This window comes from Globicephala melas, chromosome 3 (assembly GCF_963455315.2).
Source record: "Globicephala melas chromosome 3, mGloMel1.2, whole genome shotgun sequence".
Classification (NCBI taxonomy): domain Eukaryota; kingdom Metazoa; phylum Chordata; class Mammalia; order Artiodactyla; family Delphinidae; genus Globicephala; species Globicephala melas.
In genome coordinates, this window is record NC_083316.1 from 98,812,360 (window position 1) to 99,389,075 (window position 576,716).

The 576,716-nt window shown below is 35.9% G+C and overlaps 1 protein-coding gene, 1 non-coding gene and 3 pseudogenes across 7 annotated transcripts; 3 read left to right on the plus strand and 2 right to left on the minus strand.

Moving 5' to 3' along the window:
• Positions 1-7,828: 7,828 nt before the first annotated feature.
• PRR16 (proline rich 16) lies at positions 7,829-277,620 on the plus strand. Of its 6 annotated transcripts, XR_011377309.1 has the most exons (5): positions 7,829-8,463; positions 176,063-176,966; positions 183,899-184,080; positions 187,468-187,558; positions 188,407-188,630. XR_011377309.1 is itself a non-coding variant. In XM_060295449.2 (3 exons), exons 1-2 carry the CDS (start codon positions 8,305-8,307, stop codon positions 176,816-176,818), a joined length of 915 nt encoding a protein of 304 aa, XP_060151432.1. In that variant the 5' UTR covers positions 7,829-8,304; the 3' UTR covers position 176,819; positions 270,513-270,783. The 6 variants fall into 6 exon arrangements, 1 of the variants encoding a protein (XP_060151432.1); XR_009563288.2 differs by lacking the exon at positions 183,899-184,080 and having other exon boundaries at positions 187,450-187,558; XR_009563287.2 differs by lacking the exon at positions 183,899-184,080.
• LOC115860303 (U6 spliceosomal RNA) lies at positions 214,075-214,181 on the minus strand. Its single transcript, XR_004042409.1, has one exon. It is a non-coding gene; the product is annotated as a U6 spliceosomal RNA (small nuclear RNA).
• Positions 277,621-306,258: 28,638 nt separating the features above from the next.
• On the plus strand, positions 306,259-306,702 carry LOC115860288 (putative large ribosomal subunit protein eL32'; annotated as a pseudogene).
• Positions 306,703-335,957: 29,255 nt separating this feature from the next.
• On the minus strand, positions 335,958-346,694 carry LOC115860015 (cytoskeleton-associated protein 2 pseudogene; annotated as a pseudogene).
• A 19,628-nt stretch (positions 346,695-366,322) lies between these two features.
• LOC115860287 (nucleophosmin-like) lies at positions 366,323-367,478 on the plus strand (annotated as a pseudogene).
• The last annotated feature ends 209,238 nt before the right edge of the window (positions 367,479-576,716 follow it).

The window sequence follows — 576,716 nt, forward strand, 5'->3', positions numbered from 1 at the left end:
TCATTTTGTTCTATCTCTGTCCCCTTCAGCTCAAACTGGCTGTATTTCAGTTTCTGTAGTATCTTTGATAGATAGTCCAGCCTCACCCTTGGTGTTCTCTTCTGAACATGATTTCTTATTTTTCTACAAAATAGTCAGACTGAGAATTTTCCAAATCTTTAAGTTCTGGTTCCTTTTTTGCTTAGCAATCCCTCCTTTAATTCATCTTTCTTTTTTTCATTATGCTATAAGCAGTCAGGAGGACCTAGACTGCTCCTTCAACATTTGCTTGGAAACCTCTTCAGTTAAATATCCAGTTTCATCACTCACAAGTTCTGTCTTCCATAAAACACTTGAACACTGACACACTTTAGCCAAGTACTTTGTCACTTTCTAATAAGGATAGCCTTTCTTCCAGCTCCCAATAACATGTCCTTTTGTCTGTATGAGACATTACCAGAATGCACCTTCACGTCCATATTTCTACAAACATCCTATTCATAAGTATTTGTGCACTCTCTAGGAAGATGGAGGCTTGCTCTCCAGATCTCCTCTTTTCTTTCTCAGCCCCCACAGAATGGCCCAAATGTTCATAGATCTAGCATGCACCTCAAAACTTTTTCAGCCTCTACCCATTACCCAGTTCCAAAGCTTCTTTCACATTTTTAGGTATATGTTACAGCAGCACTCCACTTCTCAGTACAAAAATCTATTTTAGAACTACCATATAATCTAGCAGTTGCACTTCTGGGTATATGTATATCCCAAGGAAGTGAAATTAGGATCTCAAAGAGCTGTCTGTATCCTCATGTTCACTGAAGCATTATTCACAATAGGCAAGATATGGAAATAACCTAAGTGTTAGTTAATGGATGAATGGATAAAGAAGATGTGGTGTACATGTACAATGAACTATTATTCAGCTATGATAAAGCAAGAAATCTTGCCATTTGTAACAGTATGGATGGAACTTGGGGGTATTTTGCTAAGTAGAATAAATCAGGCAGAGGAAAACAAATACTGTATGATATCACTTACATGTGGAATCTAAAAAAGCTGAACTCTAGAAACAGAGAGTAGAATGGTGTTTACCAGAGGCTAAAGGGTAAGGAAAAGGGGAGATGTTAGTCATAGGGTGCACACTTCCAGTTATAAGCTGGGGATATGAAATATGGCATGGTGATTTTAGCTAATGATACTGTAAAATATAATTAAATTTTCTAAGAGAATAGATCTTAAATGTTCTCGCCACAAAAAAGAAATGGTAATTATGTGATGGGATGGAGGTGTTAGCTAACGCTATGGTAGTAATCATTTTGCAATATATAAGTATCAAATCAACATAGCTACATCTAAAGCTTATAAAATATTATGTCAGTTATATCTCAGTGAAGTTAGAAAAACAAAACAAAACAGAGTTTATCTGAGCTTGGGCTTCCACACAAAAATACAGTAGACTGGGTGGATTCAACACTGTGATTTATTTTTCTCACAGTTTTGGAGGTTAGGCGTTACACAGAATGTTCTAGATTGTTTGCAGATTTGGGTCATTCCATCCCAGATGAGAAACTAAAACTGCACATTATCTAGCCATACACAGTGGATAACGTTGGTGACATCTTACAACTAGCAGGATTTGACTTTACATTCCTGAAGGTCAAGGTGTTCCTTAAGCAGGGGGAGTGGTACAACCTCTGCCAACTTCTCTGTCCTTTCTGACTCTATTAGAAACAGTAGTGATTCCTGGCCCACCCTTACTCATTTCCTTGGGGAAAAAAATCCTGATACTTAACAAGAATAGGGATCTCCAAGTATCTATTAAAATTAATTGGGCTCATGAATGATTGAATCGGATTTTCAATTGTTTTGGTGTTAGCAGGGTTATTGGGTTCTACTAAATGATCAAATATTCCTTGGTTGTAGCTGAATCACTTTCTATGGAAAGAGGCTGTTAGGCTGTTAAACTGTGCAGAATGGCAACTGGCCAAGTTTTAAGGCACCTCTTTGGCCAAGTCTGTAATGGTCCTCGAATATTGAAAGTCTCAGGTTATTTCTTCACTTGGTCCAGCATTTTGTAGCTGAGGGGTAGAATGAGACAGAGTACAATGAGATGTCAGGCATGGGTCCCAAGGTTTCAGGATAAGTGGAAACTCTTGAAAACTTGGGTGAACGGGAATAATTGTTTCAGCATTTTGCTTGCACACGTGGTGGGGCAGTTCAGCAGCTCTGGGCTGGGGAAGTCTTGAAAGGGGTTCCTGGACTCAATTCCAAGTTGTGTGTGTGTGTGTGTGTGTGTGTGTGTGTGTGTGTGTGTGTGTTTATGTATGTGTAGGCTTCCCCACGCCAACAAGCAATTCTCAGATGCCAGCAGCGTGTCTGAGGATTCAGCTCAATTCTGACACTATCTATGGGAAGATAGAATTTGATTCCACAAGTAAAGGGCTTAGTCCCACAACACCACTCTTTACTTCAAACACCAATCACAAGCCGAGGTTGTTGTCTGTACTTCTGACTGACTGGCTTTAAATCAAAGGTACCTACAACCCCCTCTTTGGGTTTGAAGAATTTGCTAGAACTGCTCACGGAACTCAGGAAAACCCATTTCTCACAGGATTACTGATTTATTATAAAAGGATATTAAAGGGGACAAATCAACAGTGAGATGAAGAGATACATAGGGTGAGGTGCAGAACAGAGGAGCTTCTGTCCACATAAAGGTTGGGGCCCAGTACGGTGACACTTGGAAGCATTCTTATTCCCCAACTTGAAAGCTCTCTGAAAAGGAGGGCCAGAAACTGTTCTTCTGGGTTTTTATGGAGGCTTCATTCCATAGTCATGGTTGACTATATCACTGGTCAGTGGTGATTGATTTAACCTCAAGCACCTCATCTCTTTCTGGGAATCAGGGGGTGGGATTTAAAGTCCCAACTTTCTAATCACATGGTTGGTTCTCCTGGCATCCAGCCTCCTCCCTTGGGTGGGATCCAAAAGGCACTTCCTTGTAGCATTTTCAAGAACTGAAAACAAGAGACCAAACATTATGTCATTGTTCTTATTGCCCAGGAAATTCCAAGGGTTTCAGGAGCTATGTTCATCTGTATAACCAATGATATATATGTATATATTATGTATATATAATAACCAACAATATATAATATCACAATATTAATATTGCAGGTCTTTAGAGTTGACTCAAAAATGGGAATGGATGAGGGGGTTGGTGGCTCTTTTCATGGGTAAATGAAATGTTAAAACTAAGACATGAGTGCAGCTAGCTTTGGGAAGCAAAACAATTTTAAATTGTCAGTCTGAAGTGTGAGGAAAAAGAAAGGTATATAATCCAATCTAAAGGCTATATGGTAGATAACTTTTTATTTTCACAGGGGCACATCTCCACCTTTGAAGGAGAAATAGGCCACAGGTGTAGGCAACTTAATCCAAGTTGGGCCAGTCATTAAACTTCCTCATCACCAGTTACTAACCCAAGTAGGACCATTGCTAATTCATATGATGTCTTTCTTTGTATGAATTTGAAAACAGTTTTGCTTCCTAAAAATATTTTACTTCCATATTATCAGAAAATTATTATAATATACAGATTTTTGTAGAACGACTCACCTTACTGCCACCTGCTGGAAAATCATGGTAATAAATATACAAATGTATGACTTTTCTCTAAGAGTGGCACAACTGTAAAAGCAGCTTTGCACCTGAGTTGATCACAGTAATTGGCCACAGTGTGTGTCCATGACCTAAGCTGGACCTATCAAAGTCCTCTCCTGGGAGCTTGCTGTAATTATCTCTTTCTTTTCTACGTGCAAAGTTATAAAGATGTGAAGCGGGATTTATCATTGACCAAGGTTCAACTTCAGGGAGAAACTAAAGCCAATCTATTAAAAGGGAATGGGGTACATAGAAAGAAATAGTCCCAATGGTCCTAGAATTTCTGGCTCCAATTCTACTGGAAAATATTTCTCTCCTTGCCTTTCTATGGTTAAGCTACGAGACAATTTCCTTTGTTCAGTTAAGCAAAAGTTCAGTTTCTGTCTCATGGATAAAAAGTAAGGAAAAAAAATTAAGTATACATTGACTTTGTAGGTCAAGTAAAATAAACTGACTGTAGTTGGCAAAGAGGGCAATAGATACTCTGAGGTACAATATTTTATATTAGAGTCATATGTGGAATTATCTAATTGTTCTTGCCAGGACTGTGCCTTGCTAAACCTAGTGGCACATCTACTCCATAGCATAGATTCTTGCCTACAGTAGCCATTTAAAAAACTATTTGTTGAATTAAATTAGTTTCAAAACACAGAGATAGACAACACTTCATTCATTCATGTCCCTATCAAGTGTTTATTGAACAGCTACTTCAGAATAGAAAAAGTTCTAATTACTCAGGGTACTATTGTACAATGGGTATTTGTATTTAAACTTCCAGATCACATTTGTTTGTTTGTTTGTTTTTACCAATATGCATCTATAGTAGATAGCCATCATGCCAAAAGCAATTACTACATAAAAAGGAGATATTCTCTAGACAAATGGAGACAACTCCACCAGTCTGAGTCAACATGAGGTTCTAGCTCCCAATTTGTATTCCCTAGATGTGAAAATTTGGAGGTACCATTTAACCTCCCAAGGCATTGTTTTCTCATCTATAACATGAAGAGATGTAACTGGATGATCTTTAAGGCTTTCTAGCTAAAAAGAAACCTAAAGTTTTCTTTCAATCTCTCAAACCAGTGGTTTTCAGAGGCTAGTCTTTCTCCAGCAGCCTAGAAACTTGTTAAAATGCAAATTTCAAACCCTACCCCAGACTTACTAGATCACATACCCTGGGGGTGGATTCCAGCAATCTGTATTTTAACAAGCTCTGATGTGTGCCAGATTTGCAAATCGCTGCCTAGGCATATCATGTACAGTATATTTCTTAGTCCATGTATACGTGGAGAACTTTACTCATTTTTCTCTGTTGCATTTCACTAATGGCATTTTCTCTCCCACCCACGTTGTTTGCCAGTATTTTTCACCCAGTGAAAACTATTTTGGTGGAAACAAAGTTGTCATTCCTTTATTTTTTTCTTTTTCTTAATGTTTTCAAATATCTCTAATGACTTTAATGGATTTTACAAACAAAGTTTATGCAAAAGAAATAAAAGAAAGAAAACCAAGTGACATCATTATAAGAGCGATGTTATATTATGCATATCCTTTTTTTTTTTTGAGACTCAATGGACATTATTATGGTGGTATATTGATAAAAGCTGCTGTCAACAAAATGGGACAAAATATTTTGGGAATATTCTTGAGCTCTTTGTGAATTAAAAAGTATGTCAGTGTCATAGCATTGCTCATGCAGGTTAATTTTTAGAGATTGAATGCAACAGATTAAACACACACACATACATACACACACAGGAAAATATGGATAAATGCCTGTAAGTGAACAACCACTAGATGATCTCCTATAATTATCCAATCCTTCTTGCTGCAACCCTCAGAAAATGTTGACTAAAGATACATAAAGAATAAAATTCTGGGTGAACAATCATTTCTACAAATAAGACACTTTCTATTAGCAGTCTGTTATTCTAAGTTTATAAGTGATGTGGTTTGAGTATGTACCCATTTGCCTCTAGCACTAGTACATAAACAGATTTATGAACACATTAATAAGAAATTTTATTAGGTGTCACTTTTGTTGTGTGGTCCCCATAATTTGGCTTTAGAACATCATATATATGAATCTCTGACAGAGTGCAGGATGTGCCAACGGAGTGACTAAGTTTTCCACAAAGGTGATAAAAAAATAGAGAGCAAATAGATTTGACGTATATCCTTGTGTCCTTCTTATTGTCTCCTTCCCCTCAATGTCTTTAACTCTTTTTGTAAAACTTTCTTCTTTAGGAATATTTTATCCATACCTGATTAATGACTAAAAGATAGTGGTAGTCATCACTGCTGGGGGTCGACTAGCTTTGTTAGTTTGGGTTTGGAAGCCAATTACAACTTTTCCCTTTCAGTTAACTCCATATTGTATTTAAATATAGATAGATAGATGATAACCATTATTTAAGAGTAAATTGTGATATGGATGTGCATAATGTGTTTTAAAGTAATAATTATTCAGTTTTGAGCCAAAATAGTTTGGCTCATTGCTAGCAATGGATACCATAGGAGAACAGAATTTTTTTTAATCATTAGTGAAGAGATTCAAAGTGGCATGGAAATATCCTTATATTAATAAAAGGATTATTTTGTCAGTGGAAGAAAAACACCACCTCCTTTCCTCTTTTCCAGTATTCTTGCTTAAATTCATCATTTTTGAGTTTGGGAGGCTTCCCTATTCACTTGCCTACTATTGAGAGTCAAAAATTCTAATATAAAGGAGCAGTACCTTCCCTTTTTCTCACATTCTTTCCCGCAATTTCTGACCACTTATCCTTCTTCAGATATGAAATAAGAGTATAGTTAAAGATTAGGAATTTACCGTGGGGGAGTTTGTAAACCTGATGTATATATATTTTACTGTTACACCTTTATACAATAAAGAAGAACCTGCAGAGACAAGGCACTTAAAAATATATATTCTCTCTACCTTAGAGAACTGAACCATATTACTTATTTAACACTTCTAATAATTTCTTCCCTCTTCTCCTCTCCAATTTGCTTAGTGCACACTGGTTCCTTTATTCTTGTTTTAATTTTCTTCCAGCAACTTCTGCTTTATACCTTTCTTTTTCCTCTGATTTTTCAATGCATTTTTCAATGTTGTTATTCTTTTGATAACACTTATAAATTTCTATTTTTCGTCTGTTGTCTCTTTTTTCTTCCATATTCCAAATATGACTTCCAAGGATTTTATCAAGATGAATTATTCAGAATGAAGAGAGTGAATATGAGGGGTTTAAGGAACGAGGAAGAGGAGAGCTGCCAAGATTTTCTTCATGTACAGAAGCATAATGGAACAATCTGGGGTGTGAGAAGCAAGAGACAGAGGTCCTTGCTAAGGCATGACTAAATGGGAAGCTTATTAAAATAATGATTTGGAGTAGAGTGTATGAAGAAAATAAAGTAGATTCAGCCTTCCAGGTCAGTAGCTAATAACCCATGGGTTTGCTACTAAGGAAATTAAAACTTTAACTAATGAGAATCCTAGCCACCTACTGAGAATGAAACTGAAGGCTTCCTGTTAACTCCCCCACCTGGGTCATTTTGACAGAACAGTCAGAAAGTTATTTCCTCTTTATTTAGTTGCAAAAGACTTGAAATGGATACAAAAAAGAAAAAAAAAGTTGGTGGCAAACTCTTCTTATTCAGCTTTCACAAGAGGAGATCCAGTGTATTTCCCCTGCACCCAAAACATACATCATCATAGGCCACGAAAAGAGGAAAGACAGTTAAAAAAACAAAAACAAAAAAAGGGAGCTGTCCCCGTTGAGTACAGCCAAGATGACTCAGACAGTCTCCCAGGGGATTTTTGATGTGAGGACTTCCAATTAATAAATCCTCTATTAGCTCTGTGGAATCAGCAGGATTAAACTACCTCTTTCAAGAACACTGGTTAAATATCATGATTCCAGGGGGTGAGGGGTCGATTTTATCCACACCTCTTTTTATTTCTGCACAAGTAAGGACACCTCTGTTTAGCTCTTGGGTGAGTAGGAGAGTGATTGGAGGCCTTCGGGACACACTTTGGCCCTGGATGAACATTTAGGGTCGCTTTACTAGCCCTAAATTAAACTCTGACCCTATTGTGGTTCTTAGTCAATCGATCAGAAAGTGTGGTGGGGATCCGGGTCTCTACTGGTGGGTGAAACAGAAGGAATCTAAGCTGGATGTGACAAGACATCCAGCAGGATATGATGATGAGGGCATTTCAGTATCAAGACGAGAGGGTGGGCAGGACACGAACTTATCTCTCGGCTCCCTGACGCCCAGGTGTTCTGGGAGAGATCCCGGAGGCACGTGCCGCGGGGACTGCAGCTGACAGCCAGGGACCGGCGGCCAGGCGCCCCTCTCCGCGGGCGGGGAGCGAGCGCCTGTGTGCGCGCGAGCGGCGGGCGGCGGCGGGAGGAGGCGCAGGCGCGCTGTTCGCCCGTCTGCAGCCCCGCGCCGAGCGCCGCGTCTCGGAGAGTTGATGGCAGCACCACAGTGCGGCCACCCGGCCGACCGCCGAGCGCAGCCACCCGCCGCTGCCCGGGGAGCGTCCAAGATGTGGGGGGACTGGGGCGGCAGCGGCCGCCGCGGCGCCAGGGACCGGGGCGCGCAGCAGCCTCCGCTCGCCCGCCTGTGCTGACCTGCCTCGCTTGCCCCCAAAGAATGTCAGCCAAGTCCAAGGGGACCCCCTCCTCGTCCTCTCCAGCCGAGGGACCGCCGGCAGCCTCCAAAACCAAGGTGAAGGAACAGATCAAGATCATCGTGGAGGATCTGGAATTAGTCCTGGGCGACCTGAAGGACGTGGCCAAGGAACTTAAGGAGGTGAGAGGTGCGGGGTGTGGGGAAGGAGTTCGTCGCCTTTCACCCGCTGGGGTTCCCGGTCCCGTTTTCACTGGGGACCGCCAGATTTCTTAACTCAAGGGAAACTATAGAAAGACGCCTGCAGACGGACTTTCTTTCCTCCGGCGACTCCTGAGAAGAGTTGTTGCACTTTCTTTTTTTTCTAATCAGGAAGAAATCAACTAGTGTTTTAATCGATGCACCTGGGATGGTGAGAGGGGTGAACACGCGTGTCTGTTTGTGTGTGTGTGTGTGTGTTGGGGAAGGGGATTCACTGGGGGTGTGTCGACAGAGGAAGAAACCAGCAACCGGCCGCAGAGTGCAAGATGCTTCTCTCCTGCCCTCTTGCTCCCCCAGAGTCCGCTGGCAAGTCTCTCCTTGCCTGGCAGCCTCCTCAGGCCGGGGCTGAAAGGGGGCCGGGTTCCGTGCCCTGCGCCAGGCCCGAGAGGGCAGCCTGGGAGAAGCTCGGCTCCGGCCCCCCTCCCCGGTTCCCGAGCCCAGCTGGAAGGAAGACGACCCGGGGCTGCTGGCAGGAGAACCCAGACTTGGGGATGTTAAGGGGGTCTGGGACTTTCTCACTTTCGCAGTTCCTGAGGCATCCCCTGCTCTCCTCGGAATGTCCCTCCCAGTAACTCCGGGCCTTCTCGCCACCCCACCTCCTTTCTTCCTCCTATCTTGTCGCCGTTGGCATAGAACCTGGGGCGCAGGGCGCGTCGGTGAGTGCGTGCGTGCGTGATTGTGTGTGTGTGTGTGTGTGTGTTTGGTGTGCGTGCACCAGCGTCTTGCCACTTGAGTCCTGGCTCTTGGGAACCAGGACTGTTGTGTTTCTTTGTCGCTCCCCCCAACCCCCATTTTACTTCTGCCCTCCCACCCCCACCAGCGTTGATGCGGATAGAAAGAAGCGGAGGCAGTGTCAAGGCTGAGGATGCGTAACTCAGGCTGCAGCTCCAGGCGGGGGCGAGGGCAGGGTTGGGAGGGGTGGGGTCTCCCGCGAGCCCGCGGGTGGCGTCTCGGAGCTGGTGGCAGAGTCCCAGCCCAGTGTTCCGCTACTGACTGGGTGCCTGGTGCTGTTCTCCGCCAGGGAGTCCGCACCCCCAGTTGCAGGAGAGCTGACACTGTAACTTCGAAGGTGGTGGCCGCAGTGGGAAGGGAAGGGGTGGGGCGTAGTCTAGGTCCAAAATTATAATCCTGAAGGCCAGGAGGGAAGAGATTGAGGGTCGTTTGGATGGCTGGCCTCTAGAGACCTACCTCCTCTGTCCAATTTCCAATCCAAATGTGAGGATAGAGCCCTCCTTCTTTCTCCCCCTCTCCCCGTTACCTCTGTGAACTGAACTCCGCGTTTGTTACCAAGTACAAGTCTGTTAAAATGACCCATTCATCGGCAGGGTTTGGTTTGCAAATGGCAAATGCCATTCTTGTAGGTTGCTCCACTGGCAGAACATAATTACTACTGAGGTCCTGAGAGCGGAGATTGGTACAGATGATGGATGCGAGGAGGAAACTTGTTCGTGTTTCAGGGCTTCTCTAGGATCATTGTTTCACAACTGGTTGACAGATGGTGAGGTTATGCATAGAAATTCAAGTCTAAAGATGCTGTTTGTTTCTTTGTTATCCTTTTATTTGACATCTTTGGCAGGCTGTATTTTCATCTGAAACATGATGGCGTTTTAAAAAACGAACAAATTTGGGCAAGTTCCTTTTGGCAGAATTGTGCTTTACGGTTGTTGAGGTTTCTAAGATGGGGGATGTGGGAAACCTACATCAGCACAGAAACGTATTTACTGCTTCAGCGAGGAGGCTGAGATTGAGAGAAAGGTAGTCAATCAAAACGCCGCATCTATGGGCACATACTTCTTATGTTACAATGTGTCACCCCACTCCTTATTTTAGACAGAATAAATGACAAGAAACTGCACATGGTCCTAGTTCTGCTTTGCATCATTATTCTGTAGATGTTTGGAGACCAGGTAGATCTATAGTGAAACTTTTAACCTCACTGTAGCTCTTGGATAGAATCACAAAGAAGTGTTTCAGGGAGTCTGTGGATCTCTCTCCCTTTCACTCTTTCTGTTTTCATTTGCTTGAGGATTTTTATTAGGGAAAAAACAAACAAACAGTTTATGAAAGGAATAGAAAAGCATAGGTAATGTAAAACCAAGTAAATGAAAAGATCTGTCTTCTAGACAGATCTATAGACAAAATTTTATCTTGATGCTCTGTAAGCTTTGATTGGGTGCCAGGTCCTGTCTGGCTAAAACTTTCACCCCTGAGAGTGGAATTTATGAATGATAAATGATTTGATGTGATTATTAATTACTTTTGTGAGGATATCATCATCCTAGGTTTGCACATGGAGTTGTGGATACTATGTCTGAATCTCAAAACACTGGCCATTTATGTAATAGGAGAGATAGTTATTTCAAGAACAAAATATTTATAGGACATGTTTAACCTATGACATCTTGCAGTTGTCCAGCATTTATCTTTTTAAGATAATATTGCACACATGACTGAACCTGTTTTTGATGTAATTTTGAATGGAGGAGTAACCGAAAACTTTGTAAATCACAAACCTGTTGGTGCCTACACCTATGACTTGTAAATATAAATGTCACTATTCATTAATTGTTACATTCACTATTCTGGCAGCTTATCATTGGTATATACTAAATATAAACGGTTATATTTTGAATTCTAATTCCTTTATTGGCAATGGTATGTGTTTATGCCATAATATATTTTAATATAAGTTAGCATAGAGCTGTTATTAATTTGGAACAGAAATTAGAAATAAGAAAGTGATTATGACTGCATCACTATATCATTCACCATATGGTATTTGTTTTTTCCCTGCCTTTTTTTTTAAATCTTTATTGGAGTATAATTGCTTTACAATGGTGTGTTAGTTTCTGCTTTATAACAAAGTGAATCAGTTATACATATGTCCCCATATCTGCCTTTTTCATGCTAACTAAAATGTGGTATTCTGAATATTTTGTCCTTTATTTTTGCATAAACTCTGCACCAACAATATTAGACTTTTTTTTTTTTTTTTTTTTTTTGTAGTACGCGGGCCTCTCACTGCTGTGGCCCCTCCCGTTGCGGAGCACAGGCTCCGGACGCGCAGGCTCAGCGGCCATGGCTCACGGGCCCAGCCGCTCCTCATCATGTGGGACCTTCCCAGACCAGGGCACGAACGCGTGTCCCCTGCATCGGCAGGCGGACTCTCAACCACTGCGCCACCAGGGAAGCCCCAATATTAGACTTTTGTTTGAGGTTATTTTGAAATTTATTTTCTCTTTAGAAGTTTTCTGGATTTCAGTCATCTGAAAATTCAGGTAGTGCGATAGATTCCAACATAATAGTAGCTGCTTGGAACTCTTTAACAATTAGTAACAGGGACTTCCCTGGTGGCACAGTGGTTAAGAATCCACCTGCCAATGCAGGAGACATGGGTTCGAGCCCCGGTCCAGGAAGATGCTGCAGAGTAATTAAGCCCGTGTGCCACAACTACTGATCCTGCTCTCTAGAGCTCGCGAGCCACAACTACTGAGCCCACGTGCCACAACTACTGAGCCCGCGCATCTAGAGCCCGTGCTCCGCAACAAGAGAAGCCACCGCAATGAGAAGCCCATGCACCACAACAGAGTAGACCCTGCTCGCCGCAACTAGAGAAAGCCTGCGCGCAGCAATGAAGACACAATGCAGCCAAAAATAAATAAGTAAATAAATAAATAAATTACTGATGAACAAAAAAATAAAGAAAAAACAATGAGTAACAAAATTCTATTATTATTGGTATCTTTTATGATTAATTATTATTGCTTAATTATAATTAGATTGTATATTAGAAGAAGAAGAACAGGATTTCTAGAAAGTCTAGGGGCAGATTTATTCTGCCCTCAGAATTTAGTAAAACCTCAAATTACTTGACTTTTCAGAAATAATATGGGTTTCTGGGTCTTCTGTACTATAATGGAAAAGCCTTAAGTATAATTCAACGTATTTATTCAGCATCTATTGTGTGCCAAATACTATATTACCTTTTTATTGCTACCAAGATGAATAATTTGGAGTTTCTGGTCTCAGTGAACTCAGAGAATAGGTTGGGATATATTTATCCTGTCTTTGAACATCAATAGTGTAAAAAGGCATTACTACTTTTAGTGACCACCACTCTCACTGTGATCTAAGAAAACAGAATTGAGAATAAGAATGAGTATATATAGATTTGTAAACTGATACTTGGTATGTACTTAGTAGTAAGACTTTGGTGAAAAGGGTAGTAGAAACTTAAAAAAGATGGTAAGATATGAATTTTAAGAAACTTATGATTTATTCAGATTGTCATGATTAACACAAATGGGTCAGTGCCATATACAGGAGATCACATATCCAAGTGTTACGATTAAACAGTGGAGATTTTCATGAAGGCCACGTCCTTAGGGAGAATGAAAAGCCAAAAAGGAAAATTTGGGGTCTTTGAGATGTGGTTAAGATTTGAAAAGGTAGAAAGGAGAAGCAATTAAGAGGAAATAGCATTGGAGTACAAGATTAATCCATGTTGCTTTTTTCTACATGTTGAAAAAAAGAAAAAAAATAGTGGTTCAACTCTAGAGTTTTAGGGATAAAATTAGCCATTTCTGGGGCAATCCTTTTTCTTTGAAGTAAGGCAGAAAAAAAGAGCTGTTGCTTTTTAAAGAGAGTTCTCAAATAAGCTGACCTCTCTTGGCATCAGTTTGCCTGTTCTTTTGTGGAGATCTCACTGGTAAACTTGTTGTGCATCAAATGTTGGTGTTAATATAGGGTCATAGATCTTGTTGCTTAGGGAGCGATTGGAATATATAATAAATAGCCTTCTACTTGGAAACAAAATTCATTGCTGCTTTAGCTGGATTCTTGTTTAGTTTAGACTGTTTCATTTTACGATTTTAAGTAACAAGACTATTATATGAGTTAACTATATGTGTGTGTGTGTATGTGTATATATCCATATGTATGTGTGTATATATATATATGTATTGCTAAGCCCTGTGAGTAGACATGACCATTATGGGGAAACCAGTAAAGATGAGTTGTTCTGTCTGCTCTGGGATCACTGACTGATTGGACGCCATGAGTAGGAAGGTTTTGTCAGCTTTGTGACTATGGATTGGAAAGCACTCAATGTTTCTCTTATAATGTCATAAACAGAAATAAATTAAAATTAAGTTTAATTTTCAAAAGTTTGAAAACCCATAGGAAATGATCCATTTGGGGGCTGATGAAAACAGAATTAATAGAACTAACAATTATCTGCAAAATATTTTTGTTTTAAAATGTTTTTTCTCTTTTTTAATGGCTTATCCACTTGAAGTGCTTTAGTTTATTGATCTAGGAAATCCTACCAAATATTTTTTGGTTAATGAATCCATGCATATAAAATTCATTACTTGAACAAATTAGAATAATGTCTGGAGTATTTTCTAAATTCTAAAGTCATGAATGAGTGAGATTTCACAGATGATTAATTTGTAGCAATAGCTGTAGTTTTACTACTCTCTACAACAGTCTACCCTCTCAAACTGAAGTATATTACCAAATGCTAAAATGGTCTTTAGTTTTTCTTTTCTTAAGCATGATGGCTTAGCATGTTATTAAAAGAGCAGCATGGTTCTGAGAAAATAAAAATAACCAATAACCATCCTTTACTGTCTCTCTATTTCCAATGCATTAAACCATTCAAGACTCAGAGAATTAACTGATAAGAAATTCAAGCAGAATTAAAGTAATAAATAGACAGTGTGCTTCAGGCAATAGTGAAGTAATAGATAATAAAACCAATGTAATAGTTTCATTGTTACTTGGATTATGTTTTTTCCACCCTTACTGCTCTGAGGATCTCAGGTAATTAAATCAAAATGTAGGAAAAGAGATAGAAATGTAAGTTTCAGTAAAACATATTTTCCCACACAAATTAAACTACAGAGCTTCTGTAGAACTAGTTCATAAAAAATATCATGGACAATTTCTGAAAATTAGAGGGGAAAAATTCCAATAATATGCCAACCCATTTCTGATTAAAATGTGCATAACTGACATTAAGTTGAAAATAAAAGATTGGTAAACAATGAAGGGTACTCTTTTTTCCTTTAAAATTTATTTGTGTATTTTATTAAGATTTTATTTGGGGGGGGCAGTTTTAGGTTCACAGCAAAATCGAGGGAGAGGTACAGAGATTCCCTTATACGCCCTGTCCCCATACATGTGTAGCATCCCCCATTAACATCCCCCACCATATTGGTACATTTGGTACAACTGATGGATCTACATTGACACATCATTATCATCCAATGTCCATAGTTTATGTTGGGGTTTGCACTTGATGTTGGACATTTTGTGACTTTGGACAAATATGTAATGATATATATCTATCATTATGGTGTCCTACAGAGTATTTTCATGCCCTAAAATTCCTCTGTGCTCCACGTATTCATCCTTCCTTCAAATCCTAAGGATACTAGTTTGTTAAAGAAGATATTTCATAAGTAATACAGTATATGAATAATATAAAAAGTTTGGAAAAATAAAAAAATTAGAAAGGAGAACATAAAAATTATCTTTAATGCCACACGTAAATAGATATATTGAGAATTTTGCTATATTTTCTTTCCATCTTTTTGTATGCATGTTTTTAACATAGACAAAGTCATGTAAAATTATGAAGTTATATACAGTGATGTTTTCTGCTTTCTGGAATACTATTAGATCATAACCATTATATAGATCTGTTATATGTTACTTTATCATGCCCCTAATGTTCGACATTCTATTTATTAACAAATTTTTGTGGTTGTTAAGTATCACTAAAAGAACAGCTTTGACAATAAAAATAGCTAAGACAGATAGATTTTTACTATCTGTCTGATACTATTCTAAGTATATTTCTTAATATTAGGTCTTCTAATTCTCAAAACAGACATATGAGGAAGGTACTATTGTTACTCTATTTTACAGATAAGAAAATAGAGGCCAGAGATGTAAAGTCACTTGCCAACGTCCCTTACTTGTGAGTGAGACTTCAGTGCTAGGCATTTTAGTGCTACAGCCTAGGCATTTAACCACTAAGTTCTATGGATCTTCCTATTTTTTCCCCCAATTGCTTAGAAATCAAGGGTGCGAAAGTTTTAAAGTTTTCAATCCAACTTGCCAAACTATCTTCCAGGGAGTTTTTCACAAGTTTTTTACTCCCAGCGTCTGTATATGTGTGGACCCATCTTCTTAAATTTCTAGTGAAGCTAATAAAACTTTTAAGTCTTATTGTGAGTATATTATTTCTTTGTGGTAACAGTTATTGTTTTTGTGGGTTGTACTCAGTTTTGGGCACCAGTATTGAGGCAAAATTAATAGTGAGTTCACTAGACATTGCAGTTTTCATCTTCTGAATAAATAGGTACTGCAGTGAATTACTTTTGACCTATTTATTCTTCAACAAAAACTTTAAGAAAAATATGACATTTCTTTTTTTATATTATGACTTAGAAAATAAAGGAACAACTAATATGGGTGCTTGCTGATGTCTAGCATTGTATATAGCAGTTTCAAATGAATTTAAAAGAATTTGGGAAACTTTTATTCTCTTTTGTTATCAAATTGCCTTGGAAGGGAGGTACTGTCCTTAAGTTTTCTGATATGTTTGGGGTTTGACAGTTGTTTCGCTTTCTGCTGTGAAGATGAATAGAGAAGCTTGTTGAATATTTACCAGGCCCCAAATTATTGAGCTGGCTAGCAATGCCAAATGTATCTTTATAGTTAGATTTCGCATGTTAATTTTAGTGCTACCAATTTCAAGCCACCCCCTCTTCCCCTCACATAAAAGGGAAAAAAGAAATGACCTTACTCTAAAATTCTATTGTTTTTATATAGTATAATATGAATAGAAGTGTTTTTATTATATTAAAAGTTAGTTCATTAGGAAGAACTGCTCGAAATTAAGATTTCTTACACCTGGGAAACCAAAGTCAAAGCTACTTCAGCTCTAAATAAGAGCCAGAAAATAATATCAACTGAAACGAGAAAATAGGCATGTCTAGGTAATGTCCACATCAAAGTAGGTTCACAAGGTGGCCTGTCAACTTGGAACAGATGTTGCCTTATGTGGCACAAGCTATTTGTATTTTTGAGAATGGACGGACGTGAGGATTCCAAAGGAATTGAATTTCAGGCCTCACTTTAGTTAAGAAACATTAACATTGTTAGGACAGAACTTACATTTATGATCATTGTTTTTCCTCCTTCTGCTTTGCAAATGTTACTTCAGGTTGATGTTTGAGATAAATGTTTACTTGTACAATAATTGAAGTCAGTCAAATTATATACCTATGCCCAATGAGTCAGTTATTATGTTGTTTGACTCATTATAAATAGAGTTTCAGCTACAGATAGCATGTACCATACTTGTCTGGAGAAAGCAAATTTGACAATTTCTAACAGGTTCTCTTTTGTAGTACTGTCCAAAAGCTAACAGATTTACTGTCGTTTGTTGGCTTCTTTCATAATATCATATCTTGTCCTAAGATTTTGAACTATGTTCATGTGACAAAAAAATGCCAGGTTAAAAAATATGTATCAGTCAAATTAGCTGTCTTCTAGAGGCAGTAGTTCTTAATTTTTTCCCCCATGTCACAGAGCACTTCGAAAGTATGACAGAATTGTGGGTATTTCCCGTGGAACAAAAGCTCATAAAGACATAAGTTTTTGCAGATGTTTAGGGAATCTTGAGTGGGTGAGAATAATTCAGGTGAAGAGACAAAACAAGTGATTGATTTAAAAAAAAATCAGCTAGTTGTTTGAGACCCATCTCCATAATTTTCAAGATCATAAGTCCTGACCCTACAAAAAAGGAAAAAAGAAATACTGATGGCTATAAATTGATGGTTTTTATTCCAGGAGCAAATGGGCAGTTTATCAACAATTTACTTCTCTTAGAGGGACTCTGGTAGATGTAATCTATCTCAAAGTGGGGTAGGAGTATATATATATGTGTGTGTGTATGTATATATATATACATACACACACACATTTCACTAATCTGAAACTGTAGAATGCTCTTTTGTCTGAAGGTTAACTCTCACTTTTTTTTTTAATGATATGTGCTAGAGAACATCACCACATGGAAAGATAGAATGTTTGTTTCCAGAGCTTATTGTAAATTAAGCGTGTTCTCTTATTAAAACTGGTCCCAGAACAGCATTTTTCTTTATTTTATTATTTTTTTGTGTGACACTAGTTCATGAATGAAGAAAGATTTATTGAATTCTTGATATGTGTAAGATACTGTGCAAAAGAACGTAAAGGATGCCAACACGAATAAGCTTAAGGACCTGCCCTTGAAGAAAGTCACCTGTAGTAGGATGAACTTCACCTCTAGTAGAGTGCAAGAAGTAAATCTAAGGCAATGTAAAATGTGTAAGGAGACATGTCTAACAATTTTAACTCTTACTCAGAGTAAAATGAGGACTTTGCAATTTTGAGCTGTAAGAGTGACCAGATCTGAACTACTTCCATCGCTTCCTCTTTACCTTTAATTTCTGTCTAGTTCAGGGTTTCTCAAAAATGGCTCTATTGACATTTTGGGCAGATAATTCTTTGTTGTTGATGGCTGTCCTATACATTGTAGGATATTTAGAGCATCCCTGGCATGTACTAACTAGATGCCAACAGCAACTAAAAATGTCAGTGTGACAACTAAGAATGTTTCTAGACATTGACAAATGTGCCCTGGGGGTGGTGGTGAGGAGAATCACCCTAGTTGAGAATGACTGCTCTAGCTTTTCCCTCTTATTCCATGTCACTTACATATTTCTTAATTTTGCTTTCTTCACCCATCTTTTTTATTTATTTAAGCTTTTATTGGTATTTATCCGTCAAGCACCGGGGCTTTATGTTCCTTTCATATCTTGTATTCTTTTCTTTTGTTTAAAGAAACACATTATTTGTGCCTTTTGTTACATTTACCTGATTCTTTTCTTTTTCCCTTCACTGAAACTACTTTTAAAATATATCTTCTCACTTTCACTCACCACTTACCTTATTTTCTATTTTTCACAATCAAATAAAGATTAAATTGAAAAAGTTCAAGGAAATTGTATACATGTGTGTATTTTAAGATTTGGGAAAAAAAAAGGAAACTCAGAAGGGACGATGGGCTGAGGCTGAGCTCCTTGTCTTCTTGCCACCATTAGTTCCTGAGTGAGGTCAGTGGCAATCTTTACTGAAAAGAAGTCCTCTTCATCTCATCTATCAAACTGTCTTATGCTTCTCCTGCCTCTTCCATTTCTGTAGAGATAGGGGAGGTTTGAATGGTGTCACTGCTTCGTGGTGTGGCACAAGTTATAGAAGAAATACAGTGATGGTCATGATGATGATGATGATGATGGTGACAATGATGATGAACATGAATGTGACTAAGATCTGTTCAGTACTCACATGTACCATGAGCTGTTCTGTGTTAACTTGCTTAATCCTCTCAGTCACCCTTTGAGGTCGTTATAATTGTCCTACTTACGAGGAAGCTGAGACAGAGGGGGTAGCTAATATAGAGAGCAAATGGTGGAATTGGACTCCCGATATTTCTCCCTTTAAACTGTTGTCCAGAACCAGCTCCCCAGTTCCCAGCAGCAACATAGTTACTCTGCTGTTTTCATGCTTTTAACTTCAGTACAATCTCTTTTCCTCTCTTTCCTCCGCTATGTCATCTGTCATACTTCCTTTTCTTGTTCCTCCCTTCTCCTCTGTCTTCTTCATTGTTTGTTCTTTTCCTTCTTCTCTTTTCCTTCTTCTCCTTCCTCATAAGCTTCTTTGATAGACGTTAATATATTATACACTTATTCAAAACTTTAAAAAAAATGTCTACTATATGCAAGGCAATGTGCTAGGGAATTAAAAAAAAATATTGAGCAACACACACATGGCCCATGACATCTAGAACTTACATGCTAGTGGGAGGACATTATTCAAATAATAACAGAAATAATATTTATTAAGGAGCGTTAAAGGCTATGAAAGAAAAGTACATGGTACAACAAGAGCATAAAATCATTAAGTCTTCTTCTAAATAGGGGGTTTCAGATTGGCTATCTTCCTTCCCACTGCCACCTCTCTAATCCCTATGCTATCAATTTCATGAAGATGTTTTAGAGCTATCCAGTCTCTTGTTCTCCTCTGCCAATTCATTCTTTAAACACTACCAGATTAATCTTCTTAATGCACTGCTTTCTTCAGGCCACTCCCCTGCTTAAAAGATCACACACTATTCTCCTGATGCTTAAAATGTCAAATGAATAAAAGGAATCCAAATCGGAAAAGAAGAAGTAAAGCTGTCACTGTTTGCAGATGACATGATCCTATACATAGAGAATCCTAAAGATGCTACCAGAAAATTACTAGAGCTAATCAATGAATTTGGTAAAGTGGCAGGATACAAAATTAATGCACAGAAATCTCTGGCATTCTTATATACTAATGATGAAAAATCTGAAAGTGAAATCAAGAAAACACTCCCATTTACCATTGCAACCAAAAGAATAAAATATCTAGGAATAAACCTACCTAAGGAGACAAAAGACCTGTACGCAGAAAATTATAAGACACTGATGAAAGAAATTAAAGATGATACAAATAGATGGAGAGATATACCATGTTCTTGGATTGGAAGAATCAACATTGTGAAAATGACTCTACTACCCAAAGCAATCTATAGATTCAATGCAATCCCTATCAAACTACCACTGGCATTTTTCACAGAACTAGAACAAAAAATTTTGCAATTTGTATGGAAACACAAAAGACCCCGAATAGCCAAAGCAATCTTGAGAACAAAAAAAGGAACTGGAGGAATCAGGCTCCCTGACTTCAGACTATACTACAAAGCTACAGTTATCAAGACAGTATGGTACTGGCACAAAAACAGAAAGATAGATCAATGGAACAGGATAGAAAGCCCAGAGATAAACCCAGGCACATATGGACACCTTATCTTTGATAAAGGAGGCAGGTATGTACAGTGGAGAAAGGACAGCGTCTTCAATAAATGGTGCTGGGAAAACTGGACAGGTACATGTAAAAGTATGAGATTAGATCACTCCCTAACACCATACACAAAAATAAGCTCAAAATGGATTAAAGACCTAAATATAAGGCCAGAAACTATCAAACTCTTAGAGGAAAACATAGGCAGAACACTCTATGACATAAATCACAGCAAGATCCTTTCTGACCCACCTCCTAGAGTAATGGAAATATAAACAAAAATAAACAAATGGGACCTAATGAAACTTCAAAGCTTCTGCACAGCAAAGGAAACCATAAACAAGACCAAAAGACAACCCTCAGAATGGGAGAAAATATTTGCAAATGAAGTAACCAACAAAGGATTAATCTCCAAAATTTACAAGCAGCTCATGCAGCTCAATAACAAAAAAACAAACAACCCAATCCAAACATGGGCAGAAGACCTAAATAGACATTTCTCCAAAGAAGATATACAGACTGCCAACAAACACATGAAAGAATGCTCAACATCATTAATCATTAGAGAAATGCAAATCAAAACTACAATGAGATATCATCTCACACCAGTCAGAATGGCCATCATCAAAAAATCTAGAAACAATAAATGCTGGAGAGGGTGTGGAGAAAAGGGAACACTCTTGCACTGCTGGTGGGAATGTGAATTGGTTCAGCCGCTATGGAGAACAGTATGGAGGTTCCTTAAAAAACTACAAATAGAACTACCATATGACCCAGCAATCCCACTACTGGGCATATACCCTGAGAAAACCAAAATTCAAAAAGAGTCATGTACCAAAATGTTCATTGCAGCTCTATTTACAATAGCCCAGAGATGGAAACAACCTAAGTGCCCATCATCGGATGAATGGATAAAGATGTGGCACATATATACAATGGAATATTACTCAGCCATAAAAAGAAACGAAATTGAGCTATTTGTAATGAGGTGGATAGACCTAGAGTCTGTCATACAGAGTGAAGTAAGTCAGAAAGAAAAAGACAAATACCATATGCTAACACATATATATGGAATTTAAGAAAAAAAAAATGTCATGAAGAACCTAGGGGTAAGGCAGGAATAAAGACGCAGACCTCCTAGAGAACGGACTTGAGGTTATGGGGAGGGGGAAGGGTGAGCTGTGACAGGGCGAGAGAGAGTCATGGACATATACACACTAACAAACGTAGTAAGGTAGCTAGCTAGTGGGAAGCAGCCGCATGGCACAGGGATATTGGCTCAGTGCTTTGTGACAGCCTGGAGGGGTGGGATAGGGAGGGTGGGAGGGAGGGAGACGCAAGAGGGAAGAGATATGGGAACATATGTATATGTATAACTGATTCACTTTGTTATAAAGCAGAAACTAACACACCATTGTAAAGCAATTATACCCCAATAAAGATGTTAAAAAAAAAAAAGAAAAGAAAAAAAAAGAAAAAAAAAAGTGTCAAATGAACAAACCCAGCCTTACAGCCCGATATCCAGCAGTCCCATTGTTTCAGTTTGGTCTTATCTCTTTCCTTCCTTCAGGGAGTAACACAGAGACCATCCCAGACAATCTTGACACCCTCACAATTTTTACCCAACTTGAATTCTGTATTCCTCATGTTTATGGTCACTATGCCACTCAGTTGTATTTACTTATGTTCCTTAACAATTGCTCCCTGTTTATGCCTTAAAAAAAAAAAAAAAAATGTTGCCTTTCTCTTTTAGTTACCATGTAATCTTTAGTACAACATTTTTAAAGTCTTACTCTTGTTATCTGATGAGGAACTTAAACTTGAAGATCCAATTCTGAGTAATACTTATTAAAGCTGTTAAGGAATAAAAGCCAATAATTACACTTGTGTGTGAGAGCCTGTTCTTTCTCATCTACTCAAGAAAATCACTAACAATTCTCACCTGTCTCTGCTATACCATCTTTTGTTCATTCTCCCCCAGATGATTCCCATCAGCATAAAAGTGAAAATAAATAGTAAAATCTTTCCTTGATCCCACTTCTCCTGAAAATTACCATCCCACTTCTTAGCTCTCCTTTACCAAAAATCTTACGTTTTATACTTCACATCACCTATTTCCTCTTATTCTTTCCTAAACCCACTCCGATCAGACCTACACTCTAACCACAACACTGCCTCTGTCAAGATTGTCAAGATTGTCAGTGACTCTATGTTATTTAATCAAATGGTCAATTTTTAGTCCTAACCTTATTTAATTTATCAGCATTTGACAGTCTCTTTAATAATCTTTCTTCACTTGGCTTGAAGAATACCATGTTTTCTCACCTCACTGATTTTTTTTTCTCAGTTACCTTTGCTTATTTCTCCTCTAAGATGTCTGAGCTCAAATTTGATCCTTTTTTTTAAAAACAAATTATTTACACTCCCCTTATTGGTATTTTTATTCCGTCTGGAGGTTAAATTCCATTTATAGGTTCATGACTTCCAAATTTGTGTCTCCAGCCCAGACATTTCTTCTAAACTTATATGGTCAGTGGTCTTTTCTGTATCTCTACTTGGATGTCTAAGAGATATCTTCACCTTTCCATGTCCAAACTGGAATGTTGATTTTTTTTCTTCCCTCAAAACTTAGCCTTTTCAGTCTTTGCCAAGTCAATGGATGGTGTTAGAGTCATTATCAACTCCTTTTCCTCATGCATGATACACAATTCACCGGACTGTCTGGTTGGCTCTACCTTCAAAATATTTGTAGAATTTAACCAATTCTTGTCTCCTCCACAGCTACCACACTGGTTCAAGCCAACATCCTCTCATTTTGGTTGCTACAGTAACCTCCTGACCGTTCTCTCTTGCTTCCTTAAGCCCCCTTTTTATAACTCAGTGATCTGGGTAAATCTCGATCACATTATTGTTCTCAAATCTCTGTAATGACTTGCCATTTTACTTAACGTGCTCACAGTGGTTATGAGGTCCCAGATTTCCCTTTGCCCGTTTTCACGCTCACTTCCTTTCTCTTTGGCTGTCTTTGCTTCAGCCTCACTAATCTTGCTATTTCAAGAATGAATGTGCCATGCACATTTTTATGGCTAACTCCACTCTACTGCCCTGTTACCTCATTAAAGTTTCACTCACATGTTACCCCCCCACAGCTAATTCTGTCAACTCCACATGTTGTTATACACTCTGGCATTCTCCATCTTTCTTTTCCTATTTCACCGTTTGTCTTTTCCTTAATTCTTATTAGCTCCTGATATACTAGACAATTTATTCCTAGTATTCATTATTTATTTGTTTGTTTCCCACATTTAGAATGTCAACTCCCGGAGGTCAGTGACCTTTGTTTTATTCCCTTATGTATCTCAAGTGACTAGAGCAGTGCAGTGGCTGTCATGTGATAGTTGCCCATTAAATGAATTTGTGAATAACTGGATCTCTTCCAACTTCTGTTCCATTAAAATTCTCAGAGATCAAACTATTACCTTTCACTTTCCACTGCCCATCTACCAGTTACAGAGAAGGAACATGTAGTAGATGCTTTTTCAATACTTTTTCCATGGATTCCTTATCTTCCCGCCTTTACATATGGTAGTAGTTTGTAGGTTGGCTGGAGGGAGCTCTTTTTCCCCTGCTTTGATTTTTGAAATCTGCTAACCTCACTAAACCCATTCCACTAAACCCAATCCATATTCTTATTCTTTGAAATGGACAAAGGATCTCTCCATAACAGCTAACACATTGAATGCTTACTATGTGTCAGGCAGAGTTCTAAATGTTAAAAAAAAATTAACTCATCAAGTCCTGACCCTTCTTGACTCCCAACCAGTGGCTCCCATATTATCCCTCCCATATGGAAATTCTAGGGACATCCTGTTTATATAAAACCTAAATGTGGTGTAACTTCAGGCCTTAATCTTCAGACAAGTCTGGCTCTGATTTCAGAGTGCCCATTGTTCCCTAAGGTTCGGGGATGTCATTTTAAACTCTTTGAAGCACATCAGATATAATTCTACTTTCTTCCAATCAAGTGTGTAAACTACAGTGAGGAGAAAGTATGTCTTTTTTTTTTTTTATAGCATTCACTCTATTTTTCTGCTTTTTGAACATTGTGTACCTTTCTTGTCATTAGTCATTATAAATTTTAAATTAACTGGAAAATGACATACAAAAGTGGTAATTGGATACTGTTTAAATACATTTTAATCATCCTACTATGTCCATAAGAAACAAGCAAGCAGTTTGTTGCAAAGATCCAATATTATGGGAAACACTCAAAAACTAGGTAATATTTGTATTTGGATTCTTTTTCTTCTTTTTCTTTTGTGTACTCCCTCTAGTGTTCAAAAATATGAGTACTTATAATTAACCTATTCAGTTACTAAAGAACACACATTAATATAAAAGTAAGCCCTTCTTAACCTGATATATATATATATACACATATATATATATATATATACACACACATATATATATATATATATATATATGTTTTTCCCCCCTCTGGAGTTTATATTGTCCAGTTACTGAATTTTCAATGTATTGTATGAAAAACATTCTTTCTCCCCTTTCCTATGGGAATTTGATTATGTCTGTTTTTCATATGTATATTTTCAACCTGTCCACTTCAGTCAGGGGAAATATTGGACTTCTTGAACTTCTGTCTTTGAAGACCAAAATTTTCCCCAGTTTTTAAATCTGAGGTCTAGGCTTTAGTTGGGCATTTGGATATGAACAAGAATCTTCCCACATGCTAGAAATGAAAAAAAAAAAAAACTATATTAACCTGAGGAGTGTCTTTGAACATAGAAATTAAAATACTTAAATAATTGACATCATTTTATTTTAATATATTGAAACATTATCTAAATACATTGGTTTCAAGGTACCTTAAGAAATAACAAAGGTATCCCTAAGAATAACAAATAAGTAAAAATAAATAACATGTATAAACAATTGTCATTTAATATAGAATATTAATAATTGCTAGCATATATAGAAGAGAAAATAATTTTAAATTGTAAGGTTAAATAATTATTACTGTTTGGAAAGTTTTAAAAATCAGAGGCTAGTGTTTGAAGTCAATTTTTCTAAACTGACATGTAATAATGTTACTTATATTTCATTAATGCCCTTCAGTTTTTAAACTACTTTGATGCCTGCTATTTCAATTCCTCATAGTCAGATGAAATTAAAAAAGGAATAGAAAGAATAAATTATTTTGAGTGACTTTCAGAGACATTGTTTTTTAAGCTCTATCAACTCCCTGGAAGTATTTTGATATTATAATGATTCGTACATTTTAGATGGAATTTAATACTCAACATTCACCCTATATATTTTTTAGGGAGATATATTCAATACTTTAACCTTATTCGTAACAGACGGCATTGTATGCCCTTGGGGGAAGTTACATTTTTAAAACACACAGAATAACATGGTATGGAATGCCTATTTGGGGTTGTTTCATTACAGGCAGTATGCACCAAAATGCTCGAGAACCTAACATCTGCTTCCTGAAGTTGTTAATACTAATAAATATAATGTCTAATGAATTCCATTACTCACCAACAAGCTTTTAGGTTACCTGGGTTCTGTTATACTGTGCATTGAATACTGGGTTGGCCAGTAACGCTTCTTGGATTTTTTTTTTTTTTTTTTTGCTGGCGGGGTGGGGATAGTTATTGAAACACTAACTAAATTCCTATTCATAATGCTTTTCTTTTTGTCACTCTACTGATTTAGTATTATTTAATAGAGTTAACTCCTATATTATAACTTAGCTCTTTCTTAGATATGAAATGTTTCTAACCATATTATATTCTTATTGGTTCCTGATCATGTGTCTTCTTTCCTCAGGAAAATTGATGAAGAAAAAGAGATTTAATAAAAAAGCACTGACACCTGAACAGAGTTTCAGAGAGAAAAAAAAAGCAAAAAACAAAAAACAGAGCAAGGGCTATCATTTAATAAAGAAATATAGTAATAAGCTTGCTTTATATAGAGTTAGGACACATAATATTTACTGAAGGTAGGACACTATTTACTAAGTTGATACAAGATGACGATTGTCTTAAATTGTGAGGAAATCTAAACCAATTAAGTACTTTTTAGTCAGAAAGTTTGATCTTCTATGAAATTATATAAAATTGTCTTATTTCACTCTACACCAATAGAAAATATATGAGGACTGATTGAATTCATGTCTTCATAAGTCCTCCTCTAAGCCATCCTATATAGTACTTCTCAACTTGGCAATGAATAAAGTACTTTTTGACTATAAAGTACATGGCAGACAGCACTTTGGCTGATTTATTTATCTTTGATGTTTGTTAATTTTCAAAAATAACACAGATACTTAACCAGCATCTTAAGAGATATCACTACAGATATTGGTTCCATTTTTATTATAGGAGAAGTACATGTGTGTATTATAAAATTCTGAATCTCTGTAGGAGATCTGTGTTTTGAAAGTAGAGATCAAAATAAAATACATTATATTAATGTATTTCCTATAAATGATAGGAAGCATATTACTTTTCTCAGTACAGGTGGAAAATGATGCATCAACATGGCTAGGAGTACAGCTTTAAAAACATGTTTTGTGAATTTAAGAAAATCTTAATACAAGTGTTGCATCAATACACAGAATTTGGTTAGTGATAAAGAAAATGTTAGATTGTAGTATTTTTATAGAATTAGGTAAAATTTGTTTCTATTTGCCTTGAATATTTTTTTTTCCAAAATAAATTTTGAAATAGTTTAATGATTATATTCAGATAGGTTTCCATTACTAAAGAGAACCAAGAATTATCCAAATTTGACTTAGTATCTGATCTGTCATTCTAATAAAAAATGATGATTAATGGCTCATTTTTTGTTGTTTTAATTGCCATAATGTCAGTATTTTTTAAATGAAATTTAGCAGGGGAACAGAAATTACAAATATAATTAATAGGAAAAGTGCCATCTTTTTTTTTTTTAATGAGCATTTTACCCACTGGACATTTTCTTCCTTTACAGTCAGGGTGTACGTTCCATGAGAGTAAGGACCCTATATGTTTTACATCACTACACTTTCTTAGTTTAGAGCAGTGCCTGTCACGCCATACCCTAGCAAACTATATTTAATGAAGACCTATAAAAGAGTGAATAAGGAATTCTGAATATCTGAGTATCTATAATTTAAGTCTTATATATACTCCCTTTTTGTTTCTTTCATTATTTCCGAATTCAGCTATTGTATTGTTTAAGGTAGATTAGATGATACTGCAGTAATAAATTAACCCTAATGCTAGTAAACATTAACAAATGATTCTTTGTCTAATACACTATACTCTCCAATGCAAGTTGGTGGAGAGCTCTGTTCCAAGGAGTTGCTTAGGGACCCAGTCTCTCGTGATAATGCTATCTAAACACAGCATTTCCAGGGAAAAAAGAATGCAGGAATTTATACCCACATTCCTGTCTTTTAGGAAAGCAACACAGTTTGCCTGTGTATACAGAACGGTAGCCCCAACCTAGATGCAAGGGAAATGAAGTCTTATAAACCCATGATGAAGAAAATCGCTTGGGATTTGGTGAACCCAGTATTGTGTTGACCACAACTTTACTCTTTCCAGATTCTTGTTTTTCAAAGTTAGGTTTATAGGATATTCACTTCATCAAATAGGTTTCCCACACACACGTGCACACACATGTTTCTTACATGCACAGAGGATTTGTGAAACTCAATAAATTTGACATTATTTTCTAAACTTATTGGATTAAGGAGTCTGCTTTTTGGAGACCATCTGTCAGGACTAGTATTCTGTGGAACAATTTTAGAAAACACTCTTGATCAAATAGGTTAAATAAATGTCAGAATTTGTCATAAAAAGAAGAAACTCACATTTGGTGGAGCGTTTAGCCTATAATAAATCCGTGGATGTATCCCTTTTGATTGTGCTTGTCAGTAAAACTTAAATAGAATAACAGTATATTGTTTAGCTTATCATGAAGACAAATTTCTGACCACCTCAGACGTCAGAGCATAGCCAATGCCCTGAAATTAAGAGAAAAAAGAATTTCCTATAATTGACCTAAGTGATTCTTAACTAATTTTTTCAAAGATCATTCACTAAAGCAAGTTTACTTTATTTTAGTCAATTCCAACTTGGTCTTAGTTGGCAAAAATATTAACAATCTTGGTTTTAAGTACATAGCAAGTTACAGATACCAAATTAGAATGGGTTGTGAGTTTTCTTTTCCCCCTAGACGCTTGTATACTGGCACTGGTGTGGAACAAAAGCATATAGCCCAACTGTAAGGGAAAACCCAGAATGACTATTAAAAAATAAGCAAATGCACAGTAACAACTAACCATATTTGTTAATAGAAGAAAATATCTCTATTCCTCAATTATTTACATTGTCTAAACAAAGTTAAATTACCAGTAATATACTCTGTTTTAAAAAGTCTGGCAGATACATAAAAATTTGAAATGATTGTCAATCCAAGTACTGAAAGTAAAAAAAAAAAAATTATGTTTCATTCCTTAAAACAATAAGTTCAGAAAAGAGTGATTTTCGGTATATATCCTCCTCTCTGTATAAATTAGAAGACAATGGTATAATGCTGTTTTGAATTTATAGGATATAATATGTCATATAGATTTTTATTTCTCATGTTCTCTATTAATAAGGTGGTGAAATAATTAGGAAGTCGGGGCTTAGTATTGTAAGTAGTTGCTCTAAATTGCATGATACATATATATTTCATATTATTATATAGTACAAATAATATGTCATATAATTTAAATTTAATTCTTTGATCTTAAAATTATATACATATATATTTCTTGGCAGAAATATGTTTGCTTCTAGGGGAGAAAGGAAGAAAGGATATATACATTTTTCCTTCCAGGGAAGGAAATTTCAGGGAAATAATTTTTATGTTGATTGAAATAACATAAATGATTGTCTGACTTGTATACAATCATAGATATATTTTTGTTAGCATTTAAAATAAGCAATTATGCACTTACATTAAGTACTATTACAATGGAATCTTAACTTGCTAAATTGTTACAATTTAGGATAACTCATCCCATTTAGAAGAGCAGATTTAAAAGTATTACCCTATATCTTGTATAATAATTGAGCTTTTGTAACAATTTGTGTCACATTTTTCTTTATTTTTCATAGTTCCAGAAAAAGTATTAAGATAAATACTGGTTACCCTCAGTTTAAGGCATTTTATTAGTGAAAAATTATAAAAGGACAACACATGTAATTGGGTATACTTTTCATCCTGTTTGTTTGGAGATGCATTTTGGATGATGGGAAATTCTAACCTTAAGCAGGTACTAACAGGAATATTTATGTGCTTATAACATCTGATGTTTGTACCTGCTGTGAATTTTCTGAAGTTCTCTTAAATGAAAGCAATGATGTATTGTACAAAGTATAGACCAACTGCAATGAAGTTGTTCATCATGAGTTACTAGTGAGCCTTTTGCAGATGTTGGTGTAAATTATGTCTAGATTTAGTTTTTAATGTTTACTGTCACATTGAGTATAGCATGAGAAGTCACTTGAAAAGAGTGGAAAATGACTAGGCCCCATGATTAATTTTCTTGGAAATCTGTTAGCCTGAAAATACATTAGAAATACTATGTCATAATCATTTTCTCTTCTTGTATATTCTGTATTCACTTAAATACAAGACGTAAGCACGCACACTGTCTCTTTATTTTTATTTATTTCCTTTTAAAAGCTATCTACCAGTTTAAGGGAATGAGGTAACTCCCAAGATCATAAAGCCTTGATAACAAAATCCATTAGAAACGTCTGATTAATCAGTGAATTGGAATGAAGCAATTACCAGTATACATATTACAGAAAATGGAAATGGGGTTTATAAATTATAGTGGTCAATCTCTTTGTTCACCTTGCTTTTTAATAGTGTTCAGTTTTCTGAGGTTAATTTTTGGAACTATTATTGGTTTTTGTTGCATTTTTAGTTAAAACAAAACAAAAAAGCATTATCGATTGTATTATAGACTGCTTTATACATAAACTGTTGTACTTTTTCTTATACCTTGTTTTACCAGTCTTCAGTAAGTTGGTACCACTTTTATTTATTTAAGCTTTCCATTTTGAGAGATTTACAGATTCATATACAATATATAATACATGGAGGTCCCTTGTACCTTTTCCCAGTTTGCTCTAGTGATAATATCCTGCAAAACTATAGTACAGTATCACAACCAGGAGATTGACATAGATACAGTCAGGATACAGAATAGTTCCATCACCACGAGAATAGCTCATGTTGCCTTTTGTATAGCTCCACCCACATTCCTACTATCTTCACTCCCTCCCTAACTCCTGCCAATCACTAATGTGTTCTCCATTTCAACAATTGATCATTTCAAGATTGTTATGTAAATGGACTCATATAATATGTAACCTTTTAAGATTACCTTTTTTTCACTCATCATAATTCCTGGAAATTCATCCAGGTTTTTTGTTTTGTAATAAATACTTTGTTTCTTTTTATTGCTGACTAGTATTCCGTGGTATAGATTTACCATACCTTGTTTAACCACTCGCCCATTGAAGGAGGGTCATCTGGGTTGTTTCCAGTTTGGGGCTTTTATTTTAAAAGTTGCTATAAACATTTATGTGTAAATTTTTGTATGAACATAAATTTTTATTACTCTTAGATAAATGCCCAAGGATACAATTGCTGGATTATATGGCAGTTCTATGTTTAGTTTTGTAAGAACTGTCAAATGGTTTGCCAGAGTTGCTTTACCATTTTGGTCCCACCAGCAGTGTATGAGTGATTCCGTTTTTCAGTTTCTCTGCATTCTCAGCAGAATTTGATGTTGTCATTGCTTCTGTCTTAGCCTTCTCATAGGTGTTTAGTGATATTTTATCATGGTTTTAGTCTGCATTTCCCTGATGGCTAACGATGTTGAGCATCTTTTCATTTGCTTACTTGCTAGGTGTATATCATCTTTGGTGAAATGTATATCTCATTTTTCAATGAGATTGTTTATTTTTTAACTGTTGAGTTTTGAGAGTTGTTTATATATTTTAGATACTAGTCCTTTGTCAGATATATGGTTTTCTAATATATTCTCCCAGTCTGTAGCTTGTCTTTGCATCACAAAGCTTGTCTTAGCTTGTCTTTGCATCACAGGGTCTTTTTTTAGAACAAATGTTGTAAAATTTGATGAAGTTCAATTTATCAGTTTTTCACTTTATGCATTATACTATTTGTGTCAAGTAGAACTCTTTGCATAGCACTAAATCCTGAAGATTTTCTCTTATTTTTTTCTAAAATTTTATGTTTTTCCATTTGAGTTTATGATCCATGTTGAGTTAACTTTTGTATAAGATTTGAGACTTAAGTTGAAGTTCATTGTTTTGCATATGAATAACCACTTGCTCCAAGTGGTTGAAACCGTTGTTTTTTAAACCATTTGTTGAAAAGGCTAACTTTCTTCCATTAAATTGTTTTTTCACCTTTGTGAACATCATTTGGGCTTATTTCTGTGGGACTGTTTCTAGGTTCTCCATTCTGTTACATTGGTCTGTGTGTCTATCCCTCCACACAGTGTTGATTATTGTAGCTATATAATGTCTTTAAGTTGGGTAGACTGATTCTTCCCACTTTCTTCTTTTACAAAATTATTTTAGGTATTCTAATTTCTTGGATTTTCATGTAAATTTTAGAATACTCTTGTCAATCTTTATGAAAAAAACCTTGCTGTGATTAAACCTGAATATCAATTTGGGAAGGATTAACAACTTCACAATGTTGAGTTTTTCAATCAATGAACACAATATGTCTCTATTTATTTATACCTTACTTGATTTCTTTTATGAATATTTGATGTTTTTTTTATGGTATGTACATGTTTTGTTAGATTTCTACCTATTTTTGAATGATTGTAAATGATTTTTGAGTTATTTATAAATTTCAGTGTCCATCTGCCCATTGATAGTAAATAAAGTTATAATTTATTTTTGTTTGTATATCTTATATATGTGACCTTGCTGAACACATTTATTATTTTTAGGAGATTTTTTGTTTGTTTGTTTTCTTAGATTTCTTGGGATTTTCTATCGATAATCATGATATTTGCAAATAAAGACAGTTTTATTTCTGCCTTTTTTAGATGTATATTTTTATTTCCTTTTCTACACTTGATATGATCCTGTAATTTTTCTTCTTTAGCCTTTTAATATGGTAGATTAAACTAGCCTTGCATATCTGAAATAAACTCTATTTGGTCATGCTGTATAATTAACTTTATGTATAGCTGAATTCTGTTTGCTAATAAATTGCTAAGGATTTTTGTTTCTAAGTCATGAGGGATATTTATATATAGTTTTGTTGTTGTTGTTCTGTGCTTGACAGATGTTGGCATTAGGGTGGTACTAGCTTTAAAAAATGAATTGTGAAGTGTTCATTCATCTTCTATTTTTTGGAAGCAATTGTGTTAAATTTTATTAATTCCCTTTTGAATGTTTGATAGAGTCTTCCATCTGGGCTTGGAGATTTTCCTTTTAATTTCCTTAATGGTTATAAAATTATTCAAATTATCTGTTTTGTATTGGCTAAGGGTGGTAGTTTGTGTTTTTCAAGGAATTAATCAATTTCATCTAACTTGACAAATTTATATGTGTAGAGCTTTGTATAGTGTTCCTTTATGATTGTTTTGAAGGACATGTGGTGATATCCCTAGTTTTATTCCTGACTTTGGTAATTTACGTTGTCTCTCTTGTTTTCCTTGTCACTAGTTAGTTTTGTGAATTTTATTGATCTTTTTGAAGAACCAGCTCATTATTCCATTGATTTCTTATATTGTTTTCTGTTTTTAATTTCATTGATATCTATCTGTTCTTATATTTATTGTTTTTATTCTTCCTGTTCTTATTTTTTTAGGTTCTTAAGATAGGGGCTTGAAGTATTGAACTTAGATTTTTCATCTTTTCTGTTGTAAGCATATATTGCTGTACATTGAATACTTCCCTCTCAGCTTCTGCTTTAGCTTTGTCCCACATATATTGATATTTTGTATTTTTATTTTCATTCAGTTCAGCTTATTTTTAAATTTCCCTTGAGACCTCCTTTTTGAACTATGGGCTGTTTAAAAGTATGTTGTTTAGTTTCTAAGTATTTGGAGATTTTCATGTTTTTTTTTTTAAATTATTTATTTATTTTTGGTTTTGTTGGGTCTTCGTTGCTGTGCACGGGCTTTCTCTAATTGTGACGAGTGGGGGCTACTCTTTGTTGAGGTGCGTGGGCTTCTCACTGCAGTGGCTTCTCTTCCTTGCTGAGCATGGGCTCTAAGCATGTGGGCTCAGTAGTTGTGGCTCTTGGGCTCTAGAGTGCAGGCTCAGTAGTTGTGGCACATGGACTTAGTTGCTCTGCCACATGTGGAATCTTCCTGGACCAGGGCTCGAACCTGTGTCCCCTGCATTGGCAGATGGATTCTTAACCACTGCACCACCAGGGAAGTCCTCATGTTTTCTTTTTATTATTGATTTCTAGTTTGATTCCATTGAGGTCAGAGAACACACTCTGCATAATTTAAATTCTCCTAATTAGTTGAGACTTTTTTGTGGCCCAGAATGTGGTATATTTTGGTAAATGTTTCATAGACACTTGAAAAGAATGTGCATTCTGCTGTTGGGTGGAGTGTTCCATAAACATCGATTAGATCTTGTTGGTTAATGATATTGTTGACTTCTATATCCTTTTTGATTTTCCTTCTAGTTATTCTGTCAGTTTTAAGAGAAGGGCGTTAAAGTCTCCAACAATAACTACTGTATGGTTTTGTCTGTTTTTCCTTTCAGTTATATCAGTTTTTGTTTCGGTTGTAGAATAGTACTTGTATGTCTTCTTGGTTGATTGATCCATTTATTATTATATAATGTTCCTCTCTATCGCTGTGAGATATATATATATATATATATATATGTCTAGTTGATCTACCATTAATACAGACACTTTGTTTTCTTTGATTAAGATCTGTATATCTTTTTCTATCATTATATTTGAAGAGTTTCTTATAGATAGTATATAGCTGAATCAGTCACATTATTAATCTCTTTCTTCTGTTGAACTGTTTAGACCATTTACATTTAATATGGTTACTGACATGTTAACTCTTTAGTCTGTCATTTTGTTTTTGTCTTCTCTTTGTTTTCTTTACTTTTTCTGTTTTATTTTTCCTGACTTCTTGTGTGTTACTTGAACAACTTTAGAATTCCATTTTGATATGTCTACAGTGTTATGTTACTCTCTTTTTTTTTTTTTTTTTTTTGCGGTACACGGACCTCTCACTGTTGTGACCTCTCCCGTTGTGGAGCAAGAGGCTCCAGACGCGCAGGCTCAACGACCATGGCTCACAGGCGCAGCTGCTCCGCGGCACGTGGGATCTTCCCAGACTGGGGCACGAACCCGTGTCCCCTGCATCAGCAGGAGGACTCTCAACCACTGCGCCACCAGGGAAGCCCATGTTACTCTATTATATAGCTTTTTTTGGTGGTAGTTCTAGGTATTACATTATATATGCATAGCTTATGACAGTCTACTGTTGTCATTTTACCAGTTTGAGTGCAATGTAGAAATCTTACCTTCCTTTATGTCCCTTTGCACTCCCTTACTTATAGTATATTTACTGTAAATATTTTCTCTGTATGCATTGAAAACCACATCTGACAGTTAAACTTTTTTATTCCACTATCAAAACTAATTAAGAAAACTCAAGAGGAAAGGAATATCTATTGTATTTACCTATTTTATTGTTTACCTTGTTCTATCTTCTTTCTAGGTGTTTTAAGCTTCCTTTTTTTTATCATTTCCTTTTTGTTTAGAGAACTTCCTTGGTCATCTTTTTAGGAAGGGTCGTTTAGTGAATAATTCTCATAGCTTTCCTTCATTCTGAGAATATCTTGATTTTCCCTTCATTTTTCTTTTCTTTTCTTTTTCAACATCTTTATTGGAGTATAATTGCTTTACAATGGTGTGTTAGTTTCTGCTTTATAACAAAGTGAATCAACTATACATATATCCCCATATCTCCTCCCTCTTGTGTCTCCCTCCCACACTCTCTATCCCACCCCTCTAGCTGGTCACAAAGCAAAAAGCTGCTCTCCCAGTGCTATGCGGCTGCTTCCCACTTGTTATCTGTTTTACATTTTGTAGTGTATATATGTCCATGCCACTCTCTCACTTTGACCCAGCTTACCCTTCTCCCTCCCCATGTCCTCAAGTCCATTCTCTATGTTTGCGTCTTTATTCCTGTCCTGCCCCCAGGTTCTTCAGAACCATTTTTTTTTTCTTTTCAGATTCCATATATATATATATATATATATATATATATATATATATATATATATGTTAGCATAACAGTATTTGTTTTTCTCTTTCTGACTTACTTCACTGTGTATGACAGAGGCTAGGTCCATCCACCTCACTACAAATAACTCAGTTTCATTTCTTTTTATGGCTGAGTAATATTCCATTGTATATATGTGCCACATCTTCTTTATCCATTCTTCTGTAGATGGACACTTAGGTTGCTTCCATGTCCTGGCTATTGTAAACAGAGCTGCAATGAACATTTTGGTACATGACTCTTTTTGAGTTATGGTTTTCTCAGGGTATATGCCCAGTAGGGGGATTGCCAGGTTGTATGGCAATTTTATTTTTAGTTTTTTAAGGAACCTCCATACTGTTCTCCATAGTGGCTGTATCAATTTACATTCCTACCAACAGTGCAAGAGGGTTCCATTTTCTCCACACCCTCTCCAGCATTTATTGTTTGTAGATTTTTTAATGATGGTCATTCTGACTGGTGTGAGGTGATACCTCATTGTAGATTAGATTTGCATTTCTCTAATGATTAGTGATGTTGAACATCCTTTCATGTGTTTGTTGGGAATCTGTATATCTTCTTTGGAGAAATGTCTATGTAGGTCTTCTGCCCATTCTTGGATTGGGTTGTTTGTTTTTTTTGATACTGAGCTGCATGAGCTGCTTGTAAATTTTACAGATTAGTCCTTTGTCATTGCAAATATTTTCTCCCATTCTGAGGGTTGTCTTTTGGTCTTGTTTATGTTTTCCTTTGGTGTGCAAAAGCATTTAAGTTTTATTAGGTCCCACTTGTTTATTTTTGTTTTTTTTTTCCATTTCTCTAGGAGGTGGGTCAAAAAGGATCTTGCTGTGATTTATGTCATAGAGTGTTCTGCCTATGTTTTCCTCTAAGAGTTTGATAGTGTCTGGCCTTACATTTAGGTCTTTAATCCATTTTGAGTTGATTTTTGTGTATGGTGTTAGAGAGTGTTCTAATTTCATTCTTTTGCATGTAGCTGTCCAGTTTTCCCAGCATCACTTATTGAAGAGGCTGTCTTTTCTCCACTGTATATTCTTTCCTCCTTTATCAAAGATAAGGTGACCTTATGTGAGTGGGTTTATCTCTGGGCTTTCTATTCTGTTCCATTGATCTATATTTCTGTTTTTGTTCCAGTACCACACTGTCTTGATTACTGTAACTTTGTAGTATAGTCTGAAATCCAGAAGCCTGATTCCTCCAACTCCATTTTTCTTTCTCAAGATTGCTTAGGCTATTCGGGATCTTTTGTGTTTCCATACAAATTGTGAAATTTTTTGTTCTACTTCTGTTAAAAATGCCATCGGTAGTTTGATAGGGATTGCATTCAATCTGTAGATTGCTTTGGGTAGTATAGTCATTCTCACAATCTTAATTCTTCCAATCCAAGAACATGGTATATCTCTCCAACTGTTTGTATCATCTTTAATTTCTTTCATGAGTGTCTTATCGTTTTCTGCATACAGGTCTTTGGTCTCCTTAGGTAGGTTTATTCCTAGGTATTTTATTCTTTTTGTTGGAATGGTAAATTGGACTGTTTCCTTAATTTCTCTTTCAGATTTTTCATCATTAGTGTATAAGAATGCAAGAGATTTCTGTGCATTAATTTTGTAGCCTGCTACTTTACCAAATTCATTGATTAGCTCTAGTAGTTTTCTGGTAGCATCTTTAGGATTCTCTATGTATAGTATCATGTCATCTGCAAACAGTGAGAGCTTTACTTCTTCTTTTCTGATTTGGATTCATTTTATTTCTTTTTCTTCTCTGATTGCTGTGTCTTAAACTTCCCAAACTGTGTTGAATAATAGTGATGAAAGTGGACAACCTTGTCTTGATCATAGAGGAAATGGTTTCAGTTTTTCACTATTGAGAATGATGTTGGCTGTGGGTTTGTCATACATGGCCTTTATTATGTTGAGGTAAGTTCCCTCTATGCTTACTTTCTAGAGGGTTTTTATCATAAATGGGTGTTGAATTTTTTCAAAAGCTTATTGGGCATCTATGGAGATGATCATATGGTTTTTCTCCCTCAGTTTGTTAACATGGTGAGTAACATTGATTGATTTGCATGTATTGAAGAATCTTTGCATTCCTGGGAGGAACCTCACTTGATCAGGATGTATGATCCTTTTTATGTGCTGTTGGATTCCGTTTGCTAGTATTTTATTTAGGTTTTTTGCATCTATGTGCATCAGTGATATTGACCTGTAGTTTTCTTTCTTTGTGACATTTTTGTCTGCTTTTGGTGCCAAGGTGATGGTGGCCTTGTAGAGTGAGTTTTGGAGTGTTCCTCCCTCTGCTATATTTTGGAAGAGCTTGAGAAAGATAGGTGTTAGCTCTTCTCTAAATGTTTGGTAGAATTTACCTGTGAAGGCATCTGGTCCTGGGCTTTCGTTTGTTGGAAGATTTTTACTCACAGTTTCAATTTCAGTGCTTGTGATTGGTCTGTTCATATTTTCTGTTTCTTCCTGATTCAGTCTTGGCAGGTTGTACATTTCTAAGAATTTGTCCATTTCTTCCAGGTTGTCCATTTTATTGGCATATAATTGCTTGTAGGAATCTCTCATGATCCTTTGTATTTCTGCAGTATCCGTTGTTACTTCTCCTTTTTCATTTCTAATTCTATTGATTTGAGTCTTCTCCCTTCTTTTCTTGATGAGTCTGGGTAATGGTTTATCAATTTTGTTTATCTTCTCAAAGAACCTGCTTTTAGTTTTATTGATCTTTGCCATTGTTTCCTCAATTTCTTTTTCATTTATTTCTGATCTGATCTTTATGATTTCTTTCCTTCTGCTTACTTTGGGGTTTTTTGTTCTTCTTTCTCTAATTGCTTTAGGTGTAATGTTAGGTTGTTTATTTGAGATGTTTCTTGTTTCTTGAGGTAGGATTATATTGCTCTAAACTTCCCTCTTACAGTTGCTTTTGCTGCATCCCATAGGTTTTGGGTCATCGTGTTTTCATTGTCATTTGTTTCTAGGTATTTTTTTATTTTCTTTTAGATTTCTTGAGTGATCTCTTGGTTATATAGTATTATATTGTTTAGCCTCCATGTGTTTGTATTTTTTACTGACTTTTTCCTGTAATTGATATCTAATCTCATAGTGTTGTGGTTGGAAAAGACACTTGATACGATTTCAATTTTCTTCAATATACTGAGGCATGATTTGTGACCCAAGATATGATCTATCCTGGAGAATGTTCCATGAACACTTGAGGAGAAAGTGTGTCCTGTTTTTTTTGGTTGAATGTCCTATAAATATCAATTAAGTCTATCTTCTTTAATGTATCATTTAAAGCTTGTGTTTCCTTCATTATTTTCATTTTTGATGGTCTGTCCATTGGTGAAAGTGGAGTGTTAAAGTCCCCTACTGTGATTGTGTTACTGTCGATTTTCCCTTTTATGGCTGTTAAAATTTGCCTTATGTATTAAGGTGCTCCTATGTTGGGTGCATAAATATTTACAATTGTTATATCTTTTTCTTGGATTGATCCCTTGATCATTATGTAGAGTCCCTCTTTGTCTCTTGTAATTGTCTTTCTTTTAAAGTCTATTTTGTCAGATATGAGAATTGCTACTGCAGCTTTCTTTTGACTTCCATTTGCATGGAATATCTTTTTCCATCCCCTCACTTTCAGTCTGTATGTGTCCCTAGGTCTGAAGTGGGTCTATTGTAGACAGCATGTATACAGGTCTTGTTTTTGTATCCATTCAGCCAGTCTATGTATTTGGGTTGGAGCATTGAATCCATTTACATTTAAGGTAGTTATCAATATGTATTCTCCTATTACCATTTTCTTAATTGTTTTGTGTTTGTTATTGTAGGTCTTTTCCTTCTCTTGTGTTTCCTGCCTAGAGAAGTTCCTTTAGCATTTGTTGTAGAGCTGGTTTGGTGGTGCTGAAATCTCTTAGCTTTTCCTTGTCTGTAAAGGTTTTAATTTCTCCTTCAAATCTGAATGAGATCCTTGCTGGGTAGAGTAATCTTGGTTGTAGGTTTTCACCTGTCATCACTTTAAATATATCCTGACACTCCCTTCTGGCTTGCAGAGTGTCTGCTGAAATATCAGCTGTTATCCTTACGGGGATTCCCTTGTATGTTAGTTGTTGCTTTTCCCTTGCTGCTTTTAATATTTTTTCTTTGTATTTAATTTTTAATAGTTTGATTAATATGTGTCTTGGCATCTTTCTCCTTGGATTTATCCTGTATGGACTCTCTGTGCTTCCTGGACTTGATTGACTATTTCCTTTCCCATATTAGGGAAGTTTTCAACTATAATCTCTTCAAATATTTTCTCTGTCCCTTTCTTTTTCTCTTCTTCTGGGACCCCTATAATTCGAATGTTGATGCGTTTAATGTTGTCCCAGTGGTCTCTGAGACTGTCCTCAATGCTTTTCATTCTTTTTTCTTTATTCTGCTCTGTGGTAGTTATTTCCACTGGTTTATCTTCCAGGTCACTTATCCGTTCTTCTGCCTCAGTTATTCTGCTATTAATTCCTTCTAGATAATTTTTAATTTCATTTATTGTGTTGTTCATCATTGTTTGTTTGCTCTTACTTCTTCTATGTCCTTGTTAAGTGTTTCTTGTATTTTCTCTATTCTATTTCCAAGATTTTGGATCATGTTTACTATCATTATTTTGATTTCTTTTTCAGGTAGACTGCCTATTTCGTCTTCATTTTTTAGGTCTGGTGTGTTTTTACCTTGCTCCTTCTTCTGCTCTTTTTTTCTCTGTCTTCTCATTTTGCTCAACTTACTGTGTTTGGGGTCTCCTTTTCTCAGGGTGCAATGTTGTAATTCCCGTTGTTTTTGGTGTCTGCCCTCAGTGGGTAAGGTTGGTTCGGTACGTTGTGTAAGCTTTCTGGTGGAGCGGACTAGTGCCTGTGTTTTGGTGGATGAGACTGGTCTTGTCTTTTTACTGGGCAGGACTGTTTCTGGTGGTGTGTTTTGGGGTGCCTGTGACCTTACTATGATTTTAGGTAGCCTCTGTGCTAATGGGTGGGTTTGTGTTCCCGTCTTGTTCCCTGTTTGGCATAGGGTGTCCATCACTGGAGTTTGCTGGTCATTGAGTGGAGCTGGGTGTTAGCTCTGAGATGGTGATCTCTGTGAGAACGTTTGCTGTTTCATATTACATGGAGCTGGGAGGTCTCTGGTGGACCAATGTCCTGAACTCGGCTCTCCCACATCAGAGTCACAAGCCTGATGCCTGGCCAGAGCACCAAGACCCTGTCAGCCACATGGCTCAGAAGAAAAGGGAGGGAGAAAGAAAGAAAGAAAGAAAGAAGGAAAGAAGGAAGGAAGGAAGGAAGGAAGGAAGGAAGGAAGGAAAAATAAAATAAAGTTATTAAAATAAAAATAAAAAAGTTAAAAAGAAAAAAATTAAAAAGTTATTAAAGAAAGAATGGAAAAAAAATGGACAGACAGAACACTAGAACAAGTGGTAAAAGTAAAGTTATACAGACAAAATCACACAAAGAAGCATACACATACACACTCAAAAAAGGAAAAAGGAAAAAAATATATATATATCTATATATAAAAAGAAAAGAAGAGAGCAACCAAATCAATAAACAAATCTACCAATGATATTTAGCTCTAAATACTAAACTAAGATAAACATAAAACCAGAAACAAATCAGATGCAGAAACCAAACCCCAAGTCTACAGTTGCTCCCAAAGTTCACTGCCTCAATTTTGGGATGATTCATTGTCTATTCAGGTATTCCAGAGATGCAGCATACATCAAGTTGATTGTGGAGACTTAATATACAGCTCCTGAGGCTGCAGGCACAAATATCCCTTTCTCTTTGTTTGCACAGCTCCTGGGGTTCCACTTTGGATTTGGCCTCGCCTCTGCATGTAGGTCACCTGAGGGCATCTGTTGTTCATTCAGACAGGACAGGGTTAAAGTAGCAGCTGATTAGGGAGCTCTGGCTCATTCAGACGGGGGGGGGGGGGGAGGGAGGGGTATGGAATGCGGGCTGAGCCTGCGGTGGCAGAGGCCAGCGTGACGTTGCAACAACCTGAGGCGTGCCATGTGTTCTCCCGGGGAAGCTGTCACTGGACCACGGGACCCTGGCTGTGGCAGTCTGCACAGGGTCCCGGGAGGGGAGGTGTGGATAGTGACCTGTGCTTGAACACCGGCTTCTTAGTGGCTGTAGCAGCAGCCTTAGCGTTTCATGCCCGTCTCGGTGTCCGCGCTCATAACTGCGACTTGCGCCCGTCTCTGGAGCTTGTTTCAGCGGTGCTCTGAATCCCGTCTCCTCGCATACCCTAAAACAATGAATGGTCTCTTACCCCTTAGGCAGGTCCAGACTTTTTCCTGGACTCCCTCCCAGCTAGCTGTGGCGCACTAGCCCCCTTCAGGCTGTGATCACACAGCCAACCCCAGTCCTGTCCCTGGGATCTGACCTTCAAAGCCCGAGCCTCAGCTCCCAGCCCCCACTCGCCCTGGTGGGTGAGCAGACAAGCCTCTCGGGTTGGTGAGTGCTGGTCGGCACTGATCCTCTGCTGGAGGGAATCTCTCCGCTTTGCCCTCTGCACCCCTGTTGCTGGGCTCTCCTCCATGGCTCCAAAGCTTCACCCCTGCCCACCCCCCATCTTCCCCAGTGAAGGGGCTTCCTAGTTTGTGGAAACTTTTCCTCCTTCACAGCTCCCTCCCAGAGATGCAGGTCCTGTCCCTATTCCTTTGTCTCTGTTTTTTCTTTTGCCCTACCCAGATACGTGGGGAGTTTCTTGACTTTTGGGAAGTCTGAGGTCTTCTGCCAGCATTCAGTAGGTATTCTGTAGGATTTGTTCCACATGTAGATGTATTTCTGATGTATTTGTTGGGAGGAAGGTGATCTCCACGTCTTACTCCTCCACCATCTTGAAGGTTTCCCCTTCCCTTCATTCTTTAAGGATATTTTCACTGGTTATAGGATCCTGGGTAAATAGTTCTTTTCTTTAAGCACTTGAAAATTGTTTTTCTACTTCCTTCTTATCTCCATGGTTTCTGATTAGAAATTTGCTGTACTTCAAAATAATTTTCCCTTGTAGATAAGTTTTTATTTCTCTCTCACTACTTTCATTGTTTTTCTTTGTACTTAGTTTTCAGAAAGTTGACTATGATGTATCTTGGTTTGGATTTCTTTGGATTTATCCTGTTTGGAGTTTGCTCATTTTCTTGAATCTTTAGGTGTATGTCTTAAAATTTTTTTCTTCCAGTTTTATTGAGATATAACTGACATATAGCACTGTATAAGTTTAGGGTGTATAGCATAATGATTTGACATACATACATCGTGAAATGATTGCCACAATAAGTTTAGTTTAGTGAACATCCATAATCTCATATAGATACAAAATTAAAGAAATAGAAAAAAATTTTTCCTTGTAATGATAGTTCTTAGGATTTACTCTCTTCACAGTTTTCATATATAACATACAGTAGTGTTATTATATTTATCATATTGTATATTACATCTCTAGTACTTATTTATCTTATACCTGGAAGTTTGTACCTTTTGACCACCTTCATCCAATTCTCCCTCCCTCCCCCACCTATGGTAACCACCTATCTGAATCTTTTCTATGAGTTGTTTGTTTATTTTTGAAGTATAGTTGACCTACAACAGTATATTAGTTCCTGGTTCACAACATAGTGATTCAGTATTTCTATACAATGCGAAATGATCAACATGATAAGTCTAGTTACCATCTGTCACCATTCAAAGATATTTTATAATTATTAACTATATTCTCCACACTATATATTTAATACCCATATGTATTTTGACAAATATGGGACATTTTCAGTCATAACTTTTTGAGAAATTTTTTGTAGTCCTGCCATCTTTCTCCTCTCCTGTGTGACTTCAATGAAATGAATGTTAGATCTCTGGTTATGGCCCCATGGATCCTTGAGGCTCTTTTGTTGTTGTTGTTGTTATTTTCAGTCTATTTTCTTTCTGTTGTTCAGATTGAATAATTTTGATTGTTATGTCCAATCTGTAGTGTCCAATTAAATTCAGTGATTTTTATGTCCCCTCCATTCTTTTGTTGAATCCATTCAGTGAGTTTGCAATTTTGATTAGATTTTTCACTACTGAAATTTACATTTGGCTCTTCTTTATGTCTTTGCTTTCTTTGCTGAGTCTTTCCATTTGTCTTACTTTTTCATTTGTTTCAAGCATGTTCATAATCTTTATCAGAACTTTTTTTGTGATGGCTGCTTTAAAATCTTTGCTGTCATCACTGTGTTCACATCTATTGGTTGTCTCTTTTACCTTTTTTCATCCAGTTTGGAAACTTCTTGGTTTTTCATATGATTAGTGATTCTAACTGAAACCTGGACATTTTGGGTATTATGTTATGAAAGTCTTGGAAATGAATGCAACACACCATTACTGCTGGTACGTATAGAAATCTAGTTCCCTACTCTCCTCTATTGATGTCCAAGAAAGGGAAGGTAGGGTGCAGGAGGGAGGACTGTTCTTTCCTATTCTTTGAATATGAAAGTGCAGATTCCCCCCTTACTCAGCCTTTTCTGTTACTACCTCAGGCAGGTATTGGGATGATTCTTTATAGCCTCTTAAGGGTGGAAGTCTAGGTTCCCACTTGGCCTTCATTGGTGCCAGTGAGATTGGGGACCACAGTTTTTCTGTGGTGTTTGATTGGAGAGCAACTATCTAAATTTTTCTGTCTTGCTAGGCTGTTCTTTTCCTGATGATTTGGCTGGAGAGAGGAGGCTTTTGTTGCATCTGTTTTTTCTACTCCCCTTGATATTGCCAGCTTGATGGCTTCTTCAGCAACAAGTCTGGGATATATAAAGCAAATGAAAATCCAGAAACTCACCACCTTCTTTCCCTTTAGATCTGGAGGTCCCTAGCTGTTCTTCCTTCATTTATTCCTCTGTTAGAGTCCTCTTATGTTCATTTTATATATAATGTCCAGGGGTTTTAGTTGTACGTAGTGGGAGTCATAGAGAAAAGTACATTAAATTCATCTTTTTTGGAAGTAAAATCCATTTGTTTTTAAACTGGAACATTAAACTAATTCTGTATTTGATAATTCAGATATGCTGTAAAATTAAACATTTTTGGCTCAAATGTTAAATTTTATTTATTTATTTTTATTCTTTTCTTTTCTTTATTTTTTTAAACAATTTAAAAAGTTTATTTATTTATTTTTGGCTGTGTTGGGTCTTCGTTGCTGCGTGCGGGCTTTCTCTAGTTGCGGCGAGCGGGGACTACTCTTCATTGTGATGCCCGGGCTTCTCCTTGCGATGGCTTATCCTGTTGCAGAGTGCGGGCTCTAGGTCCAAGGGCTTCAGTAGTTGTGGCACACTGGTTTAATTGCTCTGTGGCATGTGGGATCTTCTCAGACCAGGGCTCAAACCCATGTCCCCTGCATTGGCAGGCAGATTCTTAACCGCTGTGCCACCAGAGAAGTCCGTATTTATTTTTACTTAAAAATAATTTTTGGCTGCGCCGTGAGGTTTGTGAGATCTTAGTTCCCTGACCAGGGATTGAACCTGCGCCCTTGCAGTGAAAGTGCAAAGTCCTAACCATTAGACTGCTGGGGAATTCCTTAAAATGTTAAATTTTAAATCATGAATTTCAAAAATATGGCAGTCACCAAAGAGAAGCATTTATTCTTGATTTCTTGCCTATTTTTAGTTAGATAATGGTACCACATGGAAAACTGATTCCCCCTTAAGAAATTGATATTTTCTGTCAATCTCATTAAATAAATTTGAATAGAGAAATTACACTGAAGGCCATACCTTATTGTTATTTTTTGTTATTAAAAGAAGGGATCTTGCAGCATGCCAATTAAAGTCAATCTGTGAGAAAAGAATCAGAATTATTTAAGTTCATGCTAAGCTGTATAATTTTATATACTTTTCTTTGTTTATCTTGTACATTAATAGAATTTAGTGCTTGGATAAAACTTTCTTGCTTTTATTTTATGATCTTATTCTTACATAATTTCTAAGAAGCCTTAAAAAACAAAGTGAGTGACTATGATATGAAATACATTAGAAATGCAAGATGAAAAGATTGAGGGGCTTCCCTGGTGGCGCAGTGGTTGAGAGTCCACCTGCTGATGCAGGGGACACGGGTTCATGCCCCAGTCCGGGAAGATCCCACATTGCCACAGAGCGGCTGGACCCGTGAGCCATGGCCACTGAGCCTGCGCGTCCAGAGCCTGTGCTCCACAACGGGAGAGGCCACAACAGTGAGAGGCCCGCGTGCCACAAAAAAATAAATAAATAAATAAGTCTAGTTTATGATGGTATGGTGAAAAAATAGTTATTTGCCATTCTTTTAACCCTTTTTTAAGTGGACATCTTTAATAAACAATATCTTCTCTATAGTTTAAAGGGCATTTACTTTAAAATGATATTTCTATATGTTGGTTTAGGTCTCATTTATAGAAATGAATGGAACTATACAAATTAAAAGATGTCAAGAGAATGTGGTCCAGTGGTTCATAAAGGAAGAAAAAGAAATGGCTGGTGTACATTTAAAAAATCACTGTGAAGCGGAGGAGGGAATCAAGCATTTTCAAAATAAAGCTAATGAAAGTGTAAATTGGAACAATATTTCTGAAGAACGTTTTGTCAGTGTTCATCAGAAGCCATGCAAACTCTTTGTCCCAGTAAACCACTTTATGGAATCTGTTAAAAGGAAATAGAGAAGCACAGAAAATTTTAAATAAAAGAGTATGCATCAAAATATCTATCAGTTTTCTGTTATGTGCTTTCTTTGTTTATTCTTAATTTTCTTCGTAGTTCTGCTCTTATTTATTCTTTACATTGAATAAATGAAAGTGTTCCATTCCTAATTAGTAAAGAAATCATATATATATATATATATATATATATATATATATATATATATATAAAATAGGAAACTGATAGAACTGGGAAATGACTTTGAGGACTAAACCACTGAAAAGATGTGTCCTATTCAAATATATATACACAAGATGTATATGGTTTTCCCAAGGAAGAACTGTTAGAAAACACCTTCAAAATGCTTTGAATAAAAGTCCCTGACCTTATACCTATTCATTACTTTTAATGCCCTATTGGTATTAAGGAGCTTTAGAAAAAATTCTTGCCAAACCCCTGCATATCACAGATAAGAAAATTGAGACCTAAAGAGGTGAGGTGATCTGACACTCATCTATTAGTGCAAGAATTAGAACTAAGATGTCCTAATATCTCCAAATAGTATAAAATATGGAGGAGAAAAAGAAAGTGTGGCATCTTCCCTTTTTCTCCAGCTACATAGAGCTGGAAAATTTTTAAGTTAAATAATATTGGGTACAGGTTAAGATCAGTCTACCCTCTATGCATGACAAAAAGAATATATTAATGAAAGCTGGAGACCGTTCAATACAGAGTCAAATTGTCAAGAGAAGATGTTTGCAGAGCCAGATTTTAAAGAAAAAAAAAAAAAGAGAGAGACATTTATTTTCTAGTTTCTTCTAATTTTCTTGGAGTTACTTTAAAAAGGTGCATTAATGAAAGATAAGAGCACAAAGATGGGTTCCTTTGCATGCTAATCCAATAAATATTATTTTTAAAAGCATGTATTAAAATTGTAATATTTAACCCATTTAAACCCCATATAGTAGCCAGTCAAGTCTTAAATATTCTTCTTCTTATCTTTGTTACTTCCTCAGGCAGAAAATCTTTTTAATTCTTCCTTGTATCTGTGACAGGAGTGTTTTAAGTGGTAGAAAACAGAAACTGTAATAAAATGACAACTAATATGTGGAGTCTCTGTGTGCTTAAAATGCAAGGCCACCTGGTGTGGCAATCCAGAGGTCTTGGTTTAGATTCCAGCTCTGTTACTGACCTTGGGCAAGTCTGTTAATCCCTCTGGGAGGCAGTTATTTTTATTAGTTGAAGCATATGATGTTGCCATTTTTCTTGGTCAAAACACCTCCTTACTGGGAATTTCTGGTTCACCCTAATACAATGAATAATAATTTTTTTTTCCTAGCACCAATGATCTATGAGTTTATTGTAGAGTTAATGAAGACTTATCTAAAAAATAATAAGTGGTTTCTTCTTAGGCAAAAAATCTCCTTTTAAGAGGCAAAGGAGGCTTTCTGTCCATTTAAGAACCTTCTATTAACTAGTGAAATGTTTAGCTCAAGTAACCTATAATTTATCCTTTCATGTAAGAAATATTTTCCTGGTTCACATTCCCATGTTATGTTGAAGTACATAAATAAAACTCTGGGGGGCAAGTAGGTTAAAAAAAATTAATTGTTACACATTCAATTAATCTTAAAGACAACAAAGTCCACCAACAAATCTAAGACAGTTTAAGAATAAATTAGAAAATTAAGTATTGAAGATTTTTGTAAATGTCATAAAAAATCTGAAAAAAAAATTTCACACTCTAGGCACTAAAGTATTTCATGTTTAATGAAATGAAGAAAAAGAGAAAATGCTGATTTAGAAAAATATTTACTTAAAATGATGCAAATTATAAGGATTTAAAGTTTTTTTTTAAATAATTCATTCATTACAATTTCTATGAAGTGACATAATTTTACATGATTTTGTTTTAGGGGTAGGAAAAATGAATTTATTGATACAGTGTGAATGCCCTAATAGAAATAATAATAGACACAGAGTCGTTGCAGGGAAAATGTGGAATCCAGTTGTGCTACACCTAAATTACGGTGAGAGAACAGGGCAGAAACATTTATTGTCACTCAAGTAAGACTCCTCCTTCCTTGGAAAAACTGTAAAATAGTCCAGCTGTTGGTGCCACAGTGGTTTATAGAAGAGACTGAGGCCCTTCACCCACACCCTCTGCCCTGGCCTTGGTGCTGATTCTGCCGGAAGTAAACAACCAGCCAAGTTCTGTCATCTCAAGTTGGAAAAGTCATTGGCAATACATCAGAAGCAGCAGGAATTTGGAGTCTTAAGGCATATCATATCCTAGTGGAGACAAATCAAGAGGGATGACAAGAATTTCTTTGAATTTCTACCAGGTGCTTCTTATACATGAAGCTAAGTTACTAAAAACATCGTGAGGATATTTCTAAAGTCTTTTTCTCCTACCACCTTGAGACTGCCTGCTGTGAAGTACTGGGTTGACATGTTGAAAAGAAACTCTTTTACTCCAGTCTTTGAGAAGTACTTCCAGTGAACAAAGAGAGCAGTGAGTCACCCTTCATAGGGCTGATGTGGGCAATGAATATTTGGTCCAAGAAGAGCAGAGTCTCCAGAAGAAGATGATGATGTGGTCAGTAGAGAGGAGCTCATGCAGGAATTCAGAAAAGGGCACGGAGCCAGTTCCTTGCTGCATAGCCATGCAGGGCCCTTGAGCCACAGAGAACCCCTCTGAAGCCAAAACTCTGAAGGTGAATGGCAACACCTTTTCATGCTGCTTCTTGGGCTTATTAAATGTGAGTTCCAGAGACTCCTGCGCTCTGGGATTACCTGCACTGTCAATTAAATCCTACAGGGCCCACAGTCACAAATCTGTAGGCAAAAAAATAGTCTGCATTTTCAAGGATTTGATCCCACTGACTCATGGGTACAGAAGGAAGTAGTTGATTTTAGAAGGCAGGAGCACTTGTGCCTGATATTGGCATCTTTTATTGTAGCAACTCTCCAGGTTCCTAGGAATTCTCTCAATTTAGTATTTCTTTTTTCCTAAACATTTGGGATATAATCTGGAGAATCAAGCTGTGTTTCAATACTTTCAAGAATAATGTTAAAAAGAATTCCACCTGATTAATTTAATCCTCTCTACCTTCTCTTCTCCTGCTCTTTCTTCTCCCCTTCCAAACACTTTTCTGACTCCTGGAAATGAGTTTTAGGATAATATAAACTGAATGAGACTTCTCATAAGTATTTGAATTGAAAACTCTAATGTCTAAAGAAATACTGATGGTGTTCTTAATAAAGAGACAATTTCCAATCCATTTTTAAGTGTTCCTGAGCAAATGCAATAAAACCAATCCAAGTCCTGGGCAAGAACTTTTAACAGGAAGTTGGTTACTTTAAACATGTGTGAATGTGGTTGTTGCCTCCTGCTTGGGCAGGTATCCAGTCATAAATGGATTTCCCAAATGGGCTCCTTTGCACCCCACTTACCAGATGGAGAGTGCTTGAGTAGCTGAAGCTGGAATTTCCAAAATTTGGTTCTCAAAATTTACTTTGAGATTGTTCGTCATAAGAATTATCAGACTATCCATCACTGGAGGACAAAGGTTACATAGATTTGGCAGTTGTACAATTGCCAATTATTTTAATGGAAAAAGCGGCATGGAATTTTCCATTTTTCTGTTACAACAGATCGCTACAGAGTACAATTTTGAACAGGTTGAAACTTGTAGTCTTTTCTCTATGAGTAATCTCAAAAGCTGTATAACATAAAAATTGTTCATGAATTATTTGCCATTTCTGCTTTTAACTGATATAATATCTACTTTTCAAACTTATTACTCCTGTTCTGAAAGTGTGTGTATGTATTTATATAATATGTGTGTATATATATATATATATATATATATCTCTCAATAGTACATATTTGCCCTTTTTGGCATAAAATGTGTCTTTTGTCACATTTACTTATAAACTCATATCATGTGACAAAGTTCATGAGAACTTAAAAATACTGATTTCTCAGCAATGATACTTTAAAAACAAATGAGGAAACAGACAGACAGACATGCACATTGTACAGAGGCTGTAGGGTATTTTCATAGGAATTACTTTCCAGTCACTACCTGTGTGTCCTTGTTTTAACCTGGAATTTTGATGATAATTAGCTTTCAGATTTTATTTATAACTCCTTCCATCTTTATTCCACCTTATAAGGAAAGGACAAAGTTAATCATATTTTAGAAGAAATTCCTGCAAACCAAAAATAAAACACATTAGACTATATTTGGATTAGCTATTTCTAAAAATAAGTTTAAAAATTTCATTAAGAGATATGGCCTAATGTTCAATGAATATAGGGTATGAGGGTAAATCCAGTGCTTTCATAACCTTTATTTCAGATTGGTGAGGTGAGGATAGGAGAAGGGAAAGGCACATTAGTTAACTATTAGTGTATCAAAGCCATTCTGAAGTGTTAAATATGGCAGCTTGAGCTTGGACATCTTTGGAGCAGCAATCACTGCCTGATAAACGAATCAGTATAAACTGATTCTCTTTTTCTGAGACTTTCAGAACTATGTCCTACTGGATTTCTACACAGAAATACCTGGACAACAAAGCAGTGCATTCATAACAGGGGCAGCTACTGCTTGTTGCCTACCCACTGCATGTGCCTCTTTCACCCTACATGTCAGAACCCCACTTTGGATTGAGGCACTAACATGCCCACTAAATAACTACACTCTTCCACTTCTCTTACTAAAAAGTGACACACTCAGGTCAGTCATTTCAAAATATAAGTCATTGGTAACACTTACAGGAAAGCTTTTAAAAGAGGGCAGACACAGCTGTATGTACCTTTTCTCCTTTTCCTTCCTTTCCTCCCCTTCCTGCTGCCTGGAATAGAGATGTAATGCCCAGAGACACAAGTTGCCCTTTTGAGACCATGAGGATGAAAGCCACGCACTGAGATGGGTGATGTCTGGAGTATTCATTCCAGACTTCTTGTAGTTGTTGCCTCATCCTAGACTACTTAAATTTGAACTTTCTGTTATGTAAACCCCTATGTACTGAAAGCAGTGTTTTTTTTGTTTGTTTTGTTTTCTTTTTAATGTGCAATTGAACACAATTTTCAATTGTTATAGTAACATAAAGGAGCATATGTGGAGACTAATGACACTTTGCCCTCGTCAGTAGCAGTCTGCTGCAATATGATAAAATCAGCTTCCTGTAGATAGATGATAATCCTGGATGCTTCAGCTGCTTTAGAAATTACAGTAGAAAGGAAAGGCTTTAGAACTATGGTATTATCCCTCTCTATATCATGAAATTCCTATATTTAGAGGCTTAGGCTTTTCCAGTATATGAAGAATATGCTTATAAAATCTGTCTTTACTTAACAGTGCCTTATGTGGGTAATCTGCACACACTTTACTTTTGCATTTTGAATGTTTTTCCCATATACAGGGCTCATCATGGGTTTTAAGTAAGACATTAGTTTGGGGAGAAAGCTATTTTATGACTATGGTTTGCTTTACCAAACAGTGAATATGTTAAATGTATAAAGGCTGCCTGTGGATAAGTTAAACCATAATGTCATGAGACTTACTAGGGTTATCATCGTCTGAATTTAAATATTCATTACTATGTGCTTTTTTTCTGTATAACCTGTAACTTCACTGGGGTGGGGTTGGATGGTGATAATTTGTTTTGATTAGTCAAATAAAATTTGTAAAGTTGAAAATATATACTGATGTAACTGGCTTTCTCTAAAATAGGTTGTTGTTGATTTAGATTACATAGCCCTATCTTATGTTCTAGACCCATGAATCTAGATAACAAATTTCCAATTAGCTGGCAAAATGCAGCAGCGCAGTAAATCCTCATCTTTTATGTTCACGTGTGCTCTGTGTTTCTTATATTCATCTTGTAAATACTTTAACTCACATGGTTTATGAGCAGCACAGGCCCACTGGTGTAATCATACATCTGTAGGCCAGATTATCCCCTGGGCTTCTGTTGAGTTCTCTGACTCCATCTGCAGGACTGTTTACAACCATCTGCTTTAGTATGATGTGAGAGCAGAAGGCCCGGCTGAGACCACCAGAAGAGAGATGGCAAGTCAGTCATCTTGGGCAACTGAAATTTTTCAGTTAGATGCAGTCACATGCTGGAGAGTATGCTAGGTTGATGAGGCTCTGTTTTTTTCTCAGGGTGGAGTATAGGAAATAATAGCTTGGAAGGGCTTCCGCACTGAGGATTTCTCTATAGTTTCTTTTGTCATTCTTCGTAGTTAAATGTACTAGCATCTAGATGTTACTGGGAGTAGGGAATTTAAATTTGAGAAGAGGAGGTTATCAGTTTTATGCTACTGAAGGCTGTTGAGTTTGTTTTCTTTCAATGTTAAAGGCACCGGAGTTTTGCCTTATGGTATTTGAGTTAGAGCAGGAGGAAATTAACCTGTCAGGTGAATATCAAGACAGTGCAGTTTTAATTTTATCTGTATAATGAGAAACATTCACTAACAATGAGTGAATAACCTCCTAAGTTGGAATTTTGTGTCATCACTGAGTAATATGTAATCCTTAACGGCCTATCAGGGCTTCAAGTCCTTTTATTGGGGTTTTTTTTCCAGCTTGACATGCTGGGCTTCTGGCATGACAGAGCTACTGATTCTCTATTCATTATACTGCCTTCTCCATGTACATATTTGGACTAGTGCATCAGTAAGGTTTCTACTAGCCCAAAAGAAAATTTCAAAAAGAGCTAGTCCATGAAGGGTTAAAAGATTCTCATGAGAGAATGGCCCAAACTGGGTAAATACATGTTTTATTCTAGCTGGGCTTATTATTTAAACTATTTTGTCATTAACTTGATCCAACTTAGTGTTAGTTTTTCAGCTGTTACAGAGAATAATTTATGCCTGCCTCCAAAGAGATGGTATTAGAAGCAAGGTATGCATGACTGGCAGAACACTTTAATTGACCTATAGTTGGTTTACAATGTTGTGTCAACTGCTGCTGTACAGAAAAATGATTCAGATATATATATATATATATATATATATATATACATTTTTTATATTCTTTTCCATTATGGTTTATCATAGGATATTTTTTTAATAACTTTATTGGAGTATAATTGCTTTACAATAGTGTTTTAGTTTCTGCTTTATAACAAAGTGAATCAACTATACATATACATATATCCCCATATCTCCTCCCTCTTGCATCTCCCTCCCACCCTCCCTATCCCACCCCTCTAGGTGGTCACAAAGCACCGACCTGATCTCCCTGTGCTAGGCGGCTGCTTCTCACTAGCTATCTATTTTACATTTGGTAGTGTATATATGTCCATGCCACTCTCTCACTTCGTCCCAGCTTATCCTTCCCCCTCCCCGTGTCCTCAAGTCCATTCTCTACGTCTGCATCTTTATTCCTATCCTGCCCCTAGTTTCTTCAGAACCATTTTTTTTTTTTTTAGATTCCATATATACGTGTTAGCGTATGGTATTTGTTTTTCTCTTTCTGACTTACTTCACTCTGTATGACAGACTCTAGGTCCATCCACCTCACTACAAATAACTCAATTTTCTTTCTTTTTATGGCTGAGTAATATTCCATTGTATATCTGTGCCACATCTTCTTTATCCATTCTTCTGTCGATGGACACTTGGGTTGCTTCCATGTCCTGGCTATTATAAGTAGAGCTGCAATGAACATTGTGGTACATGACTCATTTTGAATTATGGTTTTCTCAGGGTATATGCCCAGTAGTAGTGGGATTGCTGGGTAGTTCTATTTTTAGTTTTTTAAGGAACCTCCATACTGTTCTCCATAGTGGCTGTATCAATTTACATTCCCACCAACAGTGCAGGAGGGTTCTCTTTTCTCCACACCCTCTTCAGCATTTATTGTTTATAGATTTTTTTATGATAGCCATTCAGAAATCTTCTTAAATACTAAACAATAACATTCAGTGTGTTCCAGAGGAGCTTGTTAATGTATGTTAGAATATAGTTCATAATGGAAACATGAGAAGTAGATAGGTCTTGACAGTTGAAAGGGCTCCTCAGTTGAAATTGCTAAAATGAAAAATTACTCTCTGGCATGTTACCATTGTGCAACAGAGCCTGCCATCTTTGAGGGATTATTTTGCACTTCCTATCATTTGTAGAAAAGGATCATGCCACATGAAATGCCATCTGTACCCACATATTGGGTGTTAGACGTGGTATGATGCTACTATTTTTTTAAACTTTCAGAAGCAGCTTTATACATGGCAGATGAAGAAGGAGGTAGGATGCATTGGGTGATGGTGAGGGGGAGTTTGAAAATCACTTAATTAGATGAGTGAATTCAACTTAGCAGTGTCCCCAAATTGGAATGCCTAGAGGATTCTTGTTTATCCCACACTCTGGAATTTAGATAGAGAGTCAGTAGATAATTCCTGTGTCACATACATCCCTGATACAAGATGGACAAGGAATCAGGAGAGCCAGCTTCCAGTCCTGGTTCTGCCGCATAGGAGCCATGTGCCTTTGGTTATCTTATCTGTGAAGTGTATGGGTTGTCTTTCTCTACTTGTTTGGAAACACTAATATCCTGTGGATCAGAGTGCAGGATGATGTTACTTGATATGATTTTCAGCTTTACAGTCTCAGAAACCTGACTTATTGGCATTCTGAATGTGAGTCTGTCTTTTAGCATCCCACATGCAAGCTTCCAGAAATTAATGAAAACAAGCAGAATGCTGGCATGTTAATGTATAATGAGAAAAAGCACTACCGAAGGGACCATCATCTTTTGGCTAGCTGATTTCTCCCTGAAGTCAAACTACTTGGGAGACCAGAATATAATTAAAAGCCTGTATAGGTAGCACAAAATCAGTTTAGGTTGAATAGCATCAATGTAAGGTAACTTAATTCATGCAAATGCGATTTTATTTGTCCCTGGGACCAGAGGGAACTCATCCTTGGGCAAAAACATTCCTTCCCTTGCACCAGGACTCTGAGAATGTTCGTCTTCTACATTTTTCTCAAATTCCACTGCTGACTCTCCTTTGACTGATATGTTATTATTGACTTTAGTTGCATTATAACCAGGTTTCCAAGTCAGGGAGCCACTTCTGACTCTTCAGAATGACTTCCCTTGTTTCTCTCTGACTTATTATGTGGTGTGAACCTTAAATTGTAATTTAATGTTCAGACGGAAACCTTCTCTCTCTTATTTCTAAGTTCTTGGTGGGATTTCTCACTGTAGCCCCTCCCCTACCATCTCTGCCTATGTTAGGTTAATTCAGTATTTAGAGAACTCAGACCTAGTGCAACTTTCCACTCAATTTGGGTAGTTCTTGGCAATTTGACTTTTTCAGATTTTCCTCTCATCCTATAGAAAATAATTAAATTCCTTTGAAACACTAACTAGGCAACAGTGGAGAAATAACATTACCTTTTTGACATAGTTTAGTGTCAGCAAGGCACAGACACACACACAGAAACCAAGGAAACTGCTCTAGGTTGTGTCATTCCCATCAATTTGGATTATCTTAGAAAAGTAAGGAAACTTGCCCCTTCTGGAGGTCTTCCAAGAAAATAAACAACTGATGTTTTTAAAAGCTTTGGTGAAAGAGACCTCTGTTTGAAGCCCTGCACCCCACAATTAAATTATTTAGTTTTAGTCATCACAGTTATTTGGTGATGCTCTATTATTGTGGTTAAGGAACTCTGAGAAGAAAGATTAACACTTTTGGAGTTTCAAAAACTTTCCCCACTACAGTTATGCTGAGTTTCAGCACTGCCCTAGATCCAGTTTTTTTTGATTTGCCAAAACTTTCCATTTCTCTGCAGCTTTGTGAGCATCAGGGGTGTGAAAGTTCTAAGGGGTCAAATCCATAGAAGATCACAGTTGTCTGGCTGGGGTTCTGCAATTAGCTAAAAAAGTTAGCAACCATGAGAATGAGGTGGAAAACTTCCCATCAGGCTGGGGTACCTCTGGTAGAACTTGGTATATGGAAATCCTTTCCTCTAGGACGCCTGCTTTTGGCCATTCTTCCCAGGCATTTGGAAGGGATGGATGAATTTCAACTTGCAGGAGGTTGGTTTCTGGCAGCAGAGAAACATCTTAGGAAGATGCTGAGGTCATATTTCCTACAAGCATTCTCTAAACAGTCAGATCAAGTCATTCTGCTTGTATCCTTTCAGTGACTTCATGATGAACATAAAATACCTCTCATGATGATGATCTCTTGTTGCCTGCCTTTCAACCTTTTCTCAGATCTTACTCTCCTTTGCTTCTTATGCTCTAGCCACACCGATCCATTCTAGTTCTCAAATGCTTCAAACTCTTGAGGCTCAAGCCCTTCACGCACGTTTCCTTTGCCTGGAGTTCTGTCCGTCCTCCTCTTTACCTGATTCCTTCTTATCCTCAGACACTGATTGCTGCCCCTGCCCTCCTCATCCCAGTATTCTCTAAAATATCACTGTGTTCTCCTTTTTCATAGAACTTATCTCAGTTTGGACTTAACATATTTGTGTTTTTACCTAATTCACAGTGAGGCTTAAAAGGTTAGAGATAACATGTGTTTCATTCATCATTATGTGTCCAGCGTTTAGCACCATGTCTGGCATATACTAGGTATTCAATAAGTATTTTATAAATGAATGATGAATGGATGAACCTAAGATGCCATTTTCAGCCTAATGATTTATTGATTCTCTGTGCCACTATGTCAAGTGGCATTTAGAATGCTTGGACAGTCAGTAAATTCAAGAGTTTAATTCAGTTTTGTATGAGATTGAAGACGTTTTTCAAATTTGTGATAAAAGAATATTAATGCATTTTCTTTAACTGTCAGAGATGTATATATAGAGTGTATCTACTGTTCTAAAATATCCTCTAAGGACTCCTTGATATTCATATGTTAACCTTCTCCTTGTTTTAAGTAGAGAACATGCTAAATTGAGTGCATTTCTAAAATAAAGACACTCAATTGTCTTGTGTAAATCAATGAAAAAGTAATATGTGATTGTTAATGCTCATTATATAATACAGATGATGACATGGATGGCAAGAACTTTGTATAACATAGCTGAACATGACACCTTTCTATGGAAATTTCTTGGGATAAACAGCATCAGGAATACCCTTCCCTACAGTTTTCTTTTTTTTTTTTTTAAATTTTTATCCACCTACTCCAAAAAACTAGGTTAATAGTATATTGTACCAGTCTTTGACACAACGTACACACGTACATATTAATTTATACAATAAATACCATGTATTCTCACAATCAGTTTTAAACGATGTGTTATAGAAAGTTCACCCATGGAATGAGAAACTGTGCGATGTGTGGACTGTGTTTATGTAAAGATCCCACATCCGTTGCCTTTATCGCATTTATGTGTTCTGAGATTACTTCAGTTTTATTCAGTTGGAAGGTATTTCTATACAAATTATGTTGATATAATTTCTTTCTTCAAGGATCTCTTGTTCAAGAGAGCCTGACCTAAGACATTTTTTAAACTTTAATTGTTGTTTTTCTCCTGACTGTGGATTTTTCTGGTGGGTGATTTTCACTCTTCTGTTAAGTCCCTCTTATTAGTGTAGTTGCTTCCGTGTATTGACCCGCTACAGTTCAAGTCTGAGAAGTTTTATGTTAGAGAGAAGAAAAGATCCCTTGACGTTATCTCTCAGGGGGGAAGTACATACACACATTGGCAGTTAAAGGGAATTTACATTGCACTTTAAAACCATCCTATCACAATATTAGTGTCTACAGAATATTAATTCTGCCGAGCAAAGTATGGCCTGCACGGATGCTTTTCCTTGTACATTTTCGTATTTCAAAATGTAGTTATTTCAGCACCAATCAAAGAGGTGAAAAGATAGTCAGCAGAATATATTGAAATACTATTTGGTATATCGCCATGGATTGGTGATATTCCGTGCATATTGGACATTTCAAAGGCAGGAATGCTTTGCATCATAGACTGATGCTAATTCTGCCATGTCAAGGGAAGCTGGTGGCTTCAGAACCTGCTGCTTTATTTCCTATTTTAAAAATGTCCATATGGCTCATATGGTACCTACCAGCAGGCTTTGCCAGGCAGGACCACTGACTGGCCGGTGACATTTTGAACATCCTGGTGGGACTGGGGACTATCATCACCAAGAACGATTTCTATTGTTAGCAAATTCTGTGAGAAATCCTCCTGAGGTGACTACAACCCAAAGAGAAAGCTTCCTTGGGATTTCCCTGAGTGAGACTAAAATACTGGTAGAAAGTTATCTTTGGCAATGGTTACTTTTACACTACTGTGCTCGAAAAGTCTGGAGGAAAACCGTTACGGCAGAGAACATACCGAGGCTGGTTTTCTTGACTTGAATCCTTTTGGGTAGCCTACTTTTTCTCATTTTAAAACATTAATTTTGATGTTTATTTTATTAGAGTTACACAAGCAATAACATGAATTCATTTCATTGCCCTTTAAGAGAAATTAGGACATTACAATTGAAGCAGAAACCTGCTCTGACAGCTACCGGTGTGGTTCTCCCCCTTCCTGCTCTCTCTCTGCCCACTCCCCACTCCCGCAAACCCTCAAAAACTCAAGACTTAAGACTCTTAATGCTTTCGGGTATATTCTTTCAGACACTTAAAAACACTTTTCACATGCATAAGTGGGTTCCCATGAAAATATATGATTTTCTTTTTTTATATTTAAAATATAAATGGAGAGAAAAAATCTTTTCTATGGTGAAAAAAAGCATATCCTGGGAAATGTCCAGAATTTTAAAACAAGTAGCAACTTCGTATTTTGGCTTTCATTTCAAAAGTAGCTAAATTTTTGAGAGATTGTTCTCATTTTAGAGAAGTACTCCAGAATACTCATGGCTAATACTTTGTAGGTAATAGAAGAGTGTTCCTAGGTGGACTTGGCTTTGTATCTTTCTCAGTCATTCTTTACTCCATTTCCAAAGAGAAGGGGCAGCTTGAGGTCGTGGCTGAGCTCTCTTCTGAGAACCAGAAGACTGGATTCCAGTGTCTTATCTGCCACTGCTCTCTGTGTGACCTTCTAGGTATTACCTCTATGAGATCTACAAAGACTTACTTAACTCTAAAATTTTGAGATTCTCTGTGATACATCAGTTTACTTGCAAGTGGACTAGAGTAACCTAGCTGGAGAAAAAGTTGTGTGTCCATACAGTGAAGGATGGGTAGCCCTATTGAGCTACAGAATCTGGAGTCAAATTGCCTGAGTTTGAATCTTTCTTGTTTATTCTTGGGTGTGTATGACCCAGTATTATTAAAAAGCTTTGTTGTCTTTTCTGATATTAACTACAGTAAAAGTTAATTATGATTGTTTTATTTATGAACTTAAATCTCTTAGGAAACTATTTGTATCTCTCACCTAAACCATCTCTTGTACCGACAGTGAAATAACAGCTGTTTTTGTTGTTGTTGTTGTTGTCTCATTATTTTAAAAACCGTGCCAGCCATTTCCTTTAAGGTAGGAAAAAAGCTGGATACAGTGAAATAAGAGGATATGCTGATTGAGAGAGGAATACCAGGGCAAATTTCTCAGAGGAACTGACATGGGAGCTGTTTTAGGGACGGGCTGGCTGAGGCAAGACTTTCTAAGAAGAGGACAGGATGCACGTAAAAACTTTGAGATAGGAAGAGCTCTACATAGTTGAAGACCTAGAAAAAAAGGCGCCTGCAACAACATGGTGGTATTGGGAAAGAATTGTACACAGTGAAGCTGGAAAGGGTGTACAGGACCCTATGAGAGCAGGAACTGCATCTGGTATTGCTCACTGTTGTGTCTCCAGACTCCATTTTGCCAAATGGATGAATGAATGAATAAACACATGTATGAGTGAGGTGACCAAAAACAAAAGGAGCTGCCAGCAGGTAAAAAAAAAAAAAAAAATCCACAAGAGCTTAATGTCACAGAAGACAAAAGCAGAACACTTTTAAAGAAGGAAGGGATGTTTGGTTGCTGGTGAGAAGCAAAGTAAGGCGAGAATGAAAGTACCCAATGGTTTTAGTAGCATTGTGGTCCCTAATACCCATAGCAGGAACAATTCCATTGGGCAGTGGAGTTGGCAGTCAGATTGGAGTAGGTTGTTAGGAATAGTAGTGGAGAACATAGATACAGAATGTAATTACAACTCTTTTTTAGAGGTCGAAGGGAGTCTTTTAAGATTGAAGATATGGGATACACGAGGCTTTGAATATTATAGGGTATAATCCAGTGAAAAAAGAGCACAGATGTAAGAGGGAGGTGACATGTTAGGGGATTTGGTATGCCGAGGAATTGCTGAAAATTAATAAATTTTACATTTTTGTTCTTATTTTTTTAACACTTTATTATCTCATTTTCAGCTTTCCTTGTCTATGCTGAAGGTACCTAATCTTTTTAGTTTGCTTTTCTATAGATAACTCCCTAAACTAATCCTTCCTGTTGCTCTTCTCTGAATCTTTTCTAGATACTGTCAATCCTGAACATTATTATTAAAAAGCATTACAGGTATGGAAACACCATAAACTTATGAAAGAATGGAATCAAAATTTTGTACTTTCATATGATGATAGTTGAACTGTGCTGAATGGGCTCAGCCAATTCCAGCAGAAGCTCTGCAGTTAATATGGCCCTCCAGAGATGTCTGATTGGAGGCAAGAGTCTTTGTACCTCCATACCAACCAGACTTCGGGTAGGTAATACCCATGAGGGAGGTTAGCTTTGGGTGAGACAGCTCCCTTGGGCTCAAGATGCCTCCTAGATAGGACTCAGCTGTAATCTGTCAGCAGGCAACACTCCTGGCATCTGAGGGTATGAGGCCTCTGTTCTGAAGGGAGCATGCAGGCAGCATCCAAAAATAAATTTATAACATTTTTAATGAGGCAAAGGAGAAAAAAACATGCAGTAAATAAAAAATGAGTTTAAGGACAGAGGAAACAGAAAAAATAGGTTCTCAAAATAAGTCTTCATTTTCTGTCTTCAAAGTATGTTAAGGCCTTATCTAAAATGTGTCTTAACTGAGATTATTCACTTTTATTAGAATAATCATAAAGAACATACCTTTAGTACTATAGGTATCCTATAGATTTCTGGAATTATTATTGCTATTGTTATTGCCATCTACTGAAATATATGCACTTTGTTTCTAATATATATATGCACTTTGTTTCTAATATTCCAGCTCAGAATCACAGGCTGTCTGCCTATCTTTATGGGACTCATTTTTTGTGGTAAAACTTTGAACCTGTTATCTACCTTTGGACTTAATTCAGAGTCATAGAGTTTAAATCCCAGGCTATCTTATTCTAAATTACCTTCAAAAGGGTGACTAAAATGATTTTAAGTTTTTCATTGATTTGTTTCTATCTTATAAAGGTAGAATTCATAGTTTGAGCATTTCAAGAAAATAATACTTCATTACATTTATATATGGTTTCAATCTAATTATTAGTTCTAGGTCAGTGTCATAAAATTATATGAAATGTTTTTTAGGTTTAATTGCCTCTAGAAGTGGTAATTTCAATGGAATCAGTTACAGCATATAGTATTAAGTGTGTTATTTAATAGTCAATATTATTATTAATGTGCTTTTACTAATGGGGCAAATGCTATTTTGAATTGTATTTATGAACTTGACCATAGCACAAACAAGTACAGTAAATCCATTTGTATTCGCAAATATTGTAGTTAAACACCATTTAGTATTGATGTCAGTGAACACAGATTTTTCCCTTTATACAGTTTAATTTCTTTTTAACTTTAACTTGTAGCAACATTTATTGAACACAAAACTCAATAATTAATGTTTTATGATTTAATATTTATTTTCAGTTGAAATCTGTTTTTTTCTGAGGGCTTCATAATTTACTGCATTTATTACTCCCTACAGTCAGTGCTTTATCACTCTTCAATTTATAGGCATTCTTAATTTAACATGACATATATTTTCTAGCAGAAATCACCCTTAGTTAACATTTCAGAGTGAGTGTGCATTATTTATATATTCAGTTATTGATTTCTTTAAACCCAACTTCTACCATAAAAGATTTGAGTTAATATCAAAAATACTTTATCTCATAAAAGTGAAATAAAGAAGAAATAGATAATTATAAGCAAAGGAAAATTTAAAGAAGTGATCACTGAAAACTAGGGGAAAGAATATTAATATGTAGACCATAAGGGTGAAAGTGGTTCCTTGAAGCTAAGTTTCCAACTTGGCTCCAACTTGGCGAAGTTTTCCAGCCACAGTAGAAAGAGATAACGGCTCAGTTATGTAGCATTCGTTGTTAGGGAAAGTGATAGCTTCATTTTCAATTTACAGATGATGAAACTGAGACACATATTAATGTAACCTGCCCAGGGTCACCGAACCAGTTTGAATGGGGATTTCAGCACAGTTAAGCTGACTTGTGTTCTGAACTCTCTCCTCTATGAAATAGTTTTCAATATACACACTATAAAAATCCTTACAGAAAGCACAGTACCAGAATCCATAGATTGTTGTTACTGAGTTACTGTTCTGAAAAAGGATCTTAGTGTATTTAAGGATAATTGTGTGTCTTTGTTTATAGTTTTTGCTTAACAAAGATATAACATGTCTAACGTACAAGATAGAAAATGAAGTGAACAAATTTTGATGCTTCAGAAGATCCAGATCACATTTTGTTTTCTATATCTAAACCATCTCTATCTAAACCATGATATCTAAACCATGAGGGTGAACATTTGAAATGGCTGATATTTAACCATTTTTGACCTGCAAGATGGCAATTCCGTATGGTTCAGCCTAGTATTTAAAGTGATATCTTAAAACTATAATAATACAGAAGTGCCCCATTTGTTAGTAGGGTCATGTAGAGATTTCCTATAACAGGTCCTCTAATTCTGCTTCTCAAGTCTATAAGTCTTCTTAAAAATATTTGGTGTTAAAGTCTACAGAAAGCAACTTTTCATGATAAGTCACTCTTTCTGATGAGACTTAGTTTCCTTATCTCTAATGCAGAATTACTGAAATAAGGAAATACATATATTTGGCATTTTTATGTATACTGCAAAGTGATATGTAAATGTGAGCCCTCTTATTATATGTTTAAATATACTAAATCAGGTTGACTTCGAATTTACCAAGCTGTCCTCTCTCTGCAAGCTTAATCATTCAAGCTACCCTGCATGACCCTATTATAGCTCCTTATTTCTGCCAGTTCTTCCATACCCAGACTTAGATGCAATAAATTAATGCAAATTGTACTTTTACCATTGTTTTCTTTTTTCTTCTCCCCTCCTTTAAATTTATGTTCTCTTGTTACATTTTAAGAATCTTTATAAGCCATCTTAAATTTTTTCTGAAACACGGTTCATTATAGATAAATACATTTACTAAGCGGATGTTCCACTTCAAACTGTTCAGTTCCATGGGCCACTGTGAATATGCAACCATGACCTAATTTAAGAACATATGATTTTCCTTTAGCACTGACATCAGTATAGCATTTTTTTAGTAACCACTGGGTAAAAAATTCTGCTATGTATCATGAGGGACTTGTCTTGCCAAATCTGTACCCATAAGCAACTATTGTAGACAAAATGGATGCACACGAAGCAGTTACAGAACATGTCAGCATTTATGTCATTAGTGCACTTTGAAAAATAAGCCTTGACAGGGACTCACTGTGCAGTTCAAATGGTCAAGTTGGTGCAATAGATGTTGAGCATAACATTTATTTTTTTAATGAGGCAATGGATGAAGTATTATGTAATGATAAGCTTTGCTCCCTGTTTGAAGAATTTCAAGTGTTTAAAAAGAAGCAATAGCATTGTTGGACAAGCGTTTCCCCATGCAATAGCAACAGATTAAGCTAGATCTGAAGCGCAATCTGATGTAATTCATTCTTGTCAGGAAAAGGGGCTGGGGGACAGTCAGGTCCACAATTCCAGATCTAGTCTTTCTGTTCTGAGGGAGAAGGTCATTCATGGCATGAGCTGTGAAGAAAGTATAGTATAGCTCCCAGAGACTTTCTGTGCCTGGATAATAAAGGTCTCATCCTGTGATCACCTTCTTGTCATTAATGTGAGCCTGGCAAACTGTTCCCCTTTCATGCACCAGGTCCCACCCAGACCCACCCTTCCCAATGGGAACACAGATCAGGCTACCTCAATCCCTTGTTATTTCTAAATCCATTTATACACCTACTTTCAGATCTGTATATCTTCCAAAAGCATTTATGTTATTTAATTATAATTATGTATCACTTATTTCCCTTTTTGACTTTCAGAATACATTTCTGTGCCTTATATATTTTCTCCTGAGGCAACAAATTCAGGAAGTATCATGAATTATTGCCCTACTTCACTTATTCATCTTACAGTGTACTTACTGAGCTCCAGTGTGTGTCAAGCCTTGGGTTGGGCCCATCTTTGGTAATAGAGCCACTGCAACCTGTACCACCTCTGCCATCTACCAGAGATTGGTATTCGGAAAATAATATAATCTGTAAGGTCAACAGTTGGTTTAATCACATTCTTAAAAATTTGGAACAATCTGATCATAGTAACATCAAAATCAAGTAACAGATGAAATAATATATAGTAACTATTTTCCAAGAAGTTTATAGACTATATATCTAAGTTTTCAATGACATCATTATAGCAGAACCATCATAACTCTTCCAGATGAGGCTTTGAAGAGAATCAGTGATGTGTGATCTCATTAGACAGTATCAGAGTAATTTCCTCATACTGAGCCACTACTCAGAGAGCATTCTTCTCTACGTTACTGTATAGGCAGACTTTAGAGCCCAAGGGTCATGGGAAATAGAGTTTGATGATATAGTAATCTTCAAAGTAAAAATAGTAAGTGAATCAAAAACTCCTGGTTATATAAAATGAAGCCAGGGTCACACAGTGAGTTAATGGTTGAAGTGGATTTACCTACTGCTAAAGCGTTGACTTCAGTGATCAATTTGTGTTTCCGTAACTCTGTATAGGTTTTCACCTTGATAGATGACGTCTCCCTATTTAAGTTAGTACCCAAGTGGAAGATACAATAAATCAGCTCCCTTGCCCAAAGCTCCTAATTTCAGGGTGGTGAGTCAAGCCTGTTGGATCTCACAGCCACAGCTCCTCCTCTTTGGGTCTTGGGTCTTGGCCTTTGTCCAAAATTCCATGCTGGACTTTGTGATTTAAACAAGGTCAGGCTACCAGAAGTTCAAATTAGCATTGAGACATAGCTGTTGCTACACTTCTAAATCTCCATGCCAGCGTGGCTGCTTCTGAATGGAGGGTTGGAGGGCAGCGTGAACAGCAGTGAAGAATTGTTATCTTTAGGACAACTAGAAGCTGGAATTAGTTAAAGGAAAGTGCTAGAAGGACAGGGTAAACAACGGTGGAGATAGTACCTTATTGTGATTAGGAATAGGAGCTCAGGAGTCAAAGTAAGCTGTGCCTCATATAGCTCTGTGCCTTAGGTAAGCTGGTTAGCCTTTCTGAGCCTCCATTTCATCAATTATCTTTAAACAGAAACAGTGCCAACCTAAGGGGTTTGAAGTTCATAAAGCCCAATACTTAGTAAGCAGTCAATCAATGCTAGTAATGAATACCAATTTGAAAATAGTGATACCTGTTTTAGTAAGAAAATGAAGACAGAGTAGTTGTCACTTAGGACATTTAGTCAATATGCATTATAACCAGCAGAAAAACTATATATAGATCTATCTATCTCTAGTTTAATCTGTAAAAAATACAAGGTCAATCTCCTAGAAGTCTTAATAAAACTGCCTTAATTAAGCTGCTATGGAGGTTTTTCTTTGCATTTCATGGAATATCTCCAGCTGTGTTCCAATAGAGCAGGGGTCAGCAAACCTTTTCTGTCAAGGGCTTTGAGGGCTGAGAGTCAAAACCAAGGATATAATGTAAATACTTATATAACCAATACTTTTCCACAAAGTTTTATTCATGAAATTCAAAATATAATAATAATAATTGAGTACAAATATTTGTAATACAAGTCTACTGGTAAGTCTAATTGAATTCTTTTTGAAGGAGAATAATATTTTCCTTAACCGTGGTTCAAAGTAATTGTTCCCTATCAACAAATTGATTGCTAGTGTTCATCTATAAAATCTGTTCTTAGCTTATGGGCTGTACACAGACAGCTGGCAGACTGGATTTGGCTCATGGGCTGTGCTTTGCTGACCTTGGTCTTAAAGGATTAAGGAAGCAAAGAGCCTTGAGAGACTCTGATCAAATTAGCATGTTAGCAAATGACAGTTGGAGTAGCCTCTGGCTAATTTTGAGTCATGAGGTGAGAAGTATAGCTAAAATAGTGTCTGAACATATTTAGATGTAGAGTGCAAATGGAAACAAAGCTTGGGACTATGCCATGGGTCCCTGGTCTCTGGAAGAAGCCTCTAGAATCTGAAATTGAGCTTCCTTTCTCCCTTCACATTTGCCTGAACTTTCTGCTCAGAGAGTAGACAGGGTTGACAGATACCTTATTATGTGCATGTTCCGAGATGTTGGGACCATTTTAGCAGAAGGGAGAAAGAGCACGTTAACTGCAGTGCTGAGGGATGCGCGTTTCACTTCCTCTCCTAGAAGAACAAGGTAGTCTGGAAATGGAAACAGAGAAGAATGGAAATTACCTTTCCCCTTTCTATGTGCCCAATGTGGAAACAACACGAAGAAGTGAAAGAAAATCAGCAGAACCCTTTTTTAAATGATAAAAAAAAATCCAGATTAAGTTACTTAGTATTATTTTAAATAAACGTCAGGCAGAAAAAATGGGTACAAACCATGATAGTGACGGGATGTCTGGCTCCTCCTGCCTGGCGATAATGAGCTTCTGGTAGAGAGAATGCTGCTGCTGTGGGAAATTCTAGAATTTAGGTATAATGGAGAGATGAGGTGAGAACAGGAAATCCAAATGTGACACCAATAGGAACAAAAATATTTTGAGCTTTTGGCACTTCACACTATGGAGAACCAAAAGGATAAGAACAGAGAGCAGTGGTTGAGGATACCCACTGGAGGGTGGTAGAGTTGATGTTGTCCTAAAACAGCTTTCGTCTGAGTGCAGTTGAATGGTGATTGCTATACTACACAGTATTTTGTAGGAATCAAGATACTGACCATCTGTGTCAACGTTGCCATATTCTGGGGGTAGGGTAGAGGAAGGAGCTTGGTGTGGCAGGGAACCCACGGAAAAGGAGAAAATGGGAAAACTGGTGCCTCAGAGGAAGTATGAAGAGTCCCTAAATCAGTTGGAAATTCGGGCTCTGAAAGCATCTGAGTTTCCAGCTGAGTCTTAGGGATCCAGTACAGAATGGGGAGGACAAGGCCCTCGGTTTTAAGAATACAAAGAGGATATGGTAGAAACACCACGTCCAGAGGTGACTTATATAGAGTTCATTCGGAGCAGGACGTGGGACCAAGTTCTTTCCTCAGAAGTGTGAGTGGCAAGAAAGTCTTGGAGGAGGGCTGAGGCAGCCGCCTGGAGACTGTTGGCTGACAGGTCTTCTTCCCTCTGACCTCCCCCTGCTGGATGATGATAGGCTTACTCATGAGGAGGATAGGAGTCTGAATAGTATGGAATTCCCAAATATCCTGAACAGTTTTGATGTTTTTCAGAGACCCCTGGGGCCTTGTGAAAAGAGATAAGGTTGACACTGATTTACCTGGATGATAATATAGCTTGAATAGAAAATCATATCTTTTACAATTTTACTAAACAAGCATTTTTTATTACATATCTAAATGTTCTCTCCTCCCTGATATAGAAACTTAATCTCAATCCAGCAGACATTACTTCTCTTTTTAAAATTTATTTTATTGAAGTATAGTTGATTTACAATGTCGTGTTAATATCTACAGTACAGCAAAGTGATTCAGTTATACACCTATATACATTCTTTTTCATAATGGTTTATCATAGGATATGAATATAGTTCCCTGTGCTATATAGTAGGACTTTGTTGTTTATCCATTCTTTATATAATAGTTTGCATCTGCTAATCCCAAATCTCCGATCCATCTCTCCCCCACTCCCCCTCCCACTTGGCAACCACTTGTCTGTTCTCTATGTCTGTGAGTCTGTTTCTGTTTCATAGATAAGTTCATTTGTGTCACATTTTAGGTTCCACATATCAGTGATATCATATGTTATTTGCAGCAGACTTTGAGTAGTGCATATTGAGTAGCAGCATATTAGAGTAGTGCATTCCACTGATGAAGAACAAGCCAATCACTGTAATTGTTTTTCTCATTACAGCATTTATTGAGAGCCTACTAAGTGCCAGGTGCCGCGCAAGGATTATAAAGATGAATTTGATATTATTTTTGGAGAAAATAGCTTTAATAATTATGTTAATGATGACATTATGGTCACTACTAATGAAAAGATAATAAAATTGCTACAAAAACACAGAGAGCTGTTAACTTACTTTTAAAATTTCTGACACTGTTTGCTTTTAACGAGGACTTACTGACAACCCAAATCATCTCTGAGGTTATATATGCATTGAAATAATGTATAGTAAGGCTTTGTTAAATACTGTCTTATTTAAAAAAAAAATACCTGTCTCTAAGACAAAAATCTAATTTTTTTCTCTGTAAAACAGCAAGCACAGTAAATACCCTTCTGGATTATATTTTAAAAACTGTGATATTTATCCATTTCAATTAAGTGCAAAAATTCCTGCTGGGAGTTCACTATCACCAGGTACATCAGTTTTCATGGTTTGAGAACTGCTCCTGTTCAAATCAGCTTGATGAAGGGTGAAATAAGAATGTTGAATCCTTAAACATCGCCTTGAAAATGGCAAGGGAGGAAAGGATAAACTTTAAGAGTGAAAAAGAATCTCAGGATTCAAGAACAGGGTATTTTTTAAACACTTTGTATTGGTTTGCACTAAAATAGAATAATTGTCAAAGGATCTAGTTACCATGGTGATACATCTTTTAAGAGCATATAAGTAGATAAAGTCACTCAATTATAATACCAGAAAATATTGAACACAATGTTACAGTCTTCCTTTCTTTTTAATATTAACCTTTTTAACGGAATAAAAATAATACAAAATTGAGTTTTGTATGCTGGAATAAAATGAGAAGAAAAGAATATATTCTATATTATGCCTATGAATATATTATACAATATTTGTTTCAATTTTTTCAGAAGCTTACATTTCTTATAATATGTATATATTTTTTCCTGTCATATATCAAGTTAACACAAACTGACCATTTGGGAACCAAGTACAGGCAATTTGCAACAGAGAATATTATCCCTATAAATGTGCTACGCACACTTTTTTTTAACTTAAGCACTGCATTTAAAGCAGTTAGCACAATACCTGCCCCAGAGTAAGCCCTCATTATTTGTAATGATAAATCTCTTTTTTTTTTAAACAGATCTTTATTGGAGTATAATTGCTTCACAATACTGTGTTAGTTTCTGTTGTACACCAAAGTGAACCAGCCATATGCATACATGTGTCCCCATATCCCCTCCCTCTTGAGCCTCCCTCCCATCCACCCTATCCCACCCGTCTAGGTCATTGCAGAGCACCTAGCTGATCTCCTTGTGCTATGCTGCTGCTTTGGACTTCTCCTGTCTTTTGTCCTTCTTTCATTGTGTCTCCCTGAACTTTCTGTTTTGTTGTTCCCTCCATTGTCTCTTAATTCTTTTCTCTTTTGCTTGCCTGTTTTCCTTTTCCTTCCATTTTTCTTAACTAATTAAAAAAAAAAGATTAAATAGGAGAGAAATAGCATAAAACTAGTGCTAGGATAACCCCAGGTTAGTGAAACAGCATATTATTGCAAGGTTGTGTAACATTTGATTTTAGATGAGGTGAGGTGCAGGGCATCTGGGGGAAGTGAGTTTGATAAAGGGATGGCAGGGTGGAATTTGATAGGAGGAGAAAGAAACAACCTTAGTAGAAGAGGGATTTGAATAATGAGGATGTTTCCCTGACAGCTCTCAAGATGGAAGTTTCTGCTTTCCCATCTCGGCCAGGGAGCTTCATACAATCTTGATGACTAAAACAGTAAAAGGCTTTAGCAAACATTTTGCAGGAGGCTTTAGTAGAGCACATTGGAATCTTAGAATTTTACCTACATCACTGAATGCAGTGCATAGCTTAGTGCAGCAGAAGATAGAAACAGAAATAGAAATACAGTTGGTGAAAAATAATTGAAATATAAAAGAAATGCACTGACAGCCTCCTCCTTCTACCAGATCAAACATTCTCTTTGCTCAGATCCATTTTCTGTGCTTTCCAATTACACTGGCTAGAATAAGTAAGAAGGTTAAAAACCCAGAGTTCAAGTTTTTTTTTTTTTTCTTGTTTAAAGGAAGGAAAACTATCAAGTAAGAACCTTTCTTGAATATAAGAATCTTCTTTCCATCTTTAGTGATGGTAGTTTGATGGCAACTTAATACGTTGACATATTTGATCCTAGTTTTACCATGGAAATCATTGTTTGGTGGGAGTGGTTCAGATGTTTCAGAGACTATTGCTCCCTGGTTTCTTCCACGCTCTGGGAAGCCCTAGTTAGCTTGGGGTCTTTATGACCAGAATGCAGTGAGTGAGATAGAGTTATAAGATAGCTGGTAGAGGTCTAAAAGAACCCATCCATAACCAGTCACTCCCAAATACAGTAAAGGGATCAGTGGACATAGGCACCCTCTAGCAGGTCATTCTCATAAAAGCTTCATTTTGGGTGAAGTAATTTGGATCTTTTGATTTCTGTCCTCTTGTTTGTAGTTTCAGTTATTTAGGCTGCTTGTTTTGTGACGTGCTGCCACTGTCTAAATGATGCTTCAGCACTCTCTAAATTGGCACTCATTTCGGAGAGAAGAACCCAAGAGAAAACAGAAAAAAAAGGAGTAGTATCTCCTATGCATAATGTTAAATTATAAATATTTAATTTATGCATATATCTTTAAATGTGTAAATATGCTACAAAGCATAATTAATTTATTGATGTGACTCTGCTGAGCCATTATACAGTAAGTTGACAAGACAGTGATGAGTTGTTAATTGACATCTAATGAGTTGAAGACATCTACAGCCAACCTGTTATAGTGAGTTAATTGGAAAGTTAATTATAAAAAAAACTCCATTAGAAATTTCCTTTTTGAATATGTTTGGGGTTTCCTTTCTCGTATTTTGAAAACATAAGCGTGGATTGAGTTTTATATTAACAAAGAAGATGAGAATGGAATTTATATGATTATTATGTATTATGGTCTCAAAATCATAAGATCCTATTGGTTGGGACCCAGAGATGCCATCTTGCCAAATCCCCTCATTCTGGACAAACCTACACATCAATCTCATTATGATTATCCAGCCATGCCATTATTGGTGAGGATAATACACTGCAGTTTGGAAACATTTTCCATATTTCTTTCTTATATATAAGTTCTTCAAAAAAATCTATTTTAAGTTCCTTTGGAACACTTTTCTGGCTTCTTTATAGACATAAACAATTAGGAAATTATTTGTTAAATTTCATATGATGTCAGACTTTATAGGAACGGTTGATAATTCCATTTTTTTCTTGTTTTGATGGTTTTTATAACTTCATTGGCCAAGTCGTGCCTCAGGAGAGAGTGCTTGAAACCTTACAGTGTCCAGTATTACATTCAAGGAACTTAGAAGAGATTTTAAATATTCAATTTTCTCTTTTAAGTGTATTAAGTCTTATCTTTTATAAGGAAATGTATATAGGCTTTTAGAAGAACTTTTATTTTCTATAAGAATTCACTTTCAATTTTATAGAATTATTTTGAAAAAAATCCACATACTAGAGAAATGACAAAAAAGCAAAACCCACTCCAAAGCACATTCTCCAGGAAAAAAGTCATTATTAACATTTGGCACATGTCATTCCAGAAACTTTTCTGTATAAAAATAGAATGAGTGGGCTGGGGTAGTGTCTACCTTATGTTTTCAGTGTTCCCAGGTCATTCTGACTTAGAGCAGGGTCCCTTAAGCCACAGGTTGAATATTGTTTTCTCTTCCCTTTCATCTCTGTCTGTCTACCTCAGGGCTCTGCTGCAACTGGAACTTAGGGGCTTAGAAAGCAGTCTCTTCTTGCCCTTTTGGAGTAAACTTCTAGATTTTTGTGCAGAAATCTTTACATATATTCACCGCATCCACCTGAATACAACTTCAAGGCATCAAATTTAGTAGTTCCAAAACTAACCTAATCATCCACACCTCTAAGGTTTTTTTTTTTTTTTTAATTTTGAATTTAACTCGACAAATATTTATTGAGTGCCTGTTATGTGCTAGGCATTGTTGTTGGGATTTGGGTATGTATCAGTAAATGAAGCAGACCAAGATTCTTGCTCTGTTGGAGCTTAATTTTTGAAGAGGAGATGGACAGTAAACAATAGACATAATAAACTAGTAAGTTATATAGTATTTTAGAAAGTGCTAAGTTCTGTGGAAAAAGAAAATGTAGACTGGTGTAAGGGGGATCTGGAGTTCCAGGATGCACGTGGGGATAAGTTCCTATTTGGAGTAGGTGGTTATTGCAAAGGTGTCATTGAGCAAAGAATTCAAGGGACTAAGGAGTTGGCCATGTGAGCATCTGTGGAAAAAAAAGATTTCAGCTGATATAGGCAGCCAGGGAAAACTTTCCAAGGCAGGGCTATGCCAAGTGTATTCAAGGAAGCATTTGTGACTGGAATAGAGGAAGGAGAGAAGGGCAGTAGGAGATGAAGTCAAAAAGACATTAGCGCCTAGCCATTGAGTACTGTAAGCCTCGTAACAACTTCAGCTTTTCTCTGAGTAAAATGAGGGACCAATGTGGACTGTTGAGCAGAGGAGTGAATGATCTAAATTATGTTTTTAAAGGATAATTCTATTTTTTGTGTTGATAATAGCCTGTAGGATGTCACAGTCAGAAAAGAGCAAATTAGGAGGCTATTACAATAGTCTGGGTGACAAATGATGATATGATGGCTTGGATCAGAAAGGTAGCAGTGGCTGGATGCTGGTATGTTTTTAAAGTAACTAACAAGGTTTCCTGACAGATTGGATGTAGGTTATAACAGCAAGAGAGGAGTCAAGGTGAATTCATTCTTTTTTGCCCAATTATTTGGAGTTGTCTCCACTGAGCTGAGGGAGTCTTCAGTGGAACGGGTAGGAGAGAGATCAGGAGCTCCATTTTTGACAGGTGAAGCTCAAGGTGCTTATTAGAAATACAGACAGAGATGTTTAATAAGCAATTGTGTAAATCACCTAAAAGTTTGTGCGAGAGGTCTGGAGATTTAAATTTGGTTGCTGTTGGAAAACAGGTGGTATTTAAAGCCATGAAACTGATGAAATCACTAAGTGAGAGAGAGGAGAAGGGTAAAGGACTGAGTTTAGAGGCATTCAGCATCAGGAGAATGATGCCCCATTCTCCTGAGGTCTGTTGGTCTTGTGGTTTTGAATAGCTTTTAAAAAATATAGTAGGGCTTCCCTGGTGGCACAGTGGTGGAGAGTCTGCCTGCCGATGCAGGGGACGTGGGTTCGTGCCCCGGTCCGGGAGGATCCCACATGCCGCGGAGCGGCTGGGTCCATGAGCCACGGCCGCTGGGCCTGCACGTCCAGAGCCTGTGCTCCGCAACGGGAGAGGCCACAACAGTGAGAGGCCCGCGTACCGCAAAAAAAAAAAAAAAAAAAAAAAAAAAAAAAAAAAATATATATATATATATATATATATAGTATTTTTACTCTTATCCATTAAACTCAAATATTCGCTCTCTGAGAATATATACAAATAAGACATATAAATGTGCTATCCATAACATCTAATAGAAATGGTTAAGGTAAACTCAAGTCCAACTGTCCTTGACTATAGTGCACTTAAAATATTCGATTTTATCTTTTTTGTATGTATCATTTTATAGATGGAGTTATGTATCTGACTCTCTGTACTTAAAAAATATATTATTTCTCACCTCTTCCAGTTTTTCACTTCTTCTCCTCTCCCTACACACTCAATACAAGTGGGGCTATCATTCTGTTTTCCGTGTATTTCCAAAGATTATCTCAAAATAGATATTTTTAAAGTGAAATCCTTGCACGTTTGTCACCTTTATGTATTTAGGTATGAGCCCTAACTGGTCAAATTAAAAAAAAAGACAAATGAATTTTTTAAACAAGTCACATCAGTATATATAGTATGAAAAATTCTTGTGTGAAAAGTTTTGATTTTATTGGTAAATTGAACTTTTGTATAGTTTTAGAATAATTTTGTAAATGAACCAAAAATTTTATCAGAACTTTGTAGGGTAGGGCATAATTATTTTTAAAGATGTGTGTATATATATATATATATATATGGTGATGAGTAACAGATGTGTACCTAAATAACGTAATGAATCAGATTGTGATGAATTTTGAATTCAAAGTGATTTTGTTTCTTTTTACTTGTTCATGTGTATATATACATATTTGTATAATGTATATATGTAAAAGCTCCATTAGGATACCATTTCTGTTGCTTTGTTCCTCTCCTCAAAATTAAAAATAGTGTTGCAGATCGCTGCAATAAGTTACTGTTTATTGAGTATCATCATGAAGAAAAAAACAAACTTTGTAAGATCATTTCTAAAACTTCTCATTTTGAAAGAATTTCCATCACAGAATTTGTACAGCTAGTACTCAGAATTCTTGATTACATACATTCTTGAATCCAGATTACATAGCTATCAGTATTTTACCATACTTACTTTATTATTCTTTTTCTCACTCTCTAACTGTTTTTCTGAAATCACTGAGAGTAATTTACATATATAGCGCCCCCTTATTTCTAAATATTTTGTATTTCCTATAAAACAAGGACATTCACTTACATAACTGTAATACAGTTATCAAGATCAAGAAATTAATACTTAGTTCTGCTGTCTACAGATGTTTGTCAAATTTTATTAGTTGTCCCGTGTTTAGTTACTAACCATAGTTCATTTATTTTTATTAAGTGATATACTTTGTTGAAAACTATGACATCAACCACTGCTGGTGTTTAGTTATAGAGTTGTGATAGTTGAAGTAGTCAAATGACTGTGTCTGTGATCTTCCTGTGATCAGGAGAGAGTTCTAGCTGCTTAAATCTCCTTCGGAATCTATTGGTTTAAATGTCAGTGTTCACTGATTCCTACAATACTGGTTACCCTCACTCCTTTTCCCACCCCTTTTCCAGTGTTATAATACTGCACATATTTATATTATACAATATACTTTATAAAGTTACTTTGCTTTTTCAGTTAAATATCTAACATTATCCCATTTAAGGGGTTCTATAAACAAAATGTTCTCTCATTGTTTAAAAAAATGCCTAGAAATAAGTATACGTATACACTGTTTCGATTAAACAAAACAGACGTGAATGAATGGAAAGAAATGTGTTTATGTGAAAAAATGGCAATTTTTTATGTATGATAAGAGGCACTGTAATGTTTACATTTTAGTGGATCTACCTCTGCTTTATTGGTCACTGATGATTTAAGTCATAATACTAGAATTATCTGTTGTCTGCCTCCTATTAACCAAGATATTTTCCTTATCTTTTAAAGTTTTAGATTATTGGTTTTCAAACTGCATTCCTTAGCATCACAGTATGCTTCAGGGGGGAATCATTATTTGATTCAAGTTCAATTTTAAGAAGTAATCACTTAAAAGCCCTGAAAGAACACACATTTACTAATTGATGAATTTGAATACATTGAAGATCATTGATGTCTTTAATTTGTTTTACCAAATTGATTCTCAAAATAAAAATTTTTCCTACAATCTCTGGGCATATATTTGGCACTTCTGGAAAATGTGTTATTGACTAAACGGGGTATGGTGTTGTATTTGCTTCATTTGTAATCATATGTGATTTCTCAGTTCCTTAAGGATACTTGTTGGATACAAGGTAAAGCTCAGTGGATGCTCTAGCAAGTATTATACACATATTACTCATCCCATCATAAATGTATCATTTTATCCATGGTACTAGTGGTTATTGTTAAATCGGAAGGTCCTCCCACCCACCACTGTTATTAGAATGAGATGAATTTGGCCAAGCAAGATAACATTTCAGTTCCATTACTGGCTATATAACCACAGTTACCTGCAAGTAATGGAACTGAAATAAAATGTGGAGTCAGCCTGAAATAAGTTGTTTTGAACTTTTGAATGATTTTTAACCATAAATAGTTACCCATATATCTTGGATTTTTTAAATGATATTTTTTAGCATATATAATGTTAAAAGATACTTTGAAGCATACTTCCTGCTAAACAAAGGAGATTAACAGTTGTCTATTCATTGATTTCACCACCTTAAATATTTACTACTTAGAAAATGTAAGCTATTATTGATGTTACCATTTCTAATTTGAACAAGAAGATTTCTAGCACCCTTCTTTCAAGTTACTGAATTAGTTTAATTGCTGAATATTCTATGATTTGGGCAGGCACTCGAGGCAAATTCAGCTGTATTTCTCTGTGATTTAGGATTTTTGTCACTGTTCTGTAACCAAAATGAAATCCATGAGTAATTCATCTGTGAAAGCAGCAGTCATCTGTCAACCTCAGCTGCAAAATTTTATGTTGGTAAAGTACACATCAATTCAGTTTATTGGATATACATGTTACAATTTTGAATTTGTAAACATTAATATATACTATTAAAATGCCACTTTGAGGGGAGATTTAGTAGATTAAATAAAGGCTTCCACCGCTAACAGTTTGGTCACCGCTTGGTGGTTTGAATTCCCTCAGAGGGGGAAGAAAAAGTACAGATCCGTAGGGTGCTTTTGCAAACTGGAAGGATCTTCAGCATTTATACTAATGTGTTGCAATTTTAGGTAAAAAGGAAAGTTGCCCTTGCTTTCCAGACTTTTCTAAGTGCTCCCAAATAATGTGGTTCCTTGGAGATATCAATCTTCTGAAATACCTCGTTGCTCCCTTTTTTCCAGTGATTCTAGCCGGGTTTGGAGCTGGTAGAGTTTAGGGCCACTCTCCTGGGAGAAAGTGTTGGCTGCTGACTAGTAGTTGTATTGTGAATTTGTTCCCTGGAAGAAGATTGTAGAAAAGTAGGAGAAGTGAAATAGAGAGAAAGAAAATTGGTATGAAGGAAAATGGCTAAATCAGGAGCAGATAACCCCAAGGGCAGGAAAGCCTTTTTTTTTTTAATACCTGGACTCCTGAGAAAACAGGAAAGAACAGCTCAGCATGGTTTTTAGCATTATGTGAAATTTCTGACAGGCAGCTTCAAGGCTATTTCTATAGCATGAAGTAAACAGATGCAGGCTCTCATGCACATTTCCTGTTGAAGAACACAAGATTTCAAAAAATCATGATATTGATAACACACGGCAGCTATATTTGTTTTAACATGGTATTTTTTTTAACATCTTTATTGGAGTATAATTGCTTTACAATTGTGTGTTAGTTTCTGCTTTATAACAAAGTGAATCAGTTATACATATACATATGTCTCCATATCTCTTCCCTCTTGCATCTCCCTCCCTCTCACCCTCCCTATCCCACCCCTCTAGGTGGTCACAAAGCATAACATGGTATTTTTTTTTCCTGGAAGTTTCAAACTATTTTAAATCAGGACCAGATATTTAAAATAACAATAACAAAGAAACTAAGGAATAAGAAACAATTACTATACATTATTCATAATGATTTTAAAATAGACTTTATTCCAAAATTTAAAAGATTGATACTCATTAACTTTGTGAATAACCATCTTAGACTCCTATTGATTTCAGTCTTCTTATCCAGCAAAAATTTAGCTATACTTGTTGGCAGAAAGCACCTAGAAGAGCATTATGAGGCATGAGGTTCTTGTATTATTCATTGATTAATCTTTGTATTATCAGTTCGGTATAATATAATTGAATGCTTATCTTTTTTAACAATAATTATTATATCAGCCTGATGCAAATAAAGTGTGTAGAGTGTTTTATCTTTGCTATTTCTTGCAGGGATGATTGTGAAAAAATTGTAAGAGTATTAAGCTTTCTTTAATTTTTTGGTTTTTTGATGAGTGGTTTATGAGTAGAGGGAGAGATGACTGAGTCATTTTTAGATTTTATTGTATTTTAGATTTTGGAATCTTTGTCGTTTCAGAATGTCTGGTTGACATTCATGCACGTCACTCCTAAAACTTAGAATATAGCTGCTTCTGCAGAGACCCCTGTCTGTGGAGAGCTGCCCTTGTTCTTATTTTACTTTGAAACCAATTTCTATTTTGGTGAACTTAACAACGTTTCATATAGTGATGGATCATTAGACAAAGAAGACAGTAATGGAAGTGTTGTTTTCTTGAATGAGCCAAGCACGTTTGTACAGTGTATTTTTTTTAACATCTTTATTGGAGTATAATTGCTTTACAGTGGTGTGTTAGTTTCTGCTTTATAACAAAGTGAATCAGTTTTACACATACATATGTTCCCATATCTCTTCTCTCTTGCATATCCCTCCCTCCCACCCTCCCAATCCCACCCCTCTAGGTGGTCACAAAGCACTGAGCAGATCTCCCTGTGCTATGCAGCTGCTTCCCACCAGCTATCTATTTTACGTTTGGTAGTGTATATATGTCCATGCTACTCTCACACTTTGCCACAGCTTACCATTCACCCTCCCCATATCCTCAAGTACATTCTCTAGTAGGTCTGTGTCTTTATTCCCATCTTACCCCTAGGTTCTTCATGACCTTATTTTTTTTTTCTTAGATTCCATATATATGTGTTAGCATACAGTATTTGTTTTTCTCTTTCTGACGTATTTCACTCTGTATGACAGATTCTAGGTCCATCAACATCACCACAAATAACTCAATTTCATGTCTTTTTATGGCTGAGTAATATTACATTGTATATATGTGCCACATCTTCTTTATGCATTAATTTATTGATGGACACTTAGATTGCTTCCATGTCCTGGCTATTGTAAATAGAGCTGCAATGAACATTTTGGTACATGACTATTTTTGAATTATGGTTTTCTCAGGGTATATACCCAGTAGTGGGATTGCTGGGTCATATGGTAATTCTATTTTTAGTTTTTTAAGGAACCTCCATACTGTTCTCCATAGTGGCTGTATCAATTGACACTCCCACCAACAGTGCAAGAGTGTTCCCTTTTCTTCACACCCTCTCCAGCATTTATTGTTTCTAGATTTTTTGATCATAGCCATTCTGACAGGTGTGAGATGATATCTCATTGTAGTTTTGATTTGCATTTCTCTAATGATTAATGATGTTGAGCATTCTTTCATGTGTTTGTTGGCAATCTATATATCTTTGGAGAAATGTTTATTTAGGTCTTCTGCCCATTTTTGGATTGGGTTGTTTGTTTTTTTGTTATTGAGCTGCATGAGCTGCTTGTAAATTTTGGAGATAAACCCTTTGTCAGTTGCTTCATTTGCAAATATTTTCTCCCATTCTGAGGGTTGTCTTTTGGTCTTGTTTATGGTTTCCTTTGCTGTGCAAAGGCTTTTAAGTTTTATTAGGTCCCATTTGTTTATTTTTGTTTATATTTCCATTTCTCTAGGAGGTGGGTCAAAAAGGATCTTGCTGTGATTTATGTCATAGAGTGTTCTGCCTATGTTTTCCTCTAAGAGTTGGATAGTGTCTGGCCTTACATTTAGGTCTTTAATCCATTTTGAGTTTATTTTTCTGTATGGTGTTAGGGAGTGTTCTAATTTCATACTTTTACATGTACCTGTCCAGTTCTCCCAGCATCACTTATTGAAGAGGCTGTCTTTTCTCCACTGTATATTCTTGCCTCCTTTATCAAAGATAAGGTGACCATATGTGCATGGGTTTATCTCTGGGCTTTCTATCCTTTCCCATTGACCTATATTTCTGTTTTTGTGCCAGTACCATACTGTCTTGATTACTGTAGCTTTGTAGTATAGTCTGAAGTCAGGGAGCCTGATTCCTCCAGCTCCATTTTTCGTTCTCAAGATTGCTTTGGCTATTCGGGGTCTTTTGTGTTTCCATAAAAATTGTGAAATATTTTGTTCTAGTTCTGTGAAAAATGCCAGTGGTAGTTTGATATGGATTGCATTGAACCTATAGATTGCTTTGGGTAGTAGAGTCATTTTCACAATGTTGATTCTTCCAATCCAAGAACATGGCATATTCTCCATCTATTTGTATCATTAACTTCTTTCATCAGTGTCTTATAATTTTCTGCATACAGGTCTTTTGTCTCCTTAGGTAGGTTTATTCCTAGATATCTTGTTCTTTTTGTTGCAATGGTAAATGGGAGTGTTTTGTTAATTTCACTTTCAGATTTTTCATCATTAGTGTATACGAATACCAAAGATTTCTGTGCATTAATTTTGTAGCCTGCTACTTTACCGAATTCATTGATTAGCTCTCGGAGTTTTCTGGTAGCATCTTTAGTATTCTCTATGTATAGTATCATGTCATCTGCAAACAATGACAGCTTTACTTCTTCTTTTCCAATTTGGATTCCTTTTATTTCTTTATCTTCTCTGATTGCTGTGGCTAAAACTTCCAAAACTGTTGCATAAGAGTGGTGAGAGTGGGCAACCTTGTCTTGTTCCTGATCTTAGTGGAAATGCTTTCAGTTTTTCACCATTAAGGATGATGTTGGCTGTGGGTTTATCATATATGGCCTTTATTATGTTGAGGAAAGTTCCCTCTATGTCTACATTCTGCAGGGTTTTTGTCATAAATGGGTGTTGAATTTTGTCGAAAGTTTTCTCTGTGTCTATTGAGATGATCTTATGGTTTTTCTCCTTCAGTTTGTTAATATGGTATATCACGTTGATTGATTTGTGTCTATTGAAGAATAGTTGCATTGCTGGAATAAACCCCACTTGATCATGGTGTATGATCCTTTAATGTGCTGTTGGATTCTGTTTCCTAGTATTTTGTTGAGGAGTTTTGCATCTATGTTCATCAGTGATATTGTACAGTGTATTTTCTTTTATTTGAGGACCTCTCATCAGGCCGGGACATGGATTCTCAGCAGGGCCACTGCTGAGGCCCTGGAGCCTTTCTCACCTGCTTGCACACAGCAGCAAGTTGATCTTTCTTGAATACAAATATGAAAATGCCTCTTCCCTCTTTAACCTGTTTTACAGGCTTGGGCTTACTTTTACCAGAAAATTCAGGGCTCATAGGATATGGACAGGATTCTTTCTTAGTCCTCTAAGACCCCCTGTGAGTTGGCCTGGCCTCTCTCACCAGGTGCCCTGCGTACCATGTGTCCCTGGGCAGCCAGATTTCTGGTCACGTGGGCCTGTTTTCTGCCCCTTGAAAATGTCATACTCCTTCCTGCCTCAGATCTTAGACGTCCTGCATCCCACGCCCCGCTCCTCTCTCCTTTGGTCTTCCCTAACCAACTCTTTTCCATCCTTCAGAACTCAGACTAAAGAGCTTAGCCTTCTACTGACCCCAGAATAAAATAATACCCCCTTTTTGCTATTGTCCAGTACCTTGTACTATTCCTTGGTAGCATATATCTTATTACAGCCATAATTATGCTATTAATTTTGTTATTGGTGCTTCAGTATCTGCCAGCCCTGATCCAATGTATGTTCTGTTTAGGCATGCAGAACAGTGCCATGAACATAGAGGATATGCAGTAAATATTATTCAAACAAATGTATTCAGATCTGTAAATATGGATAATATATAATATATAACATATCATATATATAATTTATAAAATGATTCTTTTGAGGTCTTATACATGATTGCTTTAGATCTTGATGTAGGGCAGAAGTAGCACAGTCTAGACATATAGCAATAACAAACTGTTTTTTGAAAGCCTGAATGTTTTTCAGTACTTCCCAACTCTGCATCATTTCTAGTCACAAGCATAGGATTTTGATGAGCAGTGTAGACCAAAGTGCCCATTAGACCATGCATTATACTCCTAAAAACTACTGATGATCAATTAAATAGCATCTTCTGCCCCAGCAGGTACGGGACTTTAAAAGAACTACATAAGGACATTTTGAAGAATTGCCTGTTTCCTAGGATTCAGGTGCTGAGATACCCTCATATACAAAATCATTTTTTATAACAAACATTAGTGTTTGGTAATAATTTTGGATCTAGACATAGGAGTGTTCCCACTGGGATAATTGGGGTTGCACAACTTTCACGGCTGGCCCAGATGGACTGTTTTGGAAATAGACATGATCATCAACTGAAAAGGAGTTTCTGCCACAATGTCTTGGCCTCTTCATATTCTCCTGATCTTTTTCTGAATCAATATGTAGGCTTCCCCCCACCTTTTGTTCTTTTTTTATCATACTCTGAAGTATTCATTGAAACCACAGATTAAAAATAAGTAATATGTCTTCTTGGGACTAAAACCAAATCATTGGCATTTCTTCCATCTAGGATATTAAAAAGAACCTCTGAAAAGGTTAGAATTAATTTTTGTGTTATATGTCTTGGTTGGGGGGGGCACTGTATTTCAATATTGGAGCAACTTTTGGGCTTTGTTTTAGCCATGACCTTGTTATAAGTCTTGAACCATCTTGTTGCAAGTTTTTGAGTGGTGATAGTTATGCCGGTGTAGCTTTTTGATAAAGGAATATTTTCCTCAAGATACATTTATCCTTTTCTGTTTTTACTGCTAACGAATATGGCATTCTCATAACATCTTTATCAGTGGTTTCTAATGATTTGTAATAAACCTTTTAATTTTAGGTTTTTACAAAACAGTTACAAAGATAGTACAGAAAGTTCCTATGTAGTTTTCACCTAGTTTCCCCTAATGTTAGCATTTTTCATTACCAAGATATAATTGTCAAAATTAGGAAATTAATGTGGGTTCTTCATATTTAGAATGTACACTATATAGTAATTGATTTACACCAATCTAAACTCATTCAACTTATATATACTTGGTTAATGGAGATAAGGAAGGAAACTAATGTGAACAAAAGATGAGGTTGGTGAGAACAGTGTAGTTATTGCTAAAACTTTATTTCTATCAGCAGTATTCTTATTACTCATAGATCATTTACACATAACACATCACATTGGCTTCAGTTTATACTGCCTTTCATTTGTACTGCCTTTCATTTCTGAAAATTATTTAACTAATAGCAGCCATGTGTAATTGAAAGGGCATCAGGATAGGAGTGAGAACTTATTTCTAATCATGGAATTATTAACTCTTTGACCTTCGACATTTTACTTGCTCTCTTTGTATCTCAGTCTTCTCATCTGTGAAATGAAAAGTTTAAACTGAGGACCTCTAAGACATGTGTTGGCTTTACAGATGATTTGGTAATCATTTCTTTCATGATCATGTACAGTCACTATTCAGTGTCTGTCAGGCCGTGGAAAACTCCAGGCCAAATCATGAGTTTCTTTAACAAACCTTGGACCTCTGTGATCATCATGGAAGCAAAAGTCTAGACCAGAGGTAACAAATTCAAATGGCTGACACTGTGTAACAGATACAGAACTGAGTGAAAAGGGGGGAGGTAGGGACCCTGATGACTTGGAGAGCCCATGCCCTTCCTAATGGTATAGCGTCTACTCAGCTTCCAAGGACTATGCCTCAGAGGAACGTCACATTTTCTGCCCTTTCAAAGGAAGCCACGTAAACAGCCTTTCATGTGAGCTCTCACAGTTCTTTATTAGCAACTAATTCATTTTAAAGAAACCAACTCTTAAATTAAATATTCAGTTGTCTGGAGTTATCCATTGGATGCCAGTTTGTGATTTCTGTTCTTATTTCTGTGGCTTTCCAGCATTTTTGCCCATTTCAACGTAAAAAAAAAGTCTGTTTCTTCACCATCTAGTACACACCTATGTGTGTGTGTATGTATTACATGCATGTTTGTGTGTATATGTGAAACTAAAATAAAAAAATAGAATAATAATTGTAATATAATTATGTTTTCTATTTTATTCTATATATCATGTTTTCTATTCTACAGCTTTATATTTTATTTCTTAAAAAAAGTATTCACACTCACACTCATTGTCACTTCATGACCCACCAACTGGTTGATTTGCTAGTCATTGCTCCTTTCAGAAATCTAGAGGGCAGTACTCTTGATGCCTGTATGTGATTTTCCCACCCAGAGATCTGAGATCTGAAATATCTCAGAGGTGTTTCCTCAGCTTGATATCTTAAGGACCATTCCATAACCAACATGAATGTATTGCTTGCTGGGAATTTGATGTCTCCACATGTACCAAGTAATCAGTCCACTGGGAAATAATAGTGTCCCCAGGAAGAAGGCAGTGCTGAGCAGAGAGGATAGGAGAGAAGGAACAGAGATAGGTTTATTTAGGAACCTTAAATTGAACATTGCATCTCTTTTTGGTAGAAGAGATAATTTTCTTCCTTTTAATTGCCTACAGGTGGCATGTCTTCATGTTTGTTCATATGCACATAGATGTGTCTGTAAGAATTTTTGTCTCTTCCAAATGTTTTAGTTATTTTCTGGCAAATAAAAATTAATTTCATTAGATAATCAGCATATGTGACATTATATATTGGATTCTGTCCATGAGGTTCATATTTTGATTATACACTTTATTTGGAATGAATCAGTGTTCTCCACCTAACATGAAATTCGTTGGTAGGGTTTCTTTCAACCCTAATATCTTATAATTTTATAGTTGACAACTCATATATGGCATGGCTTTCATAATGTCATAAAGCAGGGTGAAAAATCTTACCTTACACTTTTTATTTTTCAAGTCAATGAGGCTTCTTTTTTTAAATTTTTATTTTTTTATTTATTTATTTTTGGCTGTGTTGGGTCTTTGTTGCTGTGTGCTGGCTTTCTCTAGTTGCGGCAAGTGGGGGCCACTCTTCGTTGTCGTGCACAGGCTTCTCATCGTGGTGGCCTCTCTTGTTGCAGAGCACGGGCTCTAGGCACACGGGTTTCAGTAGTTGTGGTGTGTGGGCTCAGTAGTTATGGCTCACGGGCTCTAAAGCGCAGGCTCAGTAGCTGTGGTGCATGGGCTTAGCTGCTCCATGGCATGTGGGATCCTCCCTGACCAGGGCTCGAACCCGTGTCCCCTGCCTGGCAGGCAGATTCCCAACCACTGCACCACCAGGGAAGCCCCAATGAGGCTTATTTTTAGGAGAAAATATTGGCCAAAGAAAATCATTAAACATATATAAACATAAGATGTCATATAGTTCTTTCCAAATTACATTCTTTTAAAAATTGCTGCATGATATACTTTATAGTTATTGATATCTGTGGAGAAATATCCTAAAAGCATACATTTTGTCAGTGAATTATTGAATATCAAGACTGTGTTACACTACTCATAATGAATAATTTGCCTCATTAAAAAGAAAATGAAAAGGCATTGGGGACTACAGATTTGATTGTTTTCTTTTAGATCTTACATATCCATTTGTTCCTCAATTTCCAAATGTAATTTGAAGGAATACATCATTCTTCAACAGTTTGAAAAGTGAGATGTGTTCTTGCCAGTTTCTTTTTCGGTAACTTAATATACACTGGAAGTTCTGTTTTCTGTTGATTTTGACATTGTAGTTCAATGAAGATACAGGTTTCTACTGCTGAGGCAGACAGGTACCAGCATCACTCGGCTACTGCTTTTCATATATTACTCTCAGAACACTACAAGGAGTTTTTTTTTTTTCTTTTAGATGTTGAGGGTAGGAGTTTTTATTAATTAATTAATTTTTATTTTTTGCTGTGTTGGGTCTTCGTTTCTGTGTGAGGGCTTTCTGTAGCTGTGGCAAGCAGGGGCCACTCTTCATCACGGTGCGCGGGCCTCTCACTATTGCGACCTCTCTTGTTGCGGAGCACAGGCTCCAGACGCGCAGGCTCAGTAGTCATGGCTCACGGGCCCAGTTGCTCCGCGGCATGTGGGATCCTCCCAGACCAGGGCTCGAACCCATGTCCCCTGCATTAGCAGGCAGATTCTCAACCACTGCGCCACCAGGGAAACCCACAAGGAGTAGTTTTATCATTTCCATTTTATGAGCGCAAAAGCTGAATGAATAACATTGTTCCAGAGTTAGTTCTAGAGCCCATGTTCTTCACCACTTTGGTACACTTTCATCATATTTAGCACAAAAAAAGGTTTATTTGCAAGGCTGCCAATAATTGTCATCTCGCTCCGTAGAATATAGAGATGCTTAATCATATAACCATGGCTAATATTCAGTCAGTACACAGTGAGAAAGATGTACCTGTTGGACTGTGAAAAATACTGAAATGTTTTAGTATAGGTTGAGAGATAATTATTGACCTGACCTAGCCTGCCTTCCCCTTCCCCCCTACACCTGGAGTTTCCCCAGTGTATGAACAGGTCCTCCATGATTCAGAAAACAAAGATTATTGCTTGACACAGCAGGGACCAGCAGAGGCCTGTCCCAGTACACAGGCTCAGGCTGTTTCTTATTGGTTGTTTTGGTCTACTGATTGTTAAATATTTTGGAATCATCCCTACATATCAGTATTTAACTTGTGGAAACAGATGCTATTACTGGTCAACTATAATTTCCTGATTTGCTGAATCGAAAGCACACGGTGGGGAGGTGACCAAGGATTTGACCAGAGAGGTCTTCTCTGCTCTTGGGAGTCTTAAGAGTGAACATTGAAATCCAATCATCTCAATGAAGGGGTCTTAGAAGTTTCTAAAGAGCTTAAACCATTATCATTTTCCAAGGCTGGTAAAAAAAAAAAAACAACTCCCAGATCACCGAATCCTTCATTCCTTCATTTTTTTTTTTTTTTTGTGGTGGGGAGCTAAGATGGAAATTCATGGGATATAATCTTAGTTGCCAGGTGAGGCAGAACACAGGATATCTCACCAAATCCCATCCATCATGACCTGCCTAAGAGGGGTGGCAGAGCCTCCCTCTGAACTCAGAGGGTCTATCAACCTGTCCTGAGAGGAAAAATGTAAGATCTGATGACTCTCCTCTCTGTGATCCTTCTCCTTCAAACCTTGACTGATATTCTTAGACCTGTGCCTCTCTGGGAAGACAGGTCATCCTCATTATGATGCAGTTTTCATTTTTACAATATTAATAATCTTTTGGCATTATCTACAAGAACATAATTGATCAAAACAAAATTGGCCTCTTGCTTTCTGGCACAGGCTGTTTAAAGAGCAAAATGTCAATCACTGAAGTGAGCAAAGTACTCACTTATTTGAAATGATTAAAACTTTCTGCAACAAGTATTAATTTTCTTCATGCTGTGAGACTTGCAAACACTCAAAAAAGGGTAAAGATCTGAATGTCTATATAGATTTAATAATTTATTCAATTTCTTCAAAAATTGATTAAAATGCACAAGAATTGAATCTACCAGTTTTTACAAAAGCAGACACCCACACAGGCAATGGGTGAGAAATCTTATTTCTTTTAATTTTCATAGGACCTTACTTCAGTAATATAGAAAAACAAAAAACAACAAAAAAGAAACCCTGAATAATGAAAGTAAAAACACCAAGGTATTTGATGAATGAATATGATAAATTGTAGATTTAGGATGAGTCTCCTCTGCTTCTATGTGCTGATAATGACAGGGCTAAGTCTAAAGAGATATTGAGGAAGCTGAGGGTGTTTTTCAAGTTGAGGATCTTGTTTTCAGAAAGGAAACCAGGATGGTATGACCCTGTCTCCAAATATTGTAAATAGACATGCATGACTGATGTTATTACTATTCACTTTGTTTCCTAACCTGCACCTGCTTTGAAGTAACCAGCCATAAATATATTAACTTTCTTAATATTCAACAACTTACGTGAGCCACAAGTAGCCATTAGTTTTAGCTATAGGTGCATCAATGTTTTTTAGTCACTTGTTTACGTTAATTTACTGTTCTTTCATAATCTTCTCCTTAAAGGTCAGCCAGCTGTCAATTACAGCTTTTTAAGCAAACCATCTCAATTAAGGGGCCGTGGATATTTAAACAGTTAATAAACAATATAAATAGTTCTTTAAAATAGTCAATAATAAAGAGAAAATATTTAAAAGTATGGTATATTTTTCATTGCTGTTCAAAAGAAAATGTTTCACTTTAGTGGAATCAGAGATGTTTTAAAAGAAATGTTAGGAGGTTTATTTTAAAAAAATAACAGGTCAAACAAAAAGAAAAGAAACTAACAGCTCAGTCATTTCAGGCTATTCATGCTCTGGCTGGTTGACAGAGTAATTTCAATTTAAAGGGTCAAATGTTATCATTGACCCTCAAGTCTTATGCCTTTTCTCTTGTTGTTGTCCTGGAGTTATCTTTTATCAGTAGAGCTGGAAATAAGGTAGGCCTTGATGCATGTTATCTTTTCATGGATTGATTGCAACATTGTGATGGCATCTGACTTGCCATTGGCCAAGAGGTGACTAAAGAATTAAGGAACAAACAGTGATATAAACAGCTGTATGACTGCCATGCTGTTTGCTTTTGGGTAAATTATACAAATTAGCTTTTGATGCACTGAACCAAGTTTAAATGCACTGATATCTGAGTGCTGAAAAGTTTGAGACTTGGTGTTTAAAAAACAAAACAAAAACAACCAAAAAACTAGGTTCTCTTCTACCGCTCCACACACACACACACACACACACACACACACACACACACACACGGATGTACACACTTATATACATTTGTTTCTTTTTAATAATCAAAGCCAAGTTACCATTCTAGAGGAGTGTATCGACCTATTTTCCTCATATATCCACATTGCCTAAACTTGCATGGTTTTCTACTTTTATTCTTTAAAAGATAAACTTGTTGGAAGAATCCTCCTAAAACATAAATTTCAACATGTCCTTCCACTGTTGAGAATTGGAAGTGGCTCTCTGTGGTCTACCACATAATGTGAAATCTCAGTCTGAGTTTTAAGACAATTCTTAATCTCTGATCTCCCTGCTTATAGAAACAGTCCCACTATTTCTTAATCTGCAAGCATCAAGAAGACTTCTTTCCCTTCCTTCACAGTAGCTAGTGTTTTCCCTGGTTCTGTGGTCTGAAACTACCTCCTTTTCTGTTTTAATCCACATCCATTGCATTTCTTGCTGAGCACTGGGTCCTATACCCCTAGTCCACCCTGAGACCTTGTCTATGTCACCTTCAGTGAGCTCTCTTCCTATTACCCTTGTGTTAGTGCTGCCTCTTTTCACTTCCTCAAATTGCTCTGAGTTTATTAGTCAATCAACTAGATTGTGAACTTTTTGAGAGGAGTGACCACAATCTGTATGTCTTTGTACTTCTGTAGCATCTCGTGTGTATGAAGATTCTAAATACACACTTAGTGATTCTTCAAAATATATCTTTGTATATTTATAAAGGGCGTTTATTGGTAATGGATTAGGGGCCAAGGCAGTTCATGGCTAAGGTAGCTAGGGTGGACCATTGTCCCAATTAATTGTTTCAAATCCGGTAAACTTTATTCTGTTCCATGGCTACACATTTGTCTGGTCCTAACTCTAGGTGGTTCATTTGCAAATTAATTAAACAAATGTTTATGGAGCACCTACTATGCATAGGAATATTGTTAGGCACTTAGGGATTCAATGTTGAATAAAAAGAGACAAGTCCCTGCCCTCCTTGAGTTTATAGTCTCCCCTGAGTGACTAGAATTATATAACTTCTCACAGGCAAGGACAGTTGCAACACTCTTCAGCCCTGGAAAGGATACATAAGGGGATATGGCAAAAATGAGAGCAAGCTTTCCTAGGAGAAGAAAGTGAAGAATGAATGCACATTAACTAAGTGATGAGAGGAGATATGCCTGTGCTGGGCAGAGGGCATGCCATTCATAAAAACGTTCTCAGGAACATGAGGTATTACATGGCATGTTCCATGGTATCTATTTGTCCTCATCCCTGGTAAAGCATCTTCAAACATACAGTCCTCTATCACTGCTTATTAACAAATCTAACTATGAAGTTCAAGACATTATAAAATTTGTTGAGAAATTATAGATGTAGTAATTAGGTTTGAATTTTTCATATTTTAGTTTTTCCAAGAGGTTCAGTAGAACAGAAGTTATTTACATTGAAAATGAAAAGGAACAGAGAAGTAAGTGATAAATTGTGGGTTTATTTTGCAGACACAAGATATAGGAAGTTTCTGGATTTGGTGGTGAATCACTAAAGATGAAATAAAGAGGTTTTTTTTGCCTGCGTTGGGTCTTCATTGCTGCGTGTGGGCTTTCTCTGGTTGCGGCGAGTGGGGCTACTCTTCATTGCAGTGCCCTGGCTTCTCACTGCAGTGGCTTCTCTTGTGGAGCACGGGCTCTAGGTGCGTGGGCTTCAGCTGTTGCAGCACACGGGCTCCGTAGTTGCCTCACGTGGGCCCTGGAGCGCGAGGGCTTCAGTAGTTGTGGCGTGCAGGCTTCAATAGTTGTGGTGCGTGGGCTCAGTAGTCGTGGCTTGTGGGCTCTAGAGTGCAGGCTCAGTAGTTGTGGCGCAGGGGCTTAGTTGCTGTGTGGTATTTGGGGTCTTCCAGGGCCAAGGATTGAACCCATGTCCCCTGCATTGGCAGGCAGATTCTTAACCACTGCACCACCAGGGAAGTCCGAAATAAAGAGGTTTTAGAAAGCAGCTATGATCCTGTTCCATTCTAATGATAAGAAGTGTTCCAGTGCCCCTTGTATTAGGACTGATAGGAGTGAGTGGACCTCAATGTATGTAGCAAACAAAGGTGTTTGCAAATATATTGTTTCTGACTCAAACAGGCATGGATTTAAATCCTGGTGCTGCCATTCAGGGGGTGATTTCTCCATCAGTGAAAATAGAAACAATATTAAGAGGATTAATTGGGTTAATATTTGTGTAAGTACCCAGCATGATAGATGAACATAGATGTTTCCTTCATTATTATCCCTCTTTCTATTCTTATCCTCATTCTTTTTTTTCTTCACTGTTAATATATTTTTAAAATGCAATGCAGCCTAAAGGAGGGAAGGACAAAACTTGGCAGATGGCCTGATTGTTTCAGATCTTCATTGCCTTTCATCAGCCCTCAATACTGTGTTTATTCAGGGAAGTTGAATTAAAATTTGACTTTTAGAATCAGATGAACTTGGGTTAAAATTCTGGTGCTCAGGCTAACCAGCTGTTTGACTGTTGGACAGTTGTTTAATTTCACTTTAGATTCAGATTCAGATTCATCATCTATTAAATGTGGATAATAGGCACTTCCTCATCAAGCTGGTGTTCTCTTAGCATAATCTGCCATATCATCAATGCATGACAATGCATGTTAGCTTCCTCTGTTGAACTGAAAGTTAAGCTATATCAATGTTACTGTGTGGTAAATCCAAGAATCTTCTACCAGCAGCCAGTGCTTCCTTTGGTCAAGCGTAAGACCTGTGCATTCGTGTGAGGGTAGGATATGATAAATACGTAACAGAAATTGCTGTTGATGTGGAGCCGATGTTGGTGCAGGAGTATTGAGGAGAAACATTAGCCACACTGGAAACGTTGCTTGACTCACCAGAGGGAAGATACTAGTGAATTCTCTGACTTGTTCTCATATGCCAGCATCATGCCTTATTTAGCAAATTTTCACTGTCTGGTTGGATGGATGAATGAATATGTCCACCAAGAGCTCAGTGCAGGATGTCCAGAGCATCTCATGGATTTAGCCCTTCATGCAGGACCAGAGGAGAACTTTTCTGCAGATGGAGCCACAAAAAAAATGTCTCAGACATCCTCTCAGATCCCAATTCACAATCCCTGTGGCATTTGTATACTAAAAGTGACATGTGGCCTTTGCAGTAGTGGCAGGCTATATAAGAGGTACACTGTTTTGATAAAAGCATGTGAATTATACTGATTTGAAGTTCAATTTGTGTCTTCCAAAAATCTCCAAAGGCTCGTTTCATTGCCATGGCTGCGGAATTTGTCAGCGGGAACTAATGGTATACACTTTTCTCAGTCTCATTATATTGCTTCAGGTGATTGCACTGGGAACTAGATGCTTTATTCTTTCTTATTGATAGTCATTGGATATGACATTAATATGACCTACAAAATACAGAAGAATTATAACCAAAACAATAGGTGTATATATTCTTTTGGGCAATCATGTTGACATTTGTAATACGGCTGAAGTCAAGAGGAAATTGTAAGGCATATAGTGAAACACAATACTTATCATTTTACCATTCAGAATCCATGTCATTTATATCACTTAAACTTGAAAGTGAGAAATGTATTTCCTGATTGCATGTGGATTATTCCTGTTTTGTCCTACAGAATTGATTCAGTTCCTTTTTTAAGTTAGAAATAGTTTTAGGAAACTCTTGTCATTCAGAAACTAATATTTTTTATATGTAAAATGAAACCCTTTTTCTTGACCTTGGACCATACTTGTGGAAATAAATCATGTGCAAATTTCTTCTGCAACTTTTTAAGCTTAGGCAAATTTTATCTTATAGTAATGGAAATTTCGCAGAAGAATCTTTAAGAAATTATCATCAGGACTATAGTTTTATTTCTATAGCATGTCATGCCTTAAGAAGTTCTTTAGCACTCATTTCCTATTGATTTTTATAGTCCTCCACTGCATATTGATGATGAAAGAATGATTAGAATTCAAATGAGGAGATCTAACTACTGAGCCTGCCTCCTTAACTAACCAGCCTCATGATCTTAACTAAATATATTCAGCCCTCTGAGGTCACACAGTTCAAAGAATGGACCAGATAACTCTGAACTCAGCTACTTCTCTCATTCTATAAATAGTCCAAAGATTTTAACTGGTTTGTCCATGACAAATTTGGCTAGGTGATATATGTAAAAATATAATCCAGCTTTTCTGCCTTAGTTTTAGTACTATTTCCACAACATTTAGATGACAGTGGTAAATCATTTTCTTCCCTTTAGTGAAAAATAAATCATGCAAGGTACGTACAGAGATCATTATTCTTGCAAAACTCTACATAGACTTGTTATTAAACCATGGTCTGGGGAAATTAAAAAGAGCATGATGACCAGAATATAGTGTATATTCCCTAAGAACCAGTATCATCACACTCATTTAATGTTTTCATAATACTACTAAATAATATATTAGATACTACTTTCTCTGTATCATAACTTGATTTTAGTAAGTCATTCTGCAAGGGTGTCTCATGATGTCTTTACTATGTAGGAGAGACCCTCCCCAAAATCGGGAAGAAGAGATGCTTTGGATTATAATTCAGTTTTTCAAACACAGAATCACTATGAATAGTGGTTCATGCAGGCCTGAGTTTTTTTTGTTTTGTTGTGGAGGTGCTTTCTCTTTTTCTTTTCTTTTGTTTTTTTTTAATCACTTGGTCTCTTGATTTTTAAGATGAATATCACACTCCACTGTCTTCACAAGGTATTTGTAAGATCATCAGATCATCATAATCTTCTTTCTTTACATTCCTTTAGAGAATTTATTTTTAAGGTCACACCCACAGCAACTGGTGAATTTTTTCAAGAATTAGAAATCTCTTATTATCTTTCCAGGCAATTAGTAACCATTTACTAACATTTACCGATATAATCATTGTCCTTCATTCCTCTGATGTTTCTGATTAGTGTGTTTTATTTTTCTCAATTCTCTATACCACAATCAATAATCATGCTTGAATAATACCTTCAATGACATTATAACATGCAATATGATATGTGATAATAACCAATGAAACAATCACAGTCAGGTTATATTAATTAATAGCAGTCTTTTAATAAATAATGTAGAAGTTTCTAACAAGTCACACAGTAGGAATTCAATAAATGGTCTGTTGAGTACTTGTCTACTTGTTGAGTTTAACAAGCAAGGGTCTTCTCTGGCAACATTTCAATAAATTTTCTGTTTTGCTTTGTCCCTTTCAGTATCTTTTCCTTAGATTAGTTAAATCCATAGAAGAAATACTAACTAAATTTGCAGATGACCCACAGTTGAGAGAGGGTGTAAAACATATTGATGTTTAAAATCAAATTTTCAAAATCAAGTTTCTTTAATGCTGATTTTGGAAGGAGCCAGTTGTGTAGGCAGGACTTCCAGATATGATTTTGTAGGTTTTCTTTGGAAATTCCCACTTTGGGAGGCTTCATGTCAATAATGTCTGTGCATTCTTTCAAGAGTATATGTATAAATGTATAGTATGTGTTTGTTGGTTTATTTATTCATCCATTCATTTGTTTGTGCCAAATTCAGCATCCATAAGATCTTGATAGGCTGGGACTGTGGGGAGAAATTATTACCAAATTTAACATAGGAGGATTTCAAATATTCAATTAATATTTTAAAAATTCATTTGTACACATATGGAATGGGCAGGGTTTTTTTTAAACAAAATTGAGTATTAAAGAACTGGATGGCTTCATTAATATTAGCTCAATGAAAACATGATCCAGTGGAATAGCAATATAGGAATTCAGGTATTAGGGGAAAAGTGATAATACAGTTCACATTGTAGCTTGGTTCTAATCTGGGAGGTAACTCTGTTTCCTGAATGGAGACAAGATTGGATGGGTGTAAATAAAAGAGCTAACATTTGAGTAAGGACTATGTTTTAGATCCTCTGTTAGTTGTTTTGTGTATATTATTTCACGTAAGCCTCACAACAGCCTAGATTTCAGCCTTCCCAGATCACCTCATCCAGAGCAGCTTTACTGTTACTAGTTTAGTAACTTGAAGAGTTGTGAGTTAGGTTGGGATTAGAAGGAAGGGACATAATAAAAGTATACAACATAATTTCCTCACGAATTTAGCTACAATTTCAATATTAACACAAAAAAGTTGGTCAAACACAGCAGAAGCAGATGATGCCTGTCTTTTCTTACTTCAGAGTTCCACTAAGGGGAACTCATGGCAGTGACACTCCATGTAGGGAGGATCATGCCAGCAGAGAGGATGAAGCCCAATTCTTGCAGAGTCGCTGCCCTTTTCTTACGCAAGTTTGTATTGCCAGTTTGCGAGGCTTGATGCTAATAAGCTCTGTGATTTCTTTCAAAGGGATCTTTGTAAATATGTAGCATTTATTCATTCGTTCATTCACTTGTAGTAAATTCAGCATTCACGATGTGATAGCCTCATTCATGGTAAAGTAGCATTGATCCCCTCACTCCAAATAATATCTCTGCTCCAGATTTTCCATATTCTGACAAGCCCTTTTATCTCATCATATAAGAGGCATCATATAAGATTTGTTTGAAAGGAGTTGTTCACTGTTACAAATAAATCAGTTTTGGGAAGCACTGTGTTTGGCCTGTATTAATCAGCTCCAACTGCCATTAACAGAATACCGTAGACTCAATATCTTAAAACTACAAGAATTTATTTTTCATAGTTCTGGAGGCTGGGAAGTTCCAGATCAAGGTGTTGGCAGATTTCATTCTTGATGAGGACTTTCTTCTTGGCTTGCAAATGGTCACCTTCTTGCTGAGCCTTCACATAGAGAAGATGGAGAGCTTTGTTCTCCCTTTTCATATAAGGACACTAATCCCATCAAAACTAGTAATTGCAAAAAGAAATTGTTCTTCTCTGTTTTATTATATTTCCAGTTCACCAAAATGTGATCTGGTAAGATCATAGGTGTTTGAAATAAAGCGGAACTCTGATTCCTTTCTCTACTACTTCTTATGAGTGAGATCTCTAGCAAATCTCTAGACTTGTACATACAGTGAAAATAAAATAATACTCTCTACTTAAGGATTTGTGGGATGGAGAAAGGAAGAGTGTTTCCTGTGAAAAAGGCTTGTTAATTCTAAAGTGCATTACAAGCCTTAATAGTTAGCTTCTCAAAACCCAATACTTCTAAAATATCATTCTTCGTTGTTTTGAATACTGGGCTTTTTATAAGTGCAATTAACTTTACAATTGCACCACACATGGGTTTCTTTCACAGTATTTTTACATTTCAGTATATTCTGAATAGCTTCCGCCCCTGAATCTTGACAGGACCAATTTAGCCTATTCACACATGGATTGTGGCATATTCTGTGTTAAATGTATACACATAGCATGGTTGACCGAGGTGTGTGACTTTCTATCCCATTCCAGTGGATGTTACCAGAACAATAGCTTGACTGACATGTACTTTTGTATCCTGCTGAGTTTTACAATTTTCTTTTGGTGTTTGTTTTCACCAACAGTCTAGAATTTCTTGACCTCACAACCATTTAGAATAATGTCTTTTGCAAGATATGCTATTGGCTGAGGGAAGTATTTTTGATCACTGATTTCAGAATATAGTTATATCCGTGTATAAAAAACAAAGTGAGAAATTCAAGCACTCACCTCTTGTTTTGAAACTGATTAATTTTAAATAGTTTATAGATGTAAATTCTATAAAAGTTTTAAAAGGTCATTCACTTTATAGTAAGGCTCTTCTGTCTCTATCTCCCTGCCTCTCACCCCTCCTGGGAAACAATTACTAACAGTTTATTGAATTGCTTTCCATACATATTCTAGAAGGAATTCTCTGTGAATTCAGTCAGAAAAGAGTTTATACCCTAACTTAGTATCATGCCTAGATATAGTGTTCTTAAATTGGTAAAAATGTGATTTTCTTGTATGGTTCACAAAGTTCTTTCAGTTGTTTTCTCCTTTCTGTTCTTAAGGCGTGCTCAACTCCTGCATAATTTCTAAGTAAACAGCTTTTCAGCAGTTTGTTTGGTCTTTCATGCTTATCAGATCAGTGAGTCTTATGCTTTCATGCTCACCATATCTTGTAAATTGCTGTAGAAGAATAAATCTGTTGTCCTAAGTTGGATATCTCATGCATGCCTTGTAAGCCTGTAATGACACTCTTGTGTCTACACATTGGCAGTATTGGCTCTTAACCTAAAAACTTACACTCAGTCTGTGTTGCTGGCTTTCTGGTCTAATTTGTTTTTTTCTGAAGTACAATCTACTTGCCTAGGGCCCTGTTATGGGCTAAATGTTTGTGTTCTACCCCCAATTCTTCTTTTTTTTTTTACTTTTATTTATTTTTTTATATAGCAGGTATACCCCCAATTCTTATGCTGAAGCCCTAACCCTCAATGTTAGGGTATTAGGAGGTGGGGCCTTTGAGAGACAGTTAGGTTTAGATGAGGTCATGTGAGTGGTTCTTGTGATGAGATTAGTGCTCTTATAAGGAGGGACCAGAGAGCTTATTCTTTCTCTTCATGTGAGATTGTAATAAGAAGGTAGCCAGCTATCTGCAAACCAGAAAGAGAGCCCTCACCAGACACTGAATCTGCTGGCACCTTGATCTTGGACTTCTCAGCCTCCAGAACTGTGAGAAATAAATGTTTTTTAATTGTTTAAGTCACAGGGTATATGGTATTTTATTAGAGCGGCCCATACTGTCTAAGACAGCCCCTAACAACATGTCTAGACCTCCTAGAGCCTTTTACCTGAGGGACTGGACCTTGCTGTGGTTTTTCAGTTAACCTTCATACCACTGTGATTTTTCCATCACATTTGCCTGGCACAGACAGGGTTCACAGAGCCTGGTGGGATGTTATCATTAGGACAACTTGCTAACTTCTAGGAGAAAACCCTGTGTAAGAAATGATCTGTCGCTTTGGACCAGGCCCTATCTTGTGCAGGTCCATTCTCCTTTTCACCCATTTCCACTCAGGTTCCACATGTCTGTTGGATGAGGCTGCAGAATGTGTGACAGTCATAGGAGTTTCGTATGGTTGCAAGGTATACTTCTAATATGATGTGATACAAGTTTTCGTTTAAATGAATATACTGGGATCCTCCATTGTTTCTGTGGTTGTTAATGCGTCACCAACACCAGTGGGACAAGTGATTACAAGCTTTGTGCTTTGAGGTAATTGCTTCTTTGCATATCAGTCATCTTTTAGGAGACCTGGAGAATCCGGAAAAACAGATGCAGATGGAACCAGGCACTGTGCAGCAAGAGCACAGACCGCAGATGCCAATACATGACCCTAATAAGCTGGCTTTCGAAAAATATATGTCTCTGGGCACTGCCCAGGGAGAGTCTAGATCAATAGGGCTGGGATGGAGCCCAAAGAATCAGTACTTTTAAAAGCTCCCTACGTGATCAGGTTGTGCTTCTGGTGGGAAATTACTGTTCCAAAGAGCAGTCATCACAGATGAACTGTCATTGGTTATGATCAGGGATATGAAATAGTTACGGGAAAGATCTTTCTTGAAAGAAACCAAATAAAATCATTTGAGGAAAAAATGACTTTTAGTGTTCTATATAAAACAAAGAGTGTAAAGTATCAACTCCTGTCCCTCAGTCTCCCTACTTTCTCCACCACCTAATCAAGGGAACCAATTCTAAATAGAAAATACTGCTCAATATTTGTTGATTTGTCGTCTCTGTTGTATAGCATAGCATATAGGCTGTAGTGCTTTTTATTTTTGTATTGAACAGAGTGCTATGAAAGTGAGAATTACACATTCTTTGGTAATGATAGATTATACAACACCATAAACATTTAAAAAAGTGATTTTGATGCTTTTTTGGCACACAAGATTTATACGTTAACTGTCTGATATACTAGGTTAACTTCTCAGAACCATCTGAGTAGAAGTTTTCTGCAACAAATTCAGCTAATTTTAGAAAAATTGTGAAATGTTTTTGGAATGCTGTCATCACGGGTTCCTGACAAACACAGTAGAGTCACCAGCCACTTCTCAGACCTCTGATGTTAGGTCTCCTTTCTGATGCCTCATTCTGTGAATTTTTAATTTCTCACTCTGGGTCATACAAAATTCATTCAATTTACTCTTGTTTTGACACCCCCATTCTATATATCTCTCTCATCACTATCCTGCTTTTAGGAGTTATTTGTTTTCCTTTCTGTTTTTAAATATTTATAAATAGTTAAGATGTGCTAAGTTTTCCTGTTTTATACTCATAAAACACTATTTTCAATCATTGGTTTACTTTATCTTCCACAAGCATTAAGGTGCTTTTTTTTAATGAACTCTCTTGTAAACTTGCAAATCTTATACCTGTAAAAACTCACAAGAGTGGTGCACAGACTTTTAGGGCATCCAGAGTAATATGCTGAGAAGAGACCCATGTTAGGCAAATGTTCAGGCAACTTCATTGTCTTAGTTATAACAGTGATGGGGTTATGGAGTTTTCTGTTCAACACAGAATCTTGCATTTTGGGAACTGAGAAACTGGAGTAAGAATTTGGCTACCAGACGCATGGACATGCTTTGCATAATGTGTTTATTTAATAAGGATTTACTGTCTTGGGAGAGATAGTGAAATAAAACACTTGATCTATGAACTCAGTTGGACAAGGGGACAAGCATACTACAGCCCAGCAAAATATTGGAACATAAGACTCTAAAAGAGATGACAAAAACAGAACATTACCCTCCAAAGGAGAAACAGAAAAGTACTATGGTGTCATATTATGTCCCAGCATGATCTGGAAAGCATTCATAAAAGAAAAGGGAATGAGTTGGGCTTTACAATGTGGGTGAGAATTTGCTAGAAAAAAGGTGGAAAATAATAAATGCCAGGGGAGTCTTTGGAAACAAGGGACCTGGTTGGGTACAGCTGGGTAAAGGGTTAATGTAAAGGAACAATTGGAAATAAAGTAAAGGATATGTTATGACTTTTATGATACAAGTAACAGAAACTCTGGTTAAATAAAAAAATTAAATGATAGGGATTATCATACCACGACAGCTTAAAATTCCAGGAATACAATTCAGTTTAGATATGACTTATGAGGACCTGAAAGTGTGACCAAGATCTGGTTTCTCTGTTGTTGTTTCTTGACTAGATATCCCCAGGATTTGCTCCATCTCCAAGTTATAAGCTTTATATCTTTATCAAGGAGATGAGAGCTTCTCTTTGGTAAGTTCTATAAAAGAGAAATAAAACATTTTGTCCCAGAATCTCCAGCAAACATCTCCAAATGCCATCTCTGCCTATTCTTGAACCAATCACTGTAGATCAAGAGGATAGGATATATTGAATGGCTTTTCCCAGTCAGTTTCATTTCTAGAGCCTGCATTGTGACACACCCACCTGAACTGCCAAAAATGGGAAAGAAGTGAACTTACTGAGGGAAATTTAGGGTGCTGTTGGTGGAAAAAAGGGAGCATAGTTGGTGAAAAGTCAACCACCAGAAGTCCTGCATGGGAAAGTAACTTGGACCAGATGTATAATGTAGGGACTAAGGAAGCTTAGATGGTTTTCAGTAGAAACATGACCTCATGCAAAGGATAATCCAAAATCATAACATTAAATAACCTATGACCTAAGAATTATACTGTTAGGTATTTTACCAAGTGGAACTCTTGAACATAGGCAGTGGAAGACATGTACAATGATATTCATAGTAACATTTTATAGTAGAAAATCTGAAAACCATCTAAATGTCAATCAAGACTAGAGTAGATGAGTAATTTGTATATTCACAAAATAATACCACAGGCAAAATGAATATATATATATAGCAATATGTAGTGACATGGATAAATCTTAGTAATAAATTATTAAATGAAAAGTAGATTCCCAAAGAGTGTAAACATGGCAGTATTTTTGTAAATTTAAAAATAAATGTTTTTAAAATATATAGCTTTTAAGAACATATTGCTTTTAAGAATGCAATAAAATTATACAAAAAGTGATGAGACAGAAAATAAAGTGAATAGGTAATATACATGACTATGTTACATAGTTTATGAAAAAAGAATAAAACAATAATAGATGATAGAGTATGCTGGAGTGGGATGTTATTTTACATATCATGGTCATTGAAGTCTTCTTAGAAGGTGCCATCTAAGCAGAGAATTGATGGAAATGAAGGAGTGAGCCAAGTGGGTGGCAAAGGAGGAAATCTGTTCTGGGCAAAGGGGCAGTAAATGCAAATGCAGTAGGAAATGCAGTGGGAGTGCTCTTGGTGTGTTCCAGGAATTTCAGTGAAGCCTGTACGGCTGAAGGAGTGGGTATCAGGAAGAATGGTGAGATATAAAGTCAAAGCAGTAGAGGAGGTTCAGATCAGACAGGGCTGTCAGAGCCATTGTAAGGACCTGGCTGTTAACCTTCAAGGGATAGGAATTAACCACCATGAGATAGGAGTCCATTGGAAGCCTTTGAGGAAAAAAGTGATATATTGTTTAAAGGATTACTCTGGCTGGTTTGTGGAGGAAAGGATGGAAACGTCAAGCAGGGAATCAGGGAGATCAAAGATCAGTTAGAAGGGTTTAAAGTCATTCCAGAGAGGGATGATGGTACGTCGGGAGATGATGATTGTTCTGGATATCTATTACTTTGGAACAAGTACACCCAACTTTAGTGGCTTATACAACAACCATTTTATTATATGTCACATTTTTGTGGATCAAGGGTATGGGCAGGGCCCCCCGCTGGGCAATTCTGCTTTATGAAAACCAAACAAGTATCATTTGGAGGTATTCAGTGGGTAGCTTATTTGAAGCATCCAAGAAAGCTTCACACACCTGCCTGGTGCCTTGGAAGGGGCATCAAGAAATCTGGGCTTAGTTGAGTTCCTCTCTTCTTCCATGTAATCTCAGTGCCTCTCTACATGGTCTTTCCAGTGTAGTATTCAGACTACTTACATAGCAGTTTACAACTGTAAGAGTAAGTATCCCAGGAGACCAAAACTGGTAGTTGCCAGTGTCTTAAAGCCTGGATCTAGAAAGTGACACAACATCGCTTCTGTCACATTCTATTTGTCAAAGCAGTCACAGAGCCCACCCAAATTCCAGGGTAGGGGATTTAAACTTTACCTTTTAGATAGGAGGGCTCTCAAAGAATTTGTGGCCATATATAACCTGCCGTAGTACAAAAGGTACAGGCTTCGAGAAGATGTTAAATTCTAGATAACTTTAAATGTTTAGGTTTGGACAATGGATTAGGTATGCATTTGAGAGAAAAAGATTTTTGATCCAGAAAACTGGAGAAACAGAGTAGTCGTTTACTGAGACAGGGAAAACTATGGGAAGGAAAATCAGAAGTTCCATTTTGTGCATGATAAGTTTGAGTTGCCTGTGGACATATCAAATAGGCTGTCAGATATATGATTCTGGAGTTCACTAGAAAGGTCTGGGCAGAGGCTATATGTATATAGATGGTATTTAAATTAATGGGCCTGGATGAATTTCATTTAAGGAGGAGAGTAGGTGGAGAAGAGGAGAAATCTAACTACTGAGCCTAAGGGAAGTTCAAATATTAGCAAGTATTAGAAATGAGGAGAAACTAGCAAAGAAACCAAGAAAGAGTAGGTCATGAAGTAGAAGTACTAAGGGAAAATGTTGTCTAAGAAGCCTAGAGAAATAATTAGACCGAGTAGGGAGTAATCAAATTGGTTACACACTGCTGATTACATAAATGAGGACTGAAACTTGAATATTGTCTTGGAGCCTAGACTCTTGATGACCCTTATAGGAGCTATTTTGTTTGAGTCATAGGAACAAAAGCCTATGTGAGTGGCTGTAAGGAAAAAACATGAGAGCAAGAAGAGAAAGCTTGCATGGACAAAACCATAATACCCTTTCTAGTATGCCTCTTGTCTGCCAGAGAGAAACACCCCTGTTCTCTGTCTGGCCTCTATATCTGAACAGGGGCAAATGGAGGGCCCTGGGCATTTGTATCAACTTAAGGGCAATTGCTGAAGCTAATGTCTGTGACTTTAAATCTGTGATTTCAAGAATGTCGACTACAGTTGTTTCTGGCCATTGAATATGTTTCTATTTGTCTCCCTCTGATGCTGTTAAATATACAGAAGGTTTCATCACTTGGAATTTAAATGCTTGTTTGGAAATGTTTTCTTACTATTCTGTCAAATGACAAGAGGAAAAAATTCCAATTTCAAACCCATGAGGAAAAAACTGAATTTGAAAGCCTCTGGGCTTCTACTTCCCAGCTGGTCATTGTTCACACCATTATCTGCTGTCTTATTAATATTTCCTGCCTTGTCTATGAAAACATTTGTGTTTGAGCTGTTGATATCCTTGTGGCAAGGCTGCAACTTTTTCTCTTGCACTAAACTTAGTAAAACTTGAGAAGCAGCACAGTGAATGTGGAGGACATTGACAGGTAGGACACCCAAGTTTCAGACTTGGAACTCCCCAGAGTAAAGAACTCACTGCTACTCATTGGCTGATATTGATGACAATGATGTTAACGGTAGTAACCTCTGCAACATGACAGCAGAAAAAGAGGTGCCATGCTAATTTTGTTATACATACTATCTCGTAGAATCCTTCCTATAAATTGAGGAAGGAATTACTCAATGCCAGGACAAATAACTCAGTAGGAATTACTATTGTTGCCATTTTACAGATGAGAAATAGAGGCTTAATGAGGTTAAATAACATGTCTAGTGTCATACATCTAATCTGTGCAGTCAACTTGGGAAAGTAGGCAGAATCCAGAGCTTGTAAGGCTTGAATGCTGTCTTCCCTTTGCTAACTTTAATTTATTTAATGAAGTAAGGATAGCAACTGATATACTTATTCCTCATTGTGAGAAACAACATATATATATATATATATATACACACACACACTATATATATATATATACACACACACACACCATATATATATATATATACACACACACACACACACACATATATATATACACTCTTTAAAACTATAAAATACATATAATTTTGAGATAATTTCTACAATGAAGGTTGGAACATATTAGTTTAACCCATCTGACTGACCCATTTTTTAAGGTTGCTGATTTCTAGCACTTTTACCTTGGTCTTTTATTTAAGGTTCCTGGATTTCTAATTTCAGTAAAACGGAGTGCCAAATTAAGTGACTTGCCTTTCAGTTTTCACACCTGAAGTCAAATGATATATATGTTCCCTTTTCTATAAAAATGTCACATGTTAATAATTAGTAAATATAAATTTTATAACAGTATTTAAATAGTATCAACTTGTCTAGTTTCTGAAGTGGTTGTTCTCAATTCATATGTATTCTATGGTTTTTAAGCTAAAAACAGTAAAGCGTAGAGAAGCATATACAGGATTCAAGAGATAAAAAGTGTTACTTCATTTTCAAAACATGTTTATGTTCATGGTAAACTTATAGACAAATAATAGGGAGAAAAATCCTCAAAACTATTTTTAACAAAATTTTAGGTTCTCTCTCTTTTATGTGTTAAGTTAGCTAAGATCATTTTCATTTAATTTATTCTTGTTCTGAAATTATTTCGCCCAGAGGAGTACAAATAAGAGGACTTTAGGTCATTTACACCATGTATCTACCAGTTTATGAATTCTGTGAAACTAATTCATACATCAAAAGGTATTGTGAAATCACACTGCAAAGCATGTGATCTAGTTTCTTTTTCAAATCATCATAAACATAGGCTTAACATTGCAAGTTCGTTGTTTAGTTTGAAAAATTTAGAAAGGACTGTTTGAGTTTAAAGGTAGTTGTTTAGTAATCTAGAGAACAGTGTAAACATGACACAGAATTTGACTTAGGTGATCTTTTTTTTTGTTGTTTTACATTTATTTATTTATTTATTTACGGCTGTGTTGGGTCTTCGTTTCTGTGCATGGGCTTTCTCTAATTGTGGCAAGCGGGGGCCACCCTTCATCATGGTGCGCAGGCCTCTCACTATTGCGGCCTCTGTTGTTGCGGAGCACAGGCTCCAGATACGCAGGCTCAGTAATTGTGGCTCACGGGCCCAGTTGCTCCGCGGCATGTGGGATCATCCCAGACCAGGGCTCGAACCCTTGTCCCCTGCACCGGCAGGCAGACTCTGAACCACTGCGCCACCAGGGAAGCCCCGACTTAGGTGATCTTGAAGTGTTCTACAATCAGGATTTAGTCTATCCTGAAATCTCTCCAAAGCTGTTAAAGGTCCCAGTGTTCTTTAGAGCAGGATATAACATATGATCCTCTCCGTCACTGTGTGTACTCAATGGTGCTGCGGTTGTACTGGCACCACAAATATTAATGGAATACATTTACTTTTCTGGACAAATGGCTATAGTCACACAAAATTAAGAGCATTTATGTAAGAAATGAATTTGAGAGGAGTTTTTTGTTTTGTTTTACTACTTTTTCTAATTCTGAGAACTTTTTTTAAATTTAGTTTTTATTGAGGTATAGTTGAATTACAATGTTGTGTTAGTTTCTGATGTACAGCAAAGTGATTCAGTCGTACGTATATATGTATTCTTTTTCATATTCTTTTCCATTATGCTTTATTATAAGATATTGACTATAGTTCTCTGTGCTATACTGTAGGACTTTGTTATTTAACCATTCTATGTATAATAGTTTGCATCTGCTAATCCCAAATTCCAAATCCATTCCTCCCCCACCCCCTTACCCCTTGGCAACCACAAGTCTGTTCTCTGTGTCTGTGAGTCTGTTTCTGTTTCATGAATAAGTTCCTTTGTGTTATATTTTAGATTCCACGTATAAGTGATATCGTATGGCATTTATGTTTCTCTTTCTGACTTATTTCATTTAATATGATAATCTCTGGGTCCATCCATGTTGCTGCAAATGGCATTATTTCATTTTTTATGGCTGCGTAATAGTCCGTGGTGTGTGTGTGTGTGTGTGTGTGTGTGTGTGTGTGTGTGTGTGTGTATGTGTGTGTACATACCACATCTTTATTCATTCATCTGTCTATGGACATTTAGATTGTTTCCGGGTCTTGACTACAGTAAATAGTGCTGCTGTGAACATTGTGGTGCATATATCATTTCGAATGAGAGTTTTCTCCAGATATATGCCCAGGAGTGGGATTGCTGGATCATATAGCAACTCTATTTTTAGTTTTTTTTAGGAATGTCCATACTGTTTTCCATAGTGACTGCATCAATTTACATTCCCACCAACAGTGTAGGAGGGTTCTCTTTTCTACACACCCTCTCCAGCATTTGTTATTTGTAGATTTTTTTAAAATTTATTTTTTTAACATCTTTATTGGAGTATAATTGCTTTACAATGGTGTGTTAGTTTCTGCTTTATAACAGAATGAATCAGCTATACATATACATATATCCCCATATCTCTTCCCGCTTGCGTCTCCCTCTGTCCCACCCTCCCTATCCCACCCCTCTAGGTGGTCACAAAGCATGGAGCTGATCTCCTTGTGCTATGTGGCTGCTTCCCACTAGCTATCGGTTTTACATTTGGTAGTGTAGACTTTTTAATGATGGCCATTCTGACCTGTGTGAGGTGGTACCTCATTGTAGGTTTGATTTTCATTTCTCTAATAATAAGTGATGTTGAGCATCTTTTTATGTGCCTACTGGTCATCTGTATATCTTCTTTGGAGAAACATCTATTTAGGTCTTCTGCCTATTTTTGGTTGGGTTGTTTGTTTTTTTGTTGTTATTGAGTTGTCTGAGCTGTTTGTATATTTTGGAAATTAAGCCCTTGTTGGTCACATCATTTACAAATATTTCTTCCCAGTCCATAGGTTGTCTTTTTGATTTGTTTATGGTTTCCTTTGCTGTGCAAAAGCTTGTAAGTTTGATTAGGTCCCATTTGTTTATTTTTGCTTTTATTTCTATTGCCTTGGGAGACTGACCTAGGAAAACATCGCCATGATTTATATCAGAGAACGTTTTGCCTATGTTCTCTTCTAGGAGTTTTATGGTGTCATGTCTTATATTTAAGTCTTTAAGCTATTTTGAGTTTATTTTTGTGTATGGTGTGAGGGTGTGTCCTAACTTCATTGATTTTCATGCAGCTGTCTAGCTTTCCCAACACCACTTGCTGAAGAGACTGTCTTTTCCCCATTGTATTGATATATTCTTGCATCCTTTGTTGAAGTTTAATTGATTGTAGGTGTGTGGGTTTATTTCTGAAGTCTGGGAGGGTTTTGCCTCCTGCTTTGTTCTTTTTCCTCAGGATTGCTTTGGCAATTCTGGGTCTTTTATAGTTCCCTATAAATTTTAGGATTATTTGTTCTAGTTCTGTGAAAAATGTCATGGGTAATTTGATAGGGATTAAATCTGTAGATTGCTTTCAGTAGTATGGCCATTTCAATGATATTAATCCTTCCAATCTAAGAGCATAGTGTATCTTTCCATTTCTTTGAATTAACTTCAGCTTGCTTTATCAGTATTATATAGTTCTCAGCATGTAAGTCTTTCACCTCCTTGGTCAGATTTATTCCTAAGTATTTTGTTTTTTTGATGAGATTTTAAAAGGGATTGCTTTTTTACTTTCCCTTTCTGATATTTCATTGTTAGTGTAAAGAAATGCAATTGATTTCTGTATGTTAATCTTGTATCCTGCTATCTTGCTGAATTTGTTTATCAGTTCTAGTAGTTTTGTGTGGAGTCTTTAGGGTTTTCTATATATAGTATCATGTCATCTGCATATAATGACAATTTTACCTCTTCTCTTCCAATTTGAATACCTACCTTTTATTTCTTTTTCTTGTCTGATTCCTGCAACTAGGATTTCTAATACTTTGTTGAATAGAAGTGGTGAGAGTAGGCATCCTTGTCTTGTTCCAGATTTTAGCAGGAAGGCTTTCAGTATTTTACCATTGAATATTATGTTGATTGTGGGTTTGTCATAAATAGATTTTATTATATTGAGATTTGTTCCCTCTATACCCACTTTGGTAAGAGATTTTTATCATGAATGGACGTTGAATTTTATCAAATGCTTTTTCTGTATCTATTGAGATGATCTTGTGTTTTTTATCTCTTCTTTTGTTGATGTGGTGTATCTTATTGATTGATTTGCATATATTGAACCATTCTTGTGAGCCTGGGATGAATCCAGCTTGGTCATGGTGTATGATCTTTTTTATGTGTTGTTGGGTTCGATTTGCTAATACTGTGTTGCAGCTAATATAATGCCCAGAATTGACTCCTCCGAGAGAAAAAGCTTAACATTTTTATAAAAACGTCTTTTCTGATAGTAAGAAAATGCCCACTCTTATACACTATCCTTTTCCAGTTATTATCCTAAACTGAGCTATAATTACTTAATTACGCTGCTACTTTGTTCTTGTATTGTTGCCTGGAGAAATTGGAAAATTGTTACTACATTTTAAAATTAGTGACTGTTTAAGCTGAGACATTGTTTTTTTCCTGCCTTTGAACTTGAACTGAACCATTGGCTTTACTTACATCTTGAGTCTGTTGGCTTTTGGAATGGAGCCTACACTATTGGCTCTCCTGGTTCCCAGGCCTTCAGGCTGGCAATGGAAGTACACTATTGGCTTTCCACCATTTCCAGCTTGCTGGCTGCAGGGCTTGGGACTTCTTGGTTTCCATAATCACCTAAGCCAATTCCTTATAATCCCTCTTTATTTCTCTTTGTATGCATCCAATTTGTTATGTTTCTCTGACTTAATACAGACACTGTTTTTAAAAGATTTGGTTTACTTATGCTGACAGATATTTTTTTAAGCATGGGTGAATTCCAGGAAATGGTTCAAAATGGGTGAATGATGGCATATTCTTGTGAGTTTCGTGCTAATATGATTCACATATAACTATATATAGCTATGTGTACAGACAGAAGCATTGTGTGTTCCAAGGATGTGCTTTGAAATTTTAACAAAGAAATCCAAGCCAAAAGGTGTTGTATTTTCATCTCAAGTGTCCTTGTTTAAACTCCTGCAGCTTTCAGGAGGTCACTAGCATATATAATCTCAGTCAGCAAAGACTGCAAACTGAAAAATGCCAAAGCTCGAGAAACTGTTGTGTTGAGGTCTAGAGGATGACCTTGTCCCATCCATCCTCGCCATGGATGGTGACTTGATTAGCATATTAGTTCAGTTTTGAGAAAATAAAATAGGAACAAAGAAATAATCACACTGTTTTCTTCCAGATAACTTTTAGTTGTGTGAGTTTCTTCTATTTCGAAACACTGACCTCTGTTATTTTTGGGAAACACCCTTTCATGATCACTGTTCCCTGGAACACTCTCAAATCTTTTTACACAAGTCAATGAAACATTAAAGAACACACAGATGTTTGCTTTGGTTAGTAATGTTTGATATGCCTTCTGCCTCCTTTAATACTGAACTTCTCATAAGGGAGGTAAAGAAGGATGCAGATGGAGGAATGACAGGCAGAAACTGCAGAGTAAGAGGTCTCATCTGTTGAGTGATGGCCATGTAGTAAGCACCATGCCAAGAGCTTTATTACTGTTGTCTCACTTAATTTTCCAGCAATTGGAGATGGAGATGCTATTGTTATGCTAATTTGTATAGATTTGGAAAACTAGGAAGTTGCCAACTTACATAAGTTCACACTGGCAGAAAGTGGCTAAGGTGTAATTTAAACCCAGTTTTTGTGGAATTCAGAAACCAAACTCTTAATTGGTACACCAACTTGTGAATGAAGAAAAGAGATAGAATGAAGAGAAAGGGGAAAGAGAGGATAAGAAGAAAAAAAAAACTGAATAAAAAATATTTCATTGTAAAAGGTATATTTTTCATTATAAAATATTTGGTAAAATAACAGAAAATATGAAAAAAGTCAGCTGGACAGCCACAATCCAAGGATCCTCTTTTATATTTCCCCTCAGTTACTATGCTATGCATAAATTTGCTTCATTGTGTTCCTATTGTATATGTGCTTTCGTTATTTTATTCCTCACTAAACATTATACCATCAGTATTTTCTGAGTTACTATAAATCTTTGTGAACACTTTTATGTTGTATAATATTACAACATAAAATAATTATGTTTCTATTTGGAAACATTTAGTTGTTCTCTGTGATGCACACTACAAATATGAACACCAGTATCCATACTGCTTCTTCCCAGTTTTGGATTAGTCTCCTACCTCTGAATAACTATTTTATATGAAACTTCTAAAATGGTTGATTCTTGACAATTTTTATTTTAGGGATGGCATGTTAACTAGCCTCTCATATATAGTATTGCTACAAATGAAAATAAATTTTGAAAACCATTAACATCTAAACCTTTTCACTCTTACATAGTAATTTTTCTTGTGTGAAATTGTATGTCATTGATTTTTAAGATAAAGCACCTAGATGTTATTTTTCCTAGAATCTTAGAATACTGATGAGATCCTTTTCTACAACTATAATATCTGTTTTTTAAAACTCCTTCCTTAGCCTTTGCAAGTAAATATTTTATCAATACAGATTAGGAATATTCAAATGGAGATTTACTCTTTCACAGAGTAGGCACTGTGTTCATAAGCTTTTTATTTTATGCCATTTCTTATTACCTTCAGATTACTTAGGCTTCCATTATCATATTACTCAAATGTAAATCCCAAACCTGACTTGGTTCTCAAAATCATCTATGGAGTTTTGAGTCCAGAGTAATTGCCAAAGCACACTATTTTTTTTTTTTTTTTTTTTTTGCCTTGCATCTCTTCACCTCTTTACATTTGAAAGAAAGGGCTACAGTTTTCCTGGGAAAAAGATTGTTCACTGAACTTCTATCCTAGCAATGAAGTTCTAGTTTTTAAAATTGTGTTTCTTGTTCTGATTGTACCATCAATCATAACTTGGCTTCCTAAATTTCCATGTATTCTGTCAAAATTAATAAATTCTGTATGGAATGTTGGAAGAGGCTTATTTTTCTAGTTTTATGGCTGCGTTTTAAATAGTAGGCATCCCTTGAATTTGAATATGTTTACTGTCAATAAATTATTTGATGGTTTAATGTCCTGGCCTTCTCTAACTGCAGATAATCACATATAATGAATATTAAGTAATTGGTTGGACACAATGATTCAGTGAGGAAAAAACCTGCTCAGTAAAAGCTTTAATACAAATGTGAAGCAAAGATGTAAATATAATAATTGTAGGTATACTCTGACCTATTAAGTGCTTATATTTTCAATTAATACAGCAACCTTAGGGGCTAGGTACAATTATCATCCCCAATTTATAGATGGGAAAACTGAATCATAAAAGAAAAGGCAAATAATTCAGGAAAAAATGGACTTATTTTGACTTCAGGAGTATGCAATTTAGCAGATAAGAGTGAGATCTCCCAGTTAGCAGTTTGTAGACTATTTGTAGATGTGTTTATTGGTGGATGACTAGGCAATGAGCCACAGGTTTCAGATGGCCATAGGTTTAAGAAGTGGTGAGGAGGGAATTCTAAGAGTGAAACTGAGTGAACAAAATATGTTTCAGAGGAGTATTTGGATGGAATCAGGGGTTTACAGTGTTGTGCATTTTCTGCCAAAAATATTCATGTTTCATCAAAAATGAAAAGAAATTAAAAAAAAATAAACAATGAGAACAAAACTATGTTCTTCAAACCCTGTTGGAGAAATATAGTTGAAAACATAGATGGGGAAATATTGTGGAGGGCTTTAAAAAACAATCTGGAATCTTTTATCAAACAGCTAAGATATTAAGTACAGTACATTCTGAATGATTTTCTTATTTCTTCCATAATGGTAATATTTGGTATGGGAATATGAAGTTCAGAATGGTTATTTCCAGATAGTCTCTCAATAAAAAAATGCCCAAAGAGTGTGAGAGATCTAAGATTGCCTTAAATCTAATTGTAAATTGACATTCCAAAGGCCAGGCATCCTGCCAAATCAATTTTCATTGTCTATTGCTGCATAACAAATCTTTCTAAAACTGGATGGCTTAAAACAGCCATCCTTATCCATGATCTCTTGCGGTTTCTATGGGTCTCAGCTGGAAGACTCACACATTGGAGGTTGGGATTATCTATAGTCTCATTCCCTCACAGAGCTGGTGCTGGGAGCCTGCTATAGTTATTGGTTGGTATGCCCACATAGGGCCTCTTCATTTAGGCCCCAGATTCCTTATGACAGGGTGGCTGGGTTCTAAGAGCAAGTGTCTCAAGTCAGAGGGTGAGACCATCTGAGGTCATTTTCCTTTTTATTACCTAGCCTCAGAAGTCATTGAGCACCTCTTCCGCTGCATGTTATTGATTGAGGCATTTACTAAGGTCCACCCAGGTTTAAGGAGGGGGAAACATAGACCTTACATTTCACTGGAGGATTGCCATCACATTTTAATAGACGTGTGCAGGAAGGGATGTGTGTTCGTCTGTGTGTGTATCACCATGCTTAGAAAATACAATCTGCCATTCCATCTGAGGGTTCTAAAAATTGCCAGGGCCTGGCACACCAGGTAGGAAGCCATGAGTCACACTTGTCTCCTGAAGATATTTTATTAAGCATTACAGGGACTGGCCAGCTGACACAAGGGGAGACTTTACTTTGTTTTTCTTTAGCCTGCACATTTTGGTGAGTGTTTGTTCTGAGAAAATGGGATTTTACTTTGTGGAACATGACTGGAATCAGGTCTAAAAATAAAATAACTGTCAAGGATGAAATAACTGTCAAGAATGGCATTACAGTTTTCTGTAAATCTTAGGAGATTTGGGCATGTTGAACTGCCAAGGCTAAAGATTAGTTGCCTGGCAGAAAGACAGCTCTGGAGGTTGGTGGATGCTTTAGAATGAAGTTATTCGTTGTTCAAATGGAAACTACCTCTTAAGTGCTGGGCACCCTGTCTGGAGGCTATCCACTAGTTACCTAATATTAGGGAGGATTCTCAGACTCGTTGGCACAGCAGCTGTAATCAATTTAGGCATTTAACCCAGGCATTCCAGGGATTTGCTGGAAGTTTCAAAGGTTATCCTGACTTTGGTTATTGGTTTAAATGGATGCATTAAATATCTGTTATGGACCAAGCACTGTATGCCACGATGAAAGTACAGAAACGAAGAGTCCCCTCTGTCCTGTACTATATCTACCAAAAGAAAAAGACATGCAAATAGGTCTTCACTACAGGATGGAGGTGCCCTGATAAAAAGTAAAAGAAAGGGAGGTCTGTGGGGCAGAGATCATTTCCATCATGATCCGGGCAGAGAGGGGGCTGAAACATGTCCTGCTGGAATCCAAGCCCCTGGCCTTTCCACCCCACCAGATTGGTCTACTGTTGTCCTCAGTCTCTCAAAAGTTTGCTCTAAAATCAAACAATGATGCAGTTACCTTTTTGCCATGGAAAATGAAAGGTTAAATTGCTGAAACAGTTTAAAAATCAATGGACTCTGCAATGCTAAATAAGAACAAGACAGATAAGTTGATTTCACTTCTGCGCTTGATGGAAATATATTTTCTTATTGATAGGGGCCTAATTTTTTACTATTTAAATTTTAAGTCAATAGAATAGCAGCACACATCACTACACAACAGAATTAAGAACACTTTGCTAATTTAGGGAAATGAAGAACAGGGTGTTTCTCTTTGGTTAAAAATAAAGTTTAATTTTTGTTTGTCTTTCCGATGATATACATTTCATTGAGAATTTCAGCTACAGTTCAGGTAAGTGTTGCAAGCTGAGCATATGTTTCAGCCTGAGCATAGTGTTTCAGGTACTTGTTAACACATTACCTTCAGTTCTGGGATTCTTGTCATTTTGAAGTTTACTCTCCAAGAGGACACAAAATACAAAAATATATTTCAAATTGATTTGTACAAAATTATCTTGATTCTGAAATGTAATATGTAAAACAACTCTGGTATTAAGATATTTATCTTCCGCTCTCCTTTACTTTGTTCTTTTAAAAAATATTTGGACAATCTAGTCCTTCTCTCTATGTCTAACATAGGATCCTTATGTTATTTATATTAAAACCCAGTTCTAATAATGTTATTTTCTAAAGAGAAAAGTCCTAGTAAACACCCTGGATTAGAATCTCGGCTCTCCCATTTCCTAGCTAAATTATTTAGCCTCTCTGGGATTCAGTTTCAGCCTCTGTAAAATAGGGATAATAGTAAAACCCACTTTATAGGGTTATTATAAGAATAAATAAGCTTTGTATTTTAAAAAAGAATTAAAATTAAGCTCATTACTCTGATTTTCAAGGCCTGTTACTAATTTAAAGACACTTTCTGAAATGTATCTTCTGCCTTAAAAATGTATGCTCCAATTAACCTGGAACATGCCTAAGTTTTTGAATGTTGGTTATTAGCTCCAACTTTCACACCTTTGCAGATGCTACTCTCTTTAATACCTCTATCTACTTTTGCCTTATCAGAATCTATTAATATTTGATGTAACATAGCCTATTCTAAGGATAATATCCACAAAATTTCAAAATATAGGAACGTCCAGCACCATACGAACTTTATTGTCACTACACAGGCTTAGTCTGAGGCTATGGATTTAGAGCGGTGATCCTTAGACTAACTGGACAAAAGGCAATGAGCGTAACTGGATCTGGTTCTGAATTTGCCTACCGAAAGGTACCTTAAATCTGATAATAGTTTTCCCTTATCCATATGATAATAATTATGTCCTCTTTCTCTACTCAGAAGCATTTCTGTGATTCATAGTTGATTGATTTCTTATCTAGGATCATCAGCTAGTTCTTTTATAAACACTTTATTGAAATATGATTGACATGTACATATTTAATGTATACAACTTGACGATTTTGGAGGTATGTGTATATTTGTGAAACTGTCACCACAATTAATGCCATAAACATATCCATCACCTCCAAAAGTTTCCGCCTGCCCTTTTTTATTTATTATTATTTTTCGTGTGATTAGAACACTTAATATCTACCCTTTCAGCCCATTTTTAAGAGATACCTTTACTCTCATGTTCATTTCAGCTAGTGTTTTTGTTCCATATCTAAGATACGATTTTCAGAAAACACTTGACTGTAAGAATGTTTTCCTCTCAATAGAATATAAACAAATGATAAGTCTCAATATCAAATATTCTGTTACCTTAACAAGGCCTTGTTTCCCAACCTCTCCCCAGCTGTATGCTTTGAGAGCCAGCACGGGTTCTTGATTCCTCCCCTTCACATTCTTCTCTTGCCTCTAAATGCACATGGCAGCTTGTGCCTGTGTTACTATACTCATCTGGTCTTTTGTGTCCTGAACTTATTCATACACTTGACTTGTCTCACTAAGAAATAGTGAGTAGCTAGAGAGGGGTTTGCCTCATCTTCCTGTTTATCACAAGTATCTTGTCAGTAGGAGTTTTTAAATAAATATTTTATTTTATACTTATTCTGTAATTATTGATAATACTTTTATGTTCATTCTATAGTGACTGATTCAGTGTTCAAGTTTCCAGAAAACTTCAGACTTTCGAGAGGTAGCCAATATACCTAGAATTCTTAGCAGTTAAAATTGAAGCTTGAACTGTTTTGGGGCGAGTTTGAAGTCAGACACATCTGTTTTCATATCAGTATGTAGCTGCTTCTAGATCTCTGACCCACCCCAAGTTCCAGTTTATGCAATTGTAAAATGGGGAAGAATGTAATTGTAAAATGGAAAAATTGTGAAATGGTTTGGTGAAGGCAGAACAAGACCTTACCTATAAATTCAAGTTACTGGCTCATAATGAACATTCAATAAAGATTAAGTAGGGACTTCCCTGGCGGTCCAGTGGTTAAGACTTCACGTTCCAATGCAGGGGGTGAGGGTTTGATCCCTGGTCGGGGAGCTAAGATCCTCCATGCCTCGAGGCCAAAAAACCAAAACATAAAACAGAAGCAATATTGTAACAAATTCAATAAAGACTTTAAAAATGGTCCACATCAAAAACAAATCTAAAAAAAAAATTAGGTATTATTACTATGAATAAAATGAGTATATATATGTATGTTCATAATTATTCATCACAGTTCTGGTATATAGTAGTGCACCATGAAGAAAGCTTCTCTGATCCCCATCTGTTGTATATATTTTGTATTCTTTAGATTTAATCTAATAGTATTCCAAACTATTCTAATACCAATCTAATAATAATATTGTATGTTTCCTTTTTATGGTAAGTCCTTGATTAGCAGAAAATATATATGTGTATCCATATATTTCTCTTCCCTCACCTGTGACATTCATTGTATTAAAGACTGTATAAATATTTTTATAAACGGATATAACCCTAGATCTGTTTTTAACAAATGGATAATATATCTCTGTTTCACAGTGTTTTCAGAACTCTCTATGCATTGTAAATTATCTACACATTATAAAGTGAAGTGTAAATTGATTTTTATTTAGTTAATTTAACAAATGCAGTAATTGGTTTGGGGGGGTTGGGGGTAAAATCAAATCGTTTATTTGTTCATTTTTTGTTTGTTTTCTGAATTATGTGTATTTATTTAATTTAATAATTTATTTAATTACTTCCTTTTGTACCATAATCACGTGCATAGTCTAAGTGTCTTGGGTATATAACTAATGTTCGTTGCTTCCAACTTTCATGATTATAGAAATTGCTATATAATATTAGAGTAAGAGGAATTTTAAAATAGTAAACTCTTAGAGATTAATAATGTTGCAAATAAAATTGCATAAAAAGGGTTTAAATTAATTATCTGGATTCTTTAAAAGAACAAAATAAAGTAAAAGTTTTAGAATGGTGTCTTCTTCAAGAGACATGTTAAAACATCTTTGCAAGAGTAGCTTATGTTTTCATTTGATGGGTTTAAGAGAAAAATCCTAGGATTGCTGTCATAGTCTTATTTCTTATGCAGTACAACAGCTTGAATCTTTATATGGTGTTCTGGATGTCTATCACTTTCATCATCAAAATGTCTGAGAAGATAAGCTGGCATACCCATAACCATAAAACTATGTTATAGTTTTAGCATACATAATGATGAATATGTCATACTACTCTTCTATAAATTTTGCTAACAAACTCACCTCGGTTGACATCTATATGCTGCTTCCAAAACACTCTCTTTCAAACATAAATTTCAGATCAAAATACTCTACTTATTAACGTGAAGAATATGCTTGTATGCCTGGGGAATGAAATGCAGAATAACTCTTGGAGCACAGTGGTTGCTTAGTAAATGTTCTTGACTAAATTGATGGTTGATACGACCAAATTGTAAAATGCTATATTCAGGACCAGCCAGTTTGTTTTTGTTTTGTTTTGTTTTGACATATATTGCATCAACCAATATATTATATTTATATGAAGTGTTGAAGTGTTTGAATCATAGTAAATAATAATTTTTTTATCTCGTGACTTTAGGAAGACAGGCTTTTGGTAAATGATGGAACCATAATCTTTTGCAGGGGTTTATTTCAAAAGTAATTTGATATACTACTGGTCTGCACATTATGTATACTTTTTTTTCTTTGCTGCCCACTCTCTCAGTAATTCACTCTTAGGAGGACCATAATTTATTGTTTAAATGAGACAATATATCTCTACATCTTAGTTAATATTTAACTTTGGATTTTCATGATAATGGTTATTATTTTATAGGGCATGTGGATATATTTTGTTATGTTATTAATATTTTATTACTGTTTCCCACGTAATATTCCACAATCTCAATGAAAAATGCTAACTTCTAAAGATATATTACTCTGTTTTCTGGAATAGCATGAGATAATTAAAGGTAACCTCTTGAACAGTTACAAAAACCTAAGATATCTACTTTATGATTTCCTTTTAAAATTACTAACTTGAGAAATCATTTTATTCTCAAAGAGTCTTAATGTGAATACGAGATTTCCCTTTAAGAAACTTATTCTTTCACCAATTAGTGTTTATCTTTCATATAAATACTTTAAAGAGTTCTAGGTATCTAATATTGCTTTATCTTGACAGCAGTCCTAATTCAAAGAATTTAGCTTTGCAACTTAACTCTTAATGTTTCCATCATTAAAAAAGTATTTCCTGTCAAACTGTAGTATTTTTAAGTACTTTTTTTAAGTGGAAATACTCACAGTAAGGTCAAAGATTGGCAGCTATTGTGAAAATTTAAGAGGTTCTCGTCAATGTTAAGGATGGCTTTGTTCTCAAGTGTCAGCAGTTACTTGGCTTTGCTGAACTGGCCATTGAAATATAGAAAAGTCTCGTGACTTGTACTTTTATCTGTCTATCTGTCTATTTACCTGTCACATAATAGACATAACAGATATCTCACTTTTTGATCTCTTGTCTTTGTTTTTAATCCATTGGCCACTGTGACTGTTTAAAGCTATAGTCTTGATCTATGCTCATGAGATGTGAGCAGGAACCTGCTGGAGCTTTTAGGAAAGTTTCTTCTCTCTTCCTACATATGGTACTTGAACTTTATCTGGACAGTGTAGTACAAGAGTGTGAGCTCTGTATACCTGCCTGAGGGTGAAGTAAAAGCACTTGAAGTGAAGATGCATGATTTTCATTAAACTAGAGCCTGATTATGCTGAAAAGCCTAGATATTTAGCCAAATTTGATTTAAAATTTTATAAAAGTTTTATAAATAAAATATCACAAATACCATTTATATCCCCTGGATAAACCTTCTTAATCCCACTTTCCTTTTTCTTGTTCTCTGTACCTAGATATAAATGAAATCCTGAATTTGGCATTTATTATTATAATGTAAATATTTTCTGTATTTTCTCCATATGTATAAATTTATACATAATATGCATAATTTTTTGAATTCTGTCTGATTTGCATCCTATGCACTTATTGTACAAATAATTTTTCATATAGTGTTCGTTTCTTGAAACTTCTGGTTATAGTTTATATATTTTACTGCTGGAAATTATTCCATTATAGAATATAAAGGGCATTCCATTATAAAGATATATCACAGTTTATTTATATACTCACCCATTGATTGGTAGTTATAGTTTTTCAAGTTTTGTTATTAAGGATATGAAAATGTATTTAATTAATATTTTAATCACTATTTCCTCAATTACAAATATTCATTTGCCATTTGGGTTTTCTCATTTATTAAAATTTCTGTTTACATAATTTACATTTTTCTACTGGATTATTCATCTTTTTGGTATTGATTTATAGAAGATTTTTTTTACTATATTTGAGTACTAGTACTTTATAAGATACATGTTTTGAAAATATCTATTTCTATTCTTTTGGTTGTTTTGAACATTGTTTATAGTATCTCTTGTAATTTTTAGTCAAATTTATCACCATTTTACTTTACACTTTGTGCTTTTCGAGTCTTGGGTAAGAAATCCATTTATATTTCAAGGTCATAATTTTACTATTTTTTTCTAAAGTTGCTGAAGTTTTGCCTTTCATGTTTGAGAAATCAACATAGATAAATAGGTAGATAGATTAGATATAGATATAGATAGATATAGTAAGGCCCAAAGCAATGTATATCTTATCAAATTATTCCCCTCTTCTCTCTAAGTGAAATCTGAATTACTCAAAATTTTAAAAAAATGTTTGATTTGGAATTAGATACGGGTAACAGATGTGTATATACTACATTACTCATATGATTAAAAGAGTAGTACAAATATTCATTTTTATTATCTGAAAATCTTTACTCCATTTTCTTTCCTGTTTCCCTGGGCTATTTCTAGAATAATTGTTTAAACTAGAGGAAGCTTCCACAGTTTCAATTCTGTTACTGTGTTCTCAGTTACATTTTTGCACTGTACTTAGCTTTCCAAATCTCAGGCCCCACGAAGAGCTAGTCACTTTGGTATTGAGGCCTGTCCTCTCCTTTGCCCAAATTCCATAAATAAGGATGTTTAGCCTCAGATAATACTTCTACAGTCTAATCCCAGATGTGCATGGCATGTATCACAAGCCCATTTTAGAACCTTGAACGGCTATGCTGCAAAGATAGGTGGAAAAGCAGTTCCTCCCCATTTAATGTATAGATTTGTAGGGGAGTAGGTTTCCTCCATTGCTGTTCATCTGTTTGCTAGTGCCAGTTGGATAAACTCCCTTGCGCTACAAAGGTAACTGGTTCGAAATTCAACTGCCTTGAAATATTCTGTTTCAAAGCTGTACTCTCCCTTTATTTAAACCCTGAATGTTTGATGTGGCAACATGAGTTTTTAGTTTTGTGGTGATGTTAACTACAGTTTATACATACCTTAAAGTGAACAAAAAAGTTTCAATACATGCATATTATTTGATTTGATTCTTTTAAAAAATATGCTATTTTGTGTTCTAAAATGCTTATAGTAAATGCAATTCTTCTATTGCATTATTCAGTGAAATATGCATGTACCATTACTTCCACACAATCTTAAATTCTTTTTAGTATGAGTATGAATGCATGTATTTTTTTAATTGAACACTGAGGTGGCATGATCATAGTTTGAACCTGAAAGCTCACATTTTCATTTTATCGAAGTGATAGATTAGTTAAAAGATCCCTCTGTACTGTTTTCTGAAACTAAGTTCTTATTGAAGAAAGATATATAAGCATTGTGAATACTTTGTGAAGATTATGGGAAAAGCATCCAGTTAGCATGTCAGCAGAGATTGAAGGGCATATAATGCTGTTATTTACCCATGAATTTACTCATGGGGCATGGATATAATACATCTTGCCCATGCCTAAATACAGCGAAGGAAATTAGTAATTAAGCATGAATTTTAAAACAAGGAACATATTTTGTTGTTTAATTGCTGGTTTTCTGAATAATCATAAAATACACAATTAAAGTTAGTATTGGTATTTTCTAAATGAGAAATATTAGATCATATGGTTGGATTTTATCATTGTCTTTTTGGTAGCACTTAAGCTGAAATTGGTTTAAACTTGAAAGTTTATAAATTTATTTTTTTCTATTTTCTTCTTTCCCTTAAATCTTAGAATATCAATCTTAAATTGTCTTACGAAAATTCATGCTTTTTTTTTCAATTATTCTGTAAGCATACTACTAAACTTCATGATTTAAATCCCCAAAAGATATTTCCAAATTATTTACGTGAAAGCTATTTAGACCATGCATTTTACCTTCCATTTAGGACAAAATAAACAAACATAATCCAAAATTTGAATATTTTATTCAATTCATATGATTGCTTTATATGTATGATCTATTATTTAATTAAATTCAGCTTTTAAAATATATTTATATTGTAGGCTTTTCTGTGCAATTCCATTAAGTTCTTTGTGCAATTCCAACAGCATAGTGATATGCTGTACTTGATAAATAGTTTTTCTTTTAGGCAGTAATACGTCATTTAGGTGATGGCTATTAAAAATGAGACTGAACCCTGCATTTTAAGTCTTTATATCCAGACACATGATTCATTTGAGAAATCTGGACTGAGAGTCAATAACCCTCTGCCACTTAGCCTCAGAGGTGAGATTTAATTAAGTTTGTTCAGCAAATAAACAAATCTCCTTTAATTCTTAGATTCTGGTGGTAGGAAGATGAGTAAGAGTTTATCACTTCCCTGGAGGAACTTTTAGTGCATCCAATTGCATACTGATTAGAATTTGAATGGAGCTTTCCTTAGCAAAGTACTCTCACACAGGGATTGAACTGATGGATATTTGTAGATAGTGGATTATGGGTGTATGTTTGATTCCTAGTTAAATCTGATGGTTTCATACAGAGATATCTTTTTCTTCTATAACCAGACTGTGACCCTCTACATGTGACACGTTATACAAATGTATGATGTTGATCATAAGGGAGACAAGACAATGTGACAAGCTCAGTGTAAAACCCATACTGATTCGTGAAAAACTTATTCAACATACAGTTCTTATACTGTGGGCATTTTTGCATCTTGCTGGAAGGATAAGCAAATACTCCAGGCAGAGTTATCAAAACAGATTATGGATATTGATTAATTCTGTGAAGGCCAAAAATGTAAATGCACATTTGTCAAAAATTCAGGTTTCGTACTCTTTGCTCTAACAAATTCAGATCATCTTCTGTTATTTCCCAATAGCTGGATCCAAGTATAAAGTTTAGACATTTTCCTTCTAGAATGGGTAATGATACTCTGGATAATTGAAATACAACTTGATGATTTACTCCAATATTTACCAGATAATTTTCAAACCTTTTCCATTTTGCTCTTAGCCTAGTCTGAGACTGTGTCTGAAATACATGAGGGGAATGAAGGAAGGACTTGTTCAGTTTGTATTTGGCAGAAGAGTTTTGTTGATGAATAAGGCCACAAGTTATGGCTGGAATGGTTTGGTAATAGATTTTTCCAGTGTGCAAAGCCAGACAGTCTCTGCCAAACAGCAAAACAGAATCTATACTGTCAAAATGGAAAAAGTGGTAGCAATTATGAAGCTGAGGAATTCTGGCAGCACACTTAGAATTTGGCACTTGTACTTCGCTGTGAGGAAGAGCATATGGGCACCAACCATTGCAGCTTGGTCTGCTGCTGTATTGCCTGGAGAATATTTGACCCAGATTAATGACAAAGCTTAGGTGCTTGGTTCAGAATTCTTCTTCTTTTTTTAAAAAATTTGTATTGGGGTAAAGTTGATTTGCAATGATGTATTAGTTTCAGGTGTACAGCAAAGTGAATCAATTATACATATACATATATCCAGTCTAACTGTAAGGTTATATGAATTTCTGACTACAAGGGGATGGATGCCCCGAACCTCCCAGTTGTTTGGGGATCAACTGTACTTTTTTTTACCTCCCTTTCAGGGATGAGAAAAAAGAGAAAGTAGGGGAGTTAAGTACCTTGCCTGGGACCACCATACTTCTACCACCATTCTCCAGTGTCCTGGTGTGAAGAATGAAACAGTAGTGTTTAACGGAAAAATCTCTATTCCTTTCTGTAGGTCCTTAAGGCTCTTTTTTTTTAGTGTTTCTTTGGGATAAATATTTCGGGATGAGGAGGTCAGAACAGAGATGCATAATTTCCATCAGAAGTGGTAATATAGAGAGGCTAATTTTTATCACTTCTTTGCTTTTCCTCTGCAGCATTATAACTTTATGAATCTGATTTTTGACATCATTAGGAGTATTCATGTAGATTTAACGTGAAATGTGGTTGGAACATTTGATTGTTCTCCTTATTTTTGACTGTTAACTTTGTTAAATGTTTGAACTGTAAAATTTTTCAATATAAGTAACAAAAAGTGCTTGCATAAATACTATTCATTAGGTTTTTTAAATTAGTGTTTTGCTTCCAAACTTTATAATTCATTATTAACCAAAATGTTTCCTATAATCCGTGTGTATGTAATAAAAATGTGGGTAGGGATTCTGGGTGGTTTTTTTTCCCCCAGCAACTAGAAGTACTCCTGGCATATAATTGGTGCTCAGTGAGTATTTCATAAATTGGCATTCATTATGAATGGATGAATGATGACGTTAAACGCCTTGAGCTTATTCATATGTTTAATTTTGCTTTTTCTCTACTACATTATCAAGGTTCTTACTGATGAAGTAAATCAGTAGTAGCACAGGAAGCAGGAGGAAGCTGAGAAATGTGTGCCCTCATCTCAGCATTCCTAGTACTGACCAAGCATAGGGCTCTATAAGTAGTGAGAGAATGAGTGAATGATTGTACAAACTGAATGACTGAAACTCCTGTCCTTTCAATTATGCCTAGTTTGAATATGTCTCAAGTACAGCAACTGCAGTGTTTGGGGAACATATTACCAAAGGCTTAAGGCAGGAATGAGGGACTGCACACTTGGAGACTGAGTGTGACTCTCATGGACATGGGCTCAGTACTTAGACGTCACAGGCCCGGGGCTCTGTACTCACTGTTCTCTACTTAGAGTCCTGACAGTGTCACTGCCAAGAGATCACTTTGCCTCTGCTGAAACCAACTCTGTGACTCAGATTTAGTGTAGTCTTTCGTTCCCATTACCTACTGTAGTTTCTCTGAGGTTGGTTCAGCCCACTGACACCTCATACAATAAGCCTATGTTTCCTGAGACAAGGCATCCCTTCACATATTTGAGGATAGCTCTCATTTCCAGAGGCTACTGTATACCACCACACTACTGGGGGGTATTTGTATCAGTTTTTGTGACATGGTTGACTGCCCCTTCTCTTCCTGATTACTGTTCCCAGAGGTGGTCCTTATTTGTCTATGTTAATGATACACTGGGTAGCAATACTAAAGCAGTATTTATTAATGAATAAGTGTTAATCTCAGGAAAGTTCCCACTGACTTGCTCTAGTATTCTGTACTCAGGAAGAATAGATGCTCAGGGACAGTTCTTGAAGACTTGATTGATTGACTTATCTATCCTGCAATTCTTATGTTTTCATTCACGTTATGTAGTCCTTCACGTGCATTTCCTCCATATACGTGCTTTACATGTTAACTCCTCCTCTCTTCCATTCATGTGTCCATCTCCATCAGTACAGCCTATTCCTTCATACTGACTAATGCCCCACCCCCCTCTTCATCATATCCTGCACCTGTTCAGTTCAGTGTGTTTTAGAAAGTCTAAAGTAAATACACTATTTTTAAAAGTTCTCTAATTTTTTTAACAGAAGCTCCATAACCTACTCCCACCTCCCCACATGATGAAACAGGGAAACAGTGCTGCAGGCAGACAGTGACAACAGGACACCAGGAAATGCCCGAGAAGGTCAGCTCTACTTTGACATGATGTTTACAGGCATTTAGACAACACGTAATTGCATTTCTAAGACACATGCAAGTCCATTATATAATTTGTTATTTGGAATATACACAAAAGTTACAATTGATAATTATATCTCTTTGAATATTAAAATTTTTAAATAATGACCATAAATAAGATGATTAACAATCACATACTAGTTATCACCATATAAATTGTCATATTTCAGTCTGTGTTGTATGTTTAAATTCCATAAACGGAAATACGTATAATAATATGAAATTCAGCAATGTTTTCTTTGTTTGTAAGGCTTTAAAAATATTCTAAGGAACATTTATGGTGTTTTTAAATTGCAAAATTTAACTTCCAAGGTGTCAGAATTAACGAGTTTGTGTTAAAATATCCATGTTTTCTATGAACAAAACTAGTTGACATTTTGATAATTTATATTTATTAACTATAGGGAAGTAATGTTTCACCACTAAAAAAACAACAAAATTATATAAATGATATGATTATTAAGAATCAAATATTGAGTTAATGCTCATTTTTTTCTGAAAAGTTGATTTGTGGTACATAAAACTCATTCATAATTTAGGGATAGTCTTGCCTACACCATATGTGACCATAAGAAGGACCATTACTTTTAACAGATGTGTATTCCTAAAGTAAAAACATGTAAAATCAAGGCATTCTTTTGTTGCAGTTGTCTGTTTTCCCACCATAAAGGCTTCCAATAAAGGTTTCATTGGTCTCAGTGTTTTTCTATGTATGAAAGAGTATGGGTTTATTGCTCATTAGCCCCCTGATGCTTCTGAAGCAATAATTTAATTTCATTGATTCTATCTATATAGGACTCTTTCATTTGTGTTAATATGAAACTAAATTTTTCCACATCTAGATAAATCTGAGAGATGCTGTGATCAGTCAACCATTTAATTCGAAGAGTGAATTTATTCTATCTAAAACCAAAAATAAAAGATATCTGGACACTCAAATATTGGGGATATTATTGACATGTTTACAATCACTGTTTTTCTTTAAACAGTTATATACTTTTCTCATTCATTTGGGAATACTCTATTTGAAGTGAATTCCTCTGAGTAGTATTGATTTTGTACTTGAGAGCTTATTAAATAAACTTGCTATATTAGTGTACAGTGAATTCAATAATGTACTTAGTAAACTACTTTCATTTGTGGAATTGTAGCAATCATACTGTTTTTAACAGTTAGGAGCTGTGCCGTGAATTAAGTCTTTATCTTTACATGCCCTAATTGGAAAATAAGAGGAAATGTTATTTGGAATTAAGCTACACTTGTCTTCTTAATCAAATTCTACTTTAGACGTAAGTAAATTAGAAAGTATAGAGCATGATGTAAATGTAAAAATATACTGAAAGGAAAGTAAGGATAAGTTGTTGACTAAATCAGGATAAAGAGATTAAAAAAATCTGTTTATGTCTATATTGATAGGCCTGAGCCATGGAGAAATACTTATAATTTCTTTTTCACTTTCCTTTCCTTCTTTATAAGTAATATGAATTCACCATTTAGCTATATGACTTATCTAAGATCAGATTGTGTGGTGAAAATAATGTAAGACCAGAAATGAAGATTTCTCAAATTCAAATTCTATCTCTAATATTAATTTGCTTGTTAATATTTTGCAAGTCATTTATTTAATCTGAGTACCCAAGACCTTCAGCTGACTAAATGGACCATAGAATTAAGGATTTAGTTTCATGTATTCTGTTGACATGAGTTTTGCAGAAAAAACAGAGCACTGTAGGCTCAGCATTTTTTCATTGAAATAAAATCTCGATTACCTACATCCAAACAATATCTGTCTCTTTCCAGTGAAGCATTTGCAGCCTTTATACTTCTGGTGCACTTGTCAGACTGTGATAGAACCTCTCAAGCTCATAATGTTTCTAGAAAAAATATTCAGTTCTAATATTTAATTTCTTCAGCAGAGTTTAGTTAATTAAAAATGGTAAATTCACTGTTGACAAACACTGTTGACAACAAATTCACTGTTGACAAACACTGTTGACAACAAAGTTGACAGTTGACTAGTAAAAATAGTAGTATAAGATTTGCAGTGTCTTTCCATAATAATTGCAGGTGCTTCAGATTTTAAAATATAAGAACTTTTGCTACGTTGAGCAAAAAAGAAAATCCAACATTTAATGTTGCTGTTGAGTTTAACCACACTCGTAGTTCCTGAGAATTAAAAAAAAAATATATATATATCATAGGTCAATTGAATAGCAGTTGTCACTCAAAATAACTTGTTATTATGTTAGCATACTAATGAAAATTACATATCCAAATAAAAGGGAGGTAGGAAAATTTGGGGGACCGGTGAATCTCAGCAATAGGAAAATTTCTCCTAAGGGTCTAATTTAAAATATAACAAAGCGGTCTTTTTATATCTTTATCATTTTTGTCAAACTAAAAAAAGAAAAATTTGAACTAATCTAGTAGATTATTTAATTAATTCATTCATTCAGCACTTAATTGCTCATGCATTTTGTACCGGGCACCATGCTAGAAATAAGAGATGTGAAGATTAGTAAGACACAGTTCTGCCCTTGATATGTTCAGAATGTAGCAGAAAAGTTAAAAAAATAAACAAGATAAGACAAGTGAGTTGGAGGTAAATCAGAGAGAGCATACAAAGTAATGAATTGAGTTTATGAAATAAGGATGAATAGTGACAGTAGAAAGAAGCTAAACTTAATGTGACTCAAAAACTGAAATAAGTATTAATAGTCATTGGAATTTCTGTAGAAGGAATGAACAGTGAATTGGCAAGCCATGGCAAAGTCTACTGATTTAGTTGGTGAAATGAAAAGAATAGGAGAAATACCTATGAGAACTTTTGCAAGATTGTGCAAATCCAGAAGAAAACACGGAATGAAATTTATCTTAAATTTATTTGTCCCAAAAATGACCTTGGATATGATAACCGCGAAGAATTATGGAGCACAGTGACAGCAAGGCCAGCGGGCGCAATGGTGAAATAGGAAGGTCAGGTTCATGGTTCTGTTGCAGTTCTCCCCCAGATAAGTGCAGTGATTGATAACCTGAGGGGAAGTGTGCTTGTGAGATGGGGTTCCTTAATTTCGTTGTTAAATCAAAACACTGTGGAAATTATTCTAGGGCAGTATTGTTTACATCCAACCTTAACCGGCAAACAAGTAGTCCTATGATGTAGGTCAGCGAACTTGGTACAATAGCAGTGCTGTAGGTGAAAACTGCCAGAGAGCACTTTTTGGTTATGGTTGTTAGAATGTTATCTGTGAAGGTTCTGTTCATGCAACAGGTGAATTTACATTTCCCCTCTACCTCATTGACTACCTCTCCTTAGTGTTTTTTTGCTGAATGCTTCTTGCTTCCTCAGCATCTAAAAGTAGCCCAGATATTTAGTCTGAGTACTTGTGCATACACCCATGCTCACTTGCTCTCTCTCTCTGTCTCCCTCCCACCCTCCCTTCCTTGTCCTCTCCCTCCCCACCCCCGACTCCCATGCTGATTTCATCTAGTCCCATAGCTTTAAACACCAAGTATATGTGAGTGACTCCCAAGTTTTTATCTCCTGCCCTAAACTTTTCCCTGAACCCACTCATCATCTTCATTGGATGTTTAATTGCCATTTCAGATATCAAAAGCAAAACTTAAGGATCAATACTCAGACCCAGAAATTTCTTGTTTAGTTTCTTCTATGTCATAACTTCCTCCATCATCTAACCAGTTGCCTGCGCCAAAACTCTTGGCATCATTTTTGTTTCCTCCCTTTCATTCACCCCTCACGTCCAGTCTTTCAGAAAGTTTTGTCAAAGATGCCTCCAAAATACATTTTAAATCCTTCTTTTCACCATCTCCACTGTGCCCATCTAAGCTACCTTCATCTTTTACTCTTTTTTTTTTTTTTAATTTATTTATTTATTTTGGGCTGTGTTGGGTCTTCGCTTCTGTGCGAGAGCTTTCTCCAGTTGCGGCGAGTGGGGGCCACTCCTCATCGCGGTGCGCAGGCCTCTCACTGTCACGGCCTCTCCCGTTGTGGAGCACAGGCTCCAGACGCGCAGGCTCAGTAGTTGTGGCTCACGGGCTCAGCTGCTCCGCGGCATGTGGGATCTTCCCAGACCAGGGCTCGAACCCGTGTCCCCTGCATTGGCAGGCAGATTCTTAACCACTGCGCCACCGGGGAAGCTCTCTTTTACTCTTTTAATTAATTTTTATTGGAGTAGAGTTGATTTACAGTGTTGTGTTAGTTTCTGCTGTACAGCGCAGTGAATCACTTATACATATACATATATCTGCTCTTTTTTTGGATTCTGTTCCCATATAGGCCATTACAGAGTATTGAGTAGAGTTCCCCACTTGTAGATCCTTATTAGTTATCTATTTTATATATAGTAGTGTGTATATATCAATCCCAATCTCCTAATTTACCCCTCCTCCCCTCCCCCTTGGTAACCATAACTTTGTTTTCTACATCCGTGATTCTATTTCTGTTTTGTAAATAAGTTCATTTGTACCATTTTTTTAGATTCCACATATAAGCGATATCATATGGTATTTGTCTTTGTCTGACTTAACTTCACTCAGTATGACAATCTCTAGGTCCATCCATGTTGCTGCAAATGATATTATTATTTTTTTATGGCTGAGTAACATTCCATTGTGTATATCTACATCTTGTTTATCCATTCATCCATCGATGGATATTTAGGTTAATTAGACTGCCTTTACACAAATTTCTGACCAGATTCTGCTTCTTCCCTTGCCCTCCTATAATCCATTTTCCTCAGAGCAGCAAAAGTCAGATTTTTGAAATGTGAAAGGTTCAGTGTCATCTCACATGGAAAACTTTAGCAGCTCCTCATTGCTACTAGAGCTCCTTCAGTCTCTTTACCTTGTGATCCATGCACTGTAATCTCTTCTAACCCCAGAACTCATCTCCTACTGGTCTCCAGTGCCCCTGCCTGGCACTCTCCCATGCAAGCTATTCTTTGGGTTCCTTGGGCTTCCCAAACACATTTCTTCTTCTGAGCCTTTGCAATTAGCGTGTACATAGCTGGCTCTTTCTCTTCTTTTTGGTGTCAGTTCCTGTGTTACCTTTTTCAGAAGTACTTTTGCTGACCACCCAGCCTGGGCTCTGGCTGTCCCTGTGTGTGCCTCTAAATCCTTCTCATGCACTTACCCTCCTGACATACCACTGTCTTTCATAGTGCTGTCTGTAGTTTTCTTCACAGCACTCACCACTCTGTGATATCTTGCTTTCTTATTTGTTTACTGTTCCTGCCTGTCAAATGTAACTTCCTTAAGGGCAGTGGCCTCATCTGCCCTTTTCATTACTCAACATCTAGAAAAGTCATGGCACGATAAGTATTGATATGTAGTGAAAGAAAAAAAAATATGTCTGCAGATCCATTCATTCTTCTTTTTACATCCTCAGATGCTTTAAAGAGGTTACCAATAAATAAAGAAGCTACAGTGAGCTGAAGAAATGTCTTACTCACTACTTTGATACTGTCTTCTGAGAACAAAGCGTGAAAAATGTGCATTTCTTAGAAGGTGGCATTCCATATTTTAGCAACTTTTTGCAGTCTTTAAATCTAGTGCTTTTTTCATGATTTCCTTTTTGCCATTTAAAAGGCCATATGTCAAAATAGAATTTGATTTATAGAAGCTTAATGTTAGCACTTTGAAAAGTATGCAGTAGGGAGAAAACAAACAAACAAACAAAACCACGTACTGTTCACTCACAAGCACAACACATTTTATATCTTGGAGTTAGTATTAATGTATGAATGATCCTTCCAAAGAAAAATGAAAGGTAATATAAAATAGAGCTTTGACTGCAGAGACATTTTATTATTTTCCACTATTTACAGAATATATCACTATTTGAAAATATGCTGTCACTGCAGTTGTTTTAGGACAGGGAAGAAGGAAAAAAGTTCTAAAAATTAGACTCCTTACTAAAGAGAAGAAGAGACATACAAACGTGGAAAGGTTTTATAATAACAAAAGTATCAAGAGTCAACATAAACACATTGTGATGAATAAGCCATACCTGCTGTTTCCTAGATTTTCCTTGGTGGTCTTATGTAATGTTTATTTCCTAGTTTATTCCTAGTAATAGGGATTCTACACGTGTAAGTGAAATGATTGCCTGGGACACAGTGGAAGGCAGTTAAGTGTAATTGTTGAAATATGAATTCTGAGTTTGGAATGCCTGAATTTGAAGCCCAGCTTCACCTCTTAATAAGTGTGTGCTCTGGCATGTTACTAAGTTCTTCTTTTGTAAAATGAGAATTAATGAATAAATACTCGCCTTTTGGAATTGTTTTGAGCATTAGGTGAGATGAAACATGTAGAACACAATGTCTGCAGTGTGATAAGCCCGTAATAATGTTAATGAATGTTACTCTACTTTTTATCATCTTTACACTTACTCATGCTATCATATATTATTGTCATCTTTCTCATAACTCAGACCTCAAAGACTGTATTGGAATAAGTTTTCATCAGAAGAATAAGAAATAATTACATTAATAGGTTATGAATTGCTTAGATGTCTAGAGCACTTTTTAGTGCTATTTTCCAATATAGGTAAAATGGTGTTATATAGGGGAAAAGTAGACTCCATTATTTTAATAGTTTGAGTGCTGCATTAAACAAATTTAGTCAGGTTTATATACATCAGAACTTTTCAAAGCCTTTAAAATATTAATGTAGAGCTGCATTTCACTTATATGAAGCTTTTATCCTTTATAAGTACGTACCTAATGTTTGAATAATTAAAAAGTTGAAGATATTGATATGGACTATGATCTTCTATGAACAATATAAATTACACAAAATTTTTTAAAAATTGAGAATGTTTTCCACAGAGGGTCTATTACTCTATCAATTCACAGATAGAGTGATTGATTACAGAGTACGTTCATATGGTTAGCTTAGGGATCCTTTCAGGCATTTAAAGAACCTCATGTATGAACTTGAAAAACTTGACTTTTTAGTGTTTTACATTTACATAAAATGGGCAAGGGAGTTTAAAATGAAACCGAAAGTGAGTTTTAATTTATACCTTCCTTGTTTTACACATCTTTGAAAGAAGCATTTCCCTGTGACTTAAAGTAAGTCAAATAATATGATTAAAGGAAATGGGTCTGTGTGCAGAACAAAACTGATTGTGCTTCTGGTTGTCTTTTCTGGGAACCTGTCCACTTTAGTCAGATGTTCTGTCTTCTACTAAGAGAGGTAACAAAGCATAGTGGCATGAACTAAACGCTGGAGCTAGGTTGCCTGGTTTGAAGCTCAGCTTTGTACTTTCTAGCTGTGTGACCTTGGTCGAACTACTCAACCTCTCTGTGCCTTGTTATCTCAACTGAAATTGAGGATAATTAATAGATTATTTCATAGGGTTGTTATGAAGATTAAATTCATTACTATTTTTAAATAGTTCAGAACTCTTCCTGGCCCATAATATGCACTATATATTGTTAAATAATTAAATTAAGCTATAGAAGCCATTTAATTGCTTTTCTATTTATTTTTTATTCCCTTTCTTCTCATGTGTCTATCATGTGTCACATTCAAGAGGATGTGATAGCATGAAGAATGGTTTTTCTATGGTAAAAATCTAATCCTGCCACTTTGAATCCAGTGATGTTCTCTATCTAGAAGCAAGAGGTTATTAGAGACTATTCCCCAGTCAATGACTATGTGGTTATGGCCAGACAGAAAAAGAGGTATTTTGCTACCCTCCATATAAAAACTCATGGTGTTTGATAATTAAACTATATTAAGCAAGAATAAGACTTGTACCTCTTAGTTGGAAAATAGATTCAGAAATCTTCTAAATATTTTATGTTAATAGCATTACTAATCTGTTAAAAAATTATTTAATGATGATTTGGTGCACAGTTAACATCTAGTAAGCACTTTGCTAAGTGTGTTTTGCATCCTCTTACCCTCACTTTAAACTTATAAAGGAGCCATTGTCATTATCCCCATTCTACAGTTACTAAAGGAAACCAAGGTTACTGAAGGAAACCAAGGAAGTTAGTGAATGACTTGCCTTACTTAGAATGTACGATTTCAAATTGGCTTGCAAACCCAAGGAACCCAACTCCAGAACTCCAGAATCTGTGCTCTTAAACACTTTACAATTCTGTTCTCTCTTCATGTGGAAACTTTAGAACAACGGAGCACCTGGAAAGTCTAAATTTAAGGTTTGTGTATCTGCGTACCAATTTCCCCAAGGCTGAGTAAGCACTACATACTGAAACTGGACTATGGTGTCCACAGCAGCATTAGCCCAAAACTGGAAACAATTCAAATGTTCATCGACCGATTATTAGATAAAACATAAACTATTCATGTAATAGAATATTATTCAGCAATAAAAAGTAATCAACTACTGATACATACTACAACAAGCATGAACCTCAAAAACAGTATGCTAAATAAAGGAAGGCAGATAGGAAGGACCACACAGTGTATGACTTTATTTATATGAAATGTCCATAAAAAGCAAATTGACAAACTAACACAACACTGTAAATCAACTTTATTCCAATAAAAATTAATTGAAAAAAGAAAAAGCAACTTGACAGAGCTGGAAAGTAGGGTGTTGGGGTCCTGTGACTAAAGATTATGATAGGGGTTGACTGCAAAGGAACATGAGAGGTCTTTTTGGGGTGATGGAAATGTTAAAGCTGGATTATGGCAATGATTGTACATATCTGTAAATTTACTAAAAATCATTTACTAAAAAAGAATTCTACACTTAAATGGGTGAATTTTATCTTATGCAAATTATTCCTTAGTAAAGCTGTTAATAAGAGACAAACTGGATCATGGCCCAGGGATTTAGTGTCTTGGACCGTAGTTTAGTGATGAAGGTAAAGCAGACTGAAAATCAAGTTCAAAAGTTTATAATCCATTGTAATTTTTACATTTATCTGCTCTCCCTCCATAATTTAATGAATGAAAGATAAAAATTCATTTTTTACCTTTAGCATAAAAATAAATTGGCAATAAAATAGGAAGTGTTTAGAATTCTGTACAGACATAATTTCCCTTTAATGTAGTAAACCGAGTGTCTGACTTTGGAAATAAATTAGGTTTCTATACTTCATTTAAAGCTTGTCTCTTCAAATGAAAATGCCTAAATGCAAGTTGCATCATGGTATTAGATTCATGTATAGAGGAATGTCAGCACAGGTAGAGGAAACTGGCTACCTGCATCCTGGACAGGTAATTAATGTACTGCTTTATAGTCAACAGCCCAATTTCATTATTTTCTATCCTTAGATTTTTACTTATCTCTACTTTATGAGGTATACAAGTCATTCACTTATTATTTCCCCCATTTTGCAAATAAGGCAACAGAGACATAAAGGGATTAAGCCCAAGTCAGGTACCTTTTATGTGTCTGATATGGGCCTAGTACTCAGTTTTCCTGAGCACATGATCCCTATATGATTCTAATACTCTGCACTCCTTGTTTGCAATAGATATTTAATAAGTGTTGATTGATGAATTTTGTAGATCCATAGTAGATATCATAGCTGGGTTCCTAAGCAGTTTCATTACTATCATCTTGTAAGATTCTCTTAACATCATGTAGTAAGTTGGGACTGCAAATAATAACAGGTTTAAAATATGACTTGTAACTAATACATTATAGTAGTCTTTGGTGTGCATTATCAGGCATCTTATAATGAGCAGTTGGAGAAAGTATGATCACCCATCACAATACCCATTTAAAAATAGTGTTCCTGAGAGCATCATTTTTCATTCCCAGACTTCAAGCTTTGTGGAAAAATTAGGGAAGTGTTAAAGATTATTTAACTGTTGTGCTGGCTTGTCATACATCGAAACAAAAGAAGAGAGACACACTGCTGCTTTTACAAAAGGTAGAATTGGGCTCTGATGTACCTCCAAGTTATTCCTCCCCAGGAATATTCTGACTGGCACATTTCCTGTTACTTAAAAGCCTTAGATCTCAGTCCATTTCTTATGGACTCAACAACTTATTGTTAAACATAGATTTGTCAGAAGCTCACAAATCTATTCTCTTCCTTTTTAGTCCCTCTCTTAAAAGAAATTAAAAAAAAAAACTGTTAGTGGTTTTTGTTGTTATTTGAAATAATATCTCTTGATCTATTCTTAGTAAAATTATATTTCTTAATTATATCACCTTTCTGTTGTCCTGATTCTGCTGGGTATATGTCCTCTTTTAACAGCAATGTGACATATAATCATTTCTTCAGTTGTTCTGTTATCTTCTTGTGTATTTATGTTCCTTACACATGAAGATGGATTGTTCCCTGGAAGGCTGAACGTGAAGCCTGGATGATTTGTTTTTTGTTTGCAGTCCTCCTGTTTTCACTTCATGTTTTTTCGCCTTCAGAAACTGATGTGCTGACATCAAGGGAACAAAGATGGGTATCTTTTTCAGAAAACGCTATGCATGGGAACCATGTAAACATTTCTCTGGTTACCTTTATTTTGCTTTTAAGATGGTTGTTTTTTAGATATAAGTGAGACTGAGTGTGGTGGACTTAATGTAAAGCACATGTATTGGCAAGTTTGCAGACACTTGTTAAAACTCTCTGCACATACGTTGAATAATGGATTCTGTTTCTGTTATGTGTTTTTGGCAAAGCCCAGCACTTATGCCTTTTAAAGTCTAGGAAACATGTAAGTTTATTGGAACTCTTTACCCGCCTAAGGCTGTAAGGGGGAAAGGACTTAAAATATAGGCAAAAGAGATTGTTTTTCTCTAGAATAAAACAGATTTTTATCCTTTCTTGTGTGAAATGGTATCTGTGTCTTTCCAACCAACAGTAAGCATCTTAAAGGAAGGAACGTCTGATTTTCATTGTTGAATTCCCTCAACTTGTTTGAAATGCACACTATTTTTCTTGCTCTTTAGAGACTGCATTTACTTTTTAACATGCATGCTTGATTTCTGCAAGTACGCATTTCTAAAATGCAAATTTAACATACCTAGAAGGGTTTCTACAACCTTCTTGACCAACAAAAGGGTCTTAGAATGTTTTAATTCTGCTCACTACTCTATTGTTCAATATTTTACATTCATCTTGGTTTATATGCCCTAAAGAGGTCATTAGTATAGCTATTCTGTTATACTTGCAACGCTTACTTAGATTTTCTGATGCTTCCCAATATCTTTGCTTACCATTTCTTCTCAATCCTTTCTGGGTCAGTTTCCATAGTCCTAAAACATGTCCTTTAGTTCTTTAGTTAAGAACAACTAGTAGAAGACGCTGGTTATTTTCATTTTGAAAAATATTTGTTTTTTCCTTCATGTTAGATCATTTACTGGCCATAGGATTCTAGGAAAATAGTTCTTTCCACTCAGTCTTTTAATAATATTAATCCATTATCTTCTTGTTTCTCCTGTTGCATTTGAAAAGTCTGAAATCAGCTGTCAGCATAACCTAGATTCTTTAGCAGTTAATCTATTTTTTCTCTCTGTTTGCTTTCAAGATCTTCTATGTTCTTTGGTCATTGGCCATTTCATTATGATGACCACAGATTTGCATTTTATTTTCAAATCACACTCACATCTCATTTTCCCCTTCTATCAGAGGATTCATGTTTTTTGTGAATTCTGGAAAATTCTCAGCCATTCTTTCTTTAAATACTAACTTATTCTCATTTTCCTTATTTTCATTCTTCCTGTCTCCTTCCCTCCCTCCCTCTCTGTCTCAGAACTTTTATTAAATGTTCCTTCTTATTCTGTCATCTACATCTCTTAACTTTTTAATATTTTAACAATGTTTACATTTTTCTGTTTTATTTCCTCATGTATTTTCTCTGGTTTTCCTCATTAACTGTTTAATTTGATGTTTAATTTGCTTATAAACTTATTTGCATTTATATACAGTATCTTATTCTATGTTTATTTTTTATGCTTTTAGTCACTTTAGACGTGCTTATTTCACAGTTTATCTTTTGTTATTATATTAACTGCTTGGGTTTCTAATCCTGCTGTCTGTTCTCTGTGTAACACTCAGTTATAGTGGTATGTTTCCTTACACATTTTGTCATATTTGATCATAAGTTCATCTAAATCTTTGAAATCTCCTAAGATCTTCTGGCCTCTATTTTTTCCAGATGCTTCTGTGCTATGACTAGCTCACTGCTAGATAGGCATTTATAATTCCCTGGACTGGGACGGTCATTTTGTGCAGATTCTATAAATTTGAATTCCAAACCCAGGTAAAGTTTTTTAAAAAGTTATCAAAGAAAACCACTTTGTTTCCCTTCACCAGTGGTTTGGAAAAATGTCCTTGTCTTCTAGTTTCAGTAGGTATGTTTGTTTTTTCTTGCCTGCTCCTTCACAGAGATACAGCTTTTCTAGCATCCTGCTTTGATGCAGGTGTTGCTACCCCATTATCTGTGGTCCATGAGAGTGCCAAGCCCCAAACCCCTTGGTTACGCAGACAGTCACCTTGCACAAGGTTTGTTTCTGTACCAGCTCATTGGCTTACATTTCTGTTTCTGGCACCTGGTTGGTTCCTTTTCTTTTTGAGCAAGTCTAAGTATGCGTTTTAGAGAAGTTTCAGGTTTTCTTTTTTTTTTTAATTTAATTTTTTTTTTTATACAGCAGGTCCTTATTAGTCATCCATTTTATACATATTAGTGTATACATGTCAATCCCAATCTCCCAATTCATCCCACCACCACCCCCGCCCTCCCCCCCCACCTTCCCCCGTTGGTGTCCATACGTTTGTTCTCTACATCTGTGTCTCTATTTCTGCCTTGCAAACCAGTTCATCTGTACCATTTTTCTAGATTCCACATGCATGCATTAATATATGATATTTGTTTTTGTTTTTCTGACTTACTTCACCCTGTATGACAGTCTCTAGGTCCATCCATGTCTCTGCAAATGACCCAATTTTGTTCCTTTTTATGGCTGAGTAATATTCCATTATATATATATACCACATGAGAAGTTTCAGGTTTTCTAATCCATCTAGTGTGGTATATTGTGAGAAAGAGAAGTCTCCCATATCCCTCAGTTGTTTAACTATGTTTTCAGTAATGTTAAGTGTTCACCCACAAATAAACAGCTTTTTAATGTTGGGACTTGACTCATCATAAAGGAGCAAATGATAATAGAATAAGGGATGATGAAGATTTATTTAAAATATAAACTTTCAGAGGGAATTTACTGGACTCCAAATAGACACAACCTCATCTTTTATATCACCATAGTAAAATAAGAGCTGATATTTTAAAATGGATGATTCTGGGGCAAACTTAAGAGCCCTAATTTTATATGTACATACATAATAGAAGTCTGGAATACTCCTTTTCTACAGAGCATGAAAAGAAATAGATTGAAAGGAAAGTAATTTACCATTTGAGTATTGCTTTTTGTCTGGCTTTTTTTTTTCTTATTAGATGAATCTATTTCCTCTGTCTTTATGTCATCCTATATTTTTTACTGCTTTCAACTCTCTCCCACACACTTTTTAAAAAGATCTCTCTCAAAAGGAACCCTGATTTAGCAGTTTTGTTGTTGGTTTGCTTTGAAATGCATGTAAAGTAACACATAAAAGCAAAAAAAAAAACCAAAAACCTGAGATTCCGTAGTATGTAATCCTCTTTGTCATCAATATTATGTCATCCTCTTTGTTAGAAATTTTAGCCTGATTCATTAATTCTTCTTGAACTCCTCCTCCAATGTTGGCAGGCATCACAGTAACCCTTTTTTTTTTTTTTTTTGCGGTACGCGGGCCTCTCAGTGCTGTGGCCTCTCCTGTTGTGGAGCACAGGCTCCGGACGCGCAGGCCCAGCGGCCATGGCTCATGGGCCCAGCCGCTTCGCGGCATGTGGGATCCTCCCGGAACGGGGCACGAACCCGCGTCCCCTGCATTGGCAGGCGGACTCTCAACCACTGCGCCACCAGGCAAGCCCCACAGTAACCCTTTTTAAAATATAGGAATGGCATCACAGACAGGTTATTTTACCAAAGTCATTCATGAAGTTATTAGCAATGTGATATTTGCAAACATATGTGTATGCAAAAGCTGTCTAAACAATGTATTTGACCCAATATTTTTTAGGAAAATTCATGACACATAGAGGTTAGAAGAATTTCAATAATGGTCATCCATAAGTAATAACACTGTGAACCAGGCACTGTTCCAAGACTTCCCATTTATTTACTCATTTAATTCTAACAAGTCCATGAAATTCTCTTAAAATCCCATTTAGAGGCAAGGCTTGCTGAGAGGTTAAGCTCCGTCTCAAAGTTATGTACCTAGGAGGTAGTGAAGCTGGGTTTAGCAACCAGGTCATCTGCAGTCTGACTCCACAATCTAGCTGTGAACTACAATTCTGAACTGTCTCTTGCTTCCCATACACACACACGCACACACACATGCAACCTAGTATACACACACACCAACAGACACACACATTCTAATACACACATCCCAACACATAAACCCCAAAATATACAGAACCTATGGTGTAATAGTTAGAAATATCTCTACCTCTATCTGTCTATCTTTCTATCTCTCTATCTGATTAGGAAGAAATGGGGCTAACTCTCTTGCTATTCAGTGTATAATAAAGACCCCCATATAATGGACTACTTGATCAGTGGCAAATGCTTCAATCCTAATGAAAGATGTTATTTCAGAGGAGCTGAGGCATGTGTTTCATAGCATTGAAGCCAAGATCTTATTAATGCAGTTAAATTCAAGGAGTTCTGAAATCATTAGACCTCTTACTTTGTTATTATTGGAAAATAACAGATTTCATTTCAAACTTCGGTATCTAGTGAGTTAATTCAGCATTTGTGCTTTCCACTAACTCAGAATAAGCAAACAAATGACACTTACCATGAGTAAGTACCTTATTTTTTGGTGCTTAGCCATTTTATACATAATGATTACCTATTAACCAATGTAAGATATTTAATTGATTTTGGATTCAATTAATTTATTTTTATTATTTTAATATTACTTAAATTTTTTGGTTACTATAGTTATAGTACTTTGTTTCAATCATAGCATTGTTAGGAAAGAAACAAAGCTTAATTATAATCAGTTTTATATTAAGAAGATTATAAAAATGGAAATAAACGTCTAATGAATAGGAAGAACATTTTGCTTCCTATTATAACATATTAATGTATATAATATTCTATTTTCTTCCATAGGTTAACTGACTAGACTAAGATGAGTGAAAAATTATATAGAAATGCTTTCATATGCTCAAAATCCAAAGCCCCGAAATGATGGTAGCATTTCTTACCTTAAAATATTCTCATTATCATTTTAAATCAGTGACTGAATTAAACCTGTGACCTGTAAATACTCCAAGGATGTTTACATTGATGACATTAATGTATCTGATACCATATGGAAAGAAAAACATGAGACAGGCACACATAAAGGTTTCCTGAAGGTAGTCCTTCTAATGACTGTGTAGTGACTTTGTAATTCACCATCAGTGCAGTAGCAGTTATGAAGGCAGTATGACCTTAGGAAAGATTGCATTTTATTTATGCACTAACCATTTATATGTGGATAGAGAACAGGAATTACATCTAGAATGACAGCATGTGCCTATGAATGGAGTGCTAGGTGAGGCCAAAGGTAGAACGTGAATTGTCCTGCTGTTTTCTTCACATGATAACGTTTGGCCAACTCTCATCCTTATTAAAAAGTAGACAACGGGTATTGTCAAATGACCTCACTAATCTCAAAGAAAGCGAACAAGACAAAACAGAACAAAACACGATTCATCTCCTCTGCTCCTCTGCCTGAATCTTTCACCAGTAAAACCACTAGTAGGCTTTAACCCTTTAGGTGGAGCGAGCTTACTGATAAGCACTTTTCACTTTGCCGTTCTGGGAATTGGCTGTCTATGAATTGGCTCTCGGTGATTTGGCTGACTTCCTGCAGAGCCTAGAGACAACAAGTAAGAGAAATAGCCATTGCCTAAAATTTTAAAAAAGAGGCCATTGTAAGGCCAATGCCTTGGCAACCAGAGGAATAGAGTAGGGGTGGAGGTAAGAAGGGAGCAAGATGGTAGCAACAAACAAGCAAACAAAGACAGTCAGTGAGAGCGAGTAGCTAAACAAAACTTTCCTCTGGTTTAAAATTATGCTGAGGCTGAGCAGAATATGACCTGTCTTCTCTGTATGCAAAAAAACAAAAATAAAAACAAAACAAAACCTTCTAAATTCATTTATTCAGCAAATGTTTATTGAGAACTGTGTGCCAAGTAGTGTGTAATGGCCAGAGACTCAACCATTAAAAAGTTACAGTACCTGGTCTGGTGGAGCTAACAGATGAATGGCTGAGGCAAACAGAACAAATAACTATAATGCAGTTAGGTAAGCAGCAACAGAAATATGTAAGTACTATGTAGCTCTTAAAAACTGTATGGGAAAGGGAAGGAAATGTTTTTTTCTCCTCCTTTAAGTTCTCCAGCTTTTCTGTGGTTGGAAGACAAGCACCCCACTTCCAGGTGGCATTGTCCCAGTGTCACACCGTCCTGCATGATGTGAGGAACGCCCCTCATACAGTGTTTCTGCATGAGAACACTATGCATGCCTCTAGAGTGGAAAACAACATCCTTCCATCTGCCTCCTGCCATGTAGGAACACTTTAAGCTTACTTCTGTTTTAGTTGACTTTCATCCCTTCAGATGAAAACAGCAAGTATAAGAAGGTGTCCCTGTTCTCTCTGGAAAACATGCCAGGGACAGACCATCCATGTACAGCTTCACTCTCCATCACGGAACCGAGGAGAGCATTAACGTGAACCTACGGGGTAGTTTTCAATCCTCACCTCAGGGATGACATCCTTTTGCATGTTGATCATATTTATAGGGTTGTGCCCAGAGCCTCAAAGCCAGGTACTGGGTCCATATGGTTCTCCACGCTTCCTGCCCCCGGCCACCTCAATCCTTCCCTCTTAGGTAAGCCTCATATTGTCTCCCCATTTCCCCAGACAGAAATGCTGGTGCCTTCCCTAACTTTCCTTTCCTCCTCGCCCTCCTTATCTCATAGTTCAGCAAGTCTTGTCTGTGCTACCTCCCAAACTTCTCTACTATTTATCCCTTCCTTTGTTCTTTTGTCCCTTCAGTCTGTCGCCATTTCTTACCTGGACACTTGGGACAGCACCTGCACTTATCAGTCTTAGTCTTGTCAGCCACCAACTGGTCCTCTTGATCTTTTCACCTGCAAATCTGAACCTGTCGTTTCCCTGTTAAAAATTCCTCAACAGCTGCCTGGTTCCCATAACAGTGACTTTCATACCTGATTTTAATGGGCACTTTCAAATGATATTTTCCTCTTTCAAATGATATTTTGTGTAATCTCGATTACCTACAGTTGATTAGATGTGAGGTTCAATGTATGAGACGGGAATGTAAGAGAGCAGTGACCACAGAGAGATTCTTCCCTTCATGCGTCGCTGGGTGACATAAGGTACCGCGGTGTATCTCCAGTGCAGGACAGAGTGCAGCTTGAAAACCATTGATTATTGAAAAAATTATAAGCTCCCTTGGGTTATCCATAAACCCTTAATTATCCAACTGTCTAAGCTCATTTCCTGCAGTCGGCATCATCACACGTCCTGCTGCATCCACATTGAACTGTTGCTACTTCACAGATAGGCTGAGTTCTGTCATGCCTCTCACTTTGAGCACTGGTCCATCTGTCCAGAATGTGACCCTCTGAAAAGAACTCCAAGCAACTGGGTACTCATCATCTGCTGCTCAGTGAGCATCACCTGTGCCTTGTCATCCTCCCACCTCTCACCTCTAGACACACTAAAAGTTTCCTTTTCTATATATACGTTCCCACTACATTTTACCTTCACCTCTATAGCATATCACTTTGTGACTTTTGTCTTCACGTCTGTTTCTGTAAGATACTTGAGGTTGATTTTTCAGTACCTAGCATAAGACTATAGTGGCCTATAGTGGATCAATAATAAATATTTGAAACCTGAATGAACAGATAACTTATTTTTTGAATTATTATAATTAGATTTGTTTTGTTTTGTTTTTGAGGTACGCAGGCCTCTCACTGTTGTGGCCTCTCCCGTTGCGGAGCACAGGCTCCGGACGCGCAGGCTCAGCGGCCATGGCTCACGGGCCCAGCCGCTCCGCGGCATGTGGGATCCTCCCAAACCGGGGCACGAACCCGTGTCCCCTGCATCGACAGGCGGACTCTCAACCACTGTGCCACCAGGGAAGCCCTATAATTAGAGTTAAATTAATTTCAAGGAGAAATATAATGTTAAATATTTGGTATAGTGATATGTTCCTTCATTTTTAAAATAGAATAAGAATTCAAATGTAAGTTTGTTGATAGGAAAATGATTGAAAGCAAGAAGAGACATTTAGGTAAGAAAACAAAACAAGAAAAAAAACCTTAAATTGACATATATTGGATGTGAAACTTTCTCCTTCTGCTTCTTTAGTTTATTACCTGTAAGTTTAAGGCATTTGAAAAGAGCCTGCCCAGTCTCCAGCCCATTTAAACTTTCTCTTCCCTACGTGGTTGTACTGTGAGCATGGATGGTTAAAACCACCACCTCTGATTGTGTTATGTTCAAGTTACATTCAGGTAACTGTTTAGACTTAGTAATGCTGGAAAATGGAATCATGGTTGGAAAAAAAAAAAAAGAGATTCACTCACTCTTTTGTTTTGGTCAAAGTATTACAAAGCTTTAGTTAATTGTAAAGTATACCGGTAGTGACTTCGTTGTTTTTTTTTTTACCTTAAAATTATTAAAGTGTATTTTAAATATCTATACTAAGAACCTGATGAATATTACAGAATATGTCCCCAAAGTATAAAATGGACCAATGAGCCTTCAATGTAATCTCAGCAGATGATCTCTTTTCCAGGTAAGGCGTCAGTAAATCTGGATGAAGTAGGGGGTGGGGGTGGCTTTGTAGCTAAAGCATCTTAGCTGAGGCTGTAGAACTCAGATACCTGGGTTCCAGACCTGTACATTCTCTTACTATCTGTGTGTGTTAACTATTAACTTCTCTAATCTCCAATTTCTACTTTTGGGGAATAGGGCTGATAAATAACTGTCTCATAATAGATATTCATTGAGATAATGTATATAAAGTGCTTGGCTTAATTCTGGGCACAGGGGAAACATTTAATAAATGCTGGCTATTATTTTTATTTGACTCCAATGTATGGAATATCGGTCCTATGAAGAGCTCTGATTTTTTAGCAGGGCTGCTGTGGGAAAGAGGCAAAAGGCAATGTTCAAATATTCTAAGAAAAAGAAGCTTGGGAAATGTCAAATGCTGATATTATAACAAATGATGTTTAATTTTGTTCATGCTCTTAATAAAAGAGCCTGATGGGAGTTAAAGATGTATAAGGCAGATGGATAGTGCAGGTTAACACGCCCAGGGAGTGCAAGCAGGGCTTTCCAGAATAGTTGACAGCCAGCTGTTGCATTTACACCTGAGTCAACAGAAAAACTGAATCACATTTATATTTTCATTTAATGTTGTCACTTGAGTCAAATATTTCATAAACTTTTGAGCCGAGGACCAGGCCTACCTCATTTTTTATGATGCATAGTCATATTCATTTGACCTGCCATTTGAAAAGTCATTCCTGTTCCTTTTTTTGAGTAATGGATGATGCCTATCTATTTCTCAGATAGAACATGGCCATTGAGGATATTTTATATAGTAAAATAATGTTACTGGTTTGTGTACGTCTATTGGTTTATACTTTGAATTTGTAAACCTTATAGTAATTTAAATTACTTGAAATGAGACCTTTGATAGAAAGCCTTCTTCCCTGACTTTCATTTATCATAAAAATATTCATCTCAGCAACCTATTCATCTAAAGCCAGCTGTTGACTAAAATCAAATATGTATCCCCATGGCTGTCTTCTTACTAAGGTGCCTTACCAACATTTGTATGTCTTGTCATCTCTGGAGAGTGTTCAATATTTTCAACTTCTCTAACACTTAGACCTTTTCTATTTTCTTTAAAAATTGCAGATAACCTGGCTGTGTTTATGGCCTGTTATGGAGACAAGACATGAATCCTTTATTTAGTGAAGGAAAGATGAACAAAATTGAGTACTTTTTCTCTTTGTCTTTTTTATAGCATCATAAGTGTTCAACCCGTGTGTTATAGCATCATAGGAAACACATTCTAATTGAGCTGACACTTTAAAGCTCGTACTGTGTAGTGCTTAACAACCTGGACATACACATACACAAACACACAGAAATGAGACACTATAAATGAGAAATATTTTAGTTGAAATCCAACTTTAATTTTCCCAGGTACTATTTTTGACCAGCTATTATGAGCAAAAGTTACACCAGATAGTAGAAATAATGGAGATGAAAAAGACATAGTCTCCATCCTCAGCAGTCTAGTAATGTAATATACCACTATTTGCTGCAAATTTGCTGCAAATTTACAGTCTAGTAATGTAATATACCACTATTTGCTGCAAATTACTGGCTTAAACAGAAAGGGGAATTTGAAAGTCACTTAATAACAGGTTCTGGGATAGGTATGTCTGTGGGTACCCCCAGGATTGGTTCATTCAGCAGCCCAATGATATCATCAAGAGGCAAGCTTCCTTTATTGTGCCATTGTGTCATCCTTGGTTTTGGTATCATGCTCACTCTGATGACTAATTATCTGCAGTACTTCCAGGCATTACATCTTAAATATCAATGACCAGAAGAAGAAAAAACATACCATGTAATCTTGTGGTTATCTTTCTTAAGACAGAGGAAATTTGTTCCTGGAATCAGCCCAGCAGTCTCCTCTTTTATGTCTTATTGTCCACTGTGGGGACCATGATTGATTTAGACTGATTATCTGAGAGGAATAGATGTTTCAGGAGTTGCTCACAGTCCCCCAAAGAGGAGGATAAGTTCAGATTGCAAGTAAGTGTAATACAGACCACAGTGTGATAAATATAGAACGATTATTAAAATATTATTGAAATAAAAGAACGATGTGGGGTTTAGAGACAGGAGGAAAAATTGACCACGATATCTTTGTGGTTGCAAGGGATAAAGAGCCAAAAAAGTTTCAGTCATGTTGTTTATAGATTTTTAGAAAATATTACCTCTAACTTTTCCATCTTGGCACCTCTCACAATTGCAGCCATTTGTTTTTAAATTATTTTTAAATTTTCCTTTGTTACCTCCATACTGGAACTTCATAAGGATAGGAAAAATGGCGATCTTATTCATCAGTGCGTGTCTCTTTGCTAAACGAATCAAAGAATGAATGCATAGCCTCAGAGAATTTGTAGAATTTTTAGCTTGCAAGAGGGGGACGATCCAGGTAAAAGAGACATCATTAGCAAATAAGTCAAGAAAGCTCAGACAACTGCCTGAAACTTTTGTATGAACCTCAAAATGAAGTTAAGATTAAGGAAAGAATTAGAATAAGGCCCTGACAGAAAAAGCATAGGATGAGAAGTTTTAAGAAGGAAATATTGCCTACATGGACAAGTTTTGCCCCTAGGTATTCAACTGCTGTCCCATACGTGTCATGGCATCAATCGTATATTTGTAGGATGCAAAAGAGCTTTGTGATGTCTTCCAATCTTCAAGTAGATGACAGTTAAAAGATTCCAGATATATGAAAATCTACTTAGTTTTCAAAGAGATTTTTTTAAAAATTCATACACAGAGTCACTTTATATTTGGGTGGTAAATATCAGCCTCTGCTAAGAAATTTTTCTGTATATAATTACACTTTGGTATAATTAACCACTTACCAAAATGTAAGCTCATTTCTTTTTGGTGTGTGGCTTGATAGACTGCATTTGACTGATTCCTTTGACTACTAGGCCTTAACTTATTGACATCCATTGTAATGTCACCCTTCAGGTTATTTCTTTAATAATTCAAGTCTCTAAAGGAGTTATCCATAGATAACTGTATAATCTGTAATTGCTTTTGGCTGACTTCTGAACTCTCTTTAAAAACTTATAATTCTTTTTAATTCTATACAGCCTAGAAGATGTTGCAGGCCTTTGTAAAAGTATCTGAGTGTCATGCTTCATCTTAATATCGTTTCCTAAAGCACTTTACAAACAACTGGTATATACGGGTACTATGAGGAAATTACCAGGTTACATAATTTTGTTTGTTTGTAGAGGAGAAGTCTTGAGATCCTGACTTAGGTACTACCAGAGAAATGAAAGAGCAATAAATGCTTATTTAGTCACATTACAGAGGTAGAACTGAGAGGTCTCATTACACTATTAGATATAACACTTAGGAGAGGAATGGGTTAGCAATTTACTGAAATTGGATAATGAAGAAAATATGAGAAGTTTTTAGGAACACTGCTAAATGTATATATGTATACATATATATATATATATACATATTCAGTATAAATATGCAAGCAGAATTTAGAAAATGTTAATCTACTTTGCACTCATTAGATATTTTTGAACCATAGCTTCTATTTTCACAATGGTGATACGTTGCCAAACCTAGGTGTGCACTATAAAAAAATAGGTGATATTTACTGAGCATCTGTGGTAACTTCATGTTTATTATCTCACAGTATTATTATCTCACAGTAGTCATCACAAAAACTCTATAACATAGGGTATCGCCACATTTTTTGTTTTGTTTTGGTTTTTTTTAGTAAACAAGGATTCAAGCCTTAGATTAAAAACGCTACCAGTGGAGTAGGTAGTAAAATGGATTAAACCCATTTCTGTCTACCATCAGTAAGCTGTCCTACCTTTCTTTACATTAACAATTTGTTAAAATCACATAGAAGCTCTCTCCCTGAGAATGATTTTTTGGAATGGCATTGCTTTTCTACTTCTCTCTCAAAAGAATAAAAATATCTATTATTTTTAAATGAAGCAGTGTGAAGTGCAAAGCTGAAAGTTTACCCAAACAAATATCTCTAAAGAGAACCAACACTAAGAAATTTGAGGAGGTGGGTGCAGATCGAATCAGCAAGGGGGAGGGTTAAATATGGGCTTGGTTGATGGCGTGCTGATAAATGTTGAACCACTAGTTCTCTTGAGATGGGGAGGCAAAAAACCCTGGTTTATAACATTTGCTTCTTTTCTTATTTTCTTGGTATAAATGTTCCCACCATGACTTATATGACTTATTTCAAACTACTAACCTGATGTCACTGAATGTGGAATTGGGAAGAGATGCATAGTAGTACACCATATGTAGAATTTCTACCACACACAATAGATATAAATGACCTCAAGGATATATATAATAGTACAGTTAGGATTGAAGAGTTTTGAATATTTATTACCTTTGTTTTTAATATGATTAATTGTAATTTTACATAATTTAATTTTTAATAATGTCTGTGTTTAACAATAGACTCACAAATTCCAAAAAAATTAACAAATGGTTCTTGCAAGCCAGTATGAACTGGCTCCAGCACACCCCTGGATTAGGAGAAGATCTAATTTAAGTCATGTAGAAAATAAACTTGGGAACATTTTAGCTCTACCTCAGTATAGTTTTCTCCTATTCTTTTGAAGTTCAGTATGAATATCAGTTTTAAGGTGATTGAACTTTAATGGCATAAGTTTTTCTAGGAAGGTTTCAGTGTATTGCTTGCTGATTTAGATTGATCATTCAGATTTATGGTGTATGACAGTCAGGGCAGCCCACATAATTCAAAGCTAGCATGAAGATCAAGAGTCGTTTTGCCTCAGGGATGGATGAAGGCAGCAGAATCTTTTTTGAAGATCACTGCCATTTCTCTTACTACTGAGTGTACAGGAGATATGAGTTATCCAGTGTCTTACTTTTACTTCAGTTCAAAAAGGAGCATGAAAACTGGGTTTAAACATAAAAGGAAAAGATGTAACTTCAGCCACTGGCCATTTGGAAAATAATTTAAATTACCGAATGCCATTTAAGACTTGAGGGTATATTATATAATTTACAGTATAATATATAGAAAATATAGTATGTTGTTTTCTGGGTTGTTAGGATAATAGAATATTTTACACATTAAACTAGAGAAAGAGTTAACACTACGTATTCTTCAGGCATATGTCCCACTGGACTTATAAATTTTGTCTTCTTATGAGATAAAATGATAGCAACAACTTATTTGTTAATTATGTCCTCAATAAGGTATTCCTTAATACATTAAATAATGTAATCTATTATAATCTTCTATGAATAAATTCCCTCAGCATTCTTCTGTAGTTGTAATATCAACTCTTAATAGTATATGGTATGTATTTTTGAAAATTTTGTTTAGAAACTCTGTAACTATGTCTATACATCCAAAAAGAATAAAAAAATTTTAAAAAATCATCCAAAATTTGACTAACCCAGATCTTCAGATGACTTTTATATGAATTATGCGACTACTTTCTAGTTCTTTCACTTGGCTTTGTGTAAATGCGGTCTAAGACTATTTCTATAGATGCACACTGATCTAAAGATCAAGTTAATTAACTATTTTGACAATCAATTTAGGTGATTCTGTGAGAAAAACACATTTACAATGGTATCTGTGTTTTCTGGATTTATATTCTACATAGATATCATTCATTGGATCTGTGGTAAATGTCCTTGTCATGTAGGTTTCTATGTAGTACAGCAGTTAAGATGCTCTGCTTTGGAGTTATGTAAGCTTGTTATTTTCTTGTATATATTACTTTCTCTGTAATATGAAAAGGGAGAAAAAAAAGAGTAACTTTACCGTGGGGAAACCTGAAAAACACTATCTGAAGCCAAGTGATTCAGATGAACATCAACAGTGATAAGTCATATTGATCGTAAATACCCTCTGTATGATGTGATGACAGTGGCACTTTACCTCTGCAGTCTTCTTTCCGAAAACACATTTCCAGTCTAACCATGAGAAAAACACCAGTTGAATCCCAATTGAGTAACATTCCATGAGATACTTGGCCAATAATCCTTAAAACTGTCAAAGTCATGAAAAACAAGAAAAGTCTGAGTAACTGTAACAACCAAGAAAGCCTAAAGAGACCTCATGACTGTATGTGATGTGGTGTCTTAGATGGGACCCTGGAACAGAAAAAGGACATTAGGGAAAGACTGAGGAAATTTCAGTAAATATGAGCTTTAGTTAACAACAGTGTATCAATATTGGTTCACATATTGTTTCTGATTCCTCTCTCTCCTCAAACTTACTTCTCTCTTTCTGATAATTCCTAAGAGTTGATTATAGAATGTCCCAGGTTGATCCTACAATGTTTTTATCTTTTCTTTCCTATTTTCCATTTCAGTCATTTTATTCTACTTTCTGGAACTTTACCTTCTAATCTTTTTACTGGAGTTTTAAATGTGGTGATAAAATGTTTAATATATGGGAGCCCTTTCTTATTTTTCATTACATATTTTCATAGAATATACTGCCTCCACTAAAAAGGAATATTGTTCTCTCTTTCTGTAAAGATATTCATAAAGATATTTGAGGTTTACTTTTTATCTCCATAGTATTTCTTCTAAATTCTTTCCGCCTGTTTCTCCCCTCCTAGACCAGTGAGAGTGGGCAATAGGTTAAGAAGATTTTCTTTAGCTCTAAGATTTTTCTGAACTTTTCGGAGGCAACTATTATCTGTCAAACATGTTATGTACTGTGGGTCCAGGGGAGAGACTATTTTTGTCTTCTGATGAGTACACTGTCTAGCTTCCCATGCAAAGGAGCAGAGGCTGAGTAGAGGAAGGAGTAGAACATTTCAGAAATAGGGACCAATTTATACTAATATATAGAAATAAGAAGCAAGATGGGAAGTGGTAGTTAGATATAGTTGCAACGTAGAGTGCAATTGTAGGAGTGATGAAAGATGAAGTTAGAAATGTAGGTAGAGATTGGATCACAGAGGATGTTTTGTATTCTTTCTGATCAGACTTAACTCTGAGGGGCTAATTCTCAATCTAACTGGGGTTTAAATGAGTGGGAAATCAACTTTTCTCCCATAGAAGGTAGGTAGTCCTGTGCATCTTCAGTGTTCATCTCCTACTTTGTGGTCCAGGATGGCCGCTTCAATCACTGTGTCAACATTTCAAGCAGCAGAAAGGAGGAAAGGGCAGCGGATCAAAAACTCCTCCCTTAAAGATATTTTCTGGAAGTTGAACACGCCACTTATCTTCCATTGGCTACGTGTCCACTGTGTGTCACATCTACTAGTCACACAAGAATCTGGGATATGTATACTTTTGGAAGAGGGTGGCTGTGTGCCCAGTTAACATTCAAGTATTCTTTCACTGGGAGGAAGGGGAGCTTGTTAGGGGACAATTCACAGGCTTGTTTAAAAGTTTGGAATTTACCTAGACAGTGAGGAGGGGACACTGAAGAGGTTTAGGCCAAGGAATCTTTCACTTTAGAAAAATGTCACATGGCTGTGACCTGAAGGATAAAGTGATGTGAGATTAGAGGTGGTCTGAGCAGTCAGACAATCATGAGAAGCACCTAAGTACGAGAAATATAATTTGTTATGGCTGTCAGTAAGGGGCAGGAGAGAGCATCAGTGCTAGTGACATTAAGAGACTGCATTGATTTTTGGCTTTTTATCTGTAGGGTTGTACGTTTGATTTATAATTATTTATAGAAGTACATTCACCATAAACCTAGGCCTAAGTCAAATAGATGGTGATCAGTGCTCTTGACTACAGATACCCCTTCCTAAAATTTTTTTTGCCCCTATTTCTAGATAACTTTGTTTCTCTAAGGATGTGTCTTGTGATTTTTTTAAATGACACATACACATGGTGAAAACTTAAATACAAAGATATATCAAAAATATATCTTTCTTTACATTCCAAGTATATTTTTCTTTACATTCCAAAATTCCAGAACATTAGCAGTCCTAATGTCTCAATACATATGGTTTACCCTTGTATAAAACCTTCATACACACACACACATTTCTTTTTCAAAAGTGTATTATTTTCAGAGGATTTCCAATATAAGCCCTTTGGCTTATGGAGTTTAGCTAGGTATGCAAACTCAGCACAGCAAAGGTTATTGGGAAGTAGATTTAAATATGTAATCTGTTCAGTGTCCATATGCTCAAGATTGAGCACATAAATATTCTGTGTCTAAATCTAGTCTCAGTGATCTCTACTCCCCTCCAGCATTCTATAATATTAGCACCACTTAAAATTGAATGTGATTCTATTATTTACATATGTGCATATTTACATTATTATTTTCACTATACATACAACCTGGACTTTCAAAGTAAGCTAATTACTTCATCTAGTGCTTAATCAAATAGTAAATCTTTTCCAAGGCTGGAGGAAAAATGTGCTTGAATTATAAAACTTACTGTGTTAGGATTATGGAAAGAGGTTACATTAATCTCCAACTTAGAATCTTCCTAAGGGATTTTCACTGTAAGCTTGATCCCACCATATGCACTGTTATATTTCTGGTGTTGTTTAAAAATACAGCTTCTTAATCTTTCTTAGTCAGCCATAGCAGTACATGCAGACCTTTCTACATCAGTTTTTTCGGAGCTGCACTGTGTATACTTCAGTTCCCCATTGATGGACATTGCATATTTTTTTTTGTATTTTTGTTTTGCTTTGTTTCTTTTAGTTTGTGAAAATTTATTTTTGTTCCTTTTCTTAACTCTTACAAGCAGTGCTTTAACAAATGATACTTAAATTAGCATGCTTATATACATGATGAGAGTATATCTATAGTTACACATATATACGTATATAACAAATAGTACTTTAGAGAACGTATATGTATAAATACATGCATACACACACAGATAGAATGAATTCCTAGAGGTAGAACTGAGGGCCAAATGGTATGTTTATTTTTCATTTTAATTCATTTAAAGTTACCCAACAAAATTGTTATGCCACGTGCTTCCACACAAAGATTTCATAGTGCCCCAGGTTGGTAACATAAGTGTAAGTTTCAGCTGCTTGTGCTGAGACCAAGCAACCTTTTTGTATTCTCTTTTCAAACATTGGCTACCAAACTACCTAAATAAAATACCCACTTTGGGTTACATGCTTGCCAAGGTAATTATTATAAACGTTTTCACTTTTGCTATTCTGATTGGAAAATGGTATTTTAGTGATAAGGTTGAGTGTTTTTTGTTTTTTGTGTTTTTTTTGCGGTACGCGGGCCTCTCGCTGTTGTGGCCTCTCCCGTTGCGGAGCACAGGCTCCGGATGCACAGGCTCAGCGGCCATGGCTCACGGGCCTAGCCACTCCATGGCATGTGGGTTCTTCCCGGACCGGGGCACGAACCCGTGTCCTCTGCATCGGCAGGCAGACTCTCATCCACTGTGCCACCAGGGAAGCCCTGAGTGGTATTTTTTATTTATAAGAAATATGCCTTTCCTTATTTGTGAACTCTTCCATTTCCTTTGTGAATTATGACAGTGGAACATGATAAGGGAATAGGTATTGAAGATCCAATGCTAGAAAAAAAGAAAAGCATTGGGAAAAAAAGACCAAGATGGCTCCAATGAGCCATCAGTGGAGCCTGAGTGTAGGTAAAAAGCTGGTAGAAGAACAGAAAATTTCAGAAACTTTATAAGGCAAAAGAGATATCCTTCTCACTGTTCACATCTCCCCTAATTTTCCACTGATAGCACTCCAGCCTTCCCCCATAACTTTGGTCATTTATTGTTTCTGTTAAGTCTGGCCTGTGGTAATGATGAATACTTAATAATGTGATACTTAATAACATAAATGCTCAGTTTCTGTTGGTGATTGTGTATATTGGCTTGTTGACATTGTCTATCAAAATTACTTGTACAAATAATCAAAGGGATAGACATATATAATGTTGACAGGCATTTTCAATGGATAGGTTTTCTTCAATTCAATAACTGACTTTTTACAGAAGAGATTTTTATGGTACTTAATAATTTAGTGTGTAAAGGAAAGAATAGAAGGAGGTGAAGCTATTTATTCCAGATATATATAGAAGCTTTTGTATAAATAAATTTAGAAAAGGAGAGGAGAGAACAGGAGAAGTGGTAGATTAGTAATAATTGAGGAAACAATTTAGTGTTTATTTTTTCCTCTAACATTTCTTCATTTAATTTATGATCTACAAACTCAGGAATATTGTGTGTTGGATTGTGTATTAAAATCCTCTAGTGTTGAAGAACATAATACAATAAAACCATGCATTATGCGTCCCATGATAATGCAAATTTGCATGATAGTGATTGAAGATTGGTTTTCATTCTCAACCCGGCCCAAATTTTTAAAGGAAGGTGGTCTAATGAGGAGGCTGGATACAGAGAGAAGAGTGAGACCCCTTCTGGAGGAGCCAGGCAAATTGAGGAACATTCTCATATTCTTGGTATTCATCCTTCCCAGCGCTCTCCATAGGGGAGATGAGGCAGATGACAGCTAATCAGGAGATGCCTGAATTACTGTCACTATACAGAAAATCCCAAATAATCTTGGAACTAAGTATTTTTCCCTCTTCTACATTTAAGACAGGGTAGTGGTGCCAAATTCCAGCTTGAGATCGATAGATTTGGAACACACAGCCAGACCCATAGAATTACAAACCCTCTAGTTGTTTAGACTTGTCTGGTTCTTTTCATTGTCCTTGTAATATCATCACCACCTTTACATAAGTGATTCTCTCGGACCCTACTTACCACGTTATGACAGAGTTTTGTTGTACTTTAATTTCTGCTGACTGAAAATCTGTAATTATGCTCTCATTGGGCATCATGGAGGAAGAAGTCAACTGACTAGTTAAACTGTGTGGCTGACTTAAAGTTATATATTTGCTTGTCTTTGGCTCAGTTGTCTGTTCACCTCTTATGACACCTCTTTTCTTAATAGATGAGAGGTTGAAGGGTGGTTGGTAGCTATTATGTGGAAAAAATATTTTTTATCATAATCTCTTGTCACATTAAACTCCAAAGAAAATAGAAAGTTTTTCTCATGGTAGTAATTACTCTTTGAAAAAAAAAGTTTAATTACTTATCAAACATATCAGAATAGGGAAAAATAGCTGTGAATATAAATGTCAGTATCTAAAATTCAGTGTAATTGTAACTGCAAATAAACTCTAAAAGGGGCATATTTAAACTAACATTTATATACAACTTGCCAAAGTAGCTTTTTACCAATTTTTAACATAGCCACTTATGTAATATTTTTGTCTGTTAAAACAAGTGTAAGCAATTTAAATAGTCACTCAATTGTGATGCCTTCCTTGCATCTCAAGCTGAACAAGTGTGTACTCTGTAGATACCTTGATTACTTACAAGAAGAAGGGACTTTATATCATACATATACAATATTATTTTTTGTTTGTTTGTTTGCGGTACACCGGCCTCTCACTATTGTGGCCTCTCCCGTTGAGGAGCACAGGCTCCGGATGCGCAGGCTCAGCGGCCATGGCTCACGGGCCTAGCCGCTCTGCGGGATGTGGGATCCTCCCGGACCGGGGCACGAACCCGTGTCCCTTGCATTGGCAGGGGGACTCTCAACCACTGCGCCACCAGGGAAGCCCATACATATGCAATATTTTGTGCTTAGTGTTTCAGTATTAAACTGTTTGGAAATGTATTTCATACAATCTACATATATTATGAGATTACCATATGTGTGGTGAAGAAAACAGATCCAAATGCTTTCAGTAGAAATACTTGAGGTTAATAATAAAAGACCTTACTATTTTTGTTTCCCAGGGCTTTAGCATGAGAAATGTCTTCATTTACCTTAGTATAGTGAAATGATTTTTTAACAGAAAAGCCTACATTATTTGAATGAAGGTTGCACGTCATGCTATTTTATATATATATATATATATATATATACACACACACACATGTATATATATGGAAATATCCCTATAACATTACAAAATCAAATTTCTGTATTCGTTTGTATTTGCTAAGTGCCTAGTATGGTTGACTTACTACATTGCTTATAGAGCTATAAAGGTAAATTGGAAATGGCCCATATATTGGACCTCTATATATTTTGGTGTTTGAAGGGAACAAATAATTAGCACTTCTCTTGCCAACCCCGGTTCTAAACCAATTAAGAAATTAAACTTCACCATAATCAGATTGAAGGGAAAATATGACCTACGTTACTGATAAAAGGTAGCTTGCAGAATGACACTGTGCATGTGTGTGGAGTCAGCTCACAGGGCTATGAGAGCCCCGCTGGTCACACGCCTTCCCTGTTTAGTGACATCGTGTCGGTAGCTTGAAATCAGTCTTGTTGGGAGTACTTACACCACTGAAATTGGTAAATAACACAAATCAGGGGCTCCCCCCTCACCCCGAGAGCTGCTTGTTAAACACTTAATGATGTACTGCTGTTGGTTGCTGATTTAGCCCCACACAGTGGAGGCTGGAAGATACCTTCGTTGCACCTAGAGTGGAACATGAATGAACTCTGGAGATAGCTCACCCATGAGAAGAAGGGAAAAGAAGGACTTAACTGTACATGAGTGCTTCATTACTAAACTCATCCTAATGTAATGAAGCTAGCGTAAGGACAGTGTAAATACATTTATCCTTGCAGGCAAAGCAAGAATTTTATAATAAACTTATGAACTTTCTATCATCTGGTCCCCAAATATATATTGGCTTGGCCAAAAATTTCATTCAGGCTTTTCGGTAAGATGGTGCAGAAAAATGCGAACGAACTTTTTGGCCAGCCCAATGTCTTATAGTTATTTTTAAATTTGAGATCATATTTCTTATGAACAATTTTTGTTGTTATCCACATATTTTCAGTCATCTGATATTAGTGGAAATATATTTTGTGACTAATTTCTTTTCATTGAGAGACATCACTGCAAAGGAAGCTTGCCATAGGGCTCTTCCTGTTGGTTTTCTTGATGGAAAATCTGCATTTTGATAACATCACAAGCAATATAATTAAAATGTTCAAAACTTCTGCATGGTAAAGCAAGCTAATACATTTTGCAGGCTTTGCAGTTTTAAATATTTTTAATTGTTAACATTTTAAGCGTGTAGAAAGTACAGAAAATAAAATAATAAACACATGGTACCAATGATTCAGATTTATTCTTGTTTGTCACATTTGCTTAGGCACTTTTTTTTCCTGTTTAAACCACACAGATGCAGCAAAACTTCTGAGTCCTTTGCTCCTAATCCAATCTCCTCCTTCCCCTTGAAGTTGTTGCTCATCCTCCCTATGCATGCTTTTGAACTTTTACTACATAGGTACTCATGACAATATGTAGTCTAAATGTGTGTTTTTAGAATTTGCATAAATGGCATAATTTATGAATTTATTTTAAATTATAATTTTACTGTTTAATGACTATGAAATATAAAAAGCAAAACTGGACTTGAAATCCTTTTCCCTGTTTGATATGACCCCATGCTGTCAAGTATAGAGTCAAGTAAGTTTTTGTTTTTTTATTCGTGTGTTTGCTTTTATTTGTTTTTTTTTTTTTTTTTTGCGGTATGTGGACCTCTCACTGCCGTGGCCTTTCGCATTGCAGAGCACAGACTCCGGACACGCAGGCTCAGCGGCCATGGCTCACGGGTCCAGCCGCTCTGTGGGATGTGGGATCCTCCCGGACCGGGGCACGAACCCGTGTCCCTTGCATTGGCAGGGGGACTCTCAACCACTGCGCCACCAGGGAAGCCCTATTTTATTCTTTTTAAGATTTAATTTTATTTATTTTTGGCTGCGTTTGGCCCGTTGCTGCGCGCGGGCTTTCTCTAGTTGCGGCAAGTGGGGGCTACTCTTCATTGTGGTAAGCAGGCTTCTCCTTGCAGTGGCTTCTCTTGTTGTAGAGCACGGGCTCTAGGTGTGTGGCTTCAGTAGTTGTGGCACGAAAGCTCAGTAGTTGTGGCTCCTGGGCTCTAAAGCACAGGCTCAGTAGTTGTGGTGCATGGGCTTAGTTGCTCTGTGGCATGTGGGATCTTCCCGGACCAGGGCTTGAACCCGTGTCCCCTGCATTGGCAGGAGGATTCTCATCCACTGTACCACCAGGGAAGTCCCTGTGTTTGTTTTTAATGATGTATTCAAGAGATCTTGTATTCTGTGTGTTCTTACATGCTTGAGACTTTCTGTCAGTTGTCTCTATATTAAAGGGGAATTGTTTAAATATTCTGGTAATGTACTTTGCCCTTCAAAGTATGTGGACCTGGCCATGGAATATTGATCTAATCCTTTCATCACAGCCTTCCCTGCCATCTTGTGGAATGGTGAATTTTGGTGTTTGGTATCTTTCGCGGGTACTTGAGGTTTGAGATGGTTAGATCTGTTGTCTTTATACTTGCATAGTAAGTTGGCTGGGAATGACATTCTTGGCTCACACTTCCTTTCCCTCAGAACTTTGTACACATTGCTGTTCCCTCCTCTGTCATTTGATGTTGCACTGGGAAAGTCTGGTACCAGCTTGATTTTTCTTCCTTGATTTTAACTTGGAACTTCTGCTTGGATATCTATCCTTGAAGTGCTGGATATTTCTTAGTGGCAGTTGTTCACCAACAGATTTTACTGGAGCACATTGCACAGTTTAACAGCCAAATTCAGTAATTTCTTCCCTTCAGAGAAATTAAGCCGTTTGAGTGTGTTTTTCTTTCTGTTCCATTATGATGAAGTTTATTTACTGGGAAAACCAATGTTCTCTATGCTGTATATCAACTTCGTATTTCCTCCACAACTATTATTTTCTCTCTCTGCAATCAACACTGCCTTTAGATCTAAGCAAGAGAGAACCTTGCCAGGAACACTGGGCGTTAGAGTGACCCACCGCCACCCTCCTCTAGCTGCTGTGGGAGACCAGGCAGCCATGTCCAGTCAGAGTCTGTATTTTCTGTGTACACCATCCTCCAGTACCCTAGATACTGGAATTCCTCTACCATCGGCTCCAAACACACTTCAAGGATGTGTAGTAGCTTCCTGTCATGAGCTTTCTGAGTGTAGACCAAACCACTGGTATATTTATCTTTAGACTTATTTATCTTTAGATTTATTTTATTTTATTTATTTATTTATTTTGTGGTACGCGGGCCTCTCACTGTTGTGGCCTCTCCCGTTGCGGAGCACAGGCTCTGGACACGCAGGCTCAGCGGCCATGGCTCACGGGCCCAGCCGCTCCGCAGCATGTGGGATCCTCCCGGACCGGGGCACGAACCCGTGTCCCCTGCATCGGCAGGTGGACTCTTAACCACTGCGCCACCAGAGAAGCCCATCTTTAGATTTATTGATCAAAGGTTGACTATTTGTAGAGGCTGTGAACAGAGCTTGGATGTATGAGCCGGAGTACCTACACATATGCATTTGAGGTGCCTCATGGTGTAAGGAAGACTAGGGTGGGAAAAGGAGGGTGATGGGCCAAGGGCAGGGCTCGGGGGCTGGAACTTGTCCATCTTCACTGCCACTCTCTAACGTGGAATGCTGAGGAGTTGTCCAAAAATTCTGTAAATGTTTTTAAATAGTTTATTAGCTTGAAATTACCATTATTTAATTTCAGTGTATGGTATTTTCCTCTTACCTCAGACCCTGAAAATATTTCCAACAGGCCTGTCTGAAATCTCCATATTTTCCTTTCTGCAGTCACAGTGAATATGTCAAGCTTTCCCTTTCTGTCAATAATTGCATTGCAATCATGTCTGTTCTCTAGCCTGCTGTCTGCATTTTGTGAGTTTGATAATGGTCGTGTTTTAAAACTCAGGTGTTTCTTTGGGTCTTCAATTCCTCTTCTATATTATTCTTTTGTTGTTGTTTGTCTGTTTGTTTTATTTGACTGTTTCTATAGCACAAAAAGCACTCAAGGGCAGATTTTCTTCCATTTCTTCCAAAATGAGTCTGTCTTTGGCATAATGTGCTCCTTTGCTTCTTTTCTTTTCTTTTCTTTTCTTGCCACAGTAGCGTTTACAGAGTCACCATGCCAGTTCTTTTTGTCTTGCTTAACTTGAACAGCTCTGCTTCGCACTTCCATTGGGCCTCAAGTAGTGTAGATGACTTTTCCTAACCATGTCCCTAGCATGTCTAAGTATGACTTATCCTCCCAGGCAAGCCCCAGTGTGATGGCTAACTTATTTCATGTTCTCCCTTTGTAGAATAGGTAAATGTTGTGTTCTAGTTCATTCTACTACTGCCATCAGGGGTTTTCCATTGGCCCTTTTTGTGTCATATTATTCCTACAGTTCAGCCCCTTGCTCACTTTTAATTGTTTCACTGTCCTCTCTTCTGCAGGCCTGCCCAAAGTCCACAACTTTTTTTCATATTTGACACTATTTGTGAAAACTGGAAGACTTTTATTATTTCATTGGTACCATCCTGAGGCACTAAGACCAGTTTAAAGATCTGTACTGAATCAAGTTAAAACTATATCTCTTTTTCTTTTGGTGGTAGTATTTCAGACAGTGAGTTATGCCTCTTTAGTTTTTTGGTTTCTGCGATTAAGTGTTTTTGCTATTTTTAAATTTTATTTGTTACTGAGGGGGAGGTTCTACTTTACTAAACTTTTTACTATGACCTCACTTTCTGTAAGTAAAAGTGATGCATGCATGCTGCTGAAAAGGTTGAAAACATTAGACAGAGCACAGAAAGTAAGAAAATAAAATAAAAAGTCATTTCGTTTTCATTTTTATTCAGTGCACACCTCCTACCATTGTTTGCTCTTATAACCTAGGAACTTTTCCTTTGTCTTTGTTTCCTAGAGATTCTATTTCTTATCATGATGTCTCAAGGAAGTAGGTTTTGTTCTTTAACTAGTACATGCCAAAACACTTGAAGTTAAGGAAAATGAGCCTAGAAAAAAAAGCATTAATTAGAAAATCATTTATTATGACTTTTCAATGTTAAAACTTCACTTTTCTCCTACTTAAAAAACTCTTATCTCTCTGATATACACATTAATATCCCTGTAGAGTACTCTCCTTATATTTTGGAGAATTGGATTATTACTCTGTTGCTTTTGACAGTTGAATCTAAATGAACTATCTGCATATTGGCACTATTTGCTGAGCAATTTTTTGAAACCGCTTGTAATAAAAAGCCCTTCAGTAACATGCTATGATACCCTCATGTTGCAACCTATTCTGAGATGGACTGAAATTAAATTTTGTTTACTAATATAAACATTGAAGTTGGGGACTTGATTTACTTTTTAAAAACTAACTCTAATCAGTGGTATATCTGTTAAAATAGCAAATGTATCAAGAACTAGGCAAATCCTCCTCTGCCATAAGATCCTCATGGCACAGGCCTGGGAAGAATGACCCTACATGCACATCTTTCTACACGTAATGGGGCAATGAAAAGGTTGAGAGAAAATGTTTTAAGAGTTAAAATGACCCTGCAGCAAGTAAGATGCCCTAATTTATTGCTTAAGACTAATTCAAGTATTTTAATTTTGAGAACGGTTTGTCCAAATTTTTTTTCAAAGGTGCAAAAAGAGACTCATTCTATGTTGGACTCATGTAATGGCATAGAGTCTGTTATGCCAGGGATCTCAAGATGGTGAGATGTGAGCGGGATAACACCTGTGTACAGGTTCGGTTTGACGTGCGTGATCGTTTTTGTGTGTGAGTTTGAAAAATCTGTAAATTTCACATAAAAATCAGTCTTTCTCTCCTCTCTTGAACTCTTTCGAAAGGGGCAAGACAGTGCCCTCTTTGTGTTACCTTTAGGCAATCATGTCTTCTACTGTCCACCGTTAAGTCCCTTCTTTATTGCCGTGTATTCACATACCTTCCCCAGTTAGATTTGACGACTCTGTTTCTGTGGTAATCTGAAAATGCTGTATTACTTTATAAACATTCCTCATATAGTTATATGTAAATGGTTAACACTAGCCTTCTGGAAAAAAGTCTAAATGGCTAGATATTACAAATTACCCAGATTATTTAGTCATCATCCTCTAATTCTTGGATTTTACATGTGAAAATCATGTGTTACAAATCTATATGCATAATACTCCGCAAATTAAATTTTGAAATTTCAGCACATTTTGTTCACACTATCTCATAATTTTGTATTATATGGCATATATATATATCTATATATATATAGATATAGATATAGATATATAGTGTGTGTGTGTGTGTGTGATACGTGGGCCTCTCACTGTTGTGGCCTCTCCCGTTGCGGAGCACAGGCTCCAGACGTGCAGGCTCAGTGGCCATGGCTCACGGGCCCAGTCGCTCCACGGCATGTGGGATCTTCCCGGACCAGGGCACGAACCCGTGTCCCTTGCATCGGCAAGCAGACTCTCAACCACTGCGCCACCAGGGAAGCCCGTATATGGCATATTTTAAAAAATTCTTTTCTTAATGATGTTAAATAGCAGAATTTTTCCCCTTTTCATTAAATTAGAACTCAGTAAAAAAGAAAGTGTCATTTTGAAAGAAGAAACACTATTCCTGGGTTTTATATTAACAATGTAATATGCTAGTTATTTTAAAAATAACAATAGAGAATTTGGCCAAGTACAATAGAATTAGATACAATTGTGGCCACTAGAGGGCTTTGATTTTTTTTTTATTTTTTTTTTAACCAGTGCAAGCATAACTGTGAAGATAAACAGTGAAGTTTATATGTCAACCAAAGATTAACTAGTTAGTGCCAAAGTTTTATGCGGTTATAATATATAAAGTATGCAAGAATCTTATCCAGACTATACATAAAATATATAATTTTTGACATTGTATATCCGTGAAGCACTGTTTCATAATTTAATAAGTGAAAAGTAGTCAATAGTACAAACTCACAGATGGGATAAGTTTTCATATGTTCATTGCCTTAACATTTTTAAGGTGTTAGAAAAATATTCTACATTTTGCTTCTTTTAATACCATATATAGAACATGTGTATCTATAGTACCTTTGCATATCTTTTTGTTAGAACTAAACAGTAGAACTACCTTTTGTTATGAATACTCCATTCTTGTTTGAAAAAAATCATGCTGAAGTCTTTCAGGGACTTTTCAACAAAATGACAGCTGTGAAAGATCAATTTTCAAGTACTAGCAGATTTAAATGGCTCTTGGCTCTCTGTGGTGAAGATTTTCGTTGTTTTTCAAATTATGTGTAAATTATCTTTTATAAAATATCTCTGGAACCCTATGACAATGAAGACAGATGCTTGAGAAGCCTATTTTAAAAGAATTCCAATTTTTAAATCTCCCCTCTCTCTTTCATCTCATATATTCTGGCTCATTAAATCAGACATGAAGGTCTTATATTTTAAAATGCACCTCCCTTTACTCCATTAAAAATGGAGTAGAACTCAGGCACAGTGGGGAATATTATAATGCTTGCATACCTTTATTAAACCAAGAATAATGTCCCACATGCAGTTGCAATAAGCACACTTCCACCATAATTGAGTTAGACTAGGTATTTTCAAGTTAGGAAAGATATTCCAAAGATGGGCTTTAGAGATTTTCAAATGTTTCCACTAATGCAAAAATATTGTAATGTAACCTTCTCATTTGCATCATTTTCCATAATTTTCCCTATGTTTGCTTATGACAATAATAATCCTTTTTAATGACTTGGTTTATGGCAATGTCTTTCCACTCCCTCAAGTCTCTATAAAATTATAGGTGCTCACGTCACTTTTCTGTTTGAATTTTGCCTATTACTTTCAGGTCCAGGCCAAACTTTTGGTATTTAGCATGGTATTGAAGACCCTTCGGTGTTATAGCACTTCCTCACCTGCATCTCTTTTTCTTTCTGTCTCTATACACTTTCTTCTTTTCCTAGCTTGCCCCTTCATCTATTAAACGTCCCTCAGATGTGCATGCATACACACACACACACACACACACACACACACACAGCACACATACACAAACCATACCCCTTTCAGTCTGCCACATTGGATGGCTTTCTGCTGGAAATCTCAATTGATCTTTCAAACCTCCTTTCCTTTCCTTTGCATTTTATTGTGCCTGGAATTATCTTCGAGCTTTTTCTACCTGATCCTTCCAAAGTCCATTAAATACGTTCTATTTCTGATGTTATTCCTCCCTCCCTGGCAGAATTAATTGTTCTTTCCTCTCTCCTTTTAAAACATTTTATATATAGTCATACTCTAGCATGTATCACAGATACTACAGACAATTACTCTCTCTTTCCAATTTTTTTTTAAATTAATTAATAATGTGGGGAACTAATACCAGGAAGGAAGACCCAGTTTCACCATCACACAACTAACGAGAGCCCAAATTATAATTACATCCAAACGCCATACCTTCATATTCAGTTGTGTTATCAATATCAGCATTTCTGGTAATATTACTTTGAAGGTTTGATAAATGCTATTATTTCTGTAATTATATGTTTGAGATATCAAGAAAGGAGTAATAGAGTTTTTCTGATGTTTTTGTCAAGTAATTTAATGTTCACATAGATTCTAAGATAACTTAGACAAATAATAGTCTAATTTACTAAATTCCTCTTCCTTTACGTTATATAATAAACATTTAACTCACTATCTGAGAAAAAGTAAAAACATATGTCAAAATGTCATTTTAATGTTTAAATATTTAAATATTTCATTAGTGATATGGATAGATGAAATGCTTTACAATTGTATTTTAATATATCATTTCAATGTCTTCCCTCTAACAGAAAATATCTTGTATTTTTAAGATATGTGTGTGTGTGTATATATATATATACATACACACACGCAGAGATTAGAAATCTCATGAACATAGTTTATTTACAACCGAAATTCATCACCTCAAAAGTTCACAAACAAGCACCAAACCATAAGCAATAGGGACCTAATGTAAAAATATTTTGTTATAGTATTGTTCCTTTTATTTATTTTTGTTGATTTATTCATTTAATATATATTTCTGTTTCAGATGTAATGGAACAGGATACCCTGCCCTCTGGGCGCTTACATTTTCACCGAGTCTGATGTTAAAGAGCTAATTACACTATCAGTCACTAGTGCGGTTCATGCTGTGAAGCACAGGTGCAGGAGCTCTAGGGCTGTGTTGCAGGACTTCAGGGCAATCGGGAAGCTTTCCTTGAAGAGGAGAAATGTGGGTGAATTTTTGAAGAATAGGTCAATGTGTGTGTGTGTGTGTGTGTGTGTGTGTGTGTGTGTGTTTGTGGGAACAGTAAGGAGTAACCAGGACTGGGTAGAGGATGACTTATACAAAGACCCAGAGACGGGAGCTTAGCATCTTCTAAGCACAGGAAGAAATGAAAAGAGCAGAGTGAGGGGAAGTGGCACAAGGGCAAGCTGATGTACAAAGCAGGACCCGGATCTTAGGAGGATTGTGATTTTATAAATATTTGGTCTTTATCTTAAGAGCAATAGGAAACCACTTAAGGTTTAATAATTTATGTTATACATACAGATTTAAGGAAAGCTCTGTCTGGCTGCAATGCAAAGACTGGATTAAATGGAAGAGAGAGTGGATTGAATAGAGGTTGTTCTTACAACCTTACTCATGATGCTTACAGAATATTTTTTATTGAGCTAGTTTACCATCAGTAGGGAAGGTAATACACAACCTGAGGTTTATTTATCTACACTTGTTTTGTTTTTTTGTTTTTGTTTGTTTGTTTGTTTGTTTGCGGTATGCGGGCCTCTCACTGCTGTGGCCTCTCCCATTGCGGGGCACAGGCTCCGACGCGCAGGCTCAGCGGCCATGGCTCACAGGCCCAGCCGCTTAGCAGCATGTGGAATCTTCCCAGACCGGGGCCCAAACCCATGTCCCCTGCATCGGCAGGGGGACTCTCAACCACTGCGCCACCAGGGAAGCCCCTCATCTACACTTTTTAACATGCAGAAAGTTATTAGAGTTTGAGAGCTATAAGCTTGTGTTAAAGTTTACAGGTCCATTATTGTGAGTTACAGTCTCCTCTTGGACATTGTTAACATAATGGAATCATTTTGATGTGCATACTCACAAATTGCAAGTGAATGAGTCTTTTAAATCTGTTAAGCTGCTTATAGCAATTGTGATGAGGGAGGTTTCCTTTTCCACACTTTACAGGAAGCCTTAGTATAAGCATGTTTGTTATGAAGACAGAAATTAAAGTTAGCAATGGCATTTCAACCACTATAATGTGTGAATAATGTTTGTTACAGGGGAAAGAAAAGTCATAAGTACTCACTTACTAAAACTGACATGCAAGTAAAAGTGGGACTTACATGAAGTGATCATCACATGTAATACTGATACATTTTACCTCTATGGAGCTGAGCTGTGCAATAGCACTTTATCCCTTAGTACTCAATTGTCTTATGTTTATTTTATACAGTAAGCATTTGGGCATATGACATTAGAAACGGTGTGTGAAAATTTGGGGGATTTCTACTTCCTCCAGGAGTACCTCAGAAATGCTTACAGTTCGATGAGGAACTGATTTAAATGAAACCAGTTACTTTTGTTTTATAAGTTAAAAAAATTAAACACCTTGATTTTGCAAATTGTAGAGTTACAAATTTTGGATCATTTAGTGCTGTAAATAACATAAACTGTTGATACTTGTATAATTTTCCAAGGTTGCCAAGGCCCATGAACCTTTTTGGACAAATCATATCTATAATTTTATATTTAGACCTGGTCTTCCTAAATACTATTCATTCCATGGCTATAAAACAATTTAACTTAAAAAGAAATTACCTACTAAAGCATGTATGTCCATCTTCATTCTCTATCAAAGCACTAACTTTATGCATTTTTTTGGTTGGTGCCACAAATCCAAAGCTTTTGGGAACCAATCTTCAAAAGTGCAACTGGTGTAGAAACTCCTAAACATGCCCTGCAGGGCTCCCCACAACCTGGCCTCTGTCTGCCTTTTCAGCCTTGTCTCTTATTCATGTGCCTTATGCTACTTTATCCTTTACCAACATATAAAAAATTATATTTCATACCTTTATGCCACTTCACATGCTATTCCTTCTGCCAAGAAATGCCTTTTCCTCCAGGTTTCATTTTATCATTCAAGACATCTCTCATTTTCACCTGATTTGAAACTATCTCTGGCCAATGCTACCAACTGACCTGCTTGGAAAGAATAAATCACCCCTTTCTCTGCTCTCCTATGCTTGTCAATCCTTTTACCACTACACATGGTACACTGTGTGGTAATTATTAGTTTGCATGGGGAAGGACTGTATCTAGTTCATGTTTTTTTTCTTTGATTTTTTTGGGAGAGTATCATTTCAACTATTATCAGGCAGGTATTTGCACATTCATCTCTATCTCCAAATCAAATTCTACATAAGGATGTATAAAATTCACCTTCTATATCATCTCCATCCTATGTCTAGGCCTATTCCCTGGCGATAACCCCTTTTAACATTTGCTTTTGTTTTTCAGGTAGTCAGCTGTCTAAACAATATGCTCAAACACTTTTTTTAAACTGCAAACCATGTCATTTGACTCATCTTTATGGAAGATGAAGAATTAGTCTTTTTTGCTTTTGCCATATGTTGAGAAGAAAAATCAGTAACCAGCATCTTAATAGTAACAGTAGAATGAAACACTGATAATGAACTCATAAAGAAATAAATTTAAACCTATATTTCTAAATTTGAACCTTTCAAAAGAGAATTCAAGATTCAAATGGTTTCTCTTTTTACACACATTATATTCATCACCCACAGTTCAATAGTTCACTTCTTTTCCCTATCCCTAATGTGTGACAACTTTCCAGTTGTATGATCTATTGAATGTAATTCATTATTTTTTCTTGGAGAATTCTGATTTCCTGTTTTAGCTTAGAATAATTGCTTTGGGGACTCAAGTAAGTTGTCATTCTTAAATTCTTTTGTTTTCATATTCTGTGTTAATTACAATGGTTTTTGCTTTCTGTGCCTTCCTTCTTTCTTGGATTCCATTTTACTGAGCTACAGAATATCCTTAACTTTTAAAGAACAGATACAGGAGAAGTAAATTATCTTTGTCCTTAATATCTACGAATATTTTAGTTTTTCATTACAATAAATTGTTAAATTAGTCAGGTATAGAATTGGGGTTAAAATTACTTTGCCAGAGAACTTTTGAAGTTACTGGTAAAATGACTTTCATCATCCATTCATACATAAGATGCTGTGATGATTATTTAATTTTCACTTCTTTCTGAGTTTTCTTTGTTTGTTTGGTAAATGATTGACTTTGTTTTCATTTTCATTCATCCTGATTAACACTCAGTTGACTGTTTCCCTCTGAAGCTCCATTTGTATTGTCAACTGTGGAATTTTCTCTTTATTTTTTTTTTTGGATTATTGGAATCCCACATTTTTATCTTTTTTCCCCATTTTTTTCTGGAACTTCTCAGTCAGTCATTAAAGCTCCAGGATTGATTTTCTTGCTTTCCCTGCCTTTAAATTTTTTCTTGTATTTTCCTTTTTATTTTATTATTTTTTAATTGTTTTATTTATTTATTTTTGGCTGTGTTGGGTCTTCGTTGCTGCACGCGGGCTTCCTCTAGTTGTGGCGAGTGTGGGCTACTCTTTGTTGTGGTACGTGGGCTACTCATTGTAGTGGCTTCTCTTGTTGTGGAACACAGGCTCTAGGTGGGTGGGCTTCAGTAGTTGTGGCACGTGGACTGAGTAGTTGTGGCTCACAGGCTCAGTAGTTGTGGTGCACAGGCTTAGTTGCTCCACAGCATGTGGGATCTTCCCGGACCAGGGCTTGAACCCATGTCCCCTGCATTGGCAGGAGGATTCTTAACCACTGAGCCACCAGGGAAGTCCCTATTTTCCTTCTTAAAGAAAATAATTTTGCTTTATGATTAGGAATATTTCTTAGATTTTTTTTCTTTTCTTTAAAAATAATCTTTTTAAATTTAGTATTTATGTTTTATACTTCAAATATTTTTCTTTCTTGATGTCTGTTCTTTTATAACAGTGCATTATTTTATAGCTGCAATACATTCTGAAACTTCTCCAAGTACATTAATTGGAATTACTACAAAGTTCTCTTACTTTACTAATAATGACAGCTTTGCCTTCAATATTGATCTTTTCATTTATCTTGGTCCTTCTATTTTGTGATGTTGTTTACCCTCAAATATCTCTTGATCTTCAAACATATTCATATTATAAAGATGTTTTAACAACCTCTTCTACATATAGGGAAAAGGAGGATGCTGATTGAAAATTCTGAATGTGTCAGATGGGCATGAAGTACTTCAGAAGACAAGCTAGCTGCTCTTGCCCCATTTCTACCACCTTCCCAATGGAAAAACATAATAATAATGAGGGAGGAGAGCTTTGTTTTGAGATCCTACCAACCGCACTCAGTGCCGCCTTCTTATCCAGAGACATGTTCAGATTCTTTACAGCAAGAATTTCAGTGTACCTTAAGGGTGTGAGCTCTTAGCATGTTGCCAGTCTTGTTGCACCATTTGACACAATTTTTTTCCATTGTGAAACATAGTCACTCAACAACTTCACACCCTAATTTTGCATTACCTCTCACTTCCACTCTCTCTCTATTCCACTTTCAAGTTTGGAATCCTTCTGGGACTCCATCAGTACTTTGACCACCTTTTCATTAATTCATCCATGTATTTACAAAACTCTCTGGGTCAGCTTATACCACACTTTGAGAAGATATTCTGAATTTATTACTGTATTTATTTCTTTACTCTCATTTAGATATGATTTGGGGAGGAAGGCACTAAATACACATGATCAGTCTCTATTAAACTGGAAGCCTTATTTTTTTAATCCTCAGTGTCTCATACAATAACAGGTTAATAATATTTGCACAATAAATATTTGTCAAACCCAATTGAACACACAGAAAAATAAGAAAAATTACATTGTAGTTTTAGCTTATTTTCTACTGATCAGGCTTAGCTATGAATTATGATTATCGTTTATTTTTAAATCTAGTTTACTTTCAGAGAACAGGGTATAAATTGCCACTTAAATGAATATTACAAAAGCAGACAACAAAACACCTTCAAAACATATACTGTATTCTGTTTCAAAAAATGTTTCAAATAATTTTTCAGTAAGAATTTTTAAGCAAGTTTATAACCTTCATATTTATTTCCCAACAAGGATGATTAAAGGTATACCAGTGTGTTTGTGTGTGTGTGTGTGTGTGTGTGTGTGTGTGTTTTCTGTATGTGTGTTTTAGTCTCTATTTCAGAGGATGCTAATTGCCTTGGAATGTCCTTTCTCCCTTCTTATTTTGAGGAATAACCATAGCTTTTCACTGAGCACGTTGGACCCCAGATAAAAGCGTACATTTCCCAGTCTCCTCCACTTAAGCAACTTACTATTGGCTGGTCAAACATAAGCAAATAAAATGTATTACTCCTGAAACATCTCTTTAAAAAGGAGTAGATGTGCGTTCCCCACTGTTCTTCATCCTTTCCCTTGAAATACATATGCGAAGGCCGGCCCTCCAGCTATGAACTTGGACTTAAAAATAGACACCAAACCCTAGGGATAGCAGAACAGAAAGTTGGAGAGAGCCTGGGTCTCTGGCAGCTTCAAGATAGTGCCTTATTTATCGTGGATTGCTTCCACTATCTATGTTATATACTCTATCAAATACACCAAGGACAAGGAGAATAAATAAACATTAGATAATACAACTCTGTTATTATCGTGTCTGGGATATTGTGATTGGTCAGGTCTCTAAGAAACAAAAATATTGTTAAGGAAGTGGCAGTTGCTGTAGAAACCCAAAGACAACTTTGGGAACTCAAGGCAATTCTAGTCATTCCTTGGAAAGCAAGCATTTAGCGCTCACCACCTGAGCAACTCTTTCATATTGGTCACTGGACCTTTTCAAAAAAAAAAAAATTTTTTTTTTTAAACAAATGTCAAAGCAGAATTAACCAAATTGTGGAATAGTTTAAATGTTTTCCACTTATTACATTGTTTTTAGCACAAGTGTAATTAAATATAGTTCTCCCATTCACAAAATAATTACAAGAGTTATTTATACATATTAATTCATATTTAGTACATCACTAGTACTGTGGTCTAGCAGTGGAATACAGAGTTGTATAGTACATAATGAACAACTTATTTCCTGTCAATAGATCAACCAGGTGATAGATAGATAAAATATATATAGATAAATACAAGTATAGATTTTAAAATTTTTATATTATGTCAAAAATGGAGGGCTTCCCTGGTGGCGCAGTGGTTAAGAATCCTCCTGCCAATGTAGAGGACATGGGTTCGATCCCTGGTCCGGGAAGATCCCACATGCTACAGAGCGACTAAGCCCATGCACCACAACTACTGAGCCTGAGCTCTAGAGCCCTCGGCCACAACTACTGAGCCTGCGTGCTATAACTACTGAAACCCACACACCTAGAGCCCTTGCTCTGCAACAAGAGAAGCCACTGCAATGAGAAGCCCGTGCACCACACGAAGAGTAGCCCCCACTCACCACAACTAGAGGAAGCCCGCACACGGCAATGAAGACCCAACACAGCCACAAATAAAAACAAATAAATAAATAAATTTATTAAAAAAAAAAAAGTAGAAGTGAAGCTCTTAGGTCAGCCTGCATTCGGCCATGGACCATGGTCTGACAGCTAGTTCACCCATTGCTCTCATTCATTTCCCTTTCTTTTTACTGCTGATGCCACACATTTAAATTGTGGTTGTTTTTATGAATAAATATTAAATATAGAAGAACTCATAATTTGGTGCATATTTAAGTTGGAGTTAAATTCCTCCTTTCCTTTCATTAAGTTTGTAATTCTTAATGAAATTCTTGAAGTTGTGATTTGTTACTGAGAAGGCCCTAGAGAAAGATTCACTCAAATTGAAAAAGGGTTTTGTTTTTAAGGCCATTGAGCTATACATTTTGTGGCTTTTAATTGAAATATGTAGGATTTAGGAAAGATCTCAATACATTTAGGGCTATACTGATGAATATTTAAAGATAAATATGTAATTCAACCATCTTAGTTGTTTTGGAGAGTGACTGAAATGTTCCCTGTGCCAAGCTGTGGAGCTAGGCTTTCAGAGTCAGATAACATAGGCAGAGAGTTCACTAAGCCTCACCAACTCTTTATGGCTGCCTTCCTTTTTTTCTACTTCATTCTTTCCTGTGTGCCTTTTTGGACAACCCAGAATTGGTGACATTGAAGACCTTGAAAATCAGACCCAAGATGGGAAAGCTGGGGAGAGATGGAAGTGAGGGCAAGAAATGACTTTTCTCAGAGGTTCTACCTTTATCCAGTTTATTTACTCAGCATTTTATTATTGAATATCCACTGTGTACAATCACTGTACTCTCTGCCAGGAGTACAAAGATGGAAATATGTTCTTACACGGTCTGAGGGAAACACACAGGTATAGACAATTCTGATATATAGAAGCAATTGTAATAATAAAATGGCAAAATCCAGTGAGAGCATAAGAAAAGGAGCTCCTAATGTTTTTATTTATTTATTTTTTAATTTTAGGTAAATCTGTTCATCCTAAATTTCCTCTAATGCCAACCCTGAAACCTTGAAGTATCTTTATTTTTATTCTTTGCAGTTTAACATTTACAGAAGTAGTATAAGCTGAATTTTCTATTCCCACAAATAACTTAGATCATTTAGTCAGTTAATTTCTTCCAAATCTGCTTCCTTTTTATGAAAATATTTAGGGATATTTTCCAATATGAAAACCTTAAGCTCATGTGATCCCTGAGCCACAATTATCAGTATTCCTAATTATTCCACAATCTAACCATAGCTTCCTTGTATGTGAGGCTAAGGAAAACCTCCTGGAATCACTGAACGCATTATCCTTTCTTTACATATCCCTTTGTTTCACTCCCATTGGCACATTCTCCGTAGATCTGAGTAGCCACAATTACTTAGAAAGATGACTAAATTTCAAGTTTGAGATAACACATTTCTCCTTTGCTCCTGATGTTAGGTGTGGATGTTCTTAGACTTTTGATTGATGTCATGCTGTCCTCTCACCTCCAAATATGTGCAAACAATGTGTCCCTCTAGTCCTACTTTCTTTCATTTTGCTTTCCCCTTAATTCCATCATGCCTGTGGTCATAATTCCTTTAGTTGCAATATGATACTGTGAAATCGTTTCAGCAAAACATAGAAGTGTAATTTCAAGGAATACAGTGTATTCCTTGTATGGTTAATTTACTCATCTCTCACTTGGCTGCAATATCCTCTAACTCAACAAGCAAATAAACTGCAGCAGCTTTCAATGTGTTCTCCACATGGCAGCTGTTAAGAAATTCTCCTTTTATTTCTTTCTAACTTTATTTAAGTAGTGATATTTATTTTATTTTCAAATTATAAAAGATTTTACACATGACATAAAATAAATACTGTATCAAATATAACCCGAACTTAACAAATGTTAACACTTTATCATAATTACTTTATATCAAGTTTTAAAAGAAATAAAATATTTCATCTATATAGCTGATGCCTTCTGACAGTCTTTCCCCTTCCTCCTTGCCTAAACTTAATGTCTATCATTTATTTTCATGTTGTATAAACTAAAACATCTGTGCTTCTACATATAAACAATACATACATATTGGATACATATAGAGATATATATTTTTAAACTTTTATGTTCAACTGAAGATTTTTGAGATTTATCCCTGTTGATAAATATAGCTGTAGTTACTTCATTTGAACTAGTTTGTATTTACCTACATGACTTACTAATAGATATTGAGGTTGTTTCCAGTTTTTTGCTATGGCAAAACAACACCAAAAAAAAAAAAAACCTAAAAGAAACATCCTTGTGCTGTTTCAACCCTGTGCACATCTCTTAGAATTTCTCCAGAACACTCTAGGCTTTGTTCCTAAAATACCTGTAGGGTAGGGTAGGGTAAGCACCTTATACAATTTATAAGATATTGTCCAAAAATTTCCCAACACACTGAATTTACATTTGCACTGGCAATGTACAGAGTTCCCATTTACCCACCTCATCACCAACAAGTAGAACTATCAGGCTAGTTCGTTTTTCCTAAACTACTCAGAATGAAATACTTTCTCACTTTTCTTCAGTTTGCACTACGTTGATTACTAGTGAGATTGAGTATATGATTTTTGGAAATTCGGAGCATCCCTTATGTGAATTACTTCTTTATAACTTTTATCCCATTGTTTGAGCGTGTGTGTGTGTGTGTGTGTGTGTGTACATGAACTTTCAATTTTGTTTCATTCATTTTTTTTCACCTGTTTGTATTGATACAATACTATTTGATTAAAACAGATTTCAGGGTTTTTTGCTCAGTATTAGTATAGCTGCATCAGTTTTCATTTGGTTATTTGCCTGCTATATCTTATTTCTTTCACTCTGTATTCAATCCTTCTGTGTCCCTTCTTGAATAAATTATTTTAATCTATTTATACTTGTTATATTATTAATATTATTACTTTTTAAGTTTGGTTTTTTAAACTATCATGTGGGTTTGTTTCTATTTAGTATGCTTTTTTGGTTGTTTTCTTATTTTCTGCCATCTTTAGATTTGCCAAAATTCCCTTACTCACTTTTTAATCCTTATTTCGAAAGTTGTAAGTTTGTCTATTACTTCAGTAGTTGCCGTACAATTTTTCCCATGCATTCTTAACTTAATGAAGCCTAAAGCTAACCAGTGTCAGAGAGATATGATATGATTCCTTACACACACACACACACACACACACACACACACAAATTCAGTGACCTTTACGTGAAAAATTAGTATGTGCAAATGTCCTGGGGCAGGAAGCTGACTGGCAATTATGAGGGTCTGAAAGAAGACTGGAGAGGTTTGAGAACAGAAAGGAAAAGGGAATCTTAATAGATTTGAATATGGAGGGTCACTTAGGAGTGCTGTCTTTACTGGCTAAAAAGGGCCAATTGTTTTATTTTCAGAAATCCTGTGAGCCAATTGTGAAATAACTATTATTGAAAACAAAAGTATATAAACATATATTAAATGGATTACATTAAAAAGAAAGATTTTTTTCTAATGATTCCTAGTCATTCCTAATTATTTTACTACATTTTAATATTTATCTGTACTCCTGAGTTTATGTCTATTCTACTGGTATGGTGGAAATACTTTATAATGATGCACCCCTGCAGGTTTCTTCCCAATTTCACATTTAGTGATGTTGCCTTTACTCACTTGAAGTCAACCATGGCAGGAGTTTACACCATGGAAACTGGTAAACTCTTCAAATCAGGACTCACTCACACCTCTAAGAACCTGTTATTAAACACTTATCAGAACAACACTGAGTGAGACTGTACAGGACCTTAGAGACCATGTTAAGAATTGATATATATCACAGGAGAAATGAGCAGGCATTGAAAGGTTTTAAGCAAGGAATGACAAGAGCACAATTCTGTTTTTAGAAAGACCACTGAGATTACAGAAGTGAGAAGCGAGGCAGGGTGACTGGGTGGCTCCCATGGTAAGTAATAGTGCCTCAGGCTAGAATCAAAGAAAGGAAGATGGAGAGAAATGAATGGATTTAGGAGCTAAAACTGAAGACCTAGCTCTCATGGTACTAGTGTGAACCAATCACATAAGACACTCATGTAGAAGAAGTAAAATCTCTGAGTCCTCTCTAACTTCTTGTTGGTAATGATATTTTCATTTTGAGCCCAATTGTGCCACCATGTGTCAAAGAGCCAACTTCACAGTTGAACAAACTTAAGCCTGAATAAGAGAGGAGGGAAAAGTCTACATATGGAAACGTGAGATGAGGGGACTCATTCCATTGAAAAATAAATTACTTTTAAAGTAATCCATAACTTTTCTTTCCTCCTGTAGGCATACTAGTACATGTATGGTAGCCATGAGAATAGCCTCTAAGATCTCTGACTGCAGGGAGTGTAAATGATAGAGGGTCAACTTCTGGGTTCTGAAATTGAGCATTTGCCCTGAGGTCATGCTTCCCACAAGTTGCCCCAGACAATGACTTAACAGGACAGAGACACTAAGCAACCCTGTTAGAAGAGGTGCCAGATTCAACCAGAAGTTAGAGAGGACTCAGAGATTTTACTTCCTCCACATGAGTGTCTTATGTGATTGATTGGTTCACACTAGTACCATGAGAGCTAGGTCTTCAGTTTTAGCTCCTAAATCCATTCATTTCTCTCCATCTTCCTTTCTTTGATCCTAGTCTGAGCCACTATTACTTACCATGGGAGCCACCCAGAGTCACCCTGCCTTGCCTAAATTTATTGAATGAAAACATTAAGAACAATGGAATACACCACTCAGTATTAGTCAAGGTTCCCATAACAGATTATAGCGAGACAGGAAGATATTGTTTGTAGTATACTTTGCTTCGGGTCGTTCTTCAACACAATTACCTTGTCCTTTCCACCAGGTGGTTGACCAGATTGATACCCTGACTTCTGACCTACAGCTGGAGGATGAGATGACCGACAGCTCCAAAACGGACACCCTGAATAGTAGCTCAAGTGGGACAACAGCCTCCAGCATAGAGAAGATCAAAGTACAGGCCAACGCCCCCCTCATTAAACCCCCAGCCCACCCATCTGCTATCCTCACCGTCCTGAGAAAGCCAAACCCTCCCCCTCCCCCTCCACGGTTGACACCTGTGAAGTGTGAAGACCCGCAAAGAGTGGTGTCCACTGTCAATCCGGTAAAGACCAATGGCACCCTTCTGCGAAACAGAGGCTTTCCAGGGGCACCAAACAAAATTCCAAACGGAGACGTTTGCTGCAAACCCAGCAGTAACTTGGACAAGGCTCCAGTGCAGCCTCTGATGCACAGACCTGAAAAAGACAGGTGCCCCCAAGCAGGGCCTCGGGAGCGAGTTCGGTTTAATGAAAAAGTCCAGTACCATGGCTATTGTCCTGACTGTGACACCCGGCATCACATAAAAAATAGGGAGGTCCACTCACACAGCGAACCTGTCCACCCACCAGGAAAGCTTCCTCCCCATGGCCCTGCCCAGCCTCCTCCCCCTCACCTCCCTCCTTTTCCACTAGAAAATGGGGGGCTGGGAATAAGCCACAGTAACAGCTTCCCCCCACTCAGACCTGCACCTGTGCCTCCTCCCAGTGCACCAAAACCACAGAAGACGATCTTGAGGAAATCAACCACTACAACAGTGTGATGTATGCCATTTAAAAAAACTTTTTTGTTTTTTTTAACTCTTATATTATAAACACAAAATAATACGTAATGAGCACTTTCTACTCAAGCAATAAAAAGCCCAAATATATTTATCCTGCATTCAGCAGAGTGGCATAAAAAATCACCGGGTAAGTATGCAGTATGTTGTTTATGTCCTGGCTATACATTGTTTAAAAGTTACATCATGAAACCACAGAATAACGGAATAGCTGAATATATTGTTTTTTCAATTGACCTGTGTCAAACTGTGACCTGTAGATTTCAAATATTTTGATTTACCATAAGAGATGGGATTAGATTCATTTTATTCATGCCTAACTCATCTATGCATTAAGAACATGCCGTACTCTGACCTAATGCTTTTTAATAAGAAATTTTAATACTGAAAGACTATTTTATTATTTTTTCTAAAGATGTTTGTCACTAGTTTTGCATTATTAAATGCTGAGGATAATACCAGAACATTTATTTTCTATACTATACAATTATGACTATATGTTCACCTATATATGTAATGAAAGATTTTGGTCTGTGGAAATATCATATGTCAATAAACAATGGTAAATAATGGCAAAACCAAATGTTCCTCAGAATTAAAATGAAGCAGTGGTTCATTTAGTTCCACGTTAGTTTACATCAAAATGGAGAGCAGCTCTGACAGAGTTTGGAGATCACAGTGAGTATATGTCAGAATTTTTCAAATTAAATATCATAATCCAGATTCTCAATAGAACTGTAAATATTTTCATATGATTTGCCTCCATTTTGGTACCTCAGGGATGACCTGTTGCAGGCCAACCCCTTTAGGTCCTCCCCACTCTCAGCATGCCTCCAGGTCAATGCATAAACAAGCTCATTGAAGCTGTAGGATGACTTTGCTCCTGCATCAGCAAGCTCTCTGCCTTCTTGAGGGATTCCCCCATTTACAGGAGAATCCTAGAGGAAAATAAAGATGTTTATGGAACAGGATATTTTTAGCATTCGCCTTAAGCTGATCCTCCCTCAGAGCTGAAATATGCCAGGGTTTTTGTTATTCTATAGAAGGAAGAGAGGAAATCCTTTCCTCCTAACATCCAATAAATGTGCTTCTCTTTAGTCTAATTTGCCAACTAAAGTCACACTTACCCATGGACAAAAGTTCACTTCCTAACTACCATGATTTGGACTGATCCTATGATTTGCCCTGGAGTTAGAAATGAGTTTACTCCCTTAGATTCATGATGACAGGTAAATGCCTGAGCAAAATGTGGTCATTAAGTGGCAGGAGTAGAAGAAGTCATCTTTGGTGGAGATTTGATTATTATGCAACTTAAAAAAGAATACTGTAATACTTTTGAATATTTGGCTTTTGATCGTAAAAACTTGAACTTTTGCTACTACAGGAAAGTAGTCTTCAATCATATTTCTTTGTTGCCTTTTTCATGTTATAGCATCATAATTTGGAGTACTGTTTTTGAACAGCTTCCTATTTAAAATGCTAATATATTTTAGGCATAATTCCCTAAAGAAAATAGGTTTATTTTTTAAAGGAACAATCAAATGAGTAAAAATAGTGACGCCACATTGAAAATGTACTCAACATGATTTTTGTTCTGTGTGTGTTGGACATGAAGATAATGCAAGCAGAATAAATCCAACTTTTCAGAAAGTTACAAAAGGCAAGACCAATAATCAAAGGCCAGAATCTAAAGTTTATTAACTATATGATCAGTATGTTTAATAGATGTGAGCCAGGTAAATAAATAATTGACATTGAATACCAAAATAACACATATATTCTTAACATTGTAATATGTTCATTTAGTCTTGATATAAATAAACCCAGGATTTTATCACCTTTCTAGATTTAAATATTTACATCCTTTCAAATATCCATCCAGTGTGAGGGCTTTTGATATTATAAAGTCTTTGAAGACATGAAGTTTTTTCCCTTCAGCCCATCTTTCTTTCACAGCCAATTACTGTGACCTAATAATTACATTATAGTGTGAGACTTTGACCTTGTTGATGTCTGGGAACCAACCTGGACCTCAAAGTAGAGCTTACTAACAGCCACATATCATCCACTGAGCAGATAACTCATTTGCAATAAAGCAAGTTGAATAAGTTGGATGATTTAAGCTGGTTGATTAAGGATATTTGAGCCAGATGCCTACACACAACCTCTGAGGTTCAAATCCATTTCTCTTCCTCAAATTATAGATGGAGTTACCCCATGAAAGACCATCTTTTTATGTTTGATTAGTGACATATGCCAAAACCACAACACCTGTTTTTATTTAACACATTTATAAGTAACTGTTGGCCTATAAAGCTGAGTTAAATCTCAACATAAAGAAGTTATAGTTATTGACCTTCTTCTCTTATTACAGTTTATTTATTACATAGTCAACATTAAATGTTAGATTACAGCAGTGTTGGGACATTCCTTTTAGTTTATTTGCTCCATATGTTCCTTTTTTTTTTTTTTTTTAACTAATGTATAGAATATATTGGGCCAATAGGTTTTTTTGCCCGATAATTCTGCAACATTCATTGGTAGTCATGTCTCTAAATATATATAAACTTGTAAAACATGGAAACCAGTTAACATAGAGTGTCATAATATTTGCCTGGAAACTTGTAATTAAAGTGTCATAAGTGGCAGTGCGGGTTTTGTAATCAGCCAACATTGCTTTCAAAATTTAAATTCTGAAATGCAAGCTCTGCACATCATGCATTAAATCATCATAAAACATGGTCTATATTTTCTCTTCATGAAGATACCAAAGCAGAAATGCTTTTTTCAAATCTTTAAGGGCAGGTGCTTTTTTCACAACATGGCTTTAACTCTTTTATTCACACATAGAGTAGTGTACCAAAAAGCTGGCCTCAATACTCCTTTGAAGGTGATGTTTCTACAAAATGTAAAATGGTAGTACTGCTATGAAAACATCTATTCCTAGTGAAAGGTAGAATATAGTTCAAAAAACTGTATCCATTAATTAAATTGAAATAAGAAAAATTTTCTCTTGTTATTTTATTTTTTTATTGTTTTTAATTTTTATTATTTTTTTAAATATCTTTATTGAAGTATAATTGCTTTACAATGGTGTGTTAGTTTCTGCTTTATAACAAAGTGAATCAGTTATACGTAGACATATGTTCCCATATCTCTTCCCTCTTGCGTCTCCCTCCCTCCCACCCTCCCTATCCCACCCCTCTAGGTGGTCACAAAGCACCGAGCTGATCTCCCTGTGCTATGTGGCTGCTTCCCACTAGCTATCTATTTTATGTTTGATCAGTGTATATATGTTTGGTAGGTCTCACTTTGTCCCAGCTTACCCTTCCCCCTCCCCATATCCTCAAGTCCATTCTCTAGTAGGTCTGTGTCTTTATTCCCGTCTTGCCCCTAGGTTCTTCATGACCATTTTTTTTTAGTTTCCATATATATGTGTTAGCATACGGTATTTGTTTTTCTCTTTCTGACTTACTTCACTCTGTATGACAGACTCTAGGTCCATCCACCTCACTACAAATAACTCAGTTTCATTTCTTTTTATGGCTGAGTAATATTCCATTTTATATACGTGCCACATCTTCTTTATCCATTCATCTGTTGATGAACACTTAGGTTGCTTCCCATTTTTGTGATGGGAGGTTATTGTATCTCCACTGATGAAAGGCAAAAAGAAAATAAAATTGACCAAAGTTCTCTTCCATCTCTCAGTGGTTTTAGGAGTCATAAAGGGAAATAAAACTGATATATTTTTTAGGCCATGCTGAAGCTAAATATAAAATATCTGCTCAAAAACACAGGGCATGCGAGAAGAGACATTCCCCACTCTTCAATTTGATAATATATTCATACCTCTTCTCATTAGTTTAATAGTAGTCTATGAAAAAAATGTCTGCTATTAACTGAAGTGATTTAATTAACCTAAAAATTCTTGTTTGAATTATGCCCACATCTAACTATTTAATGAATAAAGGAATAAGGCACTGTATTATATGGCTTTCTTTGGGCAGATCAGTAGTTCCTTTTAACATGACCAAGAACAGCAGCTACACAGTCTCTGAAACTATGCAAGACCTTTTATCTACAGGTTCTAATTATAGCTCTTTTTGGATGTTCTGTGAAGAAAAGGCTGAGTAGTTCCACATGTAATTGCACTGGGAATGGTGTAATCAAGTCATGAATCACTGCCTTGACTGAATTTTTTCCCACGGGATATATGCAATAATGCAATGTTTTTGTGATTGTCCTGATTCAGTTTTTTCTGCAGTTTCTCTGTTGGTAGCACATTTTGCTGTAATGTACACTCAAATTTGTAGCAAAATATTGCATTGTTGTGCATTGGTACATACAGATGATTTCTAAGTGAGCAAATGATTTATGAACAATAAAATTCTGTATCACATATTTAAGTGCACAGAATCTGACAATTACTAGATAGCAAAATCACATGACATTTTCTAGGAACTGTGACACTGTATTCAGATTTTTAGACTAAACATTTTTGAATTTTAGAGTTGTGTAAATTGCCTGATTCTGAAATAATGACAGATGTGAGACTACCATTAGGGCAGGCAGCAGTGTTGAACATAAAACTGCATTAGCCGTATTTGAGTGGAACATCAGTTATGTAGGGTGTCGTTTCATTGAAAGCACTTGGATTTATCCATCTGGTCTTTTTTGAAAAACCTAAAGAAGGTCTGCAAATAACCCTCTCTTTAAAATGTAGTTAAATCAACAATGGATATAGAATTATGTGAAGGTCAAGCGAAAATACGTAGGAAATATTGCTTATGATTTATGACTTCTAGACTGATCAACGATAGGTAAACTAATATGTTAACTGCTTTCTGAAATTTTACATACATTATTTTTTTCTGAGTCTCATATGAATGTATAAAATAGATATTATTATCCTTATTTACAAGTGAAGAAATCCAGGACCTCAGTTTCAGTGTTTTGCCAAAACTGACCCCTTAGTAAGTGGCTGGCATTTTAGTGCCAGCAGGACTTCCCATACTTTTTTTGCCCACAGCATCACCATTTAATTGTGTTCTTCATAGCTCTGAACTTTGCAATTTTTCCTCTTTGTTCTGAGGAGTTATTTTGACACTCAGAAGGGGTTACCTAATGTTATTTTGACATTCTCAATATGTTTGATCTTTGCAGAATGTGAGAGGGATTTCAGGCAATTTCACTACCGTCAAAAATGAATGAGCTATTGAATAATGCAAGCCTCATTTTGTCATGTATTATACCAGAGGCTTTACCTTTCCGGTAAAACCTTTTCTCTTAAGTTCAAAGGCTGTCTATTATTTTGGATTTTTTTCCCTGAGAAGTTCTGATTCCACAGTATTAATGCCACTTGAAACTAACTGTGTCATTTGTATTACTGGTATTTCATTTGTGAGTTTCATGTGTCTAAGGTTGACCCCTACAGCTAAAAATAGCAATAGATCCACTCTGTGGAACCACCAAAGAACCAGTGCATTAGAGCTATAATAAAAGCATTTCCATCCTTTTGTTATTAGACTATAGATATGATTTTTCCACTATTTGATAATGTAGTTGTCAATTCTCCTCACCACCAAAGGGAATTTGGACCAGCTAAATAAAACAATGTGTGTGCCCTTGGGTAGGTTAGAGTTGATGTTGACAATATATTATATCTAACACTTATCAAGGGCTTGCATTGTGTCCTTCTTCTATGTGTTTTGTATGTGTTATTTTTCCCTCATAACATTTTTCCCTCCTAACAACACAATGTCTTAGACCCTATTATTATCCATATCTTACAAATGAGGAAACTATCTCACTGCTGTTCAAGGTCATAGAGCCAGGAAGTGGTCAAGCCAGGATTTTAAGGCAGGCAGTCAGCCTCCACAGCCCACGTTCTCCACCACCTTTCAGAACTGCCCAAAGCACGGCCCCTGCATTGTGCACAGGTCATCTGTAGAGCTTACAGTCATTTCACTGAAACTTGCTTGAAAGTTGTTGGAAGATATAAGAACATAAGTCAAGATAGACTAGTTCATAAGACTAGTTCATGCTGTGGTAGCAAACAACTCTAGTATCTCAGAGGCATCCGAGTTATTTCTCATTCATTCAAAGTTCACCCTGAGTCCAGGAGATTCTCTAGGGCAGGTGTACCTCAGGCAGTCATTCATCGATCCAGGCTGTGTTGAATGTGTGGCTCCACCACCCGGTCATGCATCCTCTTCCAAAACCACCACAACAGAAGAAGGGAGACTGGAGAATCTTAGCTGTGCTTTTTCCTCAGTCCTTGTTCGTGTCATTGGCCAACACTAGTGATGTGGCCCTTCCTGTTGTCCCCATGTGCTCAAGAAAGGGAAGGAGATCCACATATAGGTGAGGACTGATCATGCCAACCATGGTTTCCAAAGGAGTAACTTTTTGGCATGTGTATAATTTGAATATATTATAGACCTCATTTTCTTTCCTTTTCATATTATTTGATGTTTGTTTAATCTAACCATAAATTGTGATGCCATCTTAGTTTAAACAAAGATGGAGAGACAAGAAGTGAAACTAACAACAGCCTTGCTTAAAACTTTATTGGAGGGAATTGACAGCATTTATGAAGATGAGGGATGAATTTTATCACAGCCATTAGCTACCATATTTGAATTCTGTCTGAGATTACTCACCAACCTACATTTTTTAGTTAAGCATTTGAGAATTGCATACTAAATTTTCTTTAGTTAAATTTTTGAATAAAGACTTTTTCAGTAAATTAAGTTATTATATAAATAATTATCCCCATAAGGATAGATAAACCTTATTTGATACTTATTTATCCCAAATAATCAAAATATATGAAACTCTACTACAGAAATTTGTCATTGATAATGTAAATTATAACATGTGTTTATAATATTAATTATAGGGCAGTATATTAAGATAAAAGTGTAAGTTTGAAACCAGAAGGCCTGGATTTGAGTTTCAGTTTTCCCATCTCCCATGTGTTCTTGGTCAAGTTGCTTAACCAGGTCTGAGGCTTGCTTTCAAATGACGATAATGGTGCCACTCTTTTCTACCTAATAGAGTTCTTGAGTCATTAATTTCGTTCCTGGGTGTATTCTGGGCTCACCCAATCCTCCTTTACAAAGTAAGGGGCGAGAAGATTAAGACCAGCAGAAGGATGCTGCAATTTCACAAACCCCAAGTGAATGTCTACAGCATCAGGATCATAAGCTTCCGCTCTTCTTCGGCAGCAGTGCTGAAAGGTAAAATGGATGAGGCAACGCCAATAGGCAGTTTTAGGATTCAAGAAGTCTGTAACCTTCAGCACAATTGAATAGGCAAAATCACCAAATCATTCCACCTTATTCTTTGCATAGGTCAGAAACACCTCCCAAACTCTTCCTCTAGGTTGGAACTAAGTAAATTATGTATGGCAGCATAGCTAATTACTATTTACTCTATGTCTTGTTTTAAATTCCATTATGTTATTTGTATGGGATGAAAGCTCTGCTGACACAGAATGAGTTACACACAAAGTTCAGTCATAGCTTCTGCTTTATTTGCTCAAACTCCCACTATTTTTCAGCTCATGTCTCTCTTCTGGACACAAAAATATAAGTGATGTGCATTTCCCCTGCCTTATTTTGTCTAAACCTTCATGAGGTACTCACTCCCCAAACTGCCTGGTTTCGCACATTTTATTTCTCCTAGAGTAACATTAACATTGATACACTAGCCATACCCCAATAGCACCCAATTTCCTAACATTTTTTTCTCTGTGTTTCTCCTCTAAAGGATACCACCTTCCAAAATGTTGTTATAAGGCCCTAATGATTTAATGAATGTGAAAATACTTTGCTGACAGTAAAACCTCACACAAATGCAGGCACTGTTATCAATTTATAGTACTTCTTACCAAATTACCATGTTCCTTTTTAATCTGGTGGGTTGATTTGTCTTTGCCTAGGTTGATGCTAATGATATTTTATTCATCTCATTTATAAAGTAATTATTTTACATCAATTTTTATAGTTACTAATATCAAGTAAGCCTAATGATTTTCTTAGAACCTTGTCAGTTCACATGTAGAACTCTCATTATTGATTTATTAGATTTTGTGAATTAGTAAGCCAGAAAATGAACATGATAGATATTCAAGGTGACTACAACAGAGAACACAGTTTATTAAACTGTTTTGACAAGTATAGCTTAATTTTAATTATTTATAGTAATATGTAATAACAGCGCATGAGTAAATTCATTTAGAATATAATTTGTCAAACTAAAGTCTAATACCACTGAGCTTTTATAACTCCTAAAAATGGTCAAATAAGAGATTAAATCATCATTTGTTTGAAAGAGGAATGTCTGTGTTTGTGATTAAAAATATAATTTGTCAGTGATATTAGCAAAATTTGACAAAGCGTTAACTCTTATTTTGCTTTAAACAGTCTATGATATACCTGAGGACATGTTTCAGTGAGGTACCTTCCAAAAGGACCAAGAACTAAAAGTTCTTTGATCACAGTGATTTATGGCTTAAGTATAAGTAAATAAATATCGCTAATAGTCCAAAATTATCATCTGAAACTATTACTTTCTAACAATTCAAACTGCTCTTTAGGACAAAAATTGAATATTTGGATTTATTTTACTTATTTTTTCCAAAACTTCATAGTTGTATCAAGTAATGACTGCATTTTGCTTGATATTTGAAGTACACTACTGATGTTCTGGGGTTTTTTTAATAGATTTTTTTTTTCTGAGTGGATTTATTATCAGTATTACAGAGAATATTAAAAAGAGCTCCTCTATACGACTTCCCAATAGACCTTCTGATCATCAAAGCTCCCATTTTCAGCCGGATTTAACTTCTGCTTCTCCCTCGTTCCTTTTATTTTATTTTTTTTAATGTTGAGCCTTCTTTTAATTAATTAATTTTTATTTTTGGCTGTGTTGGGTCTTTGTTTCTGTGAAAGGGCTTTCTCTAGTTGTGGCAAGCAGGGGCCACTCTTCATCGCGGTGCACGGGCCTCTCACTGTCGTGGCCTCTCTTGTTGAGAAGCACAGGCTCCAGAGGTGCAGGCTCAGTAGTTGTGGCACACGGGCCTAGTTGCTCCGCGGCATGTGGGATCTTCCCAGACCAGGGCTCGAACCCGTGTCTCCTGCATTAGCAGGCAGGTTCTCAACCACTGCGCCACCAGGGAAGCCCTCCCTTGTTCCTTTTATCCAAGTAATTTGAATTTTTTGCCACGTCTTGTGTGTGTGTGTGTGTGTGTGTGTGTGTGTGTGTGTGTGTGGTAATGCCATTCCCACTCCCACTCTCCTCAGAGAGGCTTTTATCCCTTACATCCTGACATTACATTGCCTCCTGCTTGTCACTCATAGTCTTGCCTCAGCTGCTAGTCCATTCTGCAGATATCCAACAGAGAAATTTTCCTTTCATCATTTCATCTCAATCCAGAAAAGTTTGAAGCCTCAGGATCATCTACTATTTAAAATTCTTAACTGTGGGCTTGGCAGTTCTAGCAAAAACCTTTCCAAGGCTGCTTTTACGAGTGCCCAATCTAGGAAGCTCAACACTGAGAAGGCTGCTTCGGCCAAGTAGTCAAAATGACTAACCTCCCGGCAGTCCTTACTCAGTTCCTGTTGCTGCACCATCTCCTGGCCCCAGCCTGAAATAATTTATCCTGTTTCAAGAGGGGAGCTTTTGTAAATCTTGTGCTGTAGACTTCCACTATTTATTTGAATCCTTTCATAACAAATAAAATAAATTTATAAAAAAACTGGTAAAATGGGTACAACACAGGTAAAAATTCAAAAGTATAAAACTTAAAAATGCCTTTGGAAAAAAATAGCCAACTGTTAATTAAACAAATATGAAGTTAAATGTATATCACCTCTCAAATTAACAATATTGTGGAAAGGCAATTATTTACCATCTACTCTCACTGGCAAAAAAAACCCATAGGATATTAGGATAGAAGAAACTCAATATGGTTAAATCCAGTCCCTTCACTTAATACGTTATAAAATTGACCTCTTAGTAGGACAAATAAACTCATGCAAATTCATGAACAGAAATGGAAGTTTCCTCACTTGATATGAAATTTATTCCTGGGAACTTAAAACAAGCAGTACCCAGTAGAAGACAGATTGCTGCATATTGGTGTGTGAGAAATGGAATCTTGGCAGAGAAGAAGAAATAACTAAGAAAATTTGAGCTAGTAATGTAAAGTGTTATCACATATGCAGAAAGTGCTAGGCAAAGAGAAGGGAGGCAAAAAGAAAATTGAAATAAGGTAGGCAATTAAAATCTTGTACCTAAAAAGTGAGCTGAATACAATGGAATAAAATGAAGGCTATGCACTTAAATTAATACGTGAAAGCTTAGTTGTATTTTTTACTGCTTAGACTAAGGTTATATAGTATGCCACTATTTTATTTGACTTTTTTTTTTTTTTAATTTGAAGATACACTGACAACAATGTGGGAGAAAGCCCTTTATCCTCCCAGGGATGTAGCCAGCTGATACGAGTGATTAGTGAGAGTCAGGTGTGTCCTATAAATGTACTCATGAGAATGAGGCTTTTAGTTAGGTTTATATTCAGTCTTTCAACTGTATTCCTTCAGGATCCATTTTATCCTCAGCTTTATCCAGATCACTACGATGATGTAGTTGGGGACAACTGAGTACTCTCAGCTGACAAGGACCACAGTGGCACATTCAAAGATAAAAGAGGTAAATATGATTTGCAACTGGAGTCTTATAGATGGCATTAGATTCTCCTTAAGCCACCCTAAACCTGGCTCCAGTTACTGGAATAAATATACAAGTTGTATGAGTTTTCTTCCCAGTGAGAAGATTCTAATTATTTTCCCGTGGTTCTGTTCAGCACTTGCATCAAATTTATTTCCTAAGCCTAGAGAACTGAAGCCCCATGTTGTTTTGTTTTCCGTAGAGCGCCTATCCTGTGAACTGAGTCCGGAGCATACTATTGTGCTTGATAAAATCACTTGATAAAGATCAGCAGCGCTCTCAATATATATTTGTTGATGGAATTCATAGAATGAACAATCAGTTGTGAAGTGTTTTATTGATTACCATTTTCTATAGCTTTTGCCATGGCTCTTATTTAATGTATTGTTCCTTGCAATGTTTGGGGAGATTGGAATGAAATTTGAAAAGGCTATTTTTATGTCTTTGGTTCAGTGTGTTTGAGTTTCCTTACTGATAGTTAAAAAGTGTGACATTTACTTAGCTTAAAGCTATAAAGGTTAGCTCTCATAAACTTCCTAATCCATGAAATGAGGGAAGCTATTCTGGAGTTCTTGTAACCTGTGGGCTGATATAAATAGTAGCTGATACACAGTAGTCCTTTAAACAACAGAGGAATGGAACTGCATCTGGCAGTATGTACTATCTTAAGGTATCTAGGTAATTTTCCATATTGAATTAGATACTAAGGATGCATCTGGGCTTATATAAGCAAACAGAATTGTGGGAGGTTTTTTTTTTCAGTGTCAAAATTCAAACACAGAAGCTAATATAAGAACACAGGTACTTATACTCCTTTCTGAACTTCCTAGGAAAACAGTTTCTTAAAAGAAGGTGGGGGCTTCCCTGGTGGCGCAGTGGTTGAGAGTCTGCCTGCCGATGCAGGGGACATGGGTTCGTGCCCCGGTCCGGGAAGATTCCACATACCGCGGAGCGGCTGGGCCCGTGAGCCATGGCCGCTGAGCCTGCGCGTCCGGAGCCTGTGCTCCACAGCGGGGGAGGCCACAACAGTGAGAGGTCCGCGTACAGCAAAAAAAAAAAAAAAAGGTGGGAGAGGAAACAAACACCAGTGAAGGTGGTAGAGAAGGATAAAAGATGCCTGTAGATTCTGAGCGGACAGTGCTGTGAAAAACAGAGTTTCCATCTGATCTTGCATCTTGGAAATGAGCCGGGATGGGGACAGGGTTTCCACGAGTGGGAAACTGACTCCATTGGCTTGAGGCTCTCTTTAATCTCCTTTCCTGGCCTACGGATGTGTTGCAAATCCGAAAGAATGCAGCGTTCCTATAAAAGAGTAGTGCTAATTGTACCAAAGGAAAACTGATGTTTTCCAGATGGAGAGATGAGAAATCTGAGAATATATGTTCTAAAAATTCTTAGAACTGGATGGTATAGAAACTAGAGCACCACTGTGCTGAGGAATATTTCAGATCTTGTGAGTCTATTCCTTTGCTTTCCAGATATACCAACGTGGCTCTCAGTGCTGGCTAAACATCAGAATCACCTGGGAAGATTTACACCCTGAGCCCTATCCTGAGCCAATTAAATCAGAGTCTCTTCATGCTCGGCCCAAACATTAGATTGTTTTAAAATTACCCAGGTGATTCTAGGATATCAGCATGTTAACCACTAAATAATAATATACAGAGAATGATACATCTGATATTAATTATTTCATCCTAATTGCAGCAGCATGAAATGAGTATTAATGGAGTCTGTTTACATTTTCCTTTTCCCATGTAAGCAAGAGACAGGAATATACTTAGAAATCTATATTTTAAAGAGTTTATATGAAGCACTAAACTCTTATTTTGGTTAATGCAGCCTTAAAACAGTAATTTCTGAGCTAGAGATCCATTTAAGGTAAATTTAAAGTGAGGAATGTATGTCTTTATGTATTACCTTACCACTCAAAGTTTCTGTGATTTACTGCATCAATGGCTGTTTTAAAAAGTGAAAAGTAAAATTTGATATTAAATTGTGACAAAGACCAAAAGTTGAATTGCATGCATTTTAAGAATATTGCTTGAGAATCAGTAATGTACAAGGAATCAGTAGTTCTGATTATGAATATAGAATATTCTCATTTTATGACAGTAATTCATTGTTATGTGTTTTTCAGATTTGCTGATGGTACAAGGAATCAGTAATTCTAAGCTGATTGTGAATATAGAATATTCTAATTTTATGGCAGTAATTCATTGTTATATGTTATTCAGATTTGCTCATGGTGCATTTAAACTAAAGTATCAAATATAATATTCTGACATTGCTAGAAATCTTATATTATTCATGGCCTCTCTGAAATTCTACTTTCTACAAGTCATGCTGATTAATTATAACAAATTCATATGTATTTTGGTATTTTCCACATGTGATTTAAACAAACTTAAATGTCTGTATATTTCTTTCATTTTTACACAAAGGAAGTAGAAGTCAATTTTCAATTTGTTTAGAATTGTTTAGAAAAACATTCTTCATAACCTCTTCAAGATTATGTTTTCTATTATGTTTATTTTTTATAATCAACTTATTGTTCACACTAGCTTTAACAAACTTTAAAGTTTTCTTTGTTTTTATGCTCCTTGGCTAAGGAAATAAAAGTTATTTTTGACATTCAGGACATAAGCTAGCAATAAGAACATAATCATTAAAAGTATTCAAATTCTCTATTAAATATTAAAGATAACAATACTTATAATTGGTAGTGCTCTTTTCTGATCCTATGGTAATTACACTTAGAAATAAATATTGCCAGTTAATAAATTGAACTGGAGCCTGTCATAGGATGATGTGGATAGAAAAAAGTTGTAAAACATTTCATTTTAAAAATTTATCAAGTATTCCAATAGATCTTGATATGTCATTGATTGCTTATTCTATAACAGAAAAGTCACCTCTGAAAAAGCACTTTTATTCAAAAATTCGCATACCTTTTATCATTCCCCTTTAAGGGCCATGTAGCAAAGTTTAGAGAAATGGAATCTAATTAAAATCGATGTAAAAATGGCTCCAAATAGTCTTAGGAGTGATCCTACTACAGAATAGAAAGCCATTTTCATATTCATGAAAATCAAACTGATAGTGACTTGTGTTTTATTTTTAACTCAGAGAGCAGCTTGGAAGGATTTCTTTGGGTTAACTCTGGAGCACATTTAGACCCACTTGGTCTCTGAGATTTTACATTTAGTATTAATGAACGTGCCATCCCCTTGCCTCCTGATGTAATGACACTGATATTCCTGCTCCATGAATGTATCAGTTCCTAAAGAGAAAACTTTGTAGTTTGGCTTAGGGAGCATAATATTTGCCCTCTCTGCTGGGAATCTGGTGTGGATAGCACTGTATCCTCTGGCCAGGATGCAGCTGTCAAAAAGCTCCATCATTGTTATAGGCACTAATGTGCAGACCATTCCGCTGGCCCAGCAGATGCTGGAAATAGAACTTGCTGTTAGATTCCTTGAATCTGTTCTTACATAAAAAACACGATGGATTTTTTTAAAGTTGTTTAACTACTATATCATACCAATATACCTGATCTTTGAAAAAAGACATTTGGGATTTTCAGGGATCTGTATTCAGAGAAGAATTGTGTTCTTTGAAAGAGAGGGAGATAGAGATAAAAGCAACATTTACTAAGCAACCGTTATTTGCGATGTTAGGTACTTTGTTTTTATTTCTGTAACATTTTATTTCATGAGCGAGACGGGTGGAATTCAAGCATCTATGGTAATACCAACTCCAATAAATCTGATTGGTTCTTAAATTGTTTTCTATAATCGTATGTTTGACCCTTTCTTTTAATTAAAAAGAAAAAAATGATTCAAAGTAATTTAAAAATAATGTTGGGTATCTTTTATGTACTATTTTATTTAATCCTTATAACAACACTTGTCAAAGAAAAATAGCTCTGACAGGTTAAACAGGCAAGAATGACTATTCAAGACTATTGCAACAAGGGACAAAGACTGAGCTTAGCTCAGCTGAAACAAGACAGGAGCATTTTTTAGCTGTGATAAGCTGGTGGGAAGAACCTTCACTGGGTGAGGTTGGCCCACGTGATGAGCCACCTTTGTTTGCTAATCGCCTCCCACCCTTTCTCAGAGATTGGGAGATAAGGGCAGGGATGCTATCTTTCTTGATGGTTACACTTCAGAAATGGTGGCTCCATGTGGAGAAAGACATTCCTGGGTTTTAAAACTGCCAAGAGGCTGAGAGAAGATCTACATCTCAAAGGGCAGAGTGAGAACTTACTACTAAAAATTTTCTAAAGTAAATTTCTAAGAAAAGGGAGGTCAGAGGAAGAACCTTACCTAAAATTGAGTCAAGCTGAGCGGAATATGAAGGCTGTCTTGATTACCTTTAAGAGAGACGTTTATTCCCTTGTTACTAAGACCCTGAGGCTTGGAGAGGTTAAGTTTACTTATCCTAGGTCTCCCAGCTATCAAGTGACAGAGTTGTGACTAGACCATAATTTTGATCTGCTCCAAAACCTGTGAACGTTCCAGTACACTGCAGCCTTGTGAAAATACCAGACGAGAAGTCAACACTGGCCACGTAAGAATTTTCAAAGAGTAAGTTCTTAATTATTTTCCTAAAGCTCTCCAGCGCCTTTAAGGAAAGGATTATCTCTGACAAAGTTTTGTTCATTTGAAACTATTGTATGCTACGTGTTCTATAGTTTTCAACAATCTGAATATTTTATTGACTCAAAGTAGATGCATCTGTAGGGCAAGAGCCATTTAATCTGCTTGCCTGTCATGTTCCTTATTTCTAATAAAGGCTTCTTACAGGCAGCAGATGATTCTCTTAGGATATTTGTGAAACAGCTGTAGGAAATTTCCATTTTTCTGTCAAATGAAAATCATTTGTTCATAGTACTTATGAGTTAAGACACCATTTTTGATAAAGGGAAGAAGAAAAAAGGAAAGTTAAGGGAAATAACTTCAACTATTAATAAATGGAGTTTCTTTCATTAAAATCTTAAGAGAAACAAGGTGTGAAAACGTTGTTAGGGGCTCTGAAGGATAAGGGGCAATTCTGTTGCATATCAGAATTAGGCGTGGCAGCTGGGGAGGCATCACCAGGCTCAGATTCTTATGGTAGGGTATAAGCTGATGACCCAGGGAGGCTGAAGTAACCAACTGGTTACTGATCAGTTTTTAGCTTCTAAGAATGGAAGGAAGCATATAAGTTTCTCTGCACAGAATCAGCAACTATGAATATGTTTAATGTTTTTCACTTTAATAAATTTAGTCTTTTTTCAGGGTTTCTGATGACAGTAAAGATACCTTTTACCCTCAGCAAAATCTCGAATTTAGTAACTGCCAGGATTAATCCTTCGCCTTTCCCAGCGATTCATTTACTGTAAGAAACATGGTCAATGTTGTTCATTCCTTGCTTTTAATCTTAGGATGTTTGAAAGACAAGAGGCTTTTTTTTTTTTTTGGATAATGAGTGTATCAAAAGCTAGAAAATTCCAACCAATGTTTTAATCATGCCTATCATTTATTTATTTCAACTTTTCAATAGAATGGTGATTACTCATTTTTCTTCTATCAAAAGGGTCATTTTTTTTCACAATAGTGCTAATGAGCTCCTGGTTGGATTTTAACTGTCAGGAAATGATTTCCTTAGGATACCTTAAATGAAATTATCTTAAAACATCTTTACTTGAATATGCCAATGTTCTAGTAAATCTAAGACAGGGAAAAGCTAAAGATGCTGTTATTATTGTGGAGGAAATAAAGTGGATAGGGTAAAGAAGACACTCATGATTTTATGAGGTACAAGGAGCCATTATCAAGTACTGTAAACACTAGGAGAAAGATTATTATGGGTTGTATTAAGCATATCGATTTCAGAAGGAGATCAGAATTAAACTAAATGTACATGCATAGCTTCAGATTTTTAAGAGTTTGGGAAAAGCAAGCAGAATTAAAGAAGGTGCACGGGCATTATCAAACACATTTAGTTTAAATTACCATTTAGTTATAATGCTATCTTCAGGACATTTTTGACTAATTACCTGCAAATGATGCCAACACTTATAGTGAGATTTTTTCAGGGAAGAATTTTATCATTGTCTGTTCAAAATATCTTCTGCATTAATTTTCAGTCTTTAGCATTCCCTTCAAAAATCTTTATAATTACATCTAATCGTGTGTATGATAGTCTCTACCTGGCAAAATTTATACTGAAAATAAACAATTTTTTATTAACTCTATGATCTTAGTTTGATATTTCAAAACCAGGACAATGGCCTGATTTAAACAGTATGAGTTTTGGTGATGGTTTATTATCACATTCACAGTGGTTTGTTACATGTTGATATACTTAAGTGTTTTGAATTTATAAAATGTTTGTCCTTCTAGAAACAAATACTGATTTAGTAATATCACAGCTGTCTTGAAACAAGGATATTCTTTCTCTCTCACGATACTGGAATTTTTTCAATCTATATTTTGGAAGGAAGACTTACAATTTGCATTTCTTTGTACAGCTTTATTCTTTCAGGCATTTGCCCCAAATGGAATATAGAATTTCTAAGTTTTCAGGAAGATTAAATTTTACAAAAGTAAACAGACTACAACTTGATGACTTGTAGAGGGAATGCGGCACTGGATGGGACACTTAATTGGGTACATATCTCAGTTTAATCCTTGCTAGCCCATCTGCCTCCAAATTCCAAGTAGTGTTGATCTATCCTGGAGAAGTTGGGGCTATAGGAAGTCCTAAAGGTGAGAATTTCTGTTAGCCCACAATTGTTAAGCAAGACACAGTATTATTGTGACTCTAGAAGGCATAGAAATAGATGTTTAGAATTTAGAGATTATTTGGGCCAAATTCTCCATTAAACATGAAGAACTGAACCCAGGACTCAACTTCCTATTAAGTATGCTTTTCTTCATTATTCCAAAAGTGGAAAGTAAGTCATAAATGGAATTTGACGTGACATGTGTTGGAGAGCCAACATCAGGGCAACTGTAGAAGTAGTTCATGTGCACTCACTGATGCCTCAATGCAAAGTGAAGGCAAGTCAAATTCCCTTTTTTATTTCCAAGCTTGTCTGTGGGTAACTGGACAGGGAGTCACAAACTCAGTAGTAATCAGGGAACAGACTGACAATGTAAAAGAAGTTGGATGTTTGTCTATGAGAAAGGCAATAGGGAGTGGTGAGTAGGGACCTTTGAAGACTCTCATGGACCAAAGACACCCTTACATTCAAAGATCCTTCCAGCATGACATCACATACATTAAAATACTCCCACGTCGTACATTAAATAGAACTTGCTGTTAAAAGTTTGGATGGATATTTAGAATTTCTTTTCGAAATTATTTGTCTACAATTAGGTATTTTGATTGACAGTTGTCTATAATGTCTTCATAATCATATTAACTACATAATCAGAAATACATATGAATTTTTGCCAAGAGAGAATATTGTTTTCAAATGTAATAAATTTTACCTATATGCTAAATTAAGATGACTGAATTTAGCATAATGTTACATTTTATAAGCATGTAATTAAATTCATTGACTTTATATTATGAAGGGTCTTTTTTTTAATTTATCATTTTGGGGGCATTAAAGGAGTCTCAAAATTATTTTCAGTTACTGAAAATCCCATAGACCCTAGTTACTCTGCCCATATATCCAATGAAAAAAAAAAAAAAAAAACTTATTAATGGGAGCAGGTGACCAGCACGTGCATTAACATTAGAAGTATTTTAAAATACTCAGCCAAGTAGTCTGGACTACCATGTACATAGTAGCTCACTCACCTTACCCCAGGTACACTCATCTCATTTTGAATAGAGATGTATTCTTAGCATGTATTACTACTATATTAGTTTTCCATTGCTGCTGTAACACTTTATCACAAACAATGATTTAAAATCACCCAAATATATTATCTTATCGTTCTAGAGGTCAGAAATCTGAAATGGTTTTCACTGGACTAAAATCAAGGAGTTGGCAGGGGTATGTTTCTTTCTGGAGACTCTAGAGAAGAATTCTCCGGACTTTTTCGACTTCTCGAGGCAGCCTGCATTCCTTGGCTCATGGCCCTTTCTCCATCTTTAAAGCCAGCAATGACCTGCTGAGTTTTCTTACATGGTACTATTTTGGCACTGGCTCTTCTGTCTCCTTCTTCCACATTTCATGGACTCTTGTGATTATATTGGGCCCACCTGGATAATCTAGAATGATTTCCAATATCAAGGTCAGTTGGTCAGCAACTTTTATTTCATCTGCAACCTTAATTTCCCTTTTCCATGTAACCTAACATATTCATTGATTCCTGAGATGAGGATGTAGGCGTCTTTGGTGAACCATTATTCTGCCTACCACAACTACAATAATTGTACTTGTTTTCATCTGTTTCTTTCCATTGGAATATAAACTCAGTGATAATATATAAATAGGAAACGGGAATTCAGAATCAGAAAATCTTTGAATTTAAAACATATAATTAAACCATTGATATTACAGATTAAAAATCTGAGTCCAAAAGTCATTAAGTGAGTTGCTCAGGTTCCTTCAGCTCCATAGTGGGTCAGACTCTGGGACTTCTAGTCAGTAGTTTTCTCTCTGTTACAAAACTGTCTGTCTATAATGCATCCCCTTTTTTCTGCATGCAAAATAATTGAGTTTAATAGTTGGTTAAATTCATAGAATGTAGGTACAATGAAAGTTATTCGTAGGATTTAAGTATATAATACTGCAATTAATAAATATGAATGTAATTAGAATGATATAAAAGCCTTTGAATCTACCTTAAATTTAGTAAGTAATCTTTTCCTAGGCTGTTCTCCTATATCACAGCCCAAGTTATATCAGAAAGCCAAAATTTTGATACATTTCCAAGATCCATGAATCTTACTAGTGCCCCAAGGGTTTGGTTTATGTAATTGGTATATTATAATTAGAAAACAATTAAAAAGGACAGTTCTCTGACTTAATGTCTTATTTTGTTCAGGTAATCAATTTCTTCTTTGTGCTAAATATGTCTATAATATTATATTAAATAGCAATATTAAGTTCATGAACAGAAGTGTCCACAGAAGTAAATGGCCTATGTTATTATTATAGCCAGTGATTAATGTTGAGCAAACTGTTAGAATTTTTATTAAAATCAAATATAGAGGTACAGAATGTAAAATATGTAATTGGAACTAATTTAGTTCTGAAAAAGTGTTAAGATAAAAATAACTTTTTACCAGAAGTAACTTGGAGTACGGGGTATAGAAATTAAATTGGTTTCCTAAGTCTGATCTTCAATAAGCAGCAACTTTGTTAAACTTTGAATCCTACATGCTCTGCCTTTAAAATAAATTACAGCACTTTATTATGAGAGGCACAAGCCACTGTGGAAGCTGTTTTGATTTCAGTGTTTCATGTTTACATCCTCTGCAAGTCAATGAAAAATATATAAACATCCACACACATATATTTAATTTATGACAAAATTGAGTAATAAGCAAACTGTAAGTGAATGTGTCCCAGATGCATTCAGAAGTTAAAAAAAAGTGAAAATATTCTTATTTATGCTAATACTTCATATACTGTTTAATATGATTTCCATTTAGGAATATTAAATAGTAACCAACCCTTTATCACTATGAGATAAAGTTTTCTTTATGAGCTAATACCATGTCATTTTGCATTATCATGTTCTTCTTACCATGTTAAGAAACAAAGCAAAAGCAGGTGAAAGCAGTGGTGGTGTGTATGAAAAGCAAAATAAATTGCTTGATATTTTTCCTTGTGTTATTCTGTGGCTATTCCAGAAAATGCACTATTTTTGAAGTTTGCACCAATATCTCTCATAAGCCTATCACAAATTTTAAACAGAAAAAGTGGGAGAGCCTGGTAAAAAAAAGCATCTCCAGAAATATTCCAACATGGAGAAATGTCAATCACAAATGGGAAAGTCTAGAAGCCTTTTCTCAGTCACCATCTTCTCCCACACCCTTGTGCTACATTCATTCAACATATTTTTGTCAGGCTCCTTCTTTGTCCAACTGCTTTCCAAATCCCTCCCCTTCCGTGACTCTGTGGCCAGCAGAGATCTGTCTTCCCACCTACATGACTGGTTCTCCCAGGAAGCATCACCAACTTCCTGTTGTTCTTTGAATCTAAGTGAATTCCACCATTTTTTTTCTTTAACTCTTATTAAATTTTTATATATTTCCATTGGCAAAAAAACCTCCATGGTTTCAACTATCTACTCCATAAACGCCACCAGTCATGTGCAGAACATTAGCACTTCATCACAGTATTTATGTTTTGTTCTTCCTTCCTTCCCTAACTGCATTACCAGCTACACCCCTTGAAGACAAAACTGCATCTGTTCTGCCTTGTAACACCAGTGCTGGCATAATTCCTGAGATGAATATAAGGCTTAATACCTAGTTGTTGGATGAATACATAGAATGAATGAGTGAGTGAATGAATCATGATTCCTGAGAATTTTCTCTGCACCAGGAAGTGTGCTGAGAGCAGAAGGTGAGGGAGATGGACATTTCATTTTATCACTGAACTTACAGTCTAACAATAATTTCTATCATTGTTTTACCCTTGCTTGACAATTATCTTGATCTTAAAGTATTTTATTATAATTCAGTGATGAGCATCTTACTAAAGAAAGTTCCTCTTCACTAATACTTTCAAACAAATATACTGTTGTAGTCATTCAGGTCAAAAGGTATGAACACTTTAAGCTGTAACTATTCCTTAACTCCTTCACTTTTTATGTAAAATAAGCGAGTTCTAACTATTGACTTGTTTATATTTTTAGCCAGAGGAAAAATGTTTGAGGGGACTATTGTAGTTGTGTATAGTTTACTTCTAGTTAAATCATTCTTCCCAAGTTTATCTTCTAGTTATCTTTGATAATTTACTTTTGAAAACTTCTGAGGGAACTCATGGGTAACCTGACAAAAATAATGTTTTGATTAATAAAGTCATATGGGATAGATTTGCATAGAAATCACAAAGCTGTTTCTTACACCTGTGTATTTTCAACTTTCTACTCAGTCACTGGCGGCAAACAAGATTGCAATGCTTCCTGTCACATATACAGTCTCTTTCTTCTTGCTTAGTAGTGATCTAGGAAGATGATGGCATTTGATTTAAAAAGAAAAGGGCCTGATATGAGCAGTGTGTAATATTTCCTCTGTGAAGAACTTGGTGTATTATCCCCCTCATCTGAAGCTCTCCAAGAATCTGAGCTTTTTATTTGAAAAATGAACTATACCATTTAGAGTCAAGAAAGTATTCATTAAAGTTGAATGTCAGAAAGGAAACTTTACCAACAACTTTTAATGTTTTATCCTTTAATATACATATCGAGATAGAAATTCTAAGTGAGATTTGCTTTTTACATTTAATTTGTAGCTTACATTCAGTACTACAATTTGAAGTGATAGAAATTGAATATTCTGCTTTTTTTTCCTTCTACACTCTAGAAATGAATTGTTAATAGACAAAAGATAAATGCCTTGTGGATTCAACCCATCATCTTTGTAATATATGATACTGCCAGAACTTTGATTATTGGAAGTTCATATTGCAGATGCTATTTCAGAAATCCTATAAAGTACTTCTCTGATGCAAAAGATAAAGTTTTTGCTAAATTTTCTAGAAATAGTCTGATTTTACATTCTACATTAAAACTAGAGTTTATTATTCATTTAACATATTTGAGGGCTTACTCAGTAAAGTGGAAAAACTGACGTTACATAGGAGACATTGGCCACAAATATCAGAAAACTCCAACCCATCAGGCTTAATTAAAAATTTTTTTTTAATAAATTAAATTTCATACCAAGAAGACACACGACTCCAGGGATGGTGGTTCAGCAGCTAAATGATATAAGCAAGAAGCCAGTTTTTTTCTATCCTTAGTGTCTCTGGCAAACCACCTTCATAATTGCTAAATGATTTCTGCAGCTACAGACATCACATGAGGACTCATAAATCTCCAAAGAAGGAGAGCAGTCAGCTCCTTCTTGATTTTTTTAAAGACTTAAAAAATCTTTTCCAGAAGCCACTTAAAAGTCTTCCCTTCGCTTCTCATTGGGCAACATTGTGTCTAACAACTATGCCTAAACCAATCACTGGAAATAGAAGAGAATTACAGTGTTAAGCTACTATGCATGGTTTACCCTGGACCAGGAAAGATAATGCCCTTTCCAGGACTACATAGTATATAGGGGTGCACCTAGAATATAATCAGGACTCTGCTATCAAGGAACTATGTACAGGGATTCAGGCTTTGTTAGGCAACAAATATTACCTCCACAAGTATTACAAATTAAACTAGGTCCTTGCCCTGAAGAATTTTACAGTCTAGTGTGGGAAACAAACAGGACAATAAAGGGTTGTAAACAGTATCCCAAGGTATACCACTAATAGGAGTATGTACCAGATGTTACAGGGGTTATGAAGAGAAGCACTGAGGAGGGGCATATGATTTTAGATTGAGAGGAGAAAATGGAGATAATGAGGGTAAGACCAGAGGACAAATGTTAATGCTGTGTGTTTATGACTGCAGTTCAGGAAATATGTTATGGTTTTCAATTTTTCAGTGCATTGTTTTAACAAATTGTGAAAGGTGTCTTAAAGATTTTTGTTTTTGCTTCAGTCACATTATAGTTTTAATTTTCAAATAAGATATGCTCTTCTTAGAAGATGTATGTACAAAGTGATATCTAAAGCTTCATTATAGCTTTAGAGTTTGTTATTTCATAGCAGGTGAGTATGATTTATCAGAGTCATAAGGACAGTGATGATAGATGATCATGATGTTATAGTCATGTTGGCTCCATTAGTTTGACGGTATGTGATGGCATATGGATTGTAGGAAATATTTTATTCTGAGCTTTTGTTTTGGTATATTAAACATCATTAAACATTACACAATAAATTAACTCCATTAAGGTAATTGCCAATTACACTGTCACATAAATAGCAGAAAATGTGTTGCCTTTTTCAGTTTTCCTGTTGTAATTATAATCATAAAAGGAGAGACAGAGTAGAAATGATGACATTTTGGGTTGTAGCTGATGGGAACATTTTTATGCTCATTAAATCCATTTACAAGCAGTACTATGATTTCAGACATGTTGTACAACAACAACCAGAAAAGCCAGTATTTTCTCATGAAATGCATGTTCCCAATTCTAGGTGAGACTAGGAAAACAGCATGATAGTTATAAGAGAAATAATTTAAATAGTCTCAACTTTCTATTTGTGGAAATGTTCTAATAACAGAAACTAATGACACAGATTAAGTCAAGTTCCTTTAAAAAATTATTTTATCTTGATCTCCCATGTGAATTGATGTTAGGTGAGAATGACATACTAACTTTCTAACTGATCTGAAATCCCTAAAGGTTGTAAAAAGTTTGTGTAAAATAAAATAACTACCTAGGATTGTCTTAATTTGGAGGAAGTTGTGACATATTCCAACTAAAAAGTGAAAAACCCTGTACAAAGCTCTGTATATGGTAGAGGGTTTTATTGATTAATTGCTGAGATATGGGCACAGAAATGGGGACAGTTGTTATACTTTTTATTTTGTTGATATTTCATTTTTCCAACTGGGGACAAAATAATTATTTATAGCCATAAGAAGATGACTTTTGCCTCCTGTCTCCTAGTCTACCAAATGGTACCTCCATCTGCATGAATGCCTCACACCAGACTCAGGACTCTAGCTTTCTGTCCCTACTTGCTTTACATTTCCATGCCTCTTTTTAGTTTCCACCATTCTTCTTATCTTCATCTTTATTTGGCCATTTTCCTACCCCAAATTACAGTTTATTAGGTTACCTTTTGATCTATTCCCATTTTCTTTATCTCTTCCAAATGCAAAAAACAATAATGCATCTTTCTTCTACACATATAAGAAATTCTCCCAAGACTCTCATGTGCTTTAATTCACAAAAATTCAAAGAACTGTCACTCTCTACCATATTTTTTTCTGGTTTTATCATCTTGCTGTAGAAATAGTTTTTTGAAAAAAGGAAGATAATCTATTCTCACTTCTCTTTTCCACTTTTTGGTCAAGGAGCTATCAAACAATGGAAATTTAGAAAATTAGAAAAAATTCTAATTGTAGAATAATTGTAAGTGATAGAAATTTCTGCATTATGCACAATTTTACTGTATTTTTATGTTTGTTCTATATTTAGGGCAAATGTTTTCCCAAAGTGTGTCTTGAACAGTTTTGTGATGGATTTTTAAATTTTTTTTCTTCATGTATGTATACATGTATCCCCTCTTTTTTTGGATTTCCTTCCCATTTAGGTCACCACAGAGCATTGAGTAGAGTTCCCTGAGCTATACAGTAGGTTCTCATTAGTTATCTATTTTATATATAGTATCAATAGTGTATATATGTCAATTCCAATCTCCAAATTCACCCCACCACACCCCCTTTCCCCTCTTGGTGTCCATATCTTTGTTCTCTACGTCTGTGTCTCTATATCTGCTTTGCAAATAGGATCAGCTATACCATTTTTCTAGATTCCACATATATGTGTTAATATACGATAATTGTTTTTCTCTTTATGACTTACTTCACTCTGTATGGCAGTCTCTACGTCCATCCATGTCTCTACAAATGACCCAATTTCGTTCCTTTTTTATGTGTGAGTAATATTCCATTGTATATATGTACCACATCTTCTTTATCCATTCCTCTATTTATGGACATTTAGGTTGCTTCCATGTCCTGGCTATTATAAATAGTGCTGCAATGAACATTGGGGTGTAAGTGTCTTTTTGAAATATGGTTTTCTCTGGGTATATGCCCAGGAGTGGGATTGCTGGGTCATATGGTAGTTCTATTTTTAGTTTTTTAAGGAACCTCCATACTGTTCTCCATAGTGGCTGTATCAATTTACATTCCCACCAGATCATCCTTTAACCTTGAAAAAGATTATTAGAGCAGACCGCTGTGAGTAGATATTTGAACAGAGAACCGAATAAGATAAGGGAAGTAAACATGGCACTACCTGGGGGAAGAATATTGCAAACAAAAGGAAATATGTAAAGGGCTTGAAGTGTGAGCCAACTTGAGTTGTTTGGTCAACAAGTTGGTCAGAAGGCTGAAGCAGAGTGAGGAATTAGGAGGGGGCAGGAACTGAGGTCATGAAAGGATCATGACTATCTGATTAATTTTACTCTTGGCTTCACTGTGATCTCCTTGAGGGCTGCACGTTTAAATGATTTGTTTTTTATGCTCAAGATTTAGTCCAGCGTCTGAATCTGGTACATACTAGGTCTTTCAGTAAATATTTGTTGAAAAAAAATTGAGATACAGGGGTTAAGGCCATTCAGATGTTTGGTCAATCAGAGCAGAATGAACAAAACAGAGCAGAATATTCAGGGACCTCCAGCCATGATGCAGCTGAACGATACTAGGTACCAGGAGGAACTGCAAGAAAGAAGCAAGAGAAGTGAGTGGTTGCCAGACCTTAGAGGACTCTCGGTACTACCAGGAAAAGCTAGGATTTTATTTTCTAGCTAAGTGCAGAGTTGATGGTAGGCTATAATGGGATCAGGCTTTAATTTGGGAGGAAAATCAGTCTGCTGGTAATATGAAAGATGAAATAAGAAGGAGGGGTCAGTTATAAAAGATATATTAATGTGGCAGAATCTATGGGATTTCAAATATATTATATATTTGGGGTTAAGGAGAGAAGGTAGTCTTTGAGGTACCCAGTTACCTGCTTAGGGACCTGATGACAGTGATGCCACTCACTGGCATTGGCATCAGAGCATGAGATCAGATTCTGGGGACAGGGAACAATATTACCATTTATTGTTTGAATTGTTACTTGTAGGTCTGGTTGACTGGATTTAAGCAAGTAGGGAAAGGACTGTGTGTTATATCACTTTGTCATGCATTTCTTCTGGTATGATGACTTACATATGCATTCTTCATAAAATATTTATTAAGAATTTTACATATCAGCATCTTCTATTAGGTTCACATTATAAGCTTGGAGAAAGGGGGAAACAAAGAACTGTATGATTGAAGTGGTATATAATTTCCTCTCATTTTTCCATGGGAGTAAATAGATTACAGTGAAGAGTCTTAGCACAGAGCATTGAAAGGAGTTATCTGTTATCTTTGCCATATTGTCCATGAAACAAGATGATACAAAAATTCCCAAATTCATTCAAGGATTTATGTCACCAACAGTTGCAAAAATCTTGAAAAAAGGATTTAGACACATTGCATTAATTATGATAAATAAAATCAAAACCCCAATGTACTGTTCTCAATTTTTCAAGGTATGTAAAAAGGATCAAATATTTTTATTTCCCTAAAGAAGGTAATTTTCACCAACAAACTCTATTAAAACATCAATTGATTCCCTAGGCTAGTCTAATATCAAATAATGAGTGTTTAGTTGCAATTCTTCTGACTGGTTTGTTAAATAAGTTCCTTTTACTCATGCCAAATATCTCCCTTCTGGGGAATTTGTCTTAATGTCTAGTTCATCTCTCCAAAATTATGATGTTACTGTGCTCTATTTCACATAGCTGTGAAATGAAAACAAGGAGTCATAAAATTAAAGTGGCTAATATGCTTTTTTAATATCATTATGTGACTAATGAGTAGCTATAACATCTCGTGTACCTAAAGCAATATATTTGTCTTTCATCCTGTAATTAAGGAGAATATACAATACCCTGGAAATGTATCATATATACAAAATATTGGACATTTAGTTGCCTGAGATGTCTACTGGTTCCAGCAATTTCACAACTTTTCAACGAATTTAGTCTGACCTATAGTATATCAGGCACTGTGCAGGCAGTGGAGAAACAAAAACAAATTATGACATGTTTGCTGCCCTTCAGAGACTATGTTTTAAAATATATCATTTTAATATTTAACACTTATGTACTTATATTTCAAAATTGTTAATATTTTTAAAAACTAGGGATGGTTATGGCCACTTTAAATTTACATTAATTGAGAGTTTTTCCTCTGGTTAAAGAAAAAGAACTTACATTTATAACATTTTTACTAATATTTCTTAGGATCAATTTAATTTATAACATCATTGATTTTCTATGCAGAGATGTAAGTCTAGATATAGACATATGGGTTATTTCTCCTCACCAATATGTGTGGGATATTTCTTAATGCCTTTTATAGCTTTGAGGGGAAATATTCCTTTTTAAATTTTCTCCTTTGACCAGACTTGTGTCTTGATGGCAGAAAGTTATATTTAATAATTTTATAATCAAAAATCTCTTCACTGTCTACAGCCAACTGTAGCCCCAGTCTCACATCAGGCCTTCTGGGAGCCCCCTCTAACACTCCCACGCACCCACCACCAGCATTCTGGGTAGCAAGCAACTTCTGTCCTTCCTGTGGAATTCTCCTGTTGGATTATGAGCTCCTGTTCACTCTTCTGAGTGCTCAAGGTCCTTAAACAAAAATTGAACAAAAGTTATGTTCAATTATTTTTTCCTTGAATGAATAATATAGTGAGGAAACAGAGGAACACCTGTCATCGAAGGGAGGGACTCAGCTCCACCTGCGGCATATCTATAATCCAGTCTCTTTGAGATTTTAGAGTTTGGATAAGCTCTGATAATAACAACATTTGGGGATGTCTTGGGAAAGAGCGGAGGCTTATTATGCTAAAGGTATGTCTTTGTACTTGGCACTAAACTTGTTCATTTTATGTAATTAAAAGTATCTTTTAGCCAGTCAGTGTTGAGTATAGTGAATAAGAGAATGCGGTGGGCTTCATGAGATATCCGTTGTTCTGATAGTGCTTTGAATGTAACACATAAGGAAAGTTGAGATGTAAATAGTTCTTTTTTGCTAAACAAAAGAAGAGCAGAACAGAGAATTATCTCCTTTAGATTCAAACAGTATAGTAATTATCTGTGGATATCAAGAAATCACAGTTGCACTTTTCCTCTGTGAGCCTTCTGTTGGCAGCGCAGCTGGAGGTGAAGGTTAGGGCTGAGCTGTTTAAAGGTCATGCGACAGGGGGCGGGGAGTGGGGGAATAGTAATGTTTCCACAGTGCCCTACAATTTACTGATTTTTGTTTTTTAAAGATATATAAAAAGTATGTAAGTTAACAAAACTAGAATCTTGCCATTCTCTCCTGGCTCTTGGCAAACAGAAATGGCCTGCCAATGGGATAAGGCAGCTGTCACCATCATAACTTACTATTTTGATTCTTATATATCTTAATATTTCCTAGTTTAATATGTTTAATGGTTTGTAGTTTAATATTTTTAATAGTTAACAATGGCTTAGACAGAGTAAATTATAAAGGAGTACTTGCCATTGGTTTTAGTCATTTGGGACATAGACTAATGGAGAGGTCATATCTGTTGATCTTTCTGACTGACATGTCCACTTTTTATGGGAAGGAAACATTATATGCCAGGTTTCCATAAACAGGGCTGAATTCAGGGCTTTCCATGCTCAGAGGACCCCTTTGAGAGTCTCCATGGCAGCTGACTCGTCCTTCTACCCACTCAGCAGGAGCTTTGTTACCATGGTTTATAGGTGTCTCAGTTTTCACTTTTGTTCTCTAAAACAATTCTTCCTATTAAATAGGTTAGCTGCTCATCAACCCACTAAAATTCCTCTTTAGCTCCAGAGCACCACTGAAACTTAACCCTAACCAAGATCACCAATGGTGGCTTTATTGCTGACTGATCAGTGTCCTGTCCTTGAAATTGTCTCTTCCCTTGATTTATAAGACTTTACCCACTATTCCTTCTTTTTTTCTTTTCCTTCTTTTTTTTCTTGGGTTTCCTTTCTTCTTGCCAAATGTATCTGCTCCTCCAAGATTCTGTACTTGCCTCCCTTTGCCTCACATGTTACCTACTTTACCATGATAATCCCTTTCTGTTCCATGGCTCGAAATTCATTTATAAGCTAAATTGGTGTCTTCAGAGAAATACTGTCTTCAAAGTTCCAAATGTGTGTTCACCTTCCTACTATATAACTGCATTTGGGCATCCTATAGGCAATGGAAACCCAAGGTGTCCAAGACAAAATTCCATCTCCTCTCCACAAACCTGTACTGTTAATTTCTTTTGATACTTATCACCCACACTGCTATGCAGACACCCCTTGTAACAAGCCGTGAGAACATTGCTTAAACACTTTGAACAGTTTATCTGTAACATGAGAATAATATTTGCCTTGCAGAATTGCTGTGAAGAATATGTAGTGGATCTGACAAATATAGTTGTTTTAAAAATAATATGTTTTATGTATCTAAACAAAACTAAGACTTCAGATGCCAATCCTTGTTAAAATATGGAGACATAGAAAAGAATAAGTTGACTAGTATAGAGTTTTCCATAGTTTATTTTCATAATCATTAAGAAAACTTTTAATATTTAAAATTCATGAAGTCAGAGATCAGGCAAATTAGTAATAATACAGGAAAAACATCTGAAAATTATCTAAATGTTCACAAACAAGATTGATTAAGTAAACTATAGAATATTTATTTGATGGAATATTCTATTCAATATTCTATTGACAGTGGTGGGTCAGTGTTTATAATTTAACATCATATGAAGAAATTATGATATAGAATAACATGTATTATTTGGTCAAATTATGCATAAAAAGGGCACTACATGAGAATAAATTTCAAAATATATATTATAACTATATATGGAAGCTGCACTAATTTTTTAAGCACTATTTATTGTAATTTGCTTTTATAATTTAGAAAATTAAAACTAGTAAAGCAGCGGTCTCTCATCTAAAAATAAAGTAATATAACTATTTAAACAGGCCACAATATTTTGAGATAGCAGCAATAAAAACCCTATCTTTTTCAAAATGACTTTTTTACAGAGGAGCCTAGAAGCATTTTGCATAGAAAAAATGAGACACAAAAACAGAAAATTATTTTTTCCTCTCTGGTCTAGTAAGGAGGCAATTTTTAAGTTATTAAGTTTTAATGAAACAATTAGGAAGTTAAGGAGATATTTTTACACTGATGGCAAATCATACCTGTCCAGATTATACTAAATTCCCATATGGTCTCCCTATTTAAGCAATAAATGGAAGGGGATAATTTGGAATCAACTATGAACTTGAGATTTGCCGGTTTTGTTTTCTCTTGGGAATTCATGCTGACAGATTCAAGAAGAGCATTTATTCAGACTCTACAGGAAAACGCTTTATCTGTCTGTAAAAATGGAGTGTTTTTCATCTGGGCAGCAGTAACCTGCAGTCCAGGCTCTCACGTGCCTTATTTTTAACATTGTTTATTCTCACTATGTTCTTGTAACAACCATTTATTTCTATTAAATCATTTGTTAGTGATTATGATTGAAGCTCACATCTATTATTTGAGAATCTTATTGCAAAGCTTATAAGCATTTTCAGAATGAATAACTGAAGCTTTAATTTGGTTCTTATATAGCAAAGAATGCCTCAAGTACCAGGTGTTCAGTACACCATTTATGCTTTTCCTCTACTGCCTGTAAGCCATTTCCTTCTAACAGATGCTGCAGGAGGCTGTTCTCTCCTATTGCTGAAATCAGTGGGGCTCCCAGAGCATATTTTGCAGATTCACTGCTCATGATTAAGTTCTTTTGAATTCTAAAGTGCTACAATGTAAAACTTGCTTTAAGCTTCCTAGAATTTATAGAAATTGCTCTGGGATGGAGAGATTTAAGCATGTGAATTGATTTCAGATAAGGATGGAGCCTTTATTTTTTTATAGCACCCGAAAACCAGTATTATCATGAACATGGGTGGTTTCTGAAACTGGACATTTCTGGATTTGTATTCAGATTCTGACACTCTCCAGCTATGTGGCCATAGGTGAATTTGTAAATCTTTCTGAGCCCTTGTCTCCTCATCTACCAAAGTGGCAGAATAACTCATTTCTTAACATAATTTTGAGAATTAAAATGAATTGACATATGAAAGCATCTAGCACTGTGCATGATAATCATAAGATGTTCATTCATGGTTACTTGAGTGTCTAGTACGTGGCCAGCATGACACTAATCATAGGTGATTCAAGCAGTTCACTCTTTGCTGGGGTTTGCATATTTGTTTGCTTATCGTCTGTCTAGGCTTCATCACAAAGTTAGAAACTCTGTGAGAGCAAGTATCTTCTTTTGCTGACACATGGTTGTTTGACTGAATAATTGAATGAATGAAATATTATCTGATTTAAATCCTAAAGCTGCATAGTAAATGGCTACATGATAGGAGTGAAGAGGCTCAATGGGTATTTCTGTCAAGGGGTAACATAAGCAAATTGGGAAATGAGAAACAGCCTGACATCTGGGGAAACTGTCATCAGCTGGGATGTGAAGGGTGAGGTGGGGAGCAGCATTTTGTCATGGAGGGCTTTGCGTGCTGTTCCAAGAAAGGAACTTTATTCTGTTATCCAGAGGCTTTCAGCCTTTGCTATGGGGACCCAACTTGGCTCTCAGAGTACCTCAGAACTGCCACAGGAATGAAGGGGAAGCCATGTGGGTGGGATTTAGCCTACAACTCCCATTTTTCTCCCCTAACTCCAGTATAATTTGTCAACCAGAACCATTTTTATTTCCGTAACCTATGTTGAGTAATACCTTTAGGGTTTTGAGTACTGGCTTATTTTTAGAAATGATTTTACTCCTCTTCAATAGATAGAAATGTACTATTTTCATGGTGACAATGGAATATTTCGTGCAATAGAATGGTATGGAAACCATTGCATGCTTGATAGATCTCCTAAGCAGCTCTCTAAAGGATGCATTTCCAGGATTCTAAGGTAGGTAACAGAATTAATCATGGTACAACCAAGGTGGAAAATACAAAAGGCACAAATAGATATGCAACATTGAAGGTTATACAGACCATGCAGGGCTTGTGGAATACTCAGCAGTAGTTGTCCACCTGAAAATATAGATAGATGAATCTGAATCTTGGGAAACTTTCTGGGCTGAACGCATAGATTTGAGTGTCATTTACATAAAGGCCAAATTATAAGAATAGATAAAAAATCAACCTGTGAAGATGTACAAACAGAAGAGCAGTAGGCCAAGGATGGACCTTTGGGAATGATTGGCTTTTCATAGACCAGGGTAGGACAGGGAGCAAAGAGATGAAGAAGAAATTGTAATTTTATGTGCAAAGAAAACTAGGACAGTTTGGTAACAGTGGAAGCCATGAGCATGTTAAGCTTAAGAAGGGGTGAGTGAGTATGGAATGTAAGATGTCTGGTGGGTTTATCAAATAGGGAGTCAAAATTATAATTCATACATATGAAAAATAAAATTATTATTTACCCTGAGATGCTTTTTCTAGCACTACTATATCATCTAAAGTTGACTTCTCATCTGCTTAGCAGAGAATTCTCTGCTCTTTTTATTGCCTTCAGATTCACTTATCCATATCCTTACACAGACTGAATACTGTTCATATGGAGATTAGAGTTAATCCTTTTATCTTCTTTAGGGTGGAGATATCATTAAAACTTAAATTATACACGAATACAGCTTAGCATTAAATGTGAACTCTTCAGCCGATTTTTAAAGTGTGGCATTTAGGTTTCACATTTGTGGGAAAGTCAAAATAAAAGATATACTTTATAATTCAACAGGTCTCAGAACACAGCAAAATTCCTATGCATGTATCTGATAGAATATTTCCCTTGAAAATTTAGAAATCTAGGTGGATAGTAGATACTTGTATTTAAAAGTGTACAGTAGACTAAAACGTGTTATAGATTCTGAATATAGAGACCAAGAATGGTGGATCAGGCATCTTCATAAATGCCCTTTAAATGCTCTTAAGCTATACAAGAAGCCTGGACATAATGATTTGGGACTGCTGTTCTTATGATATTTGGGGGATGCTGCTGTCACAGTGGGGTGCTATATCTGGCTCACATCCACTTGTAAAAGCCAATTGTGCACATCTTTTCTCAACTCTGCATCCAATCATGTCATTTGGTAGCTTGAAATTGGGTGTGAAGGGAGTATTGACCCCATGGCTTTGTTTTGTTTTTTTCTTTCTGAAGAGCTAATTGTTAAAATGTTAAGAGCATATCCCTGGAGATGAATGTGTCACTGACAGAAGAGACAGGTAAATGCAATTGCTATTTATCTGCTCCTTTAGTAGGGCTCTTCTTATGCCCTGGTATGCTGAAACACAATTGCATAGGGCATATATGTCCACTGTGAATTTCCACAACGAGGTCAATCTAGAAATGAAAACACATTATGTTATTAGTAGTTAGACCCAATTCTGTTTTGCTGTGCATTCAAAATACTGCACCATATTAACATGTACAAGTTCACAATCACCTTTGATCCTACCATTCCACTAAACTGTTATTTTCATTATAGAACTTGTACTAAATTTCTGCCTGTATTACTGAAAATTATTGAAATTTCTCATGCAGTATTCAAGAAGGTCTATAATCATGAACAGCATTAGACCTATGCTCAGCTCTCTCACAAATTATTTCCTCAGTAAATTTGTTATTATGCAACCAGGAAGCATCTATAGCTTTCAGACTGTAATTGGCACAGAACTTTTAGCATCCAGCCTGATTACCCAGACTTCCCACAGTTTTCCTGAACAGGTTAAAAGGGCTCTATCAGGTCCTTGTTATCAATTATTTTCTTTCTTTCTCTCTTTTTATTTTGCAGTGTTTTCAATGTTTCCTTCGGTTTGGAAAAAAATACGGAGCCCTTTACCAAATAAAGTGTTTTTACTATAGTTCAAATACATTCAAAGTTACTTTTATTTTATTTCAACTTATATAATTCCTTATTTAAAACTATGTGTGTGTGGGGAGGGTGGATAGATTCTACTAATTCATTAATTAAACTGTCTGATTCCCTTTTATTTTCCAATCTCCTCTTGATCTACTTAATTTTGAAATTGTTTCTTTATATTTAGAGCTCTTTTTGCGAACCTCTGAGTAATGTATAGCCACTAAATAACTTTACTCTTGCATTTTCACTTCAAAAAGATTTTGTTTTCCTTTTTAATTATCTGTGCCTCGGTTTCCCCATTTATACATGTACTATCCTTTAGAAATTGTTAAATGTTTGCATATCCCAAACACATGTATACTGATTCTTAGAATGTGAATAGAGAACTTATTAAGAAATAACTTATTAGGAAAAAAATTATTTTTAAAAAACTAATTATCAGTATTTGAGAAAATTAAGACTATATTCTCACAGAAGCTATTTCTTGATAGTTTTTGTCACTCAATCATAGAAATCTAAAAAAACATAATGTTATAAATTTCATAAAAGTAATTATTTAGGGGTTAAGGCTTGGGTTTATAACCCTTCCTTTTCTCTAATATTTCAAATCTACTAGTTCCTTAAGAATTGTGTGTTTGTTTATATTTTGAGAGACATGCAAGGGAAAAAATTTTAAAAACCCACCTTCTACACTTTGAAGATAGAATAACATGCACTGAATTTCAATATTGATCTGCTTTTTCTGCTTTAAAATCCTTTTGTGTTTCAAGCTATCTATGCCTGCTTTAACTTAGCTATATAGGGCATAATGCAGAGCTTCATGACTTAAAGTAGCTTAGATAAAGGAGAGGCAGTATAACGACAGGTAGAAACACTGGTTGTGTTTTGTTTTATTTCTCTTGAAAGCCAGAATTTTTAAATGATTAAAATACATTCAACCAAATGTCTGATTCAAATTGTTTGGGGAGATATGAGTAAGTGAGTGCTGAATGGTCATGTTTTTGTCTAGCTTCTAACGGTTACATGCATACATCTCAAAAGGTAAATCTTACTTTAGAAAGTATTTGGTTCAGTTAAGCACTTTTGAATACCCAGGATAAATACAAGTGTGTTTTTAGAGGTTTGAACTTCAGAATATCCAGGCAAATAATGATATTATATACATGTATACTAACTGAATACTGATCTTGGGCAATGTATTGTAAAATTTTTTATAAGAACTCAGAAAAATTGATACAGGAATTAGGGAATACGTGAAAGAAACCAAGCCTATGAAAATGCTTCTTGGGGCAAAATTTGTACAAACTAGATATTAAGAAAGTATAGAGAATCACAGAGAAGAAGAAATGACCAGAAAAAAAAAACAAACAAAATTGTACTTATAAAAAATACAATCTTTCATAAAAAGTATAATGAAGAATTATTGACATTCTTGTTTAAAACACTGGGCATATCAGTAATACATCATGCAAGCTCCTAAGTATAGCTGTGTGCTGATCTTCTCTTTGATTTAATAGACGAAAGTTAACTCTGCCGTTAAGGTAGAGGGTGAGGATAAAATGAGGGGGAACCGGCCAGCCTCATCCCTAGGTTTTCCAACCTAGGTATGATATCTTCACCATATTAAAAAATATTATATTTAGAAATTAATTGATTTAATATTATTACTTCACAACATTCTACTTTAATCCTCAGAACTTTGCTTTAGACTTTTCAAGTCATACTATTGATGAGTGCTTCTCAACTTTTGTCTACCTAATAAGTTGGATATCATCGTTATGACTGAAAGCAAGGGAATACTTTGTTTTTCTTACGATGCTTATAGTTTTATTTTATATAATGTTTTAGTTTGTAAATCGTGCCAAAAAATTTCAGAGGGAAATGAAGACAGTTCAGTAGCATGGCATAGAAAGTTAGGATTTTTATCGTTTTTATTAAAGTATAGTGTATTTACAATATTATATTCGTTTCAAGTGTACAACCTAGTGATTCAATATTTTTGTAGCTTATACTCCATTTAAAGTTATTACCAAAAAATCTATATTTTCCTGTGCTGTACAATATGGTCTTGTTTCTTACTTATTTTATACATTGTAGTTTGTGTCTCTAAATCCCATACCCCATCTTCTCCTCTCCCCCTTCCTTCACTCCACTAGTAACCACTAGTTTGTTCTCTAAATATGTGTCTGTTTTGTTATATACAGTTGTTTGTTTTATTTTTTAGATTCCACATATAAGTGATAACATAGATCTATCTGATGTATTTCACTAAGCATAATACTCTCTAGGTTCATCCATGTTGTTGCAAATGGCAGAATTTCATTCCTTTTTATGACTGAGTAGTATTCTATTATATATATATATATGTGTGTATATATATATATATAATGTCTTCTTTATGTATCTGTTGATGGACACTTGGGTCACTTTAATATCTTACTTATTATAAATAATGCTGCTATGAACATTGGGGTGCATATATGTTTTCATATTAGTGTTTTCATGTTTTTTGGATATATACCCAGCAGTGGAATTGCTAGATCATATGGCAGTTCTATGTTTAGTTATCTGAGGAAACTCCATAATGTTTTCCATAGTGTGTGCACCAATGTACAATACCACTAACAGTGTACTAGGGTTCCCTTTTCTCCACATCCCGGCCAACATTTGTTATTTGTAGATATTTTGATAACAGCCATTTTGATGGGTATGAGGTGATATCTCATTGTGGTTTTTGCTTTACGAATTCGCATGTCATCCTTGGGCAGGGGCCATGCTAATCTTCTCTGTATTGTTTCAATTATAGTATATGTGCTGCCAAAGTGAGCACTCTCATTGTGATTTTGATTTGCATTTGTCTCATGATTAGTGACGTTGAGCATTTTTTCATGTGCCTGTTGCCCATCTGTATATCTTCTTTGTAATAATGTCTATTCAGGCCTTCTGCCCTTTTTTTTTTAATTGAGTCGTATGAGCTGTTTATATGTTTTGGATATTAACCAATTATCAGTCATATCATTTGCAAATATATTCTCCCGTTCAGTAGGTTGTCTTTTTTGTGTTGTCAATGGTTTCCTTTGCTATGCAAAAACTTTTAAGTTTAATTAGGTCCCATTTGTTTATTTTTGCTTTTATTTCTTTTGCCTTAGGAGACAGATCCAGAAAAATATTGCTACGATTTATGTCAAAAAGTGTCCTGCCTACATTCTCCTATAGGAATTTTATGTTTTAAGGTCTTACATTTAGGTCTTGACTCCATCTCGAGTTTATTTTTGTATATGGTGTGAGGAAATGTTCTAATCTCATTCTTTTACATGTAGCTGCCCAGTTTTCCCAGAACCACTTATTGTCTTTCCTCCATTGTATATTCTTACCTCCTTTGTCATAGATTAATTGGGAATAAGTGTGTGGGTATTTTCCTGTGTTCTCTATTCTGTTCCATTGAGCTATATGTCTGTTTTTGTGCTAGTACCATGCTGTTTTTGTTACTATTGTTTTGTAGTATAATCTGAAGTAAGGGAACATGATACCTCCAGCTTTGTTCCTTTTTCTCAATATTGCTTTAGTAATTCAGGGTCTTTAGTGGTTTCATATAACTTTTCAGATTATTTTTTTCTACTTCTGTGGAAAATGTCTTGGGTATTTTAATAGGGATTGCATTAAATCTATAGATTGCTTGGGTAGTATGGACATTTTAACAATATCAATTCTTCCAGTCTGAGAACATGAGATATCTTCCCATTTCTTCGTATCATTTTCAGATTTCTTCATCAAAGTTTTATAATTTTCAGGGTATAGGTCTTTCACCTCCTTGGTTATGTTTTTTCCTAAGTATTTTCTTCTTTTGATGTGATTGTAAATGGGATTGTTTCCTTAATTTTTCTTTCTGGCAGTTCATTATTAGTGTAGAGAAAAGCATCAGATTTCTGTATATTAATCTTGTATCTTGCAACTTTACTGAATGTATTTATTAGTTTTAATAACTTTTTTGGTGACTTCAGAGTTTTCTATATAAAGTTTCATGTCATCTGCAAATAGTGACAATTTTACTTCCTCTCTTCCAATTTGGATGCCTTTCATTTCTTTTTCTTGTCTGATTGCTGTGCTAAGCCTTCCAATACTATGTTAAATAGAAGTGGTGAGGGTGGACATCCTTGTCTTGCTCCTGTTTTTAGAGGAAATGCTTTCAGCTTTTCAGCACTAAGTATGATGTTAGCTGTGGGTTTTTCATAAACGGCCTTTATTGTGTTGAGATGTGTTCCCTCTATACCAACTTTGTTGAGACCTTTTATCATAAATGGGTGTTCAATTTTGGCAAATGCTTTTTCTGTATCTATTGAGATGATTATGCGATTTCTATCCTTCCTTTTGTTAATGTGATGTATCACATTGATTGATTTGCAAATATTGAACCATTGGAATAAATAAATCCCACTTGATCATGGTGTATGATCTTTTTTTATAGTTTTGAATTAGATTTGCTAATATTCTTTTGAGAATTTTTGCATCTATATTCATTGTTGAGATATTGGCCTGTAATTTTCTTTTTTCCTAATGTCTTTGTCTGGTTTTGGTATTAGGGTAATGTTGGCCTCATAGAATGAATTTGGGAGTGTTCGACTCTCTTCAGTTTTTTGGAAGGTTTTGAGATGGGTAGGTATGCTCTTCTTTATGTGTTTGGTAGAATTCCCTAGTGAAGCTATCCAGTTCTGTGCTTTCGTTTGCTGGGAGTTTTTTAATTACAAATTCAATTTCATTACTAGGGGTAGGTCTGTTCAGATTGGCTATTTCTTCTTGATTCAGTCTTGGAAAGTTGGATATTTCTAGAAATTTGTCCATTTCTTATATGTTTTCCAATTTGTTTATGATTTTTTTTATCCCTGTGGTATCTTATTTGTCCTCTTTCATTTCTTATATTGTTTATTTGAGCCTTCTCTATTTTTTCTTGGTGAACTTGTCCAAATGTTTATCTATTTGTTTTTTCTTTTCAAAGAACCAGCTCTTGGTTTCATTTATCTTTTCTTTTTTTTTTTTTGGTCTCTATTTTATTTCTTCTCTGATCATTATTATTTCATTCCTTCTGCTGACTTTTGGGCTTGTTTGTTCTTTTTCAAGTTCCTTTATATACTAATAGGCCAGGATTTTTATTTGAGAGTTTCCTTGTTTCTTGATGTAGGTTGTATCATTATAAACTTCCCTCTTATAACTGCTTTTGCGCATCCCACAGATTTTGGACAGTTCTGTTCCTATTTTCGTTTGTCTTGAGGTATTTTCTGATTTCCTCTTTGACTCAAATTTTTTCCAGTAGCATGTTTTTTAGCCTCCATGTGTTTGTGCTTTTACTATTTTTCTTTGTGTAAAAGATTTCTATTGTTGTGATCAGAAATAATGCTTGATATAATTTCTATCCTTTTAAACTTGTTGAGACCTTTCATGGCCTTGCATGTGATCACTCCTGGAGAATGTTCCATGTGAGTTTGAAAAGAAAGTGTACTCTGGTGTCTTTAGATGGAGTGTCCTTTAGATATCTATTAACCTGACTAGTCTGTTGTATCATTTAAGACCACTCCTGACTTATTGGCTTTCTGTCTTTGATGTAAGACATTGATGTAAGTGGGGTGTTGAAGTACCCTGCTACTATTTATTATTGTCAACTTATCTCTTTATGTCTTTATTATTTGCTTTATATATTTAGGTGCTCCTGTATTGGGTGTATATATATTGATGAGTATAATATCTTCTTCTTGTATTGATCACTTTATCATTATATAATGTCCTTCTTTGTCTCTTGTTATAGATTTTGTTTTTAAAGTCTATTCTGTATCATGTGAGTATTGCTACCCCCACTTGTCATTGCCATTTGTATGAGAAATATCTTTTTCCAGCTTCTCACTTTTGTCTGTGTGTGTCTTTAGTTCTGAAGTGAGTATCTCATAGGCACCATATGATGAGTCTTCTTTTTTACCCAATCAGCCACCCTGTTTCTTTTGATTAGAGCATTTAGTCCATTGACATTTAAAGTAATGATTCATAGTTATGTACTTATTGCTATTTTATTTCTTGTTTTCTGTTGTTTTTGTAGTTCTTCACTGTTCTTTTCTTCTTTTAGTTTCCTCCCTTGTGGTTTGATGCTTTTCTTTAGTGGTTGTTTGTATTCATTTCAGCCTTGTTTTTCTGTATCTATTGTAGGTTTTTGATTTGTGGTTACCATGGGGTTTGTACATGTTGACCTATAACTATATCTATTTGTTTTAAACTGGTACTCCTTAAAGTTCAAACACTTTCTAAAAGATCTACATTTTTTACTCCCTGCTCCCACATTTTGTGCTTTTGATGTCAGACTTTACATCTTCATGTTTATTCCTTTACTCATTATGTAGTTATACTTGATTTTACAGTTTATGTCTTTTAATTTTTGTACTAAGTCATTGATCCTCATTCTTTTTTATATATTTGCCTTTACTAGTGGCATTTTTTCCCTTTCCTACTTACTTCTTGTTCTTGCTTCTTTCTTATTTCTTGTTATAGGCTTTTCTTTTCCACCCTGAGAAGACCTTTTAACATTTTTTTTCAGGTCAGTTTAGTATTGATGAACTTTTTTATTTTTGTTTGTCTGAAAAGCTTTTAACTCTCCTTCTATTCTAAATTATACTCTTGCTAGGTAGAGTATCCTAGGTTGCAGGTTTCTCCCTTTTAGCACTTTGAATATATCATGCCACTCCCTTCTGGTCTTCAAACTTTCTGCAGCAAAATCAGCTGTTAGCCTCATGGGGTGTTGCTTGTATATGCCTGTTTTTCTCTTGCTGCCTTTAGAATTCTTTCTTTATCTTTAACTTTTCCATTTTAATTATAGGTCTTGATGTGGGTCTATTTGGGCTCATCTTTTTGGGGACCTTCTGTGCTTTTTGTCTAGATATCTGTTTTCTTCTTCAGGCTTATGAAGTTCCAGCCATAATTTCATCAAATACATTTTTTTTATCCCCTTCACTTTCTCTTTTCCTTCTGGGACCCATAAAATGTGAATGTTTGTGTACTCAATGTTATCCCAAAGATCCCTTAAACTGTTCTAATTTTTTAAGTTTGTCTTTCTTTTTGCTGTTCTGACTAAATGATTTCCATTATTCTATCTTCCAGATCACTTATGCATTCTTCTGTTTCACCTAGTCTGCTTTTCATTCCTTGTAGTGTGTTTTTCATTTCAGTTATTCTTCAGTTATAACTAGTTCTTTTTATATTTTTTAGTTCCTTGTTAAACTTCTCACTGTGCTCATCTACTCTTTTCCCTAATTCAGTTAGCATTCTGCTTTGAATTCTTTACTGGTAAACTGTTTATTTCTGTTTCATTATTTGCTTTTCCAGGGGTTTTCTCTTGCACTTTCAATTGAGACAAATTCTTCTCCTCATTTTTCTTATCTTTCTCTGTCTCTGAAATTAAGTGAAACAGTTATCTATGGTGGTCTTGAAGGGTGTCTTTATGTTGGAGCATCCCTACGTAGTTTACATGTGTCCAGTGGCTTTGGTGGGAGAGCTGGATTTGACGAGAACACAAGTCACGTCTTTCCTCATGGTGTGCTGGCAGCTATCACCTTGGTAGGAGGTGGGGCTGGAGATGGAGGCATACTGCCAGACTCAGGTGTGAAGTGGCACTTTCCCTCTACTCAGTGGCCTTCACAACACTATCAGGGGTAGGGTCGGGTCTCAAGTTGCTGAGGGTTGGGTCCAAGCTAGCTCAGTTCCTTTTTAGTGTGTGCTCTTCTCTCCCAGCACTGGCACCCTCATCCCAGAAGGAAGCAGTGCTGGAGCAAGAGGGGCTGGTATTTATGTGAAAACTCAGTCTCTGTGCACTGATGCTGAATTGAATCTTAGAGTTTTGGGTGAAGTAGAAAAGAGTAGCTTTATTGCTTTGCCAGGCAAACGGGGACACAGAGGGCTTGTGCCCTCAAAAACTGTCCCCACCCAGGGGGATTTGGTGAGGAGTTATATGGCAATGGTTCAAGGGTGGGTTTGCTGATAAGGATCAGTGCGTGTGCAGGGTCTGCATTCCTTTAATTTGGCCTCAGGCACTCCCAATCAGCCTCTGTGGTTCTTGATGTTATCAAACTGTGACCTTCTCTCTGGAATGAAGAATGCTTCATCAAGTAGTTAACGTCTTCCATTTGTTGGGGTTTTTAGTTCTGTAGAAAAGCTCAAACATATTAGTATGTGTATCCATTGAGGTAGAACCAGGATTCTCTCCCAAGGCTGCACTGTTGTTTCTTGGCTGCTGCTACCTTGTCTCTGCATCCCCTCCCTTCCCTGATTAGCAATTGTTTGAACCTGGCCTTTGGAATTCAGGGAAGGTCATGGAGGCTGAAGTCTCTTTGCTACAAAGAAGAAACGGGGGACACAAAAAGGCTTCCATGCCCAGGAGCCCAACAAGGTCCTGCTCAGTTTCACTACTGGGTATTTGGTGAGGGTTGGGGTGCAGGCTGTACTGGTTGGGATGCCATCAGAGATCCACACTGCCTCTGGTATGCCTCCTGTGCAATTGACAGTAGTGACTGTCCCCTCCCTGCTCAGAACTGCTTACAGTTTGAGCTGCCTCTGCATCTCATGGCTGAGCTTTCTCCTCAGTTGTCACAGCATTCATTTCACTGTGGGGCTGCAACGCAAGGCCAGCAGGGCTGGAGTGTTTGTCAGCCCAGGCTGGGGTACACACTGGGTCCATCACAGGAAATCAGTGATTCACTCACAGGGTTTCAATCCACACTCTCCACCCTGTTTCAGGAGCAAGAAAGCCTTCACGCACTCCTCACAAATGGAATCTAGGCTTCTCACAGTATTCCTGTTAGTCCACCAGCCCTCCAGTCAGTCAAGGGGGATTGTCTTCCCCTTGTCAGACCCCAGGGCTGTGACACCCAATATGTGGCTTGAACCATTCACTCCCCAGGAATGTTCTCTGCCCATGTAATCTCCTTTTTCTTCTGAGTCCCATCCCAGGGGCACAGATTGTGACCTGATTGGTTTTCTTCCCTTCTGATCCAATTCCATGTGGATCTTTCTTATAGCCTAGGTTGCGCAGGAATCTTTCTGCCAGACTCCACTTAGTTTTCAATGAGAATTGTTCCACATGTAGATAAATTTTTGATGTGTTCCTGGGAGGAGGTGAGTTTTATGTCCTCCTACTCTGTCATCTTAATTTGACACTGGGAATGATTTTTCATATGCTAGTAAGCCCTTTTAAACTATTAGTGACTTCTTATATTTGAACCTAGGCCAAACCACGGTAAAAATTCATGGGTTCACAATATATCTTAGATATCACATCTTAAGCTCAGAGATCAGAACTTGGCCTATAATCTTGGTAGCCACATCTGTGTACCAAGTTGATTTTACCTCATCAGAGAGAGTTAGTGAACTGTGTTCAGTACTGTAATTACAGCTTTGATCAGGCATGTCCTACCTGTACAAGGTTATTTAGCAAAATGCACTGAGCAGAGAGACAGGGCCACATATTGAGATAAGCAAAGATCAAGTAAAAGGCACTGACTGGATCAAATGCTAATCTTTGCAGAGATCTTGTTTCTTGAATATTAGTGCAACTTCATTAATTCCTGCATAAAAAATGTTATTTATATACTACGAGAACACTCTTCTGGGTACTGGTAAAGAATAAAAAAGACTAATAAGACATGGTTCATGTCCCTAGGGAACATAAATAGAAATAAATAGAGGTAAGCATTAGCAAGTTGTGTAATTAGACAGGTATAATTTTGGTAAACCGTCTTTACAGAAGAAATTAGAAAAAGATATTAAAACTAAACATTCTATGCTAAGTGTTACGCTAATTATGTATCAAGAACAATACTCCAGAAGGGAGTGGTAGGGCATATTTAAAGTGATAAAAGGGAAATACCTGCAACCAAGATTACCCAGCAAGGATCTCATTCAGATTCGACGGAGAAATTAAAACCTTACAGACAAGCAAAAGTTAAGAGAGTTCACCACCACCAGCTTTACAACAAATGCTAAAGGAACTTCTCTAGGCAAGAAACTCAACAGAAGGAAAAGACTTACAATAACAAACCCAAAACAATTATGAAAATGGTAATAGGACCATACATATCAATAATGACCTTAAATGTGAATGGATTAAATGCTCCCACCAAAAGACACAGACTGGCTAAATGGATACAAAAACAAGACCCGTATATATGCTGTCTACAAGAGACCCACTTCAGACCTAGGGACACATACAGACTGAAAGTGAGGGGATGGAAAAAGATATTCCATGCAAATGGAAATCAAAAGAAAGCTGGAGTAGCAATTCTCATATCAGACAAAATAGACTTTAAAACAAAGACTATTACAAGACATAAAGAAGGACACTACATAATGATCAAGGGATCAATCCAAGAAGAAGATATAACAATTGTAAATATTTATGCACCCAACATAGGAGCACCTCAATGCATAAGGCAAATACTAACAGCCATAAAAGGGGAAATCAACAGTAACACAATCATAGTAGGGGACTTTAACACCCCACTTTCACCAATGAACAGATCATCCAAAATGAAAATAAATAAGGAAACACAAGCTTTAAAAGACACATAGACCAGATAGACTTAATTGATATTTATAGGACATTCCATCTAAAAACAACAGAATACACTCTCTTCTCAAGTGCTCATGGAACATTCTCCAGGATAGATCATATTTTGGGTCATAAATCAAGCCTTGGTAAATTTAAGAAAATTGAAATCGTATCAAGTATATTTTCCAACCACAAAACTATGAGACTAGATATCAGTTACAGTAGAAAAACTATAAAAAATACAAACACATGGAGGCTAAACAATATGCTACTAAATAACCAAGAGATCACTCAAGAAATCAAAAGGGAAATCAAAAAATATGTAGAAACAAATGACAGTGAAAACACAATGACCCAAAACCTATGGGATGCAGCAGAAGCAGTTCTAAAAAGGAAGTTTATAGCAATACAATCCTACCTCAAGAAACAAGAAAAATCTCAAACAACATAACCTTCTGCCTAATGCAATTAGAGAAATAAGAACATAAAAAAACAAAAGTTAGCAGAAGGAAAGAAATCATAAAGTTCAGATCAGAAATAAACGAAAAAGAAATGAAGGAAACAATAGCAAAGATCAATAAAGCTAAAAGGTGTTTCTTTGAGAAGGTAAACAAAATTCATAAACCATTAGCCAGACTCAACAGGAAAAAAAGGGAGAAGACTCAAATCAACAGAATTAGAAATGAAAAATGAGAAGTAACAACTGTCAATGCAGAAATACAAAGGCTCACGTGAGACTACTACAAGCAACTATATGCCAACAAAATGGACAACCTGGAAGAAATGGACAAATTCTTAGAAAAGTACAAACTTCCAAGACTGAGCCAGGAAGAAATAGAAATATGAACAAACCAATCACAAGAACTGACATTGAAACTGTGATTAAAAATCTTCCAACAAACAAAAGCCCAGGACCAGATGGCTTCACAGGCGAATTCTATGAAATATTTAGAGAAGAGCTAACACCTATCCTTCTCAAATTCTTCGAAAATATAGCAGTGGGAGGAATACTCCCAAACTCATTCTATGAGGCCACCATCACCCTGATAACAGAACTACACAAAGATGTCACAAAACAAGAAAACTACAGACCAATATCACTGATGAATGTAGATGCAAAAATTCTCAACAGAATACTAGCAAACAGAATCTGGCAAAACATTAAAAGGATCATACACCATGATCAAGTGGAGTTTATCCCAGGAATACAAGGATTCTTCAATATACGCAAATCAATCAATGTGATACACCATATTAACAAACTGAAGGATAAAAACCATGTGATTATCTCAATAGATGCAAAAATGGCTTTTGACAAAATTCAACACCAATTTATGATAAAAACTCTCCAGAAAGTGGGCATAGAGGGAACCTACCACAACATAATAAAGCTCATATATGACAAACCTGGAGACAACATCGTTCTCAAAGGTGAAAAACTGAAAGCATTTCCTGTAAGACCAGGAGCAAGACAAGGTTACCCACTCTCACTGCTATGATTCAACATAGTTTTGGAAGTTTTAGCCACAGCAGTCAGAGAAGAAAAAGAAATAAAAGAAATCCAAATCAGAAAAGAAGTAAAACTGTCACTGTACTATACATAGAGAATCCTAAAGATGCTGCTAGAAAACTACTAGAGATAGTCAATGAATTTGGTAAAGTAGCAGGATACAAAATTAATGCACAGAAATCTCCTGCATTCCTATACACTAAGGATGAAAAATCTGAAAGAGAAATTAAGGAAACACTCCCATTTACCATTGCAACAAAAGAAATAAAATACCTAGGAATAAACCTTCCTATGGAGACAAAAGACCTGTATTCAGAAAACTATAAGACACTGATGAAAGTAATTAAACATGATACAAACAGAGAGATATACCATATTCTTGGATTAGAAGAATCAACATTGTGAAAATAACTATACTACCCAAAGCAATCTGTAGATTCTATGCAATGCCTATCAAGCTACCAATGGCATTTTTCACAGAACTAGAACACAAAATTTCACAACGTGTATGGAAACACAAAAGACCCTGAATAGCCAAAGCAATCTTGAGATAGAAAAACAGAGCTGGAGGAATTGGACGCCCTGACTCCAGACTATACTACAAAGCTACAGTAACCAAGACAGTATGGTAATGGCACAAAAACAGAAATATAGATCAATGGAACAGGGTTGAAAGCCCAGAGATAAACCCACGCACATATGGTCACCTTATCTTTGATAAAGGAGGCAAGAATATACAGTGGAGAAAGGACAGCCTCTTTAGTAAGTGCTGCTGGGTAAACTGGACAGCTACATGTAAAAGAATGAAATTAGAACACTCCCTAACACCATACAGAAAAATAAACTCAAAATGGATTAAAGACCTAAATGTAAGGCCAGACACTATCCAACTCTTAGAGGAAAACATAGGCAGAACGCTCTATGACATAAATCACAGCAAGATCCTTTTTTATCCACCTCCTAGAGAAATAGAAATAAAAACAAAAATAAACAAATGGGACCTAATGAAACTTCAAAGCTTTTGCACAGCAAAGGAAACCATAAATAAGACCAAAAGGCAGCCCTCAGAATGGGAGAAAATATTTGCAAATGAAGCAACTTACAAAGGATTAATCTCCAAAATATACAAGCAGCTCATGCAGCTCAATATCACAAAAACAAACAATCCAATCCAAAAATGGGCAGAAGACCTAAATGGACATTTCTCCAAAGAAGATATACAGATTGGCAACAAACACATGAAAGGATGCTCAACATCACTAATCATTAGAGAAATGCAAATCAAAACCACAATGAGGTATCACACCACACTGGTCAGAATGGCTGTCATTAAAATATCTACAAACAATAAATGCTGCAGAGGGTGTAGAGAAAAGGGAACCCTCTTGCACTATTGATGAGAATGTAAATTGATACAGCCACTGTGGAGAACAGTGTGGAGGTTCCTTAAAAAACTAAAGATAGAACTACCATATGACCCAGCAATCCCTCTACTGGGCATATACCCTGAGAAAACTGTAATTCAAAAAGAGTCATGTACCACAGTGTTCTTTGCAGCACTATTTACAATAGCCAAGACATGGAAGCAACCTAAGTGTCCATCAACAGATGAATGGATAAAGAAGATGTGGCACATATATACAATGGAATATTACTCAGCCATAAAAAAAATGAAATTGAGTTATTAGTAGTGAGGTGGACGGACCTAGAGTATGTCATACAGAGTGAGGTAAGTCAAAAAGAGAAAAATACATATGTTAATACATAATATGGAATCTAAAAAAAAAATTGTTCTGATGAACTTATGGACAGGACAGAAAAAAATACACAGCGAGTAGAGAATGGACTTGAGGACATGGTGTGGGGGAAGGGTAGACTGGGACAAAGTGAAAGAGTAGAATTGACATAAATACACTACCAAATATAAAATAGCTAGCTAATGGGAAGCAGCTGCATAGCACAGGAAGATCACCTTGGTGCTTTGTCACCACCTAGAGGGTGGAATAGGGAGGGTGGAAGGGAAGCACAAGAGGGAGGGGATATGGGGATATATGTATGCATATAACTGATTCACTTTGTTATACAGCAGAAACAAACACAATATTATAAAGCAATTATACTCCAATAAAGATGTTAAAAAATTTTTTTTAATTCTTTATTGGAATTGACAACACTTTTTCCACTGTATTTCCCTGCCACCTTTATCTTGAATCTATTGACTCTGTAGTTCTGTTTCTGGCCTGTCTATTCTGCTCTTTTGATCTATTTTATGTGCATATACCAATAACAAACTGTCTTAATCACAACAGCTCTGGTCCTGATATATGGTAATGTTAAGTCCTTAGCTTCTGTTGTTATCTTGCCTTGGCTATTCTTAACTTTTCTTATTTCTACATAAATTTTAGAATCAATTTTCCCATATTCCCAAAAAAGACTCCTGGGACTTTTGGGCAATTTCATTCACTATATGGATCAGTTTGAGGAAAATTGACATTTTTGATATGCAATATTCATTTCAAAACATAATGATTCCTCCATTTATTTGTTTTTTAATTTCTTTCATCATATTGTGTAGTATTCTCTATAGGAGCCTTGAAGGTGTTTCCTTAGATATATACTCCACATGTGATGTATTAAGCTGCTAGTATAAATGGCATGTTTTGTTTGTTAACTTTATTTATTTGTTTTTCAATATAGAAATACATCATTTTATGTTAATAAATTCAATGATTTTGCTAGATTCACTTACTGATTTTCATAATTTTTATATTGATTATTTCATATTTTTTATATATGCAATCAGATCATCCATGAATAATGAAAGTTTTATTTCTTCCTTCCCCACACTTATAACTTTTATTTCTTCAGTTATTTCAAAAGTTTGGTCCTTAAGGACAATGTTGAACAGCAGTGGTGCTGGGAAGTATATCTGTCTTCTTCCAGATCTCAGAGGGAAATTATTCAGTATTTTACCATTAAGTTTGATGTTTTCTCTGGGGTTTTTATAGATACTTATCAGACTGAGAAAGTTCTCTTCTCTTCTCTCTCTCTGTCTCTCTCTTTTTTTTTTTTGCTAAGTTTTTTTTCCCTAAGTAATCATTAAAGAGTGTTACATTTTTCCAGGTGTACTTTCTGTCCTTATTGAGATGATATTTTCCTCCCCTCATATTAACATTTGTCTATTATGTCTTCATTTATTCTTTTACATTTAGGCTTTCTCAATCATAGTGCTTTAACATGTTTCTTTCAAACAACATATAAAGATTTTTTTGATATATGAATTTTTTTCTTTTACCATTGAATTAATTTATATTTATTGATGTGACATATATATTAGTTTGTGATTCTGTTATGTTGTCTGCTCTGTTTTTAATGCTTCTGTTTTCAATATTTTATTATTTTTGTTTTATCTTCCTCATATCTGTTTGTTTATAGTTTTTTTTTTTTTTTTTTTTTTTTGCGGTACGCGGGCCTCTCACTGTTGTGGCCTCTCCCGTTGGCGGAGCACAGGCTCCGGACGCGCAGGCTCAGTGGCCATGGCTCACGGGTCCAGCCGCTCCGCGGCATGTGGGATCCTCCCGGACCGGGCCACGAACCCGTGTCCCCTGCATCGACAGGCGGACTCTCAACCACTGCGCCACCAGGGAAGCCCTGTTTATAGTTTTGATTTGTGTGTTTGTGTGTGCGAGCACTTGCACGCATATACGTGTCTGTGTGTGCCTGCTTTCCCTCAGCTAATTTAGAAAGTTTATAATGGGTTTTTTAAAATTAGCTGTTATATCAAAGACATTTAGTAGTATACATAATATTCTCAGTTAAGATCCTTTGTTTTTCAATGCCAGCTACCACTTGACCACTGTATTGGTTAGTGTTTTCTTATCTTTAATTTTTGGTAGTTTCCTCTTACAATGTGATGAAATAGATTTAAAGAATTACTTCTTGATTTATTTATATACTTAATGCCTATTGGTTTTCCTTAAGGAAAGTTTAAAAAATGAATGCACCTAAACTCTTTCTATCTGTATTAGATATCTGCAGTTTCCTATTGCTGCTTTAATAAATTACCACAAACTTAGCAGTTTAAAACACTGCAAATTTTTCTTATAACTCTGGATTCTAGAAATCCAAAGTCAGTCTCACTGAGCTAAAGTCAAGATGTCAGCAGGGCTGGTTCCTCCTGGGATCTAGGAGAGATTCCATTTCCTTGCCTTTTTCAGGTTCTAGAGGCTGTCCACATTCTTTCCATCCAGCAATTGTATCACTCCAAATTTGCTTCCATCATTCCATCTCCTTCTTTGCCATTACCTTCCTCTTATAAGACCCTTGTGACTACATTGAACCTACCTGGATAATCCAGGAAAATCTCCCCATCTCAAGATCCTTAATTTGATCACATCTGTAAATCCCCCGTTCTACCTTTTGTCATGTAATATGACACATTGACAGGTTCCTACATCTTTGGAGGGGAGAGTCATTATTCTAGGTACCATACAATCTTTCCTTTTTTTTTTTTTTCCCTTAATGTTTTCTTTTCAAGTATTTTTATATGGTTTATCAAACATTACCTCTGTTGGGGGGAAGTCATCGAGAGAACATGACTGCTATTTACCTGGGCAATCAGTGCCTCCTCTCTCCCTCCCCGGTCCTTGGAATTTACATTCTACTCACCATTTCCACAGTGGGAGCCATTTTCAAGGTCACAGCTCTCAGAGAGCAATATATTGTTGAGACCATCTGGACAGTAAACATGACTAAACCCAGTTAAGGCCTAGACATAAACTTTTAACATTCTGGCGGGCAGATGCGGAGATCTACTTGTTTTACGACTGCCCAAGACAAACCACATATGGAAATTCCCTTGCTTATTAAAGCGGCCATGTACAAATTCAAAGTGGTCTGCCTCTCTTATTTGGTCTCTCCTTGCCCTCCATGTATGGAAGCTAGTTTCAGATTTTACCCAGGAAACTCATGAGGTTGGGAACTAACAACATCTTGTCATCCTATTTTTCCAGTTGTTCCATCTTACATTTTATGTAAATTCAGTGTGTTTTTTAATATCTTAATTAGTAAAATTCAATTTCAGAAGTTTATGTTTGTTTCCTCCAAGAAGGTCTCACTAGTGCTATATTTTCTTGGTGATTTTTTTTGTGTTTGAGGATGCAGGCTATAGCTTTTATTATGAATGTCGATGTGGTTGGTACAATACTGCTGGGTCAAATTTTCTTCAAAATTTCAGTTATTGCTCTAATGTATTCTGCATTTGAATTAGTAGAGAAGTCTGAAGATACCCTGATCTTTTTCCAATTGTAAATGACTTTGCAAAATTTCTTCATCCTTGAATTTCAATTACTTAATCAAGATATATTTCATTATTGATAGTTTTATATCAAATTTTTCTCCTAGAAAATGTTATGTGCTTTCATCTTAATTTCCGATGCTTCCTGTATTTCAGGAAAGTTTTCCTCTCTCTCTGAAAACATGTACATTTTATTAATGAATTTGCTCCTACAGGGAAACCAGTTATCCTTGGGTTGATCATCTTTGCCTTCCGCACCCATAGTGTTTTCATTATTTGATTTAATCACTGTTTTATCCTTTGCCTTTATTCTGAATATATTTTTTCCTGTTTGTCAGACATTTTCACCTGTCTATTCTTCTCCTTTCTGCATTTAATATATTTGCTAATTCAGTAATAGCGTAATATTGGTCCTATATTTGTCTACTCCCTCTTCAATCTCCCTTTTCATGTCTTCTCTTGTTTTATTATTTTATCTCTTAGGTGTTGATTTATTAGAACCATGTTTTCTATTAGAAATTTTAATGTAAATTGTCCATTCATTTTCTTCTGAAATAGAGCTTCCATTATTTTTCACCTGGCTCATTTTTAACATGGAGAATTTGGCCCACACTTCCTATTTGCACTGATACTGTTTGTATAATTTCATGATGAGTGCTTACTTTATCCCCTTATCTGACTCCTATTTATCTTTTCTCAAAGCTGCAGCAAGCCTCTGTGTGTGTTCTGTGTATATTTCAGAGAGGTGTTTGAAAAAATAGGGGTGGAATTGGAATCAGCTGGGACTAGGCATAAACCTAATCAGAAAAATTAAACTGTACCTTGTTTATCACTGTCTTATACCCTAGTTAACTTTGCAGAAGACGTATCGTAATCCATGCCAGAATTTCTTCAGGCTTCAAATAGCACCTGTGAATTTGGTGCAAATTCTAAAACTCTCTGCATTTATCAAAAAGCAGCTGCCTAAGTAGTTTTTAACCCTATTTGATCCTGGATTCCTCCAAAGTCTTTTTCTAACCCTCTAAAAGCATAATAGATGAGATTCACAATTTGATTTTAGGCCCCTGTGTTGAGTTTAGAGTGGATTGAAGATACTTTCACAGGTTCTTCTACTTTATACCACCCTAGAAATGTCTTTTCTCTTTTTTTGTGTTTAACTAAATTCTTGTTTATCCATGGGATCTTACCTCTGGGTGTCTGAAATGTTTCTACTTTTTCTCTCTGCTTTTCTCCCAGCAGGAGAACCAAAACCATAATGGTCAACCATGTTTCCTTTTCCTGAGGCTTTTGGTCCTCTTTGAGTTGCTTCCATGTATTATCATTATGCTCTTTCCAACCATGGATTTTTAGTACAAATTTTTCAGGATGTGAAATCACCTCTTCCTTCCTATACCTTTCATTGGGCTTTTGGGAATAACATAGAGCTAAACCAAGTCATGCCTTGTAGAATATTTTTAAAAGCCTTCTCTTTCTCTGACTACCAGCTCTTGTTTTGATGACCTCTGTTGTATTTGTGGAAGTTTGTTGTTTGTTCGTTGGTAGGTTTCATTTTGTCTTTAGCCTATTTGCACCCATATTTTTAGGTTTGGAGGCAGTGAAATTTTAAGATTTAATATAATTCTATTATCTTTGGAAGTTTGTATTTAGATTCGTTAAGTCTTTTCTAAAAGTAATTTTTCTTCTATTCAATTATATTACGTTTTGATTCTTTTGGGTCATTTCCATTAGTGTTCGGAATGGAAATATGTTGGTGAATGTTATTTCCATGGCGCAGGCAACCCTAACTATGACTGACTTTGGCATGAGTTATGTTATTGAGGCAAACAAGATCTGCTTCCAAGCCCTGGCCCTATTCTACTTAAGCATGATTTGAACCTGGGAAAACAACTCTCCTCTTAAGTTATAATTGATTTTTTGAACTGTACCCTCCAGTCTCTGAGGAAAATAAGAAATTTGGAGCTACAATGGGAATTCATATGCACTGTTTGGTGAAGCATATCTTAATAGGATTTCTTTAACCAAGCGAGCTAAATCTTGAAACTCCGAGTTTGGTTGACTGTTTTTCCTTAACTTCTTAGGATTTACCTTTGACTAATTTCTTTCAGATGAAACACTGGATTAAGGGGTTGCAACCATCATTGTGCATTAGAATCACCTGGGAAGTTTAAAGAACAATAGCTGCCCAGGTTCTAGTGCTAGAAATTTTATCTAAATTTATCTGGGGCTGGACTCTGATAGTGGTGCTTTTAAAAAGCTCCTAGAGGTGTCGAAAGTGTAGCCAGAGTTGAGAGCCATTGTAACAGAAAATGAATCAGGAGGAAGATCCATCTTCAGGAGTGACAGTAAGGGAACACTGGCTTAACACCACTGCGATTCAGGATAAATGAAAGTAAATTGTTTTCCCTTCCCTTGGAGCCCAAGAGAAATTATTTTAATTTGAATTATTTTGCAACATCATTATTGAAAAAGAGCACTTTTCTTCTGGGGAATAAAAACAAGCTTTCCTTTGAAATTTGGATGAAAATATTAAAATCTTATTTTTACAGTCAGGTCTATTTGAGGTAAATTACTCTGAGTTGGTGAAAAATTAATTTCTTCATGGACTATTGAAGAGAAAGCTTGATTTCAGGTTTACTTGAAACTTGCTATCATTAGGAGAAAAAGAAGTTAAATGTATATTGAAAAATCCAAAGTTTTTTAAAAAAGAAACCAAACAACCTATAGATTTTTCCTCAGAGACTGGCCGTATGTGTGGGGCTAGGGAGATGTCTGTAGTTTACATTTACCTGTTAACCTACTGTGCTACTAGAAGATCTTAGTCATTCTCTGTATATTCAAGTTTTTTTAAAAAAATTGATCTCATCAGTAAATTAAGCATTCCAACTTTTTCTCTGCTGAGAACAAGTGCCATTTATCCAGCTAGAGTAAATAATGTAGGCTGAATTTTTAGCCAGGTTCTATCTCATGTGGATAGCTTCATCTTTTAGAAAATGCTTCCAGTCTTGGTAGACCAGATCATATCAGTGATTCTCAAAATGTTGTAAGACTGTCAGAGGGAGCTGTCCCTGTTGTAAAAGAACAGCATCACATGTTAAGAAAACTAATCTAATGGCCACCTAAAAAGCCACAATGGATGTCTGTAGATACACAATCTGATATTAAGTTGTTAGGTATGACTTAGCTAAGAAATACATCAAATTGTACATATAGAATCAGGTGCTTCTTGGAACCTAGGAATTTACAAAAAGGAAGAAAGGAAGGGAGGAAGGAAAGAATGAAAGAAAGAAACAAAGAGAAAGAAAGAAATCATTTAGTTTATCAAACATTTCCTAAAGTGATATTTGTAATTCATGTTATTCCATGGATGATTCGGTTTACAAAAATATAGCTATTATAGGTATATTTACTTTCAAGAGATAAAAAAATTACATTTGGTGCAATCTATTCCCCACATTTAAAAAATTATGCTTTTTAAGAATCATACAAAGTTAATTGATTTATCATAAATTGCCATCATGTACTTTCTACTTATTATTCAATAATTCAAAAATGTAAATGATCCCACACTGTCAAATCTCTATGTGGGATACCATTGGTAAATATATTATTGAATGATTACACTTTTAGGATAGATGGAATTATCAAGTACCAATCAATAATGTTTGCCTTATGAGAGCAATATGTTGAAATAGGAAAAAAGGTTTCTTCAGCATATTTTTAATCAATCAGGTAAGTTTCACCATATGTTTAGATTGGAGTGAAGCTGACACTTTCAAAACAGCCAAGATTGAATAATACTAACCTCCTTGAGCCAAATACTGGTGATTCTCGCCAAGGAAGATATTTGTTTTTGTTCAGCATTCGTTCTCCAAAACTATCACGTTTCTCTTAGGGCATTTTTCCTTCCGTGTAAAATTCATTCTTTAGTGCATTCATTCATTCTCCCAACGTTTTATATGTGTCTAGTATATGCCAGAGACAGTAGCAGTGAGCTAACAATGTATATGTCAACATGGAGAATATGGAATCGTGAGAGAAATAGGCCTTAAGCAAATATTTCATCTAAAACGTTAATAATGCTATGAGAGGAGAATACAAGTTCTTATGAAACTTTTGGAAGATATTATCTAAGATAGAAGTTTGGGAAAGCTTATATGAGGAAATGATATTTGAGCTCAGATCTGAGAATAAAAGTCGTTCATTTAGTAAGAAAATGTCAGACAGATAAATGAAATGTGATTAAATCCTTGATGTAGAAGATAACATGCATAGGTACTTAAAGGAACTGAAAGAAGGCTCATGTGTATGGTGGGCTAAGAGCAAGGGAAAGAAGTACTAGGGACTATGAGAGACTATGTAGCAATCTAGAAATGCCAGAATTAAAATTTACTTTTATTTAAGGGAAGTGAGAGAAATGGAATGAGGGAATGATGTTTTGTTGTCAACATTGCTTAAATTTAATTTTACAGCTTAAATAATTTTTATTTACCCCTATTAAAAAAAAAAGTCTAGTATTTCTGTTGTGTATGCCAGTACCAAGTGACAACAGTGTGCTAAAGATTTAGCCACAGAGGGCAAATAGTCAGATTTAACTATGGATATATTTAGAACATGTTTCCTCTTTAAAAACATTATGGAATACATATATCTATGCATTAGAGCTAAATCAATGTTTTCTGTTTCATAGAAAACAGAAAAATTCTTAAGAATTTAAATTTGAAGATTTCATGTGATATCCTTTATATAATTGTCATAAACACAATCTAATTTACCTTTAAAACATACATTGATTTAAATATTATTTGAGTAATCTTGCTTCTAGTCATTTGAAGACAAATGTTTTAGAAGTTTGTATTGGCTGTCTGTTTAGCTGTCAAAATCTCTCCCTATAATCCCTCTTCATAACACTAAAACTGAAAACATCTCCTATTGATATGTATCTTATGTAATTTATAGTCTCCAGGATAAACAATTTTTCAACCAATTATTGAAATTTCTGAAGAAAATCTAATGTTTAGAAATTAAAATATTGTAGTCCTCAGTGTAAGGTTTAGGAAACAAAATCCTAAGTTGTTTTCTTTTTAATTGTAATAGTATTTTACTATAAAGTTCATTGAATGGTGTACTCTCCTGCAGAAGGTAATTTGGGGGTTAGGTCTTATAAGTACACATGAAGAACTGATGCACGTATATTCACTAGGTACTTACTTTTGGTCCAGTATGATGTTAGGTGTTGGAAAAGAAGTGTATCATGATTCCTGCCCTCAATTAACTTGCAATCTAAGTAGGAAAGTACACTCACATATTTTTAGGATCAGAGATAATTAAAGGCTAACTGAAATGGAGATATGAAAACAGTGGGTTGGTCTAGATGAGAGCAAGATGTGTTTATTAGGAAATATTCATAGATTTTTTTATACTTGAGGTAGGACTAGAGAGTTGGGTAGGACTTGGCCGGCAGTGAGAAAGGACAAGAACACACCAGAAATATGATTGAAGTATCAGGGTACAGAGTTGAGAATCAGAAAGGAGCTTGTGGGTCTTGGGGAGGGAAGCAGTGGAAACACTGCCCTGACTAAAGGAAGATGTATATTGAAAGTAACAGATAATAAGCTTGACTAAGGGAAGGGTCAGATTATAAGAAGTGGCGATGCTATTAGCAGACTTGCAGAGTTGGTGTTATGCACATTAGAGATTTTTGGACAAGGCTGACAGGAAAGTGGGATAGGAGGAGTGTCAGTTTGAAAAATGAAGTTGTGAAGTCAGTGTTAACATTTCCAGAGCTAAGGAGTGTGTATGTATGTATATGTATATGTGTATATGTGTATATATATAAAAATATGGTAGCCCATTATATACTTGCAGTGGCTAAGTGACATACAGCTGAGCATTGAGAGGCACAATTTTGTAGTATTTATGAATTTAACATCTAAACCAGCTGGGTTTAAATTCTGGCTCTGACACATACTAGCTGTGTGTTAACAGGCAAGCAAACTCTGTGTTTCCTGTTGTGAGCATTAATGAGTTATTATGAGTCAACAGTTAACAACAATGCCTAGAACATAATAAAGGCTATATATATATATATATAACCTATTAGTATTATTATTAAGCTAGCAGCAGAGTCTTAAGTAAATAAGTTTAAATATATTTAAGAAAGGAAAAAGCATTTGTAATGGTACAAGCAAGAAAAAGTAACCATCCAATGCAGTTTGAAATATTGTGGATGGAAGAAATAACATGATTTGACAACCAAATTTTGCTCCAAATTAGTAAGTAACATAGACAAATGACATTTTTTATCCACTTCACCTACAAAAGATGTGGAACCAGTTTCTAAGGTTTCTTCCAGTTTTGACTTTTGTGCTTTGTTGCTGTTGAGAGCTTATAAGAAAGTGCTTATTTCCTAGGCTTAAAAAATTCCATTCTTGGGCTTCCCTGGTGGCGCAGTGGTTGAGAGTCTGCCTGCCAATGCAGGGGACGCGGGTTTGAGCCCTGGTCCGGGAAGGTCCCACATGCCCCAGACTGGCTGGGCCCGTGAGCCATGGCCGCTGAGCCTGCGCGTCCAGAGCCTGTGCTCCGCAATGGGAGAGGTCACAACAGTGAGAGGCCCGCATACCGCAAAAAAAAAAAAAAAAAAAAAAAAAAAAATTCCATTCTTAGAATACTGAGGAAACAACTCAGTAACAGATTCTGTGGAATAGGCAAGATTTTGGAAGCTTTATGATGCACAAACGTTATAATTTAAATGGAAGATAGAATCCACAAACTCATCATCAGTATGCTTGTTGTCACTTGCATCAAAGATCTAGGAAATATTAAATTGATGATTTATAGAAACAAAAAAAGTAGTAGAGGAAGCAGTGAGCACTAGAGCCTAGAAACAATTCTCTAAAACTCGTGTCCATTTTAGCTCCTTTCTTTGTCACTATCAGGGAAATACAGATTCAAGGCTTTTTACAGAGTTTCCCCAATTCCCCAGACAAGGTAGAGATTCATGCATTGGATGTATGAACTTCTATGTGGATCAGTAACTTGTTGAAATTGTTTGAAATTGCTTTCAAATGTTTGCTGTGGAAGAGGGAGAATTATTGATTGAAGAGCTTTGTGAGGTAGAATTCAAAGTGAAAGATGAAAACTGTAAATAAAGAACATTCTGTTGAATTTAAGAAAAACACGTATAATAGAGCTGTCTAAACATGAAATATGCTACCTTGGGAGGTCATGGGTTCCCACTGCTGACTGTTTTTAAACAGAATAGATAGCCCTGTATCAAGAAATCATAGAGAATGTGGCATGAATGTTTGTTTTTCCTGCCCGCCCTACATTTCCCCATATATTTGTGCAGCAATGAATTTTGCTTAGAGGAACTAACCTAACCTTCATTGGGTAAGGTCTAAGAGGGGCTCTGGTAAGAGGGGCTGTTGATAGAATGTCCTTTCCTCTCCTAGCCAAGTTAGCAACTTGATACAAGTTAGTCAGAGTCTCTGCAGAATCTGAGCTGCAGAAGGTGGGAGCTTATTCCTCTCTTGAGATGGACGCAATAGAAACTGTCCATTAGTTCCCCCAGCTGGGTATTCAGAGTTGCTCTAATGTCTGTACTTCTCCAGATATAGCTTTTCAGTGTTTATTCTAAGAGATACTTCACACTTTTCTAATCAGTTCATAATATTTCAGAACTATCCAGATTTGCTGGCTGTTGTCTTAAAGCAAAGAATCCTAATTAATACACAGGTGTCAAGCTGCACATTAGTGATTGAACTGAATCACTGTTCGAATATCTTTAAGTCCAGACCGCCTGAGATTTTCTGATTTAGAAAAATCTTTACCTCTTTTAATAGAAGATGAATAATAGAGGAATTGAGACACAAGAAAAAAATTGGCAGGTTGAAAAATCCCACCTACATTTTCTTCTGAATGTGATATTGTGTGGAATTAGCCATAATTTACCTGTTGTACAGGCTTTTGAAATTTTGATTTATCTGAAGCTTTCTCTTTGGTTCCAATGTCCTGCAGTTGTTCTGGGCTGGATCTGGGACACCCTGATCTGTAGAAATGATCGAAGGACCTAACAGAGTAATTTCATGAAATCTGGCATTATAAATGTCAGCTTCAACAAACGAGCAGTCACATTTAAACTGCAGGCCAGCTGGGGACTTCCCTGGTGGTCCAGTGGTTAAGAATCCATCTTGCAGTGCTGGGGAAACTGGTTTGATCCCTGGTTGGGGAACTAAGATCCCACATGCCATGGGGTAACTAAGCCCTCGCGCCACAACAGAGAGAAGCCAGTGCACCACAACGAAGCGAAGAGCCCGGGCACCACAACTAAGAACCGACGCAGCCAAAAACATAAATAAATAAATATTTAAACAACAACAAAAAACCACTGCAGGCCAGGGGACCCTGTCAGTCAGGAAAATAAGTGGAATTTACTGCTTTGAGGAGACTGAATTGATTCCCTGGGCCAAATAGTGAAGAATTCCCTGAATTGGAGGCTCTCATCTCTCCTGCTGTCAGATCCATAAGATGTTATCTTCATGTATTTAAATATGCCATCTGGGTGATTGTTGGACATATGCAAATGCAATGTACTGCAGATAAGAAATCGGAAACAGGGCTTCCCTGGTGGCACAGTGGTTGAGAGTCCGCTTGCCAATGCAGGGGACATGGGTTTGTGCCCGGGTCCAGGAAGATCCCACATGCCGCGGAGTGGCTGGGCCCGTGAGCCATGGCCGCTGAGCCTGCACGGGCCCATGAGCCATGGCCGCTAAGTCTGCGCGTCCGGAGCCCCGCAATGGGAGAGGCCACAACAGTGAGAGGCCTGCGTACCGGAAAAAAAAAAAAAAAAAAGAAATCGGAAACAATCCACTCTCGTTTGCCTCTTTAGGGAATATGCCCTCAGTATCTTCTCTTTCAGTCCTCTACTTGTCTAAGCCACACTTACTCCCTTAGAGAAACACTGCACTACAGACCATTGCTGGAAGTTTACATGTTCCGTTATATGACCTCCCTCATCTGTATCTCTCCTGTTGAGCTGAATTGTCTTGGCTTCTGCCAATTCTCTCCTCAATCTTCTCTCTATTTTGGTGCTCTTTAGTGATAGAGCTTTATCACTGTAATCATCTTTCTAATTTTTTCTGTTAATTGGACCAGTCAAATTTTCTAATTTGGGGAAATTGTATATGTATGTATATGCATATATATATAAATATATTAAAATATTTATTTAAATATTCTATTAAACATAAAATGTTCCATTTCCTCAGGAGTTTTATTTATTTGCCACAGAATTCTATGTTTTATTCTCCTAGTCTTGTAATCTCTCTTAAATCTTCAATTAATTTTCCTTTCTTATTCTAAATATGAACTATTTTATAAACTTAAACTTCTAGATGTCTTTTTTGGCCTTTAAAAAAAAGCAGTCTGGATTTAGACATTCTGTTTGTGTGCATGTACAAGCAAGCGTACATATGGTTTTCCATTTTATTTTTTCCTTCATTCTTATTTAAGTTACTTATGGTTGATTTAGTTGCTATTTTCCCCAATTAGTATTTTATTCATTTATTATTTCTTCTTTGTAATTAAAGGTTTTCATGGCCATAAATTGTTTGCTGAGTACAGATTTTACTGTGCTTTATTACTATTGTCATGGATTATTCTGATTTTCCGAGTCTGTACTTTTTATTCTAATTTCATAATTTTGTAAGCATATTTCTTTTCTAAAAAGTTTATCTTTGTCACAGTTTATTTCTAAATTCTTACTTTTAAATTTTCCACTTTTCAGAGAATATGAGATATAATTTTCTATTTCAAATTTTATAAACTTCTTGTGGTAAATTACAGTGACATATTTTGGAAGTCTTTTATAGACATAAGAGCAATGTACTTTTTCTATTTGAGATAGACTTCTCCCTCTTTCTTTCTTTCCACACCTTTGTTGTTCATATTAAACACTTCCTACATGCAATTTATTTTTCCTACTCTGTCCAATTCTGAAAGAGGTGTATTGAAGTCTCCCACACTGGGGCTTATCTTTTTATTCTCTTAATAGTGTCTTCAAAGAGCAGAAATTTTTAATATTTATTAAGTCCTATTCATCAGTCTCTCTTATGAATATGGTTTTTGTGTATATCTAAGAATTCTTTGTTTAACCCAAGGCCACAAAACTTTTATCCTATCCTTTCTTCTAGAATCTACAATCCATTTTGAATTATTTCTGTATGTGATGCTTTGTATGAATTGAAGTTCCTTTTTCATTTTTTTGATATCCAAATGTCAAACACTATTAATGGAAAAAGATATTGTCTGCACCTTCATGGAAATTCAGTTGTCCATGCGTGGGCGTATTTCTGTACTATTTTTTGTTGTTGTTCCATTGATCTATTTCTCTGTTTTTACACAAATACTACGGTGCTTTGATTACCGTAACTTTATAGTAAGTCTTGAAATAAGGTAGAGTTAGTCCTCCAACTTTGTACTTTTTTTCAAAGTTGTTTTGGATACTCTAGACCTGTATGAATTTTAGAAAAAGTCTTTAAGTTTCTCCACAAAAGCCTGCTTTGTTTTTGATTAGGATTGCATTGAATTTACAGGTCAATTTGGGCAGAATTGACTTCTAAACAACTTGAGTCTTCCATCTCATGAAAATGGTATATTACTCTATTTATTTAGGTCCCTTAAAATTTCTCTTAGGAATATTTTACATTTTCAGTCTATAAATCCTGCACATATTTTGTAAGATTTCTACCTAAGCACTTACTTTTTTATGGGTGCCTTTGTAAATGGATTTTTGTTAAGATTTTATTCTTTCAGAGCAATTCTAGGTTCACAGTAAAATTAAAAGAAAGGTACAGGGATTTCCCATGTGCCCCACCCCCATACACACATAGCTACCCCACTATCAACACCCTCACCAGAGTGGTACATTTGTTGCAACTGGTGAACCTACATTTACATCATAATCACCCAAAGTCCATAGCTTACCTTAGAGTTTACTCTTGGTGTTGTACATTCCATACGAACCTTATGGTATCATATCGAGTATTATCACTGCACTCAAAATCCTATTCATCCTTCCTCCTCCTCAACCCCTGGCAACCACTGACCTTTTTACTGTCTCCATAGTTTTCCATCCCTTTTCTAGAATATTATATGGTTGGAATCATACAATATGTAGCCTGTTCAGATTGATCTCTTAACTTGGTAATATGCATTTAAGGTTCCTCAATGTCTTTTCATGCTCATGAGCAATGTATGAGACTTCCTGTTGCTCCACATCCTCACCAACATTTGGTATCAGTGTTCTGGATTTTGTATTTTGTATTTTGGACATTCTGATAGGTGTGTAAGGGTATCTTGTTGTTGTTTTAAATTGCATTTCCCTGGTGACATATGATGTGGAGCATCCTTTCATATACTTATTTTCCATCTGCATGTCTTCTTTGGTGAAGTGTTTGTTAAGGTCTTTGGCACATTTTTAAATTGGGTGTTGGTTTTCTTATTGTTGAGTTTTAAGAGGTTTTTTTTTTTTTTTTTTTTTTTTTTGTATAGTTTAGAAGAGTCCTTTAGCAGATAAGTGTTTTGTAAGTATTTTCTCCCAGTCTGTGGCTTGTCTTATTCTCTTAACATTGTCTTTCATAGAGCAAAAGTTTTTAATTTTAATGAAATCTAACTTATCAATTATTTCTTTGATGTATCTTGCTATAGTGTTATAGTTCAGAAGTCATCTCCAAAATGGTATTTTTATTTCACATTCCAACTGTTCAGTGCTGATATCTAGGAAAATGATTGATTACAATTGACTGACTTTGTATCCTGAAAACATGTTAAACTATGACTTAATTCTAACAACTTCTGTGTAGATTCTTTGAATTTTCTACAAACTTTTGTTTCATCTTTAAATAGAGGCAAGTTTATGTCTTCCTTTCCAATCGTACCTTTTTAATTACTTTTTACGGCAGTATCTAGGCCTTCCAATGTAATGTTGAATTGAAACAGTTAAAAAAGACCATTAAGTATGATGTTAGCTGTAGATTTTTGTTTGTCCTTTTTGTTTGTTTGCTTGTTCATGTTGATTATTAGGTTAAGAAAGACTTTCTACTTTGTTGAGATTTTTAAATATCATAACAGATGTTTAATTTTGTCAAGTACTTTCCTGCATCTATTGAGATATTCATATAGCTTTTCTTATTTAGTGTGTAAATATAGTAACTACTAATTGATTTTTGAACGTTGCTTTTGCCTTAGATTCCTGGGGTGAACCTCAGTTGTTCATGATTTATTATCATTGTTACATAATGTTGGATATGGTTTGAGACTATTTTGTTGAGAATTTCTGTGTCTCTATTTGTAAGAGGCCTATAATCAAAGACATTTATTTGGTTTTATTATTAAGGTAGAGCTGATGTCATGAAATGGGTTTAGAAGTGTTCCTATTTCTTCTATTTTTTTTTTTTTTTTGAGATGATTGTGTTGAATTAGTATTATTGTTTTCCTTTAATGTTTGCTCTAATTCATCAGTGAAACCATCTGGGCCTGGAGTTCTCTTTGTAAACTTAGCCTTTTGCTACTGCTCCCCTCCCGCAGCCAATGCCATGGGTAAATCTCCTGCAGACCTTCCTTATCTTCCCTGGTGACTTTCCATAGGAAAAGCCTGTTAGAGGGTTGAAACTCCCTATGTCTGCAGCCCCAGGGACTTCATACTCTCATACCAGCCCACATTCAGTTTTCAGCAACTTGTTAAAAAATATTAGCTCAATCTTATAACTGTCTCATGTGCTGTTTGGCAGTATCTGTTCCAGCTAGGAAAGGCCCTGTTTCTTCCTGCAGGTACCCATCTCCCTCTAGATTTCAGGATAGTTAAATGACCTGTGGTTTCAATTCTCTGACGATTTAAAGACAAGAATTTCTTTTTCAGCTTGTCAGTTTTTCTCTTGTGATGGGAGCCATGTTCTTCCAGCTCTTAAGTGAATTTTTTTTGACATCTCTGAGCTGAAACTGGAAACCCAATACTATGAATTGTTGATTTTACTTAATTGAGAAATCATCAGAACATCAAAATATTTGAATCACATAACTACAAAATATATTTTATTTGGAGCAAGTATCCATTAGTACAAAATATTTTTAGAGGCATTATTTATTTTCTGAACTAAGAAACTCATATCTATATTTATGTTCGCTTAATTCAAACTTTTCAAAATTGCATAGTGGCTAATCAATGGATACTTATATGTATACTTTATACCTAAATACAGAAAATTAAGGTTTTACAGGGTTAATTAGAGAATTCAGATGAAGAAAAGCACAAAATTTAACTGGAAATTAAATAAACTAGAACAAAATTTTTATATTAGGAGATTGAATAATCTGGCTGTGTCACACAAATTATTTTCTAACTGTGCATGGGGAAAATTGTTGATGTTACTTAAGCTTTGAAATATGTGTTATGCAGTAGTTCTAGAATATTATAGAAAAGCCAAATGCAAGTCTTTTTAATTTTTTGTTTTTGGATCGTTGATTGTTATTTATAATAAGGTACTCTCACACTTTTTTTTTTGTCTGACATTTGAAACAATGGAAATACAGAAGGCATAGATTTCTTATGCAATGGCAGAGTTATTTGTTATGTTCTTATTCTGAATAGTTTGAAGATATAACATTTTGCTATTAATGTTCAAATCACACTGTAGTCTTAACTTTTTTATATTAAAAGAAAACTGTTTTCAATCAGTTCTGACCCAAGATTTGCACTTGAACTTGAAATATTATAGATGATATGTAGAAAGTTAAGGAAACAACGAAACTACTTAGGAATTTATAGTCAGCGTAATCAAGTGTTTACTTTAGATTGTCCACCTATGTGCTAAAATTCTCATTAAAAATTTCCTATCTTTGCACTGAAAGCTGATAAGCATACCACTAATTTCATCTATAATACAAAATAATACCAAAGAACATATTTATGTTTTTAAGTTATGAAATTTATGTTCAGATAGTAAGAATATGTAGAAGGAGTTCTGTATGGTATCACCAAAAAGTGTTTGCAGAAAGGAAGTTCCATATGCAGTATTTGTCTTCTGAATATTCTTTGTTGTTGGAAAGAAATAGTGGAAAAGTATCAGAGATCATTTTTATGCTGAAATTTTCCAAGATTAAATTTCAAATCAAATTTTCTTCTGTTTATAGAGCTATTTTTGAGAAAAGATCACTGAGAAATTTTCCTACCTAACCACTTCCCCCCAACCCATGTTATAATGAAGATTAGAACATGTTTGAATCCAGACAAAATGCACCTGAATCAATATGGTTTATAGTCTGAGTCTTTTTAAAATTCATTTTGTTTTAAAAGATCTGGTAGCTTTATACAGTAAATCATCCAGCAGCATGGTTTTGTTTCGATAAATATTTTTGTGGGAATTTGAAACAAATTAACTGTTAACTAAGTGGTAAAAGAGCTTCTTGGAAAAATACACCCAGCATCAACCATTTGATTTTCTAAAAAACTTAACAAAGATAAATAAGGTAAATTATTGACTCACTGTGATATACTATAAACCTAGTTACAAACTCTGTAGGATTCAAGGCTACCCATACTTTAAACTTCTCACCATATTTGATGGCACTTTGTTTACTTTAATTTTGCAGTTTAAAATTCCTTTTAGGAATGCCCTCGTGGTCTAGTGGTTAGGACTCCATGCTCTCATTGCCAAGGGCCCCGGTTCAATCCCTGGTCAGGGAACTAATAAAAATCCCACAAGCTGAGTGGGGCAGCCAAAAAAAAAGTTTTCCTTTTCATACTGGTATATTTTCAGAAGGCTTGCCTCTCAGAATCCATAACAGCAAGAAAATAAGGTAAAACATTCTTGATTTGAAATACCCCAAATATGAACATACCCTCTTTCTCTCTGTCCTCATAAGTTTGTGACAGCATTAAAAAAAAAAAAGGATCAAGTGAACAATCACAAGGAATTACTAATCTCATTTAGCTGCCAGGACATCCTCTTTTTAGGGGCTGGTGGGTGGAAATGCTTTAGTATCCTACATTAATATAGACTAAACAAATGAGTATTTATTTACTTATTCGTTGAGTATACTTGTGTAATAATCATTTACACTTGCTTCCTCAGAATTTTCTGGTGTTTAACTCTAGTTATATCTTTATTTAGGTGGCTCAAGGATTTCTCCTTTACCTTTAAAATTGTTCAGTACTAGATTAGGAAGGACTGAATTTTCCTGAAGAAGCTTAGAATATTTTAATGGATTTAGAGAAATTAATGCTAATTTTTTAAGACTGTTCTGATTATCACAATCATATATCATTTAGGATTTTGTTATTATATGAAGATGTTAGAGAAACTCAATTCCAACTTGGGAGTGTATCATTTTTTAAGAAGAATGTCTTACTCTGGGAAAATATTAGACAAGATAAGACCCATGTGATATAAATTAAAAATATCTTCCAGTATAGATCCTGAAAGCAATGATAGAATACAGATGCATAGATAAAAGTGGAAATAATGTGAGACTGATCAAAGAATGGAAATAAGAGAAAAATCTTGCTTCATTACCTGTGCTTTCTTTTTGATTGAAATGTTAGGAAGGACAGTAAGGTTATACATTTGTGCATTAGAAATATTTTCCCATCTTGCACTATCTTTGCTCTGACTAGACTCGCTTTTTGCTTAGATCAAACTAACTTAGTGAGATTCAGAACAAAAAACTATAAAATTTCCTATAAAAATTTATTTTGGGAAGTGATAGCAGTTTATGAGATGAACATTTAACAATTTCTACATTTCTAGATTATGTTACAGATAGGATGGAACTGAGCTGTCCAAAGTCATGAATATGTGATTTCTCTTATATCTAGTTCAGAAGTTTGAAGAACAGTATTTGGTTACAAACTTCTGCTTATTTGTGGTTTTTATGGATCAGCTCAGTTGAGGTAGCAAAAATGCTCATTACACAAATACTTAGTTCAGCTCAGAGTAGTCGGTGGAAAGCAGCAGGTAGAAAACAACAGAAAAGGGAAGGAAGGATTCTCTAATGGGTAATTATATATTTTCTCAGAGAGAGAACTGGCAAAATGCTGCTTAAAAAAATAAATCATATTGCAAAGTAAGACTTTTCGTCTCTTTCATTCAGAGAATGTTATAAAGATAAATGAAGATAAGACTGTGGAGAATGAAGGATGAAATGCTAAGGACCTTTTTCTTTTCCCACAAGAAAACAAGAAAACGTTAATGGTTTTCAGATGAGTGATGTGATAAAAGAGCATTTGTTAAGAGATTTGTAAGAGGTCAGTCTCTGGTGTGCAGGGTGGACTTGGAAGTGGTTAAACGTAGGAGGTTCTAGAAAAATGTCAAATGAATCAAATGCTTTAAAAGAAGTCCAGGAGCATAGAAAATAAGAAATTACCTTTGAATCTGACAATTAATCAGTCACTTACCTGTGAAAGTATAATTTCAGTATAGTAATGTAGTTGGAAAAAGGCCATAGGAGGTTAAAATTTCTCTTACATTCTGCAAGTAATATGTTAATATCAAATTAGGAAAAAGAACAGGTACATAACTGAGCCAAAACAATAAGAAAATGGCCCTAGTTGTTGACGCTTGCCAGAAAGGCATCAGCTTTGTTGGGATAAACTTAGAATTTTTTAATTAAATAATGGAGTCTTAGAAGTTTGACAAGATAAAGAGTGGTGTTGTATCACTGTGGTGATACATTGTTTTTAAATATAATATAAAAAATTACACTTGGAACTTTGGGTCAGAGTTCAGACTAGCATGATGCTGGTGATAATGATGGTGGTGATGATGAAGATCTAGGAAACATTTATGTGATGCTACTATATGCCAATCATTGTGCCAAATGTTTTCAGATGCATTACCTCATTTAATTCTCATAACTACAATATGAGACATTGCAGGAGAATCGGGTAAGAGAGGATGGTCATGTCTCAGGTCTAGGGCAAGTTCCTGGGACTGGTGCCAAGTGAGGATCCTTGGCTTTGCACAGGAAAGAATTCAAGAGTGAGCCATAGTAAAGTGAAAGTGAGTTTATTTAGAGAGATACACATTCCATAGGCAGAAAGTGGGTCCATCTCAGAAGGTGAGACTGACCCCAGGCTGTGCTTGCTGGTGACTAGTTTTTATGGGCTGGGTAATTTCATAGGCTAATGAGTGGGAGGAATATTTTAACTATCTTGGAGAAGGGGTGGGAATTTCCAGGAATTGGGCTGCCGCCCACTTTTTGGCCTTTTATGGTAGGCCTCAGAACTGTCATGACGCCTGTGGTTGCATCACTTAGCATATGCTAATGTATTGCAATGAGCATACAATGAGGCTCAAGGTCCACTGGAAGTTGAGTCTTCTGCCATCTTAGGCCTAATAGGTTCTAACCAGTTTTTGTTGTATCTTTAGTGGCTGTGTCATTCTTTTAACGACTGTGTCCTGCCCCTTTCCGTCCTGTCTCAGAGGTATATATGATTATTATTCCCATTTAAGGAGAAAAGTTATTTAGTTACTTAATGATATGTACTCTGATATACCTTGAGGTTTACATTTATTAACCAGAATATTTTTAGAAATGATCTTATATTTCAGTATTCCTGACATAAGTAAATCTTAAGCAAAAGACAAAAGAGTTGTCTTTCTCAGCAGAGGAATACCAGATCTTTAATCTTATTTATTACTAACTCTATACCACTGGTGATAAAAAGACTAAGGGCAGGATAAAAATATACAAGTCAAAACATCTTGCTTCAGTAATCAGAAGCCATGAGGTATAGAGTAGAACTATTTTAGATGGTAATGCTGTAGAAAATTGAGAACAGAATAGCACAGAGAGTACATTTTGAAGATAAACTGTTGGATTGAAATCCTGGGTCTGGAAATTCTTAGATATGTTAATTTGGCAAGTTTCTGTATTTCTTTAACTCTTGGTTTTCTCGTCTTCAAAATGAAGTTGTTGGGCTTGCTCTAAGATAGCATAGCATTTGTGTTCAATAAATATTAGTTATTGAACCTGTATTACTATAATCATTGTTTTTATATTAAAACAGGTAGAAAGAAACAAAAAGAGAGGCCTTTAGTCTTCATGAAAATAGGCTATTGAGGCTACTTCTGTTTCTGTTGAATTAATTTCCTGTTTTTTATTTCCTTTTACAATTTACAATTAACCTCTTTCAAGTAAAGCATTCTAAGTGTGTGTTTCTTTCTTACAACTAGAAAAACTGAAGGCAAGTTGTTAATATCAGAAATTAATTAGCCAGTTTTAGGTAAAATCAGTTGAATTTTAATTTACTCAGTTTATCACAATTAAAAAATATCTCAGGTGGGGAAAGTTGTCCGTGGGCAAAAATTGGACCCATTAGCTCTTCTCTTTTGCTGTATAGATCAAGATAAATAATAGTGCTTGAAAATAAGAACTTAATCATTTTCATTATTTTGTTGGTTATCATCATATGAATGATCATAAAAACTGCTTTGACATGAATATTTTTGAACTATAAGGTCATGATATTTCTCATTTAAGATTAAATAATAAAGTAATAATTGTAGAACGATAACAGATAAATTGAGATCATAGGCTTGGACAGTTGATGGTGTCTAACTAATGCAAATATAAGCCTCTCACAGTTGTGAGTTTGAGGAATTTTAATGAATCATATACATAAAACAAAAATGACATTTCTCGCCTCTGGATTTAAATAGGAAAAACACCTATGATATTCATATTTCTAATCATTCTATGAAGCTTTTGACAACTGCATTAGAGTAAAAATTTATCATTCACCTAAGATGTACTACATAAATAGAGGAGTAATTACGTATAAACTTAGAATGTAAAAGTATGTTTTAATATACTACTTTGTTGGTAACTATTGTTAACTTCATTAGCATGTTACTCTAGTAGTTTTTTAAACTGTGGATATTTGTAGTTATATACTGAGCTCTTACTTGGAATCAAATTTGTTGCAAAAATAATGGAAATGGTTTCCGTTTATTAAGAAGTGTGTTCAACAGGAATTCCCTGGCGGCCCAGTGGTTGGGACTCAGGGCTTTCACTGCCGAGGGCCGGGGTTGGATCCCTGGTTGGGGAACTAAGGTCCTATGGGCCACACTGCGTGACCAAAAAATTAAAAAAAAGAAATGTGTTAAGCAAATTTTTCTATATTTTCAAATTGTGGTATTTTTATATGAATATTGATTTCATAATGAGTGAAAATAATAATAAGAGCAAATGTGAACCAAGGCTTACTATTACTAGACACTCTGTCCTACAGGCCTCATGTGCATTAGCTCTTTGATTTTATTATTTATCAGCTTTAATCTATCTCTTCAAGGAATTAAACTATTTTTATTCTGTTGTAGAGTGTGAAAAATGATACAGAAAAATGGTAACTTTGTTTTTTCTTAGTCTAAAAATATTTTTTTATAATGATGTAACTTTCTTATATTATTTTTTAGTATATTTCCTTTCAAACATCCTTACTGATACAAACAGAAAATGCAGTGATTAAGAGTTGTCCATTGATTTTTATAGCATTATTCCTTAAAATTTCCTTTCTAACATATTATAATTCATAGCACCCCAATAATTTTAGAGCTCCTTCACTGTATTACAAGAACACTTATCTCATAGAGGATCTGTATCCAAAATATAAAAAGAACTCTTAAAACTTAATAATAGGAAAACAAAAAAATCTGAAAAAGACACATACTATATGATTCCAATTATATAACATTCTCAAAAATATAAAAATATAGATAGCATAAAAATTTCAGTGTTTCATAGGCGTTCAGAGGGAAGGATGGAGGGTTGAATAGGTGAAACATAATGTGTTTTTTTTCCTTTTTAGATAACATATCATAATAGTCAATACATGACATGCATTTGTCAAAATCCATAAAATTTTATAGCACAAAAAGTGAACCTTAATATATGCAAATTCAGAAAATTATGTAAGAGATTGGGAAATCCCAGGAAGAAATGCAGAATATGTGAGAACCTAAATGTATTACAAATGTGTGAAACAATCTTTCTTAAGGGGTTAGTTGTAAAAGGTGCTGACCAAGTAACTGGATATGAGTGGAGTTCTCAAGACTAAAGTCAAAAGGAACTGCATACACACACTGAATGCTAGTTAATAAAGCTGTTTCTCCCTGAAGTACAAATTAATTCTGATGCTAATATACATGTATATTGGAATTGAACAGTTAATTAAATGAATGGTGGATGATAGGAGCCAGGTTTCTCAGTGTTGCAATGAATTTACAGATTAACAATGGGTGTAGGCCAGAATGATCCATGTAGCAATGGATTGCAGTTGGAGACATCGATAAGAGCTCATATTTAGCTATTATACACATACACACACACACACACACACACAGATGATTATGTATAGGAATAATTATAGATATGTGTGTATGCAAATGCACACATGTATTTCTTTGTGCTGTCATCCAAAGTAGCCTAAAAGCAATGACACTTCAGTATTAATGAACACACATAGTGTGCAGATCTTGATTTTTAATAAAAGGAACTAGGAATCCTTGGAGAATGGCTGATTCTAAGACTGGGACTGGAAATACACAACATGATCTTGGAGCATCTTTTAGTACCAGAAAGTAAGGACGTGTTAAAACACACACACCACATTGATACAGATCTGTCAAAGGAACAGAAAGAACTCCAACTGCCAAAGGTAGAACAATTTGGGTCACAAAAAAAGTAGTATTGAATTATAAATCAAAGTATAAAATAAACTTCCATGAGTCTATACAGTTACAAATAAATGTTTAAATACATAAGTGGAGGAGAAGAGGCATATCTCCTATGCAGGATAATTCTAAATAATTGATGTAAATACGACACCTTCAAGGAGGGGGAGCATAACTTACAACTTCTGAAGTGTAAGTAATGCAGTGACTTCCTTCCCAAAGAGCAAGAAGATTTTCTTTCTTTCTTTCTTTTTTTTAATTGAAGTATAGTTGATTTACAATGTTGTGTTAATTTCTGCTGTAGAGCAAAGTGATTCAGATATAGATATAGATATATATATATACACATTCTTTTAAAAGTTCTTTTCCATTATGGTTTGTCACAGGATATTCAGTATAGTTCCTTGTGCTATAAGTCAGACCTTGTTGTTTATGCATTCTATATATAATAATTTACATCTAATTCTAAACTCTCAATCCATCCTTCCCCCACCCCCACCCCCTTTGCAACTACAAGTCTGTTCTTTATGTCTGTGAGTCCTTTTTTGTTTTGTAGATAAGTTCATTTGTGTTTATGATTCCACATATCAGTGACATCATATGGTGTTTGTCTTTTGCTTTCTGACTTCTCTTAGTATGATAATCTTTAGTTGCATTCATGTTGCTGCAAATGGCATTATTTTGTTCTTTTTTATGGCTAAGAAGTATTCCATTGTATATATGTACCACAGCTTTATCCATTCATCTGTCAATGGACATTTAGGTTGTTTCCATGTCTTGGCTATTGTAAATAGTGCTGCAATGAACACTGGGGTGCATGCATCTTTTTGAATTGTAGTTTTGTCCAGATATATGCCCAGGAGTTGGATTGCTGCATCATATGGCAACTTTATTTTTAGTTTTGTAAGGAACCTCCATACTGTTCTCCATAGTGGTTGTACCAATTTACATTCCCACCAACAGTGTAGGAGAGTTCCTTTTTCTTCACACCCTCTCCAGCATTTGTTATTTGTAGACTTTTTAAAGACAGCTGTTCTGACCAGTGTGAGGTGATGCCTCATTGTAGTTTTGATTTGCATTTCTCTAATAATTAGTGATGTTGAGCATCTTTTCATGTGCCTGTTGGCCATCTGTATGTCTTCTTTGCAGAAATGTCTATTTAGGTCTTCTGCCCATTTTTCAATTGGGTTGCTTGTTTTTTGTTGAGGAAGATTTCATCCTAATGTAAAGGGGGTAAAAAAGTGACATTACAATGGAGACATCTGAGAAGACAGCTTCAGCCAGGTGATCAAGTCAACATCAACATTGATAAATCATGTGGATAGTATGTAAAACTCACGTTGCTATGATGCGATGAAAATGGCACTTTACTTCTGTGGTCTTTCTCCCAAAAGTCCATAACCACAGTCTAGTCATGTGAAAAATACCACACAAATGCAAATAGTGAAGTATCCTATAAAATATCTATTATTTCCCAAAATTATCAAGGTCATCCAAAAATAAGGAAAGTCTAAAACTGTCACAGCCAAAAGCAGCCTAAGGAGACATAATGACTAGATGTAATTATGTGGGATCCTGGAACAGAAAAGGGACATTATGTAAAACTATGGAAACCTGAATAAAGTATGGTACAATAATATGCTAGGACTACTGTAACAAAGTACACAAACTGGGTGGCTTAAATAACAAAAACTTATTTTCTCACAGTTCTGGAGGCTAGAAGTCTAAGATCAGAGTGCTGGCTGGCTTGGTTCCTTCTGTGGGCTGTGAGAGAGAATCTGTTCCATGACTCTCCTAGCTTCTAGTGGTTTGCTGGCAATCTTTAGTGTTCTTTGGCTTAAAGAAGCATCAACCCAATCTCTGCCTCCATCGTCACGTTTTTTCCTTGTGTACATGTCTGTCTCCAAATTTCCCCTTTTAATAAGGACACTGGTCATATATAAAATTAGTTTTAACTTGATTGTTAAATGTTTGGAGAGAGAGAGACCAAAAAAAAGAAAGAAAGAAAACAACAATAAAACCCCAACAATACCCTGGTTTCCAAGGATTTATCTAATACCCAATTTAATTTAGAGATATGGTGATATATTGAAATTCCAAGTGTTCAAATTTCTTGCATGTGTTCAATTTAATTTTTGCCTTTTCCTTATGGCATGGCTGTGTAAACAGAATATGCATATAGTGCTGAACATTTCACCAGTATGGTAGACTGTACATCACCCCTCTGATGAATGGGGTCCCTTAGTAAGGAAAAGTTCAGAGGCATCATTTACATGACTAGTGGTTTAGTAATATAACAGAAGAAGAAAATTTAAGCAAAATGTTTTATGCTTTTTCTTTAGATGAAAAATATATACCCTCATGTGTTCCTTTCCTGGGGCCAGGACTAATTACTGCCTAATTTTGAAACTACTTTCTAGAACAAAATGTAATTATTCCTCCTGGGGTTTCAGGTAATAAAGGTTTTATTGTATCGTGTCTACTTTCCAGAGTAATGTGAGCAGGATTTAGTGTGTACAAATTCTTGCTAATTGAATATACCTATCATTTTTTTTTCAAATGTTGTGTTGTAGGCCATTTACTGCAAGACCTCAGTCAAAACACTTGAATAATCTAAACCCTAATTTTGTTTTCTATACTTTTCATTTTTATTTGTTGTCCATGGGGTGTAAAGTAAAAAAAACTGTAGGAAGCAACAAAATTAAGAACCATTAAAAGATACTGCCTTTGGGCAACTTGTGTGTCAACATATGCTAGTGGGTATTTTTTATGTGCATGCTCTTAGTTTGCTCTGTGGAACCTCTTTGTACTTATGCTTTTACTTATCAGTTCCATAGGAAAGAGAAAAGCTGGAATAGAAATTCAAAACTGTAAGAAAATCATACATGGGTTGCTTTGTCTGTTAGTGCATAGACTCACTTTGGTTTGAGGACCATTTTGACATTGATTCTAGAAAAGATTACCAAAGAGAACTTTAACAATGCACTTAATATTTGAAATGTCTACAGCACATAGCTCATTGTATTTACTTTTTCTGATTTTGACTATCCTGGTTTAATAAAACTATTAGGATACTGGTTCATTTATGTTAGTTCATTAGCTATAACTTAACATTTGCAAACTAAATGTTTGCATTTCTATTAACCTCAGAAATTAGAATTTTAGACTTGATGTGATTCAGTATTAATGTTTCTTAATTTTTGTTGAGAAAAGGAAGTGCTTATCTATAGACAATGTTGAAAGATTTGTGATTTTCCTGTGTCATATTATATGTTTTATTTTTGCTATTTCCTGATTATCTTTTTCAATGTTTCTAGTTTTATTTTGTTGTGAAACATATGGGAGAAGGCATAGGTTTCCACCAAAATTTGTTTCCAAGAACTTGATTTTTATCAATGAAACATTTTTTAAAACTTTTATTTCAGTCGTTTTTGCTTTTTGTTTGTTTGTTTTGTTTCACTTTTCCTTTGTTGAAAAACACTATAATTTTATATGCACTAACAAGTAATTTCAACAATGACTCTCTGTATAGTTTGACAACTTTTCTGATTTAAAGAGAAGAGCTATGATGGTGTGACTTTGGAAGGTCACAAATAAATGTGGGTAAGTTCAGACACAAATATATTCCAAATACCTTCTCTCAGAGGATCATTACTTCTTCAACCTCTACTCCCCAGGAAGCTCCTTAATATGTTACAGGAGTGATGCTGACCTCTTAAGTCCAATAGATTTTAGCTCAGATAGTGGCTCTGATGCCCATATTAGGGTTATTGCAGGAACATGTTTCTTTGTTATAGGCATAGGGTATGTTAATAATTTATTTGGTTGGGTGGTGGGATATAAACAGAAAAACCGACATGGCTTCTATATGCAATTTCTTTTCTTTTGGAGAGATAGTATAGAGTAAATATTAACACTTCAAATGAGACAGATGTTTTACTTTTCACTAATTCCATTATTCCCACAAATTGTTTCACTTCCCTGAACTTAAGTTTCCTACTTAAGATATGTGGGAAAGGTAAACACTGAATACTCTGGCTGTAATATTGTTTCTGACACATCAGATTTCCTAGTCAAATATGAATTGCATTCAACAAATAGATGATAGTATTTGTTAGGCAGGTTTTACAACAGTACTGAGGAGTAACAAATCTAACATTTGTTTTAAATTTTATATCAGGAAGTTTTAATATAGCCACTGTGAAAAACAGTATGGAGGTTCCTCAAGTAATTAAAAATAGAACTGCCATATGATTCAGCAATTCCACTTCTGGGTGTATATCCAAAGAGAACAAAATCATTATGTTGAAGATACAGCTGCACTGTCATAGTCATTGCAGCATTATTCCATAGTCAAGACATGGAAACAACCTAAGTGTTGACAGATAAATGGATAAACAAATTGTGATACACACACACACACACAAGAGAATATTATTCAGCCATGAATAATTGAACTTTGATTTTATGAATATTTCATGAATAATTGAACTTCTTTCCATTGATATGTCTGTGAGTTTCATTCATATTGTTGTACGTAGCTTTTGATTTTTATTCTCATTGTTATATACTACTATTATGGACATATACCACAGTTTATTCCAGTGTTGATAGGCATCATTAATAGTGAATTTTGGAGTTTGGCCTATTATAAATGCTATAAACATTCTAGTTCTTATACTTTTGTAAACACATCTAAGTATTAGGTGTACACCTAAGAAGGAAGGAAGAAAATAGAGAAAAAATTATACAGTTTTAAAATGAAATGTCTTTAAATTATAAATAATAGACCATAGACTCGCACATGACCATCTAATTAAGCAAATAATCTGAAATATTTTCCATTAGATATCACACATGGCTCTACTCATGTTCAAAGAGTGAAGATTTAACCAATTAGACTTTAATAAAATTAAACACATCTTTGTCTGTCTTTGATGATTCAAATGTACCCTGGAAGGACCTTACATATATAAATAAAAGTTGTTGATTTTGGCCTGTCACAGTGGTGAAAGACTGTTTAAAATAGATCAGCTTAAGCAGATTGTATTATATAAACTGAAAAAATCCAACTCTGGGGAAGTTTTTTAGAGTAAAGTTTTGTCTTTCCATCTTTATTTTCACTTAACAAAATTTTTTTCGAAAAATAATTGGCTGTGAAAACTATCTTTTAATAAAGAATTCTTTTTACTTTTTTTCTAAACCTCTAACTTTTACCCATTAAAAAACTCTTTGAATTACAATATGCCTGCATTAATGTCCATCTATCATTAGTTTACAACTCAATGGATTTTCTCAAACTAAACACACTGAGTAATCAGAGCTGAGATCCAGAAAAAGATCATTATGAGCATTTCCGAAGCCGCTGTAGGCTCCTTTTCAGTCAGTATCTCTCAAAGTCACTGCTTTTTTTATTTTCAATGTCACAGATTAGTTTCAACTGATCTGTACTTTATGTACAAGGGAAGATAAGTACATATGCTTTTATAACTTCTTTCAATTGACATTATGTCTGTGAGATTTATCTATATCGTTGTAGGTAGCTTTTGATTGTTATTTTCATTGTTATATATGGCATTAAAGAAATATGCCACAATTTATATATCCATACAATGTTGATAAACATCATTAATAAAGAAGTTTGCAGTTTTTGGCTGTTATTAACAGTGATACTATAAACATTTTAGACCTGTGTTTTTATAAACCTGTTTATTAGGTCTACACCTAAGAATGGAGTTGATGAGTTTTCTGTATCCATTTGTTCAGCTTTAGTAGATACTTCAAATAGTTTTTACAAAGTATTTAAGTGTACTTACATCATCAGTACATGAGAACTCTGGTTGTATCACATCCTTCCCAAAACTTGGCATTGCCTCTCTTTTGTTTTATCTGTTCTAATAGATATGTACCGGTGTCATTTTATTTGCATTTTTCTGCTGCTTAATGAGGCTGAACATTTTAAAGAAAGTATGCCTTTTGGTCGTTTGGGTTTCCTCTTTTGTGAAGGGTATATTCATCTCTTTTCCTAATTTTCTATTGTGTTATCTCTTTTGTTTTTTTTCATTGATACATAGAAGTTTTAATATATTCTAAATGAGTCCTTTGTATGGTATATGCATTGAAAATGTCTTATACCTGTATGGGTTACATTGTCTCTGTAGTATCTTTTATTTACATACCTTTTTAATACCCAGCTTAATTCCCTCCTTTTTTATAATTTTTCACTTAATCAGCTCAGACTGATCTTTCATTTCACTGATTTCCTAGAAAGTATAATCCTCAGTATAGCACAAAAATCTTCTTTCCCCACAAGACAATAAGCAGCTCAATTCTAGAGATGGGTATATAGTAGATGTTATTTAAATGTTTGATGAAATGAATGAATTTTGAAGATATTACTGTTAGTGACAGTTTCCCAAATGGTGCTCTATGTTTTATACTAGTAAATTAAACAAATAAGTTTAATATAATTTATATTAATAGTAAATTCTGACAAGTAGAATGTTTGATTTAAATGTACCATTTCAAAACATTGAAGTTTTATTTTTCCCCTAAATGGTGAGTATATGAAGACATAATATCAGTGACTGCTTTTTTCCAGAGGTTGAAATACCAAGAGAAAGTTAAAATATGATATGAAACCCACTTATGAAACAAGAATGTCTATGTACCCATTCTTTAATTTAATCAGCTCACGTTTGCCCAAATTTGGGGAATAGGTAATCAAGCTTAGAGAACATTTTGATGTGATCATGGCAAAAATTAACAGCAAATTATTTAAAAGGGTCAAAACCTAGAATTCATTTATTTATGTTAGATTTCAGGAACCACCTACCGTTAGGAGCCATGACACTCTGTTATTACCAAGCAACACATCTCAGTCCAAATTGCAGTGTCTTGGGAGATTAGGTTGACTTGGTGATTTCTCATGGCATCGTGGGAGCAAGCAGCATGTTTTCCCATGCCCAGCTCATAGAGGAAACTCTCACAAAGTTCTATGCTGATTTTACTCTGCAATAAAATAGTGTATTTCACAACTTCTTCAAGCAAAACTCTTTACATTCATCAAAACCATGCATATCCCATCATTGGGGAATAGTAATATCAGACAAGACACAAGAATAAGGGTTGCAAATGCAGCATTATCTATCCTCCTTCACTTGAATTTGAAAATTTGAAGATGTTTGTCATCTGAGTTCTAAATTCAGCAGTCTTACCTCCCTAAATATCCAGAAATTGTTTTGATATTATAGAATCTAGAAGTATTATTTCACTATAGCCAAATCACAAAGGGATGTTGAAAACAGCCTAGCAAACTTATGTCACCAGATAGAATTAGTCATCAAAAAGGCACTATTTAAAGGAAAATAAGTTTAAAAAGGAATAGTAAATATGGCATCTTGAACATAGACTTGAAAACAGGTTCTCACTGTAGCTCATTCCATTTGTCTCATCCCTGCTATATATATCCTTTGCATTAAAAAAATTCCCAACTTAGAGTGAATGAGTTCTTGCCAGGCTACTTTAAAAAAAAAAAAAAAAACAGCTTTCTTGAGATACAATTCACATACAATAAAAACCATTTTGAAGTGTACAATTAATGGTTTTTAGTATATTCACCAAATTATGTAACCATTACCACAATCTAATTTTAGAACATTTTATCACCCCCAAAAGAAACCCCATACTTATTAAATGTCACTTCGTATACCCATTCCTAGCCCTAACCAACCACTGTGTATTTTTGGTCTTTATGGATTTGTCATATTTAGACATATGTAAGTGAAATCATACAATGTGGTCTCTTCTCAATACAATTAATTTCACCATATTTATGTTTCTAGTCAATATAGATGAGTCTTTTCAGAATAGTAAAAACCCACAATACCATTCTATAAAAGGTTTTACAGAACAAGGGCTAGATATTGTAATTTATTGGTTCTTTCCTTAATATTAATTATTACTCATTTTACTATCTCATACTCTCCTCATCCTGAGATTTCTCTATAGTATATTTATCTATTGATATAATACAATATTTGGTCCCTGGTTTCTTCTAGTCTCACTCCTTGGAAATTATCAGTTATTTTGATATAGAATAAATTGAATATGGTGACCTTCTGATTCTGCCTCTAATTGTACATTTGGAAAAGCTGAAGTGAAAACATAACCCCCAAGAACTCATTATCCTGGTTTAATACTCAACAGGCATGGAGAAAAGAATAAACTTCATTCAGAATAACTACCTGAGTTTTTATGAGCAGGAAATTACAAGAAAAAAATGATTGCAAAATTATTTGAAAGAAATTAAAGATTTGCAGTAAGAGTTACATTTCTTATGACTTCTATTAAATTCAAAGAATGTTGGAAAGGGACACATAATTGGCAAATTTAACTTAAGAATAACAGAATAATTCAAGAACATGTTTGACCAGTTCCTTCCCCTGCTCAGACATTTTGCCTACCACTGTGGTCTTGAGTGAATATACCTAAGTTATTGATATATTGCAGTGAAGCTAATTAAATAATGGAATGGAACTCCTTTCATATTATGGCATCTGAGAACAAAACTAGCTTAAGACATAATAGAATTGCTCTGTATGGGTGGCTATGCTTGAGAGGACAGAGTTCAAGTTGTGATGACAAAAGATGCCTTAGACTGAAACTCTGCAGTATTAGCAAAGTACATCTAGTGCTTGAAAAAGACTTGCTATGTAAAGTGAGCCTTGCATCTCCTATTTCATTAGAATCTCTAAACTAAGTCATCCATCATCCCCTATTAATTTCTCTATGGTAAAATTCAATGTGCTTAACAATCTTGCCCCAAGCTTACATATCCAAACCCACTCCTCTCCTTCCTGCATGTACCCACTCTTCCAGAAACAAAATGCCACTCACTGTCCTCAAACAAATGAAGATGTCTTATGTCTTCATGCCTTTCTTTGCAGACACTGTTTTCTAGTAACTACTTCTCCCTGTCCACACCTCTGCCTGGTAAATTCCTATTAATATTTTAAGCCACAATTCAGATATCATCTTCTCTTTGCAGTGATATACAACTCATTTGCTCCCTCCTCTGAGTTCCTATAACCCTATTGTTGTATTTGTGCCATAGAACACACACACACACACACACACACACACACACACACACTGCATCTTGTCTGCTTATTTACTGTACTGGATTTGTAAACTCTTTGATCATAAGATAACAACTCATTTCTGTATTTCTGGTAGCTTGCATAGTTCATGGTCCAGATTGAGTATACTACATATGTTTGTTGACTAAGTTAAAAATAAGCAAATAGACACAAATTCTTTATGCCAATACCCAAACTATCCTTGCATACACCTTAAATAAATATACCTGCAATATTTTAAAGATTATAAGCATGGAATCAGTTTTCTGGTTATGGATGACAGAACAAAGGAATTTTTTAACCTGTTTTCCTTCTTCAAAATCTATTGAGAGCCAGTACTACTAATAATGCAAGCATCAGCAACAATCTGAACACACTGCCAGTAGCTCTGACCACTACCTGGTGTGAGCCAGAGAATAGCCTGAGAGATAAAACAGAACAACACATACCTAAAGGCAAGTGTTGCAGTGATGGCAGTTTATCTCATCACCCTTAGATATGAATGAGATCTGAGCTCTAAGACAGGCCACTACAGAATCAGGAGACATCTGTGTGGAAACCTAATTCATTCTTACAACATGGCAGTGAGTATGATGCTGGAGGAGAAAGCATGCTAAAGTCATTTTTATTGTCCATAACTGAACCTTCAATGCAAAGGAGAATCCTGGATGTCAAGAGGGGTGAAGGAAGGAAAGGAAGCAGCAATTATCAGATCAATGAGCTACACCAACCTACCACTGCTTAAATGCTAATGCTTGGGGGAGTGAAGGTGGGGGTGGGCTTGTGCCCAAAGGAAACAGCCAACTTAGGAAGAGGGCACTCAAAACAATATAAATCAGAGTTGGAGCTCATTCCCTTTCTTGTTCCATTATCTGTCCATTTGACAGTATGCAGTGTACAGGCTGTCATGGTTTGAAGATAACTCATAAGCAGGGACATAAAATACATGACCTTAAGAATGGAAACTACAAAAGGAGAGAAAGATACTGAAAGAACATACACTATGGAAGAATTACTTGTAGGGGGGAAACAAGATTTCAGACAAATAATTCTTCAAGTTCAAAGAAATTGCAAAGAAATGTGACCTCTCTTTTAAAAAGAGAGTGACACAATAAAGATTTTATAAAAAATATAATAAAAACTATTGACACCCAACCAGAGATGTATGGTATAGGCTTTAAAAAAAAAATCACTTAAAAGAAAGAGAAAGTAATAAAGATAAAAATGACTCTATGTGGAAAGAGTCAAAGTAAAATGAAGCATGACTGGAGTTTTGAAGAATATGCAGAACAAAAAGTATTCAAAGATGTAAGAGGAAAACATCCCTGAACTAAAGATTATAATCCACACACTGAAAGACCATACTGGGTCTTAAGAAAAATTTATTCCAACTCTTTTGATTCTACTGGAAGTAGAACCAAGTCTAAGCGAGCTAATTTCTTCATCCTGTATTGCTAGAAGTACAAGTATATTGTCTGAAGTAGTTTAAATTATATAGTTTAAAAATGATGTGAAACTCACTATTTATCAAAAATTTACCTGACTTTTACAGGGATTATTTATAAAATAATATTTTGTCTGTTAAAGAAAAATTTACTTGCATCTTACCGGTATTTTCAGGGCACCCAAGTTTATATTGCTTCTGTTAAATATAAATTAATTTTATTAAAATAGCTCTTAAATATAGAATACACCATAATGTAAAATTTAAATGTCATTTACTTATCTATCAGTCTATCCACTAATATTTATTTAATTTACCTACTTACATGTATTTCCTTCTATCTACATATGTGATTTGAGAAATGCCTAGAATAGTGTTCATCCCATGTTAGTGACGGTGATTTCTTATGATAGAATTTAGAGTCTGTTGGGGAAATGTTTTTGATTGCTTCTTTGTGTTGTTTGCATTTGTTAATATTAGCATTAGGGGCTTCCCTGGTGGCGCAGTTGTTGAGAGTCCGCCTGCCGATGCAGGGGACACGGGTTCATGCCCCAGCCCGGGAGGATCCCACATGCCGCAGAGTGGCTGGGCCCGTGGGCCATGGCCGCTGGGCCTGCGCGTCCAGAGCCTGTGCTGTGCAACGGGAGAGGCCACAACAGTGGGAGACCCGTGTACTGCAAAAAAAAAAAAAAAAAATATATATATATATATAAACATTAATTATTTCTAAAAACATTTTAAGAAGTATAGGTTAGATAATTTTATTGGGATATTTAAAATCTGAGCAATTTTGGCCTCACTCTAACATGTTTTTTTGTTTTGTTTTTTTTTTTGTTTTTTTTTTGTGGTACGTGGGCCTCTCACTGTTGTGGCCTCTCCCGTTGCGGAGCACGGGCTCCGGACGCGCAGGCTCAGCGGCCATGGCTCACGGGCCTAGCCGCTCCGCGGCATGTGGGATCTTCCCGGACCGGGGCATGAACCCATGTCCCCTGCATCGGCAGGCGGACTCTCAACCACTGTGCCACCAGGGAAGCCCTCTAACATGTTTTTTAAAAAATTATTTATTATAGTATTTCCCAGAGTGTAACACTTATATAAATTAGTAATATGCAAAAACTCTTTTGTCATAAAATAATTTGGGGAAATGCAAAGAAAAACCAAATAGTTTTCTTTAAAGCATGGTTATTGAAATATCAATGCTATTGTTTTTTAGGACGCTACAGTAAGGAAAAAATTGTATGCAGTATTTCACAAACATATTTGTTTGTAGAAGATTTCTTATTTTATTCTTTCAAAACTTGTCCTTGAACTAATGTCAAGGGAGCACACTTTGTAAAGTCTCTATTAATGTTTACTTTGGTTTGAAATCCTATGTCCAAGATATTTATTAGTACTTTTTTTAACTGAATAAAATATTTAAAAAAATTCTACAGTGCTTTATAATTTTCAAATTTTCACACACATGATTTCATACAATCCCTTAATAACTTCTTTTTTCTTCCCCCTATCCCTATACTGTCCCTTCCCCCTTCCCTCTCCCCACTGGTACCACTAGTTTATTCTTTGTATCTGTGAGTCTGCTGCTTTTTTTTTTATTCACTAGTTTGTTGTATTTTTTAGATTACACATATAAGTGATATCATACAGTATTTGTCTTTCTCTGTCTGACGTATTTCAGTTAGCATAATGCCCTCCAAGTCCATCCATGTTTCTGAAAATGGCAAAATTTCATTCATTTTTATAGCTGAGTAGTATTCTGTTGTATGTATATACCATATCTTCTTCATCCATTCGTCTGTTGAGGGACACTTAGGTTGCTTCCATATCTTAGCAATCATAAATAATGCTGCTATGAACATTGGGGTGTGTGTATCATTTTGAATTAGTGTTTTTCTTTTTTTCAAATATATACCGAGGAGTGGAATTGTGGGGTCACATGGTAGTTCAATTTTTAGTTTTTTGAGAAACCTCCATACCGTTTTCCACCGTGACTATACCAATTTACATTTCCACCAGCAGTGTACGAGGCTTCCCTTTTCTCTTCATCCTCCTCAACAATTGTTATTTGTGTTCTTTTTGATGATAGCCACTCTGACAGGTGCAAGATGATATCTCATTGTGGTCTTGATTTGCATTTTCCTGATGATTAGTGATGTTGAGCATCTTTTCATGTGCCTATTGGCCATCTGCATGTCCTCTTTGGAAAACTGTCTTTTCAGTTCTTTTGTCCTTTTTAAAATCAGGTTGTTTATTTTTTTGATGTCGAGTTGTATGAGCTGTTTACATATATTGGATATTAACCACTTATCAGTCATGTCATTTGCAAATATCTTCTCCCATTCAACAGGCTGTGTTTTGGTTTTGTCCATGGTTTCCTTTGCTGTACAAAAGCTTTTAAGTTTAGTTAGGTCCCATTTGTTTATTTTTGCTTTTGTTTTCTTTGCTTTAGGAGATAGATGCAAAGAAATATTGTTGCAATTTATGTCAAAGAGATATCTGCCTATGATTTCCTTTAGGAGTTTTATAGTATCCAGTCTTATATTTAGGTCTGTAATCCATTTTGAGTTTATTTTAGTATTAGTACTTTTTATATGAAGGAATTACATACCCTAATTTAAAAATAATGGGGAACATAGCTTTACCTTAAATAGCCATTAAATAATGTTACAAAGATTTTTGATACCATGTTACAAAAATATTTTACACTGGAAATTGGTTCAACTAAGAAAAAAAATTAAAAACTGGAATAAAATATGCCAGAGCTATAATATCAGATGCCTTTGAGTGTCAGAAAGAGTGATATTTTACCCCTTCTTTATATTGTTCATACTTTCCAAGGATTTTCAATTTTCATGCATTATTTCAAAATGAAAGAAAATGTTAGCATTGAAAAACAAGCATAAGAACATCTTTTATGTGCCACATCTTCTCTCTGAGATTTAGCAAGTGGACAAATCTTTTGAGATTTAAATAAGATGGGAAAACTCACACTGTGGTCTGCTTTCTGCTTCTTGTGCTCAGTTAATTATATGAAACACACTATTAAGACAAGGCCTATGCACTTTAAGTAGTATTTCAAGCGCTGAATTAATTCTATGTGAATTGCATTTAATGATTGAGAATTGATGATTGCTATTAATGAACCCAATATTTCCTGGTATTATTTGTAATTTTTATTTTGTCATAATAAGCTACAAACTTTTTTATTCCCTTTCTCACAAACTGGTCAGAGACTTTGTGTTTCTGGTATTTGTGCAATGGACCCAGGAGGACTGGCTGAAATGATTGGGTAAAGATTGTTTAGCTGGTGCATAATGCTTCATCACAAAATGCAATTCCAAGAATATGTTAAACTCACACCAGACTATCCTAATTATAGCCTTTAATTCCTATAAAAAATTTCCATGGTTCCCTACATTTTTGTTTTAATTGTGTAACTGTGAGATCATTCATTGCCATCCTGGAAATCATATGCAGTCATCTTATGAAGGTTTTACTATGCCCCAAGCTCTTATGGATTTTGATATTTTAATGAGAATATACTTAGAGGTTTTATGAGAATGACAGCATCTTTATAGTTTATTCATCAAAATTTTTCCGGCTAAGTTAGGGTTTGAGATATCTATAAGTATGCCTTTTTACACAAGATATTAATATAGTGAATATCTCCCTCTGAAACAGAGAAATGTGATCAGCTTTTTTACTTAGACTTAGATCACATGCTCCATTCAGAGTGGATTCTCACCCATATCAGTTAAGATTAGATTCCTATGTGAAAAACAGGGTCCCCAAATCACAATGGCTTTAAAAACATAAAATTCAACTTCGTTTCTTACATACAAGTCTTGAGGCAGATCAGGGCTGACTTGGCACCTCATGTCTACAAAGCCCTTAAGGACTGAGTTTTCTTTCCTTTCAGTATTCCTTTTGACCATCTCTGACATAGCATGTTCATACTAATTGTATAAACTGGCAGCTAGAGCTCCAGCCATCAAATCTACATTCCAGGCAAAAGGTTTGAGGAAAGGGATAAACATTTACAAGAGTATGGGGCAACTTTTCTTTTAAAAAGTTTTCCAGAAGCTGCCACTCAATATTTTCACTTCCATCCTTTTCCAATTTTGTTAGATGATCACACATACCATCAAGATAGTATTTATTCTTCATGACTAACTGCTTAGCTAAAAAATTATATGTTCTATTTTTAAGGGGAAAATGCTGTTTGTATCAGACTACCTGAAAGAGGTTGGCTAAGAGTTAGGCAGGGAGTGGCCCCGAGAATGAAATGGAGACTATATCAGGAAACAAGGAAATAAATACACAGAGTAAATACAGATGTCTAGTATACTGAAAATAAGAATAAGAAGAAAGATGAATGATAACAAAGAGACGAAATGCATGGTTTTACAGAGCAAGATTGGGGAAAAAGGAATGGCAGAGAAGGGTAAGTTAGGCTTTATATTAAATTTTCAGTATCTGTATTATATGGGTATTAGCAGATTTTTGTATCTGATGCCAATATATCCCATACCGTGCCCATAAGTTACAGATTTCCCATTACAGTACTAAATCAAGTTAACAGTTTCCATAAGAGCACAGACTTGTTCATATTGCAGATGGAACTATATTCAATTACTAACTAGGTTCTACAGTGTTTCACTTATTTTTTAGTTGATGCATTTCCTCTTGCTCTGCAAATATCAGTTTCTTCCTTACTCAAGTTTGAGTATTTGATTTCTTAAAGAGAAAGTTAATTTTGTAAAAAGGAAGAGGAAAACAAATAGATAAAAAGGAGCTGCTATGATATAATAACTTTATTGTCTAATTCTCAGCCATCTATGAAGAGTAGATAATTTTCACTCTTACACTAAGAGTAGGGATGTAGGAGAAAAGATTGAATTATCCCCCCCAAAATAGGAGATGTAAACACCTGCCTTAGTTGCTGACTTTGTGATTCTGTTCTAGAAAATTTTCCCATGAAAATATTTTTCTTCAGAGAGATAATCCAGTCATCCCTTAGTGTCTGTGCAGGAGATTGGTTCCAGGACACCTGTCCCCCCCCACCAAGGATACCAAAATTCAAGGAGGTCCACGACCCTCACAGAAAATGGCAGAGTATTTGCATATAACCTAGGCATGTCTTCCATATACTCTAGATTACTTAGAATACCTAATACATCTCTAGATTACTTAGAATACCTAATGCAATGTAAATGCTATGTAAGTAGTTGCAAGTGTGGCAAATTCAAGGTTTGGAGTTTTCTTGAATTTTTTTTTTCTTTCCAATCTGAGGTTAGTTGAAGCAGAGAATGCAGAACCTGCCGATACAGAGGGCCGACTGCACCGAACTTTATTTCTTAGGTGGGAGTTTTATAAAAGTCATTATCTATTTCTATGGTTCTCAAATGGAGAAAATGTGCCTCCCAGTAGACATTTGACAATGTCTGAAGTCATTTGTGGTTGTCAGAACTAGGGGTTGCTAATGGCACTTAGTCGGTAGAGGCCAAGGTGATGTTAACCATTCTACAATGCACCTGCCAGTTTCCCCTTCCCTGTCCCCAACAAAGAATTATCCATCCCAATTGTCAATAGCACTGAGTTGTACAACCCTGAACTATATGAGTTTATTTAGAATGAAGAATACTCTCTATTAGTGCCAATGATATACCTCAAAATATATATTTGATTTTTCAAAAAATAACACCTACTATAATTAAATTTGTACAACTCTAATTCAAGAGCTCTTAAGCTGAATTCCATGCAATGCAAGAGTGTCTATGAATCTTGAAATCATAAACAAAATATTATGTAGGTGTACATCTGCATATTTTGAAGGGGTAAGCCCATACCATTTATCTAATTGTCTAAGGGATTTATGACCTGACAAAGCCAGCCACTAAATTTATTTAGAATGCCAAAGAATTCTAGTGTATTAATCAGCAGTGTTCTTCCCTCCAGTGGGCCAAGCTGCTCTTTCAAGCACTGTTTCTCAGCACATTCTCTAACCTTACTGTATTAAGACATGACATTCATGGAAATGAAATTTAAAGATTCCCAATTGAATCCTCTTTAATTAATAGAAATAGTATCGACAAAGCAAAGTTTCTTTTGGAGAGCTTGTGATTTAAGAAACCAGATTTCCCACTTTAACCAACATTTCTATAATTTACACTTGAATATGTTAAATATCCTTTGTGATACACATTGCTTTGGTGTTTAGGATGATAGTATACCCTCTACAGTTAATAATGTATTTCCTTAAGATCTGTTCCTTGTCTCTTGTCCTGTCTCAGGAAATGATATTACTATCCATCCAAGTCACCACACCAGAAACAATAAAGGAAAATCTCCCTCATCTCTTCCCTTTCAACTCCAATTATTTTGCAGTTCTATTCATTCTACATCCTAAATTTTGTTTGAGTCCCTTCCCTTTTCTCAATCCCTCATGCTATTTTTTTCAGCTCAATATCTCACTCTCTTTCAATTAAATATTGTCTTTATAGACTGCTAACTGCTATCCCTGATTTCAGGTCCTCTCTACTCCATTTCATTCTTCATACAGCTGCAGAGCCATCTTTCTAAGCCATCTTTCTAAACTGTGAATATGACCAGGTCACATTTCAGTTAAAAACATTGAAGGTCTCCCTGTTACCTCCATGCTAACGCCCCCCTTTCTGGCCTTGTCTCCTGCTACTGCTACCCTCTCTGGAGGCTAGGCTCTAACTGCATTGATTTCTCACCATCCCTGGATATATGCTTTTCTGACTCTGCTCTGCTTTGCTTGAATAATGTTCCCTCTCTTGTTGAAATCTTATTCATCTCTCATAAGGAAGCTGGCTTCAAAGTCTTTTCCAGTTCTCTCAGGCAGAGGTTATTTTCTCTAATTTCTGTTCAAAAATCGTTTGGCACTTCATTTAATATCTTATCACCTTTGTTTTCCAAGCACCTTTAGCAGTTCATGTACCTATGAACATTTCCAGTATAATGAGATTGACAACACTATGTAAATTTAAGACTTTGCTAAGTACTGGACCATCACGGGCAAACATTGTCTTTGTTGGCCAAGCTAAATAATAGAGAGATGATGAATTCATGCAGCGAATGAAATGAAAATTTTGCTATCAGCTCTTAAAAATTGTAACCTGCACTTTAGCTTTCTAAAATACTATTATTAGGAGTATAGAACATTGTTCTTGCATAGAACAAGTGTTACTCTCTCTATTTCTTTAACCACAATTCTTATTGCTGTTATTGAAGGAATATACAGTAGCTGAATTGCAGATAATTGCAGAAGGGTAGGAGTTCACAAGTTTTAAGGTGAATGAATGAACAAAGTAACACCATTCAACTTTTCATTTAAGACACTGAATGACCCTGAGTCCAGGGATGTTGCTGAATAGCTTACAATGCACAGCACAGTCCCTGGCCCGTTAAGAAATAATTATCTGGACCAGAATGTTACTTCTGCCAAGCATATGAAACATTGCATATATTTTAATAGAGATGAACCTGGAGGCTCTTGAAATATACATGGCTGTTTTTATTCACACTAAATGGCCCCAAGCCTCTAGGTTTTTATTGTACATACCATGATGCCTTTTTAAGATTATACCCCCCTGAATCCAGTTTATCCAGAAGCACACTGGCTTTTGGGGCTCTATTAAAGTTAGAAGTCCACTGATAATGCAGAATTGAAAATGTAGAAATCATACATATTATTCGTACATTTTTCCTGAAGTAAAAGAGGGAATATTAAAGTAGAATATATTAGATATCACCTGAACAAAAAGTGCCTTGAGAGCCAAACACTGAGACTATCTTTGGTTTAGCCATTATTGAAGGAGTTACTGAATTCTGAATATAATACAATAGTGGTACTTTTATAGTATAGTTTACTTCTTTTGGAGTTGAAGGACTATGTCATTGAATTGCATTTGCGAAGTATCATGGCAAATATTGTTAGGGTACCTGGGACCTCTTTCCGATTAATTCCAAGTTTAACAGCAGTGAAGACTGCTTATTATTCAGTTACTTGTCTAATTTACAAAGAATCATCTGTTTTCTCTTGGTAATGTGGGTGTATACATACGGATACTCATATTTTCTAGTTCACAATTGTGGCAAGATTGAAGTAAAGGTGATAGGAAATTGACCCTTTCTCAGGTTAAGTAAGAAATATCCTAGACACCTGCCAATTAAACTTGTAACATTGTGTTACTCCTTTCAAGTTAAACAGAACAATTTTAGGAGACCATCCATATGCTGCATTTTACAAAGACTTTCCAGAAATAGCATTTTATTGTAATTGATGCAAGACGTTTTTCCCATCCTTGAGCTTATATTATTCAGTCATGTGTGCCTAAAAAGCAAAGCATTTTGGAAGAAGAAAAATAACATTTAAGTAGAATATATTTTATTTTGCTTTACTTCTAATTCCTTTTGAGTACCATGTTTTAAAAAAGAAATGGAAACTAGAAATAATCCGTGGGCATGGGCAACTAGAGGTTTTTCATAGTCTAGTAACTTCAGAGATGTTAATAACTCAAGAGACTTCTGATTTCCTTTTCAGACTTAAAAGGACTATAAAATTGCTTTATTCAGCAGATTTGTAATGTCTAACCTCCCTGTCCTTGACTTCTAACCCTACCTTTGCTTGGGGAAAGAAGACTAGTTAACTGATTATATTAGGTTAATAAAAATGCAACCCATAAACTCCCACTTGCTGTTTCACAGAAGGCATCCTATCATTTATTTAAAAGCCAGAAGAAAGAAATGTCATTCCATAAAGATAAGAGCAACATTTTATTACTTGTCTAGACAATTTAATTGTTGAAAAACATCAGTGGATATTAGAGGGGGAAGTATTGGCATCACTTGTTTCATGTAATAAATTAAAAACCTAAAATGAATGTGATTTGACAGAATGTTTAAGCAAGGAGGAGGTAGCAATGTTAGCATTTTAATTTTGTTTTGATTGAAGATAGTTTCGTTCCACCATGAAAAAATCATGCTATTTTTCCAGCATGCCTCATTTCCAGTGGAACTCAGTAAAATGTGCACGTGTTAACATTAGATTCTGCAGGCTTTAATGCAGTTACAAAAAGGAGTTTTGCCAAAAGGAGGGATAAATATCACAGCCATTCATTTCACAGTGCTCTCCAATCTGGCTGCAACTGTTTCCCCAAGCAGCATGTCAGTGAATAAAAAAGGAAATTCAAAGGAGGGGCAGGAGAAAAGGGATTTAGGAAGAAGGGGGTTTTAAAATACTTTTGGCTTTAGAGAAAACAATTCACAATCATTAGCATGAGTAAAATTGCTGTTTAGCCTAGGCTAATGAAAACATTATGAAAGCAGAGATTTTTCAGAAACAAAATAAAACAAAAACACAAAAACAAAACTATCCTCTGAACACCATTAGTGAAGACTAAGGGGAGGCAGGGTAACTAAACATCCACGTTTCATAGTTGAATCCACCCCCCCCCACTTCCTCAGATTATGAAGTGAATATCCTCATTTAGTGTGCTTTTCTATGTTCATAGAAAAAGACTGTATCCTGCTGACTTTTTCTAAATTGGTTCTTTTAGCATTTGTTTACACTTCTGTATTTTTTACCATGCAATTTTTTGTCCTAAAGTAATTACATATTAGAAAGTATAACCCTTTGGTTACCAAAATGGCCAATGCTGATATTGTTAATAAAGGAAGAGAGCAAGGAACTTATTTTGACTCTGGTTTTATTTCCTGATGAATCCACTACTGTGGCGTCCTCCGCCAGTGGGAGATGGGGCACATAATGATGGCAGTTCTCCTGTGGAATTATCTATTCCAAAAATGTGTTGGTTCAATGACTCTCTTTGTAAAAAGGAAATATGTAAACATTGTAAAATCATTTTTAACTATGTTCTCATTTATTTTCTTCATCAATTCTAGGAGGTACATACTAATGTCTATTCCATTTTTAAAAAAAATTTACTGGAGTATGGTTGATTTGAAATATTGTGTTAGTTTCAGGTGTACAGCAAAGTGATTCACTTATACATATACATATATTCATTCTTTTTCAGATTCTTTTCTCATATAGGTTATCACAGAATATTGAGTAGAGTTCCCTGTGCTATACAGTAGGTCATTGTTAGTTATCTATCTTATATACAGTAGTGTGTGTATGTTAATCTCAAGTTCCTGATTTATCCCTCACCTCAACGTTTCCCCTTTTGTAACAAGTTTGTTTTTGATATCTGTAAATCTGTTTCTGCTTTGTAAATAAGTTCATTTGTATCATATTTTTTTTGGTTCTACTAAATTTTTTTTTCAATTTTTTAACGTCTTTATTGGGGTATAATGGCTTTACAAAGTTGTGTTAGTTTCTGCTTTATAACAAAGTGAATCAGTTATACGTATACATATGTCCCCATATCTCTTCCCTCTTCTGTCTCCCTCCTACCCTCCTTATCCCACCCCTCTAGGTGGTCACAAAGCACCAAGCGGATCTCCCTGTGCTATGCAGCTGCTTCACACTAGCTTTCTATTTTACATTTGGTAGTGTATATATGTACATGCCACTCTCTTACTTTGTAACAGCTTACACTTACTCCACCCCATATCCTCAAGTCCATTATCTAGTAGGTCTGCATCTTTATTCCTGTCTGGCCCTAGGTTCTTCATGACCATTTTTTTTTTTTTAGATTCCATATATATGTGTTAGCATACGGTATTTGTTTTTCTCTTTCTGACATACTTCACTCTGTATGACAGACTCTAGGTCCATCCACCTCACTACAAATAACTCAGTTTCGTTTCTTTTTATGGCTGAGTAATATTCCATTGTATATATGTGCCACATCTTCTTTATCCATTCATCTGTTGATGGACACTTAGGTTGCTTCCATGTCCTGGCTATTGTAAATAGTGCTGCAAAGAACACTGTGGTACGTGACTCTTTTTGAATTACGGTTTTCTCAGGGTATATGCCCAGTAGTGGGATTGCTGGGTCATATGGTACTTCTATTTGTAATTTTTTAAGGAAGCTCCATACTGTTCTCCATAGTGGCTGTATCAATTTATATTCCCACCAACGGGGCAAGAGGGTTCCCTTTTCTCCACACCATCTCCAGCATTTATTGTTTGTAGATTTTTTATAATGGCCATTCTGACTGGTGTGAGATATCTCATTGTAGTTTTGATTTGCATTTCTCTAATGATTAATGATACTGAGCATTCTTTCATGTGTTTGTTGGCAATCGGTATATCTTCTTTGGAAAAATGTCTATTTAGGTCTTCTGCCCATTTTTGGATTGTGCTGTTTGGTTTTTTTGATACTGAGCTGCATGAGCTGCTTGTAAATTTTGGAGATTAATCCTTTGTCAGTTGCTTCATTTGCAAATGTTTTCTCCCATTCTGAGGGTTGTGATTTTGTCTTGTTTATGGTTTCATTTGCTGTGCAAAAGCTTTGAAGTTTCATTAGGTCCCATTTGTTTATTTTTGTTTTTATTTCCATTTCTCTAGGACGTGGGTCAAAAAGGATCTTGCTGTGATTTATGTCATAGAGTGTTCTGCCTATGTTTTCCTCTAAGAGTTGGATAGTGTCTGGCCTTACATTTAGGTCTTTAATCCATTTTGAGTTTATTTTTGTGTATGGTGTTAGGGAGTGTTCTAATTTTATTCTTTTGCATGTAGCTGTCCAGTTTTCCCAGCACCACTTACTGAAGAGGCTGTCTTTTCTCCACTGTATATTCTTGCCTCCTTTATCAAAGAAAGGTGACCATATGTGTGTGGGTTTATTTCTGGGCTTTCTATCCTGTTCCATTGATCTATCTTTCTGTTTTTATGCCAGAACCATACTGTCTTGATTACTGTAGCTTTGTAATATAGTCTGAAGTCAGGGAGCCTGATTCCTCCAGCTCCGTTTCTCTTTCTCAGAATTGCTTTGGCTATTTAAGGTCTTTTCTGTTTTCACACAAATTATTAAAATTTTTGTTTTAGTTCTGTGAAAAATGCCAGTGGTAAGTTGATAGGGATTTCATTGAATCTGTAGATTGCTATGGGTAGTAGAGTCATTTTCACAATGTTGATTCTTCCAATCCAAGAACATGGTATATCTCTCCATCTATTTGTATCATCTTTAATTTCTTTCATCAGTGTCTTATAATTTTCTGCATACAGTTCTTTTGTCTCCTTAGGTAGGTTTATTCCTAGATATTTTATTCTTTTTGTTGCAATGGTAAATGGGAGTGTTTTATTAATTTCACTTTCAGATTTTTCATCATAAGTGTATACGAATGTAAGAGGTTTCTGGGAATTAATTTTGTATCCTGCTACTTTACCAAATTCATTGATTAGCTCTAGTTGTTTTCTGGTAACATCTTTAGGATTCTCTATGTATACTATCATGTCATCTGCAAACAGTAAGTTATACTTCTTTTCTGATTTGGATTCATTTTATTTCTTTTTCTTCTCTGATTGCTGTGGCTAAAACTTCCAAAACTATGTTGAATAATAATGGTGAGAGTGGGCAACCTTGTCTTTTTCCTGATCTTAGTGGAAATGTTTTCAGTTTTTCACCATTGAGGACGATGTTGGCTCTGGGCTTGTCATATGTGGCCTTTATTGTGTTGAGGAAAGTTCCATCTATGCGTACTTTCTGGAGGGGTTTTATCATAAATGGGTGTTGAATTTTGTCAAAATATTTCTCTGCATTGATTGAGATGATCATATGTTTTTTTCCCTTCAATTTGTTAATATGGTGTATCACCTTGATTAATTTGCGTATGTTGAAGAATCCTTGCTTTCCTGGGATAAACCCCACTTGATCAAAATGTATGATCCTTTTAATGTGCTGTTGGATTCTGTTTGGTAGTATTTTGTTGAGGATTTTTGCATCTATGTTCATCAGTGATATTGGCCTGTAGTTTTCTTTCTTTGTGACATCTTTTTCTGGTTTTGGTATCAGGGTGATGGTGGCCTCATAGAATGTGTTTGGGAGTGTTCCTCTCTCTGCTATATTATGGAAGAGTTTGAGAAGGATGGGTGTTAACTCTTCTCTAAATGTTTGATAGAATTCGCCTGTGAAGCCATCTGGTCCTGGGCTTTTGTTTCTTGGAAGATTTTTAATCACACTTTCAATTTCAGTGCTTGTGATTGGTCTGTTCATTTTTTAAATTTCTTCCTGGTTCAGTCTTGGAAGGTTGTGCATTTCTAAGAATTTATCCATATTTTCCAGGTTGTCCATTTTATTGGCATGTAGTTGCTTCTGGTAATCTCTCATGATCCTTTGTATTTCTGCAGTGTCATTTGTTACTTCTTCTTTTTCATTTCTAATTCTATTGATTTGAGACTTCTCCCTATTTCTCCTGATATGTCTGGCTAATGGTTTGTTAATTTTGTTTATCTTCTCAAAGAACCAGCTTTTAGTTTAATTCATCTTTGCTATTGTTTATTTCATATCTTTTTCATTTATTTCTGACCTGATCTTTATGATTTCTTTCTTTCTGCTAACTTTGGGTTTTTTTGTTCTTCTTTCTCTAATTGCTTTAGGTGTAAGGTTAGGTTGTTTATTTGAGATGTTTCTTGTTTCTTAAGGTAGGATTGTATTGCTATAAACCTACCTCTTTTAACTGCTTTTGCTGCATCCCATAGGTTTTGGATCATCATGTTTTCATTGTCATCTGTCTCTAGGTTTTTTTTGATTTCCTCTTTGATTTCCTCAGTTATCTCTTGGTTATTTAGTAATGTATTGTTTAGCCTCCATGTGTTTGTGTTCTTTACGTTTTTTTCCCTGTAATTCATTTCTAGTCTCATAGCGTTATGGTCAGAAAAGATGCTTGATATGATTTCAGTTTTCTTAAATTTACTGAGGCTTGATTTCTGACCCAAGATGTGATCTATCCTGGAGAATGTTCCATGCTTACTTGAGAAGAAAGTGTAATCTGCTGTTTTTGGATGGAATGTCCTATAAATATCAATTAAATCTATCTGGTCTATTGTGTCATTTAAAGCTTGTGTTTCCTTATTTATTTTCGTTTTGGATGATCTGTCCATTGGTGTAAGTGAGGTGTTAATGTCCCCCACTATTATTGTGTTACTGTCGATTTCCTCTTTTATAGCTGTTAGCAGTTGCCTTATGTATTGAGGTGCTCCTATGTTGGGTGCATATATATTTATAATTGTTTTATCTTCCCTTGATCATTATGTAGTGTCCTTCCTTGTCTCTTGTCATTCTTTTTTTAATAGTCTATTTTATCTAATCTGAGTATTGCTACTCCACATTTCTTTTGATTTCCATTGGCATAGAATATCTTTTTCCATCCCCTCACTTTCAGTCTGTATGTGTCCCTAGGTCTGAAGTGGGTCTCTTGTAGACAGCATATATATGGGTCTTGTTCTTATATCCATTCAGCAAGCCTGTATATTTTGGTTGGAGCATTTAATCCATTCACGTTTAAGGTAATTATTGATATGTGTGTCCTATGACCATTTTCTTAATTGTTTTGGGTTTGTTTTTGTAGGTCCTTTTCTTCTCTTGTGTCTTCCACTTAGAGAAGTTCCTTTAGCATTTGTTGTAGAGCTGGTTTGGTGGTGCTGAATTCTCTTAGCTTTTGCTTGTCTGTAAAGCTTTTGATTTCTCTGTCAAATCTGAATGAGATCCTTGCAGGTTAGAGTAATCTTGGTTGTAGATTCTTCCCTTTCATCTCTTTAAGTATACCATGCCACTCCTTTCTGGATTGTAGAGTTTCTGCTGAGAAATCAGCTGTTATCCTTATGGGAGTTCCCTTGTATGTTATTTGTCATTTTTCCCTTGTTGCTTTCAATAATTTTTCTTTGTCTTTAATTTTTGCCAATTTGATTATTGTGTGTCTGGGTGTGTTTCTCCTTGTGTTTATCCTGTATGGGACTCTCTGTGCTTCCTGGACTTGGGTGGCTATTTCCTTTCCCATGTTAGGGAAGTTTTCAAGTATAATCTCCTGAAATATTTTCTCTCGTCCTTTCTCTCTCTCTTCTCCTTCTGGGACCCCTATAATGTGGATGTTGTTGCATTTAATGTTGTCCCAGAGGTCTCTTAGGCTGTCTTCATTTTTTCTCATTCTCTTTTCTTTAGTCTGTTCCACAGCAGTGAATTCCACCATTCTGTCTTCCAGGTCACTTATCCATCCGTCCTTCTGCCTCAGTTATTCTGCTATTGATTCCTTCTAGTGTAGTTTTCATTTCAGCTTTTGTATTGTTCATCTCTGTTTGTATGTTCTTTAATTCTTCTAGGTCTTTGTTAAACATTTCTTGCATCTTCTCAATCTTTGCCTCCATTGTTTTTCTGAGGTCCTGGATCATCTTTACTGTCATTATTCTGAATTCTTTTTCTGAAAGGTCACCTATCTCCACTTCATTTAGTTGTCTTTCTGTGGTTTTATCTTGTTTCTTCATCTGGTACATAGCCCTCTGCCTTTTCATCTTGTCTATCTTTCTGTGAATGTGGTTTTTGTTCCACAGGCTGCAGGATTGTAGTTCTTCCTGCTTCTGCTGTCTGCCCTCTGGTGGATGAGGCTATCTAAGAGGCTTGTGTAAGTTTCTGATGGGAGGGACTGGTGGTGGGTAGAGCTGACTTGTGCTAAGCATGTTTGATGTCAGGTGGGCAGAGTGAAAATTATGGCTAGGTTTCATTTCCTATTGTTTTCAGAAAAATGTATTCATTAATTACAAATGTGGATATAAGTTATTTTAAGGTGCTAATTTGAAAGTATTGCAGATAAGCATAAAGTAAAAGAAGACTAATTCTCGAGCACTTTTGCTGCATCATGGAAAATGGTGTCTTTTTGGCAATTTGATAATACATGTAGACTATATAAATTGCAATGAAACATTACATTAGGTAAAATGTTTTGAAAATACTTTTCCTTTGTTTTTAAAATGAAGGGTCTACCTTAATAATTATGATTTCTTGATAACTTTTTTGAGGGTGATAAATATTTAAAAGTTTATAGTCAAAATTTATGAAATATTTTGAAAACTTGGCATATTTATAAATGGACAAATTTATCTGAAGTTTTAAAAACTGTCAGAGATAAGAGAAGATCTTTCATTTGAAATATAAGCATGCTACTACTAAATTTTGATGACTAAGTTATCAAAGTTTTTTTATATATAAAATTTAAATGGAATATATGTTTAAAATATGTTTATACATTTAAAGTAAAATTGTTGATAATTCACAGGATTTTAAATTATGCATACTATTAACAAATGATTTCTTCATTCTTAGTTTTTATGTGTTTTTGTTAAACTATACTTGCTGTTTAAACTGATATTTTGTCTTTTGTTTTCTTTTTTCTAACAGCTCCTTCAGGTTGGAAGGAATACCTTTATTTGGAGGCATGTCAGTTCATTTTTGTCACTTCAGATTCATCATTATGACTTCTTGAGGCCAGATCTAATTTTGAAGTAACCAGAAATCTGTCCATCTTGGAGCAGCAAACCCCTCAACTTGGAGCACAAATGATCACTGATATGGTCTACATAAAACCATCTGCCTCTAGTCTGACAGCCATGAGCAGAGCCCTGGGGGCAAAAAAAGCCACAGCCTTAAATCTCTTTACTCAGATATTACCAAGAAGATTAAAAAAAAAAAAAAAAAGATGAAAAGGACTAAAGAAGCAAACCTACAAAAAACCAAAAAGCAAACAAAAAAATCCATCTTATTTTACCATTGAAATTAGTCCCAGATGTGAACACCAAAAAATTTATATTCAGTAATTCAGCCAGTAAATTATAATTTATCATTTGGGAAGGTGGAAGTATAGAAATAGGTATCTGTAGCCAGAACTACTCAGCATTTCAAAATATGTAGACAAAAACAAAACAAATAAACAAAACTGAACAAATGAAGGAACACTGCAGCAATGAACAGTATTAGAACAGAATGTTGCTGTTTGCAAAGAGGACGTTTGCCATCTTCTGTACACATTCAAAGCCATAACGGAATAAGAGTATTGTCAATTGCTTGAAAATTTTCTGCATTCAATCCTTCACCCCATATTGGTTGAGAGAGGAGGGGTCAGTTCTTGCTGATTACTTCTCAATGAACTTCTACTATTTGCACTGTCACTTCCATTCAGGGTAATGCTGTGTGCTGTTATTTGCACAGATGGTCCCATGAGTTTTGAGACCACAACAAAGTTTCTTGCAGGAGTCCAAAAAAGGAAACATTTAAGAATTCTCCAGTCATTGATTTCTCTTTCTTCTATAAAAAATCAGTTATCTAATAAAAAATGGACTTGTCTCAGATTAAAGAACAACTACAAAATAATAATGAAAAAAAATCAGTGTGGTCAAATGAATGAAAAAGGGATCAAAAGGTTTTTTTAGTGAGGATCATTTTATATCATTAACAGCCAAGAAGTCAAATACAGTGAACTGTACACTAAACATCTGTGTTGAACATCTATTTGTTCTCTTAATTAACAAAACCATTTGTAATTTGTATTTGACATAAGAGATTTTTATAGCCATTTATCTATGCTTCATGGGAAAATGTACTAGACAAACAGCATTTTCAGTTTATTTTTCTAAATAAATGTGTTGTTTGTATTATTTGTAGTTGCTTATTTGATTTGGTTTTCATTATCTGGAAGACATTTTCTTTGGTCATTGGCAAGCTTTTATCATACTAATTCAGAACTAATGGAAGACTGAATTTCAAATATTTTTGTGGTATAAAATTGTGCTTTCTATTCCTTAAACTCTGAAGAAGAAGTGATATATTTTTCACTAGAACCTTCTTGTCAAGAGTTATTTTAATATTCTAGTTATGCTAAGTATCTGCAGTTAGTTTTAATATATTGGGGACATTCAAAACAGAAAATTTGAGTATTATATCAATAAGAATTTCCTCTAAGTTTCCTTCTTGGAAATCTGCTCTAAAAGATAAAGATTAGATTTTTTTTTTTTAGGCCATTAATCATACCTAATGAGTCTTCAGTCTCACCCAGAGATCTGCTGAGAACTTCCATCAGTGTATATAAAAAAGACTAGGCAATCCTACTGGAGCAAAAACAGAATTCTCAGTCAACAAGGGCTTATTGAGTGCCCACAAAGTTCTCACCCTTACTTGAGACTCATCAGCTGGAGCCTGTATTTATGGTCATTGCTACCACCAGTAAGTAGTGCCCAGCTCCAACAAATTATGCTTTTCTTAACTGGAGTATAATTGACACCATTATGTTAATTTCAGATGTACAAATGTAATGACTTGATATTTGTATATATTGCAAAATAGTTACCACGAAAAGTCCAGGTCACATTTGTCAGCAAACACAGTTACACATTTTTTTTCTTGTGATGAGAACTTTCAATACCCCTTCTCCTAGCAACTTTCAAATATGCAATAGAGTAGTATTAACTATAGTTATGTTTGTGATGCTCTGGAGTGTGGCCAGGGGAGAGCAGGAAGATAGTGCCAGCCCTCTGAGGTCTTTGGAAAAGATGCACTCAGCCTTTTGATGAGTGTTTTAATTAGAGACCCTCAGGCTGCAGCTATGCTAATCAGTTAACAGGTTTCTTTCATAGAAAGACTGATCTCCTGGGTCTGTTTCCTCTTGCTGTGCCTGGGTTGGAGGCGGGGGAGTAGCCCTTTAAGGACTTGTTCTCCCTTGGTTCAAGTCCTGTGGGACCCATAAGCACAAGCCCTACTGGCCACCAGAGCCAGGCAATGTAGAAGTGTTCCCTGGCAGCAGCCGCAAACATTGGGTTGTCAGACAAGGAGACAATAAACTCCTTTCTGGGACACACCAGTGAGATGGAGTGAGGGGGAAGGAAAGAGAAAAGGCTGCAAGTACCAGCCTCTATACCCACCCACCTACCCCCAGGCCCTTCCTAGACCCCTAAACTGTGTGCCGGACCAGAAGCCTGCGCCTCAAGCTGAAGCTCCAGGACAAGTAAGTAGGCCCCTTTCTCAGAAAGACTGGGGGTGTGTTTCAGTCTGGTCTTTGTGCAGTGCCCTGGGGGTGAGGTCTGACAAGAAATGACTCTCTGATTGTTACAGTCCCATAGGGCCCAGGATCACAAGTCCCCCAGCCTCCAGAGCCAGGCAATTAAGGGGCGTTCCCTGAGCAGCAGCCCCCCAAACCGAGGGCACTAGACGTGTAAAACCTCTCCTCAGAGAGATACTGGTGCTCTGGAGGGAGGCAGAGGCGCAGTGTATAGACGGCGCCCACAGGCAGAAAAGAAAGGAAAAAAAGGCTTAGAATTGGGGAGAAAAAAAAAAAAGATGGAGTCTGCCGGTTAAAAGGAGCCAGGGGCGGAGCATATAAGTGGCTCCTGCTGGGGGAAAAAACCAACGCAGATGGCGCCTGCCAGCGGGCCGGGATGTGAATTTAGATGCCTGCTCCCTAGGCCGATGCTTTAAGCCTCATTCACTTAAAAGTCTCCGAGCTTCTGGATCGGCTGCCTCTGCGTTGGGCGCCCTGGGGCAGGTGAGTCAGCACTTTAAGAGCGTTCCTCAGTTTGTGGGTCTCGCGGTCATCGTTTTCAAAGCTAGATGTTTTGGGGCCTCGTTTCTCAGGCACAAGTCTTAAAAGTTGAGGTGCTCAATGCGGGGTTCAAACCCTTTGCTCCTCAGGGAGCTCATGGTTGAGTTGCTTCCAGACTGTGGGTCTCTGCACTGCATGTGGGGTTTATGGTGAACACTGTGTTCCCTCCTCTCCCACCCGCTTCACTGTGGGCTCCCTCTCATTAGCCTGGTGCAAATGAGTTGCTCGGTTTTTAGGTTTTCTTCAGAGGAAATTTTTCAATATGTAGCTACAGATTCGGTGTGTTTGTGGAAAGAGATGAGTCCAAGATCCTCCTAAGTCACCATCTTATACTGGAAACCCCACAAACAAATTATGTTCAACAAATTAAAATAGGTCTTTAGGTTTATTCCCAAACTATGATCTGAAACCAAATTCCCAGTATATTGTTCTTCACACTTAAACTGATTTACTCTCTGCAATCTCTCTTGGTAGTACTTAGAGTATCCTGTAACGTGATGAAGAAAATTAGTTTGTTACGCATGATTTGAACCCATTAAAATTAAGACATTGTACATGAAAATAACTCAGCTAGGAATCAACTTGCAGGTTCCGGTGGGATGTGAGGCATTGAAGTATGGATACCTGGACTCATTTAGATTCTTTTAAAACCCATGCTGATTGCTTCAAGCTGTGAATTATTTAAGTTCATAAACAGGAAAGTCAACTGTTCTCCAAACATCTAACAACAAAATCCATCAAGAATGAATGATAAAAAAATTACAGTTCTTCATTTTATGAGTATTCTTAGCAATAAGCAGTACTATATCTACTGTAGTCTGTGGAGAGTGTCCAAAAGATTTTGCAAAGTTGTGACATTATCAGGCCTGCTATTCAGCAGGGTAACTCGTAGTAATTTATAAAGGGAGTTGGAGTGAGGCTAGGGAAGGTGGGGCACAGACCAGAAAAAAAGTCTAAAATTTTCCTTGGATTTAGTTTATTTATTCTCTTCCACTTTAACTACATTTACTTTTCGAGTAATTTCACTTGTCCATCACTGGATCTTCTTTCATCCTCTTTAAGAGGATAGCTTTGCTATCTTCATAATTCAGTATTACTTTTGCAAAATCTATTAAACAATATTCAGTTCCCATTGAGAAGTACTATTATACTTATACATATTTTTAGAACTTAGAATGCCAGTGAAGTTAATCTCTGCTTTCTTACATTTGATTTTAGAATACAGGTGTGTTATTTACATGCACCTCTCTCCTTGCTGGCCCCAATTCACGAAATTATCAGGTTTATTGACATGGGTAAGATAATTCTCTTTATTTACTGAGTGCCCACTCTGGAACATGAACTGTCTTGGGCAGTAGGAAGAAACAGGTTACAGATCCTATTCTGATGGACTTTATAATCTAGTTGGAGAGAAATACATTAAACATGTAATTTCACCAGTTAACAAAAAATACAACTGTACTAAATTCTATGAAGAAAGTTATATGGTATGCCCAGACCCTATATCCAGTGGATCTCAGTGAGGGAAGTAAACTTTGGCTGAGATCTGAAAGGTAACTAGTTGATAAACGGGGCAAAATCATGTGAAAAGCAGTGCAAAAAGGAAAGAAAATAGGATGTCAGACCACCTGAAAACAAACCTAATTAGCTTGAAGCAATGAGAGTAAAAAGCATACCACATAGAAAACTGGTGAGATGGAAGCCAGATCTTACCTAGTAAAACAGAGAACAAGCATCCATGAAAGGTAAAAGTAGTAAGTATACAGAAATAACAGAGGTAATAGCAAGTCTATCTGATATAACAAATGTGGGTTTAATTTCTGAAAAGACCCAGGCTGATCCCACTCCTTCCCTGCCACACAAAGGTTTTACTTCTACTTCCAAACAAAATAATGCAGACAGTTACATAATAAAACAATGGGTTAAAGTATATCTGATTGAATGCAAACCATAAGAAAAAGGGGTTCAAGATGAATATCAAAGAGAGCGGAATTACAAATAAAAAATTAAGAATGACACTGGGAACATTTTTTGTTTATATAAGGTATACTTCTCAATGAAGGTATAAAAAAATGCTTAACTAGACACCTGTGAATTCATAAAGACTTGAGCAACTACAGGGAGACTAACAACAGACATTTAGAAATATGTTGACACCAATTTCTATAAAACTAGGTTTGCCTATATGTGTCAGACCTGACAACTCTCTAAAATCAAAAGGGATCCAGGCTTTTTAAAATTTGCTGCTCTGACATCCTTAGAATAGGACCTTTGTCCTTGTGCTGCAAAACAGTTACCAGAACTCCAGGCATTACATTCATATTCCAGGCCACATGATTAAGAAACAGCTCACTTCCTCCTTTTTAAGGAAACTTGCTAAAACATGTTCACACGATATTTTAGTATATTTGTTGTTCAAACTGACCACACCAGCATAAGGAGGACTAAGGAATATAGTGCCTGGGCTGGGTACATTGCCACCTTAAATAAACTTGGTATTCTGACACTACAGAGGCTAGGGAGAATGAATGATGTTGTACAAAACTATCTAATTCTGCCACAAGACTTGAAAAATGTAGCACCGATTCATCGTGCCATGAGTTTTTTGTTGGAGATTTTAGACACTAAATTATGTGCAAACCTTAGGGAATAAGATTTTCAACTCATATCTTTGGGAGCAAAATAACACAGTGGAGTCATATCCTGTCAACATTTAATTTTTATGGATTCTACTATACTCATGTCTATCCCTTTCCATGAACATATACCCAACATTAGTAATGACATGGAAAACCTCTATGTGTCTCCTGTTGTGAACATCTCATCACACTGACTGTGATTCTGGTCCAGAAGGCACTGTGCATGTACAGATGATATAAGAGATTTTCACAGGACATTTTGACCCTTGGGCTTTCACACTTCATCGCTGTGATATTCTAATGTGTTGGTAAATACAATATTTCAGTAACTCATTTGTGCACACCTTAATGGAGTGTTTTATCAGTTGTTTTGGGGGAAAAAGGAGTATTGGAATTGTCCAACATCTTTTTACTTAATAGGTACCTAAGTTTGGGAGCTCATTTTATGTTCATTCTAAGAAAACATTTCTTACTTCTTTTTTTTTTTTTGGTTTGATCATAGCTAAAAAGATGTTTGTTCACTGGTTGTGGTGACAAAATCCAGGTATTTCAGAGGCTTTGATAGAGGAAACCAATACACCATAAAATTAAAAAGGAAATATGTAAGCAAGTAGATTTATGGGTTCCCATGGAAAATGCAGGTCCCCACAGATGTGTGCATTTGCCTAACCAGTCAGAGACGTTCTTTGGCCCTGTGCCAATTCAAATACGTACAGTAAGAGCTAAATGTGTTTGAGATTATTTAAAATTTAGAGGTGAAAAATAGAGCATATTGTGGCATGCAGTGTCATCTATCAGAGAAAGGGTAGTCCACACTTTTCAAGTTACTTCAGTCTTTTTAATCATAAAATAAAACTAATCCATGAATTTAACCAAGCACAGCATGGAGACATATGTTCTGTAAGCTCCCTTCAGTTTTTCTAGGGAAGTATTTAAATATTTCAAAAGTGTTTATTCTTTATTACCTAATGTACAGATTGAATCAGCAATTTGCTAACCTGATATATTTTTCTGAATAATTTTTTGTTTCTGTATTGAATGACAATAAAATATAGAGTAATTTTTTAATGAAACATGAAGATGAGACTACAAAAGTGAATAATATTTAGTGCGTTAACAATTCCTTTGCAAGATTATCAAGAAGGAAATATGCAATATTTTACCATAATCTAAAGAAACACTCTATTTTTAAACTGAAGTCGAGTTGATTTACCATGCTGTGCCAATCTCTGCTGTACAGCACAGTGACTAAGTTATACATACATATTCTTTTTCAATATTCTTTTCTGTTATGGTTTATCCAAGGAGATCGGATATAGTTCCCTGTGCTATACAATAGGCCCTCGTTGTTTATCCATTCTAAATGTAGTAGTTTGCATCTACCAACCCCAAATTCCTAGTCCATCCCTCTCCTTCTCCCCTCCCCCCTCTCCCTTGGCAAACACAATTCTGCTTTCTATGTTTGTGAGTCTGTTTCTGTTTTGTAGAGAGGTTCATTTGTGCCATATTTTACATTCCACATATAAGTGGTATCATATGGTATTTGTCTTTCTCTTTCTGACTGACTTCACTCAGTATGATAATCTCCAGTTGCATCCATGTTGCTGCAAATGGCATTATTTTGTTCTTTTTTATGGCTGAGTAGTATTCCATTGTATATATGTACCACATCTCCTTTATCCGTTCTTCTGTCGGACATTTAGGTTGTTTCTGTGTCTTGGCTGTTGTGAATAGTGCTGCTATGAACATTGGGGTGCATGTATCCTTTTGAATTATAGTTTTGTCCTGGTATATGCGCAGGATTGGTATTGCTGGATCATATGGTAATTGTATTTTTAGTTTTCTGAGGAACCTCCATACTGTTTTCCATAGTGGCTGTACCAACTTACGTTTCCAGTAGCAGTGTAGGAGGGTTCCATTTTCTCCACACCCTCTCCAGCATTTGTTTTTTGTAGACTTTTTGATGATAGCCTTTCTGACTGGTGTGAGGTGGTAGCTTATTGTGGTTTTGATTTGCCTTAGAGAAACACTCTTAACACTTTAATTTTGAATACTTAGAAACTGAGGGAAAGGAACTCAGGCATGAAATGAGGAAGTACACAGTTTTCACTTTATTTTAAAATATATGTTTAATTCACTATCATAAAAATAAAAATAATATGTATAAGAAAAACTCCCCATTTGCCCGTCCCACCCCATCTCCAAAGGAAACCACTGTAACCTTTGGCATGATACCTATACCAATAGAAAAATATTGTGTTGATATGCATATTGGTATGTGTGTGATTTCTATGAATGACATAATAATTTACATAATGTTCTACAACCTGAATTTGTTCTATTCAAGAATAAATCTTGAAGATCTTTACACATTACTACTTGTATCTCCTGGTAATTCCCTATACAATTTAACTATTCACTTCTTTGTGTCTGCATGTTTAGGTTACTTATTTTTTGCTCTGATAATCAATTCTGTATGCAGCACCTGTTGTTGGTGATTTCCTGTGCACATGTGCACACTCTAAAGTGGAAATTGAGATTCATTTTTTCTTTATGAAGACACACAGTCAATGTTACACCATTTAGAAATGCTACAGGTTTTTAAATTTTATTATTATTATTTGATATTAGTAGTAGTGGTATGTGGAAAGGCTCTTTTTCATATCAGGAAATTCTACTCAATTATTTGGGAGGTAATAGTATATTTCACTGGAAATGTGCCATTCGTGTAGTAATTATTATTTTCCAAAAGTACAGATGTCAGCATTAGTTTAGGAAACATGAGGATAGAACATAAATATATTTCAATCAGCAAAACATGATACTTAATTATGCTTACAAAACATTGAAAACTACTGTGTTAACTGGTACTTGCTGTGTGGTTTCAGTTAATGTTGAGGCTTCCTTTTCAAGATGCGATTAAAATTTTCTGGAATGAAATCATGCTTTTGAGATAAAACAGTGGTTTGGTTATAGTATAAAATGGGAGGCGTGTTCTTCTGCATGACAACTTATGATCACCGTTTTAGTCACAAAATTGCCTCCCTTAGAAATCACCATTTTCAACAGGAGAATATACATAATAATTAATGAAGAACAAACAATTGACCTGAAACAAATAGACTGCCAGTTATTCCTCCAGCAAAGATGGGTTTATTTGGGTTCAGCAGAGAATTGCAGTTAGGGGTCTGCAACCTTGGTGAGCCATGTACAGGTCCCTCCATGGCAAGGGAAGAAGAATGCTTTCTTGGAGAGGAAAGGGAAGTGGGGAGGGCTGTAGTAAACAAAGAGTCCATGGCTTTTTTTTCCATAGTTACTATTATTTTATTTTTTAATTACTATTATTTTATTTTTTTAATTATTATTTTTTTAACATCTTTATTGGAGTACAACTGCTTTACAATGGTGCGTTACTTTCTGCTTTATAACAAAGTGAATCAGTTATACATATACATATGTTCCCATCTCTCTTCCCTCTTGCATCTCCCTCCCTCCCACCCTCCCTATCCCACCCCTCTAGGTGGTCACAAACCACCTAGCTGATATCCTTGTGCCATGCGGCTGCTTCCCACTAGCTATCCACTCTACATTTGGTAGTGTATATATGTCCATGCCTCTCTCTCACTTCGTCACAGCTTACCCTTCCCCATCCCCATATCCTCAAGTCCGTGCTCTAGTAGGTCTGTGTCTTTATTCCCATCCTACCCCTAGGCTCTTCATGACATTTTTTTTTTCTTAGATTCATATATATGTGTTAGCATATGGTATTTGTTTTTCTCCTTCTGACTTACTTCACTCTGTATGACAGACTCGAGGTCCATCCACCTCACTACATATAACTCAATTTTGTTTCTTTTTATGGCTGAGTAATATTCCATTGTATATATGTGCCACATCTTCTTTTTTTTTTTTTACATCTTTATTGGAGTATAATTGCTTTACAATGGTGTGTTAGTTTCTGCTTTATAACAAAGTGAATCAATTATACATATACGTATGTTCCCATATCTCTTCCCTCTTGTGTCTCCCTCCCTCCCACCCTCCCTATCCCACCCCTCTAGGTGGTCACAAAGCACTGAGCTGATCTCCCTGTGCTATGCGGCTGCTTCCCACTAGCTATCTATTTTACGTTTGGTAGTGTATATATGTCCATGCCACTCTCTCGCTTTGTCACAGCTTACCCTTCCCCCTCCCCATATCAAGTCCATTCTCTAGTAGGTCTGTGTCTTTATTCCTGTCTTACCCGTAGGTTCTTCATGACATTTTTTTTTCTTAAATTCCATATATATGTGTTAGCATACGGTATTTGTCTTTCTCTTTCTGACTTACTTCACTCTGTATGACAGACTCTAGGTCCATCCACCTCATTACAAATAGCTCAATTTCGTTTCTTTTTATGGCTGAGTAATATTCCATTGTATATGTATGCCACATCTTCTTTATCCATTCATCCGATGATGAACACTTAGGTTGTTTCCATCTCCAGGCTATTGTAAATAGAGCTGTAGTGAACGTTTTGGTACATGACTCTTTTTGAATTATGGTTTTCTCAGGGTATATGCCCAGTAGTGGGATTACTGGGTCATATGGTAGTTCTATTTGTAGTTTTTAAAGGAAGCTCCATACTGTTCTCCATAGTGGCTGTATCAATTGACACTCCCACCAACAGTGCAAGAGTGTTCCCTTTTCTCCACACCCTCTCCAGCATTTATTGTTTCTAGATTTTTTGATGATGGCCATTCTGACTGGTGTGAGATGATATCTCATTGTAGTTTTGATTTGCATTTCTCTAATGATTAATGATGTTGAGCATTCTTTCATGTGTTTGTTGGCAAACTGTATATCTTCTTTGGAGAAATGTCTATTTAGGTCTTCTGCCCATTTTTGGACTGGGTTGTTTGTTTTTTTGTTATTGAGCTGCATGAGCTGCTTGTAAATTTTGGAGATTAATCTTTTGTCAGTTGCTTCATTTGCAAATATTTTCTCCCATTCTGAGGGTTGTCTTTTGGTCTTGTTTATGGTTTCCTTTGCTGTGCAAAAGCTTTGAAGTTTTATTAGGTCCCATTTGCTTATTTTTGTTTTTATTTCCATTTCTCTAGGAGGTGGGTCCAAAAGGATCTTGCTGTGATTTATGTCATAGAGTGTTCTGCCTATGTTTTCCTCTAAGAGTTTGGTAGTGTCTGGCCTTACATTTAGGCCTTTAATCCATTTTGAGTTTATTTTTCTGTATGGTGTTAGAGAGTGTTCTAATTTCATACTTTTAAATGTACCTGTCCAGTTTTCCCAGCACCACTTATTGAAGAGGCTGTCTTTTCTCCACTGTATATTCTTGCCTCCTTTATCAAAGATAAGGTGACCATATGTGCGTGGGTTTATTTCTGGGCTTTCTATCCTGTTCCATTGATCTATCTTTCTGTTTTTGTGCCAGTTCCATACTATCTTGATTATTGTAGCTTTGTAGTATAGTCTGAAGTCAGAGAGGCTGATTCCTGAGTCCATGGCTTTTTATTGGTTAAGTTCTTGCCAGGAAAGAAGAGGAGACTTTCTTCTCCCTGTTGGGCTCTGCTATCCTTGTCGGGCATGAGAGGTTCCCCTTCTGGTCTCCCAAATCTGAGGTCTCTCTATTTAATTGAGGTTTTTGTTTGTTTTTTAGTTGTCTTTTACAAAACTAACATATCCACTTAGGTAGCCTAACACTTCTTTTAAATGAAAATATATAATGTATTTGAACTTCAAATGCCAGAAGATTTTATTTTTACATTTAAATTATTAATGTTCTATATTAATGATCTCCCAAATAATGACTACCTAGGTAGGTATTAAAATTATCATGGACAACAGATGGTTGAATAATTAAAACCATCTAATTTTCTCAGATAAAAATCCACCCTCACTACCCTTTCCCACCAAAAAGAGAAAGAAAATTTCCTTTCTAAACTCCTCAACTCCTCCATCAAAGCAGGCCATTTGAGAGGAGACCAAGAGGCATGCTGAAGTAGAAATGGCCTTTGCCAATAGATTTTCCTTTGCACATCTATTTTCTCCAGCATGTGTGATATAAACTGGACACTCAAATGCTTTCTTGAGTAAAATAATGCAATTTTACTGAGAAAATTAGAATAACTGGAGCTAAGCAAAAAGCAAAAGAAAGAAGCAGAAAAAGTGTTGCTTTCAACAAAGCTTTGAAGCTCTTTTATATTTAAATCTTTCACAGCAGGAAAGATGTCAACATTACCTGCTGGAGATACTGGCTGAGATAACCTAGATATTTAATTACCGGAAGATGCCCTCAGGTATTCCCTCTCAGTCTCTTCTGGGGGCAATTATCCCAACTTGAGGGAAATGACTTCCCTGAGTCTTCATATAATCCAAAACTTGCAGGCCATCAGTACTTTTCCCTGCAAAACCATAATCCTCGAATTTAGGATAGATCCAGTTTAATGTCTTGCTATTAACTATTCTCCTTTACTCATTCAACAAATATTGAGTGGCTGTTATGTCTCACATTTTCATTGCTTCAGCCTAAAATTTAACTTGGCACTTCCTGGAAGTTCAGGCAAAGCTGAAAAGGAGAGCTGCATAATTTGTAGAAAGAGGAAGACAGAGTGTCAAGAAATTAAATAAAAGCCAGGCACTTAACAAGGAAGTACTGTGCATTTCAGTAAAAGGAGTTTTGTGGTTAGTAAGCTGATGCAGTCTGTTTGTTGTTTCTTATTTTTCCAAGACCGACCCTTGGAATAACTGGAGGACTAGATGTGTGAGCCTGTCTTCTGTATAAGCCAAACTTCTGTTTTGTCACCCTAAATAACCTCACTCTTGCCTCCTACACGCTGTGGGATAAACCAGCTTCTTCTCAGAGTCTCTGTGGATTGTGTGTTTCTCCCCATTCCTAGGTGCTCCCCTTGCCCACTTCCACTGATATGTTAATTCTGCATCTTGTCCCCTGTACCTGATGTTCTTCTTCACAGCATTTCTCCTCTGGCTGAACACTGCACCTATTCTCTTCTTGCCAAAGCAGAAGCAACACAAGACTTTTCCAAGTCTAGAATGTTTTACTAAAACTAAGGAGGGATAGTAGAGGATTATGGTCTAGTTCAAGTGTTAGCACTCATTTTAATTTGTACATTAGATAATACTAACCTAAAATTTCACATATGGTAATGCACACGGGGAGATTTCTCTTTGATTATATCCCACACCTCTTCTGCCTTCCTTAGCCAAACAACCGCCATCTCCTCAGCCAGCCCTGCTTTAGGAACTTTATTCTCCCCTTCTAGCTGCCTTCAACCCCCAATTACTGTCACTTTATGACATAGAGTGGTTGACCTTTAAGACCTCTTTTTGAGATATTTTCTTCAATAAAGACCCATCTATACTAAGCTTCCTACTAAAACTTAGAAGTTAAGAGAGTGCTTGTTAACCCAAAGAGATTTTTAGGCAACTGGTAGGATTGCAGTAAAAATATTATCTTCTGGGCTTCCCTGGTGGCGCAGTGGTTGAGAGTCTGCCTGTCGATGCAGGGTACACGGGTTCGTGCCCTGGTCCGGGAAGATCCCACATGCCACGGAGCTGCTAGGCCCGTGAGCCATGGCCGCTGAGCCTGCGCGTCCGGAGCCTGTGCTCCGCAACGGGAGAGGCCACAACAGTGAGAGTCCCGCGTACCGCAAAAAAAAAAAAAAAAAAAAAAGATATTATCTTCTATTTGCTCAGAATAACTCCTCAGAAGTTGTGGAACTGGGAGTGATGATTTTGTTGCTGATGTTCTGTTTCGTTTGTGTGTTTTCCTCCAATTACATTAGCACTCAGCTAAATACATTTTTATTAATGAATTTATGACCTCTTATGGTAAGATGATTAACCAGAACATTAACCTTACTTTTGTTTTTAATTCCTATGTTTTATTTGAGGAAAAAACAAAGTATTTGAATATCTATGTTCTGTTTATATTCATGGCTTAAATTACGATGTTTACTGGGAGTGACAAAAATACAATAACCAAATGTTCATACAATTCTATTAATTAGATGGGGCAGAAATCATTTGAGAGAATACAGTATGTTTGATTACTTTAGAAGTATATTAATTTTACAAGAAACGAATCTGTTAGCATTCCAAGAAGCCATGCTAGCATTCTTATAAAATTAATTAATGGATTCAACAAATATTTAATCAGTGTTTCTAGGCTAAATTACTATTCTAAGAACTGGGATACAAGAATACATAGAAAAAAACAGTGCTTGCATTCTAATGGGAGTAGGCAGATGACAAGTAAACACAAATTTAACATCAAATATAGAGTATATCTGATGTTAATAAAAAATTTGGGGAAAAATACAGCGGTGTAAAGGGGAATAGGAAATGATGGAGGTTAGGAAAGTCAGGGTTGTAAAAGTGCTATTTTATTTAGAGCAGTTGGGAAAGGCTTTTTTGATAAGGTGACATTTGAACGTAGACCCAAAGGAACTTTGGGAGCCAACCTTGTGTGATCTGTGAGAAGAGGGTTTCAGGAAAGAAAAGAATATGAGTGAGGGCCCTGGGTCAAGAACATGCTTAGAGTGTCGGAGGAAAAGACATTTAGCTTAGAGTAGAGTGAGTGAGGGAAGAGCAGTGGAGATGAGGTAGAATGTTGTAAGGGTGGTGTCAGATTTTGTGGAATCTTGTAATGATTTTAGGACTTTGGATTTTACTATGAGTAAAATGAGAAGTTATTAAACGGATTATATCTGAGAAGTGGCAAGACCTAAGGAGTAAGATGATTTAACTTTAAAAAGTATTACTCTTATATGTAGATGAGACTTAGGACAGGGTTTGAGACAGTTTAGTAGAATACTGGAATAATCCTGAAGAGAGAATACATTGTCCTGGACCAAGGTGGATCATAGTGAAGGTGGTGAGAGGTATTCAGTGTTGGGATATATTTTGAAAGTTTAGCCATCCGCATTTGCTTATAGATTGCTAGATTATGGGTTATGAGAGAAATAGAGATGTCAAAATTAACTCCAAGTATTTTGGTTCTTTGGATTCTGAGCAAGTAGAATAATGAAATTGCTATTTATTCAGATGAGTAAGACTGAAGTGGAATGAAAAGCAGGTTTGAGAGGGGGAATGAGGATTTGGTTTGGGAATACAGTAAGTCTAAGATGCATAATAGATGTCTATATGGACATGTCAAGAGGGGCAGCTAGAATTCCAAGTAAGATATAGGATAGGGATATACATTTGTGACTCATCACATCATAATGTAGATTATGAGTAAGTCCATGGGACTAGATGAGATCATTTAGGGAAGGAGTATAAATAGAGAAATTCAAAGATGGAGTTGTGCATGCTCCAGTATCAAGAGGATGAGGAGGAAACAACAAAGGAATATGTAAATATTGGGCTTGTAAAATAGAAGAAAACAAAGAGAAATTTAAAATGACACAGATATTTATGTTAAGAGGTCAAATGGCAAATGACATGAAAATGACTCTACTCATTTTAGCAGAAAGCATAGTGGTCAATCTAAAGGCAATCTACTTGTATCCTTTATGCTCACTTATGTGTTAGGGAGACGCTAGACAGCTTCTCATTGGCAAGACCACAAGGGTAGACTACACGTGGTGATCACGATGGCCCATATTCAATCTGGCTATGGAATAATAATGCTGGTCTGAGACTATGATCTAGTAAATGATCACTTTCAAATTCCTCAGCCTCCCCAAACCCCAACCAATTCCATTTTTTTTTTTTTTTTTTTTTTTTTTTTTTGCGGTACGCGGGCCTCTCACCATTGTGGCCTCTCCTGTTGTGGAGCGCAGGCTCAGCGGCCATGGCTCACGGGCCCAGCCGCTCCGCGGCATGTGGGATCCTCCCGGACTGGGGCACAAACCCGTGTCTCCTGCATCGACAGGTGGACTCTCAACCACTGAGCCACCAGGGAAGCCCAACCAATTCAATTTTAAGTGATATTTATGAGTTACTCTATTATGATTCATATTGTACCAACATTGGAAGAGTAAAAAGGCATCCAGGTTGCCCATGTTGCTGTTAAAAATGGAGCAGAGATTATACTTTTTAACTTAAAAGAAGCAACTAAACATGATTAATTATAAAAGGCAAAGTATGAAGGCACAGTAAGGAGCACCCAGTAATTGGTAGTTGGGGTGATGTTACCCAGGGAATAAAATCCTCTTTGCAGGGCTAATGTTTGTGGTGCTTATCTACACAGTGGGAAGGCCGGAGAGAGGGTAATTGGTAAAATAAAAAGCAAAGGTGGTGTGTCAGGTCCAGAGTTTAGGGTTCCAAGTGAAAGGTTGTCTGATCAATTTGGGTAAAAATTTGGGGACAGTATGTTAATGGAGTGGATTGTAAGGATCCTTTCACCAGGGTGGATTGATAATGGATGATCAATCAAGATTCTTTGTTGGAACAACCTTGAACCACTCAACCATGTTGCTTTGGTGCTCATTCTTCCTCCAGGCCCCGTAAATGGGATTGCCTTTCCTGAGCCTATCTTTCTGTCCTAGTTGGTCCCCTTTATTTCTTTGCAAAATGTCTAGGAGTCAGGCTGGCTAGGGCAGTGCTCAGCTCGTTGAGGCATGGTCAGATCTTCCTCCAGCTTTCCTAGCCCTGAAGAGCTTGGAAGTGTTGAGTAAGGCTGCTGTTCTGGGTACCGCATAGGGCATTATCTAGGATATGAATAGCAGAAAGCCATGAGGTTACTGAGACAAAAAAAAGACACTTTAAAATGCAAGTGTCCGTGGTCCCAGAGTTCCTTTCAGCTCTCCCAGCAACGCTTAGTATTGATCTCAAAAGAGACTGCAAGGAAGTAAGTTTGTTTGGTAGAAATTTATCATCACTACTGGTAAACAGCAAGGAAATATTCTTAGTCTTGAGTACCAAGAATACTATAGTCATATGGGAAGTTCATCTGGTATTGATTGTATTTTAAGAATTGGGAGACAGTCCTGGGACCATTGGCAGGATGATAGATAATGGAAGTAGTTAATGTATTTTCCACCTTCTATTTAGTTTTTTGAAATGTGGATTCTTCATATGTTGAAATCTCACTCTGAAGAACATTGCAGATCTTGTTAATTATGTAGCAAGACATACAGAGATGATTAAAGGGTTAGATAATAAAACCCATACAAAAAGAATTGCACATGCTTTAAGTTGGAGAAGGAACAGGTTAAGGACAAATTGAAAAATAATTTTCAAATGTGTGAATAATCCTTACAAGAAAGACTATTAAGTAGTTAGTTTCCATGTGGACAAAGTAAAAAGAAATTGGTATAATTAAACTTTATTAAATAGATTTTTGAAAAAAGGAGAAATATTCCCTGTGGTAGGTACTGCACTAAGCCTCCATTTATTGACTTCAGTCTTGTATTGATTTCTTTCTTTTTTTTTTTTCTTCAGTGTGGTTTCTCCCATCCAGAAGCAGGAGAACAAATTGCAGACATTTATGAACAATTTCTTTTCATAGTTAATAATAAGCCATAGAAAGGAAAAATAAAATTTGATAAAATAGAATAATGTACATATGTGCCCCCTCAAAAAAAATCCATGAATTAACACATTCTAAATTTTCTAAATTGGAGATTTGTTTTATAATTAACTAAATTTGCAAAATAGTATTTAATTTATAGAAAATATTAATGCAAAACAATGATTCGGCTGGTTTAATGACCACTAGCTAGTTGTCAAATTGAACATTAAGGCATGTAAGAAATCTACCTGTCCTGAAAATCTACCGGCCACCTACTTAGAACCAAAGCATACAATTTGAGCGTCCATCTGGCTGCATCTTCAAATAATGATTGATCAAACACATCACCCTTGAATCCCAAATGCAGAGTTTTGGGCAAAAAAATAAAAACAGGCTCTTGTCTAATGGCTTTCCAAATAACTGACCTTTCTATCACCTTGTTCCTTGAGGAGTTATTCTCTGTTTTTTTCTAGTGATGCTTCCACTTCTGTGCTGCTTTCACAGCCCATGTGTGTATCTTTGCTGACTGAGCTCTAACCAAATACAAGGAATGTTCTTGGGAGCTTTGTTGTCAAAAATACTCCTTAAATTTCTATTTCTGAGGTGGAAAGTGCTTCTATTCTGTCTAATAGCTGTAATTAACAGGTGGAAATGAATGTTTTCAATAGTTCAATTGTTAAAATCTGCAAAGAGGAAATAATTGAATTCATTAAACACATCATTTTCATCCCCAAATATAAAAGGTGATAAGTCCAGGTGTCCAGTTAAAGGCTAAGAATTAAAACAGAGCAGCATAATTTTCTCATTCTATGCACAGTTTTGGAACTTCTCTAGGTGAGCATTTCTTTCCTTTCTTTTTCTTTTTTTTTTTTCTTTTTTTTTTACTTCTAAAACTTTGGGGTTTTTTGTTTGTTTTTAATTTATTTTAGGTGAGCATTTAACATATGAAAATGAAACTCTTATTAAGACAGACCACACATACACACACACACAAACACTGTTGTCTCATTTATTGGCATTTAGGTAAATACAAGGTCTATAGAGCCAGATTCTCTGGGATGAAATCCTGGCTTTAAACACTTACCAGTTTTTTGATCTTAGGCAAGATGTTTAAGCTTCTCTGTCAGTTTTGTCATCTGTAAAAGAGGGATGAAAATCACATTAACTTCATAATATTGTTTGAATTAATTGAGTTAAAACATGTATATACTTACACACATTGCCTGTCATCTACAAAATGCTTAATATATGTTAGCTAAAACTGTGTAACTTTTCTTTACAAATGATAGAAAAATCTAAGTTGGATTAAACTTGGTGCAAAATACCCCTTTGTTAATAGAAGTCAAGAGTAAACCCATGTAATGGTCAAGGCCTATGTCTCCAGGCCTGCTATGGCCATCATTCCAACCATAAAAATGTCTTCACCCTGAGTTAGCCCTGAGTTCCCAGATCTCTTTCCTCAATCAGCAGAGGTCAAGATAATGAACCAGATGCCCACACCTTCTTACCCTCCCGGCATTCTCACAGCCTTGCTGTCTCCATTTGGCTTAAATCCAAAACAAGTAATTTGATTAAACCCTCTATTCCCCTTTATAGTTGCCACCAGGAACTCAGGCTTCCCAGTCAGGGTCACCTCGCTCACTCTAATCACCCTTTCTACCTGCTATTCTATCTCTTTCTCGAACTCTTCCTTAATTTCCAAAATCCTTCCACTGGAACCCACAATCTGTTATCTTCTCTGAACATGCTTTCACTTTCTAGCACTTAAAAAAAACCTAGTCTCTCTTTCAAAGACAATACTTCCTTTGCAGGTTTCCATCAATGTCTGCTTTTTCACCTCAGCTTTATCACTGGGGTTTAAGGTAGGGCTGGCTTTATCTATACTCTTCAGGGTTATTTTCAAGACCATTTCAGACAGTTCTCTTTTGTTTCTCTCTAATCATCCCCACCATCCAGATTTGAATCTTATGATAACAGATTAATAACAGATTGGTTACCCACTACCTCTCATTGTTTCTGTCATTTACCTATGCCTGATCATTCTACTTTCATTTTTCAGAGACTTTAGCTCTCAGCTGTTTGCCATGATCTTCAACACCTCTCCTGTCAATTTCTTGCAATGTCAATATTCACACAGATGAAACTTCCAGTACCTTGCCCCCTCAATTTCCTGAGCACATCTCTTGACCTCTGTCTTTCCTCAGCTATTCCCTAGTCCTATTCCAGACCTCATTATTACCCCAAACTAAAATTTTCCTTATCCTTATTTCCTGCATTTCACTTTGAATATCACTTCTCTTTCTCTGGCTCTTCTTTTAGTACCCCATGCCCCACTCGAACAACCCATTCATTACACTCTAATCAGTTGAGATTATAGTAATTCACACTCTTAATATCTTTTCCCAACTTACATTGCTTAAATTACTCAATCATTTTAAGCATTTCTTCTGATAAATCCTCAAGTCCCTTGTCCCTCTCTTCTTGCTTCATTAGGTAGCTGAGCTCAACTACAGCTATGGTTAAATCTAACTCTTCAAATATCTATCTATCTATCTATATATATATATATATCTCCATGAAATTGGATAGGACTGGAAAGAACATGCAACTACACACCTTCGTCCCTCTATAAATTCATGAACAAGAAGAGCAAATGAGTGTTTAGTACTTTCTGGAAATCTTACTTTAGTTCACTGTTCCACTCATGTTATATAGTCTCCTTCTCTTCAGATCATTAAAATGTCTCCTCTAAATCATCATTCTCATTGGATGACTTTGATTCCTACTTCATTGTGCAAACTGAAGCTATCAGGAGAAAACTTCCACAGACTCCCACCCCTTGCCTTACCCATCTACAGGTATCTACACCTGCATAGTCTGCCTTCCCATCTGTTATCATGGATGATCCATAAGTGCTTATTTATGTCCAAAGGTAATTCCTTTACTTATGAGCTAGACTACATCTTGCCTTATCTACTTAACGATATCACTCCAGGAGCTGTCTCCTCTCTGCCCTATATCATTATTTTGTTTTTCTTATTTGTTGGAAAATTCCCATAAACATAAAACTTTTCTATTATTTCTTGTATTAAAAAAAGAAAAGGGGCTTCCCTGGTGGTGCAGTGGTTGAGAGTCCGCCTGCCGATGCAGGGGACACGGGTTCGTGCCCCGGTCCGGGAAGATCCCACATGCCGCGGAGTGGGTAGGCCCGTGAGCCATGGCCGCTGAGCCTGCGCGTCCGGAGCCTGTGCTCCGCAACGAGAGAGGCCACAACAGTGAGAGGCCCGTGTACCGCAAAAAAAAAAAAAAAAAAAAAAAGAAAAGAAAAAGGCACAACTATAGAGCTAGTAAAAAGATTTGTGGTTGTTAGAGGTTGGGGGGTAGAGGTGAATAGGTGGAGCACAGGGAATTTTTAGGGCAGTAAAAATACTCTGTATGATACTATAATGATGGATGCGTGTCATTATACATTTGTCCAAACCCATAGAATGTACAAGAGTTAACTCTAATGAACTTTGGGTGATTGTGTTGTGTCATTGAACGTTCATCAATTGTAGCAAATGCACAAATCATAAGTGTTTAATTTGATGACTTTGATAAATGTACAACCTTGTCAAGATATATAACATTTCCAGTACTTCAGAAATTTTCATGTGTCCCTAACATTCAATATCCACTCACCTAGGAATGGCTACTTTTCTGACTTTTTTCACTATAGATTAGTTTTGACTCTTCTAGAAGTTTATATAAATAGAAGCATCAAGTACGTCTTTTCCTCAGAATGTCTGTGAGATTCAACCATGTTGTTTTATGTATAAGTAATTTGTTCCCTTTTGTTGCTGGGTAGTATTCCATAATACAACTCTACCATAATCAGTTTGTTTATGTATTTTTCTGTTGATGGTCATTTCTGTTGTTTCTAGATTTTGGCTATGGGCATTTCTATGCATATTTTATACAAGTTTTTTTGTAAACATATGTTTTCATTTCTCTTTGATAAATACCTAGGACTGGAATTTCTGGGTCATAAAGTAGGTATATATTTAACTTTTAAAGAAACTGCAGTTTTTCAAAATTTTTGTATTATTTTACTTTTACTAGAAATGAATGAGAGTTCAGATACTCCCTATTTTTGACAACACTTGAGTTGTCTTTTTAATTTTTAATAAATTTAACCCTACCATTTTAGTGGGTGTGTAGTGGTTTTTTTTTTTTTTTTACAGTTTTAATCTGAATTTTCATGATGACTAAAAACATTGAACATGCTTTCATAGGATTATTTGGTATTCATATACCTTCCCTTGTGAAGTGTCTATTCAAGTAGTTTTCCTCCTTTTTATTGGATTGTTTTAATTGCCAAGTTGTAGCATTATTTTATGTATTATGGATACAAGCATTTTGTCAGATATATCCTTGCCATATTTTTTCCTAGTCTGTGGTTACTTTTTCTGTCTCTATAGTGTCCTTTGATTAACAGATTTTTAAAAATGTTGATTGTTAGTCTATTTTCTTTCTTTTAGAATTATTCTCTTTCTGTGTCCTGTCAAAGATGGACATATATACACTACCAAACGTAAAATAGATAGCTAGTGGGAAGCAGCTGCATAGCACAGGGGGATCAGCTCGGTGCTTTGTGACCACCTAGAGGGGTGGGATAGGGAGGGTGGGAGGGAGGGAGACGCAAGAGGGAAGAGATATGGGAGCATATGTATATGTATAACTGATTCACTTAGTTATAAAGCAGAAACTAACACACCATCGTAAAGCAATTATACTCCAATAAAGATGTAAAAAAAAAAAGATATATTTACTTACCTACTCTCATGTCATAAATATATTTCCCCATCATTTCATCTAGAGCATTACAGTTTTAGCTTTTATGTTTAGGACTGTAGTACACTTAAATTTGTGTTTTTGAATTTGATCAATTGGAGTTGAGTCAAGATCTTTGTCCCCTCTCCCCAAATATTGATATCTAGTTGTTTCAGCATCATTTGTTTTAAAGATTTTACTTTCACCCACCACTGAATTACCTTGATTCAATTGGCATTTCAAGTATATGTCCATTTCTGGTCTCTTTTCTGTTCCATTGATCTATTTGCCTGTCTTTAGGCCAATGCCTCATTGTCTTGATTATTATAGTGCTATACTAAGCTTTAAATTCAGGTTGTTAAGTTCTCTAACTTTGCTTTTTTTTTTTTTTTTTCCCAAGATTATTTAGGCCATTGTAAGCCCTTCATATTTTCATTTAAATTTTAGAATTAGCTTGTCAAGTTTTACAAATCAGCTAGAATTTTGATTGGATTTGTATTGCATTTTGGCATATATTGTGTTTTTAACTATACTGAGCCTTCTAATACATAAAAAAGATATATCTCTCCATTTCTTTTTGTCTTAATTTGTCTTAGCAATGTTTTCACTGCAAAGTTCCTGCATTTTTTGAAAGAAAATTACCTATGTTATATTATTTGACACTATTGTTAATACAACTCATAAAATTACTTTTTCATTTGTTTTCTGCAATTATATAGAAATATAATTGATTTTTTGTATATTGACTTTGTACCTGGAAACCTTTCTAACTTATTAATTGAGGTAATTGCTTTGGAAATTAGAATTATCTGCACAGGCAATCATGTCATTTACAAATATAGAGACAGTTTTTTTCCTTCCTTTCTGATCTTCATTCCTCTTATTTATTTTTTATCACCTTATCTCACTGCCTAGAACCCACAGTATATGTGACATGCATGCCACGTTACTGATCTTTAGGAGGGAAAGTTCAATACTTCACCATTATATGTGGTCTTAGCTACATTTTTAAATGACTTTTTGCAGAGTGAATAGATTATGTTTTATTCATCTTTTTCATTATGAGTGTGAGTTGAATGGGTTTTTTTGTGACTATTGAGATAAATATATAATATTTATTCCATTAATATCTTATCTTACGTTGGTTGATTTTAAAATGTTAAACTAAGTTTGAATTCCAGGAATAAACCCAGCTTGATCATGACATATTTTCTTTTTAAATGTTGGATTCAATTTACATCTAAGGATTTTTTTCAATCTATGTAATCTTATAATGTATTTATCAAATTTTTGTATTAGGATTATGATGGCCACATAAATTAAATAGGGAAATGTTTCCTCCTCTACAATCCTTAAACATGTTTTTGTATAAAATTGTAGTATTTATTTATTTTTTATAAGTTTGATAGAATTCACCAGTGGGATGCTATGAGGTTTGTAGAAAGATTTATTTAATTAATTCAATTTCTGTAGTATTTACAATGATGTTAAAACTTTCTATATCTTCTTACGTCAATTTTGGTAAGTAGCTTTTACACAGAATTTTTCCCTTTTATCTTTGTTGTCAAGTTTATTGTGTAAAGTTGATCCTAACAGTCTCTTACTTTAAGTCCAAAGAATATAAAACTATTCCTCTGGCATTGTGAATTTTGATAATTTTATCTTTCTCTCCTTTTTCTTGATCGGTTTTACTAAGGTTATACAAATTTTAATTGTGTTTATTTCATTCTGATCAAACGCTCTATGTACCATTTCCAATTACATTTTAAAATAACATTTTTAAATCAAGTACTGTATTTATCCTACAAATACACTTAAGGTAAAATCAGAGATACCCTATGTGTCATGGCAAAAAAAAAAAAAAAAAGCGCTAATTCTAATATGTTTATTATTCAAGATTTACAAAATAATGACCCATTCTAGAATGGGTCAAAAAAATGACCCATTTTTAGAATTTATGAGCTTAAACAGATAGCTTCCTTACAGTGTTAATATTTATTAATACATGACATGATAATAATATTTCTATATTTTTATTAAACACAAAAACTTGAGCTCAAATTGCATATTCATATGGATGCATTTCTGCCAAAAATGTAAACTATTTTTAAGCTGACACACAGAGTCTGTAATTAAAACTCAAGTAGAAGACAATTCAGTGATAAAATAATTATTTTTTCCTACTGAGGATATTTATTCAGGATTTTATTTTATTCAAAATTTCTGTGTTTGAAGGTAGTAAAGGGGAGACTCCCATTCATATCTCAGCCTATACTGAGCCATGTATAGTCATTATTAAAAATAAGTTTTTTTAAAAAGCCTTTTTCCAACTCCTTGTTTTAATACTAAAACATTTATTGTTACTTGATATGAACTTCTAATGTAAAAAGAAATTTCAAGAAAAAAACAAAAACAAACTATAATCCAGACGTTTGGAGATAGAGCAAAGGACAAATTTTGCTTAGTGTTTTTTAAAGGCAAGTTGCTGTTACACTTAAAATGACATGTCTGAAAATTACCTTGAGACTGCATAGGAAAAATGCCTACAAGAAATTAATGATTAATTGTGAAGATTTATATGTGCTATTCCGTTTAATCATAACTAAGAAAGAAATAAAAACAGGTTATAAGTCCCAAACTGAAGGAAGCTCAATGGGCTTAAAGCCATTATTCTAGAAAGTAAATCCTGCCACACATCACAGGGAATGAACAAAGTAAATTTCAGGGTTTGGAAAATGTTTCTTGTGGGAGAAAACCCCATTAAAGTAGATACGAATTACTTCAAAATAAGATCCATGGTAGTGTCAACTGCCATTAACACGAAGGATACTTCCCTCTTTCTCATTTCATTACATTTGTATCAAATTCTATGACTTTTGTTTAGATCAATAAGCAGTTTCTTCTAAGATCACTGAAAGGTTACAACCTGGTTTACTCACAGTAATGATGATTTACTGGAATGTGAGTCATCCCTATTTAAATCAGCCTATAGAGTCATCAATTTTCAGAGGCACTGATGGGCTTGTTGTATGTATAACTGTCCTTTGGCTAATGGGGATTTGAGTTCCTATCATAATTTAAGTCAAACATTGATTTTAGTTTATAAGTCCCAGTTTCCTCCATCAAATATGCTCTTCATAGGAACCAATATTACATAGCTTCATTAGTAGTCAACTGAAGGAGAGACTCAACCGAGGGATGAACAGAGATGGGTGAATGGACAATTCTGAGCTCAGCTGATTTTCATGATTAACAATAAAAAGTTTACTACATCTTTGAAATTAATTCATTTAAATTTTTCTTTTGCATTTTTGAAGATACATGTAAATATAAAATATTTAATGTAACATATTAATATATATAATAATCCTTACCGCTCTCTTATCCACTGACATTTTAACATTTTTATCATTCACTGTGTAAGTTAGTAAGCAACTCTTGTTTCCTTTTCACCAAATATGTTTCCTTAAAAATCCTCCACAGGGCTTTGCCTCTTTTCTTCAGTGTGGACAGAGTTGGTATTTGTTTCATAAAATACCATGCTTATCAAGGTCACATTTATTTCCTTGGGATCTAATGTTTTCTAGTCATGTGCTTGTATGTGACTAAACTCTGACTTAAGGCATTCAGGGCTTTCAATATCTGGAATATTTAGAAGTTTTAATAACTGGTCAGTAACTACAGCTAGTCCTCACAAAGGCTGTTCTTTTAGCTCAGGATTTTACCTTCAAAATTTACATGCTTTTTCTCAGAGAAGGCTGGTTCTATCTTTTTAAAGTGCTACTTCTATGTGAATCACTGATGGTTTTGTTTTTGTTGTGTTTTTGGTTTTTTATCAGCAGTTAATACTCAAGCTAATCTGCCTAAAATTCTTCCTTGGTGAATATTTGAAATGTTGTATTTTTTCCATAGCAGTGTTTTCCAGATCTGCAAGTGCAATGTATTCATGTGTATAATTTCTTAAAAATTTATTGACTGTCTTCTTAATGCAAGGCATTGTATGAGGCATAAGATATGTAGTGATCGATAGAATATACATAGTCTCTATCCTTGTGGAACTAGAGTAAAAAATAGTAAGGAGCTAAATATACATCTAATTCATTACATTTGTGGAATGTGCTATAAAGTTCTATTGTTCTGTGAGTGCGAAATAGGGTCTGCCATCTAAGAATGACTAATTCATCACTACCAGAATCTTGATATCGGCAAGCTACCAGCATATAAAAAACATAGGATTAGAAACCCAGATTTGTCATTTTATATTAAATGTGGCAAATGAATAACACAGATTTATTCAAAGTTCAGCAAAGAAGTCTTAAACATAACCTGATAGCTGTCCCTGTGCTAGTCACTGAAAATCAAAAGGAAATGAGCCTGCCTTTTAGAAATTCATGGTATAAAGAGAAGTTATACATATACACTGATTATACTATTACAATGTGGTAAGTCCTCTGATAGAATAATGTATGCTACGGACTAAATGTATGTTACCTCCCCCTCAATTTGTATGTTTAAACTTGAAACCCCAGTGTGATAACATTTAGAGATGGGACCTTTGGGAGGTAATTAGGATAAGATGAGGTAATGAGGGTGGGGCTCTCATGATGGATCAGTGCCCTTATAAGAAGAGACATCAGAGAGCTTGCTTAGATGCTTTCTTTCTGCCATGTGAGGACACAGCAAGTAGGTAGCCATCTGCAGGCCAGGAAGAGAGCTTTCACCAGAACCTGACCATGCCAGCATCCTGGTCTTGAATTTCTAGACTCTAGAACTGGGAGAAATACCTGTTGTTTAAGTCACTTAGTCTGTGGTATTTTGTGTGGCAGCCTAGAGGACTAATAGAATGTACAAAGTAAATTGGTGGTTTAGAGGAAAGAATAATTAATTTTGCTTAGAGCAACAAAGGTGGCTCCAAAGAAAGTGATATTTGAGCTCAATCTTAAAGGATACATAAAATTTCATTATGTAGAGAAGAGGATGAAAGGGCATTTTAATCAGAAAAAAAATTAAAGACAGAAAAAAGGGGGAGAGGGTCTAAGGATGAATTCCAGAGTTCCATTTTATTTAACAAGGTAAATAGTGATGCTAAAAACTGAGATAAGAAATAGAAAAAAAAAAAAAAGGTGAATTTTACTAAATAGAATGAAGGAGCACAATGCTAAGTTTGACCAAGATGGCTGTGTAAGTTAGCACTAAGCAATTGAAAATATAAGTGTGTATAGGGAGGGTGGGAGGGAGGGAGACGCAAGAGGGAAGAGATATGGGAACATATGTATATGTATAACTGATTCACTTTGTTATAAAGCAGAAACTAACACACCATTGTAAAGCAATTATACCCCAATAAAGATGTTAAAAAAATAAATAAAAAAATAAAAAAAATAAAATATAAGTGTGTAAATCAGAAAGAACGAAGGAACTGCTTTCAACATTTTGTGTCTATAGTGGATATTGGGTTTTCTGCCCAGGTCACCTCTTTAGGACCAAAACATCTATCGACCAACTGCTGATGGAAAAGTTAAAGCTAAGTCATTCAGTGGGATTTTTCTTTGGTACCAAGGAGCTGATTTCTTCAAATTACATTCCTTCCTGTGGTTGGGTAAGCAGTGGATAAAGGAAGCTTGTGGACAGTGATTATAAATGCAGAGATTCAAACACCTGGAATCCTTATCTTTTTTTGGGACAACTCTAAAGGGCCCACCAAGTTCCAGGATTTCTGTAAATCAGCTGAAGGCTCAATTGCAACTACCGTTGACCTGTGAACAATGTGTGTTTGAACTGCACGGTTCCACTTATATTTAAATATGTTTCAGTCATAAATACTACAGTACTACATGATCTGTGGTTGTTGAATCCATGGATGCAGAACCGCATATGAGGAGGAACCACATAGAGGGAGGGCCAACTGAAGTTATACTCAGACTTTCAACCGTGTGGAGGGTTGTTCAACAACTCTCTCATTGTTCACCGGTCAGCTGTACATTGTGATTCAACTTCTCATTCTGCCAGATCCTGCCTTTCTCACATTCTTACAGGTGAACTTCCTAAGAACATTGTCCATCAACTTTCCCATTAAAAATTCCATTTTCAGGAAACCCAATCTAAGATAGTACCAGCACCAATACCAGAACATCCATATGGAGAACTATTAGCCTTGCTAAGGAATGAGGAAAATTATGTGCTGCCGTTGCTGCAGGATTTGGCTAAAACATACCAATATCCATGAGGCGACAAGAGTAGATGCACAGGATTGGATGTTGAGGATGCTGAATGAAGGGGAACAGAACCAAAAAGAAAGTTGGAGTTGAGTGAGTTTATCAGTATGAGAGCATTATCCTGTGACACAAAATTTAACACTCTGGCATCTACAGTATAAACTAACACAATATTGTAAAGCAACTATATTCTAATAAAAAAATAAAATAAAATAAATGACAGTAAAAAAGAAAGTCACAATTTTTTTCCCTAGATTCCAGATGTGATCCAATTCTCAGACCATGAACCCACTGACTAAAAGAGAGGCCTATGATGAAGGATCATTTTTTATGGTGACAAATGTACAACAGTAATTCCTCAGTACTTTACCTAAGCGACTCCTGACCTTTAATTCAGGTACCTGAGCACTGGGAAGTAGGAAATATCCAGGTCATTCAAGAGTTGATGTAAATGTGAACATAGAGAAGAGTGAAATACAGTATATTAAAAGGAGCCAAATAGAATGTCTAGAACCCAAAATACATTATGTGTATTGACAAACTTTTCTGCAGATCAAACACCACAGAAAAAATATCAGTGAGCTTACAGACATAATAGAACTTATTCATACAGAAGCACAGAGGGAAAAAAGGTACTGAAACAAATACATATCTAGCTTTGGTGAACAGTAGAATGACCCTAAGAACTCTAACAATAATGTTATTAGAGTTCCAGAAAGGAGGTAGAGGGAAATTGAAGATATAATGGACTAACATTTTCCAAATTTGTTCAAAACTATAAGGCCACATGCCCTAGAAGCTCAAAAAATTCCAATAAGGAAAAAAAGCAAAGCAAAAACATGTTAGTTCAAATTTTATAAAATCATTGTTATAATGAAAATTTTAAAAGCAGTCAGAGAAAAGATTAAATTCAGGGGAATAAATATAAGAAAGTTGTTGGCTTTGTATCAGAAACAATGCAAACCAAAATATATTGGAACAATACCTTTACAAAGTTGAAAAATCTGTCAGCCTAGAATTCTATATCCAGAAAAATCCCTCAGAAATGAAGCTAAAATATGTTGAGGAAAATAAAAACTTGGAGAATTCATCACCCAAATATCTGAAGAAACCAAAGATTCTTCAGGCTGAAGAAAGAGTAAACCAGAGTTTCACTAATAAAAAATAACTCTGAATAGTAACTGTGGGTAAATAAAATAAATTCTTTCATTTTTAAATTTCTTAAAAATATATTTTATTGTTTAAAATAAAAATAATATATTTGGTTTATGACATACATAGATGTAGATTATTTGACAATAAAAGTATAAAGAAGAGGAGGGTATAATAGAAATGTACTGTTATACATTTCTTACATTAAAACTGAAGAGGCATAATATTACTTGAAGAAAGACTGTGATAAGATGCATATTGCAAATCCTAGAGCTCTTACTGTATAAACTTAAAAGTTATAGCTAGTAAGACCATGGTAGAGAAAAACTGAATAATGAAAGTATTTAAAGAGTCAAAAAGAATGCAGGGACAAAGAACAAAAAATATGGGACACTCTCTTTCTTGGTGCTGCCTACGAAGGTGGCAGCCATTTCCTTGGCATCATGGCCGCCCTCAGACCTCTCACGAAGCCAAAGATAATCAAAAAGAGGACCAAGAAGTCCATCTAACACCAGTCAGACCAATATGTCAAAGTTATATGGAACTGGCAGAAACCCAGGGGCATTGACAATAGGACTTGCAGAAGATTCAGGGGCCAGATCTTGATGCCCAGCATTGATTATCGGAGAAATAAGAAAACAAAGCACATGCTGTCCAGTGGCTTCTGGGAGTTCCCGGTCCACAATGTAAAGAAAATTGAAATGCTGCTGATGTGCAACAAATCTTACTGTGCTGAGATTGCTCACAACGTCTCCTCTAAGAACCACAAAGCCATTGTGGAAAGAGCAGCCTAGCTGGTTATCAGAGTCACCAATCCCAACGCCAGGCTGCACAGCAAAGAAAATGAATAGACAGCTTGTGTGCACATTGTATTTGTTTTAATAAAACCATAAAACTCAAAAAAAATGTATATGGGACAAATTGAAAACAAATAGCCAAATCATACTTTAAAACAACCATGTAAATTATTAGATTAATTATAAATGCTCTAAACTTTCCAAATAAAAGCCAAAGAATATTATACTGGATTTAAAAGCTAAATCCAGTTGTATGTCATCTAGAGGAAGTACATTTTAAATATGAAGTTAAGGATTGTCTAACAGTAAAATGATGGAAAAATATACAGAGAAGTCCTCACAACCAGGAATATTAACAAAGATGAGAAGAAGCATTTCATAATAAAAGTGTAAGTTCAACATGAAAATATAATAATTCTGAATATGTATCTAATAATATTCATAAATCTATGAAGCAAAAACTGAAAAATACTGTAAACAAAATTAGACAAATATACAATTATAGGTGAAATTTCTGCAGAAAATTACTAAGGAGATCAAAGACTTGAATAAAATATCAATCAGCAGGACATAACTGAAATCATAGAATAATTCACCCAACAACGGAACAAAGTTCCAAGAGCACATTCAACAAGTGGAACATAAAATAAAATTAATTAAGGCTTAAGTGATAAAAAGAAACTGAACAGTTGTTTGGGACACCTTCCATATGATTTCACATTAAATGGAGGCATATTGTATAAATGACTCCTTAGTGGTTATCCAGACTATCAAGTACACACATCACTTATTAAAGATAATAGAAAGCAATTTCAGTTTGAAAGCAGGACTTTCTGTCTACTTAATACTACAGCAGTATTGAGTACATTACTTGGAAATGCCCTATAATTAATTTTCCATTCCTTAACTGGAGGAGAATATTGTCTCCACTGTGGATGCCTCAGATACCTTGTAATTTTATGTAAGAATTTCAAGGGATTTTATGCCATTTTTAGCTTGTCACCTGTGTGTGATTATCCCAGAAAACATAATCTCTTTTCCCCAAAACTCACTGTTTATCTACTAATTATGTTTAAACTAATTACTATACCTTACTACTTCCCCACTGAAGAACAGGCTTAGACATATACATCCTCTTGATTATGTGATTTTTAGAATGGATGGTTTGTTTGGTATACTCCCTAGCAACATCTCCCTGGGCTGTAAGTTAACATTAATTTTGGGCAGTTCATTGTGATGGTGTTAATTTTTTATTATAGCCTATTTAGTAGTTTTATCCTCTAAGATCACAAAGATTTTCTCTGATATTTTCTTAAACAAATTGTGGTATATCCAAAAATAAAATGAAACAAACTACTAGACACAATGTTTGTGAATCTCAAAAAATGTGCTGAGCTACCTAGGACACAAAAGAACACATGCTATATGAACCCATGTATATACTATCATAGAATAGGTAAACCTATTCTATAGTAATGGGATGTCAGTTGTTGCCTAGGCCAGAGGTGAGGGTGGGTAAAATACAAATGGATACAAGGAAAATTTGGGGTGGGGGTGTGATGAAAATATTCTGTATCTTGATAGGGTTGATGGTCATATGGGTGTATACATTTGACAAACTCACCAAATTGTAAATTTAAAATAGATGCTATTTTATTGCATGTAAATCACACTTCAATAAACTTAATAAGTAAAAACAAAACAAAACAAAAAAACTATTGTGTTGGGAGAAGAATGGAAACAGGGGACTAGCTAAAGTGACATGAATAATCTGAGCAATCATGGTTTAAACAGTAGAAATGGAAAAGAAGAAGACAGATTTAGGATATGTTTTGAAGGCAAATTTTACATGATATGTGGATAATTTATATGTGTACATTTGGGAGTGGGGATTCTGATGGACAATGAGAAATAAGGAAAATCCCTGAAAGTTTGGCTTAAGAAATTGGATGGAGTTATTCAAAAAAGTTAATCTGAAAGGAGCTAGTTTGGTAGTTGAGTTCTATGAGAATCAAGAGTTCTATCTTGGCTGTGTTAATTTTAAGATGCTTTTTAAAACACCTGAAGACAAATATCCAGCAGGGTGTTAGATATATGATTCTGGAGTTCCAGGGCATGTTTGGATCTTAAGGTACAGATGTGGAAGTCATAGCAGACAAGTTCTATTTAAAGCTGAAGCTTAAAAAAAATGTCGCCTAGAGAGCCCAGGACATTTAGTGGTTGAGGAGGAGAAAAGGAACCAGCAAAGGAGACTGCGATGAAGCAGCTAACAATGCAGGCACTCAGGTACAAGCACATGGGGTCGTAGACATTAAGAGATAAAGAGAGTTTTAGGAAGAAAAGTGAGCAGCTATGTTGAAAGCAATGGAAAGGTCTAGTTAAGGAAAGAACGGTGACCACTGCATAGTTTTTTTTGTGACCCTGACAAGATTTTTCTCTGAGAAAGAAGGGATGGAAACTTGATTGGACTGATGTAGAAGATCATATGACATGACTCTTTATTTGTCAAGAAAATTTACAATGAACTGGGAAGGAATGGAACAGTGGTAGGAAGATGATTCAGGTCAAGGTCATGGAAGGTTTTATTTGACTTGTTTTAAAAACCCAATATTAGTGCTTGTTTGTATGCTGGTGGTAATATTCCATCAAGAACTGAGAATTGGTTGATGCAAGAGAGGGAGTGTTTGAGGAAAGTCTTTGAGAAGACATGGGATGCAAACCCCAAGTGGAGGAATATAATACATATTTAATACTGTACTTCATTTTGGGATACATAATATTATGTTAAGATAATGTATTGATATCATTGTGCTCTATGCTTTAATATTCAATTTAGAACTAAAAAAAATAAAATAAAACTCAGCAAAATAAGATTTCAATCAAGTTAAGATTTGGTTAACATTCTCTGATTTCTTTTTTGGTTTGGAACACACAATTTTCCCTGTTTTGTCTATCCTTCAGGAATATCTTGCCTTCATTAGATAACTACTATAAAGTTAAAATGAAAAGAATGCATTTTTTAAAGGTTATACTATTTGAGGTTGTATTTATTGAAGGAAGAAAGCATATAAACAATTTTATCCTGTTGGAAAACACAGTTTCACCTGAGCCACAAATAAGACTGTGGAAACAAAAGACAGAATCTGAGAATTTGGTTACAGGGTCTTCTGTTCAAAAGAATACAGCTCTTGAAAAATCTGTAGCCACAGTAACAGCCATTCCCAGTCCTGTGATCTACAGAGCATAGGACCCTGTTAGGTGTCACAAAATTGCACACCAGTCGCTAGGGAAAGGTTGAATTTCTATAGTCAGTTCTTGAACAGCCACTAACAATCATTCGGAGCTAATGACATTCTTCATCTAATGTGGTGAATAGAGCCATTGAAATATTTAAGGGCCAGAGCAAGAAGTGAAGAAAAAAGCTATGGCTTCAAAATCCCTGGAAACAAAGGATGTCTTACAAATGAGAAGAAAACTTGAGATTGTGAAAGCCTAAGGTCAGATCTCAGGGAAAAAGAAAGTGAGAAAAGCAAATTATTTTCCCCAATACTGGCATTTAAGCTTCTAGTACTTCCACTACTTCCACGGGGGTGACCATCAAGATCATGAGAGGGTCTCGTACTCTTGCTGGTAGATCTGCAGAGCTTGGGCTATCCCCTCACTCCTTCTCCTACCTCCTTCAAACATAGATAATAACACTAAAACAGGTGTATCAGCGAGGATCCTTTAGGTGCAAGTCACTGAATAAACTAAAAGTGGCTTAAACAACGAGAATAATTTGCTACCTCGCATAACAGGAAGTCCCAAGGTCAGCTCTATCAGAGTTGGTTACCTGCTCAGCTCCATGATGTGAGGGCTCCTGTCACTCTCTCTGGGAGTCTCTTGACTTTCCCCTTTGGGGCACAAAAAGAATACAAGTAGCTCCTAACATAGAGGCCTCACGTGGCAGTGCCAAAGGCAGGAACAAGCGAGTCCCTATTTTATTTCTCCTTTTTTAATTATGAGGAAAACAATCCCAGAGGCCTCTCACTAGACTTTCCTCTTTGTCTTGTTTTTCTAATACATGACCATGTGTAACAAATCACTGATAAGGGAAATGAAATTATAATGGCTGGCATAGACTGATGAGCATCTACCCCTGGGGGTAGGGAAGCCCCTTAAAGATACACAAAAAACTAGTTCCTAAAAAAGCTGGGTTTCTGTCAGCAGAGTAGAAAGGATAACTGTGACCGCTGAGAAGAGGGGGCAATGCACGCACAGTGATTAGCAGAGTGACTGGTGCCCAAATGCGCTTAATAAATATTAGCTGCTATTACTGTCCTATCAAGCCGCTCTTATGGGAAATACAATAGAAGAGCCCAGCCTCACACCCCAGACTACGTATTCTGACCGCCATCCAACCTGTCATCAAATAGTACAGTTAACCCTTAGCTGTAGCTTTACTTTCTTTCCTTGACTATAAATCCTTTTCCCTTGTCATCCTGTTTGTCTCAAAAAGTAGTAGCTAATGAGTTGTCTGCCTCCAGCCTCATCGATTTTCAAAAACTTTGCATATTGTAGCCAGACTGATCTTTCTAAAGGCAGATCTAATCATGTCACCATCTTCCTTAAGAGCTTATCACAATTCCTCATTGCATTACATCTGAAGGTTGAACTCTTCAGAATCATGTCCATGTAGTTGTTCTTCAATGCATGTGGAGGGAAGCTCCTCTGTCCTTCAGCTGCACCATATGGAACATGCAGTCCCCTTGGTGCAGGAGGAGAGAAACAGAAGACTCCCAAGGAGGGTCTCCATTGTCCATGAAGAGTGAGGTGCCCAGCCCATCTATAAGGGGCTGAGAAGCACCGTCTTGCATTCACCCAGAAGGGGAGGAGGACATACTTTTAGGGAACACTATTGTAATAGACCCAGAGATGTGCCTCCCAGATCCTCCTTCAAGGAAGGTCTTGCTGCCCAACTGCAGAGAATTTGTCTGTCTCAGCAGGTGAGAGCTGCCTTGTCTGAGGTCACACCTTTCCTGGGATAGCCCAGTTGTAACTGAGTGAGGCAGGGGGATAAAGACATGGCCATTTTGGCCCATGCACATAACTCCAAGAGGCACTGCTCACTCGAGGACTCCCTGCTGGAGTGGCCAGGCCTTCCTTGTGCTTGCTTCACAGTTGACTTCTTCCTCTATCTTGTTTCACCATTTCTTTCATACGTTTTGGTCCTTTATGAACATCTTGTACCCCATACTCTACGTGGTATCTGCTTCTGGACATTACAATCTGCAACAACTAGTAATTTCTAGCAGAAAGTCCTTTAACCCTCAACTCTTTTTTCTGCGTCAAAGATCGTTACCTAACTTGAATATTTTTCACTCCAGATTTATAGAAAGAGTTCCCTCAGTGTATCACCAAAATTTTGCAGATAAAATGCAATTTATTAAGTACTTAAGTGCTCTTTTTTGTTTTGTTTTTCTTTTCCACTCTCTCATTCTCTCTAAGGCTGCCCATGAGTAGATAGGCGCTTAGAAGAAAAATCATCTGCCCAGACCCAATAGTTATTAAACCAGGAAGTTCTCCGATCCTCCTTTGCCCTTTATAACTTTACAGCCTGTTATTTTTATAACTAGTTTAAACCACCACTGCCTGGAGCACCCTTTCCCTCTTCCCTTTGAGGGGCTCACTGCTACTCAGCTCAGCATCAGTACCTCCAAAAAACTTCCAAAGTTATCCCCTATCCTTGCATGGCTGTCATCCTGTGTTGCTCTGATAGCTAATACCCCAAACATTTATCCCCATCTTGGTGCCTATCAATACTGTATTATAATCATCTTTGCCTATCTAGCATCTCTAATGGCTGACCAGTGCCTGGTACATCTTTCTTTACCTACTTCTCAAAAGGGTTTTGAATGATTCAGTGTCGGCACATAGTAGGTACTGAAAAGCATTTACTGAATGAATTTAATAATGCTCTTTTTTCCTCCAGCTTTGCACTGACTCTGTCATCCTAGGAGATTGAGTTAAAAGAGGAAAAAATAGTGCTAGAATGTATGCAACAAACATCTGTGAGTCTAAAGGAATTTGGTTCATTAATGTTTCTTTTCCAGTTCTGATAGCTGGCTGTACTCGTGGCTGACTACACAATGCGATGTAGCACCGATAACTTGGGAAGGGCAGAGGTATCTAGTGAATGGAGAACTCTTCCTAGACAGAGCTATTTTCTGTTCTTTTTTTTTCCCACAAGCCCACGTTCAACATCTATGACATGCAAGACCCCTCAGGTATTACTATCTCAGTAGTTTAGATAATCACATTCAAGATGTATGTGTGTAACAGGAATTATGATATGAGTATTCACATTCTGGTTCTCTTCCCTGCCCCCAAATACTATCCCCATTAATTTTATTTGCAATTAAGCAGATGAGGGGAGAAATATTCTGAGCAAAATATTTCATGAGGTAAGATGAAGGTGAGTGTGGGAAGAGGATGGGAGTGTAAATATTCATATTGATTTTTTGTGGCCATTGTATGTATTTCTGCATATGACAGTCAATTTCTGGTTTGTGAAGTAAGTTGATTAAACATTTCCTGCGAGTTTAATGATCAGCATTTGCAGGAGGAAGAATGGGGGTGATCTGCAAACTCCATGGTGAGAAAAAGTGAAATGAGGGATGAAAATGCAACGTACAGGGGGATCACTTTATATTTCATGACAACTGTGTCATTGTGCGAGTTACTCTCAAAATATGAAGTGAGAGGAAAACATAAGGGCACAGTATCTAAAAACTGTGATTGGATAGCAGGATGAAATATTGCCTGATTAAAAATGTATCAAGGTTAGGAGGATAGGAAGGAATAGGCATTAGTCAAAAAGAATAGGAATACTATCTATTAGAAGGAATAAATATGCACAAAATTAAAAGCTGTATGGGGCTTATATTCATTTAGAAGACACTGATAATAAACACTGAACTTGGTAGATATTCACTAACCTTTTCTATCCGGGATCTCCCAAGTCTCCATGATTCAGTATCTGAAGGATTAGTGCCTATAATTCAGGGCACCTCCAGGACCCTGAATTAATGCCGTCACTAGTGTTCTTCCTGATTGATGAGTGTCATACTGATCATCACCTCTCATGTGCATGAATGTTTAAACATAGCTTCTCTCTGTAAGCAGCAAAAGCCTCCGAAATTTTATTAAATTAAATTTTAATAGAATAAATCTATATTAGTGTCCTTTCAGTGAATTCAGGGTTACTAAAGTAGGAGGTGATTAAATTCATTAAATTCTCTTGGCAACTGCCTGCTGCTACCAGATCTCATTCCTTTAAGGCACAGGGCTGTGGCCTTATCTTCACAGCAGCTCATTCAACAGATCCCAGATGTCTTCCTCTGGTTTATTTTGGGAGCTTCACCCTGTAAAATGAGTTTAGTCCATCATCTCCCCTTATCTGGCTGAAGCACATTCTGTCAAGGGATTCTACTTTTCCTGAGGTACTTAGCGCCTACTGACAATAATCATTTTTCTTCTGAACAGATAAAGAGAGAAAGAAGGCAAAAGAGCATGAAAAGTACTTTTTACTGATTTTAAACTAAAGAACAAATGACAGTGTCCACCTTATACAATCAAAATAGCTCTGCTTTTAAAAATAAGTTTCTCAAACTTGATGAGCAGCTGATTCTGATGATTTCAATTGTAGTAGAGCATGGTTTACTGAGGGTTTGGAAAAATGATCAACTAATAACATTAAGTCATACAGGGAATTGGGAGGTATTACATTCTTTTATAATAAAAGTGTTCATAACATAAATGTTTTTCTCTGGTCAAGGAATACTTACTAATGGAGAAATACTTAACCCTTGATAATTACTAAGTTAAAAAAAAAAACTTTGACAATTAAAAATCCATTAACAATCCTAAGTCTACACTGCTATCTAGGTGTACTTCAGAGAGTATTATTGTTTGGATAACAATAGAAAATTATGCAACTGGAAAAAAATTGAACCACTCTACAAAAGAACCATGTTGGGAGATTATAATATCCTTCATGGAATAGTACTTTATTAAAGACCAGAAAAAATCTTTTATCAATGGTTGCATCCAAAAAGCTGCCATTAATCTATGACACTGATGCCAATGAGAGCATCATCTTCCAGGTAGAAAGTTCATTTACTTAACTGAACAAAAAGGGAGAATTTTCTAGCATTTTTATTTCACTTCTTATTGCTGTGTGCTTTGAATAAAACAATCTCCCTTATTTTTCATAGAAAATAAAAACATGTACATTACCTATGCAATACAAATAAATACATATTTTATTGATTTCATTTTTTTAATTGTTAAATATACATATATAAAGACATGACATGATTTGTGTTTATCTAATAATTAGTGATGTTGAGCATCTATTCATGTGCCTCTTGGCCATCTGTACGTCTTCCTTGGTGAAATGTCTCTTTAGATCTTCCACCCACGTTTAACTGGATTGTTTGTTTTTTGATATTGAGCTCCATGAGCTGTTTGTATATTTTGGAGATTAATCCTTTGTCAGTTGTTTCATTTGCAAATATTTTCTCCCATTTTGAGGGTTGTCTTTTTGTCTTGTTTATGGTTTCCTTTGCTGTGCAAAAGCTTTTAAGACTAATTAAGTCCCATTTGTTTATTTTTGTTTTTATTTCTGTTACTCTAGGAGGTGGGTCAAAAAAGATATTGCTGTGGTTTATGTCAAAGGGTGTTTTTCCTATGTCTTCCTCTAAAGCTTGAAAGTGTCTCATCTTACATTTGAGTCTTTAATCCATTTGGAGTTTATTTTTGTGTATGGTGTTAGGTAGTGTTCTAATTTCATTGTTTTACATGTAGCTGTCCAGTTTTCCCATCACCACTTATTGAAGAGGCTGTCTTTTCTCCATTGTATGTTCTTGCCTCCTTTGTCATAAATTAGGTGCCCATATATGTGTGGGTTTATCTCTGGGCATTCTATCCTGTACCACTTATCTATATTTCTGTTTTGTGCCAGTGCTATACTCTCTTGATTACTGTAGCTTTGTGGTATAGTTTGAAGTCAGGGAGCCTGATTCCTCCAACTCAGTTTTTCTTTCTCAAGATTACTTTGGTTATTCGGAGTCTTTTGTGTTTCCATACAAATTGTAAGATTTTTTTATTCTAATTCTGTGAAGAATGCCATTGGTAGTTTCATAGGGATTGCATTGAATCTGTAGATTGCTTTGCATAGTATAGTCATTTTCACAATATTGATTCTTCCAATCCAAGAACATGGTATATTTCTCCATCTGTTTATGTCATCTTTGATTTCTTTCATCAGTGTTTTATAGTTTTCTGAGTACAAGTCTTTTGCCTTCTTAGGCAGGTTTATTCCTAGGTATTTTATTCTTTTTATTGCAATGGTAAATGGGAGTGTTTCCTTAATTTCTCTTTCTGATTTTTTGTTGTTGGTGTATAGGAATCACCTCACACTGGTCAGAATGGCCATTATCAAAAAATCTAGAAACAATAAATGCTGGAAAGGGTGTGGTGAAATGGGAATCCTCATGCACTGTTGGTGGGAATGTAAATTGATACAACCACTATGGAAAACAGTATGGAGATTCTTTTAAAAACTAAAAATAGAACTACCATATGACCCAGCAAACCCACTACTGGGCATAAACCCTGAGAAAACCATAATTCAAAAAGAGACATGTACCACAATGTTCACTGCAGCACTATTTACAGTACCCAGCACATGGAAGCAACCTAAGTGTCCATTGACAGAAGAATGGATAAAGAAGATATGGCACATATATACAATGGAATATTACTCAGCCATAAAAAGAAACGAAACTGAATTATTTGTAGTGAGGTGGATGGACCTAGAGTCTGTCATACAGAGTGAAGTAAGTCAGAAAGAGAAAAACAAATACCATATACTAACACATATATATGGAATCTAAAAGAAAAAAAAAAGGTACTGATGAACCTAGTTGGAGGGCAGGAATAAAGAGGTAGACATAGAGAATGGACTTGAGGACATGGGGTGGGAGGGCGAAGCTGGGGCAAAGTGAGGGTAGCATTGTTGTCTTGCACAATATTTAATAACTATGTCCTATAAATGGGTTTGACCAAGAGAGTTCCATGTTGTGACAAGGTGGAAAAGGTGAAGATTACAAATAACATTTAGTCAATTGTGGGCCTGCAGAAGCCAGTGCTTAGGTGAATGTCAAAGTCAGGCCACATTTCCTAGCTGTGACAGCCTTTTTACTCCATTTTTGGACACTCTTCACATTTTTAAAAGTACACCCACCAGGTGCTCCTCGCTCCCTCCTGAATTTTCTCTTTCCCTTTTGTCTGTCTTTCTACCTTTCCTTCCATCTGGCTTTCCCTCCAATTCTCTCTCGTTTCTTCAAACTAGTATCCAGCACCTGCTCTGAGTTCAGTCACATTCTGACCCGGAGTGATACAAAGATGAATAAGTCAGCTGATTATTGTTTCCAGGGGCCTTGATTTTTGCCTCTCTTCTCATTTTAGACTTAACATTTGCTTTCCCATATATCACAATAGGGCTTCAAACTATTGAAGTTTCTGTAACTGTCTCCTTCCAAATCAAAAAGTTACTCCTTTCTTCTTCCATTGGATCATGTCAGAATATCTCCCATTTATATGCAAGGGATGCTAATGGACTAAGGATTTCCCTCACAGACAAATTTTCATATTTTCAACATCCTGGGGTGTGTTTGTGCTTAAAAGGTGTATCAACCTGTAAGAATTGTGGGCTCTAGGTGAGACATATTTTTGAAGATGTAGGTCTTGAGAAAAGGATTTGTGAATGTTGTTCAGAGTTGAGCTCATGGAGAGAGAGGGTTTGGGAAGCAGTTAGTCCTCTGGTCCATTCCCAGCTTGGCCATTTACTATTTATGTGAAGCTGAGACCCTTGGTTTTTCTCATCATAATTCAGTAATGGGAATTAAGTCAGATGCAATTTGTAAGGTGTTATGAGTTGATGTCTGTGTTATAATTCTTAAGCTATTCCTACCCTAAACTTCTTCTCTTTATATACTTGTCTAAAGTCTCATTAATGAGGAGTTGGATCCTTAGCATATATTATTATTATTATTTCTAGATGCTTCTCATTTTTGTCTGTGTGTATGGCCTAAAAGCAGTGTGATGTGCTTAAGTTGGCTGATTCTACCTCTGAAAACCTGATTGTGAGCCTTTTTTCCCAAATTCACGTTGCAGTATTATTAAATTGATAGCTTGAAGTAGGTCATACTGGGAAAATTTACAGCATGGAAATGAACAAACCCTACAAAAAAAGGCTCTGTTTTCTTCTGAAGGGGAAAAAAAAAATTGTTAACCCTTTACTAGCACATTAGTGCCAAGAGTCCAGGCAGAGATTGAGAGAAAAGCCTTTTTTCTTTTCCCAATAACAAAATAGGATACTACATGTTCTGAGTTCTCATTTCCCTATGACTGTGCTTCTGCTAGGAGGGGAACATATTTCCGAATTCTCTCCAAACCCAGCTCTACCTTCTGACCAAGGTGGCCTTAATGTTCTCTCCTGCCTTTTGTTTCCACAGTTGAATTCGATTTCTCTCCATGACTGCAGTAGTCTTGACCCCTAAGCAGTAGTCTTGAATGAAGTCTTCCTTGCTTGTTTAACTCCATCAGTGCAGTTTTTCTTTGACACTGCCCCAATTCCAATTTTTTGGCAATATCAATCTGTATTCACACCCCTCTTAAAGTATGTATTTCATGCTCCAAACATTAGGTGGCTCTGAGCTGTCAAATTCTTTGACCATTTATTAGATAGTCTGCCTTATCTTGTCTCTATGATAGAAAAAAAGGCAACTTGTCTGATATTTACAGAGAATCCCAGGTAAATTATATTGGCATCATTTATTTTATTTTATTTTTTAAAATATTCTCTATTTATTTCTTTGTTCTGAATTTTATATTATTTTATTTTTATACAGCAGGTTCTCATTAGTTATCTATTTTATACATGTTAGTGTATATATGTCAATCCCAATCTCCCAATTCATCCCACCACCATCACTGCCCCCCGCCCCTCCACTTTCTCCCTTGGTGTCCATATATTTGTTCTCTACATCTGTGTCTCTATTTCTGCCTTGCAAACTGGTTCATCTGTACCATTTTTCTACATTCCACATATATGCATTAATATAAAATACTTGTTTTACTCTTTCTGACTTACTTCACTCTGTATGACAGTCTCTAGGTCCATCCACGTCACTTCAAATGACCCAATTTTGTTCTTTTTATGGCTGAGTAATATTCCATTGTATATATTTACCACATCTTCTTTATCCATTCATCTGTTAATGGGCATTTAGGTTGGCTCTGTGAGTTGTCTATTGTAAATAGGGCTGCAACGAACATTGGGGTGCATGTGTCTTTTTGAATTATGGTTTTCTTTGGGTATATGTCCAATAGTGGGATTGCTGGGTCATATGGTAATTCTATTTTTAGTTTTTTAAGGAACCTCCATACTGTTCTCCATAGTGGCTGTATCAATTTACATTCCCACCAACAGTGCAAGAGGGTTCCCTTTCCTCCACACCCTCTCCAGTATTTGTTGTTTGTAGATTTTATGATGATGCCCATTCTAACCGGTGTGAGGTGATACCCCATTGTAGTTTTGATTTGCATTTCTCTAATAATTAGTGATGTTGAGCAGCTTTTCATGTGCCTCTTGGCATCTCTATGTCTTCTTTGGAGAAATGTCTATTTAGTTCTTCTGCCCATTTTTTGATTGAGTTGTTTGTTTTTTTAATATTGAGCTGCATGAGCTGTTTATTTTGGAGATTAATCCTTTGTCTGTTGATTCATTTGCAAATATTTTCTCCCATTCTGAAGGTTGTCTTTTCGTCTTGTTTATAGTTTTCTTTGCTGTGCAAAAGCTTTTAACATTCATTAGGTCCCATTTGTTTATTTTTGTTTTTATTTCCATTACTCTAGGAGGTGGGTCAAAAAGACCCTGCTGTGATTTATGTCAGAGTGTTCTTCCTATGTTTTCCTCTAAGAGTATTATAGTGTCTGGCCTTACACTTAGGTCTTTAATCCATTTTGAGTTTATTTTTTTGTATGGTGTTAAGGAGTATTCTACTTTCATTGTTTTACATATAGCTGTCCAGTTTTCCCAGCAACACTTATTGAAGGGACAGTCTTTTCTCCATTGTATATCCTTGCCTCCTTTGTCATAGATTAGTTGACCATAGGTGTGTGGATTTACCTCTGGGCTTTCTATCCTGTTCCATTGATCTGGATTTCTGTTTTTGTGCCAGTACCATACTGTCTTGATTACTGTAGCTTTGTAGTATAGTCTGAAATCAGGGAGCCTGATTCCTCCAGCTCCATTTATTTCCCCCTCAAGATTGCTTTGGCTATTCAGAGTCATTTGTGTCTCCATACAAATTTTAAGATTTTTTTTGTTCTAATTCTGTAAAAAACACCATTGGTAATTTGATAGGGATTGCATTGAATCTGTAGATTGCTTTAATTAGTATAGTCATTTTCACAATATTGATTCTTCTTATCCAAGAACATGATCTATCTCTCCATTTGTTTGTGTCATCTTTGATTTCTTTCATCAGTGTCTTATAGTTTTCTGAGTACAGGTCTTTTACCTCCTTAGGTAGGTTTATTCCTAGGTATTTTATTCTTTTTGTTGCAGTGGTGAATGGAATTTTTTTCTTAATTTCTCTTTCTGATCTTTCATTGTTAGTGTATAGGAATGCTAGAGATTTCTGGTCATTAATTTTGTATCCTGCAACTTTACCAAATTCATTGATTAGCTCTAGGATTCTCTATGTATAGTATCATGTCATCTGCAAACAGTGACAGTTTTACTTCTCTTTTCCAATTTGGATTCCTTTTATTTCTTTTTCTTCTCTGGTTGCTGTGGCTAGGACTTCCAAAACTATGTTGAATAATAATGGTGAGAGTGGACAACCTTTTTTTTTTCCTGATCTTAGAGGAAATGCTTTCAGTTTTTCACCACTGAGAATGATGTTTGCTGTGGGTTTGTCATATACGGTCTTTATTATGTTGAGGTAGGTTCCCTCTGTGCATACTTTCTGGAGAGTCTTCCTCATAAATGGGTGTTGAATTTTGTCAAAACTTGCTCTGTATCTATTGAGATGATCATATGGTTTTTATTTTTTGTTAATGTGGTGTATTTTAACAAATTTTAACACCAATTTGTTAATGTGGTGTATCTTGATTGATTTGTGCATATTGTGCATATTGAAGAATCCTTGCATCCCTGGGATAAATCCCACTTGAGCCTGCTGTATGATCCTTTTAATGTGTTGTTGGATTCTGTTTGCTAGTATATTGTTGAGGATTTTTACATCTATATTCATCTGTGATGTTGGTCTATAATTTTTATTTTTGGAGTATCTTTGTCTGGTTTTGGTATCAGGGTGATGGTGGCCTCATAGAGTGAGTTTGGGATTGTTCCTTCCTCTGAAATTTTTGGAAGAGTTTGAGAAGGATGGGTGTTAGCTCTTCTCCAAATGTTTGATAGAATTCAATTTGATAGAATCCATCTTGTTCTGGACTTTTGTTTGTTGGAAGATTTTTAATCACAGTTTGAATTTCATTACTTGTGATTGTTCTGTTCATATTTTCTATTTCTTTCTGGTTCAGTTTTGGATGGTTATACCTTTCTAAGTATTTGTCAATTTCTTCCAGGTTATCCAGAGTTGCTTGTAGTAATCTTTTATGATGCTTTGTATTTTTGTGGTCTCTGTTGTAACTTCTCCTTTTTCATTTCTAATTTTATTGATTTGAGTAATATCCCTTTTTTTCTTGATGAGTCTGGCTAAAGGTTTATCAATTTTGTTTATCTTCTCAAAGAACCAGCTTTTAGTTTTATTGATCTGTGTTGTTGTTTTCTTTGTTTCTATTTCATTTATTTCTGCTCTAATCTTTATGATTTCCTTCCTTCTACTAACTTTGTGTTTTGTTTGTTTTTCTTTCTCTAGTTCCTTTAGGTATAAGGTTAGATTGTTTATTTGAGATTTTTCTTGTTTCTTGAGATAGGATTGTATTGCTATAAACTTCTCTCTTAGAACTGCTTTTGCTGTATCCCGTAGGTTTTGGATCATCATGTTTTCATTGTCATTTATCTCTATTTTTTGATTTCCTCTTTGATTTCTTCAGTGATCTCTTGGTTATTTAGTAACATATTGTTTAGCCTCCATGTATTTGTGTTTTTTACATTTTTTTCCCTTTAATTTATATCTAATTTCATAGTGTTGTTGTCAGGAAAGATGCTTGATATGATTTCAATTTTCTTAAATTTACCAAGGCTTGCTTTATGACCCAAGATGTGATCTATCCTGGAGAATGTTCTGTGCGCACTTGAGAAGAAAGTGTAATCTGCTGTTTTCAGATAGAATATCCTATAAATATCAATTAAATCTATCTGGTCTATTGTATCATTTAAAGGTTGTGTTTCCTTTTTAATTCTTTTGTCTGGATGATCTGTCCATTTGTGTAAATGGGGTGTTAAAGTCACCTACTCTTATTGTGTTACTGTTGATTTCCCTTTTCATGGTTGTTAGCATTTGCCTTATGTATTCGGGTGTGCCTATGTTGGGTTCATAAACATTTATAATTGTTATATCTTCTTGATTGATCCCTGGATCATTATGTAGCGTCCTTCCTCATCTCTTGTAATGGTCTTTATATTAAAGTCTATTTTATCTGATATGAGAATTGCTACTCCAGCTCTTTCTTTAGATTTCCATTTGCATGGAATATCTTTTTCTATCCCCTCACTTTCAGTCTGTATGTGTCCCTTGGTCTGAAGTGGGTCTCTTGTAGACAGCATATATATGGGTCTTGTTTTTGTATTCATTCTGCAAGCCTGTGTATTTTGGTTGGAACATTTAATCCATTCACATTTAAGGTAATTATTGATATGTATATTCCTATTACCATTTTCTTAATTGTTTTGGGGTTGTTCCTGTAGGTCCTTTTTTTGTGTTTCCCACTTAGAGAAGTTCCTTTAGCACTCATTTTAGAGCTGGTTTGGTGGTGCTGAGTTCTCCTAGCTTTTGTTTGTCTGTAAAGCTTTTGATTTCTCTGTCAAATCAGAATGAGATCCTTTCTGGGTAGAGTAATCTTGGTTGTAGTTTCTTCCCTTTCATCACTTTAAATATAACATGGCATTCATTTCTGGATGTGGAGTTTCTGCTGAGAAATCAGCTGTTAACCTTATGGGAGTTCCCTTGTATGTTATTTGTCAGTTTTCCCTTGCTGCTTTTCATAATTTTTCTTTATCTTTAATTTTTGTCAGTTTGATTACTCTGTGTCTCAGCGCATTTCTCCTTGGGTTTATCCTGCCTCGGACTCTCTTTGCTTCCTGGCCTTGGGTGGCTATTTCCTTTCCCACGTTAGGGAAGTTTTTGACTATAATCTCTTCAAATATTTTCTTGGCCCTTTCTCTCTTCTCCTTCTGGGACCCCTATAATGCAAATGTTGGTGTATTTAATGTTGTCCCAGAGGTCTCTTAGGCTTTCTTCATTTCTTTTCATTCTTTTATCTTTATTGTGTTGCACGGCAGTGAATTCCACCATTCTGTCTTCCAGGTCACTCATCCGTTCTTCTGCCTCATTTTTTTCTACTTTTGATTCCTTCAAGTGTATTTTTCATCTCATTTTTTGTATTGTTCATGTCTGTTTGTTTGTTCTTTAATTCTTCTAGGTCTTTATTAATCATTTCTTGCATCTTCTTGATCTTTACCTCCATTCTTTTTCCAAGGTCCTGGATCATCTTCACTATCATTATTCTGAATTCTTTTTCTGGAAGGTTGCCTATCTCCAATTAATTTAGTTGTTTTTCTGGGGTTTTATCTTGTTCCTTCATCTGGTACATAATCCTCTGCCTTTTCATTATGTCTGTCTTTCTGTGAATGTGGTTTTCATTCCACATCCTGCGGGATTGTAGTTCTTCTTGCTTCTGCTGTCTGCTCTCTGCTTATTGGCATCATTTAAAATGTGCTTAGTCAGTAGATTCTTTTTTAAATATAAAAACAGTATTATCAAAGGGCAGATTGAAAAATAGAAAGTTGTTCCCTTTTAGTTCCCTAAACTTTTATCAGGTTCTGCAGGTTATCTCACACAGCTGTGCTTTATGAGAGGCAAGGAACTGTATTTATTCAGCAGCTTCTCTGGGGCAGTGAACTCTGAGCTCTTGCCAAGAATTAGCATAAATAACCATCACATTCCCGATTGTCAGGCACTTTTGAGTCTCCAAGTCACCCTCAAAGGAGGCATAACACAGACCAGCCTATAGTGCTTTCACCTATTTCAGTTCTGTGCTTGCTGCCCTACGTATCACTTTAAAATGCAAATATCTCTTTTAATATTTGATGATTAATGCCTGCTTCTTCCTTTCTCATTAAATTATCCCTCCACCCACCCCAACACCAAGGTGGGTCTCTGTGGATTGCAGACCAGTTTCCAAGAACCTTAGAACTGAAAACCTTTCACTTTCTACCCCGTGTCCTCTCCTTTTTTATTTGCTGTGGTCTCTGTGGCTAAGAACTATTTCTGGAGCAGTGCAGGCTAACAGCCAAGCCTTAGTGTGCTTCTTTCTTCAGGTTTCACCTAAGTAGATCTCAATATCATGCTGGCCTCGGGAATAGAGGCTCCTTAGAATACTTTGCTGCCTTCCCACCTGCCTTTAATGGTAACTAGAAATAGATTTAATGATCTCTAGGTGCATCTATAACCATCCGCAGACAATCTGGATTTCAATTATTTAGCTTACTGTGGCCAGAGACCAGGACTCACTTTTCTTAGGGAACTGTAAGTTCTACTTATTCCCTATTTCCTCTCCATTTGGGCTCTTTACTGCCCTTCCTGTCCCCTGCCTGCCACCATCAACTCAGGAGAATCTTTGGCTGTCATGGTGTCATGGTAGGAAATCTATCTCTAACTCTCTGTTTTCAAATCCATTCAGACTCAGGTTTTTGCCTTTAGAATCCCAAGTGGCTTTTTTTGCTGTAAAATTATTTTCATTGAGCAATGAATGTCTCACAATGTGTGCATGAATGGTGAAAAGGCCACAGTCTTACAAAAGAAAAAGAAAGAAAAAGCTTAAAAGATGGAAACTTCTGCTGATATTTCAAAATATTGTGCCACCATATACATATTGACATAAATACTGACTGAACAAGGTGTTTTGGTGTAGATGCTATCTTTTATTATCTTTAAGTAGAAACCCACTTAGAAGATATAAAAGCCCATGCTTTACTTTTTATGTTCCTTAACCTCAAATAAAATGGAAGTTGATTTGGGTGGAGATTAAACATAATAAATACTTTCCTACCCATAAATGGGTTCCATTTAAAGGAAATATTTTTTTTCAAATCATCCCATTATACACTTGAAATATCTTACAGTTTCATCTCTCAGTTATACCTCAGTTATGCTGAAAAATATGATTTGTTTTTCAGGAGCACTTTTGTATTGGTGACTGTAAATTATGGTTTAAATCTGGCACAGTGACTGTTACGTGTTGTTTGAAATACAGGCAGGGGATAAGCACGTACTTCATAGAGTTTACAAAATGCAAATGGGTATGGTCTCAGGTCGTCTTGGCCTGCAGCCGCTTGAAGCAGGATTTCGGTTCCTGGCCAGAGATTGAAGTCAGGCCGCAACAGTGAGAGCACTGAATCCTAGCCACTAGACCACCAGGGACCAGTGGCCAGTGACAAGGCCTTGGTAGTCATCTTCCAGAGCAGATGGAATGTTGTTGTAATTAGAGACTAGGGTGACTGTTAATGGCAGGTGGCATGTCAAATATATCATGACATTTGGTTAGTAAAAACAAAGGTGTTTCTAATAAAATTTTCATATCAAAGCTCTAAAAGCAGATACTGTAATTTGAATAACTTTGTAACATGTTTCTGGGTGACCAGTAGCAGAAAGTTATTTTTCAGTAGTTAACAGTTTTCCTGAGCTACAATCAGCAGAGTCCCTACTGACTAATAAAAACATGCCAAGTTCTTTGAGGTTATTTTGGTAAGTTACTTAAGTTCCCTCAGCCTGAATTTGTTTATTCATGAAATATATATAAGACCTGGCTCTATAAGCACACAGTAATCACCTGTTTTTCAACAAATAAGTGCACACCTACCTTATTAATAGGTAGGGTTTTTATTTTTTTAAAATTAATTTATTTATTTATTTTTGGCTGTGTTGGGTCTTCATTGCTGTGCACGGGCTTTTGCTAGTTGCGGCGAGCAGGGGCTACTCTTCGTTGTGGTGCGTGGGCTTCTCATTACGGTGGCTTCTCATTGCGGAGCATGGGCTCTAGGTGCGCAGGCTTCAGTAGTTGTGACATGCAGGTTCAGTAGTTGTGGCTCGCCAGCTCTAGAGCGCAGGCTCAGTAGTCTAGGCACACAGGCTTAGTTGCTCCATGGCATGTGGGATCTTCCTGGACCAGGGATCAAACCTGTGTCCCCTGCATTGGCAGGCAGATTATTAACCACTGCACAACCAGGGAAGTCCCAATAGGTAGGTATTTAAAAGATAAAGTGAGATAAAATGACATCATATAAGCAAAGGTTACATCATGCACTTGGCATTCATTAAGCACTAACCACTTGAGCTTCTTTCTCTCTTTTTCACAAAGTGTCTTCACATCAAATACCTTATTTAGACCAGACAATTTCCAGTTTTTATTTAGGATACATGTTGCCTTCATTTTCAAACAAAGCACTGAGATTCAGAGAAACTAATTGGCTTTCCAGTGTCCATGTGGCAAGTTCATATCTGAACCTTGAGTAAATATTCAGATCTTCAACGTTGTTTCAGGGCCTAATTTCCAGCCCTGTTTCCACTACTATCCATCTGCTTCCACTTTTGGGGTCTGGTTTTCTCCTCTATAAATTGAAGGAGTTGAAGTTGTTGGGTATGGTATCAACTAATATATGGCACAATCAACCACATAGTCTCAGTATCCCACAGCAATAGGCATTTACCTGGTTCACAGATCTGTAGGTCAACTGAGGGTCTCCTGTTCTTGGCTGGGTACATCCCTGGCTGGCTCAGCCCTGTAGGTCTCTAATCCTTCTCCTCAGCTAGCCCAGGCTTACTCTCCTGCTCTGACAGATGTGAAGGAGAGCAGGCACAATAGCACAAACTATTTTCTATTAACATTCCATTAACCCAAGCAGATCATGTGGCAAACCCAAAAGCAAGGGGTAGGGAAGTATCTTCTGTCTCTTTCCTGGGAGAAGGTACTGCCAGGTCATATGTGAGGGATGTGGATGAGGGCAGGGTAAAGAACTGAGGACATTAATGCCATCTACTTCAACTGCTAAGATTGCTTTTAGCTCTAGCATGTTGTGATTTTTCCTCCAATTTACGTTTATTCTTTCGTCATTTACTTTCTTAATGTTTTAAAAGTTGCCTAAGGCAAATAGGATTTCACGGAAGGGCAGAAAACTCAGGTCATCTTGCCATTCTGTGTTTTTTTATATGTTAATCTTGCTGCTCCCTGAACATATTGTTCCAGAAGGAGATATTAAAGGACAATCTCATAGGAGGTTGGAGCACTACATTCTCTTCATTGTAAATATGGTTTCAGGGTTCACACAGATGCAGGCCTTTTGTTTAAACAGAAAAGAACGAAATAATTAATCCTTTCTAGATGCAGAATATAGGGATTTTGATCTGAAAAGAGTGTGAAGAGGTTATGGGTGGGGGGAAGGAGATGTGGGGGAAGGTGCAGGCTCATTTCCGTCAATCACTGCAGACTTCTGCTCAGATCCATAGGGATTGCCATATTCAGTTCCAAAGTTCAGCCTCCTTTCTTTTCACTCAGCATCTGTCATCAATCTGCCTATCTTCTGAAGATACATTTCCTCCCTATTTCTAACTATTCTATCTTTGAGCTTTTGTTTATTTTTTATATTTTTTAAAAGTATAGAAATACAGTGTACTCTTCAAAAACCTTTGAGCAATGCAGAAATACATATGGGAGAGTAGTAAATTTATTCTTTGATTGATGTTGTTAGAAATAGTCACTTGGGCTTATTTACTTTTAAGGAAATGTACTGACAACCTACGTAGGGAAACAGATGAAAAATAGCAAATATTGGAAAGGCATAAATATTTAAGATTCCAATGTTGGAAGTTGGAGGAAGTGGGGGGAGGTCACTAGCTTGAGCCTATGCTGTATTCATCCCAGCATTCAGGCATGTCTGGAAAACTAATGGTTTAGGGCAGGTATTTATCAATTTATGTGGGAGAATGAGGAGACTTCTAATAAAGAATTAATTATAAGGCCAGCTAACTGAAGCAGACAGGTCAGTGATATAGAGAAAGTATTACAATTATAGTAAAGTAATTTCTCTCACATTAGCTTCCTGCCCAACATGACAAAATCATAAGGCAGTAGAATTGTAGGAAAAAAGAAGAGCAAGAACTAAAGAGACTTAGAGTTTAAGGCATCAGTGAATTTGTAGAATTTGTGTGGGGAAGTTCAGTAGCAAGTGGAGTCACTGGCTTTTGTGTAGAAATCAGTACCTGAACCTTGCATGTATAGCTACAATGTGGCCATTGGCATCTCAGGAGCTGGGATCACCATCCATACTCACAGTACTTACAATGCTTGAGGAGCTTAGGGGTGATCCAGACACAGCACTGTCGCCAATGTTTGAAACTACCAGCACTAATTGTGACTTGAGAAAATCACCCCCTGTATCAGTAGTCACCAACAAGTGAAACTTTGAGGTGGATCAAATTAATGATTTCTGCCAGTTGATAAATTGAAGGGAGGGCCCATTGAGGGAGGAGCTAAAACTGTCTTTGTAAGGCTCCCATATACTTGGAAATCTGTGAATAAGGGATAAGAAGACACGATAAATCTCTTTTTATTGCTTTAACCTTAGTGGGAAAATGGTAGGTTGTATCTGAATGGACCCAAGTAGAAATTAGGATTGCATTGGGTGGTTCTCACTTCCCCTGTTCTTAGAGACGTCAATGGTGATAAAAAAAAAATTCAACTTTTCTATCTTCACAGAGCTTATTATGCAATGCCAGAACAAAATTTTAAAATAGAGCAATTTGACATGCCTCCAAGGAGAATGATAAACTTCAGTTTGGATGCCAAAGTCAAACAGGGAATAGATTAGAATGAAGGAATGACAAATAATATCACTCTTTTCCTATTCAGCATGTGGACAGGCTAATTCGCAAGATGGAGCATTTTTACTTGATGAGACCATGGGGAAGACTTCTCTGAAAATGATTATGTTTTTCTGGATTGCTGGGGAAATAAGCCAGCTGGAACAAGTCCACTCAACGCTTTCTAGTGGAAGGGCTGTATCCAAAAGTTTCCATGGTAATAGTAACCTTCATTTCTTTGCAAGAAGATTGCAACTTCTTATAGAACCCATTGTTTTCAGGTGTTAGTCAGCTATCATTCCCATAAAGCTCCTATAAAAACCAAGCACTAAAATCTTGGTGTCCGTGCAGTTTGTGTATCCTTTAACTGATAAGCAAGAATGAAAAGTATTGGAGGATTGGGGCCCCTTCACTGAAATAGAAACACACACTTTGTTCCAGCAAATCTCCCAGGCCCCAGCACTGTTCTTTGTGGAATAATTGGAAGATGGAGGATGATTACCTTCTCTTATAAGCTCTATAGCTTTGTACATTTCCCCTTTTCCCAGTTAAGTCATTTCTTAATCCATACTGTAGGATTTATGGAATTTGCCCCAAGCCCTAGTGTAAGACAAATGGTCACCAAAAGCAGCAGCATCTTGCACAATATTGAGAAAAGATCCCTAGTAAGGTAGTCATCATTGCTAGGCTATCTGTTAGCCATTTCTCTGGCTTTTTGTGTTAAGAGACTTCTTAGTGTGTTTGGATGGTGATGTGTCCATCACCAGGGAATGAGCTGTATTGGTCTGTGCCAACCATAGCAATTCCATGATCCTTTGCTAACAGTCATGGAAGCCCATGGTAGCTAAAAAGGAGTCTCACTGGAGTGCTTTTTGTTAAGGTTTATCTTATGAATAAAAGAAAGGATGGTATAAGGTAAAGGCCCTATATGGCATCATCTACTTCCTTCCTGCTTGGTGTGCTGTTAAGAATATGATAGTTGGTACTACACCAGCTATGCTTTGCTCAGAAAACCCATCACTAACACCTGATAATGGTAAAATAGAAACTGGAAAGAATCTAGGTTCCAGTTGTTCAACCACTAAACCAAAGTTTATTGTGGACTTCTTTTTTTTATACGGAATAAAGAAATATGATTCTTGCTTAAACCACCTTAGTCAAATATCCTTTAACTTGTAACTGAGAGACTCGAACTGAAATAGCTGCCTTACAACAAAGATGACCCACCCAGTGACTACAGTTTTAGAAAAAAGATTACTGTATAGGAGCCTTTATCCCATATTTAGGAACTGGATTTGAAAATTTGGAGTAGAGAAAAAAGAGAAAATGAGGAATTTAGAGCAATTGTGAAGGTTTATTTTTCCCCAAATAGTCTTGAAAATAATAAAGGAAGTGATAGTGAGTCAAGTGGTACCTTATTATTTCCTTCTTGCCTCTGTTATAAGAGAAATAGCTGAAGCATTTTATTTTATTTTACTTTATTTATATTTTGGGGGGCCTGATTCATAATTTAATAGGTGTGCTGGTCTGGGTCCCTTATTTCTGCTGCTCATGGGCCCACTGCTCTGGGGTCAGGGTTTTCTGCTCAAAGGCATGGATGTGCAGGAGCTCTTCTGCTAGGCAAGTGTTCACAAGCCACTATCTCTGAAGCAGTGGCTTCCTCTCGAACTTGGCTGACACCACGAGGACTCGGAAGCTGGACATGCAACGTGGGAGTTGTGTCCTCCACTTCCATGTGCTCCACCTCCAGGTCCCACTGCAGCTTCTCCGGGAGGTACTCAACGCTGAGTTCCATCGTGGTAGCCTGGGGTGGGGGGAGTGCAGCCCAGCTCGGACCTCTGCCACACTGCTTCCACCCTTACTAGCTGAGACATTTAAAAAAAATTCATGCTTTATAACCTGGAATTGCGTTTATACCAGAGGAGTGATTCAGCAATGCAAAGGGCAATGGGTATGAGTTAGATGGGTCTTGTGTTTATAGTATCACGGGGCTAAAATCAAGTTGTCAGCCGCTGATGTGATCTCTTTAGAAGCTAGAGTTCCTCTTACAAGATGAGTCCGATATTGGCAGAATTCATTTCCTTGTGGTTGTACGGGTGAGGTTCTCATTTTCTTCCTGGCTGACAGCTGGAAGTTGCAGTCAACTCCAAGAGGTCACCTACTTATTATCCTTGCACAACATAGCAATTTACTTTTTCAAAGCCAACAGAAGTACATCTCTCTGACATCTATACCCTCTTTTAAGAGCTTGCCTGCTTACTTAGGATAATATCCCCTTTGCTTAAATAAAAAATCAGCTGATTAGGGCACTTAATTACATCTGTAAAATATGATCTGTTTTTTTTTTTTTTTTTTCGGTGTGCGGGCCTCTCACTGTTGTGGCCTTTCCCGTTGCAGAGCACAGGCTCCGGACATGCAGGCTCAGCGGCCATGGCTCACGGGCCCAGCCGCTCTGCGGCATGTGGGATCTTCCTGCACCGGGGCACAAACCCGTGTCCCCTGCATCGGCAGGTGGACTCTCAACCACTGCGCCACCAGGGAAGCCCAAAATATGATCATTTTACCATATAATGGAACCTAACTATGGGAATGCATCGTGTTTATAGGTCTCATGCACATTCAACCACAAAACCATATAGGGCATGTACAGAATGAACCAGAAATCTTGGAGACCATCTTAGAATTCTGTCTACCACAATGTTGTCTTTATTATGTAGCTGAAGAAACTGAGGCTCAGAGAATTAAGTAATTTGCTCAAGTTACATAATCAGTAAATGCAGGACTATGATTAGAACTTCAGTCTCTCTGATTCTCAAGCCTATATTCTTTCTGTTTGTAGCTTCTGCTGAAGGAATTTGTAAACATCTAGCTGAACTTTTATAAAGAAACATTTCCTATAATTATCAATTCCATTAATAAATCCAGAAATAAAACATGTCAATATTCTTTTTATTTAACATATTGTCTTTTTTATCTTACATAGATCTATTTTTAGGCTTTTATAGTTTCCTTTATGAATTAATTATTTTAATGCAATTTTTAACAGAAGGTAGCTTCCTCAATTGTGAATTCTAATGGCAATGGACTTTCAAAAGCCTATATCTCATACTTTAAGTATTATATAGTTGATTAACCTTCAATATAAGATTTATTCTCAATTTTTAAGAAAAGTTGACTATATTTGTCCAAATGAGAAGCAAGGTAATTAACAGTGATTATCAAACAGAGCTGGATTGAAATTACGGTGTTATCGCTTACTAATTACGTTGTCTTGCCAGGTAAGTTACTTTTCTGGCCTAATTTCTTCTAATTTGTTTATTTTTGGCCCTAAGAATTTATTAGGGTCAAAAATAAAAAATGTTAGATACTAAAGTGGTAAGGACAGATTTTAATCAGCAATAGGGAAATACGGAAAAGAGACTAGTGTGAATTGAACTCAACTTTGATTTGTACAGAGGTGACCCAGCATTCTAAAGGGAGAATGAGGGAATAAGGAAGGAGGTGGGCAGGGTTCAGTAGAGCCAGGGAAGTGTAAAATTACAAGAAGCAGGAAGCGGGGGTTGGTCTATATGAAACGTATACGGTTTTGCTAACTAGAGTTTATAGAAGTTAGGCTCCTATCCTCCCATGGAGACTGGGAGACAGGGGCCCTATCTTCAGGTATTGGCTGGAACAAACTAAATTCTGTTGGCAGCTTTGAGTTTTGGCAGGCATGAACTATTAGTGGAACCAGGATCATCCTAAGGATGTGGCCTTCAGCTGTTAGAAACTATGCTGGTATTCAAGTCTTTATAGATCAAGGTTGAGGTCTAGTTGAGAAAGGGGTCAGAGGAGCCTAGCTAGAGTTTGTTCAAGGAGAGAATAATGTACCTAAATGTCTGACACACATAAGCTACCTCAAATATTAGCTATTTTAAATCACACTTGCCATTTTTACTTTATTAGCAATTAAATTTTATTTTGTAATTTTAAGGTTTTTTTGCAATTATAAGCAATTACAATTTCAATTAAAAGCAATTTTAAGTTTTAATTTTATTAACAATACACAGTACAAAAGAAGACTTTACTACAGTAAGGACACACAAAATATAAAAACAAAAACACACTAGGCCAATTGACAAATATTTTTCTGCTTTTGAGTTGAAAAGAAAAGTTAAAAATAAATTAATTTAATAGATACTTCCCAAGTATAGCTTTCTTACTCCACAAGCCTTTATAATTGTGATGACTATAATACTAATTCTTTCCATTACCATTTTATTAATGGTATTCATTTTGATTCATTTGTATTTTTTTATTCATAAAATCTTCCAGTTGCTCTGCTGCTTTTTAAAATGACTGTTCTTTTTGAAATAGTTGGCACCTTAAATAGGCCAATCTTTACAGAATTAAAAGCCCTGTATGTTTTAAGAAAAATGCCATCATTTTAATGCAGCAAAGGGAAAAAAATATCATTGAATTCTGGTCTCGAAAACAACATGTGATGATGAGCAGTGCTGAGCAGATCATTGCATTCCTCCTCTTGCTCTCTATCACAAAATAATAACTTGCCAGGAGGCTGTGGCAGTTATTAATGTTTCATTTTGTTCCTAGATCCAAATTAAACCCCTGAAAAATATAAAACTATGAAGCTAAAGTTGAAATTCAGACATATAATCATATAATATATTTTTAGCATTATTTTAATACTTGCTTTAATATCTTAAACACAAGGAAAGCTCTTCAAGAATGAATTTGGACCTTTTCAGTAGAATCATATGATGTAATAGAATCATGCTATTACAGAATAAATCATCCATTTATTTTTCTGGAGGGATTTTGGGTCATCTAGCTGAACTTCTCTTTTTACAGGTGAAGAAACTGAAGGGAGCAGAGGTTAAGTGCTTTACTTAAGGCCAGCCAGCCTCTCTGAGCTATGTTTTGTAGTTCCCAGTCCCTTCCTGTTCTTGCCCTCCATACTGGGCTATCTATCACTCACTCTTCTTCTTTCTTACCTGATTTGTTTGTTTGTTTGTTTCTCCATCTTAGCTTTTTCCTCTGTATTTTCTGAGGAAAGAAACCAACAATGTTTACTACAGTAAACATTTAGACTGCAAGAATTTCAAATGCAGAGGAAATGCCTCGAGCCATAGAGCCCAGGGTATTGAGCAAGTCACATTGCAGAAGTGCATTTTCTGCAGAAGGTCTAAGCATAAATGCTAGAAAACAGTGCTTGCATTAAATGTGAAAAGTAAGTCAAGTCACAATGCTTTTGAGTCCCTCACAGTTCTTCCTGTTTCTGAACTTCTCTTTCCAATTCTTCTTCCACAGGACAACCAATTGGCTTTCAAACATAATATACTGAGGATATACTATTTTAAAAATCTTAACAGACTTCCAATGTTTCTTATACATAAAACAAAAGAAAACAAAAACAAACCTCACAAACTTATCCACTGAGCACTGAAGTCCTTTCGGGTTACTATCTCTATTTTCAGGCTTGTCTCACATCTTTGGCTTTCTCAGTTTCACAGTAAAGCCACCAGTTTCCTTGCCATTCCCTGGCAGCTGTTCCCTTCTCCAAAGGGAACTTTGTATGTTTTCCTTTTCTACTTGCTGAGATCTTATTTATCTATTCATCCTTTAGCTTTCCTTTTCTTGAATTTGGATTGAGTTCTTCCTTTGACCTTCCTCCCTTCTCCAATGATTTTTTTAAAATCTACATATTAATTATTTTCTAGTTATGATTATCCTTAATTTTTTCTTTTTTCAAAATTGCTAGTATGAAAGTTGAAATACAAAATAGTATTTATAACATATGATTCAGTATAAAGAATAAAAATACAAACACCCTTTTATTCACTATCTACCTTAAGGAAAAAAAAAACACAGAAAATAATCCAAAACGTTGAGGTTTCTGAGGGTTCATTCCAGATCCCATCCTTCTCCTCTACTCACAGTGAAAAAAAATCACTAAGTGTATTAACTAATACTTTTTGAAACATTTACCACATAGGGTTGTACATCTAAACAGAATATTCTTTGGTTTTGCACGGTTTTGAAGTTCACAAAAATGGAATCATGTTGTATCTTCTTTTTTTTATTGTTATATAGATCTTTTCATTTATTGTATACGTATTAGGTACACAGTTTAAAAGGAATAAAAACCCTACTCTCTAGAACATAAGACAATAAATAGAACAAAGATTGGCACTATTATACAAATGGAATTAGTGAACATAAATAAGTATGTGATTTTCAACCACATTCATATTATTCAGTTTTAAAACTATCTAATCTTTTACAATGACTAAATCCTTACTTGAAACTGTAGAGTTGGTAAAGGATGTATGCCATTTAAGTATTAGTTCAGAGACTTAACAAAACAATTTTACTGGTGGTATTTATTGTGGGGAGCAGAGACCTACTTACTGTGTATGACTATCATGTTTTAGGAAACATGATGAAGTTTTTATATTACAAGGAAGAGATCAAGTTTAAGTATTAGTTATTTTAGAAATACTACCTAAACTAGGATGACATTTATGAAATATTATATATTCCTTCTCTAACTCCCTTCTATTAGTCTATAAACTATATCAAGCGAAGCAATGGAAGTTAAAATTTTTAACATTTTAGATAGTCAAGTTAGAAAAGGACCTAAAGAAAGGAACTCAGATTTAAAGTTCTGAATGCCCCCTAGGTTTGGCACCTTTTCTTTCTTCCAACAAAGTATCTTCTCTTAGAAATGGAGTATTTAGTTAACTATCCCTCTCGGGGACCTCGGCTACAATAAAAAAGAGGCCAAGAGACCACAGATGCAGACTCACTGGCTTTGCTGGAGACTGACAGTGAAGAACCAGGGGCAGAGTCCCAGGGACACAGGAGCCCACAGCAGTCTGGGCTACTAGAATTGGGTGACAAAACAAGCTAACTCTGTCTTCACAAAATTTACCTGTGTTAGAGAAAAAGTCAGTCTATTGAGATTGACAAGGTAGGATTAGCTTTCCGACTCACAGAAGGCAACACCTGCTTTAGAGTGGACATTAGTAAGAGTGCTGACTGCTGTGAATACTTAGGTACTCGGCAACTCCTGACCTAAGGGACATGCAAAGACACAACAAACCAACCAACCAAACGCCCTCGGAATAATACAACCCCACTCCTATCAGAGCTTCACTTCTCTGAGTACATGCGGCACACAAAAGCGTCAGTTTCACTTCCCAACTCTGTTAACTGTTCCAGTGAAGACACACAAGGATAATGGTCTTTTAACATATCTGGCAATTTAGAAGTCTTCTCTTGAAGACATTGTGAATGTCTAACTGGTGTGAGAATCTTTAGCTCTTTAAATGCAGAATTGGTTTTGTTAAACTGCATCTTTTTTTCACACTTTGCAAGTATGGAGAAGTAGACACATTATATTTAATTAAGCAACCTGCCCTAGTTTCTGTATTGGGGGTTTTAATATCACTGGTTGGATCTTTTGTTTTGTCATCTTGCTCTTTTTCACAACCTTGAAATACCACATTCCTAAGATGCTTATTTTCTATTTCTGGTTTTTCTGACCCCAGATTAACACTTATATCATCAATGGTGTTTTCTTGGATTTGTTCCTTGGTTGCACAAGCCTCCTAAATATTTTCTCCAAATTTAACTTTTTCTTGACTCTTCATTGTCAGAATGTCAACAATGGCATGTCGCATATCTTCAGTAGGCTGAGCTCCTGCCAGAATGGCCTTCTCATAGATTGCAAAAATATTTTCAGTAGACTTGTAAGTGGTTCAGTATGCGCAAGGCATATCCAATATTTAACATGTTTTTTGGCATCTGGAATATTTTTAATCAGGTCATTCAGTGTAACCAATACTTCTTCTTTTGGACATCCCTCATTAATCAGGTGTAGGCATTCAGAAAATGTCTTGTTTACTTTTCCAGTAAACAATCGTTGTTCATCTTCTTCTGCCATGGTAGTCCAGAAGGACCCAACTAGTTTTTCATTGTGTGCTTCGGGCTCAGGCTGGGTAACCACTGAGCTCGGAGGCCTTTTCATCACTCTTCCTTTGCCAGCTTTCCACTCACTCAGACGAGCCTTTCTCTCCTCTGCAGTTTCTCTGGGCTGAGTCCATCTACTATCAATAGCTGCTTTCACCATGGTATGTCTGTGGTGGTCAATGCTTTTTGACTTTTCTGTCAGTTTAGTATTAGAAGACAAAGCAGGTCTGGCTACCATTTCAGATGTCATGCTTCTTGATAGTGTCTTATTTCTTTTTATGTCCTGAGAAGAACTGGTTTTGATAATAGACGAAAGTGTATTTAACTGTAATAATTCTTTCTCTCGAGGCCCTTTCCAAACTGTAACACTGGCAGACTGATGCCTTGTTTCATGGCATCCTGGTTATTACTTTGGTGACTGCTAATAGAAGGTTGTACAAGTTGACTGCTCTGAGATGTAGTGCTCACAAATTTAGTGGCAGTCGTCATATGTGAGGCTCTATCACTTTTCACTGGTACACTGCTGGCATGTACAGGCTGAGACTTTGTGGCTTTAGAGACAGTAGCTGAAAGTTTCTTCATTGTTGCAGAACTCTCATCTTTGACTTGTAGAGGTTTTCTAAAGGAATTGATCTTAGACTGAACAATTTGGCTATGATAAGATCCAAGCACAGGTTTCTTGGGCATTTGGGCATGTTAGCACCTTGCTTTGGTTTTTCTGTAGTCATTTGTTTCTTTTTACTGTTGTTTTTAAGGTGAAATGCTTGACTTAACATCATATGTTGACTTTGGGGGTCATCTTTAATTGGTAACAATGGCAGAGTTTGATTATTATCCTCAAAATTAGGTGTATCAATTGCTATAGTTGAATTGGTTAATTCATTAGAAGCTTTTAAAGGAATACAGTTTTTTTCCATTGTTATATTATTCTTGATCCCTGTAAGTCTACCGACATTCTCTTTATCAACCACTTTTGCCTTAAGTTTCAGAACTTTTGTCTCTTCTTCGATCTGGCCTTCAGATGTCTTCACTCTCTGGTCTCTACCACTGGACAATATCTGATTTTCCTGTTTGTATGCAAAAAGTTTTTCTTTTTAACAGATGCTCCTTGAGTTTTTGTCTTCTTTGCTCTCTGAACAGCAGACTGGGCCCTCTGACTCGGGGGCAGCTGCAGGTCCTGGGGCACGGCTGGGGTGCTTATCGCAGCTCCAGGCAGGGGGATGCATCTCCACCTCAACCACCACAGACTCCTTCAAGCTAGCGCAGCTGCACACTGCCCATATTGTATCTTCTAACTTGCTTTTTTTCTCTCACCATTCTGTTCCTGAGATTCATCCACTTTGATGTTAAGGCATGATTTATTTATATCAGTACTGTATATTATTGTAGCATATGACTATACCACAAGTTATTTATCCATTCTCCAGCTGATATTTTTATGTGGAGTAGATACTACAAATGTTCTCATTCTATGTCTATGTCCAATCTCCTCTGACCTGATATTGAACGTGATACAAAAATTATATGATCATCTTAATAGATACAGGGAAAGCATTTGACAAAATTCAACATCCCGTCGCAATAAAAACTCTTAACAAGTTAGGCATAGAAAGGACATATCTTAACATAATAAAAGCTGTCTATAACAGGCCCACAGTTAACGGCATACTCAGTGGTGAAAGGTTGAAAATGTTTCCACTAAGGTAGGGAAACCACTCTCACCACTCTTATTCAACATAATATTGGAAGTCCTAGCTAAAGCAATTAGGCAAGAAAAAAATAAAAGAAGTATCAGAATTGGAAAGGAAGAAATAGAATAGTCTCTATTTGCAGATGGCATGATTTTATAGATAAAAATATCCTAAAGACTCAACCAAAAAACTGTTAGATCTAATCAATGAATTCAGTAGATTTTCAGGATACAAAAATCAGTAGCCGAGAGGGGGAAGATGGCGGAAGAGTAAGACGTGGAGATCACCTTCCTCCCCACAAATACATCAGAAATACATCTACATGTGGAACAACTCCTACAGAACACCTACTGAACGCTGGCAGAAGACCTCAGACCTCCCAAAAGGCAAGAAACTCCCCACGTACCTGGGTAGGGCAAAAGAAAAAAGAATAAACAGAGACAAAAGGATAGGGACAGGACCTGCACCAGTGGGAGGGAGCTGTGAAGGAGGAAATGCTTCCACACACTAGGAAGCCCCTTTGCGGGCGGAGACTGCGGGTGGTGGAGGGGGAAGCTTCGAAGCCACGGAGGAGAACACAGCAACAGAGGTGCTGAGGGCAAAGCGGAGAGATTCCCGCACAGAGGATCGGTGCCGACCGGCACTCACCAGCCCGAGAGGCTTGTCTGCTCACCTGCCGGGGCGGGCGGGGGCTGGGAGCTGAGGCTCGGGCTTCGGTTGGATCACAGGGAGAGGACTGGCAGCATGAACACAGCCTTTAGGGGGTTAGTGCACCACGGCTAGCAAGCAGGGAGTCCGGGGAAAAGTCTGGATCTGCCAAGAGGCAAGAAACCTTTTCTTCCCTCTTTGTTTCCTGGTGCACGAGAAGAGGGGATTAAGAGCGCTGCTTAAAGGAGCTTGAGAGACGGGCGCGAGCAGTGGCTAACAGCGCAGACCCCAAAGACGGGCATGAGACGCTAAGGCTGCTGCTGCTGCCACCAAGAAGCCTGTGTGCGAGCACAGGTCACTATCCATACCTCCCCTCCTGGGAGCGTGTGCAGCCCGCCACTGCCAGGGTCCCGTGATCCAGGGACAACTTCTCCAGAAGAATGCACGGTGCGCCTCAGGCTGGTGCAACGTCCCACTGGCCTCTGCCGCCGCAGACTCGCCCCACATCCGCACCCCTCCCTGCCCCCGGCCTGAGTGAGCCAGAGTCCCCGAATCAGCTGCTCCTTTAACCCCGTCCTGTCTGAGCAAAGAACAGGCGCCCTCAGGTGACCTACACGCAGAAGCGGGGCCAAATCCAAAGCTGAGGCCCTGGAGCTGTGCAAACAAAGAAGAGAAGGGAAATCTCTCCCAGCAGCCTCAGGAGCAGTGGATTAAATCTCCACAATCAACTTGATGTGTGAGATTTTGTATATATAGCTTTGCTTTCACCATTTGTCCTAGGGTCCTGTCTGTCCATTTTATTTATTTTATTTTTTAACTTAAAAAACATTTTTTTCTTAATAATTATTTTTTATTTTAATAACTTTATTTTATTTTACCTTACTTTATTTTTTCCTTCCTTCCTTCCTTCCTTCCTTCCTTCCTTCCTTTCTTTCTTTCTTTCTTTCTTTCTTTCTTTCTTTCTTTCTTTCTTTCTTTCTTTCTTTCTTTCTTTCTTTCTTTCTTTCTTTCTTTCTTTCTTTCTTTCTTTCTTTCTTTCTTCTTTTTCTCCTTTTATTCTGAGCCGTGTGGATGAAAGGCTCTTGGTGCTGCAGCCAGGAGTCAGTGCTGTGCCTCTGACGTGGGAGAGCCAACTTCAGGACACTGGTCCACAAGAGACCTCCCAGCTCCATGTAATATCAAATGGCAAAAATCTCCCAGAGATCTCCATTTCAACACCAACACCCAACTTCACTCAATGACCAGCAAGCTACAGTGCTGGACACCCTATGCCAAACAACTAGCAAGACAGGACCACAACCCCACCCATTAGCAGAGAGGCTGCCTAAAATCATAATAAGGCCACAGACACCCCAAAACACACCACCAGACGTGGACCTGCCCACCAGAAAGACAAGACCCAGCCTCATCCACCAGAACACAGGCACTAGTCCCCTCCACCAGGAAGCCTACACAACCCACTGAACCAACTTTAGCCACTGGGGACAGACACCAAAAAAAAACGGGAACTACAAACCTTCAACCTGCAAAAAGGAGACCCCAAACACAGTAAGATAAGCAAAATAAGAATAAAGAAAAACACACAGCAGGTGAAGGAGCAAGATAAAAACCCACCAGACCTAACAAATGAAGAGGAAATAGGCAGTCTACCTGAAAAAGAATTCAGAATAATGATAGTAAAGATGATCCAAAATCTTGGAAATAGAATAGACAAAATGCAAGAAACATTTAACAAGGACCTAGAAGAACTAAAGATGAAACAAGCAATGATGAACAACACAATAAATGAAATTTAAAATACTCTAGAAGGGATCAATAGCAGAATAACTGAGGCAGAAGAATGGATAAGTGACCTAGAAGATAAAATAGTGGAAATACCTACTGTAGAGAAGAATAAAGAAAAAAGAATGAAAAGAACTGAGGACAGTCTTAGAGACGTCTGGGACAACATTAAATGCACTAACATTTGAATTATAGGGGTCCCAGAAGAAGAAGAGAAAAAGAAAGGGACTGAGAAAATATTTGAAGAGATTATAGTTGAAAACTTCCCTAGAAGTTTTCAAACTAGAAAGCTTCTGCACAGCAAATCATCAACAAAGTGAAAAAATAACCTATGGAATGGGAAAAAATTATATGTAAACCATATATCTGATTAGAGAATAATACCCCAAATATATAGAGAACTCATACAAATCAGTAGCAAATAAACCAAACAATTAAAAAATGGGCAAAGAACCTGAATAGACATTTCTCCAAAGAAGATATAAGAAAGGCCAGCAGGCACATAGAAAAATGCTCACCATTACTAGTAAGTAAGGAAATGCATATTAAAAGCACAATAGGACATCACCTCACACTTGTTAGAACAGGCATCATAAAAAATAAAAGAGATAACAAGTGCTGGTATGGATGAGGAGAAAAGGGTTTGGTGGGATTATAGATTGATATAGCCACTGCAAAACAATATGGATGATCCTCAAAAAATTAAAAATATAATTGTCATATTATCCAGTAATTCCACTTCTGAGAATATATATGAAGAAAATAAAAACTCTAACTCAAAAGATATCTTTACTCCCATATTCATAGCAGCATTATTTACAATAGCCAAGAGATGGAAACAACCTAAGGTGTACATCTATAGATAAAATGAATAAAGAAGTTTGCATTTCTCTAATAATTAGTGACATTAAGCATCTTTTCATGTGCCTGTTGGCCATCTGTATGTCTTCTTTGTCTACTTAGGTCTTCTGCCAATTTTTTGATTTTTTAAGAAATTTTATTAAGCTGTATGAACTGTTTGTATATTTTGAAATTTAATCCCTTGTCAGTAGCATCATTTGCAAATATTTTCTCCCATTCTGTGGGTTGTCTTTTATTTTGTTTATAGTTTTCTTTGTTGTGGAAAAGCTTTTAAGTTTAATTTGGTCCCATTTGTTTATTTTTGGTTTTGTTTCCATTACTCTAGGAGAGGGATCCAAAAAAGTATTGCTGTGATTTATGTCAAAGAGTGTTCTGCCTGTGTTTTCCTCTAGGAGTTTTATAGTATCTGGTGTTTCATTTAGGTCTTTAATGCATTTTGAGTTTATTTTTGTGTATGGTGTCAGGGAATGTTCTAATTTCATTCTTTTACATATAGCTGTACAGTTTTCCCAGCACCACTTATTGAAGAGACTATCTTTTCTCCATTGTACATTATTGCCTCTTTTTTCATAGATTAATTGACCATAAGTGCATGGTTTTATTTCTGGGCTTTCTATCCTGGTCCATTGATTTATATATCTCTTTTTGTGCCAGTACCATACTGTTTTGATGATTGTAGCTTTATAGTATAGTCTGAAGCCAGGGTGCCTGACTCCTCCAGCTCCATTTTTCTTTCTCAAGATTGCTTTGGCTATTCAGGTTCTTTTGTGTTTCCATACAAATTTTTAAGTTATTTGTTCTAGTCCTATGAAAAATATCATTGGTAATTTGATAGGGATTACATTGAATCTGTAGATTGCTTTCGGTAGTATAGTCATTTTGACAATATTGATTCTTCTAATCCAATAACATGGTATTTCTCTCCATCTGTTTGTGTCATCTTTGATTTCTTTCATCAGTATCTTATAGTTTTTTGAGTACAGGTCTTTTGTCTCCTTAGGTAGGTTTATTCCTAGGTATTTTATTCTTTTTGATACAGTGGTCACTGGGATTGTTTCCTTAATTACTCTTTCTGATCTTTTGTTGTTAGTGTATGGGAATTCAAGAGATTTCTTTATTAATTTTGTATCCTGCAACTTTACCAAATTTATTGATGAGCTCTAGTAGTTTTCTGGTAACATCTTTGAAAGTTGCTATGAGAGTCAAACTTAAATGTTCCCAGCATAACAATTGAAATCACAAAATGGAAGTCTTGTGAGTTGAAGGGTGTGCTAACTAACCTTATTGTGGTAACATTTTGCTATGTATATATATATATATGCATGTATAAATCATCTCATTGTATACCTTAAACTTACATAATATTTTAAGTCAATTATACCACAATAAACCTGGAAAGAACATTGTAGAACATATGTATTCTAGATATTTGCTATTTGCTTGTCCTTTTTCTGCCTTTCATCCTCTACAAACTCATATTTCAAATTTAGGACCAGTTTAAGTTTCCCCCAGTGAGTTCACTCTAAAAGCATCGGAGTGGTGTGTAAGTGTTACTTGTTTCACAGAGGAAATGGGGGAGAAATTTATATATTGACTTAAAAATTGTATGAGACATTTTACTTTCCCTGTATTCCTTTTTGCCTCTGCTGTCCCCAGGCACTTCCTTATGATAGCTCAGTTTCTACACAGTGCCCAGCCACATGGTCTGTCTCCATTTCTTCCCAGAATGCCTTTCTGACCTCTTTCTCTGTTAGGGTACTCTGATCCAGTTCCTGCATTCCAAATTGCATAACCACACAAAATTCTATTTCTTTTTCTTCTTTTAGTTTCACTTTGGAAATGCATTGATTCAGGTCTTTTTTTTTACACATACTTTAATTGCATGAACTTTAATTGAAGAATATTCATGTCCATTCTAAGAAAATGCCAACCCTAAAAAAGAAAATCCTGAACACAGTACTTTTAGTTTATTTTTTTTTTAACTGAAATGGAACAAATTGAAAGGAAAAAATTTGTTCCAGATGTTTGAAGAAAGCATGTGTGATTTTGTTGACTGTTTTCTTTATAAATACTTTTGAAAGAAATTCATTTCCAGGTAGCATGTAGTCATAATGAATGACTTCAAAAATATGTGCTTAAACATTAAGACTAATTTGGTATTACCAAAAGCATCATGGCCACAAATTCCCAATGTGTGTTTAACAGTAAGGTAGAAAATTCACAGAAAATACACATCTGACGGATTCACATACCATGCCCATAAACAGAGACACAGACCCAAACACACACATACATGCTCCACACCCCATACAAATACTTCCTTTCAACCATACTACATTGTCTCAGCTCACTCGGTTTTCTTTTTCTATCAACCCCAGTTATTTTGAACAATTTCTAAAATTCTTGCCAATATTTTCCTCTCACAGAAAGGCTCACAGGATTGACTGTGGTGTCCTGTCCTGGCTTCACTCTCTTCCTGGGTCTCGCAGGTTATCTGTGGCAAGAGTATTAATTTAACAGCCACGAGCCCTTTCACTGTGTAGTTGCATCTTTCGTGCCAGAGGCACAGACTCTTCTCAGGCAGAATCATGAGTGTGGCCTGAGCTATCATTTGTATGTGATATTTGTCCATTTTATTTCTGTTACATTAAAAGATAGATTCAAATCAAGGATGTTTTCATTCTGTGTTTAAATATTTGTTCACATATCCAAGTATCCAAGTATATTCACTGTCTTTTTCTTTTTTTTTTAAACATACAGTGCTATAACCTGCAACAATGGCACACATAAAACTCTAACTATATGTTATTCCCTTAACTAAAATATACCAAGAATAAAGACACTACCAGCAATTTACAGGAATATAAGAATGAACTTAGTGAAGACAGAATGAACTGTGTGCACATTTACATGAGCATAGCACTCATCATTTTGCGGCCTCTAGGAAACTGGTTGGGAAGAGAACAAACACTTTTTAGATATTAAGAGTTAATTCAAATTAAATCAGCTTCTCCAGAAGTATGATGTGTTCACATTGGACTTCATGTTGCTTTTCACTATTTCAATATGAGATATGTCCCTGTATGTGTCTTTACTCATAGTTCTTTCCAATTGCTATATGTATATAATTATAAATTGGTCACATTCATTTTCTAGAATTTCATATAAATGTATTGCTGGAAAGCCATCTCTCCCAAAACAGGTAACCATTATTTATCTTTCAAATTGTTTTTCAGCAAGGAGTTACTGAAGAGACTTTCTCTCTATAAATACAGAAACAGAAAGTTATTGTTTAGGTGCACCAGGCGTGCTGTATTCTCTCGACTTTATGCTATTACAGAGATACTACAGTTAGATAGTGGAACAATGCAGCTTCCAGTTTGACTAAAACATTTTAAAGAAAAGAGTATTTTTAATGAAGTAGCTATTAAAAAATTGCCATCCAATTATGGGCAAAATCCTATGGTAATATTTGTGTTCCACAAAGGAATCTGTGATTAGGCAAATTCCTGAACTAACATTTGATATTCATCATGTCATTTAATTCTGAGCCACATTCTTTCTTCTCAAGTGAGTGATGATGAAAAGAAACCAGTCTTTTTTTTTAATATATCCATTAATAGTTGAATTATACACAAATTGATTTGAATTTGTCTCATCCCTAAATTATGAGTTTAGTTGAAGTTTCTAGGAGTAGAATTGTTGAACATATATAATATTTGCTTGGTCACTACACCTTTTGAAATGTTCTCTGTGCATATGGGTGCTGGTGTACTGAACTCCTTACCATAAGCAATTTCTGATGTCTTAAGAAATGTTAAACAATTTGTGGGGCAGATGGTATTTCCACACGTGGCTTAGAAAAGCATTGTACTTCTGACATATGGGCCTGTTCTGATTTTAAAGGAGAGGAAGGTTTTTATGATTTTATTTTTATGGACACATTTAATTATATATCAAGGGGATCTACCACACACATTTTCACAGAGGGCATTACACAGTTTTATAGCATGCCTTCAGCTTCCTAAAAAGTTACCAATATCACAATTACAGTAAAATTACTGTGCAATTATAACAACAGCTTCTTTAAACACTATTTGTAGTTGTAAAATTGTTTTTATGAGTAATACATAACATTACTATCTCATTTTAGAAATCTATATTGAATAAAGCCCATTTGCCAATATTAAGTTTCATTCATATAAATTCTCTTTTGAAGAAATACATGTTTAAGTTAAAAATATTCCTCCTGCATTCATAACTAGAGGATAAAGCTCATCAATATGAACAAACTCCAAAAATAGATATTTAAATAAAAGTAAAGATGAAGTACTGATTTCTACTCTTTTCATTATTATATCTGTTACTGGCTTTACATCCTGAGTTGTGTTCTGGTAATGGTGCTGGATCAAAAAAGTTCTTACTTCAGTTTAAATACATGTGTAAAGCACATGTATTTTTCTTTTCTCTGAATACATTTTGATTGAAAAATAACATAAGAAAAACAAGCCTGCCACTCATATTTGCAAGGCCTGCTACAAAAACACAAACAGAGGCCCACATTTCAAAATCTAAATATTTAAAAATTACAGATCTAGCTAATAAATTGCTAAATTAAAAAGTTATATTTTCTCTCAACAAAAATACCTTTATACTGACAAAATGAACACGATATGTAAAGTCTAATTTTATATGACTAAGAGTCAGCACAATGCCAAAGATGACTGTATTGAAATATTATTTAGCATGTTGATGCTCTAACCATATTAGTAAAAAATATAAAATGTAAAATTCACATATGTATTATAATATATAACATATTGTATGTAATTTATTTTTCTTGTCTTGTTTGGTGACTACCATTCGATATGCAGAGACCTAATCTTCTTCCATAGTGCACTCCACCATCTCCATCAGCTTTGTCTGGTATCCCCATGTTCAAAGCTCTTTTGGTCAGCATCTCTAGAGAGAGCAAACTTTGTTCTAGAATTCCTTTGGAGTCCAAGAGGGGTTAAAATGTTCCAGATTCAGGACTATGAAAATCTTCACCTTTGACCTCTCTTCTGGATGCTTGTCTTTAGAGGTACCCATTGGCTCCAGTTGCTGAGTTCCAAAGTTCTTAATAAATACATAGAACAAAGTTCTTAATAAATACATAGGGCAAAGTGTTCTTATGTTTTGATATGAAATAGGTTTATTTGTGTTAATTTTAAGTAATCTGCAGTTTGTTTTGATTTCATCTTCAGTCATGAGTTACTTGGAAGAGTTTTGATGTCCATTTGGTTAATTTTCAGTTACATAGAAGCAAAGGCTAGAGGTGGGTTGGTTGTGAAAGTGGTGGAGAGACATGGAGATCTTTGTTGTCCAGGTCTCTGGGTGAAAGCAAGAGGAGAGTCCACTCTTTCTCAACCACTTGATCTGGTGGAAATTTTGCCCATCAGAGCTCCTGACACCAAGTAGGTCTCCCCAAAGCCTTCCAAAGTACTGAATGCAGGAGAGAGACTAGTTCTTTAATTTTCTGTACACATAAGATGTCTTCTGGCATGCACAGGCTGGGAATTCACAGGCAACCACAGAGTCTGTGGTCTTCACCTCAGGATCGAATCCACATTTCATATTCCTCCATCCAAATGGACCAGATAGTCTGGCACCTGTATCCTGGAGAATTCATGTCTTCAGATCTATACATATTATCTTCAGAATTTATCAGAAAGATTATTTTAGTTGTATGGAATTGTAGCAAAGAATGGGGGAAAAATCAACAGCAATGTGTGCTCAGATTGCTATATAAAGTGGCAATTGAAATGCATGCCTAATTGAAGAACACAATCTAGGTGAGTTACACATTAGTACAAATTTTATACTAAAGTCCAGTAGACAAAACCAAAAAATGGCATATTAGCAAGCTTACCACTGAAACCTCCTTGGGAGAGCACTACATTGGAGATACAAAGAGTTTTAGTGACTCCAACAAAGCTAGTTATTTCTTCACCTGGGGATAAGATTACTGTGTTTGTTTCTTTGTTTCTTTTGGTTGACACTATGTTGAAGTCATTAGGCTACTATTTGAACACATGTTGTACAATATATACCTTTATACATGCACAATACATTAAACCCAGTGAGGTGCTCCTACTGAGACACACAGTGGGATGAAGACTCAGGAAAAACAGAAAATTTGGGTCCCCCCTCTCATGCCTAAGCTTAGGTAAAGAGAGATTAGTTGTTCCAACTATTGAAATAGATATTTTTAGCTTGCTATTAACTTTTTGAAACACACAGAGTTGAATTAGTGCCAGTGAAATGTATGTTCAACTTGATGTCACTTTGCTTCCCATGTTTCAAAGGAGGTTAAAAAAAATTCTATCAACTTATATGTAATAGAAGAAGATATACCAGTGTTGTGGGGTATCATAATGAGACCAGTTGGACACTCATATTCTGGAAAGAATCAAATATTGTTATTCCTGATATTTTGGAAAAACCTGAACCAGATGTATGTTTTTATGTTGTTGCATTTGTTTTCTTCTTAAAAGAAAAATCAGTACATGTAAAATATATTAGTTCTTACTTTTATTATAACTAACAGAATCCCATGAGATTTGCTTTAATCTTAGTAATTTATTTATACATTAATTTATCTAAGTATATTTGCTATTAGCTTTTGGAATATATCCAGAGAGCTTATGCTTAACATTTTAAGAAAACAGTTACTGCCAAATTCAAACAAGTGCAAGTTGTGACTCAGATTACTACCAGAAGTGTAGTAGCAAAAATATCTTTTATATATGTGTGTATGTATGCATATCTGTGATTTTAAAACTAAAAACCATAATTTAAACTCTTTTTCCAACCTCACCATGCACTTTTCTCATAGTTATAATTTTCTGGAAGGGATTGAATCTTAATTGTAGAGTGCAAGTGTAATCCAGGTTAAATGTGTTCTTTCTAAATGTATATATGCACTAAATGGGTTTACTGTTGTAATATCAGAAGCTTCACTGATAACTCATGATTGAGTATTAATGCTGAAGTAAAGACGCTAAGCTCTTCTACATAATGCCATCCAGAATAAAAATACAACAGACAGAATGAGCAGGGCAAAATAATATGCTTCAAAAACAAATAAGTACTTTCCTACAACTACAAAGCTGAGTAATTAAAATTGAGGTTGCCATCAAGCAGCAAGTATCCTTAACTCTCTGACTAAATGGAAACAAGGAATCATTATTGATCTGAATACCAAAATTAGAATAAGAACAATTTATAAATCTTTGCAGTTCTGAAAACTTAATTATATGGTAAATATCATTTAATCATATAATTTTATTGCTTAAAGGAATCTGAGTTCCCCCAGTCTCTTCATTTTATATACGTGAGCCATCAAGATGAATGGCTTTATATATGTGAGCCATCAAGATGAATTGACTTGCCCAAAGTCACAGAAACAGTAGTAAAGACAAGAGTTTAATACTCAGGTATCTTAAATCCTGTCATATGGTCTTTGAAGTCTAACAAGCAAGGAGTGCAACAAAAGATTGTTTCAGGACCATGTCTATAGTTAAGGGCAGAGTTTGTCAATAGGCAGACCCGTTTCTGTCTCTTCAGGTTTTGCCACTTAGTAACTCTATGACTATGGTAGTTTCCTCTCTTAGTGTCAATTGTGTATCCTATAATATGGAGATAATTACAGATTTTATCCCAAATGGATTTTTTGAAGAATAGATGAAATGACTTACGCAAATGCTTAACATGTGATAGACACATGGTAAGTACAGCATAAATATTATTTGTTATTTTTTATTATTGTTTATCATCAGAACATTCTAAAATTTCAGTGGGTGCCTTTAAAAATCATTTATCTCTGTGAAATAACTGAAGTTAAGACATTTAGTTTCTCTCTGCTTTCTTATCACTGTTGAGATTTCCTATTGATCTGTGTAATTTAGAATGTCCGGTCATAGAGACAGAATTACATGAACAGCTAAGTCTTCTCAGTTAAATGCTTTGAATTAATCATTAGAATTAAAAATTACCCTTTGTGATATTATGAATTATATTCATATTATTGAACAGAAATGAAGGGCAATTATGCATTTTTAGTAAATTTGGCTGTGATCCCTGTCTTTCCTTTCAGTTGCTGGGCAGTTTGTCTTAAAGTTTCCACAGGTCTCTATTCTTCATTCTTATTAGTAGTATTCTAGACTGCATGCCTGAATCAACTCAACAACTCCAGCTGGCTCATCCATTTTCAGCTTCTTTCATCTCTTGTTAGTCTGTGTAATACTTTGCTGCCAGCCTTGTCCAAAGAATGAGTGCAGAGTGAGTCCATGATGCTTATTCCGGCATTCAAGGTTTGCCATCCCTTGTACCTTAATGCTTTCATTATACTTTACAACTTAGTTCCCAAACATACAACTTTCACTCCCAACAGCCTTTTATATCACTATCTCCCAAATACTACAGATATGTTTTTATTTTTTGATCTTTTGGTGTTCTCTTTATCTTGCCAAGAATTTACCTTAACCAAGTTTCCCTTGGTGATTATTGTCTAGCATTTAGTTCTATATTGATTGTACTGGTATTAAGATGCTTTAATGCCTTTATTGTTTTATAACTTCCACAAATTTTGTGAGCTTCTTAAATGATACAACAGCCAGGAGGCAGCACAGAATGGACCTTCAACCAATGTTGTTCAATTGACTTATTGAAAATAAGATAGTAACTTTAGGTATGAAATGTAACATCTTTTGCAGAGTATAGTGTAGGATGTGAGAGCATATGCTTTTCTAAATGTAACAGAACCTCTTTTCTAAATGAATCCTCAAATTTTCATAAATACCCATTTCCAGATTTGAGTTCACTACAGGAATCATTTGGTAAGCATTTCAAATCAATTTCAAAGAGATTTTAGGTTTCAAGCCAGCACATTTTCTCTTCTACAAACCCATAGTGCTTTCCTCACTCTATAAAGAGGCACATTGTATGATTGGAGAGATTTGAAAGCAGATATAGCTGTACTTTAATACTTAGCAAGGGTTAAAAGTTGAACTTGAGCTTTGGAAAGAGATGGAACGTACACCTTTTCTCTTTACCAACTGTGGAACAAGTGACCTTAATGTTTCCCTAGGATATTTTGGATTTAACATCTGCTGTGAAAGACGGTGCAATCGAAGTGCAGCCTCACTTCTTCCAACCTCTCAGGAGACCCTGCAGGCTGCCATTAAATAGTCATCCAGGTGTTAGTCTTGAACTCAAATGTGAACCAGCCCCTGAAGTCTGAGATGAAATCTGGCCAAGCAGTTCATGAAGAATGTTCTGGATTGTTCTCCTGACATGTGAGCTCTTCACCATATGAATTTGTTTTATTTCTTCTTCTTAAATGTTATTAGCAGGAAGACATAATAGATTTGGTTCAGTAAATTCATTTAAAACATAGAAAATAAATTTTGAATTTTATACTTTTTTTACACCTCCAAAAGTGATTTTATAACTCAAGAACAGCTAACATAAAATTTGCTGACCGCTTTGAATATAAGTTCCTAGACTGACATGATGTATCATCCTTGGAGCAGATGTTTGATAAGATATTAAACTAGACTGGAACAGAAAACCTGGGAGCACATTTTTCTCTCATGTCCATTTCATATAAACTGGAGTGTCATTATGCTATCTACATTTTTGTATTCTGTGAAGCCCCTAAAGTTTCCCACAGAAAACATAATGAATATTTGCTAAAGGAATAGATGAAAAGAAAGTTATTTACACATTTATTTTGGTGGAAAACATCCATGTTAGAAAACTAGACCTGACTAATTTTTTTATTGTTTTGATGACAAGTAAGAAAATAATATTTTAGGAATAAGGAGGTTCACATATTGGCTAAAAGTTTTAAATTCATTTTATTTAACTTCTAAAATTCTACATATTGAAATTGGCTTTACATTGAGAGCCTCTCATTACCTATTTACATTGAAAGATGAATTCATATATTCAAGTATAACATCATTCAGAAAAGAACATAAATCATATGTATTTTCATAAAGGGATCAACAGATTTTCATAAAGGGATCCCCACATGACCACCACCCAGATCAAGAACGAGCATTACCAGCACACCAAAAAATTCCTGGTAACTTTCCCTATTAATACCATTCCTTCCTCCACAAATTAACCATTATCCTGATTTTAAACACCTTATATTAGTTTCAACTCTTTTTTTGAAGTAAGTATAATTATACATTATATACTCTTTTATGTCTTTTTTTTTTAGTTAGCATTTTATTTATGAGATTCAGCTGTGTGATTCCTCTAGCAGTGGCTTGTTCATTTTATCTGCATAGCATAGTAATTCAAATAAGATTTTTATACACAGTTTATCTATTTCATTGTTGATGACTATTTGGATTGTTTCCAGTTTTCAGCTATTGCAAATAATGCTGTTATAAAGCTTCATTTTTGTGTCTTTTGACAAGGGTACATATATAGATTTCTGTGGGCTATGTGTGACTATGACTATGAGAATAATTACTAGTTTGTAGAATATCCTTATGTTCAGCTTTAGTAGGGACTGCCAAATAATTGGAAACCTTAGCCCTTAAATGAAAAAAGTACTCTTATATTTGGGTATACATCTACCATCCAAAAATTTCCCCCTGCATTCCTTAATGTTCTGTGCTCTTGTTTTTTTTTTTCTTTCTTACCTTTGAGTTGTTGTTTTTAATCATTCTATTTTTGCCCTTTATTAGCTTTTTTTTTGTAAAATAAACACATCTTTAATGATTACCCAGGAGATTACAGTTTGAATTTTGGCTTAATAGAATCTAAGACGAATTAGTACTTTTACGACTTCCTGTACAACATGCCATTTTGTCTCCTTTTAGCACACTATTCTTTTGTGTTACTGTTGACATGAATTATTATAATTCTACACCTTAAATTCCCCAAATCAATATCATCAGCATTACCATTATCATTATGACCATCATTTTAGACAAGGATGTGCTTTATATACTGTTCATTACTTCCTGCAATTTTTTTGTTTGTTTTTAGCTGGAATATTTTCCTTCTGCATAAAAGTCTCCTTTAAGTATTTCTTTTAGTGTTAATCTGTTAGTGACAAATTCTAATATATATATTTTTTTACCTGAAAACATCTTTACTTCATCTAATTTTGCTAGATACAGAATTCTAAGCTGACAATTATTTTCTTTTAGCACTTTAAAAATGTCATTTAATTGTCTCTGGCTTCCATTGTTTCTGTTGAAAAAAAGAACTGTCAGTCTTATTTGTTATTCCTTTGACAGTAGGATGTAAGTTTTTTTCTGGCTGTTTTTAAGATTCTCTCGTGGTATTTGGATTTGAAAAGTTTTGCTGTGCTGTGCCTAGGTGTTGTTTTCTTTATATTTATCCTGCTTTGTTTCTAGAGAGTTTTATATCTGTGATTTACATATTTTATCACTTAAAAAAATTTTTAACCTGTATCTCCAAATATTTCTTCTTTCTCCACCCCACCACTCCTCTCCTACTGGGTCTCAAGTTAGACATTTTTATTACCCCATGTCTCTCAGCTATATCATATATTTTCTATCCTTTACTACTCTCCATGCATCAATCTGAATATTTTTTATTTACTCGTCTTCTTTGTCACCTCTCTTCTACAGTATTTAATCTTCTATTAACAAATTTTTCAGTATGTTATCTTTAGGTATAATATTTTTAGTTTTTTAATTTTCATGTAGTCTGTTTAAAAATAGACTTAGTTTCTGGGTTAAATTTCAGTCTTTTCATCTTTTAAAAATATATTAATCACTATTATTTTATTTTATTTTATTTATTTTGTTTTTTGCGGTACGCGGGCCTCTCACTGTTGTGGCCTCTCCTGTTGCGGAGCACAGGCTCTGGACACGCAGGCTCAGTGGCCATGGCTCACGGGCCCAGCCACTCCACGGCATGTGGGATCTTCCTGGACCGGGGCACCAACCCGTGTCTCCTGCATTGGGAGGCAGACTCTCAACCACTGCACCACCAGGGAAGCCAAATCACTATTATTTTAAAATACTTGTATAAGAAGTTCTAATGCCTGGATCACCTTTGGATCTTATTTTTTCCCCTTGGTTTCATTCATTTGGTTTTTTACTTTATATAGCTGGTAATCTATGACTGAATGCCTGACATTGTTTATGAAACTTTGCAGAGATTGTTAGAAACACTTGACAATGTTATTTCTTACCAGAATGGAGTTCCAGTTGCTTTCTGACATGTAGCTAGAGTAGAGGTAAGTTACTTTAGTTCAGCTTGAGATTGAACTTGTGCAGTTAGGGTCAAGCCTTTTGTTAGGGTAGATCTGTGTTCAGGTCTCTCCTTATGCCTAAGCTGTAACATTTCCAGAGTCCTATGTGGAAGTTTTGGGTGTATGCCGAGGTCACTCTCCCTTGACAGGCTCTAATTTCTAATTTGTGTTAACCCTGCTGCATGAAACTTCCCAAAGTTCCGTTCTTAGCCAGCATTCTCCTTACCTTCTTAGCCTCTTGACCACAAAGCTGCTTATAAATCAGTGAATGCCTTAACAACACCATAGGCTCTGTTTGTTTATCTTAGTGTACTTTCTTTCTCTCAGAAATTATTGCCCCAGAATTCCTGGTTGATTAGTAGCCCTGAACTCAACTTTTGGTTCTCCAACCCCATAAGGCTGCCAGAAGCTTATCTCATGTTCTAATCCTTCTAGTAGATGCTTTCCTCTTGGTTTCTTAGCCTCTCTGCTGTATGTAACTTAAGAATTGGCACATGCCTGTGGCAAAAGTATAGTTTACTTCTATGCCAAGCTCACTTCAATGAGATTTTGTTCTTTCCAGAATTCTAACCCCCTCAAGTCCTAGTTCCCTTGGTAGCTGTTTTCTACTTGTTTTTGATTATAAGTATGTTTGTAACAAGTTACTTCACTGTTGTCAGATGCAGTTCAATTCAATTAATTTATACACTGAAATATTAAATGAACAAATATTATTTTAATAAGAATATTAATCAACCCACTAACATATCAAATGTATATATGTTTACACTTATAACTGTTCTGCTTTCAAACAGGTTACTAGTTTTTACAAAGGACTTCCAGAACACAGTGGCAAAATTTTTTTCCTCCAATTATTACACAAAAATTATTGTTTTGTTGTGGAATAATACAATCTTAATATGGGCTGTTAAAATATAAATAATATATGTATTTAAAAAAATCCAGTGACACACAAAAATCTTATGATAAAAGTATGTTTAGTTTTGTAAGAAACTAACACACTGTCTTCCAAAGAGATTGTACAATTTTGCATTCCCACCAACAGTATTGAGAGGTTTGTTTCTCCACATTCTTGCCCGGTTTTAGTGTTGTCCATGTTCTGAATCTTGGACATACCTTTTTATTTTTTAAATATTAAATGTAACATTTTACCCAGCTTTACTGAGATATAATTGACATACATTATCTTGTATTGACATACATTATCTTGTAAGTTTAAGATTTACAACATGATGATTTGATACAAGTATATATTGTGAAATAGTAACCAAACTAGGGCTAGTTAACACCTTCGTCACTTCTCGTAATTATCCTGTTTTGTGTGATGGGGGAGAAATTTTAAGATCTCTCTTGGCAAATTTCAAGTATATTATAAAATATTTTAAACTGTAGTCACCATGCTATACATTAAATCCTCAGAACTTATTCATCATATATCTGGAAGTTTGCACCTTTTGACCCAAATCTCCACATTTCCCCTAGCTCCCAGCCTCTGGTAACCATCAATCTACTCTCTGTTTCTATGCGTTTGACATTTTTAGATTCTACTTATAAGTGAGATCATACAGTATTTATTTTTGTCTGACTTCTTTCACCTAGAGTAGTGTCCTAAAGCTTCATCCATGTTGCTGCAAATGGCAGAATTTCCTTCTTTTTTATACCTGAATAATATTTGAGTTTTATATATATATATATATATAAAATATTATATTATATCACACTTTTTAACCATTTCTTGCTTGATAGCCATGTTTTGGCTTTTGTGAGTAATGCTATGAGAGTGTTTTGGGGGTGTACTATCTCTTTGAGATAGTGATTTCATTTCCTTTGGATATATACCCAGAAATGGGATTGCTGGATCATATAGTAATTCTACTTTTAATGTTTTTGAAACCTCCATACTGTTTTCCACACTGGTTTTACCGATGCAGGTTTTACATTCCTACCAACAGTACACAAGTGTTCTCTTTTCTCCACATCCTTCCCAGCGTTTGTTATTTTGATAATAGCCATTCTAAACAAGGAATTTATACTTTTTAAAAAATGATAATTAATATGTTTTTCAGTTTTGGAAGTTTCTAATGTTACATCCAGAAACTCAGAGATTCTCTCTTTAGCCATATCCAGTCTACTATTGAGCCCATCAAAAGTATCCTTCATGGCTCCACTCTGCTTTTTGCTCTCCAGCATTTCATTTTTATTCTTTCTTAGAATTCCCATCTCTCTTATTACATCATTTATCTTGCACATTAACTACTTTTTCCATTAAAACCCTTAGCATATTAATAATATATTTTTTAAAATTTCTGGTTTGATAATTAAAACATTCTTGCCATATTTGACTCTGGTTCTCATGCTTGTTCAGTCTCTTTAAACTGTTTTTGCCTTTTAATGTGCCTTGTAACTTTTGTGGAAAGGTGGACATAATGTACTGAGTGAAAGGGTAATTGGCCTTTGGTATTTAGTGGTAAGATGTGGGTGTAGGGAAAACATTCTGTAGTCCTATGATTAGGTCTTAGGTTTTTGATAAGCCTGTGCTTCTGGACTGTGAACTTCATCAGTACTTCTCTATACCACCCTCCCCCACCCCCAACACACACACACACTACTTTAGGTGGGACAGGATGGCTAAAAGGAGCAAGGAGTTGGATATTTCCTTTTACCCATATGTGGAAAGCTAGAGCTGTCTGGAATTGGCTATTTCCTTCCTTCCAGGTAGGTTAGGTTCTAATAAAACCCTAGTAGGTTAGGTTCTGGTAGAATAATCTCTCCTAAGGACAGGGCTTATAAGAACAGAATGCTCTGGAGTATTTTAAAATGGTCCCTTTTCCCCCTCTCCTTGCTGGAAGCATGAGGAGATTTTTCTCAGATATTCACTGTGAGAACCTGGTCAACTCCGGAAGGTCAAACTCAAAGTGTGAGGGCCTCCCCATGACTGTTGCCCCTGAAGCTTTTAACTCAGGTTTATCCACAGTGAGCTTCAACGTTTCATCAATTACAGTTTAGGTTTTCCTATCCGGTGCTGATTCCTGCAAAGGTTACTGCTCAGGGGTTTCCGTTCAAATAGGTGTGATTCTCTATATTTGCCTGTTTGTCTCTCCAATTTGGAAGGCAGTGGTTTGTTCTGTGAACTCACTTCTCTGACAAATCTAAGAAGGGTTGTTGATATTTTAGTTGAACAGATTTTTACTTGTTGGGACAGATTTGTGACTTCTGAGCTCCTTCCATGCCAGGCTGGAAACTGGAAGTGGTACAATTAAGTTTAATAATTTATTTCATTGAATCAAATGTATCCAAGACATTATCATTTCAACCTGTACCACTCACCTCATTTTAAGTGCTCAGTAATCACATGTGACTAGTGACTCCTGTATTGGGCAGGGGTACTAGAAACCCCTACACTCATGCTCAGCTCGAGTTCCCGTGGGAGAAGACTTGTGAAAGATGATCTCATTCTCTAAAGTGGTGCCCTCCTGAGGTATCTTAAGTATAATTTTGACCATGAATACTTTGATCATATCTACTAAATTTAGATTCCAGTCCTGTGAAAGGTGTGAAACATTTCTGGGAGTGGCATACCCATGAAAGTGACATTTATGATGCATTTTGTAGAATGGATGAGACTTAAGAACCCAGAAATCACAGAAATGGAATTGGTAGAAATAACAGCACGAGTAAAACTACCAGAGCAGAAAAATGTCAGGAGTGTGAAAAGAGATGCTTCCATCTGTCTGGGTCTAATCTACGTCTATAACCCCAGTATAGGTGATCCTCATATATGGGAGCATTTTGCTTCCAGAGCGCACTTTCACTTGGCCTGTTTCATCAGAAGATCAAAACCCATTATTGTCAATTTGAGAGTATACAGCACGTGTTTCCCAAGAGTTCCAGAGGTAGATAACAATTTTACTTAGAGTGGAAAAAGCATATCAGTGAATAAAAGGGAGAGATCAGGGCTTCCCTGGTGGCGCAGTGGTTGAGAGTCCACCTGCCAATGCGGGGGACACGGGTTAGTGCCCAGGTCCGGGAAGATCCCACATGCTGCAGGAGTGGCTGGGCCCGTGAGCCATGGCCGCTGAGCCTGCGCGTCCGTAGCCTGTGCTCCGCAACGGGAGAGGCCACAACAGTGAGAGGTCCGAAAAAAAAAGGAGAGATCATTTAATCTAAGGAAACTTTAACAAGTTAGACTATTGGCTTGGCTTTTGGGAATTTAAAAGTCTTGTTAATTATACTACATTTCAAACCAATGTTTGAATTCAAAGTTAAGCCCTTTATTTCAGGGGTCCCCAACCCCAGGGCTGTGGACCGGCCTGTTAGGATCCTGGCCGCACAGCAGGAGGGGTGAGTGGCAGGCGAGTGAAGCTTCATCTGCCGCTCCCCATCGCTCGCATTACCACCTGAACCATCCCCCCACCACCTGTCCGTGGAAAAATTGTCTTCCGTGAAACTGGTCCCGGGTGCCAAAAAGGTTGGACCGCTGCTTTATTTGACAGAATGTTGATAACTTTTATGTTGCTTTGTTTGGGATATAGAATGACTAGAAACAAAGTGGTGAAGATGTTATTAGTAGCCCTTTAAAACTTTCAGCTGGGCTTCCGTGGTGGCGCAGTGGTCGAGAGTCCGCCTGCCGATGCAGGGGACACAGGTTTGTGCCCCGGTCCGGGAAGATGCCACATGCCGCGGAGCGGCTGGGCCCGTGAGCCATGGCCGCTGAGCCTGCGTGTCCGGAGCCTGTGCTCTGCAATGGGAGAAACTTTCAGCTTTCGTGGTGTGTGCTCTTACATGTTTCTTTCCCAAGTGTTTTCCTTTGGTAAAGAATCAGGCTCTAATTTACAGATGCCACAGATGAAAAACATTCTTCAGCTGGAGTCTAGCAATTTAAAAATTGCTAACTGATTGTGTAAATATTTGTTTCTCACATTACCAGCATATACATTTTAAGGAGGCAAGGTTTGAACATGCAACAACAACACAACAACAAAAACCTCTTGTGCAAATATTATAATGCGTCAGTTCAGGGCTATGCATTTATAGGATTGAGTTAACTGTGTGTAGTTCAATGTAATGCTTCTTACATTTCCATATTGGTAATACCCACATTTTGGACGGCTTCTGTCATATATGAGACATAGAGGGGGAAACTTCGTTTATGCTAATGTAATATTTTTTTTATGATGATAGAAGTTACTGAAATCATCTCTTTATTGTCATTTATAAAACAAATACTGTCCAATCTCTGACTTCCTCTCAGTCCAGAGAGATTTCTTCAGTATATCTTTTCATTTAAATATAGTTCTTCATGTTGGAACCAAAGGTACTACTAACACAGGACTTGCGGTGAAGAGGAGAACGAGAATGGTGAGCAAAAGATGGTCATAATTTTTTTCAAGTTAATTCCAGAAATACTTGGAAAACACCACTTATGTTCCACTCTCTGCAAGTATAAAAGAGGGCCTTCGACCTCTAGGTGTTCACAGTCTAGCAAGGACAGACAGGAAAACACATACCTAAATTATAAAAGTATAAAAACAGTGCTTTGGAGGCAGAGAGAATCAAGGGTTTTGCTCCAGAGAAGATGATATCTGGGTCGAGACTTAATGTGTTGTAGGAGTTCCTGTAGCTTACAATGATGGTGGAAAGGGGTGAGAATTCTTGGGACAGGCAATAACAGTTTTCTTTGGGGAATGTCTCTCTCTTTTAACTAGATCACACTTTAACTTTGACAGCATCTGTGAATAAGGCAGGGTCTCATTTGAAGAAAGAAGGTAGAATAGAGAAGCAAAATAGGATGAGAATCAAATACGTATTTCAGTCTCATTAACAGTGGTGGATTTGGGAGAACAAACAGAATGTAGTGGCGTCTAGAGAGAGTCCCAAGGGGCATTGCTAAGTGGAAACAGATCAGTTTTTGTGTCTATGGGTAGGGAGAAAGCTGCAAAAGTGGGCAGAAAGGAGTAATTTATGAGACTTTAGACAACCTAATTTTCTCAGGAAAATAGAAGGGGTTTTGGATAATTGCAATGCAGAGTACAAGTTGAGGAGTAGTAGGTGAAATTGAAAAGTTGGCAAAGCTAAAATCATAAAGGACCGTAGATGTCATGCTAAATCACTGAGATCATATCTGTTGGTTAATGAAATGTTTATGGGCAGTTTTGCTTTTTGGAATATCACTCTGGTTTTACTGTGGAAGGTGATTTGAAGGAGGGTAAGACTGGAAGCAGGTGGACAGGTCAGGGATCTAATTTGATAGCCCTAGTGAGAAATGATGAGACTGGAATTCTGGTAGGAGGGTTGCAAAGGAGGTGGGTGGATTCAGGAAATGTTGTGATGCCGAAAAAAGAAAAAAGAGAGCTTAGAGACTAATAGGTTAGAAATTTGTGAGTGTGCTAACTGTGTTCATTGCTATGGAAATGGTCTCCTGTTGTACAATCAGTGTGAAAGACATCAGGCTCATTGAAAATTTGGATTTCAAATGGCATGAATTTATTATATTTTAAGAGATCAAGAACACTTCAAATAAATTCTGTAATAGATCTTTAAATCAGAGTACACCACTGCTATTAATTTTTTTCATCCACCTATTAAATTTTAGCTTTTAATGGATAGGGCTTGATGCTTGCTTTATGTTGATAGACTCAATTTTTAAAAGGTATTGATATGTGGAGGGGCCATGTCATGGAAATCTGGGGATAGGAGCTGCTTTTGTAAGGCAGGATGGTCAGCTTCATTGAAATAAGTAGAAGCAACCTGCTTTCCTTCTGTAATTAACATTTCTTTTTCATGCAGTGTCCATCCTTTCTCTTATGATTATGTAAAATGGACTGGACGCCATTTTTTCTTTTGAGCAATAGGATGACAAATGAAATTGACCTAGATGCTCTGCATCCAAAAAGACCTTTAGGGAACCAGGTGTGATGCCTTGTAGGGAGCAGAGGGCTTTTGCTGTCCATTTCTCTTAGCGTCTACAGCTGTATAGAATGCGGCCGCAGAGATGAAGCAGGGCTGAGGGAATTGTGAATAATCCCAGCAGTGCAGTTGCTCTAGAATAAAAAGGAGCGAGTTTGGCAATCTCATTTAAATAATAGTTATTTCTCCCGTGGATGGCAATTTTGTTAAAGCTTATGAGAGCCGTAGCACAAGTGGGGTTCAAGGTGAAGCGACCCAGTTTTCCAGATCAACAAACAGCTGGAACAAGTGACTTGAACTCTTTCTGTTCGATCTATACATAAGCCTGTTTGTGCTAAGCCTGGGGAAAAAGGAGTCGTGTTAGCACGGCATTTCAAAAAACAATTGGATTCAAACCTGACAGATATGGATTTAAATCTCAATTTATTATTTGCTCACAGTATGATGCTGAGGAATTTACCTTACCTTTACCTTATGGAGATCAGGGTATCAACCTCTCACTTTTTTGGGGTGGAAGGGCTTCTTGTTGAGGTATTTTTGAAGCCAATCTAGACATTGTATAATCTCCTATATACTTCAGTATCTGTATTATATACAAAGTATATATTTCTAAAATATAGGGACATTTTCTCATATTAGCACAATGCAAACAACACACCTACCAAAATTATCTTTTAAAATTTGAATTAGTATTTAAAAGGACCATACATAATATTTTATTATGTCTCTTAAATATACTTAGAACAATTTCTACTGTCATGTTTTTTTAATGCCATTGATCCGATAAAGCAAATGAGTCAGTTGTTGAGGTAGACAGAATAATGGCCCCCAGAGATGATCACATCCTAATCCCCAGAACCTGTGAATGTTACCGCGCAGGGAAAAAGGGTATTTGCTGATGTGATTAAGTTAAGTACATTGAGGTGGGAGGAGTTACCTAGGTTATCCAGGTGTGACCAATGTAATCACAAGGGTACTTAAGATGGAAGAAAGACGGGAGAGGAGGTTCAGAGGGAAATGTGGTTGCAAGAGAGAGGCAGGGGACCACAAACCAAGGAATGTGGATGACTTCTATGAGCTGAAAGAGACAAAGAAATGGATTCTCCCCCGAGCCTCCAAAGAGAAATTCAGCTCTGACCATACTTAGATTTTATCCTGGTAAGACCTGTGTGGGACTTCTACAGAACTGTAAGGTAAGAATTTTGTGTTGTTTTAAGCCACTAATTTTTTTTTTTTCATAGCTTGTTACACCAGCCATAGAAAAGTAATATAGTTGTCTTGCAGAGAATTTACATTCTGGGTTTGTTTGATTCTTTGTGGTATAAGTTAACTTTTCCTATCCTTTGTATTTATTGTAATATAATTCAGCTAGAGTCTTAACTACATTTAGGTTAGACTTTTTTCTCTGTGGCAAAATACTTCAGTGGTGGTGTTTTAAACTTCATATTGTGTGTAGTCATCCAATGTGCAATGCCTGCTTGTTATAACGAAGATTCATCATTGGGTTCAGGTGGTGGTGTCTTGATCCCAGCTAACATCTATTGGTATAATGTACTAGTATAATCTATTGATAAACATTGCCTGGATCAATTATTCCATTAGTGGTTATAAAATTATGATTTTAAAACTTTGATCATTGCACATTTATTGGTTGGAATTTATCTGTACAGAATCATTTTCTTTCTTTTTTTTTTTTTTTTTGTGGTACGCGGGCCTCTCACTGCTGTGGCCTCTCCCATTGCGGAGCACAGGCTCCAGACACACAGGCTCAGCGGCCATGGCTCACAGGCCCAGCCGCTCCGCGGCATGTGGGATTTTCCCAGACCGGGGCAGGAACCCGTGTCCCCTGCATTGGCAGGCGGACTCTCAATCACTGCGCCACCAGGGAAGCCCAAGAATCATTTTCTTTTATACACTAAGTTGATTTGGTTACACTGAAATAATTTGTGCAAGAAAGTCAGGATAAATGTTTATTTCCTTTTACATGTCAATTTTCAGAATAAGGAGTTGGTGCTGTTTACTCTTTGTAAAATTAGTTGGAGTTTTGGATTTCTGTCTTTCCTTATCCTTTTTAGAAAAATCACTATGAGCTAATAAGTTTGTTTTAATACTAGTGTGTTGGATCATTTGCATTAGTTAACATATTATTTGTGTACTCAAGTTGTTCCATCTTTGGCCCCTTTATCTTGGCTCTGTGCCATTTGGATAAGACCCAAATTCATTGGTGGCTTCTGTTTTCAGTTGTAATAAGATAACACATTCTCATCTTGTATATTTCCTACCCCAGGTCTGTAATTACCATTTCTCCAATCAAATATATTGACATACATATTGCAGGTTATCCCACTGAATATATATTTGTTATTATGATTTACTGAACAGTTCTCTACAATTGGGCATTTAGGTTCTCTGCAATTGGCCATTTAGGTTTTTTCACTTCTTGTGCAGCTGTGTTGTCTGAAACACAAGTAAAAACACTGAATTTAATATAACTTGTGATTACATTTTAGCTATTTTTCAGAGATAGAAATTTAGGAATCGAATGGCCATAATCATATAACATCACCACATTTTTGAGATACATTTTACACGGTCAGTATTGTGTTAGGCATTATGGAGAACAAAAATGTAAAGCAGGGCCCTTGCTCTTAAAAATCCAACATTGCAATTTGATCAAAATGCACCATATCTACTAAAGTTAAGCAGTAAATATGTTAATAAAGAGGCCTTACTCATTTCAAAGTTTCTTGACTGCCTTGTAAAAAAGAAAAACAAAAAAATAAAACAGTGGGACCCTCCCAAATTGCCTAATACTGAAATAGAGAAATTTGTGGTTAGTTGAGTATTCATTATGTATATGAGTTCTAGCAATTAAGAGAATGAAATAGAAAAAACATTGTCAGAGAAAAATTGGACCACACAAGTTAAACAGGCAAGGAAGGCTTTGTTCAAAACTGTTACAGTAGGGGAGAGTTTGAACTTAACTCCATTGAGGGCTGGAGACTTTTTAAGAGCTGGAGTGGGGTGTGGAGAATACAGGCCACCTGAGTTTGCTAATTGGCCTTGACCATAGGTAAGCTGTACTTTCTGGTATCTTCATGGTAGCAGGAGTTTTACAAACTGGAGCAAGGTGTCCCTTGAGGTTAGGCTCCTACCCTCCCCCCCAAAGACTGTTAGATAGAGGTGTTATCTTCCTGGATGATTACATTTTAAAGAGATGGTTTCCAGGTACTTGCAAAAGACTTTTCCCAGTCTTAAAGCTGGCTAGAGACTTTTGAAGGAGGTATATACATTACAGAGGTAGCAGAGTAAATATTTGCTATGGTAAGTTTTTTAAAGTAAATGCTCTAATAAAAGGAAGGTCAGGGGACCTATGGTCAGGAAGAAATTTGTCTAAAATTTAGTCAAGCTGAGGGGAGCATTCGGCTGTCTTGGTATTTGATAACTTAAAATTTTGTGACATTATTTAATGATGAATTTGATGATTATAAAGTAAGTAATTTCAATCATATATTCTGTCATAATCTGCGTTGATTCATTTCCTCATAATTCAGTGTGGTAATACTTTGTGTAGAACAGAAAAAACAATGGGAACTAATTGTAAATTGAAAAATTTTAGAAAATTAATGAAAGTGGTATTAAGTGTAAATTGCAAACAAAACTGATAAAATTATAGCAGAGATGGGGTAATTAACAATTGAAAAAGAAAATCTGCATGGGTATTGATATAACAGTTTCAACAGAGAATGATTTGCGTATCAATAGATTAAGGAAGACTTATTGAAAATTTGATAAAAAGTCAATAACAAAATCATAAAGAGGATAAATTCAAATGCAAAATGATGAGTGTAGATTTACCTTATCATAAAATTTGTCAGAAAAATACATCCTGGAAACATTTGAACCATAATTACTCTAAAACATAATCACAAAATAATTACTCTAAAGAATCATAATCACAACCTAAAATTTATAATTTTTATAATTTTAGTTTGATTTGTAAAGGTAATATCCTAATCGATCTTTTTGTTCACTATTTAATCATTTTTCTCTATGTGGATTAACTTTTATCCGTATCAATTATTCAGACAATAAAGAACTCATTTTCTAAAATAGAAAATTTTAACAAATACTGAAATTTTGATAATAGGTAAATGATAATGGCTGAAACAGAAGGCTAGAATGCTTTCTCTAGAAAATAAATAGAGCTATGCTTTTCATTGTATATTTAAATCTGCAGAAAGCAATACTATATATTGCTATAGGTATTTATAGAAGGATATGCACAACTTCAGGATGATGATTTGGTGGGAAGGCATTGAGTTGGAGGAAGCAGAGGGTGGAGGGGGAGACTTAAAAATATCTAACATCTTATTTCTTTAAATTACATACAGAAAGAAGTTAACCTCTGTTAAATCTGAGTGATAGATTGAATATTGTATTATTTGCGTTTTGTCCATGTTCAAAAAAAAAAACCAAACTTTTATCTTGCCTGTTGCTTTTTCTCACTAGAACATAATCTTTCAAGGGGAAGAGATGATGCCTTATTCACTTTTGCATTATTCCCCTTGTTTAAACCAGAGATTTTCATGTGTAGGATGCTGTTAACTCCTCTCTCTATTGAATTGGAAGGTCCTTAAGTTGTGGATTTGAGATTTATAATAACTTAAGTGATTTTGGCATTTGGGAAACCTTTTTATATTTCTCTAATTGGTATGAGCCTAGTCATTAGTAAATTGACTTATGCTGATTAGATTAAATATAGAACAGTAAGGGTGATTGTATTGTGTAGGGTATTTAATTTTGCTTCCCTTAATCAAAACATCATGTGATAGTCTTCCTTCTTTCCTTCTTTCTTTTATTTTGACTTCCAGTCATTCAGAGAAACCAAATTAAATTGTCCAGGTACTAAGTAAATAACAGTAGCATATTTACTCAAACAAGAGGAAGAATGGTTCTAATTTTTATTAATTATGAAAAAAACATACCTTTAATTTGAAGAGTTTGAACTGACTCTCAGTCAGCACTGCCTCTAGAACACAAATTCTACCCTGGGTTGAAATGGAGTCTTCACAATGATCTCAAAAGCCACACTCAGTGTCTCGGGTTAATGACAGCTCTTGCTGTGATAAAATAGTCAAAGCTTTTTCACTTGTCTTTTGTTTTCTTAAGGGGTTAACATACAGATCAGGACTTAATTTAGTACAAATCTTTTGCACTTGCGTCTGTCTGCCTGTCTAATTAACTCTACATAATAAACAGCTCCTCACCCTGGTGTGATTCCGTCCTGCCGCAAATGTTCCCTGAAACAGTAGTCTTTTATCTCCGTCCACCTTCTCTTCCACCTAAGTGCGTGCCACCAACCCATGGAGGATTCGATGGACATGGACATGAGGTCCCTGAGGCCCCAGAACTATCTTTTCAGTTGTGAACTAAAGGCCAACAAAGATTATCACTTTAAGGTGGATAATGATGAAAGTGAGCACCAGTTATCTTTAAGAACGGTCGGTTTAGGGGCTGGCGCAAAGGATGAATTGCACGTTGTCGAAGCAGAGGTGGTGAATTATGAAAGCAGTCCAATTAAAGTAACACTAGCAACTTTGAAAATGTGCAGCCAATTTTTTTCCCTTGGGGGCTTTGAAATAACATCACCTTTGGTCTTAGAGTTGAAGTATGGTTCAGGGCCTGTGAATATTAGTGGACAGCACTTAGTAGCTATGGAGGAAGATGTAGAATCAGAAGATGAAGAGGAGGAGGATGTGAAACTCCTAAGTATATCTGGAAAGCGTTCTGCCCCTGGAAGTGGTAGAAAGTTTCCACAGAAAAAAGTAAAACTTGCTGCTGATTAAGATGACGATGATGATGAAGATGATGACGAAGATGATGATGATGATGACTTTGATGATAAGGAAGCTGAAGAAAAAGCTACAGTAAAGAAATCTGTACGAGGGCTTCCCTGGTGGCGCAGTGGTTGAGAGTCCGCCTGCCAATGCAGGGGACGCGGGTTCGTGCCCCGGTCTGGGAGGATCCCACATGCTGCGGAGCGGCTGGGCCCGTGGGCCATAGCCGCTGAGCCTGCGCGTCCGGAGCCTGTGCTCCGAGACGGGAGAGGCCACAGCAGTGAGAGGCCCACGTACCGCCAAAAAAAAAAAAAAAAAAAAAAGAAATCTGTACGAGATACTCCAGCCAACCAAACCAGAATGGAAAAGACTCCAAACCATCAACACCAAGATCAAAAGGTCAAGAATCCTTCAAAAAAACAGGAAAAAACTCCTAAAGCACCAAAAGGACCGAGCTCTGTAGAAGACATTAAATCAAAAATGCAAGCAAGTATAGAAAAAGGTGGTTCCCTTCCCAAAGTGGAAGCCAAATTCATCAATTATGTGAAGAATTGTTTCTGGATGACTGACCAGGAGGCTATTCAAGATCTCTGGCAGTGGAGGAAGTCTCTTTAAGAAAATAGTTTAAACAGTTTGTTAAAATTTTCTGTCTTATTTCATTTCTGTAACAGTTGATATCTGGCTGTCCTTTTTATAATACGGAGTGAGAACTTTCCCTACCATGTCTGATAAATGTTATCCAGGTTCCATTGCCAAGAATGCATTGTCCAAAATACCTGTTTAGTTTTTAAAGATGGAACTCCACCCTTTGCTTGGTTTTAAGTATGTATGGAATGTTATGATAGGACATAGTATTAGTGGTGGTCAGACAAATGGAAATGGTGTGGAGGCAAAAATATACATGTGAAATAAACTCAGTATTTTAATACAGTAAAACAAACAAACAAAGCTCTTACCCTGAAACACTGATAGGCTTTGATTTAAAGAAAATTTGATGTATTGCCTTTGTCTTTAAGAAATTCATTCTGTAGAAACTTGCTTATGAACTATTTTGAACAGACAACTAGAGAAAATACAAGTCCTATGTGTCTAACACCTAGATTTAATAAATGAAACTTTCCTTACTCTTTGAATCTAGGAGTAAATGGTTCTTATGTAGTTTTGACTTCTCAACTCATCTAGATTGCCAGCATCTGAGAATTTGGTGAAAGCTATGGATTGCCTCTCAGAAAGATTTGCACATATATAACATTTTATATACAGTGTTAGAGCAATTTATGGACTTTTACAAAAGTCTAAGTTAAAAACTCCTACTATAAAGAGCCAGTCTGGATAATCCATTGTGAATAGACTTTGGGATGTCCATTTGACACAGATAGTTAAAATTTGGGTGAATCCGTATTAACATAAGACCACTGGGCTGTTTAGATTCAAACTTCGGGCTTTTTAATAAGTGGGGTAGTTTTAAAACAAGTTTTAAAGTAAGTTATTGATCCTGAAGTAAAACTGGAAATATTTTTCAAGTGGTATGAAAAACTGTCATATATATATATATATATATATGTATATACATATATATATATATATATATACACAAACATTCATACACAGCAGGCATGTGGTGGGGCTGTTGTGTGTGTGTTATGTCAGGTTATCCTTTGATGGAATATGGAGAATGCAAGGGAGAAGACAAGTTGCTAGTCATGGCATTTCTTTCACCATGCTCAGCTTAGATAAGCCCTTGTGGTTTCTATACTAAGCCATTGTGGTAAACACAGAGAAGAAAAAACTAGGTACCATTTTTTATGAAAGCTTTCAAGTATTTTTTTCAATATTTTATAGTAAAATGTTCTATCCCCCAAAATGCTTGATGAATTTTTCGTTGAATTTCCTTTCCCAACCTCACTTATTATGTATATATATTATGTATAATATATATGCTACATAATGAAAGCCAAATAAAAGCAGGAAGGAATATACTCAAATTATCTTTATAGGTGAATTGTTAACCAAGATGCATTTTTACCATCTTAATAGTTGAACATAGTCTCAAGTGCTTTTTTTTTTTTTTTTTTTAACATCTTTATTGGGGTATAATTGCTTTACAATGGTGTGTTAGTTTCTGCTTTATAACAAAGTGAATCAGGTATACATATACATATGTTCCCATATCTCTTCCCTCTTGCATCTCCCTCCCTCCCACCCTCCCTATCCCACCCCTCCAGGCTGTCACAAAGCACCAAGCCAATATCCTTGTGCCATGCGGCTGCTTCCAACTAGCTATCTACCTTACTACGTTTGTTAGTGTGTATATGTCCATGACTCTCTCTCGCCCTGTCACAGCTCACCCTTCCCCCTCCCCATAACCTCAAGTCCGTTCTCTAGGAGGTCTGCGTCTTTATTCCTGCCTTACCCCTAGGTTCTTCATGACATTTTTTTTCCTTAAATTCCATATATATGTGTTAGCATACGGTATTTGTCTTTCTCTTTCTGACTTAACTTCACTCTGTATGACAGACTCTAGGTCTATCCACCTCATTACAAATAGCTCAATTTCATTTCTTTTTATGGCTGAGTAATATTCCATTGTATATATGTGCCACATCTTCTTTATCCATTCATCCGATGATGGGCACTTAGGTTGTTTCCATCTCCAGGCTATTGTAAATAGAGCTGCAATGAACATTTTGGTACATGACTCTTTTTGAATTTTGGTTTTCTCAGGGTATATGCCCAGTAGTGGGATTGCTGGGTCATATGGTAGTTCTATTTGTAGCTTTTTAAGGAACCTCCATACTGTTCTCCATAGTGGCTGAACCAATTCACATTCCCACCAGCAGTGCAAGAGTGTTCCCTTTTCTCCACACCCTCTCCAGCATTTATTGTTTCTAGATTTTTTGATGATGGCCATTCTGACTGGTGTGAGATGATATCTCATTGTAGTTTTGATTTGCATTTCTCTAATGATTAATGATGTTGAGCATTCTTTCATGTGTTTGTTGGCAGTCTGTATATCTTCTTTGGAGAAATGTCTATTTAGGTCTTCCGCCCATTTTTGGATTGGGTTGTTTGTTTTTTTGTTATTGAGCTGCATGAGCTGCTTGTAAATTTTGGAGATTAATCCTTTGTCAGTTACTTCATTTGCAAATATTTTCTCCCATTCTGAGGGTTGTCTTTTGGTCTTGTTTATGGTTTCCTTTGCTGTGCAAAAGCTTTGAAGTTTCATTAGGTCCCATTTGTTTATTTTTGTTTTTATTTCCATTACTCTAGGAGGTGGGTCAGAAAGGATCTTGCTGTGATTTATGTCATAGAGTGTTCTGCCTATGTTTTCCTCTAAGAGTTTGATAGTTTCTGGCCTTATATTTAGGTCTTTAATCCATTTTGAGCTTATTTTTGTGTATGGTGTTAGGGAGTGATCTAATCTCATACTTTTACATGTACCTGTCCAGTTTTCCCAGTACCACTTATTGAAGAGGCTGTCCTTTCTCCACTGTACATTCCTGCCACCTTTATCAAAGATAAGGTGTCCATATGTGCATGGGTTTATCTCTGGGCTTTCTATCCTGTTCCATTGATCTATCTTTCTGTTTTTGTGCCAGTACCATACCGTCTTGATAACTGTAGCTTTGTAGTATAGTCTGAAGTCAGGGAGCCTGATTCCTCCAGTTCCTTTTTTCGTTCTCAAGATGGCTTTGGCTATTCGGGGTCTTTTGTGTTTCCATACAAATTGCAAAATTTTTTGTTCTAGTTCTGTGAAAAATGCCAGTGGTAGTTTGATAGGGATTGCATTGAATCTATAGATTGCTTTGGGTAGTAGAGTCATTTTCACAATGTTGATTCTTCCAATCCAAGAACTCAAGTGCTTTTGATACATAAAATGATTCCATGTGCATCAGAAACTCCTTCTGTAGGTGTATAACTGGGAATTCTGCAAAATTCCTTCTATGTAGAACATGATGCCTATTAAAGGATAAATAATAAATATGTGGAATTTTGAAGCTTATATAGACATTATAAAAAACTAAATGTTATTTTCAACATTACTTAGGATGTTGACAAATAAGATTTCTTTCAGGGTAATATATTTTAATCACTGAAATTGTTTAGGATTAATGGTACATGGTGATAATTAAAAACAGACCAAATTGTAGTTAATTTTTCTTAATTTTTCTACAGACAACTCATCCTACAATTGTCTATTCTAACCACCCTGTCCTTACTATACCACTAGTTTGGGTACCAGGCATTGTATTAGCCAACAGGGCTGTTAGGCAATATACCTCAGTTCTAGCCCTATACTTATAAGGAGATTACTCCCATCAGTTAAATATTATAGGTCTCAATTCTCGCATCTGTGACATAGAGTCAGATTACACAGTTCCTAAAATATTGTCTCTAAAATGCAATAATTTAGTATTTAGCAGTAAGAATTATAAGAATTGTTGCAATGTGTTTTCATTTATGGAGTCCATAAGCAGATCACAGATATGGGAAGCATAAGCCCCCTTAAGTTCTAATCACTGTGCTGCCTCACAGCATTTAAGCAGGTCCTTTAACCTTTTATTTTACATCAACTTCATTTTTGTCTGTAAAATGAGAGAGTTGAGCCAGATGACTCTAATGTTTCTGTCTTGTCTGAGTGTTGTTTATTTCTGTATCTTTATGCACGTTCTTCAAAATATTAATCATACTGTTCCTTGTATACAGATACATTTATTTGCTTAGTTGTTATGGAGACAATAAAGAATGACACTTTTGTGATAACTAGTGTAGATGAAGAAATTGAAGTTCAAAGAGATGAAGTATCTTTCCTGCTTCATAAATGAAAGTCTACATTTATTATATAGTGTTAAACGCCACTGGAATTGATTATCTTGTCTATTTGGGCACAGGTTATAGAACTGAATTATCTAAAATAAGCCTACTTTTTTTTTTTTTACATTATGTTTATAAATAGTTGTGTCTCAGTCACATAACAATAGCATTTTGGGGCTGCTATAACAAAAATACCACACATTGGGAGGCCTTAAAAAATACTTTTATTTCTCACAGTTCTGGAAGCTGGAAATTCAAGATGGAAATGCCAGCAGATCTGGTGCTGGGTGAGGGCCCCCTTCCTGCCTAGCATACAGCTGCGTTCTAGTTGTCTCCTCCCAGGGCTGGGAGAGCAAGTTCTAGTCTCTTTTTCCTCTTCTTAGAGGATACTAATCCCATTATGGGGTTTCACCCTCATGACCTCATCTAAACCTAATTACCTCCTAAAGTCCCCCACCTCCTAATAGGCCACTGGGGGTTAGAGTTTCAACATATGAATTTTGGAGAGACACAAGCATGCAATCCATAACCAGTTGCGACTAACTAGTACTCTTTTCCTAAACTTGTTTTGGTTTGACTTCTCTCTAAGGCTTCAGCCCAAACTTAGAGACTATCTTCATGATTTGACAACTGCCAATCTTACCAGAGTTAAGGCTAGCCAGTCCTCATTCTGCAAATATCTCCCCACATCCTATGCTCTAGTCTTATTTACTGAAGTCCTGGCTGTCTTTGATCTCCTTGTCTTAGTCAGCTCCGGCTGTCATAACAAAATACCACAAACTGTATCTTAAAGAAGAAAAATTTATTTTCTCACAGTTTGGGAGGCTGGAGGTCTGAGGTCAAGGTGCTGGCACATTAGATTTCTGCTAAGGCTTCTTTCCTCAGCTTGCAGACATGCATTCTCTCTGTGTCCTCACATGGTCTTTTCTCTGTGCACATGTGCCTGGTGTCTTCATATTTTTATAAGGACACCACTCCTATTATATTTGTGTTCCACCTTTATGACCTCATTTAACCTTAATTACATCCTTAAAAGCCCTTATCTCCAGCTACAGTCACATTTGAGGTTAGAACTGAATCTATAAATTTTGGAGAGGGGCACAATTTAATCCAAAGACTCTTTAAGCTGTCTGATATCTCGTGGAACTTGTACTAATCCTATGTGTTCCCATTGCTGACTGTATCTCTCTGATCCACATTTGTCTGCTTATTGTCTTTCTACTGCACTGGACTGTGAGCTTTTAAAAAGCTAGGAGTGCATCATTTTTAAGTCTAAAACTCTGGGACAGTGATTGCATGTAGATTTATTAAGCAGTACATAAAAGCTTTTTTAATTAGTTGATTAATAAAATAGTTTTATTTCGTATAACATTTTTAGGAAGGGTAGAAAAGCATGCTGCATGTCTTTAGATATTAGCAATTGAGATTGTGCCTTCTTAAGATCCTCTATTTTAAAGAGTATCTATGAAGAGGTTAAGGCACAATAAGTACTTCAAAACACTTGTGGAATAGAAGCGAGAGAAGTCTCTAAAACAGCATTTTAGAAAAATGGCTGCATCAAAGAGAACTGCAATATATGAATTAAGTTGTTCTGAAGCAGAGACGAGGGGATAATGTGTTTCTAAGGTGGCGTGACCACAGAATGTTCTTTTTTTTTTTTTTCTTTTTGTGGTATGCGGGCCTTTCGCTGTTGTGGCCTCTCCCGTTGCGGAGCACAGGCTCCGGATGCGCAGGCTCAGCGGCCATGGCTCACAGGCCCAGCCGCTCCGCGGCACGTGGGATCCTCCTGGATTGGGGCACGAACCCGCGTCTGCTGCATCAGCAGGCGGACTCTCAACCACTGCACCACCAGGGAAGCCCCCCACAGAATGTTCTTGATAACAGGTGTGTTCAGACTATGAAGCCTGGATGAACAACAGCCACCAGGGGGATGTGTGAGGTGAGAGGAATAAAATATACAGGAGACTCTTTTAGGAAGAAAGCAGAGATGGAATGATTCCACTGGTGTTTTATTTCCTCAAGCAATTTCTTGATACTGCAGGGACACTTTTCTAAATAACTTGTTTGCCTCAGGCTTCTTTAGTTTTGGACCAAAACTTTTGCCTCCAGATTTTGTGAATCCAGTCTGCTGATCCATTCCGTGACATTCAACTTAACACCATAAAGAATTTAGATCCTGAGGCTTCTAAAAGGAAAAACGACTTGTGGTTATAAATAATTTTCATTCTTGTAATTTCATGTCACAGTGATCTTTTAAAAATTCTTAGTTGAGATAACGTTACTCACCTGTTTAATAGCCCAATGGATGTCTCCTTTGATTCACAGTAAAAGCCAGAGTCATAAGGATTCCTTGGCAAAGCCCACTGTGAGCTGAGCTTCCTTACTTCTTCGACTCAGGTCCTGTTGCTCTTTCGCTTCCTGTCTCCAGTACATCAACCTGCTTTCTTTCTTTGCAAAGTACTTGTTACTTTCAAGTAAACTATCTAACCTGTTTATTCCTTTTGTGTGTTGTCTAATCTTTCCCTTAGAACACAGATTCTACCATGGCAGAGTGTTGTCTGTTTTGTTAAATGCTGTATCTCTAGTGCATAGAAGAGTGTCTGGCATGTAGTAGACACAACACAAAACACTACTGTTGAATGAAGAAATAGGATGCAAATTGACACATGGAATTTGTTCTGGAAGTAAAATAAGATTTTAAATTTATGACAGAGTATTGGGAGAGGAAAATAAAATCAGTAACATTGCTTTTAGCATTCGATTTTCACCTTTGTATAATCATGTTGAAAAAAGTTGATTTCGTTTTGCTTTTCTTAGGCTACTCTTCATGGTAATAGGATAGTCCTAAGTGATGTAAACAATCCATGATCAGATTTCTTCACTGAATTTGCATTGGTAATAGTCTCTGTGTCTCCCACAATAATACCTTTCATTTTTTAAATTAAGTCCTGCGGGATGCAAATAGAAGAGGAGAGGAAGAGGAAAGGAGAAAATATACGGGGAAGAGGAGGAAGATCAGACAAATGCTCTGTTGCTCCATTTTACTCATGCCAGCACTTTCTTATCTGTCTTTATAAGGGATACCTTTCTATGTCCTGCTGAGGAAGGTGGGCTGAACTCTACTCCCCTTAATGCTAAGAGGCTTCTATATGTGAGATACAAGGTAAAGAAAGAAAGGAGGGGCTTCCCTGGTGGCGCAGTGGTTGAGAGTCCGCCTGCCGATGCAGGGGACACAGGTTCATGCCCCGGTCCGGGAAGATCCCACATGCTGCGGAGGGTCTAGGCCCATGAGCCATGGCTGCTGAGCGTGCGCGTCCGGAGCCTGTGCTCCACAACGGGAGAGGCCACAACAGTGAGAGGCCCGCGTAAAGCAAAAAAAAAAAAAAAAGAAAGAAAGAAAGGAGTAGGTGCTTTGTAGAGAACTTAGAATCGTTTTCCTTTCCAAATTACAATTTATTATTTTTATCTAGGAAAATAAAACAGTGATTTCACTTAGAATATTATTTTCAAGGCATGATTTTCACAGTTTACGATAATCTTTTTCTACATGTAAAATACATTTTCATAGAAGCTGGCTTTGAAAGCTCAGCAGGAGGGAAAGACTGGATGCTCTCCCTGCAGGCTTGCTTCTTGTTACTGTAACAAGATGTTGAAGGACCAGACAACACAGCAAGGGGCAGCGCATGCTTGGGAGAAACAACTGCTCAAAGACAAAAATTATAAATCATCAATTATGTATTAGAGAAGGGTTTCAATTAATGATCACACAGATGCAGCTTTGTTTACACATAAGAATTTAGTCTCCCCACACTCTGGGCTCAACCTTGAAAACATAGGCTCATTAGTCAGAATTTTTTCTAACTACTCTTCAAATTAGAAATTCCTTTGAGAACATGGGCCATTCCAACCATCGGATAACACACAGCTTAGGAATTTATTGACCCTGACTCTGGGAAACCTCGTTGCAGACCTTGTTAGCACAAGGTGGAAACCCATGCTACCTTCTTAAGCAGGATATTACTCTGAAAATCCTTTTCCTTGTCACTGGGACATCATCCAAACACAAATCTCAGATGATCCTTTCTTCATTATGGAGCTAAAGAGGGAGTCAAATGTGAGTGAAAGAGATCAGTTGAACAAGTTGGCAACTGCTTTAATCCATAGACACATAGTAATGATGATAACTAACAACATTATTGAGTTTACAAAGCCCTTCTCATATACTTCATTTTGGTCACTCTTCTAAACAGCACTATGAGTTAGATAAAAGAAATGTGTATTTGTTCTTGGTACTGGTTGCTACCAATTTCACCTTACTTGTAGCAAAAATGAGATTCTGCTCGAACCCAGCTGGAAGGCTTAATAGTTTTTCCTGTATGGTACATATTACTTATCAGGAATCATAGCAAAACTCGGGAATAAATTTTATCTGGAAGATTGGTGAGGTAATGGATCTGCTTAGAGGTATAGCTCATGGGTGACTCCTACTCTACTGACAGCGCTTTAGACTCCAAGTAGGCTATTAGTATGTAAGGCAACAGCAAAATATATCTAAAGTTAAAAGAAATTTATAGTAAGAAAAACAGTAGCTGGCAACTTTAACAAAAAAAAAGAGGTCATATTAACCTAGTTTTCTGGAATCAAACACACACTTAAGCATGGCCAAATTTTTGTTATTTAGGATAATCTCTAACACCCCAAGTGTCGGGGACCCCCAAGACCACCCTCAGACTAAATGATTCACTTGATGGACGCAAAGGATTCGGAAGCTCTTGTATTCATAGTTACAGTTTATGACAGTGAAAGGATACAGATGAAAATCAGCAAAGGGAAAAAGCACATGGGGGAAGGTCTGGGAGAAACCAGGTATAAACTTCTAGGTATCCTCCAAGTGAAGTCTCACAGGATCACTTAATCATCCCATAGATGTTGTATATCCCATCAATGATGTATGACAACATGTGGGAAGTGTTGCCAACCAGGGAAGCTCACCTGAGCCTTGGTGCCCAGCCATTTTTTATTAGTGGTCAGGCAGGTAGGCAGCCATTCATTGCCTGTGACTTATATATGCAGCTGGTCTGCTACTCAGACTCCAGAACCTCAAAGAAAAATAGGTGTTTACCATAAATCACATTGTTAGCATAAACACTTTGGTCAAATTTGTACAGAGTAGCCCGAAGCTACAAGCATACAAAAACACTGTTCTCAGGCAAAATCTTCCAAAGCTCAGCAGTTATGAGCCAGTTAAGGGCCAGTCCTGGGGGGAAAAGAAAGCCTTTCTTGAGAATGTGCAGGGTTTGAGCAACTCTGGCCTGCTAGGTTAACCCTTTCCTGCACACTATGCTATCCTAATGTAGGAACGCTAAAATCATTAAAGAAATATTCTTTGAAACCAGGTTCCTCTCAACCACTGTAAAGTTGTTCAAGTGGTCTGTACATATTGATCATTGGAATCTTTTATAAGTTTAATATATAATGCAATTAACTTATTGTAATATTTTCTTTGAAGATAAATAGAACTTATTATATTATTCTAAAAATGTACCTTTACACACTCAAATTTTTTTATCTATCCTTTATACTCACTAAATGGGCTGACACTTTATCTGGCTCCTTTAGCATCAAGGACACAAAACTCAAGCCTTTTCTTTGCCTTTCCTTTCATTTCTTCACCAACCCTATTTTATAAGCCTGCATGTTTATCTGAAAATGAGTAGCCACACCATTTTCATTTTTTCTAATTGTATCATTATTTACTCTTTACCTATTTGTCTTTCAAGATCTGAATTGTTAGCAAATGATAGGATGTATTGATACATGGTTTTAAAAATAAAAGTTTCAGCCAAACAGGTAAGAAATTCCTCTCTACAATTCTAATTTTCAAAAAACTTAGAAAAATGCAAGATGTTTAAAAATTAATTCCATACCTAAACCTTGCTTAAAGAATCAGGAAGCTATTTATAACCTTTTTTTTTTTTGTAATCCATGAACTGTGAACATTCAAATGTTTTATTTCAGAAGTTTGAATATATATGGTTATAGGATGCTGCCCAAAACTCCTTTGGATGTGTAACATAATATTTATTATTTTTGTACCTTGTTGCTTCTCTAAATAGAAAATTTCTAAGTTTTGAATTCTGAATCACCAATGAATTTTGGATCTTTACAGAGATCTAGGCTCTAAATCACTCTAGCACAGTTCTGGGACTCATTTCCCAGAGGTGGTGTTTTCAGCACTTTTACTTAGTATTTATGGTTTTTACCTTCATATTTCAAACTAATGTGCTTTATGCTATAGAATTTTTAATTTTAGACAATACATATTGATTTGCTAATAAAGAGGTGGAAGATGGGCACTTATTTCTCTCATTTCAAAGCTTTACTCCCCATATTTCTAAAACAGATTGGGAGATGATTAAATTTAATGCCTTTATCATTTAGAGCTGAGACACATAATATGATTTTTATTCTCTATAATTTTAGGATTTACCTGGAGTAAATAATTGCCCTTTATTATTTGCTAATTTTTTTAATGTAACTTTCACCAATTCAATCAAAATTTATCAAGGAATCAAGAATATCCTCTATATATAATCCAAACCATCAGGTCATCTATCAGTTTGGTTTTTCTTGGAGCCCTCCTTCATCCTATGCTCTGGGATGGTTTCTCTTTAAACCTTTTTCAAGCTGCCAACCCTGGAGCTTCCTCATATAAGCAACCTTGGAATTCTTATGTTGTCTCTTGTATTTTCTGAATTTTTTGTATTCTTGTTACCAAATTGGTTGACTAGACCTGCACTGAGGTTCTAGCCTGGGCCAAGACCCTTTGTCTCGGCCAGGGAGCCTCTCTTTCCAATCAGATGCATGCAACCAGCGACAAAAACTGATGCTGAGACTGGAACAGCACAAGCTTTATTCAATGGCTGAAGAATGGAGAAGTGGGAAGTGAGTTCACAAATCAACTTCTCAACACAATTCGGGTGGAGACACCAAATATATAGGAGGGTCAAAGTAGAAGGGAGGGAATTGGAAAGAGTGGGAGGAATATTCATGAGTTATCTGAGAACAGGGACGTGGTTTGAACCTAGAACTGATGCAACTCTCCTTTTTAGTCCTTGTATGGGATTTTCCAATTGTTGTGGCAATTGTCAGCTGTTGTGTCATCTGGCAGGGCAGTGTATTATAGTGAGCATCTAATGAGGCTCAAAGATTACTGGAAGTCAAACCTTCTGCCATCTTGGGCCTTGTTGGTTCTAACCAATTCTTGTTTTATTCTCTTTGCAGCTTCCTCCTGAATCTTAGATAAGAGTAATTGGTTTCCACTCAAGGGAGGGGCAGGGGTGTGACTCTGGGGCAAGAGCCATGGTGCCATTATGACACCAAATGTTGTACTATAATACAATTCTGATAATCACTCAAAGTTAACACAGACCCCCAAAGTTAAAGGACGTGGTTCCCAATTGTCCTCACTTCAGACAACAGTTGCACTTTGGGGGTCCCCAGGCCACTCGCAACTTTGACCAACTGTCTACAAATTCGATAGCTTCAGTGATTTGCTAGAATGACTCAGAAAACTCAGGAAAGTGCTTTTTTTTGTTGTTTGTTTTGTTTACTATTAAATTTCAATTATAGAGGATAAAATGGGCAAGGTCTGGGAGAGTCCCAAACCCAGAGCTTTCATGCCTTCTCCCCATGGAATCAGTGTGCATCACCCTCCAAGCACATCAAGGTGTTCGCCAACCAGGAAATTCCAGTGAGCATTGGTGTACAGTGTTTTTTTTGGTTTCATTATGTAGGCATAATTGATTGAATCACTGGCCACATAATTGAATTCACTTTCCAGTACTCTTTCCCTCCTGGGAGTTTGGGCTGTCTCAAAACCCAAACCCTCTGATTACACGGTTGGCCTTTTTATTGACCAGTCCCCAGCACTCATCTCTTTAACATAAACTGAGGTGTGATCTAAGGGTTCATGATTAACAAAGACATTCCTATTACTTGAGAAATTCCAAGGATTTAGTCTCCCTTTCAGGAACCAGAGATAAAGGTCAAATTCTTTATTATACAACACCATGTCTTTCTCTTTCTTGGTTTATTATATTATTTTGGTGGAATGCATCTTCTAGAAGCTTTCCATGGTTCATAGGAGCCAGTGACAAAAACTGATTCTGGGACTGGAACAGCACAAGCTTTATTCAATAGCCGAAGAATGGAGTTTTTCTGAGATACTGTCTAAAAATGTATCTCTCTATCACATTTTATGGATAATTTGACTGGGTATAGACATCAAGTTTGGAAATAATTTCCCACCAAGATTTTCAAAGCATGGATTCACTGTCTTCTAACTTTCAATGTTCCAGTTAGTTGAATAATCAGATGCCTTTCACAAAACTGATTATTAGTATGATATTTAGCAGTCACCTCTTTCCCTTTTTTACTCTCTGGAAATTTTTATACCTTTCATTTTTTCATTGGATTCTGAAATATCATTGTACTGTGAGTTGGTGTGGCTCTGTGTTTTTGGATTTTTGTTTGTTTTTATTTTAATATTTGTTTTTGCAAGTCATATCCTTATTTTTTCACTCCTGTCACTTGTCCAAAGCTGCTCTTGGGTGGCTCTACTCAATGTTGTCTTTACTGTGGTACCTAGTCTGCCAGATCTCACAACAAAGGAAAAAGAAATATGCTCAATCAAGAAATGGCTTTAACTACTTCTTTGGGAAGTGCTACCTCTGGTTACTTCTTACTGAACAAATCAGATCACATAGTCAGTATTGCCATCAACAGTATAGGGAGGGTCACAGTGGACGAGGTACAATTTCTCATGCCAGGTCCTAACATAATCACACTACTTTTAATTTTTTTAATTCTATTATGGGTCACTCTGATATTTTGAAAATCTTTCATTTTCCAGTCTGGGAGATAAATCTGTTTTAGGAGTTGCACAGGGAATTGGAACATTTCCCTTTTTACAATCTAGATTTACAATGAATTATCATATTTTAGTGTAGCTGCCTCATACTCAGTTGTGCCCAGTATCCCCAAGTCCAGAAAATTCCTAGCTCTAACTTTCATAGGTTGGCTTTCTAAGTGTCTGCCAGGATGGATGATAAGTAGTCCTGTGTTGGGTGGAATTGGGGAAAAAATCTTAAGATGTTTATATGTATATGAGTTTGCCAACTGTCTCTAGCTATTCTGCTTCCTGTTTTCTAAAACTTTAATCTGCTATCATTTTTTGATATCTTTAACCTGCTGTCATTTTGTCAACTTCTTTCTTGTTGTTTTGTCTATGTAACTTTATATCCTTTAAATATAGAAAGAAACAGAAATAAACAGAAGTTTAACCCATCACATTTATTGAAAGCTTCATGCTAATGGCCATATATTATCATCACAATGTTTTTGTATCACATGGCATCTACATTTGTAGCTAAAGTTGTTTGCTTTTTTGTTTCTTGCTTTGTGTTCTATATATCTATGCTAAGTATTCAGAAGACATTCATCTATCAGATTACTCAATATATTATTGTCCTTTACTCTTACCTTAGAACTCAGTCTTGTATCTTTGCTCAAATCTCTAGAATACCCATACTTGTCATACAGTCATACAATATTGAGGTGTGTTGAAAAATAAGGTTGTATTTTTGCGTTTATGTACCTCTCAGTTTTTAACATAAGATTGTTTTTTCCTAGATGCCTTCAGGATAATACTTTCTGTTAAAATGGTTCCCTTGACTGATAGAATTAAATTGTGTTATAAAAATCTTTCATTTCCTTGCTGGGTACCATATATAACTTTTATGTCATGTTCTAAGGGCAATAAATTGCAGTGTTTGGAAATTAACATTGCTCTTAAAAGCAGAACTGTTTGGTTAAAGGATTTTATGAGACAAGGTACTTAATACTCACATGGTACTTAAAAGGTCTGGTTCCTTTACTGCCCTCATATTGAGTAACTGATCCCATAGTAATTGAAACTTCATTGTGAACTACCAAATAGTGAATAACCAACGGCTATGGTATACTCATCACCTTGGTACATGATGATGGTATTATTGCCTTAGTTATATAGTCACAGAATAAGCTACTTTTTTTTTTTTTTTTTTTTTTCGCGGTATGCGGGCCTCTCACTATTGCGGCTTCTCCCGTTGCGGAGCACAGGCTCCAGACGCACAGGCCCAGCGGCCACAGCTCACGGGCCCAGCCGCTCCATGGCATGTGGGATCTTCCCAGACCGGGGCACGAACCTGTGTCCCCTGCACCGGCAGGCGGACTCTCAACCACTGCACCACCAGGGAAGCCCTAAGGTACTTTTATAGTTTGAGAATGCAATGCTACTTCAAGCATGTCCAGATCTCAAAGACTGCTCCTTGACTCTTACTTGAGTTTTAGGTGACTTATGTAAATGAAATATTTTCAGGAGAATTTATCCTGGATATTCTAGAAATCATGATAAATGGGTGGAACAGAAATACATTCACAATTTTCTTCCTTTCTTGAAGGAACACACTAAAGCAATGTACATAATTGAGATCCATGTTATGTGTTGGTGGTCTAGGTAAAATATATATGTCTATTATATATATTAAGCTTAACTATAGCTGAAATTTTTCTTGTTATGAAACAAGTATTCTGTAGATCATCTTATAATTGTTTTGAATATTCTGAATGAACTGACCATGATTCTGTGGGTTTTATACTGAGTTGGTCTATTAGGAATAAATATGAAATATTAACTTTTTTGTTTCCAAGCATGACATAAAAAGTATGTCCTTTCATATCCCTTAACAGAAGAATTTTCATTTCTTCTTTAAGTAATAAAAGTCTAAGTCATTATGAGAGTTTAGTCTTGAACTGAATTTAAATTTATCTTCCTTTTCTTCCTGATCATAGGCTTGAGTTGTATCTCTGCTTGGAGTAAAGGGGGAAAGCATGGACACCTATGATAAACACATCTCTCATATCTTTCAGCTATTACCAGATTTGGAGTCACACAGACATGAGAGAATGTTGTTCTTAATATAAGAAAATTTGTATTGATCATGGGGAGGTATCAATTTGTCAGAGTTCGTCTTCTGTGGTGGATTCTACCTCCACCAATGTGATTGTTTGTTTTTTGTTTGTTTGTTTTTTATTTTGGCTGTGCTGGGCTTCACTTCATTGTGGCATACGGGCTCCTCTAGTTGTGGCACGTAGGCTCCAGAGCACGTGGGCTCAAGTAGTTGTGGCACGTGGGCTCAGTAGTTGTGGTGTGTGGACCCAGTAGTTGCAGTGCGTGGGCTTAGTTTCCCCATGACATGTGAGATCTTAGTTCCCTGACTAGGGATTGAACCCTTGTCTGCTGCATTGGAAGGTGGATTCTTAACCACTGGACCACCAGGGAAGCCCCCCTGTGATTGTTTTTGTGTGGGAAGTTTGCAAGTTTCTTTGGGAATAGAGTTCCATTTCATCCAATTCCCTTTGATTACTGAGGAACTTTTCAGAGAGAATTGGTTGATTCTCCTTCAGTCTCACTGGAGGTACATGTCTCCAGCTTATTCTTGGGTAAATTGTCTACTCAATAGACTTGATGGCCCTGGGTGTTTTCTAGTGCTTGCCACCTCTTCTGATGTTTGTGATCTTTTTACAAAAGTTCCAAGTTCCTTTTCTGCAGGTTTTGAGGGAAGGCTTCCAATAACTAAGATTGAGATGGGGAGGAAGAGTGTACTTTTTCACAAGAATACTATAATCGGTTCCTTTATTCATTTTTTTTAACCCAGGCATTTCCAAGAAGTTTCAAGTGCTAGAAATTTATAGACTAGAAATGGATACTGAGCTCAATGTTTATATCCTGCCTCAAATTGCAATGGTTATATGTCAAGTGCTCTTAAGAACTACCTCCTTACGATCAACCTCCCTCTAACTGTGGTACAGGTTAGAACTCAGGATTCTACAGCACATGAGTTACCCAGCCAGGGATGAAGTGATCATTTTCCTTTCTTCTTAGTACCTCAAATCTTTGTGAGGGGTTAAGCTAGACCTTCCTACCATGAAACTTGACTTGAGGAGATGGGAAATGCTTCCTTACTTTATCCAGAGGGACACATTTTCTCACCACTGACATAGTTCCCATAAAGGAGAAAGCTTTTAAATTTATGTTATATCTCTCCTTTTTTTTTTTTATTTCCCCTCCTCTTAAGTTTGTCAGGGAGTGGAGTGTAAAGTGGTGGCAGGGAGCCATGAGAGAGGAAGATGTGGGTAATTGTAGTAGTGCAGATTTTATTGACCCTTGTTAGACCCTCAGGGATTGTGTCTGGCTCGATTATGTCTAGTAGTCTTTAAATGTGGAATAATTGGCACTTTTGATTTCATTCTTTCATCCCTAGTCAAAACAACCTGTAATTTTAGTTTTTACAGTTAAATAAACTGCAATGTTCTTGTAGATGGTGTCTAAATCAGAGATCAGCAAACTATGGCCCACAGACTAAATCTGCTTGACAACTTTTTATTAGAACATGGCCACACTTGTTTGTTTATTGTATGTGGCCGCTTTTGAGCTACAACAACAAAGTTGAGTAGTTGTGACAGTGACTGTATGGCTTGCAAAGCCTAATATGTTTATTTTTCTGAACCTCTATAAACAAAGTTTGCTGATCCCTGGTCTAAATAATTTCTCTTTGCATGTTATTGAATTTCTCACTATTATTATCACTTTTATAATTCAGTACAACATAAAATTAGAGTATTGTATGTACCGAGGAAAGGTGCATGTGTCTTAGATGTGGGATCTGTGTTGGTAATTTTTGCAGAAATCACTATACACTACAGAAAGGAGTAGAGAAAAAAAAGGGACCAATATAAAATCAGTGATTGGGCATTGTCTACATAAGGGGTGTCTGCATATTGAGGGTGGGATGATAAGAATAAATTAAGAGAAATCTTAACCATTTGATGTGATGATGATTGAGCATTCAATTTGATTCCCAGATTTTGACACCTCTATCTGTGTGGAAATTTAATTGCTACTTAGAAAATCTAAAAGTATGTGAAAATCCATTAGAAGCATACATATTACCCATAAGGAGCTCTACAGTCTTTTCAAATTTCACACACAACATCAATATAGTAGGTCTAAGTTTATTTTAAAAAGCACAAAGTTTGTCTTCAAAAAGATTACTCTTCTATCCAATGATTACCAATCGCTATGCTGATAACTGACCACTTCCAAATATGAAACCTATATTCAAAAGATTTAAAATAAAATATTCACTCTCCCCAACCAAGAAAAAAGACCAAATTCAGTAGTTTGATAAGATAATATTATGATATATTGTTTAAGAACAATCTTGGCCTTAGGAGTTACATTAAGAGTTGGAAGCAGAATTGAACAGTAAATTATTCAGTACTATGTTTTTATAGTGAGTTTAGTGGAAAGTTATGAAACACACTACAGAGAACCATATGTCCTCTTCTTGAATCTGAGACTCTGGAATTCTGTTAAAATCTAAGACCATGGAACTAAGTAAAGGGGTCATTACTGAAATTCCCATAAGGTGTATATCTAGCTGTAGAGCCTGATGTTGATGGTGACTACTGAATCTATCATTGTGCTACAAGTACTTGTTCCATCATCCCCAATTCTTGCCTATATTGTACCTAAATTCCTACCTCTAGGTTACAACTTGTTTTCCACTCTGATTCTCCATATCTCCCCTTATTTTAGAAACTTTATTCTGCTGTGATTTTAAGACTCATTGGCTGATCTCTGCTGCTGATGGTCAGAATCCCAAACATCAATTATTCTCTATCCTCAGTACCTAATAATAGTTTAATGAATAAGAAGAAGTGACCTCATGGTCCATTTATGGCTTATTTATGGCTGGCTATAATTCTGGTTTCTTGCTGCTAGCCAATGAAAAAATTTCTCTAGTGGCCATCATTAGAATAATGCAAACCATTTTCTGCTCTGTGAATGAGGCTGTTATGTGTCAGGCAGTACACCTAGGAGCCAGCTGCTAAGGACCTACCAACCAGGCCTATCCTATTCCAATGTGTGAGCTCATTCAAGCTTCAGAGTTTTTCTTTTTCTGCTGTCCCATGTTTCCATGGGAACTATCTTGCCCTGAGGCTTTGCCTGAAATATAACATATTACCTCTGACATAGTACTCAATATTTTATAAGATGGATCTAAAAAATGAGATCTGTATTGTGCGGTATAGGAATGAAAATAGCTGAAATTCCACAGACTTGTGTGTGAGTCCTGGCTGTGTGAAAAATTAAATAATTTCTGTGAGCCTTGCTTCATCTATAAAATAAAAATAGAAAACTCATTTTTGGAGTTAAAATGGGAAAATCAAATGACATAATGTATATAAAGCATTTATCTCAATTTATAACCCATAGTGCATACCCAGTAAAGATCAGCTCCCTCTGTTCCCTTGGAAAAGCAATTTATATTCAGCGAGGGCAATTGCATCGTATAGGCAGTTTGTGTTTTCAGAGTTCAAATAAGAAACAAACTTGAGAGTTCGATGTATTTAGCAGAACTTTTTGAAGATGAGAAATTCTTCTAAGACTTGAAAAGTAAAAATAACATCTAATATATATTGAACTTTAGTTAAAAGCTTCTCTCTTGAATTTAATGATATTATAAGGGGCAAAGCCACGGGTTAATGAAGACTGCTATAGCTGGCAGGGATAGGGTAGTTCTGGCCAACTCTACCTAGAAAAAGTTAGAATTTATTCTGGTTCTTGCTGTGTTTAACAGAATCTACTGTAGTTCAAGTAGTAAAGGATTCGATTAAAGGATAGTGCAAAGGTTACAGCATTTCAGGAGAGTTAAAGAACCAGGCTTAGAGGCTGATGGTATTGGTTCACCAAAGAGGAGCCTACTAACCCGAAAACTTAGAATTTAGGAAATTCTCTAAACACAAAATGGATCTTCTAAGTACCCTGGATGACTAAACATGGCAAATATCCACTAGAGGAGTAGTTTGTGATTAGAGAGCGTAGGAAGCTAGGCCTGGCTTGTAAATAAAATATATTTTACTGAGCCTGTAGACTTCGAAATTTCTGGGATACTTAAAACCAGACATCAGGTCAGTGATGACAATCACAGTAAATTGTTTTTTTTTTTTTTTTTTTTTTCGTGAATCTACATTATATCATGCTGGTATTTTGGAGAGAGCAATAAGCTTGTCTTCATATTCTACTCTGATTCTCAGAGTTTCGAACACATCAATAAAAAAGACAGGGAGAGAGGTGTAACGTTATCCACTTTATACATATGAAGCCAACTGGAGAATATAATTTTAGATGGGCACTAAAAGCATTAGATGCTTTACTTCATTAATGCTTTACTTCTCTCATAAACATGTTCAAACTATTGCATGACTGGATAATTTCAGGTCTTTTCTGGGGCAGGCTATTTGCACCAAGCAGACTGAGGAGAGTGGAGAAACAGAGGGGCTCTTAGTTGCATTCAGGGTTTACTCAGTTCCTTCTCCAAACTTACCAATCAGGAGCAGAGTCTAGAAACGGCAGAGAGAGGCCAGTAGTGTTATTCTAGAAAAATCTAATGAAAGCAGGATTCCAAAGTAATGGTGATCACCCTCTAACATGACACTAATTCTATTTAGTGGTCATCACTAAGACAAATTGGAACCATATTTTATAAACACTTGAATGTCAAATAGAGTGTTTGAACATCATAGCTATTATAGGCTTTCCTTTAATATCCCATGTACTCAGCCAGGCATTAACAATATTGATAATGTGTTGTCAATATTGGTGTTGACAACCAATATTGGTAACACCAATATTGGTGTCAACACCAATATTGATTGGTGTTGTCCAAAGAGAATGTTCTTGGATTATTTAGTCTACAGTATTTCTGGAAATAAAAGGCTGAGTAAATTTAGCTTCCAAAATGAACAGATACAGTGTGAAGAGCAGCCCACCAAACTTGAGGCCACTTTTGTCACTCTAACATGTCAGTAAGCTCACTGGAGACAGAAATCATGAGCTAAACTTCTTTCTTGACTCTGCTCAGCCCTTTGTGAGATCAATTGGTTTTCCAAAAATGTTCCTGTTAGTTGTCATACATGTACAGATTTTCAGACTTGCACGAAGTACATGTGACTTTACATCTATATGTATTACAGGTAATAAGATGGAGAACATTCTACTTACAATAATTCCCCCTACGGTACACACTATTTATTTGAGAGTGATTTCTTGGTAAGCTCACTGAGATAGAATTTGAGTCATTGTGAGCCTGAGTGTCAGATAATACCTGCATTTATGGGGAAGGGCATGAATCTATGCTCCAGGTGATAAGAATTTTTGTTTTGAATCCTGAGTGGGAGAAGGGTGTAGGGAAGAGAGATGAGAGAGGGGTCTATATGTTTAGAGGGCAGGTGGCTGTAAGGCCACTTTCTCCATGCTTTATCTTTGCTAGTAAAGTTTACTAAAATTTATCCTTTTTGAGGACACTCATATTTAAGATGAATGAAAAACCATAATGTGAAAGAGAAACACATGTATAACCATAGAAATTGGGGATAGGGGTTATTCTTACAGCTTAGCAGAAATTTGATGAGGCTTAGATTTTTCTGCACAGGGTTTCACAATAATCTTACCTTGATTTTGAGGGCCTGAAATGCCCCAGCTAACATTTAGGCTATATGTGTGTGTAGGCATACCTGCAGTGGCAGAGTTTTCTCTTACCCTCTGATATTGTCTGCAAGAAACAAGATGGATTTGCCTTTTGTTGAATTACTGAACTGGAGCCAGAAACTTACAGTCACTGGCCATAGCCCTTGCCTCTGGTACCATTCTTTGTCTCTTTTCAGCTTCCCCAAGAACTTAAACAACAATAGCACCGTGAACTCTCTTGCCAGCTTACTGAATGTCAGTGGGTAACAAGGGAGAGATCTGTTCACAGCCCCACATAGCACTTCACCCTCATCCCCAGACCCTCCATCTATTCCTTCTGTCTCTGAGCCCTAGTTCAGTCATATTGCTGCATATACTGCCTGGGAATTGTAGTCATTCTTATATTCTTGGTGTTTTCAGTGGCAATCAATCCATTTTATCTCCTGTAAGAAGTTGGTATCACAATGACTTCTTTCTCAGAGGAGAGGCAAAAAGTCGTTAAGGACATTTATTTGTTGTAGCTGAGTCTCCTTCAGCTCACAGTATCACCCTGATCCTTTCCTAATTTTTCTGGGAAGTTGGTTGGGAATCTTCTCTTTATCTCTGTCGGTGTCTTTGCCTGGTTCATATTGGTAGTGTTTTCAGAATTTTGGGGACTTAGCAGCTAGCAGCAGATATGAGGCCAAAGTATCAGGATTTAACAGTGTTTGGGTGACCTTACAGAAGTTCTGTGTTGGGTTTCTGATCACAGTTTTTTTTTTTTTTTTTTTTTTGCGGTATGAGGGCCTCTCACTGCTGTGGCCTCTCCCATTGCGGAGCACAGGCTCCGGACGCGCAAGCTCAGCGGCCATGGCTCATGGGCCCAGCCGCTCTGCGGCATGTGGGATCTTCCCGGACCGGGGCACGAACCCGTGTCTCCTGCATCGGCAGGCAGACTCCCAACCACTGCACCACCAGGGAAGCCCCACAGTTTTTTTAAGAGACTTAATTTTAGAGAAGTTTTAGGATCACAGTAAAAGTGAATGGAAGGTACAGAGATTTCTCATATACCCTCTGCCCACCCCCATGTGTAGCCTCCCCCAATATCAACATCTCTCACCAGAGTGGTACATTTTAGTATAATCGATGAACCCACATTTGACAAATTGTTATCACCCAAAGGCCGTCATTTACATTACGGTTCACTCTTGTTGTTTGACATCTTATGAGTTTGGACAAATGAATAATAACATGTATCTCTGATGACAGTATCATACAGAGTAGTTTCACCACTCTAAAAATCCTCTTTGCCCCATCTATTCATTCTTCCCTCCCCACTAACCCTTGGCAACAACTGATCATTTTTACTGTCTCCATATTGTTGCATTTTCCACAGTGTCGTCAAGTTGGTATCATAAACTATGTAGACTTTTCAGATTGTATACTTTCACATAATAATAAGCATTTCAGCTTCTTCCATGTTTTTTCCTGGTCACATTTCTTTGCTGGGAGTTACTGTGAAGCAGTAATACTGAGTAAAGAAGATTAATGTTTCTATGGTTTTAAGGTCTGTTTATATAACACCACAATTATTAGTTAATTGGCTATTTAATCAAAAGGATAAATGATTTGTCTTTAAATGTCTTTAACTGAGTCAAGTGTTAACTGTTGAGTGGCATATATAAGGCTTGGACTTAAACTCAGGCTGTCCTATATTGTATGTGGCATTAGTCAAATTAACTCTCTGAGTATTATTTCCATGTACAAATTATAATAATAGTTCATAACTTGCAGGGATATTATAATTACTAAATGAAAAATGTATATAAAATGTCTGAACGTCCATCCCACACTGTGCCACACAGAGTAGGTGTTAAATTACTGCATTAATAGGTAAAATAAAGATAAATGAATAAACGAATTAATCAAAATAGGCTGTTTCAGTTTTTAATTAAAAAAAATTTAAATACTATATGTACAGTGTTGGGATCATGATTTGAAATCAAAACCCCAGCACTGCGTTTGGTACTTTTTTTTTTTTTTTAATTTTGAAATATACTCAAACTTACAGAAAAGTTGTAAGTATTGTACAAGGATATTTGCTTCCTGAACCATTTGAAAGTAACTACTGTTCTGATGCTCTGCCATCCCAGCATACTCCTATAAAACCACACTATTACCACCAAAATCGGGGAAATCTACATTGATTCATTACTTCCACCCAACCCACAAATCCCATTCAAATTTCATCAGTTATTTCAATAAAAATACATGGCAAAAAAAAAAGATCCAGTTTAGAATCAAGTAGTGCATTTAGTTGTGATGTTTCTTTAGTTTCCTTCAGTCTGGAATAGTTTCTTACTATTTCTCTGGCTTTGGTGACTTCGACCCTTTTGAAGATTACAGGCCAGTTTATTTGTTCTTTTTAAGAATGTCCTTCAATTTTTGTTTTTGTGATGTTTCCTTATGACTGGATTCAGATTATGTACCTCTGGGAGGAATATCACAAGGGGTGATGCTTTGCTCTTATTATTTCAACCTACCAGATGGTGCATAATTTTGATTTGCCCTATTACTTAAAATAATAACACTTGATTATCGATTAAGGGAATATTTGCCTGGTTTCTCTATTATAAAGGGTCTCTTTCCTCCTTTTAAAACAGTATGAGTTTTGTGGGGAGGTACTTTGAAACTATGTAAATATCTCTTTCCTTTTCACACTTTAAATTTATACATTTTTGTTTATATCTGTATAGATTTATGACATTTTAAGTGGTTTATAATCCCATGCTTAATTTTTTAAGTGATAGTCATGTGGTTGTTGAACTGGCCAGTGGAAACCCCTTGAAATTGGCTCTGTGTCCTTCTGGCATGACTGTATCTTTCTTGAAGCACTTGTTTGCTTTCTGGCACAGCAGTGGATTCCAAGTTTATTTCATACTTTCCCTGGTCCAGCAGTGGAATTAGACATGTCTCCAAGGAACCCTAGTTCCTTTTAGAGGAGAATACATTCAAAAGCCACAATTGGTATACTAGATGTGTACAGTGTTCCTACTTTCAGGTTCTTTCAGTAGACAAAGCTAGTGTGTGTATATGTGTGGATGTGTGGGTATGGATGCATGCACTTTGTAAGCACTCCCTTTCTTGTGCTACAGTTTGCTTGGGGCAAATTATATGTACTTTTATATGTATTCCATGTCTATCTATAAAGATTGTATGGCATGAGTTCACAGTGGTGTTTCTACTTCTAATTCAACACCTCAATGTTCGTTCTAGTTTTTTTCTCTTTCCATTTCTTCTCTAAGAGTGAGACTCTTGGCTCCCATTACCCTTTAGTCAGTCAGTTCCCATGTATATAATGAGTCTCCCATCTCCATGGTCATTTCATCCCCTCTGAACCTTATTTGAACTAGGCTTTGGCTAGTTTCCCATGGCTTTGGCCCTCACCGCATTAGGCTGTATTGCCTTATGAAGATGCTTTCCCTACTCCTCTCAGGCTCTGAAACCTCATACCAGACTGCCTTGCCCCATTTGGGCTCTGAATCTCTACATCTGGCTGCCCCCAAACATGGAATCCTTCCTTACCCTTTTTAGACACCCCCAACTAGGCTGACCCTGGAATGGATGCCGTCCATTTTCTGCTTGGGCTCTGATTCCACACACAGGGCTATTCCCTGTGTGGATACCTCTGTCACTTCACCTTCTACACTTGGGCTTCAAAACCCTGTATGGGGCTACTCTCAAGTGTGTACTCTGTCTTCATCCTACTTGAGATCTGACTCTCTGCACTGGACTGCCCCAGTGCATGGGTACCCTCCTCTGCCTCCTCCAGCTCCGACTTCCCATGTCAAGCTGCCCAGCTCCACCCTCACTCTTAGGTAGATGTCTTTGTCATCCTGCTCTAATTCCAACATCTTGTGCTGGACCAACACAGCAACCCCACCCCAACTACAGATATGCCTTGTCCTGCTTCACTTAACAGTTGGACAAGTGAATAATTCAGGAAAGGAAAGAAAGAGGAAGAGGAAGAAGAGGAAGCGTCTTTGCACGGTTTTAAAGCATCTAATTTCTTTACTTGGTTAATATACAATAGAAAACATACAGGAAAAATATTAAATAGTTTCACTGAAGATAACTAAGTAATGTCAGAAATATAAGCTCAGAGATGTCAAGATCATGTATCTCTATATTTGTATTCTCAGTATCTGGCATATGGCCTGGCACATGGCAAATACTTATATTTGATGAATAGGATGAGTTTATGGTTTAAGTTTTAAACACCACTTCTAAATTTTTCATGAGTTTAAACAACTAGCAACTTTCCCCCTCATTTTCATTATTGTAATATCATATGCTGAATAAGATAGTGTAATTTAAATTCTAAAGCATTTTGAATCTTTATTTCTTCTTTTTTTTGCCTCATTAGTTTCTCTCTCTGTTGGATCTTTGCTACAGATATGCAAATGGACTAAAGTATCAATCTTTCCTTTGCTCCATGTCTATATGTCCATTCACTCCTTTTCATCCCTCTGCCACTAACATATTCTAAACCACTGTTGTCTCTCATCTGAGGAATAATTCCCCTAAGGGGAAGGGGGCATATTGAGTCTTTACTAGTCCTTTCGCTAGTCCTTCCAATTTACTAGTCTTTCCGCTATTTCCTCCTCCAGTCTTGTCTCCAAGTAGCAATGTGAGACTTATTCCCAATTACCACAGCCTTATTTCATGCCCTTGTTCCTGGTCACCTACATCAGACAATTGACCTCTTAATGATTCCTTAAACACACTAAAAACTTTCCATTTGATGTTGTTTTACTGGCTCTCCTCAATCTTGGGGTTAGGGTTATGTCTTCAAAGTTTGCCTTTTCTTCCAACTTTACCTCCCTGTTTTCATATTGGAGGTTACTCTATCTATGCAAGATTGTCGTGTTTATTTCCTTCACTTTTCATAATCTGTAATTATTTTGGTTATTTATATCTTTTTAATCACCTCAGTCTTACAAAAAAAAGACTCGATCATGGTAAGACCCATGCCTATTTTGTTTTCCAGTCTCTTCTAATTAGACAAGTTAGATGGTCAATAAACATCTGCTGAATGTATGAATAATAACGCTGACACATTTACCCAAATAAGATGAGGTTGGGTGAGACAGTTTTAAAAATACTTGTGCACTATAGGAGTAAATGTTTTACATATATTTGTTAGCCTTTACAAATACACTCTTAATGTAAATTTAAAAAAATCATGTAACTTCTGAAAAAAAAGAGGACTTACTGTACCTCATTTATATTGACGAAGTAATGGATTTTAATTTACAAGAAAACTATGCAAATCTAATGTTTCCATTTAGCTTACAAATATGTACAATGTACATGTATATGTACATATACAACGGCTGACTTTTTAGCTTAGTTCAAGGTTTCTCAAGGTTTCCATTAACTTACAAATACTTAAAAGCAGAGCCTAGAATTCAGGTAAGCCTCTAAAATGTTAACGTGTCAGTTCTCACTCTCTGCCAACTGAAGAGATGCAAAGGATTTCGAATCTTTACCTCATATGTATTTGGGTGAAATGTAAGAAGGAAACATGCTGAGTGTATATTACCATACCCAATATTGTATGTCTGCCTTTGCAGTACTTAATGTCCATAGCAATTGATGAGTTCCCAAAGAACGTAAATAAACAGTTTATTCTAAAGCAGGGATTTGCAGACTATGGCCTGTGGCTTGTTTCTATTCAGCCCTCGAGGTAAGAATTGTTTTCACATTTTTAAAGCCTTATTAAGAAAATAAATAAAAATATGAAATAGAATGTATGTGATCTGCAAATTCTAAAATATTTACTCTGTGCCCTTCACAGGAAAAAAATTGCCAACTTATGTTCTGAAGCATAATTGAGGCAAAATAACAGAAAAATGGAACAGATGAATCTAATGTAGATAAGAAAGCACATTTGGGAATGGACTACTCACAGATGAAAGTTTAATTTTTTGGTTCCTTTAGATTGTGAAATTATGGTCATTTTTTCCCCCAGTTTCCTCTATGGTTATGATAGCTAGAGGCACCAATGGCTCAGAAGTTACTTGTGATGTTTCCGATATTTAGCTTGGATCTTAAATATATGTTCCAATTTCCCAGACAGAAGAGAAACTCAGGAATATTACTTAGTAATATAGGTATTATTACACAAGGCAGGATTTTGTCTAGTACAACACTTCTTACCATGCAATGGGCTTATAACCCTATTAAACTACAAGTGCTAATTACCCTAATGTTCTTTCTCTTCTGTTCTTCAGACAGATTTAGTGAGGTGTAATTGACAAGAAATAGATGAAACATTTTAAGGTATACAGTTTGATAATTTTTTAGACATAAATGTATACACCATGAAACCATCACCATAGTCCAGATAATAAAGATATTCTTTCCCTCCAACCAAGAGAAGTGGAAAAATGCCTATTATAAACCCTAGAGAAACTACTAAAATCATTAAAGGAAGAAGTTTAGCTAATAAGCCAAAAGTGGACATTAAATAAAATGCTAAATAACACTCAAGTAATCCAAAAAGAGCAGAAAAGAGGGGAAAGAAATGAGCAAAGAAGAAATATGAAATACAGTAAAGCAATAGCAAGATGGTAGATTTAAACCAGCCGTATTAAGTAATATTGTAAATGTAAATGATACAAACTGTAATTAAAAGGCAGCAAAGCATAAAAGTTGGTAAAAGTCTAGACATAACTATGTACTTTCAACAAAAATTCATTTCAATATAAAAACACAGATGAATTAAGAGGATGGAGAAAGATAAACCATGTGAACACTAATCTTAAGAAAACTGGAATTACTGTATTAATATAAGACAAAGTAGATTTCATGGGAAGGGATATTACCAGAGATAGAGATATTTCATAATGATAAAAGAGTGAGTTTAATTATTCATAAAAATCATAGATAAATAGATACCTAGTAATAGTTGTTTGAGAATACATGAAGTGAAAGGAGAAAAGGACAAATGAACAATTACTATTGGAGATTCACCATTCCTGTTTTAGAAATTGATAGAAAAGTAATGCAACAATTAGGGATAAAAGAATACCTGAGCAACACTGTCAGTTAACATGACTTGATTGATAAATGTTTAGCATTTCATTCATCAACAGCAGGACGTATATTCTTCTCAAGCACTCATGGAACATATTTAACACGATAGGCTATATTCTGGGCAACAAAACAGGTCTTAATACATAAATGATTGAAATAATTTTATTTCTATACACTGGCAATGGGAAATCTAAAAATGAAATTAAGACAATTGCATTTATAATAGCATCCCCAAATATAAAATACTTTGGGATGAGTTTAACAAAATATATACACTGAACACTAGACAATATTTCTTGATTACATAGATTTATACCTTTGACCAAATCCATTTAGTTGTATACTTAAAACTGATGCATTTTACTTATGTAAATTATATTGCAGTGAAGTCTGTTTAAATAAAGTTACACAGGGACACTTTTTAACAGCTTATTGCTTTTTATAAATAATACACAAATTTTCATCACTAATCCTCTGATATAAAAAATTCTAAGATTTTAAAAAGTTTGGTTCTCTGGGCCTGGGGCAATACATGATGCTGAAGTGAATTTTTAATTACTATACTATTAAAATATTTTAAACATTTAAAATGCATAATATCATGCTTGTATTTGACAGAGAGAATGCAGGATGAAATCACACAAACAATGACAGACTGCTGCAGCTTCCGCTGGGGAGTCTGCGTAGGGGATTAGCCTGTGCAACATTGTAAAGAGCTGGATTACACTACGTACCATAATCCCAGCAACATGTGCTTTGTCCTTCTAATTCTACTTGTCAAAACCTACATCAGGATCTGTCTGCTCTAAGTTGATGATTTTCTGTTTCATTTCTGCTCTACACTACTACAAACCTACCTCTCTTTCTAGGGTGCAGGCTAAGGTTTAGTTGTAAACTCTAGACGTTTACAAGTGAGCTGAACCAGGTATCATCAGGCACCGTTTTGGTGCTTCTCCCTGTCATTCGTGCCTCCTTTCATTCAATATCTTTTTTCTGAGGATGTTGTTAAGTTTCAAGAACTCTGGTTTATAATAAGGGTTTAGGGGGAAAAAAATTGCTGCATGTAAAAAGATCATAATTTTGTAGGAAAGCCAACACAAACTAATAATTTCCATGTAATCTATTCTCATACAACTTTAGAAGTTCTCCTGATGTCAAACTATTGCTCACATTGTTTCAGTGTCTTGTTATTCTCTTCTGAATGTTTTTGGACAGTGTCTATGGCCTGATTCTTTCTGACCCATTGTCTTTCTGTGACTTTTGATCTCAGGTTGGTTTCTGTGCCTGATTATTAAGTTATATTCTGATATTAAGCACTTCCTTGGGAGCCCTGCATGAATTTGGCTGACTGTCTCTGGTTGTACTTTGGTCAACCTCAGATGTAAACCATTTCTTCTAGTTTTGGTTTAAAATTGATTATAATTGACTGTTCCATGTGGAGTTAAAACTGAAGACAAGGTTATTTTATTCTGTTTTTACAAAACATTATTTTAGGCTTGTCAGTACGTTGAAGATTATAATAATCTATAGAGAACATTCATTTTAATTCCAGGGGGTTTTCTCTCAGGAAACATTTTATACACTGTGTATTTCATGACAATGCAATATTTTCTCTTCTAAAAACTGCTCAGCATGACTTCTGAACACAGTTTAAAAGCCATCAGGAGGATTGTGGACTGAGAGTGGGTGATTGGTTTTTAAGGCCTTATTGATTTTATAAGTTAAAGAATGATTGAATCTTTTCCCCCCCTACTCCTAAGGAATCCTGTAATTTGTTTTTCTGAATACAAAGTGTACCATACAAAAGCAATAAAATGGGAGTGTCTAGTATAGTTTCTACCAGGAGCTTTAAGAAGTCTTTGGAGAATTATACTCCATGTAGGAATCAGAATACAGTGTTTAGACTGGCTGTCTAGACAGTAGGAAATGAAAATCTGGCAGCCCATGCCATGAAATATACTGTTTATGCATACTGTGTTATGGTGTAGTCATGAGCTGCTTAATGTTTACATGGAAAGCTAAAATAAAGTTAGCTTGTACCACATTTACCATGTACATTTACATTTCATACTACTGAAATCAGGACCCATAGCTTCTGACTTTAATGCTCAGAAGATTGTTATGTGTCCATATTTCCATACAGCATTGAGTAAATTTGTTCAGTAAGTTTGACCGCCATGAGGTTTATTTAAGTAATCAAGTATGCTTAAACATTTTTCAGCCATGAAAATAATTTTTCCTCTTCTTTTCACAAATGGAATTGAGATTAATAATCTGAATATATGTGACATATTTTGGATGTGAGGTATTGCAAATAATGACTTTTTATGTTTTTATTTTGTAGAGCAACTCACACTAAAAGTCAGCGAGTAACTCAGCTACACAATGTTGTAGAGCTATGTGAATATCCAAGATAAGTTCTTACTGGATGCCAAGAGAGTTCTTAAAAAACCATGTTTGTACCTTGCACATTTCTCTTGAGTTGCTGTTTCTGTGGAAGGCTTGCTTTTGCTTTTTAAATCCAGAGGAGTTTGACCTATGTCTATTCCAGGCAGCAAATATTGAAAACTAAATTTCTATCAGTAAATAATCACACTCTTGGCTGATAGATTCTGAAGTTATATTTTTAATAATCTGACAGCTATATTTTTGTAGTAATAAAATTTTAGTTTTATTTACTAATCAAAATATTGGCTTTTCTTTAAGCTCCTAGAGTGTATTTGTATCACTTTATAAAATATTATATTTAAGATTATGAAATTATTCGATCATTCAGAAACAATTTTCAGGTTATTGACCACAACAAATGAAACAGAAATTTTAAATAAATAAAACTTTTCAGAGTATGAAATCATTTGAACTCCCTCACTAAATAAATTGTCAGTCTGGTATTTTAGCTGTAGGAATCACAGATTGCTAACTAAGTTTTTAAGTTGCCATATAATTAACTTGGTTTTCTTTAGATAACGTAAAAATAGAAATCATGTAGGCAGGATTCTTAAGGTGTGCCATTTGATCATGAAATGATTACGGTAGACTAAGGGTAATATCCATTTCATAAACAGTTGCCATTATCATGGTCAAAATTCACAAAACTGATTTAGGGATTAAGATATGATCTATAGAAATAGTCTTATTAAGTAAAAATGCTCTGATAATTATAGTAAGTTTAAAACTTATTTTGGGTGACCATGCATTCTTGGAATATTCCTATAAAATAACATATATATATATATATATATATATATCAGATGAAAATAATACATTATGGAGATTCTCTTTTTTGTTATTTTGATGTGTTTTGACTCTAATTCACCTGAGAGAGCACCCTCCAATTGGTAACAGTGTCACCCTTTAGCAATGACTCTTGGAGGGTTGTAAAAGAGAAACTGCCTGGAATTGTCCATCAGAGTCTGAGGTGGGCAATTGAAAAAGCTCCTGAAGTAGTTGAGATTTGTATCCTTGTGTCTCAAATTGAGTTGTACTACACTTATTTCAATATTTAGTAGCCTACAGTCCATCGACAAAGGAGTTGTCTTTAAACTGGTACTGTTACTATTTACCTATCTTTGTATTTTAAGCACAGTGGGTGGCTTAGTAAATATTAATTAAAAGATATTTCAAACCAAATAGTTCATCATCAAATAGAATCTTACATACAAATTAAAGTGAGAAGAACATCCTACACTGAAGATAAGTCTACTGGACTTTATTATTTGTCCAAAAATATCAAGTGCCAGCTATGTCAGTCACAGATAAGACAAAATTAGATATGTTAGCCTTTAGGAAACTCAAATTATAGTAAGACATAGACCTAAATAACCTGGTTATAATGTGATCAGTTCTACAATTTTTATTTGTGAAGTATTATGGTAGGACACACAGATCATCATTTTTTCTCTGGCTTTCTACAGACTGTTGGAGGCAGTGTGGTACAGGAGCCACAAAATGCTTCATAGAAGAAGACTTGTTAGTGATTTTATGTTTTGAATCTTTAAGAGTTATGTCTATACACTCAGTTAACTTGATTGTTTTGGGTGAGCATGTAAATTACTTTAGTTCATACGATTAATTTTTATGAGCCATTACTGATTCTTCTTCTTTTTTTTTAACATCTTTATTGGGGTATAATTGCTTTACAATGGTGTGTTAGTTTCTGCTTTACAACAAAGTGAATCAGTTATACATATACATATATTCCCATGTGTCTTCCCTATTGCGTCTCCCTCCCTCCCACCCTCCCTATCCCACCCCTCCAGGCTGTCACAAAGCACCGAGCCAATATCCTGTGCCATGCAGCTGCTTCCCACTATCTATCTACCTTACTACGTTTGTTAGTGTGTATATGTCCATGACTCTCTCTCGCCCTGTCACAGCTCACCCTTCCCCCTCCCCATATCCTCAGGTCCGTTCTCCAGTAGGTCTGCCTCTTTATTCCTGTCTTACCCCTAGGTTCTTCATGACATTTTTTTCCCCTTAAATTCCATATATATGTGTTAGCATACGGTATTTGTCTTTTTCTTTCTGACTTACTTCACTCCGTATGACAGACTCTAGGTCTATCCACCTCATTACAAATAGCTCAATTTCGTTTCTTTTTAAGGCTGAGTAATATTACATTGAATATATGTGCCACATCTTCTTTATCCATTCATCCGATGATGGGCACTTAGGTTGTTTCCATCTCCAGGCTATTGTAAATAGAGCTGCAATGAACATTTTGGTACATGACTCTTTTTGAATTTTGGTTTTCTCAGGGTATATGCCCAGTAGTGGGATTGCTGGGTCATATGGTAGTTCTATTTGTAGTTTTTTAAGGAACCTCCCTACTGTTCTCCATAGTGGCTGAACCAATTCACATTCCCACCAGCAGCGCAAGAGTGTTCCCTTTTCTCCACACCCTCTCCAGCATTTATTGTTTCTAGATTTTTTGATGATGGCCATTCTGACTGGTGTGAGATGATATCTCATTGTAGTTTTGATTTGCATTTCTCTAATGATTAATGATGTTGAGCATTCTTTCATGTGTTTGTTGGCAGTCTGTACATCTTCTTTGGAGAAATGTCTATTTAGGTCTTCTGCCCATTTTTGGATTGGGTTGTTTGTTTTTCTGTTATTGAGCTGCATGAGCTGCTTGTAAATTTTGGAGATTAATCCTTTGTCAGTTGCTTCATTTGCAAATATTTTCTCCCATTCTGAGGGTTGTCTTTTGGTCTTGTTTATGGTTTCCTTTGCTGTGCAAAAGCTTTGAAGTTTCATTAGGTCCCATTTGTTTATTTTTATTTCCATTACTCTAGGAGGTGGGTCAGAAAGGATCTTGCTGTGATTTATGTCATAGAGTGTTCTGCCTATGTTTTCCTCTAAGAGTTTGATAGTTTCTGGCCTTACATTTAGGTCTTTAATCCATTTTGAGCTTATTTTTGTGTATGGTGTTAGGGAGGGTTCTAATCTCATACTTTTACATGTACCTGTCCAGTTTTCCCAGCACCACTTATTGAAGAGGCTGTCCTTTCTCTACTGTACATTCCTGCCACCTTTATCAAAGATAAAGTGTCCATATGTGCGTGGGTTTATCTCTGGACTTTCTATCCTGTTCCATTGATTTATCTTTCTGTTTTTGTGCCAGTACCATACTGTCTTGATTACTGTAGCTTTGTAGTATAGTCTAAAGTCAGGGAGCCTGATTCCTCCAGCTCCTTTTTTCATTCTCAAGATTGCTTTGGCTATTTGGGGTCTTTTGTGTTTCCATACACAAATTTTTTGTTCTAGTTCTGTGAAAAATGCCAGTGGTAGTTTGATAGGGATTGCGTTGAATTTGTAGATTGCTTTGGGTAGTAGAGTCATTTTCACAATGTTGATTCTTCCAATCCCAGAACATGGTATATCTCTCCATCTATTTGTATCATCTTTAATTTCTTTCATCAGTGTCTTATAATTTTCTGCATACGGGTCTTTTGTCTCCTTAGGTAGGTTTATTCCTAGATATTTTATTCTTTTTGTTGCAATGGTAAATGGGAGTGTTTTCTTGATTTCACTTTCAGATTTTTCATCGTTAGTATATAGGAATGCCAGAGATTTCTGTGCATTAATTTTGTATCCTGCTACTTTGATTCTTCTTAAACATTATGAATTGATTCATTAAAATATTTATGGACAATATTGGGGATTAAGGACTAAACCAGAGACTGTACAATAATATAAATGAAAGGAAGATTTTGGAGGCAAGATGATAAATAAAGACATGGACAGGTTGATATATGATCCTTTAGGACATCCCAGATGGGTGAATCTGACAATGACTGAATGTGCATATTAGAGCTTAGATTCATCACATGGGTGGTATAGTGGAAACCCTTAGCCTGGATGAAACCACAGAGCAAAGAGCACAGACCAAGGGCTTAATTCTGGGGTGCCACTGTGAACACAGCAAACACAAAGGTTACTGGCATCATATATTCATAAAGGTGAAAAAAAGTCTGGGAAACTCAGGCCTTGGTGAATTTTGATAGTGGACCAATTACAAAAATAAAGTCCCCCTCCCCCCCTAGTTTATTGGATTTGATAATATGGAGGTCTGTGATGGCCTAAGCCAGAAGAGTGAGTAGAGAAAAGGGAAGGGATTGAAGAGAGGGAGACTGAAGGAAGCAGAGATGGGGAGTATGGATGATTATTTCAAGAAACATGGAAGAGCCAGGAGGACAAGAAAATGAGAGCCAAGTAGAGAAACATACCCAGGAATCCCAGAATTGGGGAGCCATGCACCTTGCACATGCTGGAAAAAGAACCAGCAGATAGAAAGATGGAAGAAGCAGAGAGAAGGGTTGCTCTTCTTTATCAGACTTGTTACATGCTGAATGGCATATCCTGGTTGGTTTATTTACTACATTTAGTGGCTTTATAAAGAATACATAACTTTTTCCAAATCTTTCCTCAATGATCTATTTGTTAATTTTGTGAAGGATCGATGTGTTGGGACCAGTCCTGTCTTTCCCAGAGTGGGGTGTCTGGGTGAGCTCTGAGAGGAAGACAGAGACCACTGGCCTGTGGTTTCTCCTGCTTGGGGAACCATCTGCTGCTCTGGTTTGTTCAGCTGGGAGTACACATGAAGGGGACAGACACTGTGGGAATGGGCCCTAGCTAGGTGACTAGAGACAGATGTTATCTCTTGCTCAGCCTCCCTTAAGAGAACACACACTGCTAACCCAGAAAGATATTTGAAGTGTGTTTCATTGTTATTTTTAAATGAACTTTCATATCAGCATCTCAAAGCTAAACCAAGGAGTACAATTACCAGTTGCAGCCTAACTCACTCACTCCCATGTGCTTCAAAAAGAGGTCAGGAGTGGTGAAGGAGCGTGGAGAGTTTAGGCCCTTGGAAGGCGTGAAATATTCCTGCTCTCACAACCTCACAGTTTTATTTCAGTCTCCTGTGACCTATTTTCCCTGGTTCCCCCTTATATATTTCTCATCCTCATCTTTGGTATGAAAAATCTCCTTCCTCAGAAAACTCAAGGTATTCCTATTTCTTGAAGGAAACTGAGGACAATTTCCTTTCTCCTATTCTGCAGACTCAAGTTTCCTTAAGCATAGACTTTGTAAAGGCTCTGTGTAAGTTATATCTGTGACAATTACAGAAAGGAACTTCCCATCACAGAAAAAGAAAAAAAGTTTGCATGCTATTGCAAAGTCTGAACAACCACACACTACAGCTCACTTACGAGGCTGAGGAATCATGAGCTCAGGTACTTGGTAAAATTCAGTGTATATTTATGTGAAAGGTCCCGTATATGAAAACCCTTTTCATTATTTTAAAAAAAATTTTATTCGAGTATAGTTGATTTACAATGCTGTGTTAGTTTCAGGTGTACAGCATAGTGATTCAGTTATACATATATGTATACATATATTCATCCTTTTTCAGATTCTTTTCCCATATAGGTTATTACAGAATATTGAGCAGAGTTCCCTGTACTATACAGTAGGTCCTTGTTGGTAATCTATTTTATAAGTAGTAGTGTGTGTATGTTAATCCTGAGCTCCTAATTTATAACCTCCCCAATCTAAAAATGGGCAGAAAATCTAAATAAATATTTTTCCAAAGGAAACCCTTTTTAAATCCACTGTTACAGCATATGCATTGGATCTGTAAGGATCAGGCAAAGCTTCTAAAATGTAATTCTTCTCCTTAACTGGCTGTGCATGTGCCCTGTTATACCCATAAGACAAGCGTGGACAGGTTTGGGAGAAAAAAGCCACCTCGGCATTTACAAAGACTATGGGAGGGACAGGACTCACTCCCACGCACAGGTGTGCTGGTGAACGTGTGCGCACATTCTCTGTTGGAGTGTGTGCATGGCTGAATGTGCAGGTGCAGGATTTGTAGGAAGCTCCCTCTTCTTCCAGCTCTAGGCTTTATCAGAGATGCCCAGAACCTATCTATACACCATTATGTGAGTCAATACAGTTACATGACTGTGCTAGAATTGATGCCCTTAATTGTAGCATCCTTATGAAATACACAACTAAAACAATGTGTGTCAGTTTGCAGGGAAGACGTGGAGAGGGGTGGCTTGGGTTCCCAGGAGTGAGAGGGGTGTAGTCCCCTCTTTCCACTAGTGTGATTGCAATCAGTCTCCTCTCAAGATAACTCATCTTTGTAATTCCTATATTTTTGTTATTTTTTTTATACAACACAATTTAGTATTACTTAAAAATGAAAATGCTTTCTATTTTTTGGCTTTTATTCTACTGATTGAAGGAAAAATAAACCGTTGATATTTTGCTAAGAATCATTTCAATTTGTTCCTAAGGCTAAGATTGTTTTATTACAAAGTGCCACAAAATAAGCATTGAATGGCTCTGTTTGAGCCATCTTAGACAATTAGTGGCACCTAAGACTAGATTCTTTCTTAGGTTTTAATAGGGATGAGGAGTTAGTCTAATCAGTTTCAAACAGATCTTTGTCACCTGCAGTTTTAAAAAATAAAAACAGCAGAATGACCAACTTCACAGGCAGAGGCTTATTGCCAGGATTCTCTGTGTGATCTCTAGACCCAAGCTTGGTGTTCTGCGTCATAATGATCCTTGTAGCTATTTCTTCCAGGGGCATTAAAGCACAGAGATTTTTAATAATATTGAAATACAGTTAATGGAGTTTTAATTAAGTGGAATAAAATAGTGTATGCATTGTGTTCATTGATGCATATGCTAATTTAAAATCAGAGTGGCTAGGAATTGTTCTGTCCTGCTTTGCCAGCATGATGAGGGGAGACACAGCTACTCTTATCACTGGAGAGGTTAATCAAGGGATGAGGGAAGAAATGTTCTTCTTAGATGTAAATAACAGGCTTTTAGGAGCTCTTCTACATGGCTAGAATTGGCTGCCAGACCCACATCTGAAAATAAGCCTTCCTTCACTCTAATGGAGTCAAAGCAGTCAGAAACTGGGTTTAAAGACTTCTGTGTAAGTTCTTAAGGAGCAGCAGAAAGGCACTCCTGGAGGGAAGCACTACCCTAGCACTTCTATCAGTGTAGAGGAGACAGGGGCTTGACTTGCAGGGAAAAGAAGCTGAGGGAACATTCTTGAGTCTTGTGGACTGGATAGGATTATTGCTGAGAGATTTTCCTCCACTCAGGAGGAGGGAAAGTGGTTCTTTCTTCTCCTTGAAGCCAAGTGGGAAAAATAGAACATTAGGAAAACTAGTTAAGAACATTTGGGGAGCATCTAAAAGAAGGGGAAATTAGGATGCAACTTCTTTGAAAATCTACTTAGAACTGGTCCAGCTCGAGTAGAACCAAGGAAGGAGAATGGAGAGATATGGCACAGGAGGTAGCTGTGATGCAGGTTCCACTGCTGGTATTTGAGTCCGGGATGTGAGAGGTTTCCCTCGGCAGCAGAAATCATTAAAAATAGCTCAGATGAGTCATATTGCAAGTATCTAACTGAAGCAGCCCGCTTACTGGACAAACAGCTCCATCAGTGAGGGCTATATGTGAACAGCTATGAATGGGAGAGTTTGAACTAGATCCAGATAACCTATGACAGGAAATTTTGTGGGTCTCAACTCTCAAAGTACATTCCAGAGAAGCCAACCACATATCGTTCAAAAGAGTGCTTGAACACTGGCTGAACGGAGGGCATGGCCTAAGAGGCAATAACCTTCTGAAAGCAGTGGTTTGCAACCAAGTAAAGAGAATTTTACCCTTTATAATCCTCCGTTTTTAACTAAGTAGAAAAGTAAACATTTGTAAATGGGAGCATAAATGTTATTGAGCTTTTCCTCAGATATGAGATTAGAAGTTTTAAATAGAGTTACACTACTTTTTTTAACCTAACCAGAAAGAGGTGGGCTCATTTAGGATTCCATAGACAGATAGGGAGTGTATTTCAGTAGGATCCAAAGCAAGATTGAAAGAAGAGAATGGAAACCTTACCCCTTTGTTTACTCTTTAGTAAACCCAGTCCAGCAGTGTTTTGAAGACAGCAGATGTGGAAACTTTTAATGGCAACAGTAGAAATTGTCCCTTCAGAGGATCAGTTTAAAGAGGGTCGAAATCGCAATGCCCTTATACTCTCTGGAGCATGGCTCATTACCTTAATAGAGAAACTGCCAAAAGATTTTCTTCCCTTCCTACTTACTTTTTTGTTTTTTTTGCGGTATGCGGGCCTCTCACTGTTGTGGCCTCTCCCGTTGCGGAGCACAGGCTCCGGACGCGCAGGCTCAGCGGCCATGGCTCACGGGCCCAGCCGCTCCCCGGCATGTGGGACCTTCCCGGACCGGGGCACGAACCCACATCCCCTGCACCGGCAGGCGGACTCTCAACCACTGCGCCACCAGGGAAGCCCCTAACAGTTTTTTGATGAAATCTTTAGGGTTTCTATGTATAATATCATTTCATATGCAAACAATGATAGTTTTATGTCTTACATTCCAATTTTGATGTTTTTTTTCCTTTTTCTTGCCTAATTGGTCTAGCTAGGACTTCCAGTATTATGTTGAGTAAGAGTGGGGAGACGAAAAGCTTCTAACTTCTCACCATAGAGTATGATATTAGCTGTGGGCTTATCATATATGGCCTTTATTATGTTGAGGTATGTTCTTTTTATACCCACTTTGTTGAGACATCTTATTGTAAATGGAAGTTGAATTTTGCCAAATGCTTTTTCTGCATGTATTGAGATTATCATATTATTTTTAGCCTTTGTTTTGTTAGTGTGGTGTATCACATTGATTTGTGGATATTGAACTATCCTTGCATCACAGAAAAAATTTCCAGTTAATCAAGATTTATGATTCTTTTAATGTATGGTTGTATTCAGTTTGCTAAGGATTTTTACATCTATGTTCATGAGGGATATTGGCTTGTAATTTTCTTTTCTCGTGGTGTCTTTGACTGTTTTGATATCAGGGTAAAGCCGACCTCATAAGGTGAGTTTGGAAGTGTTTCCTCCTCTTCTATTTCATGAAAGAGTTTGAGAAAGATTGGTATTACTTCTTTAAATGTTTGGTAGAATATAGCAATAAATTTGTCCGGTCTTAGCCTTTTATTTGTTGGGAGGTATTTGATTACTGATTCAGTCACCTCACTAGTAATCAGTCTGTTCAGGTTTTCTATTGCTTCATGATTCAGTCTGTGTAGGTTATAGGTTTTAGGAATTTATCTATTTCTTCTAGGATTTCCAATCTGTTGCTGTATAATTGTACATAGTAGTCTCTTATAATCCTTTGTATTTCTGTGATATCAGTTGTAACTTCTCTTTTATTCTGATGCATTTTATCTGGGTGCTTTATTTTTTCCTTGATGAGTCTGGATAAAGATTTATCTCTCAGTTTCATTGATATTTCTACATTTTTGTCTCTATTTCACTTATTTCTTCTCTGATATTTATTTTTCCTTCCTTCCGCTAACTTTGGGTAATGTTTGTTTTTCTTTTTTAGTTCATTGAGGTAAATTTGAAATGTATATCTGAGATTTTTCTTGCTTTTTGAGGTAGGCCTGTGTCACTATGAAATTCCATTTTTGAATTGCTTTTGCTGTGTTTAATAGATTTTATTTTATTTATTTTTTACATCTTTATTGGAGTGTAATTGCTTTACAGTGTTGTGCTAGTCTCTGCTGTACAATGAAGTGAATCAGCTGAATGTATACATATACCCCCATGTCCCCTCCCTCTGGAGCCTCCCTCCTACCCTCCCTATACCACCCATCTAGGTCATCACAGTGTACTGAACTGATCTCCCTGTGCTATGCAGCAGCTTCCCACTAGCTATCTATTTTATGTTTAGTAGTGTATATATGTCAATGCTACTCTCTAATTTGGTCCCAGCTTCCCCTGTCCCCTTGTGTCCTCAGGTCCATTCTCTACCTCTGCATCTTTATTCCTGCCCTGCCTCTAGGTTTTTTTTAGATTCCAAATATATGCATTAGCATATGGTATTTTTTTTCTCTTTCTGACTTACTTCACTCTGTATGACAGACTCTAGGTCCATCCACCTCACTACAAATAACTCAATTTTGTTTCTTTTTATGGCTGAGTAATATCCCATTGTATATGGGTACCACATCTTCTTTATCCAGTCATCTATTGATGGACATTTAAGTTGCTTCTGTGTCCTGGCTGTAGTAAGTAGTGCTGCAGTGAACATTGGGGTATATGTCTCTTTTTGAATTATGGTTTTCTCAGGGTATATGCCCAGTAGTGGGATTGCTGGGTCATATGGTAGTTCTATTTGTAGTTTTTTAAGGAATCTCCATACTGCTCTCCATAGTGGCTGTATCAATTTACATTCCCACAAACAGTGCAGGAGGGTTCCCTTTTCTCCACACCCTCTCCAGCATTTATTGTTTGTAGATTTTTTGATGATGGTCATTCTGACCAGTTTGAGGTGATACCTCATTGTGGTTTTGATTTGTAGTTCTCTGATAATTAGTGATGTTGAGCATCTTTTCATGTGTTTGTTGGCCATCCATATGTCTTCTTTGAAGAAATGTCTATTTAGATCTTCTGCCCATTTTTTGATTGTGTTGTTTGTTTGCTTGTTTGTTTGTTTTTTGATACTGAGCTGCATGAGCTGCTTGTATGTTTTGGAGATTAATCCTCTGTCAGTTGATTTGTTTGCAAATATTTTTTTTTCCTATTCTGAAGATTACCTTTTTTGTTGTGTTTACAGTTTCCATTGCTGTGCAAAAGCTTTTAAGTTTCATTAGGTCCCATTTGTTTATTTTTGTTTATATTTCCATTACTCTAGGAGGTGTGTCAAAAGGATCTTGCTGTGATTTATGTCATAGAGTGTTCTGCTTATGTTTTCCTCTAAGAGTTTGATAGTGTCTGGCCTTATATTTAGGTCTTTAATCCATTTCGAGTTTATTTTTGTGCATGGTGTTAGGGAGTGTTCTAATTTCATTCTTTTACATGTAGCTGTCCAATTTTCCCAGCACCATTAACTGAAGGGACAGTCTTTTCTCCATTGTATATTCTTGCCTCCTTTGTCAAAGATAAGGTGACCATATGTGCATGAGTTTATCTCTGGGCTTTCTATCCTGTTCCTTTGATCTATGTTTCTCTTTTTGCACAAGTACCATACTGTCTTGATTACTGTAACTTTGTAATATAGTCTGAAATCAGGGAGCCTGATTCCTCCAGCTCTATTTTTCTTTTGCAAGATGGCTTTGGCTTATCAGTGTCTTTTGTGTTTCCATACAAATTGTAACATTTTATGTTCTAGTTCTGTGAAAAATGCCATTGGTAATTTGATAGGGATTGCATTAAATCTGTAGATTGCTTTGGGTAGTATAGTCATTTTCACAGTATTGTTTCTTCCAATCCAAGACTGTGGTATATCTCTCCATCTGTTTGTATTGTCCTTGATTTCTTTGATCAGTGTCTTACAGTTTTCTGCATACAGATCTTTTGCCTCCTTAGGTAGGTTTATTCCTAGGAATTTTATTTTTTTGTTGCAATGGTAAATGGGAGTGTTTCTGATATTTCTGTTTCTAATATTTTGTTGTTAGTATATAGGAATGCAAGAGATATCTGTGCATTAATTTTGTATTCTGCTACTTTACCAGATTCATTGATGAGCTCTAATAGTTTTCTGGTGGCCTCTTTAGGCTTTTCTATGTATAGTATCATGTCATCTGCAAACAGTGACAGTTTTATTTCTTCTTTTCCAATTTGGATTCCTTTTATTTCTTTTTCTTCTCTGATTGGTGGCTAAAACTTCCAAAACTATGTTGAATAGTAGTGGTTAGAATGGGCACCCTTGTTTTCATCCTGATTTTAGAGAAAATGCTTTCAGTTTTTCACCATTGAGAATGATGTTGGCTGTGGGTTTGTCATATATGACCTTAATTATGTTGAGGTAGGTTCCCTCTATGCCTACTTTCTGGAGAGTTTTTATCATAAATGGGTGTTGAATTTTGTTGAAAGCTTCTTCTGCATCTATTGAGATTATCATATGGTTTTTATCCTTTAATTTGTCAATATGGTGTATCACATCGATTGATTTGCTTATATTGAAGAATCCTTGCATTCCTGGGATAAATCCCACTTGATCACTGTGTACGATCCTTTTAGTGTGCTGTTGTATTCTGTTTGCTACTATTTTGTTGAGAATTTTTGCATCTGTGTTCATCAGAGATATTGGCCTGTAGTTTTCTTTCTTTGTGACATCTTTATCTGATTTTGATATCCGGGTGATGGTGGCCTCATAGAATGAGTTTGGGAGTGTTCCTCCCCCTGCTATATTTTGGAAGAGCTTGAGAAGGATGGGTGTTAGCTCTTCTCTAAATGTTTGGTAGAATTCACCTGTGAAGCCATCTGGCCCTGGACTTTTGTTTGTTGGAAGAATTTAAATCACAGTTTCAACTTCAGTGTTTGTGATTGGTCTGTTCATATTTTCTGTTTCTTCCTGGTTTGGTCTTTGAAGGTTGTACTTTTCTAACAATTTGTCCATTTCTTCCAGGTTGTCCATTTTATTGACATATAGTTGCTTGTGTAGTCTCTCATGATCCTCTGTATTTCTGAGGTGTTAGTTTTTACTTCTCCTTTTTCATTTGTAATTCTATTGATTTGAATCTTCTCCCTTTTTTTCCTGTTGAGTCTGACTAATGGTTTATCAATTTGGTTTAAATTTGCAGAGAATCAGCTTCTAGTTTTAATGATCTTTGCTAATGTTTCCTTCATTTCTTTTTCATTTATTTCTTATGTGATCTTTATGATTTCTTTCTTTCCTTTCTTTATTCTGATGCATTATATCTGGGTGCTGTCTTTTTTTCTTGACGAGTCTGGCTAAAGTTTTATCTCTTAGTTTCATTGATTTTTCTATTTTTTTTGCCTCTATTATACCCATTTCTTCTCTGATTTTTATTTTTCCTTCTACTACTTTGAATACTGTTTGTTCTTCTTTTTTTTTAGTTCATTGAGGTGTAAATTTGAAAGGTATATCTGATATTTTTATTGCTTTTTGAGATAGGCCTGTGTCACTATGAACGTCCATCTTTGAATTGCTTTTGCTGTGTTTAATAGATTTTAGAAAGTTGTGTTTCCACTTTCATTATGTCAAGATATATTTCTTTGATTTCCTTTTTGATTTCTTCATTGACCCATTGATTCTTTAGTAGCATGTTTTTCAGACTCCATCTGTTTTTTTTTTTTTTTTTTCACAATTTTTCTCTTAGTTTATAGTTTCATACTGTCAGGCTTGGAAGTGATTTCAATCTTATTAACTGTATTGAAACATGTTTTATGGCATAACATGTGACCTATACTGAAGAATATTCCACGTGCTCTTGATTCAAGAATGTATATTCTGCAGTTTGGGGATGAAGTGTTTTGTATATATCTATTAAGTACATCTGATGTAATGTGACATTTAAGGCCACTGTTTTCTTACTGATTTTCTGTCTGGATGATCTGTCCATTGATATAAGTGGGGTATTAAAGTCTTCTAATATTGTTTTACTGTCAGTTTCTCCCTTGATATCTGTTAATATTTGCTTTATATATGTATTTGCTCCTATGTTTGGTGCATACATAATTACAAATGTTATATTCTCTTTGGGAATTGACACCTTTATGATTATGTAAAGACCTTCTTTGTCTTTTATTGCAGTCTTTGTTTTAAAGTCTGTTTTATCTAAGTATTGCTAATATAGCTTTTTATTTCCATTTGAATGGAAATTTTTCTCCATTCTTTCACTTTCAACCTGTTTGTGTCTTTAGATCTGAAATGAGTCTCTAGTAGCCAGCATATAAATAGGTCTTGTTTTTTTTTATTTATTCAGCTACTATGTGTCCTTTGATTGAAGCATGTAGTCAATTTACATTTAGAGTAATTATTAATAGGTATGTACTCAATGACATTTTGTTCATTGTTTCAGGTTGTTATTGTAGTTTTTCTCTGTTCTTCTTGTCTTGTTCTCTTCCCTGGTGTTTTTATGATTTTTTTGTGTGTTATGTTTGGATTTCTTTATTTTATGTATCTATTATAGGGTTTTAGTTTGAGGTTACCACAATATTTATTTATAAAAATATTTGTATAAATCAGTCAATTTTAAGTTGATAGTTACTTAAGTTTGAACACATTCTAAAAATACTGCATTTTAACCCATCCCCCCACAGTTTGTTTATGTCATATTTTACATGTTTATATTTCATGTGTCCCTTAACTACTTATTGTAGTTGAAGTGAGTTTTACTGCTTTTGTTGTTTAATCTTTATATTAACTTTATAAGTGTTTGATTTACTACATTTATTATATATTTGCTGATACCAATGAGACATTTTTCTCTCATGTATTTTCTTAATTCTAGTTATGACTTTTTCTTTTCCACTTAAAGAAGTTCCTTTCACATTTCTTGTAAGGCTGGTTTAGTGGTGAAGAACTCCTTTAATTTTTGCTTGACTCAGAAAATTTCTTTCTCCTTTATTTCTGAATGATATTCTTGGTTGTAAGATTTTTTTCCTTTTCAGCACTTTGAATGTATCATGCCACTCCCTTCTGGCCTGAAAATTTCTCCTGAAAAATCCACTAATAATCTTATGGGTGGGGTCCCTTATATATAAGTAATTGTTTTTCTCTTGCTGCCTTTAAAATTCTCTTTATTTTTCTCTTGGCATTTTAATTATAGTGTGACTTGGTATGGATCTCCTTGAATTCATCTTGTTTGGGGTTCCCTGTGCTTCCTGGACCTGAATGTCTGTTTCCTTCCCCAGGTCTGGAAAGTGTTCAGTCATTATTTCTTCAAATAAGTTTCTGCCACTTTCTCTCTTTCTTTTCTTTCTGGACTTCTATAATGTAAATGTTAGTATGCTTGATGTCCCAAAGGTCCTTTAAACTATCCTCATTTTTTAAATTCTCTTTTTTCCTGTTCTAATTGGGTGATTCCCACTACCTTGTACCATCTAATCTATTATTAATTCCCTCTAGTGAATTTTTCATTTTAGTTTTGTATTCTTCAGCTCTGATTTTTTCTTTCTTGTGTGTTCTAACTCTCTGTTGAAATTCTCCATTCTTCTCCCGAGTTCATTGAGCATGTTTATGACCATTACTTTGAACTTTTTACTAGGTAGATGACTTATTTCAATATCATTAAGGACTTTTTCTGATGTTTTGTTTTATTCTTGTGTTTAGAACATATTTTTTCTATTTCCTAATTTTGCTTGTCTCTCTGTGTTTGTTTCTATGTATTAGGCAAAACTGCTACCTCTCTCAGTCTTTAAGGAGTGGCCTTGTATAGGTGATAATCCTTCTTGTTTAACCTGACCTACCTCTTAGTTGTCTCTCAAATCTGTGTGCCTATCTGTATCACTTGATATGTTCTTGATATGCCTCTGTGGTTGAGAGTGTGCCAAGACCTGTCAGCGTTCCAAGGAAGGAATCTCATTTAGCCCATAGTTTCAGGCTCACTGGAAGCCAGATCTTCAGACAGCAGCTTTTGATGTATGCAGCTATACAAAGCCCTGTGGGTCTAAAGTGTTATTCTCCTCTGGCCTCCAGACCAGGAAATCTGGAGGTGTCCTGGGTGACGTTTACCAAAACTGGGGCTTTTGGTAAGTAGATAATCTCCTTTTTGAGGAGTTTTGTCAAGATGTAGTGAGGCCAAGGCAGTGTTCAAGGATGTTGTCTCCCTGCTTATGTTCCCCGGAGTGCCTCTTTATCCTCTAGATGTGTGAGAAATCTGAAGTCTGCCTCTCCCGATGAAATTCCAGATCAAGTAAATAAGCCTTTATCCCAGGATGATTGAGGTTGTGTTTCAGTCTGCTGTCTGTGCAGTGTGCTGGCGGAGGTGGCCTGTGAAGAACTCTTTCTGACTTCTAAAATCCCGTGGAGCTCAGGAACACCAACACCCTTGGACACCAGTGCCAGATGATCAAGGGATATCCTTTGTGTGGATTAAGCATGGCTGCTGACTTTAGCTAGGCACCTGGAGACTTTAGGGGGAAGGGCTTGCTCTCTTGCTTCAGAAAAACAAAAGGAATATGACTTGTGCCTGTGGGCTTCAGAAGTGCCGCAGGAGAGTGCCTTGTCTGTGCATGTGCATCAGCTTGAGGCCGGGAGCAGGAGAATGCTGAGATTGCTTGCAATCACCGGCCTTAGTCAGGGGACAGGGGAATGTCAACTCTGCTTTAGTCTGGGAGAGGAATAATGCCATGAGCACTAATGTTTCCCAGCTCCAGTCAGTGGGCAGGGTGCTGTTGTAACTGCTCATACTTGCAGACATTAGCTAGGGAACAGGAGAATGCCATGACCATTTGTGTCCACCTGCCCCAGCCAGGGAATGGAGGAGTGCTGCAACTACCAGTGCTTTCTGTCTTCAGCAAGGTGGCAAGATAGTGTTGAAATTACTCATCCCCATGTTTGAGCTCACCCTCCTGTGCTAGCAGGTTAGGGGGGAATGTGACAGTGGTGTCTGCCAATCCCTTAGTCTATGCGGAACAGAGGGGAGAATTTCCAGTGGCTCTCTCCCCTCCAGCCAATGATTTTAGATTTGCAAATGCCTCTCCTTCCTACATAGTTTTGGTGCTTTTCATATTGCTATGATTCTTTGGGTCTTGGTGTGAATGAGACCACATGTAAGCCCTTGAAGGAGTCTCAGTTTCCTATAGCACTTTGGAACTTTTGGACGTTAGTACTTTGGTTTTCTAAACTCAACATTTTGAGAGCTTGTCTCTCCAGTGTAGATCCCAGGGGCCAGTGTTCCTAATGTGGGTCTCCAACCCATCTTTCCTCTGGGAAAAGCACTCATTTGGTGAGATACCTCCATAGTGTGTGACACCATGCTGGGGCTGAGGGTTTTGGGTGAGAGTGTTTTTTGTCCCTTCTACTGCTCTCGATGTGTTTTTTAATCCTTTGTTGTGGAACATGTTGTTCATCTAGTTCTCAAGTTCTTTTGAGAGGGAATTGATCCATATGTAGCTGTATATTTGATGTGTCCATAGGAGGAGGTAGGTTCAGGCTCTTCCTATGCCACCATCTTGAACTACCCTAATCTGTGAGTTCTTTAGTTTTGTAAGCTTAGGGAAGTAAAGGTATGTTGCAAGACACCATTGAATCATTGGTACCCTACAGTTCTATGTCTGTGAACTTGGGTATATCTCCCCAAAATTCTTTATAGCTGGGACAGAAGCCTATATATCTCCTTAAAGAACTGGAGTGGACCAATTATTCCACTTAAACATCACTGTTAGAGTGTGGAAGACCCAGAATGCTTGTAGGCATCCTGGATAGGGGTGGAGCAGGAGGAAGGAAGTCTATGAGGGTTAACTGTCCTGGGCACAGCCTGTGGAAGTCCAATTCTCTCAACTACCCAGAGTTACAGTTTAAATATAGGTTTGGGTAGAGATCTGTGGCAAACTAGGTTTGATTTTTGTATCTGCACAGTTATTCAAGAGAGCCTAGAATGTCTTAGGGATTCCAGCACAGAGTTTAATGAGTATGAGAGAGTTTAATGAGAATGGGCACCCACTGTTGTGAATTATATAGTGAATAGGTATATTATCCCTCATCATATAACTGATACACAAAACACCAGGCTCCTCACATCATTCAAAATAGGTAAGAATCGCTAAGCGTGATTGGTAGTCTTCTCTCTTTAAAATGGAGCTGCTTATCATTTTTACTTTTACAGATAATGCTTTTCTACAAATATTTAAATAGCCCAGGGTAGTTCAGTTTGCATATTCAGGATGGTCAGGTACACAATATTCCAGAGCTCAATTCACCCGCTTTAGATTAAATTATGTTTCAGCATGCAGGCCTCAAGTCTTACTAGCTTTACAAACATACTTCAAATGATGATCTAAGTCATTTGTTGTGTGTGAAGCTGCAGATGTATCTGGGCCTTAACAGCTTTGAAGCAAAGAAATTATGTTCTTTCCCCAAAAGGCTTATGATCTAAAGAAAATGATTGAGATTAGTTCACACAGGAAATAAAAGAGAAGGAATGCAAATGTCTGTGGCCGATGGATTTACTGAGCAGTGGATTTATAGGAAAAATTGATCACTAAGTATCAATGAGGAAAGAATTTTGTCTTGGAAATTTCTATGTACAGTTGTAATATAGAGTTCAGTGGAAATAAAACAAAAATAAAGGCTTTTATTCTAAACTTGCTGGAAAGCAAGTTTAGAATATTTAATCTTTTTGTACTACTGCTCTTAATTATTAGCACTTAAAATATTGCATTAAGTCTATTTCTTGAAGTGCTATGCAAAGCCCAATTAAAGTCTATTTTACAAATTGTCCACATTTGTAGGAGTTAACCATCTAAAAGGTCTGAAAGGCTCTATTTGTATATTTTGTTAAATATATAATGCTCCAAGCACTTACAATCTTCTTCCTTTGCTTTGAACTGAATTTTTCTTTACATGTGGAAAATTCTTTATCATGCATTGATCTGAAGAGGCCCACTGAGTTTCTGTGTCAAAATCCTTTATATAACTTTTAATAAGCACACCTTTGACTGAATCTTCTAAGTACCTTTTTTACCATGTACTTTCTCTGCATTGATGACCCCATGTAATATTTCAAGAACAGAATTTATTCCATGGCCAAATGAAATATTTTTTTAAAGAATTCTTTTCACCACTGTCAAATTTTGAGAAACCTTGCTGAGCAAGTGGCAGCAAAACTTTAAGGGATGATGTATATCACTTCAGTTGATATTTTCTATATCTAATATTCTGATTTTTCCTCTTTATGCCTTCTCAATGGGACTCAGTATAGACAGTAACTCCCAGTCTTAAATTTCTTCTCTTCTTTCACAGTGGACCTGTTAACCAAAATATAAGCATGTGGATGTGAGTCAATGAGACAGCAAGAGAGAATAACTCTTTTTAGGAAGTGGCAAACATAAATATTTTAAAATAAATCATTTTAAAACTTCATATTTACTATAATTTTCTTCACTTTTAACATTTGTACTTTTCTTCACTTTCATGTAATGCTAAAATTTTCATGAGGGTTTTGGTAAAACCTTCACTAATGTCTAGGTAACAATTTATTTACCATATCTCGCCCATTTCATGGTACTGATTTCATTTTAGTATTTTATAGAGGATACTTGGTGTTTTACCCATAGGTTTTGACCAAATAGATCTCTGTCATTAAATATTTAAAAACTTTTTTTCTAAATTGATGAAATTTGAAGTTTTTTATTCGTTCACTCAATCACATTCATATATTTACCAGGCATGAGTGTGTGCGCCAGAATCTGCTAAGATATGGGAGGAATGCAGAAATAACTAAATGGGTGTTTCAGAGAGTACACAGTCTGATGAGTGGCAATGGCAAATGCAATTACTTTATAGTAGTATCAGTATTGTAACAAAATTAACCAGTAAGTTTTATAGAATTAGGAAAAGGAAGTACTACTATTTCATAGGGCAGCTGGTTAATTTAATCTAAGATACAATAGAAGAGGTTTTTGGGTAAAGAAGGAATGTGGTATATTCTAGAGGGAAAAGGGCGGCGTGAGCAATGCAAAGAAACAATTATTTTGTAGATATAAACTAGATTGTTTTAGATAGCCTCATCAACAACTCAGTCTCCCAAATGGGATACTTGGAGTCATTCTCATCTTGAGTTGAAGGGAAATGACAGGAGGTATAACTAGAGAGATGATTATATGTATATTTAAAGCTAATCTGGTGCCTATCATTACTAGGTGCTTCCCATATTTTAACCCTTTATTTTTTATTGTGATACCTCTGTGTTATGTACTAGTATACAACTTGTACAGATAAGGGAATGAATTTAAGACAGATTAAATCTAGCCAAAGTTTGCTAATTAGCGGCCAAGCCCCCGGCATTTGCTAACTCATAGCCCATACTGTTTCCACCATATCAGTAAAGAGCATTGATTTCCAGGGTAAAGGAGTTTGGCTTTGTACTAAAGTGGAAAGCAAGTATTAGCATGATTAGATCTGAGACTGAGAAAACTTATCTCAGCAGACAGGTCTGTAGACGTTGGCAGAGGAGCAGGGATTAATAGATAAAAAGTCATTCTAACAGACAAGGTGGAAGATAATAATTGTTCCAAACAGGGCAGAGCATGTGATTCTCTTTGCAGAGAGTGGAATGGAGAGAGATTATGAGACAGATTTAAAAGAAAGAAGGTGAAGAAGGAAGTGAAAGCTCACTACTTTGAGGTAGTGAGCTTTTTTATATACCAGATATATATTTTTTTCCATCTGTACATTGTGTCACTTGAATCCTCACAGTAACCCTATTCCTTCATTTGCTCTATCAACAAATGTTTGTGCTATCTTGTAAGGAATAGAAGGTATGATCGTGAATTAAAACATAGTCTCTGCTGTCTAGGAGTTTATAGTCTAATCTAGGGTATTGTTAGATCTCTTTTACAAATGTGGAAAGATAAAATCAGAGACATTACCTCCTCCAAATTCAAATGGTGGTTTAGCTTTACATTGCCACCTCCCAGTCTTCTGACCTTGTTTCTCACATCTATACCAAGGAAGTCCAGTATCTCCACTTATTTCTTGAAGATCATTTTTATGTACACCTCCAAAGAGTGATGCCAGCAGATGATTAGAACTTGCTCCAGGTGTTGTCAGAACACTGAATATCAACTTATGGGTGAGTGGAGTCATGACGATAAATTCTTTGTCGTTGAGTCTCATATTCTACTTCACCTTCCAGTCCAACTCTCTAGATCCATTCATGTATATGTAATCCTGCTTCCTGCCAGTACAACTTAGCCAAGTACCGACATATTTTTGGTATGCCAGCTATTTCTTACTGGAGAAGGGACTTTATATTACCACTTCAGCTGTGTTAAGATGTGACATTATTTGCCTGAATGTAATGAGAAGAACTGGGGAAGATCTAGAAGAGAGCAAGTATTTTTGTAAGAGACATCTGCCTCATCTGAATCCATTGTACAATTTCCAGTCAAGAAGTTGTTGATCACTGGATGAAGTGAGGCTATTCCTACTAATGCATAAGATTCAGAGAATTGGGAGGTTCAAGATTCTCAGGTTCATCCAACTAATATCCCTATCTTAGATTTCTTAGTTCTACTCCTATTTCCTATTAAGGATCGGAATTTGACAAACGACCTGTTGAAATTGTGCATTCAGTCTCCTTTGCAATTCTATCCTGATTATAGTGATATCTTGGGCTGATTTTCTGCACAGTATGCCCCTCAAGAGCTGAGAATCTCCTCAAAAAGATGGAAGAGAGGCCCTCTGGCTTTCAGATTGTAACTTGAATTGGCAAATGGCTACCCTGATCCTTTTTTGTCCCCAACCAAGATTTCTATTTCTATTAATAGAAATCAGTCTACTCTACAATGTATGAAATTGGTGAAAATATTACTGATTATGAAGCCACTACCTGTAAGGGATTATTATGATCACAAATAGCAACTTATGAGTAAATGGGCCCAAGGCTTGGCTTGGTCCGGTCCATTAGTTATTGAACCCTCATCTCTAAATCAAGTGTATGTAAAAGGGAAGAAAGAGTGGATGTGTGATTTGGAAAGTCTGTGTGGTTGGTATTTGATCGTGGGCTTTTACACTGTGGTGGATTTGAAAGCATCAGGATGCTTTGGAGAAAGATAAACCCCTGAATTCACAGGGTCCAGATTCTGTACATCCTATATGTCCATCCAGGATATCACCTACTCCATCAGGAGAAACAGTGAATGTTTCATAGAAACCAGACCAATCACTAGTACCCTCTACTACTCCTTGTATCATCTTTCCTGTTCCTTAGCATCTCTGTTGGAATGCTAGTGGTCTCATGTTTCCATACTAGTGAATTCACCCCCAATAGCCCATGATGGGAATCAGAATACACAGGGAGATAATATTGGGCCCCATGAGCACAAAAAACAATCTAAATCTCTGGAAAGAGGAATGTCGGGAAGGCAGTCATGATAACTTCAAAGAGCTTTAAAAAGTTCTACACATATCTCACTTTTCCTCCAGGGAAAGGCAGGAAGGCTCTGAAAAAGGTGCCAAGGAATAGTGTGTTTAGATCAGCTGAAATCACCTAGGAATTCTAAAAGAGGAGTTGCTGAGTTCAATCAGTTTTGGGTGAAATTACACAGAACCAATATTAGCTAATTCTGAACCTATTTTACTTTCACTTGTTTTCTACGTTGCTAAACTCTTGGCTCTGTGATTTTTCACTTTCATTTTTTGGTCTAATTCTTTGGAATTAGACCTTGCCCAGGAGTTGAAGCTCAATTCTTTGCTCTCAAATCTCCACTCTCTGCTTATCATACTGATCCTGACATTCCAGCTCTTCTCAGGTGATAACTGCTTACTTACTCCAGACCTTGACTGGCAGAACCCAAGGTTGCTCATTCACTCAGTTGGCATCAGGCTCTGTCACCCAGTTTCAGCAGAATAGAAGGAAATTGTACAAATAACATCAAATACTTCTAAGAATTACAGTTAAATTGAGACTGAAAAGCCCTCTCCTAGTATTTCAGTTTACAAAAGGTGATTTGCTTTAAGAAGGCCAAGAGAAAAACTGTTTGGATTTGCAACAGATAGATGCAAGTGAGAAGTAGGCTATTGTTTCACTTGGAGTTAAAGCTTTCCTTAGAAAAGATGTGCTCCAGCCATGCCAGTTATAGAACAGTTAGAGTAGGCTGCCTTCCTTCCTGATGCACAACTTGTTATCAGTACAACCTGGGAACACCATTACTTTCCAAAATAGTCCAGAAATATTGCAGGGTATTCTGTAAAGGCCTTTGACTGGACTCATGAGTTTTTAGGCTCAGAGAGAATGAGTCCAAAGAAAGTTCTGGTTCAAGGCCTTTCCCCAAGATGTTGATAATATTTTTAATAACTCTGTGACTTAAAGAAAAATTTGAAAAGACAAATAGGACAGAGATGAATCTTATCTGTAGGACTTCACTATTTTGCTCTGGCAACACTGAATATTTGGTTGAACCACCTACTTACTGCAAAACACTGGGTTTCCCAGAGATACCATGAGTTTTTGAAACACACATAGAGATGGTGTTAAATACAGTGTTTCAACATATAAATGTGTCATTTCATAATGACAAGTCATTATATTTTACAACCCTTGGAATCCAGTGATATTAGTGCCAGCAATTTCAATAACATGAGGGGATGGGGAAGCAGGGAAGGGTTGTTTGGATCCTAAAGAGGAAAGTTCAATTATTAAGTATATAATTTAGCAGGAAGTTTTTCTACAGGTGAGTATATTTCTGTGTTTATTTTGGGACTCAATTTTTAGCCAGGTGAAACCCTCAGATATTAGATATATCCACATGTATACCCTCCAGTAGTAATTGTTCTTTTCTTCCCATTCCATTGGGGTTATGAACAGTAGTTCCTGTCAGAGCACATTTCTCCTAGGAATTCTACCCCAGAAGGTAAAGAAAAAGCATGCCCTACTGATGCGGAAAACTCGTCCTCTGTGCACCAGTGCCAAATCGAATCTCAGAGACAGAGTTTTTGGTGAAGTAGAAAAGGATAGCTTTATTGCTTTGCCAGGCAAAGGGAGACACAGCAGGCTCCTGCCCCGAAACACTGTATGTCCCAACCTGGGAGGATTTGATGAGGAGTTTTATAGCAGTGGTTCAAGGGTGGGATTTCTGATAAGATTAGAGTGTATGCAGGGCCTGCACTCCTTTAATCCGACCTCAGGAAGTCTCCAGATAAACTTCTCTGGTTCTCAAAACTATCAAACTGTGACCTTCTCTCTGAAATGAGGGTTGCTTCATCTTCATTTATTGGGGGTTTTAGTTGTATAAAGAGCTCAGAAGATATTGTGTTTCCCTTGCCACAGAACCAGGACCCTGCTCCAAGGCTGCACTATTGTTTCTTGGCTGCTCCTCCCTTGTCTCTGCATCCCCTCCCTTCCCTGATTAGCAACTGTTTGAACTTGCCCTTTGGAGCTCAGGGAAGGTCATGGAGGCTGAACAGAAAGGCTTCCATGCCCGGGAGCCCCACAGGGTCCTGCTTGGTTTAACTATCTCTGCCAGCTAATTCCTAGCAAAGTTATTTAGATTCCCTGGGCTTCAGTTCCTTCAACTGTAAAATGGAGACTAGTAGTTCCTTTAATATAGAGTTATTAGGAGAATCACATAAATAGCACATGAAAAACACCTAGTATAATAGACAGAACACAGTTTAGCCTAAACACATTTCAATTCCTATATTCTTGGTGTAAAAATCATGATTTCAGGGCTTCCCTGGTGGAGCAGTGGTTGAGAGTCCACCTGCCGATGCAGGCGACACGGGTTCATGCCCCGGTCCGGGAAGATCCCACATGCTGTGGAGCAGCTGGGCCCGTAAGCCTGCACATCCGGAGCCCGTGCTCCGGAACAAGAGAGGCCACAACAGTGAGAGGGCCATGTACCACAAAAAAAAAAAAGAAAAAGAAAAAGAAAAAAAAATCATGACTTCATTACCTTTGGTAAGACTTCTTTTTCTTTTCTTTCTGAAGCTTTATCTCTAAGTTCAGTATTTACTTTGAAGTACATTGATCTTTGGTCTTTCTTTGAATTGCCACAATTTGTCATTTAAACCTATATTGAAAATAAACGTATTTCTTTGCTAGGCAGAGTTATATTTAGATATTTTTAGTTGAGTCCAGTTTAAGGTATTTAAATCATAATCTGTTTCTATTTTACTTTCTCAATTAAGTGACTACTTTTGTTAACAATTTTCTAAATTAGGGATACAGATCAAGAAAATTGTCTGTCGTCTTAGTACTTTAAGGTGTTATTTTAAACCTGCCAATCCTGTTTGTTTGGCCCACACATTCCCTCTCCCCAGTTTATCTATGCTGGATGAGATGTAGCCTGGTATGTAAACAGAGGAGCTGGAATAAGATGTATGTATGGAGTAAGTAGGAAAAGCCAGGACCAAAATATCTTGGAGCAATATTCAATTCATCCATCAAGTGTCTGTTCACAAGGTCTGGTTTGCATCTGATATCACTTCTGATTGAGTAGTAATGAAGCTATGCAAGTTGTTAAATATTTTAACTATCACCTTTCTCAGGAGGGAACTCGAAGCTTCACACAATCTCTGTGGGTTAGAGATTGACAAGAAAAAGTCTGGAAACAGAACTGGGATTGAGGATTAGGGTAGTAGAACAATAGTCAACTGTGTAGAATTAAATGAAATTTTGGTGTAAATTTCATGTCTTATATGTCTGATTTTAAAGCCCACACATAAAGAAACATACATTCTAGCACCTCCTAATCTCAGAGATGGGTTTGAATGCTTTCTCTTCTATTAATTTGCTGTATTAGCTTGAGTAACTTCTTCTTGGATTAGTTTTTAATGTGCATTTTTTGATTATTGTGATACTGATCTCTCATGTTTAATCATAATATTTGTGAGTTTCTAAAACACAGTTGGTGCACAGTACTTTTTAAATACCGTCTCCTTACCCTGGATACCCAACATTGCTGTGAAATCAAGTATGATATACATTGCCAAGATACTCCTAGCAATATGACCTACTTCCTCAAATTTGTCACTAATCCTCTCAAGATGTATAATTTTATTTTATCTCATGACAAAAAGAACTGTTTTGAGGTCTGTTTTTTAGAGTGTATTTATTTTGTTTCCACAAATAAGCTATACTCTATATTTCAACTTTGTTTTGATTTTTAGAAAGGATAATTTTAAATTAACTTTATAATTAGAGTCTATTAAAGGTTTTCTTTATGATTTCCTTTTCTGTTTCCATATCTTTAAACTCATCATTATTTTATATTTTCCCTGAGTTATTCATTGTTAGTATTAAAGTGGCCATTGAGGAAAATAATAAACATATTCACATACAATAATAGAAATTAGTTTTCAACAAGAGTTTCAATTATTACTAGTTAATAATGTTAATTTTTTAAAAAGTTTTGGTGTATTTTAAAATTTTTCATCAATATTTTGTAGTTTTCTGTGTACAAGTCTTTCACATCCTTGATTAAGTTTATTATTTTTTGTTTTGGATGCTATTGTAAATGGAATTATTTTCTTTATTTCCTTTTCAGATAGTTTGTTGTTAGTATATAGAAACACAACTAATTTTTGTATGTTGATTTTATGTCCTGCAACTTTTAAAAACTTGTTTATTAGTTCTATCAGCTTTTTTGTGACATGTTTAGGGTTTCCTACATATAAGATCATGTCATGTCATCTGCAAATAGAGATAGTTTTACTTCTTCCTTTGTGATTTTGATGTCTTTTATTTCTTTTTCATAACTAATTGCCCTAAGACTTCTAGTACTATACTGATACTATATTGAATAGAAGTAGCAAGTGTAGGTATCCTTACCTTGTTCCTGATCTTAGATGAAAAGCTTTAAGTTTTTTACTGTTGAGTGTGATGTTAGCTGTGGGCTTGTCATATGTGGCCTTTATTATGTTGAAGTAAATCCCTTCTGTAACTAATGTGTTGAGAGTTTTTATCATGAAAGTGTTTTGAATTTTGTGAAAAACTTTTTCTGCATCTGTTGAGAAGATCATGTGGTTTATATTCTTTATTCTGTTGGTATGTCACATTAGTGGATTTGTGTATGTTGAACCATCCCTGTGTTCTAGGTGTAAACCATACTTGGCCATTTTATATGATACTTTTAATGTGCTGTTGAATTCACTTTGTTAATATTTAAGGATTTTGAAGCAGTATTCATCAGGAATATCAGCTTGTAATTTTCTTGTGGTGTCTTTGTCTGGCTTTGGTAACAGGGTAATGAGGACTTATAATACATGTTTTGGAGTATTCAATGCTGTTTAACTTTTTGGAACAGTTTGAGGAGAAGAATCAACATTAATTATTCTTTAAGTGTTTGATAAAATTTATAAATGAAGTCATCTGGTCCTGGGCTTTTCTTTAGTGGGAGGTTTTTGATTACTGATTCAATCTCCTTACTCTATTGGTTTGTTCAGATTTTTTTTTTTAATTTCTCCCTGATTCAGCCTGGGTAGGTTGTATGTTCTTGAGAATTTATCCATTTCTTCTAGATTTTTCAATTTGGGTTATAGTTGTTCATAGTAGCCTCTTATGATTCTTTTTATTTCTCTGGCATCAGTTGTAATGTTTCCTCTTTCATTTATTATCTTATTTGAATGTTCTCTTTTGTTCTTAGTCTAAAGATTTATCAATATGCTTTTTCTTTTAAAAAATCTTAGTTTCATAGATTTTTAAAATTGTGATTTTTAAAATTTAAAACTCAATAGCAAAATAAAAAAAAAAAGAAAGAAAAAATATGCAGAAGACTTGAACAGATGTTTCTCCAAAGAAGACATAAAAGGGGTCAACAAATAAATGAGAAGAGACTCAATATCACTAATCATCAGGGAAATGCAAATAAAACCACAGTGAGCTATCATCGTATACCTGTTAGGATGGCATTATCAAACAACAACAACAAAAGATAGCATGTGTTGGTAGAGAGTAGAGAAATTGGAACTCTCATATATACTGTTGTTAGGAATGTAAAATGATGAGGTTGTTATGGAAAACAGTATGGAGGTTCCTCGAAAAATTAAAAATTGAACTACCATATGCACCAGCAATCCCACTTCTGGATATATTGTACATCTGAAATAATTGAAATCAGGACCTCAAAAAGATATCTGCACTCCTGCGTTCATTGCAGAATTATTCACAGTAGCCAAGACATGGAAATAATTAATCTACATGTCCATTGGCAGATGAGTGGATAAAGAAATTATAGCATGAACGTACAATGGAATAGTATTCAGCCTTAAAAAGAAGGAAATCCTTCTTTTGCTTTGACAACATAGATAGACCTGGAGGACATTATACTAAGTGAAATTAGGTAATTAAAGAAGGACAAATACTGCTTGATTCCAATTATATGAGGTATCTAAAATAGTCAAGCCCACAGAAGCAGAGAGCAGAATGGCTGATGGAAGGAGGGAAAGGGAAGTTTCTTTTTAATGGGTAAAGTTTGTTATGTAAGATGAGTAAGTTTAGAGATCTGCTGTATAGTGTTGTGCCTGTACTTAACATTACTGTATCGTACATTTAAAAATCTCAGAGGTTAGATTTCATGTGAAGTATTCATAGCACAATAAAAAATTTTGGACAAGAAATGAAGTTAACAAAATGTATTTTATGAACAAAATTATAATTATTTCTTTTTATTTTGAATTTTATTAATCTGCTCTTACCATGTAATGTTTTATTTTGTGATGAAATACTTCCTCCAAATAATTTCTTGTTCTCTATATAATCTTTTAATCACATTCTCTCAAAGACCTGGAATGAGTAACAATGATTTAAAGGAGACACATTGTCTCCATTTTCATTTAAATTCTAATTAGTTTATTTCAATTTCATCATGTTCTAACTTTCGTTACAAATTTTATCTTGGGTATAGGTAATTCATTATAATCCTTCTATAGATCTTGGCTTTTCTGACTTTAATCATAGCAATTTACTGAGAATATTTAATGTGACAAACACATTAAAAGCATTATCTTCCTCTACTATTTTAATACTCTGAGTTAAGAACTATCATTACCTGTATTTTGCAATTTAGAAGAGCAAGTTTTACAGAGGTTAAGTAAAGAGCCCACACTGATATTGCTCCTCAGAGGCAGAGATGGAACCCAAACCCGAGTTTTAGAATATTTAGAGAAAAATAAAGAGAAAATACCTAGTTGTTGGTTTCTTTTCAGAAATAATATCTATATCTTTGGATTAGGATGTTCAAATTTTATGGAGGTTATTTTCTCTTCAAATCATATGAACTGCACTCAGCCAGTAATAATCACTGAAATATTTAGATGCCAATTTTAGCAATACAATTCATGGGGTCAGTTATGATGTTTTACCCTATTCATTTAGCAAAGATACAATCCCACTGGTGAAATTTCCTTCCAGGATTGGGAAAAATAAAAGAATTTTGCCTGTACCTTTTGATAATTTGTGTTTCTTCCCTTGAAATTGGTCTTCAATAATAAATTAAGAACGGACAACAAACATCTGAAAGTTTGGTAAATTAAAAAGACTAATGATGCATGTTGGTAAGAAAACGGGCAAGCAGTCTTTGATCGTGGGTGTGTAAATGGAATTAAAATTTTTGGAGGGCCAATTGCCAATAACTTGGAAAATTAAAACATGTAATCGTTGGACTCAGCCATTCCACCTCTAAGATTTCCTACCTCTCAATTATGCAAATAGATATCAGAAAGGATACTCACTAAAACTACATACAAACTTTGTGATTTGCTTAACTCCCCTGTAAATTGGAGTTTTTAAGAGAATCTACATTATGGAGTGTTGTATGAGGTAATCAATTGAGTAATTAATTTGCATCTACCAGTGGTAAGTTTGTAATCTTAAAAGAAAATATTTTGTCTTTAATCAACTTTACTTCATTTTTAAATTGCAAAAATAATATATACTTGTTAGGATATGTGAAACAGTACGAGATGGAAAAATTTCCTCCTCTGACCCTGTAAGAAATACTTTGATTTTGATAATTGACCACATGGGAGATCTTTGATTGGAGCTCTTGTGTGAATTAGAAATGATTTCCTGGGGTTTTGAGTTTATTCTCAAGAGCTAATAGGTGGAGGAAATCTATTCATTCTATTAGAATATTAGAGTTGGATCATTGTTTGCTAATTGAGATACCCTTAAACCAACATGGAGATAATAATCAACAGCCAGATAAACCCCTCTAAATTACTAACATTGATATATAGCACTAATGTCACTTACCCATACACAAATCCTCTTAAGTAGTAACATCCTTTGGACCTTTCTGCCAAGTGCACATCTTTCTTAAAAATATTTTAACAGAGATTTAAAAATATTATTAGATACTCTGAATGCATAGTAATTAAGGAGCATCACAACCATTGGGGGAAAAATTTGACAAAATATTCTAAAAGTAGATTGCAGAAATAATTGAAAAAAGACAAAACAGCTTGAGAAGGTTTAAGACCTTAACCATCCCCGCTTTGACAGGGTCCTTATTAATATGTAGAAACGATAAATCACTAGTCTAGGAATGAAAACGTGGACTTAAAATTATAAAACTTTATGGGACATTACATATTTTCAAGTCAGATTTTAAGATCAGACCACTAGTTGGAGGCAGTCTAAGAACTGACGGCCTATCTCAAGGCAGGACTGTTTTACAAGGCACCACCCATGGTATTTCACTTTGCTATTCCCAGCTAAATATACCTATGGCTGTTGAACAGAGTCACTTTACCTTATACTTGCCTCTCCTGCCTTTTTTTTTTTTTTTTTTTTTTTTTTTGTGGTACGCGGGCCTCTCACTATTGTGGCCTCTCCCATTGCGGAGCACAGGCTCCGGACGCGCAGGCTCAGCGGCCATGGCCCACGGGCCCAGCCGTTCCGCGGCATGTGGGATCTTCCTGGACTGGGGCACGAACCCGTGTCCCCTGCATTGGCAGGCGGACTCTCAACCACTGCGCCACCAGGGAAGCCCTCTCCTGCCTTTTATGGACAGGAATTGAAATAAAAGACAAGGAAGAAGCTCACATGTTTACTATAGTATATTGAGTCACTCATTTTACAATTATTTATTAAGCACCATAAAATGCCAAACATGTCCTTCTATTACTGTGGTTACAGACGTGAACAAAGTGATTGTTTTAAGCAAAATGGATTAAAAAATTTAGATGATTTTTAAGACCTACTCTATGTGGATTCTGACTTTTCTAGTCTTATCCATACTTCAGTATTTCCTATCCTTTTGTTTTGTTTTTGCTTCTCAAGCACTCTCCAAAGGAATTCTAGCATGCTGCTTAAATGTACGGCGTCTGGAGCCAGACTGTCTGCGTCTGGATCCCAGACCTACTCGTTATCAGCTGTACAACCTTAGAAAGTTTTTAAAACTCTCAGTATCTCATCTTTCTTATTGGTAAATTGGGAACAATAGTGTTAATATCTCATATAGAGTTGTTTTGAAGACTAATAATGTGGATCATGTAGAAAAGACACTGGCTCATTTTTGTTATTGCTTCTTTAGTCAAGAAACCAATAAAGCAGGAGGAAAAATAAAGTGTTAAACTAGTAAAACACACTCTTCATCAAAATCAGAAAATACTCCACCCCTGTAGCATTACCTCTTCCACTGAAAACTGATCATGGCATGCCTTCCTGCTAAGTTTCAACATGGCCTTTCAATCAGTCCAGTGGGCCAAGCATTGCGTTAATGAGAAGGGACATTTGAAATGAAACCAATTTGCCATCTGAATCTTTTCTGTAGAGAAAGTTCCAAAGCTTCATATACTGACAGTTTTTTTTTTTTCCTGGAAAAAAAGAAATAAATTTGAAGGAATCAAAGTTTATTGTAGTTAAGGTAGTCATATATGCCAGTTTGTCTGGGACAGGTTCAATTTTTACCCCACTGTCACTCTCAAAGTTGTCCCACTTTGGATAACAAATTATATGGCCACTTTAATTATAACTTATTATAAAGAGCCATAACATAGTTTATTTTAACTATTTTGAGCTTGATATTTCTACTAACTATCCTTCAGAAGTGGAAACAGACAACAACACAACTGATTTTCATGATACACATAGTGATTATTAAGTCCAGCTGTAGAGACATATTTATATGTATGAGGAAATAACTTCATAAGCCTTTCAAAGGATGAGTCATGTCTTGTGTGCTTTTATTTTTCCATAACTGTTATAAATGTTATATATATGTTATTGCTTCCACAAATGCCTAATTTTTCTGTGTATAAAGTTAGTCAGAATTTCAAGAAATACAGCCTTAAGACTTGTATTGAATGTCTCTTGCAGGCCACCTTTTTTTTAAGTGACTAGAAAAATTTACCATTCTTTTTTTTTTTTTTGCGGTATGCGGGCCTCTCACTGTTGTGGGCTCTCCCGTTGTGCAGCACAAGCTCTGGACGCGCAGGCTCAGCGGCCATGGCTCATGGGCCCAGCCGCTCCACGGCATGTGGGATCTTCCCAGACCAGGGCATGAACCCGTGTCCCCTGCATCGGTGGGCGGACTCTCAACCACTGTGCCACCAGGGAAGCCCAATTTACCATTCTTAAGAGGTTTATTAATTTCTTATCTCCAGATGACAATCTTAAAAATTATGCCACATTCATAAACTATTGGATAGTCTTTTATGAACTAAGCCATATGTTTTTTGTTTATCCTTTAATGTGAATTTATTTTTAAACATTAAATAAATTGAATTTAGGACATATTTGCATATCTCAAATCAATTACATGTAAAAAGTATTTATTTGTATAATTGTGATAGAATTCCTATTATGAGAATAAAGTTTTAGTAATAAACATTTTCATTCAACCGTAGATATTGACTGCTAAAGAAAAAACTTTACTGAACTTTGCCTTTTCACAAAACACTCATGGATTAATTTACAACAAATAATGAGTTGGAAAGTGTTAATGGTTAAATGATTTTTAATTATTTTTAACTTAGCTTCTTTGAAGCTTTCAATATATCATATTAACAAAAATCAGTGGTCCAATATGTCATTCATCGAAGCAGATCTTACTCCTAAATAATCCCCTCACTGTTACACATGTACACTCACACAGCATTTGCAAATAATTTGAGTTTTTATAAACCCCTAAAGATTATTCATTATAAGCCACTTATCATTTACAACTTTCCCAGTTGAAGTAATATAAAACCAGTTCAAGCTGATTTTAATGAGAAGTTCAGGTAAAAACAGATGTTATTGGGAAACCCTAAATTTTTACAGACTCCTGATTAAAACCTGAAGACCGGGCTTCTCTGGTGGCACAGTGGTTGAGAGTCCGCCTGCCGATGCAGGGGACACGGGTTCGTGCCCCGGTCCGGGAAGATCCCACATGCCGCGGAGTGGCTGGGCCCGTGAGCCATGGCCGCTGAGCCTGTGCGTCCGGAGCCTGTGCTCCGCAACGGGAGAGGCCATAACGGTGAGAGGCCCACGTATCGCAAAAAAAAAAAAAAAAAAACCCTGAAGACCAAAGGGTAAAAAAATGTAACATGGTAGACAATATAAATATACTAAAAATCTTTTTCATTGTTTATATTTTAGACAGCCACAATAGTATGATTTTTATAACTGCATAATGTTAGAAAATATTGATTATTTTTGTTACCAATAGGTATGAATTTTGCTTGATAAGTGCATTTCTTCCACATGCAGCTATTAGTTATGCATTTGGGTATGATGTTATAATAAGGTTTGGAGAGTACTAGCATAGATATATCAGAAATGTACTCACCAATGATATAAGTTTTGGCTGCATTATTTCTGCTAGAATACAGTAAAATATTTTGATAAAATCCGTTAAAAATAGACCTGCCTTAGTTTCTGCTTTATAACAAAGTGAATCATATATATATATATATATATATATATATATATATATATATATATATATATCCCCAATTCTCCTCCCTCTTGCGTCTCCCTCCCACCCTCCCTAACCCACCCCTCTAGGTGGTCACAAAGCACTGAGCTGATCTACCTGTGCTATGAGGCTGCTTCCCACTAGCTATCTGTTTTACATTTGGTAGTGTGTATATGTCCATGCCACTCTCTCACTTCATCCCAGCTTACCCTTCCCACTCCAGGTGTCCTCAAGTCCATTCTCTACTTCTATGTCTTTATTCCTGTCCTGCCCCTAGGTTCTTCAGAACCTTTTTTTTTTTTTTGAGATTCCATATATATATGTGTTAGCATATGGTATTTGTTTTTCTCTTTCTGACTTACTTCACTCTCTGTATGACAGACTCTAGGTCCATCCACCTCACTATAAATAAATCAATTTTGTTTCTTGTAAAGCAGTTATACTCCAATAAAGATGTTAAAAAAATTTTTTTTTAAATGAAGGCAAAAACGAAAGCTGAGAGAATTCATTGCCAAAGGATCTCTTTTATAAAATCTGTTAAAGGAAGTGTTTTATATTTTGGGAAAGTAATACCAGATAGACTTGCACAAAAGATACAAAAGTGGGACACATATCAGCAAATATAAATTATTATTTCAAGTTTTTAGTTTTCTAAAGCAAAGTTAATTTTAATAAAAATAATATTCTATTGGGGGTTTAATGACATTTGTAAAAAATGTATAACTAAAGGATAGTAGAGTTGAAATGGAGGTTGCAATGTTAATTTTATTTGTCAACTTGACTGGATCACAGGGTGCCCAGAATTTTGGTTAAACATTATTTCTGGGTGTGTTTGTGAGGGTGTTTGCCTCTGATGAGGTTAGCACGTAAAATCAGTAGACTTAGTAAAGCAGATTGCCCTCCCCAATTTGGATGAACCTCATCCAACTTACTGAGGACCTGAATAGAGCAAAGAGGTGGAGGGAGTGGGAATTTGCTTGCTGCTTAATGTCAAGCTGGGACAGCAGTCTTCTCCAGGTCTTACTAAAACTGGACTAAATGGACCAAGGACAGAGTTCAAAGGTGAAATGGTCAAAAAGAGTCTTCAGAGGATCCTGACTCAAGTTTGGTCAAGGAGAGAGTGTTTGTCAAATTAGAACAAAGGCCAGATGAGATCTATATCTACTATAGATATAGTAGATATAGGTAGATATAAAATAGTAGATATAAACCCACCTATATTAATAATTATATTAAACATCAATGGTGTAGACACTCCAATGAAAAGACCAAGATATTTAAGCTAATAAAAGGGAAGAAACAGTAATATGCTGTCTTCAGTAACCCATTTTAAATACTTATACTATAAATACATACAAAGTAAAAGTAAAAGGATGAAAAATTTATACCATATAAACACGAATCATAAAAGAGAGAAACAAAAACATTATGTAATAAAAAGAATTCATCAAGGAACTCTAACAATCCCAAATGTTATTAGTGAAGTAGCAGAACTTAAAACTCCATGGAATGAAATCACAAAACTAAAAAAGGAAAAAGATATATGTACAATTATAATTGAGGACTTCAAAACTCCTTGCTTAGTAATTGAAAATATGAGCAGTGAAAAAGTCAGCAGGAATATTGACAATTTGTAGAACCCCATCGACCAATTTGCCCTAATTGATATTTATAGAACACTTTACCCGACAACAAAAGAATGTGTATTATTTTCAAATGCACACAAACTCTTACCAAGATAGACCATATTCTGGTCCATTAAACAAATCTCAATAAATTAAAAAAAAATTCAAAGCCTACAAAGCTTTTCTCTGACCAGCTGAAATTCAACTAGAAATAATAAACAATAAGTGTGTGTGTGTGTGCTTACGTGTGTATGTTTGTATGAACATTGAAAATGTGTAATAAAAGTAATCACCTACCCATGATGCTGCAATAATTTTTGAGAGAATTAATTTATCACTACAGTTTTTGTCATTATTCTTTAACTAAATGAATAAGAGTCTTCCTAAATATTTTTACAATTTCATTCATTGATCAAATTTTTTCATGACTTTATCATGTCATATTGAATTAATCACATTTAAATCTTTTCCCATTATACTACCTGTAGATATTGTAAATTTCCCCTTTGAATTATAAATTCTTGTTCACTGAGCAATTTTGAATACAAAGTGTTTCCATTTTTAGGCTTACTTTCATTGTATTGATTTCCAACAGTGAAATTCTGATTAAAAGAGAAAAAGTTTTAGATACAATTTTCAAAAAAAAAAAAAAAGACCTGCCTGTGGATTATGAAAACTCACGTTCTCATTCTGAATCAAACTGGCTGTAAAGAGTTAAGCCATAAATATCTAAGCTGTGTTGGAAAGAGTCTGATCTATGTTGTCTGTCAGAAGTTGTTTTTCTTGTCTGTTAGAAATGGTTCTATGGAGTATGTTTGTGTACTTTAACAAAATAATATATGTGAAGAATATATAACAGTGCCTAGCACATAATAATTAGTCAAAGAATGGGGTCATTCTCTCTGTCTCTTTCTCTTTTTATCCCTTTCAATCTCTCCTTCTCTTGATCCCTCCATCTCTGATTTCCTCAATCCTTGGTCTCTCTTAGTCATGCATATGACTCTGACTTGCTCTCTTGCTCTCTTTCTCTTTCTCTTTTTCTTTCTTTTTTCAAACTGAACTAGAAGATCTGGGTTCTAGTCCTGGTTTCATAGACTCAATAATATCTTAGGTTAAACCTCAAAATAAATTAGCTTTTGGAACTCTTGGGGACATTCAATTTCAGAGAAATTTCAAGAGCAGAATGACATATTATTGATAATTCTAATTCATTTATAGGCCTCCAACTTCCCAATTCCCTGTTTGTCCACTCTTAACAACCAGTTACATTAATTCAGTGCTAGCCCAATTCAATTAAAAATATTATTGAAGGTTGTGTGCAAAGCAATGATTTAATTTCTGAGGAATGATGTTAATAATTATCTACTATAAAACAACATAGAAAGGTAATATTATAGTCATGAATATGTATACATGTTAGTACAGAGCCTCAAAAACTATAAAAAAACAGAATGCGGAAAACAGTTGATAAAAATAAGCCATTTTAAAACACATCTCTTAGTCTGATAAGTAGAAAATCATAATGAGAGGTATCTGAGATATGAATAACATAATGAATAAATCTTGAGCTGCTAATTATATACTGTCTATACTCAACAAACTGGAACATTTATAAAACAGACTATGGATTAGGCCACTAAAAAGCCTCAGTAATCCATAGTATTGGTATCATGCAGAATAAATTCTCCAATTACAATTCAATGTAATTAGGAATGAATGACCCAAAGCTATATTAAAAATCCAGTAGGTTTAGAAATCAAATGACATATTGTTAAACAATTTGTATTAAAAGTATAAAGAACAGTAGAAAATATTACTAAGCCAGAGCCATTTCATAGAAAAAAATAATAAAAAATGATATAATTTTGAAAATTAGATAAAATAATAAATTCCTAGAAAACTAAACATTGCTGACTTTAAAATGGGAGGAGAATATATTAATAAACAATAAAAAATAGTATTCAAGATCTCCTGGTCATAAATATTCAAGGTTCAAATGGTTTCATAGAAACTCTGTCAAATTTTCAAGAACAATTAAACTGTCAAACTGGTTAAGAAAAGGTAAAAAACAAACCTTCTAAACTCATTTTAGTCTGCATAGATAAAGAGGAAAAGTATTGGCTCTTCTTACTTATGATTGTACATTAAAAATCAAAATAATGCAAGAGCTAAATGAAAATGTATTACACATAAATGGTAAGTGATATTTATTACAAAAATTACAAAATGTTTCAACATCATAACTTTATTAATATAATTCATATTTTTTTACTCTATAAGAGATTACTACAAATCAATAAGAAAAAGATAAATACCTTAATATAAGCTTGTGAACAGCTGGACCAGTAACTTACAAAGACTAAAAGGTCAGTAAGTTTATAAAGAGATGCTTGTGTTCATTGATAGAGAATTGAAAATTATATAATGATATAATTTTAGATACATTATTGTCCTGGATAATGCTACACATTCAGCAGGATGTGGACTCCAGGAACGCTCATGTTCTGCTGGTGGTAATGTAGATTGCTGCAGGACTCCTGGAAAGCAGTCAAGCAATGCTTAGTAAAATGATATATTCATATACCCTATGAACCAGCAATCCCAATTCTGAACATATAGACCAAAGACATTCTTGCACAAATGCACAAGGGAACATGCACAGGTTGTTTACTGCAGTGTTGCTTATGGTGTCAGCAAGTCAGAGATTCTCTGGGCATCCATAACTTCAGGATGAATAAGTGTACATGGTGGGTGCACTCTGTGGAGTGCTACACAGATATACTAGACAATAGACTAGATGATCACACTTGCTGAAAGCAACATGCATAGTAGGAAAATAAAAATAACTAGCTCTACAGCACCATATCATTCTGTTCTTGAAAGCTAAAAAGAACAAAAACAATTCAATTTGTTAGAATACATAGCAATAGAAGTATATGCATCAAATACATTAGACCGGTTTACTATTTTAGGGAGGTATGAAATTGAAGTGGGGAAAAGGTAAAGTATACTAAATAATTGAATAAAGAGATTAATGTCATGAATGAAGGTGTATAATTAACTTTTTGGAAGAGTGAAGGAGAAACGAAGAGTCAGAATGTATCATGTAAAAAATAAATGTCACTAGTCCCTGTATGCAAGAGTTTTGCAGTCTAACATCATCCAGTATAATATAATTATTGGAAGTATCCTCTTCCTGACTGTTTTAATACATTTTTTAAGGTATTACTATTTTGTACTCTAATCACAACTTTCTAGAACCATTGCTATGTTAAGATAATCCTTATAAAATTTAAAATTTTGTTGAGATGTAGTTAAACCACAGTTTGTAAACTGGAGGATGAATGGACAAATTGGAGCTGCAGGTGTGTTTTGTCTGACCTTTACGAAGTTCCTAAATACGTAACTGCAAAGACTTAATAATTGTTAAATTTCACATAAAAGTCAAGATTTTTAGTTTACCTATAACAAATCACAATTTCAATGATACTGGTGCTCTATTTTTCTATGACAATGCATTGGTAGTTACTGAAGAGGAGCTGTTGTTTAAATTTGGATTATGTATTCTCCAGGTCAGCACATTATTGCCTAATGCACTATATGCATTTATATCACTATCCAGGTCCTATTCATACTTGATTTGGTAAGGCCTTAAAGAGTGCATGTGGTGGTACAGGCCCCAAGCCTCAGCAAAGAGGATTCATGTCCATGACCATCTCACACTTACCTGCTGCATCACTTGCTTTTGTCCTTCTACAGACCTTTGGGTTGTAGCAGAGGACATGGGCAATGAGTATGTAGAGGGCAAATTGGAACACAAGGAACAATTTGGAAAGGGATAGGGTAATTTTTATACACTAAAAACTACCTGTTACTATTCAAGACCAAGTTAAATTAGAATAGATAAAGTTTATTAAATACAATTATGTGGGGGTTTTTTTTACTGTGGTTCTGCATATATCCAGATGATTTTTAAATCTAATTGTCCACAAGTTAGCTTCTATCCTGATTTTTTTTTTTATTCTCTTAAATCTCTTTAATTCCCTTTTTCAGATGGTATCTTCACTTTAGATATTTTGAAAGTTCTTCTTTGTTCTAGTCTCATATAAATGCAAACAATAAGATCTGTCAGTATGGTGGATAGAAAACACTAAAACCTATTATTGTAGTGTAGAGTATTTTAACACTTAATTTAAATGTAGACTAATGCTATGTGTTACATAAATTTACAAAAATGTTTCCAGTTTTCTCCTCTTAAATCTGTATTCATTTATTTTTTATCATGGGGTCTCAGATTTTAGGAATAGTCTCCATTTTATTAAGTATTATTAATAATAAGTGTTAAAATACTTTTTCTCTAAGTGTGTGTTTATATACATATATGTATATACACATATATACACACATACATATATATATGTATACATATGTATATATATATGTGTATGTGTATATATATATATATATATCCCTTACTGGTCATTTATTCAACAATATTAAGCAAGTCCCATATACTTAACATGATACCAGGAGACAGGGGTGTCTATGGGAATAAGGTGTCTTCTGTGCCCCCAGGAGCTTATGGACTATAGGAGAAAAAGTAAGCCATAAAGTGTAGGAAGTATGAGATGGTTGCTTCTACCTGTAGAGATTGACTAGGGAGATGACAGAGAAAGTTTTTATGGATTCATGGAGGAAGTGACCGAAGCAAGATCTTTTTTCTGCCCCTCATTAACCCTGGGCCTGGCTCCCTCACTTGCTTTCTTTATTACTTATTATTTCACTCTTTTTTTTTTTTACTTGATTAAAATGACTTCTGAGTACACTAAACATTGCTATAATCTAATGAATAGCATTATTCTTGTCAAAAAGAAAAAAGCACTTGTAGAGAAAAAAGAAAACAAATGCAGGCACAGCTATTTTCACCACTTCACTTTAATAAAAAGGGTAATTACTTTAGCCTTGGAAAATAACGAGATTTCCATGTAGTTTTCATCAGTGGGATTTCTTATTCCTGTATCAATATCTTCCCCAATAAAATTCTTCCTCTCCAGTCACAATAACATACTTTGTTTCATCATCTACTCTAATGGCACACAGGGCATAAGACAGTTTTAGCTGGACCCAGAAGGACTCTTTATTTTTTTTCTGTTTTGAACTGTAAATGTATTTTAATGTCCATTGGAAAAAAAACTAAGTTGCAATTCAAACCTGTGACTTTATGAATAGAATTGTGTCAGGCCAGGCTAACATGAATAAGTAAAAAATTGGAAAATAAATGGCAAGTAACAGCAAAAATGGTATATGGATGTGGAAATGTGAGGGTGAATCTTACATGACTTAAGTTTAAAATATCCTAGACTAAGTGCTTTTTATGGTCACTTTTGGTGCTGAAAGCTGAGCCTCTGTGCACTGGTGCTGAATCAAATCTCGGAGACAGAGTTTTGGGTGAAGTAGAAAAGAATAGCTTTGTTGCTTTGCCAGGCACAGGGGGACACAGTGGGCTCATGCCCTGAAAAGCTGTGTGTCCCAATCTGGGAGGATTTGGTGAGGAGTTTTGTAGCAGTGGTTCAAGGGTGGGGTTGCTGATAAGGGTCAGGGTGTGTGCAGGGCCTGCACTCCTTTAATCTGGCTTCAGGTGGTCCCCTGATGAGCTTCAAAGTTATCAAACTGTGACCTTCTCTCTAGAACATCTTCCATTTGGTCAGGGGTTTAGTTCTGCAGAAGAGGTTAAAGATACTGTTATGTGTGGACCTTGAGGCAGTACCAGGACCCTGCCCCAAGGCTACACTATTGCTTCTTAGCTGCTCCTCCCTTGTCTCTGCATCCCGTCCCTTCCCTGTTTAGCAACTGTTTGAGAGGCTTCCATGCCGAGGAGCCCCAAAGAGTCCTGCTTGGTTTCACTTTGAACTTCATTCAATGCTTTCTTGAAATCTCTTTCCTTCTGTGAGACCCTGAAGCTCTCAGAAACTAAAGCATACAGGGCGGATGTGGCAAAGAAACCCACATAAGGTTCTACTAAGGAAGCTCAGAAATGAACCTGAGATATAAATTGTCCCTTGGGATAATGAACATGGCCCTTAAGACATGCATTTACTCCTGCAGGACAGGAGGGTTCAGTTGATGGTGAGCAAAAGTAAACTACAATGGCTAGAAAAAAGATTCTCTGAAGTGATATTGAAGTTCCTGGGAAATGAAAGCTGTTATTACACAGCTGAACTTTACAATACAGATCATGCTAGAGGAAACACTAAATCATCTTACTGTTCCTCCATAGAAAATGGTTTACAAATCATTATCCTAGTAAGAGACTTTCAAAGAATATAGAACAAAAAGAAATAGGAAAAGCATAGAGGTGTATGTATCAAGCAGTCAATTAATGCAAATCTTATGTGTGTAGGTTTTTGTGATATTTGTCAGTTTTTTACAAGTTGTAATTTGTTGTGATGCATTTCCTATTCTAAATTAACATTCACTCTTGTGCTTAGCTTTTGAAAGTTTTCCTAAGTTGAACATACTTTTCATACTGTACACATCTATGAGATACTATTTAACAATTTCCCTAGAAGAAAAGATCAAAGAATGGGCCTTCCTCCCTCTTTGTTTTTCAATAGAATTTTTACAATTTATGCATGATCTTACTTAAAAAAATTAATCTACATTAATTATATTAGTTTAAATATGTTACAGTAAAATATGCATAACATAAAATTTTCAATTATTTTTTAGTGTACAAATCAATGACATTAATTATATTCACAGTGTTGGATAACTGTCATCACTATCTATTCCCAAATCTTTTTCATCACCCCAAACAACAATTGCGTAACCACTCAGATTTTGTTTTGGGTGATGAAAGACCATTAATCAATAGCTCCCCCGTGCCTCCTCAACCTAGCCTTTGGTAACCTCTAATCTACATTCTGTCTCTGTGAATTTTCCTATTCTTTATATTTCATATCAGTGGAATCATACAATATTTATTATTCTGTTCCAGTTTATTTCACTCATGTTTTCAAGGTTTATCCATGTTGTCGCATAACAGATGTCATTTCTTTTTAGGGCTGAATAATATCTCTTGTGTGGATATACCACGTTTTGTTTACGCATTCATCTGTTGATGGATACTTAGGTTGTTTCTACCTTTTTAGCTATTGTGAATAATGCTGAAATAAACACTGATATAGAAATATCTCCTTCAGTCCCTGTTTTCAATTATTTTGGGTATATATCTAGGAGTAGAGTTACAGGATCATATGCTAATTGCGTGTTTAACTTTTCAAAGAACCACTAAACTTTTCTGCAGTGACTGCACCGTTTTACTTTCCACCAGCAATGTAGGAGGGTTCTAGATTCTCCACATCACAGCCACCACTTGTATTTTTCCATTTTTTGATTATAACCATCCTTGTAGGTATGAAATGGTATCTCCTTGTGATTTTGATTTGCACTTTCCTCATGACTAATGATGCTGAACATCTTTTCTTGTGCATTTGGCCATTTGTATATCTTCATTGGTCTATTCAAGTCTTTTACCCATTTTTACATTGAGTCATTTTTTTGTAGTTGAGTTTTAGAAGTTCTTTACAATTCTAGATACCTTATCAGATACACGATTTGCAAATATTTTCTACCATATTCTAGGTTGCCTTATCACTTTCTTGCTAATATCCTTTGATGCACAAAATTTTTCTAAACTTTGATGGAGTCCAATTTATCTATTTTTAATTTTGTTGCTCATGCTTTTAGTGTCACATCTAAGACTTCATTTTGAAACCAAACTAATGAAAATTAACCCTTATGTTTTCTTCTAATAGTTCTATGAATTTAGCTCCTCCATTTAGCTCATTGATCCATTATGAGTTGAGTTTTCCATATGGCATAAGGTAGGGATCCAATTTCATTCTTTTGCATATGGAAATCCAGTTGTACCGGCACCATTAGTTGAAGAGACTCTTCTTTTCTCATTGAATGGACTTGGTACTTTTATCAAAAACCAATTGATCATAAATGTATGGCTTTATTTATGAACTGTGAATTGTATTCTATTGTCTAGAGATGTCTATATTGTCATTCTATATGTATGTCTTATGCCAGTCTTTTACTTAATTTCACATTATTTTTTGTTAAAGTGGCCTCTTTGCTAATTATATAAGTGTATACCTCTCATAGCCTGGATCTTTCAGTTGTGTTATCTGAGGTGCTTTGAGAAGTATTATTTTCTTATTTTTTTTAATTATTTTTAATTTTATTGGAGTACAGTTGATCTACAATATTGTGTTAGTTTCAGGTGTAAAGCATAGTGATTCAGTTATACATATACATTGAATATATATATTCAATGAATATACAAAAGAATATATTCATTCTTTTTCAGATTCTTTTCCCATATAGGTTATTACAGACTATTGAGTAGAGTTCCCTGTGCTATACTGTAGGTCCTTGTTGGTTACCTATTTTATATATAGTAGTGTGTGTATGTTAATCCCAAGCTCCTAATTTATCCCTCTCCTGCATGTTTCCCCTTTGATAACCATAAGTTTGTTTTTGAAATGTGTGAGTTTGTTTCTCTTTTGTAAATAAGTTCATTTATATCATTTTTAAATTAGAGTCCACATATGAGTGATACATATGATACTGTCTTTGTCTGACATACTTCACTTAGTATAATAATCTCTAGGTCCATCTATGTTGCTGCGAATGGCATTATTTCATTCTGTTTTATGGCTGAGTAATATTTCACTGTATATATGTACCACATCTTCTTTATCCATTCCTCTGTCAATGGACATTTAGGTTGCTTCCAGGTCTTGGCTATTGTTAATAGTGCTGCAGTGAACATTGGGGTACATGTATCTTTTTGAATTATGGTTTTCTGTGGATATATGCCCAAGAGTGGGATTGTTGGATCATATGGTAGTTCTATTTTTAGCTCTGTAAGTAATCTCCATACTGTTCTCCATAGTGGTTGTACCAATTTACATTCCCACCAACAGTGTAGGATGGTTCCCTTTTTTCCACACCCTTTCCAGCATTTATTGTTTGTAGATTTTTTTGGTGATGGCTATTCTGACTGGTGTGAGGTGATACCTCATTGTAGTTCTCTGACAATTAGTAATGTTGAGCATCTTTCCATGTGCTTTTTGGCCATCTGTATGTCTTTGGGAAAATGTCTACTTATATCTTCTGCTCATTCTTTGATTGGGTTGTTTTTTCTTTCTTTCTTGTGTTTCAGTTTCTGTCTCCTTTAAAGACATGAGTAATTCCATCTATTTCTTATCTTATTTTGCATAAACATTAATATATTTATACAAACCATTGACCACCACCTTTATAGGTTGCTTATCCTTAAGTTAGAAGCCATTCATGGTCTCAGATTTCTGCATTGGACTCAGCAGTCCTCCAAGTTTAATTTTTAGAGAACAACTGGAAAAAGAAAGAACTCAGCTGCAATGAGACATCTGTTCTCATGGAAAGGAGAGAGAAGCTCCTGTCAGAGTTAACTGGGAGGTTGTACAAAACAGAGAAGAGTCATGCAGTTGAACTGGCCCTTTCTGATAAAGGACATGGGTATCATAATTTCATTTGATAAGTAGTAGCAAAAAGGTGGAACTAGTCTGGGTGCATAAGTTATCTCACCTACCAAGATCTGTCTGAGAAGAGGATAGGAGGACTACTGAACACTCTGATAAAACTGAAATAGCAGAAGATGATAAAGTATAAAAATTACAGTGAAATACGTTTCCAAATATGTTCATGTAGGCTAAAACTAAAAGATAATATAATTACTCCCTTCTGTTACTTATTTAAAAAAAAATTTCAGTGACCTATTATGTGCTAGGTGTCCTAGGAACTGGGGATCATAATGATGAACTTAATGTAGATATCTTAGATAATGATACAATCACAAAATATTTAATTATAGGAATAATTATTTAATTATAGTTGCAATAAGTATTACAAAAGAAAAAGTCGAGTGTGCAATGAAAGAGTAAAATAGGTGCCAAGATTAACTTTGGAGAAAACTGTCCTGAAAAAAAATAATGTTTATGCTAAAACTTGAGAAAAAGAGTAGAAGCCAGGTAAAAATGGGAGAAGAGTCCTGAAGATCCTGAAATGGGAAGGAGTTTACCACATTAAAGAATGAAAAGATGCTCAATGTAGTCTTTATTTTTATCTAAAGAGAACTCATAGCTAGACCCCAATATAGCTCAAAATAGGAATAGATTATCCCTAAAGTAAAAGGGAAACATTTTTTTGAGCATACAAAACTGCTAATCTGCAATACACAATAGGTGTGTGTGTGTGTGTTGTGTTATGTCTATATTCTACATATTCTGTCTATAGTCAAATAGGATTCTGGTATGAAAGTCTCTTGACCTTAATATGCTATATCCTCTTCAGGAATCTCTAATTAGCTCTCTGAGACTATATAATTTGTGAAGAGCTGCCATTCCAAATCAGTCTTTTAACTAGCTATATATTTATACGGGGCAGATTTCAGGGAGTTGTTTATTTGGAGCTGGATTCCTCTACCTTAAATGTGCTTTTTATCTTTAAAATATTGTTCGGTATTACATAGCTTATTTGCTCAAACTCTGACATTAAGTTGAAAAAGTCCAATTCCATTGGTTTAGTTTTCATTATACTCCATTATTTATATGGTTTCTTCTATTTTGTATAGAAAAATCTGAAGGTGGGTAACAAAAAAGAGTTGGCTATTTTAATCATATGAAATAAGAATTTAAAGGCCTTCATTAACCTTTATGTATTGGTGGAAAAATCTCTCTGAGTATTGTCATCTCAAGTCACCGCAGGCTGTGCTTATTGGATATGAAGGAATAAAAGCACAGCTTTCTCTAAGTCTGTAATTAAGAATACTGGCTCTGTTCTGAGTACTATCTTCTTGTTAATAATATACCTTTTTTTTTTTTTTTTTTTCGCGGTACGCGGGCCTCTCACTGTTGTGGCCTCTCCCATTGCGGAGCACAGGCTCCAGATGCGCAGGCTCAGCTGCCATGGCTCACGGGCCCAGCCGCTCCGCGGCATGTGGGATCTTCCCAGACCAGGGCACGAACCCGTGTCTCCTGCATCAGCAGGGGGACTCTCAACCACTGCGCCACCAGGGAAGCCCAATAATATGCCTTTTGAATAGTTTACACGTAAGAGGCCAATAGTCAAGAGTTGCAGCTGTTCAAGAGATTAGAATCTGGGGTAGCATTTCCTATCACTATATTTTTCCCTAAGATTTTCATGTGTGTTATGGAAAAAATTATAAATAAAAATGTGTTTATATAACAGGTTTTTTTCTTCTTAATTTTAATTTTCTCAATCTTTAATAGAGGATGTATATGGTGATTCTCTAAGAGAGGAGAGTCTAGAATGCAGCCTTTCCTCACTTGGATCTCAGAACTAGTCTGCAAGGACAGCTATATAACATCATTTTGGATAATGCTGATCTGGAAAAATATATCTAGAGGATTGAGGGACAGGTGTCATATTGAGAAGAAAAGATGTACAACATTATGAAAACCCAGAAAGAATGAATTCAGGTTTTTATAAAAATGGAGAGCACTCAATAATTATGAAATATGGATGGAATATGGTCTAAAAGCCAAGGAAAAACATGTGGAATTAGACCTAAAGTGACTGATGACTTCATGGAATTTGGGCTGTCATACACCTCTGTAGAAATAGAGGAAAATATGGTCCTCAGCCATGTGAATATTCCCTTTCCTATTCTCCCAACTTACTGTGATTAAAAAGGAAGGCAATGCAACACAGTTTTAACGGTTGTCACAATGCATAATTTTGGTTTGTCCTCAGGCATGTATATTTAATGTTTATACATTTAGTTGCTAAATCTCTATGCAACTCCAGTAGTAAAGCATATTATGCGCAGAAGGTTTCAATGAAAGAAAAGGTCACAGAGGGATATAAATAGATATATTCTCTAAGGCTCTTTTGACAGTAAACTCAAAATAACACAGGGAAAAGCATAAGTTCTGTGATTTTATTGTAAAACTAGGAATACCTTCAAAAAGGGCAATGACTTTGTTCCTGAAGTCTGCTTTTGTATCATAAAAATATAGTATATAATTTCTTCTTAGAGCTGCAAACAATTTTTATTTGAAAGTTTACTAATTGTACCTTTAAAACTTCAAATTAATGAAGTTCTTAGAATTTCAAGTAAGTCTCATGCATCTCTGGCCAAAGAGCATCTTTGTGTTGTATTCTCTATGAATGTCATTCAAAATTACAGATTTCATGTAGGCTGTAAAGCTACCTTGTAATCTTTTTAGAATGAAAAATAATAATAATTATAAGATCTTTACCAGCTATACTTACATGACAAATATATAAGAAAACATTTTATTGTAACATAAACAGCTCACTTCTGTGGACTTGTGCAAATCCATTAACAGTGTCCATTGTCTTTTCTTGCATTGCTAGATGATTCACTATAAAAATATGATCTACATCCAAGCTGTTTTATTGGCCGGGTTGTTTTTGGAATTTTTCACTATGAATACAGGGGGAAGAAAAAATAACTCATAGTAATACAGCACTTTTTCTCTTAGCATTCCAAATATAATATCAGGTATTAACTTTTTTAATCAGGCATTTTTAAAGTTTAATCATTCAATTCTAGCATATAAAAAATATTAGAGTATAATGGTGATTCCCCTTTAAGTCCTCCTCTTAATCAACTTGGGAAGTAGTCAAACCACCCAACCCCAATATTCATTGCCTTTTTTTTCTCACATTAGTGGAGTCCCCTTCCCCCAGTCCCTCAGACATTCCCTGTCATCCCTTTCTTTTCTCCACTGGACCTACTATTAGACATGAATCTGTAACTTGTAATTCAGCTAAAGCATAAACAAAATTTAACTGCACAAATTATAATAGAGCATCAAGTGAACAGAGTCGACTTATTTTGGAGAAATTTCAGGCATTAGCCAGGCCAGTTTAGGCATATATTTGGTAACCTATCTCTGAAATATTATTTATAAATACTTTATTTATTTGTAGAATTCCAGCAATCTATAAAACCAGGACTCTTGATTTGCCTGAAGGCTGGAACATCTTAGGTCTCTGATAGTCATCCTTATGGCTCTAAAGATTTAATGCCCACATCTTAATGATAATTTCTGAACCTCAAACATCATTTCTGATCTTCTGGAAAACATCTTTTATTCTCTTCAGCCTCTATAGGCTCTGGTCCCTATGGCCCTTTCACAATGGCAGGCTAAATTCTGTATTACGGCTTCATTAATTTATCAATACGAATTTTTTTTTTCTGTTTTTTTTTTTTTTTTTTTTTTTGCGGTACGCAGGCCTCTCACTGCTGTGGCCTCTCCTGTTGCGGAGCACAGGCTCTGGACGCGCAGCCTCAGCGGCCGTGGCTCACGGGCTTAGCCCCTCCGCGGCATGTGGGATCCTCCCAGACTGGGGCACGAACCTGTGTCCCCTGCATCGGCAGGCGGACTCTCAACCACTGCGCCACCAGGGAAGCCCAGTACGAACTTTTTAAACTACGAAAACCTGTTGTATTTGGTTTGCATTTATTTAACACATATATATCATATTTATTGATTATGGAAAACATTTTTTAAGTATTTATTTAACACATATATATCATATTTATTGATTCTGGAAAACATTTTTTAAGTATAAAGAAAAAAATATTTTCTGTAGATATGAGAAAAGCAAATTAGCCTTTTGGGGCTTCCCTGGTGGCGCAGTGGTTGAGAGTCCGCCTGCCGATTCAGGGGACATGGGTTCATGCTCCAGTCTGGGAAGATCCCACATGCCGCGGAGCGGCTGGGCCCATGAGCCATGGCCGCTGAGCCTGCGCGTCCGGAGCCTCTGCTCCGCAACGGGAGAGGCCACAACAGTGAGAGGCCCGCGTACCGCCAAAAAAAAAAAAAATTAGCCTTTTGGCCAATATGCTTGGAGTCTTGCTTTCTCAGTGTTCAGCGTTCCCTAGTTGGAGCACAGTGGAGAAAGCCTGTGAGTAGGAAAGAACTGATCTGGAATACAGGAAGCCTGGAAGGAAAGTCAGTTCTTACACATTTCTCATCCTTTCATTCATTAGCTGCATCAGGTCATGTTAGCAACTTTTCCCCTTCCCCTCCCGACAGCTCAGGCTGCTTTTCTGCCTTTGAGACACATTACCTTCGAATTTTAAGCATGAAACATAGAAAATGAGAATAAGAGGACGGAAGTGGCTTTATTAGAAAAGGGGGTGAATGTCTAAGGAAAGAAATAGCGAAATGCTACTTTTCCTAAATTACTTTTCTTCTTTCTTTTCTCTTTCCTGAGCTTCTGTTCACCAAAGAACATTCTGTTCTTGGTCAATAGTTTGATGCTGATGCCATTCATCATCAGAAGTAATTTGAGTCTTCCTGCCTTCTGTTGGTCGGCATTTATTTTTACCTGAGTACTAGATTTATTCTCAATCATTTCCTCTTCGGAAATACTGCTTAGAAAGCAAAAGTAGCTAACATCTTGATTCCAGTGGAACTTAATCTTCTGAGTTCTTCCAAGGCAGTACTTGGCTCATTACAGCCTGTTTTACACAGACTCTGGGATGGCAGTTGAACAAGTTGGAAGAGTTAGGTAGGCTGCTAAAAGCCAAATGATCCAATTATAATTGGTTTGTCCCACATAGCTCAAAGTCTTGGGAACAGAGGCAAACTATTCTAGTGGCCTTGTTTTAGTAGATCAGCCACTAGAAACAAAATTGTTAAGGAAAAACCAAATAAAAGTTCTAGAAACAGCATTTTAAGTCAACCAGGGAAAAGTAGCAAATGAAAAAATGATACTGTAATGATTTAATCAGCAGTGGCTCCTGGGCTCAGGACATTAAATAAAACACATATTGGATCTTAGGAAAATCAGGCAGCCATAGAAATAGTGAAATTATTTTTGTCTCATCCATTCTCTTTGTTTTTCATGAACGTATATAGTAACAGGATCAAGCCCAGGTTATATCTGTGAGCTGGGTTTTTGCCAGAATGATAATGATGGAAAATTCTAATAGATTTGAAAAGAGAAACAATATGAAGGTAGAAAGAAGATTTTTGGATGGAGCTATACCAATTCTCTTTAATCAAAGTTTTCAGTATCAATGTCTTAAGTCAATTAAAGACTTGCAAAATGCCATTTTCCACTTACTTTAGCAAATGATAATCTAAGATTTGATGAAGTTAAATGTGTATTCTTACATGGAAACTAGTTGAACTGAAAGTGACACTAACCTACCAGTCAAATGAGAGAGTATATTTCCAGAGACTCATTCCCTTTAGGCAAAGCTCAGAATAATCATAAATTATATGTCAGGCAGAAGGTGAAGGATAGGAAGCCATTAAGTCACCATGAAACAAAAGGAGAGGGAAATTGAAATGTAGTTTAGATTTTAAGGTAAACTGAAGAGAAAGTCAAAGGTAGGACAGAGCTCTGCCCCCATCCCTTTCTAGAATCAATTTCTCTTGATATCATAGACTCAAGGAGTTTTAGAAACTAAGTGTTGCTTCTTTGGGGGAAAGAAAACTCAACATTGTAGTTTCAAGTTAATCTCTGTATTTTTGTTACTTGGTAGAAAGTAAAACATTTATCCCAAACTTATTTGTCTTTATTTATTTGTACAATGAGTACAATCAAGGTATGCCTGTGTTCAATGATAAATAAATTTTATTACTAGTGTGACTTTAGGTGATGATAACATCTCTTTGAGACCTTTTCCTTGCCTTACAAAATGAGAATTACAATACCTTCCTCTTAAGTTTGTTGAAAAGGTTATAGGGGTATTTTAAGATAGCATATGGTAAGAATTTGGACATAGACTCTAAGTAAATGCCATCCCTGAGAAGCTTTATTTGATTTTAAGGTTATAAACTTTAAAATACAAAGAAAGTACAAGGAAAAAGAATTCTCAGAAAAAAATTCACTAGCACAATGGTCTAATAAAATCTAATAATAAAATAACTGCTATTAATAATAAATTTTAGACACAGCCATTTGAGAGCCTCAATGCATATCTGAACTAGTAGTTTAGTTTTATATCTCCCAATGAGTTCATGATCATTTGCAAATAATTTTAAATATATATGCTTTCAAAGGGAATTGACAAGCAGAAGTACAATCATTTTATCAGATGAAGACCTTTCTACGTAGGGTTTGATAATTTCCATCAGGTCTTAGAATAAATCATTAGAAATGCCATAAGTAGATAAATACTTGTAACTTTTTGGATCATGAACTTTCAGGTGATGAAATGTTAGAGTTATAAAAATATTTTTTTAGGACTGAAAATACTCTGTATGATGTTATAATATAATGAAGAGTGTATGTCATTATACATTTGTCTAAACCCATAGAATGTACAACACTGAGAGTGAATACTAAGGTGAAATATGAACTTTGGGTGATTATGATATGTAAATATAGGTTCATCCATGGTAAGAATGAAAAAACAAACAAACAAATGGACCATTCTGGTGAATGAAGTTGATAATGGGGTAGACTATGCATGTATGGGGATTGTGGGGGTATATGGGAAAACTCTATCTTTCTCTCAAAATTGTTGTAAACCTAAAACTGGTCTAAAAAAAGTCATTAAAAAAACTCCTATTAAACAACAACAAAAAAATGATTTTTAATGTAATTCTGATTGCTTTGATGAAGTACTAGCCTCATCCATGCTACTAGACCACTAGCAATAACAAAAATAATAAGAAAATATTTAGCAGAGGTGTGATACCAATTCGTTTACAGATATACTTCAGCTTAGAAATATAAATAAAAAACTTAACAAGGCACATTTTTTGGTTAAGCTGCTTCTGTTTTTTTTTTTTAAGAATAGAGTCCATCATGTCTCTCCTTTGTTTAAAAAAAATGTAGACTATATATAAACCCTGAACTACCTTAACCTCAAAATAAAGCTGTAAATAATCATTTTAATGTTCTACCCAAATCTGTGTATAACATGGACTCCTATTAAATATAATCATTAAATGTCTTCCTATTCTAATTGAAGATTCTAAATATATGAAGGGACGCAGAATTTTCCACCCCAAAACATGCCTCTTTGGCATAAGGAATATTTTTTGTTTTTCAGTTAAGCTGCCTTTTTTTTTTTTTGGTACGCGGGCCTCTCACTGCTGTGGCCTCTCCCGTTGCGGAGCACAGGCTCCGGACGCGCAGGCTCAGCGGCCATGGCTCACGGGCCCAGCCACTTCGCGGCATGTGGGATCTTCCCGGACCGGGTCACGAACCCATGTCCCCTGTGTCGGCAAGCAGACTCTCAACCACTGCGCCACCAGGGAAGCCCCAGTTAAGCTGCTTTTGATCAAAGCTTCCTTATATACTACTCACAAAGAAATGTCCATGGAGATATTTTAAAATTGTTGTTTAGCAGATGTTTCTCATTGTTCAGCAGGTGAAGAAGGAGGACTGTATATAAGAAGAAGAACCCCATTTTGTCTCAGGAGCTCTCTGATTTATACTTCACTCAGACAACCGTATATTGATTTGCAAAATGTAGCATTGTTCTAGGGATAATCAGCTGTGCAATCAAATGGTAGTTAATCTGGTTTAGAATTCTTGAGAAATGAATGATCTTTATAAACATATCAGTTCTTTCTTTGCAAATCTATTTTCATTCTAAATGTTTATTCACATTAAACACATTATTTGGAATTACCAGTTTGTAATTCCTTCTTGCCACATCGGGTGTTAGGAGAAAGAAGAAGAAGCTTGAAATACCTACTTTTAATACTAGAAGCAGAAACACCTGACAGATACAATAAGAATGTGTGGTTAGCTTGCCGTCAGCATTATAAGGTAGGGACTAGAAATGCAAGTTCTCACACTCCATCCAGACTTATTGATTCAGGAATTCTGAAAGTGAGACCTAACAAATTGTGTTTTAACAAGCACTCCAGGTGAATTTAAAGCTTGTGAATGATTGTACTAAAGGCCAGGGATTCCATTATAATAAAAATTGGGAAAATATGATTACGTGATAAATACTTGAAGTATTTAAAAGAAATAATAGGGTAGTGACTGAATCAGAGAAAATTAATAATTAATATAAAGTTCAGCTCTTCCTTATGTGCCTTACAGAGGCTGAGAACCAATTAAAATCCCAAAATTGTTTCTTTCCTATATCCATTCACTGGCTTCTCATGGAATGCATGTAATTATTATACAATCCCATCATGCACACACACATATGCATACATACACGACTCAAATGAGACAATATAAAATAAATTCAAATAGAGGTTACTTTTTGACTCTGTTGTTCTGGATTAGCTGTGTAATTCTTGTCTTGACTACTAAAATATAATTAGGTTTCAAATCTTGTTTCATAAACATTTTCTCTCAAAATGAACTATTGTGTTAATGAATAGGATAAAGAGAAAATTGCTAAAGAAATGACCATTATCCTTTAATACTACAGGTTTTCTGTTTATTTTATGCAAAGAGATATTTTGGTTAACCCCAGAAATATTTGTCAGTTATTTAGAAAAACATAAAATATGAAAAAGTCTTTTTATAAAACTGCCTGGAAAATGAAACATTCAATTAGCTTTATAGCCCAGTTAAACAATTCTCATTTGATGGGAAGTTAGGTACAGGGAGGTCATATTTTGCATAATGTAATTTTACTAAGTAAACATGTTGGCTGATACTTTTTTTCTACATAAATGTCTTTAAAAATAAAATTCATGTTTTATGTAATTTATTATTAGTGTGTTTTACATTTAGAAGAAGTGAGGAACAGAAAGTTGAGTAAAGTTGAAATCATTCTGTTAAACTGTTTAATTTGAAATAATTTTAAATTTAGTAATAAGTTGCAAAGATTGCACAGAGATTTCCTTTCATCCAGCATCCCTTGATATTAACACCTTATGTAATTATGCTATATTCATTAAAACTAAGAAATTAACATTGGTGCAATGCTACTAACTAAACCACAGACTTTACTTGGATTTCATCAGTTTTTCTGATAATGTCCTTTTTCTGTTCCGAGATGGACTTCTGGATAATGCACTGCATTTAGATGGTGTGTGTGCTTAGTCTCTAAAGAGATCTGTGAGAGTTTCTCAGTGTTTCCTTGTTTTTCATGGCACTGACACTTTTTAGAATAGGTAGATATTTTTCAAGTCCCTCAATTTAGGTTCTTCTGATGTTTTCTCATACATGTGTCATAAACTTTAGTTCATACTGATAACCCTGACTCTGATTTACCTCAAAAGTCATCCTAGACTCCTCTACCCTCACTTTGCCTAGTTGTAACTTCTTTATCTGATAATGGCAATGAGAAACTGACTCCATATACCTATAATTTGTTTTTCCAAACTTAGTATACACATAAAGTAATTCCAGAAATGTTACCTCTTGCCCCTCTGAGAAGCAAATTTATCATCTAGAGTCTGGTACTTATGTATAGTTATTTTTGCCTCTGGTCTTACGGCATCTAGTCAAAATACTGTTTGCCAAAGTTATTAAATCAGCTCCTTTTTGCCCAAACTTTCTTCTGTTATGTGATTGTACTGTGGTAAATTGTTGTATAAAGTAAAATAGTGATTCAAGGGTACTATTTCCAGGTTTCTTGCATTACTGATTTGTAATGCCAGCTTTCCTCTACAAAGCTTCTAAGTATGAATGAATCTTTCTTTTGCCCATTGGTATATTTGTTTATCCTTATGCCAGTACCATATGGTTTAAATAAAACTTGATAAAAAGTCTGATATCTGATAGGATATATTTTTCTTTCTTCTCAATATTTTAGCTTTATGAATTTGAAGAACACTTTAATTTTTATGACAACCCCAATTTAGGTATTGATAGGATTCATTTTATAAATATTGTCATCTGTATTGTATTGTTTGCCATCCATTAAAGATAGCATATTCTACATTTCAAGTCTGCCTCGATGGCCTTCCATACCATTTTAAAAGTTTTTCCATTATTCTTTCCTGACTTTTGTTAATTGTATTCTCAGTTGCTTTACAGTTTTTATTTCTATTATAATAACCTTAAAAATGTCTGTTTCTTAAATGTTTCTAGTGGTTTATAGAAAAATTATTTTTGTGTAGTAAACTTTCACAAATGTATAAATTTGAAGTCACTAGTTGTAATAATTGGTAGGTTCTCATGGATTGGTTTATGAATCTGTAACACATTAAGTGAACAATAACCATTTTACTTCTTTTATTCTAATCCTTAACTCAGTCTCTCTCTCAAATTCTGTCCTATTGTATTACCTAAGTTTTCTCATACAGTGTTGAAGAGGATGATAATAGCAGGCATCCTTGTCTTGCTCCTAACTTTTGAGATATCTTCTGACATCACCGTTATATGTGATTCTTTTTTTTTTTTGACAGATATCTTTTACCAGTTAAGTTAAATTTCTTCCTTATTCACTATGATTTTTTTAAATTATGAATTACTAAACTTTAAGCAAAGTTTTTTTATACACATGTGAATATGATCACTTATTTGACCTTGAAATTTTGTGGCTCAGTTTGGTGAATTACATAAAGTAATTGGCCAAGCTTAAGACGTGTTCTATTGCTGTGATTAAATTATACTTGGTAATGATTTTCCCTAATTATTTTTATACATTCTTGAATTCATTTTGCTAATAATTCATTTGATTTTTTCATTAAAATTCAAAAGTAAAATTGTCCAGCAATGTTTCTATTGCAGTTTATATCTGATTTCGGCACAAGATAATACAGTTTTCAGAAAATTTCTTGCGTTACTATCAAAGAGTAAAATCAGGCATCTCTGGTCTTTCTTTTAGGGACTCCAACATAGGGAAGACAGATCTGTACCTGATACACAAACAATTTGAGGAGCGTGTGTGTGTTTCAGAGACAGAGAGGGGGAGAAGGGGAGAGAGGGAGAGAGGAGCTGATTTAGGAAGGTATGAAATAATGACAAAAAATAATAGAAACATAGTAGAAATAAAGGAAGGAAAGATCAAGAGAGAAACAAAACAACATTTATTCAACAGAATCATCCAGAAATCATTTTTAAGTGAATTCTGGGTTTATTACCTACTGAAGGTATACCTTCAGTAAAGAGAAAGAGAAAACCTGTCAAGAAATCATGCTGGGGGATACACTGTATGAAAACATTTTAAAGTCATTCCTCCACCATTGAGTAGAACTCTCTCATAAATAAATTATTATTTTCAGTTAAATATATTATTTTAAAATTGTAGTTGCCTTTTTAGCACTCTTTGGCAAAAATCCTTTATTAGCCCTTTGAATTTGTACTTGGTCAGCTCCCAGTGACTTTGTAACAATCTGCTCCTGCTAATTTGCTGAAAAATAGTGACCCAATGAACATTTATCTTCCTTAATTACCCACAGAATAAATTAAGATTCAAAGTCATTGCTTTGAAATCTATAATATACATTATTTCCAAAAAAAAAAAGGAAGAGAAGAAAGACAAGGGAGGACTGAGGAAAGAAACAAGCTGTGTCCCTTTGACTTGAAGCTAATATGTTTTAAATCTAAAAATACAGAGAATAATTATAACAAATAATAAAGTTGTTTAATTTTTTAAAAACCTCCATAAAATTACTAAAATCTTGATTTAATCAAATTAACTCTTATCTATCATATTCTTATTATATAACTTTCCTTGAAGAATAATATGTAGGAAATATTTTTTTATTTTCCACCAGTAATTAATGTCATCTTGGCAAAACATCTATATTTGGCCATTAGACAGAAGCATTTATTGATGTCAATCTGGTATGCAGTAGATGCTCAAAAAGCAATAGGAGATTCAGACTCTGTTCCATAGTTCACAATCAGATTAGACATTCACAATCTATAGTTTTGTTAAGAACTTTTAAAAAATACAACAAGAATTACAACAGTTACAAGGAATATTTGAAGGTCAGAGAATAGGCTTCTTTTCCCTTGTGGTTCTTTTATCTCAAACCTAGTGTCACATTTCTGAAGTCTTTAATATGTGATGGATGTCTTTCACAATGAAGTAATGGTAATAGCTGTTACTCAGCTATTAAACTTTACTATATATCCACTACTGAGTGGGATCACTTGTATGTATAAATGGGGGCTGCAATAAAAACTATTTAAAAATATACAGTTTAAAAAATATATATTTATTTTATTTTTGGCTGCATTGGGTCTTTGTTGCTGTGCATGGACTTTCTCTAGTTGTGGCAACTGGGGGCTACTCTGTTGCGGTGCGTGGGCTTCTCATTGCATTGGCTTCTCTTGTTGTGGAGCATGGGCTCTGGACGCGTGGGCTTCAGTAGTTGTGGCTCACAGGCTCAGTAGTTGTGGCCCATGGACTTAGTCGCTCTGTGACATGTGGGATCTTCCCAGAGCAGGGCTCGAACCTGTGTTTCCTGCATTGGCAGGCAGATTCTTAACAACTGTGCCACCAGGCAAGGCCCGTAAAAATATACAGTTTTTAATACAAAGAATTGTCTGACCTTTGGGAGTCCCTTTGCAGAAATAAGCTATTACATAATTATTACATATATAAGGACAGTATATATAGCAAAGATACCATGAGAGAGCAAAGAGGAAGAATTCTTGTTTATATGAGCAGTCAAAGTTTTATTAATAAAAATGAAAACAAGAAATGTAGGGTGTTAGGTGTTATATAGAAGAATGGTTTGATAAACTTTGCCTGCTCTATTGCAAAGAAAAATAAATGAGAAAGAAGTTAAAAATAGGTAAACAAAGACATGTAACATATCCTGTCTTGGATTTCAGTACTCAACATTAAAATCAATACTTACCACAAATACATCTGTGGTTTCTAATATGCTTCACCTATAATTAAAACACAAGTTTATTAGTAAACTGGTTTGTTTGGCCATTTCTATATGATAAATGTGTAATTTTTTGAACTATAATTTGGTGATTTTTAAGACGTGGAAACAAAGTAGACACAAATTTAATATGTTAAGTAAGTTAAATAGTAAGTTGCATATTTTCACATGAAGTAATAAAGAGAATAAAAATGGAGCCAACTATGGAAATATCCTTTTATAATGCAGAGGGTGCCTAAAATGCTTTGCACTCTTAAATGTTGTTTAGTAAGGGATGTCAGTCAAAAGACCCATGTCAAAAGGAAATATAGGGGTACTGCAGTCCTTTAGTTAGTTCCACAGGACGTGTTCTACAGTACCTCTATAGGTTTGTTTATATGGAACACTCTAAAGATTTGGTTTCTTTTATATTTCTGTGCATGTCTGGGTCTTTTATATTTCAGGATTGCAAGCTATGATTAGGATTAGTTTCTTAAAAATGTAATAATGACATAGCTTTGGTAAGTATGTAATAATGTGACTAGCAGCTGTAAGGTGACATTTAGAGTAAAATAATGAGTTTCAGAACCTTATAATTGTTACATACCTCACACGGTGATCATAAAAGCTTTCATGTATGAAAAAGGTGTTTACCTCCTAAGGAAAATAACCTGCTATAAAATAATATTTGAACTTAAATATCAAGTCTGGAAATCTCTGTGAAAAGCAAGATCCTAGACACAGTCCTGTTTCTCTCATAATTTCTCATCTTGAAATAATGCCATTTGCAGCAATATAGATGGACCTAGAGATTTTCATACTAAGTGATGTAAGTCAGACAAAGACAAATATCACATGCTGTCACTTATATATGGAATCTAAAAAAATAATACAAATGAACTTATTTACGAAACAGGAACAGATTCACAGAGATAGAAAATAAATTTATGGTACCAAAGGGGAAAGGGGGAGGAGGGTTAAATTAGGAGTTTGGGATGAACAGAAAAACACGACTATATATAAAATAAACAAAGACATTGTGAGCTAGGTGTGCTACTGTAATTGAAATGATGGTATTTGGTAATTTTTGTTTACTTTTCTAACTCGGATTTAACCCAACTAGCCTCTTATCACATTTGGCAGAAAGCCCAATATTAGTAATTTCTCAGGGCCCCCTTTCCAACACAAACCTTGGGATTAAGTATTGCAGGAAATGTGGGAGCTGAACTTCCATTGTTCAGTCCATCATGGTCATTGATGAACTGCTCACTGCTCAAGCCGAGTTAATCTCTTCCAAAGCAGGGAGCCCCATAAACATTAAATGCCTACTTCCTCACTGACAAGGCAGGTTGCTGACCCTCAGTTGTGGCTCATAAGGGTAAGAGGCATAGTGTTCAGACCGCAGGTGTCTATACGTTACTCCCTCACAGGTACTCTGCATTCTCTGGTTGCAGTGAAGGAATTTTTTTTAAAGATCTGCTTTTCTAAGAACCTTCTTACTTCTCCCTTAACCTTAACATTTACTTCCCTTTCTTTTTGTAGTTGAATTAATTTCCTTCTCCCTTGAAGTACTGAAGCCATTCTAGGACATGGCAGAACACCAAATACTCCTTTCAGGTTCTAGGGAAGGCCAGATATCCAAGACCAAAAATGTGGCTGCTCTGAAGAGAAGTAAGAAGTAAAAGAAAAAAAAAATGTTATTATGCACAATAAGAAGAACCAAAAAAATATCAAGTTTTCAGAATATTTTCTGGAAAAGTTAGTCAACAAACACTGCTTGTATTTTTATTTTATTTTCGTTTTGGTAAGCAATCAAAATGGACAGTCTTAGGACCTAACAAGGGAATATCCTTTCTAGAAAAAATGTTAACATTCAAGGAAAAGGATTCATCAAAAATATGGAAAAGAGAGGCAGAAGTATTCAGTTTGCCTTGAAAAAAAAGCTTGTTCAGTCAGTGCAGGCTTTTACCTTAAATTGGGTGGTCTTAACAGCAGGCATTTATTTCTCAAGGTTTTGGAGGTGGGAAGTCCAAGGTCAAGGTGCTGGCATACAGTGTTTGGTGAGAACTACTTCCTGGCTTGTAGACAGCTGCCTCTCTCTGTGTGCTCACATGACCTTTTCTCAGTGTATGCTCCCAGAGAGAGAGCTCTCCTGTCCCTTCCTATTCTTTTTTGTCCCTTTTTAAAATTATAGTTGATATATAATATCGGTTTCAGGTGTACAACAGAGGGATTCAATATTTTTACAGATTACACTCCATGTAAAGTTGTTATAAAATATTAGCTGTATTCCTGTACTGTACGGTATCCTTGTAGATTATTTATCTTATACATAGTATTTTGTAGCTCTTTATCCTTTATTCAGTCTTTCCCCTTCCCCATATCTCTTCCCACTGATATCCCACTGGTAGTTTGTTATCGATACTAGTGCATCTGTTTCTGTTTTGTCACAGTTTATTGTTCGTTTTATTTTTTTTTTATTCCACATATAAGTGATAACATACAGTATTTGTCTCTCTCTGTCTGACTTATTTCACTAAGCACAATTCATTCCAAGTCCATCCATGTTGTTGCAAGTAGCAAAATTTCATTATTTTACGGCTGAGTAATATTTCATTGTGTATATACATTCACCACATCTTCTTTATCCATCCATCTGTTGATGAACACTTGGCTTGCTTCCGTAACTTGGCTGTGGTAAATAATGATGCTATGAACATTGGGGTTGCATGTATCTTTTCAAATGAAGGTTTTCATTTTCTTTGGATATATGCCAAGGTGTGCATATACCAAGGAGTAGAATTGCTGGAACATATGGTAATTCTATTTTTAGTTTTCTGAGGACCTTCCATACTGTTTTCCATAGTGGCTGAACCAATTTACATTCCTACTAACTGTGCACGAGTGTAGCCTTTTCTCCGTGTCCTCACCAACATTTGTTATTTGTGATCTTTTTGAAGATAGCCTTTCTGACAGGTGTGAGGTGAGATCTCATTGTGGTTGTTGATTTGCATTTCTCTAAGGACTAATGATAGTTGAGCATCTTTTCATGTGTCCGTTGGTCATCTGTATGTCTTCTTTGGAAAAATGTCTATTCAGGTCTTCTGCCCCCTTTTTTTTTTTTTTTTTTTTTTGCACGGTACGCGGGCCTCTCACTGTTGTGGCCTCTCCCGTTGCAGAGCACAGGCTCCGGACACGCAGGCTCAGCGGCCATGGCTCACGGGCCCAGCCGCTCCGCGGCATGTGGGATCCTTCCAGACCGGGGCACGAACCCGTGTCCTCTGCGTCAGCAGGCAGACTCTCAACCACTGCACCACCAGGGAAACTCTTCTGCCCATTTTTATATTGGGCTGCTTTTTGTTTCGGGGTTTTTTTTTTGGCCACACGCAGCTTGCAGGATCTCAGTTCCCTGACCAGGGATTGAACCCAGGCCACAGCAATGAAAGCCCAGAATCCTAATCACAAGGCCACCAGGGAACTCCCCATTGGGTTGTTTTTTGATACTGAGTTATATGAGCTGTTTATATATTTTATATATTAACCCCTTATCAGATAAATCATTTGCAAACACTTTCTCATCCTCAGTAGGTTGTTTTTCATTTTGTTGATAGTTTCCTTTGTTGTGTAAAACTTTAAATAGGGTCTATTTGTTTATTTTTGCTTTTGTTTTCTTTGCTGGAGGAGATAGGTTCAAAAAAAAATATTGCTACATCTTATGTCAAAGTGTGTTCTGCCTACATTTTCCTATGAGTTTTAAGGTTTCCAGTCTTGTATTTAGGGTTTCCATCCATTTTGAGTTTATTTTTGTATATCGTGTGACAAAATGTTCTAATTTCATTCTTTTACATGGAACTGTTGACTTTTCCCAACACCACTTATGGAAGAGACTGTATTTGTCCCATTGTATATTTTTGCATCCTTTGTTATAAATTAATTGACCATATGTGTGTGGGTTTATTTCTGGCCTCTCTATTCTGTTCCATTGATCTGTGTGTCTGTTTTTGTTCCAGTACCATTCTATTTGGATTATTGTAGTTTTGTAGCATAGACTGAATTCAGGGAGCTTGATACCTCTAGCTTTGTTCTTTTTTCTCACAATTGCTTTGGCAATTTGGGGTCTTTTGTAGTTCCATATAAATTTTAGAATTATTCATTCTAGTTCTGTAAAAAAAATATTGTGGTTATTTGGATAGGGATTACATTAAATCTGTGTGTTGCTTTTAATAAAATGGACGTTTTAACATTATTAATTCTTCCAAGAACATGGGAGTATCTTTCCATTTCTTTGCATCGTCTTCAGTTTCCTTCATTAATGTTTTATAGTTCTCAGTGTATGGGTCCTTAACCTCTCCAAGGCCCTCCTGCAGTCCTATAGCTTTTTATTTTTTTCCTGTTGCCCTCTTAGTTCTCTAATTTTTATTTTTGCATTTTGAACCTATTAAGATTTTCTTCTTTTAATAAAATCTGAGTCTTGCAAATGCATGCATTTCTCTCCAAACTTTTATTTCTGACAAGAGCTTTTAAAATGTGTCTTAAATATCAAGTCCAAACAATTTTTTTTTTCTTTTAAGCATCACCTTCTTTCTTCCTGATCAATAGATACTACTGGCTCTATGAGCTCAGAGATCACATTGTAGCAAGAAATTTTTCTGGAAATACAAACTTTATTCAATGGAAATCATCCAACCATCCAATAGAGGAATGAAAAATAAATTGTTATACGTATTCAGCAGTTAAAGTGATTGAAGTAGATCTATCTATCTATCTTTATCTCAACATAGACATGTCAGTGTCTAATGTTTAGTGAAATTATGTTTCTGAGGAGACAAATATAGTTTTAGCTGCATGATGGATTCATGGACTTTTTTCTTTTTTTTACATTATTATCAATATTCTCAAGGTTTGAAAGGTTTCATAATATTTTTTAAAAGAAAAATTACCCTCAATTTAATGTTCAAAATATTACCCTTCAACACAGGGTATATATTTGACTTGGGAATTAAAATGTAATCTCTCGAGCAAGGTCTGTCTCATATGATTGACCTTCTTTATATCACTAAACAGGTGTCATGCATATAATACTTTATTTGTTTATTCATTGAATAAACATTCATCAAATGGTGGTATAAAGATGCCACATTGATAGTGCATTTATCAATGTAGTTGTACTTATGTGTATAAATAAACACTCACTAATTTAATAACATTTTACCTTGAAAAATAAGTAATATAAATTTTAGTGAATCTCATTTTGTGTTAATTTTTCTGCTCAGTTTTTAAAGACCTTAAATCACTAGTGCTTTATTTAGAAATCTATGGCTATTGGAAAGACTGAGTTTGCATAGAGTGGAGCTTTTAAGGGGGATAAAAAAAATATTTACAGGGAGCAAAACAAAAGAGAGGGAGTTGTTTCTCACAAATAAATTATCAAAAGTGTCTTCCCCCATTCCCAAACCCTGCCCCACTCTCACTTGTAGTCAAATCATGTGTATGCCTCATTTTTTTATCAGTTCCACAGGGTAATAATTGCTGAAGTGAAGCTGTAACCAAAGTTCCTGAGTACTTCAGTAAAGAAAATTAAATTTTTCTTCTGTAGGTGAAGGAATATTTTTCTAATAGGACACTATTTGCCTTAAAGATTGGGGATGGTTTTAACAACAAAGATAACAGAGAGTGTGCCTTTCTTTTCCCTCCATTGCCACCAAAGACGACATGGCTGTGAGACTGAGTACTAAAGCAGAACGGCGAATAGATAATCCATTTTCCTTATGATTTTCATCAGGCCCTATCATTCTTCCCACCTCCCACACCCAAGATTCTGCTATAAGTTAAAATTGACTTTGTTTAAAGCCCAGTCAAGAGTGAGAACATAAAGGTGGGCGTCTCCTCCACCCTGATCATGTTTTGGGCTGTGCAAGCAAGAGTGAAGGAGAATTAGGCAGAGTCAGTACTTATTGCATTGAACTCAAATTGGCTTCTGGGGTGACTATGTTTAGCAAACTTTTAATTTCTTGAAACCATGAATGACTCAGTATGTGTGCATGTGTGTGTGTGTTTGTATGCGTTTTTGGTGGGTAGACATAGCCATGAGTGGTAAGCCCTGAGAAGGGAGTCGGTGGTGATGACAGCTTACTTGGACATGTTCAGGCCTGTCCCTACACCCCAAGCAATTTTCTCCCTCCACCCTCATCCCCACACTTGTGCCATGAAGTAGAAAAATAGATCTGCTCATAAGGTAGATTGTCATTCTATCCCAGACTTTATTTCTTCACATATCTGTATGAAGGGTAGACTTATGCCACTTTCTAGGGCCTGACTCAATAATTCTATCATTTCTACTGGAAAACACTTAAAGGACATCTACTCAACAAGGGAGACTTATGGCATTCTTTAAAAAAACATTACTCATGATATGCAATCTTGGGAGAGCTTCCCCAGTTCAAACACCTAATATTGCCAGTGCTTCAGGCAAAAATGTGGTTTCTTGTTTAAAGATACTAAAAAGAAAACCAAAAAACAAAAACTATCGACGAGTAAGAATCCAGTCTCACCTAATTTTCTACTATATCAATTGAAGCAGACTTCACAAAATTCAATAATCATGGTGATTTGGTTTTATTTTATGAAAACATGTAGAGAAAAACAATGTAAGAACTGAGAAGGAAATAGTTTTAATTCAGGCAACTCTCCAATGAAGCACCATAGAAGAATAACAGTGTAATTAATGCATTTTTTGACTAAGATTATTATACTTGATTTTGTTGTATAAATCTCAGCCTATGATAAGAATTTCTTAATCTCTACTCATGATTATTCCTCTACACAAAAAATGAATTTGTTTTTTCATGAAAGAGCAAATTTAATTTTGGCCCAGAGAGATACAACTTGTTAATCTTTCACTGTCAGGTGAATTCAGATACAATTTTTGGAAAATGATGATGGTGTTCTGAAAGCTGCCTGGCAAACAGAAACCATCCCAGCATTTTCGGAATAAACATATCAATATCTGACAATGCAGGCTGTTAGGACTCTCTCTGACTTTGGTTTTAGAAAATTCTGTCAAAGCAAGCAATAGCCTTAGTCCTGGTCTCCAATACATTCTAGGTAAATGCATTCACAGCAAGAGCCTATGTGACTTTATTTGAGGAAGGAGCAAGAGCATGTCCTCTTCCTGATTTGAAAAACTAGGAGCAGCTAGAGATCGGCATTCCCCTTTCCTAAGTCATCTACCCCTGGCCAGGCAAAGCTATTAAAGTATTTCTTTTAGACACTGGAGCAGGGATTGGCAAACATTTTCTCTTTATAAAGGGTTGGATAGTAAATATATAGACTTTATAGGCTACTTGATCTGGGTCACAACTATGCAGTGATGTGTGCTGTTGTTCTGCAAAAGCTGCTATTTACAATATGTAAATGAATGGGCAGGGCTGTGTTCCAATAAAACTTTATTTACAACAGCAGAATGTGGGCTGTCCAGGGTTTACTGACCTCTACTCTAGAGCACTGGCTTATCTTTTAGGTCCTATCTCAAGTTAGCTATATAAACAATTTCCTAAAAACAAGAAAAAAAAATTGAAGAAGTCTTCACTACCCACATTTTGCACTCCTTTTCCTAGATTTGATTTCCAGCCAAAACTATAGCATCAAGGTGGGAAGTATTTCTCACCCTGGCAAGAAGTAGTCCCCTGTTCTTTCTGGATGTGAATATGGGTTAAATTTGAAAGACAACTGTGAAATAAAGGACTTGAAGTAGAATGTGGCTCATAGAGGCTGACTGCATGAATTAGCTATGTTTAGAGCTTGCTTGGGCAAAAAGGACAGAATCAGGGACTGAATCATTGGTGCGAGTAATGGCTGATCCTCATTACTCCAGTGTGAAGTGCCAGACATAGGACTCCTTTCTTCAATCATATGTAATGGAGAGGGGCTCTGCAATAGTTGCACGTACTCGGCTGAGAGGCAGACTGGCTCTCAGCAAGGGCTGCCAGGGAAAATAAATGGTTGGTTTAAGAAGGGACTGGGAATAATCATAAGAATACTATTGTGATATTTACTAGTTAATGAACAACTGTATTAGGCACTGTGTGAACATAACCGCATTTAATTTCAGAATTGCTCTTCCAACTGAATATTTAGAGATCCCATTATGTGAAGGAAAGAGGACTTAATGGTACCAAAGCCTTGATTTCAATAAACCAAAAGATGATGAACTTAAGCTGTATGTACTTGAGTTACAACAAATTCAAGGTGGTGAATAGTACAACTGTGCTATTCAAAATCTGACAGTGACTGGGACCATGACAATAATTCATCTTACAGCATCTATCATCCTAGCAAACAGCTGAAGCAGAGGACAGGGATGCTGAGGGGAAAGGAATTTGCATGGGCTATAAATTCAGGCGAAAAATCCAGCTCTATTCGTAACTAGGCAGTTACATAACTATTTTGGATGGTCCATGGATTAGGGTAACCAAATGTCCCAGTGTCTTGGAATGTGAGACTTTCAGTGCTAAAACCTAGAAAAGTTCCTAGCAAACCAGGAAGGGTGTTATGGGTGTACAGGTGTTTGGGGCTTACTAGAGGCTCATGAGCAGTGCTGTGCTGAAGTTGGTTCATAAGTGCTTGTGAGAACCCATTGTGAAATTTTCAGAAATTTTGCAAGCCATTTTTTAAAGAACTGTTATTAAAAATTAAATTATATAAATTAAAATTAATTACATAACATATCAATATGCAAAAGTTACTGCTTTCTAACTTTAGGGTTGTTTTTCTCATCTATAATTGTGGGGTTATTTATTGTATCAATCCATATGGTAGAAATATTGATACTACAAAATTGGGGACTACTGTGTATCTTTTCCCACTGTGCATTTGGTGACATCATGCTGGAAGCTTGAAATAGGAAGAAAGGTGCTTTGTTTCTCTAGAAAATGGTAGGGGCAGTGTTCATAATGCAGATTAAACTTCCAAGTGCGTGGTGTCTGTAGCTGTTATATTGTGTATAGCACACACACAAAAGAGGAAATATTCTTCAGTATTTGAGAACTCTTTTCAGTAAAAAGTAGCCTACATCATTGACAAATGAGTAAAGTTCAACATGCCTATGACTTCACTATCATTTTACTCATTAAAGAAAAATATCAACCAGCATTCATGTTGCAACTACACTGGCTCATCAACTGAAATTATAAGTTGGCAACAAATCCAAAAGGTTGGCAAATATCAACTGAAACAACCTGTGAGAATTAATTGGCTATATGGAAATGACAATAATGAATACATTTTACTATTACTTGTAGATTGTGTGCTACACATCCTTTACATTAGTACAATTTTATGATACATGTCTGTATATCCATATCTGTAGGTCTGTAGCTGTATATGTTTTTAAAATTTTTTTGCCAGAGAGCCAGTTGTTAACTATTTCCTAGTACACTACTGCTCATAAATTCAGATATGTATAGCAGCAGCAAGAAAACGCAAGACTCTAGTAGCTAGTGAGTTTGAGTTTGTACTGGCTGCTTTGTTCAAAACTGATTGAGCTCTGGGTGTAGCTGTGTCTGGTATTACATGTGTGTGAGAAGAAAAGGTCTTGCAAAGAAAGTGTTGATGACAAGTAACACAAGAGACGGCCCTCTTTGTGGTGCTCATGCTCTTCTTTCTTCCCTAGTACATAATTATGTTCTGAAGTGATACTTAATTGCCTAAAAGTCTTGTGTGGTTAAAGCCATTTGTGCCACAGTGTAGGCCACTTAGAATGTAAGTTCTATGAAAAGAGAGACTGAGATTATTTTTTTCCTTGATGAATTCGCAAGATAGATAGTAGGTTCTCAACACCTATGCGTTGGGTGCATGAATACATAATTAAATGAGTAAATTCAATGTTATCATCCTTTCTTAATGCTACAACCCATGATGTCTCGTTTCCTAAGGTTTATTTAAGAGGACAGGGGTAGCAGTAACATTATCATGCTGGCTTACTATTATCCACTTACATTAGAACTGGGCTCCCTACCTACCTGTAAGGACAGAGCCAAGGGCTTGGTCTGGGGTTGGAAGTGTCCAGCTTTGAGAACAACTTTTCTTTGCACTTTTGTATTTACACGTAAAATCTTTGCATTTTTCTCCAAAGAGCAACACATTTTTATTACCCTAATAGATCCATTAAGAGTACATTACCTCACTTTTCCTCTGTAAATCTTTGAATAAGACTGGTGTTCTAATTAAATATACTTTGTCCTATAAGAACTTATGCACATACACTTGGCATGTCCTCCAAGGTTTCCTGTAACCCAGTTTGAGAAGTTTTACACAGCTACTTATAAAATCCTCTAAGAATAATTTATGCAAATAATAGAATATTCCTCTAAAAGGTCTTACATTTTAGGTAAAAACAAATAAACCAATAGATATTCCCTCCACCATCATGGTTAAAGAAAAGACCAAAACATTAATAAAAATACAAAATATTTTAATGAAAAATCTATTTTTTAGGGTGTTTAAGGACCATACCAAATGTGAATTATATTTTTTATTTTACTTTATTCAAAGAAATTAATTATAATATTCTGTGGGATCTGTTAGTTACCTATTAAAATAACATTTTAAATTCATTGAATGCTTTACATTATTTTTATTCTTTACTCAATTTAATTGCTTAAAAATTTAAACTAAACAACTAAGGAAAGAATGTGATATAAAGTTAGTATGACAATATATTCCAGAGCCAGTTACTGACATTCTTGATGATAAAATTAAACAATATTTCCACAATAGCCTTACGCTCTTGTCTTTTTGATAATCATGATTTTCTCAATGATTTTTGGAAGCAAGTTGTGCCAGGAATAGCAGATGAGTCATCACAAGCACAAGTAACCTAGATTATTTCTTAGCACAAATTTTCTTTTTCTCCACTGACTTGCTGGTGTGAAATCCTAGTTGTAGGCAACCATATCATTTAGGGCATTTCCATGCTATCCAGCAGAATTCCCTTTTAAAACATGTTTTAGAGGACTCAATTTTTTGTGTTTTTGAGGCACAAGAATTAAAATTGCCTCAAAATCATAGAACCTATTGAAGCTCAAAGACGTAAAACTGTCCTCAGCTCACTGATGAGTCCATGTGTATGATTTTAAAATTTCATTAAAACTGGATTAGCAAGCTTTATCTTTTCATAATTCACCTGACTTTTTTTGACTGAAAACTTGCCTGGAATCATGTTTGTCCCATGGAATGAGCAGTCAGTACCATCCACTCTCAAATAAATTATCCAGAAAATACTGAAAACAGTGTGAACCAATAATCTGTTAGCCCAGAGCAATTGCAATAAATGACATAAATTTTCAGTAAGAAAAATAATAGTTATAAAAATTAAATGTAACCAGAAAGCTCTTTTGGAAAATATTACAAAATAAAAATCCTTTCCATCTCTTTCCAAATACCCAGTCCTAAGGAAAACCATAGAGGCAGGATATTTATACAATGATTTCTGTAAACTATAATTAAATCACTATTTCCAGAGCTATTTGTTGAATCACAGAAAGAGATATATAGAGTCTAGAGAGACCATTTATTTTTATTTATTTTTTAAAATTAAGAGACTTTACTTTTTAGAGCAGTTTTAGATTTAAGAAAATTGAACAGACCAAAGAGCTTGGAATTAAGTGTTTACACACTGGTAATACATCATCGAAAACCAAGGTTTTTTTTTGTTTTGTCTTTTTTCCCCTCTGTGGAAATACAACACTAAGAACTACTGAAATGATTTCTGAAGATTTTTTTATTTGCAGCATATGCTGTTCCTTTCCCTGAATTTAGCTGATATTTCCAGGACCATTTTTCTGTTTACCATCATCACCATCCAACCACCACTGGAAACTCAGAAAAAGCTGATAAATTGCAAGAAATGTCACAAAAGAAAATCATGACATGATTGAAACTGCACTAATCTATTTAAATAAAATTCACACTTTCTGATTCTAAAATGTTTTGATGGGGGCATCACCAAAGCCAGAACACAGTGAAATCTGTCTCAATTTAATGTGATGTCTATAAAAGTAGTGTGATGTTTCTTAGCAGTTGATTAGAGAAATACTTGCAGTCAACTTTTAAAAATGCATATATTTCTATAGATTCTTACAAGATTCCCCTGAGAAACACATAATGAAATATTTAATTATTTACTTAATTATGTGCTTGTGTGTATGCGAGAAAAAGATAGTATTTGTATTATCTATAAATAATCTTAATGGTTTGATTTTTATACAAATATTTTCAATAACAAAATCAAGACTAAGTTTTTGCAATAAAATTCTCTTTTGGAAAGTATTTTACTATGTTTTCTAATTTAAAATATTGCAAAATTTAAGTAATGCTTGATTTCCAATAAATTTAAACAAATTCAAGCAAACACTGTCAACTTTTATATTAAAAAAAATAACCTCAAAGAGGAAATGATCAATGATCCTTAGCTCCAAACTTCTTATCCAACCCTCTTTTTCACTGTGGCGTTTTCCATCTCTAGACTCAACTCTATCCAGACCTTCCCTATTTTTGTCCATGCCTACACTTCCCACCATCTACCCATTTGAGATTCCCTCAACTTTGTTGTAAGAAACCCTTTTGTTTGTCAAGTTAAAAACAAATGCACAACATAAAAGTTGTGGGTTAAGTTTTACTCGGGGACATTACTAAGGACTGTAGCCTGAGAAGCAGCCTCTCAGGAGGTCTGAGGGGTCTGCTTCAAAGAGGTAGGAGAGGGGCCAGTATATACATGAATTTTTTGGCTGAGAAATACATGTAGTCAAGCAGACATTTTGGCAAAATATTACTGCTAATCACAAAGAACAGATACCTCGAGTTAATGATTTTAGTGCTTTTCTATGTATGGGAAGATACAGGAATCTGGGGTCATTGAAATTCTTCCTCAGATATGCATCTTAACTATGTACGGGCCTGTATATCCAAAGCACAGAATGTTTAATCCTGTTTTTCATCTTAAATTCCCCTCAGATTGCACTGGTGGTGGAGGTGACTGACTGCAGTAGGTTGTGACTTAACCTCTTGTATAATAGGATGATGAGTGACACTCTTTGTTAAGTTTGTTTACAGCTTCCCCTCTTTTGGTCATAACTTTGATCAAGGTTTAGGAGACATTTCATCACCAGTTTGTCCTATAGCATGGGGAAGGCTTATTCCTAGGTCAGGGGAGAATTTAGTTGATAGGCCATTCATGTGCTGTATTTGGATTAAGCCCTGTTAGTAAGCTAAACATTCTCTAAATCCTCTGTCTTACTAGTCTTTTGTGATCCAGAAAATGTTGTCTCTTGTTGCTTCTTCCCATATCTAGAGTTGCACTATTACAATTAATTTTACATAGAGCTATATATGTGATCAATTGCTTCAAGGTGTTTAACCATCATTGATTTTGTCAGAGACCTGGTTACACATTGTATAATGCAAGAAACAACGGTCTTAGAAAATGGACAGGATATAAGGAACATAACTAGTAGCATTAATAAGGTCATAAGTAGAGACTTAAGCCATGAGAATCCAGAACCAAACTAGCTCTTTAAAAGATCAAAAAATCACCAAGACTAAGAAGGGAATCACTTAAGGCAGAAATCTGTTTTCATGTGGGTCATTAAATGTGTTATATCAGAAGATTCATCTGGTATAAAGCACAGCATTTAGTTTAAATTGTGGTGGTGTTGTCTCCTGGAGATGTTGTAAGGATATTAAGAGCCATGCAATTTTGTAATACTGCTTTTCTCATCATAAAGACCTCAGAATTCAGTAGGCTAATAGCCTGATTACTATAATTTAAGGCCTGTTGGGTGAATTTTATTAAGACTTTGGTGTGGGCTATTATATCTTCCAATTCTACTGAAGGCAGAAAAATAGCTGCTAAATGTTCATACCAATGAAATACAGAATTCTTGATCCATCAGGCTTGTACTAAAGATAAATTTGTTGGAGTCATATCTAAAGTGGCACACTTGTGGTCTTGAGTTCAAGGGAATCCTAAGGTATATCTTCCTATCCATACTGGTGGAAACCAGGGCCATAAAGCCATTGAGTTCCTTTAGGATTGACCTAGTATATCCCTGGTCGCCAGACCCAGTCTGTTCCATACCAACTGCTATCTTTAAGGGAAATGATGTGTTGGTGTTTTTCATATAGCACCAACCTGATTTCCTAGCATAATTAGACTCATTATCTTTATTATGATTTAATTGTTCCCAATATAGGCAGAGGCTTTAAACTTAAATTACCATAGCCTGGTGTTAACCATATAAATCTATTCCATAACTGAAGGAGGGGCCCTCCTAATAATTGGGAAGTTTTATTCTTTGATTGGAATTTTGCTTGTTGTGCTGACTGAGCTTAAGTAACTTTAAAAGAAAATTCATATTTATGGCCAGCATCAGAGCAAGTATGATTTGCCAAGCAAGGGGATCATATTTAGTAATAGCAATAGTGGTCTGAAAAGAACTACAGCTTCCTTCTAAAATAAATTTTCTAAGGGCCATCCAATCAGAGCCTTGGAGAGGAAAAATCCATGAAAATAAACAAGAAGGTAAAGGATATAGGTAATTGACCACAAACCCAACAATTGGATTGATATCTAAAATTTGCATAGATTGTGTCTATGATAGAAAAACATTTGCTATACTGTGCAAAAGTCCAAGAATCAGAAACACTATAAATAATCATTCAGGTTAGGTCCGGGATCTTGAGATAGCTGTCTACTTCTGATGTCATCTTCTTCTCATCCTGCTGTTGATGTTGTTTCTTCTCTTTTGAACATAGTTTTAAAGTGAGTTTGAAGTCAGCAGTCCTCTCTATAGACAAGTCCATTACAGGGGCCCTTTTAAGTTGAAACTTTGAATCCAAGAGTTAATCCTCTTCAGTTTTGTTATGCACAAGCTAGTTAAAATACCTAATAAGGGACTTTCCATTTATGCTGGAAATAATTGTCTTTTCTAGTATACATAATCCTGGTTGTAAGTCATGAGGCATCTGATCTTTATCCAAAGGTAGATTACTGTGATAAACCTTAGAAACAAGCTTAAGTTGGCTTTGCTAGAACTTTTTATAAGGAAGCTCAGATTAAACTTTAAAAGGCGTCTCAAGACCAGGAAAGTCATACTAAGGATTTGTCATCAGATTCCACCTGTAATACTTACAGATTTGAGTGAATTCCTCTCTTCTCCAGAACCCCAAAATATCTTGAGATTCCTGTACCTGCCAAGAAATGGCCTTCCATAATTCACCTGATAAGGCTGCTGGGAACTCTGTTAGCAAAGTACCAGAATGTTTTTCCAAGGGACTTTATGGCTCCATAAAGTCTATTTTAGCTCTTTAAAGCTGTCTGATTATATTTGATTTTTTGTATATTCTCAAATGTAACCTTCCAGTCAAAACTATAGTAACATAACCAATGTTTCCAATTGTCCTGTTATAAGGTGAACAGATCTTACTGAACTTATACAAATAACTATATTGCCATAAAAAAATAAGAATACTCAGATTTTTGAAATTCTGGAGGGATTAAGTAGAGAAAAAAGATAAAGGTTTCAATTTTGCTTGCAATGTCTTTCAACTCAATTCAAGGTACCTCTTTCTTGAACTGCCTGAAGTTCAGGGAAACCCTACTCCTCACAGCTAGGAGCTTATCCACCACCGAATAAAAGCTCAGGATCGTTAACCAGGATCAGAAATCCGACACCAGGAGAAACTTACCCAATCATTTGGACTCACCAAGGAGGCAGAGGGACATAAAGAGCCCTTGCTGGTACCAAGCCTCCGGATCCTCATAGTAGGCTAAGTAGAGAAATCTGCTCTGGGTCCCACCTAAGTCACAAAACTGTTGACTTAAAGAAAAATGCACATCATAAAAGTTGTGAGTTAAGTTTTATTCAGGGACCTTATTGAGGACTAGAGCCCAGGAAACAGCCTCTCAATAGGTCTGAGGGGACTGCTTCAAAGAGCTAGGAGAGTGGCCTATATACATTTTCTTTTCTTTTCTTTTTTTTTTCTTTTTGGTGTGTGGGGGGGTGGGAAATACATGCTGTCAGATGTACATCTTGTTAAAAGAGTACTACTAATCACAAAGAAAAGATACCTCAAGTTAATGAGTTTAGTGCTTTTCTAGGTATGGGAAGATACAAGAACCTGGGGTCATTGAAATTCTTCCTTAGATATGCATCTTAACTATCTAGGGGCCAGTATATTCAAAGCACAAAATGTTTAATCCTGTTTTTCATTTTAAATTCTCCTCAGATTGCACTGAGTTGGGGGTGGGTGAATGCAGTGGGTTGTGACTTAACCCTTTGTGTAATGGGATGATGAGTGACACTTTGTTCTTTTTGTTTACGTGTTATAAATGCTCTTCCTTCCATCACTTCTACTGTTTCCTCTCCCTTTATTCCTCTATTCTTACTGAAGTCACCAAGACATGTCTTAGATAGCAGGATAGTCCTAACCCAATAATTAATGATCTTAAACAGTATTTAATCACTCTTCATCCTATTCAGGATCCTTTCTCAATATTTTATATGAATAGACATAATGTGTCATGAGAACACAGCTTCAAGTCCTTCTACCAGAATTTCATGATAGGAATATTACTCACACAATATTAAGTTCCAGAGCTAAAATTAATCTTTCCCCTGCTAATTCCATTTTCCATACAGTAAAAGCCTAAGCAAGGAATCTTCTAATACCACCTTAGCTTAAGTGAGAAGTAAGGAGGTTTACCTAGTCTCAATGCCTATTAATTTTTAGAGTTTACATTACTAAAATTTTCACAAAATCAAATTTCCTCTTGAAACAAGTCATCCCACTCTTTTGTAATCTTTTGCCAAGGCTTTCTGTATTTGTCTCATATTTTCATTTCTTCTTGGCCACATTCTATTATCTTGAAGACCGCAGCATCCCCACTGATGACCCACAGAACATGCAAGTTTCACAATCCTTCCTCAAGCCTAATGATACTTCATCTGATCTATTTCAACCATTTGTATACACAGCCAACCACTGAATTTTATTACGTGAAGGAATTTCACCTACAAAATCGCAAAGTCTTGGTAATCACAGCAAATTTAACCCATATTTCTCATGTTCTATTCTTTTCTTGTTGATTTTCTATTATTTTCCCTCTACTAATGTCTCAAAAGTTTCCAAAACTTTTTGGGGATTTAGATTTATTCCCGCAAGAGAAGATCTCAGTGTGTGGCTCTATTCAGTTGTCTTAAGCTTCCCTAAATTTCTGCTCTCCACCTAAGATTATTTTGATTTATCCCACTCTTTCCTTGGCTAACTCTTCAAATTGTGCTCTTGCTTGCCTGCTATTTTGTGCTTTAAGAAAATTTGTTCTGTCAGCACTCACTTTCTCTTACCTCTTCGTTAATTCCTCCTTCTGTGGTATAGTGATCCTGAGAACTTTGCTATTCTAAAATTTTTGTCACACCTGTAAGTGATAGAAAGACCAGAACCAGAGAAGAAAAGATGTCATTAGGTTAATGTTTGTTTGAATTGTATGGCTGGATATATATATCTCATGTGTCACCAGTTTACCTTATGACCTAAAATCTTACCATATATATCTACATATGAATCTATTTTGTAGATTGTGGGAACATTTTCATTAATGACAATTATCTATTTGGCCTCAGTTTTTTCAATAAAGGCATGTAGATGTAAAATTTGAAGGAATAAAATATTTCAGCATTACAAAGCTCCATGAGGGCAGGCCCTCTATTTAGTTGTTCTCTGCTATGTCATAAAGACAGATGCCACAGCAATCTTTCCTTTTCAAACTGTATCAAAGGAAAGGACTTAGGTTGGAAACAAGATAAATTGATTTCTCCATATCACCATGTAAATTAACCTTAATATATCTCTCCTTTTATATCCACTAATTCCTGTGTAATATGAAAATATATAGATCTAATGCATGGGTCTTCATCAGGGCTTTTTTTTTTTTTTTTTTTTGACAACCTTGCTTTAAATATTTATTTATTTGGGATATCTGCCTTGAGTTTTCCTGTGTTTGGTACACTAATATTTTCACATTTCATAAGGATACAGGCAAAGAAAATAAAATGGCAATTCTCTTTTATTTATAGAAACTTCAAATAACAATTTGAAAATAATTTCTATGTTACTCGTAGGTATAAACTTAAAATTGGAAAACAAATTTTCCAAGGACGCTTCTATCTTTTCTTTTATAAATTTTATTTAGCTTTTTATCTTTCTAGTCAAATATTGGATCAATTTTTTAAAAAAGATTCCATTTTTTCCAGTTGAATTTTGATAGGCATTTGGTTAGTAGCAAGCAAATAAGGCTTTTTTTTTTTTGAGGAAATATTTAACAAGCTCTGGGGCTAGCACTATGCTTGTAATTTTGAATCCACAGATTATGGCACAGATATTGTCTTTAATAGAAAGGATGCTCTGGATAGAGTTCAATAATACACCAAATGCTTCAGAGAAAGTATCTTATAATCCTCTGTCTTTGCTGTATAGTTAACAATTTATCAAGGTATTAGGGCTACTTCAAAGGTGAATTGATTTTTATCTTCAAAATGGTATAAGAGAAATGATTGATGTTAGTATATAGAGCTGAGTTCCATATACTCTGTCCCTTAGGGCAAAGGGAAATCTGTACTACAAAAGCCTTATAGTGGAGGCATCACCTGTAAAGATAACTGAGTGTGTGGAGTGAATTCAAAGGAAGGAAGGAAAAAGACAAGAGGTATATGGGCACGTGAGATAAAAGTTGAGATTGATATATGCGTGAGAAGCAGGAAGAAATATTATGAGATTGAAGGTAATACTGTATAAAGAATTAGAGTTAGAAACCCCAGTTTTAGGGAAAGTTATTTAGCACCTATTTGTGAGTATGTTTTCTTCTCTATAAAATAGAAGTAATATGTTTGTTGTGATGATTTATAAAAATAATAATTTAGCATCATCTTCATTATGGGTTTATGGAAAGCACAGTTGAGAAGAGTGGTCCAAAATCATCTATTACAGATGGATGGGCACTGTAGGGGAATTGAAGTTTTGGAGCAGTTGCCTGTGTTGTAAACATTTATATTTCAAAGCTCTTCACTGTCATTAAATTTACATGTTTTTTCTAAAGATGTCATGAGTCATCTCTAATCCATTGTTTCTGTTTACTTGAACCCAAATATCCTTTCCTCTTTTCCTTTGATTGAAGATTCACTACATCATAGGCATGTGAGGTTATTATGAGAATTTCAGAGAAAGCTTCCTTTATCTTTTCTTTAAAGTTTTACAAAAACACTGTTTTGGGCCAGATGGAAAATGAATGGGAAAATCAGCAAGTGAACAAAGCAAGTGTGAGACAACAAGTATCTTGGTATGAGATAACTTGTACTGTTTCTATGGAAATAAGAAGAACATAATATGCAAAGAAACAGCAGGAAGTGAAGGAATACATTTGTGTAGATTATGTTAATAAAATCATATTCCTAGGAAGCAAAATTTTTATTGAGCCCTTGTGAATTTCCTTTTTGGTTTAAATTTTAACTATATGTTTTTCCATTTCATTTGTATACTTAAGCTATTTGTTAAAGAAAATAGTACAAAAGTTATAAATTCTAATTTTTTCCATCTTATTAATTTATGAAACACAGGTTATGTAAGCATACTATATTTTTTTTCTTACTGATAATGAAGGACTTTTCTTTTAAATGGATTATCAATTAGGAAAGTAGATATAAGCCATTTTTTATCATACAAGGATAGACTATATGGCTAAGAGGGCAGTAGTAGAGAATATTGGTAGCTCTTTTCCATATTTACTGCAGAAAAAGATTATCTGACTCCATAGTATTGATGTACACTTTTAAACACTGTTCTCTGATCCAATCATTATAAAAATGTTGTTATAATTTACATATAGATTTGATTGTCTACCAGTAAGAAGAAGATATTTATATTTTAATTATAGGATTGTTCTCTAAAATTTACTTACTAATCATAGAACCCTTCAATCACTTTTTCTATCAATCTTGAAAAAGCTGAATATTTTGGGGAAAAAAAAAAAGCTCAAAACAATAGCTAAGAATGATAAAGTCAGCTAACTTTTCCTCTTCCTCAACGGTCCACTGAGGTTTCACTATCTCTCACTCCACATATAGTCACTTACATTTTACCTCTTTATTCAATTTTACTAATTTTCCCTTATAAGTTCAAAATTTAGTCAGGTGTTACTTACTGTGTATCATCATTGATACTACCTTTTTTTTTAAACATCTTTATTGGAGTATAATTGCTTTACAATGGTGTGTTAGTTTCTGCTTTATAACAAAGTGAATCAACTATACATATATATATATCCCCATATCTATTCCCTCTTGCATCTCGCTCCCTCCCACCCTCCCTATCCCACCCCTCTAGGTGGTCACAAAGCATGGAGCTGATCTCCCTGTGCTGTGCGGCTGCTTCCCACTAGCTATCTATTTTACGTTTGGTAGTGTATATACGTCCATGCCACTCTCTCACTTTGTCACAGCTTACCCTTCCCCTTCCCCATGTCCTCAAGTCCATTCTCTAGTAAGTCTGCATCTTTATTCCCGTCCTGCCCCTAGGTTCTTCATGAACACTTTTTTGTTTGTTTGTTTGTTTTAGATTCCATATATATGTGTTAGAATACGGTATTTGTTTTTCTCTTTCTGACTTACTTCACTCTGTATGACAGTCTCTATGTCCATCCACCTCACTGCAAATAGCTCAATTTCGTTTCTTTTTATGGCTGAGTAATATTCCATTGTATATATGTGCCACATCTTCTTTATCCATTCATCTGTCGATGGACACTTAGGTTGCTTCCATGTCCTGGCTATTGTAAATAGAGCTGCAATGAACATTGTGGTACATGACTCTTTCCGAACTATGGTTTTCTCAGGGTTTGCCCAGTAGTGGGATTGCTGGGTCATATGGTCGTTCTATTTATAGTTTTTTTAAGGGACCTCCATACTGTTCTCCATAGTGGCTGTATCAATTTACATTCCCACCAACAGTACAAGAATGTTCCCTGTTCTCCACACCCTCTCCAACATTTATTGTTTGTAGATTTTTTGATGAAGGCCATTCTGACTGGTGTGAGATGATATCTCATTGTAGTTTTGATTTGCATTTCTCTAATGATTAATGATGTTGAGCATTCTTTCATGTGTTTGCTGGCAATCTGTATGTCTTCTTTGGAGAAATGTCTATTTAGGTCTTCTGCCCATTTTTGGATTGGGTTGTTTGTTTATTTGATATTGAGCTGCATGAGCTGCTTGTAAATTTTGGAGATTAATCCTTTGTCAGTTGCTTCATTTGCAAATATTTTCCCCCATTCTGAGGGTTGTCTTTTGGTCTTGTTTATGGTTTCCTTTGCTGTGCAAAAGCTTTTGAGTTTCATTAGGTCCCATTTGTTCATTTTTGTTTTTATTTCCATTTCTCTAGGAGGTGGGTCCAAAAGGATCTTGCTGTGATTTATGTCATAGAGTGTTCTGCCTATGTTTTCCTCTAAGAGTTGGATAGTGTCTGGCCTTATATTTAGGTCTTTAATCCATTTTGAGTTTATTTTGTGTATGGTGTTAGGGAGTGTTCTGATTTCATTTTTGTACATGTAGCTGTACAGTTTTCCCAGCACCACTTATTGAAGAGACTGTCTTTTCTCTATTATATATTCTTGCCCCCTTTATCAAAAATAAGGTGACCATATGTGCATGGGTTTACCTCTGGGCTTTCTATCCTATTCCATTTATCTATATTTCTGTTTTTGTGCCAGTACCATACTGTCTTGATTACTGTAGCTTTGTAGTATAGTCTGAAGTCAGGGATCCTGATTCCTCCAGCTCCATTTTTCTTTCTCAAGATTGATTGGCCTTTCAGGGTCTTTTGTGTTTCCATACAAATTGTGAAATTTTTTGTTCTAGTTCTGTGAAAAATGCCAGTGGTAGTTTGATAGGGATTGCATTGAATCTGTAGATTGCTTTGGGTAGTATAGTCATTTTCACAATGTTGATTCTTCCAATCCAAGAACATGGTATATCTCTCCATCTGTTTGTATTATCTTTAATTTCTTTCATCAGTGTCTTATAGTTTTGATACTACTTTTTTAAACAAGTTGTCTTTTCATAACAAAAGTTTATTTCAAAATTCATTTTAGGCTAAAGGATAACCAAAATCTATATTAGGTTAAATCATTTAAGAGGCTGCAACAAATATGGTTTTACAGAGAATTTTTTTATTGGTATAGGCTGGCTCAAGTAACCCAGGTTTTCTTCTGCTATTGAACTGATCATGAAGACAGGTATAAACAGTGGATTAACTAAATATTCAAATTTATATATTTTATGTTTAGATGTATTCTTTGGAAAATTATGTAGTAGGCAGAGGGGAAATATGTTCAAGCACTTCATCAGAATTATCTTTTAAAGAACAATGATTAAATGATTGTGAGAGGCACTTTTGATGCCCACCTATGTAACTTCAGCTCAACTCTCAGTAACTACTGTGGAGAGTTAATATATAGGACAATATCTTTCCACACCAACCTTCTAAATCTTTCTGATCTTTTGCCTGAGGGCTTTCTCCCACATCATGATGGTTGTAAAGGAAATGGCCCAAGAAAGCAGAACTGTGGAATAATATTCTGGAATTGAATTACTCATTTGTCAGATGGCAACACGGAACATTTTAGGTAGTAAGTGGAAAGAGTGATAATAACCACTGAGTGTTATACCATCTTTCTTGCCATCCACGCCACGAGTGGTAAATTGGGATGGTGTTTAGCTGGAAGAGTAATTAGCATTTTATGTAATAGTTCTGGTAGTTGAAAGATGTAAGGGTAATGTTGACTGTAAAGCCTTGGGTGGCTTTTTTTAACTGCCCCAAAAGTTTTGAAGACAGATAATACAGGATCAGTGCAGCCAACTCTTTACTCAGAGCATGCTCTAAAATCCAGAAGACATCTATAGCAACATTTAAAGATATTCTCATCTGCTAAAGCAGGAGAGATTATGCTAAAAATTAGGTCCAGAATTTGATTGTAAGAATGGTGGAGCTATAAAGTAGATGGAATGCATAGCCCTGAATGCTTCTATACTAAAGCAGAGGCCCTGATATGGAAATAAATGAAATCCTATAATATTTGACCAAAGGGGAGATATTTAGTACAGCTGAACATTCTAAGGTGGCAGGAGAAGACTGGGTTGAACACCTATATCCACTTTCATTGTTGCTTTGGAAAATCTTTTATTTCTGGAAAAACTGAGTGATTAATTTCCATTTACAAGTTAAATGTTAAAGCTTGAAGTCTTCCTTGGTAGCATATGAAGAGGCTAATATCTCCTGCAGTCGGAGAGAATAGCAAGCTGAGAATCAGACTCAGGTTCTAATTATCAGAAAAGACAATTTCCAAAAGAAGTTAAACTCTCAACATAGTCAAGATTTCCTTGCTAGGGTCTAGTTGGGAAAAAATTGGATCCCAGATACATAGAAAGGGAATGGATTAATGTCCCCTCAAATCAAGAATTGTCAGATTTCTGTGAGCTCTCGTAGCCAACAGAAATGGTGTACCCTTTCCTATTAAGAGGTAGAATTCTCCCTTAAGGTAGTGCAAATGCTTCTCTCCTGCAAGTCATATATGGCACTCAAGATTAGTTTCCACCTCCATTTTTGGCCTCTAGGCCTTAAACTAGGATTAAGTTATAACCTAAGCTATCTTACACTCTATAAGAATTGCAAAACAACCATCAGGAGCCAGTAGTGTATAAGTGGAATTGCATCCTGAGTTCATTTATTTGGGACCAATCTCCTGGGATATAAGACTAAATACCCTGGTAAGGATCTATGGGAAAACTGATGGCTCATGCTAAATGAAGTAGAAATGGCAGAATTGCAGTGACAGTGGTGGAAGAAAGTATTAAAAGGTACAGAGAGGTGAGCAAGCTGGAGTGGATATACTATGCAAGGCTGGAAAACGTATCAGATGGTGATGTTTATGGATAGGACAAGAGGATAGACACAGGATCATAAATAACATTGGGATAATGGAATCCTGAAAAAACAGAGACCACATAGGAGCACTTAACCTCCATGAGCTGGGCGGATGCATTTGTCATGGACTGGTAGGGTAGGAATGGCAGCTAGAAGAGTTTGACTGCAGAATGTTATGGAGCTGGTTAACAGAATATGTCATTCCTAGGGGAAAAATAAATGAGCAGCCAACAAGGGTACTATTCAGTTTGTACTAGCAGAAGAAGGTAAGAATGGACGTCTTGGGGGCTGAGTGTTGGCTTTACAATAAAAAGTGATTTTTCCTTGTCCAGTTTCCAGACCTGAGCAAGTTTTTTAACCAAAAACTCACTGAAGTGGCCATGGTGGCAGAGAAGAGACTATGTATAGACCCAAAAGCATGGGCTCTCTTTTACAAAGGCTCATTTAGTTACTGCTGTAACTATATTCCTCTGGAATTCCTATTGTCTACTTGGTGGCAAGTTTATTCATTGAATCCTTCCATTCTAGACAGGTTATATATTTATTCTAACAGGGAAAATACATTCTGAGTATGTTTGCTTTTCATCTTTACAAGGTGCCAATCAGCACCATTATCCAAACAGGGTGTTTAGTCTATCAGCATGGGTTATCACACATTAGAACTGATCAGGGGACCTTCTTTCCCTCAATGGAATTATGGAAGTGTCTCTAAGACCATGGAATCCACTTTATCTGCCATGTACTCAACTACTCAGAAGTTTCTAGAGTCTTGGAATGAACAACAAAAGATAGAGTTAAAACACCAATTTACAGGGAAAAATCTGCAGGTTCAGGGAGTCCATCCTTAGGTATGAAGTATATGAATTGTAGCAAATACTTTAATACTATACTTTGCCCCTAACAGGAAAAATACAGGGAGAAGAGCAGAAGTTGTCCCACTTAGCATCATTCCCACTTGACCTACTGAGGGACGTTTTACTTCTTGTCTCTGAAACTCTATACTTTGCATGGTTAGAGGTCTTGGCCCCAAACCAGTCTTTTTCCAGTATACACTTCAAAAGTCCCATTGAACTCTCAGCTATGGCTGCCACCTGGCTACTTTGGACTTTTTATGTGCAAGAGCAAGTAGACAAGACAAGGAATTGCCATCTTGCCTTTTTGGACCTCTCTGGTACAAATTGTCTTGAGTTGGATTTTCTAGAGATGACCAAAGTGGATTTTGGAGTATAAAATGTTCGTTAGAGACTGAAACATATGAAAAGAGGAGAAAAGCAGGGTTATGTATAGGGAGAAGTTGAACTATGATGTATATTTTACAAATTTGAACTGTGATGTATATTTTACCAAGTCATGGCCAACTATTGGGGAGCTTTGGCGCAAGCATTGCTTGTCAGAGTGGACCTGCATAAGATAGAAATGGCTGGGGCTTTATACCTCTATCTATTTTAGTCACCATATACTGACTACCCCAGGAAAATACTGAAAACTGGCAGCTGGGCATGTCTGTGGATTGTACTTCCCAAAGTGTGCAAAATTTCTTTCTTGAAAGGAGATCTAAGTGAAGCATCTTCTTGTCTACCTTAAATGTGATCCATCATGACATTGACTTAGATCCAGGGATCAATTTTATAATAAAGAAGTAGGGTAGGCATGTGGCCCTATCATATCATCTGGTAGCTACAGCATTAGAGACATTGTAGAATGACCTCTTAAGCTCAACCAGTAATCTAAAATAGGGATGATAGGCTTGAGTGGATGCTTGGATGTATATATGATACAGGATACAGTGTATACTGAACCAATGACTATTGAATAGAGCTGTGTCCCCAGTAATTAAAAAAACATGTCTGCTCTTTCTTATAGAACAATAGAGAAAGCAAGTCGTTATTGTATTCTTGTGTATAATCAACACTGATAATCATGAAAACCTAGGAACCTAGGGTTGCTAATAGTTATTGCAGAAAGGGTAGAGTATGTCTGGAGGCTGGAAATCACTGTGGTGATATTTCAACAGTCAGTGAAAATGGTTAATGTACAATTCCAAGATAACTAGGGGCTCATACTTATTAGAGATTAAATCTAGGCCATTTCATGTAAACAACCTAGATGAGTAGAAGAATGAACAAATGGAAAAAGAAATCAAGAATTGGTAATAGAAGAGAGTTGCTGAACACCACTACTGCCTAGTAACCTCCTGGAGCTGTAGAACTCCATCTTGTTAAATAACAAGCACTAGCTTGTTACTAACTCTCTAATTTTTCAAAGATTTTGGCTAGCCAATTGCTTGAAATGTCAGTATCCAAATATATACAATACAGGGCATGAATAGATTTGGGTAGTTCAAGGGATTCTATCCCCAGTTGTCCGTATTAGTGTTTATCAAAACTTCTATTTCAGGGGTCCCCAACCCCTGGGCCACAGAATGCTAGTGGTCCGTGGCCTGTTAGGCACTGGGCCACACAGCAGGAAGCGAGTGGTGGGTGAGCGAGCGAAGCTTCACCTGTATTTACAGCCTCTCCCCATCACTCTCATCACTGCCTGAGCTCCTCCTCCTGTCAGATCATCGGCGGCATTAGATTCTCACAGGAGCACAAACCCTACTGAAAACTGCACATGCAAGGGATCTAGGTTGCACGCTCCTTGTGAGAATCTAATGCCTGATGATCTGAGGTGGAGCTGAGGTGATGATGCTAGTGCTGGGGAGTGGCTGCAAATACAGATTATCATTAGCAGAGAGGTTTGACTGTACAGAGACCATAATAAATCAATTGCTTGCAGGCTCATCAAAACCCTATCAGTGAGTGGCAAATGAAAAGGAGCTCAGGGCTCCCACTGATTCTCCATTATGGTGAGTTGTGCAATTATTTCATTATATATTACAGTGTAATAATAATAGAAATAAAGTGCACAATAAATGTAATGCACTTGAATCATCCCAAAACCATCCCCCCACCCTGGTCCGTGGAAAAATTGCCTTCCACGAAACTGGTCCCTGGTGCCAAAAATGTTGGGGACTGCTGTTCTACTGAATTTTCTGTCCTCTGTCTCTTTTTCTACTTCCTCATCTGTGCTTCTTTCTTTTCACTTAAATAAATTATTTATGTCCAAACCATAACTTGGTGCCTGCTTTTGGGGAATTCAAACTAAGACGGTGATAATTTCCATGATTACACTTACTGTTAGGGTTTTGAAGGCAATCCATGCTCCCAAAGCAAAATTATATTTATGTAGCTAAAACTAAGTTGTTAACTGTGTTACTACCCCTCCAAGAAGCAAAGACTAATGGAGTTAAGTACACACAGAAATTATAATGTTTCATTGACACTGATTGAGTCAGTTTATGGACAAGCCATTTAATGTATCCAAAGTTTTGCATGTACATTGCAATTTTTGACTTTGAAAGGATCGTGTTACCTTTTCTAAAAGACATGCTCTTGGACTGACAACTGAAATACAGTTCAGCCAAGAGGTAAGGTAAAAACTTGATTCTACGTACCTTTGAGGAAATGAATTTAATGATGTGCTTCACATGTTAGTCTATATTACTCTAATTTTTCAAGCTGCACCTATTGGTACCTTTCATGTAGATTTGGTTTCTCCCTGTATACTGGAACCAGTCCTCTTCACAGTCAGGGCTGTTTAAAGAGTGGATGGTTATTGGCCTCTCCTGGGGCCACTGGGCACTTTTCTGACTTTGTACCAATTTCCAGTGAAGCCAATTTCTACTCTTCCTGCCCATAACCCTGTCCAGTTTCTTTCTTTTTTTTTAAATCATCCTTATTGGAATATAATTGCTTTACAATGGTGTGTTAGTTTCTGCTTTATAACAAAGTGAATCAGTTATACATATACATATGTTCCCATATCTCTTCCCTTTTGTGTCTCCCTCCCTCCCACCCTCCCTATCTCACCTCTCTAGATGGTCACAAACCACCTAACGGATCTCCCTGTGCTATGCAACTTCTTCCCATTAGCTATCTATTTTACGTTTGGTAGTGTATATATGTCCAAGCCACTCTCTCACTTTGTCCCAGCTTACCCTTCCCCCTCCCCATATCCTCAAGTCCATTCTCTAATAGGTCTGCATCTTTTTTCCCATCTTACCCCTAAGTTTCTCATGACTTTTTTTTTTCTTAGATTCCATACATATGTGTTAGCATACGGTATTTATTTTTCTCTTTCTGACTTACTTCACTCTGTATAACAGACTCTAGGTCCATCCACCTCACTACAAATATCTCAATTTCGTTTCTTTTTATGGCGGAGTAATATTCCATTGTATATATGTGCCACATCTTCTTTATCCATTCATCTGTTGATGGACCTGCCCATTTTTGGATTGGGTTGTTTGTTAGCAGACATTTTACCTATGTCTCACTATACACTCAAGCCACTGTGAAAATATGAGCAAAGTTTCATCAATCAATTGATCTCTAACAAAACTCCAGCCTTGTTTTATATTATAGGAAGATGGATAATAGAATTGAAAATCCAAGGACCTATTGGCCATCTCATCCTTATAATGGATGGGATGTTATCTAAAGCCTTGCTCTAGAGTGACCCATTATCCTTAGATTTGGAACTTAACCAGAATTCCAAAATAATAAAACAGTCTTATTCTGTCTTGTTAGAGGGGAAGGATTATGGAATGGATTCCTTATGACATTGTGTCTCTGGTTATAGTCATATGTAACTTTACTTCTGCCTTTCCAGGTTACATACCCCCCTTCCTTTTTCTTCCTTCCTCCCTTCCTCCCTTCCTCCCTTCCTCCCTTCCTCCCTCCCTCCCTCCCTCCCTCCCTCCTTTCCTACCTTCCTGTTTTTTCTTTCATTAATATTGGAATTCTCCCATGTGAAACAGAATAAAATTCTAACATTTTTATCCATTGCCTCGTTCCTGTTTAAGTCCTACTGTGTACTGTACTTTAGGTAACATGTTTCTGTCATGTTACCTATCCTATTTCATAACCGTGAAATAAATGTAGAGTTTTTTAATGCATACTTTTTAGAAAGGAAAATGGATTTAACACTTACTTGAAATGTACTAGATATAAAAATGAGCCCTTAAGTACTGTTTTCATTACTATAATATCCTGCACTACAAAAAATACAACAGGGGAGTGCTCTCTGTCTCTCTCTCTTTCTTCATGAATATATTTTAATATTGATTATATATTTATGAAAAGATAATCGAGGCATGTAGAATCTTTTTTAATTAAAATGAATACAAATCTGATAGAAATATTTTGGAAATTTAACTCTTTTCTTGAAAACATGTTGAGAAATGGCAAACTTGATTTTAGAGATTCCCATAAATATAGTTTATATTATCTAGTCCTCTCATTTTTAGCTCTTAGACTTTGACAAAATACTCCTTTGGACTTTGGAATACATTCTTCCCTTCCACAGTCTAAGACTATTAATCTGCTGCCTGTTAGGGTTAAAGGATGACTCCGGGTTAGAACACGGATGGCTGTGGTAATGATAGCATTGGCGCCATTTGGGACAATAATGTCTATAACGTCAAACTGTCCTGAAAGTAAAATATTCTAGGTAGAATGCTAAATCTACTAACCTTGAAAAAGAAACATCCTGAATTTTATTCTTGAGTATCTAGTGTCATTACTTTTTTTTTCCCTCAATAATCCAATTGTATAGTGACTTTCACAAGGGGCAATATGAAGGTGACACTTTAAGTTTTAGTTCTTATCCAGATGAATGAATCTCAGAAACAGTGAGATTATTTGCCCACCCCCTATTTTGAATTTTACTATCATAGACAGATATCATTTCTCTCCATAACTCCATAAAATATTATAGCAGTTTATTGGCAACCTAGCAAGTCAGAAAAAAGTTCCCTTTATGTCTAATTAAAACCAATTCTAGCACAATTACAATTTTTTCTTCTCGAAGTTTCTATTTACCTGTGTGATTTTCATTCTCTCTAGTACTTTTCCAGAGTTTTCTTAAATCAAATTGCCAGGCAACAATTACATGTGAGTGAGTAAATAGTGTAAGATTTCTCTCGTGTTCACGCAGCACCCTGTTGTAAAGTGTCTTTTTTTTCCCCCTTACATTAAAGCATATTGAAAATGATTATATTTTACAACTTACTAGGGTAAAGAGAAGAGACTGGTCACTGTTGGATGGATAAAACCCCTTGGGGAGTCTGGCTAGTTCAGCCCCACCCTGAATACATAAAGCTTGATGGGATTGATATCTCAGTCTGCCTGTAAACCATTAGCATCTTAAGAGCGCTCTGACACATTTGTTGCGAAGCTCTTGCTCTATCCATGTATAAGACTTGCTAATTAACCATCATTACATTTTTTGACTCATGTTCAGTTTACAATCAAGGATAATCTAAGCCTGGGGGGTAATATTAAATTTTTAATTTTTCACTTTTAGTGGTAAAGGCCTATTTCTTTTTTTTTTTTTTTAACATCTTTATTGGGGTATAATTGCTTTACAATGGTGTGTTAGTTTCTGCTTTATAACAAAGTGAATCAGTTATACATATACATATGTTCCCATATCTCTTCCCTCTTGCATCTCCTTGCCTCCCACCCTCCCTATCCCACCCTTCCAGGCTGTCACAAAGCACCGAGCCAATATCCCTGTGCCATGCGGCTGCTTCCCACTAGCTATCTACCTTACTACGTTTGTTAGTGTGTATATGTCCATGACTCTCTCTCGCCCTGTCACAGCTCACCCTTCCCCCTCCCCATAACCTCAAGTCCGTTCTCTAGGAGGTCTGCGTCTTTATTCCTGCCTTACCCCTAGGTTCTTCATGACATTTTTTTTTCTTAAATTCCATATATATGTGTTAGCATACAGTATTTGTCTTTTTCTTTCTGACTTACTTCACTCTGTATGACAGACTCTAGGTCTATCCACCTCATTACAAATAGCTCAATTTCGTTTCTTTTTATGGCTGAGTAATATTCCATTGTATATATGTGCCACATCTTCTTTATCCATTCATCCGATGATGGGCACTTAGGTTGTTTCCATCTCCAGGCTATTGTAAATAGAGCTGCAATGAACATTTTGGTACATGACTCTTTTTGAATTTCGGTTTTCTCAGGGTATATGCCCAGTAGTGGGATTGCTGGGTCATATGGTAGTTCTATTTGTAGTTTTTTAAGGAACCTCCAAACTGTTCTCCATAGTGGCTGAACCAATTCACATTCCCACCAGCAGTGCAAGAGGGTTCCCTTTTCTCCACACCGTCTCCAGCATTTATTGTTTCTAGACTTTTTGATGATGGCCATTCTAACTGGTGTGAGATGATATCTCATTGTAGTTTTGATTTGCATTTCTCTAATGATTAATGATGTTGAGCATTCTTTCATGTGTTTGTTGGCAGTCTGTATATCTTCTTTGGAGAAATGTCTATTTAGGTCTTCTGCCCATTTTTGGATTGGGTTGTTTGTTTTTTTGTTATTGAGCTGCATGAGCTGCTTGTAAATTTTGGAGATTAATCCTTTGTCGGTTGCTTCATTTGCAAATATTTTCTCCCATTCTGAGGGTTGTCTTTTGGTCTTGTTTATGGTTTCCTTTGCTGTGCAGAAGCTTTGAAGTTTCATTAGGTCCCATTTGTTTATTTTTGTTTTTATTTCCATTACTCTAGGAGGTGGGTCAGAAAGGATCTTGCTGTGATTTATGTCATAGAGTGTTCTGCCTATGTTTTCCTCTAAGAGTTTGATAGTTTCTGGCCTTATATTTAGGTCTTTAATCCATTTTGAGCTTATTTTTGTGTATGGTGTTAGGGAGTGATCTAATCTCATACTTTTACATGTACCTGTCCAGTTTTCCCAGCACCACTTATTGAAGAGGCTGTCCTTTCTCCACTGTACATTCCTGCCACCTTTATCAAAGATAAGGTGTCCATATGTGCATGGGTTTATCTCTGGGCTTTCTATCCTGTTCCATTGATCTATCTTTCTGTTTTTGTGCCAGTACCATACCGTCTTGATAACTGTAGCTTTGTAGTATAGTCTGAAGTCAGCGAGCCTGATTCCTCCAGTTCCTTCTTTCGTTCTCAAGATTGCTTTGGCTATTCGGGGTCTTTTGTGTTTCCATACAAATTGCAAAATTTTTTGTTCTAGTTCTGTGAAAAATGCCAGTGGTAGTTTGATAGGGATTGCATTGAATCTATAGATTGCTTTGGGTAGTAGAGTCATTTTCACAATGTTGATTCTTCCAATCCAAGAACATGGTATATCTCTCCATCTATTTGTATCATCTTTAATTTCTTTCATCAGTGTCTTATAACTTTCTGCATACAGGTCTTTTGTCTCCTTAGGTAGGTTTATTCCTAGGTATTTTATTCTTTTTGTTGCAATGGTAAATGGGAGTGTTTTCTTGATTTCACTTTCAGATTTTTCATCATTAGTATATAGGAATGCCAGAGATTTCTGTGCATTAATTTTGTATCCTGCCACTTTACCAAATTCATTGATTAGCTCTAGTAGTTTTCTGGTAGCATCTTTAGGGTTCTCTATGTATAGTATCATGTCATCTGCAAACAGTGACAGCTTTACTTCTTCTTTTCTGATTTGGATTCCTTTTATTTCCTTTTCTTCTCTGATTGCTGTGGATAAAACGTCCAAAACTATGTTGAATAATAGTGGTGAGAGTGGGCAACCTTGTCTTGTTCCTGATCTTAGTGGAAATGCTTTCAGTTTTTCACCATTGAGGATGATGTTTGCTGTGGGCTTGTCATATATGGCCTTTATTATGTTGAGGAAAGTTCCCTCTATGCCTACTTTCTGCAGGGTTTTTATCATAAATGGGTGTTGAATTTTGTCAAAAGCTTTCTCTGCATCTATTAAGATGATCATATGGTTTTTCTCCTTCAATTTGTTAATATGGTTTATCACATTGATAGATTTGCATATATTGAAGAATCCTTGCATTCCTGGAATAAACCCCACTTGATCATGGTGTATGATCCTTTTAATGTGCTGTTGGATTCTGTTTGCTAGTATTTTGTTGAGGATTTTTGCATCTATGTTCATCAGTGATATTGGCCTGTAGTTTTCTTTCTTTGTGACATCCTTGTCTGGTTTTGGTATCAAGGTGATTGTGGCCTCGTAGAAGGAGTTTGGGAGTGTTCCTCCCTCTGCTATATTTTGGAAGAGTTTGAGAAGGATAGGTGTTAGCTCTTCTCTAAATGTTGGATAGAATTCACCTGTGAAGCCATCTGGTCCTGGGCTTTTCTTTGTTGGAAGATTTTTAATCACAGTTTCAATTTCAGTGCTTGTGATTGGTCTGTTCATATTTTCTATTTCTTCCCGATTCATTCTTGGCAGGTTGTGCATTTCTAAGAATTTGTCCATTTCTTCCAGATTGTCCATTTTATTGGCATAGAGTTGCTTGTAGTAATCTCTCATGATCTCTTTTATTTCTGCAGTGTCAGTTGTTACTTCTCCTTTTTCATTTCTAATTCTATTGATTTGAGTCTTCTCCCTTTTTTTCTTGATGAGTCTGGCTAGTGGTTTATCTATTTTGTTTATCTTCTCAAAGAACCAGCTTTTAGTTTTATTGATCTTTGCTATTGTTTCCTTCATTTCTTTTTTATTTATTTCTGATCTGATTTTTATGATTTCTTTCCTTCTGCTAGCTTTGGGGTTTTTTTGTTCTTCTTTCTCTAATTGCTTGAGGTGCAAGGTTAGGTTGTTTATTCGAGATGTTTCCTGCTTCTTAAGGTGGGCTTGTATTGCTATAAACTTCCCCCTTAGAACTGCTTTTGCTGCATCCCATAGGTTTTGGGTCGTTGTGTCTCCATTGTCATTTGTTTCTAGGTATTTTTTGATTTCCAATTTGATTTCTTCAGTGACCATTTCATTATTAAGTAGTGTATTGTTTAGCCTCCATGTGTTTGTATTTTTTATAGATCTTTTCCTGTAATTGATATCTAGTCTCATGGCGTTGTGGTCAGAAAAGATACTTGATACAATTTCAATTTTCTTAAATTTACCAAGGCTTGATTTGTGACCCAAGATATGATCTATCCTGGAGAATGTTCCATGAGCACTTGAGAAAAATGTGTATTCTGTTATTTTTGGATGGAGTGTCCTATAAATATCAATTAAGTCCATCTTGTTTAATGTATCATTTAAAGCTTGTGTTTCCTTATTTATTTTCATTTTGGATGATCTGTCCATGGGTGAAAGTGGAGTGTTTAACTCCCCTACTGTGAATGTGTTACTGTTGATTTCCCCTTTTATGGCTGTTAGTATTTGCCTTATGTATTGAGGTGCTCCTATGTTGGGTGCATAAATATTTACAATTGTTATATCTTCTTCTTGGATCGATCCCTTGATCATTATGTAGTGTCCTTCTTTGTCTCTTTTAATAGTCCTTATTTTAAAGTCTATTTTGTCTGATATGAGAATTGCTACTCCAGCTTTCTTTTGGTTTCCATTTGCATGGAATATCTTTTTCCATTCCCTTACTTTCAGTCGGTATGTGTCTCTAGGTCTGAAGTGGGTCTCTTGTAGACAGCATATATAAGGGTCTTGTTTTTGTATCCATTCAGCTAATCTGTGTCTTTAGGTGGGAGCATTTAGTCCATTTACATTTAAGGTAATTATCGATATATATGTTCCTATTCCCATTTTCTAAATTGTTTTGGGTTCTTTATTATAGGTCTTTTCCTTCTCTTGTGTTTCTTGCCTAGAGAAGATCCTTCAGCATTTGTTGTAAAGCTGGTTTGGTGGTGCTGAACTCTCTCAGCTTTTGCTTGTCTGTAAAGGTTTTAATTTCTCCATCAAATCTGAATGAGATCCTTGCTGGGTAGAGTAGTCTTGGCTGCAGGTTTTTCTCCTTCATCACTTTCAGTATGTCCTGCCACTCCCTTCTGGCTTGTAGGGTTTCTGCTGAGAGATCAGCTGTTAACCTTATGGGGATTCCCTTATGTGTTATTTGTTGTTTTTCCCTTGCTGCTTTTAATATGCTTTCTTTGTATTTAATTTTTGACAGTTTGATTAATATGTGTCTTGTCGTATTTCTCCTTGTATTTATCCTGTATGGGACTCTCTGTGCTTCCTGGACTTGATTAACTATTTCCTTTCCCATATTAGGGAAGTTTTCAACTATAATCTCTTCAAATATTTTCTCAGTCCCTTTCTTTTTCTCTTCTTCTTCTGGAACCCCTATAATTCGAATGTTGGTGCGTTTAATGTTGTCCCAGAGGTCTCTGAGACTGTCCTCAGTTCTTTTCATTCTTTTTTCTTTATTCTGCTCTGCAGTAGTTATTTCCACTATTTTATCTTCCAGGTCACTTATCCGTTCTTCTGCCTCAGTTATTCTGCTATTGATCCCATCTAGAGTACTTTTAATTTCATTTATTGCATTGTTCATCGTTGCTTGTTTCATCTTTAGTTCTTCTAGGTCCTTGTTAATTGATTCTTGCATTTTGTCCATTCTATCTCCAAGATTTCGGATCATCCTTACTATCATTATTCTGAATTCTTTTTCAGGTAGACTGCCTATTTCCTCTTCATTTGTTAGGTCTGGTGCATTTTTATCTTGCTCCTTTATCTGCTGTGTGTTTTTCTGTCTTCTCATTTTTCTTATCTTACTGTGTTTGGGGTCTCCTTTTTGCAGGCTGCAGGTTCGTAGTTCCTGCTGTTTTTGATGTCTGTCTCCAGTGGCTAAGGTTGGTTCAGTGGGTTGTGTAGGCTTCCTGGTGGAGGGGACTAGTGCCTGTGTTGTGGTGGATGAGTCTGGATCTTGTCTCTCTAGTGGGCAGGTTCACGTCTGGTGGTGTGTTTTGGGGTGTCTGTGGCCTTATTATGATTTTAGGCAGCCTCTCTGCTAATGGGTGGGGTTGTGTTCCTGTTTTGCTAGTTGTTTGGCATAGGTTGTCCAGCACTGTGGCTTGCTGGTCGTTGAGTGAAGCTGGGTGCTGGTGTTAAGATGGAGGTCTCTGGGAGATTTTCACCGTTTGATATTATGTGGAGCTGGGAGGTCTCTTGTTGACCAGTGTCCTGAAGTTGGCTCTCCTACCTCAGAGGCAGAGCCCTGCCTCCTGGCTGGAGCACCAAGAGCTTTTCATCCACACGGCTCAGAATAAAAGGGAGAAAAAGTAGAGGGAATTAGTAGAAGTATGAGGAAAGAAAGAAGGAAAGGAGGGTAGGAAGGAAGGAAGAAAGAAAGAAAGAAGCAAAGAAGGAAAGAAAGGAGGGAGGGAGGGAGGGAGGAAGGAAGGAAGGAAGGAAGGAAGGAAGGAGGGAAAGAAGGAAAAAAGACAGAAAGAAGATACAGTAAAAATAAAATAAAGTATAATAAAGTTATTGAATTTAAAAATTCTTATTTAGAAAAAAAAAAAGGGACGGATAGAACCTTAGGACAAATGTTGGAAGCAAAGCTATACTGACAAAATCTTACACAGAAGCATACACATACACCCTCACTAAAAGAGGTAAATGGGGAAAAATCATAAATCTTGATGTCAGAGACCACCTCCTCAATTTGGGATGATTCGTTGTCTAAAGGAGGGAAGGAAGGAAGGAAAGAAAGAAGGAAAGAAAGAACGAACGAAGGTAAAGTATAATAACGTTATTAAAATTAAAATTGATTATTAAAAAAAAATTTAAAAAAAAACCATGGACTGATAGAACCCTAGGACAAATGGTGGAAGCAAGACTATACAGACAAGATCTCACACAGAAGCATACACATATACATTCACAAAAAGAGGAATAGGGAGAAAAATCATAGATCTTGTTCCTAAAGTCCACTTCCTTAATTTGGGATGATTGGTTGTCTATTCAGGTATTCCACAGATGCAGGGTACATCAAGTTGATTGTGGAGCTTTAATCCGCTGCTTCTGAGGCTGCTGGGAGAGATTTCCCTTTCTCTTCTTTGTTCTCACAGCTCCCAGGGGCTCAGCCTTGGATTTGGCCCTGCCACTGCGTGTAGGTCGCTGGAGGGCGTCTGTTTTTTGCTCAGACAGGACGGGGTTAAAGGAGCCGCTGATTCGGGGGCTCTGGCGCACTCAGGCCGGCGGGGAGGGAGGGGCACGGAGTGCGGGGCGGGCCTGCGGCGGCAAAGGCCGATGTGTCTTTGCACCAGCCTGAGGCGCGCTGTGCGCTCTCCCGGGGAAGTTGTCCCTGGATCCCGGGAACCTGGCAGTGGCGGGCTGCACAGGCTCCGCGGAAGAGGGGTGTGGAGAGTGACCTGTGCTCGCACACAGGCCCCTCGGTGGCTGCAGTAGCAGCCTTAGCATCTCCCGCCCGTCTCTGGGGTTCGCGCTTTTAGCCGCGGCTCGCGCCCGTCTCCGGAGTTCCCTCAAGCAGCGTTCTTAAAACCCTCTCCTCACGCACCAGGAAACAAAGAGGGAAGCAAAAGTCTCTTGCCTCTTCGGCAGGTGCAGACTTTTCCCCGACTCCCTCCCGGCTAGCCGTGGTGCACTAACCCCTTCAGGCTATGTTCAAGCCGCCAACCGCAGTCCTCTCCCTGCGCTCCGTCCGAAACCGCCCGCCCCGGCGGGTGAGCAGACAAGCCTCTCGGGCTGGTGAGTGCCGGTCGGCACCGATCCTCTGTGCGGGAATCTCCCCGCTTTGCCCTCCGCACCCGTTGCTGTGCACTCCTCCGTGGCTTCGAAGCTCCCCCCTCCGCCTCCCGCGGTCTCCGCCCGCGAAGGGGCTTCCTAGTGTGTGGAAACTATTCCTCCTTCACAGCTCCCTCCCACTGGTGCAGGTGCCGTCCCTATTCTTTTGTCTCTGTTTTTTCTTTTTTTTCTTTTGCCCTACCCAGGTACGTGGGGAGTTTCTTGCCTTTTGGAAGGTCTGAGGTCTTCTGCCAGCCTTCAGTAGGTGTTCTGTAGGAGTTGTTCCACGTGTAGATGTATTTCTGGTGTATCTGTGGGGAGGAAGGTGATCTCCGCATCTTACTCTTCCGCCATCTTCAAGGTCCCCCCCAAAGGCCTAGTTCTTAAAACAAAATATTTACATTATTATTTCTGTAGAGTGGAAAATGTTAAAATCAGCAAATTTCTTCTTCCCCTCTTCTCTTCTTGTCTCCACCACCTCATATTATAATAGATGATGAAACTGTATTTCTACAAAAATTTTCTTGAAATTGTTAACTATGTTAGTATATCATTAATTTTTAAATTATAAATGATATACTTTGAGTGCTACACTTGATTATAGTAGATTAGCAGCAGTTAATCAACAGACTCACTTTATCTAAAAATAATTTCTCATTCTTTTCTTTCCAGGTTCTTAGTTCTATCTATACGTATTGTTGGACCATATAATATTTGTATTCTTTGTTGTAATTCTAATACATTTGTTTTAGACATAGTCGTATACTTAAATACAGTGATCCTTGTCAATCCTTTTGCAATGGTTTTCAAACCAATTCTTGATTGTGTGAAATTTATTCTCTAATAGCTTTCTTGAGAAAGACTCATGTAGATGAATTTTTGTGTACTCAAAACTCTCTGAAGCTTCTATACTTGAAGGACAGACATGTAAAAATAAGCTACTTGACTTACATTTTCTTTCCTTGAGTACTTTTCTTTCCTTGAGTATCTTGTTAGATTGACTAGTACTGGGTGGAAATCTGAGGCCATCTTACTTTTTGCACTTATAAGCCAATCAGTTTTTGCCAGGTTACTCCCCAAATGCTTTATCTTTAGATTCTACTAACCTTTTTAAAGAATATGTTTCAGCATGAACCATTCTGAATCAAGTTTATCTAGAACATAGTGTAACTTTCAGTATGCATATTAGTCTTCTTTTCTTCCTTTTTTTATTTCTAGAAAGTTAATTTTTTTTTCTAAAAAGCATATATACCTTATTTTGATTTTCTTTTGGAAAGAGCTCTAAATTTGTACATGTTGGATTTCCTTTGCCTCTTTTCTATATATAATTTTTCTCTCTAATCCTTCTACTATTTAAATCTATTACTTCTTGGTTGCTTTTTAGATTATATTTGCACAATGTCTATTTCTTTTATGTGCTGGCCAATATTGTTTTTAATTTTGTGAGATATTTGCCTTTTCATTTCTAATTTCTGGCAATCTCAGATCATCCCACTGCTCAAAGCCCACCTCATCTTGACTCGTTAGATCTTACACAGTCTTGCTTTCCTTTACCTCCCTGATTTAATTTCCTATTCCTCTTCCTTGATTTTCTCAGCTCCAGGACACTGCTCCTTGGTGTTCTTGGAACAGGCCCGCATGCTCTTGAGAGACTTGGCTGTTCTCCCTTGCTAGCATGTTTTCACTCAGTTGTCAACATCACTAGCTGCGTCATTTCCTTTGGATCTTTTCTGCAAAAGTCACAAAGACACCTTCCCTGGCTGGCCCAATCTACAGCTTCAGTCCTCTTCCAAAATTTCATATTCTCGTTCTGCTTTTTTTCTCCCTTAGCTATTAACACTACCAGTGCCCTATTTTACTTCTTTACCTTGATTATGACTTTCCTAATAGAGTAAAAAAACTCATTATAAGGAGGTTTTGTCTCCTTACTACTACATCTTCAGCACCTGACAAAGAATATTTCATTAAATAGTATTAAGCAAATGAATAAAATCATTAAAGACTCTTTCCAATTTATTTTCCAAACATTTTATTTAAACATTAAATTTTTGCCATCAGATTTTAAACTTCAGGTTCTTCATAATCCAATATTTTTTATAGCTTTTTATACCACATAATTTTATTGATGTAATATTTTCCCTATTCTTTCTGAAGCTATTAAATCATTTTAGCACTTTTCTTTGGATCACTGCTTTGTACTACTCTCCAATTTCCTTTACTTTAATCTTTATTTAAACACATGGGAACTAAATTACATGGAAATGCATCGTTGTAGCTTCTGGATTGCCGGGCTTTACTCTAGGATATTAGATCTGGACTTTTTTTAAAAATTATTATCCGATACCCAGTTCCAGTGGCTTGAGGATTTTCCCTGTAGCTAATAAACTTCCCCAGAGAAGACTTACCCACTTTAGGCATAAGAGGAAGCCGCTAAGAGGCATAACTCTGGCTGCCCAAGTTCTCAGGCCAAATAGAGGAAGGATATTGGAACTTACCACTTAACAGGAAGAATTTCCCTTAATCTCCTTTTCCAGTTTGGTTTCCACATTCTCACTGGGAGCCATGTGTTTCCCACTTCTACAGCTCCCTAGTTCAATCTAGGGAGGAAAATTCTAGTTTTCCCATGAGTGGGGAAAAGTGTTCTTACCCACAGGATAGGGCAGAGGATCTGTAACCCAGCTTCCCTCAAACTCCTCAATTTCTCTGAGATTATTTGGTGTTAGTTTGCTCCATAGCTCCTCTATAACCAATTTAGAATTCAGCTTTCTAAGTCATCTAATAGTAAAGTATCTGTCTTCCAAATTTCATTTGTGTAATTACCTTTCCTATTCTTTGTCTTTTTTTTTAAAAAAAATCTTGGTAGTGTAATTTCAAGAGGGAGCAGAGAAAATCACACTTTTCAATTAGTTCATTTTAAATGGTAAAGTTATTTAAAGAATTTTGGTTTTACATATTTAATGAACAATTTTTAGTTTACTTTACGCATGATATATAATTTTTAAAATTTTATTTATTTATTTATGTTTGGCTGTGTTGGGTCTCCGTTTCTGTGTGAGGGCTTTCTCTAGTTGCGGCAAGCGGGGGCCACTCCTCATCGCGGTGCGCGTGGCTCTCACTATCGTGGCCTCTCTTATTGCGGAGCACAGGCTCCAGACGCACAGGCTCAGTAGTTGTGGCCCACGGGCCCAGTTGCTCCGCGGCATGCAGGATCCTCCCAGACCAGGGCTCGAACCCATGTCCCCTGCATTAGCAGGCAGATTCTCAACCACTGCACCACCAGGGAAGCCCTATGCATGATATTTAGTTAATAAATTTAGACCAGCAGAAGAATTTAGGCCATTTAATTTCCCATATTCTTTATTTAGATGAGATGAGAGTTAGCACAATAGAGTAGAAAAAACAGTGTAATTTTTAGATATCAGAAGGCCAGGATATGAATTGTGACTGTGCCATTAATTCTGTTCTTATGTGGTTCTTTTCCTTTCTGGGCCTCAGTTTCCAACTCCTCAAATTGATAGGTTTAGATAACTTTAAGATTATTCTAAAATAAATATTTTACTTTTTATTAATATAAGTAGGGAAATTGTGCATTTTAGCACAGATTTCACTGAATTACATCCCAGATATGCAAATTGATTCTATTGTGCTGACATTTAATTGAGATTATTTCTGATTTCATTTTTTATTACATTATTGTGAGTGATCTGTGACAATTTGCTTCTCTACAGCAATACTGGAAAAATTTAATCAGACTCAATTAGCAAAATTTTACTATGCTCATAGGCCCTACTGAAGTTATTATTTGTCAGATGAATACGGAAATCATTAAAGCTGGACAATTACTTGGAGATGGTTGATCCAACCTCTTCCTTTCACAAATGAGGGATATGGATGGGATAGTGATATGGATGGCTCAGGATCACAGTGAGAATTAATTAAATGGTTTTACCAAGACCTGAACTGTGTTATTCCAAATCATGACACATTCATGAGTCTGCCACTGTTATTGTTGTAGTCATTTTCTTTAGTTTGTTTTATTGTGTTTTTGTTCTGTTCTATTTAATTGGCCCATACACTGCTTTTAAATAGAGATCTACCATGTCCACCTTGACCTAGCTCTTAAAATGGTAGTTGGGCTTAGATTCTCACCAGTAGCCACACAGTTTACTCATTCTTGCAGACGCTTTTTGCTTTTCCATTGTTAAGTACTGATTCAATACATACATTAATTCTTAAGTTTCACTTCTCATCTTGTTAAAAAACATTACCAACATGTAGAAAAAGGGATAAAGGGAGCTTACAAAAATGACGAAATGTTATCATCAGAAATTTTAGATGAAAATGAGAATACTTACTGAAACATTCAAGGCTGCTCTCTTAGATTTGTTCAATAATTAGAATTACAGTAAATAAATATTTTAGCATTCTTTCAGAATTTTATCATTTAGCAGCTGAATATAATATAAAATAATATCTTCACTTTAAAGCATACTTTGTTTCTTTCAGAGCACAAAGAATCTTTTTCAAGAGTAAGTATTTTCAGAATTCCCTGGTGGTCCAGGGGTTAGGACTCGGTGCTTTCACTGCTATGGCTTGGGGTCAATCACTGGTTGGGGAACTAATATCTTACAAGCCACATGGTGTGGCAAAAAAAAAAAAAAGTGGGTATTTTCAATGGCATGATAAAAGCTAGTGGCCAGGGGTCAGGAGGGAGGGATTCAGTTTTACTTAAGGCAAATGTGCTTTATGACATAATTTACCAGAGTGTAGCTCTTCTCTATAGGTAGTAATAATTTGGGAAATTTATTTCTTGTATATTTTTAGGCAAATAATAAATTCCATGAGTACTCTCAGGAATGGCACTAAAAATGTTAGATTAGGACTTAATAGGCATCAGTAAACCTACCCATTTTCATTAACTGTCTATTAGATACCTAATTAAATTCTGCAATTTTGATTAAAAAATAACCTTTGATGTAGGAAGTTTTTACCTCAAAATTCTTAAATTTCTAAATTATAAATTTTCATGTTGGTCATGACGATATTTCTCTTAATGCACTCTACTCTTCAAAGTTAAGGGAAAAAATACTTCAAATTCTATTAACAGAGGTAAAAATGGGGATCCTAGCAATCCTTGTCTTTAAAGATTTGTAAACTAAGTATTCATTTAAATAATTCAAATAATAAAACTTTTCACTAAAATGCAAAAAAAAAATAGCTGAGTAATTATAAAATGATTTTACATTTTGGAATTTTAAATAAATCCCAGTGGATTACAGGACCCACAAGCTTATTATTGACGCCAAAGATATAGAACATTTGTATTTGCTTCTGTGATGTGGTTCAAGGGCTATGATTTGATTAAGTCCTGTCTGTTTCATTTGTATTTACTTTTGTTTTTATAGTTATGCTACTTTCAACTTTGCAACAGTCAATTTTCCCCTTAGCCTTCACTACTAAGACAAACTCTCTCTCTTCCCCTTAAAAATAAGTGATTTTCCACTAACATTACAAATCTAACCAAAGGATCTAACAGAACTTGAAAGTTAAAAAGATCAAAGGGCAGCAGGAAAAAGACATTATAGCTACTACAACTTATCCTTGCTCAGTATAATAAATTTCATGTATGTCACTCAATAACTTTTCTTTCTCTAACGTTTCGTTTTTTATATCTTTTTTCAGATGCAAATATGGTTCAAATACTAAAATGAAGACGTTTTCAGAGTCAGGAGTATGAAAGATTGTTAATGGTTCTTTATGAAAGAAAGTAAATGCACAGAATAATTTTTCTGGCTTCACAGAAACTTTTCTGACTATACATCACCAATTATTGTCAGTGAAGGCAGCATCTTCCCTAGGTAATGCAGGTGTGTCTCTGCACTGATGGAGGGAGCCAGGCTATGACAAGTTCTTCACTACCTTACACCAGCTTCCCATTTCCTCCTCCAATAAAAAATAAATTGAAAAACAATGGGAAACTTCTGTGCATAAAAGCCTCAAAGTAGCCTTGAAAGGAAGAGAGCTTACATGCAGCATACTATCTGAGTGGTGTGTGAAAATGCAGATTTCATTTTTTTTAAACATCTTTATTAGAGTATAATTGCTTTACAATGCTGTGTCTGTTTCTGATTTATAACAAAGTGAATCAGTTATATATACACATATGTCTCCATATCTCTTCCCTCTTGCATCTCCCTCCCTCCCACCCTCCCCATCCCAACCCTCTAGTTGGTCACAAAGCACTGAGCTGATCTCCCTGTGCTATGCTGCTGCTTCCCACTAGCTACCTATTTTATGTTTGGTGGTGTATATGTGTCTATGCCACTCTCACTTTGTCCCAGCTTGCCCTTCCCCCTCCCTGTATCCTCAAGTACATTCTCTAGTAGGTCTGCATCTTTATTCCCCTCTTGCCCTAGGTTCTTCTGACCTTTTTTTTTTTTTAGAATACGTATATATGCGTTAGCATATGGTATTTGTTTTTCTCTTTCTGACTTACTTCACTCTGTATGACAGTCTCTAGGTCCATCCACGTCACTACAAATAACTTTCGTTCCTTTTTATGACTGAGTAATATTCCATTGTATATATGTGCCACCTCTTTATCCATTCATCTGATGATGGACACTTAGGTTCCTTCTATGTCCTGACTATTGTGAATAGAGCTGCAATGAACATTTTGGTACATGACTCTTTTTGAACTATGGTGTTCTCAGGGTATATGCCCAGTAGTGGGATTGCTGGGTCATGTGGTAGTGCTATTTTTAGTATTTTAAGGAACTTCAATACTGTTCTCCATAGTGGCTGTATCAATTTATATTCCCACCAACAGTGCAAGAGGATTCCCTTTTCTCCACACCTTCTCCAGCATTTATTGTTTGTAGATATTTTGATGATGGCCATTCTGACCGGTGTGAGATGATATCTCATTATAGTTTTCATTTGCATTTCTTTAATGATTAATGATGTTGAGCATTCTTTCATATGTTTGTTGGCAAGCTGTATATCTTCTTTGCAGAAATGTCTACTTAGGTCTTCTGCCCATTTTTGCATTGGATTGTTTGTTTTTTTGATATTGAGCTGCATGTGCTGCTTGTATGTTTTGGAGATGAATCCTTTGTCAGTTGCTTCATTTGCAAATATTTTCTCCCATTTTGAGGGTTGACTTTTCGACTTCTTTATGGTTTCCTTTGCTGTGCAAAAGCTTTGAAGTTTCATTAGGTCCCATTTTTTTTTTTTTTTTTTTTTTGCGGTATGTGGGCCTCTCACTGTTGTGGCCTCTCCTGTTGTGGAGCACAGGCTCCAGATGCGCAGGCTCAGCGGCCATGGCTCACAGGCCCAGCCGCTCCGTGGCATGTGGGATCTTCCCGGACCTGGGCACGAACCCATGTCCCCTGCATCGGCAGGTGGACTCTCAACCACTGCGCCACCAGGGAAGCCCCCATTTGTTTAGTTTTGTTTTTATTTCCATTTCTCTAGGAGGTGGGGCAAAAGGATCTTGCTATGATTTATGTCAGTGTGTTCTCTGTATGTTTTCCTCTAAGAGTTTGATAGTGCCTGGCCTTACATTTAGGCCTTTAATCCATTTTGAGCTTATTTTTGTGTATGGTGTTAGGGAGGGTTCTAATTTCATTCTTTTACATGTAGCTGTCCCGTTTTCCCAGCACCACTTGTTGAAGAGGCTGTCTTTTCTCCACTGTATATTCTTGCCTCCTTTATCAAAGGTAAGGTGACCGTATGTGTGTGGGTTTATCTCTGGCTTTCTATCCTGTTCCATTGATCTAAATTTCTGTGCCAGTACCATACTGTCTTGATGACTGTAGCCTTGTAGTAGAGTCTGAAGTCAGGGATCCTGATCCCTCCAGCTCCGTTTTTCTTTTTCAAGATTGCTTTGGCTATTCAGGGTCTTTTTGTTTCCATAGTAATTGTGAAATTTTTTGTTCTAGTTCTGGAAAAATGCCAGTGGTAGTTTGATAGGGATTGCATTGAATCTGTAGATTGCTTTGGGTAGTAGAGTCATTTTCACAATGTTGATTCTTCCAATCCAAGAACATAGTATATCTCTCCATCTATTTGTATCATCATTAATTTCTTTCATCAGTGTCTTATAATTTTCTACATACAGGTCTTTTGTCTCCTTAGGTAGGTTTATTCCTAGATATTTTATTCTTTTGGTTGCAGTGTAAATAGGAGTGTTTTCTTAATTTCACTTTCAGATTTTTCATCATTAGTGTATAGGAATGCCAGAGATTTCTGTGCATTAATTTTGTATCCTGTAACTTTACCAAATTCATTGATTAGCTCTAATAGTTTTCTGGTAGTATCTTTAGGATTCTCTATGTATAGTATCATACCATCTGCAAACAGTGACGGCTTTACTTCATCTTTTCCAATTTGGATGCCTTTTATTTATTTTTCTTCTCTGATTGCTGTGGCTAAAACTTGCAAAACTATGTTGAATAATAGTGGTGAGAGTGGGCAGCCTTGTCTTGGTCCTGACCTTGGTGGAAATGGTTTCAGTTTTCACCATTGAGGACGATGTTGGCTGTGGGTTTGTTATATATGGCCTTTATTATTTTGAGGAAAGTTCCCTCTATGCCTACTTTCTGGAGGGTTTTTATTATAAATGTGTGTTGAATTTTGTCAAAAGCTTTCTCTGCATCTGTTGAGATGATCATATGGTTTTTCTCCTTCAATTTGTTAATATGGTGTATCATGTTGATCGATTTGCATATATTGAAGAATCTTTGCATTCCTGGGATAAACCACACTTGATCATGGTGTATGATCCTTTTGATGTGCTGTTGGATTCTGTTTGCTAGTATTTTGTTGAGGATTTTTGCATCTATGTTCATCAATGATATTGGCCTGTAGTTTTCTTTCTTTGTGACATCTTTGTCTGGTTTTGGTATCAGAGTGATGATGGCCTCATAGAATGAGTTTGGGAGTGTTCCTCCCTCTGCTATATTTTGGAAGGGTTTGAGAAGGATAGGTGTTAGCTCTGCTCTAAATGTTTGATAGAATTCACCTGTGAAGCCATCTGGTCCTGGGCTTTTGTTTGTTGGAAGATTTTTAATCATAATTGCAATTTCAGTGCTTGTGATTGCTCTGTTCATATTTTCTATTTCTTTTTGGTTCAGTCTTGGTAGGTTGTGCATTTCTAAGAATTTGTCCATTTCCTCCAGGTTGTCCATTTTATTGGTATATAGTTGCTTGTGGTAATCTCTCATGATCCTTTGTATATCTGCAGTGTCATTTGTTACTTCTCCTTTTTCATTTCTAATTCTGTTGATTTGAGTCTTCTCTCTTTTTTTCTTGATAAGTCTGGCTAATTGTTTATCAATTTTGTTTATCTTCTCAAAGAACCAGCTTTTAGTTTTATTGATCTTTGCTATTATTTCCTCCATTTCTTTTTTATTTATTTCTGATCTGATTTTTATGATTTATTTCCTTCTGCTAACTTTGTTCTTCTTTGTTCTTCTTTCTCTAATTGCTTTAGGTGTAAGTTTAGGTTGTTTATTTGAGATGTTTTTTGTTTCTTAAGATAGGTTTGTATAGCTTTAAACTTCCCTCTTAGAACTGCTTTTGCTGCATCCCATAGGTTTTGGGTCATTGTGTTTTCATTGTGATTTGTTTCTAGGTATTTTTTTGATTTTCTCTTTGATTTCATCAGTGATCTCATGGTTATTAAGTAGTGTGTTGTTTAGCCTCCATGTGTTTGTATTTCTTACAGAATTTTTCCTGTAATTGATATCTAGTTTCATAGCATTGTTGTCAGAAAAGATACTTGATATGATTTAAATTATCTTAAATTTACCAAGGCTTGATGTGTGACCCAAGCTATAATCTATCCTGGAGAATATTCCATGAGAACTTGAGAAGAATGTGTATTCTGTTGTTTTGGGGTGGAATGTCCTATAAATATCAATTAAGTCCATCTTGTTTAATGTATCATTTAAAGCTTGTGTTTCCTTATTTATTTTCATTTTGGATGATCTGTCCATTGGTGATAGTGGGGTGGTAAAGTCCCCTACTATGATTGTGTTACTGTCGATTTCCCCTTTTATGGCTGTTAGTATTTGCCTTATGTATTGAGGTGCTCCTATGTTGGATGCATAAATATTTACAACTGTTATATCTTCTTCTTGGATTGATCCCTTGATCATTATGTAGTGTCCTTCTTTGTCTCTTGTAATAGTCTTTGTTTTAAAGTCTATTTTGTCTGATATGAGAATTGCTACTCCAGCTTTCTTTTGGTTTCCATTTGCATGGAATATCTTTTTCTATCCTGTCACGTTCAGTCTGTATGTGTCCCTAGGTCAAAAGTGGGTCTCTTGTAGACAGCATATATACGGGTCTTGTTTTTTTATCCATTCAGCCAGTCTATGTCTTTTGGTTGGAGCATTTAATCCATTTACATTTAAAGTAATTATCGATACGTATGTTCTTATTACCATTTTCTTAATTGTTTTGGGTTTATTATTGTAGGTCTTGTCTTGTGTTTCCTGCCTAGAGAAGTTCCTTTAGCATTTGTTGTAAAGCTGGTTTGGGGGTGCTGAATTCTCTTAGCCTTTGCTTGCCTATAAAGCTTTTAATTTCTCCGTCAAATCTGAATGAGATCCTTGCTGGGTAGTGTAATCTTCGTTGTAGGTTTTTCTCTTTCATCACTTTAAATATGTCCTTCCACTCCCTTCTGTCTGCTGAAAGATTAGCTGTTATCCTTATGGGGATTCCCTTATATGTTACTTGTTGTTTTTCCCTTGCTGCTTTTAATATTTTTTCTTTGTATTTAATTTTTGATAGTTTGATTCATATGTGTCTTGGCGTATTTCTCCTTGGATTTATCCTGTATGGAACTCTGCACTTCCTGGACTTGATTGACTATTTCCTTTCCCATATTAGGGAAGTTTTCAACTATAATCTCTTCAAATGTTTTCTCATTCCCTTTCTTTTTCTCTTCTTCTTCTGGAACCCCTATAATTTGAATGTTGGTGTGTTTAATGTTGTCCCAGAAGTCTCTGAGACTGTCCTCAATTGTTTTCATTCTTTTTTCTTTATTTTGCTCTGCAGTAGTTATTTCCACCTTTTAATCTTCCAGGTCACTGATCCATTCTTCTGCCTCAGTTATTCTGCTATTGATCCCTTGTAGAGAATTTTTAATTTCATTTATTGTGTTCTTCATCTCTGTTTGTTTGCTCTTTAGTTCTTCTAGGTCCTTGTTAAACGTTTCTTGTATTTTCTCCATTGTACTTCCAAGATCTTGAATCATCTTTACTATATTATTCTGAATTCTTTTTCAGGTAGACTGCCTATTTCCTCTTCATTTGTTAGGTCTGGTGGGTTTCTATCTTGCTCCTTCATCTGCTGTGTGTTTCTCTGTGTTCTCATTTTGCTTAACTTACTGTGTTTGGGGTCTCCTTTCCACAGGCTGCAGGTTTATAGTTTCTGTTGTTTTTGGTGTCTGTCCCCAGTGGCTAATGTTGGGTCACTGGGTTGTGTAGGCTTCCTGGTGGAGGGGACTAGTGCCTGTGTTCTGGCGGATGAGCCTGGATCTTGTCTTTCTGGTGGGCAGATTCATGTCTGGGGGTGTGTTTTGGGGTGTCTGTGGCCTTGTTATGATTTTAGACAGCCTCTCTGCTAATGGATGGGGTTGTGCTCCTGTCTTCCTAGTTGTTTGGCATAGGGTGTCCCACCCTGTAGCTTGCTGGTCATTGAGTGGACCTGAGTCTTGACATTGAGATGGATATCTCTGGGAGATTTTCACCGTTTGACATCACGTGGAGCTGCGAGGTCTCTTGTGGACCAGTGTGCTGAACTTGGCTCTGCCATCTCAGTGTCACAGCCCTTATGCCTGGCTGGAGCACCAAGAGCCTGTCCTCCACATGGCTCAGAATAAAAGGGAGAAAAAAAAGAAAGAAAGTAGGAAGAAGATAAAATAAAATAAAGTAAAATAAAGTTATTAAAATGAAAAATAATTAGTTTAAAAAAATTTTTTAAGTAATAAAAAATAAAATAAAAAAACTTACAGCACCCTCGGACAAATGGTAAAAGCAAAGCTATACAGACAAAATCACACACAGAAGCATACACATGCACACTCACAAGAAGAGAAAAAGGGGAAAATATATATATATCGTTGCTCCGAAAGTCCACTGCCTCAATTTTGGGATGATTCATTGTCTATTCATGTATTCCACAGATGCAGGGTACATCAAGTTGATTGTGCAGATTTAATCCGCTGCTCTTGAGGCTGCTGGGAGAGATTTCCCTTCCTCTTCTTTGTTCGCACAGCTCCTGGGGTTCAGCTTTGGATTTGGACCCGCCTCTGCGTGTAGGTCGCCTGAGGGCATCTGTTCTCTCAGACAGGACTGGGTTAAAGAAGCAGCTGATTTGGGGCTTTGGCTCACTCAAGCTGGGGGTAGGGCGGGGTATGGATGCAGAGCGAGCCTGCGGTGGCAGAGGCCAGCCTGATGTTGCACCAGCCTGAGGCGCACCGTGTGTTCTCCCGGGGAAGTTGTCCCTGGATCACAGGACCCTGGCAGTGGCGGGCTGCACAGGCTTCCAGGAGGGGAGGTGTGGACAGCGACCTGTGCTTGCACACAGGCTTCTTGGTGGCGGCAGCAGCAGACTTAGCATCCCATGCCCGTCTCTGTGGTCCGCGCTGATAGCCGCAGCTCGCGCCCATCTCTGGATAGCGTTCTTTATCCCCTCTCCTCATGCACCAGGAAACAAAGAGGGAAGAAAAGTCTCTTGCCTCTTTGGCAGGTCCAGACATTTTCCCGGACTCCCTCCCAGCTAGCCGTGGTGCACTAACCCCCTCCAGGCTGTGTTCACACTGCCAACCCCAGTCCTCTCCCTGCACTCTGACCGAAGCCCGAGCCTCAGCTCCCAGCCCCGGCCGCCCTGGCAGGTGAGCAGACAAGTCTCTCAGGCTGGTGAATGCCGGTCGGCACTGATCCTCTGTGCGGGAATCTCTCCGCTTTGCCCCCCGCACCCCCGCTACTGTGCTCTCCTCCGCAGCTCCGAAGCTTCCCTCCTCCGCCACCCGCAGTCTCCACCCGCGAAGGGGCTTCCTAGTGTGTGGAAACCTTTCCTCCACAGCTCCCTCTCACTGGTACGGGTCCCATCCCTATTCTTTTGTCTCTGTTTATTCTTTTTTCTTTTGCCCTACCCAGGTACGTGGGAAGTTTCTTGCCTTTTGGGAGGTCTGAGGTCTTCTGCCAGTGTTCAGTAGGTGTTCTGTAGGAGTTGTTCCACGTGTAGATGTATTTCTGATGTATTTGTGGGGAGGAAGGTGATCTCCACGTCTTACTCTTCCACCATCTTGAAGCTCCTCTTCCGATTTCTTAATACTGGGTTTCTTGCTCCATGTAGACCTCATCCACTTTTTTTTTACCTTTCATGCCCAGCATAGGGTCCAGCACTTAGTTGATCCCCAGGAGCTTGAGTTGTATTCTTGGTCTAATTTTCATATATTGTTTAGTACCATCTAGTTGTTTCAATACAGAAAATTTTGTTTTACTTTTGTTTTTTTTTTTTATTTTTTAGGGGAAGGGATTACATTATTTGTGAATTTACTCAGACCTGTCAAGGGATGTTTAATTAAGATGGCTCTGCTTAGAGTCAACAAGAATTCCTGGGCATTATCAAATAAGAATGTCCAGGAATTGGGCAGAGACCTCTGCATGCTTAGCAGTCCTTCTAGGTATTTCTGATATACACAGAGTAGGAAGACTATAAACTAGATAAAAAACAAGCTGGGGCTTCCCTGGTGGCACAGTGGTTGAGGGTCCGCCTGCTGATTCAGGGGACACGGGTTCGTGCCCCGGTCTGGGAAGATCCCACATGCCATGGAGCGGCTGGGCCTGCACCTCCGGAGTGGCATGGCCGCTGAGCCTGCGCCTCCGGAGCCTGTGCTCCACAACGGGAGAGGCCACAACGGTACCACAAAAAAAAAAAAAAAAAAAAAACAAGCAAGCTGAATAGGGAGCTGGATGTTGAGGCATGATGAAACATGAAGGGAAAACATTTCTGTATATTTAATTCTTTACAATATTATCCATTGCTTTTATAAATTTCTCAGATGAAGGAGAACGTATGAAAGTGAGACTCTTGGTGGTGGTGATGGCTAATTTGAAGAAAATGTAAGATTAGAAAAGTACATATATTCTAAAGCTAAGTAAGCATACATAGTATGTATGTGAGTAAGCATATATGATCTTTTTCCCAAACAGTAATATACACCTAAATATATTAACCACTTTTAAACTCATACATCTGAAAAGATTTCTCTCAGTGGATAGAATGAATTGAATAGAATTGTGAGGGGGAGAACTGTGTGATAAATATTTCTTTCATTGCTTTTATATTTCTTTCCTTTTTCTATATGGAAGAAAATAGCTTATATAAAAAGCTAAGGTTATTGAAAACACACTTTTCCTATAAAACCAACCAAGAAATTTTAAGTTTCACTGTGTGGATGTCTGTGTCCTTGGGTCTGTCAAGTTGAAGGTGTAAGAAGGTTGAGCCAGCTAAATGCTGCCATGGGCAGGAAATTTTTATTATCATGATAGCTGGAGATCTGGGCTCAGGAAATAACTTTTCCCTTAAAAATCTGTCTCTAAGTATGGTAATTTTCCTGAAATGTCATTATTATGCATTTGGAAGTAATAAAAATGTTAGAGGTACTCACAGGAGCAATAACTCAAGCACTTTTCCCTTTTGCAGGATTGTTCAGTGGTTGGTTCCGCTAATAAATTTGTCTTTCATTTTTTTTTTCTTCAGGGAAGTGCATTTGCTGAGTCAGTTTTGCTCTGAAGCATTTATCTTTGTTTGAAAATACATTGGTATCCCTCACAATACTTGTATGTCTTTACATTTACTGGGGGATAAGTAAAGTTGAAAGTATATTTAAATGTAGCAATCTTTATACATGCATTACAAACAGACACAATAGCTGTGTACTTTTATTTAGTAATTGTAAGCAAATATGTTAAGAATCGTAGTTTTCCTCATGTAGTAGTAGACATAGGAAAGTGTTCTACCTTTATTGTTATTCTTCTTTCTTCCTCTTTCTCCATTTTTTTTTCTCTCTCCCTCCATTACTATCCTTATCTAATGCAGTTTGTCACCCCAATAGAGAACATGTTGATCATTTGCAATGGCTATGTTTCTTATGATCTGGTGGATAGCTAATCTTAGAGAAAACCAAAAGAGGAAGACAAATCTATTAAACCAGCTTACATGGGACTGAAGGTTCCTGGGAAACTGGACTTTGGTTTCTAAAACAGAGATAGTCCTGTGAAAACTGAGTCTTTTTGGCAACCTACTGCAAGCTTTTACGGAAAGAAAAAAAACAAAAAACAAAAAATGGCAGTTCTTTTATTTAAAAAGTATTTTTTTTCTAGAAAACAGAAATCTTTCTGTTTTACTGAATACTTTAGTGATTGTGTTTACCTCCAATCATCGTGTAGCACAATGCAGAGTATTAGAAAAAAGAGAAATCTCTACATGAAATTAATTCAACAAATTCATCAGAAATCAATGTTTTTAGGAAGAGAATTCTCTTCATGGAAATACTTTGAAGAATTACAGAAAAAACCCAGTGTATTGGCTCAATATTTAGTAACAAAATTTCATGTGTATTTAAAATAATCATGCTGTTGTTTAGGAAAAAAAAAAGAAAAAAGAAAAATAGCAAAAGATTGCAGAGAATAAACAAACTACCAGTGGATAATTAACTTTGTCAAAGAAAAAAATTGCACTGGACTGAGTTAAACAGGCAAAGAAGACTTTATCTAACACTATTGCAATAAAGGAGAGAAAGTGACTTCAACTTGCCTTAAACAAAAGTCAGGAGAATTTTTAAGCACTAGAGTAAGTTAGTAAAAAAAGAGTGGAAGAAGTTATGAGGAAGGCTGGCCAATAGGATTTGGCCATCTGTGTTTGGCACTTCTCTCAGTTAGGCTCCTACCCTTCCACAGAGACTGGCAGATAAGGGTGCTGTCTCAGTCTGCTCAGGATGCCATAACAAAATATCACAGGCTGGGTGGCTTAAACAACAGAAATTTATTTTCTCACAGTTCTGGATGCTAGGGATTCCAGGATCAATGTGTCAGCAGAGTTGGATTCTAGAGAGGGCTGTCGTCCTGGCTTGCAGATGATGACCTTGCTGCTGTGTCCTCACAAAGGCGAGAAAGAGAGATTTGAGATCTCTCGGGTTTTTTTTCCTTTCATAATGACACCAGTTATATTGTATCAAAGCTTCATGTTTATGATTCTGTTTAAGCTTAATAACCTCCTTAAATGCCCTATCTTTAATACAGGCACATGGGGCAGGGTTACGGTTTCAACATATAAATTTTGGGTGACACAGTCAGTCCATAGCAGGTACTTTCTTCCTTCATGATTACATTTCAAGGAGAGCTCTCAAGTCCTTGAGAAAAATATTTCTGAGTTGTAAATATGGCAAGAGACTGAGAGAAGATTTATAGCTCAGAGGGGTAGAAAAAGAATTTACAATTGCAAGATTTCTAAAGTAAATGCTCTAAGAAAAGAGAGGTCAGGAACTCTAGTCAGGAAAAATCCCTGTCTAAAGTTGAATCAAATTGAGAGGAACGTTAAGGCTGTTCTGGCCAACCTGTGGGTCATCTTTTCCTAGTACTCTCTAGAAAAGAAATTGCCACAAGTTCTTGTCTTTTCATTCATTCATGGTAAAGCTGGCCATATAATATCCTATACATTAGCTAAGCCATGGGAAATGCTGCAGAATGCAGTAAATGGTCACATTTCAATGAATACCCACAGATTCCTTTGCTGCTTGTTAGCTAAAGGGGGAAAGAAGTGACGTCTATGTTTAATAATAAACTATTTTTGTCCCTTGGGATTTCACTGTCCTTGGACCAATTATCCAATTAAAAAAAAAAAAAACTAATAACATAGGACTAAGCACCCAGGTCTAAGAGCAGAGGTCAGGCCTTTATTTATCTCTGAATATTAAGCACAAGACCAGGTTTGTGTTATATGTGTCTTGAGGGAAAAAAAAAAAGGCCAAGGGAATATAAAGAGATATAGAAGGGAAGTGGGAAAGGGATGAAAAACAGAAGTAAGGAATGTCCTCTCTTAGACTGGTAGTATCAATATCAACTACCAGTGCAAACTGCCTACAGTTCTCTTATTCTGTTGAAAGTTAACTACTCACAAAGGGGCTTTTCAACTTTCCATTTGACGAACTTTGAGTTAACTGGGCAAAAACAGGGATGGGATGAGGATGAGGTGAGAGACACACGTACCTCTGAATGAAAAAATTAAAAGGACACAAAAAAAGTCAAAATTAATTCAAAACAAGATTGATGTTACTAATTTTTCCTTTGGTTCAGGATCTAATATGGCTCTACAAGGCACTGTTACTGATCTTATCTTGATTGAAAATCTTGACATTTTGTTTCCCATAGATTTTTGCATCAGTTTTAGTTTTTTAAAGTATAGCATTAAACATTATTTTTCTTGATGGACAAACTTTTTGGCATACCCCTAAATTTTGCAGCCAAGGCAGATGCCTCACTGTGTCATCCCAGTCTCAACTCTGCTAGAGGAAAAAACTAGTATTATCCTCTAGATTTAGAATTTATTTTCAGTCTTTCTAGATGGGTGGAGTAGGTCTAGAAAGCATTATTGAAGCAGTGCTTTCCTAAGTGTGCACTAACAGAGATGAACACTGGTCTAGTTAAGAACAGTATTGTTCTTTCTCATATATTTCTCATATAAGTCACTCAGAGACACTCAGGAGGGCAGTTTTGCCAAGAGAGAAGTTTGATGAAGAGAAACGTCTCTGAGAGTGTGCGGATAATTCAAACAATTTCATGTCATTAATGAGCATGTTAAATGGATAAACTGTTGACTAAAAGACAGAATATGTGATATTTAATGCAACAATTTCATCATATCATATTTGTAAATCTCTGAAACCTATCTAACCATCTTTAGTCTTCTAAAGAGGGGATGTATTCCTTCTGTCTCTTGGTATAATGAAGAGAAATGAATGTACTTTAACATGGTCTATAACTATAAGTTCCTATAGGTTTAAGTGGATATATTTCTCACTGTTTACTTAGCTGGGTACTTGGCAACAAATATATACTATATCCACTACTTATTTAAATGATCCTCTTTATTAAGTTCATAATCATTCTATGTGTAATTAAAATACACAGAATCTTAATTTTAAAAGCAAAATAATCTATCATCTAGAGAAGAGCAATGTAATATTTCTATTGGCTTGGGAGAGATCTTTTATAAAACTATGACAGTTCACATAACTCCTTTGTAATTTATGTGGGTCACAATTAAAGTAGCATAAATTAATGTGTTCTATCAGAGTTGGCAAACTTTTTGTAAATGGCCAGATAGTACATATTTTCAACTTTTCAGGCTATATGATTTCTGTTGCAAACAACAATTCAACTTTGCCATTGTAGTAGGAAGGCAGCCATAGGCAATAGTAAACAAACAGGCATCTTCCAATAAAACTTTGTTTACAAAAATAGGCAGTGGGCTGAGTTTGGCCTACAAGCCATAGTTTGCCTACCCTTGTGTTAGATGCTTCTGTATACCTTATTGAAAACTGTAAGCTGGGTTGTCTGCAATAGTGAGCTGTAAAGGATTCATATCATTTATTAAGCTGAGTGTCCAAGCCATTATCTAGACACAAATAAACCATTAGTAATGACTATGGAATAGTTCATGTGTCTATATCTAATCTTATCTTTTAGCATTCTGTATTCCACAAGATTTTTTAATGTTAGATGTTATTACTAGGTGTATATGTCATCTCTGTTTTGCCAGTATTTCGCCCTCTTATAAACTTTTTAAACTCTTTAAGCTTTTTAAAAGTTCTGAAAATGTAATACTTTATTGAAGGCCATGAAGCTTAAGGATATTTCTACATGAGGACACTTTGTTTTATTGGCAGTAATGAATGCCTCTTAATGGGTCAGGGACCTACCTAAGCCATAAAATTGAAGTGGCCTAACATGGAAACCTGGCTAACTACATATTTGGTATTCAGTTGTAGTAGGACATCATCCCAATTTAAGAAAAATTTACTGTGGCCGTAGGGGCAGAGGTTAAATGATGCTGAAACTACACTATTTTAAAAATTAAGCTGTGTGTTTGGAAAAGCTGTTCTGAAAAAGATAGGACTTTGCTCTATACATTTAGCAATATTTTTGCTGTTGATTCCAATTAATGGCCACTTAGATGTTATGAAGGATTAACAGGAAAATGATATACAGTTATTTAAAAATCAGTGCAAACTATAATTTATTTAGTAAGTCCGTCATGTGGAGAAAGAACCAATAAAGCAATAGAACGAAATACCAGAACATTCACAGTTTGCTTTTCTAAAGGTTATTGTAGAAATTATATATATATTTGGCTCAAAATTGCTGAGGCTATGAGATATTATCATAGCCATGCCTTTGGAAGTCCCAAGGCTAACCTCCACAGTTCCATGTTGTGTAAGGACAGGACAAACTGTTTTCCCCAACAGGGAATTTGAGAAAAAGTGATCTTATCAGTCACATGACCAAAAGCAAATGGAATAGCGAAGATTTCAAAGAACTTTCAAGTCAGAGTAAACCTCAAAGATTATTTGCTCAACCATTTAATTAGAGATGGAGAAACCGATGTTCAAAGAATATAAGAGATTTTGCTAAAGCTTACACTCAGACAAATTTGCCATTAGTGCACTTGTTTACTTTATTCCTGGGCTTTGCTATTAGAAAATGAACTTTCATCCACATTTAGGCACAGGCACAGAGACTCACATAGGTGAAAACATGTGAGCCTGGGAAAACTACAGTCCACTGCCAGTATTCAGGAGCTTCCAGGTAGTGTTTGCATTGTTTTTCTCGCACCTAGATTAATGGCATTAAAACGTTTTGTATGTCCACTTATATCTTCCTTACTTAGTTTTAATCTATTTAAGTCATTATGTTAGATTGGTTAAAATGTCAGGGACCAAAATCTCAGGTCAGTCTTATCTCCTAGAAAACTTCTTAATTTATAATTGAAAGAGAGTTCAGGTATTTGGCAGGTGGCATGTTAATGTAAATACACTGAATTAAAGTAGATTATTTTATTTTTTAATTTTTTGATTACTCTTTTGGTTTCACCTTATATGGAATGAGCTTTTATCTACAAACCTCTCCCATGGCCAGGACTAGGGTGAAATAACTCAGACACACAAGTCAAGGAGTCTTAGACTTGAAGGACCCTAAAAATATGTACCTCCTTGAATTCTGTGACCAGGAGCCTCTCTCACTCTAGTCTCAGCCCTTTCTTTTTTCATAGATTTCTTCCCTGACAGTATATTAAGAGAATGATGGGACAGAGGGTTCATGTCTGTAAGGCAATTTTAGTTTCAAAGAAAAAACTTGTTACAGTAATATATAGTATTGGTTATATTTTAGAATATCTCGGACTTAAAATATTAAAATTGTGAGAATTAAGTAGATATAAATATAATATATAGTTCAGATAAAATTCTCCTTGTTATGTGATGTAGATTACCACGTAACCCATGGCTTCTTCAGAAATATCTCACCATATGAGAAATCTTGTGATTTTTCACAGTTAAGCACAGAGCTTTAGCCAGACTGTCTATTGATGTTCTATATTCCCCATTTTTATTCATATGCCTCCTCAAATTTATGTTCTTATTTTCTTCTCTGAGTTTTATTCTTCTTCCTATTTATATAGTGTATACATTGGAGAGAAAGGGTAGAGGGAAAGAAACATTTATTGAGTCTTCTACTTGGTGAGTCCTTTGCTAGATATTGTTCATCTAATAATCTAATATGTCTAATCATTGTGTTTCTAAGATGCCATGGTTTATTATTTTTCCTATAGAAAAAATTCATGACTCATGATAATAAGGGTTTTATTTTTCTCTCACAAAAATTTTAATTATAAAGATTTAAAAAAATTTATTTTTATTTTCTTCCATTTTTATTGAGATATAATTCACATACAGCACTGTATAATTCTATTTCTTTCATGGTAGCAACAATCTAAAAATCTATAAAAGATGCACAAAAAGGGAAAAGAAATCCAAATATAATATTAAGATAATCATCAAATAACATGAAAAAATGCAAAATAAGAAAGTAACAAGAGAAAGCCACAAAAACTACTCCAAAACAATTAACAAAATGGCAATAAGTATATACCTATAAATGATTACTTTAAATGTAAATGGACTAAATACTCCAATAAAAAGACATATAGTGACTGAATGGACACAGAAACAAGACCCATATATATGCTAGCTACCAGAGACTAACTTCAGATCTAAAGACACAAACTGACTGAAAATGAGGGGATGAAAAAAAGATTTTCATGCAAATGGAAACAAGAAGAGAGTCAGGGTAGCAATACTTATATCACACAAAATAGACTTTAAAACAAAGACTGTATAAAGGGACAAAGAAGAACATAACATCATGATTAAGGGATTATTCCAAGAAGAAGATATAACAATTGTAAATGTATATGCTCCCAACATAAGAGCACCTAAATACATAAAGCAAATGTTAACAAACATAAAGCAAAAATAGGCAGTATTATCATAATCATAGGGGATTTAACACTGCATGTACATCTATGGGCAGATTATCCAGACAGAAAGCCAACAAGGAAGCACTGGTTTTAAGTGATATGTTAGATCAAATAGATTTAATAGGGGTATATAGAACATTCCATCCAAAAGCAGCAAAATACATATTCTTTTCAAGTGCACATGGAACATTTTCCAGGATAGATCACAGGCCATACTACAAAATCATTCTCAGTCTACTTGAGAAGGTTGAAATCATAACAAGCATCTTTTCTGACCACAGTGCTATGACACTAGAAATCAATGACAAGAAGAAAACTGCAAAAAACACAAACATGTGGAGGCTAAACAATACTACTAAACAAACAATGGGTCACTGAAAAAATCAAAACAGAAATAAAAAGTACTTGGATATAAATGAAAATGAAGACACAGTGATCCAAAATCTTTGGGAAGCAGCAAAAGCAGTTCTAAAATGGAAGTTTATAATGATACAAGCCTACATCAGAAATCAAGAAGAATCTCAAATAAATAACCTGACCTTATATCTAAAGGAATGGGAAAAAGAAAGCAAAACAAAGGAACCCAACAAAAGTTAGTAGGAGGAAAGAAATCATATAGTTCAGAACAGAAATAAATGAAATAGAGACTAAAAATACAATAGAAAAGAGCAATGAAACTAAGAACTGGTTCTTTGAAAAAAAATAAACAAAATTGTTAAACTTTTAGACTCATCAAGGGAAAAAAAGAGAGGGTGCAAATCAATAAAATAAGAAATGAAAAAGGAGAAGTTACAACTGATGCTACAGAAGTACAAAGAATAATAAGAAATTACTAAGAACAATTATATACCAATAAAATAGACAATCTAGAAGAAATGGACAAATTCAAAGCAATGTACAATATCCCAAGACTGAATCAGGAATATGAACAGAACAGTTACCAGTAATGACATTGAATTAGTGATTAAAAAAAATCTCAGTTATCAAAAGTCCAGGACCAGGTGGCTTCACAGGTGAATTCTACCAAATATTTAGCAAAGATTTAATACCTCTACTTCTCAACCTGTTCCAAAAAGTGCAGAGGAAGAAATACTTCATAACTCCTTCTACTAGGCCAGCATTACCCTGATACCAAAACCAAACAACAGTATCACAAATAAAGGAAATTACAGACCAATATCACTGAGGAACATAGATGTAAAAAATTCAACAAAATATAAGCAAGCTGAATTCAAATTATACATTAAAAGGATCATGCACCATGATCAAGTGGGATTCATACCAGTAATACAAGGATAGTTCCATAGCCACAAATCAATCAATATGATACACAACATTAACAAATTGAAGAATAAAACTATGATCATCTCAATAAATACAGAAAAAGCTTTTGACAAAATTCAACATCCATTTATGATAAAAACAGCAGTAAATTCAGTATAGAGAGAATATGTCTCAACATCATATAGGCCATTACAGTAAGCCCACAGCTAACACCATACTCAACAGTGAAAAGCTGAAAGCATTTCCTCTAAGATCAGGAACAAGACAAGGATGCCCACTCTTGCCACTTTTCTTCAACAGAGTGTTGGAAGTCCTAGCCACAGCAATCAGACAAGAAAAAGAAATAAAGGAAATCCAAATTCTAAAGGAAAATTAAAAGTGTCACTTTTCACAGGTGGCATGATACTATACATAAAAAATCCTTGGGACACCACCAAAAAACTACAAGAACTCATCAATGAATTCAGTAAAATTGCAGAATCCAAAATATACAGAAATCTGTCATGTATACTAACAACAAAATATCAGAAAGAGAAATTAAGAAAACAATTTCATTTACAATCACATCAAAAGGAATAAAATACCTAAGAATAAGTCTAACTAAAGAGGTAAAAGACCTGTACTTAGAAAATTATGACACTGATGAAAGAAATTGAAGATAATGCAAACATATGAAAATATATGTTGTGCTCACAAATTAGAAGCATTAATATTGTTAAAATGACAATACTACCCAAGGCAATCTAGAAATTCAGTGCAATTCTTATCAAAATACCAATGACATTTTTCAGAGAACTGGAACAAATAATTTTAAAATTTGTATAGAAAGAAAAATATACCCCAAAGAACCAGAAAATCTTGAGAAAGAAGAACAGAGCTGGAGGAAATATGCTCCCTGACTTCAGACTATACTACAAAGCTACAGTAATCAAAATAGTATGGTATTGGTACAAAAAGAGACACATGTATCAACGGAACAGAATGGAGAATGCAGAAATAAAACCATGTACTTATAGTCAATTAACCTACAACAAAAGAGGCAAGAATCCACAATGAAGAAAAGACAGTCTTTTCAATAAATGGTGCTGGGAAAACTGGATGGCTACATGTAAAAAAATGATTTAGAACATTTACTCATACTATATACAAAAATAAACTAAAAATGGATTAAAGTTCTAAATATAAGACCAGAAACTATAAAACTCCCAGTAGAGAATATAGGCAGAAAACTCTTTAACATAAATCATCGCCATCTGTTTCTGGATCTGTCTCCTAAGGTGAAACAAAAGCAAAAATAAACAAATGAGACCTAATTTAACTTAAAAGCTAAGGTAGTAACTATTATTATGGGTATACAGATAAAAATTATACAAATAAAATTATTTTTTATCACAGTTTAAAATATAATAAAAATAAAATAGGTTCCTAAGAAATCTTTAATATTAACGCCAGGCATTTAGCACTGATACCTCTTTTAAAAGATGTATGTTTGCAAACTATTTGTTGGTTAGTAACTACTCCTGTGGTGATTTAGTTTATTAAAAACTTGTTGAACATTACTATTTCCTGTTATGCAAACTCTCATAAAGAAACTTAACTACAGGTGATTTGAGACAATTAAATGTTAAATATCCTTTTATCACCACAGGAAGAGATGTTTTTAGTACCACAGGTAGTAAAAGACAGCCATTGCCAGATAACAGAAAAAATATTTTGCATCTAATTTGTCAGAGCACCCATTTTAAAGTGCATTTAAATAAAGAAAACAGAAACATATTCATCAAAGCAGCACAATGCCAATTTTCAAGAGAATTTTAGATAAGCAAGTCTTTCATAAGATTGTCAAAGGCAAATGAGAATTGCCATTTTGGACTAAAATAGAAGAACAAAGAAAGGAAATTGACTGAAATGTCTTTCATCATTAAAATTAAGCAGGATGTAAAAATATTTAAACAGAGTAAGTGCTGAAAGTGAATTAGCTATTTTAAATGTCCTCAGTTTGGTTTTACCAAATTTTCAGTGCTAATCCTTGATATTTTGATTTAACTTAGATCTGTATTTTCTTATTACCATCTTATGTGAAAATACTCAGCATAGAGTCACTTTTTTATACATAGTTGTTAAGTGCTAACAACCATCCAGGAAGTGTATTAAGACTTTTGTCATGTAATCTTTAACTCTATAGATTGCCATCATTCTATGATGAAAAAACTGGGGCATTGAAAGTTCAATGTTCTTGTCCAATCTCCAATAGGTACTAAGTGACAAATTTGGGATTTAAACTAAGAGTTTTCTCCCAAGCCCATGCTCTTTAACTACTCTATTTTATATTCATAAAACTGACTCAAGTCATGTTATTACAGGAACTAACCTCACTTGTCTCTGTCATTTCAAGCTACCTATTCAATACAGAATTATGGCAGAATTCTAAAGAGAAGATTGGAAGAAGGGTTTGGGATATTAGCCCTTTCTCATATGTTCTTTGGTGACCCAGTCCTCTGCCCCTGTTCTACCTTCCACCAGTTGTCAGAGGCAAATGTCAACTAGAAAATAATTGAGTCTTCAGTGAAGAAACTCATAACCTTCTTTATACTTTCTGTTTTTCTTCCTTTTACTCAGCCTCACACTTCTCTCTGGACAACTTTGCTTCAATAGGGAGTCGTGATAAAGATTGGATGTTACAGTAGAGTGTGAAGTTTGTTATTTAAACTTCCTCTTGAGAGCTGGCATCAAGCAGGTGCTATTCTGGTCAATGTTTTTGACCTCTACAAAATCTGCTGTTTGGGAGTGATAAAAAGTTAAGGGTTATTAAATATCTCATAGATGATTTATTAAGTCAAAAATTCCACTGATATATTAACCTGATAATTAATGGCTCTAAGTAAAACTGTGTTATTAAGAGCAGCATTCAAAACAGAATACAGCTTCTCTTAGGTCAAGAAAAGACCAATTTCATTTCATTTCGTATTAACTTAGTATAGAAATTCCACACTCACTAGTCATATGACCAAGAAGATTGCTTAATTGTCTGTGGTTTTCTTAACATTTTCTCTTTATAAATTATGACTAGTAGCCACTCTTTTGTGAGAAGAAAGATGTATCTAAGTGAATTTTTTAAGGCTATTGTTAGAGTTGATGTTATGAGATACATTGTTTTGTTCACCTAATGTAACTTAACTAATTAAAGCCAGAGAGAAGCTAAATGCACTTTTGACCATCTGAATTCATTCATCTTTATTCATTTATGGATTTACACATATCTTTGTGCAATAAATCTCAAATGTCTACTACTTGCTAATATTAGAGACATAGCAGTTAACAAGGTAGATCATAGATCCAGCCCTTACAGGGTGTACATTTTGGTTTATATCTTATTTCTTGAGGACTTCTTTTCCTATTAAAATTTTAATAGGGTACAATGTATCATTGACTCAGATCAACTCAATATATAATTGTAGCTGTCCATATAGAAGAATTTATGTCATGGCCTGAGTTACTATTAAATGTTAAAGGGCATATGTTAATAAAAATAAACACTTTGACCTGTGAGAAAGTCTTCAGGACAGGGTACTACATCCAGCAGTCATAAGTTATATAATTATATTCATGTGCATTTAACTATCATTGGGCAATGTACCAGATTAAATAGGTCAGTAATGTTGTTGAATATGTTTCTGTACTTTCAGAACAGAAAAGTACAGAAACACATTCTGGTTGTGTTTTTGGTTGATTGTTATTATACATAATTATAATCTAATTAGTTATCACACAAATTCTACCTTGTATTTTATAACAGAACAATCACATAAAAGTGTTTATCAAAACTATTATATTTCTTTAAAAACCAGCAACTTTCAGAGACATGACAACTTATTATTAAGCGAAAGTACTTTGAAAAGAGAAGGTACTTAGAGAAAGGAATTCTAAACTATTTATCCAAAGTTTTCAAGATATTTTCCCTAGATTTACATTATTTTCTTTAACTTTTAGCATAAATTTAGTGTTTTTGTACAAGTAAAACAAATTAAAATGGAAATTCAAAGTTCTTAAAAATTACAAGTTTAAAAATTACCACAAATTACTCAAATGTAATCACTTTTAACATTAGTTGAATATCATCCTAGTTGAATATCCATAATTATGCCTGTATATAAATACAAGGATAAATGGATGGATGGATGTATAAATGAATGAATGGATCAAAAGAGGAACAAAAGTTATTTTGGAAAAATTGAATCATACTGTAATTATTTAATTAAAACTTTAAATTACTCAAATTTATCAGAAAAAATGAAATAAGAATGAAGCTAACACTGTTGTTGAACTTTAAATGTTTCATAAATATGTTATACTTAACATATATATTATTCATATTTAAAATGCCCCTTATAATTAAGAATAAAGATTAAGAAATACTGAGGTGGTTATAATTTTTATTTATAGGTAGTATCAATCAAATCCTGCCATTAAAGATAAAATTAACACACTTTTTACCCACCTCATCTCTCCATACCTCCTAGTTTTTGTAGCTATTTCTACTTTGTAAAAATGTTAAAAATCTGCATTCTCTTCTGTAATTGTAATCTGTGTACTTGTTTTGTTTTATTTTTGTATTTATATGGATTCAGTGCTTTTCCCCAGTCATTTTACTATATTCCTAGGATAAGAAAGATTTTTTTTTTAATCATCTCTTGTTTGGCTGGGTTTCATTGTCAATTTGTTTACTTTTTTGCATGCATTTTCAAGCAAGGCTCACAGATGTTGTATTATTGAGAATTCTGTTTGCTCTTAAAATTTTATAGTTATCCATGCATGGTTTTTTTACTTGAAAGAGGATACTGAGCACTCACTACCATGCTAAACTGGGTGTACATTGAAATTCCTTACCTAGAAAACTTTCAAATTGGCCAATCAACCATACACTGTACTAACTATAGTAACAATCAAGCCCCAGATGTTGTATGAGTTTTCAAGACAGGAAGAACAGATTGAGCAAAAGCATAGAGATGAGAAACATCATGCAGAGGTACTATCAAAATTTAGATAGTGCTGGAGCATGTGGTTAAGACAGAACAGGATGACAGAAAGTCTGGAGCAGTAGAACTTGACCAGTGCTTGAAGGCCCTAAAATCCAAACTTGATTTATAGAACATAGTATAATATAATTGTGTTAGTCAATTCCCATCCCACTCCCACCTCTACCATTAGATGTTTGCTGCCAATATTCTACTGTATTTTGTCATGGAGTATTGCATTTTGATGTTTTCATAGCATTTTCATTCATTTTTGAGTTGGCTGTATTACAGAACTGAGACTTTTTCAAGAATAGCTCTTATAGCACATATTCTCTGAAAAATTTTTGACACATCTTACAGTGTCTGCCAGTAGCTTTTACACTTGAAAACAACTTGGCTGCATATCATGTGGCAGTATCACACCTTCTTTATTTCAGTATCTGTAGATACTACTCCACTATTTTCAAGCAATAGGTGTTGCTTTGTGGAAAGGTAAAGCCAGCTTAATATTTACCACTTGAAAGTGACTTGCTTCTTCTCTTAAAATACCTGAAGAATTTTATTTGTTTTATTCTTTAAGATGAAAAAAATGTAACTTGGGGTTATGCATTTCTGTCAGTTGTCCTCTATTATTTTTTTTCCTAAAAATAATGTATGCCCTTTTTATTTGTGGTTTCAGTTCTTCCTTTATCCTAGGGATATTTTACTGTATCCTATCTTGAATAATTGTCTGGTTCATTTGTTAATCTCTTTACTGTTATGTTACATCATTTGGCCTTTCTTTTTTTTTAATCTATTGTCTTCTAATTAATTATGTATTTATCTCTTCTCTTTATACTTAAATCACTATGCCAGTTTTTCCATTAAAGCTTTATTCTGTTTTTTTTTTCCTGGTTCTAATTCATTTATTTATTCTGTTTTGACCTTGTTAAGAGCTTTTTTTTAATTGTAGAGCACAGAGCACTAACAGCAGGGGACAGACATTGCTGCACTCTTTTTTTTTTTAAAACAAATTTATTTATTTTTGGCTGCATTGGGTCTTTGTTGCTGCGCGCGGCTTTCTCTAGTTGCAGCGAGTGGGGGCTACTCTTCGTTGCGGTGCGCGGGCTTCTCATTGCAGTGGCTTCTCTTGTTGCAGATCACAGACCCTAGGTGTGCGGGCTTCAGTAGTTGTGGCTTGTGAGCTCTAGAGTGCAGGCTCAGTAGTTGTGGCACACGGGCTTAGTTGCTCCGTGACATGTGGGATCTTCCCAGACTAGGGCTCAAACCCATGTCCCCTGCATTGGCAGGTAGATTCTTAACCACTGCACCACCAGGGAAGCCCTCTAGACCTTTTTTCTTTTCTTCTGCTCTTAATTCTCCATTTTTATTTCCTTTCATTGACTAGTCATCTTGTCTTAGTGCTCTTATTTTACTGAATCTAGTTGCTTAAATTCTGTAGCATGAAAAATTCTCATGTAATGGTTCTTCTGTTCCTTGGACTATATTTACTTTCAAACAAAGTTTCTTTGTTTCATTCTTCTTTGTTTTACTCAATATGTTTACATAGTTGCTGTGCACTTTTTCCCTATTGTTCTTGTTTAATTTGAGTTTTCCATTCGCACCTTACTATATTTTGCTACAGCTGAATTTACTCTGACACTGTTTTTGGTTCGATTTGGTAGCTGAAATATTCACTCTTCCTCACCTGCTTTGGAAAAAATGTTAACCTCCTAATTCCTGGAACCTGTGAATATGTTACCTTAAGTGTCAAAATGTCAAAAGAGCCTTTGCAAATGGGATTAAGATTTTGAAATGAGAAGATTATCCTGGATTACCTGTTGGGGTCAATATAATCACAAGAATCTTTATGAGAGGGAGGTAGGTGAGTAATAGAGTGGAGATGTGACAGTGGATGCAGATGGTGGAGTGGTATGTTTTGAAGATGAAGGAGGGAAACCATAGCCAAGGAATGCAAGTAGCCTCTAGAATGTGGAAAATGGCAGGGGAACAGATTCTCCCCTCAAGCTTCCAGATAAAACCAATCCTGCTAACACCTTGATTTTAAGCTATAAAACCCGTATTGGACTTCTGACCTCCAGAACTTTAAGATAATAAATCTGTATTTTAAACCACTAAGTTGTGGTAGTTTGCTATAGCAGCAATAGGAAACTAACCCAGTAAGGAATCTTTAGAACAAGTCTTTCTCTTAGATCCAGACCTAATCTGAGCCATTTTACTGCTTCTCCTGCAACTCTTCTGAAGACAAGCTCACTGCTGCTGGTAAAGAGAGACTATTGGGGGGGTCTAGGCAGAGCAGAGATGAGCTGAGTGATTCTGCTCATCAGTCCACTCAAGGCTGCCTGGTATAGAAAGAAACTCAAAATGCTTCTCCATCTTCTTTAATATGATCAGTAGTGGAAGCAATAAATTCCAACAGAAAAACACTTAAAAGGATTGGAGCAAGCCCCAAAAGATGAATAAAGTGTTTTATTTGTGGAAATGGTGGGAGAAGGACTAAGAAGATTAAAGTTTTATCAGAGAAACATGGAAGAGTATGTCAGTATGAGCCACTCAAGGGCATGTTACATTATGAGGAAGGTGTGAAAGGACTAACAGTTTAAAACAGGCAAAAAGTGGTCGTATCCTCAAGATCTGGACTTGAGATGGGGTCATCCAGTTCAAGACCACCTCACATCCATGTATTTTTATAGCCAGTATTCTCACATTCACCCCTATACAGACCCATCTGCATTACTTGTCCTCATCATTCATTTCCTTACAATCTTCCACATGCACCCACAGTTGCTATATAATCAGTTAAATCTAAAAGTGAAGAATTAATATGAAATTAAATTGTAGCTAGTAGTACTCCAGTAATACCTGACAGCAGAAAATGTTAAAGAATTCTGGATTGTCAGTCCACCACATTGAAGGGTCCTATAGATTATGACTTGCTGAAAATGAGCTCACAGTCTAAAACTATAAAACATAACTCTAAGGTAGATTCTGCAAACACTAAGAACAGCAAGTGTTTTTTTGTTTTGTTTTGCAGTATGTGGGCCTCTCACTGTTGTGGCCTCTCCCGTTGCGGAGCACAGGCTCTGGACGCGCAGGCTCAGCGGCCATGGCTCACGGGCCTAGCCGCTCCATGGCATGTGGGATCCTCCCGGACCGGGGCACAAACCCGTGTCCCCTGCATCGGCAGGCGGACTCTCAACCACTGTGCCACCAGGGAAGCCCCAAGAACAGCAAGTTTTAACCATTAAGATAATTTAATTGAACAGTGTTTCAGGGAGAGTAACTAAGAATGTTCAAAATTATTAAAGCTGTAAAAATACAAAGCAGTATCAAGAAAAGAAACAGATTTTAAAAATAACCAAATAGTAGTTTTAGAAATAAAAAATATTGTTCTAGAACTTATGAAAAATGTGGATAGATTAAACAGTAAATTAGACATAGTTGAAAATTGATGAACTAGAAGATAGAGCTGAAGAATTACCTATAACATACATCAGAGAGATAATAGAGATATAAAGGAGGGATTAAGATAAATGAGAATAAAATGTGAAACTATGATGTATGTCAAATTGAGGTTTCTGAAGAGTAAAAGAAAATAAGACAGATAATCAAAGGGATAATGACTAAGCATTTTGATAACTGATAAAAGAGCTAAATCCTTGGAATCAGGAAACATTATTAGGAAGCTCATTACAGAATAAAAAAAAAAATCCACACCTCAGTACACTATACCAAAAATTCAGAATACCAATAACAACCTTAACACAACTGGAGAGGATACTTATAAAATAATGATGATTTGTCAGACTGTAAGCTTCTCAATAGCAATTGTGAAGGTAGAAATAGACATCTAATGTCAACAATATAAAATAGTGTGCTTAAGATACAGTTGCTATCATACCAAAAAAAAAGGGGTGAAATGAAGACATTTCTTTAGATAAAAGCTATAAAAAATAAAATGTTAACAAAAAAAACACAGAAAGGATCATATGATGCCTTCTAAAATTCCTCTCTGTTCCCAATTCCTTAGTCCCTTCACATAATTCCACAACCTAGAGGCTCACATGATTTCCTCACGTCTATCCTTCACACAGTCAGTCTGTAACACTTTAAAAGTCTCAGCAGGACTCACAGAATTACTCAGATCGACATTATCTTTCATATAAATCAAATAGGTATTATATAACTACTTGAATTTTAATAGGTCATGGCACATACATCACTCATAATACATGAAAGATGTACTGCCTATGCAGTGCATATATAAAATTATGTTGCAGTGTCACCCAACATATCATGCTCACACTACTTTCACATACAATGACCATCTCATCCCTACATAAAATACATCAAACTATACTCACTAAACATGACATACTTATCAACTCTGTAAAAAATATACGGCACACACTAAATTTCCTCATTCCCACACTAACATGACCCACCAGAAATTCTCCAGTGACCTAAAAGACAAAGTAGATGTATTTTGAGAAGTAAAAGTTCTGTTACAGGCTTAATTAAAGCATTTAAACAGGGGAAGGGATTTAATGTGTTTGAGTTATTTTATCAGGAACAAGAATTTACCTATTTGCTGAAGCTTGTGAATTTAAAGGCATAGTCCTTTTGATCGGAAACTTAGATTAAGAGGAAGTAAGAAAAGTAACTGGGATATTTTTGATATATGTAAATCAGTGGGAGAAGTAGAGGTGATTCAAGAAATACACAAATTATTTAGGAAAACTCCAACAACCTAGAATTTATCTGTAAATTGGGGAGGTTTTGAGATAGGCTATGAGTATGGTGAGTATAGATGAAAAACTGACTCGGAGTCCTTTGGGACAGGGGACACTGAGAAAGGTGACACCACTGACTAAGCCAAGTGATGGCTATGCCATTTAATAGTAAGTTGCTTCCTGAGAGGGTAGCTATAGCCATTGTTGGGAGGTGGAAGTCTGGAGTCAACCTTAGAGATCCTACTGCAGTCTCCTACTCAAGCTCAGAACCCAGCAGGTCCCCCAAAACTCTGGCAACAGAGGCCTTCTTGTGAGATTCCACAGAGCAGATATCTGGAAGAGGGAGCTGGGGACAAGAAATAGAAGTCAGTGGATTCTTTTTTTCTGTAAATTCTAACTCTATCAGGAAGTAGCAGGACTTTTATTTGATAATACACAGCTGACAAACTGATATACTTTATCTATGAACATACACCAAATTTATTCTTCTGGTAAATAGAGTAGGAATAACAAATAATACATGTACCTGACTATGTACCAGGCAAGAAATGGAGCCTTTGATACACTGCAGGAAACAGCACAGGCCACTCATAGGTAATCAGACACATTTTTCCAACAAATATATTTGTATACCTGGATTTTAGACAGAAACCAGACTGTAAATTTCATGAGGACAAGTGCCGTGTGTGTTATTTTACATGGTATTTCTTCATTGTTTGTCAAAGGGAAATAATATCATTTTACTTTTGGTCCATGGTCCCTTTGGTCCATGGCTACAGCCAGACAGCAGAGGATTCAGACTGAGAAGACATCTCCTGTGCCTCTTCTGTAGACAAGCTCATTCATAATGATATGGATGTAGGAACGAGGAGATACTGAGAAGGAATCAGTCAGGGAGATGGATCTGCATGATGGTCTAGAATTGGAACTGAGCTCCTTTGCTCAACCATGGCCACAAATGACCCCATCTTTCAAGGACTGCTTAGGGTCTCTGTTTCTGATCTATGGGAAGAAATATACCATGTTATTTTCCCTGTCTCCTTTGGAAGAAACTCTTAAAGGATATGAATGGGAAGATTACAAACCAAAGAGAAACGTAGAAATACACTTCCAGGAGTCTACGGCAAGTCTGTGAAGTCTTCATTTGAACATCTCCAGCACCATGGCCAGTTCCTAGGGAACTCTGAAAAAATACTGTTGACTGAAAAAGTGCACAACGTGAGAGCTGTCAGTTGTTTCATTGGGGACTTATTGAGAACTGTAGCCTGGGAGACAGACAACTCTGAGGGACTGCTCCAAAGAGGTTGGGTGGGAAGGTCAGTATATATGTGATTTTGGTGAAGAGAGTACATGCAAACACACATCTTGGTAGAAGGTTGCTGCTAGTCACAAGAAGGTTGCTACTCATCATGAGGAGCACATGTCTCTGTTAATGATTTTAGTGCTTTTCTAGGTATGAGAAGATGCAAGATTTTCTGATGAGGAAAATCGAGCTAATAATATCCAAACTTTAGTGACTACATACTGTATTTCAGGCATGGTTCTAAGTTTGTGATATTCTGTATACATCTCTAGAAATACCACATACAAGATAGCCAACATCACTGACATCCACAACACACACTTTTTAAATAATTTTTTATTTGGGTTTTGGAGTAAATGGAGGTTCACATGGGAAAGTCACCTCAATTTCTATGAGTGCAAGTCTCATGTGTGGTAACAATGTTTGACACATAATATCCACTCTTTTTTGAATGGATACAGACCCCAGAAAATGCCATATCTCAATTTTTTTATTCAATCCCCTAGAATTCTGGAAGACTCAAGAGGATGCTCCTCAGCCTGAGTCATATGTGGTGGTCCCAGCCTGGAGTCAGACAGCAGGAGAAAATGCCTCTGCCTCTGGATATTTCTCCTGCATCTCCTCTGCACACAACCTTATTTTTGCTGGTGACGATGGTAAGGAAGATACAAAGGTGGGATCTCAGCTTGGAAAGGAGGTACAGCTGAACTGCTTAGCCTAATCCCTATTTATTTCACTTACCCTTCAAAAATAAGAAAGGAATTCAGGGTAGAGGGACTAGGACTGAAACCTCTGCCAAAGGACAAATAGGGAGTATGCCTTCAAGGACAGGACAAAGTTTCTCAGCACTTTCAACATATGAACCCTGGGACAGTTGTGAGTGAGGTAGTGGGCAGTGCTGATATGCACATGGGAATTTAATCAGAACCTTCCCCTTCAGATCAGCACACTCATATCCTCACACACACATGTACAGTGAGTCCTTCATATCAAATATGGCCCTATTTCCCTTCCTTTCACTTTTTCTCTCAGATATACACACCTTCACTCCCCATCTGTCTTTCCCATTCTCTAGTAGCATTGCATAGCTACACCTTTATGCCTCCATTCCTTCACTCAATCATTCTCAGAATCACCTGTTTACACACTAATCCCATAAATAATTCACATCCCCTCACACATATAACCTGTTTTAACTCCCTATGCTAGGTCAAACTCGTGAAAATTCATATGCCCTGGAGAGGATGCACTCTCATATACAGTCTTTCTAATCTATACACAACTTCACCCACAAAACCTTCAGTTCTTCATAGAGAGGCACATTCTGAGAGCTCACATACACTTCTTCTAACATTCTAAGTCCTACTGTCTCACAGCAAGAACATGTACCACTCTTGTACTTGTTTACATGTACAGAAACACCACATAACACACATGAACATACCCATTCACCATCCCTTTTCATCAACATTAAAAACACCATGTATGTTCCAGAACATACATACACCATATCCTCATTACTAGATATTTATATCATGTATATTCTCCAAATAAAACATGCCACACACAGAATTGTGAAATATCACATATATATGTACTTCTACTCCACATGCCCATACAGAAATATTTTCATAGTCATCTTAACTCGTATAGACTTCACATACTTATCCTAGTTTTCTTATGTTTGAAATTTTCTTTCCTAGGAATTCATCAATTACGTCAAGATGTTTCTTGTCTTGAATCCCCTGAGATGCCTCCACCCAAGCATTTGAAGCAATGGGAGACTTCCTCCCCTTTTCCACAAGTCTCTTTTCCATTTCGTTTGGTTAATAGTAATAAGTCCTTTATGTCATCAGTACATATGAAAGAGAAAAGGGTCATGAACATTAACTACATGCCTGTCCAAATGAAAAGGGGTGTGGCTATCTTATGGGATACAGAGGAAGGATTGGAGCCTCCCTCAAAGAAAATAAGAATAGAAGAAATGACCTATCCTGAATAGATCCATACACCGTTCATCCTCTGTCATGCGTCTGCAAAGGAGCTCATAACTGACAACGAGTCCGGCTTGGACAGCAAAGCCCAAGATGAAATGGAGAAGGCTGAAAGTCCAGCAGAACCTCCAGCTCTAGAGGAATGTTCAAAGCCCAAGACATCTGAATGGCTAGTAGCCCTGGATAGTGGCTTCAGGAGTATGGGCTGCTGTTGGGTCTTTTCCAACTTAGAGGTCCTTCAGGAGCATGTGGAACATGGGGTCAATGACGGCCTTAGCTGTCATGCTTTCTATCTTGCCTTGGCTTGGCTAAAGAGCAAGGGGAACAGGAAAGGGAAAAAGAAGAGGAGGAAGAATAAAATCAAGATGATAACATCTGGATGACAGAAAGAAAAAGATTTTGACATGAAGACATGCTCATGCAAATAAACAGACTTTTTCAGCCCCTAAAAGAGAGGAAGTAAAGGAGGCCCGTCCACCAAGGAGGCTTCATCTTCTCTAAGCAGTCATAGTACCCACCTTAGTTTATACATCTCTACCACCACACCACCTATAGGAGCAGAGAACCCATTTTAATGTTATCCATTGCTGTCCTGAGGAGCAGGGAGAAGAAGGCAGATCACACCATGCAGAAGAGCAAGATGTCCTCATGAAAACTAAAGAAAAATGAAAATCAGTGTATCATCTCCACCACTATAATTGAGAAAACAAGACTCTGTTGGAAGTGGAAACTGCTGTGGACTGGATTGCAGAAGAGGTGAGGACTCCAGGGGTAAGGGAGCATGTTAAGGATATTTAGGATACAAAGTTCTGAGAAAACGTGGCATCCACCAGAGATACCTCCCAAGGGTCCAGGAGGCGGAATACTTGGTTGATGGTAAATTAATGAGACTGTTTCCTGCCCCTGCCCTTTGAGGGGACAAGAATAAAGACCTGACTAGCAGTTCAGCAGGGCAGAGAAGGCTGTGCCCACCATTCCTAGGTAAACCAGAGGTCACCAGAGTCCCACCCCCTCTAGGTTTATTCCATGGCCTGCCTCCCTTCCAAGAGGCACAGGGCAGGATATCGACAGGACTTCTGTCTTTGAAGAAGGATTGGCATGCAGGCCAGTCATGGTTCTACCCTTTCTCTGGGTGTGAGTGAGATCTCAGACTCCATCTTGTGATTTTTATACCTGGGAGGAGACTGCTAAGGAGGTGTAACTACTTGAAAGAACAAGTAGTCAAATCCATTTATTTTTCTGGGAAAAATTTCCCTTCTTATATACTAAGAGCCAGTAGTTCTGGCCGCCTCCTCAAAAGTGTCAGGCATAACTGGAAAAGGAAGGGGATGGAGGCTACCCTTATGCCATGAACCATTTTTGGAAACTTTTAATTTAATGTGTTGCTTCCCAAAGGACATCTATATCCTTTTATGAAGGTTCACAATTCTTGTATCTTATTCTTTCCTTTTGTTACAGCATGAAGCATCTTGTTCTAGTTGGCCAGCAGAGGAGTTAAATATAGATGGAGCTGCAAGGACATTGTAAAGCCAGGTTCATACTACAGTAAATGAGAGTATGTCTTTTTTAGTTAAGGGAAGAAATGAAGGACTCATCTTCCATGCTCCAAAAGTCACAGTTAGAGTGGAACCTGGCAATTTTCCTGAATTTTCTATACCATGTAGGAAATCTTGAGAGTGACTGAACACTTGTCACTAAAGTAAGAAAAGCTGCCTTCTTCATTGAGTGGATCCCCTTCTCTGTTTTGGTTTTCTTACAGCAACAGAGACCCAGTGGCCTGAAGATTTCAAACGATGAGGTCCAGCACATTCCTACAGTCTGATGAGAACTCAGCAGTTCTTGTGAGCCCCACAGCATCAAGGTAGGTCTGGCCTGTAGATGTATGTACCTAATCCTCTGTAACTGCCTGGTAAAATGTGATTCCAGACTCTGGAGAAAATATCCACATAGAGTTGCAAGGAGACCCAGGATACTGGGAATACTCTACCCTCAGGTGACCTGTGGAAAGACTTTCCCACTCCTGCTTCCCACCCTCAGAGAGTCAGGGGCCACTAAAAATATCTTCACTATGGCTTTGTGTTCAAGAGGACAGTGTAGATAGAGAGATGTGAGTACTAGGGGAAGCAAGTTTTTCCTACCTATACCTATCAGTAGTAGAACAGAAGACTGATGACAACTTGGCAGGAATTTAGGGGAGGAGATTGCTAAGGTGACAGAGGGTTTAAACAAAATTCTAATTTCTCTTCCTACTTTGCATTCTACTTTTCTCTTCTCAAGTCTCTTTCATTTACTGTAGGCTTGAACACCTGGCTCATAGTCCAGCTCTCCAGCCCAGATATTGTCCTTTACTCCAACTTTATTACCCTCCCCCACATACAAATCCATGAACATGCATACGTGATGCAAACAAGTGTGAACACTGCAAAATTTAAATAGTACAGATTGTATTACCCCTTCTCCTGTGCACTCACCCCCATGCATTTATCCCAAAGTAGTACATATTTTTCTATATGCTTTTCTTTAAATGAACGTATACTTTTCCCCATATCTCCCTTTTATATATTCACTTGCACAGTTATTTGGCTGAAGGACAGACATTCTTATTATTAAGAGAAGAAAAGGTACTGGATAAAACCAAAGGCAATTAAAACCCACCCCTTGGCTTCTCTGGGCTTGTGTACATGAAGTGCACAAACACTTCTTAAACAGTCATATCAGTCATGTGAAAATCATCTGAGACAATCAAGTATGTGTATATACAGGTGTCATAATGCGGTTTTAAGTTCAATAACTTTATAAGTGTAAAACTACCAACTTTTGGAAAATATAATTTGCATGTTTAATTATTTGTATGTGATTTGTACACTTTGAAGGTTAATTTTTTCTCTCTTTGTCACTCCAACATCTTCAATCAGAAGGACAGAAACAAAAAATTAAAATTAAAAAGGTATTATGGACAATTCACAAAACTGTATAAGAAAAGGATAATTAAAATAGTTCAACTTTCAAATGATGTTCTTTATAGTTTGTAGCTTTTACCCTTCTGAAATTATTAAAGCTTAAAACTGCACTACAGGGCTTCCCTGGTGGCGCAGTGGTTGAGAGTCCACCTGCCGATGCAGGGGACACGGGTTCGTGCCCTGGTCCAGGAAGATCCCACATGCTGCGGAGCGGCTGGGCCTGTGAGCCATGGCCGCTGAGCCTGCGCGTCCGGAGCCTGTGCTCCACAGTGGGAGAGGCCACAACGGTGAGAGGCCTGCGTACCGAAAAAACAAACAAACAAACAAAAAACTGCACTACAGCATTTGGGAAACCTGTATATATACATATATGATTATCTCCAAACTATTAGATTTGTGTGCAGTCCTTCCCCATGGATATATATGTATAACAACTGTATGTGTACCTGTGTGTGCATAAGTTCATAGAAGCCAAAGATGGATTTCAGTTCTTTTGCTTTTATCTGCCTAAGACTGTTTCTTTCTTCTCTTGATAAGAGGCTCTACCTTCTGAACAAATATGTGAGCAAGTCAGTCTAGCCAGGTGAAGTCATTACTTCACTAATTGGATTCCCTGATTGACCTAGTGGTAAATATCAATCCATGTTGGATCAATCTGTACTGATAACTTGGAAAATCAAAATAGAAGAGATAGAGATTGTGGTGGTTAGTGTTGGGTTATCCTCTGTCCACAGCTCAAATTCAGGCCTATGAACCTCTACTATTAGACTTGCTTCAATTCCTCCTTGTTTTGAAAGACCTGGCTGTTTCACCTGTTATTTTGATTTATTAAGCATCATCCACACTAACCCTTCAATAAATTCTTGTTTTGCTTCAATTAGCCTGAGTCAGTTACTGTTGTTTGTAACCCAATATACCTTAATTGATGTAAATTAGCTTCAACATGATAATTTCTTCCATTTTAATGGTTGAAATGATAGTCTAGAAAAGAGTAACATATTATATTCCTCTGACTTTATACGAAAACAGTAAGGGGTAAAATTATACTCAGTATGTATATTATGTCCTTGATTAATTAGGAAGTTTGCATTGACAATGTTTGGGTATATAAACAAAGTTACTTCAATGGACAAAATGGACTTCAGGACATTAGAGCTGGTAAATCCCTTACTGCTACTTAGCAACTTTGAATACTTTGAGTCAGCGCTCTCGTTTTGAAAACAGAGATCATGATACCTAAAATAAAGGTTATTGTGAGAGTAACAAGACCCAGGTAAAAACACCTAATACAGTCTCTGGCATAAATAGTAAAACAATTTTTCATTCACTTTTGAAATTTATTTTCTTTACCTGTGAGCCCTGGCAGTTTGATTATGATGTGTCTAGGTAGGATTTTTTTTTTTTGAATTTACATTATTTGATATTTGCTGAGCAAAGCTCTTTAAAATATCTTTTGAATTTTGAAAGAATTATAAGCTCACAAGAAGTTTCAAAAAGAGTCCACAGTCCAGAGGGGTCCCACATACCCATCACCCATCTTCCCCCAACATAATTACAGTGCATTATCAGAAAGGACACTGATGAGAACAATACAATAAATCAGACTACAGACCTTACTCAGATTTCACTATTTTTTTATGTACTCATATTTTGCATGTTTTTATGTATAATGCTATATTTTACACATATGGATTTGTATGCCCATCACTTCAGTCAAGATACAGAAATGTTCTGTCACCGCAAAGTAATTCTCTCATGCTCCTTGATAGGCACATACATCCTCTTTCCCTAACTTCTGGTAACAACTTAACTATTCTTCATCTCTATTCTTTTTTTCATTCCAAGAATTTTATATAAATTGAATCATATAATATGTAAACTTTTGAGATTGCCATTTTCAGCTAAGCATAATTCCCCTAATATTGAGCCAAGTTGTTGAATATATTGTAGTTCATTACTTTTATTGCTGAGGAGTATTCCATTGTATGAGGTAGAACAGTTAAATATGTCACGCATTCAAAGGCATTTGGGTAATTTCAAGTTATTGGTGATTATAAATAGAGTAAAGCTTCTATGACATTAGCATACAGGTTTTTGTGTGAACATAAGTTTTCATCTTTCAAGTATAAATGCCTGAGAGTGTTATTGTTCGGTCATATGGTAAATGTGTATCTTCTTAAAACAACTGCAGGCTCATTTCTGTAGTGGCTGAACCATTTTTACATTCCCACCAATGTATGAGAAATCTAGTTTCCCTGCATCCTTACCAGTTTTGATAGTATAAGTATTTTTAAGTCATTTTAATAGATATGCAGTAGAATCTTGTGGCTCTTTAAATTTACATTTCCCGAGTGATTTGTGATGCTGAACATCTTTTCATGTAGTTGTCATTTGCTTATCTTCTTTTTTAGATCGCCTATGTAAGTCTTTTGCTCATTTTTAACTTAGATTGTTTTTATTTAGAGAGTTATTTGTATATTTTGGATATGAGTTATTTGTTGGATATGTGATTTGCAAATATTTTCTCCCTGTTGGTAGCTTGCCTTTTCATTCTTTTAACAGGGTCTTAGAACAAAAGTTTTAATATCAGTGAAGCCAAATATATCAGCTATTTTCTTTTATGAATAATACCTTTTGTGTCATGTCTAGGAACTTGTCACTTAGCTCTTGGTCCCAAAGATTTTATCCTATGTTTATCCTCTAAAATCAGAAACAAGACAAGCATGCCCACTCTCACCACTTCTAATTAATATAATATTGGAAGTTTTTGCTACAGCAATCAGACAAGTAAAATAAATAAAAAGGTACCCAAATTAGAGGAGAAAAAGTAAAACTGTCACTATTTGCAGATGACAAGATACTATATATAGAAAACCCAAAAATCTTCACCAAAAAACTATTAGAACTAATCAATGAATTCCGTAAAATTGTAGGATACAAGATTAACATATAGAAATCTGTTGCTTTTCTATACATTAATAATGAACCATCAAAAAGAGAAAGCAAGAAAACAATCCCATTTAAAGTTGCATCAAAAAGAATAAAATACCTAGGAATATATTTAACCAAGGTGGGGTAAGACCTATACCCTGAAAACTATGAAACAGTTATGAAGGAATTTGAAAATGACATAAAGAAAAGGAAAGCTATATAGTGTTCTTGGATTGGAAGAATTAATATTGTTAAAATGACTACCCAAGGCAATCTGTGCGTTTGTTATAAAAGATGTTCACTGTGGGTTTACTGTGGGTTTGTCATAAAAGATGTTTTTTATGTTGAGATATGTTCCCTCTATACCAACTTTGATGAGAGTATTTTATCACGAATGGATGTTGAATTTTGTGAACTGTGATTTTTATCCTTCCTTTTTTAATGTGGGGTATCACATTGATTGATTTGTAAATCTTTAACTACCCTTGCATCCCTGGAATAAATCCCACTTGATCATGGTGTATGATCCTTTTTATATATTGTTGAATTCAGTTTGATAATCTTTTGATGAGGGTTTTGCATCTGTATTCATCAGAGATATTAGCCCATAATTTTCTTTTTGTGTAGTGTCATTGTGTTTTTTTAGTATCAAGATATTGACCTTGTAGAATGAATTTATGAGTCTTCTGTCCTTTTTAATTTTTTAGAAAAGTTTGAAAAAGATAGGTATTAGCTCTTCTTTATATGTTTGGTAGAATGCCCTTGTGAAGCCATTCGTTCAGGACTTGTGTTTGCTGGGAATTTTTTTTTTTATTATAAATTCAAGTTTACTACAAGCGATTGGTCTATTCAGATTATCTGTTTCTTCCTGATTCAGTCCTGGCAGGTTGTATGTTTCTAGAGCTCTTTTCTTCTAGGTTGTCCAGTTTTTTGGCATATAACTATTTGTAATATTGTCTTATGTTTTTTTTAATCTGTGTAGTATCGATTGTTATTCTCCACTTTCATTTCTTATTTTGTGTCCTCTCTCTTCTTGTTTTGCCTGGCTAAAGTTTATCAATTTCATTTATCTTTTTCAAAAAACCATATCTTGGCTTCATTGATCTTTTCTTGCTTTTTTTTTTTTTGGTGTCTATTTTATTTCTTTCCTCTCTGATCGTTATTATTTCCTTTCTTCTGCTGATGTTGGGCTTTGTTTTTTCTTGTTTTATAAATTACTTTAGATGGTACATTAGGATGATTATTTGAGATTTTTATTCTTTCTTGTGGTAGGCCTGTATCTCTATAGGACTGCTTTTGCTACATTTCCATCGATTTTGGAATATTGTGTTTTTACTTTCATTTGTCCTGAGGTATTTTCTGATTTCTTCTTTGATATCTTCATTGACCCATTGGTTTTTAGTAGCATATTATTTAGCCTCCATATTTTTGTACTTTTCCAACTTTTCTACCTATAAATGATTTCTAGTTTCTTGCAGTTGTGGTCAGAAAAAACGTTTTACATAATTTCTGTCCTCTTACATTTGTTGATTTGTTTTGTGACCTAGCATGTCATCTGTCCTGGAGAATGTTCCGTGGGCAATTAAATGAATTTGTTTTTGCTGGTTTTTAATGGAATGTCCTGTAGATACCTATTAAATCCAGCTCAGTCTGTTGTGTCATGTAAGACCACTGTTGCCTTTTTTATTTTGTCTGGATGACCTGTGCATTGAGGTAATTGAGGTGTTAAAGTCCCCTACTATTTTTGTACTATTGTTATAGTCAGTTTTCCCTTTATGTCTGTTAGTATTTGCTTTATGTATTTATGTACTCCTGTATTGAGTGTATATAAGTTAATGAGTGTAAAATCCTCTTCTTGTATCAATCCCTTTTTCATTATATAATTCCCTCTTTATCTTTTGTTACAGTCTTTGTTTTAATGTCTATATTTTTCTGATATGAGTATTTCTACTCCTGCTTTCTTGTCAGTTCCATTTACATGAAATATCTTTTTGTGTTCTCTCACTTTCAGTCTGTGTGTCTTCAGCTCTGAAGAGAGTCTCTTTTAAGTAGAATATAGATAGGTCTTGTTTTTTATCCAGTCATCCATCCTGTACCTTTTGATTGGAGCATTTAGTCCATTGACATTTAAAGTAATTACTAATAGGTATGTACTTATTGCCATTTTATTACTTGTTTTCTGGTTATTTTTGTAGTTCTTCTCTGTTCTTTTTGTTTCTTCCCCTGAGGTTTGATGATTTTCTTTAGTTGTATTCTTGTGTTCCTTTCTTTCTAGTTCTTGTGTAACTATTATAGGTTTTTGCTTTATGGTTTTCATGGGGTTCATATATGTTGACCTGTAAGTATATCTACTTGTTTTAAATAGGTAGTCCTTTAAGTTTAAACACATTGTAAAAGATCTATGCTTTTTACTCTCTGCCCCTACATTTTGTGTTTTTGATGTCATATTTTACATTTTAATGTTTATCCTTTCACTGTTTATTGTAGTTCTAGTTGATTTTGCAATTTTTCATCTTTTAATCTTCATACTAGCTTATTTAAGTGGTTGATCCTAAGCCTTTAATGTATATTTGCCTTTACTAGTGGGATTTTTTCTTTCCTGTAGAGTCTTAACTTCTTGTTATAGTCTTTTCTTTTCCAGATGAACTCTTTCAGTTTTTGCTTGTCTGAAAAGTTCGTTATGTCTCCTTCAATTCTAAGTCTTCCTCAGTAGAGTATCCTAGGTTGTAGGTTTTTCCCTGTCAGCTCTCTGGATATATCATACTTCTCCCTTCTGGCCTACAAAGTTTCTGCAGAAAAATCAGCAGATAGCCTTATGGGAATTACATTGTATATGACTTACATTTTTACTTTTTTTCTTGCTGTTTTTAGAATTCTCTCTTTAACTTTGTCATTTTAATTATGATATGTCTTGGTGTGAGTCTGTTTGGGTTCATCTTGTTTGGGACCCTCTGAGCTTCCTGTATCTGGATATCTATTTCCTTTTTAAGGCTTGGGAAATTTTCAGTCATAATTTCATCAAATACATTTTCAACCCCCTTCTCTCTGTCTTATTCTTCTGGGATCCCTATAATGTGAATGTTAACCCAGAGGTCCCTTAAATTGTTCTCATTTTTTATTTGTTTTTCTGTTTGCTGTTCTGATTGGGTGATTTCTTTTATTCTATCTTCCAGGTTACTTATACATTCTTCTGTATCACTGGGTTTGCTATTAGTTCCTTGTGGTGTGTTTTACATTTCAGTTATTGTATTCTTCAATTCTGATTTTTTTTCATATTTTCTTTGTAAAATTTTCACTGTGTCCAACTATTCCTTTCCTTAGTGTAGCTAGCATTCTTATTACTAATGTTTTGAATTCTTTATCTGTAAATTGTTTCTTTCATTATTTGTTTCTTCAGGTGTTTTTTATCAAATGAGATCAGTTCCTTTCTTCTTATTTTGGTTAACTTTCTTTGTTTCTGTGAAATTAAGTGAATTATCTATCGCAGTCTTGAAAGTGTATCCTTATGTGTGAGCATTTCTATACAGTCTGTGTGTGCCCAGTGACTTTTTTGGTAGAGTTGGATTTGATGTGAACACAAGTCATGTGTTTCCTCAGGTTGTGCTGGAAGCTATTACCTTGGTAGTTTGTGGGGCTGGAGATGGAAGGGCTATGACATGAGCCACATATAGGCTAGGGCTTCCTCTCTGCTCAGTGGCCATCACTGCTGTATTGGGGTTTGGGATGGGTCTTAAGTTGCTAGAGCAGAAGCCCTGGGGCTTAGGTCCAAGTTGTCTTTTTTTCCTTATACATGTGTGCTCTCCCCTCTCCCAGCATTGGCACACTCACCCCAGACGGGAACAGTACTGGAATAAGAGGGCTGGTGTTGGCCTTTGGCATTGACAGGGTGCAGGCAGTGGCAGTCTGGCCAGGGTAAGAGATTTAGACTGCCTCTGATGTGCTGCCCACATACTACTCAGAGGCAACCTAATGTCTGAGCCTCTTTTGTCCCTCATAACGGAGCTCTCCCTTTGGCCTCTGCTGTCCTTGTCCAGGTGTGGAGCTGTGCTGCAAGACAGATGGGGCCTGTGTGGGCTCTCTATGTAGTAGAGGCTTAGAATGTGTTGGTCCAGCCACAGGCAGAGATGGTGCTGCTTCTGACATGCTCCCTTTGTAAGTGCCAATTAGGGATGCCCCTACCCTGCTCAGATGCTGGTTTGGGTCTGAGATGCCTCTATGTATCAGAGCTAGCTCCTAAGTGAGGTTGGAGTGTTTGTTCTCTTTAAGGTGGGGCATGACGTGGGGTGTTCCGTTAAACCAGCCAGCCACTCTTGCTGTTTTTAATCCACTCCCTCTGCCCCGCTTTGAGAGCAGGCAAATGTATATGTTCCTCATGAGTGGAATCCAGGATATCTGCAGCCCTCCTGTTAGTCCTACTGGCCCTACAACCAGCCAAGGGAACTCATCTATCCCATGTTGGTCTCCAGGGCAGGGGCACCCAACCTGTGGCTTGAACTGCTCACTTCCCAGAGAGGATCTCTGCCCATCTCTCCCTTTTCTTCTGAATCCTGTCCCAGTGGCACATGTCCCATCCTGATCACTTCTCTTCCCTTCCTCCTTGATTCCATGTGGATCTTTCTTACAGCCTTGTTTGTACAGGGCTATTTTTGCCAGTCTCAAGTTAGTTGTTTTCAGTGAGAATTGTTCCACATGTATATGTATTTTTGATGTGTTTGTGGGTAGAAGTGATTTACTGTCTTCCTACTTGCCATCTTGTTGATCTCTCTCTAGCTTTTTATTTTAGTTTGTATCTATTGCTATGTCACTACGTTCATTAACCTTTTCTTCTGCTATGTCTAAACTGCTGTTGATTTCATCCAGTGTATTTTTTTTTATTTTTATTTCTAAAAGTGTGATGTAATTATTATAACATTTCTTCTGTTTAAAACTATTTTTTATGGTTTTGTTTTTCTCATTTCTAGTTCAGTAAGTCTTGTCCGGTTATTCAACAGTACTGTAAAATCTCTTTGAATACCATTTTTTACATATTCAAATACATCATATAATCTATCAATTTTATTTTTTTTCTTTGAAACATTCCAGTTACAGTACTCCACCTTTGTGAAACAATCTGGAAGAGTTACTTTCTAGATCTTCTGCACAAATATACTCATGGGATATGCTTTCAGTGTTCTTATTGGAAGCTCTGCTTGATGGATCTCAGGTCTTCTTTTTTTTGTCTACTGCATTGTTTTAGTGGAGTAAAAGCTTCAGGACTTTTCTGTGAAACTGTGTGTTTTGAGAGTTTGAATGTCTGAAAATGCCTTTATTTTTTACATTTCACTTATAGTTTTACCTGTACAACATTTCAGAGTAAGGCATAAAAAGTTGATTGGAACCTCTGTGATTATAGGCCAGATTTGTCTGGTGGGCCTCACTGTGAGGTAGAAGAGAGTATGGGCCATTTCAAATTTCATATCTGTAGGGATTTTCTTTGGGGCCATTTAAATTCTCCAGAAAAAAAGTCTTCAAATCTACAGCTTTGCAGAATGTCTGCTTATTAGGATATTCTTTAAGCTATATTGTTCAAAGAGAACTAAGAGTAAGAATTATGTATGAAGCAGTTCAATTAATTTCCCTATTTTAATAATGTACATTTTCCTCCCCATTAATACTATTTTTGGTTTCCCTGATTTGGAAGCCAGCTAGGGTTTTCCCCAGCATGGATCTCAAACTTTAACATGCATCACAAATACCTGAAGGGCTTGTTAAACAGTTTGCATGAACACATCTCCTGAGTTTGCAATTCAGTGATGATGGTGACTAAAATTTCCACGTCTAATGAATGGCCTGGTGATGTTGATAATGCTGGTCCAAGGACTGTACTTTGAAAACCACTGTCCTACATGAAGCTTACATAAGGTACATATTCTTTCATTCCAGTATGTAAAATTTATCTTCTGTGCATTGTTCTCACTATAATTTACTTAAATGCTGTAGCAAACTTTGCCAGTCACATGTGATTCCTGTTTGGATAGTTTTTTAGGCTTTTGAAGAGAAATTTGACCAATTGTCTTTTAGAGTTCCCAAATTAGAAGTAACTTCATCATGAAAGGAATGACTCAGGCAGAGTGATTAAAATATGAACTCTGGAACCAGGCATCTTGGATTCCTTTTCTGTGGACTTCTGTTTATTAGCACCCTCTGCTTACATTCCGTCATCCTCTGCAGATAGATAGATAGATAGATAGATAGATAGATAGATAGATAGATAGATAGATAGATAGATCGATCAATCCTACATCTCGGTGTTATTGTGAAATTTTCATAAGATAATAAATGATAAACATTTAATACAGAGCCTGGCCACAGTAAGCTCTTAATATGTGGTTTTACATCAACAACATCTTCAGCCTTATCATTATCACTGGTAAACTGGTGTTGTGATTAATAGTAGCTTATGGGAGTCAGGGACTAACTCAGCTCTAATGCACATCTTTAACAAGTACAGTATCCAGCTTAGCAACTATGCCTCAGCCCTGTGGTACATGAAGAGCAAAGGAGACAAATATGAGTATCATGAACCTGCTGCCTTCTGGGTCATAAGTAATAAAGTCCTTTGTCACTATCCCAGGGGTTTTGTGTCTCCTGCCATTATTTGTGAAACTGTGGTAGCTAACTTTTTAGCTTGCTGGTAAAGTAAAATTCAGAATATTCACAGGTGTTAATAATTTTTTTGTGCTGGTGGAAGAAGTCACATTATCTATTAGTTGTAATATTAATAGCCTTTCAAAAATACACCTCTACAATGTAAAATTATAAAACACAAGTCAAGTTTTATAAACATGCACACACACGTCTTTATGTTCTTTGAAGCATAGGTTAAGGTTTTAAAAAGTCAACATTCATTTTTTTAAAAGTATTTTACTGTTCAAGATGTAACTAAAATGTGGGCTGCTCGTATATGTGGTGTCGAAGTCAACATAGCTGAAAATAAAGGTTAACAGTACAATTTCATTTGATTCCTTTAAAAATTTAATATCTATAGATCTTATGTCCTTAATATTTTATAAATGTTTCTTTTGCAGAAGATTAAACCCACTGCTGTTTAATTCTGCTTGGCTATTTTATTCAGGCTTTAAATTGGTGCCTATTTATTTGTAGCCACCTTCCTTATTGCTAGTTTGTTTTTCTCACTGGTGTTTGGGAATAGATTATTCTGATAATTAATATCTGTGTCTTAAATAAGTCTGGTTTCAATAAGGTAGATTTTACTCTCAGTCTCAAGAGGATAAAATTAATTAAGTATAGGATTAGTTAAATATAGGGTTTGGTAAACTATTTTAAGTAGTTATTATTTCAGTCGTTTTAGGGCAAATTAATGTATCTCCTTGCTCTATTACCCCTTTTATTTCTAAAAGCTTACATTTATCTTGAATATTTGTCTATTTTCTACCACTATCACTTGGGAGATTAGTATTTGACCCAAACTTAGATGGCAAATTTGTACAGTGTCTCATTATTTCACATTGTGTTACACAATAAAGCTTTTAGCATATCTGATGTAATCAAACATTTCATGATTTCCAACATTTTGCATTAAATCTTGAGCCTCAGCAACTTGCTGAAAGAATTTTTATTATGATGTTTACATTTTGCATTGTTTCAAAATTACCTTAAATGTATTGATCAGTCTGTTGTAGCGATTTGGCCTTTAATCTTGATCTTTTAAAAATTAATAGAGCAGAGGATAATAGCATTGATTAGCCACCAATGTGTACATGACTATATACTAGCCATCAAAACAATTCTATCTTGTACAAATTCTTCATTTCAAGTTGACTCTCAGCCAAGGATGAAAAATCAGGAATATGGATGGAATCCTATCTCAGAGTCAAAGGCTCTCTACTTTTCATGCCTCAAGACTTATGGTTGAAAGTAGTGAGACAAATCTCTCTGCCAGTCAAGAACACTGGAAAATAATGCAGTAGCATTTGAGATCCAGAAATACTGACACCATTGCTATGAACATCTGTAAGCATAGAATTGACTTTATACATTAGCTTGTTGGTGAGATTTCAGGCACTGCAAAATCCTGCTTTCCCAAAATAATAAGTGTTCTGTTCATTCCTTAGGTGTAATCACCAGAGAGACAGTGGATCAAAATATAAGACATAATGTTTTGTTAAACTTTAAATATAATGTATAGGTGCTGTGTTCTCTGTCCTTACTTATTTTGCTGCATTATTTATTTTATTGTGTGGTCATTAACACAGTCCTTAGCCACTGCTCTTGCCTTTCCTCTTGTGTCATCTTGATATTCTTTTCTCTACTCATAAATTCAGAGACTCTATAGATATTTCCTAAAGTAGCAAAGATATATAACTTTCTGAAAGGAACAGACATTATGATGTCTGTCTCTTGACTTTACAAGAAAAATCATTTTGTCTGTTATAAAATCGCTTCTCAATCCAGTATTAATAATGTCATGTTCTGTGTCTCTGTTGAAATGTGATAACTATGGCTTTTCATTGATGAGATACATTGGCTAACATGATTCATGATTCACAGATTGTAAAATTAGAAAAAGATAGTATAGATTTATTACTTTTTCAGAAAAAATAAAACTGTAGTTTTGAAGAGGGTAGAAAGTAGAAGAAAATGCCCAATGACACTATACGCTCTGTTTTCTCCACTATCTTCGGGTAAATTTAGAGATTGGTCATATTGAACACCATGAACTTTATATTTATCAATGGAGTTATTGGTTTTGTGGTAGTGATTTTACCTTTGAATCACTGGAGCCTTTATCAAGAAGCCTGGGATAATCTTTGGTGAACAGGTGGGCTCAAAAAATTCTTGTAACATACACAATGTTCCTAAGATCTCTGACCTCTACTTGTGCCACAGTGAGATCACCCCTTTATTTTCTACCTCACCTTCCTAGTGCATTTTCTCCCACATTTCCTCTGTTAGTGTGTATTGCACCCCAGGTCCTGACTTGAAGCATCATCCTGCCTTTGATCTTGTTATCATATTGCCATGTTCATCGGTTCTTCTCTGGTTGTGTGATGATTTTTCATTCCTCTATGGCAGAGTTCTTCAATTTAGGCACTACTAAAACTTTGGATCAGATAATTCTTTGCTGGGGTTGGGGGAGAGGAGCTGTCTTGTTCATGAAGAATGTTTAGTAGCATTCCTGGTTTCTAAATACTACACACTCATTGTGCTCCCCCTCCCACTCTGCCCCAGTTACAACAATCAAAAATATCTCTAGCATTGCCAAATGTGCTTCTGGAGAGAAAAATTGCCCTGGTTGAGAACCTCTGTGCTATGGTGTTCCTGGTTTTTTATCCTATGCAATAAGAACTTATCATTTAGTTGAGTTTTTTTCCTCAGCTCTTCTATCTGCACCAGTTCCTCAAAACATCCAGAGATTAGCAAGAATGTTTTCTTTTAAGATGGCCAGGTTTCAAGTGTGTAGTAATCCACCTAAAAATACTGAGTTGGTTAATTCTTCCTCAGGTGACTATACCTTTTTCTAGGGACTGGAAAGGCATCCAAATGGATAACCATGTTACTTTCATAAAACAGTAAGTGTAGTTACTCTTACAAATCACCTCAAGCTCTAAGCCAAATTACCTCAAGCCATATCTTTAATTTCAGGAAAAAACCCTTATCAGTATCTTTAAAAAAAAATTTTTTAAGACTTTTTTTTAGACTAGTTTTAGGTTTATGACAAAATTGAGAGGAAGGTACAGAGTTTTCCCATATACACCCACCCCCTACCCATGCATATCCTCGGGCATTATCAACATCACTTACCAGAGGGGTATGTGTGTGTGTGTATATATATATATATATATATTTGTATATACAAACAAGCAAAGATGAATCTACACTGACACATTATAATTACCTAGTCCACAGTGTACCTTAGGATTCACTGTTGGTATTGTACATTCTGTGGGTCTGTATAAATGTATTGTGACATGTATCCATTATTATAATATCATACAAAGTCTTTTTTACTGTCCTAAAAATCCTCAGTCCTCTGCCTATTCATCTAAATATGCACACACACACTGCCCTCGGAAACCACTGATCTTTTAATTGCAGCCACAGTTTTACCCTTTTCCAGAATGTCATATAGTTGGAATCATATAGTATGTAGCTTTTTCTGATTAGTTTCTTTCTCTTAGTAGTATGCATATAGGTTCCTCCATGTCTTTTTATGGCTTAATAGCTCATTTCTTTTTAGTGCTGAGTAATAGTCCATTGTCTAGATAAACCACACTTTATTTCTCTACTTATCTACTGCAGGACATCTTGGATGTCCTTTGGCAAGTATGAAAGCAGCATCATTTAAAATATACAGATTCTGTTATTACCTTGCCTTAATATATAAGCCTAAGTTTGTTTATATGCCATATGTTTGGGCTTGGATTATATTTATCATTGGAACAGTTACCTGTCTTCTGGTTTCAGAATAGTCCTCAAAACCCTGTTTAAAACATAGTTCACCTCTGGAGTTGGGAGATTTTAACTGCCACGGGCTGCAATACATGTAACAGTTAGGATACCAGCAGTCTGTCTACTTGGTAGGGTGGAGAGACAGACATTAACAAGGCATAAAATCACTGGAGACAGTTCTGACATTTATAGTGTTTTGTTATTTTATTTTTTAAAAGACTTACAGAGAGAGTGTTTGAAATGAAGTTGTGTCACAGCCCAGGCTTTTACATGGATGATAGATAGATAAATAGATATCAGAATAGATATCAGAATATTATCCCTTATGGGAATAATTTAAGTGCTCTAAAGAAATGTGGTGAAGCATCAAAACATTACAGACTGAATACTTACATCCTAATTTTAAAAAATGTGATTTTCAAATAAACTTTAGCTTTATTTGGATATAAATTGTTGGATGTCAGTCAAGAAGTTGACAATGTAAAAATTATCACTTTGTAAATATCAAGAGTAACAGTAATATACCCATCAAAACAGTAAATATAATTTAAAACTTTATTGAATTAATATTTATCCTCACACTATATTAAAAATTCAATAGATGAAAAGTGGCCTTTAAAAAATTGGGTCTGACCAATATAAAAAAATTTCCTTTGAACAAAAGATGTTATTTTCATGAAAGGTTTGTTTTGGTTATGTCATTACTAATGTAATAAATTTAAACTTAGGAATGAATATATGTGTCTGTATATATTAAGTATTTAAATGTTATTCAACTAAAATAAGTCAATATAGTCTCTCATAACAAGCTATAATCTATAGCAGATTAATAATAACAGGTACCATCTAATGTAATTTTAAGCATTAATCATCAACAAATCAAAGGCAATATTTTATTACCAAATAAACCTGAGGAAAACCAAATTATGAAAGAGAAGCATCAAAAGTAAATCTCTAAGAAGACAAAATAAAGGTATGAAAACACTTAAAACAAGAATAATTAGTGCCTTCAAGATGGTGGAGGAGTAAGATGTGGAAATCACCATCCTCCCCACAAATACATCAAAACTACGTCTACCTGTGGAACAGCTCCTACAGAACACCTACTGAACGCTGGCAGAAGACCTCAGACTTCCCAAAAGATACCCTCAGGTGACCTATGTGCAGAGGTGGGGCTAAGTCCAAAGCTGAACCCCAGTAGCTGTGTGAACAAAGAAGATAAAGGGAAATTTCTCCCAGCAGCCTCAGGAGCAGTGGATTAAATCTCCACAATCAACTTGATGTACCCTGTATCTGTGGAATACCTGAATAGACAATGAACCATCCCAAAATTGAGGTGGTGGAGTTTGAGAATTTGGGTTTGCTTTCTGCATCTAATTTGTTTCTGGTTTTATGTTTATCTTAATTTAGTATTTAAAGCTTATTATGAATGGTAGATTTGTTTAATGATTTGGTTGCTCTCTTGCTTTATTATTTTATATGTATATGTATATACATATATTTTTTTCTCCTTTTTCTCTTTTTGTGAGTGTGTATGTGTATGCTTCTTCATGTGATTTTGCCTGTGCAGCTTTGCTTTGTCCATTTGTCCTAGGGTTCTGACTGTCCACTATATCTTTTTTTTTTTTTAGTATACTTTTTAGCAATTGTTATCATTGGTGGATTTGTTTTTGATTTGGCTGCTCTCTTCTTTGTTTCTCTCTTTTGTTCTATTACTTTTATACTTTTTATTTTTAATAAATTTTTACATTTTACATTTTTTTTACATTAATACATTTACATACATACATTAATTTACATTAATACATTATTAATTTACATTAATACATTGTACAAATGTACAAAATACATTTACATTTTTACATTTTATTTTTACATTAATAACTTAATTTTATTTATTTATTGTCCCTGTCTTTCCTTCTTTTTCTCCCTTTTCTTCTGAGCCATGTGGCTGACAGTTTCTTGGGGCTTGGGCTGGGTGTCAGGCCTGAGCCTCTAAAGAGGGAGAGCCGAGTTCAGGACAATCATCCAACAGAGACCTCTCAGTCCCATGTAATACCAAACAGTGAAAGCTCTCCCAGAGATCTCCAACTCAATACTAAGACCCAGGTCCACTCAGCGACCAGCAAGTGGCAGTGCTGGACACCCTATGCCAAACAAATAGCAAGACAGGAACACAAACCCACCCATTAGCAGACAGGCTGCCTAAAATCATAATAAGTTCAAAGACACCCCAGAACACACCACCGAATGTGGTCCTGTCCACCAGAAAGACAAGATACAGCCTCATCCACCAGAACACAGGCACCAGTGCCCTCCACCAGTAAGCCTACCCAACCCACTGAACCAACCTTACCCACTGGGAGCAGACACCAAAAACAACAGGAACTACAAACTTGCAGCCTGCAAAACAGAGACCAAAACACAGTAAGTTAAGCAAAATGAGAAGACAAACACACAGCAGATGAAGGAGCAAGGTAAAAACCCACCAGACCAAACAAAGAAGACAAAATAGACAGCCTACCTGAAAAAGAATTCAGAATAATGATAGTAAAGATGATCCAAAATCTTGGAAATATAATGGAGAAAATACAACAAAAAGTTTAAAAAGGAACTAGGAGAACTAAAGAGCAAACAAACAATGATGAACAACAAAATAAATGAAATTAAAAATTCTCTAGAAGGAATCAATAGCAGGATAACTAAGGCAGAAGAATGAATAAGTGACCTGGAAGATAAAATAGTGGAAATAACTACTGTAAACCAGAATAAAGAAAAAAGAATGAAAAGGATTGAGGACAATCTCAGAGACGTCTGTGACAACATTAAACACACCAACATTTGAATTATAGGGGTCCCAGAAGAAGAAGAGAAAAAGAAAGGGATTGAGAAAATATTTGAAGAGATTATAGTTGAACATTTCCCTAATATGGGAAAGGAAATAGTCAATCAAGTCCAGAAAGTGCAGAGTTCCATACAGGATAAATCCAAGGAGAAACATGCCAAGACACATATTAATCAAACTATCAAAAATTAAATACAAAGAAAAAATATTGAAAGCAGCAAGGGAAAAACAACAAATAACATACAAGGGAATCCCCATAAGGTTAACAGCTGATCTTTCAGCAGAAACTCTGCAAGCCAGAAGGGAGTGGCAGGACATATTTAAAGTGAGGAAAGGGAAAATCCTACAACTAAGATTACTCTACCCAGTAAGGATCTCATTCAGATTCGATAGAGAAATTAAAACCTTTACAGACAAGCAAAAGCTAAGAGAATTCAGCACCACAAAAACAGCTCTACAACAAATGCTAAAGGAACTTCTCTAGGCAAGAAACACAGGAGAAGGAAAAGACTTACAATAACAAACCTGAAACATTTAGGAAAACGGTAATAGGAACATACATATCGATAATTACCTTAAATGTAAATGGATTAAATGCTCCAACCAAAAGACATAGACTGGCTGAATGGATACAAAAACAAGAACCATATATATGCTGCCTACAAGAGACCCACTTCAGACCAAGGTGAGGTGATGGAAAAGATATTCCATGCAAATGGAAATCAGAAGAAAGCTGGAGTAGCAATTCTCATATCAGACAAAATATGCTTTAAAAAAAAGATTATTACAAGAGACAAAGAAGGACACTACATAATGATCAAGGGATCGATCCAAGAAGAAGATATAACAATTATAAATAATTATGCACCCAACATAGGAGGACCTCAATACATAAGGCAAATGCTAACAGCCATAAAAGGGGAAGTTGACAGTAACTGTGTCATACTAGGGGATTTTAACACCTCACTTTCACCAATGGACAAATTATCCAAAATGAAAATAAATAAGGAAACACAAGCTTTAAATGATACATTTTATAAGATGGACTTAATTGATATTTATAGGACATTCCATCCAAAAACAGCAGATTACACTTTCTTCTCAAGTGCTCTTGGAACATTCTCCAGGATAGATCATATCTTGGGTCACAAATCAAGCCTCGGTAAATTTAAGAAAATTGAAATCATATCATGTATCTTTTTCTACCACAATACAATGAGACTAGATATCAATTACAGGGGAAAAAACCTGTGAAAAATACAAACACATGGAGGCTAAACAATACACTACTGAATAAGAAAGAGACCACTGAAGAAATCAAAGAGGAAATCAAAAAATACTGAGAATCAAATGACAATGAAAACACAATGACCCATAACCTATGGGATGCAGCAAAAGCAGTTCTAAGAGGGAAGTTTATAGCAATACAATCCTACCTGAAGAAACAAAAACATCTCAAATATACGACCTAACCTTACACCTAAAGCAATTAGAGAAAGAAGAACAAAATCCCAAAGTTAGCAGAATGAAAGAAATCATAAAGATTAGATCAGAAATAAAGGAAAAAAGAATGAAGGAAACAATAGCAAAAATCAAGAAAACTAAAAGCTGATTCTTGAGAAGATAAACAAAATTGATAAACCATTAGCCAGACTCATCAAGAGAAAACGGGAGAAGACTCAATTCAATAGAATTAGAAATGAAGAAAGAGAAGTAACAACTGACACTGCAGAAATTCAAAGGATCAATGGAGATTATTACAAGCAACTATATACCAATAAAATTGACAACCTGGAAGAAATGGACAAATTCTTAGAAAAGAACAACCTTTCAAGACTGAACCAGGAAGAAACAAAAAATATAAACAGACCAATCACAAGCCATGAAATTGAGACTATTATTAAAAATCTTCCAGCAGGGCTTCCCTGGTGGCGCAGTGGTTGAGAGTCCGCCTGCCAATGCAGGGGACGCAGGTTCGTGCCCTAGTCCGGGAAGATTCCACGTGCCGCGGAGCGGCTGGGCCTGTGAGCTATGGCCGCTGAGCCTGCACGTCTGGACCCTGTGCTCTGCAACAGGAGAGGCCCGCATACCACCAAAAAAAAAAAAAAAAGGAAAAAAAGAAAAATCTTCTGACAAACAAAAGCCCAGGACCAAATGGCTTCACAGTTGAATTCCATCAAACTTTCAGTGAAGAGCTAAGTACTATCCATCTCAAACTCTTCCAAAATATAGCAGAGGGAGGAACACTCTCAAACTCATTCTACAAGGCCACCATCACCCTGATGCCAAAACCAGACAAAGATGTCGCAAAGAAAACTACAGGCCAATATCACTGATAAACATAGATGCAAAAATCCTCAACAAAATACTAGCAAACAGAATCCAACAGCACATTTAAAGGATCATACACCACGATCAAGTGGGGTTTATCCCAAGAATGCAAGGATTCTTCAATATACGCAAATCAATCAACGTGATAAACCATATTAACAAATTGAAGGACAAAAACCATATGATCATCTCAATAGATACAGAAAAAGCTTTTGACAAAATTCAACACCCATTTATGATAAAAACCCTGCAGAAAGTAAGCATAGAGGGAACTTACCTCAACATAATAAGGCCATGTATGACAAACCCACATCCAACATCATTCTCAATGGTGAAAAACTGAAAGCATTTTCACTAAGATCATGAACAGACAAGGTTTCCCACTCTCACAACGATTATTCAACATAGTTTTGGAAGTTTTAGCCATAGCAATCAGAGAAGAAAAAAAAAATAAAAGGAATCCAAATCAGGAAAGAAGTAAACTGTCACTGTTTGCAGGTGACATGATACTATAAATAGGGAATTCTAAAGATGCTACCAGAAAACTACTAGAGCTAATCAGTGAATTTGGTAAAGTAGCAGGATACAAAATTAATGCACAGAAATCTCTGGCATTCCTATATACTAATGATGAAAAATCTGAAAGAGAAATTAAGGAAACACTCCCATTTACCATTCCAATGAAAAGAATAAAATACCTAGGAATAAACCTACCTAAGGAGACAAAAAACCTGTATGCAGAAAATTATAAGACACTGATGAAAGAAATTAAAGATGATACAAACAAATGGAGAGATATACCATGTTCTTGGATTGGAAGAATCAACATTGTGAAAATAACGCTACTACCCAAAGCAATCTACAGATTCAATGCAATCCCTATTGAACTACCACTGGCATTTTTCACAGAACTAGAACAAAAAATTTCACAATTTATATAGAAACACAAAAGACCCCGAATAGCCAAAGCAATCTTGAGAAAGAAAAACGGAGCTGGAGGAATCCGGCTCCCTGACTTCAGGCTATACTACAAAGGTACAGTAATCAAGACAGTATGGTACTGGCACAAAAACAGAAAGATGGATCAATAGAACAGGATAGAAAGCCCAGAGATAAATCCACGCACATATAATCACCTTATATTTGATAAAGGAGGCAAGAATATACAATAGAGAAAAGACAGCCTCTTCAATAAGTGGTGCTGAGAAAACTGGACAGGTACATGTTAAAGAATGAAATTAGAACACTCCCTAATGCCATACACAAAAATAAACTCAAAATGGATAAAGACCTAAATTTAATTCCAGACAGTATAAAAATCTTAGAGGAAAACATAGGCAGAACACTCTATGACATAAATCACAACAATATCCTTTTTGACCCACTTCCTAGAGAAATGGAAATAAAAACAAAAATAAACAAATGGGACCTAATGAAACTTAAAATCTTTGCACAGCAAAGTCAACAATAAACAAGGTGAAAAGTCAACCCTCAGAATGGTAGAAAATATTTACAAAGGAAACAACTGACAAAGAATTAATCTCCAAAATATACAAGCAGCTCATGCAGCTCAATATCAAAAAAGCAAACAGCCCAATCCAAAAAGGGGCAGAAGACCTAAATAGACATTTCTCCAAAGAAGACATACAGATTGCCAAGAAACACATGAAAGGATGCTCAACATCACTAATCATTAGAGAATGCAAATCAAAACTACAATGAGGTATCACCTCACACTGGTTAGAATGGCCATCATCAAAAAATCTACAAACAATAAATGCTGGAGAGGGTGTGGAGAAAAGGAACCCTGTTGCATTGTTCATGGGAATGTAAACTGATACAGCCACTATGGAGAACTGTATGGAGGTTCCTCAAAAAACTAAAAATAGAACTACCATATGACCCAGCAATCCCACTACGGGGCATATACCCTGAGAAAACCATAATTCAAAAAAATTGTAGTTCTGAAGAACCTAGGGGCAGGACACGAATAAAGATGCAGACATAGAGAGTGGACTTGAGGACACGGGTATGGGGAATGGTAAGCTGAGATGAAGTGAGATAGTGGCATGGACATATACACACTACCAAATGTAAAATAGCTAGTGGGAAGCAGCCACATAGCACAGGGACTCGTTGCTCTTTGTCCACATAGAGTGGTGGGTTAGGGAGGGTAGGAGGGAGACACAGGAGGAAGGAGATATGGGGATATATGTATATGAATAGCTGATTCACTTTGTTATAGAGCAGAAACTAACACACCATTGTAAAGCAATTATACTCCAATAAAGATGTAAAAAATAGTAAAATTAATTTAAATTAAAAAAATAATAATTTCATAAAATAAAAGATATATAATATCCATAAAATAAAAGCTGACTACCACTAAAAAGAGAAAAAATTGAGATCTTCAATGTTTAAAATTTAGTGGTAGATGTAAAACATTCAATTAAATAAACCTCAGTATAAATAAACCTTAGTATAATAAAAGAAATTATAAAAATCATTGAGCTGGATGTTTGATCCAAGGAAATACATTGAAACTTGCACTGGAACTTTTTGTGATACAAGTTTCAGAAGAATGAATATAATGGAACAAAAGAGTTAAAGAAGTAATGAATGTAAATATTTTAAAGTTTAAAGAAAACATATTGAGAGGATTCACACCAACCAAAAAGGAATAACAGAAAACATTTTCTGTGATAATGAAAATGATGTTGTAGGTACATTATGAACACATTTTCAGGAATCTGAAGAAATAATAGTAGATCTTATAAGCAAACATCAGAAAACAATCAGAAGAGTTTCAAAGTTTTTATTGGTATTACTAGATCCTAGGAAAAATTCCTAGATCCAGTAGCTTTTATAAAGGGGTACATGAAACAGAGAACACTAAATAATTGTTCAAATATAATTTGAGTCAAAAATAGTTGAGAGCAAAATAAATGCAAGTACCTTATTGGTGGTAGTGTATGTAATTTTTTGTGTAAAAAAGTTAGTATAGTGAACTAGAAAAATAGAGATATGGTTGAAAATCATCTAAAACACAAGAAAAACAGAACATATTTAAAAAAAAGAAAAAAGACCAAGAAGCCAAAACACCTGGGAAAGAAATAAGAATAGATAAAAATAGAGAGTAAATAACAAATGTAAAATATGACTATAAATCAGTAATCACAATAACAGGGTATGGATAAAATCTTTCCATTAAACCTCAGAGACTGTCTTGTTGAGTGAGGACAAACAATTACAATGTATATCACCCTATGCTTTTGAAATGAGACATACCACAAACAAAATGACATGGGATTTTAACATAACGGCATAGAAAAATGTAGACAAGGACAATGTTCACAAAGTGATCAACTAGGGGAATATTAATATAATAAGAAAATCACCTATACACCAGAATATGCAAAAATGAACTAAGATTCTATTCATGATTGAGTGAAAGTACTAATATCCTTAATAAGTAATATCCTTAATGAGAAATGTGCAGTCTTTATTTGAGAAATTAATTGAAACTTTACTGAAGTGCACAAGCAAGTTCTAAAAAGGTGAAGGTAATTATGATGCTGCTTATTGGGAAGATTGAATGTAAGTTTCCCTAATTTAATTTGTAACTTCAAAACAAATATCAACTCTAATAAAAGTCTTCAGTGGACATCAATATGCTAATTCTTAATTTTCTGTGGGAGAGAACATGTCCAAGAAAGTAGAAATATATTTTCTCCCGAGTCAAAACATACTCTATAATATAATGATACGTTGGTGTTTGCCCAGGACCTGAGTGTTTTTTCTTGCTTTGTTTGACTCAGTTTAGTTCCCTAGGACACAGACTCTGAGGCAGAGTTCAATTGCATGTTGTGTATTTGGGAACAAACTTGAGATTAACACTTAAGGGTGGGGGAAGGGAACAGAATTGGACAGAGGGAGAAGTTGAACTGTGATGCAGGCCCAACAATTGCCTCACTCCACACTATGGATAGTTCTGGAGCTAAAATGGCTCTTTAGAGTTGTCCTGACCTAAGCAGTGATGACCTCTATACTCTCAGTGATGGTCATTGGATGCAGACTTTCCAGATTGTGCATGCCCTTAGATACGGCTGCTTTCTGCGGCTGAGGCAATCTCTGAAGGGACTGACATGTGAAGTTATCTGCTGAGTTCTTGAATCTGGGACAAGAACTTCCTTGAAGCAATATCTGAAAGGCACATGATAACGTCTCCACAGAGTGTTAGTGGTATATTTGTCAAACTTCTAGTATGTCCTTTCTTCTCTAACAGAAAGAATAAAAGTCTTGCCCCAATGGTTTGTTCATTGTCTCTCAATACTTTTGACTTCTCATGCTCCTAGCTCATGTTTGGTTTTAAAATATTTATATATATGTCCATGTCAGAGAATAAACACAGTGAATTCCACTATAATAATCACTGTACTCTCTATTTTTAAATTGCTTTATTATATTCACAAATTAATTTATGTACAATGAAGAAAATTAGCAAATGAAGCACTAGACAGAAAAGCCATCACAGAGAAAGTAAAAATCATTCATATACCGATTAACAGGTTCATTTTTCTATACTACCTTCTTCTGTTTACCATATTTCCCTATTTTTGATTAGTTAACAATATAGGAAAATAGTATTGCCTGTCAAATATTCTTAAATAACATGTTTTCAACTTCTGTCCTGCATATGTTATAAAGAAGTATGGTATATTGAATTAACTCTCTAATGTTAGAAATTTATTTTATTTTCTTATTTTCTGTTATAAATTTACAAATAAAATAATTGCATCCATATATGTTTGCAAGTGTCAGATTATTGTTTGATTTATTAGGAATGAAACTTCTGTTCTTCCTCTTATTTAAGTGATATGCTCAGGAATTGGTTCATTTTGTATTTTAAGTGTAAGACACCCAAGATAGGCTTGTGCTCAGCTGAAGAATAGTGAGGCAGTTCACAGTCAGAGTGAGGGTAAAACAGAAGTGACAAAAACCACAGACCCTTGGCTGTCTGTGGAAGACTCCAAAGGCAACAGCCTGTGTGCAATTTAAAGACAAATAGCATGAACTTAGAAGATAAATTGATTTCAATAAAGACTAATTTATGACTTTCTGGAAGATAATTTCTTCAAATTTCCATTTTCTCCCCATCACGTTGAGTAAATAATATAAGCCAAAAAAAAAAAGTTTATCCAGAGATTTTAAAGATCTGCTAGAGATTAATGATGACATTGGAACTGAATGGAAATACCAAGCATAAAAATTTACCTGGAAACAAAAGTGAATACTAACATTTTGTGAAAGGAGTTTTTCTTCCAATGAAGAAATTAGAAGAGTAACCTCATGGTCTAGAAGACTGAATTTTAAATAACTAAAAATAAAAAAAAAAAATCTTGTCAAATGTTTAATCATCTGTGATTAAAGCTAGCAGAACAATAATCTGCAATCATTAGAAACTTATTTTATTTCTTATATGCCTTATCTTTTGTTCCAACCCTAAGAAAAGCGTTTATCTGGATTACAGGTATATTATTAAAGCATCACTGTTGTTAGTGTGGTAAAATTGAAGTTTCCTTGTATGGTTTTAAGTATGTAATTTTCTTTTGCACTAGTATAAAAGAAAAAATAATGTTTCTGTTTTCTTTTAATTATAGCAATGCATAAGTCAAGACTCCTTTTTCTTTATTTCTACCATTATTCTTCACATCTGGTATGGATTATACAACTTTTGGCCCCTGGTCTTTAACTCTGACATGCTGAACAGAAATCTGATAGCTCATTCTTCCCTGAATTCCTCATTTTAAGAAAGGAAAGAAAAATACCCAACTTACTCCAACATTTTAGCAGTCTTCCCTCTACTTTCCACTAAAATGTCACATTTTTCTTGATGTTTGAATAAATTTTAACACAGTTACACAACTGAGATGGTCAGAGTACTGATGTCACAGTCCTGCCTAGAGCAGGCATATAAAAATCAGCAGAATATGAACAACTTTGTAAAGAAACGTGAAACTCAATTGGAGATAAAAGTAGCTGGGTTTTATTACCCTAATATCTCAAGGAAAATATATAATTGGTTTTAAAAATTTATTTCAACAAGTAATCTATCAATTTTACATAAAGTTTGCTGATTATAGTTACTGTGTTTAATCTGTTTCTCCTTATAGAAATAATTTGAGTTTATAAAAATGGAAAGGTTCTGCCTTGATAATGATGTGACGTGGGTTATAAAATGAAATCACTATTCATTCAAAAATTTAGTTGAATACTTGAGCTGTTTTGGTAACAAATTATTGCTAAGGTGTTAGTTAAAGCTTAGTTAACAGGAGTGCAGGAGAGGAGTCACTGCTACTCACAGGTTCGTCTTGTGCCTTTTGGCAGTTATGTCGGAAAATTAAGGCAGCCAATGTGTTCTTGTTAATTGTCCTTGTTATTTCTCCAGAAAACCTCCTCATAACCATTGTGGTTTCAGTTGCACTGTGTGTATCGTACAGTTTCCCAGGCTCTCACTCTTCACTAGGAATCCGAGGATTGGTGTTCATGTTCATTTTGGCTTCCTTGAGATAAGATCCCACAGGATGTATTGAACCTAACTATTTCATTATGATCGAAGACTCTGTGCTGCTTTTTGTAAAATTTATCAATCCTCATTTTATTCTTCATGTTTATTTTCTGAGTTTCTCTTTTCTTCATCCCAATATGGATGGGATGGCTGAACATGGAGCTATTGGATGACTAAACTATGTGGCGACATAGTTTATGCTAACGCATATATAGAGAATCAAAAAATAAATGGTACTGATGAACCTAGGTGAAGGGCAGGAATAAAGAGGTACATATAGAAATGGACTTGAGGACATGGGGTGTAGAAAATGGACTTGAGGACATGGGGTGTGAGGGCGAAGCTAGGGTGAAGTGAGAATAGCATTGACATGTATATACTACCGAATGTAAAATAGTTGGCTGGTGGGAAGAAGCAGCATAGCACAGGGAGATCGGTACTTTGGGATGACATAGAGGGGTGGGATAGGGAGGATGGGAGGGAGGCTCAAGAGGCAGGGGTTATGGGGACGTGTATGCATACAGCTGATTCTCTTTGTTGTGCAACAGAAACTAACACAGTATTGTGAAGCAGTTATACTCCAATAAAGATCTATTAAAAACTAAAAAACAAAAAAAAGCATTGAGCTTGTCCTCTATGCTGATCAGTCCCTAGACCCAATCACACAGCACAAATGTGAAAAAGGCTTAGTTCTAGTTTAGGCTCTTCCACTTACATGTGTCACTGTGATCAGGTATCCTGAACCTGAGGCACCTAGTGGGGTACACATGAAAAGCCATTTATGAGCTCTCTTGATCCTTGTTTGAAGAACAGACTAACTAATGCTTATAGTTTTTGTGTTTTCTTTTTGCTTAACATTTTAATGAAATGGAACAAATAGTAACACTCTCGGTTTTATCCTACACTAGAAAGTTTGAATGTTATTTTTGATCCAGTACTTTAGGGGCAGCCTTTATAATAGCTACCCTAAAGCTCCTTGCTTTTGTAAGACCACAGGCAAAAGATAATGAGGCCAAGTTAAATTAGTCTTTGCACTTTTATCTCTTTACGACTTAACAGATCTCATCTTTCCTATCAGTTCATTTCCCAGCAGAGAACAGTGCACTAAAAAAGGGGCAGTTGGCATGAGTTTAATCAGGTATTTTAAAAGTTAACAGAAACCAACAGGGAAGAATGAATAAGCCCAGGGCTACCACTATTGGGAAGTTGCTTCTCTCCATAGGCTTGAAGGGGCTGGAAGGGAGAACTATTGGAAGGCTATACAGGATTCCTAACCTTTGGTAGAATAACACTAATAACACTTGCACTGACAACTCTGTCTCAGCAGGAATGGAGCTGGGGGACCAATACCCTGACAGCTCTCTCCTCCTACCATTTGATCCCTGGCTAGGAACTCATTGTTCAAACATAACCAAACCTAAAGGATAAAAAAAGTCTTTTTGTATTTGTTTATAGAAAGCAGCCTACTGAGGTTCAGAGCAAGGTAAAGAAGATTGGAAGAGGGACATAAAGAGACAATGGGGAATGACCAATACATCTGTAAATTGAAGCTTTTTAACCTGAAGATCTCAAAGTTCCTTTCTGCTCAGCCATTCTGCCTATCTCTTACCTGTAGCTTTTTGCCACACCTCAAATATATTTATGCAATTTTATATGGCCTGATTTTAGTGTATCAATTATGATTTATCATTTCCATAATGCTTTATTTAAAGCACGTTTTGGAATCTTTTTGTTACTTGAAGTTTTTTTCAATATTGGTATATTCTGGTATAAATGAGAATATCACACTAATATCTTGAATGCTACTACACAGAACTAATCCACTAAATTGGAATTTAGGATTGTTCAAGCTTTTCTTTATAGTCAGAGTAAACTAAGGATCTGATTGATTCTACAATAGAATTAAGAATTACGTCTTGTTATTTTCTTTGTTTCTGTAAATATATAGATTGGAGAAAGGGCAGGGCTGGGTTTAAATTCTGGGAATTTTAAGTAATATTTATTCATTTGTTTATAAAAAATATAATGCCATGGAAACATACAACATGGAATGTCTGTAGAATGGATAGAGATATTTTTGTCTTCCATCACGGATGAGTCTCTGTGAGAAATGACTATAATGCCAGTGGTTTTCTGAAACACAACCAAAACTACTCAGTTATTGACAACTTTACCATGGAACATGTTTCTCCATATTACTAGGAAGGATACTGCTAGAAAGTTGGAATTTGTACTTCAATGAAAAATTGTTTGGAAATGAATAAGCAACTATGTTTGAAATAGCAAGAACATATGAGCAATTACGAAAATCAATGTTATACAGTATATTAGTTTGCTTGGGCTGCCTTAACAAAATACCACTGTGGCTTAAACGACAGAAGTTTATTGGCTCACAGTTCTGAAGATTAGAAGTTCATGATCATAGTGCCTGCAAATTCACTTTCTGACATGGGCTCTCTTCCTGGCTTATAGAAAGCTACCTTCTCACCATGTCTTCATATGGCCTTTACTTAGTTCATGGACACACACACACACACACACACGCACGCACGCACAGTGCTCTCTGGTGTCTCTTCTTATAAGGACACTAAATATATTGAGTCAGGGCCCCGTCCTATGACCTCATTTAACATTAATTACTTCTTTAGAGGCCCATCTCCAAATACAGTCACACTCACGCAGGGGGTGTCAGGGTTTCAACATATGAATAGTTTTTTTAAAATTAATTTTATTAATTTAATTTAGTTTTTTATTTATTTATTTTTTAAATTTTTAAAAATTTATTCACTCAGTCATCTCCAATATTTTCTAGGATCAATTGCCTTCATTTAGGTATACCAAAATCTTGATACTGGTGACTACAGAGAAGAGCTTTGGAGATAGAGGCAGACTTAAGAAAATTGCTGACTGTTAGCTCTTTTTTTTCTTTTTTTTTAATAAATTAATTTTTAAAAATTTATTTATTTTTGGCTGTGTTGGGTCTTCGTTGCTGTGCGCGGGCTTTCTCTGGTTGTGGTGCACCGGCTTCTCAGTGTGGTGGCTTCTCTTGTTGCGAAGCACAGGCTCTAGGTGCATGGGCTTTAGTAGTCATGGCCGGCAGGCTCAGTAGTTGTGGCGCACGGGCTCTAGGCTCGCCGGCTTCAGTAGTTGTGGCTCGCAGGCTCAGTTGCTCCGCGGCATGTGGGATCTTCCCGGACCAGGGCTAAAAGCCATGTCCCCTGCACTGCATGTGGATTCTTAACCACTGCGCCACCAGTGAAGTCCCCTGACTGTTAGCTCTTAGCTGTGGGTCTGGCAGATAAGGGGAATTTTGTGCAACAACATCTCAAATACCTTAGGAGGAAGTGTGTGTTTGAAAACTTTCAGAGGTTCCTGTGGTTGCCCACACACCAAAAGGGCATTTCTGACATGTTTGACCCCCATTTGATGCTCTCTGTATAGCACAGGGAACTATAATCAATATCTTGTAATAATCTATAAGGGAAAAAATCTCTGTATAACCAAAGTTCTCCCATTCGTACCTCTTGCAGAAAAAGTTGTAATTTTTCATTCTTTGCTGGATCCCACAATGTAACGCCACCTCGGCGTCACTAAAGCACTTCACCTTGGTGCCCCGTCCCTCAGCCTTTTGCTGCTGGGCTCTTCTTTTTTCCCTCAGGCGGAGCTTGAACGCGGGGTCACCATGCCTCTTCCAGCGAAGTAGACGCAGTAGCTGAGAAAGGCGATGGTGCCACGGGCTGCCAGGAGGCCAAGGACTGCAGATGCAGGATATCCGGCCGCAAGCATCCCACCACGGGCATCCCACAAGCCGTGCGTTAGGTGCAGGCCCACGAGTGCGGGGACCCCGGCTGGCCGGATATTTTTTAAATATTTATCTTATATTGGAATATAGTTGATTAACAATGTTGTGTTAGTTTCAGGTGTACAGCCAAGTGATTCAGTTATACATATACATGTATCTATTCTTTTTCAAATTATTTTTCCCATTTAGGTTATTACAGAATATTAGCAGAGTTCCCTGTGCTATACAGTAGGTCCTTGTTATCTATTTTAAATACAGTGGTGTGTATATATCAATCCCAAACTCTCAATTTATCCCTCCTCCCCACCTTTCCCCTTTGGTAACCATAAGTTTGTTCTCTAAGCCTGTGAGTCTGTTTCTGTTTGGTAAACAATTTCATTTATATCATTTTTTTAAGATTCCATACATAAGCAATATCATATGATATTTGTCTTTCTCTGTCCGACTTACCTCACTTAGTGATGATAATCTCCAGGTCCACCTATGTTGCTGCAAATGGCATTATTTCATTCTTTGTAATGGCTGAGTAATATTCCATTGTATATATGTATCACGTCTTCTTTATCCATTCTTCTGTCGATGGACATTTAGGTTGCTTCCATGTCTTGGCTATTGTGAACAGTGCTGCAATGAACATTAGGGTGCATGTATCCTTTCAAACCATGGTTTTCTCTGGATATATGCCCAGGAGTGGGATTGCTGGATCATATGGTAGTTCTGTTTTTAGTTTTCTGAGGAACCTCCGCATTGTTCTCCATAGTGGCTGTACCAATTTACGTTACCACCAAAAGTGTAGGAGGGTTCCGTTTCTTCCACACCCTCTCCAGCATTTATTGTTTCTATACTTTTTGATGATGGCCATTCTGACCAGTGAGAGGTGATATCTCATTGTAGTTTTGATTTGCATTTCTCTAATAATTAGCGATGTTGATCATCTTTTCATGTGCCTCTTAGCCATGTGTATGTCTTCTTTGGAGAAATGTCTGTTTAGGTCTTCCACCCATCTTTGGATTGGGTTGTTTATTTTTTTGATATTGAGCTGCATGTGCTATTTGTAGATTTTGGAGATCAATCCCTTGTCAGTCTCATCATTTGCAAATATTTTCTCCCACTCTGTGGGTTGTTTTTTTCATTTTCTTTATGGTTTCCTTTGCTGTACAAAAGCTTTTGAGTTTAATTAGGTCCCATTTTTTATTTTTGTTTTTATTTCCATTACTCTAGGAGATGGATCGTAAAAGGTATTTCTGTGATTTATGTCCAAGAGTGTTCTTCCAATATTTTCCTCTAAGTTTTTTACAGAATCAGGTCTTACATTAGGTCTTTAATACATTTTGAGTTTATTTTTGTGTGTGGTGCTAAAGAATGTTCTAATTTCATTCTTTTACATGTAGCTGCAGTATGGTCATTTTGACAATATTGATTCTTCCAATCCAAGAACATGGTATATTTTTCCATCTGTTTGTGTCATCTTGGATTCCTTTCATCAGCATTTTATAGTTTTTGGAGTACAGGTCTTTTGCCTCCTTAGGTAGTTTTATTCCTAGGTATTTTATTCTTTTTGATGTGATGGTAAATGGGATTTTTCCTTAATCTCTCTGATCTTTCATTTTTAATATATAGAAATGCAAGAGATTTCTGTGTATTAATTTTATATCCTGCAACATTACTGAATTCATTGATGAGCTCCTGTAGTTTTCTGGTAGTTTCTTTAGGATTTTCTATATATAATATCACGTCATCTGCAAACAGTGACTGAATCTGAAGAGGACACAAACGTTCAGTCCATAACATATGGCAATAAAAAGTTTCAAACCTTTACATTACAATATTCTTTTAAAAAGACATACTATTTTGGAAATATTGTTCCAAAATTAATTTGTGATGGTAGAAATTCTTCAGCTTATTCATTTTTGTCTGAAAATTGTAGAAAATTTGGAAAAGGAAGGAAAGCAAACAATCACAATCCCCCATAAATCTTTACTCAGGTATAACACCTGTTAATATCTTGATGTGTTTATTTCAAATAGTTTTCTGTGTACAACACTTGAATCAGGTTAAACAAAATTAAGTAAGTTCTTAATTTTAGAATTATATTTACTAATTTGCATGGATAATTTCAAAGAAGAAAAATATGTTACCCCAACTTAATTAAGGGAATTTTATGAGTTTTGTCCCAATACTTCTTTAAATTGCAGTTTCAGATATAATTAACTTATTGATATCTTCCTGTAATCATATTTCCATTGCTTTTATGCCTGTATCGTCTTTCCTACACCACAATGAAATGAAGATTTATGAACTTTTCTTCCCATTCTTATGGAAGACCACCTTTATCCATATAGAATTTTTGATTATCCAAGGACATATCTTGACAAGTGACAATTCGTTTTTACAAATTGGAAAAAGTTGCTCCTTTCTCCAAGTCATTGTGGCCCCTCTAGGACAAATACTTTTGTAGAGGAGCACAGGCCATGATTCAGATCTCACTAACTCTTTTATTCCTGTATCCTTGTGTTTAGTTTTAAAGATTCCAATCAAAATAATGTTTTCCCAGATCAATTAATTTTATCTTTTTCTCCCCCACCCCTATCAATGTGGTTTTGTTATTTATTTGTAATACAGTAAGTCTGTTTTTTTATAGTTAGTATTCCACTGGGATTCTTCTCACACCTCGCTGAAGTTTTTATAACTTCATATACAGTAAAATCCACTGTGCCATTAGAGTTCTATGAGTTCTGACACACTCACATATTCATATATCCATCACCACAGTCATAATACAAAACAATTTTATTGCCCCCCAAATTCTCTTACACTGGTCCTTTGTAGTCAAACCATTCCCCGTTTCCTACTCATAGATATTTGTCACTTTTAGCAAGATGCTTAAATTAACTACTTTAAGTAATGTTCTTTAATACTTCTTTTAATTTCTTGTGAAAATGATGATTTTTTACTTGTCATTCTTTATTTCTTAAAGTTGTTTATTCTTTCTACATTGTATCCAATGTGTCATCTACTTTCCACTTCCATACAACTGTTTACTTCCTTTCCCGTTCTAGGATTTGTCATATTTTGGTTTTTAAACTCTTTCTCACTATTTATTCATTTATATTTCTTTTATTTGGTTTTGAATACCATTATTTTTCCATCATCTTGAATTGAATTTCAACGTTATTTACTTTTATCCCTATGTAATCACCTGAAAAGTTAGGGCTACACATTATTTAAAATATGCTTTGTATATATCACATTGATATTTTTTGTGTTTTGAATCTAACTGTGGTCTTCTAATTATTCATTATGTCTGGATCTTTGTTAGATTTTTTTCTCAGACATTGATGTCCTTTCTTCTTAATAATTTTCTTCATTATCTATCTCTTTTACATTCAGTTTTCCAAATATCTAATATTTCAGATTTCACATTTTCTTTAAGTATTGGGGTGGCAGTGGTGGATAATACAGATTGTTTAAAATTATATTTTAATTGCTACATTAACTTCTAAGCATTTTAAAAATGTATTATTTGCAAGACTTTAAATTTTCCTCATCCTTCTACTCTTCCTCCTTTCCTCTTTTCCCCATTTCTATAGAAAATGATCCATAGTCCCCATTTATTTTGTTGTTACTCATTTTTGTTTTTGTTGTTGATTTTTGATCAGAAGCAACTAATATCTAGATAAGCTGTCTGTCTGAAGATCATGTATATGGGTTCTTCTTGACTCTCTCCATATTTACCTAGGTCCTATTTGAATATAACTAATAACTTTACTGAAGAATATCTGTTGTGTAGTCATTATTCAGACATTTACCTGCCTGTGAGGGGAGGGAAGAACCTATGGATATGGTTAATGGCAGTCTGTGAAACTTTTCTTTGAGTTTCTCTAAATACTATCAAAATTGTTTGAACATCTCTACTCCTTTCCATCCACAAAGTGGTGAGTGTGTGCCTTGACTCACTTTGGGGTGAGATGACAGAATTAAATTTAAATTTATTTTATCTACCTTCCAACTCAGAGCTTTCTTATGGTCTACCACTATAATTTTGATAAATAAGGTGTTTACACAGTTACCTGCTCTCCAACCTTACCATTCAATCTTATCTTTCTTATTTAGGGATCTAAGTCAATAGGCAAAAATGATGGTGTGTAGTCTGGCAGTTTTTCCTGTTGTCCTTTTGTCCCACTACCCTATTCCTGATGAAATAGATGGAAAAGGTATCATCCTATGTCTTCTGTACAACACACACATACACAATTCTTATTACTCTATGTTGAAAAGTGTTTGGAAGGTCTTTTGGAATTTCTTCCCACAAATTTTATCATATCTTTGAGTGGGAACTTAGTATCATTTCTGCTATCCTCTTCAGTTTGCTCCAAACTCTATTTCAACTAATACATTTGTGCTGAGACTGGAGGCATTCCCTGTTTTAGTTTAGATGACTTTTTTCACTTCTTATATTTTAATTTTATTCAGTTTAAATGAAGAAAACTTTACAAACATGCATAAATACCAATTAGTTTTTTATTTAATTCTCATCTTCTAACTTTTAAATTCAACAATCTTATGGATAATCATTTTCTTAAAAATTTACTTTTTATTGTTTCTGTTGAAAAAAATAAACCTAATAAACTTTAGTAATCCATTTCAAATCTATGTTTTGTAATACTCTGGTGTTAGCCAGCCCAAAAAGTATATCTAAGTATTCCAGTTTGTGTTTATAAGGAAGTAAATTGGTTAGGGTCATAGCTTTAGATTTAAGAAATTAAATATAGGAAAAAAATACACACAAAAAATAATACGTTTAAAGTTACTCTAATTCTGAAGGCCTCAAAGACTTTAGGGGTAAATTATAGAGTTAAGAAATAGTAATGAATTCATTTTTTGAAATAAATGTCTTCTGTTTTGTAGATTTGTCTCTGGATTGACACAAGTGTATACATATACACATGTCTATTTATAAACATATGTTTACATTTATATATAAATATATAAACATATATATTTTGTTATATACCTATACATAGAATTTATAGATACGTATGTAAAACAACAAGCCACAGACTCTGTTTTCTCATTAGTCATAGTAGCAAATAGATATATTTATTCCATGGTATTTACAAGAGCATTTTGCTATATTACTGTCTAATTGAAATGGGAAAATCGGACCAATTACATTTCTGATTAGTGTAGGATATCACAATGGACATTTTGTATATATGAAGAATGTTGTCGAACCCAAATTTGTGTGCTTCATGCACAGTGAGGGCAAACAAACCAAACCATCAAAGTTTAACACAGAAAGGTTTATTGCAAGGGCCAGGCAAGGAGTACAGGTGGCTCATGCTCAAAAGACTCACATTCCCCAATGGTTTTCAGGGAAGAGTTTTCAAAGATAAAATTTGGGGTGAGGGCTGCAGGGTGTGTGACTTTCTTCTGATTTGTTGGTGGTGAGGTATTAGGGTGGTGTTCCAGGAATCTTGTGCTCAACCTAAAGTTACTTTCCACATGGGTGGGGGCCTTAGTTCCTATAGAACTTAAAGATAGGTGTCAGAATATTATGTATATCCATTGAAGAGGAACTAGGACCCTGCTTTATCATTTCACTATTGTTTCTTGACTGATTTTTCTTTGATTTTGCATTTCCTCACTTCCATAATTAGTAACTGTTGGGATCTGCCCTTTGGAACTCAGGGAAGGTCTAGGAGGCTGAAGCCTTTTTCCTACAAAAAATAAATAGGGGACACAGAAAGGCTTTTGTACCTGGGAGGGTCCTGCAGGGCCCTGCTCAGTTTCAAGAATATGGGCCTAAAGAGAGGATAATAACATCCTATAAATATATAGGGATTTCTTGGCCATTTAAAACTAATTACTTTTTCCGTTTTAATTGATGTTCACACAGCTTTTGTTTTCACCTCAGAAGTTTCCTCAGAACCACAGTCCAATGAAGACATGGTGGGAATTTTAACTGAAATTTTATGATTTGTTTCTATTGGACCTGGATATTAAGGCCCATTAAATATGTGGCTATCTGCTATGTCAGTTTTCCCCATATTGTGCCTCAGGAAACTTCCCTCTTCAGAATTCTTCAATTTGTATTGTTTTGTCAGGCCTGTTTGTGAGATTTTCAAATATTGAAAAATGGCAATTGTTAGGATTAATTTTCAACATTAACCTAAACTCACACATTTAGGAGCTGTACCATATGTTAGAAATTTTTACCTTGTTATAACCATGTGGTATTGGAAGCAAGTCTAACTTTTTAGCCATATTTTAAAACTGGAGTTTCCATGTTTAGTAATAGTGAGTTCTTGCTGATTATGTCAGCTGAACCAGTTATAAAAAAAATTGCAAACTTGCACACAAAGTCTCAGTTATGGTTTCTCAAACACCAGAGTAAAATTTCATTAACTCCTTGTTTGTATTTCTCCTGTTAAAGTAGTGTTTTTTGACCACTAAGTGAAAACTGCCTTGGTCTGAAATTACTGAAATATTTTTATTGTATTAAAGTCATTTCACTGTATTATCATAATGGGTTTGTCACTAATTTCAAATGGCAGCATTTTCTATTTCATCAACATATACTCAGTATTTAATATTGAAATTGAGCAGGACCCTGTGGGGCCCTCCCACGTACAAATGCTTTCCAGGTCCCCTGATTCTTATTTGTAGGAAATAGGATTCATTCAGCCTCCTTGACCTTCCCTGAGTTCCAAAGATCAGATTCAAACAGTTGTTTATCAGGGAAGGAGGGGAATGAAGAAACAGAGGAGGAACAGTCAAGAAACAATAGTTCAGGGATAAAGCAGGGTCCTGGTTCCCCCTCAAGGAATATACATAACAATATATTTGAGTTCTTTTGCAGGAACTAAGGCCCCCACACAGGTGGAGGGTGGTAACTTCAGGCTGAGCACAAGATTCCTGGAACACTGCACTGTTACCTCAGCACCAACCAATGAGAAGAAAGTCTGCACACAGTAGAAGATAACAAAGACTCTGACTCCCTCCCCAAATGATTACCTGTAATTAACTTCTGCTTTCTCCCTTTAAAAACTTTCACTGTCTCACAGAATCTTTGAAGTTGATTCTTGGACTTGGGTCTGCCTTCTACGCAGATTGCCTACCTCCAACCTTTCCTTTCCACCAACACTTGTCTCTTGAGTATTGACTTTTGAGTGGCAACAGCCGAACCTGAGTTTGGTTAACAATATGATAACTGCCACTTAGTAGAAATACAAGTAAACATTTGTTGAATAAATAACAATAAGTGATTGGAAAAAAGTAATGAATTTGGCTAAAAATAATATTCTTTATGCTTTTTTCTCCAAACATCAAAACAGTGAATGATAAGTAAAAATATTGTATAAGCTTAAGGCAATATAATAAGCATTCAACTTAAGCAGCCTAGTAAGATTTAGAAAGTGCTCTAAAAATTTAGATATAACTATTTTTCATAAATATACCTTACAATTCAAGCTAATGTTGGATTTGGTGTTTGTTCTTTTCTACTGGTGCTAATAAAATATAATGGGTATAATTAGAGTGTATTTGGTTTTCACTCAAAATTGATAATTTTATTAATGAGAATTTAAATGATTAACCCATAAAAGAAAGAATAAACATGCATATTTTTTCCTGATTATTTTCTCCAGGAAAAATACAGAAGTGTAGCATTTAGCTTGAACTCTATGTTTTCCTCATTTTTCATCTGTGCTACTTTGGTTAATAATAGGGTGATTTTATTTACATTTGTCCATTGGATTCTCTTTTTAGTTAGGACAATATTTGAGCTAGTGTTACATAAAAAGTTAAAATATCTAAAATTAAACATAGTAAAAGGAGAATTTAAATGGATTTCCAGTGTAATTACCAAAATTGTTTTTTCATTCATTCAATCTTCTGTCATGTTTTCTTTTAAATTTTAATTTGGTTAAATACCATTTATAACATTGTTTTCTCACAGGATGGAAAACAAAGTGTTCCATAGAGGGGAAAAATGCAAATAAGGAAGTCTGTACCATATTTGTACTCTTATAAGAGAGTAATTAGATGAAAATAATTAGCTGAAAATCATAAAATGGTATCCAGAGAATACCACTTTTTCAAGATTATGACAAAGGGTTTTACCAAAATAGGCCAAAAATCTTTGGTAAAGTACACACTAAAAATCTTAGTAGTAAAATAAACCACAAAAATAGGAGTGCTAAATGTGGGTTTTCAGATCACTTGATTGTACCCTTACCTCTTGCATTTGAACATGAAAATGACTATTTTCAGTATATAAAACATTTTCAGTAAAGTCAATAATGAACCAAAAATATAACTTTTCCAAACCCATGACTTCACTGAATTTATTGGATTTGTGCTCTATATATAGATATAATTGTGTGTTTTGTAAAACTGGTAGCCAGTTAAACACTAATAAAGGAAAAGCTAAAGCATCAAAAAAAGTTTCCACCTTTATAGGAAAAACAAGACTTGGGTCATTAGACTTTAATAGCCTTAAATGTCTTGGGACAATGAAACAATTACCACTTGGAGAAAATAATTTAGCTAGCTGTGAAAGCTATTCAGGAGTGGCTAAATACTTACAAATGTTTTTCAGTTTTGGTCTGTGAGTTTAATGGCCATCTCTGGACAGATGATCAACCTTAATATTGAAATTGCTCTGCATAGTGTGAAGCTTGTCCTAGAAAAGTAGGCAAAATCTTTTGGTGCTCTTACCAAATATAAAAATACTGAGTGGTGTGTCCAATCACTGTCTCACATGTGCACATATTTGAAATATAGGAAGGCACAGAAACAATTTCAACTAAGTCAATAATTGTGATTCTAAGTCCTTGAAAGGCCGGTTTCAACTTTCTCCCTTGATATATGAGTCTTTCCAAAGCATAACCATACTGGTTCAGTAAAAATCTGATACTATTGTGTCTTTTGGAGGAAATACTTCCTAAGAATTCTGAGCCTTCTTTCTCTTGTGATTATCAGCACGATGATCTTTTTAAAACTTTCATAGTTTCGTAGCTTTCTACAAATTTCTGTATCTCACTGAAAATCACATATCTTATATGTGACATATACTCCAACGTCTCTGAAATAGGTTCTTAGGATAATTACTCAGGTTTTTAAAAGAGCACTGAGAATCATCAGAGGATCTTTTACACATGGGGCCAGAACAGTTAATTTGTATATCAGGACCCACAAAATGGCAGCTGCCCCAGAGTCTGCACTTATGGAAAACACCTGTCAGAAAAACCTAATATACGCCAATCACAATCCACCTAACTCAGATTTAGCTAGCTTACCTTACTCTAGGAAATAGGACCTGCTAGCCTTCTCAGGAAACCTCTGACCTCCTAGCCAACCATGCCCTATTTCCATATTGCCTCTTCACCTCTTTAAAATGTTGTCCCAAATCCCTGGAGAACAGTGCTCCACTGCTGACAAGGTGCTGTACTCCCTCAATTTATGGATTGCTTTCCCTTGAATAAAGGACATCAAATTCATTACTAAATTGTTTTAGTTTTGTCATTTGACAATTTTGTCAAAGAGGTGGGACCTGAAGACAGCTACTAAAGATTCTGGGGAAGGCTCCTACACGCACCTGTAAGTACCTCAGAGCCCTTTTTTGTTGAGCCTCTTCGGCTGCTCTCTGGAATCCTCGGTAAGCTTTACTTATCAATATTTTGTGTTCTGAGCTCTTTTAGTTTGTTTGTCATAATCCTTCCAGGTAGAAAATGTGGTGTGAGAGACCCTAGATTTTTCACAGGGTAAAAATAGATGTGTGAGAGGCTCTAGATTTTTATGGTGTACTTAGTGGCCTACAATTGGGTTTTTGGCAGAACTCTTCTGCAAGGTAAGTGCCTTTGAGAGGTAGCTCCTGACAGGTCTCAGGAACTGTGCTCAGGCATCTAGAAACAGTAAATCTGATTGAATTCAGGAGGGTTACTTCAAGAGGAAATAATGGGTACCTCTCAGTCTAAAGCAAGCAACATAGCAGCTGTGAGGAGACTCACAAAACTTTGAGGTACGTCCATAGCATAAACTGCTGGGGGACTTGGGGAAATAAGACAAGATATTTGGAGTCTTTTTGACCAACAGCACATCAAAATCTAAGTAGGCCTAAGTTTGACTATTAAAAGCCAGCAGGAAGTCTGCTACTATAATGAAATCTTATGAAATAAATAGCAAATCTATTGCTTATGGGATTCTCGGAAACCAAAGACACAATATTGGTGGGCACTAGTTGAGCACTTAAAATTTGTTGTAGTTAGGTGGTAATAACTCTAAGGCTCCCTTGCTGGGTTAAGTTGGTCACTGAATGGGTTAGATTTGCACTAGGTTACCCACCAAACTGAAGAAAATTTCCATACAACAAGGTATATTATAAAGCACCAGAAAATCCCCTACCCAGTGGCATATCCTTCGTAGGTATTAATCCTCCAAGAGACCCTAAGCTTAGCTAAAGGAATAGGATCCTCAACTTACAAAGAATAAGATATGTAACCTCCGGCACACCTGCATATTTTATGTCTAAGAACTGGGGTCTTAGAAGCTGTAGACATCTACAAAAATGACAAAATCTTACTAAGACAAACTAGAATTGCAATGGTCATCATGGGGAATGTTCCAGTTAGTAAAGATAGTTCATTTAAGAAGTGCACTTGAAAATAAGTGTTCCCCAATCAGACAAACAGAAGGAGATACCTATTTTAATTGGCATGCAGGAGCCTCCAAAAGTCTTCAAGATTCCAAAATAGCTTCATTGGAAGATTCATTGCAAAAGGCTAAAAAAAATTTAAGACACAAGAGGTACCTAAAACTAAAAGTCTGATATGACTCCTACTACTCCACTCTATCTTTCTTTACCTGAATACTCGCAGTCTGTTGATCCTTTATCTGAAATTTCTTTACACTCTGAAGAGACTATAAGACTATAAACAAAAGTCCACCAAGTTAGTGATGCCTCCTGTTGGCACCTTCCAGTGATGATAAGACTCCCAGAGCTTCTCCAGTAAACTAGTACCTGTTATTCCATTAAACAATCAAGGAAAAACTAAAATTAAAATTAGGGGGAAAAAAGGAGGCTACCTGTAAACTAGATGAATGAAAAATTTTTTTAATCTACAACAAAAATATTAGTAAAAAGTTTAAGCCATGTGAGAAGATAACCCTAACTTATTCCATCTGTCAGAAACACAATGTGTATCCAGCTGTTCTTCCAAGCTAAGTTTTGCATTATCATACCTGTCTTATGGCTAAATTTTCTAAATGAAAGCTGTAAGGTCTCTGTTTGCATCTGTTTATGTATGTCTATGTGTATATGTTATAGATGTGTGATGTGTTTCTATCTCTGAATGCTATTGCCAAAATTAATTTGTAAAGAGCTCTATTTAATTGACTTAAAGGTAAACCAGTGCTATATAAATTAAGCAGTCTCAAAAATAAAAACTAACCCAAATGTTTTTAAGTTCACGTGATTTAGAATAATCTTTGATAAATAAAAGCTAGATTTTTTGTTGGTTTAATTAAAATAGACATGTATTTAGAGTTATCAGTAATAAATATAATGTAGACATATAATTTTTATTCTACCTAGGCTTACTAAAAGTCAAATAAGCTCATGTTATCTCTGTTATAAAATTTGTCTACACAAAAGATAAGATAATGGTTAGCTGTTTAATGTGAAATTTTTACAAATAAACACAATTTTTAATTAGTAAATTAAATATATGTAAGATAAAACTTTATAAATGATTTTTTCAACCATAATTATGCTTTATGTTAGGTCTACTTATAAAGAGTTTCCAAATCTTTTTGGTAATTTGAAACCTTCAAGTTACACTGAGATAAATTAAATGGAAGATATTCTTTGAATATCTAGATCATTTTCAAATAAGATAAAATACTGACACATTAACTACTGAATACAGGTTTATCTACCTTTGGCTTCCATTTACAGAGGAACTAAAATATTTGGTTTTATTAGTAAACGTGTTTTATGATACATTAAAAATTTACTCTGAGGAAGAATATATTTCTAAAAATTCTGAAATGTGTTTATGAATTTGCCAATTCACAGAATTCTAGTGTTACAGTCCACAATCACTTACTTCTTAGTTTTCACTAGGCATAAAGGATTCTAGGGATTAAGAATTCTAATAAATATATGTAGTTAAAACTACTTAGAAATAACAGGATAAAAGAAATGATCATGTATGAAAAGTAGGTAAGGGAAATAAAATGACTGTTTTGGAATGAGAAAAATGAAAAACATAGGACAAAATCTGAATGGATAGTTTAAAAACTTGTAGCTTTGTGGAAAAGAAATCTTGGGAATGGAATTTTATGTGTGGTCAAACTGGCTCAGATTGGAATGGATTTAATTAAGTTTTTGAAAAATTAAAATTTTGTTTTCTGTCTGTTAAAAAGACAAAGTTTTATTAGATTATTGGTCTGTTCTTATCATGAAATTTTAAACAAAGATTTTTCTTTACCTTTTAAGTAATCTGCCTAGACAGCAAAGATTTTCTTATCAAAATAATTTATTGTGCTTCATGTTGTCTTTATCAGATCTTGGATTACTTGAGAAAACCCAGTATTTTCATTATTAAGAGAGCTAAGTTTTTTTCACAACTACGTAATCTTCTGTATTCGCCTTTAACATCTTCTTTTGCCACTTTGGTGACTTGAATTTCCATGACAGTCAAAATAGTGTTTCATTGACTTGTACTAGAAAGCCCATCTTCCAGCAAACATTCCAATAATTTTAAAGATAAAATTTTATCAGAGAGGATAAAAAGCTTTTATATTTGTACAAGGCATCTAAATAGAAGAAAAAAATAACCAAGACCTGTGCCAATCTTGAGTCATTTGTCATGGGGTCTTTGTCAACAGGATTGTACTGTTCTTTTACATGATGAAAGATTATTTCTGTGGCACATGTTAGAGCAAGTCTTGAGATTATGGCAATAGAAGGATTTACCATTCCTTCTGACTGTGTATTCTAAAGATTGGTATATTGAGGGCAGCATGAACGGACCTAAAGGGGAAACAGGAATAGTAATGTTCTCCCAGTGACAGCAGACTTGTGGAACCCCCCATCTTCCTTGGGACACATCTTAGTTCTGGTCCCAGCAGCAAGTAGTGAGAGGAACCCAGGACAGACTCCTTGGAGCTGATGAGAAGAGCGCTTTCTTTCCTGATTTGCTCTAAGCACTTGTGCAGCTCCCAGATGGAAGCTTTAGGAAATGAAAGTAATTTCTCTCCCTTAAGAGCTATTTGGCAGACTGACCAAAATTTTCAGATGATTATATGACAGAATAATTGTCACAAATAAATCTTACGACTTGAATAAGTAGACCAGAGATTCTTAAACTATTGAAAGTTTTAGTATGTTAGAGGAAATGGCTTCCTGAGACAAAGAAATATGGTTTCTGAGTTCTAAACATCTGACATTATGTTTATTGTTTGGGTTTGTTTTTTTTTTTTTTTTGTACTTCAAGATAGCAAATGGTCCATTCTAGTTCTACATTATTATAAGACACAGACTAATTACTTACTATCTTGAAATTTCCCATTTCAGAAGAGGGTATTGATAACCTTGGTATAATCAAATACACCATAAAGTATCTTGGATTTGCATATGTGTGTTTGTGTGTGTGTGTTTTTTTCTTATAATGAAAGAACAGTTTTTTGCCAAAGTCAAATCCAAATTTTCACCGAATTCTCATTTAGCCTTCAAATTAAAACATAAAAGAATAGAATTTTAGTAAAAATATTGCAATGCATTGAGTTTAATAAGGGAATTTCACTATATTAGCTGGTTCAATCCTTAAATGTGTAAGTTTTAATATATATTTTTCAAAATTTTTATTGGAATATAGTTGATTTACTAGGTTGTGTTTCAGGTGTACAGCAAAGTGAATCAGTTATACATATACATCTATCCATTCTTTTTCAGGTTCTTTCCCATATAAGTCATTAAAGAATATTGAGTAGAGTTCCCTGTGCTATACAGTAGGTCCTTATTAGTTATCTATTTTATATATAGTAGTGTGGATATGTTAATCCCAATCTCCTAATTTATCACTTCCCCCCACGTTTCCCCTTTGGTGACCATAAGTTTGATTTTGAGATCTGAGTCTGTTTCTGTTTTGTAAATAAGTTCCTTTGTAATATTTTTTCTTAGATTCCACATGTAAGTGATATAATAAGACATTTGTCTTTGTCTGACTTACTTCACTTAGTATGATAATGTCTAGGTCCATCCATGTTGCTGCAAATGGCATTATTTACATTCCTGTTATGGCTGAGTAATATTCCATTGTATACATGTACCACATCTTCTTTATTCATTGCTCTGTCAATGGAAATTTAGGTTGCTTCCACATCTTGGTTATTGTAAATACTGCTGTGATGAACATTGGGGTGCATGTATCTTTTTGAAGTGCGGTTGGTTTTCTCCAGATATATTCCCAGGAGTGGGAATGCTGGATCATATTGTTGTTCTATATTTAGTTTTTTAAGGAAACTCCATACTGTTTTCCATACGGTTGTACCAATTTACATTCCCACCGACAGTGTAGGAGGGTTCCCTTTTCTCCACACCTTCTCCAGCATTTATTGTTTGCAGAATTTTTGTTGATGGCCATTCTGACTGGTGTGAGTTGACAGCAAAACTTGGCAAAAACTGATGAACCTATATGGTTTTCCCTAAATATCAAATACCACAATTAAAGTACAGGAATGTTCTGCTTTGTCTGTGGAAAGGTTGACTACTATCCATACTGTTATTTACAAGACAGATCTGTCTTCAGGAAACTGAAGTCATTTAAACCCTAAATTATGAGAATAAAAAATTTAAAATGATAGCCTAAATGTCCATGTAGCATTATATAATAATGTATTCATGAAAATACTACTTTATTAAATATATATTAGACAGTAAGCAAATTAGCAACTTTGTTAGAGTTATCTTTCATCATAAACGAATTTGATATGGACTATTTATTAGTCCAATCAGAGAAAACAAAATATTTGATTTATTACAAAATTGGAATCTTAATCAGAACTTGATTTTTAACTAAAGTAATTAATTTATGGGTAGCTTTAAAGGAGAACCTTTATTATCAAGAATACCCAGGTAATCCATATTCCTTTTCAAATGTGTATACACTTTTCCAGTCTTGTACATTCATAGAATGTATTTATAGAAAATCATCATATTCTAGTTGTTTATGAGGTATATTTTTAAGTGATATTTAGATATTTTCCATAACTATATAGTTTGGCTGAAAAATTAAAGGTTTGTATTTCAGTTTCTCTTCCAGTAACCAAATGCTATTTATGGATAAATCTGGTACTCTGAAACTTTCATATCTTTTATTTCAGTTTATTTGCTAGAATAGATTGAAGTCACATTTATTCCTTGGTAGCCTTATTTTATCACTCTACTTCATGAGAAATCTCACCTGTTACAATGTTATCAATCAAAAACTTACTCTGAATTAATGTTTGATAAAAAGATGTCAGTAGATTAGTATTTCCTTCTGTCCTTGAGATTCATTTTACTCAACATTCTGCTGCATATTGCAATCCCAGGTCTCATAAAAAGGTCAAAATAAATATCTCCAAAGTATGCCTCATTA

Excerpts from the sequence above, each read along its gene's own strand:
- PRR16 (XM_060295449.2), top strand. The coding sequence starts at position 8,305 with ATGTCAGCCAAGTCCAAGGGGACCCCCTCCTCGTCCTCTCCAGCCGAG. Across the intron at positions 8,464-176,062 it reads TGGCCAAGGAACTTAAGGAG|GTGGTTGACCAGATTGATAC; the intron begins GTGAGAGGTGCG and ends CCTTTCCACCAG.